The sequence below is a fragment of the Molossus molossus genome, unplaced genomic scaffold, assembly GCF_014108415.1.
Source record: "Molossus molossus isolate mMolMol1 unplaced genomic scaffold, mMolMol1.p scaffold_m16_p_10, whole genome shotgun sequence".
Lineage (NCBI taxonomy): Eukaryota > Metazoa > Chordata > Mammalia > Chiroptera > Molossidae > Molossus > Molossus molossus.
In genome coordinates this window covers 6,922,649-7,466,214 of record NW_023425345.1, presented here as the reverse complement: position 1 = coordinate 7,466,214, position 543,566 = coordinate 6,922,649, and the positions used below count along the sequence as shown (strand labels likewise).

Sequence of the window (543,566 nt, the reverse complement as noted above, 5' to 3'; positions counted from 1 at the left end):
AATGCAGACCAGTGTTCTAGATGTCAGCTCCTGAGAGGACATCGGCGTGGGTCTGGGCGCTGCACACGGTTTTTCACAGAGGTATTCAACACGAAGAGGCCCGTTTCGTGTTTGACAATCAGTGACATAATGGAAGCTGCAAGTCTAGACAATCCTTTGCTTTAAAACATGGTCTGGCTAAAGAGGACTTTACAGTGACGTCTGACACAACTTTTGGTAACATATAGGTAAAAAATAAGCATTTTTCACTGAAAGTAGGAGGCAGTAAAGCCTAATGGTTAGGAGCATGGACCGAGAGCTAGAAGGCCTGGGCTCAGATTCCAGCTTTGCCACTTTCTAGTTGTGACCTTGGGCCCTTACTGCACCCACCTGAGCCTCGATGTCCCCATCTGTACAGCGGGGGTTGTTCCATGTCGGCAGTGAGGGTGACACGGTTTGTGTTTCTAAGGCGCACAGCGCTGCCTGGCACAACAGTAATTGTGCCAAGTGTGTGCTAATAAAGTTATCAGAAACATTTCAAAATGGGCTCAAAATTCAGGGCACGTGTTACTGTGTATGAATCAAAGAGCTGGGCCAGTGGGCGCTTTCCATGCGCGTCGTCACGGTAACCGCAACTCCCAGGTGAGTTTCCACTCCGCTGTTCTCACGTGCCCAACTCCTGCTTCACCTGGGCTTGAGGGTCCTGGATGCAGGTTTCTAACACCAGCATTGCAGAAGCCCTCCCGGTGGTACCGACGGGGAAGGGCTCAGAGAGGACCGTGTCAGCTCGTAAGCGTGGAGGTGGTCTGACTGGAAGGAGGGGGCCCGCACTCAGTGGAAAATACAGCTGCTGATCTGCAGCGAGAGGGGCGGTCAGATGGCTGAATCCTGATGCCACCGCTTTGGCTGTGCCCTGAGTTGTTTTTTTAACCCCCTGGGCCTCCATGTCCCCAGACTTTAAGAGGATGAAGATAATGCAGCCGGGCGAGGTTAGTGAGGATGAAGTGTAGCGCAGGTAGAGTGTGGGCACTGGGCACCCACTCAGCACTTGGTGCCTGTGGTTAATAAGGCGTGAAGAACTGCTGACATTAAATTCTATATATTGGGGGCCCCAAACACCAGTTGGCCTCTTACCTTGTCCGGAGCCATGGGCCTTTTTTTCCTAACCCCAAACAATCAGAACTTTTGTTAATCCTCATCCAAGGATATTTTTTCATTGATTTTTAGAGCAAGTGGAATGGATGGGGTGGGGGGCGGGAAACATCGATGTAAAAGAGACATTAATCGGTCACTTCTTGCATGTGTCCCAGGTGCCGGGGATCGAAACTGCAACCCAGGTACGTGCCTTTGACCTGGAATTGAATCCAAGACCCTCCGGCATGCTGGCCTATGCTCTAACCAATGAGCCACAGCAGCCAGGGCAGCAATCAGATTTTTTATAAAAGTGGGCCCTCCTGTTCTCCCAGGGGTGTGAGGAGGACAGTGTCCATGAGGGGGCGCCAGAGCACCAGGCCCGGCAGCAACCATCCTCTGGTCCCGCAGGCCCTGCCTGGCCATTCTCAGGCTCTCAGCGGCTTCCCAGGGACCCCCTGGCCCTCACCCTGGGAACCGAGAGACTCCTTGGCTCAGACCCAGCAGCCCAGACTCGGCCCAAAGAACCTCCAGGCTCTGGGCATTCACCACTGACTTGGTTTAGACAAAAGCTTTGCCAGGTACCAGACCCTGGGGGGACACCTGACATACTTCATCCCGTTTACTCCTGTAACGTTGCAGGGGAAGCGGGCACCCTCATTTCTGACTACAGATGAGACGGAGGCATCTTGAGGTTAAGCCACACGGCAGCAGCTGAAGCTGAGACCCAAACCCAGGGCTGCCTAACCCCAAACCTTGTCAATGGCCTCTTAGAATCACAAAAAATTTTAATTTAAAATTTTTTTTCTTTATTAATTTTAGAGAGAGGGGAAGGGAGAGAGAGGGAGAGACAGAAACATCGATGAGAGAGACTGGCCGCCTCCTGCACGCCCCCCACTGGGGATCGGGCCCACAACCTGAGCACGTGACCGACTGGGAATTGAACCAGCGACCTCTTGGTGCATGGGTCGGCGCTCAACCACTGAGCCACACTCGCCAGGCAAGAGAGTCACAAAACCTTAGTCTTAGAAGGATCTTACAATTTTAGAGACTTACAAGGATAGACTCACAGAAATTTTTATTCAAGTCAAATATATGTTTAATTTTTTTAAATTTTTGCTTCGGCTGAAAAAGCAAAAGTAAGAATCAGTCCCCCTTGCCCACAGCTGTCCCCCACACACCCACTTTCCCTCCTTGGGGGTGATCACGGTTACAGCTGCTCAGGTCTCTTCCTGATGTAGCCCCATCAGACACTAGCGCTGGGGTTTCTGGGGGACCTGGCCTCCCGGGACAGGCTGCTTCTCGCCCCACCCTCGGTCTCCTGCTGCCATCTCTTAGCTCTCAGCACGGGGCTGGGCCCGTGTTCCCTCTGCCCCCCTATCCAGGGGTCCTTGCCCCAGAAAGGCCGACCTGCTTCTGGTGGAGCCCACATTCAGCCCCCCTGGAGGGAAGAGCAGAAGCACCCAGGGCCCCGGGGCAGGCGGGGGCTAGACTCTCCTCCCCTGGGGTTGCCTTGCCAGATGGGGCTCGGGCGGTGGGTCCCCCAACAGAACACTGCCTGCCTCCCCTCTCTCACCTGGGAGGGCGGAGCCCCGGCACCCAGCGTCACTCAGCGTGGACATCATTTTCTAAAGCCTCCCCTGCGCTCGGGGGCAAGGTCAGGGACCCTCCGAGCGCCCCGTCCTCTGCCAGATTCTGGTCTCACTGGGTGGTTTTGTTTCTCTGTTTCCCATCAGAGGGTGCACTGGGGAGGGCAGGACTCTGCTGGATTTTGTATTTCTTCCCAGTGCTCAGCACAGAACAGACACTCCCTGAGTGAATCAGTGAACTCAGTACTTTTCACCAAAACCCACACTCCCCTTCTCCTGGGCCCCTGGAGAGTGTACGTCCCTGCCCCTGTTGGGCACTTTCCAGGCTGTGGCCAATAAAGGAGCCCAAGGGACACGCCGTTCTCGCGGAACCTTTCGGGACTGGCCATGGTTCTCCCAGCTCCCTTCCTCCTGAGCAGGGACTGGGGGCGTCCAGGGGGTCCTCGGTGAGGACAACAGGGAGCACAGTCCTGTCCCCACCTTCCAATGGGGGCGTTGCAGCAGAGAGGACTGAGCCTTTGTTTTCAGCCACTGAGCCTGGGGGCTTGTTTTACACAGTTTGAGGTGACCTATCCTGGCTGGTACACATCAGGAAAATGGGGGATTGCACCAGTATTCCTGCCCTTAATGCCCCCTGAGGAGTTGCAATCGTAGACGTCTGTAACGGGGGATGGGTCATTACCCTCCCATGCTTCGTGCCTGGTGATCTGTCTCATTTCTCTTGGGCCAGAGCCTCCCCACTGAGAGAAGAGGGCATTCACTCGTTCACCCACTCAGCCACGGAGACACCGATATACCCGCACTGTAGGGTGTAGCGGAGACTAAATGCACTGAGGTGCGGAGCGTTCTTGGAAGAGCTTGGCACAGGGCACGTGCTCGCTAAGTGTTCCTGTTTTTATTACGGACTCTGGTGTATTCAACTACACTTGCTGAGCATCCGCGGTGTTCCCCAGACCGCGGAATACTCGTCCCGCTCCAAGGAGGAGGCCCGGGAAGGACCGTCAGGACCCGCACCCAGGCCTCGGAGAACAGTGCTATGGGATCTGGACAGAGGCAGGGCCTCCGTGCCAGCCCGGTGCGTGGGTACCGGGGTGGCCTTGTGCTTTGAGATGGCGCCAGGGGCTGGGATGGGGGTGGCAGGCGTTAAGTACAGAAGCCCCCCGCCTGGGAGCCAGAACGCTGCTTTGACAGTTCTGCTCACAGCGCCCACATGGAGCTCGCTGCTCAGCAGTGGAACGAGGCGGGGGTGTCAGAGAGCAGCCGCCTCCAGTGTGGAAGCACCTTCCTCCTCCTTCCTGGGGAAGAAGACGAAGCCAGCCTCCAGCGCCACCCAGCCTCAGGTGAACAGCCCAGCCACTGTCCAGTGCCTGGCCCACACCATCTGCTCAGCCCTGTCAAGCCCAGTCTCGCCTCAGCCGGGCTGGGGAGGACTGCAGGAGAGTGGAGGGGTGTGGGGGCTCCGACAGGCTGGGCTGTGGGAGGGAGGACAGAGGTGGCTGGTCAGGAAGGGAGACCAGGGAATCAGGCACAAGGAGAGAGGCAGAGAGAGAGGATGGAGGGACGTGGGGCTGGGGGCAGGCGCCTTGGGGGCCAGAGGTGGAGACCCAGGCCAAGCCCCGAGTTGCCTCCATCGGATCACGATCTGCTTTGCATGGAGGAGAACTTTGATCACTGGAGCCCAAGAAGACCTGGGCAGTATCAGATCACCAGCACTGTTACAGCTGGAGAAACTGAGGCCCAGAGAGGGCATGCGACTCTCACAGACACACAGCCAGTACGGGGCTTCCCAGGGCCAGAAACCAGACGTCTTGGGGCCTTCTGTTTTATGGGAAAAGCCTGCTCTAAGGGGTGGCCACGCTGTCTTTGCTGGCGTGTGCAACCCTGCACCCGGTCCTTGTCTCCCACCTCCATCCTCCTCCCCTTCCATGGGGCTGACCCTGCAGGGGAAGGGACGGGACACAGTGATGACAGTGAGGGTCAGCCTTTGCCTGTGGCACGTGCCCAGCAGGCCACACCCTCCACATGCCATGGCTCCTGTGCTGTAGAAGCAGGGAAACCCCACACCTCCATTTCCCAGACCCTTGCAGGGAGCCAGCCAGCCAGTGGTGACATGAACACTGGTGTGGACTGGGAGCTGGGACAGAGTCTCGTGGGGAGAGACACAGCACAGAGCACCAGGTTCTCTGAGTGGATCAAGGCAGAGTGGGAGCTGCACCCAAAAGGGACTCTGGGTCTCAGGTTCTGATGGAGAGGAGCCCGGGGGCCCGGTCCTGTGGTGTGTTTTGGGCAGTTCCTGGAGGCTCCGCCATTTAATGTGTTTTTTGTTTTCTTTTCAATCCAATTAGCCAATGCAGCTTATATTTTTTATTTTATTGATATTTTTAAGGAGAAAGAAAGGGAGGGAGAGAGAGATTGAGAGAGAAACATCAATTGGCCGCCTCCTGCGCGCCCCCTACTGGGGATCCAGCCCACAACCTGGGCACGTTCCCTGACTGGGAATGGAACCGGGACCTCTCAGCCCATGGGCCGACGCTCAATCTGCTGAGCCACACCGGCCGGGCTTGATATGGTTTTTTAAAAATCTCTTTTTGCTTAGATTAGCTAGAATAGATTTTGTTGTCTGTCACTGAAGTCTGACCGATATGCACACCTTCTCCCAAATACACGGGGCAAAGTCCCTGCTCAGCAACCTTCCCACCTCCAGGCGGAAGCACCAGCTTCTAATAGCAGCCGGCTAGCATTCCAGGGGTGCTTTCTGATTGGCTGTGCTGGGTCAGTTCTTCTGCCCTGGGCCAATTGCAGTTGCCAGAGAGATGGGGGACAGTGATTGATTGGTCAGACCTGGGTCATTTCCTCTCATCGTCCGGGCAGGGCCTGCTGCTGGAAGAGGGGATGAGAAAGCTTGGGGCAGACATAAAGCATGAGCCCGGCCTGTCTGGTCCTCCCTGCCCAGGCGGCATTATTAACCTGTCCCACAGGGGACAATTAGGCCCGAGGGCGGAGGATTGTTACAGAGGTCCCAGAGTCCCTGCTCATGGCTGAGCATGCCTGTTCCCCACCCCTACCGCCATGGGGGGTGCAGAACCATCCCCATATGGACTCCTAGGGAGGGAGAAACTGAGGCTCAGAAGGAGTGAGCTGCCTGGGGGGCTGGATCAGCAGGGAGATGGGGGTGTGGGCCCAGGCCTCCCATTCCCACCCATTGCTGTACCCTGAGCCAAGCGTACCAGGCTGTGTGTGACGCTGGCCAGGGTCTCCATCTCGGCCCCAGGGCCCTCCTCTGCGGAGGAAGGCAGACAGGGTTGACTTTAGGGGAGACCGTGAACGTGCCTGTCCCGGTTCCTGGGGTCCTGGAGACCGTGCTGGTGGCAGTAACAGCTGTCCTGGCGCAAAGCAACTTCCGCGTCGCCCTGGTGCTTAGACTCGCCATGACTTGGGCTTATTTTATTTTTTACTTTTTATCCTCACCCGAGGGCATTTTTGACTTTATCTTGAGATAGAGCAGGAGAGAAAGAGGGAGGAAGAGAGAGAAACATTGATGTGAGAGAGACACATCGACTGGTTGCCACCCACACAATCCCAACCGGGGCTGGGGACAAACGGCAACCAAGCGGGAACTGAACCCGGGCCTCGCTGGTCTGCAAGCCGACGCTCTACCCTCTGAGCAAAACCAGCCAGGGCGAGTTGGGCTTATTTTAGAACTTGGCCCACATAGCAGCAGCCTTGTCCCCAGACCCACCTGGGTCCCCTGATGTGCAGACCAAGAGGGGCAGGCAGAAGGATACAGGGGGGCTCCACTGGGCCTCACCTCAGCCTGCCCGCCCACCTGCCCTCGAGATCTGGCAGACGGGAGGCAGAGGCCTGGGTTCTAATCCTGCCCCCACCACAGGCCTGCCACAACCTCTCAAGTCTGTCTCCTGTACGGTGAAAAGGGGATGATGCTTTTGTTGGGTTTCCCATAATGGAAGGAAACTGTCTAGCCCCTCTGGTCCTAAGTCACACGAGCAAGTCATTTTTATGCCTTTGTGATCATATTGTAGATGCAGTCTGAGGTCCTAGCCCTTCCCCTAACGTCATTTCACAATATTTAGCTATTCAAGTCCCTAATGAGGCTCTGTGATAAAGGCCGTCAGTGAAAAACCATGAGAAACGTGACTTGGCTTGGAGGCAGAGCCTGAGCAAGAGACGCAGGCCCTCGGGGGCCGGAGAAGCATGCAGAGGGCCCCCAGGGGCCTCACGCTGGAGACCGCGTGACCCAGCCGTGGGACACTCGACCTCAGCTCCCCATCTCTGAAATGGGAACATTGGGCCAGCTGATCTTTGATGCCCCTCAAGGCTCTGAGGTTCTGGGGGTCTGTGACCCATGCGCTGACCACTATATTCTTGGCAGGCCAGGTGCTATGGGGGATAAGATGGGAGGAGGGGTGGACCTTCCCTCGGTGACCCACAAAGCCAGGGCACAAAACCCAACTCGAGAACTAAAGTTCGAGGATCGTGAGGAGGAAGAATGCAGCATTCCGGTTACGGCAATGCAAGCAGGGCGCTGGGACCTCGCCTGCCCCAGGCTGCTGGAGCAGGGCCCTGCTTCCAGAGGCCCCGGGATGCTTCTCTGCAGGTGGGCGTGGACCTCCTTTGTCTCCGCGTCCCCAGGGCCCTGCAGGACGTGGTCACTGCCTTCAGAAGGTCCACCCCTCCTCCCATCTTATCCCCCATAGCACCTGGCCTGCCGAGAATACAGTGGTCAGTTCATGGGCACCATGTGGATGATGGATTAGATGTGCGCTGTGGCCACAGGGCAGGGCTGGGCTGGGGGGAGCAGTGAGCCACAGCTGAGCCCAGCTTGGGAGGATGGTCCCCCACTCCCGAGCTCTCAGTTTGGGGTATGACAGCTGATGCCCACACTTGCTGGCTGCTTGCCACCCACCCACAGGCCCCTGTGCCGGGGGATCTCTGTGGGTCGGTGTCTGCTTATTTAGCAGCCTTACCGTTAGATGCTGCCATTGTTCCATTTTATACATGAGGAAATCAAGGCACACAGAAGGTAGGTCACACACAGGAAGTATGGGGGTGGGGTTTGAACCCAGGCAGTGGGCATTCTGGCAGTGGGTCTATGTGAAGAGAGGGGAAGAGGGATGGAAGAGAGCAGGGGAGGGGTGGGGTGGGATGGCTTCTGAGGCCCCTGTGGCTTTAGAGACTCATCAGGGAGGGCTTCCTGGAAGAGGTATCCTCGAGCTGAACCTGGAAGCCTGGGAAAGATGGATGGAGTGGAGCAGCAGGGTGTCCCAGGCCTGGGAAGTAGGAGGTGCCAAGGCCTGGAGTGGGACAGGCGCATGGGTGTGAAGGCGGGCGTAGACCACTGTGCATGAACTGCCTGAAGGAGACCCAGAGCCACAGGCCAGACCCCTGCTTGTGTTCAGAGGCCCTTCCCGTTGGCCAGCCAGCCTATCGCAGCAGCATCTTGACTGGCTTCCTCCCTCTGTCCTTCCACCTCCCCACTCCTGCTCAGCCCCCACCAACCTGATCTGATCCAAATCCGATCAAGCTGCTCCCTGCTCAGGAACCCTCCATGGCTCCCCATCGCCCGAGCATAAAGTCCAAGCTTCTCCATTTGGTGGTTTCAAGGCCTCCAGCCCCACCCGCCACCACACAGCACTCGTGTGCCTTATGCTCGGGTCCCCTCCATGGCTCCCCACCAGCAGGTCTGGTGCTTCTGTCTCCCGCTGTGCCTTTGCCTGTGTGCCGCCTGTCTCTGCCTCCCTGCCCGGAGCTGCCCTTCCCCTTCTCTCCCTGCTCCCTGTCCTGGAGGCTGGCCTGCGTGGGCGGTGTGATGGTTTCCTGTTGCTGCTGTAGCAAATGACCAGAGACTTGGTGGCTTGAAACAGCACAGACTTATTCTGGCACAGTTCTGGAGGTCCGAAGTCCAAAGGCAGTCCCCCTGGGCGAAAGCCATGGTGTCCGAGGGCTGCTTCCCCCTGGGGCTCCAGGGAGGCTCCAGCTCCTGGAGGCCGCCTGCGCTCCTTGGCTCGTGGCCCCTTCCTCCGTCCTCCCAGCCAGCGCGGGGCACCTGCCAGCCTCCCTCTGTCTCGGCCCTCTGGTTCCGCCCCGGTATCTTCTCGGCCTCAGACCCTCCTGCCTCCTCCTTGAGGACCCCACCCGGGATAATCTCCCATCTCAGGGTCCTTTCTCTGATCATACCTGCAAAGTCACTTGCCACGCCCAGGATGAGCAGGTGGACACCTTGGGGAGCATATTCCACTCACCACAGACGCATCAGCAGGTTTCTCGCCCTTCGTTTTCCTGTGGGGTTTGGCCAGCGTGCGGCCAGCTCACGGGGGTGGGTGCCATCATCCGTCCCTCTGGCGGTCCCTCTGGCGGGGCTGCCACGGGTGGCTGTGTGCCCGCGGAGGCCACTGCGTGCTCTGGCCCGGCGGAGCTGCGCCCTCTTCTGGCCAGCCGAGGAACAGGTTTTGCTCTCTGGGTGCTGGTCCTTGCTCCTCAGTTGGTGGGATTGAATAGGACCAGGAGGTAGGAGAGATGGGGAGGGGTTTATGGGTGAGGGAGCAGAGAGGGGGCTTGAGGCTGGGGCGTGAAGGCTTCCAGGTTGTGTGAGGTCGAGGCAGAAAGAGCAGAGGGCGCCAGCCAGGGCCTGCTTGGTTTGAGGAGAACTCTGTCATGAGATGTCGCCTGCCAGTCAGCTGCTCTCAAAATAGCTGTCCCGGTTGGGGCTGCGGCTAGTGGAGGGGCAGTGCTGGGAAACCCATCTGGACACATTCTGGGGCCTGGGCTCCTGTGGTTCTGAGCCTGGCAAGGAGCCCTGTGACCTGTGCCTTGAGTGGCTGTGTGGGGGCTCTGGGAGCCCTTCCTGGGGTGCGTGTGTGTGGTGGACTGGGGTAGGGGAGAGTCTTCTTGGCATGAGGCTAAGGGTATCCTGGGGATAGGCAGGAAATGGCCACAGTGATTATGACAATAATGACAGTGGTCATCATCTTCTTCATCATCGAAGCTGCCACCACGTCCATCCTCCCTCTCCTTCCCCAAACAGCCAAGCATGTTAGATGCAGCCTAGTGAGCACCTCCCAGACTCCTGTGCAGCTAGGGTGATCACAGGACCCACTTCTGGCCAATGAGATGTACGTGGAAGTCAGCTGGGAGGCCCTGAGAAAGCTGTTGTTTTTCTGTTTGGTCCCGGCTCTTGGCTGTGTGTCTGTGCTTACTCCTTCCTTCCAAGCTGCTGAGGAAGACAAGGCAGGAGAGGCCCCAGTGCTTGGAAGGCGGACTGGCTGCCATGGGAAGAAGGCCGGGGCGCCTGGTTCACCTCCATACCCGCTCGTGCCTGGCACACAGTAGGCACAGACCTAGATATTTCCTGAACGAATGAATGTCTGTATCCGTTCAGCAAACGCCTGCAGTGGCTTCTTTGCGCTGGGCTCTGCCCTGGGCACTGGAATGAAACCAACGGCCCGGTAGGCGTCTGTCTGATGGATAAGGTCAGTGTGTCCTTCGTGGGCGGACCTGAGCGTAACAGGGAGCAAAAGGAGCAAGGCCCTGCTGGGGGCATGGCAGGTGGAGGTAAACACTCTGAAGGAAGACGGACCAGGGACCTGGGGCAGAACCGGTGGACGGAGTGTCGGTTTCTACCATTTATTATTTGAAAAACTTTGATGATGGAAACTCTCTAACACAGGGAGAGGGGGAGAGAATGGGGCACAGACCCCCTCGGCACCCACTCCCAGCATGGCCACCTTGTCTCATGTATCTGGCTCCCACCCCGGCCCCTAAAACTGGCTACTTTAGGCCAGGGGGATGCCTGTTTCAGACAGATGGTTGAGGAAGCCTCTCGGGGAGAGGACGGTTACGCCAAGTCCTGGGTGGAGTGTGAGCAGCGTCTGGGGAAGACTATTCTGGATGGGAGGGAGAGCAGAGGCCGAGTTCCTGGGGGGGATGCTCCCGACAGGTCCGAGAAAGGGGAGGAGCAGGCTGGGGACAGGTGCACAGCTGAGGCCTGAGCCAGGGGCGGACAGGACAGGGCCCCGCGCCACAGGAGCCTGGATGCAGACCGGCAGGCCTGGTCTGTCTCAGACCCCATGTTCCCTGGTCAGTGTGAGCCTTGGATGTGTCGCTTAATGTTCCTGAATTGTGGTTTCTCAGGAAGGAGGGACACAGCTGCCCACCCCCCAGGGTCACCTTTGTCCTTCTCCTCCGCCACCTCCCACCCGCCCAGTTTTGCGGGGCTTCTGGTCGGGGCTGGGCTGCCGGATGCAGGGTTGACAATTCCAGCGAAGGAGCAGGAAACTGCCATCCTGTCCCATCTGCCTGCCTGGCCTCCCAGCCTGGTGTCCCCCCTCCGTGTGGCCACGGGAGCTTGGAGGCCCCTGCCCCAGCCTCTCACCCCATCCTGCTCCTGACCAGTGACCAGGACCAGGTTTCCAGGAAGCCAGGCTGTGGGAGGTGGAGGGCAGAGCAGAAATGACAGGATGAGCGGTTCCCCTCCTGTCCGTGTCCCCATGGTGGCTTCTGGACAGGAGAGGGCGGGCTCTGGTGCTGAGTCCGGGTGTTGGGGCTGAGCGGGTGGGAAGGAGCAGGGGCTCTTCACCGTGTGATCGGGGAGCTGCCAAACGGTGCCCAGCTTCGGTTTCCACATCAGCGGAATGGGGATAATGGAATACGCCTCCTGGGACTATTGTGAGAATTAACTGAGGGATCTGGAAGGGAACACAGCCCACGGCTGAATTCTGGATCAACCTGCTTACTTTCTGTGTGACCTGATTCCACCTCTCTGAGCCTCAGTTTCCAAATATGCAAAATGGGGAAAGAAAATGATCTCCTGGCTGGTCAGGATGAAATGAGACTGTGCCTAGAAAGCGTGGCAGGGAGCCCCCGGGAATGTCACGTGCCTCTGCTCCCCCACCCGCACTTCCTCAGGGACCTCAGGGGAGGAAGGGCTCTGTCTCTCTCTCCAAGTGGGTGAGGACTTGCCCCGCCTTGCCCTCCGGCTTGGCCTGGTCCGGTTCTGCAGTGTCTCCCTGGGGCAGCCCCTTCCCAGCCACAGGGGAACCGCAGGAGCTGGAGCTCCCTCAGCCTTCTGTTCTCACGGGGAAGACCTGCATCAGTGGTTGTTATGGGGACTCTTCGCTGTTCCCAGAATTCCAGAGCGGGTTCTAGCCTGTGTCCCATTTAGAAGTGAGGGGAGAGTCAGGAGTCTACGTGAAAACCAGGTCTGTCTGCCTCCAGCGCCCTTCCTGTTCCCGCTTTTCCGGGTGGGCTGCCTGCCCGTGGAGGGCTCTGCTCACCGGCCACGCGCACGAGACAGCAGAGCCAGAAGGCAGAACAGCTGCTCGGGCGGCTAGGAGCGCAGGAACGAATGAATGAAGGACTTGCGAGCCAGAGAGGAGGGGATGCAGAGGGAATTTCTAGAGGCCCTTCATCCTCCAACCCCCACGTTCTACCCCAAACGCCTGCCCCTCCCCCACCATTGCCATGGACCCCTCTTCTGCCACAATAGACAGATCCCCACCCTCACCTGCAGCCCACCTGCGTCCTCAGGGTGCTGAAAGAGGGTTGCCTTGGCAACCATAAGTTTCCAATTGAAGCAAAAAGTTCCGATTGCGGCTTACAGTGGAGAATGACGGGTGGCAGCCGGAGAAGGTTGCCACAGCAACCGGAATATTTAAGTCAAACTTGTGGTCTCGGTGTGGGGTGTGGGGAGATTAGCCTTCGCAAGTCAAACAGACTGGGCCCCCTTGCCAGGCGGCGCCAACTGCGTGCTACGGGAGGCAGTGCCGGCCTGGCCCTGGCTCACCGTTTCAGAAAGCGGTCCATCTGGACGGGCCACTGGGGGATGGCTTTTGTGTCCTCATTCACCTCCATGTTGGGGAGCACTTTTTGTTACCCCCCTTTGTTAACTAGTCTGTCCTCGTCCCCTGCAGAAGCAGGCTTTTCAGCGCTCATGGAGTGAGTGCTCCCTGGGCCGGCTTGGTCTGCAGCGGCCGCTGAGGGGGTATCAAAACGAGCTCCTCTCTCTAGAGAGGAGAGAGAATCTGAGGCCAGCAGGTGTGAGGACAGAGGTGTGAATGAGGCATGACAAGACCACTTAGATCGACGAAGGCCCTTTGGCTCCTGGGGGCTGTCTGAGCACCTACGGGACCCCCTTCAGCACCTGGTCGTGCAGGGCAAGTAGAGGGCACTGGCTTCTGCTCTCTGTCCTCCACCTGCTCCAATCCTGTCCCCTAACCCTTGTGTAAAAACTGCTTAGCCCAGCCGGTGGGCTCTGTGGCTGAGCGTCGACCCATGCTCCAAAAGGTTGCCAGTTCGGTTCCCAGTCAGGGCACATGCCCAGGTCGTGGGTCCAATTCCCAGTGCGGGGCATGCAAGAGGCAGCCAATCGATGTTCTCTCTCATCGATGTTTCTATCTCTCCCTCTCCCTTCCTCTCTCTCTAAAATCAATAAAGAAAAAAAAAACTGCTTAGACTCAGGTCATGGCTGAACCGGGTCCTGCCCTACTCATGGGGTGGGCTGCAAATTCCACCCTGCCCCTGTCCTCCAGGGTCCCCTGAACGATAGAGGTTCGGCACCTCTGCCCTTCTCCCCGGTCCCCTACCTCCCTCAGCTCGGTCCTCCAAGCCTTTGCACCTGCCGAGGCCCTGCCTGGATTGTGCTCCCTGGAAACCACCCCTCCCCTGCACCGCACGCACTGGGTCATCCCCCCTTCTCCGCTTCCTTGGTTGACGGTGTCACACTCTGAATTACTGGCCATCTCCATTTGGCGGAGCTGTGCCCAGAGCCTGTGGCCGTGCCTGGCCCAGAGGCGCCCAGTGAATGTGTGGGAGGAATGGGTGGGTGGCTGCCGCAGGTGCCTCAGTGGTGAAGGAAGACTAAGAATCACCCATGCCCGGGCCAGGTGAAATGCCACTCGGAAATGCTCAGCACCGGGCAGGACGGCAGTACCCACAATCCTTTGCTCTTAACTCTCAGGACTGTAAGAAGTGAATGGACTTCTCAGTGTGAGGTTAGCCCTGCGTATGTTCGGTTGGAGACTGACCGTCACCCATGCTCCGGGGCTGTGGTGCCAGCCTGGCCAGCTCTCGTGCAGATAGGACGCTTTCAACGTGCTCGGCCACTTGTGGAATTCCTTCCCGTTCAGACAATATTCATGTGCCTGCTGAGTCTGGCCCTGAGAAGAGGGAACAGAACCAGGCGTGTCCTCACTGTGTGGCCTGTGAGGTCCTGCCGGTGGCTTCCTCTGTGTCATCTCCCTGAGCACTTGCACCGCCCTGAGGGCGCGGACCAGGCAGCCAAGGCTGGGAGCAGAGGCTGGGGGCTGAGGCTGGGGGCTGAGGCTGGGAGCAGAGGCTAGGAGCTGAGGCTGGGGGCTGAGGCTGGGAGCAGAGGCTGGGAGCTGAGGCTGGGAGCAGAGGCTGGGAGCAGAGGCTGGGGGCTGAGGCTGGGGGCTGAGGCTGGGAGCAGAGGCTGGGGGCTGAGGCTGGGGGCTGAGGCTGGGAGCAGAGGCTGGGAGCAGAGGCTGGGAGCTGAGGCTGGGAGCAGAGGCTGGGAGCTGAGGCTGGGGGCTGAGGCTGGGAGCTGAGGCTGGAAGCAGAGGCTGGGAGCTGAGGCTGGGAGCAGAGGCTGGGAGCTGAGGCTGGGAGCAGAGGCTGGGAGCTGAGGCTGGAAGCAGAGGCTGGGAGCAGAGGCTGGGAGCTGAGGCTGGGAGCAGAGGCTGGGGGCTGAGGCTGGGAGCAGAGGCTAGGAGCTGAGGCTGGGAGCAGAGGCTGGGGGCTGAGGCTGGGGGCTGAGGCTGGGAGCAGAGGCTGGGAGCTGAGGCTGGGAGCAGAGGCTGGGAGCTGAGGCTGGGGGCTGAGGCTGGGAGCTGAGGCTGGAAGCAGAGGCTGGGAGCTGAGGCTGGGAGCAGAGGCTGGGAGCTGAGGCTGGGAGCAGAGGCTGGGAGCTGAGGCTGGAAGCAGAGGCTGGGAGCAGAGGCTGGGAGCTGAGGCTGGGAGCAGAGGCTGGGGGCTGAGGCTGGGAGCAGAGGCTAGGAGCTGAGGCTGGGAGCAGAGGCTGGGGGCTGAGGCTGGGGGCTGAGGCTGGGAGCAGAGGCTGGGAGCTGAGGCTGGGAGCTGAGGCTGGGAGCTGAGGCTGGGGGCTGAGGCTGGGAGCTGAGGCTGGAAGCAGAGGCTGGGAGCTGAGGCTGGGAGCAGAGGCTGGGAGCTGAGGCTGGGAGCAGAGGCTGGGAGCTGAGGCTGGGAGCAGAGGCTGGGAGCTGAGGCTGGGAGCAGAGGCTGGGAGCAGAGGCTGGGAGCAGAGGCTAGGAGCTGAGGCTGGGGGCTGAGGCTGGGAGCAGAGGCTGGGAGCTGAGGCTGGGGGCTGAGGCTGGGAGCAGAGGCTGGGAGCTGAGGCTGGGGGCTGAGGCTGGGAACTGAGGCTGGGAACTGAGGCTGGGAGCAGAGGCTGGGAGCTGAGGCTGGGGGCTGAGGCTGGGGGCTGAGGCTGGGAGCAGAGGCTGGGAGCTGAGGCTGGGGGCTGAGGCTGGGAGCAGAGGCTGGGAACTGAGGCTGGGGGCTGAGGCTGGGAGCTGAGGCTGGGAACTGAGGCTGGGAGCTGAGGCTGGGGGCTGAGGCTGGGAACTGAGGCTGGGAGCTGAGGCTGGGGGCTGAGGCTGGGAGCAGAAGCTGGGAACTGAGGCTGGGAGCTGAGGCTGGGAGCAGAGGCTGGGAGCTGAGGCTGGGGGCTGAGGCTGGGGGCCTGCGCAGGGTGAATCGGGGCTCAGATGTGAGCAGGGTTCTGCTGCCCTGGATCAGAGGCAGAAACGAGGGTGGCGGGGACGGCTGCTTTCTCTCCGGGGAAGGGGCTCTCACTGGCCCCGGGTCCTTCCCGGCCTCCTGCTCCTTCGTTCCCTAAAGATCTCTGCCTGCCTGTCTAGTGGTCCCCAGACACGGTGTGGGGCCCGGGCCCAGCCCAGCTTTCCTGCAGACAGGCCCCAGGTTCTAGCTGCAGTGCCAGCACCTGAGCTCTGTCCCTTGGGCTTAGTGCTGGCCCGTGAGGCAGGAGAGGGAGGGACAGAGATGGAGACAGTGACAGAGAAAGAAGCAGACAGACGGAGAGAAGGAGGGAGAGGCAGGGTCCTTGGGAGCCAGGCAGAGCCACCGTGGGTCCAGAGAGACAGAGACATTCAGGATGGGGTGTCTGGGGGGGCTTGGGGGAACAAAGGCTGGGACAGCCCTCACCCCACTGCTGGCTCCCCCACCCCCTCTGCTGCCTCAGCCCTGCCTCCCAGAGGAAACACCTTTCCTGCCTGCCCTGGCAGCCAGGCTGCAGGAAGGGTGGGAGGTCAGGGACCCCGAGATCGGTCTGGCCTGGGCTCCCAGCTGTGGGATGTCCCCTCTCTGGGCCTCACTTTCCTCTTCGTCTTATGGGAGTAGTACCCCCTCCCCAGGGCTCTGTGATGCACGCGGTCCCGGTCCGCAGAGTGGTGCTCAGAGAGCGATTTCTCCTCTGTTCACCCCCCCCCCACCTCCTTCTGCGCCACCCTGCGAGCCAGGGACATTCTCCAGGACCTCACCTCACACCACCCCGGGGCCGGGGTCCTCCCAGAGCTCCAAATGAGTAAATATTTACACCTCGAGGCTGTCCTGGGGAATGTCACGGCCCTCTATTAAACAAACAGATGTCACTGAAGAAAAATGGGTCCCCTGAGCATCTCCCCTCCACCCTGCCTTGGCCTCGAGTGGGGCTGGACAGCAGGAGCCGAGCGGGCCGTTCCCATCCCTGCCCTCTCAGGACCGAAAGGCTTTCGTGGCGTCACGGCTCTCCTTGAGCCCAGAGCAGCTGAGCAGCCTGGCCAGAGCGGCAGCTACAGGGGTAGAGACATGAACTCAGGTCTGCTGATCGTATCTGGACTTGAATCTTCTTTCTCTGAAACCAGGCTGTGCGTGCGGCACAGGGGGCTGGGCCAGAGCAGCTGCTGCAGGCCAGGAGCCGAGGCAGGGGCACAGTTCATGAGCGGGCGCTGGGTGCGCGAGGGGACCCCTCCAGTGGCTCTGGGAGTCTGCCTACCCTCTCATATTCCGGGGGTGGGGGTGGTCACCTTCTCCTGATGGCAGCTCATGCCAGGGGTTCGGATGGGGAAGGGAGAGGACTGTGCCAGGGCAAAGCTAGCAGATCTGGGGAGCAGGGGCTTGGGGGCACCCCTTGACCCAAGATTCTGGTTTATCAGGAAAGTTATCCAGGGGCCACCCAGGCGCTCTGCTGAGGTGGCAGGGGGCCAGGAAAGGCCCCAGGGGCTCCTGCTCACCCCTGCTCTTCCTTTGGGGGCTCCTGCTCACCCCTGCTCTTCCTTTGGGGGCTCCTGCTCACCCCTGCTCTTCCTTTGGGGGCTCCTGCTCACCCCTGCTCTTCCTTTGGGGTCCAAATCTACTCTGGAAACGGACTCTTGGACCAACACTGACAAGAACGGCAGATTCAGACGCTCCTCGGGAGTGTGGCAGTTGGAGTCAGGCGGCCAAGGGTTGAGCTCCTGTTCTGTGACCTGGGGGCAGGCAAGCTCGTCCCTTCTGAAGCCTCGGCTTCCTCATCGGAAATGGGCTGATGACACCGCAACCCAAGGGTGCTGTTCCGCGGGGTCCAGTCCCCGTGACACGAACAAAGAATCAGCCTAACAACCAGAAGCAACGAAAGGGGCTTCCACTCTTTATTTTCTAGGAAACCCCAGTGGGCAGGAGGGTTGGGGTCAGGGAGACATTTATTCCCAGTTCAGGGCGAAATGTAGAAGTTCTCTCTCGCAACACTTTTCTCAGTACTGAGTAAACTTCGGCTGCTTCTGTCCCCTTTCCGCACCTTTTCCTCGTCCACACCCCCAGACCCGAGCCCAGACTGCCTGTCAGCGTCTCCCCACGTTCCCCAGTCCCTCTCCTTGGACTTAACACGGTGGTCCAAACATGGCTCTTCTTTAGGGTTCTTTCCCTTTGCCAGTACCATGGTTCTATGCACTGGGAGGGTGAGGGAACTTCATACTGGCTTGTCCCTGTTACGCATGAACAGGTCACAACGCTGAGCGCTAAGAGGTATGGACTGCGCGCCAGGCTCCGTGCCAATCTAACTCACACGACCCTGTGAGGACGGGCCTGGGATGGTCCCCACTGTACAGCTTGGGGGTCCGGGCCCCGGGGGTTTACCTGCCCGAGGCCTTACAGCTGGTAGGTTAGTAGGACTAAGTTCAAGTTTAGGCTGGTCTGATTCCAGAGCCCACATTCTGCTGTCACACTGGTCACCACCACTTCCTTAGGGACGGCCACAGAATCCACAGGCCCGTGAAAGCATCTCAGAGGCTTGCGTGGGGCTTGGCCCTTGGTGCTAATAAAACCAGTCAATTAACGGAATGAAGTACTTTGTGAACGTGAAGTGTGTGTGTGATATCTTTGAAAGGCCAGATTTTCTTATGCAACGTGAGGCCAACCATAGCAGAGGTGTGGGCCCTGCTCTGATGGGACGAACCTGGGTACCTCGGTCTTCATCGGGGTTCTCGTCGATGCTGAGCCCAGCTGCAACCCCCCCCCCCCAATCTGCAGGAGCGGGGCACAATCAGGAGGGCCCTCCCTGGCTTTGAGAGCAGCCGGTGGAGTCTTGTGATGAGTCTGGGCGGGGCTTCTTTCCCGCGAGGTGATTTTAGACAAGCTCTCCGACCTTTCTGAGCACGAATGTTGTCTTTTGGATGTTAATGCTACCTTGTAACGTTGTTGCAAGCCTGAGGGCTCGTGACTGGAAAGGTCTGAAACTGGCTCGCTCACGGCCAGCCTGGGCGCCCGCCGACTCCGCCTTGCGCTGCTGGCACCAGGCTGCACGGTTCTGTCGTGGGGCCGTCCTGTGCACTGCAGGGTGTTCAGCTGCACCCGCGAGACACCAGTTGTGACAACCAAAAATGTCTTCAGATATTGACAGATGTCCCTTGGGGACAGAATCAACCCTGGTTGAGAGCCATGGGAATAATCGTCGCTCTCGTTAATATCAACACAAAGAATGATTCTAAATGAAGGCCACACGCAAAGCAGTCCCGGGCCTGGTGCTGACAACCCTGCCAACATCCAGATGGGCAGCTCTGCCAGCCCCTCCCCTGAAGCTTGCCAACCTCTGCTTATAAAACAATTAGAAATACAGGGAGTGTCGCTGGATGGGAGTGGGGATAATTAATCTGGAGAAGAGAAGACCTGGAAAGACACCAATATCTGTCTTTGAACAAAGACTCGTGTCCCTGGCAGGCAACGAGAGCCGCGGCTGTCTACTGCACTCGGCCCTCCTCAGCCTCCTGAGCCGGGAGCTGGATTCCACTCCTCTGGGGGGGGGGGGGGGGGTGCGTATTAAGGGTTTGGTGCCCCCCGGGGTTTCCAGGACCAGGTTATTTAGGCCTCTGGTGTGGTTTTCTCCGTGTGGGTGTATCAGTTCTCTGTTGCTGCTGTAACAAATGACTAAGCAATATGGATTTCTCTTACACGTCGGCAGATCAGAAGTCCCACGTGGCTATGCTTGGGCTAGAACTGAGGTGTTGGCAGGGCTGTGTCCCCTCTGGGGGATCTGTTTCCTCTCCTTTTCCAGCTGCCTGCATTCCTAGACCCTGGCCCCTTCCACCTTCCACACCCTGGATGGTGGTGGGGTCCACCTCGCTCTGCACCACTGTGACCTCCTCCCCCACACCCCCTCCCACTTTTTAAATTTTTTTATCCTCACCTGAGGACATTTCTTGAGAGAGAGACCCTCCCTCCCACTTTTAAGAGCCCTTATGATGATACCGGGTCTACCCGAATAGCCCAGGACATTCTCTATAGTTCAAGGTCAATCGTTGAGCAACTGTAATTCCCATGGAACATATACATTGATAGGGATGGGGATGGGACTTCTTTGGGACCCATTACTTCGCCTGTTCCCATGAGGTCCAGAAGCAGAGCTCCAGGGGTCTTTCCTCTTTAGTCTATGTTTATTTCTTTGTTTACATTTCTATATGTGACGTTCGGTTGGTTTCCCTGGGTGTGACGCCGTTCTGGCTGTGTGGTCACCATGGTGAAGACCGGGAGCAACGGCTCCATCACACCCCACATTCTAATCTCGGCCTCAGGTCTCCGGATGCCGAACTCGGGGAGTGGGCCCCACCCTTGGCAGAGGGAGGGTGCGGGCGGTCTGCGTGTCTCTGAGCTGTGGGCCCGGCCCGGCTGTGCCATCTGCCCCTCTGGCTGACAGCACCGCATGAGGAGGAACTTGCAGGCTGAGGACAGGCTGTGCTGAGAGCAGGAAGAATAGTCCAGGCCTGTGGAGTAGCATGAGGCTGGCTCCACCCTCCACAGCTGATTTCTGTGATGCTGGGGCTTGGGAGGGCACTCCCATGGGGACCAGAGCTGGGCTCGAATCCTTGCGTTCCTGGCCCTGGTCTTGCTGCATTTGAGCACCGAGGGACACCCTGCAGGGCCCTGGATGCTGGGGTGCTAGGCAACTGTGCCAGCTCATGAACCCAGTGTTCTGCCCTTCACAGGGGCCCCAGGAGGTGCCCAGTGAATGCCTATTTGCTTATGAAGGAGGCAGGAGGGGAGGAGGCAGCTCACCTCACTTTGTGCTTTGAAGAGCCCTACCAGGCCGGCCTGACCCTGCCACGGGGCCTGCGCCCTGCCCCGGAGTTGTGTCTTTGCACCAGGTTGTCCGGGTAAACGCATTCAGTGACCTTGACCTGCCTCCTTCAATCTCAGCCACACTCTGGCCTCCCTGGTCCCGTGGCCCCATGACTCTTCTTGGTGAGGGAACAGTGTTTGTTGTCCCTGCTGAGTGCAGGGTCGGAGCCCGGGTGTGTGTGGAGGGCCTAGGACCTTGAGGGAGGGGACAGAGGGAGAGGAGAGGAGAGAGAGGGGAACAGGAACAGTGCTGGGGGCTGGGGGACGTTTTTCTTTTAACTTCATGGAAAAATGTATCTGATACAAATTACTTTTTTTTCCCCTTTCAAAAATAAAAAGTTACTAATTATGTGGACATGCTTAATTGAACACAAAGAAACAGAAATGAATTCAGATGCATCCATTGGTGCAGAGCAGCTGCGTCCGCATGGTGTGGACCGACTTACCCCCGAACGTGTCCGAGGGACTGGACAAAGGAGCGTGGTTTTGTGAGCAAGACGGCAGATTGGCACCTAAGCCCCTGTAAACCTCCGTGAAACTCAGGGCGCACGCTCTCAAGCCCATAGATTTCAGACTCGCCAATAGGTATCATACTGTTTTGTTCTTTGAGCAAGAATTGTTTCTTTGACTACCTACTGTGAATTCCATAGGTATCTGGGAATTATGCATTTTTAACTTTTGTTACTAATGTTTTATTATGGAAATTACCAAGCATACTCAAAGGTGGAGAGAACAGTAGAAAATGATCCCATCACCCAGCTCTCCAGGTCGGGTTTCATCTCTTCCCTCCATTTCCCCCCAAGTATTATGAAGTTCCTCCCCTACACAGGGAGGGATCTGAGCATGGAGATGCCTATCATTCCATTTGCGTCTTTCTGGAAACTTCTGTGGGTGCGTGGGCAGGCCTGGAGGAAGCCTCTGACGTTCAGCTGTAGGTTGATGCTGGGAGTGGGTGGGGAGCAGGTCAAGCCTCTTGGATGCAGATGGCATTTAGCTGGTGACCTCTGAATCCCAAACTCCTGGACTATCAGAGTCGAAGGCCCTTTAGCCACCCCCAGTGTGCCCCTTGCTGGACAGAGGACGGAACCAAGGCTCAGGAGGGGAATGCTGTTGCTCAAGGCCGAGCATTGAATTAGTCGGGGCGGGGGTGCGGGTGGGGGCAGGGACCTGGCTGTTTCCTGGTGTCCGCAGCGTTTATGGAGCCCCTGCTGCATACACAGAGCTGCCGGTGGGTGCCCTGTGTCTCCCGGGGCTTTGCTGGGGACACTGCACCCTGAGGAGGGTGGGAGGTTCCTGGGTGCCTGGTGACCCCGAGGCCTGCTCCCAACCCCAGGCGTCCCCGGGAGCAGCCGCATCCAGCGGAGGGACCGCGGAGGGATCCCCCTGGACCAGCAGAGCCTGGTCAGACCGGCCGGGAGACGCACGTTCTGCCTGCTCTTCCCTTCGGTTCGCTTTCCCCTTCTCCCTCCTGGCTCTTTCTAACAAGCCGCACTCATCTCCCCCTTTTCTCCCCACCCCCGCCCCCGTAATGCCCTGTCCCAGGGGCCCTTCACCAAGGGGTTGAATAAACAGGAAGGGGAGCGGGGATAAATCACAGCCCAGCGAGGCTCTGGGAAGGTTTCTGACTCGGCCCGGCGCTGCAGAGGGGAGCCGGCAGCGTCTGGGGGCCTGAAGACCGCGGAAGAGGCCTGAGCAGCCGCGGGGGCCAGTCTGCCGGGTCGGCACCAGGCTGGCGAGGGGCCCCACGACCCTCAGAGTGAGCGAGAAGAGCGCCGGGGCTGGGAGTCTGGCCCTGCTGTGTGACCCTGGATGAACCCCGCGCCCGCTCTGGTCCCCGAGAGCGGATTCACCCCGAGGATCTTGGAGCCACCGGGCACGCTGTCCTCCGGCGGCCGAACCGGGACACGGCTCTGGTCGGTGGGGGCGTCTCCCCAGAGCTCGAGGGCTGTGAGACGGGGTGTCAGCCCGTTTTCCGAGCCGGGAACATGTCCTCTTCCCGGCTTCTCTGTCCCCCGCCAGCCTGACTCGGCCCAAGGAGGGGCCGGGGGAGGAGTCGGGGCAGCGGGTCGGGCAGGAGCAGTCCGGCTGGACACAGCAGCCGGGAGATGCAGCATCTGGCTTTTCCATTTCTGGACGCAGGCACGGTCATAAAACTGAGCAAACCAGACCTCGTGCCGGCCCTTGTGTCCCCCCCCGCCCCCCCCCCAGCGCTGCATGAGGGAGGGGTGGGCCGCTCGCAGGCTGCTGGCCCCTGTGGCCCCTGGTGGCCCTTGGTGGCCAGCACTGCACCTACAAAGGTCTGCTTGGTGCTGTCGGGCCTGGAGAAGGGGGCTGTTGGCCACTGTGCTGGGTGCCGAGGGAGAGGAGGCAGGCACAGTCCTGGCCCAGGAGGACACTGTGGTCCGGAGGCAGTGACAGCAAATTGGCAGAGGATTGAAACAGAGGAGCCAGGGCAGAGGTGACCCGGGGATTCCCAGCCCAGGAGAGGCTGCAGGGGGATTTGAGAAGCCCGTTCCCCATAGGGCAGCTGGAGGGAAGGAGCTTCTTCTTCTTCTTCTTCTTTTTTTTTAATATGTTGTTACTGATTTTTAGAGAGAGAAGAAGGGAGAGGGAGAGAGATAGAAACATCAATGAGAGAAACATCGACTGACTGCCTCCTGCATGCCCCCTTGAGCCTGAAACCTGGGCATGTGCCCTGACCGGGAATCGAACGGGCGACCTCTTGGTTCATGAGTCAACGCTCAACCACTGAGCCACACGGGCTGGGCAGGAAGGAGCTTCTTAAAGCAGAAATCAGACTGTGTCACATCCTGGCTTAAACTTTTTCAGTGGCACCCCTTAAAACAGAACCCAAACTCCTTACAGGCCCTACAACCTGGCTCTATCCTCTCTCCACCTCCTCAAGCCTGCGAACTATTTCCTACCCGGGAGGCTTGCTCAGGTCATTCCACCGCCCAGGGTCTCCTCCCTGCACCGTGCACTCCCTCGGGGCTCTGCTTCAGTGTCACTGGGGTTCGGACACAGGCACGCAAGCACCCCAGGCCCTCCCCTGAGCACTGCGCCCGCTTCCTCTCCCTGAGCCCAGGGAGCTAGGAGTTGGACGCTACATGTAAGGGTGCATCTACGATTGGGTAAGGGTGCATCCGCTAAGATTCTGCAACTCGGAGTGACGCTGGGATTCCCAGGTGCTCCGACTGCCTGTGATTCCAAGGGCCTAGGATGCTGTCTGTGTGGTGAAGAGCTGGTGGCACCCCTTAAAATGGAACCCAAACTAAGTCCTCAGGATCTATCTTTAAACTTGGCTTAATTAAAAATCGTTGGCTGGCCCTGGCCAGTTTGGCTCAGCGGTTAGAGCGTCGGCCCGCAGGCCAAAGAGTCACGGGTTCAGTTCCGGTCAGGGGCATGCACCTTGGTTGCAGTTGGGTCCCAGGCCCTGGTCGTGTGGGAGACAGCCAATCGATGTGTCTCTCTGTCTTTGTCGCTCCCTCCCTCCCCCCACTTCATCTGAAGATAAATGGAAAAAATATCCTTGGGTGAGGATTAAAAAAAATCGTTGGCTTGTTTTGATTCCTTTGTTACTTTGTAGGGGGCGGAAACCCCAAACCCTGGTGTCATCTGGCCCTGTTCCCCAGCCTGCGGGCCTCGCCATCCCTCCTGGAGCCGGCTGCCAGCTATCTGCCCAGTTTCGCAACAGTGACGCAGAGAGGCAGACGCCAGCATGGTGAAGGATCCAACCAGACTGCAGCCGGCGCTGCCCCAGGTGGGGTCAGGGGGCCTCCTCACAGCTGCCGGCCAGGCAGTGACTGATGTGGGTGCTGCTCTGTGGGAGGTGGGGTTGGGAGGAGGAAGGCCCGGATAAGCAGGGAGGGATGGGACACGGTGGGAGGCAGGCACACAGCAGCGGTCTTATCCCGGTGTCCAGCCCCACGGCCGCACAGAGGCCCCAAGAAATGAACCAGCTGCAGGTCCCTGGTGGGCAGCCTCCCGCCTGTCTGCCCAGCGGCAGAGGGAGGGTGACAGACTGATCAGGGACCTTCAGGTGCCAGCGCGGGGAGAGGTCCTTCACATTTATTGATTGTGTCAATCAATCCTGTTTCCTGGGCGGCAGCGTTCTGACCCCCCCCACCATGACACCAGCCCCTGCCCATGGCTCGCCTTCTGAGGGCATCACCCTCCAGCTCCCGCATCGTGTGTCTCCCCTTCTCTATGGTGGTTCCCATGAGCACTCAGGGGAGCGAATCACCCCCAGTGAGAAAGACAGAGAGACCTCTTGCCCTCCTGCTCCCTCCAAAGATAGTCCAGATTCTCCTCCGGCTTCTTAGCAAAACTGCTCAGCCGCTCAGCAACCACCTCCTGGCCCCCTTCTCTCTGTCCAGCCTGTGCCAGTCTGGCTAGGGATTTGTGGTCATCAGTGATCTGCTGCTGAATGACGGTGGTGCCCGATGAGACAGCACCGAACCCATGGGGATCCCTCCTACGTGCTCACACGCTTCCTTCGTTTGGCACAGGTGGTGCCCGCTGTTCTGGTTCCCTCCTTCCGCTCCTTCTCCTCTCTCCCCTCTCCCAGGGCCCCACTGGGGTCTGACCCCAGGGTTCTGAAAGCAAGTCCCGACTTCTCATCCGTGCCCTGGGCAAAGGCAGACACCACGGGAGGGCGTGAAGCCTTTGTCAGGTGCTACTTCAAAGACCAGCTTCTCCATCAAAACATGAGCCTCCGCTCTGCCCAGACACCCTGCCGGGTCCGGTGGCTCCAGGGACCCCCTGTCTAACGGGGAGACAGCCAAGTGAATGACCCTGTGCACTGGGACCTGAGCTGTGACCCAGGGGAGGCTAAACCCAGTGGTGTTTCCAGACTGGGAGTGATATGCCCCTGGTAGAAACAGAGGGTCACGGAGGCTTCCATGGAGGTGGTCTTGGAATGGAAGCCCAGGCTCACTGGTGAAGGGGAGGGCATTCCAGGTAGAAGGCACAGCACGGGGAGGAAAGGGCGCTTGGGCTGTGGAGAGGGAGAGCAGGAGGGCAGGGACATTCGGAATTCCTCTGGGGTCTGGGGGGTGGACTTCTGCATCTCGGAGAGGACCAGGATCCTCATCCTCATTTAACCGAGGGGAAACTGAGCCTCCTTTTCCCAAGGGTGCTCTGAGTGGCATAGCTCAGTTCAGACTCCCTGACTCCAGAGGCAGAACTCAGACCTCTGAGCTACTTTGCCCCCACATTACTGCAAATACCCGTGAGGAGCTGCACAGGTGTTGACAGGGCAGTGGGAGAGCATCAGATTGGGAATCAGAAGGTCCCCTCTCGAAGCCTCATGCCCCTCATCTGCAACCTTCCCCACCACCCTTTCCCCCGCCCTGTCCCCACCCCTGGTGGCAGTGAGGGGCCAAGGAGATGACAGAGGCAGTGTGCCTGGGCAGAGAACCCTCGCAGCACCTGGGAGGACTGGCCGCTGTACAGGAGGCGGGAGATGCCGGAGACGGTGGGCTGAAGGAGCCCGGGAGCAGGGCTCTGAGATGGATGGGTGGCTGCTGCTCACTCCCCTCTGTCCTCCCTCCTGCCAGGCCCGTGTCATCAGGGCTATCCATCACCCTCCCTGCGGTGGTGGCAGCTTCTCCGCGGTGACACCACTGCCAGCTCCTCCATATTTCGTCAGCCCGGAGAGAGAGGAGCGGGGGAGTGAGGGAGGGGGTGATGGAGTCAGCCAGCTCCCCAACATAGGTTCAGTCACCTGGCTCAGGCCATAGGCCAGGGCTCTGTGGAGTGGGTTGGGCAGATGAGGCACAGTAGAAATAATGACTGTGATGATGGTGGTGATGGGGATGACGATGATGATGGTGATGATGATCATGGTGGTGACAGAGATGGTGATGATGGTGATGGTGATGGTGATGATAGTGGTAGTGATGATGATGGTGATGGTGACAATGATGGTGATGATGGTGATGGTGGTGATGATGATGATGATGGTGATGGTGGTGGTGATGATGGTGGTGACGATGTTGGTGATGGTGATGATAATGGTGATGATGGCGGTGGTGATGGTGATGGTGGTGATGATGATGATGATGGTGAAGGTGATGGTGGTGGTGATGGTGATGGTGATGATGGTGATGATGGTGATGGTGATGATGGTGATGGTGGTGATGATGATGGTGATGATGGTGATGGTGAAGGTGATGGTGGTGGTGATGATGATGGTGATGGTGATGATGATGGTGGTGATGATGGTGGTGATGATGTTGGTGATGGTGATGATGGTGATGATAATGGTGATGATGATGATGACAATGGCGATGATGGTGGTGATGATGATGGTGATGATGGTGAGGGTGATGATGGTGATGGTGACGATGATGGTGGTGGTGGTGGTGGTGATGGTATGATGACTTGTTATCACTTTGGAACCCTTGCCTGTGCCAGGCACTCTGTGCACTGCATCATCCAATCCTCTCAATTTCCCCTTGAACAGGGCTCTGTCATGCCCCTCAGTTTATGGATGAGGAACCTGAGGCCCAGAGTGGTAAGTAGCCTGCCTTAGGGTCAGCTAAGACATGGTCAAGCTGAAGTTTGACTCTCAGTCACCCAGGCTTCAGCATCCTTGCTCTAACCCTAACCATTCTGTTCCCTGTGTGGGTTCAGAATCAGCATCTTGGGTTTGAATCCTCGTCCACCACTTACGAGCTGAGCAATTTTGGGCTATGCCTCACTCTCTGAGTCTGTTTTCTCATCTGTAAAATAGCTGCCTGTGGGGCTACTGTGCCTCAGAGCCAGCCCCCCCCAAGCCTCCGAGTCTTGGCTCAAATGTCACATTCTCGGCCTGGCCTAGCCTGACCGCCCTATTTAAAATGGCAGCTGCCCCATTCCCCTCGCCCTGCTCTGCTTTGTCCTGTCTCCCATAACACATATCCGTTTCTCTTCGATTCCACTGTCTGCCTCGTGGCTTGCGTGCCAGCACCGGGAGGCAGGCCCCCTGCTCGTCTCTGTTCCAGGTGCCTGGACTGGTACCAGGGTGCGCGGTTAGCATCATTCCTGAGGGGGTGCGTACTGGATGGGCATGCTCTTCCCCTTCCCTGGTGGATCAGGGAGGCAGGAGGACCCAGGGGATGAGGACTAGCTGGCAGGGCTGGGGTGGGTTGAAGAGGCTGGGAGGAGGTCTCTACAGAAGCGGAGAAAGCACACTGGACTCTGGGTCAGGAGGACTGTAGGAAGTGAAGCGAGGCACAGGAAGGGGTGGCCTCTCCACAGTGGTCACCTCCCCTTCCCTCCCCTCAGCTGCAGGTGGTCCATCAGCCTGGACAGGCCGTTCTAGAACTTGCCCCTTCCCCTCCTGTGCACTCATTCCTCTCCCAGGGGTCTGAGGCCACCCAGAGAGGGCCCTCGCTGTCCCCTACTCCACCCCCACCCGCTGGGCTTCCTCTGGGCTCAGGTCAGCCATCTACATGCTCCTCAGTAACGGTGTTGATTTAGGGACGGTGTGAGTCAGAACTTCACGGACTCTTAGAGATTCCAGTCCTCTGAGGAGGGGACGAGCTCAGAAAGGAAAAGTGACCACTCCAGTCAAACAGCAAGGTCAGCCAATCGCCTGTGCCAGACTCCGTAAGAAGTCCAAGTGTACCACCCACAGTGCTCCCCAGTATCACCCCAGCTGCGGTCCTCTGTAAACGCAGCCTGGCTTTTAACAGAGACAACCAGGCACCCGCCCCCATCCCCAGCTGCTCACTCTTCCCTGCCCAGGTGTACTCATCCCCAGGTGTACTCTCATCCCCAGGTGTACTCTCATCCCCAGGTGTACTCATCCCCAGGTGTACTCTCATCCCCAGGTGTACTCATCCCCAGGTGTACTCTCATCCCCAGGTGTACTCATCCCCAGGTGTACTCTCATCCCCAGGTGTACTCTCATCCCTGAGAGTACAGAGAGATCTGTGTTTTTTTTTTAATGTATTGATTTTAGAGAGAGGGAGAGGGGGAGAGAGAGAGAGAGAGAGAGAGAGAGAGATCACTTTGTTGTTCCACTTATTTATGCGATCACTGGTTAATTCCTGTATGTGTCCTGACCAGGGATTGAACCTGCAACCTTGGCGTATCAGGATGATGCTCTAACCAACTGAGCTACCCGGCCAGGGCAGAGATCTGGTTTGGGATCCAGTTCTTCAGCTTCTAACAGTGGGGCCTTGGGCAAGTCATTTGTCTCTCTGAGCCTCAGTTTCTCACCTGTAAATGGGGCTAATAAGGAGAGTTGTCAGGGGGATGAAGTGCGATTGCGTCTATGAGTGTATGTACCTCGCGTGGGTTAGGTCTCCAGTAACGGCGGGTTCTCTTCTCTTGCCCACAGTCCTCTGCGTCAGTGGCAGATCTGGATCGGGCAGGTTGAGGGGGTGGGGAATCAGGGCACCCATTGCCCCTTGGCTTACTTTCCACCTGCTTTGATGAGGAGAGCTGCCCGGTGTGCCCCTCAGCTGGCCCAGCCCAGCCAGCCAATACCTGATTCCATCCCGGCACCTTATCTGTGGAGAGGAGCTACTGGATCTCCCCAGGAGGTTCTCATCAATGCAGCTGCGGGCATTTCCTGCCAAGGTCTAGATCCGGTTTCCACACCTTCTCCATTACCCTGGCACCAGTACCACCTCTCAAGTGGCCACCAGCTCAGAAACTGCTCATTGAAGATCAGGTCACCTACCTCCCAGTCCCCAGATAAGTGGGTCTCTTCCTCCTTTCTTCCCAGAGAGGCCTCCCCTCCCCACTCCAGGCATCCTTGGGAGAAGGAAGGGACACAGCTGGACCAGGCGGTCCTGGATGACAGTACCCCCAGCAAGATGAGCTCTGGGCCAACAACAAGGAGAGAAGGGGAGGGAGTTGAGGCATGCTCAGGACGCAACTGGATAGACTCAAGTGTGTGGGGGCAGGGATGTCACCTCTCTAGAGATGATGCTCATCTCTGCTGGAGCTGCCCCAGGGGTCACCTTTTTGCTATTATGTCCCCAGACTTGTGCATAGGCTACTTGTCATGCCTGGAAGGTCCCTGCTTTAAAGGGCATGTGAAAAGGTGTAGCTTAGCCAGCAGCCAACCAGGAGCCTCCGGCAGCGTACAAGGGGAGGGTGGAGGTCATGTGGGGGTGTTAGAAACACTCTGACCCCAGGGAAGGCTCACTGGTGGGGATGGTCAGGGTTGCGTGGGGGTGGAGGATGTATGACCAGGGGTGTTAGATCTCAACAGAGCCAGCCCTTTTTCAGAACATCATTCCCTGACCCCACCCACCCCCAAATAAGCCAGGTCTCTCTCTTACAGCCAATCCCCCTCTGGACTTTCCCATGCTTTGCAGTTTCATATTTACATGATTATTTGATTTGTGTATATGCCTCACTCTAAACTGTACACGCCATGAATACAGGGATATTATTTCTCAGCATCTAGCCCAGTCCTTAGCACACACTAGGTGCTCAGTGAATGTTGAGCAATGGAGATGATGCATGGTCCTGGCTGGGGTTCGGGCAGCATGTTGGGCTGCTGGAGATAAGGTTAACAGGGAGCAGCGGCCAGTTTGCAGAGCTTGGAGGCCGGGTGGAGCAGTTCGGATCCCAGCCCGACTTCCAACGCAGACTTTGAGGAACATCCACAGAAAAGATTTTTGAGGAATTCTAAAATACTAAATGGGCTGGAAAAGGTCTCCAGGCACCCCAGAAGGAAGCTGGCAGTGCTCAGGGGCTGCCCATTTTTCTAAATTACTCATCCGGCATGGGCGCTCCCTTGGCACGGGGACCAGCGCCGCAGCCCCGGCTGTTCTGTGTACAGGGCCTGGATCTGAACCATGTACTAAATAAAGCCTGGAACAAAATGTACCACATTTTCCAACCCTGAACTTATCTCTGAGTTGATGATAATATATATGTTTTTTATTTTTACTCCACTACAAAGTGAACGAGATTTCCTCTTGAACACCCGGTGAACCCGCTGAAGCTAGAATCCTGATGTTGTGGGGGGAGCCGGACCCACAACCGTCTGGACTCTGCATGTAGCTGCCCCACGGGCCGGATCTGTGACCGCAAGTCCCTCTGCTCTGTGAACCTGTTTCTCATCAGGAAAAGGAGGTGACTGTCCTCGTTCCCTTCAACTCACAGGCGTGGTGGGGACGTTGGATGGGAAAAGGCATTGACAATGGAATGGTACTGGAGAAACAGGAGGTGGGGCCAGGAGATTGGAGCTTCCGGTAGCTGTCCTGAGAACACGAGACTGCATTACTGCTCTTGATCTGCGGGGGCTTCCCGGTCTGCACTCCCAATGCACAGGGAGGATCCCATGGGCTCAGCTCATTTTCTGGTCATAGGTGGTATCACAAGCCTCTGGCCAATGGGCTGGCTGCTTATGTGTGGACACCCACTCCTCCTCCAATCAGCTGTGGCCAAGAACTCAGGTGACACACAGGCAGCTATGCTTTCTTAATAGTCCTGGGGAGGTGCTGATATGTTCATTTTATGGATGAGGAAGGGTCTGAGGCAGAGAGAGGCCACTTGACCAGTGACATCAAGCTACACTCAAACCCTGGGCTTCAAATCGTTTAGTTTTCTCTTCTGGTATCTGCATCTCCCGGGCATAGCAGACGGCCTGGCCCACAAATAAGCATTCAGTATGTGTTTGCCAAGGGAGACTGTAGGAATAATAACACTTATTTTATAAGCTCGTTATAAAAATTGAGTAAGTTAGTATTAGTGACAGCATCTGGCACAGACCCTGGGATTGAGTGGTAGTGAATAAATATTGGTTTAGTTCATTGGGGTGGATTCGTTCATTCATCCTCCCTCATGGGGCGGGGCCATCGCTCCTAGCAAATATGGGAAGTCCGATCCTGTCTTCCTGTCGTCCCTCCTTTGGCCACGGTCTGCAGACTGCCCCGGCTTTAGAGACCCGGGTCTTTCTTTCCCTCCTTTCCCTCTGCTCATCCCATTTTAGGAAAGATGGAAGGCTGGCGCCCCTCTAGAGTACAGCAACTGACCAGGTCCTTCTGTAAGATAGAGGTGGAACTGGGAGGGCAGCAGTGCCTGCCTGGGGGCTGAGCTGGATTCTTCCCGCTGCCCCACCCAGCCTCCCGACCCTGGGGCTCTGGCTCAGCCTGCTCAACCCAGACCTCACTGCCTGCTGCCTCCTCCCTCGCCTCCTCCCTCGTGTGGCTCTCCTCACCCTCTCCCTAGAGGTTTCCAAAGCTTGCCCCCAGGTGCCTCCTCCCAGAAAACCAGCAGGCAACTCCTAACTCCCTGGTCTCTCCAGGCTCTGACACCCTGGAGCAGCAGCCCAGGAACCAGCCACCCCTCCATTCTTCCCGCTTTTTCAGTTCTTCACATCACTCCTGCCCTCTCTTCGACACCCAGGCCTCTGCATGATCCTGGGAGCCCCTCCTTGGATGTATCCTACCCAAGGAGCTTGGTCTGTGGTAAGTGCAGATGTCTCCTAGCAACATCTCGCAGCTCATCTCTTCTTAGAAGGTGGTTCTCTAATGATCAAAGGTCTATTTTTATAGATTTCTCCCTTCTCAGGATCACAAGACTTCTATTCCTGCCTCATACTGGCACAGGCTGTTTCTGCTCGATAATCCTCACTATAACATATGTGGTGGGAATAAATAATCCCCATTTTACCCATGAGGCACTGCAAAGAGAACCCTGGCTGGTGGCAATCCTGATTGGTCAAAACTTAGAATGAGGCTCTCATTCTCCATGGTCAGTGATTGGTGTAGGAGCCAGCATGTGACCTTGGTTCTGGCCAATGAGATGTAAGGAGAGTTTTTTTCTTACTAAAACTCTGGGTAGAGAGGGCTTCCCAGGAAGAAGGCAGCCTTTCTCTTTTTTCCCTTTTTCTTTCTTTCTCTCTCTCTTTTTTTTGATAGCTCCTTCTAGCTTTGGATACTGTTTATAAGGACTTGATACCCAGAGCTGTGTCAACCGTTTTGTGACATGAGGCAATAAGCTTGAGAATAAAAAGTCAAACTGCACAGAAAGGCAGAGCGGAGAGAGCCTGGCTCATTCTTGACAGAGCTGAGCCAGCAGCCCTCCCTGGGCCTGCCTCCCTCCAGGCTCGTCAGGTAAACACTGGCCCTTACAGCTGAGTGGCTGTTGGTCTGGTTTTCTGTAACGTGAAGCTGGAAGCATTCTTTACTGATAACAGTGAGGACTGACCCTCAGGACGCCTGTGCCTCCTGAGGAAGTGCAGACACAGGTACAGGGGCAAAGGTTGGACCTGCACGTAAGCCAACCATGGGCCCAGAGCAGTCACTTTCTGTCACCAGGCTTCGGTTTTCTCCTTAGTAAAACGAGGGGTTGCATGACGTCAGGGGCATCTCCTAATGATGACTCACAAGCCCCTAAGCCACACAGGGCCCCCGAACCTTACTGGGTGACAGCGGTGAGCGGGAGGGGTCCGCGTTCAGCTCGAGGTGAATGTTTGGAGGTGACTCAGGGAGAAATCAGACGGCCTCAGAATCCTTATTTGTTTCTCTTCCCCATTTGTCAGTAATCCTTCATCATGCCCCAGTTTCAGGGTGTATTTTTAGTGGAAATGCACTTGAACAGCTCAGGATGACACAATTCTTTCAGGGGCCACGCGGGTGAACCGAGCAGGGGGGTAGTGAGGCCCACTGACCCGGCAGTTCGGACAGATGGGCTAACGGGGAAGTCGTTGAACTTTGCCATAGAAACAAAAAGCCTCCAGTGGCTGCTCTGGCCTGGGGTCTGGACCCCACGTGTTCAGACCGTCACCCCCTAGCTGGGAAACGGCGCTGGAGAGGACCACAGCCTGCTCGCGTCATGCGTGGGGGTCCCGGCTGCACGAACCCCCTCCTCCACCATGAAGGTGCAACTTACTCAGGAATCAACTCAGCGCAAGGCCAGACGTGGGGACTGTCCGATGACCCTTGACATTTCCTAGGCATCATCACATGGCAGTCCCTAGACTGTCTCTGATTGGAGCCACACAGAGGGCTTTTCCTACAGTGTTGGCTCTGATACCCGTCTCCTCACCTCTGGCCAGATGTTAGGGTCCAGGTAGAATGAAACACTGCATTCCAGCCACAGGAGGGACGTGCAGGAACGGAGGTAGACGGAGAGAAGGGCCGGGAGGTGCACCCACTCCAGAGGAGGGGTGCTCAGGTGGGGGAGGGGCTGCGGCCTGGTGAGTGGGCAGCTCTTTGCTGTGTGGATCTGTCCTGCGGTCGCAGGACTTTTAGTTAAGGTGTTCCCTCCCGCTAAGTGCCGTGGCACCGCCATCATGGTACAGCAGAAATGTCCTCACACATTTCTGAATGTGCCCTGCGGGCGGGCGGTGCGGAGGAGCAGGACCCTGAACTTGCGCGTTGAGTGACACAGAGTGGAACTGCCATCAGTCTCTCCCCGGAGGGTTAAGTGTGTAACTCCATTCAACTCAGGGACGCCTGCTGTCACCCACACAAGTACTGAAAAGGAACGTTTATTTCATTTTCCCCAGGGCAATGTTGTTTGCACCGTTTTTATAATATTTGGATTTAAAAAATTCTTCTTCCATCAGAACAACCGTCCAGAAGGTAGAAGAAGACGCTAGCTTTGCACAACCCCACACACTGTTTCAGTCGGTTCGTGCGTTGTTCACTACGCTGATAGTGATTTCTGCACCACCGTTTGGGGTTGGGTATCAGTGTCCCGAGCAAATAAGTCCAGCGGCCAACTCAGAGGAAGTGACCTGGAAGGTGGTGTGAATGGGTAGTTGGTGCAGGGGGGTCCTGGGCAGAGCAGTTCTCAAACCTGAGCAGGAATCAGATTCTCCCGAGGGCTAGTTGACATGCAGAGGGCTCGGCCACCTGCACCTTCTGACTTGGTGGTCTCGGGTGGGGTCATGAATCTGCATGTAACGAACTTCTAAGCAATGCTGATGCTGCTGGTTCTAATTGTAGAATCGCTTTCCTGCCAATAATTAAAAAAACAGGTACTTAATACATGTATTCATTTCAACACATGGCTCATTCATTTGGAAAGTAGTTACAGAACGGCTACGGCGAGCCGCGGTCTAGGCCCCGTGGACTCGGAGCGCAGGAAACAAAGCCCTTGGCGTCAGCTGAGAAGCTAACGGCCTCGTCATGCAAGAGAAGGGCCATGACAGATAACCGATGAAAAGTCAGCGAAAGTGAGCAGCGGTGGTAAATGCTACCAAGAAAAATGAAACAGGGTAAGGGAGTGAGGGAGATGCTGTTTTAGGGAGCACGGTCAGTGAAGGGCTTCTTAAAGAGATGACATTTGCAAACACTCTAATAAAAAGACTGAGCAGGGCAGACATCCAGGGGAAACAGTCCAGGTAGAGGGAGCAGCAGATTGTGCAGGCTTGGGGGAGGGACACGTTTGGTGTGTGCAGGGACCAGCAAGGACATCTGCAGGGCTGGAAGGGAGGGAGCTGAGGGGGGAGAGGAAGGAAAAGAGGGTGAACGGTGGGCAGGGCCTGGCCCAGCGCATGGAGGGCTCCGAGGGACAGTGAGGACTTGGGGTGTTAGTTGAAGGAGAGGGGGGCCGTGCAGCACGATCTGGTTTGTTTGAACAGGAGGGCTCTGCGGCCGCGTGGACAAGGGACTGCAGAGAGCCAGGGAAGGAGGCAGGGAGACCAGCTAGGGGCTGCTCCTGTCACCCAGGCAAAGCATAATGGTAGCTGGGCTAGGACAGGAGTGGCAAGGCAGTGGAGGTGGTGACACATGGACAGATTAGGTCGGATTTAGGTTGACAGAGCCAGCAGGGCTTGCTGACAACCCGGCGTGTGGACTGAGTAAGAGCCAGGTTGGAGCCAAGCACCACTCGTCGGCCGTGAGCTTGGGTAGTCGGGGACCTGGTGGCTATTCAGCCGTTTTTAGGTGCTGGGTCTGGTTCCTGGAAGGGCCACCAGGGAAAGAAATAGTGAAGACCTGATGCCCACCCTCAGTATCTCAGATCTGGCGAAGTCCCCAGTAAGCCTTCAGCAAGGCACGACGGGGGAAGGGGATTCTGCGGAGCAGGGAAGGCCCACTTGGGCCAGTTCTTGTCAATTATCTGATGAGAGATCCCTTTCTGGGAGCCGCCGGTCTAACAGGTGTCATGGAAGAACCCGCTTCTAGAACGAGGCTGGCCGGACACCAGTAGGTGAGGGATGTCTGGTGTACACAGGTCGGGGGTTGGAAAGGACCAAAGAAGTTAGTTGAACTTGTATAGACTTCCTAAAACAGCTCAGCATCTATAGAACTCTGCAGCGTCTCCATTGCAGGCAGGCGACGCTCTTTCATATGAAACTCTTCTGGCCGTCAGAAGCCTCCGTGGTGTGTTGGCCTTGATTATCCCCCAATGGCTAGCTGGCAGGAGAGAGGATGGGGAGCTCAGGCTTTCTTGGCATTTGTTCTAGTAGTCAGTGATTGCTATGTCATTCTGATGTCAGACGGAGCCTTCCTACCCCTTGAGAGCTTAAAAAATATTAGTATAAACTCTCCAGTTCCATGCCCTGTGGAAGCCTAAATAAAAAGGCCTGGGACTTGGGGGGGGGGATTCCTGTTGTTAAGGTCACCTCCACCTCCAGGCGATTGCTTCCTCTCATAGTGTCTTCCAGTCACGCCAAACTGACCAGATGTGAAGCTCATGTCCCTCCTCCTTTTCTACTCTAACCTGATTGCAAACACGTGGCCCCGTTTTTGGAGGGAGTTGTACTTAGGGTGCACAGTCCAGCAAACCAAGGTAATTAAGTAATTCCAATCTCTATTTTCATCTTTCAAATCAAACTGAAGAGGATCTCAACCACATTTCACAGTTTCTTAAGCTCTCCTTGGCCTTGCCCGTCCCATCCCCGTCCCCGTATTCTCCTGTGCTTTTCACTTTCCTTCCCAGCTTTCTTCCCAGTCCCCTTCCCCTTCGCCCCTGTAGTCGCTGCTTCTTTATTTCTGACCATTCTGCAATTATCACGAAAGGGCTGTGAAGTAGAATGCAAAAGACCAAAGCTGTGTAAAGGGTGTGCATGCATGTGTGTGTGTGTGTGCATGTGCGTGTGTGTGCATGTGTGTGTGCACGTGTGTGCACGTGCGTGTGTGTGCATGTGCATGTGTGTGTGCACGTGTGTGTGGTAGAGGCGCGTTTTATTGACGAGTACTATAACCATCCCCTTGCCCCAATTCTATTTACTAAAGCAATGAAGATAATTTTCTTTGTCTACTTAAGTTCTCGTCTTCACACACAGCAGTGATCCACGTAGAACACCTCACTGAAGACTTGGTGGAGAAGGGAGCAGGAGAAAGCCAGGGTTTCTGTAATAAAAATGCAAAGTATTTAAAATGCTCGTCAGACATCTATGCTCTTTTTTTTTACCCTCACCCGAGGACATTTTTTTTCTTTTTTCTTTTTTGCATTTATCTTCAGATAGAGCAGGAGGGAGAGAGGGAGGAAGAAAGAGAGAGAAATATCGATGTGAGAGAGACACATCAACTGGTAGCCACCCACATGACCCCAATCAGGCTGGGGACAAACTGCAACGGAGGCATGTGCCCTTAGCAGGAACTGAAGCGGGACTCTCTGGTCTGCGGGTCAGTGTTCTAACCGCTGAGCCAAACCAGCCAGGGCCATCTCAAGCCATTTTGCTGGCCTCTTTCTGTTACCTGTTCACACTGCTCTCCAGTGTCTCTCCTCTGCTCCTCCCAGGAGCAAACCACACAGACAAGTTCTAGTCCACCTCTTATGCAAACTGCGCCTGCCTGTTAGCAAAGGACTGGAGCGCATGGGCACTGGAGCCAGAGTGTCTGGGTTTGAGCCTTGCCTCTTATTAGCTCTGTGACCGTGGAAGAGCTTATAACTTCTTGCCCCTTAGTGTCTTCATCTGCACAATGGAAGCGTCTCACACCTTCCTCAGCGTCGTTGGGAGCCCTGGGGAGGCGCCTGGTGCATAGCAGGTGCTCGCAGAGTGGACTGCACTTTGGGGCCCGGCTCCCCCTGATTCAGTTAAATTCACAGTCCGGGAGCCGAGCAGTTGGCCTGGCGGGGCACGAGGATGGGCTTATGGGTGGGTGAGTGCTTCCTGCCAGGCGAGGTGTTTGGATTTCAATGTTATTATTAATAATAACAAAGCAACCAGAATGAGCATCATTGCCCAGCCGGTGTGGCTCAGTGGTTGAGCATCAACCCATGTACCAAAAGGTCACCGGTTCGATTCCCAGTCAGGGCACATGCTCAGGTTGTGGGCCCGATCCCCAGTGGGGGGCCTGCAGGAGGCGGCCCATCGATGTTCTCTCTCATTGATGTTTCTATCTCTCTCTTTCTCCTTCTCCTTTCCTCGCTCAAAGATCAATACAGAAAAAAAGAATGAACGTCGTATTGTGCCCTCTGACATACCAAGCACAGCATCGCGGGTGCTGGATTCTCTCATTTCTCCCATTTTACAGGTGGATAAGCTGAGGCTCAGAGAGAGGGGCCGCGCATCAAGTCAGCGCCAGAGCCCAGCTGGTACTCAGGTCCCCGGCCCTGCGGCAATGAGAGGGGCGTGGTCCGCATACCTGGCAGCGTCTGCATCACCGCCGCTCATCTGGACAGCCCTCTCCCAGGGCGGGGTGTGTAGCAGCCTTACCCTCTCTCCCTTCCCTTTCTCTCCCCGGGAGGTTGCACACTGGCTGAGGACTCCCTCAGGACACGCAGCCCCTGCTGGGCCGTCATCTGTGGAGTTGGGTTTAATGGCTTTGTGGGTCCAAGAGCCCCAGACCCGTCCCCACTTTTCTTATCTGGTAGGGGTGGAAGAAGGAGGAGGGAGTCTCCTCCAATTAGAGAGAGGACTGCACCTCCTCAACCCTGGTTTGGCATTTTATGTGCTGGGAATGAGAAACTCAGCGTTGCTATGGAAACTGCCATCCCTGCTCCCTCTGCCATTCTCTGTGGGAAGCTCCTGTGTCAGGGTGGGGGGTGGGTGTGTAGGGGCACTCCCCCCGAACAGGGCGTGGGAATGCGGGGGACTCGCTCTGGGGGTGCCGGGAGGCTGGGAGCTGGGACAGGGGCTCAGGGCTCAGAGAGGAGGGCAGGGTGAAGGGCAGCCATGGAGCTCAGCTGCTTCTCGGATGATCCCAGCAATGGTCAGTCATGCTCGGAAGGCAAAGAATGGTTTGCAAAACACAGTCAGATGGGCTGTTTGGAGAGAGCTTGGGCCCTACAGTGACCAAGACGCAGGCTCGATACCAGCCTGCTGGCTTCCCCAAGCCTCCGTTTCTCCAGGTCTAGGAGATGTGCTGAGTGACAGCAATCTCAGAGTGGTTACATAGGCTGTGACTCTATGCCTCTGTCCCCTGCCTGGTGTCTCTATAGGAGGTGGCATCCAATTAAGGAGGGTCCCTACTCCCTCACCCACTTCGCCTGACCCCACTCAGGTAGACAGTATGAGCCCACTTTACAGGTGAGGAGACTGAGTCCCAGGAAGGGGAAGGAAGGGGTCAGAGTCTACTGGGAGTCCAGGCAGGGCCGGGGACTGAACCAGGAGCCTTGGCTCTTCCCCCTTCCCTCCTGCCCCTCTGGCTCTGGGCTGCTGCCTGGAGCTGGCCTTAGCTGCCAGGTCTGTGACCTGCAAGACCCCCTCGCCCTCAGCCACATGCTAAGCCCAGGGTGACCAGGGCTTAACAACTCTCCTTTGCCTTTTAATATTAAAATAGAATATGGTTCTGCACTTTCTACGTGGGAAAAAGGTGGGGTGGGGAGGAGATCAAGCCCTGACACCGCCGCCCCTACCAGCACCCCCTCACCCCCCAGAAAGGAGAGAGTTCCTTCCAGGTGACGTGTGAGCTCTTTCTGGGGCAGAAGGTGGGAAACTAATTTTAACTCTCAGGGTTTTTTGTTTTTTTAAGCTTTCATGTTTATCAGACCAGGGGTGGGACATCAGGAGCTCCCGAGGTTGGGCGAGAGAGTTGAAGCAGGGGGTAATGTTGCCCTCACCAGCCAGGTCCTGCAAATCCCAGTGGGGAGGGTGCCAAGAAAGTCAAGGTCGGCGGTGCTCACTGCCTCCCCTCTCCGGAAAAGCCCCTGTCCTGCCTCCCCCAGAGCCAAGTAAAGTGTCACCCTGAGAGTTAGGGAGCTGAAGCCAGATGCACGAGTCTGTAAAACCTGGATTTGCTGTGCAGCCTCCAGCAAGTCACTTCCCCTCTCTGGGCCTCAGTTGTCCCATCTGTCGCAGGGGGATGGTCATTGCTGTCTTGCCCACTTCCCAGGGTCGCTGTGGAGGCTCAAAACATTGCTGGGCTGAGTTTTTGGCCCCAGCATTAAGAGGGACCTAGAAGAACTGGAGACGATCCCCCAAGGGGTGATCAGAGTGGGACAGGGACCCCTAGTCTGTCAGATGGATGGGAGGACCAGGAAATCAGGCTTCATTTTGTGTCCAGCCCAGTGCCTGGCACATGGAGGGTCATTCATACACATTTATGAACGATAGATCTGTGAGGCTTCCCACTGGGAACAGAGACAGAGGTTGGTCTGGAGAAGAGGCTCATGGGAAACCAGCCATTGATCTCCATGCAACAGAACGGCTGTGACGAGACACGGGTTAGGGATGGCTGGAGACAGGTCCTGGGGACAAGTGAGCAGTCGCTGTAAGAGGACAGATCTCACTCTACACGAGGCCATCGGGTAGGAGGGGGGAAATGAACTTGCGTTAAGCCCTGGTGATGTGTCTGGACACTGAAGACAAACAGCTACATTTCATTAGGCCCTTGTGGAGAGGCTGTGAAGGTTAGGGTGAGGACCCAGCGTCTGGAACCAAACTGCCTGGGTTCAAATCTTGGCTCTGCCACTGGCCTGCTGTTGGGCCCTGGGAGAATTACTTCCCATCGCAGAGTCTCAGTTTCCCCATCAGTAAACTGGGGATCTTTATTTTTTCCATCCTCACCCAAGGACATTCTTGCATCTGTCTTCAGATAGAGTGGGAGGGAGAGAAGGAGGAAGAGAGAGAGAGAAACATTGATGTGAGAGAGACACATTGACTGGCTGCCACCCACACAACCCCAACTGGGGCCAGGGACAAACTGCAACTGAGGTACGTGCCCTTAGGGGGAACCGAACCCAGGTCTCTCTGGTCCACCGACCGATGCTCCAACCACTGAGCCAAACCAGCCAGAGCTAAACTGGGGATATTAATGCTACTCACTCAGGGGTAGCTATAAGGGCTACGGCACGTGTACATATCTACGAACATCCATCTATCCCAGAGCAGAACCTGGCGAGTAGTACGCGTTCAGTAAGTGCCGTGTGCGTGTTGGCCATTACTTTCTGTAGGTCCCGAGCTACTTGGTTTCATTCCACCTTCGCCATGATCCTATGGGAGGTGCTGTTGTTATCCCCATTATCCAGAAGGGGAAACTGAGGCTCGTGCAGATTCAGTGATGGGCCCAAGGTTAACCTATCTTGAAAGAGGCAGCACCAGAACTTGAGCCCTGCTCCGCCCACTCGGAGCCTGCACCCCTCATCACTGTGTTGTTCCCCATCCCTCTAAGGGAGACCATGGCCCCATTTCCCAGGCCAGGAGGCGGAGGCCCAGAGAGCAAGGACAGACTCAAAGTCACAGAGCTGTCTACAGGAAGAACGTGGGTTTGGCTCCTGGGCCCACAGGCTTGCTTTCCAAAGCACCACACCTCCCACCCGTGGGTGCCACCCGAGTCCTGCAGGCTGCCTCGGGCGGGACGAGAAGTGTTGCCGGCCACGGGCCAGCACAGGTGCGATGGGCCCTTCAAGATGGCACAAGGTGACCTTTCCACTGCCTCGTAGCCTGAGGTTGGATGATCAGACAAGATGATGAACGTGGAAGCTCACGAGAAGTGAAAATGTGTCCTGGCCGGTTTGGCTCAGCGGTTGGAGCGTCGGCCTGCGGTCCAGACACCCAGGTTGGTTCCCGCTAAGGGCATGTGCCTCGGTTGCAGTTTGTCCCCGGCCCTGGTTGGTCGTGCGGGTGGCAGCCACTCGATGTGTCCCTTTCACGTCAATGTTTCTCTCTCTCTCTCCCTCCCACTCTATCTGAACAAAAAATGGAAAAATGTCCTCGGGTGAGGATAACAAAAAAAGAAAATGTGATTGTGAGACAGGAGAGCGAGCCCGGATTCTCGCTGGGGCAGCAGGAAGTCCTGTTCCTTGCCTGGATCCTCCCCTCCCTCCCCTGACCCCGCCCCCATCCCTCCTTGTCTCCCTCTGTCTCTCTTTGTCTGTGTTACTGTCCTTCTCTCTGTCCCTCTGCCTCCCATCCTCCTTCCCTCCCTTTCGAGAAAACAAATTGCACCCCACCCACAGCCCTCAACCAGGACTAGTTAATCCCTCTTCTTTCTTATCTGGCCCTTTCGATTTTGTTACTTTTGATTGAAGAATATTCAAAGGCGTGACATCCAGAGCACGTTGCAGACTTTCACCGAGTTTCTCTGCAGAATGTGTAGTATTCAAAGGTCATTTGATGAAAGGCATGGCTGGACCCGTGCGACGCCACACCACGTCAGCTCCGTTGCCGTCAACGTAAGGAACCAGGGCAAAAATAGATGATCTGAGAGTTGTTTACACGTCCCTGTCAGGTACAAGCTATTTATCTTTCTCTAGGATTGAAACCGCTCCCCAGACGTTTTAGCCAAGGACCCTGATACAAAGGGAGGAATAAGAAAGGAAGAAACAACAATAGGCCTTGGTTTCTTACAGAGTCGATGAACTGAAGGCGTTTGAAGCTCTCATCCAGACTAACAGACACCTTTTCTCTCTTTCTTCCACTCGGGCCCCGGGGTTTATTCTGCTCTAAGCCGCGGGAATACAAAGGGGGTGGAGATGGACACCGACAGGCAACAGGGACCTGTCCCTGTCCTGCGGGAACTTTGGGCCCAGGGCATAACAGCAGGGGAACAGGCAGTGCAGGCAGAGTGTGTGATGTCGTTTGATGGGGTGGCAGAGGCCACGGGCCGGCGGAGGGCCGCGTGCTGGCGCGGGGTGAAGCGATGGGGCCACGGGCACCGCCCTCATCAGCTGAGAGTCAAAGTGACCCACATCTCATGGGATTCAGCTAACAAAACCCAGTCTGTGGGTGCTGCCCGCAGCGTGGCCCGGAACCAGGGTGGGCTTTGGAGATGGGAGTGGATGGCAGAAGCTGAGCCCCGGAGGTGGGCACGGGCAGAGTGTGTGGAGGGGCTATGAGAATGTTGGGTGACTGGCAGGGGTTCGTCCAGGGAGTCAGGAGAAGGGGCTGGTGATGTGCGAGGCCACCGTCCGTGTGCGGGGAACCTGGGGGTCTGCGCAGGGGCAGCCGGGCGAGCAGCAGGTGGCGGGCTCCACGTGGACTGACGCGGTGGCGGGCCCAGCTCGGGAAACATAAGTCTGACCAGGTGGAAGCCTTGGCCCTGCTCGCCATCTGTTGAAGGAGGGTCACATAAGTGCCACCTGGCTCCCTGGGGGGAGATAGCATCTGGGTGGCAGAGAGCACTCCTCTGGGGGAGATGCTTGATGGGGCCTGACCATGATTTATTCAGCAGCATCAGACACCTGCAGTCTGGGCCAGCGCTCGCCTTGGCTGTTCTCCAGGACTCGGTCTGTGTCTTTGGATGACCAGGGCCTGGGGGAAGGGAGATGGCAGCCAGCCAGAGGAACAGCCTTCGCTGGGGGGTGGGGGGGCTGGAGAGGTGCACAGCTCCCCTGGTGGCCAGCACTGCCCGCTGCAAGGGTCCCAGGGCCCTGCTGTTGCCCAGAAGCCCCGCTTCTAGGCTCACCATTGCACGGCGCTGTCACGACGCTGTCCCCTAGTAACCCTGACAGAACTCACCGTCCCTGCACCCTGCAGGCCCCGGGCACGTCCTTGGTGTGAGCTCATGCCCACGTGTGTGCGTCCGTGTGCACGCTGTATGCTTGCGACTCAGACGTGTGCAGTGTTTTCATACATCCAAACCAGGTTTTGTTAGCAGAGGCGAAGTAACAGTCCAGCATCGCTGTGAAGGACCAGCCGGCATCTGCATGCCACGCTGCGCCCCGCCAGAGCCTGGTCACATCCTTGTCTCCACGCCGGTCTCACCGTGGTCCTGAGCGGGAGACGGCAGGGAGCAGGTGGCCCGAGAAAGGTCACCAGCTAGTGGATGACTGGGTAAGAAGCCGAATCTCCTTGACCCCGGTCACGGTACTGCTTGAAGAGACGTCATCGTCTGCCCTTAGAGCAATGACCCGTACGTCTCCCGATCGTCCTGGCAGCTTTGAAAACTGCTAACTTGATCATTTTATTTCAAAAAATTGTTTTTATTTAGCTAATGGTTTAATAGCAATCTGGGCACAGTAGCTGGTCAGTTAAGATTAGCTGCCTCAAGTTGATATTAGGTGATGTTTGAGTTTTCACTGTATAATAAAACCAGTGCTGTGGCCCCGTGACACCCCACCCCTTGCATGTACAGCCATGAAGGCTAAGTCTGGCCACAGCCGGCCCCTCCCTAGCCCAGGTGGGCCACTGTTTCCTACTAACAATAACCTTTCGTTTTTTAAAGCAGCCCCTAAGCTAAGCACTGCGCTGGCATGATCTCAACGAATCGTGACGACAAACCTATAAAGTGGGTGTCAGTATTATTCCCATTTTGCAGATGAGGAAACTGAGGTTCAGAGGGGCTCAGAGACGTACTTACAGTTGCACAGGCAGGAGGTGGCAGTGCTGAGGTCCACATCCAGGCTGTCTGTCCCCAGCACCTGCTCTACTGTCACCATTAAGATTTACTGCCTCCCTCTGCTCCAGCCTCTCCTGCCACTGCCTGGAACCCACGGGGGACCACAGACTTGGGCAGTGGACGGGGAGGGAGGCAGAGCCCTGACTTGCAGCAGCGACCACCCAAGGCCAGGGCAACGGAGCGTTTCACTGCATCAGACGCCCCGTCCCGGCTGCTCTCTGCAGCTCCTCATTGTAACCCTTAGTTATGAACCAACAGCGGTTCCCAAGTGGGGACCAGCGGGAGCGTGGGCCATGCGAGCGTCCAGATGGCCCTGCTGGCGAGCGTGGGCTTCCTCTGGTCTTTATGTAAGAATTGCGCCGCTTCCCGGATTGCCTTCCACGCAGCCTTTTAAACACTTGTTTTGTGTTTATGGTACAGAGGAAGAAATTAAAAGGCCCCTAGGGGAAAAACAGGGCGGGGGGGGGAGCAGGAGCGATTCTAGGGGCTTGTCAGGCAAGATGGAGAGAGAAACCAGGTCTGGGACTGGCTTCAGGATGACGGTGAGCAGGTGGCTTCCCTGCCTTGGGCGGTGAGCCCCAGGATTCCACGAGCTGAGCAGGGTGGGTGCCTTCTGGTGACAACGCGAGGCAAAGCGGAGGATGGGGGCTGCTGTGTGCTAGGCTTTATGTATTCTCTCCAATTCTCTCAACATCCCTGGTTTACAGCCTGGGAAACTGAAGCTCAGTGACTTGGCCAACGTCAGATTGTTGGAAGTTTTTCCTGCAGGAATCGCTAGGACACACACCTTCCAGTTTGCAGCCCAGAGTTGCTTCTAGCATGACATACTTCATTCTGCATTCAATCATTCCTTCCTTCCTTCACATTTTTCATTCACTCCTTTATGGGCTCATGAGTTTTCTTGCTCTTCCTTGAACACAACAAGCCCATGCCTGCCTCAGAGCATCTGCGCTCGCTGTTCCCTCTGCCTGGAGTGCCTTTCCCGCAGGTGTGCACCTGGCTCGCCCCCTGGCTTCAGTCTGCGGAAGGACACCTCCCTGACTGCCTGCAACAGCTCCCCGTGGCCCCCTCTTCCACCTGGCCCGTGCCATTCTCCTTCACAGCACTAATCACTACTTGACTTTTTACTGTATTATTGATTTGCTATATTACAGTTATTGTATTATATCCTAGTCAATAACAGTTGAATGTCTCCCTCTCTCCTCTACCATATTAGCTCCTAGAGAGCAGGAGTTCTACCCCCAGCAGCTAGACCGGTGCCACACAGAAAAGGTGCTTAAATTGATTTCTATTTACTGAATGGATGAGTGCCTAGTGTGTGCCAGACCCTACTCTGGATGTGGAGGACACACGCAGGGTTAAGACTGTCGCCTGCTCTTAGGGAACTCACAACAGAGAAGCAACGTGAGTAACCACAAGGGAATGGTGGGCCCAGGTGGGTTTCCCAAGTAAGCTGTTTCTCTTAGCCCTGTGGCAGAGCCACCCGGATGACCCTTCAGTATCAGTTCTCCTCTTTTTTCTTAAAAGCAGAACCCCCAATTTAGCTGGACATGAGGTCACTCATTCAGAATAAAGGCCACCTTTCCCAGCCTCCCTTGCAGCCCGGGGCAGCTATCTGATTCAGTCGTGGCTAATTCCCAGGAAGTATCCTTAGAGAAAGAAGTGTGTCCTTCTTCACCCCTTCCTCTGTTTATTAGACTGTGATGTGCTGGCTAGCTTTGAGCAGCCCTTCTGAACTGTGAGGATGAGGCCATTCCCTAGGAATGGCGGAGCAGACAGCTGGAAGAAGCCTGGATGTCTGACCCTTAACCCCAGAATTAATTTAGCTGAGCAAAAAACAAACTCTTTTTGTTTAATCCACTTTTATTTTGGGTTTTCTGTGGTTTACAGTTGAATAATCCTAATCCTAGCAGATACAGCCTTGCATGGAATGAGGAGAAAATGCCCAGGGGACTTGCTTCTCCACAGAGTGAGATGGCCCATCACCCACCCGAGGGGCAGAAGTTGTGGCTGTAATGTGTCTGGATCTAGGCTGTGGAATGGGACAGGACCTGTTAGCCTTGTGGGTGAATTAGCTCTGGTAGCATTCATCTGATCTCCGCTCATCCATTCACCTTTTCATTCATGAATTCAGCCATCCCACCATTTGCTCGTGACATTCATTCACTCATCTGTGCCTCCATTAAAACATGCCACGAAGCAGCTACCCACAGGGCTGGGACTTGAGTTCGAGCCGGGCTGGGGAATGGTTTGCAACTGAAGCTCCTCTGGACAAGGGGAGCAGGCTGGCTCATCCTCCAGGCCTGGCCCTGCCCGAGGCACCTCTAGAAGCGGTCACATGCTGGGGTGCAGGAGCATGCGGTTCCTGGGGGAGGGACACAGGGCCCTCCAGGCTCCCGGGTTGTCCCCTCACTCCTGTGGCAGGCAGGGGCCTCTCCCATCCCCACCCCCGCCAGAGCAGGAAGGAGGACTTCGGAAGCACACTGCACATTGGCCTTGCATGACAAGGCGGCTGGCTAGCAAGAGAACAGCTCATGTGTCCTGTAGCTCTGAAAAATCCGTAAGGTGTAAAAGCCTCTGTTTAGGACACAATGTTAAGAATATTCTAGAATTGAGTCAGAAACACACAGGCCTGTCCACTGAGCCCGGATGCCAGGGGGGGTGGGGTTAAACAGATCACAGAGACAGGACACCAGGCGCTCTTCTGAGGCATCTCTGATTTGAAACAAAAAGAGGCTCAGTGAGAAAAAGGACTCACTGGATGTCCGTAGCTGGCTCAGAATAAGTCAGTGTTCTTTCTGGTGTGTGTCGGGCTCGTGCGTCCTTGCAGACACCTGGTTAAAACTGATGGTTACAAGACAGAAACGAAGCAAAAGGATCTATTTCTGCTGTCTTTTGTTATATAAACCATCTCAAAACTCAGTGGCTTAAAATAACAGTGGTTCTAACGATTTCCCGTGCTTCCACGGCAGGTCGGCCAGGGCTCCGATGTCACCGGTCACGGCCGAGCACACCTGCAGCTCCGTTCGGCGGTGGCTGCAGGCTCCCAAGGGCAGACCGGCTCCCTTCCACGTGGCCCTCCTCACGCTTCGTCTCTTCTCCTGCAGCCCCTGGATCTGAGACAGTGACGGCGGGAGTTTCCCCCTCTCGAGGCCCAGCTTTGGAACCGGCTCAGCGTTACTTCTGCCACGTTCTGTCGGTCAAAGCCAGTCACAGAGCATCCCAGACTCCAGTGGGGAACAAATAAACGCCACCTCTTGATGGGAGGAGTCGTGGGCGCCATGTCGGCAGACAAACTTCCACAGGAAGTGGACAGGGATCGTGGAACCCAGAAGGGAGATACAATGTGATTTGCACAAATCTGACTTCTGCGCAGTGTTCCGGGAACACGTGTGTTGCGTGAAGCGGGCTCACCGCTCACTGCACAGGGCGGGAGCTGGCGGCGTGCGGGCTGGCGCCGCCTGTCCTCCACTTCCCTGTCCTCCTCTTCTTCAAACATCCCCATCGGCAGGAGGCCACTAAAAGGAAAGAGAAATACACCAAGGCCACAGTCATTAGCATCTGGAACATTGGACTCTATTTCTGGCAGACCCAAGGTAGTTGGCAAACCTCTGCCCCCCGCCTTCCCGGCTCAGCACTTTGCGGTAATGAGCCCACTGTATTATGTGGCGTTGGCAGGAGTGCCAGGTGCCGACCGAGAGTGGAAATGGACTCCCCGCATTCAGCGAGGACCAGCCTGCACCTGGGGCTCGGGGTTCGGCTCCGGCTTGGGGGAGGGCAGCTCCCATGGAGTGCCTACTGTGTGCCAAGTGCTGCTGGGCCTGTCCGGCCCCTGTTTTCCTTGAGCCTCATCCTGCACTGTTTTCCCTCCCCCTGCTCTCCAGGCAATAGGGCGCATTTCAACATCAGGCTTCTCTTTCTCATCCAGGGCTTGGCATGTCCTGTTCCCTCTGCTTGAAACGCTGTCTCTGGCTAACTCCGATGCCGCCCCCCAGTCTCGGGCTCTCTGCCTTCTCTCCTAGCATGTTCTCATGTTTGTTGAACGACCGAGTGATGGAATGAATGAATCATCACAACAGCCCATTTGACAGATGAGGCAACTGAGGCTCAGAGAGAACTAGCTTGTCCAAGGCCAAGATAAGGTTAGGGGCAGGGCCGGGATTTAAATCCAAGATTGTTTGGTGGCTAAACTTGTGCCCTTCCTGCCACACCTGGCTCATGAGGATAAACAGTGGTGGACAGTGGTGATGGGGAGTGGGCACAGGGTGCTGGAGGCCTGAGTGAGAGTCATGGCACCTCCTTGCCCATTGCTCACAGGGAGTAATGCCAGAGTCTGAGGTGGAGCCTGGGCCACAGGGGCACACGGGGTTGGGCTGTGCCTGTGGGTCTGGCCTCCCTCGGTCTCTCCTGAACTGAGGATTCACAGGGACTTCTCTGTAAAAGGAGGTGCCCAGCCAGTGGCTCAGCTGGCTGCAGAATCCAGAGGGTTGGGCAAATTCCCAGGGTCTTTGGCAGCCTCTGGTTAAACCAGGGCAGATTCCAGGTCAGAATCAGAAGGTGTTAACCCCAAAGGGGCAGACAGAATGTTGCATCGTGGCCGAATCCCTCCCAGCCTCAGTTTTCTCATTTATAAATGAGGCTGATAGTGTTATGGCCTGGCGAAAACGGGATCTTGAAGTCACAGGGCCCAATCCAGGGTCTGCAAAGGGTGGGGGCCGCATGAAGAGTCCTCATTATGATTAAATGCCTCTGGTCCACTCTGGTTGCTTCTTTTCTGGCCACACCCTCAGCTTGGCCCAACCTGACATGATGATCACACCTTCCTGGTCATCACCACGCTTTGCAAAACTGTATGTGGTGCCTTCTTCAAGGGCTCGACGAAGTCCCAAAGGGCTGCCCGGTGCGGCTGTGCGGGTTGCTTACTGCTCCAGGGCTCTCCGCTGAGGGGGTTCAGCGAGTGCTTTCGCCCCTCCCCAAAGCTGTGAGCCTCGAGAGGAGCTCCTCTGCCTGGACCAGGCACCTGTTCCTCATTTGCATAAGGACTACATCTGGGCCAGAAGGCACCAGAGTCTCCTGGAGTGGGGTTCAGCCAGCTTAGAAATGTGGGATCAGGTGGGGCCTCAGAGAGGATCTGACCCAACATTCTTGTTGCAAAGAAGAGGAAACTGACCACTATTCATTCATTGAATTTTTACTGAACATCTACTGTGTGATAAGTACCATCTCTATGCTCAGCAGGAGGCAGATGGGGTCAGATGAAGGGGAGGGCACAGGTTGTGGCTGGTTCAACTGTGTCCCTGCTGACCTTTGGCCTGAGGGCGCCCCTCTGTCTTTACTACTCTACCTCCAGGGATGTTGTCCTTATTACTCTGGCTTCAGGGATGTTTGGCAAGGTTCTGTAATAGAGGGCATGGTGCCAGGCTGTTCTCTGCACTGGCTGGCACCTGACTCTGTGCCCTTGATCCAGCTGGGCCTGTGCAGCTGGTGACACATTGACTTCTGCCATAGGCTCGAAGTGGATTTGTTGTGGGGAGAGGTGTGCACATCATGCTTGGAAGCACGGCCTGCCGAGGCCAGAAACCCAGTTAGAGACTGTGCAACCCTGGATGGTGCATTCAGCAAGAAAGAACACTGTGCTCGGAGCTGGAACCTGGTTCTGGGTCTAGCCTGCCATTGACATGTGTTGAACTTGGTCAAGCCACAAACCATCTCGTTGTCTACAAGATGGGAAGGTCGGGCCATATGACCTCTAAGATTTTGCCCACTCTCATCTTCTGGTCAGTGGTTCTCAAACTTTGGCATATGTTGGAATTGCTGGGAGGGCTGTTAAAACCCAGAAGACTGGGCTCCATCCCAGAGCTTCCAATTCAGTGGTCTGGGGTGAGACCTGTATTTCCACCAAGTCGTAGGTGATGCTGACGCTGCTGGTTCAGGAACCACACTTTGGGAACCACTGTTCTAGCAACTCTGGCTGCACTTTAGAATTACTTGGGGAGCTTTAAACAGTGTGGATATCAGGCAGATTAAATCCCCGAGCAATGAAATCAGCATCTCTGAGCGGGAGCCTGGGCTTTATTATTGCTTAGCATCTCCCCCAGGTGATTCTTACGTTCCCCCTGGAATAGAAACCACTGTTCTAGAAAAGTAGCTGGGAATGTGACAGGACACTGATTGGGCAAACACCTTCTATCCCTTTGGAGAAATGTCTCTCGGATCTCAGCTCAGCCTCTCATTAGCTGCCAGGCTTGGAACAGCCTCCTCGAGCCTCAGTTTCCCCTGCTATACATGGGGTTAGGACTCAATGAAATTCTGCCTCGCTGTGTCTGCCCGGCCCTTCCTTCCTCTTGTCTCCAAGGAGAACGCATGCATTTCTTCTGCTCTGAGGCTGTTCAGCTGACCAGAATTCAATAAGCATTTATTAAAAACTCACAACGTGCAAGAAGCGGCCCTCGGTGATGTGGGAATACAGAGCTGAATCAGGCTCATCCCCACTCCAAGGAGCTCACACGCTGATGAGGGTAACGGGCATGAGTCCGAAACGTGAGGCTGGAGGTAACACAGACCACCAGGAAGTAATCATGATGAAGGCCACTGTGTACAAAGCCCCCAACTGCAGGTACTTTACAGGATATTTTAATCCTTCCAACCCAACCTCCCAGTAGTTATTATAGCTACTATTATAACACTCATTTGACAGGTGAAGCTTAAAGGGATGGTTAGTTACCCAGGTTTTGTTGCCAAGGGAGCCCAGAGGAGGATGAGACTCACACTGTTGTGGGTAGAGTTGTGGACATTATTCTTTGAAGGATGTGTAGAAGTTCAATGATAAAGACAGAGAAAAAGGCATCCTAGATAGAGGGATCCGCATACACAAAGGCCCGGAGGAAGGAAATCCCAGCTTCTTTAATGACCCAGAAGAGGTTTGAATTGGCTGAAATGCAGGCTGATGGTAGGACATGATGAGAATCAGATCCTGGTTGGAGGCCTTCTATACTGAGCTAAGGAGTTTTGATTTTATATATTAAGCAATGGGGAGCCACTGAAAATTATTGAGCAGGAGGTGGTGTTTTTAGAAAATGATTAAAGTGGTCATGGGTTATGAGAGAGGGGTTGACAAGGGGCCCAGTAAGGAAGGAGGTGACTATGACAAATGGTCCATGTGAGATGGTGAGGCAAATTGGGGGAGGACAGGAAAGTGGGCACACATGGGAGGTGCACTGTTGCCACGTGAAGCTTCTTTGGGCATTGATCCCTTATGTGCACCTGCTTATTGACTGAGCGCTCTGTGCTGGGGGAGGGCAGGGGTATGGACAGGAACAGGTGGGTCTCCCGGGACCCCACAGCTCCACATGCAGCAACCCTCAATATGGGGATGTGGTCAGTGGAGCACGACCCACTCAGGGTGAAGAATTCGGCTGAAGCAGTAGGTAATGGGTTCCTGGACAGGCTCAGATCTGGCTCGAGTCCTCCTGACCCCAGGTGAAGTGTGCCGCCCTGCCTGCCTCCCACTGCCAAGTTCATGGCCCGCTCAAGGTTCATAACCTCTTTGCGTCAAGCTGAGCACAAACCCTCCTGGGCTGAAGCCAGTTCCAAGAAGCAAACTGGATGTGGAAAGAGCATGGGGCTGGGATCCTGCCGCTTGCCGGCTGAGTGACCTTGGGCATTTACATCCCTTTGCCCCTCTGAGCCCTAGAGTTCACTTCCCCCAGTTAGGGGATTAAACACAAGAAGGGCAAGTGCTGTGCCCTCTGACCAGCCCTTCCCCCTCCACCTGCCGCATCTTCTCTAGTTAACTTCCCTGGAGAATCTCAAGGCTGCACAGGGACAAGAGGAGCAAGCCACTTTCTATGATCCAAGTCCAAGACCATGTTAGTATTTTTGTCACTCTGTGCATATCATACCCATTTTGTAGGTGGCACAACCAAGGCCCAGAGAATTTCCATGACTGGCCCAGGGCCGAATATTTGAGAGGTTCCTGAAGTAGGGCTTGAATGCCAAACTCTCATTTAACAGAGCTGGTCCTTCAGTCTGGTGCCCCCAGATCCCCACCGTTTATCAAGAGGTGGGAGGATAAGTCTGTCCATGGGGGGAGGATTGGCAGACATCCTCCAATTCCAGGGTTCTGGAAGTGTGGGGAAGTTCCCTGGTTGACACAAAATGTGGTCTGACAGGCCCCGTATTACGTCACTTCACTGCATCACAGAGGGAACGTTCTCTTTTTGGCCTCTGGATAGCATGCTGGAGAAAGTCTCTGTTGGATGCTAATGGGCCTTTAACACCTCTGCAACCCGTGCCAATCTCCTGTTCACAGAGGGCACATCTCAGGCCTTGGCAGACCAGTTTCCAACTAGAATTAATAACCTTAGTTTGTTTTCATTGTGCTTATTTTTACTCTTACCTTCTATTTATGGCAATTGATACTGGTTTCCCATTTAAGGCAGTGACGATTCTCAAAGGAAAACCTGGGTCTCGGATTTAAAGAAAATACTAATAAATGGTGTCTAGATTTGGCACAATGAGAATGACTGACGCCTGCCCTCGTGCACGGTGGGGAGGACGGAGGTGGGAGAGGCTCTGCCCAGGAGCCCCCGTAGGTCCCCGCAGGTCCCTCTCTAGCGCTCCCCCAGACTACACGTCCCGCAGACCTCCATTCAGGCGCGTTCGGCCAAGGTGAGTCCGAGGCCCCTTCTGGCGGCACGTGCGCCGCCCATGTGCCATCTCGGGCGGTCCCGCGGGCCGAGACCTCGGCAGGCTGCGCTCAGGGCGTGTAGCTGCGCACCTGGGGGCTTCTGCGATGGAGCAGGGCGCGGGAGCCAGCAGCTGGGGCCCTCGGCCGACTGGCAGAGGGACCCTCGCAAGTCACCTGAGGCCGCGGCGGTGTGCGTGTGAGTGCGAGCGCAGACGTCAGCCTCCCGGGCCCGTGCCGCCTTCCGGTCACAGCGCGCGTCCCCGGCCACCCCCCGCAGCGGCCCCGGCCCCACGCGCCCGGGCACGCGGAGCGCCAGACTGCGGCGCCCGGGCGGTCGGGGGCAGGACGGGCGGGGCGGGGCCAGGCAGCGGGACCCGCCGCCCATTGGTCGAGCGCAGAGCCGGGGGCGGGGCTCCGGGCGAAGGCGGGTGAGCGGGCCCGGGGAGGGGAGGCCCGCGCGGAGCTGTGGGACTGGCGGCTCGGAGCAGCAGAGTGGGTGGGTGGGCGCCGCGCGACGGGTCGGCGGAGGGACTGTCACAGGGACTGTCACAGGGACGCGGAGGGCGCCCAGACCAGTGCAGGGCACCTGCCGCCGCGACCGCCATCAGGAGCCTGGGCTCCGGCCACTCCTCCGAGGGACACTGACCTCGCTCCTGGGGCGCTCGCCGTCGGAAGAGAAGGAAGGAGTAGCGGGGCGCCTCCGACGAAAGTTCGCCGCCCGGGGGGACCCGGAGTCGCTTCAGACGCGCTCGGAGCTGCGAGCCCTGGCGGCGGCGTTCAAGGCCCCCTCCCACACGCGCGGAGCTCGGCGCCTGCTCCTTCCAGCCGCTGGCATCGCCGGGCAGGGCCTCGGAGGAGCCTTCCCCCCGCGCGGGAGCCGCAGGGCTGCGGGCAGAGGAGGACGCCGCGCCGGCCGAGCAGCTCCCCGCCCGAGCGGCCCCCTCGGGGTGGTTGGTCGGTAGCGCAGGTCGCCAGGACGGGTGCGCCCGTCCACGCACGCACCCACAGCCACCTCCGAAGGGCCCTCCAGAGTCTCTAACGACTCTCTTTAAGCCCCAGAGTCTCCCCTACTGCTCTCCCTCCAGCCCGGAGCCCCAGGCGGGGACCCCGGGATCCGACGTCTCCGCGCCTCCGGGCACCTGGCTCAGCAGGAGTCTCCCGGGTCGGGGCAGGGCAGGGCCGGCGTCAGCGAGCCGGAGCCCGCCCAGTGCCCAGGCCCCACTGAGCCTTCGGAGCCCACCGATGGGGCACCGGCTCCCCGTGCCCCCTCGCCCGGTTGCGCCCAGCCCGGCGCCCCAAGCGGCGCAGAGGAGCCCGGCGCAGTGACCCGGGAGCCGAAGATCCTGGAAGGCTCGGCGGCCGGAGAGGCAGGCTGTTCCCCGCATCTCCAGGCGCTTCCAGGCAGCCCTCTGAGCCGAACCAGAGACCCGGCCCGCCATTCCCAGGTAGGAGAGAGACAACCGACAGAACTGGGGCGCTGGGTGACGTGGGGAAGCCAGGAGAAAAGGTCGAAGGCTTGTTGGAGGAAAGCGAAGTGAAGCTTTCATGACGAGCACAGTAAAACTGACTGAGCTCCTACTGCCTGTTAGGTCCGGATGGCAACTTTGCATATCTAGAGAAAATTACATTAGTTGAACACCTACTATGCGTTAGGCTGGGTGCTGGGCCCTTCCCTTAGTTAGGCCTGATAGGAAAAACTTATTGAACTTGTACTCTTATTGATTGGTGCTAGGAGCTTCCAATGAAGAAAAATGAGAACACTGATTTTCAGGGAAGAAGAGGCACTTACCTCCCCCAAACACTCCCACCACCCCCTTCCCTTCCTGAGCCAGCTGCTGCCTGCATACCTGGAAGGGGGGTGAGGCTGGGGTGCAGCCACTTGGTGCCCACCCACCTGGATGAGGACCTCCTCTGAGCAGGGAGGACTAAAGAGCACCTTCCGTGTCCTTTAGCTTTTTCTGGGTTGATGCAAGGAGTGAGTTTCCTGAGTGATGCCCTTCACAGGATGGGGGTCCTGTACTCAGCTGGCCAGAGGGCCCCTAAGCACCTCTGAGGGGCTCCCTCTGACCTCTCCTCCCTTTGCCCTGGGAGGAGGATGAAGGATATTATCCAGGACCTCGTGGGAGGTGGGAGGTGGGAGGTAGGAGGCTGGGCTGGGAAGGGCAGCCAGGTCAGGAGTTCGTGGTTCAGGCTTCCTGGCATCAGAGAGACAAGATGGGGTCCCCCAACACCTCTGCCTGCACTCTAGTCCCACCCTACTTGGCTGCTTCAGGAAGCCCCTTGACTGCTACGAAGTGCCACGGAGCAAGGGACCCACTTGCTGTGTGCCAGGAGCTGTATCGGCCTCTTGGCTTCTCACTGGCCTCTCAGGGCCACACTGGGTTTGTTTCTACCATATCCCTTTGAGAGATGACCAGCCCCACCAGGCCAGGCCATTTGCCCAAGGTTGCTGAGCTGGTGAAAGGCCGAGCTGGTTTGCTGACCATTGATGCCTGCCTGCTTTCTTCCATCCTGAGCCACCAAGGGTGGTGAGGTGGGCTCTGCAGAGACCCCAGGACCCATCCCAGTGTGGGCATGGAAGCCAGTGAATCCGTGTGTGCTGAGAGGCTGGGATGTGCCCTAGCGGAGGAGACTTTCTGTGTGTGGGAGGGAGGAGAGGGCAGTGCAGTGACAGGAGCTCTGGGTGCTCACAGGGAGGAGGACACGTCCAGACTCATCCCGCTGTCCTTGCTCACCTGACTCCTCCATCGTCCAGGCAGGCCCTGGGGGAGGGGCTCAAGGAGGAAGGGGCGAATCCACAGATGCGTTTGCTGGGAGCTGCTGAGCAGGGTTTGGAGGAGAGTCCTGGGCAGGGTGCCTGCACCCGGCTGCCTGTAGGGAGAGAGGGAATGAGAATATAATAGGCCTCGGGGGTCACTTCCCCTGCCTGACTCCAGCTGAGGCTTCACTGAGTCAGACAGGCTTGAAAGGCTCCGGCTTTGGTCTGGGAGTGAGTCTCCACAGACGTAAGAGCCCAGGCTTTGGAGCCCACGGCCTGATTTTAATCCCGGCCTGGCCGGTCATCTGTGTGCACCGGACTCCTCCGCGTGGGGCTGTTGTGGAGCCACTGGAATGAGGTGCCCCGAGTACCGAGCGTGATGGAAGCCTGCCTGGCTGTGGCGACTGTTCCCCCAGGATGGCCCCACCCCTTCTCTGCTTCAGGCCCTTCTGCCTCCTGGGTGCCCTTGGAATCACTCGGGGGTGGGGGTCTGCCAAGGCACAGAACCTGCATTCGGGTAGCCATGCTGCTATCGGTCCCCATTAACCACCAGGTGGGACTCTGAACTCTAAAAGGGCCTTGGAACTCTGGCCCCTGTCTCCTCACTGTGGAGCTGTCAGCCTGGCTGAAGGTAGAGAGGAGCAGGCAGCGGAGGAGAGAGGCTGTGCCCACAGCACCTCCCCTGGGGGAGAAGGGAAGAGAGACGGGGGCGGGGTGGAGCCCACAGAGGTGCTATCACCTGGTGTCTAGGTGCCTGGGTACCTCACATAGCCCCACGTGGTTGAGGCCACGTGAAGACTCACATTCTTCTCTCAAAGAAGAAAGCCGCAGATCTCTCACCTCCTCGTTTGCCTCTCTGACCCCCGTCTCTTCTTTCTGACTCCCTGTCTCCTCTCTGAGCCCCTGTCTCCTCTCTCGGACTCCCTGTCTCCTCTCTGACCCCCTGTCTCCTCTCTCTGACTCCCTGCCTCCTCTCTCAGATTCCCTGTCTCCTCTCTGAGCCTCTGTCTCCTCTCTGAGCCCCTGTCTCCTCTCTCAGACTCCCTGTCTCCTCTCTGAGCCTCTGTCTCCTCTCTGAGCCCCTGTCTCTTCTTTCTGACTCCCTGTCTCCTCTCTCTGACTCCCTGCCTCCTCTCTCTGACTCCCTGTCTCCTCTCTGACTCCCTGTCTCCTCTCTCGGACTCCCTGTCTCCTCTCTCTGAGCCTCTGCCTCCTCTCTCTGACCCCCGTCTCCTCTCTGAGCCCCTGTCTCCTCTCTCGGACTCCCTGTCTCCTCTCTGAGCCCCTGTCTCTTCTTTCTGACTCCCTGTCTCCTCTCTCTGACTCCCTGCCTCCTCTCTCTGACTCCCTGCCTCCTCTCTCTGACCCCCGTCTCCTCTCTGAGCCCCTGTCTCCTCTCTCGGACTCCCTGTCTCCTCTCTGAGCCCCTGTCTCTTCTTTCTGACTCCCTGCCTCCTCTCTTTGACTCCCTGTCTCCTCTCGGACTCCCTGTCTCCTCTCTCTGACTCCCTGCCTCCTCTCTCTGACTCCCTGTCTCCTCTCTCTGACTCCCTGCCTCCTCTCTCTGCACCTTAGCCCCTTTGGTCACTGACATTAGCACGTCTGTAGAAGGAGTAGAAGCTGGGGCAGGCAGTGATGGAGACAAACACTGTCCCTGGGGGCTCTGGCTTTCTTCCCTCTCAGTCTAGACAGAGGTGACCACCAGCAGAGTCAAGCTCCCTGCAGAGGGACTTGGGGAGGGGGACGTCTGATGTGGGGCCTCTTTCCCCCATCTCTGCTGAAGGCCCAGGCTGGCTCACCCAACCCCCAAGGAAACTGAGAAGGGTCCACTGCTATTGATCTTGTAGGCCCTGCTCCCCACTGCCCACCTATGAGGGTGCCCAGGGCACCAAGACCCTTCTCATCACAGCCCCTGGGCCAGCCAGGCAGGATGGGGGTGGAGGGAGAAGGTCCTAGAGGGGCTCCCGAGGCAGAGCTGTTTGCTTCATTCATTCATGGATCACGCACTGACACCTGCTGTGTACACAGCACTGAAATCCTGTGGGGTAAACTGAAAGATGGCTTCAGACATGAACTGGGCAGCTGATGATGGGGTCTTAGGCTGGAGTCACTGTCCTGGCTCCCTCATTAACTCATGGGCCAGCCACGTAGCTTTTAAGCACCTGGGCCCTTATTTATGAAATGGGGAAGATAATATGTACCTCACAGGGAAGTGGCGAGGAGGCACCATAGCACCGGGCAGCCTGCCTGCCGTCCAGTCTCTCTTTGGCTGGTTATAGGCCGTGTAACCATGAGCAAGTTACCGAACTTCTCTGTACTTCCATCTCCTCTGTGAACTGGGATAACTTCACCAGCTTTCTAGGATTACTGAGGATGAAGCGGGTTGTTACATGTTCATCACTTAGAATATGCTGGTGTACGTTAACTGCAAACTCAACGTCAGCTATCATTATTCTGTACTTAGCCCAGCGCTTGGCACGCGGTGGGGGCTGGGTTAATGGTGACTGTTACCCTGGCTCCAGGCCTGGGGTCTGCGGTGTGCCGAGCAGGCTCACTGTGTGCATCTCTTTGCGATTCGTTCATTGACATCATCTTGTAGCTTCGAATCAGCCACAGTGGCAGTATGTGCGTCCTCGTGGGAATCGACAAACGCTACCCATTAGAGCTTTTTCAAAGGTATTTTTGAGAGCCCGTTTACCGCCCAGCAGCCCTCAGCTGGATAGTGGGCAGATTCGGACGCCCAAGTGCCCTGAACAGGACGTGTGCTAGGAGACTGGCACGCAGAAGCCGCCCCCACCCCGGTCTCCTGGCATCATGGCGAACAGAACAGTGTGATGCTGGAGATAGCCTTCGGGTAGCCGAGCGAGGCGCTCCAGGCTCCCAGCCGGGGGCACCCGGGGCTGGGGGCCAGGCGGAGCGCCACCTGCAGCCCTTTGTGACTCTGAGCTCCACAAAAGCAGCCCCGGTTTCCCCCGAGCCTGCCCCGCCGCCGTGTGCGGCAGCCTGGGGACCCATAATTCAGCCTGAATCATTTGAGGTTCCTCTTCTCCAGAGAGGGGAGGGATTCCTGCTGGGGTGGGTGTGGGGGTCAGAGAAGCCTTCAGACAGGAGGGGCATTTGAGCCAGACCCTGTAAGGGAAGGGGCGTTCCAGGGAGGGACGCGCCTGAGCTAAGGAGGGGAGGCAGATCTGAGCAGAGCTCCAACCGTTCGGCATGCCTGGGACCCCGGGGCCTGGGGGGTTCTGATGGGTACTGAGATGGGAAAGGAGGGTGTCTGGGGTAGCCTGATGGAGCCCCTGGAGGTTCGGAGCGTGGATTCATTTCAGCCTCTTCCATAGGCCAGGAGGCTCCCATAGAAAGTTCTGGGTCTATCCAGAACCATAAACCCTTGGAGTTGTAAGGGAGTTGAGTTGTCCGTGGGTCATTTCTCTGACTCACACCCCCTAGTGCGGGTCTCGGGTCCCTGAGATAGGCCAGCTCCCAGGGCCCAGGGGCGAAGCTTGCCGGGCAGCCCGTGCTCTGGCAGGAAGGATGTGGTCTGAACTGCTGCTCTGTTCCCCGGGGAGGGCTGCAAGGCGCGGCGCCCCCGCTCGATGCTCACGGTGCCTCCCCCACGTCGGGCCCTGGGACCCAGGCTTCTTCTGGGAAGCTGAGAGGGAGAGGACGGTGGGTCCGAGAGAGAACGGATTCTAACGAGAGTTAACGTCTCTGAGCTCTGAACACTCACTGGCCCTTGACCACAACCCTGGGACTTAAGCCCATTTTATAGATGAGAAAAGTGACTCTTGGGGAAGTTAGACTGCTTGCCCGGGAGCAAAAGTGAGTTGGTGATGAAATGAGGATTCAAGCCCTAGCAGTGTGTTGCTGGGGTAAGTTAGGGCATCCGTGAATGAGCGAGTGAGTGGATGAATGAAGGAGGAAAGAAACGAGGGTGTGAATGAGTGAGCCGGCAGGACCCCAAAACCCCTTCGAGAGACCCTGGTCCACCGTCCCCACTTTACAGACAGAGAACAGACCTAGTCAGGAGCCGCGCAGGGGAGGCCGAGGCTTTCCTCAAGGGGCCTCCTGACACCTGCTCCCCGCTCTCTGTCGCAGCCCCGAGCCATGATGAAGACCTTGTCCAGCGGGAACTGCACGTTCAGCGTGCCCGCCAAGAACTCGTACCGCATGGTGGTGCTGGGCGCCTCGCGGGTGGGCAAGAGCTCCATCGTCTCCCGCTTCCTCAACGGGCGCTTCGAGGACCAGTACACACCCACCATCGAGGACTTCCATCGCAAGGTCTACAACATCCGAGGGGACATGTACCAGCTGGACATCCTGGACACGTCCGGCAACCACCCCTTCCCCGCCATGCGCCGGCTCTCCATCCTCACAGGTGGGTGCCGCGCACGTGCGTGTGCTCGGTACTTCAGTTTGCAAAGCACTTGCATATCCAATGTCTAAGCTGAAGGTCAGCACCAGCGCCTGTGCCCGGTCGGTGCAGGTCAGGGAGGTGTTACTACTTGCCCGAGCGAATGTGGAGCCGGGGCCCAGATTCTGTTCTGTCTGACTCTGGATCAGTCAGTCACGACTCCCGGTCTGCCTTCCGGATGAGGAGCTGATGCAAATGGGCCCTGGGGATGTTTCTCTCCAGGGAACAGAGGGGCAGCTGCATGCCTCCTGGGGGCGGTGACTCCGCAGAGCTCCGGAGCCCGTGGTCAGTGTGCTGGGCTCAGGTCTTTTGACACCCCATGTCCTTTGCCACCTCTCAGAGTGGTAGCAACAGGACCTGGGTTGTGGTCAGCCAGAGGGCAGGCGGGAGCCCTGCCCATGCTGGGGCTCCGTAATGACAGTAATGGCGATGTGATAGACGTACCAAGAGCTATGTGCCTGGGCCCAGTCTTAGAACTTGGCATGTATTTATTTAATCCTCACAATGGACCTAGGAAATGGGTATTCGCCTCCATGTTACAGGTGGGGAGACTGAGGCCTAGAGAGAGTAAGTTGCTCCAGGTGGTAACACAGCTGGTAAGTGGAAGCCTCCTCGTGCTTCACCAGTAAGCCCTGCCAGAGAGGTGGAGGGAGGGGAGAGCTGAGGCCTGAGGGGCAGGCGGAGGTGTGGGGCTGGGCCATCCTTTACATGACTGAGCAGTGTCACGTGGTCACTAAGAGGGCAGGCCTAGAAACCAGCCTGCCCGTGTTCGAATCCTGGTTCCCCGCTTCCTGGTTTGGTGCTGGGAATAGACGCACCTCCTTGTGCCGCAGTTTTCTCGTCTGTGTGTTGGCATTCCGTGAGCGTCCATCCCAAAGGTCATCGTGAGAATAAATGAGTTCCTGTGTGGAAAGTGCCAGGTGAGCGGGTTGCAGGTGCTCCATAGATAGTGGCCTTATCCGAGCAGCGTGGTGGTGTGCCTGCTACAGGAGCATGCCCTCCCCTGGAGCATGCTAGGTGCCAGGTGAGCGGGTTGCAAGTGCTCAGTACATAGTGGCCTTATCCGAGCAGCGTGGTGGTGTGCCTGCTACAGGAGCATGCCCTCCCCTGGAGCATGCTAGGTGCCAGGTGAGCGGGTTGCAGGTGCTCCGTAGATAGCTGCCTTATCCGAGCAGCGTGGTGGTGTGCCTGCTACAGGAACATGCCCCTCCCTGGCTGCGCAGTGATGAAGGGAGGGATGAGCAAGTAACCCCCCCTCCAGTCATTGCTAGAGTAACCCCCCAACCAGACACTTCTGCACCAAGAAACCCATGCCATGCCCACCCCTCCCCCCATAGCCTGGTCCAGCTCCTCTCGGGGTGCCCTGGGCAAACAGCTTTCTCTTCCAAACTGTCCCTACAGACCACCTGACACAGATCACACTCACCCCATATTTTGGAGAGGCAGTGTGTGGATAGACAGAGCCCTGGCTCCACCACTGAGGTGGCTTAGATATGTGACCGGAGGGCTGAATCTTAGTCTTGCCAGCTGCACGGTGGGCACGACCTTGCTTCCTCCGGGTGTGGCTAAGAAGAAGGCACGTGGGGGCAGTTTCATTACAGGTGAATATCGCAGGAATGTCAGCTCCTGGGGCGGGGCCTGGGTGCCCACCCATGTCAATGGCTAATGTCAGAGGGAGGGAGAGGGGGAGATGCAGAGAGGGACCATGTGCATGTTTTCAAAATTAGTTTTTAATTACACAATATACAAACACACCCTCTTTTAAACATACAGACAAGGGAAGAAAGCCCCCTTGACTCATGTCCCTACCCCCAGTCCCCTGTCCCCTCCCCAAGTCCCCATCGATCTGGTGTGGACTCCCGGCCCCATGACCACACTAACATTCATATTTGAATCCCCATAATAGAGAGTATTCTTATCTGTCTCTTTTACGTGCATATACCATTCCAAGCACATCTGTCTGCTGCTTGCTTTTCCACTCACCAATCCATGCCTCGTTTTCCAACCTGGTGCTGGTGCGCAGGACACTCTGAGAACCCCTCCTTCCAGCTGCAGCCCAGCCGCTGACTCTGAAGCTCGGCATCCACGCAGTCTTGCATTTGAATATGTCAAAGCCCGAAACCTCAGGGGCCCTGATGCGCCTGACGGGAGGGGTTTGGCAGCCCAAGTGGAATCGGTTGCCAGGCTGGTGCTGCCTGGCAAGTGCTTTCTAAACAGCCCCCACCGTTACTCAGGCCCCCCCCCCCGCCACTGTGCGCTGGGCACGGGGAGGCGAGGAAAGGGTGATGGAGCCCCCCTGCTCCACAGCGCACCGTTGGCTGGGACACAGTTCTGAACATGGCGTGTGCTGTTATGAGGACAGATGGTGTGCTCTGGGGTCCAGAGGAACGGGCAGCAGCTGCCAGGGCCAGAACTGCTTGGTCCTCCTTTCAAGAACTTGGGCCCGTTGCCGATGCCTCTGAGCCTCAGTTTCCTCATCTGTAAAACAGGCATCTTGACATCTCCCGAAAGTGAGGACCGTTCTTTGAGTGTGAGACTGTGGTCACTGTAGAAAGATCTAGAAATGGGGATGGAGGCACCAGCCCTGTCTGCCACCCCTGCCACCTCCACATCACCCCTCTTTCAGGGTCACAGGTCCTGAGTGATGCAGTGAGCTAAGCTAGGGATTGCGTGGGCCTGGGAGGCCAGCACTCGCTTGTTCTTTCAAGATTTATTCACGAAGCAGAGAGCACCTGCCGTGTGCCGGGCACTGTCTAGGGGAGGACAGACTTGGGCCCAAATCTCGGCCTGGCCCGTTGGAGCTGTGTGATCTGGGCAGGTTGCTCACCCTCTCTGAGCTGCAGCTTGCTCACCTATGCCACGAAGGTAGCATATCTCACAGAGGTTTTGTAAAGACTCAGGGAACAATGGGCATGAAGTGTGTGACCATGCCGGCTCTCGAAGGTGCCAGTTCTCGTTATCATTGTTGAAACCTAAGACCACTGACCAGCGTCACTCTGCGGTCATTATCTGCTGTGACCCTCGCGATCATCCCACAAGGCAGTGTCATCCACAGGGGCCAGATGGGGAGGCGAGATGTGCAGAGGTTGTAGGGCCCCCTGAAGGCCGCATGGCTAGTAAGTGGAGGAAGCAGGGTGTGCACCCAGGCCCCTGATGCCAGCACTCAGTTCCTGCTGTGCGTGCGGTGCAAGGCCCGGGCTGTGTACTGAGCAAGGCAGGCAGGGCCCCTCCTCTCATGGAAATCGTATTTATTATTATTCTGACACGTCCCCACCAGCTCTTAAGTCACTCACCCCGTCTCCAGCCCTGCAGGGGAATGTGGGGTGAAGTGACTGTCCGAATCCGGGGGTGCCCAGATGAGCCGCGCGGCCTCGTGGGGGGCACTGTCAGGAGCCGCCTGCACACTCACCGCCTGGCGTTTCTCTGCCCACAGGGGACGTCTTCATCCTGGTGTTCAGCCTGGACAGCAGGGAGTCCTTCGACGAGGTCAAGCGTCTCCAGAAGCAGATCCTGGAGGTCAAGTCCTGCCTGAAGAACAAGACCAAGGAGGCGGCGGACCTGCCCATGGTCATCTGCGGCAACAAGAACGACCACGGCGAGCTCTGCCGCCAGGTGCCCGCCACCGAGGCCGAGCTGCTGGTGTCGGGCGACGAGAACTGCGCCTACTTCGAGGTGTCGGCCAAGAAGAACACCAACGTGGACGAGATGTTCTACGTGCTCTTCAGCATGGCCAAGCTGCCCCACGAGATGAGCCCTGCCCTGCACCGGAAGATCTCCGTGCAGTACGGCGACAGCTTCCACCCCAGGCCCTTCTGCATGCGCCGCGTCAAGGAGACGGATGCCTACGGCATGGTCTCGCCCTTCGCCCGCCGCCCCAGCGTCAACAGTGACCTCAAGTACATCAAGGCCAAGGTCCTTCGGGAGGGCCAGGCCCGAGAGCGGGACAAATGCTCCATCCAGTGAGCCGGAGGGACGCTGGGGTGGGCTTGGGCAGTGCCTTACGGGAGGTGGCCCCACATGCCCGCACCCCCCATGAGACCCCAACGGCCGTCGTATTGGAAGACCTTTGGCGCCAGACTGGGGGACCCCAGCTTGAACCTCTGTCCCTTCTTTTGCCTTCTTGCCATTTCCCTCTGATCCCTGGGTTCCCCTGTGGTCCCAGCTCCTCCGTGTGGGGATGGATCTCCACGGAGCAGCAGACAAGGTTGGGAGACATCTGGACGTATGCAGGGACCCGCGTCGGAGCCTTCCTGTCCTTGGGTTCTCAGAAACACGGATGCCGGAGGGGCCAGGACCCCAGCACTTGACGGAGCCTCCCGGAATGGTGACAGAATGAGAACGGCACCCAGAGCCCGATGGGAGAGAGCTCTGCCCCCTGGTGCGAGCCCAGCTTGCTGAGGTGGCAGCAGGGGACCCCCCCATCCTGAAACTCTTGCCTCTGGCTCAACTGTTCCTACCCCTGCCCCCACGCCGGCCCTGGCTGTCCCTGACATCCAGCGGGGCCGTTTGTGTGAAGGGTGCAGCCACGCCTCCGGGTCCACGTCCACGTCCTGGACCCTTCCCTCCTCGGCCTCATCTCCCCGCTCCCTCCCGTCTGCCGGCTGCACTGTTGTTACAGCTGTTCTCCTGTGGGCAGTTCGGAATAGAAGCCCTTGTACTGTGAAAGCCTAGTGACCCCTTGTTGGCCAGGCCTCCACCCAGTCACACCCACGGCCTCCCCGCTCCCAGATGGGGTTCCCGTGGCCTGTCTGCAGCTGGACACTGCCCTCCACCCTGAGCTCCACCATTTACACGCACACAGGCAGGGCAGGCTGCCGCACCTCTGCCCCCGCCCGCCCCCACCCCCCGCTAGTTCAGGAAAGAACCCCCCCGGAACCAGGGTGTCCTTGACCGTGCTTATTCCTGACATTGATCGAGCGCCTGCTGGGCGCTGGGTCCACTGTGCGCTGGAGGCGGAGGGTGAGGGATGCACTTTGACCCCAAGGCCAGGGCGCCCCCGGTCCTGGCCTCTTTCCCGCCCCCCGCCCAGCCTCCGCCCCCCCTGCTGTCCCCCTGCCTTCCGCACGCAGCTCGGGGAGGCGTGGAGAGCAGCCTGGAAGCAGAGCGGCCGGAGGAGAGGTGGAGAGGCTCCCTTCCTGTGCCTGGGGCTGGCCTGTGGGGTACCAGGCCTAGTGGGATTGAACCTCTAGACCAAAGGCTCTTGTCATCCGCTCTTAAACACATTTTTCATTTCAATCTCCTGAAAATATTAATGTTCAGGGTCACAAGGAACCTTAGTGATCATCTAGTGACTCCTTCCAAGGCGCAGAGGGCTAAGTAGCTTGCCCCATGTCACACAGCAAGTCTGAGTGGCAGACACAGGGCTAGGCCTGGGCATTCACGGTGTGCGTCCTCTCCTGCTGCCCTGAGGGCTCCTGTAGATTCTGTGTCCACTGTGCCCACGTATGTTCTGTACACACATGTGAACAGACGTACATCCAAGCCCTGGCCTCAGCTCTGCACCCCACAACCCCCCACATCCCCGCCCTGGCCCCCGCTGCTCACTGCAGCAGCCCTGACCCTGCTGTGCCCCCCCCCCCCCCCCGACTCTTCCAACAGACTAGGTACCTTGGCCAGGACCATGTGTGGCCTGGTCTCACCCAGATCTCTGTGTACACTCTCAATTAAAGTGGGTTTGTTTCTACGCCGCGCCCTTGACCATACGTATTTTCTGTGTTTCCAAGGGGAAGTGCGCCTCTTCCCCACCAAAGCTGGCCTTTCCCGCCCCAGGCGACACCTGCTGGGACCCTGGCCTGCAAGTCCGTCTGCAAGCCTGTCTTAAGTGTGGGGGGAGGGGGAATAAAACCCCAGCCTCTCCTGGCCTCCGGGTGTGCGTGCTGAGCCTCTGTGTCCCTCCAGAGGGTGACCAGGTGAGACAGCCGCTGGAGTCACCGAATGTTCAAGTTCTGTGTGGCTCCTACAGAGTATCGATTTTGCCCCCAGGCGACATTTGGCAATGTCTAGAAACTTTCTTGATTGTCAAAACTGAATGGGGGTTTGTGCTTTCGGTGGGAGGAGGTTACAGATGCTGCTGAACACCCTCCCGTGGCCAGGACAGCTCCACAGGGGTCACCCCACTCTGACTGTTGGCAGTGGGTGGCCTCGAGGGCAGGGCACTGCCCAGGTCTGTGCAGGGTTGATAAACATACAACCTTCTAGACGGCCCTTCATAGACACCGGAAAGCAGAGGTCCCCTCCCGGGCAATGAGACGGGACATGCGAGGGGCGGCAGGTAGAGGTAGGAGAGGTCTTGTCCCCGCACAGCCCCAAAAGGCCACCTTGGACCGAGGTCCTCCCGAGTCGGGGAGAAGGGAGTCGGCCAGGCACCGGCTGCTTCCCGCACTGTGTTTCGTGCCGTCCCCAGACCTCCAGCTCCAGGAGAAACTCGCTCCTCATGTTGATTTGTTTTCAACATCATGTCCAAGACGGCACAGCTGATGAAGTGGCAGATGGGGGTGGGGTGGGGGTTCCAAACCAGAGGCCACGAGCTCCAGGTGGGTGAGGAAAGGGTTTACACCTGGGAGACAGACAAATCCGTGCTCTCGGTCAGTCAGCCAAGGCCACTGAGCACGTAGGGGCACGGCCTGGAGACGGAGGTCAGGCCCGGCCCCTACGTCTCGGGGAGAAGCCGCACAGGCCCAGCCCCTACGTCTCGGGGAGAAGCCGCACAGGCCCCTGCGTGCCAGGAGCTCACACCACAGTCGAGGAGCCCCTGCTGCCACGTTCACACAGCAAGGTGAGCCGGCTTCGCTGGAGGCAAAACCAGGTGAACCTGAGATGTGGGGGAGCAGGGGAGAGCTCCCAACCTCTGCCCACCGGGAGAGAGCCTAGCTCCTTCCTCTGCCCACCTAAGAGCCCAGCCCCCTCCCGCCCTTTGCCCACACCAGCCAGAGGAGGTCAATGTGGGAGGCCCATGGCTCTGTTGCTTTCCTCGACCTGCTCTCTGGAAACGTGGAACGTGGCGGTGAGCACCCTGCACTGCTGGTCTCTGCACCAAGTCAGGCTGCACCGAGCGGGCTGAAGGGCTGAAGGGCTGAAGGGCTGAACGGGGCGCTGGGCGTGCCAGAGCGAGCTCCTGCCACACGGGCCCAGCCAGCCCACCTCCACCTGCTGCCGCATGTACATCACGTCCTCTCCCAGGGCTCAGCGGCTTCGGCTCCACACGCACGGTGGGGAGGAGGCCAGCGGACCAGACAAGGCACGAGCAGCCCCCAGCAGCCCTGCGCTGTCTACGAGAGAATTAATATTCCTATTACATAACCCACAACATTCCGATCGTTGCTCAACAGGACACGCTTGCTCCAGCCCCACTCCCTGCATCCCACGGACGGGCCCCGGAGGGGGGTTAGCCGGCAAAGGGCTTTGGCAGAGGAGGGAGATGTCCCCGACAAATCTCCTTAGCCCTGGGACGGAGGGCGGACCAGACTGTGGAAAATTCCCCTCATGGGAGACCCTTCAGAGACGAGCCCAGGACAGCCAGCTTAATGCCTGGCCCTAGGACGAGAATGTTGGGAATCTGACTTCAGAGAATGGTGCACTGTGAATTCTAAGTACTCGATCTGTTCCGCCTCCCTGAACCTGTCACTTACTCGAAAGAAAGAAAACTTCAGTCTGCGTCACAGTGGGGCGGGGGCTGACAGGAGGCCAGCAGCGCTCAGCAGCAAAGGCTGCTGGGAGCAGCGGAAGGGAGAGGGAGCTGACTGTGTTGAAGACCTACTGCGCACCAAGCACTGTGCTGGGCTGTTACCTGTGCCCTGTCATTGGATGCTCGCGGCAAAGGTGTGTAGAAGGATTATGAATCCCATTTGACACAGGAGAGAACGGAGGCTCAGGGGGGCAAAGCTACTTGCCCAGGGTTGCACAGCTGAGTAGCAGGTCTGGGTTTGATGGCAAAGCTTTTCTCCCCAGAGCTTCTGTACCAGGCCAGTGAGGGGCTGCTCTCTGCAGGGAGGCCAGTGGGTTGGACGTGGTCCAGAAAACCGGGGCAGATGTAGCTCTCAGGGTGTGAGATGCCCTACCACTCACAGCAAAAGGAGAACTTGACTTCATTTTCATGGGACAGTCTGAGATAAGTGTGCTAGGCTTGAGGGGGCTCTGCTCCACCTGGTCACTCAGGGTCCTCCGTCTCTAGGGCCCCATCCCGGCTCCCCGGGGGGTAAGGGAAAAGCGAACAGAGGATGCATATCCGCTGTTTTCGGGGCCCTGGACACATCCCTTCCACTCACTTTCTCCTGGCATGACTCAGTCACATGTCCCCCCCCCCCCCCATGAGAAGGGCTGGGAGGTACAGCTCCTTGCTAGGTGGCCGCATGCCCTAAGGTGACTCATGACTGCAGAAAAAGGGGAGGAGCAAGCTGGCTGGCCAACCGACAGCCCCCACCCGGTCGCCTCAAGCAGTGGGGTCAGGCCGCAGGACCCCACGTGCAACCTGTCTTCAAACAAGCTCCGTGCAGGAGGCCGTGCTCCCGAGAGCAGCCCTGACCTCCCGCTGCTCCTTTAAACTGTCACTGGCTTTATGTCCCCCTGTCCCTTGATGAAAACAGACTGTCTCGTGATTTTTCTCACCTATACCCAAGGCACTTTCGGGGTCAAATACAGCCTCAATTAAAAGTCCTTGGCCCATGTGATGATGGACATTCTAGCCTTCATTCGGAGAAAAGACATTCTCTTCTGCCCCCAGTGAATCTGGGGGAGAGAAGGGTGGGCAGGCTCTCTTTCCCCTCTCTGTCTGCACTTTAGCTCATTTCATTCCCCCCCACCCCCCGTTTTTGGGAGGTGGGTCTGGTGGGGAAGGCAGAAAAGCTCAGGGGGACTGGGCATCGTGAGAGATGGCGCAATGCTCAGAGAAGGGCAGATGTTTAGCAATGGCCCTAAAATCTCAGGGATAATTTTGTAGATTTTTCAGACCATCTTGCCATCATCAAGACATCCTCACCTGTGACGGGGTCCTGTGCATCTCTGTCTGGGTTGCTTGCTGAGTCCTTCCGCAGTCCCTAGGTTTATTCTGGTGCCTGCAGATCCTCTGTGCTGAGGCCCCCTACCCCTCCAGCCCACTTTCCTGGACAGGGCCTGAGGCGTCGGCGTGCCAGCTTTCTCCTGTGGCTACCCCACGTCTGGTCCATAGGAAACTCATCCTTGACCTTAGTCAACTCTAAGAGCGTAAGTGGACTGAGCTCAGTAAGGATCTTTAGCATCTAACTCTACAGTCTATCACGTATTAGCTTTATCAGGCAGAGGACAAACACAGCCCAGCTACAGGGACACACATCTCTAGGCTTGAGATGAGGGGCACGCTCTCATAACACACCGTAGCACTCTCCAGAAATTCTCTTTCCCAAGAAATCCTCTTACTGCTAACTCTTTTATATCTCTGACACAGGTGAGAAGTCTGTGGCAAGTAGCTGGTTCTTGGCCGTCTATGTTGAAAATTTTGCCTTTGCTTCCAAAACGTTGCTTTGGAATCGGAGACCGATCTTAAGGTCTCAGCCGAAATGAAAGGGAGATGGCTGGGGTCATCTGCCGGGTAGAAGTGGGCTAAGGAACGGCACTCAGGGAGGGACCCTAGCCTCCTCTAGGACACGGAACACCGAACAGGAAAGTGAATCGAAGCCCAGGGGAAGGACTGAACCAACCCAGGTGTCCTGAACACGTGCCTTAACAGGCATCTCTACAAGAGAGACAGAGCATTCTAATTGTTAACAACATAGACTCTGGTCTGAGACTGCCGGGGTCTAAATCTCATCTCTGCTTTCTGCAAGCTGAGTGTCCTTAGGCAAATTACTTTATGTATCCGTCAACTATCCCTGCAATAACACTGTGTAACAAACCACCCCAAATCCAGAGGCTGGCAGCAAGCATTTCTCCTGTGTACTGGTACCCAGTCAGCTGCAGTTTGAATGGCCTAGGCTGGACATTGCTGGCTTCACTTCACTACTGATCCTGTCTTTATTTAAAGTTTCCACTTTCATTGTGGAAGTCTTGTGCCACGTAGTTGCTGTATGTAATAAGAACGCCGCAGACGGGGTACTAACAGCATATCCACGTCACGGCATGAACTGAATGATAAACAACTTACATATTAACAACATGAACTGGCTTACACACCACAAGCAGTTATTAGTCACAGTTCTGGACATCGGGAAGTCCAAGATCAAGGTGCTGGCAGATTTGGTTTCTGGTGGGAACCTGCTTCTTGGTCCATAGATGGTTGACTTCTCGCTGCGTCCTCACAAGGTGGAAAGGGGGAGGGAGCTATCTGGGCTCCCATTTATAAGGGCACTAATCCCATTCACAAGGGCTCCACCCTCATGACCTATTCACCTCCCAAAGGCCCCACCTCCTAACACCATCACACTGGAGGTTAGGTTTCAACTATGAATTTTGGAGAAACACAAACATTTAGGCTATAGCAATGGATTTTTTTTTTTGCATCCCTTTTTATTTTTAAAAGATTATATGAAGCATTATTTAGCTCAATCCCTGTTTTTTGTTGGTTTTTTTTTTGGCATCTTCTTAAATTTTCACCTGAGACAATTGCCACACTCGCCTCCCCCTGGTCTCGTCCCTGGCTCCAGGCCACGGGCTGGGTTCTGGTCAACTCCACATGTCTGTCCTCAGACCCCCAGACTGCAGCTGCCCTGCGTATGCCCTTCTCATGATGCATCATCAGAACACGGAAGAGAGGGTGGCACATGGGTGCCTTCTGAGACCTCGACTACGAACTGACATTGTCACTTCTGCCATGTTTTATCGGCCAAAGTAAGTGACGTGTGGACACATCACTTCTCTCCACCTCCGTTTCTTCACCCCCAAATCTCAGCCCACAATCCATGGGGCAGGGAAAGAGCCTCTGCCCACTCCAGGGGGTCACATGGCACAGAGCTGGCGGGCATGTTCTAACACAGGGGTGGCGTGAGGGATTGTGAACATGACAATCTATTACACCTAGCTTCTCTGTGACTCGGTTTCCTCTTTTGTAAGATAGAGATAATAACACTGCCATCTGATAGGGTTGCAATGAAGATGGAATGAATTAATACTTGTAAAATACTTAGACCCGTGCCCGGCACGTAAGAAGTGCCAGGCATAATTATTTCTGTACCTGGGAGGGTCCCCGTGGGCCCACCTGGGGTGGGCGCACACCTGACCCCGCCCGCCCTGCAGCATCAGCTCTGGTTGCGTGCCTCTTGTGAGCTAACAGTGGACACATTACGTCTCCACGTCTTCGTTTCTTCATCCCCGAATCTCAGGACCACATGAGAAAGTGTACATGAAAGCACCTGGCAATGTGCAATCGGGGTGCACACATCGACCATTCGACACGGGTTCACTAAGGGCTTTAAGGCATGGTCTCCACTTCTTTGTCTCACTTCCCTCCAAGAGGTGGGGTCTGTGTCCCCTCCCCTCCATCCGGATGAGCGTCTGACAGCTGGGACCAGTAGAGTGTACCCCCGTGAGGCTCGGCGGGTTCTAAGGCGCTCAGGAAAGGTGCACAGCTCCGCCTGGTTTTCCTGGGCTGGTCTCCCCTCGGGATGCTCTCTCAGAACCCAGCTGCTGAGCTGTGAGAAGCCCATCTCTGTGGAGAGGCCATGTAGTGCTCCGGGCACAGCTGTAGCTGAGCCCAGCCCAAATGCCAGACTTATGCCGGCAGGAGCCTCCAGGTGGCTTCCGCTCCAGTCACCCCGATCCTCTGGATGCAATGGAGCAGAGATAAGCCATTCCCGCTGTGCTCTGTCCACACTCCTGACCACAGGACCTGACGGCAGAATAAAGTGGTTGCTGTTTTATCCCACCAAAGTTGGAGGCAGAAACACATATTTGAAACAGCCCCAGCCCGCCGTCACTGCCCAGGTCTTGGGGCACAGGGATGAATCAGAGGCAGTCCCTGCTCCACAAGGCACCAACGAGCACCCCACACGCAGGTCATTGCAGCGTAGTCTGTCACATGCTGTGACGGGCTGTGGCAGTTCAAAGGAGGGGTCCCTTGCCCAGACTGGGTGAGGTTCTGGACTGACCTCTTTCTGGGGGAGATGAGGTTGGAGTGAATCTAATGGCCAGTGAAAGCTAACCAGGAGAATGAGGGAGCAGGTTTCTGAATGGAATGAGCAAGGGACTAGAGCTCAGTGTAGCCGGAGCACAGGGGACAAAAGCCGACTTTTCCTCGAAACACCCTTGGTACCCGCTGCCACAGGGCCTTTGCACTTGCAGTTATCTCTGCCTGGAATGTGCTTCCTGTAGAGACCCCGCTGGCTCACTTGCTCACTTCATTCCTATCTCTGCTCAAATGTCCTCTACTCAGAGAAGCTTCTCCTGACCCCTGTCCCTAAGCCCTCCAGATCCATCGCTCCATCCTCTTTCCCGGTGTTATCTTTCCTGACTGGGCTCTTGGTAATGCTTTTGATGATGGCATGTCTCTTCCACCAGAATGTGAACTGCATGGGTCCTGCCAGCCTGGCAGAGAGCCTGGCACACAGCAGGTCTTTGTTAATGTATCCGAAGTGGTTGGATAAATGCAGAGAGAGGCATGATCAGCTATACATTCTGGACGCCCATTCTGGCTGCAGGAAATGGGATGGAGGGGTGTGAAAGGGGGCGAGGCGAGCAGGTGAGGGGATTCCCTGTCCAGGTGGGAGCTGATGGCAGGAAAGAGCCTCTCCTGCGGTACGGTGTGGGGACGGTGAAGAGGCCGATTCCAGGGCACAGACTGAAGACCTGGGGTCACAGCCCAGGTAAGGGGTGCCGCACTGGGTAGAGAGTCCAAGATGGGGCTCAGGATTGGCGTTTGGGCAGCTGGGTGGTTGGTGGTGTCAGTCACCAAAATGAGGGCTCCAGGAGGAGAGGGTGCGGGGCGGAAGGCCACGTGTGTGGGGGGAACAGGCAGGGAAGACGAGTTGAGGTGCCCTTGAGACCTTCCAGGGCAATCAGCTAGCAGGAGGCTGGATGGGAGGGTCTGAAGCTCAGGACAGTCCGGCCTTGAGTGGCAGGTCTGAGGGTCAGGTCAGCCACAGGAGAATGCCAGTTAGACAGACCAGACGGGAAGAAGGGGACCTGGAGGAAACCCCTGGTTTAGGGAAAGACAGCAGGGGACGAAGAAGGAAGAGAGGAGAAGTGGGTGGGAACCGGGTGTGGGGCCCTGGAAACTGGGGAGCAGGACAGTGGGGGAATAAAGAGATGGGCTCCAGTGTTGAACACTGCCGAGAAGGGGCTGAAGAGCGTGGGTAGTGGCTGGAGGAGGCCCAACTCAGGGTCAGGCGGTGGCGAGGGGAGGGCGTGGCGAGGGCGTGGCGAGGGCGTGGCGCGCAATCAGCAAGGGCACCTTTTTCTCTTTTAAATTTTTAAATAGGCATGGCTGTCATATGAAAGAGAATCGCGGTGCAAAACTAGAGGGGGTGGCCCTGGCCGGTTTGGCTCAGCAGTTAGAGCGTCAGCCCACGGACCAATGAGCTGCGGGTTTGATTCTGGTCAAGGGCACGGACCTCGGTTGCGGTTCATCCCCAGCCCTGGTCTGGTTGTGCGGGAGGCAGCCAGTCCTGTCTCTCTCACGTCGATGTTTCTCTTTCTTTCCCTTTCTCTTCTTCTCTCTCCCTCCCTCTCTCTCTATCTGAAGATAGAGAACATCTTCGGGTGAGGATTAAAAAAAAAAAAACACGCGAGAGGGTGAGGGAGCTGGGGAGGATTGTGTTAGTATCATTTTCACTTTTTAAGATGGAGAGGTTTGATCTCTCAGCAATGCTGTTGAGAAAGATCTAGAAAAGAGAGATGGCGCAGGAGAAAGGAAGGGACGATCCCTGAAGACGGGGCAGGGCTGGGCTCCAGGGCATAGGGGAGGCTTGGCTTCAGTGGAGAGGAGGCTGACCTGGGGGGGGGGCACTTGCGTCGTCCTCCGGGTCCTGGTGTGCTGCCTGCTGGGGACGGAGGCCGGTCCCCAAGAGAGCATGTGCTCGGCTCCCTAATGTTTTTACAAGAAATTAAACCCGAAGTGAAGGCCCAAATCCATTTTGTAAAATATATTTATTTGTGTCTGGCTTTTTATTTATTTATTTTTAATTAAAAAAATTTTTTTTTTCAATTATTTTTTTTTATGGTTCAAATCAATTTTATCCAAAATGAGACCGCAGATGCTGGCTGCCGCCCAGGAGGGTGGGGACTGGACTTGCCGGAGACAACGCAAAGGAAGACGCCGTAGTGACATTTAACACCCCACAACCCCTGCAGCTGGGAACCGGGAACCGATGAATGAGGTTCTCAGGGAGTCTGGGTCGGAGGGCTGGCAGGTGCCTTAGTTCAGGGAAAGGGTGAGAAAGGTTTCTCCGAGGAGGCAGCCATCTTCGCTGCCTCTGAAGGATCTGTAGAATTTGACGGGGAAGAACTTTCTGGAGGGGGAGTCACATGATTCTACTTGGTATAAGTGTAATTACACTTCACATAGAAGCTCTTAGCGCAGCGCCTGCCACATCACGAGCTCACGGCAGAGCTGGGCCGTGCAAACATTATTGCTAACACTTTTCACGCGTGTACACGTTTTACTTCCCCCCACTCCCTCCCATTCCTTTTCGAGGCTTTTACGTACCGCGGACCCTTGACATGCCTGGGAAATCAGACACAGCTCTGGAAGAACGCCACCCTGGGAAGCACTGGCTCCGGCGCGAACACAAAGGAGCGACTGTTATTCACTGTGTTCGCCCCCAGACCCGGGCTCTGCTGGAGCTGCTCTGTGCCGGCTCAGGGGCTCCGTGGAGCTGCAGGCGGAGAATCCCTTTTCCTGGTTCCCCCGCCCGCAGCATATGGAGCTCAGGTCTAAGCCGGGGCTGAATTAGACTCTGCTCTTTCATCCACTTCCTGCTTCTGCTCTTCAGACTGAACGCCAAGGATGTCTCAGATGTCTCGTCTTTCTTGCCGTGATTAGCACTAGCAATCGGAATGTTTCTGAGGCCATTTTCCTAAAGGAAACCATGCTTATCACTGAGGGGTCAGCTCACTCACTAGCTTAGTTCCATGCTGACATTTTCGCCTCATCAAAAATATAAACTATCACAAGCCCTCAGCCTTTGGGTCACTTGCAGTGAGCCCAAACTGCATGCTAAACCCTTGAAGGTCAAGGAGGTTTTGGGCTTTCCCACCTTCCCCACCCTGAATGTAGCCTGTAGGCCACTGAATGTTCCACACTACGGAACACACATGTACACGCACAGGTACAGGTGCACACATGCATACACAAGCACACAGATGCACACATAATGCACATAGGCACATGTGTGCATGCACACACAAGTGTATGTCTTTGCTCATGTACACATGAACCCACAATGCACATAGGCATACCACATAGCACACGAGCACATGCTTGCACACACATGTTCACATGTGTGCTTACACAGAGAAACACTTGTAGTCCCGCATAAACACACATTCGTGCGTGTGGAACACAGGCATGCACACATCTAACACCACACATCCATGCATGCATGCACACAAATTTATACCACCATACACACACAGGAACACATGCAATTGCAGCCATGCATGCACACACAGAGACATGCACATGCTTGCACACATAGTGTGTGCACGCAGATACACCCTTACACACATGCACATACAACACACATGCATGCAAGACACACCTTGTCTGCTCATGCACACACACAGCACATGCACATCGACAGGTATATTCTCATACACAAAGTGCACACACACTCACACATGCACAGGTGAGGCAGGTGCAGGCATGTACCACGCTCTGCCAAGAACAAGTGAGGAGGAGGAAGGTAGACACATTATTCTTTTCCCTCTAGTTCAAATGACTTTCTTCCTTGGCACCAACTTTTGTTTTCATATATTCGTCATTTTTTTGGATCATGAAGACATGGGATTGGAACCAAATCCCCAGTTTTGCAGATGGGAGATGCGATTTCTAGCAATGAGTCTGCTTGAACAAAATGACATAACAACAAAAGAACTCAGAGGCCCTTTGGACTGTTTGTTATATCTGCAGCACCCCAGGCCCCGGCCCTGCACACAGGCAGCCCAGCAGAGGGAAACACTGGACCAGAAGCCTTGCTCTTGTTTCCAGCGGCTCTGCCACTCTTTTGCTGTGGACATTGGTCAGTTCACTCCCTCCCCATCTCTGGTCCTTCCAGCTTTGACATCTGAAGGTTCGGGTCTCCCCTTACAACAGATGGAGACTCTGCAGAACTTCCTAGGGCCCCGTAGCTAGAACTCGCGTTGCAGTTCCCATCCGGGGTCTGTCGCTACAGGGCTTCCCACATTGAAGCATGCACACGGATCCCTGGGATCTCGCTACAATGCAGAGTCTCAGTCAGTCGGCCTGGACCGGCCCTGAGATTCTCCTAACAGGCTCCCAGGTGATGCTGCTGCTGCTGGCGGGCGACCACACCTCCACTACAAAGGCCTTGCACTCTTCCACACTTTTTAAAAAGGTAGAGTGAGGCTGAGGTTTGCCACCCCCTCCCCACTGCACCCCAAGCCTCTGGCTGAGACAGAGATGACGTCATCTTCTCTCAGAGCCGCTCCTTTCGTCTTGGACTCCAGTCTCCCCAGGGCCACCCACCTTTCTTTTCCCGGGCAGCTCCTCCCACCCCACCTTTGCAGCTGTGGGTGTCAGAAGATCCAGGCTTCATTTCGCTGTCCTCTGAGCTCCTTGCCCCTGGGAGGCCTGGGGCAAGTCCCTCCTCGTGTTGGAGCCTCAGTTTCCCCCTGTGCATGAAGAGGTGGCTGGGCTTGTTCTCAGCCCTGGCTGCACGCCGGCAGAGCCTTTACCAAGTACCCAGGCCTGGGTGCCATGCTCAAAAGTTTTATTTAATTGGACGGGTGAGGCCCATACACGGGTGTGTTTGAACAGCAGCCGGGAGATGCTGACGGAGGCCAGGGTTGAGAACTACAGGTCTGATGCTTGCTGAGAGTCAGCTGAGCCCTGTTAGTGTCTGCACGCTGACCTCCTGCTCTCAGACGCAGGGCTCAGGAGCAGACGGTGACGGGTCCGAAGGCTTTCGGCTCAGCTGCTAGACAAGGTCACTCAGCCCCCTGGGAGAGATCGCTTGCAGTGATGCTCAGGATAACGACCCTGGCTTTGAGTTGAACTTTCTTTTCTGACTGGCACATGATGTATATTTTAATTAAAGACTCAACCCCACACGTCAATCACCCACAGACCTCTCCCACCAACGCACCTTCCCACGGGGGCTGGCAAGGCTCCTGTGCGTGGGGGGTAGGGGGGCTGGCACAGGTGGCTGCCGTGTGCCGGGAGTTAGCCTGACTTCCAGGCCAAATGGGGCCCAATTATCCAGAGCCCTCTTGGCTGCCGCCCAGCAGAGCCCGGACAGGGTTCCCTGAAGTCAGTGGTGGCACAGCTGTGGAGTCCCGTGGTTTCCATAGCAACCTGTTTCTTCCCAAGGCTGACAATGGGCTCTGTCACTGGGGGAGGCTTTCAGGGTCTGAGAGGCCAACCCAGAAGGGGTCACCAGACCCATCTGATCTCTGCTCGGTGGTGCCTGCTGGTGGCTCAGGGTACCTCCTGGGACAAGGGGCGGAGACCCCAGATGGGCAGCAGCCCTGCCCCGCCGTCCCCCTAGAAGATGGGAAAGCGCTCATCAGTATGAGACAGTGGTCAGTGGCAGTACAGCGAGGTGGCCCAGCACTGGGCGCTAGAGCCAGAGCACCTGCGGCTATAATCCTGGCTCTGCCACCCAGTGCTTGGGAACCGTGAGCCCGCGGTAGCTCAGTCTCCCCGTCTGTGGGCGGGGGTAGTAATAACACCATCCTCCTGGACAACTCTTCTGAGGATTGTGTGAGTTAATTAAGGGAAGTCCTTACACAGTGTCTGGCACAGCAGGGCCTCTGGGTTTTGTCTCGTTGCGTACACCCCACAGTCCTAGACCGTGAGACAATCTCCAGTGTCCAGGTTAGGAAGGGCCTTGCCAGGGCCCCAGGCTCCCACCGGCCAGGGCACTGGTTCCAGGCTTTCCCCGGGGGCGTCTGATTATGCTGATGTCCGAGCACACTACAGCCTCTGAGGGGGGAACTCAGACATGAGGTAGAAAACTCCGCAGGTAGCGCCAACGGTCAGCCAGAGTTAGGAAGCCACGGACCTCTGCTAGAACCCGCCGGTCAGCTTTACTCAGCCTGAGTCCCAGGGAGCTCCTGCCGTCCCAGCGGACTTTGGGGTGCAGCATGCGTGGAAACTACTGTGTGCACGGCCCTGGCACCGCTGCACACGCCTTGCTTCCTCACAAGCACCCCAGCTCCTGCCACGAGCCCGGCCGAGCGTGCTGACCTGCTGCTTCCCGACGTGCGGGGCGGGGGGGCAGACCGTGTCCGGTTATCTCACACACCCCTGTAATTACAAGGGACTGTTATGGCCATGAGGGGTGGCCTCAGGGGTCAGGGAAGGCTTCCCATTCGAGTTGAAGTCCGAAGGCTATGGAGAAGTTAGCAGGTGGAAAGAGGGCATATTCCAGGTGAAAAACCCCCACGGGCAACGGGAGCCATGGCCGGATCGAACATGGCACCTTCCAGAAACCGAAGAACGCGCCGTGGTTACGTCCGGGAGAGGGGAAGGCGGCCAGTGAGCTGGGCCAGCCCGGGCCGCGCAGCGGTGGTGCGGGCCAGCAGGTCTGTGCCCTTACCCAGCAATGCGAGGCGGCTGCTGATAGGTGTTAAGCACCAGATGACACCGGCTTTGCAGTTTAAAAGATCCTTCGAGCTGCTGTGGGGAACAGACTGTCGACCTCATACGGGTGCCATCAGCTGAGTCTATTAGACACAGGGGACCTGAGGCCAGGGAGGCTGAGTCACGTGTCAGGGCCACGTGGCAGCAGGCAGCAGAGGCCGGGCTTAGCCCAGGCCTTCACACTCAAGCCCGGGTCCTCTCATGTCCCTCCGTTCTCATGTGCCCGTGTCCTACACAGCCTTCCAGCCCCGCTACGTCACCGTACACTCCAGACTCCCCACAAGACCTGCCCGGTTGTCCGCACTGGACGGCACCCTCCCCAAAAGCCACTGTGAGGGCGAAGCTTCGTTCTTTGAAGATCGATCTGACTTTGAGAAGCAGCCAAGAGCCCGTGGCAGCCGGACTTGGCAGGGTAAGGTGGCGCTTGTCAGTCATCATCACCGTGTAACAAGTCACCTCCGAACTGAGTGGCTCACGACCACAACAGCATCTTCTAGGGCATCTTCTAGGGCACGCGGGTTCGGCCGGCGGGGGCCCCAGGCGCAGCTGAGCTGGGTGTTCTGGCTCAGGGTCGCGCGCGAGGTCGAGGTCAGGATGTCAGCCAGGGCTGCGATCACCGGCGGCTGGCCTGGGGCTGGACAGTGCACTGTCCAGGCGGCCCCTGGCCTTTGCTGGAGACCCAGGCCTCGCCGTGGGAGCCCATCACGCTGCCTGTGTGCCCACACCGCACGGCAGCTGGCAGAGCCTCTCGGCGGAGTATTATTCAGTCTTGAAAAGGAAGGCCGTCCGGACACAGGCTGCAATGTGGATGGATCTTGAGGACTGTGCTCATTGAAATAAGCCGTCACAAAGGGACCAAGCTGTACGCTTCCACCCAGATAAGTCACTGGGGTAGTCAAGCTCACAGACAGAAAGCAGAATGGGGGGCCCGGGGGCTGGTGGGGAGGGGGTGGGGAGTCAGTGGATGGGGGGTATGAGGTCCAGTTTGGGAAAATGAAGAGTTCTGGAGACGGATGGTGGTGGTTACACAACTGCATGAATGTACTCATACCACTGAAGTGTGTGCCTGACAGTGATTAAAATGATACATTGTATGGCATATGTATTTTGCCACAATTTAAAAAATTGAAAAAAATCTCCCCAGGACCCCAATTCCAAGATAGCTCCTGGCCATCAGACCCTAATGCTTGGGAGAGACAGGACCTGCCACCTCCACGACGGGAAACTCGCGTGTCCTGAGCTACCACGTATCTGGGCGTCTCTGCAGTGGGGCCGACGGGGGTGAGCCGGGCCCTGACAGAATGAAAGGGGCCCTGACAGAGCTCACAGCGCGTGGGACGAGGGAAAGGGAACATCGCGACCTGGGAAAGGCTGCCAGGGTGCAATGGGGGAGCGCAGAGTGGGGGTACTGGGGAAGGTTTCCCGGGAGGGGGCTGTTCAACTGAGGTTAGAAAAAGATAAACAGGTAAAAATAAGCCGAGGAGAAGGAAAGCTGCCGCTCCTGGGCCCGCAGTGACTTTTCCAAGGGAGGCGCAGACGGCAGCGGCTGGGCCCCGCGCGTGCTGGCTCGCGGAGACGGCCCTTGGGAGGCTTGCCCGGCCCAGCTGGCAGCCCAGGGCAGCACTGCAGCCAATGGGGCGCGCAGGGCCTCGGCAGCAGGCAGGGGCAGTGAGCTGTTCTGTCACCAGTCACTCCGGACGCTGGTGCTGCCTGCTCCCTGGGCCCAGCCCCTCCACTGCAAGCGCACCGCCTGCTGCCCGGGGGGCAGATGTCCCTTGTCCTGGCTCTCTCCCAGGGCCATGCCTTCCGAGAAGTGGGGTCAAGGCTGGGACTATCTGGGCTGCACACTGAAACCACGCCCCAGCCCTTCCGAGCCACCAGCAGCCCCGAAGACAATGGCCCCCTTCTTAGGCTCCCTCCCTCTTCACACGGTCTGTGATGACAGAGATCAGGCCTCTCCCTGATGGAGGCCATCAAAGGCTCCCCCCCCCCCACCGGGAGGACACCAGATCCTTCCCCGGGACTCTGAGGTCCATGCCATTTCCCCGCCTCCGCCCCTCCACGCTCCCACGCGGGCCTCCGCTGTGCTTCCCACCCGCCCTGGCCACGCACAAACCTCAGGGCCTTTGCCCCGCTGTGCCCACGGCCTCTGTTTGCAGACACAGGCGGCTCCATTTCTCACTTCGCCCAGCTCTCTGCTGAAACCTCAGCTCTTCAAAGAGGCCTTCCCTGGCGGCTCCGTCCGAAAGGACCACCCCTCCGCACTCCGCCCCCTTCTCCGCTTCTCCACGGCGCTCCCCACGCCGGGGGTGTGTAGTTTGTCAGTTATTACCCACGTCTCCCTGGAACGCACATCTCGCGGGTCAGACACTTGGCTCTGCCCGGTGCTCCGTCCCATGCCGGCAGCGAAGCGTCGCGTACAGCAGGCCCTCGGAAGACGGGCGTTGAATGAATGATGGATTAGGACAACGCAGGCTGTCAAACACGCAGTGAATGAAGAAGGATGCCAGGATGGCCAGGCTGGCCCAGGGCTTTGGGGCGGCGAGTGTTTGTTGAGTGAACATATGAACACATGTTGACCTGGGTACCGCGTGAAGAGTTCTCTTGCCCGGGATGTGCCTTGGCTCGGCCCCTCCCTGGTCAGCTTCCTCCATGTCTCCTTGGAAGGTCTCAGTCTCCCTCTCTGTTATATGGGAGACTTGTATTCGACCAGTAATTTTTTTTTTTTAAAGTCTCTCCTATTTTTAAAGCGGCTTTCAAATAAAAATGTATGTGGCAACCTGACAGATTGGTGGAGGTGCTGTGTCTTCAGGTGGAGGTCCTGAGCCCTGTTCGCTTGTACCCCAAGGGGCATGGGGAGTGCTTCAGAGAACCGTTTAACACCCACTGGACCCAAGGTTCCCTGAATCCCAGTCATGAACTATACTGATTTTTAGCAAACTTGTATCACTAGCCCTGCCCACTAGTGCTGAGCTTGGCCACATGACTTGTCTTGTTCCCCAAAATGTGGGCCTAGGGACAGTGTGACAGTTTCCAGTGGAGGCCTTACAAGACATTGCAAGGCTCCCTCCTGCCCCCTGCCCCTGCCCCTGCCCCTGCCCCTGCCCCTGCCCTGAGAACATAACATGCCAGATAACAGCTGCCTGTTCGTCCCGGTCATGACCACAGCTGGCCCAGAACCACAGCAGCTGGGCCCTGCCACAGACAGGCAACACGAGCGAGAAATACAGGGGTGGGAAAAAGTTGGTTTAGAGTTGTAACACAAATAAATACAACAATTAGTAAGTACTAATACAAGGATACATGGTGTTTTGCGTACTCACAACTGTGAGTTGTTGCCGTAAGAAACTGAGGTTTGGGGTTGCTTGTTACGCAGCATAACCTGCTGAAAACTGACTAATACAGGTCCCTTCTAGCGTTATGTGACTGGCTCTTTGCTCCGAAGGGAGGAGCCCAGGTTTGGAATTTCTTTTATCAACCTTCTGGCTGTTTCCTCCCCTGAAGATTCTCCTCCTCCTTACCCACTCGAGTGGTGTCAAACTGGTAGGTCCTGGCCACACAGGACATGCCTTTTCTGACCCAGAGTCATTCATTCATTTGTTCTGTTGTTCATTAGTTTGTCCTTGTATTCCTTTAACAAATGTGCGATGTGCCCATGCACCTACGTGTGAGTATAACCGCACAGCTGGGCGTCTCCCAGCCCACTCAGGAACAACGTCCTTGCAGCAATGTCAGGCTGTGCTCACTCTGCCGGGGCCGCAGCGGCCGGAGAGGAACAGTCCCTGCCTCCCCGGAATTCAGGATCTCACACTCAGGGTGGGAAAACAGTCTGAAGTGAGTAAACCACCATCGACAACACACACACGCATAAAAACCCCTCTTCATCTCAAATTCAAAAAGCAGCCGTCATTTAGTGAGTGAGTCTGGGTAATTTCTGAAATTGATGGATGCACAGCGCATACACAAGAAGAGCATTTTTGCAGCAGCAAGACCTTTTATCTGGCTTACAGGCAGCAAAAAACCTCCCCAAACCATGCTCTTTAGCTGTCTTGACTGAGACTAATTTTCACAAACATCATTTTGAAAGTGGGCCGTCGTTTGCACACTGGGAAGAGCGGGCCTCGGGATTCGGGGACACACGTGGCCGGGTGTCCCGCAGGAAGTCATCTCTCCTCTTGGAGCCTCAGTTTCTTTACCTGCAGTGTGGGCTCACGGGAACAAACAGGGCGGGACCAGGCGACCTTTGCTGCTTTAAGGCTCTTGGGTTGAACCAGAATGTCAAGAGCTTGTTCTTGTCCATCTGCCAAGTCCAAGTGGCTTGCTGCCCATGGGGGCAGAGGTCTCGGAGGAGTGATCCCAAAGAACGTTCCCTCTTCCCAGCCCAGCTCCCCAAGCCCGGGATCCCTAGCCAGCTTCCAGATCACCTCCCGCCTTTCCTTCTCTGACCCCCTTCGCTTCCCTCTCATCCCCCCACCAAGACCTTCTCTGTCCTCTGGTCCCAGGGCCTTCTTGCTGGCTTCTCAGCGAATTGCCGTGATGCTTCTCGTTTGCCCTGCCCTCTGCCCAGAATGCACTTGCCCAGATGTCCACATGGCCCCCACCTGCCTTCTTTCAAGCTCCTGCTCAAATGCCGTAGCCCCTCTCCCCCTAAGACGCCCTCTCTGACCTCTACCTAACGAGCAGTGGTCACTCCACACCTCTTCCCGGTAGACCCCTGGCCCTGTAGGCCTGGAGGGACCAACCCAGCTCACAGGAGGGTAAAGTGAGTTCTCGGAGACCCAGTGGCACAAAGGGGAGACCGAGGACTGAGGGGAGGAAGCACCTGTACTGAGCTCCCCAAGGTCACAAAGCAAGTTGTCCCGAGCCATTTTCCTGATGTCAAACCTACGGCTTCTTCACCCACACGGGTGCCCCAGCCCAGGCCGGGCCTCCAGCCATTGCCTCCGCCAAACTCCTCTCCCTGTGGCGAGATGCCAAAGGATGCCACCTCTGACCAGACAGAAGTCCCTCTCTGCCTCCAAAGGGAGTGGGTGGGAAGGGTGTGACCATGTGGAGAGTCTCCCTGGGGCTGGGCGTTTTACACACATGCTCCTTCTCCTGCCCCTTACCACGACCCAGCGGACTGGGGGCAATTGTCCCATTTTACGGACGGGCAGAGTCAGGCCCAGAGAAGAGCAGAAGCTCGCGCAGGCCGCACTAAGCCAGGGAACGGCCCGGCAAAGCGCAGCCTCATTGTCTAGTCTGTGGAGTCACTTGGGGCTAGGACTGCAGCCCGGGAGCTCTGGGCCCCAGAGGGGAAGCTGCCAGTCAGCAGGAGCTCCCCTCCTCCTCCCTCCCACGACACCTGCTGCCTGCCACCTGGCAGTGCCTCGCAGCACCCAGCGAAGCTGCGGGGGCGCCCCCGGGCTGTGCCGGGAGCCCTGGGAGCTGCGCCTGGGGGGAGGCACCGAGGAGGCTCGTGCTCAGGTGCCCACACGTGCTCCCGTTCTCTCTCCCTCGTTCTCTCTCCTTCTCTCTGCCGCATTCTCCCCCCACCTCCATGGCTCCTCCAGAGGCCAGTCGGCCCACTGGGCCAATAGCCCCCAGACTGGGGGATCACACAGAGAAACCTCCACTGTCAGAAAGGGCAGGAAACCTTGGAGCCCAGCCAGGCCAGCCCCCCGCCCTCGTCATTAGAGACCGGTGTGTCGGAATTAGAATAGGCTTGGGATGAGGTCATGGTCCTTTCAAGAACAAACACTGAGCATATCTGTTAAATGTAAGGGCTCCAATGTCAGACCACCTCAGTTATAATCTGGGCTGTCTCCCAGTTGGTTGACCTCGGGCAACTTCCTTGACATTTCTGAGCCTCCACATCCTCGTCTACTTTAAGATAACATTTACTAAGCCCTTGCTCAGTGACAGGCATGTTTCCATGCTCTGTGCCCATATTTACTCCTCCAAGCAACCTCATGAAGCAAATCTTTTTGTCATCTGATTTAGATCTGAGGGAACCGAGGCACAGAGTGGTTAGGTAACTTGCCCAAGGTCACACAGCTGGGAAGCAATGGAGCCAGGGTTTGATCCCAGACAATGAGACTCAAGTCCCTGAGCTACACCAATGAGATATGGTATATTAAACACCTACCCTGGCTCCATTGCTTCCCAGCTGTGTGACCTTGGGCAAGTTACCTAGCCACTCTGTGCCTCGGTTCAGAGTTAGCACTCACTAAATAATTATGATCAATGGCAACAACTCCATGGACCCGATGAGAGATACAGATCCTGCTGGTAGGAGACGGTACATCCACACACCCACAAGCCCATCGTGGGAAGGCCTGCTCAAGCCCAGCCCTGGCACTTATACTCTAGGAAGGGAGAGGAGAGGGCTTGTTGAGTGTGTTCATACCCTGTTACCTCATTTGGTTGTCCAAGGTGGGTAGCACTAGCCCACTGGGCAGATGGGAAAACTGAGGGAAATGTCAAGGTCCCATAACAAGCTGGCGGCAGACAGGGCTCCCTCTTCCCAGGAGTGGCTGTCCTGGCTGTGTGCCGACTGGCCCTGGGGCCACGGCAAGAAATGAAGTTCCCAGGACCATGACTCAGTGGTGCATACTCAGCAAGGATGTGTGGAGAGCGAGCGAGTGGAGTGGAGTCATGAGGGGGTCCACACTGGACCCAGCCATGTCCAAGGCCAGGGGCTCAGAGCTGCCCTGGCCCAGCTCCTCTCCTGGGCCTTCACGAGGAGAAGGGGACAGGGGGACAAGGGAGGAAGATCGGGAGGAGTCCTGCCTGGCGGAAGCCACTCCCAAGCCCCCAGGTTCACAGGCAAAAACCCCTCAGGCCCCACCTGATCTGACAGACACGGTCACACGCTGGGAGGGCGGGCGGCCAGGACTGGTCACTGGCTCTCTTGATGCCCAGGCCAGAGCTCAGGCGGCGGTGGCCAGAAGGAAAGAGCTGTCACTCACTAGTGCTGGGACTTTGCGAAAAGCACGTGGCCCCAGTGTTCACGTTGCAAAGCGGTGCTAGCGTCTGCCTTGGGAAGCTGCTGTTAGAATTACGCAACCTGACAGTTTTCTGGTTGAGGCCGTCCAGCATGTTCCTGTCGTTTGTCAAAGGAGGCAGAGTGCCTGGCATAAAACAAGTGTTCGGTAAGTGGTAGCTATTACTCTAAATGTTACTGTTACAGCGCTGAGCGCACAGGTTATACCTCCGTGAATGGCACATGAACAGGTACATGGACCTATAGATAGGCTGATAAGTTGGTTGGCAGAGCAGTGGGAAGTGGGGTGGGGAGATGGATGGATGGGAGGAAGGTGACAAGTAGATGGATGGGTGGGGAAATTGGTAAGAGGATAGCTTTGGGGGAAACAATAGGTGGGTGAGAGAGTGTAATGGATGGATGGATGGATGGGTGGGTGGATGGATGAGTGGGTGGGTGGATGGATGAATGGGTGGATGGATGGGGGTGGATGGATGGATGAGTGGGTGGGTGGGTGGATGGATGGATGGGTGGGTGGATGGGTGGGTGGATGGGTGAGTAGGTGGGTGGATGGATGGATGGATGGGTGGGTGGATGGGGGGTGGATGGATGGATGGATGAGTGAGTGGGTGGTTGGATGGATGGATGGATGGATGGATGGGTGGATGGATGGATGGGTGGGTGGATGGATGGGTGGGTGGATGGGTGAGTAGGTGGGTGGGTGGATGGATGGGTGGGTGGATGGGGGTGGATGGATGGATGGATGAGTGGGTGGGTGGTTGGATGGATGGATGGATGGATGGGTAGATGGATGGATGGGTGGGTGGATGGGTGGGTGGATGGGTGAGTAGGTGGGTGGGTGGATGGATGGATGGATGGGTGGATGGGTGGGTGGGTGGATGGGTGGATGGGTGGGTGGGTGGGTGGATGGATGGATGGGTGGGTGGATGGGTGAGTAGGTGGGTGGATGGATGGATGGGTGGGTGGATGGGGGGTGGATGGATGGATGGATGAGTGGGTGGGTGGGTGGATGGATGGATGGATGGGTGGATGGGTGGGTGGATGGGTGAGTAGGTGGGTGGATGGATGGATGGGTGGGTGGATGGGGGTGGATGGATGAATGGATGAGTGGGTGGGTGGGTGGATGGATGGATGGATGGATGGGTGGACGGGTGGACGGATGGACAGGTGGACGGATGGACGGGTGGATGGATGGGTGGGTGGATGGATGGATGGATGGATGGGTGGGTGGATGGGTGGGTGGATGGACCAGTAGTAATAAGACAGAGCCTGGTGGCTGCTCAGACCGGTGGATGCATGATGAACGGATGAATGGGGTAATTGGGTAGATGAGTCAAACTATGAATAAATGAACCAGGGGGCAGGAAGACAGAGAGGTGGGTGAATGGGAGACCAGAGAGTGGATGGATGGCGGTTGTTCCTTCCCTTGAACTGAGGCTGGGGAGCTGGTGGTGGCAGCTGCAGAACTGACGTGATAGCCACAGGAGGGGAAGATAGAGAGGTCGGGGCTCTTGCTTCAACAGGCAGCCCGGGAAGTGGGGCAGTGAGTGGTTGCTTATTGTGTCCCAGTGTCTGTGTTTGGGTGGAAGCCCCGTGGAGCAAGCTGACGGGGAGGGGCAAGCACAGGGGCCTGACCCGCGGGTGCACATGCTGCTCAATGTCAAGTGCTGCGGGAGGGCTGCCTTAGCAGGGCACAGCTCCTACCAGACATGGCAGAAGCTCCACGGCCTGGAAGGGACCCTCGGCTGGAGAGGCCTTGGCAAAGGCAAAGCAGAATGTGCCCCTGGGGACGCCTGGGATCTAGCTGGAAGGACAACATGTCCCGTTCACCGAGAGCTCTGCAGCAGGATGGACCTGCTCTGGCAGGAGGAGCCTGGGCTTTATAGCGGACAGCCTCTGATGCGCTGAGCGACCTTGTACAGGCCCTTTCCCCTCCCCAGCCTCCTTTCCTCACCTGTAATTGAAGCCAAATCACCTCCAAGGTCACTTTTAGTGCTGATACTTTATGGCGGTCACAGATTTCCAGGAACATAGCATGGAGAGGCAGGGCCACAGAGGGGCTGCGCGTCAGGAGTTTAGTTGACAAGGAGGACACATTGGGATGGCTCCATACCTCACTCAAGTGAAAGCCGAAGTCTGCTCAGTAGCCACCATGGTCCTTGGTTCTGCTTAGCCTCACCATCTCTCTGGTGTCTCCTGCCACTGCCCCATCGCTGGCCCCACGGTGGCCACGCTGACCTCTCAGTGTTGCTTGAACATGCCAGGCAGCCCCCATCTTGCTCAGCCTGGCACAACCCCCTCCCCCCCCAGAGAACCACGTGGTCACTCAGGTCCCGCACAGCCTGCTTAAATCACACCCCACCCCAGCATGCCCGATCACCCCGGCACTGAACTACTTTCTCACACACTCTTTGATGTACTTATTCTGTTTATTGGTTGTCTTCCCCAGGACCAGAATACCATTTCCAAGGGCAGGGACTTTCGTTTTGGGTCTGTGGAAACGAGTAAGGAAATCTCCACTGAAACTGGCGACGGGACAGCCTGTAGAGAAAGCTCCCAGGCCCTACCACTCATCATCAATGACCCCAAACAGGAAGAGACATACCCTGCATTCCACGAGGAGTTGTGTCTGCTTACTACCCCTGCAGGAGGAAGGAAGGTTTTCTTCTTGCCCAGCAACAAGCCCAGCCAATAAAAAACACAGCAGCTCAGCCAATGAGAAGCCATTGTCATGCTGAACTCTTACTTTCCTCCAATGAATTTTCTTCTTTTCTTTCTTTGTTTTTTTTTTGCTAATGACCACCTTGTCCAACCCCCTTTTCTATAAAAACTATCCACTTTATATAACTCCTTAGAGCGTTTCTCTGCCTGGTCGGTGAGATGCTGCCTGACTCATAAGTCATTTAATAAAGCCAATTAGATCTTCAAATTTTCCAAGTTGAAGTTTGTTTTTTAATAGTTCCTGGCACACAGTGCCATGCAGTATCATCTGCAGCTGTTCAATCGCTGTAGTGCGGTCAGGACGAGGGTAAGCAATCACGGAGTGTTTGCTGTGTGCCAGGCACAGGGCTGGCCCACTTGTTCCTCAGGCACCCCCATGAGGTAGACACAGCTCTCCCTCCTAGCGTACAGAGAAGAGAGCAGAAGCTCAGAGAGGGAGTTTGCTCCGCACCACAGGGATCAGAACGTGCCAGAGTCAGGCCCAGGGTCATCCCAGGAGAGCTCATGGACTTAGCAGAGTCCCAGTGCTGCCACCATGAGACCTTGACTTTGGGCAAGTTCCCTCCCCTCTCTGAACCTTGGTTTCTTCATCTGTAAAATGGGACAGTAGCCACCTCGCCTTTGCAAAGCTGTTGTAAGGATTGAGGGGGCCAGCGGGTGTGAGTGCTTCATGCGACGATTGTGCTTGTGTTATAGTGCCACCCGTGCCCCACGTGCCCGCAGAGGGAGAGACTGTGGCCCCCAGACAAGCCCAGGGCCCCAGGCTTGGTTTAGGTAATCCAGGGCAATGCCACCCGCTAGCTGCCAGCAAAGATCAAGTCCTTCCTTTCTAGGAGGTTCTTTCCTCCCTGCTCCCCTACGGCTGCCTCCAGGGGACTTCTCACAGCTGTGGGGACAGGGCCACTGGCAGGAGCAAGGGGGCGGGGACAGGAAGGCCTTAGTGCTTTCCCAGGCTGAAGGCCACCAAGGAGCTGCTCTTTAATTCCTCCACCACAGCCGGCTGCTCCCAAAGTGGCTTTCCCAGACCCCGCTGGCCCGCCTGCTGGAGATAAATATGGAGGAGCCGACTCCCGAGGGGCAGGGGGGCTTGCGGAGAGGAGGACTCTGGGGTTCTGGGCAAGCACACATCCTGCGAGCTTGGGGCTGGGGTTGCAGTTCTCTTGGAAACTCCAAGTCTCAGTTTCCTCACCTAGGAAACGGGCTTGGACTGGACGATCTCACTGGAGCACCCCATGCTGGGGTCCAGAAGGGCCGGGCAAGCAGCCCCAGGACCTGCCCAGGAAACAGCTCCCCTCCCCGACTCACCTCTGCGGGTGGGGCAAAGTGGTCCCCAAATCCGGCCTCAGGCTCCACGCGTGTGCATTGGCTGGGCTGAGCTGGAGGCTCCTAGAAATCCTGTCGTCCTCTGTGTCTGACAGAGGACCAGGGCTGGGAAGGCAAGAGCACTTGGTGAGCTCCAGCTGGATGCCAGCTGCTCTTTGGACATTGTCTCACTTGCCTGTGCGTCAGTTTCCTGTGGTAGCACCGCCCATCACCACCAACTCGGTGGCTCGAAACAGCACTGGTTTGTCACCTTGCAGTCCTGGAGGTCCGAAGTCCAAAGTCAGGCTCCCTGGGTGGAAGGTGTCAGCAGGCCCGGTGCCTTCTGGGGGCTCTAGGGGAGAAGCCTTTTCGTTGCCTTTTCTAGAATGGATGCTGTCTTCATCCTCGCGACACAGACTTTTCTGCTTCCTCTGTCCCATCTGCTTCTTCCCACTCCGATCCTCCTGCCTCCCGCTTAGAAGGGTCCTTGTAATTACAGCAGGCTCATCGGATAATCCAGGATAATGTTCCTATCTCAAGATCCTTAACTGAATCACACCTGCAAAGTTCCCTTTGCCAAGCAAGTGTTTTGGGGATTAGTATGTGGATAGCTTTGGAGGGTCATTATTCCACTGACTACATGTGTCAACACAAATCTGGTTAGGAGCTGAGTTTCAAATCCCAGCAACTGACACTTTGTAGCTGTGTGATCCTGGGCAAGGACCTAACCTCTCCGGCCTGTTTCCTCATCTAGAGACGATGACTAAGGATTATTAGAGATAATGCAGGAAAAGCTGTGAACACAGGGCTCACTACCATTGTTGAGCAAATGCATAGAGTAACTGCAATGATAATAATAGAAACACCTCTTGTTAATTGAGGACTTAGTACGTGCCTGACTGAACTGAGGATCGAGTTTACGTAGGTGAGCTACAGAGACATAATCCAGGCGCTCAGAGAAATTACAACAGAGCCAAGAAGACAGACTTAGAACAAATAATCACAAATAATTAGTTAATTGCCATAGAGGCCCAGAGAGACCCAAGATCACAGCTGGGAGGAGGAGAAGAGGGAGGAATTCACACCCAAATCCATCTGATTCCCAAGCCCTTATTTTTCCGTCACAATCCCAGTCTCTCAAGGCTGTTTGGGGCCAACAGAGGACTGGAGGCAGGAAGGGACTTGCCAAATGCAGACCCAGATCTCTGGGCATCCTGCCCGAGGTTCTTCCTCAGGAGACTTGGAGACACTAAGTGTGGTGACTCCTGACAGACAGTGCTCGTGGAGTCTTGCTCTGGGCCAGGAGGCAGGAGGCAGGAGGGACATTTTACATGCCCGGTGTCACTGGGTCTCCATGACGCCCAGGAGAAGAGACCTTTTATCCTCTTCCACAAAGAACCTGAAGTCTTAAGTCAAATGATATGCGCAGGGTCACCCAAGAGTTAATTGCCAGAGACCTAGGACATGCACTAAGAGGAGGGAGGGCCTTGCATGAAACCCCCAAGTTCAAGTTTGCCTGACCCTAAAACCTAACCCTGGCACATGCCTCTGCCGGCTGGCCTGTCGTAGTGGGGGACTGTTGTCTTGAAGGTTTAATCCCAGAGTGGAATTCTTCCTGAGACTAGCCTTCAGGGCCACAGGTGGCCTGCTGCCGCCACCTAGTGGCCTTTAAGAGACATGCACTTACCCCTGGGAGCCTCAAGGACCCAGAGAGGCCCTGGGAGAGAGATTAACAGAACTTCCTCATTCTCCTCCTCGCTGGATCCTCACAGCAAACTGATGAGGCTGAGCTAGAAATGATCAACATGACCAGCTCACTTTTCTGTCGAGGAAACAGGCCCAGGCAGAGAATGACATACCCAGCTGGTCATGGGCAGGCCCAGGTAGCTGGAGGGACAGCCAGGGAGGGAAGGCTGGCCCGAAACCCGTCCCGCCTCTGGGGCCTTCGTGGGGGTGCAAACAATGAGGCCCCGAGGGGAGCGGGCTGCTCAGGTGCCGCCGGCGCCAGAGGCCAGGCCAGGACTGCAGGCGGTCTTCCCCTGCCCAGTTCCACGCAAGCTCAGGAACTCCGGGGCCACGTGTGGGTAGCCACGGAAGACCAGAGTGAGAGGACGTGGCCCAGGAGGGCCCATAACCCAGGGCCTACAGGAGGGCGTGGCTGGTAGGAGCCGATTCTGGTGGGCTTGCTGGGGACAGGAGGAGGCAGGCTGGGAAGAGAGATGGACTCGCGGCTGCAGTGATAACCAGGCTCCTCCTGTAGAGATACCTCATGATTCTTAGGGACGAATGTGGCTGGAGAAGTCCCATGATTCTGAAATACAAACATTGTACTTGCCCTCAAGGAGCTTGATAATACCGCCTTCCTTCACTCAGTGAGCAATCACTGGCCACCTCCTCTGTGCCTGCCCTGTGAGGGGTGCTCAGGACGCACAGCCAGTCCTGGTTCCCGCTCTGCAGAATCCCACGTCCCAGGCCGTGAGAACTGGGCAAGAGGAATCAGGGAGGCCCCCGGGGGAACGTGGGCTCTGCAGCCAGACAGATCTAGCTGATGATACTAAAAAGAGCCACTAGCATTTACTGAGTGCCTACTGTGTGCCAGGCACTGGTGCACTTCGCATATATTAGCTGTTTTGGTGAAATCCTGACTCTCTTACTGTGTGACTTTGAGCAAACTAATTAACCTCTCTGATGGTCGAGATTCTCATCTGCAGAATGAGAGCCATGACATCTACCTTTCGTGGTTATTGTGGGGTTTCAGTGAGATGCCGCGCGTGTGTGTGTGTGTGTGTGTGTGTGTGGTGCCGGGAATACAGTAGGGACTCCATTAATGGTAGCCACTATCAAAATAATAAGTGCTATCAAGGAGGGATGCTGAAAGGCCCCAAACTTCATGTTTATAGGAAGCGTTATCTTAGGGTTGGGGCAGTTGTGTCTGAGGTCGGGAAAGGATCGGAGGGAACAAATCAGGGCAGACCCCTGGAAGGAGGAAGACTTAGCAGGGCCGGGAAAAGGATGGGGCGTTGTTTTCTCTTCCTGCTCCTCCCACTGTTCTTCCTTGGCACCCCCAGAGCGAGGGACCCAAGAGAGCGATGTGGACGCTGCTCCTTTGTGACATAGCCTTGGAAGTCACACGCTGGTCACTTACACGGAACCTTATTGGTGACACGCTGCTCAGAGTGGGAAGGGGTGACTCCAGGGTGTGAATACTGGGAGGCCAGGAACTCTGGAGAACCACCTCGGAGGCTGGCTAGACTGTGCGATCCCAGTTCTTGCTCTCACACTCGAGCGCGACTCTGTGTATATGTGTGTGTGTCACTGCAAACTCAAAGAAACACCACGAGACCCACTCTAGGAAGCACACAAACAAGGCAGCCCATGGCAGGGTGTCAGAGGGAAGGCCTCTTGAGGACGAGGCTTTGGCACTGAGCCAGAGGGTGAGACCAGCTGCCGCAGGAAGGGCAGAGGGAACGGTGCCCGCAGCAGGAGAGGGGCGGCGGGGAGGCCCACGTGGTAAGGAACCGAGGCCCCCTGGCAGCTGGCATGCACTTGCCCTCCGTGCGAGGGAGCCCCCGGAGGTGGATGCTCCAGCCCCAGTCCAGCCTTCAGATGACTGTGGCCCAACCGACATCCTGACCATGGCCTCAGGACAGCCCTGAGCCAGACACAGCAACGCCGCTGCCGAATTCCTGACCCACCGACCTGTGTGAGATGACATTGGTTGCTCTAGGCTTTGGGGTACTTTGTTATGGACCCCTAGATAAACGGCTCAGCGCTAACTAAATGTGTGTGTAAAGAGGCGGACAGACAGACGGTGCGTGATGGTTACGGCTCCCGCGCACCAAGCCCAGTCTCTGTGCCGGACACTGTGACAAGCGCTTACACGAGTTGCTTCATGGTCAACGGTCACAGCAACTTTATGAGATGGCTCCTACCTCGTGCCCATTTTACGGATGAAGAAGTAGATACAGCGAGGCTAAGTAACTCGTCCACGTCACGCCGGCAGAGCCTGGGCCTCGGTTCGGCGGTTTGGGGCCGCAGGTTTCGCTGCTAGGCCACAACGCGTGCGTGGTTCTGGTCCCAGCCCCGCGCCCCTCGCCAGCTCACTGGGCACCAGGAAGGGGTCCCCTGAAGGCCATGCGGTTCTGCAAGGCTGACCCTGGAGCGGAGGGACGTGAGCGGCAGAGCTGGGAACGCAGGAGCTCACGGCCCGTAGCCAGCTCCTCCGGTCCAGCTGCTGGGGACTGCCTTGTCCCCTGCCTGCGGTGCCAGCTGGGAGGGACAGGAGAGAGGGCAGCTTCTGCCGAGTCACTCCCAGTGGAACCGAGTTCTCAGGGGTGGGGTGCGGCCAGAGGGCTCAGATTCTGCTCAGCTTGTCATCACCCCGCTCCCTGGCCAAACTGCTAAGGTTGCAGAGCCCAGGGTGCCGGCTGGCCGGCCAAGGGCCCCAGAAGCTCTGTTCTCTGGACCCGGAACAATGTGGTGGGGGCAGAGCTAAAAATAGCATTGGAAACCCGCCAGTCCCCCTCACCTCTCAGGAAAGGGGCCTGAAAGGGTCTGTGGGCTCCTTGGGGGCAGGGAGCACTCTGCCCGCACTGTCGCAGGAAGGGAGCTGGGGTGCAGACCCAGGCCTCTTGGGAGAGGTGGGGGGACCCAGGGGCCTGAGTTCAAGTCAGGCTCCACCTGTCACCCTCACTGTGTGGCCTCAAGCAAGCTCCTCAACCTCCCTGCGCTTCTGAAACCTTCATCTGAAAAAACTGGGGTGACACCAGCACCCGGGGAACGAACGAGCCTGGTACAAGAATGCCCACCTGCACCGGGGTCTTCAGTTTACCGGCAGTCTTTCCAAGGACCTTACAGGGTGGGGGTTGTGGTGGCCATTTACAGACGGAGGGGCTGAGGTTCAGGGTCTCTCAGGGGCCACACCGAGCTAACAAGAGGTGGCCACTGTCGGGGTCCAAAGCCAAACTGCTTGCCTGTGCCACCTTGCATTATGCATCGCTGAAACTTCGGGGCCCGCCACTTTGCGTGACACCTGTTAAAGGCTGTCATTGTTGTCTGGCAAACAGAATGGGTTGTGGGGGTGGAGAGTGAGCTCCCCGTCATTCCAGAGGTGTGCAAGCAGAGCCTAGGCATGGCAGAAGTCTTCAGGTGTTGGATCTGGGGTTGAATTCATTTAAGCTTTCTCCCTGCCTTCGTGTTAATGTCCATCACTGTCCCCTCCTAGAGACAGAGGTCCCAGGAAGACTAGACTTGTTTTATAGTGGCGGAAACTGCGCCCCAGAGCCAGGATGTTCCCAGGGTCAGGCATCCAGCTCCAGGTGAATCCGGGCTGGGACCTGTCAGCGCAGATGCTCCGTGAGCCACCCCACACTCCCGGGCCTCAGGGGAGCCGCAGCAGGAAGGTGGCTCCTGCCCCTGCATTCGGGCAGGCGGAGGTGGGGTGACCTGGGACAAGGTGTGGGGAATGCTCCTGCAGCGCCAGGGAGCAGGGGAAGGCCATCAAAAAGGTGGACCTTAGACGTCTCTGGTCCAGCCCCCTCATCAGACAATGAACAACGGAGGACCCAGAGAGGAGAGTTTGGGTCTGGGATCTGCAGCGTCATCAGGGCACAGGAGTGCTGAGCCGGTAGGAGGAGGGAGCAGTGTGCCCGGCTGGGCCATGCCTGGGGCTCCAGCAAAGGGGGTCATTCACGTGGGATGGCAGGACTGGATTCGGGTCTCCTGGCTTCGCTCAGCTCCCCCCACTTCTCCACCAGACACTAGAAGGAGCCATTATTTCCCAGGCGGCCAAGACACACGCTCAGCCCTGTTCCCACCTTCTGCACAGATGGCCTCATTTATCCTAACAAAGCCCTGTGAAGTAAGGGCTGGGGAATCATCCCCTCCTCTTCAGAAGAGGACGCTTGGGCCAGAGGGGTGAAGTACCTTCCCTGAGGCCACAGAGCCAGAGAGCGGCAGAGCTGGGAGTTACATCCCGCCAGTGGTGGCTGAGTCCGGGCCTTTGTCCCCTGTACACTGGCTCTGGTGGCCTCCTTCTGAGGGCAGAGGATGGACCCTTCTCCTTCCCTCCAAATTCATCTCATCTGACCTTCAGGGTGAGACTCTCACGACCTCAGCTCCGCCCACTGTAAAACGACTCCTGTGCTGGCCGGGAAAGTGCAGCCTGTGCCCAGGGCACAGCCCGCGGCCAAGCAGCAGGCAGGGTCCGCGCTGTGAGCCCTGAGTGCCGCCCACCGCCCACTGGGCTCCTCCTCATCAGCACCGGCTCTTTGGAGCTACAACTCACATCCTGTACCCATCATCCATTTAGAGTGCGCAGTTTAGTGGTTTTTCTTATATTCAGAGTTGAGCAACCATTACCCCATTTTAGAACCATCGCCCCAAAGAAAGCCTGTACCTCTTAGCAGTCCCGGCCCCTCCCCGCTCCCTGCGGCCCTAGGCGGCCACTAATCTTTCTGTCTCTGTGGATTTGCCTCTTCTGGGCCTTTCTATAAATGGAATCACCCGCCGTGTGGCACCTCCTTTGAAGTTAGAATCCCCTTTTGCAGTGAGATGGTGTTTTTTCAATTTTATAGGTAAGGGACTTGCACTCAGAATATCTTGCTCAGAGTCACCCAGCTTAGATACAGGGGACAGGTTTAAATTATGTTTGTCTTCCTCCAAATACCCCAGGTCACCCTCTCAGGCCGGAACCCAGAGGTGCCTGACAGCTCCAGGGGCCCGGGCAGGGGGCATGGAAGGGCTGGGAGGAAGGCCGAGAGGGCAGGAGAAGGGGCGGGCGGGAAGAGCTTTGGGGGGCACTGTGGGAAAGGAAGCGGGCAGGGCAGGTGGGGGCAGGTGGTGAGGACAGGCAGCTGGGGGAGGGGTGGCTGCATATGCCCTCAGGGTGGCAGTCCTGGGCTCCCTGCCCTTCGGCTGATTGCTCCACTCACATCTCCTGACTGCGCCCTGCCTCTTCCCCTGGAAAGAGCCCTGCCCTCCTGTGCCAAGACCCTGGCCTAGTAGATGACTCAGCCCGCTGTCCCTCTGCCACCTCCTCCTCCCTACACCTGTTCCTGTCTGGCAGAAGCTCCCAGGACATAATTATCACCAGCAACCAGGGTGGCCAGTATCCAAGGGTGGGCAGCTGTGCCCCTGCGGCCGCGGGGCCTCTCCCTGCCCGAGGATGCTAGGGTTCGTCCTTTCGCCTGGGCGCTGCTCACCCCTTCCCGGCAAGCTCCCTTTGGGTGAACAGAAGAACCACAGGTCTTCTCATATGCTGTTTGTATTTTTAAAAAATGATTTCCTTATCTTGATCAAAAGGAATCAAATTTTACAATATGCTCTTTTAGGCTGTTCTCAGCTCTGGACCCCAATCCAATCCATCCCACCAGCCCCTGAGGAACCATTGACTAAAGGAACCCCTGACACATGGGAATGTGTTCCTTTTGGTGGATGAGGAAACTGAGGCTCAGGGAGGGAAAGAGACTTCCCCAAGGTCACGCTGCGGCAAAATGTGTCTGTTTCTGGGCTCCCGGCACCATGGTCCCACGAAAATGGAATTCTGAAGGAGCAGTTGTGGGCTCAGGCTGCCAGTGTGGGGAGGGGGGACTCGGTGACCCTTGGTGGCCCAACTCAAATGATAGCAGCAGCTGCCCACACACCAAAACTTGATTCACTGCCTCATCCGCTAATTCACCTAGAGCCCGGCGGGCGGGGCTGCACCAGCTCCACCAAGCGTAGTGCTCTGGGACTTGGGGCAAGTCGGCTGATCTCTTTGAGCCTCAGTCTCCTCATCCATATGATGGGCATGAAAACAAGGGCCCACGCCTCACAGAGCTGTGGTGAGGGTTCAATGAGTTAATACCGTCTGGTGCCGGCACATGCTGAGCGCCTGGCTGTTATTATTATGCCTGGTGAGCGCTTATGTGGAGACGGATCCCTCCCTTCCCCCGGCCTCAGGGAGTTCACAGGGAGTGCAGGGGACAGTGGAGAAAATAGGATCCCGAGAGGTGAGGCCTGGGGCGAAGTTTCCCTATAACTGGGACCGGGTCCAGCCTGGGGCCCCTCAGGAGGTCCAGGGTGTTGTGGAGGGTGCTACGGGCGGCAGAGGCCAGGGTTCTGGCTCCAGTTCTGCTGCTCACCTGCTCTTGACCTTGGCCGGGTCACTTGCCCACTCTGGGCTGCAAGTTCTTGCTGGGCACGGTGGAAGTGCTGGGCCGTCGCTCCAGAGGCCTGGGCAGCCAGACATCCGGGGGGCCGGCCACGACTCCCGGGCTATTTTTACCAGGACTGTGGGCAGTCACACCGCTGGTCTTGGAATCAGACCTCCGCAGGTGCAAGGAGCCCGAAGGTCACGCAGCCTGACCCTTGCTGTGGAGGCCTGCTGGCTCCCTCACCGGCCGCCGTGGGCCTGTGAAATCTGAGGTGGGGGCACAGCGGGACTCCACTCTCAGCTCCTGGCCTCACTGCACCCCGTGATCACCACCCATCCGCATCCCCACTCCCTGCTTGTAAACATTTTTATTTTAAGCTGCTTGCAAAGTCACGGAAGAGTTCTGGGACTGGAGACGGGGAGAGAAGGAGGGATCGACGCGCTCCTAGGGCCAGAGATCAAGATGGAGACGGGGTGAGAGCGAACAGACAGGCAGAGATAGAAACAGAGAGAGAGAGAGAAGAGAGCAATGCAAAGAGAGAGATCGTCAATACAGGAGACAGAGAGAGAAATAGAAAAGGATATGAAGGGGGAGAGAAAAGACACAGAGAAGGAAATAGTGAGAAGAGAGGACAGGAGATGGAGGAGACAGAACGTCAGAGGGCAGAGTCCCAGGGCAGACCCAGGGGCAAGAGGGGCCGGGCCTGGGGTCCCGGCCAAGGCTCACCTCTGAGCCTCAGGTTTTCTCATCTGAAAACCAGCTCTGAGCTAAGACACTGCTGCTCAGACGCTGTGCGGGGAGGCGCTGGGAGGAGGCACGGACAGAGGCGCCCAGGCTGCTGAGTGCCGGCAGGTCTCTCTACGGCTGCCTCTGTGTCTGCGGACCCAGATCCAAGTCTCCCCAGTCCAAGTCCCCCGTGGCTGTCCCATTGCCTCCTCTGCTTCACCCCCTTCTGGCCATCAGTGCTCTGTGGACAAGGTCAGAGGTGACCCAGCCCCACACAGGCTCTTCCCACAGGGTCTGGGGAGCCTGTCTCAGCAAAGGGCAGGGCTCCCTTCGGCCCCTTGCTCATGAAAAACTGCAGCCCGGGGCCTTCTCACTGGGCACAGACACTCAGGGAGAAGGTGCTCCTCCAGCACCCGGCGAGGCTGCTCCCCCACAGTGTGTGGCTGATGGTGAGAACCAGCAGAAATGCCAGGCGCTGGCCCAGGAGCATGACCTATGCTGTTTGTTCAGTCCTCAGGAAGGCCTTTCGGAGTAACTAGAAGAAGTTATTATTTGTATTCCACAGATGAAGAAACTGAGGCACAGAGAGGTGGAATAATTTGCCCCAAGTCACACCCTGGGAAGAGGCAAGGCTGGCTCGAGAGCCCGAGCTGATGATGGTGAAGGGCTAGCGTTACACTCACACACCACTCAGTCTAGGCACGACAGCCCCCACCGAGAGTCCCCATGTGGCAGCTCTGAGCTGAGAGCCTAGTGGGCATCACCTTGTTTCATCCTCACGGTCAACACGTCTGGTTCCCTGCCCAGCAGCCCTCCCCCACTCCACCCCATCTTCCTTGCCTGGAGAGTCCATATTGGTTGGGGGGTTCACCCCCGATGGTGCTGAGGGAAGGTAACTAGTTCTAGCCCCAGAGGTGGATTACAGTTGCTCTCAGCCCATCGCGGTGGTCTTGCCTGTGATTGGTATAGACGTGAACATGTGATCAAGTCCTGGAAAATGGGGGCTGAGAGGGAATCTGTCAGAGTGGAGGGAGCAGGGCTTCTAGGAAGTTCTTCCTTGCTTTCAAAAGAGGACATGAAGCAGAGACTTGCCTTTTCCTATTTTTGGATGTTGGGTGAAGATGTGATGCTGGGAGCTGGGGCAGCCATCTTGTGATCTTGAGGGGAAGGTGAATTGTAAATAAGCAGACCTACAGCCATGTGAGTGGCCCTGGGCCAGGGCCCCTTCACTAAGCACTGTCGACCTCAAGAACTATGAAAGGCAATAATAAAATATTGAACTGTTATGTTTTAAACCATTACATTTGGAGTAATTTATTAATGCAGCAATAGAAATCAGAACAGTAAGTGTGCTTAGATGCTTAGATATTTGGTGAATTAAATGTACTAGGTACATGATCAGGTCATTCTTTTTAGAAAAGCAGCCATGTGCCTGGCCAGTGTGGCTCAGTGGATGGAGCATCGTCCCATGGACTGAGAGGTCCTGGTTCAATTCCTGGTCAGGGCACATGCCCGGGTTACAGGCTCAATCCCCAGTGAGGGGCGTGCAGGACGCAGTAGATCAATGTTTCTCTCTCACATAGATGTTTCTATCTCTCTCTTTCTTCCTCTTTCTAAAAATAATCAATAAAAACATATTTTAGAAAAGAAAAGAAAAGTAGTCATGTAAAAGAATCCAAGAGTTTTCATTAAGTGGCAGTGACCTCAAGTCCCCTGGAGTGGTTCACCTCTCCTCCAGTGACACTCCCATGTAAGGTGAGAGGTGAGATATGAGTGACCCGGATCTGGCCAACCCAGTAGCCTTTGGAACATCACCCACAGCTTAGGATCCTCGCCAGCCCAGCCTGTAGACACTCAGCGGGGGATTTGATCACTTGTCTTCAACTGGCAGATTAGCGGGTCCTGCCTGGAGAATGTCATCGAATGAATGTCATCGGCGCTGCCTCAGGGTGCCCACAGAATGGAGGTCAGGACTGACTCCAGGATGGAGGTCGCTGGACTAGGAACGGGTATCGAGATGACAACCTGCCCAGCCTGCAAGACCCAGCGTTCCCTGATGCCCTCTGCCCATCTCTGCGCCCTGCAGTGTAGACGACCCTCTCCCTCTCCCTCTGGATCGCAAATTGCCTACAGCCGGAGGTTTTGTCTCATCCATCTTTTTGTTTCTCCTTGTCAGCTGTGCCTGCCACAGAGGTATTTAATAAATGTGCTGAATAAGTTAAATGGTCCCAGCCAGCAGTCATGTGGTCCATTCTTGGTTGTGTCTGGTGATGGGGAGCTCACTTCTGCCGGGGCACCCAGTTCCACTTTTAGAACGCTACCCCGCTGTGATGGTGCAGAATGTATGAATGCGGGACAGCTGCAGGCTGCTCCTCTCCCGGACCTGACAGAACAAGCCAGCTTTGGATCAGTTGTCTTATTTTTGCCTTTCTTCTCATCTTCCTAAAAAGGAAGGCAATTAAAAATTTTAAATTACAGTTGACATTCAATATGACATTAGTTTCAGGTGTGCAGCATAGTGGTTAAAAACATATATAATTTATGAAGTGATCCCCTCGATAAGTCTAGTTGTACCCACCTGGCACCATACATAGTTATTACAACATTAGTGACTATGTTCCCTATGCTGTACTTTACATCCCTGTGAGTGTTCTGTAACTGCCAATTTGTACTTCTTTTTTTTTTTTATCCTCACCCGAGGACATTTTTCCATTTTTTGTTCAGATAGAGTGGGAGGGAGAGAGAGAAACATCGATGTGAAAGGGATACATAGAGTGGCTGCCACCCACATGACCTGACCAGGGCCGGGGACAAACTGCAACCGAGGTACATGCCCTTAGCGGGAACTGAACCCGGGTCTCTCCAGACCACAGGCCGACGCTCTAACCGCTGAGCCAAACCTGCCAGGGCCAATTTGTACTTCTTAATCCTTCATCCTTTCACTCAGCCCCCCAAACCTCCTCCCATAGGGCAAATACCAGTCTGTTCCCTGTATCTATGCGTTTGTTTGTTTTGTTTAATTTGTTCATTAGATTCCACATGTAAGTGAAATCAGATCGTTTTTGTCTTTCTCTGTTGAACTTATTTCACTCAGCATAATACCCTCTAGGTCCACCCATGTTGTTGCAAATGGTAAGATTTAATTCTCTTTTGTGGCTGAGTAATATTCCATTGTATATATGTACCACATCTTTTTTTAAGTATATATATTTTTTTTTAATTAATTTTTTTAGATAGAGAGGAAAGGAGAGGGGGAGAGAGATAGAAACATTGATGAGAGAGAAACATGGATTGGCTGCCTCCTGCACGCCCCATACTGGGGGTCAAGCCCGCAACCTAGGTATGTGCCCTGACCAGGAATCGAACTAGCAACCTCTTGGTGCATGAGATGATGCTCAATCCACTGAGCCACACCGGCCAGGCGGTACCACATCTTTATTCATTCATCCTTTTATGGGCATTGGGGTTGAAAAAGGCCATTTTTCATTGGTGGGAGAGAAGCTAATTTGCCGTATGTAATAAAGCCCTGGGCGATGGAGAGAAAGAGGAGGTCTAAGAAGACCTCGAGGCCTGAGGTAAGCAGATGAGAAAGGAAAGACAAGCTAATAAGTAGTGATGTGGCCCATGTACTGGGGGCTCTTTTAAAGTCTTTCCAGAAACTCGAGAATGGCATTTGCCCTCAATTGCTTCGGTTGTCGAGCTGTCCTGTTGAAGCGGGACATTGCTGTGACACAGAGCCACCAGCCTCCAGGTCTGTGGAGTCAGGCATCGTGTGTCCCGGTTTAACTAGCGGGGATTAGTCTGTGCTTGGACACAGGTTTCTCTTTGACGTTGTGACCTTCCCTGGTGCGGCTGCAGAATCTCGTTGATAACATCTAGCCTAGAACCAGCCGTGCACTTTCTGAAGTTTAATTATTATCTATCATAACGAATGTTCTTCCCTACACCTCCCACCCCAGCCCCTGATCCTGTCTGAACTCCGGAACAGGAGCCGGCACCACAGCGGAAGACCCTACATCGGTGATTATCCACATCAGCGCCCCTTCTTTTTAACAAACATTTGGTAACACCCCTTCACTCTCCTGAAATGAAGCTCATTGATACTGTAACCTACCCACCTCCACAATATTACAAATTCAATATCATATCCTAACTATAATAGGTATAAAGATAAACAAAGTTATTTGATAATAAAATAAAATGTTTCTTAATATTTAAATGCTCGGGCATGATGGTACTAGAGGAGATAGGAAGCAGTTAGAGGCTTGCACCTGTTCACAGAATTGCCACGTATGCAATGCTTACCTGTGCACATGCGTTGGGTCGGTGACTACATAGTCAAGGCAAGTTGGATTTTGCTGCAATAACAAATACCTAAGCACCTCACTACTCCACAGTGTATTTTTCACCCATGTTCTATGTTGAGTGTGGTGGGCAGGGGCTCTGCTCTTCCTAAAGAGACCCAGCCAGATCATGCACAGTCACAATTGCTGTGACAAGAGGTGTGTGGAGAGTGTTCACTGGCTTTTAAGACTTCAGCTGGAAGGGACACACAGCCACTCACATCTCACTGGCCTGAATAAGCCATACGGCTGTGCCTGACTTCAAAGGGTCAGAAGTGCAGGAAGATGAAGACCTCCACAGTGACTGGCTCAGCCACTGAAGTCCCACGGTGGCACTGCCTCGGGGGACAGGGAGTGTTCTAGAATGGTGAACAAGTCTGGTAAATTTCCCAATGAATTCCTTTCCCCCCATAATTCAATGTATTTTAAATAGTTCAGAGAGAAAGTATGCATAAATAAAATGTGTATCTTCCAGGTTAGGGTCTAGAACACGGGGTGACTCTTCATTGTGTGTTTTTCTGCACACGTTAGAACACCCAGCATCCCTTCCTCGCCCCTCCCCTCACTGTCCTGGCCGGTTTGGCTCAGCAGTTGGAGTGTTGGCCTATGGACCAGAGAGTTCCAGGTTCGGTTCCTGCTAAGGGCATGTACCTCAGTTGCAGTTTGTCCCTGGCCCTGGTTGCGGTTATACGGGTGGCAACCACTCAATGTGTCTCTCTCACATTGATGTTTCTCTCTCTCTCTCTCTTCCTCTGTCTCTCCCTCCCACTCTATCTGGAGATAAATGCAAAAATGTCCTCGGGTGAGGATAAAAAAAAAAAATTTAATGTCAGTATCTCCCTGCAACAACACAAAATATCCCAAGTGCCCCCATAGGGGACAACATGAGCCCCACCGAGAGCTGCCAATCTAGGCTGGCGGTTGTAACAAACCTGTCCCAGCAGCATAGCCCTATTTGGCTTATTTCTAACAAAATATCATGCAGAACCCCAACATACACACTAGCTAAATGCACCTTCACTCTGGGTGAAGCTGGGGCTCCCATTCTGCCTAATCCCTGCTTCCCTGCATCCTGCACCCCCCACATTTGTCTAAAGACCCTGGAGTCCCCACTGCTCAAAATTGAGGTGCCAAAGAATCCAGCTTCATAATTACACAGCTCACAAATCACCCCGCTCTCTAAAGCATGTGGGGGAGGGTGCCTCCGAGTGTTTGAATCTGGTAAATGGTGTGGAAAGTTTTGATGAAGTGTTTGAAAGCCACACTCAGCACCGTGGGGAAGGCCACGGTGCCGCAGTCACGATGTTCCTTTTCTGTAAGGAAACAGTATCCTTTGATGAGTAGAAACAATGTCAGGGAAGACCCTGCTTTTCTAAATGCATCAACATGGGTTCAGTATTTTGTTTCTATTTCTGTGCAAAATGGCAGCACAGAAAGATATTTTATATTCATGGTTAACCTGTGGAAGGACAAAGGCCTCAGAATTAATGTGAGTCAATAAGGGAAGGATTTGTGGCTACTTTTTAAGAAGATACAACTTTCAGACCTGGCCGGTTTGGCTCAGCGGTTAGAGCATCGGCCTGTGGTCTGGAGAGACCCGGGTTCAGTTCCCTTTCACATCGATGTTTCCCTCTCTCTCTCTTCTCTCTCCCTCCGACTCTGTCTGTACAAAAAATGAGAAAATGTCCTCGGGTGAGGATAAAAAAAAAAAAGAAGATACAACTTTCGGATTCCAAAATGGCAGCAGAGTGAATGAAAGCTACACAGACCATCTCCCAGGCCCGAACTGGAAATAGCACTAAAATAAGGACAAATCATTGGGGAAAAAATAACAGAAAAGCAGCTGGAGAGGACCCACATTACCACAAGCCTGGTAGGAACTGTGGAAGCAGGAGAGGGTGGGCCGGGAGCCCACAGACAGCAGCTGTTTTAGCTGTGAGCAGCTCCCTTGGGGTTAAAACCCCAAGCCATCTCTGCAGTGCAGAGGGCCGGGACAGAGCACTAAATTAGCTACAGCCACTCACCTTGGGCTCCAGCAGAGGGAGGGCAGACTGGACTGGAACTGTGAGGAGAGACTCGGGATTTGGAAGGCTGGGAGGGCACTGGGAGTTTTGTGATGAGTCACTCCCTCCTAGGACAGTAGTCATATTACTCTAAGAGCCCTTTCCAAGAGCCCCAGACAGAAGCAACAGCCCCTCCCTCAGGAATTTAACACCACCCAGCCAGGCCAGGGAAATACAAATCGAGGCTCATTAACAGCCAGCAAGCATCTGGCCAACCCACTGAAAATCCTCTTACTCTGAATACCTGAGGGATTTTTTCACTCAACTGAGGGCTACAACCCATGGCTCATCAAGTAACTGAGACTTATAGCCTCCAGGAAAAAAGCTAGAGGATAACTGAACCTTTCCTGGGCTTGCAAATCTACCCAGGAAAGTAAGACTTGACAGTGGCATTTAATGAGGGTCCTCTCACACTCACTCAAACCCAGTAGAGGGAGGAACAACCAGCAGAACACCAACACCCACAGGAAAAATTTGGCAGGCTCCAAAACCCACTGAGATAGCCAAAATGGTGAAACAAAGAAACAAATCCCAAATGAAAGAACAAAATAATTCAACAGAAGATGAAATAAATGAAAGAAAATTGAGCAAGATATCAGAGGGAGCATTCAGAATAATAATCATCATGAGGAAGTTCAACAGCATGAGTAAAGATAAAGAAACATTAAAAACCAATGAAGAATGACAGCAGAAATAAAGAACACACTGGAAGGAATAACCAGCAGAGTAGAGGAGGCCAAGGATCAGATCAGTGAATTAGAAGACAGTGTAGAAAAAAATTGCCCAGTCAGAGAACCAAAAAGAAAAAACAATTAAAAAACAGAAAGACAGCCTAAGAGAACTGTGAACAATATAAAAAGTAACAACATCTGCATCATAGGAGTTCCAGAAGAAGAAGAAAATGAGCAAGGGTTAGAGAATATATTCGAAGAAATAGTGATAAAAACTTGATGAAGGAAATACGCATACAAGTTCAAGAAGCACAGAGAGCCCCAAGTAAGAAGAACCCAAACAGGCACACACCAAGAAACATAATAATTAAAATGCCAAAAATGAAAGGCAAAGAGAGAATCCTAAAGGCAGCAAGAGATAAACAACAGGTTACCTACAAAGGAACCCCCATAAGGCTCTCAGCTGACTTCTCAACAGAAACACTACTGGCCAGAAGGGAGTGGCATGAAGTAATCAAGGTAATGAAAAACAAGGATCTGAATCCAAGACTACTCTATCCAGCAAAGCTATCATTCAAAATAGAAGATGAAATAAAGAGCTTCCCAGACCAAAAAAAAAAGGGTAAGGGAATATATTAGTACAAAACCAGCACTGCAAGCAATGTTAAAAGGACTGCTGTAATTAGTAGAAGATATAGAAATAAAATATAACCACAATAAGCAAAAATGGCAAAAAATAAGTACAAATCAATAATCACCTTAAATTTAAATGGATTAAACACTCTGATATAAAGACAGAGGAGCTGATTGAATAAGACTCATATATATGTTGTTTAGAAGAGATCCACCTCACAGCAAAAACTCACATAGGTTGAAAGTGAAGGGATGAAAAAAAAATCTTCCAAGCAAATGGAAAGGAAAAAAAGTTGGGGTAGCAATACTCATATGTGATAAAAATAGATTTCAAAATGAAGGCCATAACTAGAGACAAAGAATGCCACTACATAATATTGAAAAGATCTATCCAACAGGAAGATATAACCTTGGTAAACATATATGCATCCAACACAGGAGCACCAAAATATATTTAAAACCTTCTGGAGAACTTCAAAGGAGAAAAAAACAGCAATAAAATTATAGCAGGGGACTTCAACACCCCACTGACATCACTGGATGATCCTCCAGACAAAATATTAACAAGGAAACAGAGACTCTAAATGATGCAGTAGATCAAATGTATTTAATAGCTTTCTACAGAGAATTACACCCCAAACTGCAGAATTCACATTCTTCTCAAGTGCACATGGGACATTCTCAAAGATAGACCACATGTTAGGACACAAACTAAGTCTGTACAAGTTCAAGAAGATTGAAATCATAGCAAGCATCTTCTCAGATCACAATGGCATGAAACTAAAAATCAATTAAAACAAAATCATTTGGACACATGGAGGCTAAATAGCATGTTATTAAACAACAAATGATTACAAAGGAGATCAAGGAAGTAATTAAAAACTTCCCAGAAACCAATGAAAATAAACACACAACATCACACAATCTATGAGATGCAGCAAAAGCAGTCTTGGGAGGGAAGTTTATAGCACTACAGGCCTACCTCAAAAAACAAGAAAATTTTCTAATTGACTATCTAACCTCACAACTTAAAGAACAAGAAAGCAATTAATAATAATAATAATAATAATAATAATAATACCCAGAGTAAGTAGAAGGAAAGAAATAGTAAAGATCAGAACAGAAATAAATGACACAGAGACTAAAAAAACAATTCAAAAGATCAATGAAACAAAGAGCTGGTTCTTTGAAAAGGTAAACAAGATTGATGGACCCTTAGCTAGACTCACCAAGAAACAAAGAGAGCCAGTTTGGCTCAGCGGTTGGAGCGTCGGCCTGTGTACCAGAGAGTCCTGGATTCAGTTCCCACTAGGGGCATGTACCAAAAAAAGAAAGAAAGAAAAGAAACAAAGAGAGAGGACCCAAATAAACAAAATCAACAATGAAAAAGGAGAAATAAAAACTGACACCACAGAAATACAAAGGATAGTTAACAAATACTATGAACAATTATACCCAAACAAATTGGACAATCTAGGCAAACTGGACAAATTTTTAGAAACACGTAGCCTCCCAAAACTGAACTGGGAAGAGATAGAAAACTTGAACAGACCAATAACAACTAAGGAAATTGAAGATGTAATCAAGACTCTCTCAGCAAACAAAAGCCCGGTCCCTGAGAGCTTCATAGGGGAGTTTGCCAAACATTCAAAGAAGAACTAACACCCATTCTCCTCAAACTATTCCAAAAATTTCAAGAAGAAGGAAGACTTCCAAACTCATCTTATGAGGCCAGCAATTCTAATTCCAAAACCAGATAAAGAGACTACAAAGAAAGAAAAGTATAGGCCAATATCCCTGATGAACATAGATGCTAAAATCTTAAACAAAATATTAGAAAATCAGATCCAGCAAGACATTAAAAAAATTATTCACCATGACCAAATGGGATTTATTCTAAGGATGCAAGGCTGGTACAATATTCACAACTCAATAAACGTGATACACCACATAAACAAAATGAAAGATAAAAACCATATGATCACATTAATAGACACTGAAACCACAGTAGACAAATCCAGCACCCATTTCTGATAAAAACGCTCAGCAATGTGGGAATAGAGGGATCATATCTCAACATAATAAAGGCCATGTATAAAAAACCTACAGCCAACATCATACTCAATGGGAAAAAACTAAAAGCATTCCCCTTAAGAACAGGAACAAGACAGGGATGCCCACTTTCACCACTCTTATTTAACATAGTACTGGAAATCTTAGCTACAATTAGACATGAAGAAAAAATAAAAGGGACCTAAATTGGAAAGGAGGAGGTGAAACTGTCATTATTCGCAGATTACATGCTATTGTACGTAGAAAACCCTGAAGACTCCATTAAAAGTCTACTAGGCTTAATAAACAAATTTGGCACGGTAGCAGGATACAAAATTAACATCAAGAAATCAACAGCCTTCTTATACACCAATAATGAATTCACAGAAAGAGAAACTAAAATAACAGTCCCATTTACCATCGTGGCAAAAAAATTAAGATACCTAGGAATAAACTTAACCAAAGAAGTAAAGCAACTATTTGCAGAAAACTACAAGACATTGAAAAAAGAAATAGAGGAAGATACAAAAAAGTGGAAGTATATACCTTGTTCATGGATTAGAGGAATTAACATAATCAAAATGTCCATACTACCCAAATCAATCTATAGATTCAATGCAATCCCCATTAAAATACCAACAACATATTTCACAGAACTAAAACACATTCTTCAAAAGTATTTGAATACTACCAAAAAGACCCCACAGCAATCTTGAAAAAGAAAAACAAAGTAGGAGGAATCACAAAATCAGATATCAGGTTATACTACAAAGCCACTGTAATCAAAACAACCTGGTACTGGCACAAGAACAGGCATATAGATCAATGGAACAGAACTGATAACCCGGAAATTGACCCAAGATATTATGCTCAATTAATATTTAACAGAGGTGGCAAGACCATACAATGGACTAAAGACAACCTCTTTAATAAATGGTGTTGGGAAAATTGGACAGCTACATGCAAAAAAATGAAACTAGACCACTAACCTACATCATACACAAGAATAAACTCAAAATGGATAAAAGTAACTTGTGAATCCATAAAAATCCTAGAAGAAAATGTAGTCAACAAAATTTCAGCCATCACACACAGCAGAATTTTCACTCATACAACGCCTAAGGCAAAAGAAACAAAGAAAAAAGTCAATACATGGGACTACATCAAACTAAAAAGCTTCTGCACAGCTAAAGAGACAAGCATCAAAATGGAAAGGGAACCCACTATATGGGAGAGCATAATTGCCAAGGACACATCAGATAAGGGGTTAATGTCCAAAATATATAGAATACTCATACAATTTGCTCTGGATAGTTTGGCTCAGCAGTTAGAGTGTCGGCCTGTGGACTGGAGAGGCCCTGGTTCGGTTCCTACTAAGGGCACATACCTTGGTTGCAGTTTGTCCCTGGCCCTGGTTGGGGTTGTGTGGGTGGGAACCACTCGATGTGTCTCTCTCACATCGATGTTTCTCTCTCTTCCTCCCTCTCTCCCTCCCACTCTATCTGAAGATAAATGCAAAAATGTCCTCAGGTGAGGATAAAAAAAGAAAAGAATACTCATACAACTCAACAAAAGGAAGACAAAGAACCCAATTAAAAAATGGGCAGAGGAACTAAATAGACACCTCTCCAAACAGGACATACAAATGGCCAAGAAACATATGAAAAAATGCTCAACGCCACTAATCATCAGAGAGATGCAAATTAAAACGACTATGAAGTATCACCTCACACCTGCCAGAATGGCCGCCATCAACAAATCATCAAACAACAAGTGCTGGCCAGGGTGTGGAGAAAAGGGGACTCTAGTACACTGCTGGTGGGAATGCAGACTGGTGCAGTCACTATGGAAATCAGTATGGTGTTTCCTCAAAAAATTAAGAATTGAACTGCCATTTGACCCAGTAATCCCACTTCTAGGAATATACCCTAAGAAGCCTGAAACACCAATCAGAAAGAATATATGTACCCCTATGTTCATAGAAGCACTATTACCAATTCCTAAGATCTGGAAACAGCCCAAGTGTCCAACAATAGATAAGTGGATAAAAAAAAGCAGCTGTGGTACATGTACACAATGGAACACTATGCAACTGTAAGAAAGAAAGATCTCTTATTCTTTGAGATGACATGGAGGGACCAGTAGAGTATTATGCTAAGTGAAACAAACCAATCAGAGAAAGACAAATATCACATGATTTCACTTATTTGTGGAATATAATGAACAAAAGACTGATGAACAAAATAGACCCAGTAACATAGAAAGGAGTAGGGTTCAGACTGATAAACTTCAGAGAAGGAAGAGAGGTGGGGGGATGAGATGAACCCAAGAACTTATATGTATGTATACGCAACCAATGGACAGAGACAACAATGCTTGCGGGGTCAGGGTGGGGGTTGGGATAGGGTGGAGGGTGTCTGAGAGGGAAAGGAGAAACATCTGTAACAAAAATTAATTAATTAACCAAAATAAATAAATCAAAAAGAAGATTCACCTTTCACTTGTTTGGGAACACTCAATGAATGGGGATAGAGCAGAGGGAGCACTCAGTGAGATACACAATGTGGTATCATTTAAATTAGCAGTAAAATGACAAGCACGCCTGTGTCTTCGTGGTATACTTCACGAAGCCTGTGCCAGCATTTTTTTTTTTGGTCACCTGATACCTCCAGCCCCGCCTGGCGGAAGGCCTGCCCAGTCAGGAGCTCCAGTGCCCTCACACACTCTCAGGGTGCCGCTGCCTGTGCACGCCCAGGCCTTTCGTGCCCCCAGCTTCTCAGCCTGGCTTCACCTGGAAAGCCAGAGTCTGGGCATAGTCATAGAGCTGGGGTTTGCAGTCCGGGAGAGGTCACGTCGGCTGTCCTGCGGGTGCGACCCCTGTGGATTTCAGAGCAACAGGTAAATGGACTCAAAGCCAAGATCAGACCTAGCAGTGGAGTTCGACATTCACACACTCAGTCTCACACTGAGGTGCACACACACCCAGCATCTTCGTGGAGACACCTCCACATGGTGACACACACACACACACACACACAGCTCAAGTTCAGGAACCAGATATTCAGATCCAGGCTCCCATGGTGCCAACACTGAGCACCGGGCCAGGGGCTCATCATCTGCAGTGATGCTCTCTCTGTCCAACAGGGGAAACCGATAAACCCAAGCAGGTAGCAAAAAAGACCCAAAATCATAATGATAAATTATGGTAAAGATTTCCATTTTTGAAACTACGACACACAAGATGTAGTGAAATATGTTCCACTCTTAATACCATAATAATTCTGGATAAAAAATTCTTACAAACTTTAAAAAATGGATAACCAAGCAATGAAGAAAAAAAGGGATATATTTACTCAGAACACAAAATAGCAAAGAGGTGGAAAATAGGAGAGAGTCGTGGAGGACAACGTGAGTCAGACCAAAACACGTCTTACAGGAAATCCAGGAGATAGCAGTGATGTAGGAAAGGTGACCATTGAAGAGATATTATATATATATTTCTTGTTATATATTTTATGTATCTATATAAACTATATATTATATATTCCTGTAAATTTTATATATTAATTATATATGATATATTCTTATATATACCTTTTCAAATGTAATATTTCATCTATATTTATAAAATATATAATAGATAGACAGACAGACAGAAATAAACCCTGTAGGTCCTGTTTCTCAGGAGAACCCTGGGCAATGCACCCCGTCCGTGTGACTTCAGTCCTGTGTGGCTTCAGTCCTCAGTGACCGGCCTGTCTCCTCTGACTCTGCAGGACTCCGCCCCACCCACCCCCTTACTCCCAGAGCCCTCTGCCTGGTGAGCTCCGGAAGGCACAGCCAGGCCTGTCTGTGTCACCGTCACCGTGGGGCCCAGAGCTGAGCCCAGTGCCCGGCACACTTCAGGCCTCCGTAAATGTTTATCTGACACGTGCACTCACACCATTGGTGAGTTTACTCTGAGAGCCTCTCCTAGTGCAGTTTGGCACTTGACACACTTCTCTCTGCTTATCAAAATCCCTGCTGTTCTCGGTCTCGGCCTGCACAGACTCCTCCCCCTTCCCGCCCAGACTCCTCCCCTTCCCGCCCAGACTCCTCCCCATGTCCACACCTCAGAAGCTGCATGAGGCCTGGGACCCTGATCCCAATCTAGGGCCTGGCACATAGCATTTGCTCAATAAATATTTGGTAAATCAATGCAGAATCAAAGCTGTGGCAGGATCATATTTTGAACATATCAGCCTGTCTTCCCCGTGGGATGTCCTTTCCTCCTCGGCTCTTTGCTTTTCAGACAGCAAGCATTTCTGGGCCCAAGCCCCAGCACAGGATGTGACCACTGAAAGCAAGAAAAATGGGTCTCTTGCCTGGATTTGCAGATTCAAAAGCTCAGGCCCTGAGAAGAACCGAAAGAAACACATAGGACGAAAGATTTGGAGGACCCGCAGGCGTTCCTGCTTGCCCGGCTGGAAAATGATTTTCTGAGCGGTCAGAAGGAAGAGAGCTGAAAAGGAAACACTGTGGTTGTAGTCAGTGGTGGTTCCCAGAAAGTGGTTTTTTCCCTGCTCGATGCCAGCTCAGAGAGCACCATTTGTGAGCCAGGAAAAGGCTCCCCTTCTGGACGGGCGGCTTGGCCGCTGGAGCCCAGACCGGAGCCAGCTCGTACTAGCTCCCTCGGCCAGGCCCCCGCATGGGGCAGCCGTCCAGGCAGCCCTGCCAAGCCCTGGAGGGCACCGTGAAAGCTCAGACAGGCCCCTGGGCCCTGAACACAGGCCGCCTGTGCCCCGCGTCCCCACAGGGCAGGGGAGTCCCTAAGGAAGTGACCTCAGGCAGAGGGAGCCTTGGGCAGCCCCGGAATTTCTCAGATGCTTGAAGGGGACAATAAGTAACTGAAGACCAGGTGGGGGACAGCAGTCCTGAGAACACCACCGGGGAAAGATGACAGCAACAGCCAGGAGGCCACTGGACCGTCCACACTCACCCCAACTTGGCACACAGAACCCCTTGGAATGAGCAAAACCCCAAGGAAATGTATTTGGAACTAGGGAGACACCTCAAGGAGACTGAGATTAAGTATCTGTCACCCGGCCACAATGAGGATTTCCAACAAAAATTCAGTTGACTTATAAAAAAAAAAAAAGTGGCATTTTGTGCATATTGAAGGTATAAACTGAGTTTGTTTTTGTTTGTTTGTTGTTTTATTTTACTTGCTGTGATCTACAAATATCTGTTGAATGAGTGCACCCCTGATTGTACTCTGCCCGGATTCAGTTATCAATTCACACGGTGTCCCCGACTATGTCCGTGGTTTGAGAGAAGGGACAAGCCTCCTCCACTTTAAATCCTGCACACATACTCTGTGCCCAAGTTCCCAGTGCCCGGGCCTTCAACCGAATTACTATAAATACGTGGAGCTTTTTTCCAGGCTTCAAGATCCAAAAGCACCCCTTTCCCGCCTCCCCCCGCCCTTCCCTCCCACCTTCTCAGAGCTCATCCAGTTCCCAAAGTCTGGTGCACACGCAGACGGAAGGAGGTGGGCCTGCTCGTGTCGTCTGCTGCGTCAACACAGCCTGGAAAGTGAGCCTGTTCGGATTTGAGACATGTCCACCTTCGGCAGATGACCTCTGCCCTGTCCAGCAGCCGTGAGCCTTGGTGTGGTCTGAGGTTTGGGGCCGTGAGGTCAGGCTCATTCCAGTGGGCTGAGCCCCTGCACTGGGTTGCTTGTCCTGGGAGCCCCTGAAAATGTATGAGGCCAAGGACTTGGGGCTTCCCGGAGTTGGCGCCTTGAGTCTTGGGCGCCCAGACGACCCGGACTACCAGACCCTTTTCCATGGCCCCTGCCCACGGCCTCCTCTCCAGCCGGGTCACATGCAGTGTTTTATCCTGGGTGCTCAAAGTGATGCCCACACAGTCTGCCCGAGCACTTGGCCTTCGTAGATACGCAGTTTGTCTCTTGGCTCGTGTTTGTAAGTTGTTCCCTCGTGTCTGTCCTTTCTCTGTGACCACAAGGTCAGCAGTTGTCACGGGCTGGCCGCCTAGCTGTCTCCCTAGCTGGAGTCCTCCCTGCCTTCCTGGACACCGCCTGAACCCAGCTCTGCCACTTACTAGCTAGTGTCCTTGGCATGTTGCTCAGGTTGTTGTGACCACCTGACCACCTCCCCCTGGCTCTGTGCTCCTGCTCCTGGCACTGATCGCTCCGTGTGACAAAGGTCTGTTGACCTGCCCACCGTCCCCACCAGATGAGGCTCTCCGTGCCCCGTGCTCAGCGTTGCCCCGCCACAGAGCAGCGGCCGAAGGAGACGGTTCCCAGTCTCTCTCCCTTCCTGCTCTCCCGCCAGCTCCCTGCTTCCTCCTCTCCCCGCCCTCCTCCTTCTCCCACAAGGCTCTTCCACGGCCAGTTCCCATCTCCCCACCATTTCTCCCCAGAAGCCCCTTCACTTGCTCTAGGGGGTGAAAAACTCCGGGGTAGAGACTGTGATTTGGCAGAGTCTTTTATTAAAACCAGGTGAGTCACTCCATTAGCTGAGAAGGACACTTGTGTTCCAGACGTGCCACGCCTCCCGTGGGCGGGGCGTGACTGCCCCGCCCTGCCCAGACCCTCATTGCACAGGGACATTCTCCTGTCTTCAGCGGTGGGGGGATGGGTCAGAGAATTACTGGGGCTGGGGCTCAGTTTCCAGCTTGGATTGGGGGTTCAAGGTGAGGGAGCAGGTGTGGGTCAGTTTGGAGGTTGGAAGGAATTGGGTTGGAGTTGAGGTGAGAGGAGAATTAAGTTTGACCCACACTCAGCAGTCCACGGTGAGCTAAGGGCCGCGGCTCCCTGTTCCCACAGTGATGACCCTCCGCAGGGAGCCCCGCCCCTGCCCGGCCCACGCCCCAGCACCCCCTCTCCCGCCCACCTCTCGTACACCAAGCAGACACTCAGAAGCAAACTCTAGGACTACGTGAGATTCAGTCCCCACCTCCCCTGCGCCAGGCCCAGGTGGGTGGGGGCGGGTGGGGCTCCGGGGCTTAGCCCTGGAAGCCCAGCTCCTTGTACTTGGCCGCGATGTCGTTCCGGAACAGCTCCAGGGCCTTCTTCATGGCCCCCTGGGCGTCGGCGCCGAAGTCCCCGGAGTGCTTGCTCTGCAGAACCTGGATGATGGCGTCTGAGATGAACTGCAGGGAGGGGACAAGGGTGCAGGTCACTGGACCGGACAGCCAGAAGCCAGGTGGGAATCGCATGGAGCCCCATCTCTCCCTTCCAGGGCCATTTATCCAGCACTTACCATACACGAGGCTCTTCGGAGTGGTCTCCACAGATTAACTCCTCTAATCCCCACGACCCAGAAGACAGGGTCATATGGGGAAAGTGAGGCCCGTCTTGGTACAGATGAGGAAAGGTTAAGCCATGTGCCCAAGGTCCTGCAGCCAGGGGTCCAGCTCATCCCCTACCCTCCTCAGCTCGTGCTCAGGACCAGAACCCAACCACAGCCAGGCAAGAGGTCGGTCCGCCACCACAGGGGTGGAGAACAGGAGGGAGGGAAATGCTCACACTCTGTGATTTTATCCAGCATTTTGCAGTCAGAAAATCTTGAAAGAAACCATTTCCATCCGCATGTTTTGATTTTTGCATTAATCAAAATGCAAAATGGCATTAATGGCTGAGTGTGGTCACTGCTGTAATAGCCTGGGGGAGGGGCAGGGGCAGAGCATGGAGTTCCCTGTGCCCAGAGCAGCCCTGGAGTTCACAGTGTTGGTGGGAGGAAGGAGAGGAGGCGGACAGGCCCAGGCCTGCGGCTCACCCCCAGGACAGTGCTGGCTCACCCCCAGGACAGTGACGGCTCACCCCCAGGACAGTGACCCCTTGCATTGGCCTCGCCATCACTGGCTGTTTGCACATCCACACTGTCATTACCAGGAACACGGAGGTGGGAAAACCTATAGCACGAGGCTGCTTTAGGACGGGAAGGTCTCACGGATGTAAAATGCTCCTGCGCTTTTTTAACGATTTGCTGCCAGCCACAACGCTGGCCAGTGGACCAGGCAGGGTGCTTACAGAGGCCCAGATGGGGCCCTGGCTGGTGTGGCTCAGCAGTTAGAACATTAGCCCACGGACCAAAGGGTCTCGGGTTCAATTCCCAGTCAAGGGGCATTTATCTGTGTTGCAGGTTTGATCCCCAGCTCTGGTCAGGGTCGTGCTGGGGGCAACCAATTGATGTGTCTCTCTCACATCGATGTTTCTCTCCCTCTCACTCTCCCTTCCTCTCTTCCACTTTGTCTTAAAAAACCAATGGAAGAATATCATGGGGTGAGGATTAACAACATCAAAAACAAACAGAGGTCCAGACAGAGGTCACAGAGCACAAGGACGGGCTAGCTGGAGCTTGCTCGGGAGACTGTGGACGACTGCCTGCCGGACAGAGCCAGGGACAGAGCCCGGGACTGCACCAGGTTGGGTTGTCCCATTTTCTCGGGGCGCCCAGGGGTACAAGTGACTGGAAGCAGGGGCGGGAGTCAGCGTGCTGAGGGAGGCCTCAAGAAGCACAAGTCCACCCAGCAAACACCATTTGGCTGGAGAACAACAAGCACCTACCTTTGGGCCTTGATTTGGGGACATATGTCAAGTTCACCTTCAATGTTATAAATGCAGCAAAATAAAGTGGGGCTGCAAGGGTGGTGCAGCGAGCCCTGCCCTCGAGGGACTTGGGAGACCCAAGTCCCAGGCTCAGCTCTGCTCTGACCCACCATGTGTGACTTCACCTGGAAAGGGACCCCCCGCAGGCCCCCCCAGTCAGCCTTTCCTGAGTCTCTGGCAAAGCGACTGATTTCTAGAAAATTGTGGGATGGGCCACTGGACAAATGAGAAAAGACAGTGGCCCTTAGCACCCAGCACCCTCTGCGGCCCCTCATTCCCAGGCGGAAGGAGCCGTTTCTCATGAAGTTCGTGGAAGGAGGTCCCTCGGTGAGGGGAAGAACGTTCGTGGGCTCTGTCTTAATCGTTTGCAGCACATTACACTTGTCTGCACAGACCTGGGTTCTAGTCCGCTAGCTGGTGGGGCAACCTGGCTACCAGGTTTTCTCTCTCAGCCTCAGTTTCCTCCTCCTTAGAGAGGGTGTCGGTCATTCCAGTTGTACCGTGAGCCCACCACTGGGGCTCGGCCATGGGGGAGAGCCCGGCTCTGCCCTTGGGGAGCGTGGTCCCAGCCAGAAGACAGCGGGGAAAGCAGATCACAACACAGCCGGGCAGGGGAGGACCAGGCGCCTTGGCTCGGGGGAGGGCTGGCGGGGGAGCAGCTGACTACCTCGTGCAGGGGCGACAGCTTCTGAGCCGAGCCGTGGACGATGCACAGGGATTTGCCAAGAGAAGATGGGGTGGGGGGCTCAGCACGCGCAGCCTCAAAGGCAGGGCTGTCTCCTCACGTGATGCTCGGGGCTGGGCGGGCAGGATTGCTTGTGTGTGATTGTATGTGGGGGCCCCTAGGGGTTCAGAGAGGTGAGGCTGATGCGGGTGCTGGTTGTTGATGGGGGCACGTTGTGTCACAGGGATTAAGCACTTGGGTTCCAGGGTACCACAGGTCAAACTACCTCCTGGCTTATTAGCTGTTCGACCTTGGGCAAGCTGCTTAACCTCTCTGAGCCCAGACATGTAAAATGGGGGTAAAAAAGGTACCTGCCTGGGGCAGAGACTGCTGATTGCCTGCCCCATGTCCATTTTCTTCTCCTTTCCTGGTAACAGAATGTTAATTGTATTTGGAGTGTCCATAAACTACATTCGCCAGCTTCCTGTGCTTCCTTAGGTGTGGTCTTACAACCAACTTCTGGCCAATGGGGCGTATACAAAATTGTTGAATGAGATTTCCGAGACTCCTTATTCCAAACAGGAAGCCTTCCTTTCTGCTGCTTCCTGTTTGGAATATGGACTAGATGGCTGGAGCTCCAGCAGCCATCTTGGACTATGAGTCAACTTTGGATGGCAGAACAGAAAGAGCCTATGTCCCTAGGGCTTCCATACCAGTTCTGGACTCCCTACTTCTGACCTCCTTTTTTGTGAGCGGAAAAGAAACCACTGAATGCAATTCCTAACCTTTTGGTGTAATTGTGAGAATTCCATAGAGTGACCCAGGCAACTCCTACCACCATTCTCCTTATCCTCGTGGGATGCCAGCCCGTCTGCTGCTCTCACTCCTGAGCACGCACCTATGCACATGACCCTTTGTCCCCAAGCTCCCTAGTGCTCCCTGTCACACAGCCCCTCCCCCCTAGGACACCCGAGGCTCTGTAGCTTCACCTGTAAATATGCCAGAACCAGTAAAGCCAGCCTGCCGGCCGCCCCCACACCAGACAGAGCCCCAGCCACTGAGCGGCCGCCTCGAGTCCTGCGTGTCTCAGATGCCCAGTGGCACAGGGTTGAGCTGGCATTCTGCAGGAATGCAGGCCTCACTCGAAGCCTGGCTCTGCCATCTGCTACCTGTGGCCCTGCACAAGCTACTTGTCCTCTCTGTGCCTCCGTTTCCTCATCTGTCAAGTGGCCATGATAACAGGACCTACCTGTGGAGACAACGCAAGCTGGCCCCTCTCCCCTTCTTCCTTGGTAACGACATACAGCTTTGGCAGAGAAATATCATCTCAGTCACCCCAGGAGGAAGGCAAAGTAGGTGACCGCCCACTTTACAGATGAGGAGACCGGAGCAGTGACATAGGTCACCCAGCAAGATAGTGGCTGAGCTGAGACTTGAACCCAAATCTCATCACTTTGAGGCCTCTCCTTCCATCCCCCCGCCAGCCCCTGGCCCTGCTCCCCACCTCCAGGTACTTGACGGGGATCTTGTGCTTGGTGGCATGTGACTGGGCCAGGGGCTTCAGCTCCGCCTCATGCTGCCCCTTCTTCTTGAGGATGCCCCCCAGGGCGGTGAGCACGGTGGTGCCGTGTTTCTTCAGGTCCTCAGAGGCTTTCATCTCGTCCTCTGTCTTCAGGTTCTTGAACTTTTCAAACTTCTCTAAGGTCTCAGGGTGGCCCTTAAAGAGACTGTGGGCACAAGAAGGTCTGGAGTCAGGTGCGGGAGCACGCGGTGGGAGCTGGAGGTGGCCAGACTCGAGTTCAAGGCTGGACTCCCTCACGCCCCCCAGCTGTGTGACCTTGGGCAATTCACTTCACCTCTCTGTGCCTCCGCTTGCTCCTCAGAGAAATGGGGACGAGTCCCTGCCCTTAGAACTGCTGTAGGAATTAAATGAGGTCGTATCTGCTGTGTGCCAAATAATACGGGCAGTAGACATGCTTGCCATTATTACGTTTTATCATTTCTCTCTTCTCCGTTGTTATTGTGAGAGGCGGGAAGGGCAGACATCGCTGCAATGCACCCCGGCTCTCTCTGAGGAGGGCGGACGGCAGAGTGGCATCCAGGGTGGAACGGAGACGGGGGCCCAAGGACACTGGGTTTGTTGGGCACCTGCCGTGTGCCAGGCCTTGTGCCAGGCTCTGCCCCTGCACTTCCTTGAGAGTCATATTATCCCCACTTCACAGATGAGGGGACGGGGGCTCGGAGGGGTGAAGTCCTAGTGCAGTATTACAGAGCTGGTGTGAGCAAGAGCCAGACTGAAACCAGGTCTGAGTGACAAAATGGAGTTCGTGCCGGGGACCATCTCTGCAGCTTCGGCCTAGGGACCCTCCTTGGGCTGCTTGCCCACCTCCAGCCGCAGGTGCTCACTGCTGCCTGTGGGAGGCGCTCCGCTCGGGGCAGCTCTCCTGCTGGTTCCGAGCCTGCGCCCTGGCTCCCTGCACCCCTGGGCCCCTTGCACTGCAGCCGCGGAGGCCTGGTGGGAGCTGCCTGCCAAAGACCAGGCCCTCGCTCCTGCCAGGGCCCGTGAGCTGGCACAGAGGGGCGCCCCCGTGACCCCGAGCAGGCACCTGCAGCCTTGGACCTCAGTCTTTCCTGCCTGGAAAGGCTGGCGTTGGTTAAAGGGAGTCATACCTGGCCCTGCGTGGGGTGATTTTCCCATCTCACTCCTGGGCCAACAGAGGACCACCGCAGTAGGTGACAAGCCCAGGGTCACGGGGCCAGTTGGTGGCAGAGCCCAGAACCAAGCGCAATATTAGACGGCTCCATAACTCACCCTGTCCATTGGGTTGCACCCTGAAATGTGTGTGGGAGTAACCCTGCCTGCCCAGGCTCTCTCCTCCTGTCTAATGGCCCAGGTCCTTCAAAGATTCCTCCTGTGTAGCTTCCTGGCTCCGGGACCCCTTAAACCGGCTGCGGACACACTCCAGTTTGCATGCGTTCCAGCACACACCCGTGCTCACATCCACGCACACGCACACACACACACGCATGCACCGCACAGCACAGCTGGGAGCACTCCCTGCCCCAGGGGTGTACCCCCCAGCTCTCCCAGAAAGCCCAGGGCTGTCCACGGCCATGTCTAATGTCACCACCTCACCCCGGGCCCGGGCCAAGCCTGTGTGTCACTGACAGCTCATGTCTGGCACCTTCCGCCCCAGGGTCCAAAGCTCCTGGCTATTAGTATCTGGTGACAATGAGCCTGGAACTCCGGCCTGACATAAGCGAGACCTAGCACCCCAGGCCGAGGCCTGGCGTCGGGACACCGGAAGGGGACTGAGGCCAACACCTGGGACCCAAAGGGGCCAGGGATCTCAGACATCTTGGGAGTCCTCCAGATATCTGGGAGAAAACCTGGGACTGAGAATTTCGGAAGCTGAGTTCTGGCCCCAGCTCTGTCTCCGATGTGCTGTGTGACATGAAAGAGGCCACTCACCCTCTCTGGGTCTTGTTTCACCCAGCTGTAAACCTAGCTCATTTCTCAGCCTCCAAATTCAAGGGCTTGGCCCTGGCCTCATCCCCTACTCTGAGCACCAGGCACCACAGGGGAAGCTCAGATCCCTTTCAAACAGTACAGAGTGTGTCTAAGGAGTGCCCCCCGAAACGTCCGCCCCCACACAGCCTGCAGCTGAGGGTCCCCAGGGCAGCCACAGAAGGCCACACCCAGACTTGCGTGACAGCAACAACCCCATAATAAGTCGCAGAAGGCCCTCGCCCTGCAGAAACGCCCCTTGCCTAGTGCATTCATCCCCAATTCCATCATCGGCCCGCCTGGTTCATCACAGGTCTGCAGGCAGCTCAGAGAGAGGGGGCCCCGCGGGAGACGGAGGGCTGTCGGACCTGCACAGTTCTCTGCTCCAGAACCAAAGGACCAGAGGGGGGATGCGCCAGCCTCCGGGCAAGAGCACAGCCGTGGGAGCAGACACGCTGGACCGAGCTGCCTGGATCTGAATTCCAGCCGTGGGACTTTGGGCGAGTGACTTAACCTCTCTGTTAAATGTGGAGATAAGAACAATACACACCTTGCCGTGTGAACTGCTCAAACGTCCGCTGCCCTCCTCCTCCTCATTTCTACGCCCACCCCCACCTCCCGCATCCTCGGCACCACCTCCGTGGCGCAGGATCGCGGTGAGCATCGGGGACTGTGGGTTCTGCCTGCAGCTGCCATCGGCTGCCTGAGACTCTCGGGCCGTTTCCTCTCTGTACTACGAGCATCACTGGCCACCAGCAGTGATTTTCACATTTTTCATGACCTCGAAATCCTTTGTTCAAATGTAAAAGTTAATAAAGCAGGAACGTTTGGGCAAGCGCAGGAAAGGCAGGGGCCCGGGGCCCACGCAGCAGCCCCCTCGCTGCTGGGTCCGCTCCTGGAACCAGGTTCTCCGGCTGCCCCCCAGCTCTCACGTTCTAGAACTTTGCGGTCATGGTTCGCCGCGAAGCCCTCGGCATTTCAGTAACAGGCTCCACTGAACTGAATTGCCCTCTCTTGTCATCCGAGGCATGGGAGAAATGACCTTCCAGGTTCATTATCTGAGGCACAACCAAGAGGCCGGGTCACCCAGGGGCATTGGCAGGCCTGGGAGTGAGCACCCTTCCCCTCCCCCTCTCCCCCCAGCACCAAGAAGGCAGAACCAGTTGTCATGGTCTCTGCCTGTCCCACAGCCTAAGATGTGATAGGGCATCGGGCTCTCTGGAGTCTTAAGGAGCCACGAGCCTTAAGCATCACGTCTTGTCCCTGGCACCTGGCCCGTGGCAGGACTCTCTGACCCCCACCCCCCCGGGAAGAAAGAAATGTTTCCCCTGATGACACAATACCCCGAGTCTCCTTCAACATATCCAGGCACTACCTTGGGGTTGGCAGACCTCGAGTCACCTTGGAAAGTCACCTGCTCTGCACACTGGCCGCCCACTCGCTGCCTCCTCTCCGGCAGCAGGGGATCGTGGGCTTGGAGAACCCCAGGAAGTGAGGGCGGGCAGGAGCTCAGAGAACCCTTCACTCAGTCAATAGAGAAACAAGACCCAGAGAGGAGTCGTGGCTTGTTCAAGGTCACACAGCAAATTGGTAGCTGAGGAGTTGCTATCAGCTTGGGGCTGAGTCTTTGATCCAATCAGACAGGATCTACTGCAGCCCTGGCGGCCGGATGACAGAGACGGGAGGAGAAAGACGTAAGAAAACACCCTGAGACACCAGTCAGAGTTCACAGAGAGCTTCCTCGGCTGTCCTCCCTCAAGTGTCTCCATCATGAACCAGCCAGGGCACAGACCCCGGAGAACAGCCCCAGACACGGGAGCTGGAGGTGAAGCCCAGGGGAGACCGGAAGGACATCCGAGTGCAGAGAAAAATCTGCCCCAGCTCAGAACGAAGGAGACATTCATCTGTCAATTCAAGGGCGAAGGGCAATCCATTCACTCACGGCAACCCCGCAGCAGGCGTTCGAGGTGCCCCACGCAGGTGTTGGGTCTGGGCTGCCCCAGAGCAGGGGAGAAGAGGCGAGGGGAGGGGGTCGCTCGCCGTGTGGGGTGGAGGGCCATGGGAAAACGAGGTTCTATCTACAAGCCACAAGCCGCCCCCTATGTACAAAACTTGGCATTCTTTTTTCTTTGGTTTACTCGGGAACCCCTCGCTCTAGGAGGCAAGATGTATTTTGAGGCCACGCCGCTCTGAGCTCTCAGATTCAAGACATTCCCAAAGTCAAAAGAAGTCACTATTGGGCCTCTGTCGTCTGTTTTCGAATGATAATACTCGAAGGGTCCCAAGCCGGGCTCCATCTAGAACAGCTGTTAACACCTAGGGCTCACTACCTGCGGGCACCGGTGCCGGGCCCGTCCCTGCCTCATCTTACTTGATCCCCTCTTCTCCTCTGCAGTGTAGATACTGGGGTCCCCCATGGTGGAGGAGGAGGCACCGAGGCTCAGAGAGGTTGTGTACCTCCCACAGGTCACAGAGCTGCTCAGTGGCAAAGTCAGGGTTAGAGCGACATGTCTCATCTTGAGGGCCAGGTCTTAGCCTGGATACTTCACAGACCTGTGACTCTGGGGGACGTCTGTGCCCTCATGGGTCCTTTCTGTCCTCATCCAGTGAGTGAGGCAACTGGGTAGGGTCTCTCGGGGCCCTGGTTAACTCTGTCTATGATTCCTCTTGGTGAGCTCTAGGCAGTCCGGGTTTCATCACCACACTTCTCTCAACTGCTCGCAGAGGTGTGTGGGGGGGTCCCCTTTCCTTTTCCACCCCAAACCCTAACACTTAGAAACAAAGAGGGACCACATAGCAAGTCAGTTAACAAACTCAACTAACGCAGCCAACTGGTCAACCCCGGGGCTGTCGGACACCCTTGACCTCTGGAAGCAGTGGTAGGACCATGGAATCTCTTCCTTTTACCTGATGAGGACCTCTTGCCCATGGCCCGGGAGGTCAGCCTCCACCTTCCCCCAGATATTCAGCACCAACTGCCATTCCCCGTCGCTGAGCCCCATCGCGTAGCCTGAAGAAGACAGAAAGAGCAGGCGCAGGTGACTGGGTGTCCTGGCCCTGGCAGCTGGGGAGTGAGGCTGCCTGGCCCCACAGGGTTTTATACCTTCCCGATGCTTGACACAGATCACTTGACAGCTTGCCCCACCCCCACCCCCACCTCCATGCAGGGTCTAATCTTTGCCTTTCACTAGCCCTTACATGGAAGCTATTTTAGGGCAGGCTCCATTGTGGGGAGGTAGGACAACTCAGGCCACATGGAGATGGGGGTGGTTGTGTGTGTGGAAAGAGAGGGGAGGAGGTTGGGCCACTGTCTGGACTCAAAGGCCAACAGAAAGGGCATCACCAAGGCCGACGCCAGCAACCTGAAACCCAACTCTCCCTGCCGGCAGTGGAGAGGACCTGGCATGCTTCCAAGCTTGGGCAGCGGGGGCCCGGGCTGGCCCTGGGGCAATCCTGGCCCTTATCCATCTCCTTCTTCCCACTTTTCCAGAAGGACCCTCACCCAGCCAGAGTGCTGGGAGGACCCGGGTGCGTTCGTGCTTACAGCTGGCGAAACCAGGCACATCCACAACCTCTTAGAGTCTGAAGTTTCCTTCCCGCCCAGAAAACTGGCGTGGTGGGCCTGCTCAGACCTTTCCCTCTGAAGAGTTTTGCTTGATGCGCCCCTCCAGGCACGATCGATTCCTTCCTCCTTCCATTATCTGTCTGTGGCGCTACCGTATTGCTCTGTGCGCTGCGTAATGTGACTTTGTCTCCCTTCAGGCTCCCCCTTAGTGCTCAGGGGCTCTGCTGCACGCCAGACCCTCTTCCAAGTCCTTCGCTTCTGGTAACTCCCCATGGTCGAGACTGGCATCACCCCCCCTTAGTGGAGAGGAAGTTAGGTTAGCTTGCCGCCGCCACGCAGCTGGTCCATAGAAGAACTGGGGCTTGAACCCGGAGAGTGGGACCCGTGCATTCCTTTCTTTGATGTTCAAGGGGACAGGGACTCTGTTGTGTTCATCTGTGTAGCTCTTGGACCTCACACGGTGCCTTGTACCAGGTATGAATTGAATACATGTTCATGGGATGAGAGATAGATGACTTTGCAAGGAAGGCGAGTGAAGAGGATTGGCCTTCTTTAAATCCGTCATCATCCATTTATCCATGATCCGTCTATCCATCCTTCCACCCACTCACCCACCCATTCATCCGTCCATCCACCCACCCACCCATCATCCATCACCTATGCACTGACCCATCCATTCATTTAACCATCCTTCATCTGTCCTTCCATCCCAGAGTGCTTACTGTGTGTCAGAAGCTGGGCTACATGCAGAGGACACCACCACCAAATAAAGCACATGTCTGTGCTCAAGAAACCCCCCGTGTCCTTGAAGAGATAGGAGGAGTAAAGTCACGGTGTAGTCCTTTCTTGCGTGTACATAGGATTTTACGGTCTACAGAGTGCCTCCCCGGGCAGGGTTACATCTGATCGTTACCATGGTCCTGTGAGGTAATGGGCATCACCTCATTTTACAGCTGTGGGCAGTGAGGCTGAGAAGGACTAAGCAAGCATGCCGGCTGCCCTGGGTCTGCATCCGACGTGTCAGTTATGACTGCCCTCCACATCTAGCTCTTTCTAAAAGTAGCTGCCCTGCCCCAGCCGCTCCTGCAGGGCAGGCATCACTGTCATGTTCTCCCTGCAACTTGCCTGGCTCCGCTGAGTGGACCAGGCCTGGCACCTGGCCCGAGGCAGCCAAGGCAGGGCTCTGTCCCCCAGCCAATGTCTATTAGCTGTGTCAATCAGATCTCCTCTTCAAAATGTGAACAAGGACACTGGTAGGAGGAAATGCAGAGTCAGAGTCGGTTTCATGACCAACCCTGAGTAAGAACCCCAACCTCGAGCCTCTCCCTGCAAACTTGGGTGCAGAACGCCCTCCATGCTGACCTGTGTAAGGCCTGATCACCATTTGAGGATGACCATGAGCTTGCTATATGGCCCCCTGTGCATCCTTTCAATGAGCCCTCTTGATTGACTGAGTCCGCTCGTTCCTAATGACCAAAAGGGTCAGGTGCCCGTCCCTGACGATGCGCTCAGAAGGCACCCACAAGTCTTAGCGCAGGGTGCTGAACCAGGCGACCCCCAGGAGCTCATCCAGATTTAACAGTGGAAGATGCAGTAGCAAAGTGAGCAGCTAAAAATGCCATAGGGGTTTCCCAGGGGGCTACCATTCATTCATTTGTTTGTTCATTCCTTCCTTCCTTCATTCATTCCACAGCCTGGAACTGAGGGCTCACTTTGCACCAGGCCCAGCTTCAAACGGAATGGTCACTCGGAGACAGCAGCTTCAGCCCTACTTGTCACCTGCTGGACAGCGAGCCCCACCGCGGGGCAGCGCTGACCAGTAACCCACCCGGCCTGGAAGAAACAAAGATTTGGAGGCTGGTGAGCGGCAGAGCTGAGAACGGAACTCGAATCTACAGCTTTTCTCTCATCTCCACCTCTTGAGTTGTCTGGGGACAGCCCAAGTATTTAAAGACTCATCAACTCATTACCGATGCTCAAGTGTTTAATATGAAGCTGTCACCCCTTGGCAGGCGCCCGCATTAACTGGCACACTCATGGAAACCTGTGGCTTTGAAGTTGCTAAACCTTTTAAGTTTTACCATTTAAGCTAATAGGAAGGAACTGACATCTGTTTGTACTTACACATCTCTACAACAGAACCGGCGCTACCTAACGGTTGCTATGGTTACCTGGAGTCCCCGGCTCTGTTTGGGACTATAATTATCCCTCTGACAGCCTTCAGATGGCCAGAGCAGGGAAACTGGAGGCACATCCAATAGGAAAGCCACACTCCCTTTGCACGCACAACTTTCTGCAGCCTTGCACGCCCATGTCGCACACTCATACGCGCGCGAACACAGAGATGGGTCAGTTTGATGCCCAATGGGGCAAAATTAGATCCCACCAACTCAGACCTGCCCCCTTCTCTTTTTCTGTTTTATATCATAGACTCCTTTGAATGTGAAAATCTGAGATTCGTAGATGCATCCTCAAGTCTGCAAATTCTGGAGTCTTGAAGACCCCAGATTTATAATTCTAAGGCCAAGTCTTCAACCTTCAGCACTCTGGAAACGGGTTCTGGGTTCCAGGACCATGCGAAGGTGGAGATAGAGACGTCTAGAACTATAGAGCCATGGTATCCTGAAGTTAGCAGAGGTCTTCGATGGTATCTTGTCCAAGTTCCCACTAAACTCAGCAATTTTTCTTCAAGATCATCATCGAGCATATGCTTGAATACTCCCAGGAGCAGTGAGCTCACTACCTAAAACTTTAAAGGGGCTTCTTTCTACTGAACCGAAATACGCCTTTCCATCACACTTACTCCCTTGTCCTGGTCCTGCTGGCTCCTTGGGGATGTAGAGGACCAGCTTCTCAGCAGGAAGGCTGCAGGTTCACCTAAGACTCTCCTTGTCCAGACCAAACCCCCCAGGGCTTTCACTGGGCGCCCTCTCCTGGCAAAGTCAGGCAGGAGCCTGTCTGTTGGGAAGAGCCACAACGGTTTCTGAGGACTCACCTCTCGTCACAAACATACACGGAGAGGACTCCCGAGCAAGGGGCTTCCAGCATCCACCACACAGGTCTGAGTCCCCAGGTGGCTATGCACCAGGCCCCTCTCTTTCAAGGGACACACATCCAGCCCGGGGGGCCTGGGAATTGCTAGCCCTTGGGCCTCCAGTGACTCCCCACAGTGAGTCGGGGGTTACGCTTTAAGATACCACCAAGGGGGACCAATGATGGAAAGAATGAGAACACTTTGGCTCTTCAAAGCCAGGGGTCCCCTCAACCTTGACCGCTTCCCTTCCTCCTCCTCCCAGGAGCCGCCCCGTTGGAGGCCAGCCTGGACACGCCTCCCTCCCGGGCTCAGCTCGCTCCTTCCTGGAAGGGTCTGCCCTCCTGGACCAGCGCCAGGCCAGGCTCAGAGCAGGGCTGCGGCCTGGAGCCAGCAGAACCAGCCCGAGGCCCTCAGCGGTGCGAGGCCCCCCAGCTTGCCCCCGAGCCCACTCAGGCCCCCTACCCACTCCTCTCGGCCTCTGGCGGCAGCCACCATACTGACCAGTCCCCCTTCTCCCCAGCTGTCCTCCTGGAGCCTCCAGCCAGCAAGCAGCTGGGGGCGGGGAGAGGTGTCTTATAGCAGCTGGGGAGAGGCACAGGGAACTAAAAATACAGTCCACCACGAGGCTCCTCCTCTCCCCGGAGGCCCAGAGGGGCTTACCGGAGGGGGGCTGGCGGGGACACAGGATCCCAGTATTCCAGCCAACAGGTGTAGCCTGGGGACACTGCCTTCCTTCCCCGCCCCCTTCCTCCCAGCCTTGGAAAGGCTCTCCCAGCCCCACCTTGCACCTGTCACCTGGACGGCGCCCAGCCCACCTCCGCAGCACCCCCATGCCCTCGCTCCCTCCCTTCCTGGCCCATCTCACAGAAACAGCTCCCCTTCCTGGAACCCTCCCCTGCTCCATCCCCTTCTCAGCAGGCGTGCCCTCCCCCCTCTGGGCTCCAACACAGGCGCAGCCTTCTCACCTCTCTGCGTGGGGTGCAGCTTCCCACTCCTACCCCGGGAGCCTCCTCAGAGGCCGAGACATTCACTTCACTTTCTGCACTTCAAGGGCACTGCCCCTCAAACAGCCCTTTTCTATAGACATGTTTTAAGCCCCAATGAACACATGAGGAGACAGAGGCACAGAGAGGTTAAGTAACTTGCCCAAAGTCACACAGCTACAAAGTGCCAAGCATGAAATTCAAACCCAGGCAGAGTTTATGATTCATAGCTAGGAACTCGTCTAACTTTTGGATTCTTCCTCCCGCCCCCCTCTCACTTTTATGATAGCACCTAGCAAAGGGCCAGGTTAGTAAGCTCTCTGAATGTTTTATTTTACTGAACAGAGTGGTCCAGGTTCTTGGCTTCCTGGGGGTCAAGGCAGACAGTGGGAAGGCTGACCATTGGAAGGCCCTGCTGCCCTCTAGTGGCAGCAATGAGAAAAGCCTGTACCTCTGGCTGGGCAGTTTCACATTCCTTTGCTCACTGCTCCACCCTCCCAGCCAACCAGGACAGGTCGTTTGCCATCTGTATATTCAGGGCACCAATCAGGGACGGCTAACATTATTAGAAGATGAATACGCCATGGCCCTTGCTCTCAAGGGGCTCAAAGCTGAGTGGAGGAAATACGCCAAAGGGATGGGAACGCAGCAGAGTTGAGCAAAGGGCTGCGGAGGGTGAGAAGGGAGCCGAGGTCTGTATGGAGAAGACCTGACGGCAGAGGTGACAGTCGGCTGGATCTAGAAGTACAGGGGAGCCTTCTGCAGGGTCTCCTAGGCAGAGGTAACAAACTGGGTGTGCAGAAGCCCAACAGGTGCAGGGGACACATGGGGACAGGGTGCTATGGGAGGTGAGACCTGCTGAGAAGGTGCCCTGTGCCAGAACCAGGATGAGGGACTTAGAATGGACAGTTCAGTTCCACAAACACTCTTGCTCACCTGCTGCCGACTCTGTACTGGGCCCTGGGGAGACCACGGTGGGTACCAGCAAATCCCTGAGCTGTGGGGGCGACGAGGGAGGCGTGTACACACAGGTGCCGACAGCACTTAGAGAGGAAGACAGTGACAGGTAGTTAAGTAGAGGTTAAAGGCTTTGGAACCAGTTGCTTGGATGAGGTGCTTGGCTCACCACATGTTATTTTTATGATCCAGGGAAAGTATCATAACTTTCCAGGGTTTTTGTCTTCTCATCTGTAAAGTGACAGCTTTGAAAATAACTACCCATCTATCCCAAATGTCGTCATGCGGGTTGAAAGAGGGCGTGTCTGTACAGGACTCGGCGTGGTGCCTCGTACACAGTAAGTGCTCAGTAATCCTCACTGTGATAGGAAGGTACAAAGGAACCCTAAGGAAGGAATGATTGATTCCACCAAGGAACATGTAACAAAGAAGGTGATGCCTGAGTAGGAATTTGAAGGATCAATAAGGACTTATTAGGAGTAAAGTGAGGAAAGGATATTCCAAGCACAAGGATCAAAACACTTAAGGATGTGGAAGTCGGTGTATTAGGACTACGTTTGTTTGTGGGTGATGAAAAATCTAAAATAACATGGCTTCACCAAGAGAGGTAGTGGTCCAGGGCTGGTAGGGTACACAACAGTGCCAGGGGCCCAGCCTCACTCTGCTTCAGTGCTCTGCCATATTACACACCCGGCCTTCACCTCTCGATCCACAATGGCTGCTTGAGCTCCAGCCATCGTGTCATCATTCCAACCACCAGCAAGGCAAAAAGACGGAAGAAGGTGTGCCCATCTTCATTGATTCATTTTTTAAATCCTTACCCGATGACATTTTTGCATTTATCTTTAGATAGAGCAGGAGGGAGAGAGGAGGGAAGAGAGAGAGAGAAACATCGATGTGAGAAAGACACATCGACTGGTTGCACCCAACTGACCCCAACGGGGGCTGGGGTCAAACTGCAACCGAGGTATGTGCCCTTAGCAGGAACCGAATCCGGGTCTCTCTAGTCTGTGGGCCGACGCTCTCACCGCTGAGCCAGACTGGCCAGGGCTGTGCTCCATCTTTAGAGTCACTTTCCAGAAGTTTTCATCAATACTTCCTCTCCCGGCACATCACATGGCCACACCTCTCTCCAAGGGAGGCTGGGAAATGTAGTGTTTGTTATCACATGACCATATCCCCAGAGAAAATGTGGGAGTTTTAAACAAAACAGCAAAACCAAAACAAATGCATAAATACAAACAGCAGATTGGCGGTTATCAGCAGGGAAGAGGGTGAGGGGAGGGGAAATGGGTAAAAGGAGTCGCATATATGGTGATGGATGGAAACCAGACTTCTGGTGTTGAGTACACTACAGTGTATACGGATACCAAATTATAATGTTGTACACCTGAAACTTATAGAATGTTATTGACCAATGTTACCTCGATAAAAAAAAGACATTAAAACCAAGAAAGAAATGGAGTTCTATAAATGAGGAAGAAGGGGAGAAGGCAAATTGCGTGTAAACTAGAAATTTCTGCCCCAGAAGTTGTGAAAAGCATGCTCTCTGCAGGGAAGTACAAATATTTTGGTGTTTCTGTGATGGAAAAAGTGAGGGATGGAGGGATGGAGAAGATGCGGCCAGAGGAACAAGCCACAAGGGACAGATGACAGCGGCAGCCGGGAGCGCCAGAGGCCACTGAGGGGTCTCATGCAGGGCAGGGCCGGTCCGATTTGCTGTCCCAGAACCACCACACCAGTTGCAGATGGGAATAAATAAGGGGGGACAAGTCTGGAGGCAGGAGGCCTTCCTCCCCAACGTTTTGTTATACAAATTTTCATACTTGCAGCCAAGTTGAAAGAGATTGAGTGTGAACACCATATACCCACCACCTAAACTCTACCACGGATGTTTTACTCATTTTATCGCATATCGACATCCCTCCACGCAGCCATCCATCTGTCTTGTTTTTGTGGCATTTCTAAGTAAGTTGCAGATGTCTGTCTGACCACTCCCCCTAAACACCTCAGCATGCCTGTCCTTATTTGCATTATTTTTCTTCTGATGTCAAACTTCCATCCACTGCAGTGCACAGGTCTGAAGCGTACATGTGCTACATTCTGACAAATTCATACCCCTGTGTAATTCAGACCCCTGTCTGGATACAGACATTATCATCACCCCGGAAGTTCCCATGTGCCCCTTCCAGGTCAATCCCCGCCCCACCACCTCTCAGGGGCAACCTCTGGCCTGATGTTTGGTTTGGTTTGGAGGAGGGAGACCTTTAAGAGCCTGCTGTGGCACCCACATCTGGGGGGGGCAGAGGGACAGAAAGGAGTGGGGGACTGGACAGATGGTGGCGCCATTTCCTAAGGCGGGAGGAGGCCAGTGTCCCTGGGGACAACAACGTTGGGAGTGTCTACAGGATATCTGTCCAGCAGGTGTAGGGTACACATGTGTCTCTGAGATTACCTCTGGCGAGATGGCATCAGGGAAGTGGATGTGTTTCCTCAGCCCTCGTGTTCCCAGGGCTCCTGCCACAAGCAGAGGCCCCTCCTCCCCTGTCCTGAAGAAGGCCACACCCCTGCTTTCTCCAAGGCAGCAGTGTGGGCACGGACATGGCACTGGGGTGTGGATACCTCTGGTAGGCAGGGCACAGAGTGGAGCCCTCACTCCCAGGGGGAGCAGGGAGGGCAGCGCCCCCCTAGTGGTCCCCCTTCCCTCCTCCTGGCATCCTCTCTCCCAACATGGACAGCTGTGTACCCTTCCCTCTCCCTACACCACCGCTCCTTCCCTCAGACTCGCCCCCCTCCCGGCTGCAGAACCCTCCAGGGAGCAGGAGGGCAGCTCTGCCCTGGGAGGGAGCAGTGGGGGCGGGGGGGTTTCTCTCACCTGTCTGAAACCACCCCGGCACGCAGTGATTTCTTTCTCCAAACCATTTGTCCACAGGAGATAGCCCCAGTCTTCCGTTAGTCTACTCCTCGGGAATGAATGTGCTGACTCCTGCTGGGAGGGGACTGGCCCACACCGAGTCTGGCTCAGAACACCCTGGATTTACCTCGCAATCAGGAGAAGCCTCAGTTACCCCATCTGCACAGGCCCGAGACTGAGTTAGTTAGAGGAAGTGACAGAGGTCACCTAGGAGAGGATGGCCAGAAGAAGAGGAGGACTCTGCAGAGCACCCTGACACTGAGAACTGGGAAGGAAACCTCCAAGGTGGGTGGGGAGCCCTGAGAAACTGTCAGGAGGACTCGACAGGTCAGATCCGCATTTGGAGGGTGGAGGAGAGGGAAGCGGGGTGGGAAGTGAGGGTCAATATGGAAGACTCCTATGTCCTAGGCATGGGTGAGGGCCGAAGTGCAAACAGATACATTAGTGTATGAGGTAGAGCACTAGCTGCTGTGACAAACAACCCCCAAAGCTTGGAGGGTTATTTGTTCTTAACAGTGGCTTCAAAGGTTTGATTCTCATTTACCTCATAATCCAGTGCAAGCTGGGGACCAGACTCTGCTCCACACAGTGATTCAGGGACCTAGTCCCATCCCTAAGGACTTCGAAGACCTTGGATCCCTCTACACCAGTGGGCAAACAAGAGAGAAATGAATGTGAATAAAATGTTTGTCAATCTCATGGACAGATGAGAAAGAGGAGCTGGGAATAAAACATTGATATAAACAATGTCTTACTATCCCACAGAGCACAGTGTGGACACTCAATATTTGCTAAAGCTCTTCAGTTGGTCATTCTCCAGATGAGTTTATCACCACTGATACATTACTGGGCAGGTAGGGAGAGGGACAGGAGAAAACAGCCTGGGAGGGGGTTGGTCCAGGTATGTGATGATTTGAAAGGCATTCTCAACCAGTGGGTATTGGAACAGGGACTTGAAAGATGGTCAGAGTTAGGGAAACAAGAATGGATATGGAATATTCAGGAAAACCCAAGATCAGTTTGGTCAGATCAGATGTTTTGTGAAGCAGATTGGTCGTGGATGAGGTTGGAAAGCAGACAAGGAATGACTTTGAACTTAAGAATTTTGGCGGCACTTCAGCTGGCCCTGAGGAGTGGCTGTGGTTGTGGCTTGAGGTGGAGGTGGGGAGAGGGTTCCCGGCCACCTGGGATGGGTCAGCAGCATCGGTTAAAATCAACCACAGTGGCCCAGCATGGAGAAGCCAAAGGCAGACAGTGGCATCAGTTCAGCTGGTGAGCAGTGTGTTTCTTGGGGGATTTCTGACCTTCCTCTTTTGCGCTGCGGGGATTCAGAGTCGGAGCCCATGCTCTGGGCTTTCCCAGGACCTTTGTTTTGGGCTGTGGGAGCAGCACCCCCAGGTTTCTGACCTTGGCCGAAGGAGGAGGGGTGAAAACAGTGTGGCCCAAATCCCCAGACAGCCTCCCTCAAACCACCTTGACCTGGAGTGGTCTCTCCACCTTGCCAGCCCTCCAGGGAAGCCTTCTTCACCACTAAGACCAGGTCACAGACTCTCCTAGTTTGCCTAGAAGGCAATATTCACAACTGTCATTGGAAAATGAATAATGGTTGTAAATTTTTAAATTATGTATTATTCAGCAGGCTCAATCCAAGGCCCTATCCCCCATCTCCCCTCTCCTCCCAGGCACCTTCTAGGGGAGGAGAAAGTATGGTGGTTGGGGGAGGGGGGTAGAAGGGGTGGGACTGAGATCCTGAGCACTCACCAGGAAAGGTTGAGGTCTTGCAGACTGGCTCATCTAAGCCCCCCACCCACCTGCACACACAGCAGTGAGGGTGCTTATCTGCAAGAGTCAATGTAGTCTAGTAGATTCTGGAGCCAGACTACTGAGTTTGAGCTCTGGCTTCACTGTTTGCCAGCTGTGTGACTTCAGGCAAGTTACTTAACCTCTCCATGCCTCAGTCTTTTCATCTGTCAAATGGCAATCATAATAGTACCTGCCTCATAGGGTGTTGTGAAATTTAATCTAGGCAAAATACTTAAAACTCTGCCTGGCAGAGGATTCCAAAATGGCAGAGGAGTGAATGGAAGCTACACAGACCATCTCCCAGGACCAAACTGAAATTATAGGTAAAATAAAGACAAATCATTGAAAAAAAGCAACAGAAAAGCATCTGCAGAGGACCCATATAACCAGGGACAGGAAAAAAGGACACTGAATTGTACCTGGCAGGATCTGTGGAGGTGTGAGAGGGTAGGATGGGAGCCCACAAACAGCAGCTGTTTTAGCTGTGAGCAGCTCCCTCAGAGTTAAAATCCCAAGCTGGCTTCATAGCACAGAGGGCCAGGACAGAGCACTAAATTAGCTACAGCAACTCACCTTAGGCTCTGGCAGATGGAGAGTGGACTGGTCTGGAACTGTGTGGAGACACTCAGGATTTGGAGGGCACTGAGAGTTTTTTGTTGAATCACTCTCTCACAGGGGAGTAGCCATGTTACTCAAAGAGCCCCTTCCTAGAGCCCTGAGGAGAAGCAACAACGCCTCCCTCAGAAATTTAACACCACCCAGCTGGACCAGAGAAATGCAAATTGAGGCTCATTAACAGCCAGCATCTGCCCCACCCTCTGGAAATCCTCTTACCCTGAACACTTGAGGGAGTTTTTCGTTCAGTTAAGTACTACAACCCAAGGCTCATCAAGTAACTGAGACTAATAGCCTCCAGGCAAAAAGCTAGAGAATAATTGAACCTTTCCTGGGCTTGCAAATCTACCCAGGAAAGTAAGACTTGACATTGGTGTTTAATGTGGGTCCTCCCACACCCATCCAAATCCAGTAGAGGAAACCACAACCAACGGAACACCAACACCCACAGGGAAAGTTTGGGTGAAACTGAGATAGCCAAAATGGTGAAACAAAGAAACAAATCCCAAATGAAATAACAAGAGAACTCTACTGAAGATGAGATAAATGAAATACAGTTAAGCAAGTTCTCAGAGATAGAGTTCAGAGCGATGATAATGAGGAAGCTCAACAGCATGAGTAAAGAGCTCAGCACCATGAGTAAAGATATAGAAATATTGAAAATCAACTAACTGGAAATGAAGAATGACATAGCAGAAATAAAGAACATACTGGAGCCCTGGCCGTTTTGGCTGAGCGGTTAGAGAGTTGGCCTGCGGTCCAGAGAGACCCGAGTTTGGTTCCCGCTAAGGGCACATACCTCGGTTGCAGTTTGTCCCTGGCCCTGGTCAGTCATGCGGGTGGCAGCCACTCGATGTGTTCCTTTCACATCGATGTTTCTCTCTCTCTCTGTTCCTCTCTCTCCCTCCCACTCTACCTGAACAAAAAATGGAAAAATATCCTCAGGTGAGGATAAAAAATAAAAAAAAAGAACATATTGGAAGGAATAACCAGCAGAGTAGAGGAAGCTGAGAACCAGATCAGTGAATTAGAAGACAGAGTAGAAAAAAAAAGCCCAATCAGAGAGAAAAAAAATATATATATATGAAATGTAACAACATTTGCATCATAGAAGTTCCAGAAGAAGAAGAAAATGAGCAGGGGTTACAGAATATATTCGAAGAAATAGTGACAAAAAACTTCCCTAACTTGATGAAGGAAAAAGGCATACAAGTTCAAGAAGCACAGAGAGCCCCAAGTAAGAAGAACCCAAACAGGCACACACCAAGACACATAATAATTAAAATGCCAAAAATTAAAGACAGAGAATCCTAAAGGCAGCAAGAGATAAGCAACAGGTTACCTACAAAGGAACCCCCATAAGGCTTTCAGCTGACTTCTCAACAGAAACACTACAGGCCAGAAGGGAATGTCATGAAGTAATCAAGGAAATGAAAAACAAGGATCTGAATTCAAGAATACTCTACCCAGCAAGGCTATCATTCAAAATAGGAGATGAAATAAAGAACTTCCCAGATAACAAAAGCCTAAGGGGATATATTAGCACCAAACCAGCACTGCAAGAAATATTAAAAGGACTGCTGTAATTAGTAGAAGAAACAGGAAGAAAAATGTAACCACACTAAACAAAAGTGGCAATAAATAAGTACATATCAACAATAACCTTAAATGTAAATGGATTGAATGCTCCGATCTAAAGACACAGAGTAGCTGATTGGATAAGAAAACATGACTCATATATATGTTGTTTACAAGAGACCCATCTCACAACAAAAGATTCACATAGGTTGAAAGTGAAGGGATGGAAAAAAATCTTCCAAGCAAATGGAAAGGAAAAAAAAAAAAAGCTGGGGTAGCAATACTCATATCTGATCAAATAGATTTCAAAATGAAGGCCATAGCTAGAGACAAAGAAGGCCACTACATAATATTGAAAAGATCTATCCAACAGCATAACATATATGGTAAACATATATGCACCCACCACAGGAGCACCAAAATATATTAAAAATCTTCTGGAGGACTTCAAAGGAGAAATCAACAGCAATACAATTATAGCAGGGGACTTCAACACCCCACTGACATCACTGGATAGATCCTCTAGACAAAATATTAACAAGGAAACAGAGACTCTAAATGATGCAGTAGATCAAATGGGTTTAATAGATATCTAGAGAGAAATACACCCCAAAACTGCAGAATTCTCACTGGATAGATCCTCTAGACAAAATATTAACAAGGAAACAGAGACTCTAAATGGTGCAGTAGATCAAATGGGTTTAATAGATATCTAGAGAGAAATACACCCCAAAACTGCAGAATTCACATTCTTCTCAAGTGCATATGGGACATTTCAAAGATAGACCACATGTTAGGACACAAAATAAGTCTCTACAAGTTCAAGAAGATTGATATCATATCAAGTATCTTCTCAGATCACAATGGCATGAAACTAGAAATCAATTACAACAAAAACATGCAAAGACATTTGAACATATGGATGCTAACTTGTGTGTTATTAAACAATGAATGAGTTACCAAGATCAAGGAAGAAATTAAAAACTTCCCGGAAGCCAATGAAAATGAACACACAACAACACAAAATCTATGGGACACAGCGAAAGCAGTCCTGAGAGGGAAGTTCATAGTACTACAGGCCTACCTGAAGAAACAAGAAAAATTTCTAATTGACTCTCTAACCTCACAACTTAAAGAACTAGAAAGCAAACAAAAAGAAAACGCCAGAGCAAATAGAAGGAAAGAAATAGTAAAGATCAGAGCAGATGTGAACGACATGGAGACCAAAAAAACAATTCAAAGGATCAATGAAACAAAGAGCTGGTTCTTTGAAAAGATAAACAAGATTGATGGACTCTTAGCTAGATTCATGAAGAAACAAAGAGGAGAGGACTCAAATAAACAAAATCAGGAACAAAAGAGGAGAAGTAACAACTGACACCACAGAAATACAAAGGATCATTAACAAATACTACGAACAAATTGGACAATCTAAATGAAATGGACAAATTTCTAGAAACACATAGCCTCCCAAAACTGAACCCAGAAGAGATAGAAAATTTGAAAAGACCAATAACAACTAAGGAAATTGAAGAGGTAATCAAGACTCTCCTAGCAAACAAAAGACCAGGCCCAGATGGCTTCACGGAGGAGTTTTGCTGAACATTCAAAGAACTAACACCCATTCTTCTCAAACTATTCCAAAAAAATTCAAGAAGGAAGGCTTTCAAACTTGTCTTATGAGGCCAGCATAATTCTAATTCAAAAACCAGATAAAGACACTACAAAGAAAGAAAGCTACAGGCCAATAACCCTAATGAACATAGATGCCAAAATCCTGAACAAATTATTAGCAAATTGGATCCAGCAATACATTAAAAAAAATTCTTCACCATGACCAAGTGGGATTCATCCCAGAGATGTAAGACTGATACAATATTCGCAAATCAATAAATGTGATACACCACATAAACTAAATGAAAGATAAAAACCATACAATTACATTAATAGACACTGAAAATGCATTAGACAAATTCAGCACCCATTTCTGATTAAAAACGCTCAGCAATGTGGGAACAGAGGGATCATATCTCAACATAATAAAGAAGAAGGAAGGCTTTCAAACTTGTCTTATGAGGCCATGTATAAAAAACCTACAGCCAACATCTACTCAATGGGCAAAAACTAAAAGCATTCCCCTTAAGAACAGGAACAAGACAGGGATGCCCACTTTCACCACTCTTATTTAACATAGTACTGGAAATCTTAGCCACAGCAATTAGACATGAAGAAAAAATAAAAGGGACCCAAATTGGAAAGGAGAAGGTGAAACTGTCATTATTCGCAGATGACATGCTATTGTACATAGAAAACCCTAAAGACTCCATCAAAAATCTACTGGATTTGCCCTGGCCTGTTTTGCTCAGTGATTAGAGTGTCGACCCACAGACCGGAAAGTCCCAAGTTTGGTTCCTGCTAAGGGCATGTACCTTGGTTGCAGTTTGTACCCGGCCCCTGTGGGGTTGTGTGAGTGGCAACCACTCGATATGTCTCTCTCACATCAATGTTTCTCTCTCTCTTCCTCCCTCTCTCCTTCCTGCTCTATCTGAAGATAAATGCAAAAAAAATGTCCTCTGATGAAGATAAAAAAAAAAACCTACTAGATTTAATTTAAAAATTTAGCAAGGGGGTAGGATACAAAATTAACATCAAGAAATTGACAACATTCTTATATACCAGTAATGAACTCACAGAAAGAGAAACTAAAACAGTAATCCTATTTATCATTGTGGCAAAAAACTGAAGATACCTAGGAATAGACTTAACCAAAAAAGTAAAGGACCTATTTGCAGAAAACTACAGAATATTGAGAAGAAAAAAAAAAAATAGAGGAAGATATAAAAAAGTGGAAGCATATACCTTGTTCATGGATTGGAAGAATTAACATCATTAAAATGCCCATACTACCCAAAGCAATCTATAGATTCAATGCAATTCCCATTAAAATACCAACAACATATTTCACAGAACTAGAACAAATACTTCAAAAGTTCATATGGAACCAAAAAGGACTCTGAATAGCCACAGCCATTTTGAAAAAGAAGGTCAAAGTAGTAGGGATCTCAAAACCAGATGTCAGGTTATACTACAAAGCCACTGTAATCAAAACAGCCTGGTACTGGCACAATAGGCATACAGATCAATGAAACAGAACAGAGAACCCGGAAATTGACCCAAGACATTATGCTCAATTAATATTTGACAAAGGTGGCAAGACCATACTGTTATAACCCAATAATTCTCCATCTGCTTGAAGAAGGAACCTCTCTTGGGTTCCTTGAGCCCGAGTTGTTTTTGCAAAAATTCTTGAAGAGGAAGGTATGCATCAGCCATGACCACAAGGGTATTGACCATGAGCTTAACTAGTCAGGAGATGCCAGATGGGGCAATGAGACATTCAAGGCTAGGGTCTAGTAAATGTTAAGAAATATAAAATAAACAACTTGTACAGCTACTAACTGCTGATATCTGCTTCTGTACACATAGCTTGCTTGCTCTGCTAAACTCTTGAGTAACCCCTGTCCTATATAAGCAACCCTCCCCCTGAGCTCGGGGCTGCAGTTCTCTTCTGTGTAGGTTGGCTGCAGTCCCTACGCAGGTAATAAAGCTCCTAATATTCAAAATTACTTGGTGTCCGAGTGAGGTTGACTCTCCTGGGTTACAACACATACAATGGACTAAAGACAGCCTCTTTAATAAATGGTGTTGGGAAAATTGGACAGCTACATGCAAAAAATGAAGCTAGACCACTCACACCATACACAAGAATAAACTCAAAATGGATAACAGACTTAAATGTGACTCGTGAATCCATAAAAATCCTAGAAGAAAATGTAGGCAACAAAATTTCAGACATCACACTCAGCAGAATTTTTATTGATACATTACCTAAGGCAAGAGAAACAAAGGAAAAAATGAACACATGGGACTACATCAAACTAAAAAGCTTCTGCACAGCAAAAGAAACAAGCATCAAAATGGAAAGGAAATCCACTGTATGAGAGAACATAATTGCCAATGATACATCAGATAAGGAGTTAATTTCCAAAATATATAGAGCACTCATACAATTCAACAAAAGGAAGACAAAGAACCCAACTTGAAAATGGGCAGAGAAACTAAATAGACACCTCTCCAAAAAGGACATACAAATGGCCAAGAGACATAGAAAAAATGCTCAACATCACTAATCATTAGAGAAATGCAAATTAAAACATCTATTATCACCCTGACTGGTTTGGCTCGGCAGTAAAGCGTTGGCCTACGAACCAATGAGTCCTAGGTTTGATTCCAGCCAAGGCCACATACCTAGGTTGTGGTTCATCCCCAGCTCTGGTCGGGGTCACATGGGAGGCAACCAGTCGATGTGTCCCTCTCATGTCAATGTTTCTCTCTCTCTCCCTTTCTCTCTACCTGAAGATAAAAAGAAAAATATCCTCGGATGAGGATTAAATAAATAATAAAACATCTATGAGGTATCACCTCACACCTGTCAGAATGGTCGCCATCAATAAATCATAAACAAGTGCTGGCGAGGGTGTGGAGAAAAGGGGACTCTAATACACTGCTGGAGGGAATGCAGATTGGTGCAGTCACTATGGAAATCAATATGGTGTTTCCTCAAAAAAGTAAGAATTGAACTACCATATGACCCAGTGATCTCACTTCTAGGAATATATCCTAAGAAGCCTGAAGCACCAATCAGAAAAATATATGTACCTCTATGTTCATAGCAGCACTATTCATAATTGCTAAGATCTAGTAACAGCCCAAGTGTTCATCAGTAGACGAATGTATAAAAAAGCTGTGGTACATATACACAGTGGAGTACTATGCAGCTGTAAGAAAGAAAGATCTCTTATCCTTTGAGACAACATGGAGGGACCTGGAGAGCATTATGCTAAGCGAAATAAGCCAATCAGAGAAAGACAAATACCACATGATCCCACTTATTTGTGGAATATAATGAACAAAATAAGCTGATGAACAAAACAGACCCAGAAACATAGAAATGAGTACGGTTCAGACTGACAGACCTCAGAGGAGGAGCGGAGGGATGGATGAGATGAACCAAAGAGCTTATATGCACAGATGCGTAACCAATGGACATAGACAACAATGCCGGGGAGGGGGTGGGGGGATGGGGAGAAGAGTGTCTAGGGGGGGGAAGAGGAGAAACATCTGTAACAAAAATAAATTAATAAAAATCAAAAATAAAATAAAATAAAACTCTGCCTGGCACAGTCAGCACTCAGTACGTGGGTTGGCCTGTTATACTAGTGAAGAAACCACATTTAAAAAGGAACCACGTTTGTTTAAACATCCGAGTTGAACTTATTAGACTTTGACTCTGTTATACGGTTAGTGGGTAAGGTCCCTCTCCCTGATGGACTGCGAGCCCATGAGAGCAGTCCCTATCCATCTTGTATTTCCACTGCCTGCTACAGGGCCAAGTGCATGCGGATGATAACGGTCGTGACACCCTCTCAGCACCGCCCCGCAAGCTGCGGCTCCGGTCCTCCCAACCACCTTGGCAGGAGGTGCTTGATAAATATTTGTTGAATAAGGAAATGCCTACCTCCCTGGACCAGGTCGATAATGATGGAGAAGTGCTTTGTAAACTGTGAAGTGCCCAACTTAGAGGATGTAAGACACTTAGCACCTCTTTCCCGAGAGTCTAGGGTCCCCTTCTATTGTTGGCTTAGCAGCAATGCCTTGGGGGGACATACCCTCAGTTTGTGGCCGCACCCCTCCAGTCTCTACCTCTGCCTCCCCTTCCCTCTCCTTTCAGGGCGCTGCCCTTGGATTTAAGGCCCACCCTAAATCCAGGATGATCTCATCTCAAGATCCTTCATGACATCAGCAAAGATCCTATTTCCAAATAAGGTCATTCACAGGTGCCAGGGGTGAGGCCGTGGGTGCAGCATTTTGGGGTCACCAGTCAACCCACTACAAATAGAGAAACGCAGGCCCAGAGGAGAAGGGGTTTGCTCAGGACCCCCACGGGACAGCCAAGGGACAGCCTGCTCTCCGACGCTGGACAGGAGCTCCGTCCCAGCCCAGGCTGCCCTGGGTCTCCGAGATTCTCTGGGAAAGTCTTCAATGGAAAACCATCTGGAGACCTTCTGGGCTTGGGGGAGTCTGCCCCGTCCTGAGCAGAACTGCCTAGAAAGTGGTCTTGGGAGGGGTACCCTTCCCGGCTGGCCGCGTGCTTGGGGCCTCGGCTGGCGTGTGGCCGGCTCTGGGGAAGGGCCCGCGGCCTCGGCCGGCGTGTGGCCGGCTCTGGGGAAGAGTCCAGGTCGCCCTTGCTCTCGAGTCCACACTCCCATCTCCTTCTCTGCAGAGGCCAGAGGTCGCCCTGGACACAATGGAGACCACAGACGAGCACGGTTCCCCCTGACCATGGGGTGGCTCTCTGTCAAGGAGATGACTCCTGTCCTCTTCGGAGAGAGCCAGAGAACCCCACGCAGGATCTAACTGATAATCTGACTGTGAATCCTCAGGTCTCCGAGGCCGCGGAGCACAGGGATTCGGATGCTGGCCTCGGACCCTGGAACCCCGCGCCGGCTCGGGCCTAGCTCTGCCAGTGGCTGGGCTGTGGCCGTGTTATTTACCTGTCCGAGTCCGCGCCCTCACGGGTAATCAGGGACCACAGCGCACGGGCCTCACGGAGCACATAGAGCCCTTATGGCAGAGCTCAGAGTAAGATCAGCAGCAATGGCTGTTGTCACTGTGCATGATCTGTGGGGGCCACTGACCAACAACTCAGGCTGCAATGAAGCCAAGGCCTGGGATCAGATCTATAGAACGTCCAGTCCTTGCCAGATGCTCTCTTCTTACTGGTACTGTTTAGCTGCAGGGCTTTGCTTTTCTGTGCCAATCACAACCCGAGCAAGAACAGGTGGGCTTTTTGGACCCCTTTGACAACCCAACATGGAGTCCCCATCAGCCATGACAGTTATGTCAAGTGCTTCGTCGGGCTGAGGGCACCGGGTGTGATGAGAACACCCTGGGAAGGGGCCTGAAACTCCCAACTCCACAAGTCTGGACACCGAAATAAGGACTCCATCTGGACACCGATGTGAGTGGGACCTCAGCCCACTGGGGTTCGACCACCCAACGCTTGATCTTGGCTGTACCATGGGTCATGCTCGGACCCCTGCCAGACTCCTGTACCACTGACTTAATAATATAACCAAGACCAGGCCCCAATACCTGTTCAAGACAAGCTCCTGTTGTTTGACCGCTTCTTCTGATGCGTGGCCGCCTCCCTTTGCCACGTGAAGGTTACTCAGTCTGCCCTTCGAGAACCTGGAAGTGGGTGGAATGGTGCTGGAGGCTTATTAGGACAAAGAGCAAGAGTCTGGAACCCAGGGGTCAAGGGGCCAAGTTCAGTGCCCCTGTCGGGCTCCACTGGACTGCAGAATGCCAGATTCCTGTCCGGGGCTGCTTCCAGGCAGCGCGGCGGGGGCGGGGGTGGGGACAGGACTTTTGTCCCGTTTGGGCAACCCACGCTCTCTGGGCAGCTCTGCTCTACCCCTGACCGAGATTCTGGGAATCCAGGACTACCGGGGCAGAGTGTTCCTCCGGGCTCCTCCTCCACCCCCGTGACGACACTGCCTGAGCGGTGTCTGCCGGAGCTGCCAGTCCCGGGGCCCTGCGGGTTGGTTCAGCCTCAGGGCCCTGCTCCCAGGGGTGCACTGGCCTGGCTGAGCTGCCTTCCTGCTGCCAGCCGCCCCCAGGGGTCAGAGAAGCCAGTCCGCAGCTTGGGGGGCTCCCAGGTGAGATCCCAGCCTCCCCGCAGCTCTGAGAGGGGTGGGGGCGCCTGGGTGCAGCTCGGCCCTCCCCTAACAAGGGACCTCAGAGAGCAACGAGCAGCATGGTCTATGGGAGATGTACAGAAAACGTACCATCTCGACCCTTTCTACGAGTATGTTTCCGTGGCGTTAAGCACATCCACACTGTTGTGCAAACATCACCACCATCCATCCACGAAACTTCTTCACCCTGCAAGACGGAAACTGTCCCCATTCAACATGAGCTCCCGTCCTCCCTCCCACAGCCCCGGGCACACACCGTGCTGCTGTCTGTCTCCGTGACTCCGACCACGCCAGCGGCCGCAGGTGAGTGGAATCGGTCAGCATTCGTCCTGCGGTGTCCGGCTGCTTCCACTTGGCGCGATGTTCCCAAGGTTCATCCACGCGACGGCCTCGTCAGAATTCCCTTCTCTTACACGTGGCTTCTCCACGGCACGTGGGGGCTTCCACCTCTCCGCTGTTGTGAACAATCTGTGGACACGGGGTGCACATCTCTCTGAGACCCTGCTCTCAGTTCTTTGGGGTGTATACTCAGAGGTGCAACTGCTGGGTCAGACGGTAGCTTGGTTGTAATGTTTTGAGGGTCTCCATACACAGCAGCCGCACCAGCTTCGTCCCCACCAACAGTGCCCCGGTTCCCACTTTCTCCACATCCTCGCCAGCACGTGGTACTGTCTGTATTTAAGAAATAATAACAGCCATCCTTCTGGGTGTGAGGTGTCATAAGGTGACAGCTCTCTGCCTGCTCATCCAGGGGACCTTCGACCCTGGTGACCCCAGCAGAAGTGGGCAAGATGCTTCCAATAACCAGAATCCATGAGCCCAGAAACCGACGGGCGGGTGGGAGAACTGTCTCTTACAATTATACCACCCAAATTTTACCTCCCATTCCGTGACTTGGGGCTCTAGTCATCTAGAAGATTAAGCTGAGCACCTAAAGGAGGAATATGCCCACCGGTAGTTGTCAAATTGGAAACTGAAAGTGTGAGCTAGCCCTTTAAAAACAACACAGCCTTAGCGAGATAGAATTCAACACCGTACAAGTCTCCCACCAATGTGCAAGGCAGTGGTTTTCAGTATGTTCACAGAATTGTGCAGCCATCTACTTAATTCCAGATCATTTAATCCACCTCAAAGAAACCCATACCCTTCGGCAGTCACTCCCCACTCCTCCTTCTCCACCCCCAGCCCCCTGGTAAACGCCAGTCCACTTTCCGTGACTATACATTTGCCTGTTCTAGACACTTCATATAAATGGGCTCATACAGTACGTGACCCTTTAGCAACTGGCTCCTTTCACTCAGCATAATGTTCTCAAGGTTCATCCATGTACCAAGTACCAGTGCTTTATTCTTTTTTATTGCAAAATAATTGTATTGCAAAATGTTTTATTGCAAAATAATATTCCATTTTTAAAAAGTTATCCATTCGCCAGTCGATGGACATTTAGGTTGTTTCTAGTTTGGTGCTATTACAAATAATGCTACCGTGAACATCCCCGTACCAGTTTTTGTGTGGACATATGTTTTCATTTCTCTTGGGTAGATCCCAGGAGTGGAATGGCTGGGTTATATAGTAACTAACTCTATGTTTAACCTTCTTTTTGACACAGCAAAAAAGATGCATTTATTTAATAAATTCCTAACCGTGTTGGACCCAAATCAATTTTTCTGACTTTTTAAATCTAAAGTGAGATAGTCGTAGCATAAAATGAACCACGTAGTATGTTACTAACGTTGTGTAGTCACCACCTCTATCTAGTTCTGATACTGTTGTAATGAACCTGGTTATTAGTAACAGGAAAGGAGCAAAGAGAAGGCCAGACATTGTAGGCATGTCCCCTGCAAAACAGGGGGGAAAGGGACTGGACAAAGGGAGGGCGGATGCATGCCCCGTAAAGTTGCAGTGACACAGGAAAGTTGCTTGCCTGTCAGTCACACCTGGGAACAGAGGTCATTGGCCAGGGTGGGTGTGGCCACTGCAAGCACTTATAGATTTGGGATATTTAACCCCCTGAGCAAAGGAATCCACCCTTTTGGCTTTCAGGACCCTTAGGACTCTTGACGCTTGGGGCGCCCTCTCCTGCATTCTCCCTCAGGCCCATGGCCATGTGCACCCCACACACAATGGACTAATGGGCTGTAACTAGCCTGATACTGGTCTGGCCCCAGCTCCAACATGGGAAAAAACTCCGGACTCTGCTCCTAGCTTTACTGAAACCCCAGCTCCACTTCTATGACTGGACACAGGGAAATGGGACCTTAGAAACGCAGGGATGTAATTCCTCGCACATAAAAATCACTCATTCTCCCGTGTGAGTCTCAGAAAATTCTTTTTTTTCTTGGATATCAAAAGAACTCCTCCCGCAGCAGCACCAGTGGAGAAGAGGACCCCCCATTTTCTTCGGTAACAGCTCCAAATATTTTCATCACTCCGAAAAGAAACACCAGGCCCATTAAAGAGTCGCTTCCCACCCCTCCCCCGCCCCCCTCAGTCCCTGGTAACCACTGATTTGCTTTCTGTCTCTATGAATCTGCCTATTCTAGACATTTCATATAAATGAGATCATACACTCTGGGGCCTTTCCTGTCTGGTTTCTTTCACTGAGCACCAAATCTTGAGGTCCATCCACATGTGGCAGGTACTGGCCCAATAAAATTCCATTGTATATATATATATATATGCCATGATTTATTTATCCATTCATCCATTGATGGTCTAGGTAACTTTTTGAGGAATTGCTAGACTGTTTCCCAGAGTGGCTGCACCATTTTACTTTGAGCTGCCGCCTCCTTTTTTTACATCGTGGTAAGACACATATAACATAAAATTTACCGTCTTAGCTTAGTGTGAGCTGCCCTTCCTTCTTGAGCTCCTGAGCCAGGTGAATAGGTGGAAAGAGGACCACGTTTTCGGCAAAGTGGTGGCCCTATGCACTAAAAGGAAGTAGCTTTGCCCTTATGCCCTGGGCTTGGGAAGGGGACGGTGCCTGCCAGCCCACCACGGCGGGGGAGGGGCTGCTGGAAGGTTATCACCACCGACGCAGGAAGACGGGAACTGGCAATCGAGGAGGAAGTCATGAATACCCACCACGACCTTCAAGTAACGTTTTTTTAAAATTTTTTTCTTTATTGACTTTTAGAGAGAGAGTGGGAGAGAGAGAGATAGAAACATCGATGAGTGAGAACATCGATCAGCCGCCTCCTGCATGTCCCCCACTGGGGACTTGGCCCACAACCTGGGCCAAATATAAGAAAACTCTTGAGCGGTGGGTAGGGGTCAATTTTCTTTTATTGTCTTGAAATACTCTTTCTATCTGGGGAGGAGGCACAGGGTATAAGGTGCCTCCATTAGTTCTACCTGCCGCAATTCATCCATGAATTGTTTATTAGGGACTTTCAGGGGAAATTTTTACCTAATTGAATTAGTAAATTATTAACACAGTCTGGACATGCAGTGTTGACTGCTTCAGGGGAAGCTGGAGTTTCTTCAGAATTTAATTGAAGAGGCATGATTTCAGATACCTTGTTTGTTATTCCCAGGTTAGTCATATAGTAGAATAATAATTATTATAATTCCCATAATACCGATTAACCCTACCCCCTTGCCACGTCCTCTTTCTAGAAGATGCGTCCCTGAAGCTTTCTTCTCCACGTCCGGACCTTGCCAGGCAGTATGGTTGGAAGAGGCCCCGGCAAATGGGCTCATAGAGTACGTGGCCCTTTAGCAACTGGCTCCTTTCACTCAGCATAATGTTCTCAAGGTTCATCCATGAAGCATGTACCAGTGCTTTATTCTTTTTATTGCAAAATAACTTTATTGCAAAATAACATTCCATTTTTAAAAAGTTATCCATCTACCAGGACCCGGGAATCAAACCGGCGACCTCTTGGTGCATGGGTCGACGCTCAACCACTGAGCCACACTGGCCGGGCTCAGCAAATTCTTGTAAAGCCCTTGGGACAGTCCCCAGCATGTGACAAGCACTCAGTAAATTATAGCTGCAGTGATGGCCACTACTATCATTACTAATATTGTTTTTTGAAACTGGTACTGATTTTAATACCAACTTTAGAAAAAGATTGTAACTTTGCTTGCTGTATCATGGAATAATTTTTCAGAATGTTCCTTCCCTTACCTCTTCACTCCCTTTTCTGTCCACTAGTGAGTTAGACTCACGACTTCGGCCACAAATGGGAATGTCAGTGAGGGTGGTGATAGGACTGGTGGGAGAGGCAGAGATCCTGGACTCACAGCCCGGCGGCTGCATTGGGTAGTTCCACTGCCAGTCACCAGGCGAGACTTCAGGACCCGCCTCTTGGAAAAGAGTAAGTATTTTCAGTGTTTTATCTCGGTTGTCACATCGTATAAGGTTTTTTAAAATTCAATATCTGAAAGAAGAGTGTGTGAGTGAGTGAGTGTGTGAGTGTGAGTGTGTGTGTGAGTGAGTGAGTGTGTGTGTGTGTGTGTGTGTGTGTGTTGGACAAGGGATAGAGTGCAGTGAACACCTTTGTTTTTGCCTCCTAACTTCCTCTCTTGGCCTTTTCTGGGAACAGTGCCTCCTTCCTTTGGGTAAGGGCCTCTCCTCTACCCCATGTGGTCCTGGCGGGTAGACTCACCAAAACAAACCTCACCTTCATGCCCACCACCCTGCTGCAATCTAAGTGTTTGTGTCCCCAAATGCACATGCTGGATCCTGCAGCCAGTGTGATGGCATTAGGAGATGGGGGCATTGGGAGGTGACGAGGTCCTGAGGGTGGAGCCTTATCAATGGAATTAGTGCTTTCATGAGAGAGACCCCAGAGAACAACCTGGCCCCTCCTACCACATGAGGACACAGCAAGAAGTCTGTAAGGAGAGAGTCCTCACAGAGCCAGACGATGCTGACACCTGATGTTGGACTTCCAGCCTCCAGAACCGTGAAAATAAGTGCCTGTTATCTACAAGCCCCGCTATCGGTGGTACTTTGTTATAGCAGCCGAATGGACTAAGACACACTCCAAACGACAGGGCTGGGCATGGTTAGGCCAATCAGATTCTTTCCCAGGCCTGATTGGTCAGCTATACCTCTGAGACTGAAGCTGACTGAAAGCCTCAAAAATTCTTAAATTTAACTTAGCCCAACTTTATCCCTACCGTTTGTGTTCAAAGGACTGAACATTACAATGCCAGGTAGCTGAGGGGTCTGATTGTAACTGGAACCCAAGTTTGGCTGCCTGCAGCCATGAAAGCCAAACTCACAAGACAGATGCTGGTAAGAAGTGTTGTGGCACGACAGTCAAAGAAAGACCACTGGAGAATTGAGGGCCAAATAAGAGCCGTTTTATAGCCGGCCGACGTCTGATTTCGAACACCCCTGTGACAGAGTCTTCAGAAATCAGCCCCAACCTCCTTACACACACACCTTTTAAAGCTTAAAGCCACATTCCGGTATGCACTGGGGCAGAGCAAGTAGGCACATGCAGAAGCGAAAATATGCAGTTAGGCAGTTGGCTAATCTGGCTAATCTGGGAATCTGATCTTTCTTGGACATATCTTAGACATTTCCTGACCTTTCTTGGTCATATCTTAGACATTTATTGGTCCAGGGAGTATTCCAATTTACTGAGGTTATTTTGATCTCTATTCTGTTGATTACATTCTTTACAAAACAGGTTCAGCTAGAGGACACACAGTGACTTTCCCAATCACCAATTATGGAGCTATAAACAAGTTAGCACAACCATTTTCCAATCATCAATTATGGGGTTATAAACATGTCAGCACAAAAGGAAAGAGGTTTGTTCAAGTGCCAGTAACCTGAAGAGATGGGGGACTCGTCACAAAGCCCATCTCCACATCTCAGTGCAGGCAGAGGTTTTTATAAGGAGGGAGCAGGAAAGCAGAACAAAGAAATCAAGGGGAGGGGGCTGAAAGTTCTCTACATGCAGACCAGCACAGTCCATTCTGATAAGGATCTTGAAACTGGGCAAGTGGTGGTCTGGTGTGCATCACCCTGGTCTTCATCATCCTGGTTCTATGTCATCCTGGTTCTATGTCATCCTGGTTCTGTGGTTGAAGGTCAGCAAATCTCCTAGAACTGGGATAACTGAAAGTCGGAGTCTGTATTTTCTGAGTTAGTTCCTAATTCTTACACAAACATGCTGTTTATCTACAAGCTACATATTAGTCAGAGACAGCATTTACAGAAACAATGTCAAAAGAATTATGGGGGGTTACAATCCCCCACTGTTCCATGATGATCAGCCAGTAGATTTTCTGACCGTCAGAGTGGTTAACCAGACTGGTGTTCCTACCACACTCACTTAGGTTATGAAAGTGAAAATGTTGCTTGTTTATGACTAGTAGAAATTCTCTAAACCTCTGACAAGTGGAACAGGGATATTTTTTAATATCCCAATGTACAGTTTCCTTTATTTATAAATTGCACCCTCCCCACAACACATCCCTTTCACCTTTGGCTGAACCAAGGGCCTTAATCTCCCAAGGAAGAAGAACAAAGGAAAAGTCATTAGGTGAGGGAGGGGCAGAGATGACCCATGATCTCCGCCCCTCCCTCACCTAATGACTTTGGGAGGGAAACAAGCCGACAGAGAAACAAAGTTTGAAGAGTCAAATTTGGACATTCCAGTCACAGCTCCGCCCCATCGTGGCCCATCGAGGTGGTGTGAAAACTCCCCGTGGGTGGGTGAGGAAGCAGCAAGGAGCAGCGAGGATGTGGGCAGTTGAGTTGGAGAGATGGGCAGAAACACCACCTCCCCCTCTGCCTGTCCAGGCCCTCCACCCACCGCAGCTCCTCAGGGCCTGGGCCAGGCACGGGGCGAAGGGCTGAGGGCTCAGGACCTTAGAGAGGTGGGTGCAGGTGTGGCTGAACCCCAGTGGGGGGGTGGGACAAAGGAACCCTCCATGTCTGCCAGTGAGACCCCAGAGGCACAGCACAGGCACTCATGCCCAGTTGCCATCTGGGGGCACAGCAAGTTCTAAGGAAAGAGACGAGCTGAAAGAAGATTGGAACCTGAGTTTGCCTAAGCATTCACCCCCAAATGACTGACTTCACCTGACAGAGTGGATTTTAAATCCACAAGGCTGAAGTACCTAAAGGCAAGCCTGTTTCTGTCCAGCAGGCCAGGGGCCCTGAGGAAGGTGGGGGCCCTGGGGAAGCTCAGGGGGCCCTGGGGAAGGTCAAGGGGCCCTGGGGAAGGTCAGGGGACCCAGGGGAAGGTCAGGACCCTGAGGAAGGTGGGGGCCCTAGGGAAGGTGATGGCCCTGGGGAAGGTGGGGGCCCTGGGGAAGGTCGAGGGTCCTGGGGAAGGTGGGGGCCCTGGGGAAGGTGATGGCCCTGGGGAAGGTCGGGGCCCTGGGGAAGGTGGGGGCCCTGGGGAAGGTGGGGGGCCCTGGGGAAGGTGGGGGGTCCTGGGGAAGGTGGGGGCCCTGGGGAAGGTGGGGGGTCCTGGGGAAGGTGGGGGGTCCTGGGGAAGGTCAGGGGGCCCTGGGGAAGGTGCGGGCCCTGGGGAAGGTGGGGGGCCCTGGGGAAGGTGGGGGGCCCTGGGGAAGGTGGGGGGCCCTGGGGAAGGTGATGGCCCTGGGGAAGGTGGGGGCCCTGGGGAAGGTGGGGCCCCTGGGGAAGGTCGGGGCCCCTGGGGAAGGTGGGGGCCCTGGGGAAGGTGGGGGCCCTGGGGAAGGTCGGGGCCCCTGGGGAAGGTGGGGGCCCTGGGGAAGGTCGGGGCCCCTGGGGAAGATGGGGGCCCTGGGGACGGTGGGGGCCCTGGGGAAGGTGGGGGCCCTGGGGAAGGTGATGGCCCTGGGGAAGGTGGGGGCCCTGGGGAAGGTCGGGGCCCCTGGGGAAGGTGGGGGCCCTGGGGAAGGTCGGGGGCCCTGGGGGAAGGTCGGGGCCCGGGGGAAGGTGGGGGCCCTGGGGAAGGTGGGGGGCCCTGGGGAAGGTCGGGGCCCCTGGGGAAGGTCGGGGCCCTGGGGAAGGTGGGGGCCCTGGGGAAGGTCGGGGCCCTGGGGAAGGTGGGGGGCCCTGGGGAAGGTGGGGGGGCCCTGGGGAAGGTGGGGGGCCCTGGGGAAGGGGGGGCCCCTGGGGAAGGTGGGGGCCCTGGCGAAGGTGGGGGGCCCTGGCGAAGGTGGGGGCCCTGGGGAAGGTGGGGGCCCTGGGGAAGGTCGGGGCCCCTGGGGAAGGTCGGGGCCCCTGGGGAAGGTGGGGGCCCTGGGGAAGGTCGGGGCCTGGGGAAGGTGGGGGCCCCTGGGGAAGGTGGGGGGCCCTGGCGAAGGTGGGGGCCCTGGGGAAGGTGGGGGCCCCTGGGGAAGGTGGGGGGCCCTGGCGAAGGTGGGGGGCCCTGGGGAAGGTGATGGCCCTAGGGAAGGTCGGGGCCCCTGGGGAAGATGGGGGCCCTGAGGAAGGTCGGGGCCCTGAAGCAGTGAAGCAGCCCGTCCTCGCTCCTGCCTGGGTTACAGGGCGCTCTCACTCCTGTTCTGCTGCACCCCACACCATGTAGCCCGCGTGCGGTAGATCATGTTGCTCACCCGGCCTCTCTTGGGGCTTTTGTTTTACAAGCGCTGCTGTGGTAAACACCACCCCTAGCCCAGTGGCCAGCCTGGTCCCCGAGGCCCCCAGGACTGAGGAAGACAGCAGGGAGGCCTGGCTGGCCAACTCCACCTGGAGGACAGCCTCTGTTCAGACGTCCCCAAGTTCGGGAGGCCGGACTCCAGGGCCGGAAGGGCCCCCGGGGGGTCCCAGCTCAGTGAACCGACCAGCCGCTCATTCCTGCTCAAAGCACCCAGGGGACACCCATCGGCCCCCACCCCTGCAGAGCCAAGACTGGCTGAGCAGGCTGCCCCTTCTGCAAAGCAACAGCCCCTGCGCGGCCTCAGGCAGGGCTGGGAGAAACTGTGGGGACCGGCAGGCATACAAACCCGAGCTAACCACACGGCCCCAGTCCCCTCGGCCCCAGACTGCACCGGCTCATTCCCACAGGCCGCTGCTCAGCTGTGTGACACGGGCGAGCCAACAGCCCTCTCGAAGTCTCAGTCTCCTCGTCTGCAAAATGGGAGAGTCGGGACCACAGTCCTCTATCCCAGGTCATGGGGGCCAGGTGTTTCGGAGTTCCCATTCTGGGGAATGTGGGGACAGGTGCAGATATTGTACATCCTGTAACATCTCAGCCGTCCTCCTTAGTCAAACACAGTTCAGATTTCTACCGTGAAACAAAAAATATTCAAATTAAGTGGGATACATCAAAACTAGAAACTTGCACCAAGTCAGGTCAGGTTTCACCACCCAGCGAGTTAGGAAGAAGTTTCAATGTTCAGAGCATTTTGCACTTCACACTTCGGATGAGGTGTTAGAGCTGCGACGTTGTCCCCAGCCTGAGGACGACGGTCACTGCAGCTGCTCGGCTTGCTCAGGCTCCTCACCATAGCTCTGTGCTCCGGGACTGTCTTCATACCCATTTCACAGGCCGGACGGGAACCCAGGCGGAGGCAGCTGGGGAGGCGCTCGCTCGCGGTGACCCGGCTCTGCGGGGGTGGTCCGCTCCGCTTCAGAGCCTTGCGTGACGGCCCACCCTCCCACAGGGCTACCCCCCAGACCCCCCCCCCCCCATGAGAAAGAAGCAAGAAGGAAAGTGAAAGCAAAAGCCAAAGCCAGTTCTCGGAAAGCCCTGGTTTCCCAGAGGGAAGAGGAGGCGTGGACAGGCTTTTCTGAGGAGCAAGGAGCAACCGGTGCTCAGAATAGAAGCACCTTTGCCCCAGTCCATAAAACCCGCTGGACACCCAGCACTTTCGTCTTTGTCCCCGGCAGCCCGGCAGCCCGGCAGCCCCGACGGGCCGACGCTCACAGGGCCCTGCTGGACCTGGAGGCCCCGAGCAGTGAGGACAGACGGCAAGGATGTGAGTCCGGCTCCACTCGGGACCTGAGGCCACAGTGAGAGCGGTGGGGTGGGGGGCGCAGGCAGAGGGGGGAGGGCTGCACCAGGGCCTGAGGGACAGGGTGCGGAGGGGTCGGTACAGACAGGACCGGAGAGAGGAGGGTGGGGGAGAGCGAGAGGAACATCGATGCGTTGTTCCACTTCTTAATCCACTTATTATTATTTTTAATTTTTAAGTTAATTTATTTTTGTTACAGATGTTTCTCCTTTTCCCCCCATTGACGCCCTCCTCCCGACCACCACCCTGCCCCCGCACCTGTCCTCCATATCGTTGTCTGTGTCCATGGATACACATACATGCATATAAGTTCTGTGGTTTATCTCTTCCCTCCCCCTCACCCCCCTCCTGAGGTTTGTCAGTCTGTACCCTCATTCTATTTCTTTGAGTCTAAACTCATTGATTCTTGTATGTGCCCTGACTGGGGATCATACCTGCAAACTTGGCATATTGGGACCGTGCTCTAACCAACGGAGCTACCTGGCCATTGGGACCGTGCTCTAACCAACTGAGCTACCTGGCCACTGGGACTGTGCTCTAACCAACTGAGCTACCTGGCCATTGGGACCGTGCTCTAACCAACGGAGCTACCTGGCCAGGACTGAAGTTCAAATTCTTTACTGATAAATCAGGGCAGGAATGTCTCCCTCACGGGCCATTTGAAGTTTAAATGAAAACCTGATTAAGAGTGTGATTTGACTAACCAAGTCCCATCTTTCCCTCGGTGGGCCGGGGACCCCAGAATGTGGGAGACTGCTAGGCGCAGGTGTTTCCCGGGGAGTTCTCTACTGGAGAAGCTTAGGGGTGTCGTCTTTGTGGAAGGGAAGAGGCTGGGTGCGTTGCCTGGGGAGTGCAAAGCCAGCCCATGTCTCCTGGGCTGCAGGTTTGTTGGGGTAGTTGCAGGAAGGAGGGGGAGCTGGTGATAAAGATCAAGGACTGTCCCCAAGCTGTGTTTGCAGGGTAAGCTGTATTTTTCCTTTTCTTTTCTTTTATTTTCTTTTCTTTTCTTTTCTTTTCTTTTCTTTTCTTTTCTTTTCTTTTCTTTAATCCTCATCTGAGGATATATTTTTCCATTTTTTTATCTTCAAACAGAGTGGAAGGGAGAATACAGATGAATTTTATTCTTTGTTTTTAAATTTTCTTTTTAAAAATATGTTTTTATTGATTTTTTAGAGAGACAGGGAGAGAGAAATAGAAACATCAATGTGAGAGAGCAACATCGATCGGCCCCCTCCTGCAAGCCCTCTGCTGGGGATGGAGCCACAACCCCGGGCATGTGCCCTGACCGGGAATTGAACCCAGGACCCTTTGGTCTGTGGGCCGACGCTTGAACTGCTGAGCCACACCAACCAGGGTCCAAATGATCATTTAAACAATCAAGTTAAATCAGGGCTCCTGCTATCCCATATGGTGCCTTAGGGTTTGTTAGAAAAAGCCCACAGTGGGTGCAGCTCTGTGAATACCAACTCCACAAATGGATGATGACTGTGTGCAATCAATCAATCAATCAATCAATCACAGTGCCCCTCTCTCCAGACAGACACAGCACCTCCCCCCACTCCTGGCCCCCAGGTCTCACCACTTGGCAATAGATTCTGAAATGGATTTCAGACCCCACCTGTATGCTCAGACATGACCTTTTGCAGTTCTTATAATATTATTATGTCCTTGGGAATATAATCTGTTCAATGGGGTCATATAAATTATTGTCTTGTTTTGTGAAGATGATCTTTTAATTATTACAATCAATTTGTTCATTATAGTCAATGGCTGGAAACAACTCAAACATATCAACTGATAGAAGAAGAGATAAGCATTTTGCAGTGTATTTATATAATGAAATTCTACATAGCAATCTTTTTTTAAAAACTACTGATTCACTTTTTTTTTTACAGATAATTCTTTTTTTATATATATTATTTTTGTTACAGATGTTTCTCCTTTTTTACCCCATTGACACCCTCCTCCCCATCCCCCCCCTTCCCCAGCTTTGTTGTCCATGTCCATTGGTTATGTGTACATGCATATAAGTTCTGTGGTTTATCTCTTCCCTCCCCCCACCACCACCTCTTCTGAGGGTTGAAGGTTGTCAGTCTGTACCCCACTTCCATGTCTCTGGGTTTACCCTATTCCTCAGACTATTATGTTCATTATATTCCACAAATAAGTGAGATGTGGTATTTGTCTTTTTCTGCTTGGCCTGTCTCACTTAGGATAATAATTTCCAGGTCCTTCCATGTTGTCTCAAAGGATAAGAGATCTTTCTTTCTTACCGCTGCATAGTACTCCATTGTGTATACGTACCACAGTGTTTTTATCCATTCGTCTACTGATGGACATTTGGGCTGTTTCCAGATCTTAGCAATTATAAATAGTGCTGCTATGAACATGGGGGTACATATATTCTTTCTGATTGGTGTTTCAGGCTTCTGAGGGTATATTCCTAGAAGCGGGATCACTGGGTCAAATGGAAGTTCAATTTTTAATTTTTTGAGGTAACACCATATTGTTTTCCATAGTGGCTGCACCAGTCTGCATTCCCACCAGCAGTGCACTAGAGTCCCCTTTGCTCCACACCCTCGCCAACACTTGTTTGATGATTTGTTGATGGCAGCCATTCTGACATAAAAACTCCTTCTGCTCTACATCGTGGTCTGGGTGGGGATTATATCTCAACATTTATTGAGCTGAGAACTTCGATTTGTGTACACGCCTCAGTATAAAGTGGAAGAACTGGTTCGCAAACAGCCCACGGCGAGTGTTTCACCACTGGTTTGATTCCACACAGCAGAGGTCCCTGCGTGCGTGGATTTCATAAGCGTCCGTAGCACCTGCGGTCACCTTGTTTTCCATGTTTCCAACAGAAAGTCCTTTGACTCCTGGGGGCGACACCTTTAATTCTCCCGTGGACAAAATGAGCATGGATTTGGAGGTACTCAAGCTGCTGGCTGCCCAGTCAGGGTAAGAAAATGAGGCTGGCGTTGGTTTGCAGAGGTAACGCAGCGAGCTCTGTCCCTGGGGCAGGGCGACATCTTCCCCAGCTGCAGGCATGCTCATGACAGGTGATGTGCGCCGAAGGGCTCGTCACACCGTGGGCCCTGTCTTCCCACTCAGGAAGGTATATTCTCCCAGAGAAAAAAATATTCCACCGGGTAAGCTGAATATTTTGGAGAGCAAGTCAAGATCTAATTAGGTACATGACATTGAGCAATGGGACCCCAAGGGTATAAATGTCCCACTGGGGGGCCCACCTTTGTGAGACCCGTGAAGCAGGAAATCAGCCCCTTAGGCTCACAGGCGCCACGAGAGCCCTGGCGTGTTGCTGCACCTGAACTTGAGCAGGTCACCTGCTTGTCGGCAGAGGCGGCAGCAGCGCCTCAGCGCACGGTGGCCGATCGGCGCATGTTCGCTGGGTGACTTCCCTGAACCGTGTGTTGTACCTCGAAGAACCAGGTTGCAATTTGACACAATGTCAGTGGACGCCGGTGCCTAATACAGGATGTACTGTGGCCACAATGTCCATATTTGAGGCATTTGGTTGAATTAAAAAACACAAGAAGTCAAGCTTGCCTTAGCTGTCAAAGTTAAAGACGCGTTAGAGACAAGACTTTAAATTAATGCAAAGTGGTGTTGTCAATAGTTGCAACAACACATCAATTTGTTGTTTCTCTTTGTCTCCACAAACCTGGGAAAGCTGAGGATCGAGGTGGGCTGGACGGTGGCACGTGTAAAGTTTGGGGTTCCTCCTCACCTTCATCCCCCCTTCCCCACTGTAGCCCCTGGCAACCTTCTGCTCTGTAAACTGATACACAGCTGCTGCTGAACTGATCATTGCGCTTAATTCATTAATTCATAACACTAAAGGGTTTCCTTGGCAGCGTATTTGGTTTTGAGCCGTTTCCATTAAGGAATGTGCGTGCGCGCGTGCTCGTGCGTGTGTGAGAGACTGAAGGGTATATTTGCATATACCTCAGTGAGGACTCCCCGACATTCAGACGGATGAGAGGCAGCTGGAACACTGCTGGCCCTGGGCTCCTGCCCCATTCACATGTGGCTTTGGACAGTCCCCTTTCCTCCCTGGACTTCCCTTTGCTCCCCCCAAAAGTAAACACGGCAGCTCTGATCCTCTCCAGGTTCCTTCCAGCCCTCCTCCTCCTCCTCCTCCCCCTCCCCCTCCTCCCTCTCCCCCTCCTCCTCCTCCCCCTTTCCCTTCCTTCCTCTCCTCCCCCTCCCCATCCTCCTTCCCCTCCCCCTTCTCCTTCCTTTCCCTCCTCCCCTTCCCCCTCCCCCTGGCCCACCCTCCTCCCCCTCCCCTTCTTCCTCCTCCCCCTCCCCTGTCCTCCTTCCCCTCCCCCTTCTCCTTCCTTTCCCTCCTCCCCTTCCCCCTCCCCCTGGCCCACCCTCCTCCCCCTCCCCTTCTTCCTCCTCCTCCTCCCCCTCCTCCCCTGCCCCCTTCTCCTTCCTTCCCCTCCTCCCCTTCCCCCTCCTCCTGGCCCACCCTCCTCCCCCTCCCCTTCTTCCTCCTCCCCCTCCTCCCCCTTCTCCCTCCTCCCCCTCCTCCCCCTGCCCCTTCTCCTTCCTTCCCCTCCTCTCCCCCTCTCCTGTCCTCTTCTCCCTCCTCTCCCCCTTCCCCCTCCTCTCCCCTTTCTTCCCCTCCTCTCCCCCTCTCCTGTCCTCTTCTCCCTCCTCTCCCCCTTCCCCCTCCTCTCCCCTTTCTTCCCCTCCTCTCCCCCTCCCCTGTCCTTCTCCCCCTCCTTCTTCCCCTTTCCCCCCCTCCTCCCCCTTCCCCATTTCCCCTCCCTCCTCCCCCTCCTCCTCCTCTTCTTCTTCTCTTCTCCCCCATCACTTCCATCTGTCTGAGATATCATGTTCATTCTTCCATGTATCAAAAGGCACACTGAGCGATGGATGTCTGGTTGGCCGAAGACATCTGTTCCCACACCTGTGTGCTCTTTGCCTCTGACGCTCCTCCTGAGGCCGGGAATCTGTGGTGCCAGACCTCCTAACCTCGCCCGAAGGACAGGCCAACGGCCTTGGCACGAGGAAAGTGCCCAAAGGATGGGCTCCCCTCACCCCTGTCCTGCTCTCCCAGGGAGGACGCACGCAGCTGGGCTGGCGAAGGTCCCCTAATACTTCACACTGAGATATGAGGGGAGCAGGACCTGGGCCCCCTCATTCCTGACTGCTTTCATGAAGGACCAATCTCACCTGCTTGAGGGGTCAAGTAAAGCTGGCCAAGTGCCAAGGAGAATGTTCAGAACACTGCTGGTCACTTGTCTTGGTCCCGTTGGTAGGCTCCTCCTGACAGAAGCGGACACACCGTAGTCGCGAAGGTCATCAAAGTGGAGGGTGCCTCATACAATGTGGCGCCTCATCCTCCGGCTCACCTCTACCTGTGCAGAACTTCCAACCTCCTGCCCAACACCTGGGCGCCTCTTTCTCCGACTTTCCCGGACCTCCCTCCGTTAGTCCTGACCTTGACTCGGGTCTGTCCCCTCTGCCTCCTGTTGGTGGCAGTGTCATAGTCTCTCTGAACAAGCCGCAGGTACAGTCAGGGTTAAGCTCCTTTCTCCATTTCTTTGGCCAAGCCTGCGTTTCTCCCATGTGTCCCTCCACGTGCCCCCCGTGCGTGTTTCTTCTCGTCATGGAGCCAGCAGCTCCCCACACCACTCGGGGACTTCTCACGGTCAGGCTGGAGATAACAGACATGTTCGGGAGGTGCGGGGGGTTCCTAGTTGGGAGGGGCACGAACGCCCAGAAACCATCTGGGCCTAAGAATTCGGCTTCCCCTCTGGGAGACTGAAGCCAAACCTTCATTCTGTTCATCCACAGAGATGACGATGACATTCTTCTGGGTGAAGATGTGGAGCAACAAGATATAGATCTGTCCATTGACAAAGAAATATTTTTGAAAGAGTTTCCTAGCTATAAACGGGAACTAGAAGTGGCCATCAAAAAGCATCGTGACCTTGCAGATGACCTCGACAAAACCAAAAAAAATTTCACCAAGGCCAGCCTGGTGACCAGCTCCATTGCCGTCACCTCCGGAGCAATGACCATCCTGGGTTTAGCCCTCGCTCCAGCAACAGCAGGAGGAAGCCTGATACTTTCTGCTGCTGGTAAAGGTTTGGGGACACTAGCTGGGGCCAGCGTCATCCTGAGCAACATTTTGGAATGCGCTCACAATAAAAAAGCCCAAGCTAAGGTCGGCAGCCAAGGGCCTACCCTTGACCAAAAGGTCAAGGACAACGTAGAAAAGGCATCCTGTGTCCTGACCACCGCCGGGAAGACGGCCCTTGCTTGTACAAGAGCCGTGAAAGACATCAAGAATGACATCCGCGCCTTTAAGATAGCCAGAGCCCACCCGCGCCTGGCCGCTGCCGCCACGCGCCTCCTGACCACTGGCCCAGTCTCCGCCCGCAGGAGCAGGCAGGTGCAAAAGGTGTTTGGCGGTACAAGCCTAGCGATGCGGAGCAGTACTCGCTTGGTAAGCGGTGTGATGTCTGGCTTGTTCCTCGGCCTGGACTTGAAGAGCCTCCAGAATGACTATAAGCAACTGAAGGAGGGCGTCAGGTCGGAGTATGCAGAGGAGCTGAGGGCCAAGGCTGACGAGCTGGAGAGAATCCTGACGGAACTCACCCAGCTCTACGAGAGGCTGCAGCAGGTGAGGCTGTGCCCCCCTCGGGTGGGGCCGAGTGAGGGGGGGCGGGACTGGGGCTCATGGGCACCACGGTTTACGGGAAGGGTGCTAAGGAGGCCAGTGGGTGTGGAGTTGGCATGGATGTTCCTGAGGCCGTGGGGCTCCGGAGAGAACGGTGCTTGTCCTGAACAGACCGGGCCATGCTTTCTGTTTCTCCCTCGATGTCCCCTGAGGTCCCTGGACTGGACAGAAGAGGACACTGAGTCACAGGGAGTGTTAGGGACTGGAATGTGTCCCCCTAATACTCATATGTTAAAGCTCCAGTGTGACTATTAGGAGATGACGCTTTGGGGAGGTAACTGGGGTTGAATGAGGTCGTAGGATGGGGCCATAATCCTACAGGACTGGTGTCCTTATGAGAGGAGGAGGACACACAAGAGGCATATCCCCCTGCCTGCACGCGCAGCGGAAAGACCAGGGGAGGGTATGGTGAGAAGGTGGCATCTGCAAGCAGAAGAGAGCCCTCACCAGGAACCTCACGGCCGGCGCCTTGCTGTGGGCTTGCAGCCTCGGACCATGAGAAGACGCGAGCCTGGTGTTTAAGCCCACAGCCTGTGCTACTGTGCTGTGGGGGCCCGAGTCCGACAGGCAGCTGGTGTGACCGGCCGAGCTCTCCCAGCTGGGTGGAGGTGGAGTCGGGGGGACAGAGCTGGGAGCCCCACAGCTCTCCTGTGACTGGTCTTTCTGTTTCTTTACTGACATTCTTGCAGGAAAAATGATCCTTGGATACTCTGCCTCAGCCAGGCATGGGGAAGCAGGACCCCAGGCGACAGGTGAGGACGAAGGCAGGCTAAGCCCCGCGGCCTCGGAGTGGAATAAAAGGGGACAGGGTGGGGCAGGCAAGGTTGGCAGAGAAAATGCCTGGAAACTTACTAGCTGGGAGGGCACAGCCAGCCGGTGACTGCTGTGAAGGTTGGCCTGTCCCCCTCCTTCATTGCCACGCCCCTCTTCCTTCATGGGGGTGGGAGGCACTAATGCAGTCACTCTGCTTCCTTGGTCCCCATTCACTCTCCCACAGTCCGCCCGCATGGTTGTCTCACGCTAGGCTCTGCGTGAAGTGCTGATGATGAGACAGTAGGGTCCCTGATGTGAGGGTGTCAACTGGACAGGAAAGAGGCCTTTCAAAGCGACAGGGAAGCAGTTGTTTGTTTCAGTTCACTAAGAATCGCTGTCCAGGAATCATTAATCCAGGTAGAAACCCAAATAATATTCTGATTCGGAGACAAAGGCACAGGGTATTGATGAGACCGGAAGGGGAACAACCCGATCAGTAGAAGGCAGGCATTTCTATTGGTGCAGATAACATAACATAGCGATGTTCATTCTAAACACTGTTCTTAATTTTTCGTCCGGTAGTCATCAGTCCAGTAGTCACAATAACTGCTTTCTTGTTACCTTTGCAAACAGTTTTTTGGGGTACAAGACTGCTTAGGCCCGGTCCGAAGTTCATTCCAACAGTCCCAAGATTTGGGGCGTTTTGAGCACGAGGCCGCTCCCGCTCCACCTTAAAGTGGCTCTGTTCCCACTACGTTAACAAGGGTAGGCTGTGTGCTCCTGCTTCTGCTTCAACTCACCGTGTTTTCTCTGCTCTCTTCCTCCCTCCCCTGGGCAGCAGCCGCTGGGCAAGATCCTCCTTTGTTTGCCCACAAAAGGATGTCACTGGAACCTGCTGGACCAGATTCCATTAGGAAAGAGAGGGGCCCTGTTGTCCCCAAGACCCAAAGCTCCTCAGGAATTTCCTGGCTTCTCAATTCACCTGCCTTCAACGTGTGTTTGGCTTTTCTGGTTTTAGCTGCTCTCTTGAAAGTGATGAATTGGTATTAAATACAGTTTGTTTGTTTTTTAATTCCGGAAACTAAAATCTAGGGGGAAGAAATAATGTACCAATCAAGGGTGTCGACGGTTGGTAGTTTAGTGTAGAATTTTCGGGGACTGGGTGCTAAGGACTTGGACTGCCTGCGGGGGGCGCCCTCGCGGCTGTGATACAACGTGCTTCTGCAGCCCGTGTTTCCTCTCCTGAATGCCCTCACATGTCCGCAGATCTACTACCTTTCCTTCCTGTTTTCACTTAGCAGGATTTCCTCCTATTCGGCGTTCCACTTTGTTCTTGTGAACATTGTTTTTTAGGTTGTGAAATATTCTCTTGACTGTACATACAATCTTTTAATTAGACATATATGAGCCATCACTTCATTAAAACCTACTCACATTGGTCTGTGCAGAAAATGGATTTATTGTCTAATGCACTCAAAAAGCTTAGGGGTGTAAGTGCGCTTCTGGTGTGCGGTGAGCCAGAGGATAAAAATGATATTCTCAGGCCTCCATCTTCATTTCTCAGACGGTCGTCCTCCACCTGCAGGCCAGATGGCCCCAACACCTCCAAGTGTGTCCCCTCCCACCTGGAAAGGGGCGGGGCAAAAGCCCAGAGACCCGTTCTGATTGGTCCTTGACTGGGTGCGTGCCTTGGCCTGTACTGGCTACTGGGAACTACCTGGTCTGGGAACAGCAAGAAGCTAGCAGATGAAAAGCAACAAAGATACACTAGCTGTCCCTCCCGTTTAGCAGCTCAGATCATTTCAGATTGCTGATTATACCTGGTGGTAAAATGAGTCATCTGTATGCCTAAGCTTGGTGCATTATTATCAGAATTCTTGTCTTAAAATAGAGTCCCTGAATGGGGACACCCAAAATAAAAAAGTGATCATACCAAGGAAAAGGAGGAGTCTTTCAGTAGAGCAATTATAGGACATTTGGGAAGATTTGCCAAGTGGAGGGGACAGAGTGCCACCACCCACATTTTGGACCACACCTGACAGACTGAGGTCTCGGGGTTCAACAGCTGAACCCCAGGCCTAGGCCATCGTGTTTTCTGCTTTTGTTGCTCTCAATTCTTTTAAAAATTTTTTCCATGAGCATAACTGTCAGTAAAAAGATTTCTCCACATTATATATCGTTCTATTAGTGTATGAGCATCCTTAAAGTTCAGAATAAACATTATTCACAATAATACATGGCCTAGCCTGGCCTATTTGGCTCAGCCGTTAGGGCCTTAGCCCCCGAACAGTCACAGGTTTGACTCCCCATCAAGGCCATGGACCCTGGTTGCAGGTTCCATCACTGGCCCTGGTTAGGGTTATGGGGAAGTAGCCCATTGATGTGTCTCTCTCACACCCATATTTCTCTATTTCTCTATTTCTCTCTCTCTCTCTCTCTCTCTCTCTCCCTCCCTCCCTCACACTCTAAAAAATAAATCAATGGAAAAATATCCTCAGGTGAATCATTCTGGATCTGCTGTGGGGCAGAGTAAAATTTGCCACCAAGAGGTTTTGAAATGGGTCAGAGCAGAACATTAATTAACTCCAAGGTCGGTCTTCTTCCAGTCCCCTCCCAAATGCTATCAAGCCACACCTACGTCCCATATAGTTCATCAGAGACTTTGCAACGAGATCAAGATTTAGCATAAAGCCCTGGCGGGTTTTGCTCAGCGGTTAGAGCATCGGCCTGCGGTCCAGAGAGACCCGGGTTCGGTTCCCGCTAAGGGCATGTACCTCAGTTGCAGTTTGTCCCCAGCCCTGGTTGGGTCGTGCGGGTGGCAGCCACTCGATGTGTCCCTTTCACATTGATGTTTCTCTCTCTCTCTCTCCCCTCTCTCCCTCCCACTCTATCTGAACAAAAAATGGGGGAAAAATGTCCTCGGATGAGGATAAAAAAAAAAAAGATTTAGCATAAAGATACTCCGATAGTCCAAGGCCAACAGAAAGAAACTGTATTGCATATAAACTCCCTTCCATTGCAAACTTCCCAAGGACAAATATTACAATTGATTTTCTTGCAAAATAAAGTTTAAAGGAATTAGTCTGAAATCAAATTGTGCTGCCCTCGTGAGTTAAAAGTTCAGAAAAATCAAACTCTTTTCAAGTCCAAAAGCAGCAAAGTCCAAAATCAAATTCTGTTTTAGAGTCCAGTGCAATTTTTAAAGTCAAAACTAAAGTCTTATTTCGTCCAGTTTCAGTTATGTTTTTAAACTTAGGAGTAATTTCAAACATAGAGAAGAGTTCAAGAATAGTACAAAGAACTCCCAGCTTCACAGCATTGAGCGCTGTCCCCGGGCCAGTTATCCAATCCCTGCGGCTCCGCTTCAAATCCACACACGAGTGCTGGCGTCGAGTGTGCAGCGCGGTGATCTCGGGGCTGGACCCTCTCAACCTTTCTGCTTTGCCCCTGCTCCGTGTTAAGCTTTGACAGTAGAGGGCGCACTGCAGGAGGAGGAAGCTCTGCTATGAACTCCTCTCGGTGTTCCTACCGGTGCGCAGCAGCCATCAGGTGGCATTCCAGTGGGCACCACCCCCAGTGAGTTCAGCATCACCCCCAGAGGCAATTTCCTGGTGAGTGCCATGGGAACTCCATGCGAACCGTCTGGCCCAGGCTTTCTGAAGGTGGCTTCTGCCCGCTGGACTCCCAGGGAGGCCGACAGTAGCCCCTCCACCCTGTGAGTTTTGCTGGTCCCCTAGGAGGCAGGCTCCTGCTACAGCCTCGGCCTGTAGCACCTCAGCAAACCTCTCTGCCTCCATTCCGTTCTAAAAAGTATTATTTACAAAAGCTACCACCCTTATCTGGGCAAAGCCACAGTTTGGGTATCTGAATTCTCAGACCACGGGAGAATGTAAGTGACGAACAGCCGGTGCAGTGAGGCATGCCCAGTGAGGCCTTGGAGCCCACGGACAAGTCTGAGGATTCAGAGTTGCACCCTCTCTTAGTCCAGAAGGTAGATCAAAATGATATTTAAAAAGAAGAGGAACAGAATTTGGGGCAAATAAATGAACACATACAAGGCACAATTTTTTAGAAACTGGGTAAATGCAATTCTCCTTCTCTTAGTATTATTTTTTAATCCTTGCCCGAGGATATTTTTCCATTTATCTTCAGGTAGAGTGGGAGGGAGGAGAGAGAGAGAGATTGATTGGCTGCCTCCCACACGACCCTGACAAGGGCTGGGGACCAAACTGCAACTGAGGTCCGTTCCCTTGACCAGTATCGAACCCAAGACTCTTTGGTTCGCGGGCCAACGCTCTAACGGCTGAGCCAAACCGGCCAGGGCCTCTTTTTCTTTTTAAAACATGTGGTGAAATGTACACAACATAAACTGTCCCGTTTGACCCATGTCTAAGTGTACAGTTCAGGACGCAAGTCCTCACACCGCTGTGCAGCCGTCGCCACCACCCATCGCCAGAACTTTTTCATTTTGCCAAACTGCGACTGTGCCCACTAAACATGACGTGGCAGCACTTAGCTGTTTGTGGATCAGGGGTCATCCAGGAATGAAAACAGAGGCCCCGGCTGGAAACAGTCAGGGGTCAAGTCGAGCGGCCACGAAGCCACAGTGCAAAGCTTTGCCTGGAGCTTGAGAGCCGCAGGGGCCCGGAGAAGGGTTTCTGGCCAGCGAGCTGCTCCGGCGGCACGTGGGACTGGCGGGCGGCATCCTGGGAGCGGGGTTAGACACGCAGGAGATCAGGCCTTTTCCAAGACCTCCCGAAACCAAAGCAGCAATCTGCCAAGGTCCCGGGACTTGCGGACACATTAAGTCTGAGAAGTGCTGGTGTGTGAGGGCCTTAGGGTCTCGGTCGTGGTTTATAAATGTCACCACGATGGAAAAAACGGAGGGTGTGGGGCTTCTCCTGGCCAAGGTTCTGTCCAGAGTAAATACACTCCTTCCTCTGAGCTGTTTACCATAATAGGTTTCATTGTGATGAGAAAGTCAAAATATGCCTGTGCCTCCCCCTACCTGGCGACAAGCGGTTACTTACTTATCAAGCTCTTCGTCCTCTGTCCACACGGCACAGCAGGCAGTGGTCAGCTGTGGCCGGGACCCTTGGCAACCCAGCTCAAAGCTGCCTCATCTCATTCACCTGAAATTCGAAAGGTAGAGAGATGCACCCTTACCTTGTAGGAGCAAAAAGCAGGCCAGCTAAGGAGAGGGTCACCTGCATCCACATGCCGTGCACACGGGAGACCCGAGTAGCTATTCCCCTGGCCGAACTGTGCTTTCTGTGACTGTGAAAGGCAAGAGACATCTATGCACTCACCTTACGTGGTTGTTCGGAGCAAATGGGAGGAAATGGATGTGAAGCCCTTTATTAAATAATATGCCAATCAGGATATTAGTTGTATGGCGATTCACGGGTGGTGGGATCAAAGGATTTGTGTCTGCTTCCTCTTGTTTATCCGAAATGTCTGCAAAATGAAATATGTCAGTTTTGAATAAAAAGCCAAAAAGATGGAAGCGTCATCTAGATAAATTCTGAAAGGTAAGTCTAAGATATCATGCATCAGAATCTGTCTTCTGTGCGCCTAGAACTAGCAGCACGCCATGGAAATATTCTGGGACGGGGAGGAAGCCGATGGCTGAGGCCCAAGGAACTTTCCTCCACTTGCTCCAAGCACAGGACCGGCCTTGAGGCTAAACTGCAGAGTTTTTGACTTGGAAAAGCACATGGGAACAGCTGATTGGACATCGGTGGAGCGGGAGCGCGGGAGGGAACGGGGCGGCGCCGGGAAGACGGAGGGAAGGGGCGGCGCAGCTCTGCCCCGGGAGCGGGCCCTCAGCCCCACACAGATCCCCAGCTGAGAGCAACAGGGAAGGGGAGGGGTGCCCTCGTGGCACCGGACAGTGGGGGCCAGAGGTGGCTCGGCCCACCGGGGCACTCAGCACTGTCCCAGGCTAAAGGCCAGTGTAGGGTCCCAACACCAGCTGGGAAGCTCGCCCTGACTGTGGGCGCCAGGGGGACACAGAGCAGGACGGCAGACCTGAGCGGGGATCTGAGGGTCACCGGCCATGACTCTGAGGGGCCGAGTTTTTGCTGAAAGAACTTTAGCGGGGGCTGAGCAGAGTGCAGGGAAAGAGGCGTGACCCCCCACCTCCCTTCCCCCACCTGTGGTACAGCTCTGGGCTGGAAGTCGGCCCGGGCGGCAGGGCCTGGCGGCGCTGGGGATCCAGCCTTCAGGCCAGGTGGGGGCTGGGCAGAGTGCAGGGAAAGAGGCGTGACCCCCTACCTCCCTTCCCGCACCTGTGGTACGGCTCTGGGCTGGAAGTCGGCCCGGGCGGCAGGGCCTGGCGGCGCTGGGGATCCAGCCTTCAGGCCAGGTGGGGGCTGGGCAGAAGCCCCGCCCAGCGAGAGCCAGCCGCGCTGAAAGAGGAAAGATCCAAGTGAGGCCTCTCTCTCTCTCTCTCTCTCTCTCTCTCCCCCCTCCCCTGCCCGGGGTGGCGACCAGGGGGTGCCCAAGCAGAGCGGAGGCATTGGAAGGAGAGAAAGAGGCCGCCTGCCCCTCCTGTAAGCTGCAGGCACCACCCCCAATGCAAATGTTTGAACCATCCCGACTGGACCCGACGTTCCACGGAGCCCAGAGCCCTGGGGAAAGGGAACGCAGCCAGAACAAGCACATTCTAGTGGCGAGTGGGAAGCAGAACCAGCCTCTGGGCTGGAGAAGCCCTGCCCACAGAACCGCCCACAGAACCGCCGGGATCCCACCCTTCAGGGCCTCAGCCAGGAGGCCCAGGGCCAGGCAGAGAGAGGTTCACATTGGCCTGCTCCAGAGACCTGCCCAAGAGGACAGGGACCCACACACCGAGGGGCCAGATCCAACATTGGAGGAAAATCCAGTGAGCTCCATAAGTAGCAGATCCAAGATATTTTCTTCGTTGTGCTGGTTGTTTGGGTGTGTGTGGTTTTTTAATTTTTATTTTTTTATTCAATTTTTTTCCTTCTTTTCTTTTCCTATTTTTTTACTTTCCTATCCTATATTTTATTCAACTTAGCATTATTACTTTCTAAAATTATTATTATTTCAGTCATTATTTTCTACCTTTTATTTTTTATACTTACCCTAATTTCTGGTCTCTGCCGTCTTTGCTTTCATTTTTTTTTTTTTCTCTTCCTCTCCTAACTCTTTCCGTCTCATGCCTTCTAGTATTCTTCGTGTGTGTGTGTGTGTGTGTGTGTGTGTGTGTGTTCTGTTTGCTTGTCTTTTAATCTTTATATTGAGGCTGGTGCTTTTATCGTTGCTGATGTAGATTTTTTTTAGGTTCTTTTTGATTTGGTCTGGTCTTGCCTTCCTTACTGTCATATTACAAAGAATTTTTAATATATTTTTATTGATTTTCAGAGCAAGAGGAAAGGAGAGAGAGAGAGAAGCATCGATGATAGAGAAACATTGATCAGCTGCCTCCTGTATACTCCCCACCAGGGACGGAGTCCACAGCCTGGGCATGTGCCCTGACCAGGAATCAAACCGGTGACCTCTTGGTGCATGGGTCGATGCTCAACCACCAAGCCACACTGGCCGGGCTAAAAAAAATTTTTTTTTTCTCCCTCTTCTAATTCTTTTGGTCTCGTGCCTCCTAATATTCTTTGTGTGTGTGAGTGAGTATGTGTGTTGTTTGTTTATCTATAATTTTTTTTTTTTTTTTTTTGGTGGTACGTGCCCCTAGCAGGAACTGAACCCGGGACTCTCTGGTCCGCAGGTCAATGCTCAACCGCTGAGCCAAACTGGCCAGGGCTATCTATAATCTTTTTGTTGAGGCAGTTGCTTTTATTATTGTTGATGCTGGTATTCTTGGGGGGTTCTTTATGGTTTGGTCTGGTTTTGCTTTGTTTTCTTCTGTCAACATTTGTATAACAGTTGGCACAACAGGGTCAGGATTGAAACTAACAGTCAACAACCCTGAGGGCTGAGCCCACCCACAAACGGAAAACAGCAGTCAAGACCCAAATTCAACAGGAGAGCCCACATAACCCACACAGGGTCATTCCTAGTGCACCCAGCTCAGAAGATCAAGGGGACTGCCCCACTGGTCCCACGAGAAGAACCCCACACCAAGACTGGACGGCATAGCAGTCTTATCTGATACACACTGACCTGCCTTCACATCCCAGTGCACCTCACCTGACCCCAAACTACCTACCTGGCTGCTAAGATGGCGAGACAAAGAAACAACCCTCAAATAAAAGATAAGGAGAAATCACCAGAAAAGGAACTAGACGAAATGGAGGAAAGCAGTTTGTCATATAAAGAATTCAAAGCAATGGTTTTAAGGGTGCTCAAACAACTTAGTGAGGATTACAAGCAACTTAATGAGAATTATGAAGAGCTCAGTGGAAACTATACCAGCATAAAGAAAGAGGTAGAAGCTATGAATAAAAATCAAGTGGAAATGAAGAATGACATAGCTGATGTAAACAATACCCTGAAAAAATTTAATATTGAATTAGAAGAACCTGAAGATCGAGTCAGTAAGTTAGAAGACAAGGTAGGGTGGAAAAAAACAACAACAACCCATCCAGTTAGAGTAGCAGATGGAAAAAAAAAATTAAAAAGCAGGAGGAGGATTTAAGGGAGCTTTGGGACAAAATGAAAAAAAGTAACAACATTCACATCATAGGGGTACAAGAAGGAGAATAATCAGAGAAGGGAATCAAGAAACTGTTTGAAAAAATAATGACAGAAAACTTCCCTAACCTGGTGAAGGAAAAAGTCACACAAGTCAAGGAAACACAGAGAGTCCCAATCAAGATGAACTTAAAAAAGACCCACACCACCCTGGCCGGGTTGGCTCAGCAGTTAGAGCATCGGCCTGCAGTCCACAGAGACCCAGGTTCGGTTCCCATTAAGGACATGTTTTGTACTTTGGCCGCAGTTTGTCCCTAGCCCTGGTTGGGTCGTGAGGGTGGCAGCCACTCGATGTGTCCCTTTCATGTTGATGTTTCTCTCTCTCTCTTCCCCTCTCTCCCTCCTGCTCTATCTGAAAAAAAAAAAAAAAAGACCCACACCAAGACACATCATAATTAAAATGGCAAACATTAAAGATAAACATTTGCATCTTAAAGGCAGAAAAGAGAGACAGAAAGTTACCTGCAAGGGAGCTCCCATTAGACTGTCAGCTGATTTCTCAATAGAAACACTGCAGGCCAGAAGGGAGTGGCAGGAAGTATACAAAGTAATAAAAAGCAAGGCTCTGAATCCAAGACTACTCTATCCAATAAGGCTATCATTCAAAATTGAAGGTGAAATAGAGAGCTTCGCAGGCAAAACAAAAAACAAAAACAAAGAACAGCTAAAGGAATGTACTACCACCAAGCCAGCACTGCAAGAAATGCTGGAAGAAGAAGAAATAGAGAGAGAAACACATGCATAAAGAATTAAAATGGTGCCCTGGCCGGTTTGGCTCAGCGGTTAGAGCATCAGCCTGCGGTCCGGAGAGACCCGGGTTCGGTTCCCGCTAAGGGCACGTACTTCAGTTGCAGTTTGTCCCCGGCCCTGGTTGGTCATGCGGGTGGCAGCCACTCGATGTGTCCCTTTCACATCGATGTTTCTCTCTCTCTCTCTCTTCCTCTCTCTCCCTCCCACTCAATCTGTACAAAAAATGGAAAAATGTCCTCGGGTGAGGATTAAAAAAAAAAAAAAAAGAATTAAAATGGCAGCAAATAAGTACCTATCAATAATCGCCTTAAATGTAAATGGCTTAAGTGCTCCAATCAAAACACATAGGGTAACTGAATGGATAAGAAAACATGACCTACCCTGGCCAGTTTGGCTCAATGGTTAGAGCACTGGCCCCCAGACCAAAGCACTGCGGGTTTGATTCCGGTCAAGGGCACATACCTCTGTTGCAGTTCAGACCCTGGCCCTGATTGGGGGTATGGGGGAGGCAACCAATTGATGTGTCTCTCTCACACTGATGTTTCTCTCTCTCTCTCCCCCCTCCCTCCCACTCTATCTGAAGATAAAAACTGGTGTAGCAATACTCATATCTGATAAAATAGACTTCAAAATGAAGGCCATAATAAAAGACAAAGAAGGTCACTACATAATATTTTTAATATGTTTTTGTTGATTTTTTAAGAGAGAGAGGAAGGGACGGAGGGAGAGAAACATCGATGTGAGAGAGAAACATCAGTCAGCTGCCTCCTGCAGCCCCCTACTGGGATCAAGCCTGGAACTGGGAATTATCATTTGTCTTAGTTCACTCAGTTATGTTGAAATAACTTTCTAGGACCAAGATGGCAGGGCTCTTGCCTGGGGTGCTGCATCAGCAAAACTCAGGTAACTTCCATGTGCCTTTAAGGCAGGGCTCTGCTCGACGGGAAACGCAGTGTGTCCAGTCAGGCGAGCCCCAACATCAAGCCAGCGCTAGGCCTTCTCACCCCAAACAAAGTAAAATGTGTGGCCCCAGCCAATAAGATCTTTTCTGTTTGTCTTTTCCTTGTTCCTTATTTATTTTACCCTATAAAAGCCGCCTGGCTTCCACCTCATTTTGCATTTCTCCAAATGGAGACTGTCTGTTTCATGAAGTGCTATGAAGTTTGTTTTTGTCACACCTAAATCGTATTCTTTCATCTTTCTTTTCTTTACTGATGTTAGAGAGAGAGAGGACGGGAAGGGGGAGAGAGATAGAAACATCGATGAGAGAGAACATCGATTGGCTGCCTCCTACATGCCCCCCCCCCCCCCCCCCCCGGGGATCAGGCTCACAACCTGGGCATGTGCCCTGATCGAGAATGGAACCAGCGACCTCTTGGTGCATGGGTTGACGCTCAACCACTGAGCCACACCGGCCGGGCTAATCTTTTTTTTTAAACAGCATAGTTAGCATAATGTCTGCAAGGTTTACTCATGTTGTAGCATTATCAGAATTTCATTCCTTCTCAAGGCTGAGTAATATTCCACTGCATGTCTATTCCATGTTTTATTTGGCCATCCTTCCATTAGTGGACATTTGGGTTATTTCTACCTTTTAGCTACTGTGAAAAATGCTGCTATGAACATGGATGTGCACATGCCTGTTATAGACCCCACTTTCAATTATTTGGGGTGTGCACCCAGAAGGGATATTGCTGGATCATATGGTAAAGCTATCTTTACTATTTCTAGTAACTGCCATAGTGTTGGCAGTGACTGCACCATTTTATACCCAACAAGCAATGCACAAGGGTTTCAATTTCTTTACAATCTCACCAACACTTGTTACTTCCTGTGTTTTGTGTTTTTTGATAATAGTCATCCTCATGGGTATGAGGTGGTATCTCGTGGTGGTTTTGACTTGTATTGCCCTAAATGATTAGTGATGTTGACCATTTTTTCATGCGCTTACCGGCCATTTGTATATCTTCTTTGGAGAATTGTCTGTTCAAGTCCTTCGCCCATTTTTTTTCAATTAGGTAGGTTGTTTTTTGTTGTTAATATTTTTTTTGTGTAGACCTGGTGCTGGATGCTTATTTTGCATGGACCAGCTATTTGTGGGATTCAAATAAGGATGAAGCCAGGGCTGTGTTGTAGGCTAGCAGAACTGTTCTTTCTGACCTAGGGGCTTCTACTTGAGTTTTCTGTCTTTACTTCTCCAAGGAAAGAAACTGGTCAGCTTTCAAACTGTGCACAATGCAGGCTGATTTCTCTTCTCTGTCTCAGGGACAAACTGCACCCTACAAATATGACTGTTCTCACTATGTTCATCCTTTAGTCCTGTCTTCACTGCTTCTTGCAACCAACCCAGATTAGTGCCAACCCACACACCTTATTCTTACTGTCTGGAGAAGGGATTTCAGTTTTGCACTTTGCGAATACCCCTCCCCTTGAAGAGGGGCTTTCCCCCTGAAATCGGTAGCCATTGCCTACTTTTCCTGAAATCTTCAGTTATCATCTTCCTTTCCCCTTCTCCTCCCAAAGCCTCGCTCATTCCCAGTGCTTTTGGCATCATTTTAACCTACTTTTTCTAGCTTCTAATAGATGGTACTTGTATCATTTTTTTGTTGCTATTGGATAGTTGCCAAGAGAAGAGAAACTGATCATTTGATCCATTCACCTTCACCCCAAGAGTTCACACAAAAAGTTCTGAGCATCATCATATTATAATGCAGACGGGAACCAGACGTGACATCAGAAGAAACAGACTTTAGTTTCCTCCCTCTACCTCTCCTACCTCCTGGACAACTTCCTCTGACAGTCTTTAAAGGATTCCCCTTGTTCCTCATTCCCTCCACAATCCTGGCACCTCCCAGGGTTCCAGCCTCATCCCTTTCCCACCAAGTTCATGGTCTTCATGGGTTTTACATGTTTATGAATTCCCAGGTCTGAGTCACTAGGTCTCAGCCACTGCCGCTCTGAGTGACAGCGGGTCTGTTTTCCTCTTTAGAGGTGAAGCTGCCTCCCTTCCGGCCCAGACCCATCATCACCGCAGAAAGAGAGGCACCAAGGTGACCCGAGAGGCACCAGGCCCACGGCACCAACTGGGATCCTCTCAGGTAACCTCCTCTTCCCTTGGCCAATTCTTTTGACTACAGTTCACAATCTCAACCTGCAACAGGTGACCCTACAGACTGGGAAGTGACTCGGGGCCCTGAATGTGGGTGATCCCAGTTCCTGAAGTGAAGGTGAGGGTCTAAGGTTCCCATGAGACCTGTTCATACTCCTCCTACGATTATAGGCATCTCATCCTGGGTCTCTTAGTTACAGAGACCGTAATTGATGCGCTCCAAATCAGAATACATATTCGGATGACCCCCTCTGGCCCCTGGGACTGTCAGCTGGCAGGCTCGGAGGTCAGGCTGGAGGTTATCATCTGCTTGTGCCATCAGGACCCCTGGAAGTCCCTGAACTTGGCCTTGGTCCAGCCGCACCCCTCACTCCGTGTCCTTGGCAGAGAACACAGCCTCGGAAAAGCAGGACAGCACCTCTCACCTCCGGGGCGGTCCTGGGTCTCTGCAGCACAGTCCTTCGGCAAAATGGATTTAATTATGTGACTTAATCCAAGAGAGTCTCTTCCTCCCGCTAAACCCGAACCCAGACCCCAGAAGATGGGCCTCCAGCTGATGAGCTGGGGGGGCCCAAGGGAGAGATGTGGGAGCAAGATGGACCAGCTGGGGCGGTTCGCCCCTCCCCCGGGGAGGAGAGGACAGAGAAGAGGGGGCCGCCTGCGTTGCTGTGCGGTCCTTGGACACAAGGGGACCAGCCTGTACCAGGCGTGCCCCTCGGCGTCAGGGCACCTGCACCGAGCAGAGGACGATGCCCCTCGGGAGGAGGAGGCCGGGCAGGCCAGAGGAGGGTGACGCCTTTCCAGGTCGCGTGATATTCTGAGCTTTCCCAGGAGAAGATTCACAACTGACTTCAGAAAGGTGATGGGATATGAAACGTGCTGATCCGTGAGAGCAGCTGTGAAAGTGATGGAACACAAGGCAGGGTTCTATCTGCCTCCAATCCCAGGTCCAAATCGCCAAGGCTGGACAGTCGCCTAAAATTGGAAGGAGAGCCAGCACGACTGCGCATGCGCTGGGCCTGCCCCGCCCCCCCGCCCCCCCCCGCCCCCCCGCCCCCCCCCCGCCCCCCCCCGCCCCCCCCCCCCCGTCCCCCCCCTTCCCTCTGCTTTGCGGAGCCTAGTCTAGTCCACGCCCCCGTACCCCTCTCCCAAATAAAGTGGAGTCATCCCCCCAGGATCTATCCTAGGCCAGGACAGGGGGGACAGCCAGGCATGATTTTAAACATATAAACTTAGTATCTAATGTGGAGCCTTATCTGATGTGGCCTCCGTATGACCACCAGCTACCCTGGGGACAAGGCCGCAGACATTGCCACCTGCAAAGGCAGCGCGTGCGCGGCCCCTGGTCACGGAGCCTGTCTGCGTGGAGTATGAAAACAGGGCCAAGAAGTAAAAATTCCTGACCTAACGTGACGCGAATAAAAGTGGAACAGTGACAATAAATAATAATAATTGGCATTAATAGCATTAATAAGTAAAGAGTATCAAATTGAGTAAAAATCAGATTTGAATAATTCTCTGCTAACAAGGGGTATCCTGAAATAAAGATTATGCAAAGGGCCCAAATAAGCTTAGAAAAACGTGCCCCATGTAAATTTTTTAAAAGATGACAGTATTAATATTTAACATGACTTCTGCTTGTCTGCGTGCCCAGCAGCATCCCCCACTACGCTTTCCTGCACAAGTTGGCGATTTGATGAAAAAAGAATGAGTACTGAAGATCTCATTAATTCTTTGGTTTTTATTATGAAAGTAACATGTTTGGTGTATCTCCTTCCAGAATGTTTCCCTAGTCCTCTACCACATATATAATACTTATGAAAAATGAAGATCATCTCACCCCCCCTTTTAAAATATTTTTCTTTAGTGGTTTTAGAGAGAGAGGAAGGGGGAGAGAGAGATAGAAACATCGATGAGAGAGAACATCGATTGGCCGCCTCCTGCGTGCCCCCCACTGGGGATTTGGCCCACAACCTGGGCATGTGCCCTGACAGGGAATCAAACCATCGACCTCTTGGTGCGTGGTCAACGCTCAACCACTGAGCCACACTGGCCGGGCACCCCCCCCCCCTTGTAACTTTTTTGCCTCCTAGGTCTCGTTCCCAGCCATTTTGCATAGATTTGCCTCATTCTTTCTCACATCTGTAAGACTATTTTGTATTGGTGAACTTTAATGCAAATGGTCCCCCTACGTGGATATTTTCAGATTGTGTCCACCTGTTTTCACCACTTCAGGGAACTGACAGACAGCCTTACACGTTTCTCTGTGTACACGCGACTGTATTTGCGTAGGATGGACGTCTGGGGGGTGATGCTGAGTTCCAGGCATGTGTACATTGATGTCCCATGATTCTCTAAATCGTCCTTCCAAAAGTGTTATATGCTGTGCTCCAGCCAAATGTCTGAGAATATACACACCCCTCTCAGCAGCCCAGGGCAGTTCTTTCATCCTCTTCCTTTTGCCAAAGCGATCACTGAAGTGGTATCTCCTTGTGGTCTACGTTTGCATTTATTTGGCTACTCATGATGTTAAACCTCTTTTCATGTTTTGTTTTGTTTTTTAATTTTGTTTTTCTTTATTGATTTGAGAGAGAGAGAGAGGAAGGGAGAGGGAGAGAGAGATAGAAGCATTGATGAGAGAACATCGATTGGCCGCCTCCTGACGCCCCGCACTGGGGATCAGGCCCACCACCCAGGCATGTGCCCTGACCGGGAACTCAACCAGCGACCTTCTGGTGCATGGGTCGATGCTCAGCCACTGAGCCACACTGGTCGGGCCTCTTTTCATGTATTTATTGGCCATTGTATTTCTTCTTCTGTGAAACATCTTCTCAGAGAACATAAATTCTTGTTTACAGAAAAGGAGAGCCACGTGCAGTTTGAAAGAGCAGGGATTTTGTCATTGCTTCTTTAAAAAAAAAAGTTATGTATGTATGTATTTATTTATTTTTTAAATTCTCACCCGAGGACATTTTTGCATTTGTCTTCAGATAGAGCGAGAGGGAGAGGGGGAGGAAGAGAGAGAGAGAGAAACATCAATGTAGTTGCCACCCACACGACCCCAAGAGGGGTTGGGGACAACTGCAACCGAGGTACGTGCCCTTAGCGGGAACCGAACCCGGGACTCTCCGGTCCATGGGCCGACGCTCTACCCACTGAGCCAAACCAGCCAGGGCTGTTATTGCTTCTTAAGTCTTCAAAGAAGAAAAGATGTGGGGGAGGGTAGGAGAGACAGGCTTCGGGCTCCAGGATGAGAAATGGAGTCATGTTTATTACCCACATTAAAATTTTTATTTTTTAAATATGTTTTTATTGATTTTTAAGAGAGAGAGGAAGGGAGAGAGAAACATCAGTCAGCTGCCTCCTGCATGCTCCCTACTGGGGATTGAGTCTGCAACCTGGGCATGTGCCTTGACTGGGAATCAAACTGGGACCTCTCAGTTCATGGGACAATGCTCAACCCACTGAGCCACACCCACTGGGCCACATGAAAAACTTAAAAAAATTAAAGGCATCCCAGGAAGACATAGCAAACCTAAAGAAATCTGCAAATTCTTTTAAACTTTCAGAAAACAAGCAATTTTCATGTCATATCAATTGTTCCAGAAACAGAAATATGTTATTGTGCATATTCTATGATAGTAAATCACTAATAGTAAATCTTGATTATCAAGAAAGCAAACTGTAGCTCAATATCATTTATGACTCTAAGATGAACACTGATTACAATAGTAGAAAATATAAATCTGTAACATACTGATACAAAAATCTGCAATGATCAAGTGTGGTTTCCACAGAATATAAGAATAATTCAATATATGGGAATTTATGCACATAATACACTATACTTGCGGGATAAATAAAAAAGGAAAATGATGATAATCTCATTAGAGTCTGAGAATTCAGTACCTAATCCTAATAAAAATACATTAATATAGAAATAAAACATACTGCCTTATGAGAAAGAGTGCTTTTTGTAAACCAACTGCCAGCAGTAAAATGCTGGAGTCAATTCCATAAAATTAAATAATTTAAGAATTCAAGCTAGTAAGGCATGGAACCAAAGTAAGAAAACTAAGAATTGAAAGAAAACAGGACAGAAAAACCAACATTACATATTCATGAGTTATTCATTCAATCACTATTGCAATTAGTAAGAATTCAGTGAAGCACAGAGGAATATTAAAAATGAAAACGATTTCTGTCGAGTAACCAAACAAGCTAGAAAACACAATAGTAAAAGATAGTAGGAAATAATGTCAGCAGGAAATGTGAAGAAGTGACAAATCATACTTGAAAAGAAAAGATGGAGTCCCTGAGCAGCTGTATCGCATCGCTGGGTAGGAAGGAAGGCAGCAGACCTTGGATTTAATGAGGATCTCTCCTGAGACCTTCTCAAAGGCACATATTTGTCAACAGTGTAACAGCAAATAACTTCTTCAAGTTTAGCTAGAAATGCTAGCAGCTCCCCAGAAGCCAGAAAGCAGAGGCTGAGGTGAGAGCCAGTCCCTCGCCCGGTCGCTGGCCAGAGTGGAGACAGCGACCGGGACAGGGTCAGTGCCATTATATGAAGGACTCACACGGTGACAAAACCATGAAGACCCCAGTGTGTCACAGCAAGGGAGTGTTTCAATCAACATGAAGGCAGGTTCCGTCTTGATGAAAGAGCAGAGTCATCAAAAATAATCGTATGAGAACGTGGACAATATGGACAATACTTGTCTTATACTATTACATTTTAAAGCAACAGACGGTGATAGCACGTGATAAAAGCCATGTGAACAAGAACATGCATTTGAAAAATAACTCGAGGTAAATGAATAAAATCAACAGTACTGAGGGTAATTTTTGTCAAATCAGACTGAAAACATATTTAAAGTGACTTTCGAGCAACAAAAACAGCTGCAGCATAAGAGTCTCTAAAAGAGGGTAACTATGCATCTGCGGAGAGGAGGGGAAATAATTTTCCCCCTACCCTTTTGAGTTCTTATCTGAGACCCCTGAATAAAGGACAGAATAACCAGAGACAAAGAAAAGTTCATTAACACATACTTCTCATGTACAAATAAGGTGGCTTAGAATCCAGTCTTACATACCATTGTAATGGACAAAGAGGAGGGGATGCCGGCCTCTTAGGGGAGTAAATAATTGCTTTAGGAAAGATGAATGGACCCTGAAAGAGCAGAGGGGCGGTAGGATCATTTCTGACAAAGTGTGTTTGGGTGTGGTGTCGACTTCTGGTCTCCTCCCCTGTGACAAGCGTAGACCTTCCCTGGTTGACGAAACTCTGGGAAGAGGACCTATCAGCTGAGCCCCTTTTGCAGGCCCTGTTTTTAGGCAGACGAGGGGAATTCAGAGAAAGCCTCCCTGCATTGCTGTTTTTCAGATGCTCAAAATAATCAATACAGCAAAGTGGCGTCTTTGGGGTGGCATATTCCACTACCTGGTTAAACAAATAACTAAGCAGCCAATGAACTCCTCGTCTGCAGGGAGGCTTGAGCAGAGATGGGACAATCCCGCCGGGACTGTGGACTATAGCGGCTGGACAGACTGAGCGCCCAGTGCTGGTGGAGTTCTTAAATGAGCATCTGCACGAGTCATGCGACCTGGAGTTTCCTGCCCTTTCAGGACAGACATAAGCCATTCTCCCTAGCCACATCCCTGGCCCAACTCCCTCCACTGTTCCCCATCCCTCCCCCACAATTTAGATTCCTCCCCACAGCTCCCGTTAACCCCGAGATAACTCAAAACATCATCCTTCCTGTTGGCTGCTGACCTTGTCTAAGTCAGGTCGCTTCCAGTGTGCCTGCCCACGTGTTTATCTGCCCTCCTCTGGTGAAGGCACAGAGATGGTGTTTCCTTTCTCGGTGGTGAGGTACAACAGAGGCTCTGGGAAGCTGGAGTCCTAGGTTCTGTCAATCGATGGCTGTCAGCACCAATTCAGCACCAACAGGAACCCTCAATCTTGGGGTGCAGTGTAGAAGGACACTTCATTCTGTGCAAAACCGCTCAATTGCACAGCTGTGAGGCAGCCCTGGCTGGGGCCAGGCTCCTCTCGGGCTAGACATCTTTCCCCGCTCTGTGTCAGGCTGCCCGTGCTGTGCTGGTCTGCTCTGTGCTCACGGTCTGCTCAGTTCTGTGCCAGTCCGCTCTGGCCCGCACTGGGCAACGGCAGTGTCTCAGCTCAGCTGGGAAATCGGTGGAGAGGGACAATACACTCCCGGAGTTGGGGGAGGTATCTGGCTTATATAAACAGAAGTCCCGCCTCTGGTCCCTGATTGGTCTGTTCCCATGCAAATAAGGACTCCAAATCCTTGCAGTTTGATTGGTCCAAAAGCACCAATTGACTGTTCTGATTGGTCAAAATAGAGCTGCTGTCATTGGTCAGAGCTGCACAGCGCCCATTGGATGGGGAAAGCCTCAGTCCTGGTGGAAATAGGATTCCAGGAACTCCTCTGAGAGGGCGGCTCAGGCCCAGAGATGGGGGGGGGGGGGGGGCTCCAGCAGGCCCTCAGGCAGGCTTCTCCCTGACTGCAGTTTGAGCTAGAGGCCCCCGTGTAGGAATGGCTGTTAAACTGTTTTGTTTTTGTTTTTAATTTGGACCCACTTACTCACCAGGGGCCTGTCTTAGTAGGTGTCTTCTCTTTCAGAGTCCACAGTTCTGTCCCTAATTCCATCTCTAGCCGGCTTGTAATCCAGGTTGTAAATCCCCCCGCCCTTGGGGCCAGCTTTCTCCTGAGAGAGGGGTTGGACTCAGCGATGGTGAAAATGTGGCCAGTTGCCATTACCTTCTGTGCGAGAAGCATCCCGGGCTGGCTGTAGTCTTCCTTCCCAAAGGGCCAGGTGCAGCCTCCAGCTCTCCTCCCAATGGCCTGGACGCTGTTTCCCCTCCAATGGCAGGGGACCGGGCCCCTCTCGGCATCTATGTACCAGGCCATCTTGAGGAGCCCTCCAGGTCTAACATCCCACAGCTCTGACTTAGGTGAGAAGGGGCTGAACTCCTAGGTGTGCCACGACGTCCTTGTTTGAAGGGTGACTTGATGGGGAAGGATGTCAAAGGGCCCTCCTGCTTCCCTGGGGAGGGGTCAGTTGGCTGGGCTACCTGAGGCTGCCGATGGCCTTGCCCGGGGAGCAGAGGGCTCTAAAGCCACTGTCAACAGTTCCTTTGGGGCCTTGGGACTGCTGGGTCTCAGCAGAGGGTTCCCGGGAGCCCTTCCCCACAGACACTCTCCGTATCCCTAACCCATGCCGCGTCCGCGGAGAAGAGGGACAGGAATGAACCTGGGGGCCATGCAAGTCGGATCCTTACGTGTCCCGGGACGTTGCCCACGGCACCCTGCTCAGGCCAGTGGTGTCCACTCTGGAAACCCCACCCCCCTTAGACAGTTCCCTTACCACAGTGACCCTCAAACAGAGCCTGCCGAGCTGGTGCTCCGGGAGCTGGACCAAACTGGTTCCAGGGGGAAATTAAACAGTGGAGGTCTTCTTTCCCCAAATAAGGAAACGTTTGAGTTGAATGGAGAGAATTTTCTCAGTTGTGCACTGTTTCTTCTTCGTCAATTTTTTTTCAGACCAGACACTTCTCCCCTGGCCTGTTAACGCGCGAACCGAGTAGAACCCGCTGTTTCTGCGCACGACCGCCTTCGCCTAGAATCTGCTTCCAGTCCCCAAAACACAGGGGCAGAGCGAGTGACACACAGGAGCCCTCTCCCGTGGGAGGGATATTTGTGTCTCACGGGAAGCCCCCCGATCTTTGCCTTTAGAAATGTAGGTTATTTTACCATTTTTTGAATAAATCTAATACGTACACATGATACAAAACTTAAAAAGAAAAGGGAAACAGTGACAAGTGTCCCTCGAAGCTTTGCCCCCAGCCCCCTGGCTCCTCTCCCCAGAAGCAACCACGGTTTCCAGGCTGATCCCCTTTAAACGGAAAGAGAGGAACCCAGGACCCGCCCTCCACGGGCTCTGCTCCCCTTCCCAGGACAGAGCCCTGCCCTGGCTATGGGGCCCCCACTCCACACGCATGCGCACAGATGTGTTTACTAAGATGAGCTTTGGTGACAAAAGTCAGTTATGCTTTAAGTTGTGTTCGGTTCATCCCATCGGTGTCCACAGCGTCTGGACGCGCAGAGGGGTTGAATCAACTGTGCTCCTGCCAAAAATGCTCGGTCCCGGGGGGCCAGACCCAGGGCGACTCTGATTCCCAGGGCCTCGCTCCCTGAATGTGTTCGGGAACCTAGTCTTCAGCCTCCCCGTGAGCTGCTCCAAAGCTGGAAAAGTGCTCTGGTGCTGCGGCGTCCCCAGGGTGCGGACGGTGAGCTGCCCCACCTCTTGGCAGGAGAACCGAGGCAGCTTGGGGGGTCCAGGCCCTGGGAATCTGCCACGGGAGGAAGGACTTTCTCTTAGACTTCCCGTTGTGGACACACAAGCTGGAAAGACCATCAAAGAACTTAACACCGTCGCAGGCCAAGTGGACACAACCCACGAGACGTTCACCGAGGCCAGCCTGGTAGCCAAGTCCTCAGGTGCTGTGTCCTCCGTCCTGCAGCTCCCGGGTGTGGCCCTGGTACCTGTGACAGCAGGAGGGAGTCTGATGCTCTCAGCAGCTGGCAGGGCCTGGGGGTAGCAGCTGCGGCCACAACCTTCTGACAAATGTCTTAGAAAACAGGAGAATTTGGCCCTGGCTGGTTTGGCTCAGCTGTTAGAGTGTCGACCTGCGGTACAGAGAGACCCGGGTTCGGTTCCCGCTAAGGGCATGTACCTCGGTCGTGCGGGTGGCAGCCACTCGATGTGTCCCTTTCACATCGATGTTTCTCTCTCTCTCTCTTCCTCTCTCTCCCTCCTGCTCTATCTGAACAAAAAATGGAAAAATGGCCCTGGCCGGTTTGGCTCAGCGGCCCGGAGAGACCCGGGTTCGGTTCCCGCTAAGGGCACGTACCTTGGTTGCAATTTGTCCCCAGCCCTGGTTGGGTTGTGTGGGTGGCAACCACTCGATGTGTCGCTTTCACGTCGATGTTTCTCTCTCTCTCTCTCCCTCTCACTCTATCAGAACAAAATATCGAAAAATGTCCTCGGGTGAGGATTAAAAAAAACAAAAACAGGAGAATTCGGCAGCAGGAGACAGAGCCAGAAGACGGGGGGGTGGGGGGGGGCTCTTCCTACATGCTGGGGGCTGAAGGGGGGGAGGGAACCCATCTTTCTGACGCTGGAACTGCAGCGTGTTGTGTTACAAACCGGCTGAAACCCTGAGGAGCCCCAGGAAACGCTGTGCCCCCCAGATGGCCCAGGCCCACCCCAGCTTCCCTGCGAGGCTCAGGAACGTCGTGGCCACAAGCCGGGTGCTCTTCTTGAAGGCCACAGGGGTGCAGAGCCAGGGAGAGCCCCGTTCCGGCCATGACCCGGGGTGCCCGGAGGATGAGTGCAGCTGGGGCTGGCTTCTTACTCGCGCAAGACACGAAAAGCACCCTGCAGACCTGGAGGCTCCGGGAAGAGGGGGCGAGGACGGGATGGCCGAGGGACTGAGGACACTCGCCAAGGAGCTGGGGCAGAGCTGAACCAGCTGTCCCGGCGCTATAGGCTGACCCTCAGAGGCAGGAGGAGCTCACCACTGAACCAGAAGGTAGGAGGAAGGGCAAGGCCGCTGGCCCGGTCTTCAGAATGCTCCCCCAAGGACAAGGCGGGTGCTAGAGGTAGGCGCGTCAAGACGTACACGGTCACAACCGTCTTTTCCAGAGAGGACTTTCCCATTCTCCTCACTGAAACTGGGTCCCTCCCATTATTCCCAGCATCCTGTGCTTTTCTCCCAAAGCTCTGGCCACGTGTTTCTCAATCACACGTTTGTGAGGTGCTGGCCGCGTCTCCCCGCGAGCGCGCCGTCCGGGCCGGCGGGACATGTCCCCAGCATCGCTCAGTGCTGGGCACGCAGCAGGTGCGTCACAAATGTGTGTTGAATGACATGAGCCTGGCATTTCGTGATAAAGGTGACATTTCAAATGAGTTAGGAAAGGATTTTTATTTGAAAATTAGTTTGTCTTCCTAGGCTTTCTTATTCAGAGACATAAACTCTCTATCTGTAAAAAATGACATGAAATGAATACCAGGAAAATGAAGCAAAATTCCAAAATTCATTCTTAACTCTACAGAGGGGGTGGGATGGGACTGGGTGGCAAAGCCACTGCCCGAGACCCCGGAAGGAACACAGAAGACTGAGAGGCTCATTCATTCATTCGTTCATTTGTTCGACAGATTTTAATGATGTGAGGCCTGTGACGGGGCCAGGGGTTGGAGTGTTCCCAACCTTGTTTGCATGCTGAAATCACCTAGGACGCCTCAAACACACAGATGAGTGGGCAGGTCCTACCCCAGGGACTGGGGTCTGCTGGGCGGGGTAGGACCAGACTTTGGAAATGTTCAGAGACCTCCTGGTGACTGTCTGGGACCCACCGCCTTAAGGCAGGGGTGCGTTTTTCCTGTTGCACTGCACCAGTATGCGCTCACCCCTGGGCCGTTTCTAGTCCGTCATAACCAGGGCAGACCGGGGTTAACGATGCGGCGACAGGGTCATGTTCTCAAGGGCCTTGCCCCCGCCTCCCCTGCTGACTTGGAGCACAAGCTTAGGCCAGGTGCCTGCAGGGCCTGGAGGACTTTGTGCGAAAAAGCAGTCTCCACCCTAATGGTACTTGGGGACAAACCCCTGTGGGACAGACCCCAGATAAGCCATTAAGGAGGAGGAGAGGTAAGTGGTATGATGCAAGGAGGACAGGGCCTGTGGGAGCCCTGGACAGGTGCACTCACTCCCAGGGTGGCAGGGGCTGTGCGGGAGGGGAGGGCGCCCGCGGCGAGAGAGCGGTGTCTTCCTTTCTGCTGGGGCACATGCATTCTGGGCTCTGCCCTGCCGGTCTCCCCACTGGTACCGCTGCACACGGCCCGTGTGCATTTCCAGCCGGAGGGCCCATTCGTTAAGTTCTTCAAAGCACAAGTACTATTGAGCACCTCTGTGAACCGGACCCGCGGGGCAGCCGTGCGTCAGAATGACCTCGCTCAGCTCAGCCCGGTCAGTTTCGCCAGGAAGTGACTGACTACTTCCTTTCCCTTCGCCCTCCTCGGGCAGGCCGTCGCCATGAACCTTGGTTTAGCAGAGGCAAATGCAAGTCTTCCGCTACAAAAACCTGGGCTCAGAACACTTCTGCTTGCAAAGGGGCATCCAGAAACGGTGCCAGGGGACCTGCAGCGGATTTGTCATAAGCTCCCGGGACCCCAGAATGCCTGGCCCCAGACCAGATTTACAAGAGATCAGGTTTTCTGTGTGGACATACAGGATTAGATTCCAAGAAGATCCAAATATTCATGTCAGTTTCAACTGAGGCTGAGACACATTTAGAACACATGTATTTTCCCAAATGTATATACTTACATAGCGCAATTATAACTACATGGGAAATCCCTTTGCTTTACAATAAAATATGCTCTGCTCCCCGCCTCCCCCCCTCACCTGGTCCCCAGCCATCTGTCATGCCAGTCACACCACGCACGCGGCCTGTGGTGCTCACGCTTAGATCCGATCACCATCCCTAGTGCCCAGTGCAAGGATAAGGCAGCAGTTTGAGAGGAGCCATTACTGGGAGGAAGTTGTCCCTTTATAGCAGTAGAATTTATCATTGAAAAATGGGACACCATTAAAATGTTCCAACACAGGAGACTGGTTAAATGCAAACTATTCATCCACTTAAGAGGCTATTATGTAGCCATCAAAATGATGTTCACGGGTCAGTAGTTGGATTAACATGAAAAATGTTGTCATATCAAGTTAGGTGAGAAAAGCAGAATGAAAATGATATATACACTTTCTCACCTTTTACCTAACCAGAGGAAACACACCTCTCAACACTGTGTACACACACACACACAGACACAAACATGCATACACACATATACATATACATGCACACACACACAAACACACAGAGACACAAACATGCATACACACAAACACACACATATACACACAAACACACACTTACACACATACACATAAACACATACGTACACACACATGCACAAACACAGGAAATTCAGTGAGGTCACACTGTAGCTATATTTAGAGGGAATTTGGGTTACTTTTCCCTTCTTTCTGCCTTTCTGTACTTTTTCAAGTTTTCTATTATGTGAATTACTGTCTTATAAAATAGAAAAATACATAATACATATTTACATCAAAATTAAATATATATTTTTAAAGATCAATTCACAGTCTGCTGGTCTTAATTAGCCTCTTAAATCACTGGAAGGATTAGAGTCTCCCATCACCGCTGAACGAGCCGCCGTGGAGAAGGTGTTTTCAGGGAAGACCCTGCCCAGGGTGCTAGCAAAGGCTGCCGACCAAGGGAGCTCAGTCTCTTGGGTTCCTTGACTTAATTCCAGTATGTGTGCGTGTGTGCGTGTGTGTTTGTATGTTTGTGTGTATGTGTGTTGGTGTGTTTGTATGTTTGTGTGTTGGTGTGTGTGTTTGTATATCTCTGTGTGTTTGTATGTGCGTGTGTAGGATTCCCCATACCAACAAGCAATTCTGTGACACCAACAAGATGTCTGAGAATTCAGTTAAACTCAGATATTATTCACTCCATGATCCCACAAGTTAAGGGCTCCATCCCATAAGACCACCCCCACTTCAGACACCAATCACAAGTCAGGCTGCCATCTGTGCTTCTGACAGACTGCAAATCAGAGATTTTCACAGCCCCTTCTTGAATGTGATTAATTTGCTAGAAAGGCTCACAGTTCTCAGGAAAACCATTACTCACTAGATGACTGCTTTCTTACAAAGGATATTGAAGGATACGAATCAATAGCCAGATGAAGAGATGCACAGGGTGAGGGGGTTCTGTCCTTGGAGAGCTGGGGCCTGGCACAGCGGCACATGCCAGTGTTCTGGTTCCCCAACGTGGAAGCCCTCTGAACCCTGTCCTTGTTTTATGGAGGCTTCATTATCCAGGCATGACTGACTAAATCAATGACCATTGGTAACTGATTCAACCTATGGCCCCTCTCCCCTCCCTGGAGGTAAGGGGGTGGGATTGACCGTTCCAACCCCAATCACATGGTCAGTCCTCCTGGGGAGCAGCCCCCATCCTTGGTGCTTTGCAAAAGTCACCTCATTGACATGAACCATCCATCCATCCACTCATCCATCCACTCATCCACCCATCCATCCATCCATCCATCCATCCACTCATCCATCCATCCACCCATCCATCCATCCACCCACCCACCCACCCACCCACCTACCCACTCATCCATCCATCCATCCATTCATCCACCCATCCACCCATCCACCCATCCATCCATCCATCTTTCCTTCTATCCATCCATCCATCCATCCATCCATCCATCCATCCATCCATCCACTCACCCATCCATCCATCCATTCATCCACCCATCCACCCATCCACCCATCCACCCATCCATCCATCCATCTTTCCTTCCATCCATCCATCCATCCATCCATCCATCCATCCATCCATCCATCCAGATACTTCAGCACCTACCATGTGAAAGGCACAGTTCTAGGCATTGGGGGTACAGCAGTAGATAAATTCCTGCCTGCACAGGGTTTATATTCTCATGGTGACAGTGAGAGAGACCGACAAGAAACGTAATAAATAAGTACATTATACAGCATCATATACACTAATGGACGTTGGAGAAAAACAAATCTGGGTAGGTAGGCAAGAATGCGATTTAAAGCCGGATCCTCAGGGGAAAAACCCTCTGAGAGGCGCGCATCTGAGCGAAGACACACCGGCAGCAGGGATCCGGCCCGGGCATCTGAAGAGCAGCAGCCAGCGTGGCACAGGTGACAGGCTTGCACCCTCGGGCTGCAGGGAGGCCGCTGTGCCAGGAGCAGGGCAGTGGCCCCGGGAGCACGGAGGGAGGGCAGGAGATGCGCCGAGAGGCAGCAGGAAGCTGGCGGTGCAGGGTCCCACAGGCTACGGGGGGATGTTGGCTTTCACCCTGAGTGAGACGGGAGAATGGGAAGGTTTCGAACAGAGGACTGACATAATCTAGCGTCGGTTTGAACAGCATCACTCTGGCTACTGTGTTGAGAAGAGACTACCAGGGCACAGCTATCACAGGAATACCAGTTCGCAAGTTACTGAAATAATCTTTGGCGGCCCGGATGGTGGCTTGAACCAGCGGTAACAGCAGAGGTGTGAGACGTGGTCCCACCCTGGATGTGTGGAGGTCGAGCCAAGGGGTTTGCTTGTGGGCTGCCCGTGTGGTGGGAGAGAAAAAGAAGAGTCCATTCCAAGCTTCCCAAGCTGGGGAATCCTTGCATACACTCAGATACTCCTTGACCTGTTCCCACCCTTCCAAAAAGGGAGAGTAGTCATTGGTGGTCACTACGCACCAGGAACTCCGCTAACTGCATGACCAACTGTCTCGAGCAACAATGCACGGAGTTATTAGCTGCCCAGCTCTTTGCAGACACGGTGTAAAGTGCTCTACACAGTGTCCATTTCATCCTCCCAGTCCGCTGCTGCTCCACGCTACAGGTGGGAATCGAAGGCCAGAGACGCTCACAGCTCAAGCAACGCCACCAAGGAGCGTAGAGCTGGAATCTGCACGTGTCTGTTTGTAGGCCCGAGGCAGACGCTCTATGTTTGCATAAGTGAGCTGATTCTGGCCTCGCTTACTTTGAAACTTACTTGGAGATTTAACATTTAAAACAATTTTTTTTTCTTTATTGATTTTAGAGAGAGAGAAACATCGAGACAACATCGATTGGCCACCTCCTGCATGCCCCGCACTGGGGATTCAGCCCATAACCTGGGCATGTGCCCTGACTGGGCATCAAACCGGCAATCTCTTGGTGGGTCATCACTCAACCACTGAGCCACACCAGCCAGGTGAGGAGAGTTACTGTTTTTACACGTGAACATGCACACCAAAACTAATAGTCACATTCAGTCTGTACCTGATGGCAGATTTTTTTTCACAAGTACTGATCTAAACTCTTTCAGAGATTTCTGGAGCCTTGTGATGTGTCTACAGCAAGAATCAGCCAATCACAGCCCACGGTCAAATCTGGTCCACCACCTGCTTTTGTAAATAAAGTTTTATTGCAACACAGCCACACCCATTCGTTTATGCATCCTCTCTGATTGTTTTCCTGCTCTAATGGCAGAGAAATTGTGACAGAAAACCCCGAAATATTTACTGTCTGGCACTTCACAGAAAGTTCGCTGAGTCCTGGTTTAAATGTAAGAGAAGCAACATCTGAGCATCTAGAATTCTGGCTTTCGAAATGAGACGCTGGCTGCCATCTGTGAACCAGGAAGTCAATTTCAGAATCCAGGAGGGACCAAGGGGCGACAGTGATGCTGAGAACACTTCACACTGCTCCCTTCTGGTTGCAGGCCAGAGAGCGGCTTCCTGTTGGCCTCAAGAGGCCAGTGTGCAGCTGGGCCTGGAGCTGGGCACCTTTCCCCACCCTCCCCCTCCAGGTCACCCCCCATGTCGACCTGGCTGCTCCTCCTGCAGACCAGCCCTCTCTGCAGCTCTCCCGGGTCCCCCTGGCCCCCTGGGTGAGCAGGACCTCTGCAGCTCCCACCTGTGTGCAGAGGCGAGGCTGGCTTTATTCATCGGTCCCCGTCTCCTCTGTGAAAGGGAGATTGAGAGCTCAAGATGGAGGGAGTGAAGTGAGGTCTATGCGAATACTCTGGACACCATCCCTGGTGTGGGACATACACTCAGCGATGCTCTGCTTGGGGAAGACACAACAGCACACTCAGGATGCACTTTTCCAGGGTCCCCAGTGACGAGTGTGCCCTGGAGTAGGACCCGAAAGCCGGCACCAAAGACAAAGAATCCCAAGCCCCCGGCTCTGGAGAACTTACCCTTCCTCTGGAAAGACCATTCTACGCTCTGGCTTCTCCATCTAGCAGGACATTCAAACACCAACAAGGCAGCCTGTGGACAGGAGAGACTCCTCGGGTCCGTAACTGCCTGCATCTGGCCGCCGGTCCTGTCCTTCCCCTCTGGGCCCGTTGTTCCTACTGGTCACACGGAAGGCTGGACTACTTGACCTTCAAGGCCTGCATCCAACTCCACATCCACACTCTGGTGTAAGGACAGTAGAGGACCTGGGGCCAGGAATGAAGTGCCCTCCCTCCGGTGCACGGCTGATGGCACCCCCCGGCCACCGTGTGCCAGGCTCTGTGCCAGGCCAGGGGCACGGCATGAGCAGATCTGCTTGCTCTTGCCCGGGGTCGACCCAGGCTCCGTTACTTCCCCACACATGACCGAGCCCCATGACCTCTCTGTGCCTCCGTTTCCAGAGGAAATGGGTAGCATAGGGAAGAAGCGGTCAATTTCTATTGGGTGGTTACGGGCATGTTAAGGACGTAAGGCTCCTAACCCAGGTCACTGTCCTGTCACGGGAGCCTGGCATGGTTGCTGGAGTTCCGGGCTCTTCCCCGGGGATTACAATGTTAATAACAATAGTGATACTAATGATGATAAAACATTAACTGAGCAAATACTATATGTCATATACTTCTAAGCATTTGACATATATTAACTTTTAAAATCCTTATCTCAACCCTACGAAGGAGGGGCTGTTAATATCCCCATTTTACAGATGAACATACTGAGGCACGCTAAGCAACTTGCCCAAGGAAGTGGTGGGCCGGATTTCAAATCCAGATAGGTTGGCTCTAGAGCCAGGCTCTTAAACACGTGGAAGACTACTGCCCCCCGGGGGAGGGGCGGGCCATCAGGAAGGGGTGGACTTTGTCAGCACATCCCTCTCCTGTTCTGGGCTCAGGAGCGCCATCTTCGGGGGAGCAGTGGCGCGAGAGCCTCCCCACTCAAGTCAGTGTCTGGCGAGTACATAGGGCTCTGCTGGCAGCAGCGCTGGCCCAGGAGGCCCCCGGTGGCTTCAGGTCTGCGTCTGGCCTGGAGAAAGAGCCGCACAAAGCACGGTCCCGGCCTCCAGGGATTCAAAGGGACGCAGCACAGAGCTGAGAACGGGGGATACAGTCCCCACCAGAGAGCTCGGAGGTGAAGACGTCCTGAGAAGTGGCCCGGGGAAAGCAGGGAGGGGAGGGCGTGGTCCCCCAGGTGTTAGTGTGAGAAGCAAGGGGAAGAGATGGGGGATCGTGTGTACCTACCTTGAGTCTGACCCCATTCTAGGTCCCTGATCTTGGGGATCTCAGTCATCTTCCAGGTCCTGGTGTGAACAAGACGAAAACCTTGCCCTCATGAGCTTGCAGTCCAGTGGGGGTGGCCTGGTTGCGCTCCTCGCTGCTGGTTCTAAGCCTGGAAAGACGGTCTGAGGCCAGCACTGTAAGGCGCCTTCAACGCCCGGCTGCTCACCAACAGCAGCAGGCTTCCCAGAGATGGAGCAGGAGATACTCAGAGAGCTGTGCTCAGGGAGGCGGCCTGCTGTGCTGCACAGATGAACTGGTCACTGACGCTGCGATCCCTGGGCGGGCCCGTTCCCTGCATTTCCTTTTTGGGTCTTTATTTTTTGGAGCAGTTTTAGAGCAAAAGTGAGTGGGAAGTAGAGTTCCCATGTGTCCCCTCCTCCAACCTGCACTAGTGAACCAACACTGAGACATCAAAGTCTGCCTCTTTTTTTTTTCTTTATTAATTTTTAGAGAGAGAGGAAGGGAGAGGGAGAGAGAGAGAAACATCGATGAGAGAGAACATGGACTGGCTGCCTCCTGCATGCCCCGCACTGGGGATTGGCCTACACCCTGGGCAGGTGTCCTGACTGGGAATCACACCGACAACCTCCTGGTGCATGGGTCAACACTCAACCAGAGCCACACCGGCTGGGCCAATGTCTGCTTCTTAAAATGAGCTTTTCCGTTCTCCCTTGGCAGACCTTTGGAAGCCTACAGCCCTTGAGACAACGGCAGGACCCAAAGCTGTTCCGTGTGGCCGTTTCCAGCCGGAGCACGTTAGTACCAGCTCCGGCTTCTCTACACAACGCAGACGCCGGGCGCTCACCAGGTCGCTGAGGCAGACCTCCGGGCATGCAGCCTGGGTTTGTAAATGGTGGCTCTTTGGTTGCGAAATTCCAACGTCTGGCCTAGAACTAGCTCAGAGAGTTTCCAAATTGATGCTTCATTTTCTAACGAGCTTCTGGATGGTGTGTTTCTAATACCGCTTGGCCACATGCTGGCATACTGCCCCCCGAGGCTTCTGCCAGGGCCCATAGTTGCACAGGAGCTCTGCTTCGCGGGGACGACACACACTGGGGTGGGCATGCGTGACCAGACTGTCCCCATTCCTGGGGCCTAGCATTTATCCAGGCCGGACTGTCACCTGGAGAGAGTTCCATTATCAATAACATGGAGTTGACACTTCTGCGTTGGGAGGGACCCCACGGAATGTCTGATCCATCTGAACATCCTACAGATGGGAAGCTGTGGGGCAGAGACTTGACCAAGAGCACACGGTTTGCCACGGCTCAGAAACAGAAGCCTGTGCGGTTCCTTACCATCCAGTCCTGTCTTCAAACCAAAAAGCGCGGCGCTGGTTGCCAGTGCAACAGCCTGGGAGCATGGGGTGAGGGTGCGGTCCAGGGCCCCCACGGAGCTGCCTTTCCGACTATGTTGTGCATAGTCTCGGGGGCTGAGTGTGGGCTCTTCTCAGCATAGCCCAGGCTCTGGCTGCATGTCCCGGGCTCTTTCTGTGGCATTTTCAGTACGGATTACGTGATGGGACCTCCAGCAGGTGCCCCAGCGAGGTGTCCCATGCCAGGCGTGACTCATCCGGTCCTTGGACCCGTGGAAGCTCAGGCCGGTGGGGAAAAGACAGGCACACATTCCCTAACAGTAGGCCAGCTGCTCCGGTCTTGTTTCCCAGTGGTGCCAATAGAGGGCTGCTTGCCACCCACCGACGTTCGTGTGATGAATGGGTGCTGCAGGCCTGGGCTGAGCTTGGGTCAAAGAAAAGCCTCAGCTAGAGTCAGTCAAACAGGAACAATTTTGTGTGGTGGGGATTCAAGTCAACAAAATGAAATGTATACAGAGTACTGTGTGCTGAAGGTGATGCTTTCCAGCTAGGCCGGAGGCCGGGCCCGACAGCCCGAGGCCGAGGTCAGCACGCAGGTGCTACGGTGACATGGGTGCTGGGCACAGGCAGGGGTGCTGGACGCGGGTGCTGAGCAGCGGAGGGCAGGAGGTGGAGGTGACGCCTGAGCCGAGCCCTGAAGACAGGAAGACTCGCTGTGCGTGTGGGGGCTGCAGAGGAGCGGAGGCCAGGGGCTGCGCGCCCGGGAGGAGTCTCCGCCCAGGGCAGAGCACAGAAGCCAGGTGGGGGAGGTGGCCTGAGACCCAGTGTGGCCTCAGTGCTGTCTTAAGGAATTGGGGTTTTAGACGCAGGAAGAGGGAATTTCTCAGGGATTTTGAGGACAGGGCTGATAGGTGGGAGTGTCGAGGTGGATGGACCAGAGGAAGACATGAGCCGAAGGCAGGCTGTTCTTTGTCAGCGACTTGGAGGCTTCCAGCACATCAGGGCCCCTGTTAGTTCCTGTGTCATGGATTCTGGGAGAAGTCATGAGACTGGGGCACCGCACAGCGGGCAGTCCCCCTCAGGGGAGGGTGCGGGATGGATGCCCTACCGCAGCGTCTATGGTGCGTCTATGGTGCGGTGGAGGAACACAGGCTCCACCTTCTCAGCAGGGAGTGAGAAGCTGTTCTTTGTCCTCAAGCTTCCTCGCTGCAGACGCAGCCCCTGAAAAGGCCTGGGGAAGAGCAGTCAGGACCTCCATGGAGGCGTACCCTGCAGATGTGCACCCCAGCACCCCCTTGGGCCCGCCGGCAAGACCGACCGACGTACAGGAAGGAACCCCAACAGGGCTCGGGAGTGTCCGCTGTGATGACCAGGGGTGGATGTGGAAGCAGGCAGGGTGGAAATGGTGTCACTTAAACAACTGAAGTAATTCAACGAGTATTCACTGAACGCTTCCGCGTGCCAGGCACCTGAGAGGCAGCAGCAGACAGGACCAAGCTCGGCCGGCAGGCGCTCAGGCTGTGCAGACAGTGGACCAGCGGGGAGCTCCTCACCCAGGGCCCAGGACCCGCCCGGAGCCCACACAGAAGCACATCACGATGTGACAGTGCTGTTCAGAGACCAGACAGGGCTGGGGTGCGGCTGGGGGACGGCGGGGCAGAGACCTGTGACGGGGACGAGGCTGGACTGCCGGCTGTCCCGGTGCCAGCAGTGGAGGAACGCACTCCCCAACGCGCCGGTGGAAGGTCTCGGAGCCTGGGGCCACTAAGTACACCCCAAAGAAGCCACTTGCTGTCATCACAAGGGGCTGCTTTGGGGTCTAGGAGGGAGAAGCGAGACGGCAGCAGGGGGAACAGGAAGTGGACACAGCAGCAGCAATTTATTCCATAAGTTTGCCGTGGAGGAGGACTTGGGACCTTGAAAAGTTATTTGTTTTAATGTGTTTAACGGGCGCAGGGACTAGGAGAAAAAGGCGAGCCACGCAGGAGGGGTGACAGAGCGAGGTCCCTCGGAAGGAAGACCGCGAGCCTTCCTCAGAAGGTGGGGGGGAGGGGGCTCCAGGAGGCGTGCAGACAGCAGCTCATGGCAGGAGCTCCACGGAACAGGAAGCAGGGCGCCCTGAGCAGTCAGGAGCGGGATGTTTACAGAGAAGGCCAGAGACTTGGGAACTGGGGCAGCAGGGATGGTGGAGAAAGCACAGGTAAGGAAGAAAAGGGCCAGGCAGGGCCCTCGAGGAGCATTTCCCGCAGGCGGCGACCGCAGCCAGGGGAAGGCAGTGACAGAGGTGGGAGGCAGGAGCCCAAGGCTTCAGGAAGGTCGAGCTGGGGGCCTGAGCCCCGGGAGGTCATGGGGGCAGCAGCCAGGAGCCGGCGGGTGAGGCGGCGAAGCGGAGGCTGCAGAAGCAGAAGCACAAGGCAGCTGCTGCAGAGACCGGAGCTCGCGAGCGGAGGCGCCCTGGAGCGAAGTTCCTGCAGCCGGCTGGGGCCTCGCCGACCCCGGCTCCCCGGTTAGCGGGCTGGCACATCCAGGAGGCCCTGCCCTTCGCCGCCTTCTCCATCTTAAGAAGTCAGACCCGAGTTGTCTCTGTGAGCCTCCAGGAGGCAGCAGGGTGACGGATGCACACACACAGGCCAGAGGATGGTGTTTCTCTCTTTTATTTAAAAACAGTGCTTCATTACCATAGGCAAAGGCAGAGGCGGTGCTCCTCCTTCGCGTAGTTTATAAAAGCCAGCAACATGATCAATAATTTATACACATGGATAGTAATACAAAAAAATAAGGAATAAAAGCTAAAGATCTAACTACTCCGACCTTCACAATTCCAGCTACTTGATAATAATAGGAGTAACCCAATGAATACTGTATGGTCTGAAAGCTACTATACAATATGATTCTTAACGAGAAGGGGAGGGAATCAGAGACTGTCACAAGCCCTGGGGTGCTTCTCTGGAGTTCGCAGGGAAACAGGACCCTGGGCAAGCAGCTCGGGTGTCCTGGGAAGTGACTCTGGGAAGGGGAAAGGGAGGGAGAGAAGGCGAGGTGGTCAATTATACAAGCATCCCATGTGATGCCCCCGTGCCCCGAAGGTACCTGTTTTGCCATGGCAAGGGGAGGGGCCGGAGAAACGCATGTTGCGTGGAGGGATGGTTCAGTCCCTGCCACGGGGTGGGAGAGGAGAGGTTCTGTGGCATTTTCAGCCTTGCAAAGATTCGGACCGGAGAGTTCCGAGGCTCGGGCAGGCCAGCCTGGTGGGACAGTGACCCTGGTCTCGGCCCTCCGCAGCCCTAGCTTACGTGTCAGCCCCAGGTTTGCTCCAGCTTTACACAAGCAGAATTATAACACAAGAAAAACAATTCATATCCCTTAGGGAAGAAAGAAGATCAGTTCATCACTCGATATATAATACAGCCAAAATGAGCTGCCAAACAAGCACACACACACACACAAATACTGTGAACAGAAAAATAGAGGAAAATGACTAAGCTCGGAGTCTTGGTGGGGTACAGACACTGCTTAAAGCACTTAGTCCCCAGAAAAACCAAACCAAAAAACATTTTTTAAAAATTCAAAAACTCGTGGACCCCCGGGAATCTGGCGTTGGTGACAGGGACGGGGCGGGGAGAGGAGAAACACGCCCCTTTCTGCTGCCAGTGCGAACTGAGCCCCCCACCCCGGCGGCGTGGCCGGGGCCAGAGGCGGGCCCCTGCCTGGCAGTCTCCTTAAAGGCAAGGTTTCAGTGTTGGCTGATGAGCAGTTCTCTCAGTTACCAATCCCTGCCAACCAGCACCACCATGGCTGAAGTGATCGACCGTTTTCCTGAGTGAACTGTGACTGGCTACAGTGCTGGCAACGTGGACGAGAACTCGGCTACCACAGCCAACGCGGTACTCCAGCCTCCTCCACCCTCCGCCCTGCATGGGGTCCAGGAATCTGAGAGCCTGCTGTCGTCTGGTCTGCAGTCTTATTTTAAAGGCAGGTGCCAGGGACTCCGCCACATTCACTGAGCCAGAGGGCACGCGCTGGCGTAGGACACCCAGAGCCGCCTGGGGAAGGGCCCTGCTCCGTGCCCCCGTCTTGGATGGCTATGGCCTGCTCGATCAGTACAGCAAGCATGAAGGAAGTACACAGGAAAGAGGAAGGGAGGGAAGAGGCTTTTGGACAGTAACATTTCTTTTAAAAAAAAAAGTGTTTTATGCAACAGAGAATCAAGTTTCACTGGCGTACACGGCACATGGTCAAACGTTTTCAAGAGCATGACAAAATAAAAACACAAATTTACGTCTGATGCTCACCTTGCCACTATTATTTTCCTATCTTAAAACAGTGCAAACAGGTAACTTATGCTTTTAAAACACCACTACCCCTTCCCCACCCCCTAAAATCCCTTTCCTCCTGTTGCCTGGGGGAAATCTGCAATGTTACTGTGCTAGAGGGTTGCGGCAGCAGAGGTGGCTGGTCTGGGCAGAAGGGAGGGTCCAAACAGTGCCCCTTTCCCTCCTTACATGTCGAGGGCCTTCCAGACTGTCCCTCACTTGGCCTTGTTCTCCTGCTGGAGGGAAGGGGGCTATCAAGCCCTTCTCGAAGATCCTTGGAGTTGTTTCCATCCCAAGGTTCTGCCTCCTTCCTACCCAGAAGCCACGTGACTAGTCGCAGGGTGATGGCGACTCACCGACCTCTGCTGCATCTCTAGGAAAAGTAAGACCTAGACTAGGAGCAAGCAGTTCAGCCCCTGAGGAGTCGCATTTTGGAGGAAAAGCTGCTGTCATTTATTTATGTCTATGAACAGATCTCCACTAGCTCCCCTTAAACGAAGATTTGAGCCCCAGTCCCTTTCTTTTTCAAGGAAAAATAAAAGTGGCTCAATTCTGACTGTGGCTATTAGAGGAGGATGGTGATGGTAGGTTTTGTAAAACCTGAGTCTTAAAAATGATGAATCACCATGGCTGATCCGGGTCGATGGGAGCTGAACTATGTAATACAAGGGATTCCGGAAAAGACCTAAGGACAGCTCTCTGGGCTGAAAGAGGCATATTCAGGTAAAGATGTCCACTAGAGGTCTCCTTAAAGGAGCCCAGCTTCTAAGAGTAAGATGCGTAGTATAGAAAGTCCACGTCATGAGCTACAGTGAAGCTGATGCAATCATTCCTGTACTGTGACTCAGCACCAGGAAGTTATTTTGGAATTATCAACCAGCACCCTCTAACGAACTCACAAGATGCAAACTCTTCTGACTGTTGCTGAGTCCGGTACTTTGAGAAGCCTGCCTCTGCCGTCAGGGAGGTCAAAGATGGCAGGGAGGTCAGTGCCATCAAACCCAGGTGTTTCCGAGCCCTGCTTCTCAGTGCTGACGTGGGAGCCCAAGGCCCTTTAGTGAAAAGCAGAACTCTCGCCCTCTCAGGAGAGGGGGCTGGAGGAAGCAGTATGGACAGACCCCTGGAGGTATAGCAGAAGCCCACCGGGAAGCACGGAGCTTGCCCTTGGATTCCTCAGCCAGAACCAGCTGAGCTGAATGCACGAAAGGTACCTCACTCTCAAGCTTCTGCCTCTTTCAAAGGGGCTGTGGAAGCTGCCTTCTCTCCCTCCCATCACCTGCTGTCCTGGAGAAAAGGGAAGGCTCTCAAACGCGCTGCCCTACTCTGCTCCCTGCCGCGGACAGAACCGTGGAGAGTGATCTGTCCCCACCGAGCGCTGTCTTGCCATTTTGTGCGAATGGCCCCTCTTAGAACATGACACAAAATTTCTGTTTCTTTAGTCAGTAAAAGCTCTCCCTCAAAACAAAAGCAAAAGCAAAAAAATCCTCCCTGCCCCCATTCCCCACTCCCATCCCCCCACCTCTAACTAAAATATTTATATACATACAACAAAAATTGTCTTAACAGCAACAAACCAAACTTTGGCTTGGGGAGGGGAATCCTAACAAGTGGCCAGTGGATGGCAGTCTGGTGTCCCGTTCTACACCCTGCTCCCCAGAGTCAACAACTGCGTCGAGGCTCTAGCCTCCTGGACCTCAGCCTCTGCCAGGTGCCCGGAGAGGGATCCGAGGAGGAGATGCGCCACACCCGGCAGGCCGGGCTCTCCCAGATATGTTCCTCTGCTTACAAAGAACGCTTGATGCTGTCGTATGTCAGTCATTTTAATTCAGGGACATGAATCGGTTATCAGTCAAGAACATGCGTGGAGGCAGGAATAAAAAAAAAAACAAACCAAACTCATAACAAACCAGAAGTTCCATGTCTCTGAATTACTCCCTTTGTCAGCTACCCCGTGGGTGAAAGGTCACCCAGAACCACTGTGAAGAGCCCAGGCAGCCAAGCAGACCATGCTTCTCTATGTCCTAATGCCTTCATTTTGGAACTGCTGCAGGACCCTTGCTGGTACGATTAACAGCTAGCAGCCAGAAGAGAAACACCGTCTTCCCTACCTTGACAATCTAGAGAAAGCTGGAGCCAGGCAGCAGCAGCGCCTCACTGCTGGGCCGGCACAGACCCCGGCCACCGCAGCCCCTCCTTCCAGCACGGAGCAGAGCAGCCTCAGGGCTTCGCACTCTGGGTCCGTAGTGTTTGTGCATACCAAGTGGTCCAGGTGCTCAGCTGGGTGTCTTTGGAGGGTAATGAGAAGCTGGGTGGAGGGGCCACGGGGGCTCAAGACTGGAAGGAGACGCCCTCACAAGGGCTCGGGACGATGAACATTCCTATGGCTTTGGAGCTAGTGCAAAGTGCCTCTGCTGCCCTGGCACGCCCTCATCGCCGCCCTTCCAGGGACGGGAGGCCCAGGGCTCCGCGCCGTCTCTTTTGCAAAGAGTCTTCACTCTTTCTTATACCTTGCACGGACTTTCTGATGGAGAGGAGGATCGGGAGGGTCGGAGAGCTTTGCCAGACACTGATGTCCTCTCCCTTCTCTGTACCGGCTCTTGACAATTTGTACTTCATCCTCAAGCCATGCCCAGGAGGAAGTCTGGCCACTGGCTATTTATTTATTCTTCTGTCCCTGGGTCCTAAATTCCTGAATCTTGAGGACATGGGGCAGGGTGTTAATAAAAGGACAGATGAGCTAAGCTGTGGTTCAATGAAAAGGGAAGCCCAGCAGGAATGCTAGGATGGCAAGAAAGAAAAGAACCTTTTTCATACTCTAGATTTCATTCTGAGACTGGTTTCCTAATGAGGTGTTTATTATCCACAGGCTGAGAGCATATTTGGAAATATTAATACTATAATTCCAAAAACTGCCAACTGTCTCAGGCTGTGCATGTAAGATGATTGTAAAAAGAATGGAGAAGACAAGAGGGAAGAGGAGAGGAAAGTGTCTTTTTAATTTTCCTGCTTTGCAAACACAAATTCCTATCATCTATCAGCATGTGGATTCCAGCCACAGCCAATCAGAATTGCCTGCCAAAGACCAGAAACTCAGAAGACTAGAAAGATATCCTGCTGCAGAAAGATCTCTTCCACCTCTGCTCAGCCGAGCCGGTCAGCACCAGACACACTTTGGTAATTCTGTCTGATTTCTGATCAGATGCACTTCTCAGCTCCTCATGTCTCTCCTCCCTCGTTAACTGCCTCTCCGTGACTGACAGAATAAGCTAAGCATGGACATACAGACATGGAAATGCATTTTTTTTTTTTACCACAGTTAAAAAAAAAGAGAAAAAAAAAAAAAAAGAAAGAAAAAAAATGCACAATCTTTGGAACAAAAGAATTAAAGGCAGAAATTTAAAGGAAAAATACATATTCAAAGAACATAGTGAGGTATAAAAAAGTATTCTCTCTTTTTTTGTGTATTTTTTTTGTTTTGTTTTGTTTTGTTTGTTTTTCCTCTTCATCTTGCTATAGAGTTCCTCTACTAGTAAATATTGCAATAGCCAGGCCTCATGAACTGGGGGGCTGTCCCATTTGCAGGGGTCTCACGTCACTTCAGTAGGGGGCAAATCGGCTGTAGCCACCTCGGTATAAACTCGCCTGTAGTAATTAAAGACATAAAAATAATTAAAAGGTTAATGGGAGAAGCATTAAAAATGAAAAATATTCTGAGAAGGGATTTGGGAAAACAGCTTCCTTAGAAGCTTCAGAGCAGCTCCTTAGGTGCTGCCCGGGCCGTGGGGTCAGGAAGCCCACCTCTGCCCCCAGGATGCTCTGACCAGAGCCAGGAGGCTCACTGCTGACCTGACCCCAGAAACAGGGCGTGCTAGTGGCTCCTTTTGTTATTTATACGAGCTAGCACAGAAGGGAAAGTCAATATAGTTCAAAACCAGGCCTGTATACAGTCTGATTTTAAAAGCATGGGTCTTTGTTTACCTTGATTACATCATTACAATCATGAGCTTCTTACACATTACCTGACAGTGGAGAACATACCACTTTGGATACTATCTCTGTCATAGTCCACCTTTAAATAGTGTTGGATTCAAACCTGAGTCAACCTTTCAACTAATACAGCCTAGTTCCCCCATAATCTATAAAATACACCAGCAGTAAGTTATTTCTTGACTTATCTGAATTTACATGTATATACAACTGGGGTTTTAACTGGGCTTTAGTCCTTTGTTTTTGGTTTATCTAATGGCTTCTCTTTTTCAAATAAAATATCTCTAGGAACACAGTTCTCTTTGGGTTATTGTTTTAGTATAGGACTTTTATCATGTTGGCACTAGATAAAACCTTAGGAACTTCATCACTTTCTTTATATTGTATGTCTCTACCTCAATTCTAAACATACATTTCCCCACCCCTGCCCAGGACCCTGATACTCCCTCCCACAAATCTTCATCAGTAGAAAGTCAGTGTGCCAATGACAGGCTCGCTCGTTTTCCTTGTCTTAACCCTGACCCATCGTTCCGCCTCCGCCGCAGCCTGGACCGCAGAGGATTGTTGGCACCAGAAGGCGTGCTGGCGCGAGTGAGGCCCAATCACTGGACCCGGAGGTGTCCAGGCCGACACAAAAACACTGTGGTGAGGACTACAGTTTGGTTCGGGGGGCTCTTCTAGAAGAGCCCATACTTCTATGAAAACACCATATTTTGTAACAGATGTTACTAACAGAATATCTCCGTAAGGTGTTCGCCTGGTAATTTCTAGTACTACCCACCAGAAGCTTAAGAATAGCAGGAACAGCCTTTGGCATCTGCATTTGAGACTCACAAAATTAAGGGGTTTTTTTTGGAAAAGCTTACTGTGAAAATTGGAGTCTTATGCCCTGAAGTCTTTGCTAACACCCATCAATAAGACTATGCCACAGGTGTGGATCCAACATTCGAGCCAAATAAAAGATCAACCTATTCCCTTCCTTCACTCGCAAACAATGCCATTCCTCAGGACAGACCGTCATTCGTCCCTGTCCTGCTGTCCTTAACCAAGCCGTGTGGCTCGCACCAGAACACCGGGAAAGAAGGTAATAGGAAATGTCCAGCTAGTCCTATGTGGTTTAATACTCTGGCGATGGAAGAAGGGCTACATTTACTACCTCCCTAGATCTTCTTTTTTTTCTGTGGGTAAAAGCTAGAAGGAGTAAAATGTTTTTTAAAAATTGCACATATACTTACCACAGCGCCAACTCCATAGCTAGCGGCAGGGGCAAGGGCATGGTAGGGGTCAGCGGTGTACACCCTGCCATAACTGGAAAGAAGAAATACAATCAGGGAGAGAAAGGAAAGACAGTGATCCCCCAAACGTAAGGGTTTACTGTGTGAAGGACTTGTGAGTGACTTGGTCTTAGAACATGATTAGGAAACTGGCAGATTGGGAAAAAAAATCACGTTTTGATTTCCACTCCTAAAAGCAGTGCTCCAAAAATTCTGAAGTCTTCTCTACAATGGAAAAGAAGGGAGTTGGAGATGACAAAGAGGAACACTGGGCTCCAGGAAGTCGTGACAGAGGCCATGAGAAGGCCAGGTCTGCGGGCAGCCCCAGGCACAGGTGCCGTGTGGAAGCGGGGCGGGCAGAGGCGGCGACACGCGGACGGTACGTACCCGTCGCTGTAAGCGGCGGCAGCGGCGGCAGCAGCCGTGGCTGCGGTTGCAGTAGCAGGCTGTGCATATCTGTAGGCTGCATATCCACCCTACAGGAGACAAGAGAACTGACTTTACAGCTACCTCTCCCCCCAGAAAACACAGATGAACACACACACACCCACACACAGACAGACAGACACAGGGAGACACAAACACAGACACACACATGGGAAGAGGATGTTTCAAACTGCATCAGTCTACATGTTACTCCTCCGGAGCAAGAGGAAGCTCATCCAGTGCAGGGACTTGCTTTCCAATTTAAGAAATGAAGATATATGAGTTTTGATCGGTCTTACTCCAGTCTCTGCTGGAACTTTCAACAGGGGAAATTTGGGAGAACTGTGACTGACAGGAAGTATGAATTATAGAATGCAAACATAAAATTTATATGTGTTAACGTCAGCTTCCCTGGTGTGTACTCACATTGATTTGTTGCTAAGAGACTACAGTGTATAACAAAGACCCATACAGAGCTATGCTCAATCGACCGAGTATGTTTGTTAAAAGGCTAAGATAGGCACTGTTTAGAAGGAAAAACCAGGGTAGATCAGAGGTCGGCAACCTTCAGCCTGTGAGCCACTGTTAACTTGCTACCTGTTTCTGAAAGCAATTGTGACAGAGACCATATGGCCTACAAAATCAAAAATATTTACCACTTGGCCCTTTACAGAAAAAGCCTGCTAACTCCAATCTGTACTTCAGACTCAGGCAAGTCAGGCTACCAATGGCTGACACCCATCTGGCTGGATTGAAACAGATGAAGAATCCCCCACCCCAAGCATTTAACTGCATTTATTGTCCTTCCCTAAGATTCTGGATTCACACCTCGTGGTCGCACAGCAGGCTGGGGAGCTTTGTTTCCAGTGGCTCAGATGTCCGCTCAGTCCCAAGGAGTTTCAAATGCTCACATCCTATTATTCCGCCTCAGTTTAGTGCTGGGAAGGTTTTCAGTGTCGGGGTGAAGCACGTGCACTCCAGAAAGTAGTTCCAAAGGAACCACACAAATGCCACGCGAGGCAGGCTATTTCCAAGTGGCAAGCCCTACCTTTTGTTTCTTCTTTACCCTTCTAGAATGCACCTGTTTTGTCTAAATGTAATTCAGGTGTGAGTTTTTATTATTGCCTTTCCCTATCAAATATAACTATGCTCACCTGGCCCATGTTGACACTATTCGGGAGTGAAAGGCAGCACATTCTGTTTCTGCAGGTCAGTGTGTCCATTTCTCACGGACATCTGAGACTTTCTGCCCGGTGCTTTCTACTTTCCATTCCCTCAAATGCCCAAGTTTTGCTAAATCTACGTAAGAAATTTCACAGTTCCTTCTGTATCACTTCTTAGGATCAATAACAAGTCTTTTCCAATGGGACTCTTGCTCTTCTTAGCCATCCGATGTGGCAGCTTCCAGCTTGCTGTTTTTATTTCTGTTCAAATCTTATTTTAAAAATATGTGTAATTTCTTACAGGATGCTTCCTTCTTAGCTAACGCGTGCTTTCTCTACTGAAGAAACTGCACTGTGGAAGAAAACTTACTCTTGCTCTTTATCTTCAAATGTGAGTTCCGTAAACCCTTGATTGGCTTTCAGTGGTTACATGTTATTCCTTCTTTGTTCTTCAAGGGAATGACTGAGAAAACCAAACATTTCTTTCTCAATAACAAATTCTTCTACAGATATTCATATAAATAAGAAAATCCTTATTAGTATTAGCAAACACTGGCATTGAGCTGGCAACGACGGGGCAGCATCCACAGGGGCAGTTTTCGATCAACAGGTTTCCTTCATTCTAGTCAGTTCTGTGGCAGTGGGCAGGCCGGACCAGTGTGGGCAAAGCTGTACACTCCGGCTGCTACCTATACATGTACAAGTTACGTAACTTATAAACTAACGGCAGTTTCTCTTTATTTCTTTTGTAAACTTCTAAAGAGGAAATAAAGCAGTAAAAGCACTTGTTAAACAAAGCTACAAACTAATAAACATTGTTGGAATGTTAGGCTTTAAATGAACCTTAAAGGCTCAGTGTTTCATTACAACAGGAGATGGATCCATCCATTCAGAATTAACGTTTGCTACCGTGAAGTCTGTAGCAGGGTCACCTTTGGTTAACACTCGCTCGTAAACCAGGACAATGTAAACAAGCGTGACGTGGTGTGTCTCTAGGATGCCCTCAAACACCAAAATAATCTTTAAAAAATGTAAAAGTCAAGGTAATAAAAACAGTTAAAGCCCAATATTTGTTTACTTGAGTAGAATCTTTAAAAACGGAAGTTCTGCCCTGGCCAGTTTGGCTCAGCGGTTAGAACGTCAGCCAACGGTCCCGAGAGACCCGGGTTCAGTTCCTGCTAAGGGCACGTACCTCGGTTGCAGTTTGTCCCCGGCCCTGGTTAGTCGAGTGGGTGGCAGCCACTCGATGTGTCCCTTTCACGTCGATGTTTCTCTCTCTCTCTTCCTCCCACTCTATCTGAACGAAACATGGAAAAATGTCCTCAGGTGAGGATAAAAACCAAAACGGAAGTTCTATGCCACAGGGCTCACAAGTACTGTAAGGAAATCTCACTAAGATGGGGATACTGGAGAGTATATCATATCATACAGCTCTGAGCTGTACTGCACTATTTCTGGAAAAAAACCCTCTGAATGAGGTTCCCGATAGAACCATTTCTTCTGCTCCCTTTCCTCAGCCGCTGGACACCATCAGAACCTCAATGTTTTGGGGTAATGTTACTGTTAATCAAAAGACATCAGACTGTGGGAAAGAAGCTTCCTTCTAAGCCAGAAGGAAGCAGACAGAATCGATCTGCAGTAGTTTCCTTCTATGATAAGTGACTTTAGAGTTTGAATTTGATGCTCTATGCTATTCAATTTCAGGAAAACAGGGCAGGGGTGTAAATATTTTATTGACAAGAAAAGGCTCAAGAAGAGTATTAACATTAAGAAAAACTACATTAATGTTTTCTTTTAAAACATAACATTTCAACATCACTACTCTCCTAATTACTTTATGATAATGGTGTTACTGAGAGGTCTTTTAAAGGGGTCTATGTGTAGGATGGGCAGGTAATATCCTAATAAACAAATTTGGTAATTCATTGATTCCTACCCCCACATTAGAAAAATTAAATTGTATATCATGGATTTACTATTCTTAGAGGTAGTCTTACTTTAAAGTTTTTCTGCTCCTGCTTTAAATTGGTTATTGAACAAAATACATCATATAAAACAGGACAAGGAAAATTCAGATATATTTATTTTTATTCCAAATTAGGAATGCATCCAGATTCCAGGCTGAGAAACTTTTCTCAATTTCACTTCTATTAGCAAATCTGAAGTCTTTTATAGAACATGAGAACAAAGTGCAGTTTGAAACACCAAGGTTTTCATTACTGTCTCTTAAGTTTTTCAAAAAGAACAAGGGTGGGGAAGTGGGTAGAAGAGACAGGGTTCAGGCGTGGGGAGGGGATATGGCGCCACATTTATTAATCACATTAAAAACTAAGCATGCCAACATCTGGAGCTAAAACAACCAGCAAAATCACCACGTTCAGACTCAGATTGGCTAACTCTATCTATCCCAGCATTCTCTTGGGACAGCGGTTTGCCCTAGGCTCTACCACAAGCTCGGTGAAGTACACAGCCTCAATTACTAGAGCGTGCAGCCACAACGACCTGGTATTACGGAAACAGTCAGTCACCACTTGAGTTAACATTCCATACCCTAACGACTGGCCCCTCCCCAGCCCAAAGAAAAAGGAAATCTTGCCCACCCTAGCCCTGGCCCACACCACAATGTTAATAATTATAACAAGCAGTAACCCATCTGTTATATCAGAGAAGGGAACAGAGACTCCACTGAGAGATTTAGAGTGAGATGTTAACATTTCTTCAGCTGACTGCACAAACAAACAAACAAAAAAAAGAGGAGAAATAATTCATTTGGAGATATGAAGTCATGAAATAGCTGATGTGTATTGCTTTTAACCATGCACTGATGCAAAACTGAAGCAACCATTAATAATAAAAATTAAAAAGGACATATGTATTTACACACAATCAGACCTGTTTGATCTGAAGCAGTTTGCAGATTCTATCTGTGTGTGATTTGAAATAAAACAAAAAATGGGGATTAGCATGGCCACAGCACACCCTAATGTAGGAGGGCACACACGGACAGCTTTTGGAACCCTGATTGCTGGATAAATTTGGCATGGCTAAGCCTGATCCAAATATACACATGCCCCCTTAAAAATAATTATTTTCTCATTCCTCTGCAATTCATTCTGAATGACTCCTAGTGTTCCCAGTGAGGGCAGCCCCATGCTACACACTGCCCTGTCCAGCCTTCCTGGCCCTGACAACATGCCTCAGTCCAGAGCTGCGGCACAGCCCTCACGTGTATGCTTGCCCTCTGTCAACACCCAGACATTCTGATCCAGTGTTCTCCTAAAATATTTCCTGTTTAAGCACTGTATCATTACACATAGCCATAATGTATCTTTGCCTTCAAATTCCAGCTTTTTCAAAGGAAAATGCTGTTACCTTTAAGATCCTTTTGTTGTTGTTAAAAATCTCAGTTTTCCATGGCTCAAAGTCACCTGGTAGGGATTTTCTACTGTACTCAATCTAATTTATCATCTAATTAACTTGATAGCATTGCCACAATGACCACATGATTTTCTGTACAGTTCTGCAGCTGTGTTTTAAACTAGACAAAATGGAGGAATTCTACGTATCGTCCCTCCTGTATCTGACCTTTATCTGCCACTCTATTCGTTTAATCTCACACTGGCAGATTTCCCCTTGTTTTGATTTTCACCTAGCCTTTAATTTTATTATATTTTGTTTTGGGTTTACATTAAAACAGGACTTTGGTGAGCATGTGATGTCAAGACACCTTCGTTCTACCTGGAAGACAATGACATTATGTGACAGTGAGGAGAAGAGTGTGTATTTCAAGACCAGCAGACAAATGAGAGCTTGTTCCCTCTATGTGGTGCACAGATTCAGAAAGCAGGAGGGGCGGGCAGGTGTGTGGGGGGACGGCAGGTGCAGTGCTGAAGATCACTGCAGCTGGGAGAGCGCTGTTCCAACTGGCCTGGGTCGAATGCTGTGCCTCTGTGCCTCACGCTGTTTGTCCCTACTCGATTCTAACCCCTTCTTTACCTCCTCCCCACTTCAGCTGAGAACTGCTGCTCTATGCTGCTCTCATGTGAGGGGCTCTTGAGGAGACAGTTCTTAATATGGCACCTTTGATAAAAGTAACACAGATGTGAATACAAAAATTTATACTGGTTACAATCAACTTGATATCTCTCACTTATTACTTCTGAGATAATCTGTAATGAATTAAAACTTTCAGACACTCTACTATTCCACATCTCCCCAAAATCACATTCATTTCCAAATTCTTGCTGGATAGCTACATAAACAAACAACTGAATTGTGAAAAGCTATCCTCGCATCCAGCTACCTAACAGTGCACTAGTATCCAAGTGAACTCACTGATCTTGCTTTAAGGTGAAAGGAAAAGCAGAAGGGAAATAACATGTTTCAATTTTAGATTCCCAATGTATCTAGATTTTTAAGGCAACTTCAACCTCATGTGGAAACACAGTCCAACTACTACTATGATTCCACTACAGGGCCCAACCTGGGATTCAAGAGTCCTCTTTGGACAGATTCTACTTCCTCCCTTTCCTCATTTCTTTCACAGTAAGAAAATGTCCCCACCTGCTAAGATCTCCAAATATAAAAGCCAGTTTAAGCACCACTGTTCGATGTGACTGGCAGATACAGAGGTAGCAGGGATGGGACAGTGCATTAACATGCCCGGTGCGGGTATGCGGCAATGGACAGGAGCACTTAATTTTGGAGGTAGTGCCATCATGTATGAACTTGACTGTGTGCACTGCTGAGGTAGCAGGGCTTAGATCACACGCTCACAAGTCTTGATTGTCCAAAAAAGCCTCTGTTCCCATCTCTAACGTGGAGCTGGAATGGTTAGTATAATTCAATTTTTTTCACTGCAATCCACAATCTGATTGATTGGCAGGTCACACTGGCACTCCTACCTGAGGTATTTTAGCGCTAATGATTGGTTCCTGTAAGACTATTCTATAACAGAACACAGGAAGAGCAGTTCAAAACACAGCTGTGGAAGGAAAACAATCATACAAAAGCCCACGAAGGGGCCCACCAGCCTTTTCTTTCCTTTGGATGCAAGCATGCTTTTCACAGGATGATAATTAGGAGCAGTTTGTTACCCATTTAAAAAGTGAATAAGGTGAACCATGCCTTTTCTACTGGTCAAAAACAAACAAACAGGGAGCAGATGGACAAATAATCTATCTGCTACACTCCCAAGTCTTACCTGGGGGTGGGAGGGTGGGGGGAGGTAGGGTCACTTTACAAATTACAGGCACGATCAATAGATCAGTTCTCCAGAGAAGAACGTGCCATAAAAGAAACAGAAAGGAAGAAAATGGCTAGTAGGGATCAGAACAGGCAGAAGACATTTTAAAAACCTCCATAATTAATAGCTTAAATTAATAAAACAAAAGTAGCATCTTAAACTCTTTTCCCTTGTGCCATCTCTCAAGTTCAGTGCCCGTTCTATACTAGACAAACCCTCCACTCTTTCTCTTTCTAACCTGCCTTCTGAGGAACATGAGCCAAGCACCTCGGTGGACTTCCACAGAGGGAAACGGACGGAGAGAAGCAGGACGCATCGAGGTGAGACAACAGGACTTCTCAGTGTGCGTGTTCTTAAGACTCATCCTGTGCCCCCTCACTTATGAAATAGGGAATATAGTTTTAAAAGCTACAATTATATTAGGGCTCACTCAACAGTTAGCTCATAATGTATTCTTATTTTTTATTAGTGGATTTAGATATTATTTCAGCCCTAGTGACCAACTTTTTCCTTCTTAATGTAACTGCTTTAAGATAGGAACTAAAAAAATGATAATAACATTACTATTAATTCTTTTCATCAACAAGGGGCCATGGTTAAAAAAACATTTTGGTAAGATCACTGAATTACTTCTATTTAGCTTGATATGGTAATCCAAAAAGTAGATAAAAATAATTCAAAGGTATTTCGTCAAAAAGTATAGAAATATCCCTCTCCTAATGAAATTATATATTGTGAACTAAGGAAATGAGAGAACTGTCAACAAATATTTCTGGTTGGTTGACTTAACAAGGTGGAAGTAGGCCATACTTCTAAAATCCCCAAATATGGAACACATTAGAAAGAAAAAAAACACCTTGATTTAAGAAATAATTCGTATGGAAAAGTATGCTCTAATAGAACAGATTCCAAAAAAACAACTTTAATAACATAAAGATGAGTTTCATGAGAATATGGATACTAATGTATATGGGAGAATGTACATGCTAAGATCATACGTAAATGTGTACATTTAGAAAAGTGTAATTTGGTGTCAAACTAGGATATAGTTCCCTAATTCTCAACTTTCACTGTGTGATCACAGGAAAGACCATACCTTTCCATACCTCTTGAAAATCATCTGAGGAAAGATGTGAATTTTTATTAAATACTAAGAGAGGTAATAAAATATGGATTAGTTCGGTTTTATGCTTGATTACACAAATAACTTATATAATCCATCCAGGGTGAGTCACAGTCTCTCTGAGAAACATATCTATGAAATGAGAGGATTGAGATCAAAAGGCTAAGATTCCGTGAAGCAGTTGTCAAATTAAAGGACACTTTAAAGGTCTACTCTACAAAGGACAGGTGTGTACGGTCACATACAGTACCTCGTAGGATCAGTTTACCCTATCTCTACTTCCTGCTACACAGAGCCTCTAAGTGCATTCTGGAAGTGCACAAACCGTTTTCAATTGCCAGAGAATCTTTGGCAGATTGTGAAAATGAGTTCACTAAAAAGGTACCCTTATTTATTTTGGGAGGTAAGGGTGGAGAAAGAGCATTTCCAGAGAGTTATAACCTAGGCTCAAGAAAAAATTTCATCATGACAAGTTTATCTTACAAAATTGTTTCTTAAGGATTTGGTGGTTAAACCAAGCTTGCATTCAGAAAAAGATCATTGGGAGAGGTCCCAATAAAAGTCTTCAAAACTCATAAACTTTGACTCTTAGTCAGTTACATGATTTCGTCCAAATTTTAAATAATATGCAACAAACCAATCACAGAACTTTAGCTACAGCTCGACAGTCTAAGTGACGGATTACATGTTAACATGGCTGGCAGTCGACAAATCACGCGTGACAGGCCAGGGTTTGCAAGCAAAGTCTAGGCTGCTGACTCTGCCACTCATTTCCCTCTAGATGGCTCTGAGGAAAGAGACCCACTGGCTGTGAAGCTCTGGATAAAGAAAGGCCTGAGGCAACTGAATATTTTGTTTCCTCTCATTCCTACCCGTTCTTCACTGGCATCCGTTCCTCCTTTCCCTCTCATAGGGTAGTGCTCTCTCAAAGGATGTAAAACAGGAAAACACCAATTCAGAAAGCTTACTGCCATCTACATAAATCAAAGCTCTAATGATCTAGAGAGGGTGTGAAATGAGAAGAAAGGGGACAGAGTTGGTTTAAGACTAAGCTATCTCGTCATTCATGTATGTACATGACACGACAGTAATAAAGGACTTTAAACCTGCTGATCATCTCACAAATAGAGTAGTGATCCATAGACCATCTGTGGGTATAGGGAAGGGAAAAGAATATGTCCAGTAGACTGACTCTAGCAATGATCAGGAACCCAAAGGCTTAGTTTTGGCACCCAGGGGCAAGCGCAGTGGCAGAGAAGCATGCTTGCATTCTTAAATATATAAATATATATATATATATATCCACAAGGAAAAAGAAAATAAAAATTAAATAAATTATATTTAAAAAAACCAAACCAAACCAAAGAAACAGAAAAAAAAAGGCTGGCTTGTCAGGGGGTGGGGTCGAGAAGGCCCCAGTGTGTGTACTTACATAGAGGTCAGCACCGTAAAATCCGTCCTGGTAAACCACACTGCAGAAAATCCACACAAAAACAAAAACAAAAAAACAAAAGAACAGAAACACATTCCGGTTATTGAGGACGGCAGCATGCACATGCGCTCTACACGGCAGGTGATGTATGAATACACGCCCTGGGCTCGGCCATTGAGGGAGGAAAGTGGACTGTGCACCCACGTTACTCAGCTCCAGGACATGTGCGGAGGGAAAGGAAAGCAAACCTGCAATGAACCACTTGAATGTCTGGTAATTAAAGTAAGATGAGAACAATAAAGAGTATTCCCAGAGGGCCTAATACAGCTATGGGAAATCTGCTGGATTGGAAACATCAACTTTTCATACCTGGAGTATTTTTTAAATTAAGAGGAAGTTTTTCTTTAAGGAGTGTCAAAAGATGTGTGTGTATCTGTGGGTGGGTGTGTAGGGGCTGGCATAAAGAGAGGGGTTTAGCATAAAAAAAAAAAATGAACCCACAGAATTCCATTAAGGCGAGACCTAGGCAAAAGTATATTTCAAAATTATGTTTAGTATTTTATTTTATTTTTGTAGTAATATGTAAAATTTTTCTGATATCCATACATCACCTGCTTTTTACCCTGCACATTAGACATGCGATAAGATTTGGCTGATCACACAAGCATGCAAAGTATTATTATTCAGCATTTTAAGAACCAATGCAACACCTCAGAAAACAAGTCAATCAATTCTGACCAAAGTAAACAGAGAAATGTAATTAAAAAAAAAAACAACAACAAAAAAAAACACAACCAAAAATACCCACAATGCATTGCTTTCACAAGCAGAGATAATGAGCTAATAAAGGTTAAGGTGATTGGTCCAAGGTCCAAGAATTGAAAGGTGCAGTGGGGATCCCAGATAGTAACAATATAATCCAGAGTGGGAAGGAGTAACTGGAAGATTTTAAGGGTTCTTTTTTGACCATAAGAGTATTTATGGAATTCTTAAAAATACAATTATTAACTGAAGTTCTGGGCATGACCTGTTTTATTTAAAAGAATAAAACTGAAAAGGTAGTTGATTAGGAGTTGAAGGGTTTATTTTCCTGCTTAGAAAATTAACTTGTATCAAACCAAGTAGCTGATTCTTTTTGTTTTAATCCTAAGCGACACTAAACTATTAAAATTAAAATACAGATTTCAAACTTTTTGAGATATTTTGTGCATTTCTGCATATAATTTCCCCAAAACATTACTTTGGGACCAAGAGACATGGAACAGTAGTAGAGCTAAAAGATAAGACTTCTTCATATTTGTTAAATCAAGATTTGTCTATTTTAAATTAGAAGATCTGTTTATTGTTTATTCAACTTAACAAACTGGAAAATTTCATCACTACCTTTTCTGTTACAATAAACAAGTTAGCAAGTAAAATCATCACATCACTTTTTTAACTTAAATATGAAGTCACTTATTTCTTACAGGTAGTGGGAAAGTTTCTGAATTCTACTTCCAGCGACATGTTGTGTTTACAGGATAGGAGGGTCACACTTGGCAAAGCCCCCAATATGCTGTGCCTTTGTCTTACACGACAGGCAAATTAAACTCATCCGTGATTGTTCATTTAGCTAACGTCTATCCATTTTTCACAGTCTCCAATTGCAATTAAAGAATGGTATTAGAAAGTAATCTGCTTTTCTACTGCATTTTGTAAAAAAATAGACTTGTTCATAATGAGAAGTCTAATAAAATGCAAAGTGTTGATGCCAAGTTAACCTTCAAGATTAGTTAAACTTCAAGTATTTCAGTATGGGGATACAGGCAAAGACTGAAAAACATTTCTTCTATAGAGGAGAGTGGTGGCATTAAAAACATGAATAACTTTTATACTAAGTTACATCACTTACTGGGAATATTCACCTAAATTCTAGAAGAATTCTAATATTCCCCATATCAAATGCCACAAGGAGACTAGAACACAATGATTAATGATGAAATTAGTTTACTAAGCTGAGAAGCAATTTTAGCCATTCCCCATAAAATACTGGACTTATTCCTTGCCATCTTCCATGTAAATAGGTGGTTCAGTTAATAAAAAAGAAAACATGGGAAATTAGTGTTCAATGTAATGCATAGAAATTGATGTGACTAGACATAAAAATAAAAATATCTTTGAGCAAATATATACCTGACACAGACTTGGTAGAGAATGGGTTCTCAAGTTTGGCCAATAGACTGAAATGACCTACATTGAACAAGAATGAATTGAACCACTTTGTAAAGCAACTCAGGAATATTACAAAATCAAGTCCCATGTTTCTGGTGAGCAGTATCTCTTTGCAACCATGACAGTAAACTCTCTTGGACTGAAATGGAAGATGCTTCATGAACAACTGTCCTAGTGTGTAGAATTTCCAAAAGGTTTGTTTTTATGTTTTACTGAAATATTTCTTGATGAAACAATACTACGTCTTTATTTACTTCTTTAAAAAGAGATGTGAGAGGCTGAAGGTCAAAGGTCAAGTTGAGAGAAAAAAGGATAAAACTAAAAGCAAGTAATGGCAGAAGATGGAGATGATGGAATGCATGGGAGTTAAACATCTATACACTGCAAACAAAAGTTTATTTCTAAAGCAGTTCCCTTCCAGTGGCTTCTGGAGCCTGCCCACTTCAACATGCATACTTGTCTCATCTACTAAAAATGCTTCCATTCTGTGAAATAGGGGACTCCTAATGGCATGTCCATCTGGTCTAGGAATGAATGCTAAATTAGCACACCTGAAAGCCAATTTTTCTGTCAGAAAAGGTCCTACAAAGCAGGTTCTTTCCCTTAAATTTTAACTAAGTAGCAATGAATAGACTCCTCCACCACTATGTTTATTCCTCCACAAGAATATGGAAAAAAAAAACCTGTTACAGGTAGAGAAAAGGTGAAGAATACAAATGTCACATCTTTGAGGAAGGAAAGTCCTTGATACAACTAACTTATAAAAAGTCCACTATAAAAATATACATTCAGGCTGACACTGAGAAACAACTAAAAACAAGGCCTGCCATCTTCACTCCTTCTCCCTACTCAGGACAAAGGATTTATTTGTTGCTATGGAATCATTCCACTGCATGAGACACCCTCCACACAAAAATCAAAGGGTGAAGGATGCTCAGCTACATTAGTTGTTTTACCATCATTCAGAAGCCAACTGTAGTTTAATTCTTCCTACTTCTCCCTTTCTCCCTTGATTCAATTGGACTTGGTTCGTCTTTGAATTAACCTCTTTTAATCCGTTTCCTACAAAGAAAGCAAATCCATTGTGGGTAACTAGCTCTGCTGTTCGCCACCCAGGCAGTGAAACCACAAGGGAGGGCACATGTGACAGCCTCAGCCCCAGCCCAGGGTGGTGACGGGTGAACACAGCAGATGCAGTCTTGTACTACAATCTTGAGCTCCTATTTTGGTTCTCTGCAGTAGTGTTAATTCATATTCGTGCGATGCTGAGTGAACTCCATGCCAACACATTGCTAGTAAACACAAGGCAGTTCTGGCTACTGTCTTAAGCCGCTACCTTGAGGGCTTAAGGTGGCCAAAATGAAGATTTATATAATGAATTGATATTTGTTATATTCTGATGATGGTATATTTTGGTTCTTGCCATCTAATCCGTTAATTTGCAAATATTCACAGAATCTCTACTATGTGGCACGGCAACATCCCAGGATTTATAAGAAGGCCATAGTATTTTCTTGTCCAATTGCTTACTTTAGAATCTAATACTTACCCTGGATAGGCGGGAATGGCTGTTGGAGGTACTGCTCGGACTGCACCATAAACCGTCCGTCCCCTGCCCCTCAGATGGGCTCCTCTGAAAGCGGCCGCCGTGGTGGCTGCAGTTGGGTAAGGGAATCCAGGAACTAAAGGGAGACCCAAAATATGACAGAAATGTCAACTTGCATTCAACAAGTAGGTGTACAATCACAACTTGCTTTGCACCAACCACAGGAAAGGTTAAAAAGTATGTACAACATGTTTTCTGAAAAAAGAAATGGAAAGAGACCCAATATGCAAAAGCTCATGATAGCAAGCCTCGTTCATCAAAAATCTTGAGGTTTCTCTGCTCCTTCCCAATTCTAGCGTTACAATGCAAGCTGGCGAGCAGATCAAGAAGCTCTAAGAACTACTGCCACACTTTTAATTTCTGTGGACAGTTTAAACGAACTGCTATAAACCCCTAACTGGCCAATTATTAATCTTGTTTCCAACATTATTATGTGCAAATCAAATTATCCTAAGAATATTCTTTTGTGTTTTTACATGGTGTGAAACTCCAAGGCACACAATAGTTTTCAGGCATTTCATCTCATTAAACAACTTTACTTCTTTATCTAAAATGTTTTAATCCAGAAATGTAAGGAGAGAGGAAACTATGTCTCCCTTAAGTCCTTACATCCTGTAGAGGCAGCCACTGTCAAAGGGTCTGTGTTACGTGTGCTATCCTCTGGAAGGCATGCAGAGACACTGATTCCATGTCCACTGAACTGTCTATAACTCTTGCTAGAGCAAAATGGCTCAGGTCAAAGTAACTCTGAGATATCAACAGAGCTGAGAATAATCAATATTCCTGGAGGTGCTTTTGAGTGATACTCTACCAGAGGGCCCAAAGCTGACTCGTAGAGAACATATATAATATATTCCACAAATACTTACTTCTTTTGTTTTCTTTATTATCAAGTACAGACTAAAATGTTCTTTACATGCTCTCATCCCCCTCTGCTTTTTCCAACTATTTATGCTTTGGTCAGACAGATCTAGCACAGGCTAAGCAGAACAAGGCATTGTGACAGTATTCTCTCTCCTGGGAAGGCTTCCTTTTCAGTTATGTATTCTACTTGGGGGTAAAAAGACTTCTAGTGTATATCACTGCTTACTCACAACAGTCAAAATCTATGCCAGGCCAATATAGGCTACTTACTGATTAAAGGAATGTAAGTGTTAATGCCCCCTCTTCCTGATAGGGGAACTGCCGCTTCATTGCCCAGGGACACATCTGCTTGGAAGCTGGATGCTGATTGTATTAAAAAAAATTAAAAATGCAAAAAGATTACAAAGGAATAGAGAATTGCAAAACAACTGATGTTGTTACGGTTAAATAGCACACATGGAAAAATCAACTTAAATACTACCTGCATATAACTCGGGGCCATATACAGCTCCAACTACTGGGCTTAATTTCCAACCTGAAATGGAAGAGGAGACGATCAGTTAAAATGGCATGAGGAATACAGGGAAACAGAGTGATGTGCAGTTGGCTTCAGACACCTCAGGGTTTATTTTGGTCTACTCTTAACTTTTATTTAGAACGCTAGTTGGGGTTTGTATGAGAAAGTAATGTCTTTTCCAGACCCGATTATCTTTTTTTAAAAATAAATGTTTAAAAATATATATGTTTTTATTGATTTCAGAGAGAGAGAGAGAGAGAGAGAAACAAGAGAAAGAGAAATATCAATTTGATACCTCCTACAGGCCCCCTACTGGAGATCAAACCCACAACCCAGACATGTGCTCTGAGTGGGACTCAAATGGTGACCTTCCAGTGCATGGGACAATGCTCAACCAACTGAGCCACACTTGCCTGGGCAGACCTGATTATCTTTAAGCAAGACTAGCACAGTGAAGGGATAATGAGGGCCGGGGAAGGGGGGGGGGGGGGAGAGGAGTAAAGGGAAAGAGAGAAAAACATTGGGAGGGAGGGAGGAAAATAAAAAAAGGACTGACAGAAGGAAAAATCAAACAAACAAATCTTAGGGTTTGGTACAGTGTCTCTCATTGAACTGCCTAATGACTCCTTCTTTGTTTAGAAAAAAGAAACAAGGCAGAATACTGTCTACGTCATTCTATACCACACTGTGATACACTTTCTTATATATCATCTTAACACTATTTACTATTCTAATTGTTTTATAAAGGTATTCTTTGACTGAATTCAAATTTGATCTGGATCTTTGAACTTCATGTTTGATTATACAATGCTGATGGGATTCTGGGTAAACTGAAATCGCCTTTCATCGGGATTTCACTGGGGTTAACCAAGTCAACAAGGAGAAACAGGCAATAATAACATTCAAGCTACATTCCCAACTTCAGTGCATCTATTCTGAGATTTTAATTTATAAAGAATACATTTAAGTTAATCACACTTTTAAAGGATACTAGACTGCTATTGAATATTAGCATAAATATTTATAAATTTTAAGTATTTATAAACATTAGGTTTGGTGTCAATTATATTTCTCCATTCCCTTCTTATATTTATAGGAATATGACAAGTGTTAAGTAAAATGTATACTGCCCATGGTTAAAGATTAGAATTACATATAAAAACTTTAGTTAATAAATATTTATTGCATTTTACACACAAATAAGCAAATATGCCCTATTATGTTTCTGAAAGACTAGTTCTTTGGTTTACTTCTTTGATATTAGCTTAAGGGCCTAACACGTTGTGCCACTGCTATTCCATAAAATTATAAATAGAAAGAAGAAGAAAATGTCAATTATCAGATTTAAATGGCTACATTATTCAAGAGAAAACCTATTCATTTTGAATCAATCTAATTCCCATTCATTATTTTATGTGCTCACAGACATGCCCTTTCATTATTCTACATAAATATTGGGCCAAATCTGGGTTCAAATCCTACTGGAGTTGTAAGAGCACAAATGTCCTGTAATATCAAGACAAATCAAGTGATTCCAACCACCATAATCTAAAATGCTGAGAATTCACCAGAAGGGTACCCAGTACACTTCTACCACAACCTTTAACGCTCCAGACAGATTTCTAAAATGTGGCTCCATTAGACTTGAATATCGATTTATAATATTCAAAAAGGACCTTCTTCTTTCCTACCAATGGCACTAATATTACTTAAGCACTTCCTTTAAATGCATATAATGGATTCACATTATAATAATGGTATACAATGATATGCTGTCAATATGTTGAATATATTTAGTTTTGTACAATTTAGAATACATTTTCACAGATGTTTATGCCATTTTGACCTTCACAAACCCAAGATAGGTACTACCTATGACAATAAGTAAGTAGTATATTTCTCTGGATTGCATTTCCTAAATAATAAGCTAAGAGGAAGAGGGTTGGATGTTGATGACTTCTAAAGGCTTCCTGATGCTAAAATTCTGATTGCAAATTTATAGAGATGGAAACAGAATCAGATAGGTTAGAAAACTGTCTTACTGTCAACAGAGTAAAATGAAGAGTCAAATCTAGAAGTAGAATTTCTGTCTTCTGAATTCCAATGGCTCTTTCTGCCCCAACATTCTTCCTGGATCTAAAGGAAATCTGACATACTTTGTCTCTCCTTATTTCAGTCTACATTGGGTTTATATAAAAATTGCAGACACTTCCACTTTTGTGATAGCGGTGAAAAGAAGAGAACAAGAGGCATGGGAGGTGGTGGTATCACGATACACCACTGATAAAATAAGTAGGGACAATGCAAATTATGCTGATCTGTATCATCTATTTGAAAGCTGGGTTAAATATATTTCTTCCAGACTTCGTGGGATACACTCAATACTAATATACTTCCATTTGATTTAAGACATTACCAGCACATACTGTCACTTTAGCAGTTAGGTTCAAACTTTCACAAAGCACTAAAAAGGGAGAAATTCTTTTTTTATTCTAGATAAATCCTGCAGAACTAACTCTAAAATATACAACAGAGAATGAGTTGCTCAGACCAAAGCAGAGCTGGAGACCTCAGGACCCAATGCATTCAGTTTCCCTTTTTCCCAAGATGGTCCTATAGAATACAATTTGCAAACCACTGCTGCATAGGCTAATCTCATTTAGAGAACATGAGTCTAGATTAAATTTGACAACTGATGTAAATGTTTTGTTTCTGTGAGACAAGAGTCACAGAATATTTTCTTCTCAATGAAAAATATTTATAAACTCAGTATATGACATGTAATCATGGAATAGAAAATAGCATGCATGTGCACGCGCGCACGCGCACACAGACACACCCACACCCACACACACACACACACAAACACCCACACAACCCATGGCTGTTAGCTCTAGAAAAAAGGAGGGCAACGGGGGTCAAGAATTATTTTACTCATGTTCAGATAAATAACAATTAGCAGTAAAAGTGAGAGTTGGTGAGCATCCAGGGGTATTATGGACAAGTCTAATAGTGTATCACAAAGAACTATGGCAGATAAAAAAGAGAATGCTCTAGTTGGACCTAACTTGAGTTAACAGGTAACCTCAAATGACATATTCACACTGTGTATCAGATGAACTTTACTAAGAACATAACACCTTAACAAGTAAAAAAATTAGCTTATTTCTAAGAGAAAAGTTAACCTCTAAAAAATACCCTTCTAAAGACAACATTTCCATGTGAATGAAACAAATTGTCTTAAGACTAAAATCAAGAGAGATTCTTTGATATGTATGAAAAGCTCACATATTTACACATGAATAAATGACATCACTGTGAAGATGACTATGATCTCTTACCATTTGCATATGGTGTGACCATCTTCTTATTGGTCATCACACGTGCTGTAGCATTATTCACCTGAAAATAGAAAGAAGGGGTGGGGGTGGGGGTAAGCAGACCACATTAAGGAACATGATGTTACTCATCCAAACACATAGTACTTAGTTTAAAATGTAAATTTCAGAGAGCATTGATTTAAATAATATGGCAATATAAAATATTAATATATAGTATTTTAATTAAAGTGTTTATTAAATGAGGCTAACAAGAGTAAAATGCAGTTTCTTAGACTCCCAATGGAAAACTAGGGCCACTTTAAAGTACTCCAAAGAAAAAATACATTTGTAAGTTCTTTGGAGACCTCTTAAACAGAGAAGTTTCTGCATTAAGAAAAATACAGGAAAAGAGTAAATTAGAAACAACTCTGTTTTCACATGAACTCTGAAGTTCATTAATAAAACAGAGGAAATAGATTTACAAAAAGATAAAATAAATCTGTGGATTTCACCTATTCTAATGTTCACCATTTTTGGTATGTTTCTATAGTTTGAAGTTAGTCAACAAATATAGGAACTTAGATTTCCGTGTTGACAGTCTTCAGAACCATTGTGAATTTCCTAGACTATCTGTTCTATCCATTAATAAATACAGTTTTCAGAAGGCCTTTAAATCAGGTACATAAAAGAACTGAAAAAAAAATAAAGCATACGTTTCTTTTGTTTTATGGTACTCTCCACCCTCATTACAGATTGGCATAATCTAAAGCATTCTCAGTGAGAGGGTATGAAAGTATTTCTGATGAAGAAAAGAAGCTTAAAAGCCAGGGTACTGCAACCCATCTCTGACAGGAGGTGAAGTCTCACCAAAGAACTTGATTATATACTGTGTTGTCAGGTTATAAAACAAACCAGTTTTGAAAAAAATAATCAAATATATAAAATATAAATAAGTCTTATTTTGCTTCTGGGGATTTACATAAGGCTTAATTTGTATAGTGATAAATTTGTGTTACGAAAAGTCCAATTTTAGGTAGAATTGGAACTAAAAAAATGTTTTCATGTGTCTTTTAGGATTTGTATAGTGGTAATATTCCTATGTCAGGAAAAGAGCTTGAAACTCCATTTACTCTAGTTTGACCCACCAAATAATACAAACATTTCACATTTAAAAAGAATGGGATACAACAATGATGAGACTGAGAGCATGCTGTTAAAAAACACACACACACAAATAAAAGAAAGGAGTAAACAACCACTTGGGGGAAGAAGGGAGAAAGTGAAGAGCAAGGTGCTCACGGACAGGAATCAGAATGAGGCAAGAGCTTACACTAGCTGCTAGAGCAGAATGCACCCAAGCACTTAAAAGAAAATTGGCCAGAACCAATCGGAGGCCACCAGTCAGCAAAAGAGATCAATAGCTGCATATAACAGAGAAAAGGGTAGGAAAGGAATAGGGGAAAGGACAGGAACAGCACTTGGGCAGAGAATGAAAAGGCAGGGAAAAGTAAAAGTCAGGGAGGGCATCACGGGCAGGAAGGGGAGCCATCAAGGGCAAAGAAAGAACAGTCACAGCTCTAAACACAGGTTTGGGAAAGAGGAAAAGTAGGAAAGGAAGTCAGGGCAGGAAGTGCATTAATAAAACCAGCCAAACTGGAGTTCAGTAACTCTGAGTAAGATGTGCAAAGGGAAAAATCATCATGACGCCAGTATCAAACAGCTCAGACTGCTACAAAACAATGTACATCCAAAGTCCAGGCGGCATTACTCAACAGCATTGAAAATAAAAGGGGGAAGGGAAAGGAAGAGGAGCAACAAGTCAAATCACATTTGTCGTGTTAATGTGAGATGGCAGATGGACTTTTTCTTTCTTACTTAATTGTTTTGTAATTACATTTTATAAAGCTTCTTCTCTAGTGCTTTGGTTTCACTTACCGCCAATGGGCACCATCGCCAGCATTGTGTATAGTTACCATGGAAAGAGGGAGTCAAGTGAAGGGCCCTAAATGCTAAACCATTGGAAAGGGAGGGGAAAAAAAAAAGCAAAATATGCAGACATCTTACTCAAAATGGTGGCTTTTATATTTCATACTTTTCAAAACTGGGAAAGGGGAAAGGAGCCAGGTAACCTTCACTGCCTCATTAAGTAAGAAGGGCTGGCGAACACCAGGTGCTGACTCAATCACAATGACAGCACATTCACCAGGCAACCGCCAAACCCTCTGCTTGAGGATTGTATCCATTAACTTGAAATTCTTGACATTAAATATATTTGATGAGTTTTGGATTCTTTCCTCCCTCCCACATCCTCTATGATCTTCTATTCCTTGCTTATTACACACATGTGGAGGTGAACTGGCCTCCAGACAGAGAGAGAGAGAGAGAGAGAGCGAGAGAGAGAGAGAGAGAGAGAGAGAGAGAGAGAGAGGGCATTGACTGGCTTCTTGATTTATTATAGGACACAATGTTATAAATTGGATAGAGACAGACATTTTTAAAGTTAGTTTTACTTTGGCCTGATCACAAGAATTTGGAGTCTCGCATACTGAAGCAAAGGAAAAAAATCAAGAGAGCAGAAGGATGAACACTTTGGAGGAAAAAAGTAAATGAAAAATACACATACACACACACACAAGTAAAACAAAATTAAGATCCCCAAACAACCAAAATAGGAAGGGAGAAGGGTAGAAGTGTTACTTTTATACATTTTAGTGCAAGATGAAGGACACAGAGACACAAACACACATACATGTATGCACACACACTAACAAGACAGGGCTTCAAATGTGAAATAAGTAAGGCAAAACACAAAAAGAGAAACAAAAATATAAACCAGAAGTTGAATTATTGAAGACATGCACCTCGATTTTACGGCCCTCTACCACGGTGCCGTGTAATTTCTCCCTGGCCCTGTCTGCATCAGCACTATTCTCGAAAGTTACGAACCCGAATCCCTGCATGCAGCGGGAGAAGGGGGAAAACATGCACATCGTTATATTGAAATACTGATCTCTTGGTAAATAGAGAAAAATATATCACAGTATGAAACTGACATCAGCAACAACTCAGCAATATGTTCCCGAAGTCACATTTTTTGGACCATGCATATTTTGTAAAGGGAAATTAAATCCAATAAGAGAATAAAGAACTGTAGTGGTAGTAATAATAATAATATAATTAACAATAATAACAATAATAAAACATAAAGCACGTGAGGCCAGACCAAAATTAAGGTACAGAGTTACTCGGGTCAAATTAGTAAATCAAAAATCTCAGTATTTTTTTAAAATGTCCTACTGTTCTCTCTGAATTCCTGCTGTTAATATATATATATATATCCCTTTATGTAATACTACAAAATACTTAATTAAATCGATTATTCCCTAGTAACTTCTACATGAAACTTGATATTTAAGTACAATCATTATATAATGAGATTTTTAGGAAGTCTAATCATTTGAGCTCCCACTTTTGCCTCTTGCTTATACCAGCATTAATTCCTATGGAAACAGGATAATTAAAGACATAATCTTGATGTACAGCTCTGTAGGTACTGGGTGTGGTAAAGAAAAGCACTTATGTTCATCTAAGCAAATGAAACTATCACTAAGCAGTGGTCAGCCACTTATGACATTTCTTCAGTGACAATTTTAAATGACCAGCCTGGCACACAGAGTAAATAGACAGGTCTGAGCAAAAGTAGGTTTACAGTTGTATGCACGAGAAAGTTTATTCTTGTATTATTTTCCATATGAACAGCTATAAGCCTACTTGTGCCCACCCCTGTATGTTCAGCTGAAAATTGCTTTTCTAAATTTGTCTGAGTTGACATCTACATCTACTACTAAATGTATTATAGCAATTTTCCACATATAAAGAAAAAAGGAACAGTCAAAAAGGCAATGAAAATGAGATCTACGTTAGTGACATCAATTGCATACTATTCAACAAGTAAAGAATATCATAAAACAGCAATATAGTTGCTACCTTGAGTTAGGATTAATTTATTTGTGTTGGAGATACTGAGAACAAAAAGAAAACGTGGAGCTTTACTTCACTAAGTGGACAAAGCAGGAGACCAAGGAGGGAACCATCTTTATTGTTCACATTACATTTGAAAAGGCCGTATGGGTTATGACAGTACTGGTAACTTCAACATCAGCAGGATTTACTGCACGCAGCTAGTTCATAGAGCATTTTATCCATTCCACCGCACCTCATTTAGGTGCAACTATACAATTTTTCTCAAGCTGTTTACATCTGTGAAGTGGTAATTCTTAGAATTTTTTGGAAAGGGTCTCATTTCTTAATAGTGTCACTGTTCCTCTAGAATTCTTTGACTGTTCCATTATTTATGTTACTCAAGTTCTGCTTTACAGCTTAATACCATGAGTTCTCCTATATACACAAAACATGGTCTTAACTGAGATGGTAAACACTGTGCATTGCTCAATAAAATTTTATAAAAGCAACTCCATCATTTTGAAGGATCTCATTACTCAGCACATTCTAAATGATTATATGGTTGGGATCACCATAAATTCCCTAGAACATGCAATGCTACACTGATAGAAAATTTTAAACCTATGTTGCTTAGGATAGAATATTATGGGTAAGTTTGGTTAATACTTCACTTTAAAATGTAAATGTGTTGAAAATATCAATGGGAACACATTTTGAAAATCAAATTTTCATGTCAGCTTCTATTGGTATTCAAGGGCAAGTTACTAATTAATTACACCATTTGTTGTCTCCACTAGATCTGCTTTAGACAGGAAACTAGTTCTTCAGTTCTGGAGAATCCTCCAAAAAGGTCTATCTTTTCAGAGACATCACAGATAGGGATGGGTTTCTTTTGTTTTTGTTTTTTATCCTCACCCAAGGACATTTTTGCATTTATTTTCAGATAGAGCGGGAGAGAAGGGGGAAGAGAAAGAGAAACATTGATGTGAGAGAGATGCATCAAATGGTTGCCAAACCAGCCAGGGCAGGGATGAGTTTTTATATCACATTTTATAAGTATTATTAGCTGTAATCCAATTGACTGTCATAGCCTTATACATTTTATGCCTTGGGTTAAATTAATAAATTAGTACTTAGAAAACAGATTATGTGCAGACTAAAGCTGGGTTTATTTTTTTGTTTTGTTTTTTTATCCTCATCCAAGGACATTTTTCCATTTTTGTTCAGATAGAGTAGGAAGGAGAGAGAGAGGAAGAGAGGGAGAGAAAGAAACATCGACATGAAAGGGACACATTGAGTGGCTGCCTCCCGCACAACCCCAACTGGGGCCAGGGACAAACTGCAACCGAGGCACACACCCTTAGCAGGAACCAAACCCGGGTCTCTCTGGACCGCGGGTCGACGCTCTAACCGCTGAACCAAACTGGCCAGGGCTAAAGCTGGGTTTTTAATTTGAGCATTATGACTATATCGACACACATACATACATACATATATACATGTTTGTCCTTTATATACAACTATGGGGTAGAAAGGCTAAATCTGTTGGTTTCATCTAGAAGGTAAAGAAACTGAGACGAACTGAGGTCAAGTACTCAATCATCAACAAGGCTCAAAGCATCAACAAGGGCTTCTTCCTTCCCTGTAGCTTCTTCCTACAGCTAACGGTAAGGACATTAAAAATTCAGCTTTAAAATCTAAGTTCAGTATTCTACTTACTAAAATACATTAGTCCTAAAGTCCTTTTAATTTCCTTTCTCAAATCTAATTGTTAAACGTGTGCTATGGCCCTCCTTTCTGGAACGTGTGGGTAGGACACCTGTGACACCGTAACTGTACATCCAACGGAACACAGGGTGTCCCAAGCACTGACTGTACGATCAGCAATGACCAAGTTAACAAGGAAGCCCGCTTGTAAGATTTCTGTCCATACTAACTTTAATGTTCTGGATCAAAATTTCACTCTGAAACGCTTTAAAATTGTTTGTTTGTTTTTTTAAAGTGCTTATACATCAAAGGAAATGCTAATCAAGATATTAGAGACATGAAAATAAAGCCATCATTAGAGGCATCTTCACCTAGGGTAACAGGAGGAAGGCCCTGTTGATACTTTGGGAGCCCTGATATGAAACAGAGGTAAGAGGATTTCTTTCTTTCCTTTGAAGATAAACAGACACTGTGGCAGGCAGAAAAAGGCCCCCAACCCACCCCGGTCCTAATCCCCGAAACCTGTGAATATGCTACCTTACATGGCAAAAGGGATTTTGCAGATGTGATTAAATTAATGATCTGGAGATAGGGAGATTATCCTGGATTATCCAGGTGAGCCCAGTGTAATCACAATGGTGCCTATATGTGAAAGAAGGAGACGGGGGGTCAGGATCGGAGTGGAGCGCCCTGAGAAAGGCCGGACTGGCTGCTGTTGGCTCAGTGCATCTGGAAAGGGCTGCAGGCCAAGGAGCATGGGCAGCTTCCAGACGCTGAAAGGGGCCGGGAAGTGCATTATCCCTAAAATTACTGGAAGGTGCAGCCCTCCAACACTGATTTTAACCTGGTAGAACCATTCTGGACTTTTGTCCTAGAGAACTATAAGATAATAAATTTGTGTGGCATTACACGACCAAATTTGTGGTAAGTTGTTCAGAAGCAATAGGAAATGAATATACCTCACAGAATTAAAGTCTGATTAGGATGGTGAGAAGCATAATCAGTGTTTTGTTTTGTTTTGTATCCTCACTCAAGGACATTTTTTCATTTATCTTCAGATAGAGCAAGAAGGGGAGAGAGAGGAAGAGAGAGAGACACATCAAGTGGTTGCCACCCACACGACCCCAACCTGGGCCGGGGACAAACTGCAACTGAGGTACGTGTCCTTAGCGGGAACCAAACCCGGGACTCTCTGGTCTGCGGGCTCACACTCTAACTGCTGAACCCAACTGGCCAGGGCATAACCAGTGTTTTTAAAGTATTGGTCTTAAAATACTTTTCTTTTGTGTTGACATTTCAAACAGGTAATTTTCCATCAACTCAACTTAATGCTTGCTTATCTATCACATTTACAATTTGGTTTCAAGAATATTAATTCAATAAAGCCTGAAAATTTGTTTTAATGTACAATGTTCTTCAATGAAATGTAACATTTTTGAAAATGTGCCAGGAATTGAGCTAAGGATATTCACAGGTTATCCAGGCTTTACTAATAGGAAACCATGCTTACATGATATTATGTTTTAAAGTGCCTTCATTCTTAGAAATCTAATTCATATTAAGTTTGGCCACTCAGATCTCTTGCTTTGAAAGAAACGAATAATATTATTTCTAATCCTACCACATTTTCCTTAGAAGAGCTTCAAAATGAGCATTCAGTGTATCAAACAGGAAACATAATAACCAGTCTGAATAGCTTTAAAGTCAAACTAAGATTTAATCTCAAACTCTTAAAAAGAGTAAATATGTCAGCTATGTAAGATAAAAAACAAATAAAATATAAAATTTTAATTTAAAAAATGATGTTGTTATGTTTGTCAACACCAGCACAATAAGACAGAAATATAATTTTAACATTTCCACATATATAATTGAAAATATTTTACTAGCCACATTAAAAAAAGTAAACCTAAGTGAAATTAATTTCAATAATGTATTTTACTTAACCTAATATATACAACACATTATCATTTCAAACTGGCATAGATATAAACACGTTATTAGTGAGCTGTTTAACATTCTTCTTGTGTTAAGCCTTTGAAAATCGGTGTGTTTTTCACTCAAAGCACATCTCAATTTAGACTCATTTCAAGGGCCCAACACAGCCACTGTACAGGACAATGCAGGTCTACATGCTTCATACTCTTTTTTTTAATCCTCACCTGAGGATATTTTTCTATTTATCATCAGAGAGAGTGGGAGGGAGAAAGGTAGAGAGGGGTAGATGAAGAGAGGGGGAGACAGACAGAGACAAACATTGATGTGAGAGGGATACATCGACTGGTTGTCTCCCACACGACCCGACCAGGCTGGGAACAAACTGCAACCAAGGTATGTCTCTTGACTGGACTCGAACACGAGATTCACTGGTCCACAGGCCGATGCTTTAACCCTGAGCCAAACCAGCCAGGGCGACATGCTTCACACTCTTACCTAAGGTTCTCAGTTCCCAAAGTCCTTCTGTGTGAACAATTTAAACACACGAGTGTTACATTAGTGATTACCAGCTATCTTTTGGAAACTGAGGAATAATGTGGTTATTAGTTGTGGTTAAAGCTTCTTCCAAGTGTGACAAAATTTTTATCACCTGCCTTGATATCATCAAGGGCATAAAGGAGCCGAATAACTGTCACCTTTTTAGTCTGGCCTCAGACTGCAATAAATAACAAGCAATAGGATGAGCAATGTAAAAGTATTTTTTAATTTGTATAATCTTTGAATTTTTCCATCTCAGAAAAATGAGAAAGAAAATTTACCATGTAACTTTTTAGGGAGAAATCAAAAGCAGACGGTTCTCCTGGGTATGGCCAGAACACAGAAATTAAAAAATAAAGAAAAGAAAAATAAAACTAAAACCCATAAAATGGTAACAAAAGAAAATAAACTAATCCCTTTGGAAACACATGCACTGTTAATTCAGTTTTAAATACAATGAAAAACATTTCACCTCAGCATTATCTGTCAGATTTTACTGAAAATCTTAAGAACTGACAGTGCAATTTCAAAGTCTTTTGATCATAATTTATAAGAAATAAATAATTCCCCTTTTCATGAATTTCAAAGCCAGGGAAATAGGTGAGAAATTAGAGCATATTACTTGTGTCTGAGGAATGGAAATAGAGGTTTTATCTTCCCTAACTACAGCCTAAACGTAAGCCCAACCCAGGCCCAGATCTCCATCACTCCAGAAATCCACCCAAGAAGTAATAACACATCTACTAACAATTTCCTAGAAACCTCAATAATTGTTGTTGTGCTCTATTTTGTCATCCACTTAATAATTCATCAACTTAATAACTGGCATTATCTGAAGAAGTAAAGAGATTCTACACATTCAGCATTTATAATACAAATATGTCCCTTCTAGTGACAACTATACTAAAAGTTATGTTGAAACTTTATGGAAAATAGAAATGTTAGAATATGTGCATTTCTTTACTTAACAAGCTTAATAATTACCACATATTGCTATGGGGCTGGGTGATAATAAACAGGATGGTAGAAAATCTGAATTTCAACAGATGGAATAAACTTTGAAAAGCAACAAGTCCGCAAGCTCTAGAAGTGTCTAGCAGAGAATATGCGGTCTAGAGTACTGGGTGTTGAACTAGGTGACCCTTATCCCTTATGTAGAGTTCTGTTAAAAATTCTATTTGAGAAAAAAAGACTGGAAAGAAATATATGAGAATATTAGTGCATATTCTCTTTAACGAGCTATATGTATGCTTTTTTCTAATTCTCGTTCAACATCATGTTTTCTCTTCATAATCACTTTTAAAAGGGTGCTCTTTAAAAGCTGTTACTCAAAGGATCTATAAGAGTGATGATATAATTTACTGTTCAAACTGGTACTTTAAGGGGAAAAAGGGACATTATTAATAATTATGCTAAGACAACAGGTATAAACTGGGACTATCCTAGATTAACCAGGACACGGCCACTCTATCTATATCTTCTTGTTTATTTTAATAATTTGGCATGACTGGTGAAATCTGGAGAATCAATAAAGCTACACATGTCCACATAATCCTTTTCCAGACTCTGTTTGAGTACATTAGTTCATTTTTTGGCAAGAATACATTTTTCATCATATATCCTAATGAACATTTTCAAAAGGATAGTCTGTCTATATTTGTTTCAGTGAATCACAGAAAATTAAATACAGCTGACTTTATATTCATACAAAGGAGTAGGGAACAAAAAGATTTTTTAAAGTGATATGAAATAATTTAAATATATAGTGTGCATGTTATGCATGTAAGTGATTCATATTCATTCCATAATCTAGGTAAACCAAATCCAGAATATGAAGGTCAAAGAAGAAAAAAGGAAAACAGCACCAAAGGAACAGTTACTTCCTGGAGCTGGGCAATTCCCCTCCGAGGCGGCGCCCCAGGGAGAGTGCTGGCGGCGGGCAGGGGTGGCCATGGCAGCACAGCAGTGCTCACTTACGATTTTAAGTGGGTACATTCTAAACCCGTGGGCTGAAAGTCTCATTATAAAAACTAAGACATGGTAAAGAGTGTTTTGTTTTGGAGCCATTTGATTAAATAATGCTTTACATGTAAATATTACTTATCTCTGAAATAATTTGTGACTAGTTTTTCCATTACTCCTTGAAAAAAATTCAATAAAGCTAATTTCTATATAGAAAACCCTATTAAAGACTGAACAACTCTTAACTAAACAACAGGACCACATAAGTTTCCTTTTCTCAAGTTACTTTCAAGATACGCTGTAATTTAATAATCAACTCCAAACATATCAGAAACGAGAAACTGAACTTAATTTACAAAAAGAAAAGTACTGGTTAATGTATCTTAGGTGGATTCCAGAAGCGGTGTCTAGGTTTGACTCCAAAATAAATCTCTATTAATGAGCCTCAAAACAGTTCCAGGGGAACCCATCCCAGCAAACAGCTTCAGGTAACAGCAGTTAAGAAGGACAAAGATGAGGACAGTTTTTGTACTAGTCCTCGAAGGCAAATTCAAGACAATTCTGAATTCTGGGCTTGCTTTAAAACATGCACCAAATCAGTAAGAGTCTGCCTACCTACCCTTCAGCAGCCCAAAGAAAAAGGGGCAATGAGGACACAGCATGAAGCTGGGAGAAGTAGCAAATGTGTTTAGATTCCCCAAAGAGAAAAGGAAGGCTTGCGTCATTTAAAAATGAAAATTACAGGGGAGAAGCAATTGAATCGGGTAAATTTAAAAATCCTTGAAGTCAATGAAAGAAGCCCTAAGAAAGATCAATTTCCTTTGCTTCAAAGAATTCAATCAAATTATTTTCTTGGTAAGGAACAAGTCCTCAGTGCCTGATGAAATTATATTGGGCTTTTTGGCTGTTAGAGTTTCGTTAAGAATATTTTAAGTGCATACACTTAAAAACCGAAAACATTTAAACTGCTACTTTAGATAAACAGTGTAGTCAATAATCTTCATACATTTATTTTACATTCATGTGCTTCTCATCATTAAACCATTGTTATTTTTTCACCTTGTATCTTAAAAGGTCACAAAAAATAGCAAACTGTGCGACAAATAGAAACCCACTGTGAGGAAATTACAAGCATAAATAGTTTTACTGGTTACAGTTTGAATTGATTTCTCTTTAAAAATACTTACCAAGTAAGTGCTGGAGAAAGTTCTGTATAGGCATAGTAATCTTTTTTGTTTTAACTGAAAACTGGAAGCTTAGAGTATAATTACCTCTTTAACATTAAAAAGCAATTATTATGGTCAGAATTAGACACTTTTAGTGTTGATGCAGTCTATAAAGGAAGGGAATAATGATCAGGAGCATCAGAACATACATACATTTGTATTAGTACAGATGGGGCAGCAGGTGTATGTAACTCTGTAGATATGTGGTAATTCCCAAAGTATGGTGAATTGGGAATAAGAAATTGAAGATGGATAAATACTAAGTTAAATAAAGCAAATAAATACATTTTTCTCGAATTACTCTCTTAGAGATTTAATCATAGCCAAGGGCTAGTTTCAAAGTTCAATAGAGCTGACCAAATGAAAATTAATGAAAAAACTGGTCTTACCTAAAAATACAAGTAGAAGTGCACAGCAAGGTAAATATTTGCAAGCTTGGCCACAGATGACTATGTTTGTGGGGTGTATTAAATTGTCGAGGAGGAAGAACACTTTTAAGTAAAACTTTCCGAAATTCAGTTAATCAAATCTTTTCTCATAATGCCATTGTAATACTTGACCATTCACTCATTCCTAAAATATTGCTGCTTATTTTAGTGTATAAAAATTCTAAATCATACATACTGGGAATCTGATAGTAAATTACTAAGGGAAAATAAGTTTTTTTGTTTTTTGTTTTTTTTTTTAATCCTCACCCGAGGACATTTTTCCATTTTTTTTACAGATAGAGTGGGAGGGAGAGAGAGGAAGAGAGAGAGAGAGAGAGAAACATCGACGTGAAAGGGACACATCGAGTGGCTGCCACCCGCACGACCAACCAGGGCCGGGGACAAACTGCAACCGAGGTACATGCCCTTAGCGGGAACCGAACCCGGGCCTCTCCGGACCGCAGGCGGACGCTCTAACCGCTGAGCCAAACCGGCCAGGGCTGGGAAAATAAGTTTTAATTAAAAATGTCAGGTCTTATATAGAACACATTTAGAAAAGAATACATGTATCAATTTGCACATTGTTCCTTCTTTCATTTTTATTAGAAAAAAATCTCTCATTGTATCTGTGATTAAATTGACTACATTCTGCATCTTGCCTATGTGGGTTTAACTTATTTATTTATTTATTTATTTTATCCTCACCCGAGGACATTTTTCCATTTTTTTTTTTTTTTACAGATAGAGTGGGAGGGAGAGAGAGGAAGAGAGAGAGAGAGAGAGAAACATCGACATGAAAGGGACACATCGAGTGGCTGCCACCCGCACGACCAACCAGGGCCGGGGACAAACTGCAACCGAAGTACGCGCCCTTAGCGGGAACCGTACCCGGGTCTCTCCCGACTGCAGGCCGACGCTCTAACCGCTGAGCCAAACTGGCCAGGGCTATGTGGGTTTAACTTAAAGGAGGAAATCGGTTCATAGTGAAGTCCTGAGTCACTATACTCCCTGTATTTAAGCCTTGTCAAAATTCAATCAAAAGAGAGAGCAAGAGAGCAAGTCAACTGAATAACTGAAATATGAAATTTGTTCTAAGTATGTCATTTCAAAGTTTGATTTTTAAAAGCGGAATTGTTCTGACATTCAGAACAGAATTCTCATAGAGTTTCACTGTCTTCATTCTTCTCTCCTTTCCTGCAATATAAGAAGCTGAGGGCAAACTGAAGTCCGCTGAAGGACTGGTGTCTCCTACACCCTATTTTCCTGACTGCCACACTCTCCCCTCCAACTTCTGCTTCTACCCCATCACTCTCCTGATTTAAGCATCAAGATAAAGTGATAATCTAATCCAAGCTAGATAGCTAGGGATACTTTTTGCAAGCTTGAGAAACAGCTTCAGTTTTCTGATTACTAACTGTTTAAAATAAAACAAAACTAAAAAGAAACCAAGCTGACTTAATGCTGAAATGGAGCTTACCTTAGAGCCACGTTCATTAAAGATTATTTCTACATCTAGGATTTTGCCAAACTGCTGCAGAGACAAAAATAAAAACATTTGTTTATGGTCAGCTTTTCATCCACATACATTACTTATTTCTAAAAAAGAAACAGCTCCCCCTCAACTACCATATTTAACGTCCATGTTTCTATTTGTTGGTAGGTCCCAATACCAGTTACTGAACTGATAGTTTCTCCTTTTCCACTCCTTTTTCAACTCACTCACTCGTGCATTACCCACCTCTGTATGGTGAAAGCTGTCTTCAGAACGTATTCAGAGCTTCCCTATTACATGCCTCTTCACAAGGCAAGAACTAGAGATTTTCCCCACTACATCTCTAATATTTTAAATGTCTGTGTTTTAAGAGGTAAATCCTCTGTAGAAAGATTTGAAGGCTGTTTTGCTTCCTCTTTTTCTTTTCTTTAATTTATGAAAGTAAATCATGTTCTATATTAGAAAATATAGACAATGAAAAGGTAAAGGGGAAGCAGAAAATGAGTATCACCTGCAATCCTGCTCCCTTAGTTCTGGTACCCAGCCTACCAGCTTTTCCTTAAGCGTGTATTGTTAAGGAACTATTTCCACATATTACTTTTATTCTATTTTTTAAAATTTAATATACTATGAAACTCTTTTCAAGTATATATATCTGTGTCATTTCTGTAAGGTTACATGCTATTTTCCAATATACTTAAATATTGATGGACATTATGTATGATCCCATTTGTTTGCCACTTTAATTTTTCTACAGTGAACATCATCATAAATATTTTAAATAGTAGCTTTGTTTTATAATTAGTTAAATATTTTAATATTTGGAAAATTAAAGCTAAAGCCACAAAGCCTAAATAACTCTATTGTTAGGTAGCTAATAACTGACTACAGGGGCATACAGAGCACAGTAAATATCTGAAGATGTGTCTACAGTGACAAAACTACCTGTCTTAATTAATCCTTGGATCAACTGCATTGAGGGGATGTGCAGTAACTCTCCAGGGATCTTTTTAGCTCACACTTCTCTCTCAGAACTAAACTCTTAGAGCTAATTATCTATTTCACTTGGATTTCAAACCAGACTTTGAAAAATGTGCAAAAAATAAAAAGAGCGAAACAGAAATCATGCTTTCTCAGTGGGCTAAAACATTACTTTTTAAAATAAAAGATATGTATTAAGAACCCAAGTTTTTTAGAATAAGACTTCTGGCTTTGCTTCCTATTTCATCATTTAACAGAAAATTAGAAAAGTCACGGAAAGGGGAAAGTGTCTTATTTTAGAAAGGGCATTTTATTTTCTTTCTATACCAAACCTACAAAAATAAGATTTGTATGGTGTTTCAGAGTTTGTTTTATGTCTTCTAATGCACCCTTATAGCATTCATAAGGACTGCTTTCCTTTTCTGGTTAAAAAGACGAGGCTGAAAGATGCTATTTGTTCAGTTTACAGAGCTAATATAATGGAGATGGATCCCTGCTCTTCTCCAATGCAACTACCCTTCTAAGTAATAGGTAGTAACCATGTGGAGGAAGACAGAGCAACTAGGTACCCCTTGCAAGGAAATTTAATTTTTGTGCACTTGGTGCCTTATGGAAAGGGTATAATACATTTCAAGAAATCACTGCTAAGTGGCCTAGGCAGATCTTCAATGAACAACACACTTCTGACAAGAAAATGTACACCATTTTCCAGAGCTCCAGAGATTACAGTTCCATATTATCTCTGATAATTCAGTAGAGAACCTAATAACTCAGACTCCCGGGAAGTTTCTTCTTAAATGTAACCTAAATTCTTTACACTGCCCTGTATATCTTCTGCTGTGCTCTGCTGCAGGGATGGAGACTAGCTGGCACCATTTTCTGTGGATAAGCTCTCTTCAGGTTCTTCGACAATGTAATCAAATCTCAACCCTGGCCTTGCCTTCAGCGTGCAGCACACATCCGGTCATCAGCTATGAGTGACAGAACTTTACTACAGGGTCTTGTCACCATCAAGTGGCCAACCAAGAATTCAGGAAGAGGATTTGCTTTTCTGACAAAGCACCGGCTGTGATACTAATAAAAAAATTTAAAAACCCAATTATCTTTTAGTCCTAAATCAAGTTAAGAGTTTGTTCAAATTAAAACAGGCAAGAACACAATAAGCCCAGAAAAAAATTAAGATGCTCAGCAGTCATTCACTTCCTAGCAACTCAGATCTCTGCTATTACACTTTGTTTTCAAGACTAACTTCAGGAAGAACTAAATAGCTGGAAGAACTTATCAGAGGTAGCAAACTAACCCCCCTACCTGATTTTAGATATTGGTCTTGACACTGTTGAGTTATAAGCAAGGAAATAAAAACAAAGTGCAGGTACTACCTGCTTTCACAATATACTTTTCTTTAATTTGTAACACTTTGAAAAGTAGGAATTGCTACCTTGTCCTGATTTTAGAATTGGAAGTCTCATGTTTAGTAAACAGGTTATAGGAAAAGTTTCTGATGAAATATTGATTTACCCTAGGATCTTTCTCAATCTATTTGTAGTTTTATCCTAAAGTACTAATGACTAATAATACACCTGGTGGTTATATTTTAATTGTAAACCCAAAAAAGGACTTCAGAGACTTACCCCAAACATCTGACGGAGGTCGGGGTCCCGGAAGCGGAAAGGAATATTAGAGACATGCAGCCGTTTAGGGGTAGATTTACTCTCTGAATTTTCACTACTTTGTGTCTGTGACTGCTGGCCGTCTGTTTGTGCTCCCCCTTCTGTCTGCTAAGCAAAGAAATAAACAATGAACAAAAATAAATAAATACAATTACTTTACAAGAATTATATAAAATAAAGTCCTCCCCCCCCAATCATTCTCAAACAGTATGTCTTTAAGCAAAAATTACAATTGTCCTTCTATGAGAAAAAATAAAGATGCTATCTGTGTACAAAATGCCATAGTTTGTAAACAAAATTTCTGTCTTTTGAATATCTATAGTAAATTAGTAAAATGGGAGAAAGAGAAACACGAAGTGACTTGCCCAAGATCACAGGGAGATACATTAGGATAACTGAAGATACAAAAATAGTACCATTACTCTTAGATTCTTAGTAGAGCTTTCTGTTTTTGAGATCTTTCTGTTTTGAAGATGAAGTTAATTGTGATGATCAATGCATTTTTGGTCTATCATTTCAGGAAATAAGGAAATATTTTTATATTTTATTCTATTAGTTCCAGATATGACTACTCGATTACCTAAGTATTACTTATACAGAGGAGACACTTGGTGACAATGGCCACTTTACTTAAAAACTGAAGCTTCTTACTCTGAAAGCAATCTGTAGTCTCTTCCCTAATTCACAAGATCCCAGCTAACTTTAGCACAGACATCAACCTTTTGTAGCCCAGAGCAAAGTTGCGTTGAGAAAATCTATTTGAAAAGGCTTTAAAGGAGCCTGACTAATCCACTACACACATATAAATGATAGATTTGTGTATATCTATAGTGAAAGTGTGTAAGTGAGTGTGAGGGGGCATTTTAACTCATGAACCTCTTTTGCAGCAACCCAGGCCTGCGTTCATCTAATCCCCACCCCCACCCCCCATAAATCCTCAAAAAAGTTGCTATGTTGAGAAACACTTTTGCCAAATATCTAATAGGCGTGATATATTCTAAGCATTCACAAAACTTTTATTTTGAAGTATTCATCTGGCAATTTCAGAACCTTATGTTTTACTGTTCATTATGATGTACATGCCAAACCAGATGTCTTGCTGAGCTAATTAAAACCAACATACTTTTAAAACAGGAGTGGAACCCCCTGTTCTCATCTCAGTAGGATTGAAACTGGGTCCCTAACTGGTTCTTCTGGGTGACACAAAACAACTCCCTTCCCTTTGGCCCAATGTTCAACTAAAGGAAACTATGAATCAGAGATATTTTTCTTACAGATGTTAGTGACTATCATGAAATGAAGTTTGAGACTTTAAAATATAAAGGACAATCAGGAATAAACTCCAAGTGAATACCAGCTTTTCAAGTGTCAATCTGAGTGATGGCAGCTGTTATCTCATTCCATTCAGGCCTTGCAGATGGCTTAAATGTGCAATGATTCATGTGATATAAAAAGAGCAGAAAAGGGAAGAGACATGAAGCAATGTTCTTCGAAAGTATAAGGTTTTCAATTTTCAATCTGGGCACAATGCAGACTAAACAAAACACATTGCATCCAAAGAAGAAACTCACTGAAGTTACTAAAACAGCATCATGAACACCAAAGCAATAAGCATGAGCATTAATTACAACGAATGCTTATCAAGAACCTTCATCTTATCAAGAATCTTACATCTTTCACAGCTGGATCACATAAAAGTTTCTTCAATTAAACTTTAGAAGCACCAGCTCAGGTCTGCAGGATGTCAGTGTATTACTCTAGAAAAGTTAGAAAGATTGATTCCAGCTCCAAACCAGTTTTATATATAATTTATATAGTGGTGGTAAAAGTAGGTTTACAGTTGTTCATATGGAAAACACCACAATAATTAATAAATAATAATACAAGAATAATCTCTGTTCCATGAACACACAACTGTAAACCTACTTTGCCCACCCCATCCGTAGTCCCTGTAATCTGTAATACTGCATGTGAGATAACAGGATCAATGAAAACTAATGACTGCTTCAAAGTACAGTATGTTGCCCAGGCTACTCATTTGTTGATCCTGAGAGTTTTTTATAGCCCTGAAGACACAATTTAAGAAAAGGTTAGAAGCCAAATTGGTTTATTTTCCAGCACTGTAGTGAACATCTACATTTTTTTTTATTCCCCCTTTCAATCTTGGCTGCCATAATCAGACAGACAGAAAGCACGACCCATTTTTTTCTTGCGTCTGCACTGGAACCTAACACATTTTTTAAAAGGTATGACATCATTTCTTTCTTTCTTTTTTTTTTTAAATCCTCACCCAAGGATATTTTTCCATTTATCTTCAGATAGAGTGGGAAGGAGGGAGGGAGAAAGGGGAGAGGGGGAGAGAGAGAGAGAGAGAGAGAGGGAGAGAGGGAAACATTGATGTGAGAGAGACACACTAATTGACTGCCTCTCGCATGACCCTGACCAGGGCTGGGGATCAAACTGCCACCAAGGTACATGCCCTTCACTGGAAATGAACCTGCCATTCTTTGGTCCTCAGGCTGACACTCTAACCGCTGAGCCAAACTGGCCAGGACTCATTTCTTTCTTTTCTTTTTTTTTTTAGAGAGACGAAGTGGGGAGAGAGAAAGAAACATCAATGTAAGAGACAATCATCAAACTACTGCCTTACTTTATGTGCCCTGACCAGGAATTGAACCCGCAACCCTTTAGGTACACAGGATGACACTCCAACAACTGAGCCACCTGGCATGGGCAAAAGCATGAAATCTTTAATTTTAGAAAGATTGGCAAGTGAGAAAAGTAAACTATCGTTTCCAAAATTCTCAACTTTCTGATTTAATATAAATTTTCAGTTGAAGTTTAACATACATAATAGATACAAATGCACAAATCTTAAGCATAATAAGCTGAATGAATATTCACAAAGAAAATACACCCATATAACCATCAAATTAGATCAAGCTGCAGAACTCCAGAAGTACCCTTGGGCTCCACTACAGTCATCAATCCCCTGGCCAAAGGGTCACCACTATCCTGGACTTCTAACTCCATAAATCAGTTTTGCCATTTTTTAACTTGAAAAGGGGGGTAGGGGATCATACTGTATGTACTTTCTGTCTGTCTTCTTTTACACATTATATTTGTATAATACACACATGTATTAATTCATCCATTCTTTTTCCATTTTATGAACATAGAATTTATATGAGCTACTTTCCGTTTTTGGCTAGTAAGTTCTTTGTTACATGAATATTCTTATTACATGTCTTTGTTACCTGAGCAAGTATTTCTGTCGGGTGTACATCTAGGAGTGGATTAAGGGTATGTGTCTAGGAGTACTGGGTTAAGGATATGTGTAAGTTCAGATTTAATAGATACTGTCAGTTTTCCAAAGCAGCTGTACTAACTTCGACTCAATGGTGTAAGAGAGCTGTAGCTGCTCTTAGTATTGCCATTTTCATTTTAATTATTCTGGTGGGAGGTAGTGACATCATATTGTGGCTTTAATATGCTCTTTAAAACTATGATCCTTTTTTTCTTTCCACTTACAGAATGTTGAGAAATGGGAATTTCCTGTGAAATAGCAACTATTTCTTGAGTGCATACTATACAACAGACCCTCATCTAAGCCTTTTAATAACACAGGGCCTCGTTTATCGTGGTTCATCAGTCCCAGACTCTGCCGCGGTCGATGCATTTCCGTGAAGTAGAGTCTTTCTTTATGCAGTTGGCCCTGGCCACCTTGCGCTTCTCAGGGCTTCACTCTGTTGTGGAGTGGCGAGAGGTGACTATAAGTAATATTTAAGTAGTGTTTACTATTTGACAACACTGGCCTACATATTTTAATTTATGTAATTCTTTCAACAACTGTAACAGTTAGGTAGGTACATTTAAAAAACAAAACAAAACTTGAGAACATAGCAGGTACTATTTTTACCCAACTTTTCAGCTGAGGAGTCTGAGGAATAGCAAATTGCCTAAGTAATGGAGCAGGCATTCAGACACAGGCAGTCTGGCTCCAGAGTACATGTACTTAACCAGTATATTATATTGTACTTTATTTTTGTTAATCCTTACCCGAGAATATTTTTCCATTGATCTTTAGATAGAGTGAAAGGAAAGAAAAAAGGGAGGGAGAGAGTGTGAGGGGGTAGTGAGAGAGAGAGAGAGAGACACATACATTGGTTGCCTCCCCCAGGACCCTGAACAGGGCTGGGAATTGAACCTGCAACCCCTTGACGAGGAATTGAACCTGTGACCCTTTGGTCCGTGGGCCGATGCTCTAAACGCTGAGCCAAACTAGCCAGGGCTATAGTACTTTAAATGTATTATTGTTTTTTAAAATTTCTCACAATAATCTAAAAGGAAGGTATTGTTATGATCCCCAACTGACAGAGGCTGAAACTAGTGCACAGAGAGGTTGAGTTACTTGCCCAAGGTCACATATTAAGCGGCAGAGCAGGAATTCAAAACTAGGTAGCCCAGTTTCATGTGCTAACCCACCTCTTTTCTCGCACTGTACCATGCTCTCTTCTCCTGAGAAGGGTGAGCACGTGTGGATCCCACACCCTCACTTCCTCAGGACACTCACCTGAAGTAACGAGACGTCTCCTGGGTGGAGACAGGCATGGGGGCGAGGGACGAGAAGAGCTCTACAGGAGGTGACATGTATCCTGCACCTTGAGGGAAGAGGAGCAGGCTGAGCCACAAAGGGGAGGAAAAGCTAGAGCAAAGAAAACCAGCCAGGCCTGGTGACATTCACAGAGGAAAATGTCAGAGAACTGATCCCCAAAGCAGCTGCAAAGCAGACTTCCATTCTGAGTGGTCACAGGAATAGGAAATACACATTCAATGTAATTACATGACATCATATTTCCCATTTGACATTACTAAATTTAACATTTAACAGGCTAATTATTGAAATAGACAAATTACAGTGAAAAGGAAAAAGTTTTTAGGCTATATATTTGTGTAAAGTGGACAGTTGAACTGTTCTGAGAAAAATCTCAGTCAGTACAGCATTGGTTTCTTTATTTTCTATTGTTAGCTGCTGAGCAGCTTCACTGACTTTATAAACAGCCTCCGAAGGTTCTGGTTTTCCCTTCCGTGGTCCTTTTCTGACCTAATTGAGCCACCGGGCAGGGGATGAAACAGAAGAGGCTGGAGTCTGTGGACTGAGTTCACAGTGAGGCCTGGTGGCGGCAGTGCTGGATGCTATCGGATGACGCACGCCTGCACATCACTCTTCAAACAGTGCGGCCGCCCGCCCCAGAGAGGGCCAGCTATCTGTCACCCTGCAGAGGAGCCCGGGGCTTTTCCCACTGAGCGCACAGCAGATTTTTAAGTTTCAGAACTTCATTCTAGAAATGAGGACTAAAAATACTGTTTGATAAACTCAAACTTTCAAAAATCCTTATAACTGGAAAATGGATGAATTTTTCTGACTCCTCTATGAAACAAAAATATTTTACTATTAATATATATTGTGAATCAATGTTCTGTTATGGACTGAAAGAGAACTCTGGGCAATACAAGGTAAAGTATCACTTTCCAAGTCTCTATCCTAAAACTTCATACATAATCTGAGATACAAAGGAATCTCTCTCTTTTTTTTTTTTTTTTATCCTCACCGGAGGATATTTTTCCATTTTTTGTACAGATAGAGAGGGAGGGAGAGAAAGGAAGGGAGAGAGAGAGAGAAACATCGAAGTGAAGGGACACATCGAGTGGCTGCCACCCGCACGACCAACCAGGGCCGGGGACAAACTGCAACCGAGGTACGTGCCCTTAGCGGGAACCGAACCCGGGTCTCTCCAGACCGCAGGCCGACGCTCTAACCGCTGAGCCAAACCGACCAGGGCCAAAGGAATCTCTTAATTCAGGAATAATATTTTTATTTACAAAGTATCCATTTTCTTCAATATTTAAGTTTCCTCTGTTTTCTGGGATGTTGTTATTTCTTATTTTCACCTCTGTAAGGCTAAAGGGAAGAGGAAATTCAATTTAGCACAGTAAATTTCTTGAAAGTCTGATTCATGTCTGAAACATCTATTAAAATAACCCATTTTAATGAGAGTTTGACGGGGTATAGAAATCTAAGATAAAAAAATTCCTTTAGAACTTTGAAGGCAACTTTCACCTGTTGTCCAGCTCCCAGTGTTGCTGTTGAGAAATCCAAAAGCATCATGATTCCTGTCTTCTTGTATGTGACTTCCCCCCATTCTCTCTGGTGTACAGACTACCTAAATATATGCAGTGTTCTAAAATCCCACACTAACTGATGTGCCTTAATGAGGGTTTATTTCATTTTGATCTATTTTGCTGGGAATTCTGTGGTCTCCTAAGTTGGAAATTAATGTCCTTCAGTCCAGGGAAGTATTCTTGCATTATGTCGCTGATGATTCCCACCCTACATGTTTGTCTTTCTGGAAACTATATTATTAGACATTGGATATTCTGGACTGGTCCTCTAATTTCCTTACCTCTTTCTTGTATTTTTCCATCTCTGTGCCTTTCGACTCTATTTTCTGGGATATCTCTACCTAAAAACTTTAGGGCCAAACGTGTATCAGAATTCAGAATATTTAGGATTTTGGAAGGTAATAATAGTATATAATCTATAATGTAAAACCATAAATAAGACGTGGGGCAGTGATAGCTCTTTAGCAAAATGTACGCTATGCAGGTTGTGAGTTTTGTAGCAGAATGTACGATTATATATGGGTTGTGAGTTTTGTAAACTTACTGAAATCATTTAATTTTCAGAACTTTTGCCTTTTAGAATTGTAGATAAGCGACTGTAGACCACTAGTTGGATTCCATTTCTTTTGGATGGTGGTTGGTTTTTAGTCAAGGTTTAAGTGAATCCTCCTCATAGGATGAATTAGAAATTTTCACAGTGTTACATAGTTAGTCACATACAGTAGAAGGGACATGATTCTGAAAACAGCAAAATTCAAGACTAAATTTACCAAAGGATAGAAGATATTTCTGTTACCTGCTAAGAGTAGAGCTGACATGTGAATTGCCATACGATTCATATAGCTTTGAAATAAGGCAATTATTAACAAAGTTTTCATTGAGGAAGATTCATATTGGTTCTGTTAAATGGAACCAGACTGGGCCCAAAATGGAGTCACTCATGCTTAGCTCCATGTCAACAAACCTAACTGAATTTCTATGCTTGGCTCTCTCAGAAAAGGAAGGCCTACATCAACCAACTAGCACTTGCTGGCGTAGCACAAGGTACCTGACCCAGCTCCAAGATTTCCCTTTGCTCCATATAAGGGAAGTAACCCTGCTTTAACCAATCAGCAAATGCCCGCTATAACTCCCTTGTACCTGCTCCTTGATGCCTAGAAAATCTCTTGCTTTGTACAGCTCTTCAGAGCTCCTTTCTATCTGCTAGATTGGATGCTACCCAATTCATGAATCACTGAATAAAGTCAGTAAGATCTGTATAATTTTCTTAGTCAACTTCCATTTTTTAACAGTTTAAAATTTGCACAAAAATGAAATTTCATTAATTTTTCTGTATCACAACATTTCAGTTCTGAACAATTCAGATTTATGTAAAATAAGATTGTGATGTATTGTATACTCAACAAAAGCTGAAATAGCTTTAAGCACATCTAAAGGATGTGCGTGTGCATGTGTGCGCTTCAAAAATCACAGAGCAGTATTTCCTACAGGGTAGAGTAGCAGTTCTTCGGATGTTAACTGGCATTTTATAGAAAATGAGTTTCATGGTCAAGTAAATTTGGGAAATACTAGACGAAACAAAATTAATAGGTATGTTGTGAATTTTGAAGAGGGAAAACTTACCTTTCTCACCAAACATGCATTACATCATAGTTCGTTCATTCATTCATTCATTCATTTTTATAGAGCAGGGTATAAAATCCACTTTGAAAAATATTGCTGTTATCAGAATGGCTCTTAGGGCACTAACTCTCAAAGGTGTGAAGAAAGAAAATGGTAAAAGAGAAAATTAATATAATTGGATGGCCTGTTAATTTGTATCATTTTATACAGCAAGAGCTGCCTATAATATTTTCTTTGAAATAAAATAACTATATACTAATAGTGTCATAGCTAATATTTACTGAATATCTACTATATGCCAGGCATTACATACTACGTATTTACTATTTATTTTCTCATTTAATCTTAAAAACAACCTTATGAAGTAGAAACTATTATCACCATTTTTACAGATGAGAAAAATGAGCCTTGGAGTTATAATTCTCACATCTGGCAAATGGAAGAAGCTGGGGGGCTAAACCCAACACAATCTGATTTCCAACATTCAGGCTCTCTGAGCACACATTATATAATAATTATTAAAGCAGCTCCCCCAACCCCCAATTCAGTTTTTCCTGATAATATTTTAGAAAGTGGTTTAGGGTACTTTTCCTTGTCATTTTACAGTGCTTGAAAAATAAAAGAAACTACAATCCATGTTGATTCACCAATTTTTTAGCATTTAAAGCAGTTTTAGGAATATTTATAATAGAGTATCTGATAGTTAAAACCTGGTGGAATTAGACCATATCAGCTCCTTCTTAAAAAGTAAAAATGCCCTAACATAATAAAATATTTTTTAAAGTAAAATTTTGCCCCATATGCTTATTTACTGAAAATAAGGGTATTTCACAGTACAAAATTAACAAACTAATAAAAACACCTGTGATATATTGAATATAAAATTATTTTATCTAGTGCTACCATCAAATCATTTTGGGGACATAGAAAGTTGAATTTAAATCTATACAGAGCAATTCCCTATTGAGGAAAATTACTCTTAGATACAGTTATTCTAAAGAGAAATTCCTAAGCATTTCTTCTGTGTATGTGAATATTGCTATGACAGTCAAGTTCTGAGAATCGAGTCCTGTTTGGGCATTTAAATGTCAGCTGTTTTTGTTTTTGTTTTTTTTCCAATAAACTAGTAACTAAATTTTCTTCAGAAAACGTCTAGTTCCAGCCTTTTAGTGGGTCAAAGTGCTATGAAAAAGAGTGACAAAAGGCATCATTTGTATACGTAATATCATATACTGATTATTACTATCCTATTGTGAAATAAAAACCAATATTACACTGTTAAACAAAAATCGCAGCAAGCCACTTACTTTTCTTAATCAAGAGTACGAATTATATAAAAACTATGAAACATACAGAGAAGATCACCTCAAATTTTAACAAATTTATACTTAATGGAATTATTCTTTAATATTTTAATGTACCTTTTAATTTTCCAATGAAGGCAATCGGTATGTTCTAGCTGGAGTTCTTAGGTTTCAAGTTGAAGAGTAAATGAAAGCTAAGGAGTTAAGACCTACAGATGCCTTTTACTTTTTATTATTTGCATGGGGGAGCTGGAAAAAACCTGATTCCCAGCTCTGTTATGAGCTGACCTCTGCTCAGGAGAAGGAATGTGTAAGATGATTTCTAAAGTCCATTTTAATTTTAAAATTCAGTGATTCTAACCAGAGTTTACTGACTTCAAAAGATGGTACAAAATACTCGTGGAAAATGTACATCGTGATAGACAGGACAAGGAAAACCATGCCCTCACATCAACCATCAGTGCTGCTTCATCCTCACCCCAATACAAAGAGCAGTAAGGGTCAGTGGAGCCTAGTACTGCTATCCCTAGCACTTTTCAGTCCTAGTTTCTTTTGGTGCGGGTAAGTAACTGAACACAAGCAAAGAAGCAGCAGCTATAATCATGACATTAACACTGTTCTGAAAGGGTGCCCTGAATTTCACATGAACCAAAGGGCAAGCTTCTTTATTCAGAAATATCCATGCCTGGCTCTGAGTGTGATTTTCTGTAGCAACTCTTGTGTGTTCAGATCAGGCTACAGTTTCCTCACAGATCCAGCTTTGAAACTACCAACCTGCTTATAGGCATCAAAACTCCAGAGCTGGAGGATACAAGTGATTATTTTTAAGGGTAAGTTGATAACAAGTGTAGACAGTTTGTGTAGGCTCAACATCCTCTACCTTTCATTACTTTGGGGGAAAATGAGGGCCTCCCTTGGAAAAGCAGATGGTGGGTGAATGAATTTCCTTGTCACTCCAGGCCTCTAACTCTAGCCTGAAGGAGAACATGCTGATGATAATCCCTAGGTTGCAGGCTGAAGGTAATATGGCCCAATGATAATAACATGATAGAAAGATTTGGGCTCCATTTTTTCCCATTATATTCCAGAAGTCCTCATCTGGACAAACGGACAGTAATAAGACGAGGAAAACGGCTCATGCCTTCAAGACATGTATAACCTAATAAGTAGGCAGAATAAGTGCAGTACAAATATAAACCTCACAGCTAAAGATTATTCACCAAAGCTTGTTTACTTCAAATACTTTGGTTATTCATACCTGCTGGCATTTGGCAACACATCTAAACATATAGAAACTGATGTCCTTTCTTCTCCGCAGGCAGGCTCAGGGATAATCAAGCCTCTGCAGACGCAGATGGGAGACCCCGGTGGGAGACCCCTAACTGCTCTCCTTTGCTAATACACAGGATGAGACCAACTGACTGTCAAAACAAGCTCTCATCTTAAAAGCACAATATTAAAATCAATTTCTAAAATACATTTTAGAGATGAAATTCCAGATTTCATTGCTTATTTCTCATTTTGTATAAGAAGTCCTTTCTTTTGTTCTCCCCATTAATAAGATGGGACTACCCAACATAAACAAGATCAGTATATTAAAATACAGCAGTAGCTCACAATTAATAAAAAGCACACATCAGCCCTGGCCGGTTTGGCTCAGCGGTTGGAGCGTCGGCCTGCCGTCCTGAGAGACCCGGGTTCGGTGTCCGCTAAGGGCGTGTACCTCAGTTGCAGTTTGTCCCCGGCCCTGGTCGGTTGTGCGGGTGGCAGCCACTCGATGTGTTCCTTTCGCATCAATGTTTCTCTCTCTCTCTGTTCCTCTCTCTCCCTCCCACTCTACCTGAACAAAAAATGGAAAAATGTCCTCGGGTGAGAATAAAAAAAAAAAAAAAGCACACATCAGTGACATCAGGACAACTGATTTAAAAACATGGTTAAAGGCAATTATCTTAAAAAACTATTTAAACACGTAATTTCCAAAGCATTTATAATTTATTCTCACTACAATCCTGTAAGTTAAGCATTATTAATTTCATTTGACAGATGAGGAAACTGAAACTTGGGAGGTAAAATGATTTATTCAAGACACAGTTATTGCATAAGGATCACACAATCTTTGACTTTGATCTTATTTTATTCATCCAATCAGCTGTCGAATCCTGTCTATTCTACCTTCATAATTTCTCTTTAATTCATTTCTTTTCTGCATAATCACCGCAACCCACTAGTTCAGAACCTCATTATCAACCCCAAATCTAAGACTCTTTCCTAACCACTCTCCTGGCTTCTGTACTCATCTTGTATATGCAACAGTTTAATCTTCTGAAAGTAAAATTCTGCTCACTTCTCCTTCCTTGCTCAAAACATTTAATAAAGTCATTTCTCAGTCAGGTATTCAAATACTCTTCCCCATTTGTACTCCAGCGACCCTCCTCCCAGCTTATTTCACATTCGTATGCACCAACATCCAAAGCTTTAGCCAAATGGAAACCTACTTATTCATTCAAATTTTGCTTTGAGAAATGACCTTCCCTTCTTCCCACCACCATCTATGCACGTTCAAATTCTAAACACTGTCAATACAAGGCCCAGATCAATGCCATCTCCACCAAGAAGCCCCTACTTCTCTCTTCTCAGACCTCCCCGGCACAGCTGCATCTTCTTCCATTTTCCCCAAGAAATATTTACTGAGTTAACTATTAAGGGCCAGGCACCGTGAAAAATCAGAGAATGAGGAGATGAACATAAAGAACTTTTTCTTTAAAAGCTTACAGTTTATTTAAGGAGACAAAAGTACAAAATAATCACACCTTACAAATACCACAAAAAGCGGTCAGCCTAGGACTCCACTTGCGCCTCAGGGAAGGGAGCACAGATGCTCAGCAGCGCTGGCCCTCGGGCTGCAGGGAAAAGAGGCCCAGCGCCCCAGAGCCGGCCAGAGGACTGGTGCAGAGCTGCACTGCCGTCCGCTGGGGCTGGCGTGGGCGCGGGGGCTGGAGAGGAAGGCATGGGCTTAGAATTCCCAGCTGGGAACACCCTAACGTACCACAAAGGGCTATTTTATGAACCACAACAAATTACTGTTTGTGGAGGCAATTTTTAAACTAAAAAGTATTACACAAATTTAAGGTATCATTTATTTATAAATAACAATGCCTCCTATCTACCTTTTGAATCTAATTGGCCATAGGAATCACCAGACCCATTTTAAGAAACATATAATTAGACAGTAAAAGTTTAACGGCAAATCTACAATGTTGTCAAATATGGATTTTATGACACACCACTCTACTGCTCAGTCTCTCCCCTATACACACATATCCCCCAAGAACACACACATACACAACTTCCAAATGCAAATGGCTTAAGAGCAGCGAACTGACACCCACATTTAAAATGAACACTTAAACATATAAGAAGTATCTTCAACAGAGTTCCCTAATAATTTACCATTTCATTGTTAGCAACTTTCCAAATTATAAAACCTGAACTATCTGTTTGCAGACACAACTCGAAGGGGACTTTCCATTTTCTCCTCAGCACCAATAAATTCACAATCTAAACATTAGAGTGTCACATGGATTCCTAACATTTTAATATTTCTTCAGGAACTCAAATTGGTCAATGTAATGCCAGACTGTATAGCAAATAGTTGTCTTCACTGTGCAGATTTATATTAAGGAACAGAGCTCGCCCTTAACACTGTCATTTAGAAACATACAACCTAGGAGCCTGAAACGATGGCAAATGGTGGCCACTGGGAAAAAGAGAAGTGGGCAGTGGCAAGGAGGTACGTGAATAATTGTAAACTACCATGAAATGGTTCAGGGAAGGGGCTTCTGGCTATGATGGCACGAACAGGTCAGTGAAGCTCTCCTCAAAATAGCACAACAGTAAGAAAGCGGGACAACAGTCATTTCAGGGTTCTGGAAGCAATCAAAGGCAAATAATGACCTGAGAAATTCCTTGAAAAATTGCTAGAGCTTAGAGTAAGACCAGCAGGAGTCTATAAACTTACTGCCTGGGCTATTCTAACCCACTTAAACTCCAACTCCAATCCCTCAGCAATGATGGGGAGAATTTGGTTTTATTCGCATAGGGTTGGGGCCATGAAACCAGTAGACTCAACCTGGAGCATCTAGAGGAGGGAGACAGTGGAAAACCCACAGCTCTGTCAGCTACAAGGAGCAAACTTAGTAGAAACCTAACGGGAAATACAGTTTGTCCTAGCTTGAGTTTGTGGTCTAACTGAGATGAGTGAGTGGTGGACCAGACAGAAATCTAAAGGGGAAACCATAGAAATGAGACAATCACAGAAGAGCTAGGTACTCGCTTCTCACTTTCCTCACTGACCATGAATCTACATGGATGAAGGGGAGAGTCAAAAGGGCTCAAGAGAAAGAAAAAATCTAAGGCCAACTTGAGAACTGGCTGAATCCCGAACGTGCTCCCCAACCCACAAACACGGTGAAAGCTTTACAAGCGCGAGATGCTCACACACAGCCTCTACTCAGATGACTGCTGGACCACTGAGCTATGGAGACACAGGGGTGACTTCTAGCCAAGCTTAAAAGTAAAAATGAGAACGAAAATCACTAAGCAGAAACATTAGTGGCTGCATACCAAAGAGTAACTTAAGTCCAGACAAATTACTTAAGTCCATTCCACAGTTTAAGTCCAGGCAAATTACTTAAAACACATACATACAAATCTTATATGGCTTAATGGCTGAATAAAGCTTTTCTGATAATCTGATAGAGGAAAGGCAAAAGACTCTAAAACCTACAGAGAGATCTTTCTATATAGAGTATAAAACGTTTTACCTTTGGATATATACTACATAATCCCACAAACAATATGATTTCCTGTAGGATAATATATATGTGATACATACCTACTGTTAATTTAAGACATTTCTTTTCCTTTAGCAAGTTAGTAGTAAGAAGTGAAGTCAGAGATTGGGGCCAGGGATTAGTAAACAGTTTGAATTTTATTCTGAATATCTTGGGGAACCATTAGAGTTACGTAGAAAAATACCATTATTTGCATTAAAAAAAAGACTCATCTTGGCTGCTATGTGAATGGCAGCAGCAATACAGGAAACAAGTGATGAGGTCTGAAATACAGTAGTGATGATGATGATAAATACCTTGCATGAATTAAACGCTTCCAAATCTCCTAACAGCCACTTGTAGGTACTACTGTCTTCATTTTACAGATGAGCAAGCCAAGGTAGAAAGAGATCAAATAATTGCCCCAAGGTCATACTGCTAAGTCAGGGTCATATTAGGACCCAAACCCAAGAAATCTGGCAGAAGAGCTGAGCTCTTAGTCATGTACACTATGCAGATGTTTTCTTAAGATAAAGAGAAGAAGCTGAAGTAAGAAAATATTTTAATGTTGTGGTTGCCAAGACATGCTAATGGATAAGATGCAGAGATGAAGGAAATAAAGAAATAAAAAATGACTTCCCGGGTTTTGCATGAGCAACCAGAAAAATTTAGTAGTACAATTATATATAGAGAGGATGTAAAATTAGAGGAAAGGGGATCCTAGGATCCAGGCCTAAAATACTGCAACACTTAAAAGTTGAACAGAGAAAGAGGAACCAGCAAAAGAGACTGAGAAAGAACTCCCAATGCTTAGGAGGAAAACAGGGGGTGTCACAAAAGCCAATAGATGGAGTATTTCAAGGAGGAGAGGGAAAGCAGTGTGTAGAATGCAGCTGAATGACTGTGCACGAGAACAGAGAAGGAATAGTGAGATTTTGCAGAATGAAAGTTACTGGTGAAGTCGAAAAAAGCAGCATCCCCCTAAGTCTAACTCACCAGCGCACTTACCTTGTTAAACTGTCTGTTCCACCTCCAGACTGGAAGCTCCTGGGCAGGGCTGTGAGTCTGAGTGCTAAATCCTTAACCATGCTTGGAGTACAATTGAAAGGACATAAATGCTATGTAGTGTAATGTAAATGCTACATTAATTCAAAGGGTTTCTGGTATGAGGATTAAGGTGAGGATTTCAAAGACAACATGCACCCTTGCATTTTCCACCTCATAATTCACATACCGTAAGAGATCCATTTTGTGTGCTGGGTGAGTTGCTACTCTGCTCTCCGTGGGCTTGCGTGCTTCCATAGAGTGTCAGGTTGTGTTCACTTGTCTGGCCGGCATAGTCCTGAGTGTGTGGCACTCCATATTCTGTGGGAATTCCGTTCTGTGGAGGAGGTGGAAACGGGATGGTAGTAAAAGGCTGAACCATTGCGTCAGGAGTTGTTGTTGGCTCCTGGTTACCCTATAAGAAATAGAGAGAAAATAAGGAAAGAAGTGACTTTAACTTCTCATTACATAATTATTATTATTTTTGTTAATCCTCACCTGAGGAGATATATATATATCTTCAGACAGAGTAGGAGGGAGAAACATCGACTGGTTGCCTCCCGCACGCACGACCCCAATGGGGCCCAGGGACAAACTGCAACCAAGGTACGTGCCCTTAGCGGGAACCGAACCCGGGTCTCTCTGGACCGCTGGCCGATGCTCTAAGCGCTGAGCCAAACCGGCCAGGGTACCTGAGGATATTTTTCCATTGATTTTTAGACAGAGTTGGGGGGGGGGGGGGAGAGCGAGACATCTATGTGAAAGAAACACATCGACTGGTTGCCTCCAGCACCTGGGATCAAACCTGCAACCCAGGTACATGCCCTCGACTGGGAATCAAACCCAAGCCCCTTCAGTCCTCGGGCTGACTCTCTAACTGCTGATCCAAACCAGCCAGGGCCATTACATAATTGTTTTTAAGGTTAGTATACAAATTTCTCCGAAGACTCCCTCACTGCTCAGGTAAAATAAAACACTGTTTAGGATTGGGGAAAATATTCACACACACGTATGCAGACACACAAACATATACCCAACTTGGGTCAATTTGTGGTTATTAAACAGGTCCATCTCCATATTCAAGTTGACTAGCTACCAAAGGGTCAAAAATTTTCCTTCAAGTTTTAAAAAATGCCAGGAAATCCCTCACACAAAGTAAGGTGCAGCCGGCCCGCGTTTCCCGCGGGGAAGCAGTGCAGGCTCGGCCGCGCGAGTGAATTTCCGGAGTGGGGTTGTTGATTTCAGAGTCGTCCCTGCCCTGTGGCTTCGCCTGCCTTCACAGCCTCACTCTGCCGCAGGTTGTCCAACACTGTGCTTGAATACTGTATTTCGGGTTTCCCCATACTGTGCTTGAATACTGTATTTTGAAAAACCGCCATAGAGTGAAGCCGCAGAAGTCGACAAGCGAAATGGCGAGGGACGACTGTGTAAGAGTTGAAATTAGCCCTGGCTGGTGTGGCTCAGTTGCTTGCGTGTTGTCCCATAACAGCAACTGAAAGGTCGCTGGTTTGATTCCTGGTCAGGGCACGAGCCCGGGTTGCGGCTCGATCCCTGGTGGGGTGTGCGGGAGGCAGCAGGCTGATGTTGCACTCTCACGTCCACAGTTCTCTCCTTCTCCCTTCCTCTCTCTCAAAATCAATAAATCATTCTTTAAAAAAAAGTTGAAATTAGTTTGGGCCATTAGTATTTTCTTTAGGGCATTCTATTGCTTTAGTGATTCTTAGGGGAAAACAAAAATTATTAAATTACAATTCATAGCAATAGGTAGAATGACATAAATTAAATTCTCAAAACCAGATAACAGAGACCTCTCGATTTTAAGAGCATAGAAGAGAAAGTATATTATTAAAAAAATTAATCTTTGGATTTCAAGATACAGATTTATTTATGTCTTGGTTACTAAGTTAACATAATAATAATAATAATAACTTTCCATAAATTAGAATACACAAAAATTCCCCAGACAGAAAAAAACTTTAGTTTTCTATAATTACCGCCAGCACTATCAAGTTAACAATATAGTAAGACTCCTCTCCACATGCTATCTATTCCCACACGTTTGCTTGGGATTCAGTGTGATATTTGAAATAACAATAAAGAATATGCAGTAACTATAGGAAATTATTAGAAGCCATTTTGGTTCCACAGTCGTTCTCTTACTTCTGTTTTTTTAAGTTAACATACAAAAGATGAGTTTACATCTTGTGTAATAGATTTGGCAAAGCCCTCCCTTCTAAACAATTCACCCCTTGACCTCCCATTTTATTCCACAAAAAGTAAAGCCATTATTTTACCAAAGATACACAAGTCTGCAGTCTTGAGACATTGTCCTTCTGGAAGTTGTTGGCAGAGATGGCTTCAAAATGTTATTTAGCACTTTGATAAATGTCCTCCCAACCCCATATTTTAGACATCAAATCATTAGGAATTAAAGAAAATCTGGGTTTATGTCACTTGGCTTCCTCCTAGTCATGAGCATCACTTCCTTCAAACAAGGAAGTAATGCTTTCTTTCTCTCTTAGCCCCAATTATCCTTCTCCCCACTCAATTCAAGAAGGGATTCTCTACCCACTGAGAGCTGCAGGAAACTGAACTTTCAGCAGCATTTTCTAAACCTCATGCCAGGCTTTCAACATTAATTAGATGACCATTAAAACTTATACTATCTCAAACAAAATGCATCCAAAGCTACATAAAGATCTCACACTAATTTTAAAGAGTCAACCACCATTACTAAAATCAGTTATTCTGCAAAAAATAAAACAGAAAAATCTACAAAGGCTACTATAAATGGAGAAATATGTGATCATGGATTGGAAAGATTGATAATTCTTAAGATGATCATTTACCTAAAACTCCACAGACCCAAACAAAAACTCAGCATGTATTTTTGCAGAAATTGACAAGCTATTATTAAAATTTATATGGAAATACAAAGGACCTAGAATAGCCAAAACAGTTTTGAAAAAAATAACAAAAATTGGAGGACTTACACTACCTGTTTTTAGAATTATTATAAAGCTACAGTAATCAAAACTGTGGTATTGGCTTAAAGATAGACAAATAGATGAATGAGATAGAAAGAAACCAGAGATAGACACATGCATATAATTCAATATTAAAGCATCAAATCGAATCAATGGGGGAAAGTTGTTTCAAAAATAAAAAAATGGCCCTGGCCGGTTTGGCTCAGCGGTTAGAGCGTCGGCCTGCAGTCCAGAGAGACCCGGGTTCGGTTCCCACTTAAGGGCATGTCCCTCGGTTGCAGTTTGTCCCCGGCCCTGGTTGGTTGTGCGGGTGGCAGCCACTTGATGTGTCCCTTTCACATCGATGTTTCTCTCTCTCTCTCTCTCTCTTCCTCTCTCTCCCTCCCACTCTATCTGTACAAAAAATGGAAAAATGTCATCGGGTGAGGATAAAAAAATTAAAAAATTAAAAAAATGAATACCCAATGGAAATAAAATAAACCTCAACTCTTATTCCATATGCAAAAGTTAACAGACCTAAATGTTAACAGAGCTAAAACTTTTAGAAAAAACAAAAAACAGGAAAATCTTCACAACTTCATAATAAACTAAGAATTCTTGAGACACAAACAGTAAAAACTATTAAAGAAAAAGTTGATAAACTAGACTTCAGAACAATTAAAAAGCTGCTTTCTGAAGGACTTCATTAAGCTAAAAAGATAAGACAGAGACTGGGAGACAGTATTCATAACACATACATCTGACAAAGGACATATATCCAGAATCTATAAAAGAACTAATACAAATTATAATGAAGGCAAAGTATTTCTTTAGAAATGGGCTAACGAGTTTGACAGACAACCTCCCAGAAAAAGATATATAAATGGGCAGAAAAGACATGAATGGGAAGCTCAAAGATGTGTTACCAGGGACACGAAATTAAAACCAAATGAGACACCATTTTACTCTAGAATGGCTAAAACACTGAAACACCAAACACTGACAAGGATGTGTAACAACAAGAACTTTCTTACATTGCTTATCAAAGTGTACCATGGTACATGTACTTTATAGGACTGTTTTTCAGTTCTCCTTTTTTTATGAAGTTAAAACACTACCTATATATATCCAAAAGAAAAGCGTACGTGTATAAAAACACTTGTGCAAGACTGTTCACGGAAGCCTTATTCAGAATTGCTCCAATCTCAGATTGTACTGAAATCAACAGGAAAAAATATAAACTGTGGTCTATTCATAAAATGGAATGCTACACAGCAAAAAAAAAAAAAAAAGAATGAATTAACTTATAACATGGATGAATCTTTTTTTTTTTTTTTTATCCTCACCCGAGGATATTTTTCCATTTTTGTACAGATAGAGTGGGAGGGAGAGAGAGGAAGGGAGAGAGAGAGAGAAACATCGACATGAAGGGACACATCGAGTGGCTGCCACCCACACGACCAACCAGGGCCGGGGACAAACTGCAACCGAAGTACGTGCCCTTAGCGGGAACCGAACCCAGGTCTCTCCGGACCACAGGCCGACGCTCTAACCGCTGAGCCAAACTGGCCAGGGCTAACATGGATGAATCTTAACAATGCATTTAATGAAAGAAAACAGACACAAAACACCATTCATATGAAGTGTAGTAGCAAGAATAGAAAAAACTAATTTGTGGTAAAAGAAATGAAAAAGTCGTGTTTTTGGGTGGGGATCTTGATGGAAATTTGGTGGGGAACATTCTAGGATGATGGAAATGTTAAATATTTTGTTATGGGTGGTGGTATCAAACTGTTACAATTCGTTACAATGAATACTTGGTCAACATGTTGCTATGTTAATTATAACAACAACAACAACAAAAAGACAATAAAAGCCATCAGCAACCATCTGTTAAACTGTGAAATACTTCACATTATTCTTTAAAAATCAGAAGATAATTACACCCATCATTATTGATACTAATACATATAATAAGACAATAAAAATAAGAGATAAGCTATCCTTAACAAATATGGCTATATACTGTGAAAAGCCAAAAGAATTAACTACAGACTGTAGTAGACCTAATATGAAAAATGTCAGATTTCTAGCAGTAACCAGTTACTCAAAAGAGTAACAACATTTTATTATAATATAAAACATAGAATATATAAAACAAGACCCAAATAAATAGAAAAATGTATTTTCTGGAGGAATACTTGATATAATAATGTGAATCCTTCCCAAAATAAAATGTATACCTAATGTCATTTCTAATCAGAAGCAAATGTGTCTGGGGGGAAGGCAAGAGGACTAAATGTATTTCCAATTTGTATACGAAAAACCACTAGGAAAGTTTGGGAAAGGACAAACTATGAAGTGGGGCATGTTCTATCATGTATTAAAACTTGCCATAAGCCCTGGCTGGTTTGGCTTAGCGGTTAGAGCGTCGGCCCGCAGACCAGAGAGTCTTGGGTTTGATTCTAGTCAAGGGCACATACCTTGGTTGTGGTTCGGTCCCCAGCCCTGGTCGGAGTTGTGCAGGAGGCAGCCAGTTGATGTGTCTCTCTCACATCAGTGTTTCTCTTTCTTTCTCCCTCCCTCCTCTATATGAAAATTAATGGAAAAAAATATATATCCTTGGGTGAGGATTTAAAAAAAAAACAAACTTGCCATGAAACTCCTGTGATTAAACGGTAAGAATATACAAAGGGATTAATGGAACAATGATAATCCTAAGAGTCAAGTTTATAAGGAAACTTAATAGAAGATAAAGGTAGCATTTCAATTTAGTGGTGGGAGTGGGTATTTATCATACAATATTTGTAAAAGTTGGGAACCTACCAGAAAGAAAATAAAATGAGAGCCCCTCTGCTTGTCCATACCAAAAAAATCCAAAAGGAATGAAGTCTAATAAAACAACTACAACTATAAAAATACAAAACACTTGGGAGTGTAACTGGAGTCTGGAGACAGGAAACCTAAATACCAGTGGGGGGGGGGGGGGGAAGACGCAGATTTGGCTAAGAGTTAGGAAGGAAAGAAGAAAGGAAAAGGGTTATAGGGAGGGAAAAAGAAAGGGGGAAGAAATGGATCTCAAAGTCAAGAGTGAAGCCAACAGGGGGAAATATTTTCAACAGGTAAGAAAGCCACAATAGGTTTTATCATCACTAACGCAAGAGTAAGTTACACAAATTGATAAGAAACACAACAGAAAAACAGGCAAACTGAATTGTTCACAGAAGATGAAATACAAATGGCTGATATGATAAAATGCTCAACCTCACTAACAAATGGAAATACATATTAAGAGCAAAGTAAGTCCAAATTTTTGTCATTAAATCGAAAAATTAAAAAGTTTTATCAGGGTGTAATTGGCATACAATAAACTGCATCTATTTATTGCGTACAATTTGGTCAGTTTGACATATATGTACAGTACACATTTCAAATGTACACACATGAAGTCATCACCACATTCAAAATAGTAAACATATCTATCCAAAATTCCCAAGTTCCCTTGTACTCCTAATAATCAGCATGTTACTTTTGCAATAAAGCCTACAAAGTATTTTTGATATAAAAGAGAATGAAAGAAAAATGTAATCAATAAGAGGAAACCAGTATGCTGAAGCACTGAATTATTGTGCTATCTGTAAGAAAATAACAGTGACATTCCCTAGAGAAAAAGATTCACAACAGTCTGTTAAAGTTATACAGCATCAAAATTCAGCAGTCTCCAGTGCTCAAGAATCATTTCTGCTTGGTACTAAGGTTTGCTTTACTTAAAAATCTTCCCTTTGTTCAGTTCTTAAGACATTATGCTATAAAAACCTTACATTTTTACCCATAATTTTTCAGGGAAAAGTCTATCTTTGTCACTCATCCCTGTATAAGTTCTCTTCATTATCTTAAGATTGGGGTACTGTGGATGATTTCTCTGTAGCTGTTCTGGGCATCCTAAGAGGAAAATAAAATAATCTCCCTCTCCTTCGAATTATTCCATGCTTCATCTCTCCATCTACCCGCCCAGCCACCCGCTCACCTATCTACCTATATGAAGCAGGATGGTTCAGAAGCCCTCACAGGATCTACTGGCCTGACGACAGATATGAAAGAAAACATTCAAATTCAGGTGGATTGGTGAATGAAAGAGAGTAAGAGCACCAAAGGTCTCCATGGATCTACACTACAACTTCAGGCATAAATATAATCTTAGAGGACACGGAGGGGCCACTAAATAATTGGTAAAGGCTAAAAGACACTCCTGCCCAGTTATGAATACCATGGCGAAGGGGACTGCGCAAGCTCAGCCTGGGCTCCTCTCTGCCTCTGGCCTCCCTGCACCCCCACCCCAGCCCTGCTGGGAATGACACTGGCACGCTAGTACACAGGATCCCAGTATCCGTGCTCCCACAGGGGTAGACTTGACAAAGCTGCTCAGCCGACTGAATAAACACATCAATTAGCAGTGGGAGATGAGGGAAGAAAGGTAAAAACATTCTGCAGGATTCACTTTTAGCCTCAGCACTATGTGTTTCAAAGATGCAAGACAGAAAAGGGAGGTCAACAAGCAGTTCTTGGTAGATTACTTTGTTACTTATAGGAATGCATTTTTATTTTTGTTAAACAAAAAACAACCCTTATACTTACATACTGAGGGCATGAAATTGGGATAGGAGTAATTTCATATTTTACCTCATATACTCTGTCTGCAATGTCTGAAATTTGTCCCAAGTATTTTTATTTTTATTATTTAAAATGTTAAATGGTTGCTGATTTCTATTAAATTTCCAGGTCATATTCCAGAGTTAAAAATTCAGAAAAGTACTACAGCCCCCAGCAAACTATGAGATAACAGTTCACATGATTCTGTCTAGGCAAGAATTTACCTCTGTATTTGTATGAAAATGTTTTGTTTTTAATACCACAGGCTAAAGCAGCAGCTTAAGTGTCTCTCATCTGAGAAAATAAGTTTTTTTAATGTAATCTCTAAACCAACCACAATTGATACTTTTTATTTATTTTTTTATCCTCACCCGAGGACATTTTTCCATTTTTTATTCAGATAGAGTGGGAGGGAGGGAGGGAAGAGGGAAAAAGAGAGAGAGAGAGAGAAAATCATTGACATGAAAGGGACACACTTGGTTGCCACCTGCAGGACCCAACCAGGGCTGGGGACAAACTGCAACCGAGGTACGTGCCCTTAGCAGGAACCGAACCTGGATCTCTCTGGACCGCAGGCCGACACTCTAACCGCTGAGCCAAAGCGGCAAAGGCGAAAATGAATTTTTTTAAAAAGTATGTTTTTATTCATTTTTTAGAGAGGAAGGAAGAGACACAGAAACGTTGACGTGAGATACATCGATCGGCTAACTCCTGCACACCTGCTACTGGAGATTAAGCCTGAAACTCGGGCATGTGCCTTAACCGGAAATGGAACTGGGACTTCTCAGTCCACGGGAGGACGTTCAATCCACTGAGCCACACCAGCAGGACACAGAAATGAATTATTAATGAAATACCTACTATGGGTCTACAACTGTGGTAGGCGCTGAAGACATCATAACAAAAGTTAGAAATATGCCTCTCAGGAGTGAATGGTCACATTAGGGAGGTCACTGCAAACATGCAAAACTTCAGTACAATTCAGAGCAGCAGGTATGAGTGCTGAATTGGTGACACAAAGGTTCACTATTCCCTACTAAATACATTCTGAACTCTGGACCCTCCCTCACCTGGGTTAGCAGCTTACATGGAATGAACGCTTATTATGTACCTAGAAATACACTAAGCACTTTACATATACATTAATTCATTCAATTCTCAACCCCTATAAAGTAGGTATTCCCACTGTTCTCCTTTTACAGATAAAGAAACTGGCATTTAAAAGATCAAGTATCTCATTGAAACCACTCAGCTAGTAAGTGGCATGAGCAAACTCAAACCCAAATCCAAGCCAAGTCTAAAGCCACCGCTCCACGTGGCATCCCCAATAGGGTCTTCAACCAGTTTTCCCCCAGTCATATTATACACAGCCCCTAACTGTAATTCTGTGTTGCAATAAATCGAGACTATTCAATATTCCCCACATAGGGTGCTTTCCTAAACACAGCCCGACTGCTATAGCAGGGATCAGTGTCCTTCCCCAAGCTGCATCCTCTATCAAGAATAATCTTGTATGCCCTGGCCAGTTTGGCTCAGCGGTTAGAGCGTCGGCCTGCGGTCCGGAGAGACCTGGGTTCGGTTCCCGCTAAGGGCACGTACTTCGGTTGCAGTTTGTCCCCGGCCCTGGTTGGTCGTGCGGGTGGCAGCCACTCAATGTGTCCCTTCACGTCGATGTTTCTGTCTCTCTCTCTCCCTCCCACTCTATCTGTACAAAAAATGGAAAAATATCCTCGGGTGAGGAAAAAAAAAAAAAAAAAGAATAATCTTGTATAACGAAAAACGTTGCTGGCCATAAAGGATCAACTCGACCCTTCTCCGTGAAGCCAGTCCTAGGAAGGACGTGCGGTGGGAAGCAGGGCTCAGCACTTGTTCTGTGAGGGGCCAGACAGCGATACCTTAGGCCTCGCAGGTCTCTGGTGCAACCCCTCGCTCTGCTGCTGTTGACACAGAGGCAGCCACAAATGTCTTTTTCCTTTAAATCACACGTGGTAACTAACAGAGGGGATACATTATCATATATGGTTTTTTGGTGTACAATGTGAACTATGCTAAACGTTTTAAATCTAAATTCAAATATACTATTGCAGTACATTAGTTAGCATCTGACAGAAAATATGTATAATCCAAGAACCAAATCTAAGCCCGTTTATCAGTCCATTCCCTCACCTACAGCAATCTCAGAATTTCAACCACTGTGAGTGGCTTCCAAGTAGTTTTTAGGTCTAACTATGTACTTTCTCCCAAATTTTTATGGGAGATTAAGTGAAAAGAAGAAAGAGCATGACCTGAAAGACAGTACAGAGTTTAAATCTTAACTATACCTCTTACCAGCAAGTATGGATAAATGACTTACTTGACCCTTTCCAGCCTGTTTCTTCATCTGCAAAATGGATCGTTTACTTCAGAGGGTTGTTGTGAGGGTTAAATCAAACAAGCGACACTCACTGACAGCTGTCCTAATTAGTTAGGTTTCTTTCCTTGCTTCCAGTTCTTCCAGGTGCACATTTCCAATTCAGACGAGACCCTTCCACCCTCAGTGTCCCCCTAACATTACAAACTCTGTGTGTCTACAAAGTCAATCTATTACCTTCTTATTTCTGTTAATTGAGTTAACCATTTTTTTCCAGTCAACTACACTTACTTGAAACCTCTCCCTATCCTGTAGGATCTTTTGCTCTATATACCGCTTGGGGTAAATGAATCTGCTTTGTAACTGTTTCTTAAGCATAGCCTCTGTTCCTACTTAATTATTCTGAGTATTACTTAAATCAGTTATTTATCGACATTTAAGCATCTACAACATCATAGTTGTAGGAGGGGAGGGAAGACACAAAAGCAAAAATAAGGCTTTGCTTTTGGAGGGTCAAGTTTAAAAGGTGAGAAAGGCACATAAACTAATAATTACATCAATGTTATTTATGAAACAAAGCTAAGCATAAAGTGCTATAGAACATAGAAAGAATGGCCACTGTCTTCATTTTTCAATAACAATTAAAATCTATGTAATCTTGGAGAGAGAAGGGTATTTTTGTTTGTTTATACCTTCCCATTTATTTTTCAACTTAGTTTTAGTTTGGTAATCCTGCATCCCACTGATATATCTAGTCAGCTCTTGTGTAGATTCCAATGAACAGGCTGCAAATTCTAAGAGGAAATTTTCCCAATTCCCATATTACATCTATGACCAGAATGGATCACCAACAGAAACAGATCAGTCTTCATTTTATTTGCACTAGCACAAAAAGAATCACTTTGTTATTTAAGTACAGCACCTTCTCATCAGTTCACCACCACTGCCAATGTCACTAATCATTTTCCTAATGCTGTAGAAAAAAGTAAATTAATTCTCTAGATTTCTAATAGAAAGGAAATGTTTTGCCTTTAAGCATTTCATAAATGATATCATTTTTTGGCCCTGGTTGGTGTTGCTTAGTAGTTAGAACATCGGCCCTTGCACTGAAAAGTCACAGGTTTGATCCCTAGCCCCTGTCAAGGCACATGCAGGAGGCAACCAATCGACTAGTCTCACACTGATCTCTCTCTCTCTCTCTCCCCTCCTCCTCCTTCCCTCCCCTTGCACTCTCTCTAAAAATCAAAGGAAAAAATATCCTCCAGGATTAACCAAAAAACAAAACAAAACAAACATTATCTTTATCCCCAGGGTTTTGCTTAGATAGGCTCAAAATTTCAAACTCTACCTGTCTTTGTATAAAAGTTTACAAAATGCATTAGGTTGACAGTGCCCAAGGAAAAGCCTGTCATTCTTCTCAGCTCTTGTATTAAAAGCAGTGATTTCTGCCCAGATATATGTAATCAAAGGGAAAAAAGAACTATATAACTGTTATCATAGAAAGTTAAGAACAAAACTGGATTTAAAATACTCTAGAATTAAAATAATTTTAAAAAACTGTGTAGAAGAAAGAAAACCCAGAGAAATAAAAATGGATAAATAAACATGTATAAAAACAAAGCAATGCCTATTTGCTAGACATAAAGTAAATTCATTCTAGAGTCTCAATTTACCTACATATTTAAATTTAATAGTAGCAAAAGTTAGATAAATATATATATTTTCTCTCACAGTGAATATAAATTATACCCAGAACCATAAGGTGTTACGGACTGTCTGTAGGTAAATTAGAAATTGGGAGGAAAAACCTCTACATGCAGTTTCCTGTCTGTATTCTCCAATCTTTATGTTCAGATTGAATTCCAATAGTTCAGTTTTCAGTTGGTTGTCTGTGACTTAGTTGATGGCTGGGATCTCAAGTAAGTTCACAAAATAGATTGAATGATTATATGATTATAATTATAGTAATAAAAATCCAACCACCAACTGAAACATTAACTCGAAGTGATTACAAGAAAGGAGCCCAGGGACACATCTATTCCTGCTGCAGTCTGCACACTCAGATCACCAACCCCATGCAGATGGACCCACTTCCATTTACTCAGCTCCCACACCCACAAACCCATCGTTCACCCGGTTCCCTGAGTGCAGAGATTTCCAGATTATCTTATGCATAACAACCACTCTGGGGAAAACACACACACACACACACACACACACACACACACACACACACACATTTTAAATCAAGATCCTTTCCCCCACAAGTTATTGCTCAGTCAGCTGGAGTAGGGTCCTGGTACTCCAGGTATAGGTGGTTTGGGCACCACCCTGAGAAAGACTGCTTTAACGCTTTCGGCTGGGCAGAATGGGTGAGAATTATGGTGGTGGCAGCTGCCTCTAGAAAATGCCCTGAGGCATCTACACTTCTAGAAGGGCAGGATTAGGGAAGGAATAGGTTATGAGAGGAAGGTAATGGTGCAGATAAATGTAAATTACCTGAAAGTAGAGGACTGCCTTCTTATATGGAACCCACAGAGGACATGCAAGCCTAACAGTGGGTCCTTTCAGTGTGGGGAGAACCGAAAAACTAGGACCCAAAGTAGGAGTGTGCTGCAGCCACACGAAGGGGAGGGAGATGGAGGGCAGGAGGGGAACTAAGTGCAATCTTGAGCTCTTTCAAACAGACAATAAATAAAAATAAGTCAGGAAACACAATATACGTAGAATAAACATAATTACAGGATCTGGTACATGCAAGTCTAAGGACAGGTCTAGACTTAGCCAACAATACTACAAACTTGCCAGCAAATCATTTGTCACACACATACACACACACACACACACACCCCTACCTCTTTCAAATTACCCAGAGAAAAGCCAGCAAGACCTCTCCCCTGAGGCTGAGTTTTGCCATCTCAAAGCAATGAATATTTAAACAGATAAATAAATATTTCAGAACAAAGTCATTCAAACCAATAGTCTATTAGGTTAAAAATGACGAACCCTGCAATAGTTTTAATGTCACCAACCTCTTAAAAGCTCTTTCTTCCATATCTCCAGAAAGCATATTTAGAACCTTAAACATCCATGAATCATGTCTTCCATTGGCAATAAGTGACAAGAAATCTCTGGGTCAGCGACCTGCTCCCTTGGAAACGAAAGGCCCTACATGCAATTAATGATTGGTTGTCTATTCTGTTCAAAGTATTTGTTGATTTATACAACGCACAAAGGATTATTCTTTTTCTCAACCAAACTTTCACTACAATTTATTCTTTATTTTGTCTTCATAAACAATTTGCATTTTCTACATGTTAAATGTTAAACTGGAATATCCTTGAACATAGCCATAACTCAATTTCAGTGTCTCCTGAATCATAAAATATTTAATTATTCTTCATAGATTTTGCATTGAATGTTCTATTATAGTCCACTTCTCTAAAATGAATGATTCAGATGATATACACATAGTAACAGACAAAACTTTCCCCTATACCCATTCCAGAACATAACTGCATTTTGTCTGAAGCACAGTTACATGATGGTTGATTTCACAAGTAAAGCCCCTAAGTGGATCAGGGTCTGAATCATATACTTCCTCACCAAATGATACAAACATAACTTATCTCTAGAAAATGCTTGCTAAAGTGAATTAACCAGGTAGTTGAATATCTGCTCCTAAAGTAGAAAGTCTGTGAAAAAGACAGAAAGCTTACCACAATATAATCATTCATAAATATTCACCACAGAAAATAGTTATTATAGTTCTATTAAATAAAAATATTAATTGAAAGGCTACATGTGAAAGTTCACATTATGTAGTCAAAAGTGAAAAAAATTAATATGTGAGTTTCTTATTAACTCTCATCCAAAATATTTAGTTCTCCTTTCTTCTAACTTAACCTCAATGTAATCAATTTTCCAAGCAGCTAGTAGAATGCTGTTTCTAAAATAAAATTTAAATCAGATATTGTTAATGAATTCTCTTCTTAAAATCCTACGCTCCTCAATGCCTAGTCTCAACCTCTGCCTGTTTCTACATGTTAAATGTTAAACTGGAATATCCTTGAACATAGCCATAACTCAGTTTCAGTGTCTCCTGAATCATAAAATATTTATGAAGTCATGCCCCTTGCTTACTTCATCTATTCAGTTTTAAATTCTTGCCATCAAATATTTACTGAATATCTATCATGTGTTAAATACTTTGTTCTAGGTGCTGCAGAAACAACGGTGATGAAAAAGAAAGTTTCTGTCCTGGAGTTTGCATTCTAGTAGGGAGAGACAAATAATAAACAGGCATGTAAAACAAGAAACAGATGGTATGCTGTGGAGGAAAATAAAACAGGTAACAGGACACATGAGTACAGGGGTTGGAGGCATGGAGGACCACTATTTGATTCAGGGTGGACAGGCCAGGTAACATCTGAGCAGACGCCTAAAGAAATTCAGGGCATAAGCCAGGTGTCTGCCTGGGGGAAGAGCACTCTGGACAAAGCGAACACAAATAGGAAGGCTCAGAGGTGAAAACATTCTCGGCTTATTCTAGGAACTAGAAAGAAGGAGGCCCATGTGACTGGATTGGAATACGCAAGGAACAGAGTAGCAGGGGATGGAGAAAGGTGGCCATGGGGAAAGAGCCATGTTGTGTACAAATCTTGCAAAGCTTAAGCCACTGCAGGGATTTGAGCTGTTACTCTCCAATGAGCGTTTTGAACAGAGAAGAGCAGTGGTCAGATTTAGGTGTTAATGGATACTCAACAAAGGCAGGTAGATCATTTAGGAGGCTATCATAATAACCCAACTGAGAGGGGACAGTGGCTCAGCCCAGGTGGTACTCTTATGTGTATCAAATCCTGGAAGACACCTTGTGTGGTTTCACCTTCCAGTTTCTTTGCACCTGCTATTCTTTCTGCTTAGAAATCCTTTCTCCTTTCTACCCATCTGGCTGACTTATACATATTCTTTAATATTTGGTCTGATCATCTACTGTTCTCTGAGGTTTCTCTGATTCACCCAAATAGGAATAAATCATTCCCCCCTCTTACCCACCCTTGAACCTAATACCTAACTTTATAATAGCACTTCTACTCTATCACAATTATTTGTTTACACATCTGTTGCCTTTATAGAACATGGACTCTTTGAGGAATGGCAATTATCCAGGTCTAATTCATCTCTCCATCCCCAGGGATTGCCTTAAAAGCACTCAATAAGTATTTGTTAAAGGGGAAAAAGAGAAATACATACAACCCAGTAAAGTATATAAATAACTACAGACTTATTGTTGTTTTTTAAACATTATAACCAAAATTAGTACAAAAAGAGACCAAAACTCAGCACAGGGAAACAAAAGTGACATGAGGAAGGGAAGACAAAGAGACCTGTTAGAAGGATACTGCAAACTCCAAAGCAGCAGTTCTCAACCTGTGGGTCACAACCCCTTTGGGGGCGAATGACCCTTTCACAGGGGTCACCTAAGACATAACAGTAGCAAAATTATAGTTATGACATAGCAACAAAAATAATTTTATGGTGTGGGGTCACCACAACATGAGGAACTGTATTAAAGGATTGCGGCATTAGAAAGCTTGAGACCACTGCCTAAAGGGACTTATATAAGTCTATGGACTATAGCAGAGGCAGGGGAAACTAGATTAGGGGATGAGTACGAGGGACAATCCAAAGGTAGAATCAGCAGAGCCTGGCAATGGGCATGGAGAAGGAGTAGACTACTCCTAGATTTCAGCCCTCGGGGGGACTGTATAATGGGGAGTAAGGCAAGAAATGGGTGGGAAAGGAGAAAGGATCATCTAGATGTCCCATTTCCCATTTTCTTACAAAAGATTATCCTGCTATAAACTACTGATTAGATTTTATCTTTCAATACATGAAGTTCATTGTTTTTGGGTTTTTTTTTATCCTCACTCGAGGACATTTTTTTGTCCTATTCAGATAGAGTGGGAGGGAGGGAGAGAGAGAGAGAGACATCAACGTGAAAGGGACACATCGAGTGGCTGCCACCCGCACGACCCAACCAGGGCCAGGGACAAACTGCAACCAAGGTACATGCCCTTAGCGGGAACCAAACCCGGGTCTCTCTGGACCGCAGGCCGACGCTCTAACCGCTGAGCCAAACTGGCCAGGGCAGTTCATTGTTTTTCAAATGCATTCTATAAGTACTTTGATATTTATTTCTAGGGTATTTTTGGCAACTAGTTTTCCCTTTATTTTTATCAAATTTAATACATGTAAATGATAGCAAATCAAATGGGTAAAGAAGAACTTATGATAAAAAAGCAGAGGTCTCCTACCTTCCTATAAGTCAGCCCTCTTGAGAGTGACACTCTTTTAAAAATAGTTTCTTAAAAGGCAGAGGTTCTAAGGCCAGAGGCTTCCATTAAGAGTTACAGATTCTTCTCACGTTTCCAGGCTTTGATGGCATGTCACTCTGCAAAAGCTGTGTATATAGAGGGTAGGACCTGGCCTTCCCCTAAGGGAGGCCACTGAAGGGGTCAAAAGTGGTAACTGATTGAATGAGAAACTTGGGAGGAGCAGAAGATGAGAGGAAACCAGTAGATAAAATCCCTCCCCCATACTCCCTTTTGGATGGACTGGGCAGAGGAGTAATCATTCTATACAATCTCTCTGAAGGTTTGTGTCTACAGAAACCACACATCAGCGGTGCCTGTGACAAAGCTTTGGCCAGCCTTTCTTCCTTCTCTTCACTCCCTTTCCTCACCTCTGCTTGTCTGAGACTGTACTCCCCTTAAAGTATCAGCAGATTTTGTCTCAGGCTCTTGTTTTCTAGGGAATATGGGTTAAAGAAATCATCTGTGTCTTAACTCTTATATTTTCATTATGTCTTAAAGTTCTACATTTTGGGAGATACCTTCAACTTGATTTCCTACCCTTCTACGGTGTATTTTCTTCACACAATCACATTCTTAATCTCTAACCTTCTCATTTACACTCTCAAATTGTTCCCTTTTCATTACACCCAGTACTGGTTTTATGAATGTATTATCTTCTTGAATCTGACGATATTAGTTGGAATGCTTTACATTCTCCTCTGTGCCCGGGACTATCTGTTCTCCTAGGATCAGGTTTTCTTTTTGTTTCTTCTGGTTTCTTTCCTGCTGACTGAAAGATCCTCTCTTACGACTAATGATCCTCACGCACTGGTGATCCAGGTATAAGCTTGGTTAGCTGGTGTGGGTTCCTCTACTATTATAGAAGTAAATGTTTTCTGATTAGGTCTCTCCCAGGAATTCAAGTTTCAACTGGGAACTCAGTATGAGATAAGGAAAAAACATGGCAACTGGCAAGTTTTATTTTAATGTGAGCTGCTAGGGAAGTGTGGAATGACTTCCTCCCACATCCCCTAAATATCAGACTAAAGGGAGGGGTGCCAATATCTAATACACAAAGAATTAAGTTTCCCCAAACACTTTGATCAGCGTCTTACAAGTCAAACAATCCAGGGTTTTTTTTCTTCCTTTTTTAATGCTGGAGAAAGGGGGCAGCAAATCCTGGCTAATTCCATCGGGAAGGGGCAGGAAAAGCTGCAGGAATACCTAGTAGTTGAGTTATCCCCGACATAATGCACACAGAATCCCTGTTTTCTATCCCTTCTTCATTCCTGCTCTGAACCCAGAACCTCTTTGGGGTTCTTGCTTGGCAGACTGGTTTCCACACCACTAGCAGCCTCCTAGCACCTTCCTTGACTGACAGGCTTTAGCTTTTTTCTTTCATTTCATCCATCAATTGGTTCCCACTTGCTTTAACTTTTCCAAAAATTTATTTAACTCTCCTGTTTATTAATAATATTGACCGCCCTGGCTAGTGTGGCTCAGCGGTTAGAGCGTCGGCCTCTGATCCGTAGAGACCTGGGTTCGGTTCCCGCTAAGGGCACGTACCTCAGTTGCAGTTTGTCCCTGACACTGGTTGGGTTGTGTGGGTGGCAGCCACTTGATGTGTCCCTTTCACGTCAATGTTTCTCTCTCTCTTTCTCTCCCTCCAGCTCTATTTGAATAAAAAATGGAAAAATGTCCTCGAGTGAGGATAAAAAAAAAATAATAATAATAATAATAATAATAATAATAATAATAATAATATTGCCCTTCGTCCTTTTCTATTTGGAGTTACAGGTTTATTTCCTTTTTACTTCTACACTGTTATTTCAATGGGTCTCTCTCACAAGAGACAAGCAAAAGTATCTATTGTCTTGACCCAGAAGTCATGATTTTCTGCAAAACATTTTAACCTTACTTAGGTAAGCTCCAGAATTCCAGGTTCCTTTTATTTCGAGAAAAGATGTAAGTTAACAAAATTCTATGTTTCTTTTAAATAACTCTTTAACAACACTAAGATTTATTACATGAAATTGGAGAAACTTAAAGGAAAATGAAGTGTTTTACTACAATTCTCAAGACAGCCCTTGTGCTTAACACTTTAATAAATTAGATACATTTGATTACAGGAAGCAAAGCTAACCAGGTACATATCAGAACTAAATGTGTACTGTAAATCATAGTTCAAGTGCCATGTATAAGTACATCTCCCACTATGTGTTAAACATTATTCTAAGTCCTGACAAATAACAAAAGATTTTCAGGGTTCTAATCATTCTCAGACACTAAAACAAAAAAATCCAGTATTTACCAATCAGAATGCCTAACTCTTCAAACATCCCTCCTTCTTCATGAATGCAACGGTGTCAAGATCAGAACGCAGTCTCAAGGGAGGAAAACATTTCCCGTTACCCCATTGATCTCTAACACATGGATCAATAAGGCTTGCCATGGACTCCGACCCTTCAGTCAGGAAAGGCAATGAGATATAAACTAGTGACTATAGTAAGTAATCCTTTATCACAATGAGACAAATAAACCTAGAAAAGAAATCATAGTCCTACACTGAGAGAAGTCATCAAGAAGTTATCATAAAGAAGCTGTAATTGTGGAACAGGAAAACCTGTCTCAGAGTAAGGGAGGACATTCAACTTGAGAAAGCTGGCATGCAGAAATAAGACTGGAGATCTAGCCCTGGCCAGTTTGGCTCAGCGGTTAGAGCGTCCGCCTGCGGTCCGGAGAGACCCGAGTTCGGTTCCCGCTAAGGGCATGTACCTCGGTTGCAGTTTGTCCCCGGCCCTGGTTGGTTGTGCGGGTGGCAGCCACTCGATGTGTCCCTTTCACATCGATGTTTCCCTCTCTCTCTTCCTCTCTCTCCCTCCCACTCTGTCTGTACAAAAAATGGAAAAATGTCCTCGGATGAGGATTAAAAAAAAAAAGACTGGAGATCTAAAATCAGCTCCTAAAGCACCAACAGAAGCTGTCTATGCTTTAATAGTTGCTTAGTAACGAAGCATTCCCAGATTTCACTCCACATTTCCTATCTTTCCATGCCAAATTCAATTCTCAAAAACAAACAAATCTTCAAGCATACTTAAAAAAAAAAAAAAAAAATCAAAAGGCGTATCTATTTCTTCTCACTTGAAATCTTTCACACCTAGAACTTCATTATTATCATTATCATTATCACATCAACTAGACTAACTTCATTCAAGAATATTTTTCCAACAAAGAATGCCCAAGATACATGATTTTTACTCATTTGAAGATTTCCCCTTTCAGGAATAAGTAGCATATGGACTTGATATTTTAGCCTCTCTAAATTAAGCATCTTTTGCTAAAAGCCTGAACTTCCTAGGAGAATGTTCCTAAGGTAGAAATAATACCAGAGAGAGATTATGAAAAAATGAGTTCTAGCTCCATTCTGCCATTACTTTGCCATGTGATCTTGGGCAACTTCACAGTTCTCTCCGGATCTGTATCCTGATTTGTAAAATAAAGACCACCCTAGCTCTAAGAATCTATGATCCCGTGATAAAGAGGCCTTACCAAAGTAGCAGAATACAGTAAAAAAGAAGAAACATTAGGTATACTCCCCTGTGAAACTGAGTATTTTCTTCTGTAACAGAAAGAGTCAATCAACAAAGTGCCATTAAGTTGTTTATGTTCCCCTGCCAAAAGTGGCTAAGAGCTACTCTAAACAGCCAATACTTGGATTTCTCTCTTGCCCTGAACAAATGTTCCCATATGAAATACTAAACCATCAAACTGTAAAACCTCTGTGCTGAGATAAAATTTCATGAAACTAAAGTTGTGTATAGAATGCTCAAATTGATCAATTCTACTGTTATCCCAAAGGAACCAGAGGCTCCAAGAAAACTGGTAGACATTTCTTAAGTTTCTGGCCACAGATGAGTTACAGAAATTTTTCTTATATTAAAAAAAAAGTTAAATAAATATTATGGCCTGTAATCTTCATATTATACTTAATGTAATGCTTATCACCCCCTACCTCCAAAAAGAGAGGTTAATAGCATAAATTTGGAAATAAGATAAACAAGGGTTCAAACCCAGGCTTTGCCATGTACAGCTGTGCAACTCTGGACAAGTCACCTAAACTCTCAATGCCTTTTTTTTTTTTTTTTCCACTGTAAAATGAGAAGGATAGCTACCTAATGGGTTATCTATAAGAACTAATTGCAACCCTATACACAAAATCCTTTGCTTCTGGCTTTTAAAAAAGTGATAGAGATAATAATCATCATGACTGTGAAGAAAAAAGAGCAAGAGTATATAGTTAGTCCACAATATAAGACCTAACAGCTGAGTTATAACCTTAAAGTTCTTCATGTTCTTTTTCATAAAAACAGTCATATGAATACAAACAAGGGGGAGGGGGGGATCACATTCTTCTTACTAAAGACTCTATATAAAACATAGACTAAGTGAAATTAAACCAAACAAAAGATACACATTTCATAGCTTCTCAAATATGTCTCCTGGGTCCTCAAGAGAGAAAAGTTTAATGTGTACACTTGAACTTTTGGTCACAGTTGCTATGCGAGAAAATGATTGGCAACCATCTTAACTGAAGTTAAGAAAGCTCTAAAGAGTGCCATCCACATTCTTCAATATTTTTGAATGATCATCATCTTCACAGTCCAAAGTGCCCCTATCTTCCACACTGTTTCAGTGAACAAATAGTACTTTGGTTTTTCTCCTTCCTTATCTGTTAGAATTGCAATGATACGTAATTCACAGGAGAAAGAATCTTTCTCCTTTTCTACAACAGACCACAAATCATGCTTAACTACAAAAACATGAAAACTCTATTTTCCCTGTGACCTTGTGCACGTATTTTTAATTACTTTTACCTTCCATTTGATCAGTCCAAGGCAATGTCTGAAACTAGTCTACCACTGAACTGCATTCAATACTCAAGAACTTAGTTCTGGATTCAGATGTCTTGCATAACTCACTCACACAATACATGCCATAGCCTTTCCTCTCGCCCTTTCTACCTCAGCCAAACTTCCCAAACTCATTCTTTCCTCATCTGAATTTCTAATGGTACTTTACTGACATCATATTGATGTAACTTATCATATTCCACCTTGTGTTTCAATTATTTATGCATGGTTTTCATTCTACTCCTCGAAATAACTATTCAACTGATTTTTTCTTAAGTTAGGAATATATTAAATGAGATACCACTTAATTTTCATTTAAAAATAAGTGGTCTCACTTCTGCTTCCAATCAAGATGGAGTAACAAAGACCATCTCAAACAACAGAAACAACAGCTCTCAAGGCACTGTACAGTACACAAAGAACAACAGTGATCCCTGCTATAGGAAACAACCAAGGAGAGCTTTATAACTGCCCCAGCTGACTGCCTGGAGGAAGTTTCCAGGCTGTGACACAGAGAGGAAGCCAGGCAGAGCCTGGTGGTCTCCTAAGTTGAGGAGATCAAGCTAGGAGTCTAGAAAAGCCACGACAGCTAGAATTCACAGAAAGAGTATTGCCGAAGAGAAAGGTGCACAGAGAGAAACTCTGAAGATCTACAGAGGGTCCCCCTCCCTCAAGTGCTTAACTAAGTAATGATCATCATGTGTACATAAGGAACTACCTAAGGCTGGAGAAAGAACCACCTGACAGAGTTGGAGAGAATAGTGCTAGGATCTCACCCAGTGTTAGGAATAGAGCCTGTTCTCAACGAGAGTGAAAAATTTAAGAAAAATCAGGGTGCTAAGAAGAGTCTTGTCTCAATAACGGGGAAAAATTAACGAGAGATCAAACAGAGCTCTGGTCATATTTAACAAACCTAAAAATGAGAACTGAAAGGATCAAACTATTTTTATGAAAATCAGCACAAAAATATTTATAAAAATTAAAAAATACCTAGTATCCTACAAGGTAATACTCACAATGTTTGGGCATCCAATCAAAAATTACCAAGCATACAAAGCAGCAGAAAAATTCAATCCATAATGGTAGGAGAAAAAAAAAAAAGAAATCAAACAATTGCAACTGATCCAGAACTAATATAGATGATAGAATTAGCAGACAGGACATTAAAATATCTGTATTCCATATGTACAAGAAAAATCGTATGTAAGAGAGAAAACTGAGGCCTGAGAAACAGAAAAGACCCATATCAAGAATCTAGAGATAACAACTATAATGTCTAAGTTTTTTTTTTTTAAATCCCACACTGGATTGGATTAATGGCAAATGAGACACTGCAGAAAAAAGATGAGTACACTTGATAGCACAAGAGAAACTATCCACAGGAAAAAAGACTTAAAACACAACGAACACGGAGCCTTGAAAATGACATGGAATGATTACAGTCTAATATATATGTGTGCTGACAGCTTCTCAAAGGTAGTATGCAAAGGATCTAACTCTTGATTATCTTGAGTGGAAGGAAAAGGAGTCTGGACGATAGCTGTATTTGAAATACCATATTTGATAAACTACTTACTATGGTTTACCAAACCCTAAAATTTCATTGTCACCTTTCTACTTCTCTTTGCCCTGCACAAACTTAGTGGGGTCATACTATTTTCCCCTCTTTCCTGATTTCCCAGGAGGCTAGAACTCCTATGCCACTTACATGCTATCTTCTGGATATACACAGCCTTCCACAGGAACATCTGCAAGAGATTTGTGTGTTCCTCCAAATAGCTGTTTACTCCAAAATCCTCCTTCTTCCAAATAAAGCGTCCATTTCCAAAACAACATTGTATTTTAAGTATTAACTGATTTAAGTAATAAGCACTTAGAATGTGTGATTACTCAATTTAACTCTCCTATTTTGCATTTCAAAAGAGGACCCAGTAACATGCATTTAAGCTGAACCTTTAAGACAAGAAATTAATTATGTGGGGGAAAGAGGTAGCCTGGCCCAAAGTAATATTAGATGAAAAAAGAGCACAAAAATATATGAAAAGCAGGAAGGTACAAAATATGGCATATTTGGGGAATTGCAAATGGTTCAGATTTAAGGATGGGTGGAGGGAGAAAATGAAGAAAAGGGAAGAAAATTCCCCTATTTTCTGGGGAAAAAATGAAAGAGCAGGTCAGGGTTTCACATTGATCCAAGGTTCCACAGGGATCCAAGATAAACTTTCAAAACTGTGTTCCTATTATCAAGCTATGCAGGAAAACTTTCCCTATATTAAAAAAAGTAGGGAGGACCTGCATCCCTCTAAGTGAGAGTTTGCAAACTATGGCTTTGGTTCAAAGCTGGTCCACCATCTATTTTTGTACAACCTGAAAGCTAAGCATGGTTTTACTTTTTTTTTTTTATCCTCACCCAAGGACATTTTTCCTTTTTTTGTACAGATAGAGTGGGAGGGACACATCGAGTGGCTGCCACCCGCACAACCAACCAGAGCCGGGAACAAACTGCAACCGAGGTACATGCCCTTAGTGGGAACCGAACCCGGGTCTCTCCCAACCGCAGGCCGACGCTCTAACCGCTGAGCCAAACCGGCCAGGGCTGGTTTTACATTTTTAAATAGCTGAAGAATATTTGGAAAATATATGAAATTCAAATTTCAGTGCCCCTAAATAAAGTTGTACTGAAACACAGCCACCCCCATTCATTTATGCATCATCCGACGTCTTTCATGCCAACATAAGAGTTGAACAGTTGTGACCAAGACAGCAATGGCCCGCAAAGCAAAAAATATTTACTAGCTAGACATTAACAGAAAACATTCGTGAATATCCTTTCTAAGTTAAGTCTTTCAAAATCTCATCCTCTTTACTTGTCGGTTCGCCTCTTCCAAATTTCTTATAAGAGATCTCATAATCAATATTATTTCATATATAGCTATATAATTTGTGGATACAAAAGTACTCTTTATAATTTCATAAAATAATTATTGATTTACATTACATTTCTGCTTAAATATTCCTTTATAGATGAAATATTAAATTTTGGTTGTAGAATTTTATCCTGTAATTCTGAATGATAAATATCTCGTTACATGATTCCAAGTTAAAATTTTAAAAACTTTTTGTTAATACAGTCTAGCTATACCTACATCCTGAGCCATTAATCACATAAGAAATGTTATTCTAATATTCTGAAACTGACAGCTCTTTGAAAAATCCAAGAGGCATGATGAAAAAAATAAATATGCCAAAGAAAGCTAATCGAACAATATTTCTACGGAATTTGAGTTGTAACTAAGAATTATTAAATAAGTACCTTTCTTTTTCTTTTTGCCCTTACCCGAGGACATTTTTCCATTTTTTGTTCAGACAGAGTGGGAGGGAGAAAGAGAGAGAAACATTGACGTGAAAGGGACACATCGAGTGGCTGCCTCCCACACGACCCAACCAGGGCGGGGGACAAACGGCAACCAAGGTAGGTGCCCTTTGTGGGAACCAAACCTGGGTGTCTCTGGACCGCAGGCCGACGCTCTAACAGCTGAGCCAAACCGGCCAGGACCAGAGTACTTTTGAAGGGTTTAATTATTTTGTTGTTGTATTTTACTTCTATCGTCAATGATCATGTTTTACTGTTGCTACTGATTTAAAAGACTGATAATTCCCAATTTTGGTTTTTCAACACTCTTTTTTGATACAATTTCAAGATCTCAAGGGAAGTGATCAAATTTACTTTTGCTGATTTTCAATCCAATTAGCATCTTCAAAACAGTATTTCTACAAAATAAGTTTTAAAATAAAAATTTCAATGTTAGTAACCTTTGAAGGATCTGAGTAAGACCTAAAAGTTAAGACAGGTAGACTTATGACAATCAGCCAACAACAGCATGCTTTATAACGAAGTAGAAAAAAAATATCCTAGTTAAGAGTTGAGGGTAGCCCTGGCCAGTTTGGCTCAGCGGTTAGAGCATCGGCCTGCGGTCCAGAGAGACCCGGGTTCGGTTTCCGCTAAGGGCACGTACAACGGTTGCAGTTTGTCCCCGGCCCTGGTCGGTCGTGTGGGTAGCAGCCACTTGATATGTCCTTTTCACATCGATGTCTCTCTCTCTCTCTCTCTCTCTCTCTCTGTTCCTCTCTCTCCCTCCCACTCTACCTAAACAAAAAATGGAAAAATGTCCTCGGGTGAGGATTAAAAAAAAAGGGTTGAGGGTAATATCCCTTATTTTTGAAGTTATAAATTATTGATAACATTACATGATCAATAAGCTTTGAGAACTGAGTAAAGTCAAACATGTTGTCCACAAAAAACTTAGATACAATACTTAATACTCTTAATTGATATTTTACTTAGTAATTAGATGTAAATAAGTCAATATAAATTGACGCAATTAATCCAGGACAATAAAGAATCTGGAAACCATATGTTTTCCTATCTCAGAGGAATAATTCAAGGAAGCAGATAAGAGGAGCCAAGAGAACAAAAGATTAAAGGGAACCCTTCCTTAGCCATTAACTTCAAATACTTGGTTTTTATGAAGATAAATTAAACTACTCTATGTGACTCTGGATGATAGAAGTAGGAAGAGTAAGAAGACAATAATGAAAACAGATTTTAGCTTAGCATATTGAAAACTTTCCTACCTTTTTATTGGTCAACAACAGAACTATTTATCTTATGAGACTGGTAGTATAATGAAAGTACAGTGATACCTCGGTTCTCGAACATAATTCGTTCCAGGAGGACGGTCGAGAACCAAATTGTTCGAGAACCGAAGCAATGAAACCCAATAGGAAATAATGGAAACTGGATTAATTCGTTCCAAGCCCCAGAAAATGCCTATTTACTGGCCTAATTTGTATATAATATGTAGAAAAACATAAGTCTCAACAAGAAATAAAAGTGTACAGTGTGTGTAAGGGTTAAATTCAGTGTAAAGCGTGACTCTCTCCACACAGCGTGACTCTCTCTCTGCACTCACACTGACGACGCGAGCAAGGCGCGCTGGGCCGAATGAACGCCATTCGGCTCAACTCGGCTCATCTTGGAAGTTCGAGTTCCAAATATTTGTTCGGATTCCAAGACAAAAGTTTCTCGAATCTCCTGGTCGAATACCAATTTGGTCGAAATCCGAGGCGTTCGAGAACCGAGGTATCACTGTATGTGTAAATTTAGAATTAAATAGATCTCAAGTCTGAAATCTATCTCTGCCCATAACCAGAGTAGTCTGGTTGTTTTCAAGACCTCTTGAATCTCAAAGTCTAATAAACGAGAAAAAATAGGAAAAATACCACTAACCACAAAAGGTGACTGAAAGGTGACATATGATACAAACATAATAATTGTTATGTATATAAATGTTATCTCTATGTAAAATAGGTACAAAGTAGATATGCAAAAGTCAAGTTATTTCAATAATAGTCATTATTCCTGGTGGTTAAGAACAGGAAAGCTGGATCTAAACTCCTTGGGTTTAAATCTTGGCATTGCCACCTTTGGCAAGCTATTTAACCTCTCTGTACTCCTGTTTACTAATTTCTACAATATGGACATTAATACCTGTAAGACTGCTGAGAGGAATAAATGACGTAATATATAAGGCACTGACAAGAATGCCTGATACATACATATGTACTCTAATGTTTCCTATTATGTAATATTAAATAATGAACTCATTTTATTCAATAGTGAATTCCCTGTTATTACAAGTATTCCATCAAAGCCTTGAATAAGTTAGAGATGGAAATCCCAGAAGTAATCAGTCTCAACTAAATTAATTCATTTACATATTCAACAAATATTTACTGAATATGTAATACCTACAAGAGGAATTAGAGTACAAGGGTTAAGAGTATGGATTCCCTAAGGGAAACTAAAAAAAAAAAAAAAATTCCATTTACCATTGCAACAAAAATAAATAAAATGCCTAGGATTAAACTTAACCAAAGAGGTAAAAGACCTGTTCTCACAAAACTACAGGACATTGAAAAAAGAAACAGAGGAAGATATTAAAAAGTGGAAACATATACCATGTTCATGGATTGGAAAAATCAACATCATTAAAATGTCCAAACTACCCAAAGCAATCTATAGATTCAATGCAATCCCTATTAAAGTACCAATGGCATATTTCACAGATCTAGAAAAAATACTCCAAAAGTTTATATGGAACCATAAAAGACCCAGAATAGCCACAACAATATTGAAAAAGAAGAAGAAAGTGGGAGGAATCACAATACCAGATATATACTACAAAGCCATCGTAATCAAAACAGCCTGGTACTGGCACAAGAACAGGTATATAGATCAATGGAACAGAACAGAGAACCCAGATATTGACCCAAGACAGTATGCACAATTAACATCTGACAAAGAAGGCAAGAGCATACAATGGAGAAAAGACAGTCTCTTCAATAAATGGTGTTGGGCCCTGGCCACTTTGGCTCAGCAGTAGAGCATTGGCCTGTGGACCAATGAGTTGCAGGTCCGATTCTGGTCAAGGGCACATACCCTGGTTGCAGTTCAGTCCCCAGCCCGTGTCGGGGCCATGCGGGAGGCAACCAGTCGATGTGTCCCTCCCATATCGATGTTTCTCTCTCTCTCTCTCTTTCTCTTCCTCTCTCTGCCTCCCACTCTATCTGAAGATAAATAGAAAAAACAAACATACACACACACACACACACAAATAAATGGTGTTGGGAAAACTGGACAGTTACATGCAAAAAAATGAAACTAGACCACCAACTTACACCATATACAAAAATAAACTAAACTGGCTAAAAGACTTAAATGTAACTCATGAAACCATAAAAATCCTAGAAGAAAATGTAGGCAGAAAAATCTCAGACATCATAAGTAGCAGAATTTTCACTGACACATTGCCTAGGGCAAGAGAAACAAAGGAAAAAAATTAATAAACGGGACTACATCAAACTAAAAAGCTTCTGCACAACAAAAGAAACCAGCATCAAAATGAAAAGGGAACGCACTCTCTGGGAGAATATACTTGCCAAAGATATATCGAATAAGGGGTTAATATCCAAAATATATAGAGTACTCATACAACTCAACAAAAGGAAGACAAGCAATCCAATTAAAAAATGGGCAGAGGACCTGAATAGACACTTCTCCCAACAGGACATACAAATGACCAGGAGACATATGAAAAAATGCTCAACATCTCTAATCATCAGAGATGCAAATTAAAACGACTATGAGATATCACCTCCAACCTGCCAGAATAGCGGCCATCAACAAATCCTTAAACAAGTGCTGTGGAGGATGTGGAGAAAAGGGTACCCTAGCACACTGCTGGTGGAAATGCAGACTGGTGCAGCCACTGTGGAAAACAATATGGTGTTTCCTCAAAAAATTAAAAATGGAACTGCCATTTGACCCAGTGATCACACTTCTTGGAATTTATTCTAAAAAGCCTGAAACACCAATCAGGCAGACTATAGGCACCCCTATGTTCATAGCAGCGCTATTCACAATGGCTAACATCTGGAAACAGCTCAAGTGCCCATCAATAGATGAGTGGATAAAAAAGCTGTGGTACATTTACACAATGGAATATGATGCAGCTGTAAGAAAGATCTCCTCCCTTTGAGACAACATGGAGGGACCTGGAGAGTATTATGCTGAGAGAAATAAGCCTGCCAGAGAAAGAAAAGTACCACATGATCTCATTTATGGAACATAATGAACAAAACAAGCTGTTGACCAAAAGAGACCCAGAGTCACGGAAGTAGGGAACAGACTAACAAACCTGAGAGGGATGGGGGTGGGAGGGTGGGAAGAGATAAACCAAAGAACGTATATGCATATATGCACAACCAATCGACATAGACATTAGGTTAGGGAAAGCAGGAGGGGGGTGAGTGTGGGAAGGAGGGAGGGGGTCAATGGGGAAAAAAGGGGGATATCTGTAATACTCAACAATACAAAAAAAGAGTATAGATTCCCTAACCCTAATCCTAACAGCCCCCCACCCCCCACACACACAAACAAAAGAGTATGGACTCCCAAACCAGTCTGTGGATACAATTCCCCATAACATCTCTTAGTAGCTATATAAACCTGGACAAGTTACCTAATCATTACATGCCTCAGATTCTTCTTTTGTACTATGGGGATAACTGCAGAGGTGTTGGAGGGTTCAATGAGCTAATGTAGGTAAAGTGCTTAGAACAGTACCTGGTAACTATATATAAGGGGTAACTAGTTAGCTATTACTATTATTTTTTTATCCTCACCCGAGGACATTTTTTTTTTTTTTTTTGCATTTACCTTCAGATAGAGTGGGAGGGAGAGAGGGGGAAAGAGAGAGAGAGAAACATCAATGTGAGAGAGATACATTGACTGGTTGCCACCCACACAACCCCAACCAGGGCCGGGGACAAACTGCAACCAAGGTACATGCCCTTAGCAGGAACCAAACTCGGGACTCTCTGGTCCGCAGGCTGACGCTCTAACCACTGACCCAAACTGGCCAGGCACTAGTTAGCTATTATTATGACCACATTCCAGGTACAGTTCTAGACACCAGAAATTTTAACAGACTGCTGGCAAGGTCCCTGACCCTTTTGGTGGGGAAGAGGCACAGATAACAAACAAACAAACATAAAAAGTAATGATAAGCACTAAAATCATTAATCAGTGATAAGACAAAGCAGGGGAAGGGGCTAGGGAATGACTGGAGAGTTCAAGTTGAGAAAGGAGTCAATAAAGAGCTCTCCGGTGAGAAGCCATGTGGGGATCTGTGGGGATCTGTAAAACAGAAGGAAAGGCCCTGAGGAGGATGCTAAGGGAACAGGAAAACAGGCCAGTGTCACAGGTACAAAATATGGGAAGGGAAGGGCAGTAGGAGATGAGGTTGTAGAGACAGCCAGGTTCCTGATCAATCAGGGCCTTAGAGACTGGAGTAGAAACACAAGATTTTATTCTGAGCCAGAAGGGAAACAACTGGAAGGTTTTAAGCACAGGAGTGACCAAAACAGACCTGCATGTTCACTCTGGCAATGACCTTCAATAAATTATCTGACGTCAAGGTGTCCTGAATTTAGTCATTCTAACAGCACGAGAGGGACCTTCGAGCACCTGGAAATGGAAACAATACAGCATGACAGCAGACTGCAGCATTTCAGGCTGCTTAGAAGAGTGAGCCTGGAGCCCAATAACAGAGTTGCTACATTCAAAACACCAAACCATGTACTGCAGGGGAGCATTCCATTTGTGTTTGTTGCATTTAATATGTGAAGCCTTGTGAAGAAATGTTTAAGAAAGATTTGACAGTGGTTCAGGAATGTTGGGGGGAAAAAAAGAGCAAAGAATTTTGACTCCACAAGGGAATGCTGGGGACACCAATACCATCAGATTTCAGAGAAATAGTCCATCAAAAGGACACTGATGGGCACAGGGGGCTCTATCATCACTGTGACTGGTTCCTAGCGAAGATCTGTCTGAATGTCACAGACAGATGTCTAAGAAACACTGAAAAGGCATGAAGAGTGTCATTTACCGTTGAACCTGGAGATGTTCTCTGTAGCAGTACAAACTTGAACAGCAAATGAACAAACCCTAAGCTCACCTAGTCTCAACTGCAAAACTAAGGAGAAAGATAAAGGAAAAAAATAAAGGGAAGGGGCAAAAAGGATGTGTGCTTGGGGTGGGGACAGGTGAATGGGAAAAAAAGCCATTTAATGGGTCAAATTTAATCATATTTATGGAATTCTGGGTGTTTTTTCAGGAAAGCTAAGTAATTTTTAGAATAGCAGTATTTTTCAAAAGCCAGTCTTGGTCTTGGCAAGGAAATGGTTATAACTGAAGATATGGAGTAGTGTAGAAGAATTCAGAAAGAAACCAAATCTCTGGAAAAAGTGAGGCTTTTTTTGATTCATTGTAAAGGAACATAAATTAGTCTCCAACTCACAATCTCCGCTTACCCCCCAACTTCCCAGAGTCCTGCGCAGCCCATAGAAAGTGGAAAGTGTGCCAAAACAAACAGTGTGGGCTGAAGCTCTGTGGATGAAGGGTGGGATGAGGTTCGGGTGGAACTGGCAGGCAACCGAATGGAATCACTTTAAAGCAATGCCACAAAATGGAGACTAAATAATCACTGAGGACTTACAAAATTCACACAAAAAATGGGATGTGTTTAGCAAAACCATGGAACAAATTCCTTACTCCAACTCATTAAAAAAAAAAAGATAGGAAAAACTGAAACAAAGCAAAACATACCTGCTCTCTTATCTGTCTTTAATTAAACCATAAAATACCCTCCCTCCCTCTTCTCCCTAGCCACCCTGGAAGAGGAGAGCTAACTGGCAGCCGCTCAGGTGAAAGACTTCAGCCTTCCAGCTACAAAGGGGAGATAGCAGACAATGGAACTGGTGATTCATTACAAAAGAATACACTCAAGAGCGGCCTGCTGCCACATGGGCTCACTGCACTATTTAAAGGAACAGTCACCCCCTTTCCAACCTCCCTTTTCTTAACACCTTCCCTCCTCTTGGTCCTGATGGAAAACAGATTTTGAAGAAAATGCCAGCAAAGCACCGAGCTGTCCAAGAAAGGGAAGCTTTGTGTTCCACAGAAACAGGCAGCCCCACACTATGGCGGAGCGCACACATTTTCTTTCACATCCATACTGTAAATCTTTTCCTCTCTGCCTAGTATACTTTCCCTTTCAACAACAAATAGTATAACTGAGTCTGAGTCTGGCTAAACATTTTTTAAATTAATTGGAGTTGGAATAATTTGCAATTGTGTTTTTCAGTTTTCACGCATCCTTCCTTTAATTCCACATTGTCATTTTCATAAATGTGAGAAGATACAATAATTTGGTTCACATGTTCAGAAATAAGAGTTATCTCAGTGAACTACTCCTACAACATATACATGAACAAAAGAAAAACCTAAAATGAAAAAAAAAAGTAAGAGCGCACAAGCATGTCTGCCATACTAGAATTTTATGATTACATTTCTAAATGCTTTTTTTAAATCTTCACCCGAGGATATGTTTTTATTGATTTTGGGGAGGGGGGGGGGGAGGAGGATAAAGAGAGAGAAACATCGATCACTTGCCTCTTGTATGTGCCCTGACCAGGAATGGAACCCACACCCCTTTTGGTGGTCAGGACTATGCGCCAACCAACCGAGCCACCCAGCCAGGGCCCTATTCGCTTTTTTAAGGCAAAGCACTGATCACTTATTGTAAATCACAGAGCAGTTTGCTAATTAAACCAAAAAAGAGGCCTTATAAAACTAGAGCATAGATATAATAAAGTACACACACTGTGCAACTACTGACACTGATCTGCTACTGTGGGACGAACACCATGTCATCCACTGAGAGCCCCTTTCATTCTTCCATGAAGTGAGTGGCGGAAACTAAGGAATATAGAAATGTTAAGATCCGACAGGCAAGAACTTAGGTGACAAATGGTGAAACCCCAGCTAAATACCTTTCTTAATATTATTAATAAGACACTAAATATTGAAAACGAAACCCTAAACAGTGTAGACATTTTTATTTAGATTAAATGTCTGGCTGGACAAACAAAAACAAAAAAATCCCCTAAAAAAAAAGAAAAACATTGCCCCCACCCCCCATAAAAACACATAGGACAGGTAAACATTTGGCCCATCTGGTTATTTCCTTTGACATTTTTTTTCTAGATTACTAACAACTATTATGTCACATTAACACAGAAAGTGTACACCAAAACAAAAATGCTGGAATAGTGAAAATTGACAAATCTGATATTCTGTACTTTCCCACTGCATAAATTCAGGATGGGCAAAAGCAAGTTGTTTCCTCCAGCATTCAGCACATCCTGAGAAAAATCATGATTTTTAATTTACCTCTTAGACTTCAACATCCCTCTTTCCCATTTCTGTTTATCTCTTCGGCTTCATCCTGAAATTATCGTTTCCTTAAATACCAATTAGTAAGACCACAACATTAAATGTGCATTCTAACTTGTGCTTACACATGCTTACCGAGCTTCTCTAGTAACTAAGGGATGTGCTCCAAGAGGTATAAAAAATCCTAGTTTAAATAACTCTTTCATTGATTTAAAAATATATATATTAAAAGTCAAGTGGTTGAAAAGCCTTCAGTAAAACAGCTGAGAAAGAACAGAGCTGATATCCTCTAACATTGCAAGTTAATGAAAACTGAATGAGGGCTCCAAGGTTAAGAAGTATCATCTACCAAGCAACAAAGAGAATACAGAAATAGAACTTGACATATTGTGGTGACCATTTCGCAATATATACATATATGGAATCATTATGCTGTACACCTGAAACTAATAGAATGTCAATCTCGATTTTTTAAAAAGAGGCTCAAAGTGGGTATCAATTAAAGTCTTGCAAGATGTATAAGAAATACATCCATAGAGAAGAATAAAAAAGTAAATAGTAAATTATTTTTAAAAAATAGGTTTTCTCTCTCTTATGGAAATTTTTTAAAAGTAAAGCAATATTTCAAAAGAGTTCATTAGACTGATGATGAAGGGATAAGAAGTGAAAGAAAAAATATTTTAAGGATCTCTCCACTTTCCAAAAGAGGGAGGGGTTTCGTGATAATCTCCAAACTCCGATTTAGTGAAGAATTACTTTGGAAAGAGATATTCTTTCAAGTTCCTTTTCTCTAGGTCACGCTGGGAAAATCTGCCTAATGCTTTCCCTCCTTCCAAACAGCACTGCGGGGCATTATATAACATTTAGCAGAACAGGGTTCCAGCTCCTAAAACCGATGCCTCTGTCCTGATGGCTAGCCGACTCTCTCGCCCTCCGGTGGTGACTTGGGAGAGGCAGAGAAGAGAGAATACAAAAAAAAAAGGGGGGGGGGCAACCTCCTTAAAAGGAAAGCACCATCCAATGATGAAATTTCCCTACAGAGCATAAAAGCCTGGAGTGAAAATGACCCTAAGTCTAAGATTAAAGCACATGAATGTTCTACAGGGAAAATGATTCCTCACTGGTAAATCACAGCCTCATCATTCCTTCTTACCCTGTACATAAAGGAAAAGGGGTAAAGGAACACACAGAAGGGTGCCAACAAGAAAAGAGCACTGCCAGGGAAAACCACGGAAGGGTATTACCTTTCTATTTGTCAGGAATGACTTGCTAAAATGCAGATTAGATACTGCCTGGCATAACCAAAGACAGAGAGAAAGAGAGAGAGGGAGGGAGAGAGACCTCCCATTTCCCACTCTCTCTCCTTCAAATGCCTTTTAATGCCCCCGTGATTGTCATTATACATTCAGATCTGTTCTCCTGTCAGGGAGGGCGCTACCTGCCTCTGCTGCACCTGCGTGTTCCTATGGTTCCTACTGAGAACATTCTTCGCCAGTAACAAAGCCAGAAAAATGAAACATTTTCCTAGTCTTCGTTTTTAATAAGCCATTTAGAACGAAGGTAGGAAAACTGTAATTCTATAGCCAATTCTGAGAAACGGAAGTGAACTGGGAATCAGATTCCCCTGTAACACAAATTCTTCTGCAATTCTTAAAAGGAAGTCAATCCCTCTCCCCTCTTTTTGGCAGTCTATGAGAATCTCTTCCTACCTCTGCAGTCTCTCTCCCTCCCTCTTCTCAGAACCAAGACAAAGAGGTAGACAAATCCCCACAGGGTTTTTCCTGAGCTACAGCTGCACAGAACAGGAAACAGGAATCTGGGGGGGGGGGGGGTATACGGATACATCCCTCTCTCTTACGAACTCACAACACACACAGACTTTTCAGCTGATAACAATAAATCTGGTCTTTTCTAAGAAGACAATAATAATTAAAACTCTGATGGCTATAGCCCACCCCCATATCTTTATTTAGGTCCCAGAAACGGGAAAAGAAACACACCGAGGAAACACAAATCTTACCTGAGTTACCATTTTCTTTTTCTCCATAAACCAAACGGAATAATAGCTAATGAATACTTCAAAGCAGTCGTGCTGGGGCACACCTTCCACAGCTTTCTTGTCCCCCCCCCTCCCCCCCCAATCAGGCTATTTAAGGGTAGGTGATTGATCTCCCTTTATCCCCTCTTCCTTTTTCTTTCTAGTGTTTCTTCCTTTCTTTTCTCTTCCTCTCTGGCAGTCTCTCCCCCTCCTTCTTTCTCCAGCTCCCTCCCATATCTCAGGCAGATGGCTGAAGGAAGCCCCACCCCTGAATGCCTAAGGCAATTAATCAGAGTAGAGCCCCACCTCTTCCTCCTCCTCCCACCCCCTCCCAGCAGGCTGACATCTCCCAACTCCAGAAACAGGCCTGCTGGAGAATGGCAGTTTGAAGTGTGCTTTGCGCACGCGTGTGTGTGCGTGCATGAGTGTGTGTGAGTGTGTGTGTGGTATGTGGAGGGGTGTGTGTGAGAGGAGGAGGGAAGGAGGGGGAGAGAGAGGGAGGGGCAGGCGCCATGTGCAGGCATATTTTAAGGAGTGAATATCTGCGATGGTGCATTAACTATATAGCACTGGAAGCATCTGTAATGTAGCTTACAATAGTTCATACAGATTTAAAATATTACACCCATGAATAGATAAATAAATGAAACAAAAATTATTTTTAAAAATACATTTCCACTGATGCACAGTTTATAGATGTAGTAGATTTAATAAAATATGTGAAAAGCTGTTGAATGACCATCAACTGGAAAGGTTTTCAAGAAATGGGATATGCAAGAACCTGCTTGAACCAACCAACCCACTCCAATGACTACTTCCAGCACAGTGCCTGGTAGGTACTCAATATAATATTTGTTAAATAAAAGGACTAAAAGAGAGGAGGAAGGTTATTAAAGTGCTTATTTTTTTCTACTGTAAAAAACCTGGAGATTCTGAAAAAGCTGTCTACAAACATGACTGCTTAAGGCTTCCAGCTTCATGAAAAATTCTGGTTAACTGAGAATTCACCCATTGTGTTCTCCAGGCTTCTGTATTTCAGCCTCTACTGAAAAACATAAACCTTTTCTTATATATACACCGGACATCTGTGTCATTATTGCAAACAGTAATTGTTACTATCGAGTGCTATAGATAATACAAGGCTTGGGAAAATGTTTACTGAATGTCAGAGTGTCTTCAAAGTTCTCTTATTAAAGGAAATAATGGAAAAAATCATCAAAGATGGGATTCAGTCTAGAAGTCCTGGTCTAAGTCCTAATTGGGCCCCTTACAAGTAAATGATCCTGAGAATGTTTTAACCTCTGAATATAAATTTTATAATCTCCCTACTTTATATTATTAAATATTCAAATAAAACAATCTATGTGAATATTTGATGATATGATGTTTGTCATTTGTCTTATAGATTTTCTAATCCTTTGAGTATTCTAATAAGATCCTAAAAGATTTTATTATATATTTTAGTTATGCTATATTTATTATGTTATCTCTAACAGATTATCCGAAGGGCAAGGAGAATAATTCCAAAATTAAGCTTCTTGTTTTAAAATAAACAGGTAAAGAAATCAAAATTAAAAATCAAAAATCACATTGAGAATACACAGTTTTTGGGTTTTTTGTTTTTTGTTTTTTTCTGTTTCTATAGGAATTGTTTGGTGCCCTAGCCGGTTTGCTCAATGGTTAGAGCATTGGCCTGTGGACCAGAGAGACCTGGGTTTGGTTGCCACTAAGGGAACATACCTCGGTTGCAGTTTGTCCCCGGCCCTTGTTGGGATCGTGCGGGTGGCAACCAGTCGATGTATCTCTCTCACATCAATATTTCTCTCTCTTCTTCCCTCTCTCCCTTCCCCTCTGTCTGAAGATAAATGCAAAAAGGTCCTTGGGTAAGTATAAAAAAAAGAATTGTTTGGCAAAATGTATAACCACACTTTTAAAAAATTTACTGTATAATAATGTTGATCGGTATATTACAAATATAGTATCATCATGCTCCACTCAAATTAATAGTCATTTAAAGAATTCTGAAAAGAACACAGCAACTACTAAACAATCTGTAGAACGTGGAGAAACTAGCATAATCACAGCTATTTACTGAGTACCTACGATATGTCAGGTACTATTCCGGGCATTTTACAGACATCTATATACTTTTGCTATAATCTATAGTATGTAAAGAAATATATACCAAAGAATGGGATCTTTAAACATTAGGAAAGAACATGATGAGAAAAGGAATAGATCAGTACTAGGCTGGTTCTTATTTAACATTTTTAGAAATGATCTGGAAGACAGACATATTGTATGCTCTAAATTTGCAACTGAAAAGCCATTAGAAGATAAAATGCAGTCAAATTTTTAGTTTATTTATTTTATTTTATTTTGTTAATCTTCACCAGAGGATATTTTTTCCATTGATTTTTAGAGAGAGAGGGAGGGAGGGAGGGAGGGAGGGAGGGAGGGAGGGAGGGAAACAGTGATGACAGAGAGAGAGACATCAATTGGTCTACTGGGGCAAAGATTGAACCAGCAACCCAGGTATGTACCCTTGACCAGAAATCAAACCCAAGACCCTTTGGTGTTCAGGCCAATACTCTAACCACTGAGCCACACTGGCCAGGGCTGCATTCAAATTTTTTAAAAGCAAAGACAGGTAGGTGAGTTTCACTGGAAGCAGGGGCAACCCAGTGTACTTTTGGAAACATCTAAATCATATGTATAGGATAATTTTTTACATTTTCAGCTCTAATGTAAGAAATAGACTTGAGAATCGCTGTATACCATTCTCTAAATCCACTGGTCCATTATAGTGCAAGGGGCAAAAGACTTGCGCACCAAGAACAGATACTCCCAGACTCCCCGCCACACACGCATTACCCTTATGAAAGCCACAGCTATCTTGAAACAGCCTCCACACATAAAAATATAACAAGGCCCCAAGAAGAGAATTTCTTTTTTTTAATACAAAGGCAAATGAGAGATCCCCACATACAAAATGTCTAGGATTAGGACTAGGATAAAGGTTTCTTAGGCCTGGTATTCATGCCTCTTTTCTACATTTAGGACCAACATTTAATACCACAAATAATAGGCTTACACAAGTCATTAGCACAAGAGTTAGTATGAGCTAAAGTAAAAATAAATATTAAATCGATTTTTATAAACTCACTGAATAGCAGGATCATTGTGAACACTGGAAAAACTCAAGGATATTTTGAACTGTGTCCCTAACTTTGAAGGCTGACATTAGAGAGGACAATTTGCTCCCCCGTGCCTGAGAGAGAGAGAACAGTTGAACAGCCTGGCTCTGATCCAACAGAACAACCCAAGTCCCCTGGTAGCTTAACGTGCCCAGTGCTGCACCAAGGAGAAATGCATTTCAGGGCATTTTCTGGATGGGAGTATGGGGTTGGAGAGGTGGACAGGCAAATATACATAAGAATGTCAGCTAAGGCCCCAAGAAGAGAATTACCTTCCGGGTTCAATCCCTAGCTTCTCGCACAGTGCCTGGTACGTAGTCACTAAGTATTTGTTAAATAAAAGAATTTCTCCTAGTTGTTTCAATTTCCTCATTGCCTCCTCAAAATGTTGCATGCAATCCCCAGAACTCCAGCTTTCTTTCCCCCATACCATTCAATGAAAATCTATCTTACCGAAGTCACCAAAGACCTCTGATGGTCCAATTCAATGGACATTTTATATCTTCTTTGACTTATCTGTGGTATTTGACACTCTCAACTTTAGATTCTCATTCTCAGGTTAAATGATACCAGTCTTTCCTGATTTTCCTTTCCGTGTTCACTTGCTTCTCCTTCTTACTTTTCTTCCTGTCTACCCTCTAAATGTTGCTATTGCTTGAAGTGCCCTCAGACCTCTATGTAACTGCACGTCACAGACTTAACCTCAGTGTAGAACTCCTCACACAGGCACCCGCATGAAAACTTGTTTTCTTATGTACATTTCTGTGCAGAGAAGATCCATAGGACTCACCATTGTCTCCAAAGGGTACAAAACCTCAAAAAAGTTCAACACTGCTGAACACGTTCGCTCTAGGTGATGCAACTCATTCCATCACTTCAATTACCACCCATTTACCCTGATGACCCCTACATGTCTATGTTCAGTCCAGGTATCTCTCCTGAACTCCACATCAAAAATTCCAACTGCCAAATAATGGTCAACTCCATTTAGATAGCATACTAATTTCTCTAATTTAAAAGTACAAAACTAGCCCTGGATGGTTTAGCTCAGTAGCTGGAGCACTGGCCCTCAGACTGAAGAATCGTGGGTTCGATTCCAGTCAAGGGCACATACCTTGGTTGCGGTTTGTCCCTGGCCCTGGTCGGGGTTGTGTGGGAGGCAACCAGTTGATGTGTCTCTCTCACATCGATGTTTCTCTCTCTCTCTCTTCCTGCTTCCCTCCCTCCCACTCTATCTGAAGATAAATGGAAAAATATCCTCAGGTGAGCATTTTTTAAAAAATATTTTTTCTTTTTTGACTTTAGAGAGAGAAGAAGGGAAAGGGAGAGAGAGATAGAAACACTGACGAGAGAGAACATGGACTGGCCACCTCCTGCATGCCCCACACTGGAGATTGGGTCCACAACCTGGGCATGTGCCCAGACCAGGAATCGAACTGGCGACCTCTCAGTGCATGGGTCAATGCTTAACCAGTGAGCCACACTGGCCAGGTTCAGGTGAGGATTAAAAATTAATTAATTAAAAGTCCAAAACTAAATTATCAAAGTTGAATCATTAATTCACTTAACAAATGGTTGAGTACCTACCATGTGCTGTGTACTATTCTAGGCACAGGGGAAATCAGTAATGGACAAAGGAGATAAAAATCCCTCTCTGTATGAAGCTTGGATTCTAGTACCCATTGTACCATGTTTGTTTCCTTGATGACTGGTTACATTTCATGACTCGTAAAATAGCAACCATTTCTGTGGTGGATAAATTTTGAAATTTATGTATACTATTAGCTCATTTCATCCTCACAGTGAGACACTTTAATCCCCTTCTTAGAGATGAAGGAACTGTGTCCCTCCAATGTACCACTTTTCCCACTGAGCTTCTCGCTACTGCCGGAGCAAGCTTTCTAAATGCAGACCTCAACCTGCCACTTCCCTGCCTAAAATCCTCAACTATTCCCACAGCCTGAAAGGGTGGAGGGGGGATCCTAATTTAAAAAAAAATTTTTTTTATCCTCATCTAAGGACATTTTTGCATTTATCTTCAGATAGAGCGGAAGGGAGAGAGGGAGGAAGAGAGAGAGAAACATCGATGTGAGGTGGCTGCCACCCACACGACCCCAACTGGGGCCGGGGACAAACTGTAACCGAGGTACATGCCCTAAGCGGGAATTGAACCCGGGACTCTCTGGTCTGTGGGCCGACACTCTAACCGCTGAGCCATACTGGCCTACGCTCCTAATTCTTAAGTAGGCACCTAACATATAATCTGGCTTCTGCATTCTTGCATTCTTGTCAGTTACTTCCCACCCCTCACTCTTCTCTGCTCCAACCCCACACTGAACAATGTGCAGCTAGTTCCTCAATGACACCATATTTGTTCTCTGTTTTATGTTCTGACTCCTCTGAATATGGCATTCTTTCTGGCCAGTTCATCCTTAAAGGCTCACTTCAGGGACTCCTGGTTCAGAAAACCTTTCCTGATCTTACCTGCTCCCATACCTGGGTTAGCTACCCCTAATTCCTGTGCCTCAGCACCTAACCCATGGTTCATAACTGAGGGGGCTAGTGTTTCTGTGAAACCAGGACTGGACTGTGAGCAATCTGAGGAGAGGAACTGTGTGCTTCATACCCCCAGTTCTTAACCCAATGTCTGAATTCATACTAGATGAATAAATGTTTGTTGAAATCAAACAATAACGCCTTGATTCCTATCACTAGCCACTATTTATCTATATATGGATACCTAGGAATAAAGAGTACCTATGAGATTATCAAAATATTATAAAAGCATTCTTTTCTTCCAAAAGAGTATTTGGAAATAGTTTCGACTTTATAAATTTACTTCAGTATCTTATGAAGCTTAGAGGAAGATGTACAAAAAGAAAGTGGGAGAAAGGTCTATTTTCAACTTTATTATAATAGTTCAGATTCTAGACAAAAGAACTGTTTTTTTTTTTTAATCCTCACCTGAGGAATATTTTTCTATTTATCTTCAGATAGAGTGAGAGGGAGGGGGAAATGAGGACAGGGAGGGAGGGAGGGAGAGAGAGGGGAAGAGAGAGAGAGAAACATCAACATGAGAGAGACACAGGGCGGGAGACAAACTGCAACCCAGGTACGTGCCCTTGACCAGAATTGAACCCAAGATTCTTTGGTCCTTGGGCCGAGGCTCTAACCACTGAACACAACCGGCCAGGTCTAACTTACTGTTTTAAAATCTCACAACTTCAGGTGCTCTTGCTCTTTACAATTTCCCACAGATTTGACTTAACTTCCCTGCTTCCACCCAGGTACCAGCAATGCCATGAAAGCCGACCCAGGAGTCCCTGACTAGAAGGCAGGTTTTGCTCATCCTTTTCCAGGCTGCCTCTGACACCCGAGTGAAAGGCAACATTAAAGGGCCGGTATTTCCTGCAATAATAAAAACTTGTTAGTATAAAAGCTCTTCACAGCACGCCCCACATAATGACCCTAACTAAGTGTGAATAGCAACGGACAGCTATCAAATACCTTCTCAGAAGCATCTCTAACACAATAGCACTTTAATATCCTTTCCCCAAAATTCCCTTTACTATAAATGTAGTCAAATTATAGCTAAATCTATTATTTCCTAGCTTCTTTTCTCTAGGTTAGGCTGGGTTAACTTATATTGAACCCATTCTAGAAAATAAGGTGAGAACAGAATTTTAAATCAGCTGCTTTAGACTTTATATGCTTATAAAACAAGCTAGCCCTCATATTTATTTCTTGTCCCCCAAAATCAAACCTTTAGAACAAGGCCACAAATAACACACACTAAAACATAGGTGAGGCCAGAGAAATTAAAAAATATCATTTCATAAATTATTATCTAGATTTGGGTAACATACTCTTGTATCTTTAAAATATCCCAAACTCTGCCCTGGCCAGTTTGGCTCAGCAGTTAGAGCATCAGCCTGCAGACCAGAGAGTCCCTGGTTCGGTTCCCGCTAAGGACACATACCTCGGTTGCAGTTTGTCCCTGGCCCTGGTTGGGGTTGTGTGGGTAGCAACCAGTTGATGCGTCTCTCTCACATCGATGTTTCTCTCTCTTCCTCCCTCTCTCCCTCTCGCTCTATCTAAAGATAAATGCAAAAATGTCCTTGGGTGAGGATAAAAAAATTTTTTTTTAATATCCCAAACTCTAGACAACTAGAGTCATATATAAAATTATGTATACCGTTTCTGTATTCTATGAGAGATTAAGGAAAAGTTTCTTAGGCAAATATTAAACAGGAATGGGATGTGAACAAATTCATCAATAATCAGATTATCAAAAATAAGGCTCTAGCCCAGTAGCCAGGTACCTCAGTTGGTTAGGGTGCCATCACGATACGCCAAGGCTGTGGGTTCGATCCTTGATATGGGCACATACAAGGAGCAACTAATGAGCCCTGGCCAGTTTGACTCAGTTGTTGGAGTGTCAGCCTGCGGACCAGAGAGTCCTGGATTCGGTTCCCGCTAGGGGCATGTACCAAAAAAAAAAAGAAGCAACCAATGAAGATATAAATAATTGAAACAACAAATCAATGTTTCTCTCCCCCCCTTCCCACTCTCTAAAATCAATCAATCAAAAATATAACAATACCCGACTAACCTGTGAAAATTGATGTGTGCTGTTTCTCCAATATTAAAATATGCTATGTCTCTTACTAAATTACTGGAGATACTGCTCTCTTCTTCACCACTAAATCCTTTGCCTGGCACATAGTAAGTATTCGAAAAACATTCTCCAAATGAGAAATTAAAGAATGCATATGTCCCTTGACATCAAGGTCATCTTCCCACAAAGTAGAGAGCCTCCGGGCTAAATCCCTCGAGGGCATTCTGCAGACCAGAGCACAGGCTAGGTAAATGTACCTTTTAGAGAGGTGACTTTCTGTCTCCCAGTCTTCCAGGTGCCTAGTACTATCTTAAGTTGTACTTGGCTGTCCTCAACCCTCAAATCAGGACACTTAGCTACACTCCCAATAATGTAAGACTCTGCTTCTTCCTCTTCCAACTGCCCCATTTACTTCGAGATGATAACCAGTGCTAACATGTTCAACGGGTGACAGGTTAAGTAAAACTGCCTCAGAAAAACTGTGATAATAGGTGAATCCCCTAACTGGCAATAATAGTTAATCCCCACCCCCACCCCCCGAATATATATATATTTTTTATCCTTATCCGAGGACATTTTTGCATTTTTTGTTCAGATAGAGTGGGAGGGAGAGAGAGAGAGAAACATCGACGTGAAAGGGACACACTGAGTGGCTGCCACCCACACAACCCAACCAGGGCCGGGGACAAACGGCAACCGAGGTACATGCCCTTAGCGGAAACCGAACCCAGGACACTCTGGACCGCAGGCCGACGCTCTAACTGCTAAGCCAAACCGAGCAGCCCCCCGCCCCCCATTTTTTTATTGTGGTAAAATACACATACCATAAAATTTACCATCTTAGCCATTTTCAAGTATACAGTTCAGTGGTCAGTATATATATTCATAATGTGCTACCATTACCACTATCCATCTCCATAACTCTCCATTTTTAAAAAACTCTATACCTATTAAACAATAATTTTCCATTCTCACTGTCCCCAGAGTCCTTGGAAACCACCATTCTATTTTCTGTCTCTATGATTTTGACTATTCTAGGTACCTAATCTAAGTAGAATCACACTGTACTTGTCTTTTTGTGGCTTGCTTATGTCACTTAGCATAATGTCCTCAAGGTTCTTCCATGCTGCAGCTTATTTCAGAATGTCCTTCCTTTTTAAGGCTGAGTAATATTCCGTTGTATATATGTACCATATGTTGGTTATCCATTCACCCACTGATGGCCACTTGGGTTGCTGCATCTGCCTTTTGGCTATTGTGAATAATGCTGATATGAACATGGATGTGCAAATATCTCTTCAAGACCCCGCTTTAAATTCTGAAGTAGAATTGCTGGGTCATATAGTAATTCTACTTTTAATTTTCTGAGGAACCACCATACTGTTTCCACAGCAGCTGTACCATTTTACATTCCCATCAACAGTGCACAAGGGTCCAATTTATCTACATCCTTGCCAACACTTTGTTTTCTGTTTGACAGTAGCCATCCTAACAAGTTATATTTTAACCATCCAGTCAGAGGCAGTAAATGTTTAACATAAAAGAATAATTTCAGGAACAGTTTCTCAAATAGATTATTTTTCTGGGCAGGGATACTATACTCACTGTCCTTTAAATCATATCTAGCAAGCCCCTTTCTACTTACTCTGCCTTCATTTTAAACTGATTTGGCCCAGGTTTGGTTCTGCAAAAATTCTAACTAATAAAATAACCAATTCCAATTGCACATTCTTAAAACCGGCATGATTCTATTAACTAATAAGAGCAATGAAAGGTCAAGTACCTACAATATTTTATTGCTTTATGTTGAGGAGACTCACTTTGTTTCATTATCTCAACACTTGCAATTTTAGAAATAGAGTTGACCCTTGAACAGCATGGGGATTAGGGGCATGGACCAACACACCCAATCCAAATCTCAGTGTAACTCTGACTCTATGGTGGGCCCTTCGCATCCAAGGACCCAACCAACCACAGAGAAAAAACAGTATTTTCTATCTGCAGTGGGACTCTACAATTTGGATGCAAAAAACTGAATCCTTAGATAAGACACCCACAGATATAAAAGGGCTGACTGTATTTATTGAAAAAAAAAAACAAAACAAAACATGTATCTATCTGCAGATAAGTAGACAAGCAAAGTTCAAACCCACGTTGTTCATGGGTCAACAGTTCTTAACTTTAAAAATAGGTGCAGAAAAAAAAAAAAGTAGGTGCAAAACCTTTCATTGAAAAAATATTTTTCTGATAATATTGTAATAAGTAGGTCTACAGGGGGGTACTTGAAATATTGGAGGGACCACTATGTAAAGTACATGATTGTCTAACCACTGTGCTGCTTACCTGAAACTAATACAAAACAAAATAAAATAAAATTTAATAAATGCTTTTTAAGTCTTAAAAAAACACTATTTAATCATGTCATCAATGATTTCCAATTGTATAATACACTAGTACAGAATCACAACTATTACACAATGATGAGCTTTGACTTAATAGAAGAATATAGCAAACGCTAAAAAGAAAATTTTATAACCATAGTTAAGAGTTTGTGTAGCAAATAGCCATCCATCACCCATTTATAAAGGTACCAGAATAAAACTGTTACTTTAACAGAATTAACAAACACAATTGTAAAAAAGTTTTGGATGCTTCAACTTAAAATTATTTTTTCAATTCCATTAATTTCCCTGATGTGGTGGAATTGAGGGTATACTCTTAAATTTTAACACCCCATTACCTGCCTTTCTAAACTACCTTAATGTCAGATAGAATAACCCTAATAAAGGAGCAAAGCCAGGAAGGGTGTGGTTTGAATACTGAACACTACATTTACCAGCACTAAATCGTAATGACCAAAAAGATTTCGGGTGGAAAATTCACTTTATCATATATGAATACAATTGTAATTCAAAAGACTTTATCAAATATGTCATAATTTATAAACAGGAACTCCTTTTTTAAAAGAAACAAGAACTATCTTTAATCCACCCTACAACTTTTACTGGGGGGGGCAGACAATTTTCTACCTCAAAAACATTCATTTACATATAAAAATTATTTTAAAATATATTTCCAATTACTTCCATCTTCTTTGGAAACACTTTTATGTTTTCAGTTCCTTTCCTCGGGCAATTTTGCATATATTTACAGTCATTACAAGTCTCTTACTTTGCTAGATGGGTCTCAGAAATTTACTGTTCACAGATGTTTCTCTTCAAAAACACATCAATATTTACTCATAAGAAGCTGTGCTTCTAATCTAGTCTCATGACATTTTCAGCCTTAAGCTGTCACATAGACCAAATCTATTACTTTATGCCAGGATAGAAACAGTTCGTAGATAAATGAGACCCACAAACATATCAAAACCTCATTATGGTAAATATAACATACTCTTAATTCAAGTAACTCAAACAAAAGGGAAACCGTATGTAGTTAATATAAAACATATAGTATAGACCAATAGGTTAGAATCTAGTTAAAGAGACATAACCACATCCCCTCCCGTGTGACTTCAATACTGGTAGCTTGGCTTGAATGAGAGCTGTAAGTTCACTCTGGAGAGCTTCACCAACAGATCCAATTAAAAATAGCTTGGTTTAAAAAAAAAAAAAAAACTTGGTTTAGCCTTTTGGCTAAATACGTAATAAAATGTACTAGTTAGTCACTATTTTTAATCCATATTTCTGTCCAACCTAAAACTTAAAAGCTAATTATTAGAGAAATGGCCAAAGAAAAAAATAACTAACTGCCATGAAAACACAAACTAAAACAAATGGAGAAACCAAGTAGTACCTACAATTCAGAATTAATTGTATTAAAACATTTTCATTTCCCTATTCTAGGTTTTCAGCACAATTAATTGATATTTCAAAGACTCAACCAACCACAGAGAGAAAACAGTATTTTCTATCTGCAGTGGGACTCTACAAAGGAAAGATTATCTGGTCCAAACCCTTCATTTTATATACAAGGAAAGTGAGGTCAAGGAAAACGAAGCTATTTGAGCATGAACACAGAGGTGAATCACATTATAGCCTGACTCAGAATCTAGTATACCCAGGAGTATGCTTGATAATGGCCTAAAATGTTCTGATCCTAGACTTCAACAAGTTAATAACTAAGATGCCACTAATCTCATCACAAAATAGTCTAAAATGTTAAATGTGGAGTGTGTCTTCTACCTTTCTAAAAAATATAGTAACAACGACAAAAATAAAGCAACATTTGGAAACTGCCGTCTATGCTTCTCATCTACTCGAAACAAAGCCTAAAATTTACTATAACATGGTGGCTTTATGTTGTTTATAATGCCAAGCCCATTCTGTTTAAAATACACACATGTGTGCACAAGCCCATGGACATATACACACAAATAGCTCTCTGAAGCTTCAGAACTTCTGTCTGGAGTTGAAAGCAACCGCCCCTGCCCAGCCTTCAATACTATGTAAAACTCAAGCTTCCTGTTACAGCAAATTAGAAAAAATTTTGGCAAATCTACACCCTGAATAGTATACCAGGTCAAAGACAGAAAGCTTATAAGCATTTCATTCCACCATAAAACCTTCACATTAATCAAATAGTATCTAGAAAACAAGTTAGAACCCTTAGCTTACCTGGACAACAGGATATTGATAATCCATACAATATACACCATACATAGCAATGGGGGAGGGGAGAATCTTCAGATAAAGAGTACAAAAAAGTGCCTAAGCTTTTGTCTTGTTGGAACTGGCTCTCCTGTCCAAAGGAACTAGGTAGCACCAAAAAATCCTTGGCTGACTTCCAGTCTACGCAGATGGGTATGCTGGCTCAGATGATGAAGCCGGAGCTTCCACCCCAGTAAGATTCAACACTATACAGAAGAAATGTTCAGGAAAAAGCAAAAAGCTCCAACTGCGTTACTAGTTATAGACTAAAAACTACACTAGAGATTTGCTGTTACTGTTGGTGTTACTGACAACTCCACCAGAAACTCAAGAGGCAGAGAATGACAGCCAAGGAAGGGAACACGGGCTCCTTAAAGTGGCACGCAAAAAACGGTAGGAAGCACAAGATTTCCAGGATCCAAAATGATATATATGTTCCAGACTTTAAGTGCGTCAGAGGGATCACTCCCAATCCAGGACACAGAAAAGCGATGGGACTGGTATTATTTCTCTATTCCTTCTTGGGCAGGACTGCGCGCATGCGCAGATGCGAGCGCGTACACACACACACACACACACACACACACACACACACTCCACACCACACCACACCACACCACACAACCCTCCCTTCTCAATGTCTCCGGCAGGGACAGGTGTTAGGATTAACAGTATAAAACCCTTGTGTCGTGAAAAGGAATGGAAGAAAAAAGAAGTCACACTGCTACATGCAGTAAAGGGATCCCTTTCATGACACTGTGTTTGTGTATCATTTAACACCTCCTTCACTCTGCTTCAACAGAGGCTAAGACAGCTGGCAGGATCAGCACTAGAAAAGAGGAAGGTGGCCCCAACTCTTAGGCAACATGAGTCCACTGGAGACCTTCAGATATGCAAGATACCCTCTCAGCTGTTCCAATCAAACATGTAAGGATTAACTGTGGCTGCCTGCAAAAAGGTGGGGGTGGAAAGGTCTTTTCAGAAAAGCCAGTTGCTTTTCCCGTTTTAGGAAGCTGCTATACCCACCCTACCATTATATACAAACACACATGTGAGTACATATCTCTATAACAGATATTAAAAGCACTAACAAACATGGACAGGTGTTAAGTCAGTCTGACAAAGCCTGGCAGGTTAAAGAGTTGGCTTTCAGAGCCTAAATGGCCCATCCCAAAAACCAGAGAGAACTGTTAAGAAAAATTTTTAGGAGACAGGACACAGAATGAGCAGAAAATGAAATAAATGCTTTGAATGAGACACACCATTTACAACTACTGCTCCTAAGAAATCCCCTACTTGGGGCAATCATTCAAAGTTCAAAATAATAAATAATTGTAAATTAGTTTCAGAGGTTACAATCTCCCTAATCTTGGAAAACAAGTAATACTGTAACATGTTTTGGTAAGATTAAACCATGAGGATTAAATACAATTGTGAGGCATTTGTGAGAGTTTATGTATTACCGTGTCCCCTCCCACCAGTGTAATTTTTCTCCTTTTATAATCACTGCAATTTATTTTAAGATTGTTCAGAAATTTGTTTTTTAAGAGTCAATATGCCTTAGTACACCTAAGATAGTTCTCTTGGTTAAATATTTACCTTAAATCGGTTCTAAGAGGTTAGAAGGACCAACTCAACTCACTAGATTATCTTCAGATTGCTGGGACTGAGTGTATGTGCATTACACATGAGGGACAACAATACATCGATGCAGTATAACTTTAAAAAAACATTTACTGGCCCTGGCCGGTTTGGCTCAGCGGTTAGAGCGTCGACCTGCGGTCCTGAGAGACCCGGGTTCGGTTCCCGCTAAGGGCGCGTACCTCGGTTGCAGTTTGTCCCCGGCCCTGGTCGGTCGTGCGGGTGGCAGCCACTCGATGTGTTCCTTTCGCATCGATGTTTCTCTCTCTCTCTCTGTTCCTCTCTCTCCCTCCCACTCTACCTGAACAAAAAATGGGAAAATGTCCTCGAGTGAGGATAAAAAAAATAAAAAAAATTTACTGAACATCTATTACACACAAGGTATTGTGCTAAGCACTAGAGAAAATAGATGCAGTCCTGTTATCAAGGACTTTACAGTTTATGGGAGAAATAGACAACACAGGTAAAACCAAAGGCAAAACAATGCTACCTATAGCACAAAATTAAACATTATAAGCAACTCCCCATACAGGGAGTAACATTTTTAAAAAGCTGCTCTTAATGAACACTTCCATGGCATCACTTTCTCACCTCTAAAACCATGAAACTCTGCCTTGTCAATTCCTAAGAGATTATCTGACCCTCATAACATTTTTTATCTGATTCACCATATCTTAAGGGTCTGTAGTATACACATTCTGTCAGAAGAAAAAATTTTCAGATCATATTTTTATTGTATTTAAAATGAAAGACTGTAATTCAAATTCTAGAATAACTGATATAATTTAATCCCAAAAGTAGTCCCCAAATAAGTTATTGAGGGCCTAGTCAATTTCTGGAGCTTTAAATTCTTCATGAGGATAGATCTAAATATACAAGGTAAGATGTGACTGATACATTATTAAGTAAAAAAAAATTATATTGTAGAGTGTCATTCCATATTTATAAATGCAATATGTATCTGTATGTCAATCAATAAATTATGTCATTTATAAGCTTTATATCTTTTGTTATTTATGTATACACACATAACTTATTAGTTCACATACATACCAATATTTGCTGTATATAGTATATAATAATTATAATGTATTATAATTATACACACATACACATATATTATAGGCATAAGACAAAACCAATATCTCTAGGGGATGAAATGGTAGGGAGGTAGTTGATTTTCATTTATTACTTTAGAGATAAACTTTTCATTTATTCTAAAATATTTACATAAGCATTATTGCTCCTATAATTTATCTTTTTATAAGTTTAAGAGAACCAAAACAAATTTTACTTTGAGTACAATCATAAATATTAGTAATACTCTCTCAGTCTCTAATTTATATTATCACTTTTGCCTTCCTTAACCTGATGGCATAACTACAAACTCTCATTTAAATAAGACTGGAGGATACAGACAATAAACAATCTTTAAAAAATTTTTTTTTCCAATATTGGTTTTAGGGAGAGAGGAAAAGAGAGGGAGAGAGAGAGAGAAACATCGATGAGAGAGAACATCAACTGGCCGCCTCCTGCATGACCCCCCTGGGGATTGGGCCCACAACCTGGGCATGTGCCCTGACCAGGAATCAAACCGGTGACCTCCTGGTACATGGGTTGCTGCTCCACCACTGAGCCACACCAGCCAGGTGACAATAAACAATCATGATCACACCTTATCTAGATTCAGCCCAAACTGTGCCCAGATCTAGTTCGAACAATTAGCCCTTTAGAAAAATGGCGAAATAATCCAATATTTGAATTATAACTTCCTGCACTTCTTGTCTTTCCACCCACCTCTTTCTGTAACATTTTCAACTCGGAAATTAATACAGATTCCCTCCCTCAGAACAGACTATTTCCTTTAAAGTTTAAAAACTATCATATTCAATCGAAAATTCCAGAAATAAAAAGACATTCTCTACAATAAGCTCAGTTATTTGGTGACAATGCCAATTTACACCATTTGAAAAGGTACACAGCCCTGGCCGGTTTGGCTCAGCGGTTAGAGCGTCAGCCTGCGGTACAGAGAGACCTGGGTTCAGTTCCTGCTAAGGGCATGTACCTCAGTTGTCGTTTGTCCCCGGCCCTGGTTGAGTCGTGCAGGTGGCAGCCACTCGATGTGTCCCTTCACATTGATGTTTCTCTCTCTCTCTCTCTTCCTCTCTCTCCCTCCTGCTCTATCTGAACAAAACATGGAGAAATGTCCTCGGGTGAGGATTGAAAAAAAAAAAGAAAAGGTACACAATCTGCAATAATTCAAATGCTTTTATAGTATCAAAGTTTTGTGTACTGATCAACTAGAAACATGAATAAAGAAAATGGCCTTCCATCTATATTGCTGTGTATCTTATTAGCAGAGACATGCAGACCATAAGTTTCAACACTGGGCACCCCTACAACATGTCTGTTCAATAGAATATAATGATATTGAAGAGAAACAGACCTAGTGATGCTTAAGAGTGAGATATGTAGAAATGATCTTGAATTTATGAAATGTACGTGTTGCTAAGGATAAAGTAGACAATTTAATGCCATCAGTCCTGTGCCAGAGGACAATGCAGTGAAATCTGCACCAACCACAACCCTAGGGACCTCAAGATGTACCAAGTACTGGATAACCAAGAGAATATGTAAGATTCTTCTCTTTTCTACTCTCTCATTCTTGTTTTCTTCTCTCCCTTTCCTTCCTTTCTGCCTACGCCACAATAGCATTCAATTAGGACTGAGGGTAGAATGTTTTAGCTAAGACTGCTTAGCCTAAGGTATAAAATTGGCTTTAGTTGAAATAATCTTAGAAAGTTCCAAAGACTGCTATGTACTGGGATAATATAAATGTTAGACGGATAAGGATGGAGGGGATGGGGGAAATAAAGATACATATGTGTGTATATGTACACACACACACACACACACACACACACACGCAAAATATGTGGTCAGAAATATGCAAGACTTACTTAGGGATCAGTTTGACCCGTCTACTTACTTGACTGTGGGTGAACAGCAGCAAAGGCAAGAAAAGTAGGTTAGAGTCGCGATGGCAGGCCTAGGTCATTGAGCTATGTATCTCAGACCTCATCTTTAAAGACTGCTGGGGAGGGAGAGAGTGCTACAAAAATAACAATTTGTGAAAATGGTTCTGGTGGCTGCAGGAGGAATGGAAAGGGGAACAACCAGAAGGACACCCCAGTAGGAAATGTGTAACAAGTACTCAGAGATGTAGGCAGCCCCCGAAGAGAGAGGCCAGGGTTAGAAATGAAGGTGGAACAGGAGCCAGGCCAGTGTGGCTCAGTGGACTGAGCATTGTCCTATGGACTGAGAGGTCCTGGTTCAATTCCCAGTCAGGGCACATGCCCAGGTTGCGGGCTTGATTCCCAGTGGGGACAGCCAATTGATGTTTCTCTCTCACATCACCGTTTCTCTCTCTCTCTCTCTCTCTCTCTCTCTTTCCTTTCCTCTCTAAAAAAAATTTAAAAAGCATATTAAAAAAATAATAAGAGGAATATGAGAAGAACAGCCAAGGCAATAATGTGGTTGAGATTTTCTCCCACACTTATCACATTTATTGGACATCAACCATGTACTTCAAAAAAGAAAAGATGGAGAAGAAAGCATAAGAAGAGAAAACAAAAGAAAAGAAAAAAAGAGAACTATAGATACCAGACAAAGAGCTAAAAATATAACCTTAAGGAATACTCACTTCTAGAAGGCAGAAATAGCAACAGAAGATAAAAAGATTAAGCAGGATCGCATACTATTCACAAAAGCCAGGACACAGAGGACATCTGCTACTTTTCTTCAATCTTTACTCTATGGAAAGTATTTCATAAATTGATATCAGAGATGAATATATAACAATGTCAAGTAGAAATACAGAAAGATTGAAGGGCATAAGAATTTAGAAAAGATGACTGAATTTAGCAAACAGGAGATCTAGATAAGTTCTGAGAGATAGCTGTTAGTAATATCAGTAAAAGGATGGCAGCAAAATTGATGAATTCATGATCAGAATGAAAACAGACATGATACCTGTATATAAATGTTAATAAAACTCTCTATCTTGGGATACTTCTTTGTCTTCCAAGTGGCAATAAAGTATAAAAGTAATTTTAAATACCCTACTGTTGCCCCTATTAAGGTGGATTTTTATCTTGTTTTGTTTTTGCCCCTGTGCTTTTCTTTGATAATATTGTTTTCTTATCCATGTGAAAATGCCCAAATCTGAAAATGAACTCCTTTGAAGCCTACCTTAAATGCTAATATACTCCACAAAGCTCTTCTTGATTGCTTCAGAAATACTAATGAGAGTCTTACTGGTTTCAAGGTATTTTCTACACCAATGGAAATGCTTTAAATTATACCTACCAGAGAACAGCAAATCAGTTAACTACATAAACACTGCTTGGTATGACACATGGTACAAAGGGAAGTATGGGTAAGCCATGCTCTGGCTGAAATGCATTATTCTAATTAAAGTGAGAGACACAACATGCAAACTGTGAGGTCAAAAATTAGCACTTTTGTTACTAACAAAGTGTCTCTCATTGCTCTTTCATTCTAAAGTAAGTATTACTAAGAAGTAAAATGTATCCATAAATAATAGGACAGTAGACATTTACTTTAAATCCAGAAGGACAGCACATAAAGGGTAAGGGTAAAGATGTAACTTTAAAAGCAGAAAATAAATGTAAACATTCTAGTACTGTTAGGAACATACATCTACAATTGATTCCATTTATATTATCTTATATAACAGAACACTTTACCCTCCACAGAAACTTTGATCTCAACTCATTCAAAATATCTGAGGTAGATTACCAAAGGGGTCACAATATTTCACACCCTCCAACAAGAGTGGAATTTTCCCTCTACCTCATTAATGTGGTTTTGGCCTTGTGAGTTACATTGATTGGCCTTTGACACATTAGCAAACATGATGCAAGCAGAGGCTTGACAGGTACTTGTTCACTGAGGTTTGCCCTCCCTTGCTACTCTCTGGACCCCTGAGACCACTGTGTGAAGAACCATGAAGGACAGATGAGAAACCAAATGGAATGGAGATAAACTATTTCAGTTGAGCTCCCCAGACCAATCAGTTTGCCAACTGACGTACATGACGTACAATCCTATACCACCCAGGCCCAGCCTACTCAGACTAAAAGAACCTCCCAAATTCCTGACCCAAAGAATTGTGGGCAGATAAGTGATTAACACTGTTTTAAGCCATTATGGCTTTTTTTTTTTTTTTTTTTGAGGGGGGTGGTGTTAACACATCAAAACCTAACTAACACAAACTCATTGCCTAACATTGAGAGGTATACCTCACTTCGACACCAATACCATACTGTCTTAATTACTGTAGCTTGAAATCAGACTGTGTTAGGTCTCCAATTTTGTTTTTCTTTTTCAAAGTTGTTTGGGCTAATCTAGGTCCTTAGCATTTCCATATGAATTTTAGAATCAGCTTGTTAATTTCTATAAAAATCTTGCCTGTATTTTGATTACATTGAATCTAAAGTTCAGTTTGGAAAGAATTAACATCCTAAGAAATACCTAGTCTTTCAGTCCATGAGCACAGAACATTTCTCCACTTTGTTCCACTATTCAAAAATAGTTTTTCAAAGATTATAACTACCTTTTCTCAAGGCATGTACTGAAATTAAACAGTGTACCTGAGGTTGGAGACATCTATCACTTTTCTGAAGTCCACTAGACCCTATAATCCTATAAGACAGTATGGTACTGGTGTCAAGAGAGAAAAATAGATCAGTAAAACAGAATAAAAAGTGCACAAATAGAGCCACAGGTGCAAAGGCAATTCAGTGGAAAAAGAATAATCTTTTCAACAAATGGTGTAAGAACAACTGGATTATCCATATGCAATAAAAATAAACCTATATCTATATCTTATACATATACAACATTTAATGCAACACAGACAAGAGACCAAAAAATGTAAAAATATGAAACTACAAAACTTCCAGGAGTAAACCTTTATGACCTTGGATTAGGCAAAAATTTCTAAGATACGTCACCAACAGCACAATAGTAAAAGAACAAATTAGTAAAATGGACTTCATTAAAAACTACTGCTCTACAAAGGACACTATGAGGAGAATAAAAAGACAAACCACAACTGAGCGAAAATATTTGCAAAGCATATGCCTGATAAAGAACTTATACCCAGAATATACAGAAACATTCCAAAATCAACAAAAGAACAAGTAATCTGCCCAGGCGGTATGGCTCAGTGGTTGAGCATCGACCCATGGACCAAGAGGTCACTGGTAGGATTCCTGGTCAGGGCACATGCCTAGGTTGTGGGCTTGAGCCCCAGTGGCAGGGGGAAGGGGAGACGTGCAGGAGGTGGCTGATCAATATGTTTCTCTCATTGATGTTTCTCTCTCTCTCCCCTCTCCCTTCCTCTCTCTCTGAAAATCAATAAAAACATATTTTTTAAAAAACAACAACAAAAAAACAAGTAACCCAATTTTTTTTTTTTTTTTTAATGGGCAAAAGATTTAGACACTTGATCAAAGAATTTATAGGGCTGGTAAATGAGCACTTCAAAAGATGCTCAATGTCATTATTCATTTAGCCATTAAAACCCAATGTCATTATTCATTTAGCCATTAAAACCACAATAATATCATTACCTACCTACTAGAATGATGAAGATTAAAAAGGCTGATAATACCAAGTGTTGGCAAGGTTATGGAGAAATGCAAAGTCTCAGAAATGTTGGTGGGAATGTACAATGGTACAATTAATGTGGAAAAAATTTAGCAATTTCTTGAAAAGTTAAATATACACCTACCATATGATCCATCCATTCCACTTCTAAGTCTTTATGCAAGAGAATGAAAACATATATCCATATAAAGACTTGTATATAAATACTCATATCAGCTTTGTCATAGCCTAAACTGAAAACAACCCAAAATGTCAATCAACAGATAAATGATTAATAAATTATGATGTACTCACAATTGAGTATTAGTTAGCAAGAAAAATGAACAAACCATCGGTATATGCAATAACATTGATGGATCTAAAATAATTATGCTCAGTGAAAGAAGCCAGGCAAAAACGAGTATTTACTGTATGATTCCATGTTTCATAAAATACTAGAAAATGCAAACTAATCTATAGTGATAGAAAGCAGATGGAGATGTGAGGAATAAGGGGAGAGTGGGAAAGATTACAAAGGAACAAAGGAAAACTTTTGGAGATGATTACTATATTCATTATCTTGGTTATGGTGATGATTTTGTGGATGTATACATATGTCAAAACTTAATCAAATTCTAAACTTTACATATGTGCAATTTATTGTCTATCAACTATACTTCAATAGAGCTATTAAAAAAGTAAAATAAATGAATTCCAGCCCCACTCACTACAATGAGTTTGTGGAGGGCTAGTTATCTTCTTTGGGGAGGGGAGCAGACTGGTAAAAGAAGATATGAGAAGTCACCAGCATGCCCTAAAACATTGCGGAGAAAATCTTATAAAAAGGAGGATTATGGGTATGGTGACAAATTGGGTAGAAGATTTGAGCAGACGTAAAAAGGTAGGTTTTCTGAAAACTACTCTGGTTAGTCTAGGCTGGAGCTCTGCTATATACCTCCTCAGCACTTGCAATAGCCTTTTCAACTTGTCATGCAGTCCTCTCCACCTCTCCCGCTCCAGGAGAACAGGTACTACACGGCCTCTCTTATTCCTCCACGTATCTATAACACCTAGCAGAATGCCTAATTGGTACACATAAGCAATACTGCATGTAGCTAAGAGTTCAGGGTTCTAAAGCCAGACCATTTGGATTCAAATCATAGGTCCTAGCTATGTAGCTTTGGAAAAGTTATTTCATATATCTCTGCCTCAGCTCCAGCTGAAAAAGAGAAGATATTAATACCGACCTCATAGGGTTGATGTGATGACTGAATCAGTCAAAATATGAACAGGCCTGCCATATAATGAATATTAAATGATAGCTGATGTCATCAATGCATCGTCGTCATCATCATCATCTCCAATAATTTAAGGGCATTTAAAGGAAATACAAGATTATCTGATTTATGAAGTTAGCTCTATATCTGAGGGATAAGTGGACTCAACAGAAAGCAGATAGTATATAAAGAGCTCTATAATTATGTTAGAAGAAGCAAAGGCAGTAGTAGAGGGGAGAAAGAAGAGGTAACTTTTACACTTAACCCAGTGTTAGAGCAATACATCTTGTTGAATAAATAACTAAATCAAGCGAGACGACCACGCATGACCAAGAAGGGACTATTAATATGTAAAGGAGCAGAAAAAGTACAAGTGATTTTTATCCCAAAGCAAATCTCCACAAGTACAAAGCAGGTAACATGTACAAAAAGAAACCATTCCCTTGTGTTCCGAATAAAAAGCTAACCGAATAAAAGGCAAGGCCAAGGGGTCCTGAGCATGTAATTGCCTCTCTTCGTGGATTGTGTTCACCATGCTGTGTCTTACAGATGAACTGTCAGGCACCACCTGACTCTCACCCCTACTGGGGATAGGTACACGGCTCTCTGATAGCAGCAATGCAGCAGTGTGGGAATCCTTGGGTTGGCACTAGCCCCTTGCTCAATACAGACCTGTAATCTCTTCTGACTTTGATTTAATGCAGCAATTACTGGTAATGTGGTTTGAAGGAGATAAATGCCCAGTGTAGCTGACTGTCGCTTACTCTGCTCACGATGCAAGAACATTTTTTAATTAAAATTCTCTTTATGATAAAGGAGCTGCTTCTCTGAATGTTTCTGTGCAGCCCTGATACGGAGCTTCCCCCAAAGAGGATTAGGAATCAAAATTGCCTCTCCTCACTTCTGGCAAAGCATGTACAGGCACAATCACTCCATCACCTACAGTGAGTTCCTTAACCCTAAATGTTTCCCATTTATCTAATTAGATTCTGGTAACAACTTCTTCCCAGTTCTCACAATCACAATGTCAGCATTACAGTACTGACAATAATGAAGACATCTCTCTTTTTTTTGCTTTTTTTTTTTAAGTTTCCTTAATTTGCTTTTAAATAAATATGCAAAGTAAACTTTCATCAACATTCACGCATAAAGACTGTATCCATTTCATTTGGAAAAAATAAAGGATAGCTGAATATAAAATATCAATAGTTATAAAACCAGTTTTATTTTAATTCATAATACAACGGTTTACTATACCTTTTATATTTAGAAAGCCTTGAGTAATTGTCATAAGTGAAATAATGATAGAAAAATCAATATAGAAGTCTACCAGGGATTTTTCCCCATGACATAAAACCATCATGTTCTAGCAGTTTAAGGAATCTACATTAGCATTCCAATTATTAGTTAATAAATTACAAAAGCAACAACCACCCAACAACAACTAGCAAGAAAACAGTAATTACATAGGTCCCCAAGACAGATCATTTGGTATAATTTTACTGGTTCCTGAACCAATCAGCAAAACTTTTGATCCAATTACATAACTTCACACACCTAAAGTAGAAATAAGGGGGATATACATACATACATACATACATACATACATACATGCGCACACACACACGCAAAATTTGGGGCCTTGGGAAATTGGTCTGCCATAATTAACAAGATTAAGAATGGATTTAGGATAAATGAGATGAAAGTTAGTCTGACCCTTAAAGGATTAAACTCAAAATCCTAACAGGAATCCAACGACTTTTAAAATCAACCCCATATAACAGGATTAAACCAATAGCGGCTTTTGTTTTCATCCTGGAAACAAGCAGAGCTGGCAAATCCAGAACTAAAGTACCACCTCAGTAGTTAAACAGTGGTAGGGAGGTGGGAAGGAGGTTCAGGGCTAATGATAAGGGGCCCTTACTCCAACTCGGCTTGCTGACTACCTATTTCCACAGGTCCAAAATTCCTCATGTGTAATTCCAAAATCCACAAAAGCTTGGAAATCTTTCTTTCTTCGTCCTCCCCAAACCCAACTTTGTGTGTATGGTGGCCGTGGTGGTGGTGGAAGAGGAACTCATTTGGTGATAAAATGTGACCTAAACACCAAAATTGGTGTGAATATTCAAAAATTCCTTATAGCTGCAAATGTATGGAAGAGTGTGACTACAAGGTGTTAACACAGAGTACATGTACTTCATTTCCTCTCTAAAATCCAAAAGATTCCACATTACAATAGATATCTGGCCTCAAGGGTTTCAGATAAAGAACTGTGGAATTTTATTAACTTTCCCAATGTGTAATTCTTCAGCTTAAAAAAGGTAACCATGACATGAATTATGGCAAATCATGGAAACATTAAAATTGCTGACATAATAGGCAACAACATGCCAAATACTGGCTATCGAATGGCCGCCAGCGTGGCCAAGACAGACACTCACAGGCATAATTACAAGAGACAGAGACCCAGCTAGAACCATATAGGCTGCAGATTGATAGTTACATTTTAATAATGGCCAGAAAAGCAGTATATTTTGAGGAAAATTCCTCAAAAATCTGTTTTAGGGGTTTTTAAAACTTGCCATCAAAGGCAAACAAAAAAAACTTTTGCAGTGTATGATAAAAAGGATACCATAATGGTCCTATTTAAATGGCATAATTAGATAAATATCTATTTCCTGAAAATCTTTAGAGACCTATGATTCTTAGAATTCTAATTCCTAAAAAAAATTTAACATAAAGGCAATTTGGAAGATAGCACACATACCATTTATTTCTCTTGGAACATTTGGATTAACAAATTAACTTTCAAACTCACATTTATATATAAATTAATTTTAAACACCATATATTTCTCTTGAAACATTTATATTTATTCATTAATTTAACCACGTTTCTCTTTGCCAGAAATACTGTCAATTAACAAAAAAAAAACTAGCGACTTCTGTTTCCAGGAAGGAGTACATATACTTATCCTAGTCCTCCCACAATCTAAAACCCTAGACATTTTGTAAATTAAGCAAATGTGAGAAAACTCTTAAAGGTGGGGAGAAGAAAGCAAACTGTTTGGGGACCTCAGGTCCCTGGATTTTCTTTTTGCCTCAAAAATCCTAGGCTTGGAGATACAGAACCTGGAAATGCCAACGGTCGCAGACAATAAAGGTCCTAACAAAAGCCTGCCCTATGCCATCAAAGGACAAGGAAAGTGGCAGTCTGCCAAGACAGACATTTTAGGCTAGGCTTACGCACCTCACTCCCACCCTGTCAGCAAGGGCCAAGTGGGAACCCTAAACGTCTACCCGCACCAGACTATAACCAGGCACCTCAATACCACTGCCCAAGTACTATTAGAAAGGAAGTAGGGAGCGAATAAATTCATCCCAACAAAACTGTAAAACTTTTAGATAAAACAAAGAAGAAATCTTCAGGACCTAAAACTACACAAAGAGCTCTTAGACTTGACACAAAAACACGATTCATAAAAGAACTGATAAACTGGACTTCATCAAAATTAAAAACTTTTACTCTGTAAAAGATCCTGACAAGAAAAGGAAAAGAGACAAGCTACAGAATGAGAGAAAATATTTGCAGACCATATGTCTAACAAAGGACTGGTATCTACAGTACAAAAAGAACTCTAAAACATCGACAATAAAGACACAAATAATTTGATTAGAACATGGACAAAAGACAGTGACACTACCAAAGAGGACTGTAGGCAAATAAGCACACAGATGTTCACCAACATCAGCCACTAGGGAACGCTATGCAAATTAAAGCTATGAGATACCACTACATACCAGAATGGCTTGCATAAACAAACAAACAAACAAATAAAATCAAATGCTGGTGAGGAGGCAGATAAACTGAGTAACTCATACATTGCTGGTAGGCTTGTAAAATGGTACAGCCAATTCTGAAAACGTTTATCAGTTTCGAAGAAAAGTAAACATGCAATTACTATAGGATCTAACAAATGAAGTCCTGGGCTTTTGTCCCAGAGAAATGTTCACACAAAAATCCATACACAAATGATTATAGCAGCTTTACACATAATGGGCAAAAACTGAAAACAATCCAAATGTCTTTCAATATGTGAATGTTTAAACAAACTATGGTACATCCAAACCATAGAATACTACTAAGCAATAAAAAGATACATGCAACAATCCAGGAGGAATCTCCAGAGAATTATGCCATGTTTAAAAATACAATCCCAAAAGGTTATATGCTGTATGATTCCATTTATATAACATTCTTGAAATGACAAAATTACAGACATGGAGAACAGATTAGTGGTTGCCATGAGTTAGAGAAGTAGGGGCAGGTGAGAAGTGCCTGTGGCTATAAGAGGGAAGCATAGGAATCCCTGAGGTGATAAACATATTCTGTATGTTAACACCATCACTGTCAATTTCCTGGTTGTGATATTGTACTAGTTTTGCAAGATATTACTACTGGGGGAAAATTTTTAAAGGAGGTACATGAGATCTCTCTGCACTATTTCTTTCTCTCTCTCTTTTTTTCTTTATTGGAGTTAAAGAGAGAGGAAGGGAGAGGGAGACAGAGACAGAAACATCGATGAAAGAGAACACTGAATGGCTACCTCCTGCATGCCCCCCACTGGGGATCAGGCCCACAACCTGGGCCTGTGCCCTGACCAGGAATCGCACTGGTGATCTCTTGGTGCATGGGTCAATACTCAACTGTTGAGCCACACCAACCGGGCCTATTTCTTACAACTGTATACAAATCTCAATTATCTGAAAAGAAAACGTTTTGTGAAAAGGAAAGTCAATCTGCTGCCATAAAGAACATTACTGGAACAAATGGCAAACTGGAATGTGGGTAGCAAATGAGATAATGGTATCTGTATTATATGCCCTGGGTTTTTTTGTTGTTTTTTTATCCTCACCCGAGGACATTTTTGCATTTACCTTCAGATAGAGCAGGAGGGAGAGAGGGATAAGAGAGAGAGAAACATCAATGTGAGAGAGACACATCAAGTGATCACCTACAAGACTCCAACCAGGCCGAGGACAAACCACAACCAAGGAACGTATCCTTAGCAGGAACGTATCCAAACCCAGGACTCTCTGGTCTGCGGGCTGATGCTCTAACCGCTGAGCCAAACTAGCCAGAATGCCCTGTTTTTTGTAACAGTACTGTTGTTATGTAAGAGACTGCCCTTGTTTTTAGAAAATAAATATGGAAGTACTATATCTTGAACTAAAGGGACACTTATACATACATACATATTTTTTCCCACATTCACTGTATCTTTTTTTTTTTTTTTAATTTTTTTTTATCCTCACCCGAGGATATTTTTCCATTTTTTGTACAGATAGAGTGGGAGAGGGAGAGAGAGAGAGAAACATCGATGTGAAGGGACGCATCGAGTGGCTGCCACCCGCACGACCAACCAGGGCCGGGGACAAACTGCAACCGAAGTACGTGCCCTTAGCGGGAACCGAACCTGGGTCTCTCCGGACCGCAGGCCGACGCTCTAACCGCTGAGCCAAACTGGCCAGGGCTGTATCTTTTTTTTTTTTATCCTCATCCGAGGACCTGTTTGCATTTATTTTCAAATAGAGAGAGAGGAAGAGAGGAAAGAAGAGAGAAAGAAACATCAATGTGAGAGAGACACATCGATTGGTTGCCACCCACACGACCCCAACCAGGGCCAGGGACAAACTGCATCCGAGGTACGTGCCCTTAGTGGGAACCGAACCCGGGACTCTCTGAGCCGCGGGCTGACACTATAACCGCTGAGCCAAACCGGCCAAGGCTCGCTGTATCTTTACTGCACTTTTACTATTCTACATATTTTTAATTTACTCTCAAAAGGTTCAGGAAAATTAGAGAAAGAAAGAGAAAATAGCTCTAGCCAATTTGGCTCAGTGATTAGAGCACCGGCCTGCGAATTTAGTTCCCAGTCAAGGATACATACCTGGGTTGCAGGTTCGATCCCCGGCCCTGGTTGGGGTCCTACAGAAGGCAACCAATCAATGTGTTTCTCTCACATCAATGTTTCTCTCTTTCTCTCCCCTCCCCACCCTTCCACTCTATCTAAAAATTAATGGAAAAGTATTCTCAGGTGAGGATTAACAAAAAAGAGAGAGAGAGCAAGAGAGAAAGAGAAAAAATAGTAAAGCAAATGTGGCAAGATAATAAAAGGAAAACTTGGGAATGATGGATATATTCATTATCTTGATTGTGTCACAGGTATTTATTTACCTACGTCAATACCCCATCAAATACCACATTAAATATGTGCAGTGTATCTACAATTATCTCAAAATAAAATTTAATTTAAAAAAACTACCTAGCGCTGAAATCCAAAATAATCTGAATACATCTGCCAACAACTTTATATTTTGATTTCACCCAGAACACCACAAAATTATTATGCCTAATGGTTATAATTATCATATATGTTTCTTCTTATAAAATTACCAAAACATTTTATGGACTTTACAATGTATTCCTTTTTTTTTTTTTCAATACTCACCGGAGGACATTTTTCCATTTTTTGTTCAGATAGAGTGGGAGGGAAAGAGAGGAAGAGAGAGAGAGAGAGAAACATCGATGTGAAAGGGACACATTGAGTGGCTGCCACCCGCACGACCCAATCAGGGCCGGGGACAAACTGCAACCAAGGTACATGCCCTTAGGAGGAACCAAACCCAGGTCTCTCTAGACTGCAGGACGATGCTCTAACAGCTGAGCAAAACCGGCCAGGGCTACAATGTATTCTTTGTGTTCACAAGACACATAGTTGCCCACATCATAAGACAAAATCAGTATGCAGACAACCCCTTATAACAGCCTTTTATTTATTACTCATGTTTCTTAAATACACTAACTAAAGGTTGTTGCTTTGGTAGGGGCTATTAGAACTTATTAGATGTTTCCTCTATTAATATCTTTGATTAGCTTTTTTAAAAATTAGCATTCTTTGAAAATTATTTTATGAAAGAATTGATTCACACCTTCCATTGGATCATCAGTTTCAGAGTTAAAATTTATTTTTTATTACTCCAGAGTTAAGTTTCCTTCAATGACATTGGCCAAAAACAAAACGTAAATATCAAGCAAAAGACACAAACACTTCTAGATAATTATTTTACCAATGGAATATTCAACATTGCATATCACACCACTTTTTTGAAACTAGTTTTTATATCACCTATATAAATTATTAAAACTAAATGGAAGGAAGAAAGAAGGAAGGAAGGGAGGGAGGGAAGACTAAGAACTTATGATTCAAATCAATTAAGGACCAATACATACTAATATGTATAGACTCTAGAAACTCTAAGTTAATACTACAGTATTTGTTACTTCCCACTGAAAACAACAACAACAACAATAGGAAAGGATCTGTAACAGATATTTTGGATCATCATTTAAACTAAGATAACGCATAAAATTCCGGAAAAAGTGATCATCAAAATCATGTTTCTTATGAAACTATATAAAAAACAATATTATTCACCCCCAAAATCAAAAGAATCTAGAAAAATCAATCCCTACATTCTAAAATATGTGTGAAGGCAGGAAGGAATAACTTTTATTTGCTATCTCCTTCCTTTCATTCTAGCCAGGTTATCTCACACTCTGCCAAGCTTCAGGCTAACAATTTTAGGAACCCATTCCTACCTTCACCAAAAACAGACAGAAGTAGTCTGTGATGACGCAATGGACTGATTCAGAATCCAAATCAAGCCTGCTATATATTCCCAGCACTTACAACAGTTCTTGGCCCACAATAGGTTTGCACAGTGTATTTACTGAATAAAAGACAGACAGACAGACAGACAGACAGAAAGAAAGAAAGAAAGAAAGAAAGAAAGAAAGAAAGAAAGAAAGAAAGAAAGAAAGAGAGAGAGAGAAAGTAAGTCCAAAATCTATTTACTAGGGGGTTTTGAATCCCTAGTGCTCAGGCACCTTACCCAAGAATCTTATCCCTAAAATACTTCCTGGGCTACCTGCCTCAGCATCACAATTTACGTGCTAGACTAGTATCCTTCGATTCCAGACTCAGACCCATGGATCTTCACTATCTCCTAACCTTTTGGTATTTACTCAGCCCCAGAGAGTAAGCCCATTCTGCTCTAGTTTTTTCCCTATGCTATACAGGCCCTCACTCCAAACATACCACGTGCATCCAGCCTGCTATTTTCCACCTAACTACAAGCTGCTGTATACAGAAACACCCAACTCTACATTTGCCTCTATGACCCTGATTCCCCATCTTGTATTTCTACACTCCCTGTGGTTTTAGTGTGGAAGTTATGTGACTTAGAGCATAACTGTGTGTGCTGCTTTTTAGTATCCTACAATTTTAGTTTGCTAACAGTACCTTTTTATGATGTACCCTTTCTATAACAGAATGAATGACTTGTTCAGAGTCACAGTGAATGACAGCACCTGGATTGCAGCCAGTTTTCCAGGACCTTCTGTCCAGCCCATTAAATAGCTTACCTTCTATCTTGGTTGTATCAATTATGTTCAACTTTTTAACAAAATAATCTGTTGTTAATTCTAATCCGAAAAAAAACTCATTTGATCCATATTGTAAGGACATTTGAAATACATTTACTAATAAAGACAACCAGCCCTGGCCGGTTTGGCTCAGCGGTTAGAGCGTCGGCCTGCGGTCCGGAGAGACCCGGGTTCGGTTCCCGCTAAGGGCATGTACCTCGGTTGCAGTTTGTCCCCGGCCCTGGTTGGTCGTGCGGGTGGCAGCCACTCGATGTGTCCCTTTCACATCGATGTTTCCCTCTCTCTCTCTTCCTCTCTCTCCCTCCCACTCTGTCTGTACAAAAAATGGAAAAATGTCCTCGGATGAGGATTAAAAAAAAAAAAAAAAAAAAAAAAAAGACAACCAATATTCTGCTTTTACTTTTTTTTTTTTTTTTTTTTAAGAGAGAGAGGAGGGAAGAAGGAGAGAGAGAAACATTGATGTGAGAGAGATACATTGATTGGCTAGCTCTTGCTCACCCATTACTGGGGATAAAGTCCACAACCCAGTTATGTGCCCTGACTGGGAATCAAACCAGGACTTCTCAGTCCATGGGACAACACTCAATCCATTGAGCCACATTGGTCGGGCTACTTTTACTTTTTTTTTTTTAATCCTCACCCGAGGACATTTTTGCATTTATCTTCAGATAGAGCAGGAGAGAGAGAGAGAGGGGAACATCTACATGAAAGAGACACATCGACTGGATGCCACCCACAACCCCAACCAGGGCCGGGGACACACCACAACCAAGGTACGTGTCCTTAGCAGGAACTGAACCTGGGACACTCTGGTCCACGGGCCGACGCTCTAACAGCTGAGCAAAACCAGTCAGGGCACTGCTGCTTTTACTTTTATTAGCATTTATTTGATGCTGAATTTACTCCCAGGCCGTAAGTTTCTGTTTCTTCAGGGATATCTTTTTCTTCTGTGCAATCTCTTCTGGTTTAGGAACAATCTGCTCTTTTTCAGTAGGATCCTCTCCATATGGCAGGGAGAGCTCACATATAGGTTAATCCACCCATGAGCTCTGCAAATTCTGCACTGCACCTTGGGAGCTTTGTTCACTTAGATGTGCTCAATGAGCAGAGAATCTACATCTAAACCCTTAAGTCTGGCATTACTCTCTGCATTTTTAAGCATATGCAGCAAAAATTCAGCATTCTTTCTGGGCCACTGACCAGGCATCAGCCCCACCTTTTGGCCTGGGCACATCTACTAACTGCATCACTGTAACCACAGAATGGCACACATTGCTTCTATAAAGTGACATCCTTCAGACATTTGGTGGCTTTTTGAATATGTATACCCTTGATGGCCTGGGCAGTTTCATGAGTGTTCTTAAAGTCAATACAAAAATTTGAACCTCTTGATTTCCATGACTTTGTGGGGTTTTCTGGGTCAAGTGAACAGAGAACCATTTTCAGAGGTCACTTCTGACCACTTACAGGAGGAGGAAGCATGTTTAATATTTTTTAAAACGTACTAAGTAGCCCTGGCTGGTTTGGCTCAGCGGTTAGAGCATCGGCCTGTGGTCCAAAGAGACCCGGGTTCAGTTCCCGCTAGGGGCACGTACCTCGGTTGCAGTTTGTCCCCGGCCCCTGTTGGGGTCGTGTGGGTGGCAGCCAATCGATGTGTCTCTCTCACACCAATGTTTCTCTCTCTCTCTCTCTCCCCGTCCCACTCTATCTGAACAAAAGACGGGAAAATATCCTTGGGTGAGGATAAAAAAAAAGTACTAAGTAAAGAAACAAAAGAAATTTAAGTTCTTTAAAATCCAGATACTATTACTGCCTGGCACAAGAATACATATCTAATGTACACATACAGTTTTACCTCGAATGTAATCCATTCTTTTTCCACATGCCAAACCAACTTAATCATCTTATAGCATCCAAATATTTCCTGTGGCATCCAGATCACTACATTTTGGCTAAGTCTGGGCAGTAGCAGATGACAGAAGAGTTAAAGCAATCTTAATATCGTCGGGCTTCACAGAGCCCATGATCCTCTCAAAACTGTGTGCAAAATGTTGTAAATATGCACATTTTTCTGGGGACCTGGTCCAGAGCTTTCATTAGATGCTCAATGAGGTTCAAGATCTAAAATAAAGATTAAGAACCAACAGGTCAGAAAATTAACAAAGTTATGAAATAATTCCTTCTTGCTCTGGTCAGTCTTGCTCAGTGGTTAGAGCAGAGGCCCTTGGGCCAGAGTCTTGGGTTCAATTCTCAGTCAAGGGCATGTACCTCGGTTGTGGGTTTGATCCTCAGCCCCAGTTGGGGTCGTGCGGGAGGCAACCAACCGATGTCTCTCTCACACATGGATGTTTTCTTTTTCTCTCTCTCTCTCCCCCTCTCACTCTATCTTAAAAAAAAAAAAAAAAAAAAAAAGATCAATGGAAAAATATCCTCGGGGGAGGATTAAAAAAGAAATAATTCCTTCTTTAAGTAGCTATTCCATTCAAACACCCCTATTTTTCCTTGGTGAACAACTTTTTCTAATTTAGGTATTTCCCCCAAGCTCACATTCTAATCCTACCTCTTTTGACTGTTTCCCTTTGATTAAGGGCCTTTATTTTAATTTCTAACTGCCATCTTCTTTCACAAAACCCTCAGTCCCCTTTTCTTCCAAGGGCTAGGTCAGAGACCCAAATCCTAGCCTCACTGTAATTCTTTCAAGTCAGGAAACAACTGACAAGAAAACACTCCAACTCCAACATTCCAACTGTCTTACTAAGGGGATGGTCTAAAGAAAGGTCTTTGTTTAGTGTGTGTGTGTGTGTGTGTGTGTGTGTGTGTGTGTGTGTGTTTGGTTTTTTGTTAAACAGTTGTTTAAGCCAACCTGGCTTTAAATCTTCAAGGGAAAATCTGGGGTCAAGAATCTATTGCCCCTTTTTGGTCACGTCTGAATTTTCCTCAAGTCAACCCACATCTTTTTGCCTGAACAAGCTCTAACGACATATTTTTACTGCAGACTTACCAAAGTGGAAATTCTTTCAGTCATTCAGAAAATTAGAGACTCTAAGCCGGTGTTTCTTAACCATTTAAAAATCCCCTTGTTTAGCCTGGCTGGTGTGGCTCAGTGGATTGGGCGTTGCCCCATGGACTGAGAGGTCCTGGTTCAATTCCCGGTGAGGGCACATGTCCAGGTTACAGGCTCAGTTCCCTGTAGAGGGTGTGCAGGAGGCAGCCAATATATGTAACTCATATCGATGTCTTTATCTCTCTGCCTTCCTTTCTAAAAAATCAATAAAAACATTTTAAAAATAAATAAAAATCTCCTTGTTCTATAATATTTACTCACTTTTATCTTCTTATATTTTATCTTCTATATTCTGCATTATAGTTGATGTTCACAAAGTGACCCAGGTATTTCCAGTATAGTTCTGTATTATTTTATTGATTCTCACATATGACAGTTCTCAGTTTACCAGAATCTTCCATCAGCTCGGAATACCACAGTCTTATTTTCTTAAATGTTTATTATGACTTAGGGGTTTAATATTCTTTTCTAAACTGCACAGTCTTTCTCACCCCAACCCTGAGATTCTGATTTATACCTCCTTCTCATTCCTGATTGAGATCATGGGTCTAAAGATACAGAATGTAAATATTTTGTGGCAAGGTCCATTCAAAAGGTTCAAAATAGTAATCTATACACAAAATCATAAGGATAACAGAAAAGGGCTTTTCAACAACTTCTGTGTAAGAAATACAATAAAATGAAATGAAAAACAACAGGAGTTTCTGGGTAACTGAGAACTGTCATGTGAGAATCAATAAAATAATACAGAACTCTACTGGAAATATCTGGGTCACATTATGAACATCACCTATAATGCAGAATATTGGCACACCATGTGGGAGACTTGGCTGGATTTATACAGAACATATGCTTTCCTGGATAAATGGCTGATATAAGCAGGTCTCAATTTCCTCTGAAAATAGTAGGATATGTTTTAGGCATTCACTTCCAGTTATCTGAACTTTTAGGATTTGTTTGGAGGCAATAAGGAGTTTAATGAGCTATACTCTTTTGACTTTTTATTCAGAGATGTATTTTAAAAACACGATTTAGTCTACTTACCAATGCAATGAGACATGGCTACAAAAAATATGAAATTTAAAAAAACAAAACAAAAACTAAGTGGGCTTTTGATGTATTCTGGATTGCCTCTATTATTATCATTATTATTATCATTATTATTATTAATCTTTTCCACAGCAGAGCCAGCGCCACTTCCCCCTCCCTTTGCTCTTCTTGCTTCCATTTAGTTCCCTAGTTCTGAAACTGTTCATCTTACAGGCTTCCTCTTCTTGCTTACTTCTTCATGCCAGTTGGCTTCCAAACTCAACAGCATCCTGGGGGAGTTGGTATGTTGCTACTTCCCTTGCAAGCTATTCTACAAGGTCACTATTTTCATTTGTGTTAATTACCTGGGGAGAGAGATGAAGGCAAACTGAATTGGACAGTGCATAAACATGTTTCCAAGACCCAGGCTCTGAAGTATAACTAGGTTTCCCTCAATAATGTGTGTTGTATGGCTCAAGGAGAAGGAAATGAAAGAAATGAGAAGGGAAATTTTTTTTTAAGTAGGAGGCTGTGAAGACCCAGTGTAGAAGAAACGGTGTTCTAAACAATAGTTAAGAGGAGTTTCAGATGGAGTGTAACATTAGTATGCAACAACGGAAATATAGGAAAATGGTGAAGTCTAGAAAGCAAGGAATTATTACATTGAAAAAAAAAAGACTTGTGAGCCTAATCTGAGCTGTTCCTGTTCAAGGGGTTCAGTGTGAGAAGACAAGCAAGGTCTCACTTTTCCTAGTCACACAGGAAGGAAAACTATCAAACTCAAAGCAAGAAAAAAGGAATCCGGATCCAATAAATTTTAAAAAGGCACTAGCAAGACATGGTTGAGAAAATCCTTTGTTAACTGAACTAGGGATCAGTGTTGGGCTCAAGTCCCAAGAAAAACTAGACTGCCACCATGCACCAGAACAAAAGACCAGGCGAAGAGACTAGCCTTCTAATGAGGGTAATGTTTAACCCCTGGCACATGGGTAATGAGGCATCAAATTATTTAAAGACCATGCTGACTAGTGGAAAAGTAGCTGCTTCACATAAGGGAAGACTAAACTCTCTAATTTAGAGAACTGAACTTGCTAGCCTTCTGTATCCATAGCTGGGCAGGGCAAGGGCAGGCAAAGACTGACGACTATAAACAAGACAGTATGCTAGAGTTCAAATCAGTTCAACATCTACTACCTGGGACGTGGTCAGCTCTACACTAAGTGCCGCAACACAGAGAATTCATCCCTGACTTTAAAGAGTTTATAGGAGACATGAGAGTGGAATCCACAACCATTTACCATAGGGTTGCTCTTGAAATTTGATGTGTCAATGACCTTAAAATTAGTATAAAGCCTGGCAAATGGTAGCATTCAAAAATCAGTAGCTGCTAATCAGTATTCTTATAATTATTACCATCATCACTACCCTACCTATTATCATATGGTAGGAATAACAGACTTTACATTCTAGAAGGAACAGCTTTAAATTGTGCAGATTTGTTCCTTAATACTGTGCCCATCCAACAAAGGATTCCTGTTAAAACCAGAGCAAGACCTCTCCCCACTCATGATCTAGTTCCTACAACAGTCTTAGTGACACTGTTTCTGGCAGACTTTCTCAATCCCTTATGGAAATATTAACACCAACACAGTCTCGCACCCATGTTACCCACTTTTTTTTAACATCCTGTGAAGCTGACGTCATAGTTTGTTGCTGATATTCACAAAAAGAGAAAAGCCATAGATTTCAGAACAACTACTTTCAAAAGGGAGAAATTAGAAGGGAAAGCACAAGGTCTTCCCTCCTTTAAAAGTAAAAAACACATCATTGTCATCATTGTCAATTCATACTTACTGATCTCCCATAATGGATCAGAGGCCTTAGTAAAAGTATATTAAAAAACCAATATCCCTAGCCGCCTTTGGATAAATTCTAAGAGATATTCTTGCTATGAGGAAACTTCCCTAGCAAAGGGCAGTAGACTATAGGAATAAAATCCAAATATGTTCTAAAGTGACAAAAAAGCAATTTAATTTACAGCAAATTTAGTTTAAAGGTTTGCAGGCTATCTAACAGAAATAAATATAAAATATTCTATCTACTAGCTAAACTTTTAAAGAATACATACAGTAAATTTATAAGTTCTGAGAAAATATGTCCAATTTAGGAAAGGGGTAGATGGAGAGGGCAGAACTTGAGACATAAAAAATACGAAGACACAAAAGGAGAGAAAAAGAAGGGTAAAAACTGAGGGGAAACCTGACACAAACAACCCTAAATATATCAGGGAAGGAGGAAAATGAAAATGGAACTACTACTGATTGAATTAGAATGAATCACAGCTACTGACTGGTTTGACATGTCTGTTTCACTGATAAAGAAATTGTAGCCTACTGAGGTTGAGTAATTTCTTTGAGTTTATACAGCTAGATAGTGGCAGGTCTATAAAGGTGGTTAGTGCAGAGTTAAAGACTCAAATTTTTGAGGTGTTAAAAAGACAAGTACCGTGGCCTGAATGTTTGTCTCCCTCCCTCCCGCCCCCAAATTCATACGGGAAAGCCCAACCCCAGTGTGGCAGCGTTAGGCAACAGGGCCTCTAAAGAAGTGCTTGAGGTTAAATGAGGTTACAAGGAAGTCCCTGAGCTGATAGGGTTCGTGTCCCTATAAGAAGAGACATGAGCCCAGCTGCTGTGTCTCAGTGGATAGAGCATCTTCCCACTGAGAGATCCCGGTTCGATTCCCAGTCACGGCACATGCCCAGGTTGCAGGCTCAATCCCCAGTAGGGGGCATGTAGGAGGCAGCCAATCAATGTTTCCCACAGCGATATTTCTATCTCTCCCTCCCTTCCTCTCTCTCTAAAAAAAAAAAAAAAAAATCAATATATAGTTATTTATATTGATATAAATTTAAAAAAGAGAAACATCAGAGAGCTTGCCTGCACATGCACATGCACCAGTGCATTCTTGCTCTCACTCTCCCCTCAGCGCATGCACAAAGAGGACACGTGAGCACACAGGCAGATGGTGGCAGCCTAAACGCCAAGAGGAGAGGCCTCAAATGAAAGCTACCTTGCAGGCACCTTGATCTTGGACTTCTCAGCCTCCAGACCATGAGAGAGAAATGTCTGTTGTTTAAACCATCTGGTAGACATGTGGTCATTTGTTACAGCAGTTCAGCAGACTAAGACAACGAGCACTGGAGTCCTTTGGCAAAGTACTCAAAAGAAAAGGTTTTCACTTATTTATTAAACCTAAAATATAAACACACTTTACCCCCTTTTCTGTTCTTTTCTTTCTGTTAGAGAATGAAAATGGGGCCACTGGCTAGGTTTAGTTTAAGCAAAAATCCAGGTAACATTTCTGAAGGCAAAATTTTCCTACAAGATATCTATAAATAGTAGAGACCTCAAAAAACTTTCAATCAAATAATGAGTGGTCAAAATTTAATTCTGCATGGCCCTGGCTGGTATAGCTCAGTTGGTCAGAGCATCATCCCAATACACCAAAGTTTTGGCTTCGATCCCCAATTAGAACACATACAAGAAGCAATCAATGAATGCATGAAGACACGAAACAACGAATCAATCGATGTTTTATTTTGTAAAGGAATAAAAAGATAGAGCAGCGATTTTCCAACAGTGTGCCACAGCCACAAGAATTTTTATTTTATTTATTTATTTTCCACAAGCATTTTTAAAACATGCAGTACCTGAGGTAAATGCGGTATCGCCTCCTCCCACAACCACGTCAAAGTTACAACTAAACTACAGAACAAACATCCTTCAGAACCACCTGAAATCGAGCTGAATGAAGTCCTACAACTACGGAATTAAAGAAGCAGCCACATGGAGACTGGTAGGAGGGACGGAGGCGGACGGGCTGGTCCTACACCCACATGTGGCGGATAGAAATCAGGAGGACACCTCGGCTGTGAAGGTCCTCCCTGAGGAGTGAGGGGTCCATGTCCCACACAGGAGCCCAACTCAGGGTTCCAGTGCCAGGAAGAGAATCCCCATAACTTCTGGCTATAAAACAGTGGGAACTGCCCTAGCCAGTTTGGCTCAGCGATCCACGGGTTTGATTCCGGCCAACAGCACGTACCTTGGTTGTGGTTCATCCCTGGCCTAGTTGGGGTCGTGCGGGTGGCAACCAGTTGATGTGTCTCTCTCACATCAATGTTTCTCTCTCTCTTGCTTCTCCCCCTCTATCTGGAGATAAATGTAAAAAATATCCTCAGGTGAGGATGAAAAAAATAACAATAATAAAAAAAAGAATTAATTTACAGGGAATCAATAGTAGAGTAGGTGAAGCCAAAAAGCAAACCATCGATCTGGAATATAAGGAAGCAAAAAAACACCCAATCAAAACAGCAAAAAGAAAAAAGAATCCAAAAAAAAGAGGATAGTATAAGGAGCCTGTGGAACAATTTCTAGCCTACCAACATTCGCATCATGGGGGTGCCAGAAGAAGGAGAAAGAGAGCAAGAAATTGAAAACCTATTTGAAACAATAATGACAGACAACTTCCCTAACTTGGTGAAGGAAACAGACATACAAGTCCAGGAAGTACAGAGAGTCCCAAACAAGATGAACCCAAAGAGGTCCACCCCAAGACACATCATCATCAAAATGCAAAAGGTTAAAGACAAACAGACAATCTTAAAAGCAGCAAGAGAAAAGCAGTTAGTTACCTACAATGGAGCTCCCATAAGACTGCCAGCTGATTTCTCAAAAGAAACTTTGCAAGCCAGAAGGGAGTAGCAAGAAATATTTAAAATGAAGAAAAGCAAGGACCTACAACCAAGATTACTCTATCCTACAAAGCTATCATTTAGAATCGATGGACATATATAGAATTTCCCAGACAAGAAAAAGCTAAAGGAGTTCATCACCACCAAACCAGTATTATATGAAATGTTGACGGGTCTTCTTGAAGAAGAAGATAAAAAAAATATGAACAATGAAATAGCAATAAATACCTATCTAGTGACAATTGAATCTAAAAACAAAATGAGCAAGCAGAACAGAAACAGACATAGATACAGAGAACTTTTTGTTGGCTGCCAGTTGGAAGAGGGGTTGGGGAAATGGATGAAAAAGAAGTACAAATTAGTTGTTAGACTGACAAATCTCAAAGGGAAGGTGGGAGGTAGGGCAGGAAGAGAGAAACCAAAGAACTTATATGCATATATGCATAACTAGTAGACACAGACAATAGTGTGTGGAAGGCAGGAGGAGAGCAGGAATGGGGAGCAGGGGGTTAAGGGGGAAAAAAGGAGGGACATCTGTAATACATTCAACAATAAAGATACATTTGAAAAGAAAAAAAAAAAAGCAGTACCTGACTATTTAGTCAGGGGCAATGGCCTCTTTTCCCTTAGACTGTCAAATTAAAAAAATGACAGCAGCCCTGGCCAGTTTGGCTCAGCAGTTAGAGTGTCGGTCTGCAGTCCAGAGAGACTCGGGTTTGGTTCCTGCTAAGGGCATGTACCTGGGTTGCAGTTTTTCCCCGGCCCTGGTTGGCTTGTGTGGGTGGCAGCCACTCGATGTGTCCCTTCACATCGATGTTTCTCTCTCTCTCTCTTCCTCTCTTTCCCTCCCACTCTATCTGAACAAAAAATGGAAAAATGTCCTCGGGCGAGGATAAAAAAAAAAAATGACAGCAGCCAACACCACAGCCATCTAGTGTGAATGAATCAAAATTATACTTTTTTTTTTTTTTTTGTCTGATCAGCATAAAAAATGTTTTGGTGTGCTGCAGAATTTCAGTAATTAGTTTATATGTGCCATGAGATGAAAAAGGCAGAAAATCACTGCAACAGAAAAGGAAAAGGAAACAGCAGATTTAGAACAGAATGGAGAGGGAAACGTAAGTGCTTAATAAATACCTGAAAGGAGAGGAGGGAGAAAGGAAAGGAGAGAAAAGGGAAGAATGTGACCATCTTAAAGAGCGCTACAAAAGGAAATGACTGAAGTTAAACAGTAAAAGAGAAAGGTGGAGGTCAAAGGTAGAAAGAAGGACCTAACATAACCATAACATTTTTAAATGGGAAGAAAATAGGTGGTAAGAAGAAGACCCTGAATCCAATAGTTCTCAGTCCGGCCCCTCAGGAATATAGCTGACTCCTGACTCAGAACAACTAGGATGGGCCTAGAAAGGTTAACAATCGTAATACCTAACATATATTGAACATTTACTATGTACCAGGAACTGTTCTGAGAGCTTTACATGACTCAAAACAACCCTCCAAGATACTATTTTTGTTCTAATTTATAGATGAGAAAGCACAGTAATATGCCTTATGTCATCAAGACAGAATGCAGCAGAGCCAGATTGGAAGCCTAGGCGATTTGGCTCTAAAGCCTGCACCATGCAGCATTACTGCCCCTACAGTGCAAACATCACACACATGGGGACAAGTGGTTCCTGGTAAATGAGAGAGAATGACTGGTGACAAATACAAAGAGCTCCACACACTAAATTCCTATAGTTAGTAAGTATTCCCTTGTTAAAGAAAAAGTAACAAGTAGAAAAACCTCTGGAATGTAGCACGCATTTGACAAATACTTGCTGAACATCATTTACTATTCCAGACACTGGGCATACAGCAATAAACAAAACCAGACAAAATTTCTATAGGAGAGACAAGTAGTAAAAAACAGAATGACTAAAAAAGACCTAACTTAAAGATAACATTTGAACAAAAATGTGGGTGAGATGAAGAAAACAGAACTGAGGATATCTGGAGAAGAGCATTTCAAATGGAGGAAACCAGTCCGCAGTACCGGGCAAGTCTGAGGAACCCCAGGGAGGCCTTGTGAGCGTGAGAACAGGGAAGGACAGGAGATGGAAGTCAAAGAGGTGCCTGGGAGCCAGTGTGACCACAGCCTTGGACAGACTCCAGCTTTTCCTGAGTGAAACATATTAGTGGGTTTCTGAGCATGATCAGATTTATATTTTTAAGGGATCATGTATAATGCTGTGTTCAGAATAAGTTATCTGGAACCGATGGTGAAAGGAGACCAAGTAGGAGACTGTTACCATGATCCAGGCAAGAGAGGATGGTGTACTGACCCAGACGAAAATAGTAGAGCTAGTGAAAAAGGGTCAGCTTTATGTTATTTTTCAAAGGCAGAGCCTAAAGGACTAATGAGAAAAGAGAGAGGAAGAAAGATGAATCCATGATAACACCAAGTATTTTTCTGGTCCTAGCAACAGAAAGATGTCATTATCTGAGAAGGAGAAAGCTGCAGGTTTTCCCACAGGCTTTAGAGTGAAGGCAAGGAGTTCAGCTTGGACAAGTCTAAAGTACCTTACATGTGGAAATGTCAATTAGGCATTTGGATATAAACTTCCAGAGAGAGTTCTGGCCTGTAGTTACACATCTGAGAGTCATCAGCATACAGGTAGTATTTAATCCTTGGTATAGCATCAGAGTCCACTGGGCTGACTTTTCTTTGTTGATCATTTCCATAAGTAAGGATTTATATTTTATGGCTTATTCTTTCTTAGGGGTATTTTTTTAAAAGCTACTTTAAAAAACTAATAAACTCATTCCCTCTTGCAATTAATATATGGTTCCTTGGAACCTTTTATAATAACTCTAAGATGCATTATAAGATTTTAGGGATCTTATTTTCCTATAACTTGAAACATTCTGATTTTTCACTAACCTTTGCTCATTAATTATTCCTAACCATGTTGTTTTTAAAATGACTAAAATAAAATAAATGACGTACTCAGAAGAATGAAGCTAAAGTGAAGTAAATCGTTACTAACATATCCTCCTTCAGTTTTCTTACTACATTGTACAGAGTATGTCATCACCTTTCAGGAAGGCATTACAGAAGACTGGAGACACCGTCTTTATAGTTTGTTTGGTTTTCATTGAATATAGTTAAGAATTTAGTTTTTCACTTCCCACCCATAATGACAAAGAAAAGAAAAACTAACAGAAAAATGTTTCACAACTATAAGATGAATCAAAAGCTAAATACAAACATGGACAGCAGCACTCTAAACTCTAATGATGATGGTGAATTTTTTTTTATTGTTGGATAATTTTATTTATTATCTTTTTTAAATTTATTTTTCCCTTTTTATCAAATTTCTTGGGGTCATGCTGGTTAACAAAATTATACAGGTTTCAGGTGCATAATTCTACAACATATCATCTGTACACTGTATTGTGTGTTCACCACCCCAAGTCAAGTCTCCATCATCACTGATGATGGTGAAATTTGATATGTAAGTGAAACTTTGAGAGTTCTTTAGATTATTATATCCTAACCTAGGATATAATCTTGACCAAAGTTAAGAATCAATACTGAACAATAAATTTCTAAGAACAAAAAAGAACTATGGCAGTTTCATTCAGTTCAACAGAAAGAATTTCTTCAGGCAGTATTTTGTTGTTGTTGCTGACATTATTATTTTTTTTTTTCTTATCCTCACCCGAGGACATTTTTCCATTTTTTGTTCAGATATAGCGGGAGGGAAAGAGAGGAAGAGAGAGAGAGAGAAACATCGATGTGAAGGGACACATCGAGTGGCTGCCACCCGCACGACCAACCAGGGCCGGGGACAAACTGCAACCGAGGTACGCGCCCTTAGCGGGAACCGAACCCGGGTCTCTCTGCACCGCAGGCCGACGCTCCAACCGCTGAGCCAAACCGGCCAGGGCTGTTGTTGACATTATTACAGATGTCCTCCATCCCCGCACACCTCCCTTTTTGCCCATCTCCACCTAGTCTTCATGCAGTATTTTGCAACAAGGACTGGGATCATCCAGTTTCACTAAAAGGATAAGTGACGGTATTCTTTCATCTCTTAGAATGTGACAAAATTTACAGTTCGTAAGTGGCCAAGTGCTAAAGGTAGGTATGCGTATAAAAGTAATGGAAGGACACAAATGATTTAGAAATGAAAAAAAAAATTTCTTTGAATTGGTCATTCCAAAACATTTATAAATCTAAAAAATAAAAATGTTTTGTAATTATGGAGCAAAAGACACATCCATCCTCTCTTCAACAAAATTAAGTAATTAAAAAATACTTTAATTACTGCATTTAGACTACTTAAGTGCAAGGAGGAGTTTCAGAAGTGTAAGAAGCTGGAATCTATTATAGATATATTTGGAATCTGAAATCAGAATTTATAAAATGTATATGTACAGGCTGATTTATGACAGCTCATAAGCAATTAAATTACAGTCAAAGAAAGTTGCCTTTCAGGTGTATGTGCTTTCAAAACCAAGAAAATAGGGAATAAAGATGTGGCCAGATGTGTCAGGGAAACATCACTTATTTGGAAGGCTCAGGTCTACACGGGAGAGCGCTACAACAGAGCAGAGCCGAGGGTCAGCGCAGCGCAAGCGCTGCCACAGAACCGGGACCTCTGCGGAAATGTAACTGACAGCTACAGTAAGTTTGGGACTGGCTTTCAGCACTACTCAGCAAAAAGCGTGGCTTCGTTTGCACCATGAGGAGAAATAGGGTTGAATTTCAATGTGTTTTCACAGATGGAAAGGGAAGAGAAATCAAGAGCACATTATTTGGATTTCAAAGAGATTCGATGATTCTCTGTCCTAAGAAAAACTTAACGTGCTTTTCTTAGTTCAGTGTTTCCTCAACTATTAACAGATTCAAAAAATTCTGTTTTAAAAAAAACAACCTGATGTGATCCTGTGCTATTAAAAAACATAAAGGAGGGGCAGACACACTGATAGAATCTAGACTTGGAGAAGAATGACTAGAGATAGTTTATTTTCTTCAATACAGTTGATATAGTACAGTGAATGCCTTCATTTTTCAGGAAAAGCTTCAATTATAAGATTGTAAGTTAATAAGATAACTCCTCACACAGGTAGGAAATGAACTTGCAGGAATAAATACAGAACTAGAAAGACAATGTCTACCCTCTCGACCATAAGTATGGACTCATATGACAGAAAGAAAGAGGATATAAAAAGGACAGAAAAACATGGAGTACTGCCCTTCTCTACCTTATGCTCCTGCTAAAATGGCTAGAAACCCTAGTGTTTGAGAGGCCTTTGGCGTGACTCCTAAGGTACCTTTGATTTTTCTCAGTATTAACAAAAGGTTTTACAGCCACACCCTTAGACTCATCTTTAGACTGCCATTCTCCTGGCACTGATCTTTGCTAAGAACCCACATCCTAATTTAACCATGATTTGCCATGCAGAAAGGCTGAGATTTTTCAAAATGAAGTCATGGCTGGTTTTTGTTTAACAGTCCTTTCCTCAATTTATTTTGCTCCTCCTCTCACACTTTACTATAAGCAGCAAGAAGAAACCAGGGGGCACTTCAATGTTTTGCTTGGAAATTTTCATAGCTAGATCTCCCGCTTCATTCGGCACATTTTCTGCTTTCCATAACTACAAACAATAGTGTTGAAACTTTCTGCCCTTTCTTCCAATCTCCTCAAAGTGCCAAATTTTACAAACAACATATTCAAGGTACTCTTTCACTAACACTCTCCTCAAAGTCCATTGCCCAGACACAAAGTCATGCCCACATTTTATTTTTGCTATAGAAGCACCCCACTTCTGGTAAAGAGAGAGAAACCCAAGATGAAAGCCATTGCCTCTTTGTAACCAAATCTTGGAAGTGACATCCCATCACTTTTTCCATTTTTCTATTACTTCACAGTGAGTCACTAGGTCCAGCCTATACTCAAAGGCAACACTCAAAGGTAAGAGATTGAACGAGAGCATGCACACCAGAATGGGGATTACTGGGGCCGTTGCAGAGGCTGTCTATCACAGACTAGTTGAAAGCATTATAGCATATTGGTTAGGAGTACTGGCTGAAGCAAGTCTACTGGGTTTGACTCTTGTTTCCACATCGTAAAAGTATTTCATAATGACGTAATAAAATAACAGTTGTGAAAGGACCTGACCCGGTGCCTCATACATAGGAGGCCCTTGGGAATCCCAATTGCTTTCTTGACAATCTTGAAATTTTTCTCTGGTATTGGATGACATCTACAAACATCTAGTACTAGAGCAACATGCAAAAATATGATTTTCACTTTCAATAAGTACAGGAAACTTATTTTTGATAAATTTAACAAAATTAAACAAGAAAACAAAAGGATAAAAATAATCATCCAGAATTAATGAATATAGCACAGGGGAACATACACACAATAGCAACTGTTATTCCTAAACACGTGTCCTGCCCACACTGCCATCTGCTTTTAAATTGTAATGTTTTGTGAGACTTTCAAACTAATCTTGGCAAAAAATATTACACTGCTTTTTATCTAACTGGCAACTATAGGTACAATAAACAGAATAAACAAATCACTGAGAATGTTTTTACTTAGATGTCAGTTTATTTGAGGAATAACATTCAACAATGTAACTGTGAAGTAACATCATGCCCATCTTACAGACGAGAAACAGAGCTTAAAGATCTTGTGACTTGTTATGCTCACAGAGCAGGTTAATGACTGAGCCATGAACAGAACTATAACCAGCATATGATGTAATGCACAATGAAGCTGTAATTGGTTATTTCTGATTTTCATAGATGTGGCAATCTGGCCAGTGATTAAAGGGTTCATCTCACACTCAGGAAAAATAACTTGACAGTTATTTTAAAGAATAAAAAAGTAGGCTTTGATTTATTTTACCTCTGATTCAATGGTCTAGATTTGAATAAGCAAGTAAAATACCATATGAGTTACTACACAAATAAGATAGTACAAAACGTACAGATTTAAGTGGAAGCAAAACTCAATATTTTAGTTGGATACTTTGCTACATAGACAGTTCATTATACTACGAATATTTCATTAACCTTTCAAACAATATTTGTGGAGTGCCCATTTGTGCTGGTCTTTTATTAAAAGTACTGTATGTTGCCTGGACTGGTTTTACTCAGTAGTTAGAGCGTCGGCCCATGGACCAAAGAGTCACGGGTTCAATTCCTGTCAAGGGCATGAACCTTGGTTACAGTTTGGTCCTTGGCCCTGGTTGGGGTCTTGTGGGAGGCAACCAATCGGTGTCTCTCTCTCACATCAATGTCTCTCTCTCTCTCACTCTCTTTCTCCCCCGTCCTTCCCTCCCTCCCACTCTGTCTGAAAATAAATGGAAAAATATCCTCAGGTGAGGATTAAAAAAAAAAAAAAGTACTATATGTTATCTGATTTCATAATAGTGAAGGATGCCAAAAAAAGAATTTGTGCCCTGGCCGGTTTGGCTTAGTGGTTGGAGCATCAGCTGTGGACCAGAGAGTCCCGGGTTCGGTTTCCACTAGGGGAACATGACAAAAATAATAATAATAATAATTTGTGAGGAGAAACAGCAAGCTCACATTCAGAAAAGAAGGCTAACTGCAAACAAGAAGACAATACTCAAAACCAGATCACAAGTTTTATTTTATTTTTATTTTATTTTATTTTTTTTCTTTTTTCTTTTTTTTTTATCCTCACCCGAGGACATTTTTCCATTTTTTGTTCAGGTAGAGTGGGAGGGAGAGAGAGGAACAGAGAGAGAGAGAAACATCGATGTGAAAGGGACACATCAAGTGGCTGCCACCCGCACAACCGACCAGGGCCGGGGACAAACTGCAACCGAGGTACATGCCCTTAGCGGAACCGAACCCGAGTCTCTCAGGACCGCAGGCCGACGCTCTAACCGCTGAGCCAAACCGGCCAGGGCCAGATCACAAGTTTTAAAAGCAGAACATATTTCCAGAACAAAGGAGAAAAGGTAGCTAGCTAGTGAAGGAAGACTATAACTCCTAATATCTACTTTATTCATTGCAAAAAGAAACTAAAGCCCTGGTTGGTTTTCTCAGTGGTTAGAGCGTCAGCCCATGGTCCAGAGAGACCAGGGTTCAGTTCCCGCTAAGGGCACGTACCATGGTTGCAGTTTGTCCCCGGCCCTGGTTGGGGTTGTGCAGGTGGCAGCCACTCGATGCGTCCCTTTCACGTCGATGTTTCTCTCTCTGTCTCACTCTTCCTCTCTTTCCCTCCCACTCTGAGAAAAAATGGAAAAATGTCCTCGGGTGAGGATAAAAAAAAAAAAAGAAAAGAAGCTAAAGGACCAGAGGTTTCCTCGAGACAGCTGTGTCAGGCGCCTCTGACCTGAGCACTTAAGGAGGAAGTGAGCATACGATCGTTTCTTTCGAGAGATAGCAATTTCGTTTGATTATCAGCAGACATTCATCAAATATTTGTTTTGTGTAGCACATGAAGGTACCAAGTGTGTTGGGAGACGTAGCCCCTGTGTCCCCTCCCTTCGCCAACATGTGTGCTTTGATCATACTGATTTTCTAGCCCTCCCAAATGTACAATTTAAGAGCTACAAAAATGAATACTTGCTTAATTGGTTACAAATTTATTCCCAATATCATAAATTTTAAAACAACAAAATTCCATATTCTGGTTTGAAACATGACAAATTATACTTGTATAAGGTTAAATACCATATTAAAACAAACAGTATTTAAACATACATATCAAAACAACGCAGTTTTATACAACTGGAAGGTTATCATCTTTTAGCATTCATACATATGAATGCTAAAACTCTTCTTAAAAATTTTATTCACTTCTAAACCCTGATCCCAAGGCCTTTTATGTCATACCTGAACAACTACAATAATAATTGCTATTGCTGCTTCTAGTCCCTCCCCAAATCATCCTATCCACAGAATCTAATTATTAAAGCACTATTTCAAGAAAGTTAAATATTGGTTTACTGAATATTTTTAAATAATTCCTATTTTCTACAAAAATAACGATCTAGCATTCAACTTCTCTAGTTTATCCATTAAACCACTATTTCCATTCCTGTCTCTCCCAAAAAGATTGGCCTCTTAGCTATGCCCCAAAGTTTCCTTCCTCCTTTTTTTAACCTCACAAATATCCAATTTGTGCCCACTATTTGTCAAGCACCTTTCTAGGCACAGAGAATGCACCAGTGCCTTCATGGAGCTAGCATTCTAGTTGGAGGAGAAAGACATTAAACAAATACAGAGCAAGGCAGATGGTAGTGGGTGCTATGGAAAAAAATAAAGATGCTAAATTGGGATGGGGAATATTGCACTAAGAAGTAGGGAACTGCCATTTACATAGGGTGCTCATGACATATGAGTAGAGATGTCATGTAAACAAGGGAGTCTATGCTATCTGGAGGAAGAACAGGAGGGTAGGCAAGTGCAAAGGCCCTGGGCAAGGGGGGGGCATGTTTCATATGTTCAAAGAATGGCCAGGAGTGTAGAAGAACATAAGTTCAAGAACTTAGCCAGGGAAGCAAGTCATACAGGGCCTTAAAGGCTAGGCAGGGCATTTGATTTTTACTGTGACTAAGATAAGAAGCCCCTGGAAAGTTTTGGATAGAGGAGCAATATAATGTGACACTTAAAAGGAGCACTCTGGCCCTGGCCAGCGGTTAGAGCGTTGGCCTGCGGTCCAGAGATCCGGGTTTGGTTCCCGCTAAGGGCGCGTACCTCGGCTGCAGTATGTCCCTGGCCCTGGTTGGGGTCGTGTGGGTGGCAACCACTCAATGTGTCTCTCTCGCGTGGATGTTTCTCTCTCTCTCTCCCACTCTATCTGAAGATAAATGCAAAAACGTCCTCAGGTGAGGATGAAAAAAAAAAAAAAGCACTCTGGCTGCTATGTTGAGGACAGACTTAGGGAGGGGGTTGCAGAAGAAGAACAGAAGCAGAGAGGCTAGTTAGAAAATTATTATAATAATATAGGCAAGAGATAATGGTGGCTTGGGCCAGGATGAAAGCAATGGGATTCTTGAGTAGTCAAGTTTCATGTTCATTCTTGACACCATACCTTTGCTTATGCCAGTTCTCCATCTGGCTTGTCTCTGTTTAGTCCTGCCAGAATCTAGCTTAAATTACACCTCCTTCAAGAAACTTTCCCCAATCAATCCCATCTCTAGTGATTGCCCATTTTTGTGAACTCCTGTTGACAGCTGCCCATTACTACTTACTGACTGGCATGCAGACTTTGCTACAATGTATTGTTGATCATCTATTTAACTTCTGTGTCCTTTTACCCCATTATTTTTGAAGAAAAAGAAAAAAAAATCTTTACAATTCTTGGTATCCTCATTGTGCTGCATAAAATAAATATTGAATAGATGTTTGATGATAATCAAACTGAGCCAGCCAGTTAGAAATTGCTCTCTCACAAAAGAAATGATCATATACTCACTTCCTCCTTAAACTGTTAAAGACAGAGCAATGCCTGACTGTCCTGACGAAACTCTGCCCATCACAATCACTGCTTACCTAGCCATAACTAGTTTCTCTGGAACAATGTTTTGAAGTGTGGTCTCTGGACCAGGAACATCAGCATCACCTGGGCATTTATGAGAAATATAAATACCCAGGTCCACCCAGAACTAATGAATCTAAAACTGGAGAGGGGTTTGGCATTCTGTGCATTCTGAGACGCTATGAAGTTTAAGAACTATTGCTCTGGCTTAAAGGTTTAACTAATTACCCAGTTTTCCCAAGGGATTTCCAAACAATTCCATCCTTGCTTATAGGCTCACTCACCTCAATCATTATCAGAAGCCCACCCCTTCTGGATGGCTCACCCCATACAGCTCTGTACATTCACTCGTCTGATCCCATCTCCTGTTCTTCCTTGTCTTCCCGAGCCCTAGAAGCCATGAGCTATCCTCAGCAAACTCTTCCGTACACTATCTTTTCTGTGATTTCCCTTCACCCTTTTGCTCTAAAGCAGCGGTTCTCAACCTTCCTAATGCCGTGACCCTTTAATACAGTTCCTCATGTTGTGGTGACCCCCAACCATAAAATTATTTTCGTTGCTACTTCATAACTGTAATTTTGCTACTGTTGTGTGTTAGGCGACCCCTGTGAAAGGGGTCGCGACCCCCAGGTTGAGAACCGCTGGTCTAAAGGAAACCTGGCTGGCCCTGAGAATACTGCTTCTTCCACAGACAGGTTCACTCCTACCCATCACATACCTTAGCAGGGGCGAGCATCCTCCTTGCTTCCCAGTAGCATTTAGTGTTGGACCTCACAAGGTCCCTGCTTTCCAATATTACTTCCAAACCACTTCTCTTCCTCTCCCATCCAAAATGCAGATCCTTTGAAACAGGTATCACCTTCCAACTTGCTCAAGTCTCAGGACAGGGCTCCCTGTCTTTATCCCTTTGTTAGTCTTGCCATTCTTGATTACTTCAACACCCACATTAGGTGATTCTTCTAATACTTTGGTCTCCTAGTTGTTGTCATTTAAATATCTTTAGAACCAACTTCTTTTTTTTTTTTACCACTTCACCTACACTTCATATCCCAGCACTGTCATCACCAATAACCACACCATCTCCAAAAATCTTAAGCATTTTAAGCATTCTACTCTCACACCATCAAGCTGGCTTGCTCCAGTAGCTTTCCCACGCCAACATTTCTCCAACCCCTTGATCCTCTAATCTATAAGTTGATCCTACCACTTTTTCACTCCTCCTCCTCATGTTCTTACTTCCCTCCTAAGCCATCTTAGATTCAAGGATCCAATAATAAACACAGTCCTTTTTGAAACTCTTATTTCCTGTCCCTTTTCACTTAGTCTAACTTACTTGGTAAAATCTCAACTCCTGGTTAAATCCAACTAACTACTTATTCCTATCTTGCATCTAAGCAGAAGATTGCTGAATAAAAATCACGCAACTGCCCTGGCCTGTTTGGCTCAGTGGTTAAAGTGCTGGCCCTCGGACCAAAGAGTCCTGGGTTCAATTCCAGTCAGTGGCACATCCCTCAGTTTCGGTTCAATCCCCGGCCCTGGTCAGGATCGTGCAGAGGCAACCAATCGATGTGTCTCTCTCACATCAATGTTTCTCTCTCTATCTCTCCCTCTCACTCTGTCTCAAAATAAATGGAAAAATACCCTCGGGTGAGGATTAAAAAAAAAAAATCATGCAACACTGACTTGCCACCACTCTCATAAAGTTATGACCACAGATCTTTTAAGCCTACTACATCTCTCTAGTAAGTTCACTCCCAGTTTTTGAGATGACTACTATTTCACACTTTATCCTCTCGCCTCAAATCTGCAATACTTCTTCTCTACTCCCTACACCTCAAGTTTCAGCTATTTCATCTTTTTTTCCTTTATTGATTTGAGAGAGAGAGGAAGGGAGAGGGAGAGAGAAACGGAAATATTGATGAGAGAGAACATCAACTGGCTACCTCCTGCATGCCTCCCACTGGAGATCAGGCCCACCACCTGGGCATGTGCCCTGAACAGGAATCAAACCGGTGACCTCTTGATGCATGGGTCAACACTCAACCACTGGGCCACACCGGCGGGGCTCAGCTATGTTCATCATATATGTTATAACGAAAGCAGAGGACTTACTCTTCTGCCTGAAACCAATGACACCAGTCTACCCAGATCTAATGCCACGGTGCCCTCCTTCCTATTAAAAAGAAAAAGGTGCTTCTAGCCCTATCTAAGGTCAATTCCTCTTCTGTGTGCTGGATATAACATACCTAGCTCCTCCAATTAGTCTCCTTCTCTCCAGCATCCTCAATTTCTTCCCCTCTACTGGATCTTTCCTATTAATGTAAAACATGCCTTAATACCATCTATGTGTGGGTTTGTTGTTGTTGTTGTTTTTTGTGCCTCACCTGAGGATATTTTCCTATGTATCATTAGATAGAGTGGGAGGGAGGCAGAGACAGAGAGAAACATCGACATGATAGAGCCACGATGACTGACTGCCCCCCGCACAACCAACCAGGGCCAGGGACGAACCGCAACCGAGTTATGTGCCCTTGACCGGAATCGAACCCGCCACTCATTGGTCTGCAGGCCGACACTCTAACTGCTGAGCCAAACCGGCCATGGCAATATCACCTATGTTTTAAAAATCCTCCCTTGAGCCCTGGCCGGTTTGGTTCAGCGGTTAGAGCGTCGGCCTGTGGTCCTGAGAGACCCGGGTTCGGTTCCCGCTAAGGGCACGTACCTCGGTTGCAGTTTGTCCCCAGCCCTGGTCGGTTGTGCGGGTGGCAGCCACTCGATGTGTCCCTTTCACATCGATGTTTCTCTCTCTCTCTCTGTTCCTCTCTCACCCTTCCACTCTACCTGAACAAAAAATGGAAAAATGTCCTCGGGTGAGGATAAAAAAAAAAAAAAAAAAAAAAAAATCCTCCCTTGAACCCACATACTACCCCAATTCATTGCTCTACTCCACAACTAACCAATATTCACTGTCTCATCCTCATCTACCAATGAACAACTCAAGCCATTCCAACTGGCTATTATCCCCATCATTCCTAGTGAAATAGCTTTTATCAATTTCACCAATGACCAACATCCTATCAAGGCCAATGGTCCATTACTTGGTCTTCAGTTATGCAAACCCAGCACATTCTTCTCCAGAGTCTGTGATATCAAATACTTGCCTTGTTTCCCACCTATCCTACCAAATTCTAAGTATCCATCAGACCTCTACTGAAATGGTTCAACCCTATTCTCTAGTCACATTTTCTCCCCATGGTTTTAAATACGTACTGATGAATCTCAACCTTACACCCCCAGCTCACATCTCTCCACTGAACTCAACTCATATCAAACTGCCACTGAACTTCTCCACCTGGATGTCTGAAAAACATTTCCAACTTTAACAAGCCCAAACCATAAACACTGCTTTTGTGCACTCACTGTTCCGTTGTAAGGAAATGGCCCCTCCACCCTAATTCCTCAAGCCAAAGGCTGAATAACCCAGATCCCTCTTTCATCTCACCACACATGCAAGCCCTCTTCAGTCCTATCAAACTGCCCTCCCCCCGCCAATGTCTAAGCCATCACCTCTTGCTTAAATACAGCAACAGCTTCCTGACCTCCCTTATCACTTTTCCTAAAGAAAATCACTCTCCTGCTTACATCTCCCAATACCTTACCATTTTAACCAGAACAAAACTCAAATGGCTCCCATGGGAAATGACCTGGCCCTCAGCACATCTCCAGTCTTATTTCCCTATGCTCTTTTTGTTCTCTGCACTCCAACTACACCACCCCTCTTTTTGAACACCCCAAACACATTCCCATCTGAAAACTGTATTTGTTAGTACTACCTGTAGTACTTTCCTTCTCTATTCGACAAGACGGTGTTTCTTATCAGTCAGGCCTTTTTCGGCCTGTCCAAAGCACTCAGGTTCACACGACCTTGTCTTTTCTGTAGCACTTACTACTAGTAGTTTCTGAAATTACCTTGTTTGCTTAAATGTTTACAGTTTTCTTTTCTTCGTTAAAAAATACAAACTATGGGAAAGAATTTTGTCTTATTCATGCTTTTTCCCAACCCCTTAGGAAGTGATTGGCATGCAGTAATCAACAATAAATGTGTTAACTGTTTTAGTCTCATATTATTAATATAATGATTTGTTTAGTCCCTTACAGTTTTTTGAGCTTTTAAAATATGCATCAAACCAATTTCACCCAAAGTATAAATATAAATTCTGCAATAATAACAGAAGCCTCCTGTTATCTTTCTAGTATATAAATCTGATCATACCTGATCCTGCTTAAAATCTATTAATGGCTCTTTATTGGAATAAACAAACAAAAAAACAAACACCTTAAACTGTTCAAATAATCAGGCCTCCGAATTTTAAATTTTTATCCACCACTATTCTACTCAAGCCACATGGACCCTTTTCTCTGCTTGTCTACCTCCTTTCTATAAAGACTTTCTGAACTCTTTTTTTTTTTAATCCTCACCCGAGGACATTTTTCCATTTTTTGTTCAGATAGAGTGGGAGGGAGAGAGAGGAAAAGAGAGAGAGAGAGAGAGAAACATCGACATGAAAGGGACACATCGAGTGGCTGCCACCCACACGACCGACCAGGGCCGGGGACAAACCGCAACCAAGGTACATGCCCTTAGCGGGAACCGAACCCGGGTCTCTCTAGACCACAGGCCGACACTCTAACCGCTGAGCCAAACCGGCCAGGGTGGCTTTCTGAACTCTTAAATGCTGTTAGCTCGTCTGTCCTCTATCTGCTTTGCCTCCTGTTAAATGGGAGAGTTCTCCCTACTCCTAGAGCCAGTCCCATTTCACAAAGTATAAGAGCAATTATTCCTTCTCTTATACAGTCCACTTCTCCTTCTCAAATGAATTTATTCAATTAGCTTTTAAACATGATCAAGTTTCTTTCATTTAAAATACAACAAATAAACCTTTTTTACTCCTCATACTCTTCTAGCTACCCTCTACACTCCTTCAGAGTCACTTTTCCAACAACTGTCTATACCCATTAATTCAATCTCCATGCTCTTGCCTCCCCATGAACTCCTTTCAACTGACCCCACTCTCAGGCTTTTGCCCTCAACAGTCCACAGAAACAGCCCTTACAAAGGTCATCAACGACCTCTATGTTGCTAATCCCATATTTCAGTTCTCTCTTCCTGCCACTCTTTTATCTTAATTTCCTAGTGTCCTGCTTTTCCTCCTGAAGAACAAGCTCTCTGGACTTGTTCCCTGCCTTCTTTGAGGGTTCAGCTCCTCTATCAGGCATTAACTTCTCTTTTTACTCTTCATTTCCTCCCTATAGGCCATTCTCCTCTTAAACCATGATCATACATGCCTATGGCTTCAATTACTATTGTCTGCATATTTCTCACAAATTTACATCTTAAAACTCTATCTTTCCTTGTATTTCCAGACCAAGGTAGCCAACTATCTAAGCAGTATTCCCCCTTGAACATCTCAAAGTTACCCCACAATAACTAAATCTCAAATCAAACTCATGATTCCCTTCATCTTTACTCTTACAAAAACAAACAAACAAAAGAAATCCCACAACCGTGGTCCTCCTTCAAATTATGGCAATACCTTGTCAATTTTACCTTCTGAATATCTCCTCCTCTTCCAAATCATGACAATATCATGTCGTTTTCACCTTATGAATATCTGTCACCCAGTTCTAGTTCTCTCTAGCACATGGTGTCATTATCATTCTCTGTCACTAGACTGTTACACAACCACCTAACTTCTCTCCACATGCTTACTCCCCTCTAATCTGTACAGATAACTTTTAAAAAACAAATCTAATTATAAACTCCACTTCAGCCTACTCCAATCTTACTTAAAATCTTTTAATGGCTTTTCACTGCCAAGTATCAGTCACAGTATCTGGGTCCAATGTTATCAGAACTAAACTGTCTTTACATTTTGTGATAACTCAATTTACTACTAAGTCTAGCTCATTGACTATGTAGAACAATTAGAATGGCTAAACAGTGATACACAGTGAGCATTAAAAGATCAGCCTGACTGTAACCTGAATAATAATTGTTGCTATTACCATTACTTTATATTTTGCTTAGTACAAAATGTTTCAAAAAAAACTCTGACATCAATTATCCACCAAGACTAAAACTATGTCTTTTGACTCACAGTGCATAATTTCCATGTTTTATGATAAAGCCATTGGTTACTACTTTATGTCTAAAATGGCTGATATACATTTTTCTTTTCTTTTTTCTTTTAATATTTTCTTTATTGATTTGAGAGAGAGAGAGAGATAGAACACTAATGAGAGAGAACATCTATTGGCCGCCTCCTGCATGGCCCCCACTGGGAACTGGGCCCACAACCTGGGCACGTGCCCTGACCGGGAATCGAACCAGTGACCTCTTGGTGCATGGGTCGACGCTCAACCACTGAGCCACACTGGCTGGGCTGATACACATTATTCTACTATCACTCTATTAATGTTCACCCAAGAACTATCATATCCTTCTACAACCTGGGAAATCAAGTTATACAGTTTAGTAACTCGTCTCAAGTGCTTAATGGATATGGAAACAGAATTCAGGTTACCTTATTTTCATTTCTCTGCTCTGGCTGCATCATGCTGAATGGTAGCTATGATAAACCCAACACTACTGAACAAAGACAGTGTGGTGCAATGAGCTCTGAGGCCAGACAGATCGGGGCTCAAATCCTACCTTGGCCAATTCTAGATTGTGTGACTGAACAAGTTATTGAAGTTTCTGCTTTCTCATCTGTAAAAGGGAGATAATAGCTAACCCCCAGCTGTGTTGAGGACTAAGTAAGATATAGTCCTAACATAAACATAATCACTCAATGAATTGTTTAAAGTAAACAAACCAAAACATAAGCTTCTCCCCAAAGAGGACAGTGTGGAAAAAAAATAAGAGCCACAGAGTTTTTAAAAATAGATGATTCTGAGTTTCCAGCTCTGCCATCTACTAACTGTCATGCACACGATCTCCTCATTTGTACAACACAGATAATGCTACTTAGCCCTTAGCACCGCTATGAGGATGAAACAGGGTAACATATAAAAAGCACTTTCTAAATTGAGCGGCATCATACAAAAATCATTTTTATCTGTGTACACACACTATCACTGCACTATAAATTCTTTGAGGCCATGAGATATCTTAAATCATCTTTGTATATGTAACAGCTGGTAGGAGTCTTCTAGCCTTTATAGGTATTCATCAAATGTTGACTGAACTGATTTATTAAGAAGACAGGATTAAGCTATGATAAAACAACAACTCAAAATGAAACCCAGAAGTTCATCCATATAGAATATAAGTAAAGAGAGCCTGGTACCAGTCTTGCTAAGATCAACTCAGACAGGAAGAACACATTGTGCCTTCTGGGAATTTAAATAAGTGGTCTATAATGTTGTTTACTGAGTATAAATTATATAATCATCAAAAAATAAGTTCCCTCAGTACAGGAGTCATGTGTGTCTCCCTTCCTCCTCTCCACCCTTTCTCTGTTTTGGTCAATGAAGAGGAGAGAATAAATGACATCATAAATGCTTCATAGTTTAGGAAAAACAACAGCGATATTCTCGATTAGGAGTCAACTTTAATGAGGGTTATCTAGTTGCAGGTACTTAAAATACTGATTAAAGGGAGACATATTCCACATAAAACCATTTTGTGTTTATCAAACTCCTCCTTACAGGAATTCAAAGACATCCTTACACTAGATAAAATGCTCTGGGACAGTGAGTAGTCTGTCTGTGCAAATGTTCAAAGCAAAATGTTGGCCTGCACTAGTTACATACTGAGAATCTATATGCCATCCATTCTGTTAAGTGTGTTTCACAGACTGTCCCATAGCCTCACAATAATCCTATGTGATGGGCATCATTTTCTCTGTGTGATAAATGAAGAAACAGAGGTTCAGAGGGGTAAATTTGTTCACAAATTAATGACAGAGGAGGGGTTTACATCTAGTAAAGTGTCTAAAAGCCATATTCTTTCCACCATACCATGTTGATGCTGCCAAATTCACTGAAAGGAGGTGACCCCACAGGCGAGTAGGGAGGAGACCTGGCAGGGACATATGCAGAGCACTCTACCTCAGAGCTCTAGGCACACAAGGGACTAATTAATGAGCCGCACCTGACTGCACAAACTAAAATGCTTGGATGACCTATAACTTCTACTCTTCAACTCTACAGTTTCTAAAAAAACGTCCACACCGCTCATAGGTACTGACAACTGCATAATTCAGTAATTTTTCTAGAATACTCAGAAACTACCTGTAACTCACTGCTGGTACCAAAACAAGCAGGCAATGGAGGTGCTCTTTGTTCCACAGCTGGCTCTAGTTTCCCAGGACCCAAACATTCTTGCACAACTGAGTGTTTTTCTGGCATTCGTACTGCTTCACAAAATTCACTTCACAGAATTTTAAAGGAGAAAATTTCTATTAGGTTATGGATGTAGAAACTGAGGCTCAGAACAGTTAAATGAGTGTCCAGTGTCACATGTCTGGGCACTGGCCTAGACAAAATCATCTCCTCTTCCTAGTCTAGTAAGTTTCTCCATGGCACCTCCCCAATCCTGCCACTTAATGTTTGACCACCTAGATTTCCTTTCTGTTTCTGGGTGTTATGCAGCTATGAATCCTCCTGGACATTTTCACTAAATTCAACAAATGTGTGGGGCACTGGGCTAGATGATGCAGAGAATAAAGAGAGAGAGCTAACACACTTTTTACCCTCTAGACAGTGCTACACAAACATTCCGTTGTCTTGGATATAATATTTGTATGGCACAAAGTGGCAAACAAACTAGAACACACATGGTCCAAGTGACCAGGGAAATCCTAGGCTGCTCCAAGGGTTGAGAGGAATAGTTATCTTGACATGCATGTTTCTCAATACAACATGTGGTACTGTGGCTGGGAAGCTCTGTGTTAGGGCAAGTAAGTGAAGGGGATTGAAGCAAATTTACAAGTAACTGTAATATAAGCACAAAGGAAATAGCTAAGGAGACTGTCACTGTCTGCTTTCATCAAACATAAATGACTGGAAATGAAATTAATTCAACTTGCTTCCTTTCATAACTCCTCTTCCAAACAAATCCAAAGATAGAATACCCCATCCTCTGGTCAATGGAGAGCTGACCAGTCCCACTGAAAGGCTGTAAAGACCCTAGACACAGATGTCTAGTTCACAGGGAAATGAAAAGTACTTAAAGCACATAAGTATGCCAGAAGAGTTCTTTGACTTCTTACAAATACTACAAAAATAGTCAATAGAGGGGAGGAAATTACATTTCAAGGTCATATTCAAATATGAAGGGAGAAGCTGGAAAAGCCCCTCCCAACATACACACACACCCACACACCCTCTGTGACCAAGCACCATCTCCATAAACCTACTTAAAATTCTGCCTTCTGATATTTATAAATTTAGCCTGCCTGAGCCAAGTAGGTTTCTGCAATTCCAGACATCTAGGCTGAAGGGCAAAGGGCAAAGTGAAACTTTCAAAACCTGGCTAGTAGCCAAGGGCATCACATCTAGGAGGCTCCCTTAGCAACATACAACAGCTGTCTGCTCAAGAGAGGATATCATCTTTGCAAGAATCCATAGATGTTCTTGTTTTCACAACTAAAAGCAGGGTTTATTTTTTTCCATATATTATTCTCCCTGTCATTCTCTCCTAAAAGTTATCACATTTCATAATTGAAAAACCTCTCCAATCCCAATGTTTCCCTCAATCCCAATTACAATGCCAAAGTTAACAATAAATTAAAATAACGTAAGGTGTTAAGTTCTTGGCAAATATTAAATGTTTTAAAATGTCCGGTTATTAATTACTATTCTAGCTGGTATAGGCTTGGTTTCTAACTATGAGCAAGTCACTCTTTGTGACTTAATTACTTCCCTCATAAAAACTTAATAACAACAGTGACCTACTTCACAAGACTGTTGTGAAGGACAATAAAAATGATTAGATAAAAACTTATAAGAGTTTATTCCTTATTAAGAATCATGCCACCTATTGGCTTTCAATATCTAAAAAGATGGTTTGATTATCAAAGTTAGTGCCCCGCAAAAAAACACAGGTGGATCTGACCAAGCAGGAAGACTGCAGCTGCTCAAGGGACCATCTCGTTTCACCTGCCCAACCCGCATGCTCTGAACCTACCAGCAAGCCCAGAGGATGGCACTGCACCAGAGCTCACCCTTGCGCCTAACAAGATAAACAATATTTTAAAAACACAAAACCAACCAATGCCACAATCTCTGCTGGGCTTTAAAAGCCTAGCACCTGTGAGTAGAAGGGGACATGGCAGTCTGTGCTCTGTGGGAAGGCCATTTGTGCAAGAGCAGAATCCCGCAGCTTTCCACTCCTTATATGAGCAAGTGCAAACCCTACCACAGCACTCAGTACTCACCCAGAGGTACATCATGTCAGACCCGGCTGCTCAAACTCAGCGGTCAGTTGATCCTGGTCTGCAAAAAGGCCCTTTCAGTAGGAAAGGAGGTGCCAGAATGGGGGACTAGGGGTCAGGGTAGGGAGGAACACCCCCCAAAATCACTTAAGTTTAAAAAACGACCAGTCTCCTCCTCCCCCCTCCTCCCTCCTCTCCAGCTGACTGTTCTGTTGTTCTCTCTCCTCCCTCCCTCCCTCCCTCCCTCTCTCTCTCTCTCTCTCTCTCTCTCTCTCTCTCTCTCCCTCCCTCCCTCCCTCCCTCCCTCCCTGGGAGTTCCCAGCCCCGTGTGTCTGAACTGGAGTGTACAGCACACGCGCTCTGTATTTGCCTCCAGGGAATCTCTCTGTGTCATTCTACTTCTAGAAACACAATCACCACTCACAGAGATTATTGCAAAAGGCAGGGACGGGTGGGGTTGGTAATAAACCACCAGCACCAGTTTCTAGTGCTAGAGATAAACCTATTTAAGATGGGTTCTTTAAACATAAATGAAGCAATCAAAAAACTCTGACCTCCAGATCAAGGGGAGTAAACCAAGCTTCCTCTCTGCCCCACTTCTTCTGGAGTTCCTTGCAGAAGCCAAGCATGAACACAGAACCTGCTCAGGGCCTGCATCCCCCTCCCTAAAACGTCGGCCTTGCACCTCTGTTTTTTATAAAGTCTCACCATGAATAATTGTGAATCTTAGAAAATTTTAAAACATAGAAAAATTATATATAAACTGGAGTAAGTTTTCATCTTTATTACTACTGTCCTAGTTCAGATGAGGAATCTCTCTCCTGAAAGGAGAAAGGATAAGGGTTTCAGAGTCAAGTAGACTTTGAGCCCCTACCATGTTGCAGATTCTTTACTAGGAATGGCAACAGAGTAAGATACAAAGCCTGGGTTTGCAATCGGGTCTCCAATTACTATCATCATGGCCTAAGGAAAGTTATTTAACCTGCCTAAGCTTCTGTTTCCTCAACAAAAAACTGGGTACAATGCTTCTATTTAAAAAAACATATGTTTTTATTGATTTTTTGAGAGAGAGAGAAACATGGATTGGCTGCCTCCACTGGGGATTAAGCCCGCAAGCCGGGCATATGCCCTGAGTGAGAATCAAACCAGGACCTCTCAGTCCATGGGCCAATGCTCAATCCACTGAGCCACAGTGGCTGACATACAATAGTCCTTTTGAAGTTGTAATTAGATTGAAGGATATAAGTATGTAAACCATCTGCCATGTTTCTGGTTACCACATTTTCTAATTCAGTTCAGTTCAAACATTTATTAAATGCCTCCTATATGCCAGACATATATTTATCCATTATGTTCAACGCTGAACATCAGATAGTCTGTTCTAATTGTTTTTATTCAGAAAATAGGTGACTTCTCCATCTGGCAATGCCCATGTTCGTTCCTTACTTACCTACCCATTTCTCCATGGTCAAATCCAAAACCCCAGCCCAGCTATAACTGATCTCTCCCTCTTCTGAGAGCCTGGTGTCTGAAACAAGACAGGCACCACCTCTGCCAGATTCTATGACAGGTACTCCTGTGCCTGCCAATCTTGTCTCCTTCGTCCACATCTGTCAGGGTAGTGCTCACTGATTTTTGGCCACGGAGTCTTTAGCATAGTGCCAAGCACACAGTAGGTGCAAAATATGTTCTCAAAGAGTTCTGTGTTTTGAGGAGTATTTCATTCCTTTATTTCATTAAACTAAAACAAAAACAAGAGCCCTAGCACCTTCCAGTTGCCTCAGGGTTCTGCTTCCCTCAGACATGTTGAAACAGCTTTCTCTTGCTTATAAAACCTCCACGGTCTGCGAGTCTCACATTCAAGGTAGGCCCTATGCTGGTGATATGTTCACTCTCCAATCTCAGTTACCTGCTGAGTGAAGTTTCTTTTTCTCTTAGGGTAAAAGTAAAGTCACTTTTCCTTTTCTTCTGCACTAAGATGTGCTTTTTCTCTCCTTCCACCTTCAACTCCCAGCTCATTTAAACTTGGAGAGGTGGGGCAAGTATTCTCAGCCTCACCCAATCCTTTTCTTTTTCTTTACGCAGAACCTCTCTGCTTCCTCAGAAGGCAAGATTACCTCATTTCCAGCACAAAAGAACTTATGAGACAGCCTTTTTTTAATGGAATAACAAACCTTGACTTTCTATAAGAGTGTTTTATATGTCCATAATCAATTTTTATATGCAACTTTCCTCTCTAGACTCCTAGTCCATCCCTACATCTTATGTTACCAAACCTCTCTATACTACATCCTAAATAACTGTATTAAAATCACACTAAGAGATTATAGTCCTTTCAAGCTCTTTGGAGACACAAAATTGTTAATATTAATTCTTAAGCACGTATCAAAAACCAAATACAATAAAATGTCACACATTCTCAGTTTATGGTCTGATCTTTTTTGTTGTTGTTGTTGTTGATCCTCACCCAAGAATATCTTCCCACTGATTCTTAGAGAGACTGGAAAGGAGAGGTGGGAAGAGAGAGAGAGCGAAACATAGATTCGAGATAGACACATGGATTGGTTGCCTCCCTCACGACCCCAACAGGGGCCAGGGATCAAACCAGCAATCCAGGTACATGCCCTTGACCAGGAATCGAGTCCAAAACCCTTCGGTCTGTGGGCTGATGCTCTCTAAACACTGAGCCAAATCTGTCAGGGCATATGGTCTGATCTATTCATCAAGTTTAGGGTAAGATAAAGATATCCCTGCTTTTCTTCTCCAAAGTAAGAGAAAATACATAGAGAAAAGGGAGCCTCAAAATGAAGTAAGTAAAACTAAAGTATGTCCCAAAAACTCTGACAACTACCTCTAAAACTCCCACGAGTACAGCCATCTTAAACTTCTTTGGAAGCACAGGAAGAGTTCATAAATTCCTACTCTAAATGCATCTCTTCCTTTTCTGGTCATAATTTTAAGAACTGGGTGAATAGTCTGGTCAAAAATCAAATGCTTCTGTATGTTTTCTTCATGCACACACAAAAAACTCCAGAAACCCACAAGCAAACTAAATTAATCCTTTTATTCATGCTCCTGCATGTCCACATTTCCCTACGTTAAAAAAAAGGAAGAATGAAAACCAAGAGAAAAAAATTGTCTCAAATCATCAAAGTCAAATAAGGAAACTATGCTCTATAGCTATGCAGGAGTCAGATTAAGACACAAAGGGGCCTAATAATTCCACAGTAGGAAGACACTCTGAGAAGGAGTTTTATGCAAATGATTAAGATGCACACACACTTAATTCAATCAGAACATTTTATCAGACTGTGTGACTGTACTGGGAAGCTTACCAGTCTTTACATTAGTTCGGGGGGGGGGGGGGGATGTGAATTGGAGCCTCAGAAAAGGAACTCTTCTACAGCGGCCCACAGAGGAAGTCCGGCATACTTACTTCTGAGAAAGAAAAATCAGATTATCTGGGACAGCAATAAGGGTGCTGCCAGTAAATCTAACCCTAGAATGTATCCTAAATTTTTGCTGCTGAAAATGCTGGATTTTGTAATGTGAAGTGTGTGATAGGCAGAAAGGGTTTGGGGCCACATTTTAAAGATTTTTCCCCCTACACTCTCTAACATTCCCACCTCCACAATCACCACACTGTTGTCCATATCAAGAAGTTCTCTTTTTTTCTTTTTTTGCTCAATCTCTTCACCTCTCTAGCCTACCCCCTAGCTGTCATGAGTCTGTCCCTATTGCGCTTGTTAGTTCAGGTTGTTCATTAGAGTCCACACATGAGCCCAGCTGGTGTGGCTCAGTGGTTGAGAGTCAACCCATGCCCCAAAAGGTCACCAGTTCGATTTCCAGTCAAGGCACATGCCCCGGTTGTGGGCCAAATCACCAGTGGGGGCCATGCAGGAGGCAGCCAATCAATGTTCTCTCTCATCGATGTTTCTATCTCTCTCTCCCTCTCCCTTCCTCTTTCTCTAAAGTCAATAAAGAAAAGATAGATAGATAGATAGATAGATAGATAGATAGATAGACAGATAGATAGATAGACAGACAGATAGATAGATAATAGACAGACAGACAGACAGGTAGATTCCACACATGAGTAAAATCATATGGTACTTGTCTTTTTCTGGTTTCACTTATCATAATGTTCTCTAGGTCCATCCAATCTGTCGCAAAGGGTAAAATTCCCTTCTTTTTTATGGCTGAGTAGTATTCCATTGTATAAATGTACAACAGCTTTTTATCCACTCATCTACTGATGGACAATGGAGCTGCTTCCAAATCTTTGGAGCCACATTTTAGACTCTCTGTCTCAAAGTCTAATTATTCAAGACTGTTGTGTTTTATGCAAGTTTCTCTGTGGGTGTAAAAGGCTGGTGGGGGAAGTATGAACATCTGGAGAGCCAACACAATTTCTCAAAAATATTCCTGGGAAGTCAGGAACTGAATATTTTTCAAAAGAAATCTGAGGCAACTCTCTGTACATAATTCCTACTCCTTTCACTTTCAGGACTGGTAGAGACAATATAGACTTACCACAAATACCAAGCTACAGAAATGGGCCATCTAAGGTCCAACTGAATTTGACTTTTTAAAAAAAGTTGCAAGAATGGGGCTCTTTTAACCTTGTTTCCTCTCAGCTTAAAATAGCAAGATTCCCAAAGGGCAGTTCTCTCTTAGAATCTTGCTACTGAAAATGTGACCCATGGAGCAGCATCAGCAGAGGACTGGGGGCTTCTCAGATATGAAGACTCTCAGGCCACATCTTAAAATTACAGAATCAAAATCAACCCAGTAACAAAAGCCCCGGGTGATTCAGGTACACATTCAAGCCTGAGAAGCTGGTGAAGGTGGAGCTCTGTCCTCAGCAGCAGCAGAAGCTCAGGGAAGACAGCGGTGGATGGGATGCCATTCCCAGTTAGGGAATCGGAAGCACTCTGGAAGTTAGCTAAGCTCCCTGCTTGCTGATTTCAATACAGCTACTATTTACTCAGACCTTATGTGCTGGCACTCTGCTTGAGTTATCACATTGCATCTCCACAATATCTCTGTAGGGTAAGTTCTATTTTATCTTTTCACATATAAAAGGAAACTGAGGCTTAAAATGGTCAAATAATTTGCCCATGGTCTCACAGCAAATGAGTAGAGGAGCCAAAGGTTGAACACAGGTTTGTAAGACTCCAAGGTCACTTCAATTACAACACACTTATTCACTGATAAAAATCAAATCAAGACTGCCAAAATCTTTGGAAATTTTACCCTGGACAGAACCCTGCAGTGTGCCTCTGCCCATTACCAAAACTGCAATCAGTGATGGAGAAGAGGTTTGGGACTCCATGTACACACACTGTACGTGAGTTTCCAAAGGCTGGGGCTCTGGTCAAGTACTGCTGCTGTGATTGATGTCATCAAGAGAATGATTCCAGAAACTCTTGTGGTTACCCCTCCATGATGTCTAAAGTGAGCTCGAGAGGAGAATGGGGTACATCTCAAAGCTCACCTCTCAGAAAAGGTACAGGCAAAAAGATGCTTTGTTGGAGGTCTTACCCCCATTTTTACAGAACCCAGAGTGACCATCCTTAAAAGAGGAAAATGCATTATCTTAAGTGCTCAGTTTTTCTTTACTATGTTTCAAATAATCTCCCATATCTCTAACTAACTTGCTCTCTGGCACCCCTTCCACTACAGTTTTTACTTCATGAAGTCCCCTATCCCAATCACATTTTCATTTACCTATCCACTCCAGTCCTATCTTCCACTCGCTCCATGGTCTATTAATTATAATCTTTCCCTTGGGAATACCACAGTCATTTGTCCTCTCCATCACTACCACCTGTCAAAACTCCCATCCTGGTTAAATACAATTATATATTCTCTGTGCCTGGGCACATTCAGCTAAATGTTGCCAGAAATAAATCACACATAGCCAAAAGTTGACCGACTTCATTAAATATATCCATGACACAAACCTCAATCCTATCAAAGCTGCCTTGGGGCTTGCCACAATTAGTATTTCTCACCTTATCCTCAAACCTACTTCATTCTCAGAGTCATGCAGGAGTAACCAATCAACATGTCTCTGTCACATCGATGTTTCTCTCTCACCATTTCTGCCTCTCTAAAAAAAAAAAATCAATGGAAAAAAATTCTTCGGGTGAGGATTAAGAAAAAAAGAGAAGCATTCAGACAGTCTCTTCTGTCCACCAAATCTACAACCCCACCTAGAAATGGATGCATCTCCTCCTCCTCACATTGTAAGAATGAAGGGCATATTCCTGCGTCAAAGGCCCATTCACTACTGTGCTCACATCCCATCCCACAGAACATTGTAGGATTGGGCTGCTGCTAATCATCCACTGTCTCCCTCTCATCCCTGCTGTCCTGCCAGTAAATAAACACATGTGCACCTTCAGAAAACCTCCCCTCTGCTCTCATCTACGGATGGGGTAAGTAGACACTGGCATCTACTCTGGGAGTCACACTGGCAACATCTAGCTGGTTTTGAAATGCGCATGGCCAACTGCCCAGCAATTCCACCTTCAAGGACCCCACTGCAGAAAATCCCCACTGGAGTAGAAAAAAGTACACTGTAGCAATCTGTAAAAGAAAAAAAAACTTCAAAAATACAAATGTCCAATAATATAGGTAAGTGACTAAATGAACCATGGTTTTTAAAAAATTCTCCTTCAACCTCTCTCCTCCCCTCCAGCTATCTACCATTTCTCTGCTCACCACTTCACAATAAAACTTCTTTAAAAAGTTGTCTTCTATTTCTTCACCTTTCATTTATTCCTCAATCTATTCAAAATAAAGTTTCCAAGCTCTCCACTCTATTGAACTAACTTAACTGATCAATGTCAACCACTTCCACATTACTTAATCCAATGCACATTTTGCTGTCCTCAGCTTATCTGACCTCACAGTAAGATTCAATAAAGTTGGCAATCTTCTCAAAACATTCTCTTCTTCTAGTGTCTGAAATACTACAATCCTGTTTGTTTTTTGTTTTTCCTGTATCACTGATGACTACTCAGTATCTTTTATAGGCTTCTCCCTCAAGAGACCTCTAAAAAGGAAGTGTTCCTGGGGGGCTCATCCTGGGTCATCTTTGTCTCTTTCAGTTGTCTCATCCATTCCCACTGCTTCATATTCCACCAACAGGCTCATTATTACCACTTATATCCCTAGCCTAGACTTCTTGTCATGCTCCAATATGACTACACAGCTGTCTCACAGGCAAGTCAAACACACATGCACAGAACTGGCTCTTAAATCTCCGCCACCATCACCCTTGAAATCTGATTTACCCCTGGTGTTCCCTGCTTTAGCAAGTGCTACTACCTTGCAATTATAAAAGCCAGAAACCTTTCTCCTTTCCCTCACCCCTCATATCAAACCCATTAAGAAGTCCTGTGTGGCCCTGGCTAATTTGGCTCAGTGGTTTGGCTCAGCCCGTGGACAGGAGAGTCCTGGGTTTGGTTCCTGCGAAGGGCACATACCCTGGTTGCAGTTTGTCTCCGGCCCGGGTTGGGGTCGTGTGGGTGGCGGCCACTCAACGTCTCTAACATCAATGTGTGTGTGTGTGTCTCTCTCTCTCTCTCTCTCCCTCCCTCCCTCCCTCCCTCCTTCCCACTCTATCTGAAGATAAATGCAAAAATGTCTTCGGGTGAGGATAAAAAAAAAGTCCTGTGTGTCTAACTTCTCTTGATCTGCACTGCCACCATCTTAACCAAAGCTACCATTACTCTTTCCTGGACATCACAATAGTTGCTCCAATTCCACTGTTGCTTGCCTTCAAAATATTCATGGCAGCAGCCAGAGGGACTTCTTAAAATGAAAATCCAATCCTATCACTTCTCTGATTCTATAGCTTCACATTGCATTTTATTTTTCTTCTATCCAAAGTCCTTACAAAGGCTTGTAAAGGTCCTTTACGACCTGCTAAGTGCCTGCCTCTCTAGCCTCATTTCATATATCTCCCTCCCCCCTACCTCTTTATTATTTTAGAGAGAGTGAGAGGGAGATCACATCGATGAGAGAGAACATCGACTGGCCGCCTCCTGCACGACCCCCACTGGGGATCGGGCCCACAACCTGGCCGGGAATTTGATTGCCCTGACCAGGAATCCAATAGGCAACCTCTTGGTACATGGGTTGACACTCAACCACGGAGCCACGCCAGCCAGGCCATTATCTCCCTTTTAATCACTATGCTCTAAATACACTGATCTTACAAAAGATCAGTATCAGTTCCTGATTTGACCAAGTCCATCCCTCTCCCTGGCACGCCTGTAACCTTTTTCCCTCTTCTTGAAATCCCTCCTCATCCTGCCTTCATTTTTTGCAAGGCTGGCTCCTGCTTATCTTTCAGACCTCAGCTTAAATAACACCTCCTCAAACAAAACTCTCCAGACCACTCTATCTAGTTGGAGATCCTTCCCCACAAGTCCATACCCTCTATCACTATGCCCAGTTTATTTTCTTCCCAGCAGTTATAAAAATCTATAATTCATTCATTCATTTGTTTTATTTGTTACAGATTTCTCCGTTAGAAAGTAATAATCCTATATATATCACTCACAACTAAGGAACATTTTATCCCTTGACTTTTGTTAGGGAAGGTCAAAGTTATTTGTAGGAGTTTCTGGCACTCAGGCAACGGTCTAACCAAGTCCTATAAATAAAGTTAGAGTGCTACTAATTTTCCCTAGTTACCAAAAGAAAAAAAGTTGTACCCTAGCTACAAACCATAAATACATGCTGGCATCAATGGCTTTAGAATGGTAGTTTGAAATAATTGTAATATTAATATAAAAAAGCAGTTTCAACCCAATCATTTGCTTAAGCTCATCTGAACATAAACATTCCAAATTGTCTCCCTCCCAATACGATAAATTTGCTCAGCACAATAAACTAATAGCATCCAATCCAAGCTCCATTATAACCAAGATTGCTGTTTAGAAATTATCTAGAGTCTAGAACCATGCATCCAACACAGTTGCCTCTAGTTATATGTGGCTATTAGAATTTCACTTCACTTAAAATAAAATAAATATTAGCCCTGGTCGGTTTGGCTCAGCGGTTAGAGCATTGGCCTGCGGACCGGAGAGTCCCAGGTTTGGTTCCCGCTAAGGGCACGTACCTCGGTTGCAATTTGTCCCCGGCCCTGGATGGGGTCGTGTGGATGGCAGCCAGTCAATGTGTCTCTCTCACATCGATGTTTCTCTCTCTCTCTCTCTCTCTCTCTCTCTCTCCCCCCACCCCTCTCCTTCCCATTCTATCTGAAGATAAATGCAAAAATGTCCTCGGTGAGGATAAAATAATAATAATAATAATAAAATGAGTATTAAATTTTCAGTTCCTCAAGTCACATTAGCCACATTTCAGGGGCTCAAGTACCACATGAGGCTTGTGGCTATAATGGACAGGGCAGATGTAACACATTTCCACTGACACAACAATCTCTATTGGACAGAGCTGGTCTAGAACACAGTAATAACGAGGAAGCAAAAGGCCCTCTAAGTACCCAGAATATCAAACATTCATGTACTTTCATTAGCATAAAAGCTCCACCAGGCTGTCTCTCTAAATCTATTTATTTTTGTTTTAGGAATATTTCTGTCCTGGTCATCTGGCTGCTTGCCCACAAATATTAAAGCAAATTAGGAAAGGGAGCTAGGAAGCAGTAGGGAGTAAGTACTAGAGGAAAGAGGAATATTATATTAGAGGTAGCCACATCAGAAACAAGAGACCAAGAGAAAAAAATCTAAAAAAGCAGATATCAAAAAGTAGATATATGTCAAAATGAGGCCATATAGTAAAGCAAAACCAACAAAGGCTCCTGAAATACCAGTCTTTTACATTCCTAAACAATAACTGATGTTGAACATGGTGTTAAACCAGTAAGAAAAGTGTCTACTATTACACTATTAAGAACACATAAACTGCCCAGCCAGTGTGGCTCGGTGGATTGAGCATTGTCCCATGGACTGAGAGGTCCTAGTTTGATTCCCAGTCAGGACACATGCCAGGGTTGTGGGCTCAATCCCCAGTAGGGAGCAAACCCCTTGCCTCTAAGGCAGCGGTTCTCAACATGTGGGTTTGGGGGTCAAACAACCCTTTCACAGAGGTTGCCTAAGACCATTAGAAAACACATATTTCCGATGGTCTTAGAAACTGAGACACCGCTCCTCTATCCATCTCCAGGCGGGTCCACCCCCATGCAGATACGCCCACATACAACATGAGAAGCCACTAGGAAGGTTGAGAACCACTGCCTAAGAGAAAGACACTAAGGAACTCAAGACAGGAATGAGGGAGCGACTTTTCACTATGAGACCATTTTGTATCTTTTAAATATTGAGTCACATAAATGTATTTCTATTAAAAAATAGCAATAACTTTAAATTTGAGAGGGGGGAAAAAGCAAGTTCTCTGTCCCCAAGAAACAATCTAATGGCTTATCCAGGCTTCAAAAAAACTAAAGAAAAAAATTACTTTTCCTTTACCAATGACCAGTCACCTAAATATTTAACACATGTTTTATTCTTTATTTATATTTATTTATTTGTTAATCCTCATCCAAGGATATTTTTCCAGTGATTTTTAGAGAGGGTGGAAGGGAGAGAGTGAGGAGGGAGAAAGAGAGAGAGAGAGAGACATCAATTGGTTGCCTCCCACACGACCCCAACTGGTCCTCGAGCCGATGCTCTAACTGCTGAGCCAAACCAGCCAGAGCACCACATATTATATTCTTAATAAAAAGCCAACTAGCCCTGGCTGGTTTTGCTCAGTGGTTAGAGCGTCAGCCTACGGACCAGAGAATCCTGGGTTCGGTTCCCGCTAAGGGCACGTACCTTGGTTGCAGTTTGTCCCTGGTCCGGTTGGGGTCGTGTGGGTGGCAGCCAGTCGATGTCTCTCTTACATCAATGTTTCTCTCTCTCTCTCTCTCTTCCCCCATCTCTCCCTCCAGCTCTATCTGAAGATAAATGCAAAAAATGTCGAGTGAGGATTAGAAAAAAAAAAAAATGCTAATTATATATACTATTTGAAGTCCCAATAAACTAATTGATTTTGAAAAATACAAAGATGAACATAAAGGATGGCCATTAGACTAAGTTCTGGCCAGTGAAACATTAGTAGATATTTTCTATGGGACTTCTTAGAAGTCTTGTTAAGTAGAAAGCGCTTTGCAGGAATGATGGGTGTAGCAACCACCTGGGCCACATCCTACAGATAAAGAAGAAAAGAGCACTAACGACCCTGGATCCTTGATATCCATGTAACACATATCAGCCCTGGACTCCCTACTTTCAGATTTCTTTTTCATGAAAGACAGAAACAAAACAAAAATAAAAGTTCTTTCCTGCTTAAGCTACTTTGGGGGTTTTTCTGGTTTATGCAGTTGAACTTAATCCTAAGTGATGCTTTCAACAATAAAGTATTTTCTGTAACTTACAAATTAAAATTCAATTTCATCTGAAACAACAGAAAGCTCTGTATACATTAATAATGTACAAAAAGGAGAAACAGCCCTGGCCAGTTTGGCTCAGCGGTTAGAGCGTCGGCCTGCGGTCCGGAGAGACCCGGGTTCGGTTCCCGCTACGGGCATGTAATTCGGTTGCAGTTTGTCCCCGGCCCTGGTTGGTCGTGTGGGTCGCAGCCACTCGATGTGTTCCTTTCATGTCGATGTTTCTCTCTCTCTCTCCCTTCCTCTCTCTCCCTCCCACTCTATCTGTACAAAAAATGGAAAAATATCCTCTGGTGAGGATAAAAAAACAAAAAACAAAAAGGAGAAACATCTGTAACAAAAATAAAATAAAATAAATTTAAAAATAAATAAATAAATAATTTACAGACCTGATGACTGGGCTGAAAAGTCAACTAAGTCTATCCCCCTAATCTACTGTCCTTAACCTTCCACACATAAATGACAGAAATAAAATTTTAACTTAACAATTCCTGATTTCTAGTAATAAAAAAAAGTCAAACACGCAAATGTGCGCACGTGCGTGCACACACACACACACACACTCTGTCATTTTTGTCCTTTGTAAATGGGATAACAATGCCTACCTATATCACAGGGATGCTGTCAGACCCAAATAAAGTCAAATATGTTAACTATTCAGTAAACAGAATATTATGTATTATCATTGCCATTATAATCATCACTATAACAGTGTGTGAGTCACAAAACAAAAATTAGATGAAAATAATTAAATAAACAGAAACTTGGGCTTGGGGCCCAAAGAATGCTGTGAACTTGTCAAACCTCTTGCACCAACTTTGTTATCTCTTTATCTTACAGAAAACACCACACTAGGAACTTCAGTTTCCTCCTTTAAAGCAATGAAGAAATGATGGGAGTTAAGTGGTTGTAAAAACAACAGTAGTAAAAGATTTAAAGTAATTAATGAGTATGATGTATCTGAAATATATAACCTGTCAGAGCATTTTACAATATGTAGTCCAATAAATTTTAAACTGATGCTAGCAATTCAGTATTACTCTTCTATTATTTATTCATTCAAAATAAAAATACTAAACACATGTATATAATTTCTACTGATTATACAACAATCTATCATTTAAAAGAGGGATGTCATTTTGAGAAATAAAGGTAACGTGAGGTCCTGTAATGCAGCAAGATCATTTTGAACCAACACACTAAGGCACAGGCAGTATATTTAAAACTAAATGGCTTAATCTCTTTCATTTTTGCACTTAAAAATGATTAACTGCTCCAAAACATGCTTTGAAGTCTGAAGCAAATGAATTCACTTCTTGAAGCCATTACTGGTCCCTGAAACCATTTCTGGTGACTACTTTAATCCATACCCACATTTGTGCATGAGTCATACTGCACTGTGTTGTTTGATGCATTATATTTTGAAAAACATTCCATGGTCAAATAACCTTAAAAACATGCATTAAGCAATTTTACTATTTGTCAAATTTCAGCTTTTTGTAATCTACCAACATCCTAAAATTAAGAGATGCTTTTTACTAATTTCAAATATACTTGTAGGAAGAAAATAAGTTATCCAGGAGTGTCAACGATTAGCTCACAGGCAGATAGATGTCAAAAAATTTTTGCACAATTTAAAGGGCTACAATCGGGATAATGGGAGTGTGAGAAACAGGCAGCTTGAAGGTTTTTGTTCCCCAGAAGGGATAACCAAAGGTACTGCTGATTTTTATACCCCTCTGCTCTGCCATACTCAAGCAGCTTTAAGTAAGTAGTAAGATTTCTGAAAAATTAGAACTCTGCCTTTCCTAGATAATGCACTTATAATGCCTATTTATGAATCGAAATGTATGACTGGGGTTGAGGGTCTTCTGAACTCACAGGAAAAAAACTGAAATAACATTATCTTCTGAGAAGGTAATCTATGCTAGACTGGACCATTCTTCCCAGATCTAACCAATGATTTCAGTAACAAAGTTCTCCCAAAAGTTAGCACATAACAAACTCTAGACACTTATTTTCAGGCTATGACTATTCTTTTAATAACATATATAAGATCTGTGGGACTTACTTTAATCATTTCATAGTTTATTTTTAGTAAATATAATAGTCACCCACAAGGGAAGCTACAACCATGCCAAAAATGTTCTATGAGGAGATAAAACCCTATTTATAGACCTATCAGTTGCTCCTTGCTTAGGTTGTAACATAGTTTCCACTTTAATCCTTATATGACCTTCCCTGACTTCTCAGGTCTCTAATGTTCATCTTAAAGTTGCTCACTTTTCTCTTTATCTCCACAGGGTACTTAAGTTAAGCTACTATGGAATGGGGGGAAGGGAGAAGGACAGAATCTCCTTTTCCTAAGCCTGCTTCCACTGGAGACTTTTGGGTAAGTTTCAGGGAAAGGAAAAAGAAAGGAGTTCATTTGGTGAGCTTTGGGGAGGGAATGTCATAAACATTTAGCAATCATCAAGAATACTTGCTATACCGGTGAGCCATGCAAATGGCAAATGGGGCTATTAATGTCTTTATCTGTGTATGACTCAGCTTCAAGTTTTCCATCTTTTAAAAATCCAACAAGAATAAATGTCAAGGAATTTCTAATGTAGAGAACACTGTACTCAAAAGCTAACCAGGGAAGCCCTGGCCATCTGGCTCAGGGTTAGAGTGTCGGCCTGCGGACCAGAGAGTCCTGGGTTCGATTTCCACTAAGGGCACGTACCTCAGTTGTGGTTTGTCCCCGACCCTGGTTGGGGTTGTGCGGGTGGCAACCAGTCAATGTATCTCTCTCACATTGATGTTTCTCTCTCTCTCTCTTCCTCCCTCTCTCCCTCCCACTGTATCTGAAGATAAATGCAAAACTGTCCTCGGGTAAGGATTTTTTAAAAAAAGCTAGCCCCGGCCGGTTTGGCTCAGCAGTTAGAGCATCGGCCTGCAGTCCAGAGAGACCCGGGTTCGGTTCCCACTAAGGGCACGTATCTCGGTTGCAGTTTGTCCCCAGCCCTGGTTGGGTCATGCAGGTGGCAGCCACTCGATGTGTACCTTTCACGCCGATGTTTCTCTCTCTCTCTCTTCCTCTCTCTCCCTCCCACTCTATCTAAAAAATGAAAAAATGTCCTCAGGTGAGGATAAAAAAAAAAGCTAACCAGGGAACCAAAAGATAAATATAAGATTTATTACAATTTTCTTTAAAATTGTCATCTCCTCAGAAATAGTATTATTGTTTAACATTAGCTGCTGGCATCTTTGTGTGTCCACTTAAAATGCTAATAAATGGAACCTATCTCCCCCAGTTCACCCTGGGTTCTGGATATGGCTCCTTCAACAATTCTATAAGGGCATCTAATTTGGTGAACCATTTTCATTTTTCCTTTCACTATACCCCATCTCACTCCAGCTCTGCCCCACTCCATAGTCTAGATGAAATTGTAAATAAACCCTGTCTTTATAGCTCTGGCAAGCTCTAAACCCTGTTTATCTCCGAACCCCAGTAGTTTGCTGTTTCTGGTTGGCTCACTTATATTTTTTTCATATTATGTATATACTGCCTTTTGTTATTAACTGCATGTTTGTAGGCCCTATATCCTGAATGAGACTGCAAAATCCACTCAATTATGAGCTCCTAAATGGCAATGACCATGTCTTATTCATCTCAGTATCATCAGTGTCATGCCAATATACACAGGAAACACTGCTGAAATATGTGTTCAGCTGATCTGGATGGCGAAGACAGTGTAGTAAGTAGGCTTCTCTCATTGCACACAACCGGGAAAGCCCAATAGAACTGTAGTAGAACTGAATCACAAGCAATTCCTGAAAGGAGGGAGAAGCACAGGGCTATTAAGTAATATCAACCCACCTTTCATTCGATACCCATCATCTTTCTCAGGTGATCTAAGAGAGGATGGTCACAGAATATACCAAATGAGGGGCAAATGATAACATTTCCTTACCACAAGAAAACTCTACCTGCTTTTCTCCCTATAAATTACTTCCTCATCCTCTAAGGCAGATCTCTTCCTGCCCACCCTAATCCCCAGTGAGATCCCTAATCCTCCAGTACCTGAGGATGAGTAGTACTTACTTAGCATTTTCACTTGTAACAAGAAGGGATGAATGGCTTTAATTTCAGTGAAAATAAATCAAACTAAACACTGGTACAATCACCTAACTATAAAAGTTAGCAATCATCTTGACTTGGGGTAGTAAACACACAATACAATGAACAGATGATGTATTGTAAAATTACATACCTGAAACCTGTTAATTTTATTAACCAATGTCACCCCAATAAATTCCATTAAAAATAAATAAGTGAATAAAAGTTAGCAATCACCAGAAAACACTTCTTTAAAATATTTTTTTCAACTGTGAGGTTTACCATATAAAACGGTATTTCCCTTTTTATTTTTATATTTATTTTAGAGAGAGGAAAGAAGAGAGGGAGAAAAACAGAGAGAGAAAGAGAGAGAAACATCAACTGGTTGCCTCCCATATGTGTCCAAACCGGAGACCGAACCCACAACCAAGGTATGTGCCCTGACTGGGAATCGAACCTGCCACCTTTTGGTGTATGGGATGACGCTCCCTTTTTAAAAAAGGCATGGCTTTTCTGGAGGGATCAGAATTGAGGCATGGGCATGGATGATGAAAGGAACTCTCAAGCTCATTCGCCAGAGGCAGCATGGGAAGTACTGAAGAAAGAACTTAGGTTTGGAAGTGAAATAGACCAGGAATCAAATAGCCAAATCACCACTCACTAGCTGTGACATTGATCAAGTACTTTAACTTCTCTTAACCCGTTTTCACCTAAGTCTGTTCTTCATCTAAAAATGCAGGATTATTATGAAAATTAGAAATAATGTACTTAAAACACCTAGGTCAGTGCCTGGCTTAATAAATTACAACTGTTAATAGATAATGCTTATTATCGCTTTTCTTATCCCACAACAAATGGCTGAAAATGACTCCTTGGAAACTCTGATATTTTAGGGCTACTGGTATAATTTATTTTAAATTGGCATAAAGAGAATGTCAATAAGACTCACCTAAAGAATGCGATTTTCTCTGTGAATGTAAAAGTAAAATCTGCAGGCCCTGGCTGGTGTGGTTCAGTTGGTTGGGCATCATCCTATGCACCAAATAGGTCACCGGTTCAATTCCCAATCAGGGTACATGCCTGGGTTTTGGGCCTGATCCCCAGTGGGGGGCATGCAGGATTGATGCTGCACTCTCACATTGATGTTTCTTTCTCTCTCTCTCTCTCTCTCTCTCTCTTCTCCTTCTTCCTTCCTCTCTCTCTGAAAGTCAATAAAAATATTTTTTAAAAGTAAAATCTGCAGGAAAAGAAGCACAAAGTGTTCCACTGGGCAAGCTGTTCCTATTAAAACAGATGGTAGGATAATTTATAAGGACCGTAGTGAAAACAAAGCTCTTAGAAGGGGGGGGGGGGGGGCATCTAATGGGAGATAGCTACCATAGAGATTCGGGTTAGGGCAAACCCAATATTGGAGTACTGTATCTCTGTTACTGAAAAACTCTAAGTAAAGGAGATTTTTTAAATCTCCTCAAAATGCTCCCTTAAACCAGAGATGCTTACCTGACGATCATAAACACAAGGCAAAGAGGGAAGGAAGTCCCTGCAGCTGTGTGAGAAAGGGGCTGATGAGGAAGTGGGAGATGCTGGTAGCCCGGATGAGAACATGGCTGTGGAGGAAAAAGAACACTGGCGGCTGCACCATCTTCTTCCACTGCTTTCAGGAGATGGCAGGAATGTTTACGTCCCTCACCTGCTCCAGTAACAGGGCTGTGTTTGGTCTTTCTATTGGGCAGGATCGAAAAACTATGAAAGAGTTAAAGCTTTCAGTGTTAGAATGAAAATGCTGGAAGGACTTCAGGGCTCTTCTGGCCAGCCCAGTGGAATGGAAGAAAGTCTTGGCATTAGAGCCAGATGGGCCTTCCTAGGTATTTGACCTTGGGCAAGTTGGACAGGCTCTCTGGCCTTCCCTCTTCTCATCTACAAAATTGGCGGAACAGCATTTGCCCTACAAAGGACAAACTGTAAAAAGCAAACTGTTTCAGAATAAGCACTCAGTACAGATTAAATGCTTTTCCCCAAAACCTCACGCTAGCCATACACCAAATGCTGGTGGCTGGTATATGTAGCAATATCATAAACATTCATTCTCTCCTTTTCCTTTCTTGCTAACTTAGCAGAAAGGGAATCAAATCTAGTTCAAGTAGGGAAAGTGACTTTCCCAAGGTTATACTGCTGGCTGTTGGCAGAATTAGGGCTTAAAATCAGTTTCTTCAAACTTAATGCATTGCACCTTGACTCATTTGTAACACTCCCTTGGGGACACAGCAAGTTTAGCTTAGTATTATATGGGCTCAGAGTGTCAATGTGAACAAGAGAACAATCTAACTATAATGTCAGCAGCTCCCTGTGATTCAGACACCCAAGAGTTAATACTCAACCTCAGCAAAGACTCCAGAGAGCTGCGGTTGGGCAGACTCCTAATGGGAGGAGGCCAGGAAGGCACAGAAATCCATTCCTTAGTGTGATTGGTTGGTTCCCAAAATGGGGTGGGGGGGAGCGGAGGAACAGGGAGAAGAATGTCACCCGATCCCCACGGGTAAACAACAGCAGGAGCATCTGCTCAGGTTGTGAACTAAATCTGTAAAATATTTCTGAACACTTGACCACCAAACTTATTAATACTGTAACCTCTGACCTTCATGAACAAGAGAGCCCTTGTTCTGAAATGACCAGATCCTTAGTAATACAATCTGGATGAACAAATGCAAAAGGACAGTTTAATATTTCTGTGGCACAAAATTAGTACCCAACGCTCACGCTCTGGGCGCTTGAACTCAACATAGCCATCATCCCTCCTAACCCCCCTGCCGCTACAGAGGAACCAGCCTGCTCAATTCATGTTTCTCAAACCCTGCCATTTCAAAAATATGACGAGAATGCACAATCACATCCCCTCCTCTGAACGTTTCTCCATCCTTAAGAGGAGCCCCCTCCTTTTTAAAAAGAGTATCTTATTGCAAGATGCAACCTCTCTGTAATTATGTTAGCACACATGTGCAAAGCAGAGAGAAGGGAGGGTTTGAGGAGAGAGAAACCCAATACCTTGCCAAATCCATTGGGAAGTCTGCCCAAGTTATTAATCCAGGCCGGGCCACTTAACTGAATTGGTTGAGGCAATGCCCTTCAATCCTGGCTACATTCTTTCCCCCAGGGGAGAATGCAGGAAGGGCCTGTCTCAAAATCTTATTATCCCCCAAAACACTCCTTTTCCTCAGAAGTTTTTCTCTCCCACTTCAAGGGTATACACGAAATATTTCAGTTTTGAGCAGAGAATGGGAGAGGCAGCCCCTTATCCCCAATGCACTTCAGGGACTCCACAGACTGATCACTGAGGAGCCCCCCCAAAATGGCATTCCCTTTGTCCTTACATACAATAATTGAAACCCAGGGTCGAGAGGAGAACTCAAATCAAACTGAAGAGAAAGCCTCCTACTGAATGACTAAACCGGGAGGACCTTTAAGAAACCAAGCCAGTCCAGGGACCAACCTGAGTCCACCTTAGTGTGGCTCCAGGGACCAAACTGTCTGAAACTGCTGGGCAGACCCATCTCTCAGGATTGTGTAGACCAAGAATGACCTGAAACCTGGTGGACTCCAAGAGCAAAGACTCCTCAACACTGGGCCAAACAAAGCAAACCAGCTTCAGAAAGTGGCAGAGGCTCCTTATGTCTCCCCTTTGTTTCTACACGATAATCCCAATGCCAGGTTTCATCTAAACTATGCTACTGATGCCCTTTGCTAACACAGATGTCTCACTTATACATCTCAGGGAACATAAGTGACTCAGCTCTCTTTCACAGGAATGTTCAGCAAATTAACTATTCAAAGAGGTTCCACATGGTCATTAAACACACAGGCTTTAGTGTCAGACAGGCTAGGTTTAAATACCTGTTCTACCACTTTCTAGCTCCGACCTAAACCTCTCCAAAGCTCAGTTCTTTCATATGTCAAATATGGCTTCTACTGTGTACCTTTTACGGAGAGTTGTTAAGAATAATGAGGAATTGCCCTGGCCAGTTTGGCTCAGTGGTTAGCACATCGATCCTCAGACCAAAGGGTCTCAGGTTCGATTCCAGTCAAGGGCACAATCCCAGGTTGCAGGTTCACTGGATCCCTGATCCTGGTCAGGATCATGCGGGAAACAACCGATCGATATGTCTCTCTAACATCAATGTTTCTCGTGCTCGCTCGCTCCCCCCCCCCTCGTGTCTTCCCCACCTTCCCCTTTCCAATCTCTCTTTAAAAAAAAAAAAAAAATCGCCCTGGCCGGTTTGGCTCAGCGGTTGGAGCGTCGGCCTGCGGTCCTGAGAGACCCGGGTTCGGTTCCCGCTAAGGGCGCGTACCTCGGTTGCGGTTTGTCCCCGGCCCTGGTCGGTCGTGCGGGTGGCAGCCACTCAATGTGTCCCTTTCACATCGATGTTTCTCTCTCTCTCTCTCTTCCTCGCTCTCTCTCCCACTCTACCTGAACAAAAAATGTCCTCGGGTGAGGATAAAAAAAAAAAAAAATCAATGGAAAATATCCTTGGGTGAGGATTAGCCAAAAAAAAAAAGAGGAATTAAAGGTAGGGGTGTGTTTGTGTGTGTGTACACTTAACACAGTACTTGGTGCATACTAAGCATTCAGTAAATAGTAGCTGTCACTATAAATTATTCCTGAGGAGTATAAAACAACTCCTATAAAGAAATAACACTGCCAACCAACAAATGTATTAGCATTCTTGCACCTTAGCCATCCCATCAGAGTGGTAAACAGCAGAAGAATGCCAAAGATTAATGATTCTCTATTGAGCAATATGCTAGGTGCTGGGGAAGAGAGTGAAGGGCACAACCTCTCCCTGCAGAGGTGCTCACATTGAGGGGGACACACAAAAAGGAAGTCACAAGGAGGAAGTCATATACTGAGGGGACAGCAGTCTCGGGAGGGAACCACTACAATGTATGTGTTCTACTGTGGAAGTGTTGCTTCTAAGTCTAGTCCTGCGGTTAGGCAATGTTGAACAGATCTACCAAGGCCATGGGGCCGGGGAGTGCTAGAAAGCAACACCCATTCTGGAGCTCTAAACACTAAGTATGAGAGGAGGGGAGAGTGGGAATACGTACAGTAGGAGGATTTGGGTCTTTTCTCTTCACGTTACACCAGGCAAAAATGATACCAAGCATGGAGCTGGCAACCATGACCAAACATTTTCAGAAGGCACCACATGATCGCTGCTTGTTGGCTTAGTGTAGCAGCACATACATTTTTTTAGCAGACATGGAGCTCTCAAGGAATTACAATCGTGTAATCAAAAACACACATACTCACTGGAAAACATGTACTGGGGAAGACTAGAAGGGCTGGGCTCTATTAGTCAGTGGCACCCCAACTCTCGTCAGTGCTCTTGCTCCCTTTCCCTCTCAGAACTGTCATCATCATAATCCCAACCTGGCGAACTCTGTCCCACACTAAGGCTGCACTGTTGACGGAGTGGGGTAAGACTGGGCCACTCCTTGGTCACGAGAGCACACGTCCGTCGGGTAACAGCAGAACACTGGGGGAAAGCCCTGAGCTGGGAATGAAAGCTCTATATCACAGACCCAGCTCTGCCACTAGCAAGTGCTCTAAGAATATAAGACAACAGCCTTGAGGAAGTCACCTAACCCCACTGGGACTCAGTTCCCCACCTGCAGAACAAGGGCGATGTAAGGAAATCCAGCTCTGACATTCAGTGAGTTAGGATCTGAGGGCCAAGTTGATGTTTCCTACTCTGTTGTTGTTTCAATGTTAGGGCAGACATGCCACAGAAGAACCAGGGTATTAAAACAAGTAATTATAATTCACTTTCCAAACTAGATGTAAGTTCAAGAACAGTAGAAAGCCGGCTACAATACTTCTGGAATACAAACTGAAAGGTTTTGGGACCTACAGTCCGAGCCTAGACCATTCATTTTATGTTCTGGCCAATCCGTGGACAGTAAACCAGGAAAGCAAGCATCAGAAAGCAATGGGACAACAGTAAAGGGCCTAGCACCTGGAAGGACACATCATTTGCTTGCTAAAGGAGCCCTCCTAACACTACACTGAGAAGGACATATTCATTCCAAAAATATGGGAATGACAGTTGCTATTTCTGGCCAATGAGTCAGGACCTGAAAGGTGGGTGTAATCTCCACTGAACAAATCGTATAGTCAGAAATAATCTTGCAACTGCCAGCACTCAACAAACTGGCAGCTCTTTAGAGAGAACTCTCTAGGGACCGAGAGCTGCAGTAACCAAGGGAAATGTACCCAGATTAGATCAGCAAAGGCCTCTCTGATTCCACATGAGGTATTATGGGGGCAATGGCACTGGCCAACACACAAGATTAACACAATGAGTTCCCTGAATGCTGCACGTGTTCAGGTCAGAAGAGCTGCCGATTTGCTACAAACACCTCATAAGCATCAGATGCCAACTGTCCTACTTACCTATCTATGCCTTTAGTTACAGTTCCTCTGGAGTCTGATAGGTTTGCTTTTCACAATAGTTGCCCATTTCGTCCATTTTACGTTAGGAAGAAGAATTCTTATTTATTGTCCCATTCATTCCCTATACTTTTGTCTAACTAAAATAGAAACCTAAATAAGATGTGATATGTCCATATGGTGGAATATTATTTGTCAATAATGAAAAATGAAGTACCAATACATGCTACAACATGGAGGAATCTTGAGAACATTACACTCAATGAAAGAAGTCAGATATAAAGAAACACATTATACTGAGTCCATTTATATGAAATATCTAGAAATCTATAGAGACAAAAAGTAGATTAATGGTTGCCTAGGGCCGGGGGGGGGGGGGGGCGAGGAGGATAGAAGGATTGGAAAATGATGCCTAAGGGGCACATGGTTTCTTTTTGGAGTGATCGATCAAAATGTTCTAAACTTGGTTGTGGTGATGGCTGAACAACTGTGAAGATACCAAAAGACAATGATCTATATACTTTAAATGGATAAATTGTATAGTATCAACTTATATCTCAATAAAGTTGTTAAAAAATGCCTCAAAGGAAGGACAATCTCCTCTAGAAAGTGAAATTTAATGAGAGAGAGTTGACTCTTCTGGCCTCGTTCCTTCTTAGCAACTACTCATTTTGCTATTTCCATCCCCTGCTCTGCTACAGTCTCCAATTCAGGCTTACACTTATCCCAAGATAACTGGCCTGGATGGTAGCCTTGCTTGGGTCTTAAAGTCTACCCTTGCTCTATCTTGACTTTAGTGTCCTTCCTTTTACATACAGTTTTCGCTGTCCCTAAAGAGGAAAAAATCTCCCCCCACCACTGAGCAGTAGCTAATAACCTGCCGCACGATAAAAAAAAGAAATGAAGGTAAATGATACTATAAAAACACAGGTTTTGGCCCTGGCCAGTTTAGCTCAGCGGTTAGAGCATCGGCCCGCAGACCAATGAGTCTTGGGTTCAGTTCGGGTCAAGGGTACGGGACTAGGTTGCGGTTTGTCCCCGGCCCTGGTTGGGGGGCAACCAGTCGATGTGGCTCTATCACATCGATGTTTCTCTCTGTCTCTCTCCCTCCCACTCTGTCTGATAATAAGCAGAAAAATATCCTCAGGTGAGGAATAAAAAAAGAAAAATAAAAAAGCACAGGTTTTGGAGTTTCAACAAATCTGGGCTCCAATCAAACCACTTGAACGAGTTAAGTCTCACTCTCAGTTTCCACTTCCGTAAGATGGGGAAACACTACCTAATGCATCTAATGTTTGTGGTTAGCATAAAAATTAAATGGGAAATCTACGTAAATGATTACTGTGATGCCTGGCACACAGAAGGTACTCAGTAAATAATAATTATTATTTATAGAAGCCTTATGCCCACTCTTTTCATACTTTCATCCAGCAGATCAGCCTCTCTGTCAATAAAAGCAGGCCATTGGCACCATCAAATTGTTTATAATCATTCTTCTATTTGTTTTAACCCATCCCACTCACACATCCCTAGTCCATTTCTAATACTTTTGGAGTTTTTACTTTAATTATTTTTGTTTCTAGACTCACTTTAACTTCAAACATCAGGCTTAGAATTGTCTCTCCAGCTCCATGTTCCCTCCTCAACCATAATCTGTATGTATCACCTTACTTATAATACTTAAAGCCACTGTGAGTAAACTGTTTACCCAGAGTAGCACAGCACTCAGTACCCTATTCCTCCTAAAAGTCTATCCTGGAATCAAAACAACTAAAGATGGACTTCGGAAAAAATTATTACAGAATCTTACAATGGAACACTAGGAAGCTATAAAATGATTCTATAGAAATAGTTAATGACATGAAAAGATGTTCATAATGGAATAGGTAAGAGCCAGAAGCACATTACAAAAGTTTACACAATGTGAGGACATTTTGTAAGAAATTTTAAAATGTGTGCATACGCAAATACAGCTGCATAGAAACAAGATTAAACCAACAAACAATAAAAAGATAAAGTTAAATATGTTAAAGAACTATTTTATTCTTTTGGTCTGCTGTGTTTTCTCAATTTTCTTTTATGAATGTATATTGCTTTTAAGAAAAAGAGTTTAAGAATGTTTAAAAGATGAGCCCTGGACGGTTTTGCTCAGCAGTGAGAGCACTGGCCTGCAGTCCAGAGGGACCCGGGTTCGGTTCCCACTAAGGGCACGTACCTTGGTTGCAGTTTGTCCCCAGCCCTGGTTGGTCGTGCAGGTGGCAGCCACTTGATGTGTCCCTTTCACGTTGATGTTTCTCTCTCTTCCTCTCTCTCCCTCCCACTCTATCTGAACAAAAAATGTCCTTGGGTGAGGATAAAGAAAAAGAATGTTTAAAAGATGAATTTAATTTCTTAGCAGACACTATAGCATGGCTCTGGAGTCAAAGACACAAGGATTCAAATCTCTACCACTTATTATATGTATGACTTTAGCAGTCACTAAAACCTTTCAGGCTTGGTGTTCTCATGTGGAAATGCAGATGAAGATGAAAATCCTAGTGGAATGCGTGGGACATGGTCTACAGTAAGTCTGCGTCCACTCTCCAGCAGTGGTTTTCAACTGGATCATGCATCAGAATCACCGGGAGAGTCTGCTGAAACCCATGGCTGCTCTCTCTCCACAGCGTTTCTGATTCAGTAGGTCTGTGGGGAGGAAGACACCATGAATTTGCATAAGTTCCAAGGTGATGCTGATGCTGTTGGTCTGGAAACCACACTTTGAGGATCACTGCTCTAGGTAATAAGAGCAAAGTCTTCTTACAATATGCTGCAGATTATTAAGTGTTCTTTCAGAACAGTAATATTTCAGAAATATTTGCTCAGTGGATACTGAATTAAATTAGAGCCTAATACTGTTCACCGAAAATCCCAGACTTTACAATATGGAATAATTCACTCCAAGACATTGAGGGAATTGGTTTTCCACTTACGTTAGAAGCAAATAATTATTAGGACTGCATTTAGCATAATCTGACTTCAGTATGGGACAAAATGTCTGAGAATGTGAACACACATAAAACAAAATACAAGACACAGACACAGTGAATGCGCTGCACAAAACCCTGCCTTAGGAGAAGAGCTAGTCTCCAGTGTCAGAGCATTTGCTTTGCTCTGGGTGCCCCCTGTTGACAAAAACAGACATAGCCACTGGCTCCACTGCTCCCTCCATTTCTCCTCCCCTCCCAGGAGAGCCGTGAGTCCTTCACGTGTGACTCAGACTTGAAAGGTCTCCAGTTATGAAATTTTCCTAAGCCCATACACAGTCGGAACAGACCTTTTCTTCTGCCAGTTTTCCCATTCCCCTTCTCTTTGCACCTGCAGCTTATCTCCAAACAGTTTAATTGCATCAGGATGGCAGAACACAAAGTGAACAGCATTTATGATAAAGGTATGTGGAATTTAAATTGCAACTGCATTTCACTTCAGAAATGGCTAGCATTAGCACGGTGGGAAGAATTCCTTCTGTAAACAATCTCCAATACAATGTGAAACCCTGTTGGCATAAAAAAAAAAATACTAACTGGTAAAGTTTTTATAGTTCTATAAATAAAAATGATTTACTAGCTGCTCCATTCTAGACAACTGAAAGTAGATTGACAAAATTTTAGAGCTGGCAAAGACCTCTATACTATCATCTCCAACTTCCTCACTGATATGAGGAAACTGAAGAATCCGAAGAGGTAAAGTGACATATACAAAGTCACAGACTCTGTGACAAAGCCAAGTTTCCTGACTTCTACATGACTCATGTTCTTTCCACTATATTATACAGTCTTTATTTAGAAACAGTTTTCATTTAGTCATTACCAAGACAAGAATAAATGCATTTAGCCACTTCATAGAGGGTAAAGAAACTAATGAACATGTAACTATTCCTGAGGGGGGGAGGAGGGACCTACCTTTTTCTATTGTAAAAATTAAGCCTTTCCTACTAGAAATCATTTTAAAATTAAGTCAATCTTCACAGGGTCAACAACTGCACTGATTATCAACAAGCAATGTCTAAATCAGGAGTCAGCAAACTATGGTCCATGGGCCAAATCTAGTTTGTGGCTTCTTTTTGTACAACCCATGTACAGACCATAAGCTAAGGTAGTTTTACATTTTTTTAATGGTAGAGATGGGGAAATCAAAAGAAGCATAATATTTCATAAAGTGACATTCTTATGAAATTCACATTTCAGTGCCTACAAATAAAGTTTTTTTAGAACACAGCCATCTCACTCCTTTACATATTATCTATTATCTATGGCTATGTACTTGCTGCTACAGCAGAGCTGAGTAGCTGCACCAGAGACTGTATGGCCCAAAAAGCCTAAAATATTTTCTGTCTGATCCATTACAGAAAATGTTTGCCATCCCCTTTCTAAACTATTGATAAATGTGATGAGTGAACCTTTGGTCAGGTCAAAGTACTAGGCTCTAAGTTCTACAGAGGCCCAGTGTCAGTAGTGAGCTCTCCACAACAGTGGGCAGGGGTCCTGCACAAGGCGAGTGGACAACCTATACTTCCTGACTCCCTGATCTCTCCTCCAGAAGAGCAGAGGGCACTGTGCTAGGCTTTAACATGATTTTTACTTGCTATTTATCAGCAATCCTATTAAGCACTCCCATTTTATAAACAAGGAACCAAGCCTAAGAAATAAGAAAGGTTAAATATCAGGCCCAGACTACAATTTGAATCCAGACCTGTCTGATACCAAAGTTCTCTGATCATTCCCCAGTGGGTTGTTGTTGTTTTTTTTATCCTCACCCAAGGACATTTTTGCATTTATCTTCAGATAGCGCGGGAGGAAGAGAGAGGGAGAAACATCGATGTGAGAGAGACACATCATCTGGCTGCCACCCACACGGCCCCAAACGGGGCCGGGGACAAACTGAAACCAAGGTACATGCCCTTAGCGGGAACCAAACCTGGGTCTCTCAGGTCTGCAGGCCAACGCTCTAACCACTGAGCCAAACTGGCCAGGGCTCCCCAGTGGTTTTTAAACTGTGTTCCAGTCAGGTGAAAAGCCTCATGGGCAAAAGGAAGTTCAGAAGCTGGGGCTCCAGGCCCTCCATCTTTTCTACTCGGACCACCCCACTTACATTTTTATATATTTTGTCAATATAATTTGTTTGAAAAAGAGAATTTACTACATATAAAAATATGTAGTTTGATGGTCAGTGTACCTCCTCAAAACAAAAGCTAAGTTCTATGCCTCTTATTACCACCTTTAGCAGATCTCCCACAAAACTAAAAAGCTAAATTTCCTCATCTACCAATGGACATTAAAACTCTGACCCCCTGTATACAGACCATACTGGGGCCTCACCAAGATCAAATAAGAGTGAACATGAAACCATTATATAAACTACACAGGGTTACAGAAATATAATATAGAATTACCATCTCAGTAAAATACCGGGGAGGGAACAAATAAGAAAATAATATTTGCTATTGACCAAAGAATAATCAAACATCCAAGTGAAATGTAAAAAAAAATAAACATTAAAGTAAAATTAAAAGTAAAAGATGTGCATAGTAGAAATATCATAAAGTTTGAAATTTTTTTAAATGTGTTTTGATTGATTTTTTTTAAAGAGAGAGACAAAGGAAGAGGGAGAGAGAGAGAAAAACATCGACTGGCTGCCTCCTGCATGCCCCCACTGAGGATCGAGCCCGAAACCTTGGCATGTGCCTTGACCAGGCATTCCTTTGGTGGACTGATGCTCAACCAACTGAGCTATACCAGTCAGTGCTCAACGTTGAAATCTTGATGGTTGCCAGGTAGGAGGGGAGTTGGGGGGATGGGTAAAAAATGGGAAGAGAGTAAGATGTAAAAATTGCCAATTACAGAAACAGTCACAGGAATGTACAGTACAGCATAGGAATTATAGTGAATAATATTATAATATGTATGGTGTCACATGGGTACTACACATCATCAGGGTGATGACTTCATAAGTTATATAAATGTCTAATCACTACATTGTACATCTGAAACTAATATATTATATCAACTATAATTGAAAAACTTAAAAATTATTTTATAAAATAGCAAACTTTGATATCTAACACATTTAGATTGAAAACCCAGCTTCCCCAATTAATAGCTACATAGCCTTGGGCAAGGGCTTAAATCTCCCTGAGCTTGGTTTCCTCACCTGCAAATGAGATGCAATGAAATAATATTAGCTAAATGCTTTATACAGGGCTTGGCACATAATCAGTGTTCAATTCATGTTAGCTCTCTTTTCATGGGGACCCCCCCCAAAACACTTACTACTCTAAAATTACGACACACCTGCTAGAATTGATGTGAGTTCCCTGTACCAATAATGAAATAACAGAATTAGGAAGCTAGAAGCATCTTAAGCTGAGATGACTCTGTGATCCACATGACACCACAAACCTTGTGACAGCACAGGCTAACAACGCTCTAAAGCAGCGGTTCTCAACCTTCCTAACGCCGCGGCCCTTTAATACAGTTCCTCATGTTGTGGTGACCCCCAACCATAGAATTATTTTCGTTGCTATTTCATAACTGTAATTTTGCTACTGTTAAGTCTTAGGCAACCCCTGTGAAAGGGTCGTTTGACCCCCAAAGGGGTCGCGACCCACAGGTTGCGAACCGCTGCTCTAAAGGAACAGGAAAGATCCTAATAGTAGGAGATACACAGGCAGTCCCCTGTTGAAAAATTCTACTAATTCAATAAGGATATTTACTGAGTGTTTTAAGAGCCTTCTATGGCTCCATAAAATGACAGATTTACATTTAATATCCATTTGACCAAACCCAGTAAACTTGTAAGAGGTCCTCTCTTACTTAAAATCAGATATTTAGCTTCTTAGTATTAATTTTTCATACTGCTCAGGAAAAGGAAAGGCAATAAAAACCTAGCAAAAGTCTGAACAAAGTTTTTTTCTTTGTCCACATGGAAATAATCCCAACAGAGTAGTCTCTTTAGTTCAAGAAGGCTGAAGATAAGTTTACTTTTTAATTTATCCCTTTACCCAGTTCTTACTAGGCCTTTACTTTGTACACAGTATAAAAGCATATGAAGAAGGCTGACAGGGTCCTTGTTCTCAGAGAACTGCACAGGTCATCAAACCCATTCACCATAAACTAACAGGCAGTGATCAGGTGTCATTACAGAGAAGAAAGAATGTGCTTGGGAGTTCAGTGGACATTAAGAGTTTATTCCCAAATAAGTGCATCAGGAAAGGCTTCATGGAGAAAGTGGTATTTAATGTAGGATTCAAAGGATAGCCCTGGCCGGTTTGACTCAGTAGTTAGAGCATTGGACTGCAGACCAAAGAGTCGGGGGTTCAATCCTGGTCAAGGGCACTTACCTCAGTTGCGGTTTGGTCCCCAGTCCTGGTCAGGGACGTGCAGGAGGCGACCAATAGATGTGTCTCTCTCACATCAATATTTCTCTCCCCCTCAAACACACACCCTTTGTCTGAAAATAAATGGAAAAATATCCTCAGGTGAGAATTTAAAAATAAATAAATAAATTTTTAAAATAAAATAAAGTGGGATTCAAAGGATAGACTGTATTTAAATGTGGAAAATACCATTAAGTAAAGAAATTAGACATGTTTCTCTCTCTCCCATTTTTTTCGTGTGGGAGGCAACCAAAAATTTTTGGTGGCCTTGCTTCGGCGAGGCAAAAAAAAAAAAAAAGAAATTAGAATTAAAACCATAAAGTCATACTGTCCTGCCCCATAGTGTGTCTAGAACACAGAATACCTTATACGACACAGAAGGAAAAGGACTGGGGCCAGATCGTGGAAGGCCTAGAATATCCATTAAAGAGTTTTCAGCAAATAAAAACTAAGGAGAGTGATAAGACCACAGTGAGATCAGAGCCGTGCCTTTGTTTACATGCATGATTACATAGAACTTGCTGAAATTATTTTCTGGTGGCAGCATATTCTAAAAATGAATTTAAGTCATCTGTTGTACAATCCTGCTTCTCTAACTCAATCCTAAATCCGTTCAGTATAATGGTATATAGCTAATGCTACTAATAAAAATATTTAATCTATACCTGAAACACATAACTATATTTTCTACCAAGTATAAGACCTTTTGCCTTATCTTCTACTTACCTAGTTAGTTTCATTCTAAATCATCTGTTGAATGACTTAGATTAATGTTGAATGATTTAGATGGTTGTCTGTTAAGAACAAAGGGTTAAGGGGACATATCAAGCTTCTTAAAAGCAGCTCACAAAATCGTAGTCAGGGTTGGTTGTGAGAAGACCACCTGCCGTTTGCTGGTACTAACCACTACATAAAAAATATAGCCTACTAACCACTTGTTGCCCTAAGCAATGCCAGACAAATAAACTTGCTGATTTTGAAAATTTCTAGTAAAGTCTGTAGTTTTCCTTTCTAAATAGTCCCAGTGATAACAAACTGTAGTCAGATAATTCTTTTTGATGGCCACGGTAAAACCTCTCATTATAATATAAATCAATTGTCTATATACAAAGTATTGGGTCAATCTACTAGAAAGCCAAGCAGTGAAGTTATGATCCATCCATTTACAAAATACTTAAGCAACTTGATCAAGAGTTAAATACAAACTGTTCCGACAGCCTAAAATCACAGCAACCCTAGAGTGAAGAAAAAGAGGCAAAGCTGGAGGAAGAAGTCAAACTGTGGCATAAGAGACAGGGTGTGACAAAGAAACCAGGTACAGAAGAGAGAGAAGAAAAGCCCAACATACTTCTATGCTTCTGGCTCAAGTCACTCATCTATTCACAAAACCACAGTAGTCCTGCTAGATTCAGAGGTAAAAATCCCTTCCACAACAAAGCGTGACACTCCCAAGACCCAAAAAATCAAACTCATTAGAGCCAAAGAGACCTTCAAGGAAAAAGAAGAAACTTGGGCCCAGAGATGAGAAGGGACTTTCTAGATTACATAGAGAGCTAAAGGCGGAGGTGAGTGCAATATCACAGTATCAACCAGTAAGTCACTCTTAATCTAGAAAATTTAAAAATGTAATCCTTATAACCACCTTACAAAAGTAAGAACTACTATTATCCCCATTTTCACAGATAAGAAAATTGAGTCTTAGACAAAATTAAATAATTTGCTCATGGTCTTAACAATATTTCCCAAACTCACTTGCCCTGAACCTAATGGAAATGCTCATGCAATAAACATGTTAAATGAGTTCAAATGATTAGAGACAATTAGGAAGCATTTCACAAAAGGAGGCTAAGTTGTGGCCAGGGATGCTTAGAATTCTGCTGGGAGCCCTGGCCGGTTTGGCTCAGCAGTAGAGCATTGGCCTGAGGTCCAGAGAGACCAGGGTTTGGTTCCTGCTAAGGGCGCATACCTTGGTTGCAGTTTGTCCCCAGCCCTGGTTGGGTTGTGCAGGTGGCAGCCACTCGATGTGTCCCTTTCATGTCAATGTTTCTCTCTCTCTCTCTCTCTCTCCCTCCCTCTCTATCTGAACAAAAAATGGAAAAATGTCCTCAGGTGAGGATAAAAAAAAAAAAAGAATTCTACTGGGAAATGGAGAAATATTTCAAGCAAAAGGCACTAGAAAGAAAGAAATATCCAAGACAGACATCTGAAGGACTGTGAGGAGACACACAGAGCAGAAGAAATATGTGAATAGGGTAAGAATGAGCCAGATAAGTTTGGAGAGACTTGAATGTCTGGCTCCGTTTGGACCTCATTCTGTTCAAGTCATAAAAACCTCAAAAATGACTCTCTTTTTCTATTGATACTGCCAAGACCTGTAATGAGTTAGGTAAATAAACTTACACATATTTCATTTCCCTCACACAGACATATTTTTCTTGAAAATATGGCAGAGCTATGTTCCTGAGCTAGAAATTTCAAATCTATAGATAAAACTCATTTCACCTGTTGAATAAACTAAAATAAAAAAGACAATGATAAAATAGACAGAGACTGTGAGAACTCATTATTTCTTTATTAAGCTTCTCAAAGGCCTCTTTTCTACAAAATAAATTAGAAAAATGATTTATTTGACCCCATTACATGCCTGAAAATTTATATATATAATCTCTAATCCTACAACAACCTTTCAGAGTGGATACAATTCCTAATTTATAGATGAAAAGACTAAAGCTTAGAGAAGAAAAAAACTTGCCCAAAGTCACATAGCCTGCAATGGCAGAGCTGATATTTATTTATTTATTTATTTATTTTCAGATAGAATGGGAGTGAGAGAGGGAGAGAGAGAGAGAAACATCGACATGAAAGGGACACATCGAGTGGTTGCCACCCGCACGACCCAACCAGGGCCGGGGACAAACTGCAACCGAGATACATGCCCTTAGCGGGAACCGAACCCGGGTCTCTCTGAACGCAGGCTGACGCTCTAACCGCTGAGCCAAACCGGCCAGGGCCAGAGCTGATATTTAAACTCAAAGCCAGGGGTGGATGTATGTGGGTGTGTCTACAGAGAAATTTTAATGAAAGGGTCTTACATAAAAGCTACAGTGTCTTAAAGGGGAAAAATAAGCCAATGAACCTGGCTGATCCTCTATCAGACTACATCCCTTAGGAAATGCAGAAAGCAGCATAATTTGTCTTGACTAGATGAAGAGCTTTCTTGCCCAAACATGCCTGTCACTAACTATCCGGAGAAGGCTGTGTCTGCCCAAGACAAAGCCACTATAAACCTGCCAATCTTCCTTGGAGCAATCACTAGGCCTGAACACAGATAGTCAATGTCTGTTTTCACAGTCTCTTTCATATGCTAGTTATGCAGGATATATCCAAACTTAGCAAATTGTTTTGTTTTGTTTTATTGGGGCAAGGAGGTAAGATTTGTATTGCAAAATCTGATAACAGAGAAAAATATTTACAAAGTGTAATCTGACAAAGAACCTGTATCTAAAAAACTCTTACAACTAAATAATAAGAGGATAAACCAATTAAAAATTGGGCAAAAGACTTCAACAGATGTCTCAACAAATATAATATATAAATGGCTAATATTATAATATGAAAGAGTACTCCAAATTGTTAAATATTAGGAAAATTAAAAATTAAAACCACAGTGAGCCCTGGCCGGATGTCTCAGTTGGTTGCAGGTTCGATCCCAGTCAAGGCATGTATGGGGGGCAACCAAACAATGTTTCTTTCTCATTCTCTCTCCATTCCTCTCTCTCTAAAATCTAAAAAAACATATCCTCGAGTGAGGATTAAAAAAAAAAATTAAAACCACAATGAGACACCACTACACACTCACTACAATGAGAAAGGTCAACAAAACAAAACCACTTTGGAAAATAATTTGGCAGTTTCTTTAAAAATTCAGCATGAACTTACCATAAATCCTAGCAACTCCACTCCTAGAAATCTATCCAAGAGAAATTAAAACATATGTCCACACAAGACTGTGTGCAAATGTTCATAACAGCATTCATTATTCATAATAGCCAAACTGGAAATAGTCCAAATATTTATCAGCTAGTACATGGATTAATAAAATGTGATACATCCGTATAATGGAATACTATTGAGCAATAAAAAGTAATGATATAGTGATACTTACTACAACATGAACAAACCTCAAAAACATTATGCTAAATGAAAGAAGTCACACGTAAGACTATATACATATGATTCCATTTATATGAAATGTCCAGAAAATTTTACAGAGTCAGAAAGCAAATCAGTGGTTGCCTAGGGCTGGAGTGAGAGTGGCAACTGACCACAAAAGAGTTCAAAAGAATGGGGGGGGGGGGGGGGGTGATGGAAATGTTCTAAAACTGGACTATAGTGACAGTGGCACAACTCTATAAATTTAATAAAAATCACTGAATAAATAGACTTACAATGAGTGAACTTTATGGTATGGAATTCATATAGTGCCATTTTAAAAAGTAATTATTTGCCTGGTCAGTGTGGCTCAGTGGACTGAGTGTCATCTCGTGGACTGAGAGGTCCCAGTTCAATTCCCAGTGAGGGCATATATTGTAGGCTCATGCAGGAGGGGGCGTGCAGGAGGCAGCAGCTGATCGATGTTTCTCTCTCTCCCTAAAAAATCATTAAAAACATATTTTAAAAGTCATTATTAAATATATATTTATTCTTATATATTTATGTATATATTTAATAACTCCAGGAGAAACAAAAAAGTATGTAAGAAAGGGAATGTAATCATAGTATTTTTATGGTTCAACTATAAAAAAATGTTTATAGTTATAATTATTATGCAATCATAAATCAATAATGAACCCTAATTTAACAAAAAATGGCTTTACTTGAGAGAGTGTCTATAAAACTTAATTTCTCATCTTCAACAGCGGGAAGCCAAAGGATAGTGTCTAAAATGGATAAATCAAGAAATTGCGGAATAAGCATGTTATTTAAATCCACAGCAGTAAGCAGCAGAAGAAATAAAATGGCCTTTCCAAGGAGGGAAGCTTATAAACTATCTGCACCATACAATCATAAGCCTGAACTATTTATTACATGGTGTGAGAAAAGTACATTTACCAGCCCTTCATCCACTAGAGGGCATAAGTCAATACCATTGAAGGACCTTAAACACTGATGTCAGATACTGGAGAGAAGCAACCATTTGAATAAAACTTGCATGAAGACTAAAAATCGGGTTCTAGACAACCTAGTAGAAAGAAAAGAAAGTGGTTTCATACTTTCTATAATTGAAAAGCAAAGCAGAAGTACTTTTAGTTAAACAGGAGACCAATAAGAAAATTATTACAGATTGTGAGATACAAAAGGGGTTTTTTATGAAAAATTTTGCTTCTGAACCAGTCATTTTAATCCAGTCTCCACCTGGGAAAGGGAAGGTGAGATAAAACTTCTCACTCAACAAATAAGTTCTAGCTGGAATCAATATTAAACATAGCAAATGATAAATTTATTGCCTAGACAGTCTAAGGTAGTATTTTTGGGAGGTCCTCCTAAAATTCATTCTTCACAGCAACCAGAATGTTGTTTTAAAAAACAAAAAAGAGCTGGGCCGGTGTGGCTCAGTGGTTGAGCATTGACCCATTCACCAAGAGATCGCTGGTTTGATTCCAGTCAGGGCACATGCCCAGGTTGTGGGCCAATCCCCAGTGGGGGGCGTGCAGCAGGCAGCCAATCAATGTGCTCTCTCATTGATGTTTCTATCTCTCTTTCCCGTTCCCTTCTTCTTTCTCTAAAATCAATAAAGAAAAAATAAAATAAAAAACTTAAAATAAATCATGGCACTTCCCTACTTAAAACTTTTAAAGGCCTAGCATTAAATTGAGAACAATATTCATTTATTCATTCAACAAATATTTATTGATCTTCTCCTACACGTCACTCTGTTCTAAGAAAAGTCACGGCTCACGTAGAACTTCTATTTTAGAGGGAGAGACAGACAATAAAGTACCCACACTAGATAATTTCAGATAATGACTAAAATTTGAAGAAGAAAAAACTGAAGTCAGTTTATGTATGTGAACAGCTTTAGATTGGTGCAGTCAGGGAAGGCTTCTCTGAGGAGTAAAGTTTGTACCTGTGACCCTGATACGAAGGAAGTAAGAATCTGGGTGAAGATCACTGCAGATTTGAAGGTAGAGGAGACAAGTGATTCCACAGGCTTGAAGCTGGGATCAAGCATGATAAGTTCAAGAATGAAAAGAATGGCCAATGAGGCTCAAGCCAATTGTAAAAGCTACAGTAGTCAGAATTACAGAGGTAGGCAGCAGACTACCCTAAGAATGCTCCTATACCAACCCATGTGATAATAATTCAAGAAAAAAAGTGAATGAAGTAGTGACTCACGCTACTGCATAATGAACCTTGAAAATACTATGCCAAGTGAAAGAAGCCAGTCATAAAAGACCAGATATTGTATGATTCCATTTATATGAAATATCCAGAACAGGCAAATCCAGAAAGAGAGAAAGATTAGTAGTGGTTGCTTAGGGCTAGGGTGAAGGGATTGGGAATATGGAAAGGGTAGGAGCTTCTTTATGGCTATAATTTTAAAGACAACAATTGTTAGAATTTTGTTTGCAAAACTACACATTGCAATTTATTAGTGGGTCCAGGAAGGAAATCCATTTTGGTCAATCAATTGTTGGTCACATCAACAATTTTTTAAATAGAATGAAAAGTATCACAGTGCTTAGAATATAGTAAGAATAAGTATTACTTGGTAAGACTAATTCTAAGTTAGACTCACACAGATGCGTGTGGGCCCAATGTATCACAATGTAAAAGGTATTACTTCCAAGTGGTTGCGATCTTCTTTTAGGTTGGGGGGGAAAAAAACAAAAAACATGAACACCCTCAAGTCTTCCATTCTAACTCTCCCCAAGGGAAGAAAAGTAGCCATCATTTCTTTGCCACCAAACCAAATGAGTATGAAAGAAAAAAAGCATTTGCCATTGTCTATGGCTCCCAATCATAATAACTAAAATCTCTTTAAGTTCATTTAAGAAATTGGACTAAAATAAAGTCCATTCCAGGGATAAAGTGGAGAACTGGTTATAAAAAGAGAAATTTCTAAAAATTTTTGAGAAGAAAATACTTTGGAAAAAAATATATCCCTTGTCATTTTAAATGTATCCTTTATAATAAAAGACTGCCACTCTGAATTTAAATCTGTTAATTGTCATATATGTCAACTTAAACATCTCCTTTGATATTCTCACTTTGTTTCTATGAATCATTTGAACATGTCCATACTGTGGCTTTTTTACAGAATTTTAGAAAATTGAAGGGAAAATTTTTTAAGGAGCCACTGACAGCATTTTAAAAATTAGATAAACGGCTTGACACTATGACATTAATTTCTTTCTTTATATTTAAAATACAAAAAGATAAATTGTGGACTATAAGCTATTCTACCATAAGAAAGAAAACTTGACAGAAATAAGTTATTCAAGGAAACTCCAAGTCATACAAAGACTTTTCAGACTGCCATATCCTCCAAAGAGTCCATAGTATCTTGACACATTAGCAAGAGGACATCCCCATTCAAAGAGAGAGCACTGACAGAACACAAGAGGAAAATATAAGACATGGAGGCTGAAAATCTGAGACCCAACTCCAATTCTGCCACTTACTATCTATGTGACACTGGGAAATTCATTTTAAAATCTCTGCTTTGGTTTTCTAATCTATAAAGTCCAGGTAAAAAAAGCCCAACCTACCTGGCAGAGCTATTGTGAAGATCAAAACATACATGGAAGCACACATTACAAATTGTAAATTACTTTACATACATTAGTTTTTATAATTTACTAATATTCCCATTTCCATAGCTAACTCAACACCTGAACTCAACCAAGAGTTTGTGCTATCACATCTTACTCAAATGTGAATGTTTATGCTGCATTTCCACACAGTGTAGGCACTGTGCCATAATCCCAAATCCTGATCACTTTACTTAAGAGTTCACTATATTTATTTATTTATAGCTAGAGTGATCATACATCCCACTCATCCAGGTTTGCCTAGGACTATTTCAACATTAGCATCCCTTTTCACTCTTAAAAGTGGCCCAACTTGAATGGTAAATTATAAAATCACCGTAATTATATGAGACATAAAGTTGTAGCACTACGAGGTGGCAAGGGGTTGGCCTTAGGATTCCCACTGTATGTTCCAGGAACCCCCTAAAAACCATCACAAATAAACAATGTTAACAAAAACAGTACGCTTGGTATGGAGAACTAAACCTAATTAGATTGCTGGTCCTAAACCCCTCCTATATAAAAACTCAGGCATTTAATGCACACAAACATTCTCTTATTTAAAACATATTACAACCAACAAAATATCCCAGCCTTAGTCAACACTTGAGAACTCACATAAGCACATGCACATACACATAAATCACAAAGAAACAGTCAGCTAGGAATCTAAACCACTACGTCGTATCATCAACCTAAAATCCTGCAGAGCCTCAGATAAAACCTTCAGCCTTTCTGAGCTGATTTTCAACTATTATAAATCTGGAATAAAGTCTGTCTCCTCCACTTCCATAAAGAGACCACATTAGCAAGTACACAGTAAAGTGCTTGGAGTGCTTTATAAAAGCAGTAGATTGCCATCCATAAAGCTTGTTAACTGATTGGGAAAGAAGACTAAGGTGACCTTGCATAAAAAAGCAAAACCTCTATAGTAGAAGGTGGTGAGTATTTATTTAGTTTCCTTCCTTTCCTTCACAGGTTTTTAATTCAAGTGTGTTGCCAGGGACTTCATAACAGGATGAAAAGGGTCATTAAAAGAGTGAAATGTTAGTCCACTTCGTGCTAAGGAACTTGGTTGTAATAATCTTTAACCAAGGGTCATAGACTCCTAGATCTATGGTTCAGCTTCAAAGGGTCTATGAAGCCTCCAGACAGTAAAGAAAGGAATACTGAGTGAGCAGGCACACATGCACATAACCGTATTTTTCCTTGGTGAATCAATAATTCCCAGTATAGAGGAGGGGCTCTCAACAAATAGGAGACACATTTTAGTTGTTATTCAGCTACTAACTTGCATTGTTATCCTGGATAAGTCACTTTAATCTCTGTGTGTCTCAGTTTCCTTATCTTTCCAAAGGGAATTTGTGTTTTATCTACTTCAAAAGGTGGTTGTGAGGATGAGATGAGAAAATACTGATGAAAGTGCTCTGTACTAATCAAAAAACTATAATTTTTATCTCCTTGAAAATCACCAGTAGATCCTGATAAAAATCCTGCCTAGGAATGGCTCCTACCTATTTAGAAAGGAACAGTAAAATAATTTAAACATGCAAATAATGAGACACAATTAAAATTCACCTTCACCCCACTCCCCAGCTCCTGGATTTGCTGAGCCAAACCACTCTGGGGAGAGGTAAAGATCACAAGTTCAGTTTCTGCCCAGCCCAGGCTGCTCAGTGACCAGTGTTGCACACTGATAAATGCCTCCCAAATCTCAGAGCACAAAGTGACAGTTCAAAAGGTTAGGAGCAGCATTAATTAGTAATACTCATTTGGATTCTCTATCCATCAAATAAAACAAGCAGCTATTCAATATTTGCCTATTCACACTACTCTAAGATCTCGAATTCAAAGATTCAGCCAGAGAACAAAATAAAGCCCAGGAAAATAAACTAAAATAAACCTGTCACCATCAGAATGCACCTCAAAGTAAATGAGTAGCTTTAAACCATGGCAAAGGGTCTGCATAGGACTACAGTAGAAATATTATGAGAGGTGGGTCCCTGCTGCAAAAGAAAGGAAAAATAAGTAGTTCCAACCAAAGACTCTACTTTTTGTGCTATAGCAAATTCCTCTTAATTCATTTTGCTTGGCTCTTTATTGATCAGTAATGCCCACAGGAAGAACACAGCATTATACAGTATCTTTTCAGATTCTTTGAAACTCAGTAAGTCTATTCCCATACTTCACACTTCAGTTAGTTTTAACTTTCTATATTTAAAATCAGCCTATATGAGTTCAGCCGGTGTGGCTCAGTGGCTGAGCATCGACCCATGCACCAAGAGGTCGCTGGTTCGATTTCTAGTCAGGAGACATGCGCAGGTTGTGGGCCTGATCCCAGTGGGGAGCATGCAGGAGGCAGCCAGTCAATGTTCTCTCTCACTGATGTTTCTATCTCTCTCAACCTCTTACTTACTCTCTCTAAAATCAATAAAGGGGAAAAAATTTTTTAAATAAAATAAAATCAGCCTATATGCAAAATAAGCAACAATTTATAAATAATTTAATATTTACAACAGTATGCAAGAAAGATTAGAATAAAAGAGTTACCATGATCCCTTATACTTTAAGAGTCACAGGTAAAAAGTACAGAAACAGAAAATATTACTCCTTTAGAGCAGGAGTTGAGCCCCACGGGGCAGCAGCACTCTCCAGCCACCAGCAGCAGGACCTGGGGCTCCACAGAGGCCTGTGCAGACCAGCAGCTCACAAGAACAATGGAAAGCCGGAGCCCGAGAGAGACTACTGTGATCCAGCTGCCCACCAGTGGGACCGGCAGGGTGCGGGGGCACCAGAGAGGCCTGTGCGACCCAGCAGGGACTGTGCAATCCAGTTACCCAAGGGACCTGTGGGGTGCTGAAGCACCAGAGAGGCCTGTGCGACCCAGCAGAGACTATGCCATCCAGTTACCCAAGGGACCTGTGGGGTGCTGAAGTACCAAAGAGGCCTGTGCGACCCAGCAGAGACTGTGCCATCCAGTTACCCAAGGGACCTGTGGGGTGCTGAAGCACCAAAGAGGCCTGTGCGACCCAGCAGAGACTATGCCATCCAGTTACCCAAGGGACCTGTGGGGTGCTGAAGCACCAGAGAGGCTTGTGCGACCCAGCAGAGACTATGCCATCCAGTTACCCAAGGGACCTGTGGGGTGCTGAAGCACCAAAGAGGCCTGTGCGACCCAGCAGAGACTGTGCCATCCAGTTACCTGCAGGACCTGCGGGGTGCTGAAGCACCAGAGAGGCTTGTGCGACCCAGCAGCCCATAACATAGGCATAGAGCCGGGTCCCCAAAGGGACTGTGCGATCCAGTTACTTGCAGGACCTGCAGGGTGCGAGGACACCAGAGAGGCCTGTGTAACAAAGCTGCACACAAGATAGGCGTAGAGGATGTGAAAATGGAGGCGGAGTGAATAGAAGCTATGCAGACGATCTCCCAGGACCAAATGGGAATTACTACTAAAATAAAGACAAATCCTCAGAAAAAAGCAACAGAAAAGCAGCAGGACAAAACCATATAACCAGGGACACTGGTAGAATCTGTGGAGGCATGAGAGGGTGGCGAGCTGGGAGCCCAGGGACAGCAGCAGTCTTAGCTGTGATCAGCGCCCTTGGGGAATAAAGACCAAGCCCGCTCCACAGTGCAGAGAGCCAGGACACAGCACTAGAACAGCCACAGCCACTCTCACCTGGGGGCTACGGCAGAGGGAGGGCAGACTGGGCTGGAAATCTGTGGGGACACCCGGGATTTGGAGGGCACTCAGAGTTTTTGCTGAATTGCAGCCACAAAGGATGGTGGCCAGTGTGCTCCTTCCCAGAGCAGTGGGGAAAAGAAGCAAAGCCCCCACTTGGAGATTCAGCCTTTCTCAGGTGAGGCAAAGAAATGCAGATTGAGGCTCATTAATAACCAGCATCTATCCCACCCTCTGGAAATCCTCTTATGCAGAACACCAGGGCTACATTCCAAGGCCCTGAGTAACTGAGACTACTAGCCTCCAGAAAAAAGCTAGAGGATAACTGAACCTTTCCTGGACTTGCAAATCTACCCAGGAAAGTAAGCCTTGACAGTAGTGTTTAACGTGGGCCCGCCCAGGCCCATCCAAACCCAGTAGAGGGAGCCACAAACAACAGAACACCAACACCCACAGGGAATATTTGGCAGGCTCCAAAACCCACTGAGATAGCCAAAATGGTGAAACAAAGAAACAAATCCCAAATGAAAGAACAAGAGAACTCTATTGAAGATGAGATATATGAAATGCAGTTAAGCAAATTATCAGAGGTAGAGTTCAGAGCCATGATCTTGAGGAAGCTCAACAGCATGAGTAAAGACATCAGCACCATGAGTAAAGATATAGAAACATTGAAAACCAACCAAGTGGAAATGAAGAATGACATAGCAGAAATAAAGAACACATTGGAAGGACTAACCAGCAAACTAGAGGAAGCTGAGGACCGAATCAGTGAATTAGAAGACAGGGTAGAAAAAAAAATCAACCAATCAGAAAACCAAAAGGAAAAAACAATTAAAAAACAGGAAGACAGCTTAAGAGAACTGTGGGACAACTGGGGAATATAATAACATTCGCTTAATAGGAGTCCCCAAAAAGGAAGAAAATGGGCAAGGGTTAGAGAATATATTTGAAGAAATAGTGACAGAAAACTTTCCCAACTTGGTGAAGGAAAAAGGCATTCAAGTTCAAGAAGCCCCAAGTAAGAAGAACCCAAACAGGCCCACACCAAGACACATAGTAATCAAAATGCCAAAAATTAAAGACAAAGAGAGAATCCTAAAGGCAGCAAGAGATAAGCAACAGGTTACCTACAAAGGAAACCCCATAAGGTTCTCAGCTGACTTCTCAACAGAAACACTATAGGCCAGAAGGGAGTGGCATGAAGTAATCAAGGTCATGAAAAACAAGGATCTGAATCCAAGACTACTCTATCTGGCAAGGCTATCATTCAAAATAGAAGGTCAAATAAAGAGCTTCCCAGACAAAAAAAAAAAAAAAGGCTAAGGAAATATATTAACACCAAACCAGTACTGCAAGATATGCTAAAAGGACTGCTGTAATTAGTAGAAGAAATAGGAAGAAAAATATAACCACACTAAACAAAAATGGCAATAAATATGTACATATCAAATATCACCTTAAATGTGAATGGTTTGAATGCTCTGATAAAAAGACACAAAGTAGCTGACTAGATAAGAAAGCATGACTCATCCATATGTTGTTTACAAGAGACCCATCTCACAACACATAGGTTGAAAGTGGAGGGATGGAAAAAAATCTTTCAAGCAAACAGAAATGAAAAAAAGCTGGGGTAGCAATACTCATATCTGATAAAGTAGATTTCAAAATGAAGACCATAACTAGAAACAAAGAAGGCCACTACATAATATTGAAAGGATCTATCCAACAGGAAGATATAACCTTAGTAAACATACATGCACCCAATATAGGAGCACCAACATATATTAAAAATCTTCTGGAGGACTTCAAAGGAGAAATCAACAACAATACAATCATAGCAGGGGACTTCAACACCCCGCTGACATCACTGGATAGATCATCTAGACAAAAAATTAATAAGGAAACAGAGACTCTAAATGAAGCACTAGATCAAATGGATTTAATAGATATCTACAGAGAATTATACCCCAAAACTGCAGAATTCACATTCTTCTCAAATGCACATGGAACATTCTCAAAGATAGACCACATGTTAGGGCACAAACTAAGTTTCTACAAGTTCAAGAAGATTGAAATCAGCCCTGGCCAATTTGGCTCAGCAGTTAGAGAGTCAGCCAGGTGGTCCAGAGAGACCCAGGTTCAGTTTTTGCTAAGGGTGTGTATCTCAGTTGCAGTTTGTCCCCAGCCCTGGTTGGTCGTGCGGGTGGTAGCCACTCGATGTGTCCCTTTCACATTGATGTTTCTCTCGCTCTCTTCCTCTCTCTCTCTCCCACTCTATCTGAACAAAAAATGGAAAAAAAAAATGTCCTTGGGTGAGGATTAAAAAAAAATGAATAAATAAAAAATAAAAGAGAACCAATTCTTTATTTTAAAAAAAGAAGAAGAAGAAGATTGAAATCATATCAAGCATCTTTTTAGATCACAATGGCATGAAACTAGAAATCAATTACAACAAAAACATGCAAAGACATTTGAACACATGGAGGCTAGATAGCATGTTATTGAACAATGAATGGGTTGCCATGGAGATCAAGGAAGAAATTAAAAACTTCCTGGAAACCAATGAAAATGAACACACAACAACACAAAATCTATGGGATGCAGCAAAAGCAGTTCTGAGAGCGAAGTTCATAGTACTACAGGCCTACCTCAAAAAACAAGAAAAATCTCTAATAGACTATCTAACCTCACAACGTAAAGAACTAGAAAGCAAACAAAAAGGAAACCCCAGAGCAAGTAGAAGGAAGGAAATAGTAAAGATCGGAGCAGAAATAAATGACATGGAGACCAAAAAAAAACAATTCAAAGGATCAATGAAAGAAAGAGCTGGTTCTTTGAGAAGATAAACAAGATTGATGGACCCTTAGCTAGACTCACCAAGAAACAAAGAGAGAGAACCCAAATACACAAAATCAGAAATAAAAGAGGAGAAATAATAACTGACACCATAGAAATATAAAGGATCGTTAACAAATATTATGAACAATTATACGGCAACAAATTCGACAATCTAAGCAAAATGGACAAATTTCTAGAAACACATAGTCTCCCAAAACTGAACTGGGAAAAGATAGAAAACGTGAACAGACCAACAACAACAAAAGAAATTGAAGATGTAATTAAGACTCTCCCAGCAAACAGAAGCCCAGGCCCAGACGGCTTCACAGGGGAATTTTACCGAACATTCAAAGAAGAACAAATACCCATTCTCCTCAAACTCTTTCAAAAAAATTCATGAAGGAGGAAGACTTCCAAACTCGTTTTATGAGGCCAGCATAATTCTAATTCCAAAACCAGAAAAAGACACTACAAAGAAAGAAAACTACAGGCCAATATCCTGATGAACATAGATGCCAAAATCCTGAACAAAATACTAGCGAATCGAATCCAGCAATACATCAATAAAATTATTCACCATGACCAAGTGGGATTCATCCCAGGGATGCAAGGCTGGTACAATATTCGCAAATCAATAAATGTGATACGCCACATACACAAAATAAAAATAAAAGTCATATGATCATATCAATAGACACTGAAAAAGCATTCAACAAAATCCAACACCCATATCTGATATAAACGCTCAGCAATCTGGGAATAGAGGGATCATATCTCGACATAATAAAGGCCATATATGAAAGACCTACAGCCAACATCATACTCAATGGGAAAAACCTAAAAGCATTTCCCTTAAGAACAGGAACAAGACAAGGATGCCCACTTTCGCCACTCTTATTTAACATAGTACTGGAAGTCTTAGCCACAGCAATCAGACAGGAAGAAAAAATAAAAAGGATCCAAATTGGAAAGGAGGAAGTGAAACTGTCCTCATTCGCAGATGACATGATACTACACGTAGAAAACCCCAAAGACTCCATCAAAAATTTACTAGACTTAATAAATGAATTTGGGAAAGTAGCAGGATACAAAATTAACATCAAGAAATTGACGGCATTCTTATACACCAATGATGAACTCACAGAAAGAGAAACTAAAAAAATAATCCCTTTTACCATCGCAGCAAAAAAATTAAGATACCTAAGGAATAAACTTAACCAAAGAGATAAACGACCTATTCACAGAAAACTACTGGTCATTGAAAAAGGAAATAGAGGAAGATATAAAAAAGTGGAAGCACATACTTTGTTCATGGATTGGAAGAATTAACATCATTAAAATGTTCATACTACCCAAAGCAATCTATAGATTCAATGCAATCGCCATCAAAATACCAACGACATACTTCACAGAACTAGAACAAATACTTCAAAAGTTCATATGGAACCAAAAAAGACCCGAATAGCAACAGCAATCTTGAAAAAAAAAAAAAAAACAACGTTGGAGAGATCACATTACCAGATTTCAGGTTATACTACAAAGCCACTGTAATCACAACAGCCTGGTACTGGCGCAAGAACAGGCAGATAGATCAATGGAACAGAATAGAAAACCCAGAAATGGACCCAAGACAATATGCTCAATTAATATTTGACAAAGGTGGCAAGAGCATACAATGGAGTAAAGACAGCCTCTTTAATAAATGGTGTTGGGAAAATTGGAATGAAACTAGACCATCAAGTTACACCCTACACAAGAATAAACTCAAAATGGATAAAAGACTTAAATGTGACTCATGAATCCATAAAAATCCTAGAAGAAAATGTAGGCATCAAAATTTCAGACATCATACACAGCAGAATTTTCACTGATATATCACCTAAGGCAACAGAAACAAAGGAGAAAATGAACACATGGGACTACATCAAACACAAAAGCTTCTACACAACAAAAGAAACAACTACCAAAATGGAAAGGCTACCCACTCTATGGGAGAGCATAACTGCCAATGATACATCAGATAAGGGGTTAATTTCCAATATATATAGAATGCTCATGCAGCTCAACAAAAGGAAGACAAAGAAGCCAATTTAAAAATGGGCAGAGGAACTAAATAGACACCTCTCCAAACAGGACATACAAATGGCTAAGAGACATATGAAGAAATGTTCAACATCACTAATCATCAGAGAGATGCAAATTAAAACAACAATGAGGTATCACCTCACACCTGTCAGAATGGCCGCCATCAACAAATCATCAAACAACAAGTGTTGGCGAGGGTGCGGAGAAAAGGGGACTCTAGTACACTGCTGGTGGGAATGCAGACTGGTGCAGCCACTATGGAAAACAATATGGTGTTACTTCAAAAAATTAAAAATTGAACTGCCAGCTGACCCAGTGATCCCACTTCTAGAAATATACCCTAAGAAGCCTGAAACACTAATCAGAAAGAATATATGTACCCTCATGTTCATAGCAGCACTATTTACAATCACTAAGATCAGGAAACAGCCTAAATGTTCATCAGTAGACAAATGGATAAAAAAGCTGTGGTACATATACACAATGGAGTACTATGCAGCTGTAAGAAAGAAAGATTTCTTATCCTTTGAGACGACATGGAGGGACCTGGAGAGTATTATCCTAAGCGAAACAAGCCAAGCAGAGAAAGACAAATATTACATGATCTCACTTATTTGTGGAATATAATGAACATAACAGTCTGAGGAACGGGGTAGTCCCAGAGACGTGGAAGTGGGGTACAAACTGACAATCCCCATAAGAGCGGGTGGGGGAAGAGATAAACCACAGAACTTATATGCATGTATGCATGAACAATGGACATGGACAAAAAAGCTGGGGATAGGGTGGGGAGGGTGGAGGAGGGGATTATCAGTGGGGGAAAAAGGAGAAACATCTGTAATAAAAATAAATTAATTAATTAAATAAAAAAAATATTACTCCTTTAAAGCAGCCCATAGACCTTGACTGCACAACAAAATCACCTATAGGAATTGCTAAATATTTGAAGGACAAAGCCCAATCATAGGCCTAATCAATCAGAATCTGGAGGGTTAGATTTCCAGGCAACAATATTTATCTGATATATAGACATGATATAGAACTACTTCAAAAGGCATAAATTTTACAGTTTATAGAGGTCTAGGACAAACTCAAACCAAAAAGAAAGAAAGAAAAAAAAAACCTCTATATTCTCTTTAGATTTGGAGTAAAGGACTGTATCTTTCACCAAAAACTTCCACTGAGACCATCTTAAATCCCAACAGTAATGATCCCACAGGGAGACAAACAAAGAAATGAACATTTTTTTCTCTCTCTTTTTTCCTATCCTACCTAGGGCCATTCTGATGCCAATCCACCACCAAAAGTGTAAGAATTGGGCAAATAAACTCAAATCTGGAAGGCCCCCCCAAAGAAGTGACTACTGATTATGGAACCATTCTAGTTTTTAAAAATCAGCTTCAGGGGTTTTGATGAGATTCATAGTTCTGGAAAGGGGAACTACGTCAACTTTATTTCCACACTCTGATGAAACATACCCCTTGGACAAGCCTAATAATGGTGGCACTTTGTTTTGTTTTGTTTTTTGACAACTCTATAAGGAATGGTATACAAGCATTAAAGATATTTCTAGGAGCTGCCCTTTCCAATCTCCTGAAGAATGTCAATATCCTGCCCTGGGCAGGCAGCTCAGTTGGTTAGAGCATCATTCCAATACACTAAGGCTGTGAGTTGATTCCCGGTCAGGGCACATACAAGAAGCACCCAATGAATACATAAATAAGTAGAACAACAAATCGATGTCTCTCCCTCCGCCCTTCCTCTCACTCAAAAATCAATCAATAAATAAGATTTAAAAAGAAAAAGAGTGTCAATATCCCCAAACAGCAAGGAGGTCAATTTCAGAGGCTCCATGTCTTAAGCCACACCATCTCTCTAAAGCAGCTTTACCTGTTCTTCTACCCTAACTCTGCTCTGGCCTCATCTGCTCAAAGTTTCAAATAGCAAAGGACAGGGAAGGCATTTCATACACTCACCTAAACCACACAGAGGATGTCTGGTAGGATGCAGTTCTGCTCTAACCCACAACAGGGCCTGGGCCTTTTCCAGTCACCCTCCCTATCTAACAAAGACAGACCGCAGAAACTTCCCTCTCTCAAGCAAGCCTTCCCTGATTAACACTATAAGGCTGAATTCCCCCAGGGAGGAGAATGGAATTTTCTTGTTGCAGATTATTGCAGGACTTAAAAACTCTGTGCCAGTAGGGGCTAAGTGACAGTGAATAAAGAGACAAGTCCAGCATTTAGAATTATGAAGCATCAAGAAAACCTGGTTTACAATTATTACATAGCCTGAAGAAGAAAAATAAAAGCAATTATGATTGCACTTGAGTAAATTCCCCCCTATAAATACCCACAACTTCAATAAGGTGATTACAATACTTTCAGGATTAAAAAATACAGTGTGGGGCAAAAGTAGGTTTACAGTTGTTCATACAGAAAATAATACATTAATAAATAATACAATAAACTATTTCATGTGCTCACAACTATAAACCTACTTTTGCCCCACCCTGTATATTTTATTTATATGCTGAAATTAACCATATCACTTTCCAAAATAAATAATTTTAGGACATGCTCTCATAACATCCATAGATAAAACATACACACACACACACACACACACACACACCATCTGAGTTATAAATAACAGATACCAACCTGGCTGTCCCGTGCTGGGAATCCATGATAACCTGGGGTCAAAGGCTCGTTCTAAAAGAAAGAAAGAATAAGAAAATTTTAAGAATAATCAAAATCATCCAAACTGATCAAATATAAATTCCTGCACCAGATCCTAAGGCGTTCTGTTGCTACAGTCCCTTCTTCCTAACTACATATATTTCCCAGTTCAGCCTCTACAATGGCAAAAAATAAAAAACAAACAAGAAAAGCAGTATTTGCTTACAAACACTACTCATAAACACTGTTTTCCTCCTTGTACACCTAAATCTATTTCCTTCCCAGTATATATCAACCAGGGTACTACCAGGCAGAACCATTCCTAACCGCACACTGTGCTCGAGCAACCCCAGCCCCTAACTACTGAAAGCCAGTAAGCAGTCCTGAATACCAGGACAACCCAAAATGTCCACACATTTCCAAAAGTCCCCTGGTTAGAAAGGGGACAGTACAACCCCTATGAGAACTACCTCTTGACCTGGAAAAGTTTTAGCTCCTCTCCTCTCCCAATCTGCTTTCTTCAGTTCTTTTAAACCTAGATGAAATGCTACCTCTGTTCCAGACCTCCTCTACTACCCTGTATCATCTTATGGACTCAAATAACTCCTAACATGTATATATGTTAAAATGTGTTTAGGTTACTTGTACAATTTACTTTTCATATTACTTATGACTCAATAGATCTTATTTTTGTTAAGGTGTATCATACTGAATCTCTCATATTCATATTAATTATCAGATCTACATCTTTGAGGACAAGAATGATAGCTAATAAAAGCTATACACACCCTAATTTAGTATAAGGTCATACAATATGAGCTCTCATTTATGGCTTACTTGACCCATTCAACCATTCAGTCAATATATATTGAATACCTAAATATTTTCAAAATACTGTTAGATGACTGAGAGTAAGAAAAATAGAAAAAACAAGTCCCTTGACTTCAAGGGAACTTTTAAATGGGAGGAGATAAGATATATGTGTACATAAAGGTGTAAATAAGAACACATGATGCTTTTGTAATTGTTTCTTCAAAGTGCTTAACACAGCTACCTGAAGATCCTCATCTTCTTCCATCCATTTGTACTTTCATTCCTACTAGTACAAGTTAAGAAGACTTTTCATTGATAGGGCTTTCATATATGACAAGAGTGTAAACTTTTTACCTAATCGTACATCATACTTTGAGTATATCCATAGCTTTTATAATCAAAAGTCTATACTCTTTTCAAAAGCATGAAAGCCAGGATTCAGCTTGAGCTCACATACAGAGATCCTATGTCATGTTCGTCATGGTTTCCCTGTGACCTAGCAGTGTCTAATACAGGGTGAACACCCAAAAGAATGAGTAAATAAGTAAATAAAGTTCAACAACCAGAAATTATTTAGGCATCCAGTCACTGATTCAATCCTAGACAATCTGGTTCTTCTATTTTTATTCCTAAGTCTTTATTTGGACATTTATAAATTAAGTCTCTCCAAAGAAAACACACCAAAGATAACTGCCTTTAAAAAGCATAGGTGCCAAAACAATCTTGAGAGAGAAGAGCAAAGTTGGAAGGACTCACACTTCCTGATTTCAAAGTTTACTATAAAATTCAGTAATCAAGGTAGTGTAATATTAGCATAAGGACAGACATACAGACAAATGCAACACTACTAAAAGTCCCAAAATAAACCTTTACAATTCTGATAAATTGATTTTTGAAAGGGTGCCAACAACAACAAAAAAAATCAGTGGAGGAAAAAGTCTTTTCAACAAATGCTGCTGGGACAACTAGATATCCACATGTAAAAGAATAAAGTCGGAGCTCTATCTCACACCATATACAAAATTAATTCAAAATACATCACAGAATTAAAACCACAGAACTCTTAGAAGAAACACAGGAGTAAATCTTCATGACCTTTGATCAGGTAATAATTTCTTCAATATGACACCAAAAGCAGAAGTAACATAGGATAAAATAAATAAATTGGACTTCATCAAAATTAAAAAACTTTTGTTCTACAAAGAACACCACCAGTTCTGAGGATCTAATGCACAGCATAGTGGTTATAATTAATAATACTATATTACATACTTGAAAGTTGCTGTCCTGGCCGGTTTGGCTCAGCAGTTAGAGAGTCGGCCTGTGGTCCGGAGAGACCCGGGTTCGGTTCCCGCTAGGGGCATGTACCTTGGTTGCAGTTTGTCCCCGGCCCTGGTTGGGTCGTGTGGGTGGCAGCCGCTCGATGTGTCCCTTTCACATCGATGTTTCTCTCTCTGTCTCTTCCTCCCACTCTATCTCAACAAAATACTGAAAAATGTCCTCGGGTTAGGATTAAAAAAAAGTTGCTAATGATATAACATGATGCAGGTTAGCTAAGGCTAATGGTGGTAATCACTTTGCAATATATAAGTGTATTAAATCAACACATGGTACACCTTAATCCTACACAATGTTATACAATTATAACTCGATAAATCTGAGGGGAACACACCACCAAGTAAAAAGAAAACCCACAGATAAGGGACTTGTATTCAGAATATAGTATGAAGAACTCTTACAACTCAACAAGAAAAAGACAACCCAAATTTTTTTTTCTTTATTGATTTTTAGAAAGAGGAAGGGAGCGGGAGAAATAGAAACGTTGATGAGAGTGAACACTAACTGGCCACCTCCTGCATGCCCCGCACTGGGAATTAGGCCCACAACCTAGGCATGTGCCCTGACTGGGAATTGAATCGGCGACCTCTAGTGCCATGGGTCGACGCTCAACCACTGAGCGGCTGGGCAACAACCCAAATTTTAAAATGAGCAAAGGGTCTGAATAGGAAGTTCTCAAAAGAAGATATACAAATGGTGAATAAGCACATGAAAAGATCCTCAATAGCATTAGTCATTAAGGAAATGCAAATCAAAACCAATGTGAGATAACATTTCATACCCACGAGGATAACTATAACAAAAAAGTTGTCCAATAACAAGTATTAGAAAGGATATAAAGAAATTGGAATCTCATACATTGACAGTGGGAATGTAAAATGGTACAGCCACTTTGGAAACAATTTGGTAGACCCTCAAAATGTTAAGATAGAATTATACCATATGACCTAGCAATTCCACACCTAAGCATAATGAAGAAAATGAAAATATACATCACCCAAAACCTTGTACACAAATGTTCATAGTAGCATTATTTTATAATAGCCAAAAAGTAGAAACAATCCAAATGTCCATCAATTGGTAAATGGACAATGTGGTTTATCCATAATTGAATAATATGCAGGAATAAAAAGAAATGGCCCTGGCCAGTTTGGCTCAGCGGTTAGAGCGTCGGCCTGCAGTACAGAGAGACCCGGGTTCGGTTCCCGCTAAGGGCATGTACCTTGGTAGCGGTTTGTCCCCGGCCCTGGTTGGTCGTGCGGGTGGCAGCCACTCGATGTGTCCCTTCACGTCGATGTTTCTCTCTCTCTCTCTCTCTTCCTCTCTCTCCCTCCCGCTCTATCTGAACAAAAAATGGAAAAATGTCCTCGAGTGAGGATAAAAAAATAAAAAAATGAAAAAGAAAAAGAAATGAAGTACTGATAAAGCATGAGTGAATCTTGAAAACATAAATGCTAAGTGAAAAAAGCCAGGAAAAAAGGCTACAAACTGTGTGATTCCATTTACATAAAATATCTAGAATAGGCAAATCTATGGAGAAAGAAAGTAAATTAGTCGTTCTAGAAGCAAAAGGGGAGGAATGGGGAGTGATTACTAATGGGTACTAGGTTTATTTTTGGTAACGAGAATATTCTGGAATTAGGTTATGGACACACAATGTTATGATTATATACTAAAACCCACCAAAACACTAAAAATATTTTAAAAGAGTGAGATTTATGGTCTGTGAATTATATGTCAATAAACCTATTATTTAAAAATAACAACTGCAAGCAATGTTGGCTATTTTCACACAAATTTTTACAAGGGAGACATGTATAGCTTAGACTGTTAACCGAAGAACAGGGCTTCTTCTGAAATCCACAAGTGCCTTGTTTGTTCTGAATTCTATTTCAGCACCATTCCCTAAAGATTTTAACAGTGATGATGACAAAGATGGTAACACTAGATACTGAGCAACTGATCAGGTATAGTTTCAGGATGGAGAGGAGGAAGAGAAAGCTGCAAAGAGGAAATGATAAAGTATAGCTATTAAATGGTAAAGTCAAACTTTCAACTTGGGTCTGTTGGACTCCAAAGCCCCTGCTCTCTCCATTTTATCAAGTTCTCTTCTCTAAAACCATTCCACATTATTCCTTTACAGTGACTATTTCAAGACTGAGAACGGAATTTTATGATTAAGAAAGTAAGTAATCAAAAATATCCAAAAGCATAATTAACAGAGATTTGTCACACCCAGAGAACATCCACGTTTAAACCATATTCTTTTTTTTTTTAATCCTCACCCGAGGACATTTTTCCATTTTTTGTTCAGATAGAGTGGGAGAGAGAGGAAGAAAGAGAGAGAGAGAAACATCGACGTGAAAGGGACACATCGAGTGGCTGCCGTCCACACAACCAACTAGGGCCAGGGACAAACTGCAACCGAGGTACGTGCCCTTAGCGGAAACTGAACCCAGGTGTCTCTGGACTGCAGGCTGATGCTCTAACCGCTGAGCAAACCGGCCAGGGCTAAACCGTATTCTTACATTCAACAATGCAGAAAACTTTTTATAAGAAAATCACATTCCTACAAGCCAATACTGTCAAAAACTTTAACAGCAAAGACAAATAAATAATAGCACAGAGATGCACCGAGAAATAGATTTATTCCTCCACTTGCCTTGGCAAAGCAGTATTCGTCTTATGTCTCCATCTTTCGAATAGGCTATTTGGAACTCTCCAGCCCTCAGAAATTCCAGCTCTCTGAAAGTGACCTATACTTAATGGCAAAAGCTTGTTTTCCTTTTTAACTGTACCATGCACATATCTCTCCCTTCAAAATATATTAACTTGGCATGTTTTTGAAGTTTATAAAAATGGATCCTATTGTATGTATTATTTAGCAATTTCCTTTAATCAATACTATAAGATTAATTTCACTAAATTTTTTTATCCTCACCTGAGGACATTTTTCCATTTTTTGTTCAGATACAGTGGGAGGGAGAGAGAGGAAGAGAGAGAGAGAGAAACATCGACGTGAAAGGGACACATCGAGTGGTTGCCACCCGCACGACCCAACTAGGGCCGGGGACAAACTGCAACCAAAGTATGTGCCCTTAGTGGGAACCGAACCCAGGTCTCTCTGAACCGCAGGCCAACGCTCTAACCACTGAGAAAACTGGACAGGGCTTCTTAATTTCACTAATTTTGACTACTGTTTAGTATTCTAGTTTATGAACATGTCACTATTTACCTGTCTTATTTTCCTGTTAATATATTTAAATTATTTCCAGTTCTTGTTTGCACTCACAAACAATGCTGCCCAGAAACATTCTTTTAGATTTGAGCTTTTTTTACTCATGAGATTGGTGAATATCACAAATTGACAAGAAGAGGAAATAGATATCTTCACATCTAATAGTAGAAACTTAAGTATTGTTGGAAACACTGTTTTGGAAAGCAATTTGACAATAGTTATTAAATAATTAAATGCACATATCTTCTTGTAATTTCAGTCTTTGATCTCTATTTTTACACATGTGCTCAAAGAACCATGTACAAAAATCTTCATAGGTTGTAATAATAAACTAGAAAGAATAAGTCTCCATTAATAATAGGAAAATAGTATCATCAACTATTGTATTATTTCAACATCCTCTGTATATGTTTTTAAAAAGGTAAAATCTTGCCTGGCTAGTGTTGCTCAGTGGTTGAGCGTCGACCCATGCACCAAGAGGTCACCAGTTTGATTCCTGGTCAGGGCACGTGCCCAGGTTGTGGGCCCAATCCCCAGTGGGGGGCATGCAGGAGGCGGTCAATCAATATTCTCTCTCATTGATGTTTCTCTCTCTCTCTCCCTCTCCCTTTCTCTCTAAAAAAAAAAATAATGAAAAAATTTTAAATAAATAAATAGGTAAAATCTCTGAATTGTCTAAGTCATATTAAATGATAGCAAAGCTGTTATTTTTTTTTTTTACTATAATACAAAAAGAGGCATTTCTACATGCATACAAGAAAGTAAATAAATTCACAAAAACATAGAAGGATATACAATAAACTTGTAACTTCTAACAGTGGTTACCTCTAGGAAGAAGAACAAGATCTGTGGAAAGTTGAGAGGGCACATACTTTATCTGAATTATTTTAATTTTACAAAATGTAAACTTCATATATTACTAAGTGTACTAAAAAGAACCAAAAAAAGTCACTACCACCAGTGTTTCTTGTTTTAAAAGTTACAAAAACACCTTTACATCATCATATTTAATCACCACAGTGCAGAAAATGGGTTTTATAACTCTCATTTTACAGATGACAAAAGTAAATTTCAGGAAGATTAAGTGGTCTGCTCAAGGACAAATAGTCAATGATAGTGCCTTCAAACTTAGGCACTATACCCATTACTTCTATGCCCATTACTTACTACTTCATGACAACAAGTAAAAAAAAAAAAAAAAATTCCCCTGGTCCAGGTAGAGATGATCATGATTGTCTAAAGGCATGCAGATCTGAATTTTTAATCAGAGTAAAAATAATAACCGACATATACAGCAGAAATGAAATCACAAGACAAGCTAATGAAACAGACGGGATAGAAACGAGATGTACTGAGCTCTAAAGAGGAAAGAAAGCCTTTAGCAGCTGTTTGCCTATAAGTAAGAGCTACTGGCCTAATAAGACTGAGAGTTAGAAACTGATTCTGTCTAGGCACAGAGACTGCTCAAAAATGAAAATGGCCCTGACTGCGTGGCTCAAGTGGTTGAGTATTGTCCCATACACAAGAAGGCTACAGGTTCGATTCCCAGTCAGGGCATACACCTAGGTTGTAGGTTCGATCCCCAGTTGAGGCACATATAAGGAGGTATGTTTCTCTTTCACATCTCTCTCTCTCCCCCTTTTTCTCTAAAATCAATAAAAACATGCCCTTGGGTGAGGATTTTTTAAAATAATAATAAGTAAATAAAATGAGTACATAAGAAATAAAAATACCAACCACAAGAACCTTGCTGACTACAGAGGTCAGCAATTAAACCAGTTTAGAAACTTCCAGTTAGTGAACATGTGGAAGAGTAACAGAAGAATCCTTAAATAACCGTCCAATGTGGCAACTGTGATTGGTTGTGCACGTACAGTGGACATACAGAAGTGAAAGAAAATATCACCTGACTTTTGTATTCTTTACTGGCTGCTTAGAAGCTCCCCTATGCACCTGTGTTTCAAATATCTACTTAAGCAGAAGAATGCCTCATTGAACAATTGCTTTATTACAAGCACTGGGCTGGTATACTTGCCCTTGAAGAGCCTGGAGTCATAATAATTACAAGATAATGTGACTGATGCCATAATTAAAGTCTATAAAAAGAACTACAGAACTCCAGAAAACACCAGATCTTTTTAAAAATGGGGAGGGAGGAGATAAAAACTAACCTCTCTTTGGAGGACAAGATTTCTAATACTGTGATAGATTGATGCATGCTGAAACAATCATTTCTAAAGCCACTTTCCTAAATGCATTCTGAAAATCATCAATTTCATTTCTAAACAATTAGCCAATATATTTGCCTATTCCAAATTAAAATTTCCCAGAATACTGAACCTGACAGGAAAACAAAAGTACTGTTTTCTTAAACATTTTTAAAAAACAGTTAAAAGAAAGGTGCTAAGAGGACTTAACACTGAAGATCAAAAAAGCCCTGCTTCTGTTACAAGAGTATTTCTTACTGGCTTCTATCAATCACTAGGAGTAAGGTGCAGAAAACTGAACATGCACAATGAAGTTACACCAAGCAATTAAAAACAATTTTTTAAACCCACCCTATTGTCTTTTGTGTCTAACAAAATCAAACCCATTTCACAAAATGGAAGGGGAAGAAAAATACTAAGAAATGAAACAATTCCTGCTACCATGCACTTTAGGGAGAGGAAAGTAAAAGGATGCAAAGGAAAGTAAGAAATGAAGCTGTCCTTGATAAACATTTGGCCAGTGGTATAAGCCCAGATTTTTCACTCCTGGTTCAAAGTGAATTACACATTTAACAATGGAAGGAAAGACTGATTTAGAACACACTGGCTGGAAAAAAAGCAAATCAAAATTTCCAGGATATTTAACTACCTTGTTTTGAAGTCAAAGTTACTGGTTTTCAAGTAGTAACCCTATTTTTGAATTGGGACATGAAAGGGAACACCAAAGGAACTGAATATGTACCTAAATTCCATATGCTATTACATGCAAAAACCAATCCCAGCAACAAGTACCTTTGGTTCATTAAGACAGATTGCTAAAAGACCAGAACATCACTCTGCTTCCAAACCATATAAGGTTCGAGGGACCAACAGATAAGAGGCTTATAAGGGACATGAATCTGGTAGTATCTAACAACATAGTGCCAATATAAGGTCTACTTGGTAACTGGTAAACTGAGCCTTATGCTCCAATAAAATAAAACCATTCTACTTCCCCATCAAGACAACTGATGATAGTTCTTTGTGACACTCACCACTCCATCCGAAACACGCTGTCTCTTTTTTTTCCTTAGGTTAAAAATGCCCTAGTATAAATATTTTTCACATCTGACACAGGACTTATTAGATCTTCAAAGCCCACCTTTGGAATACACTAAAATTCTCCTTTTCAGTAAGTCACAGATTTCTAAGAGGTAACCAATCAAACCCCTTATCTTTCTAGGTGAGGAAACTGTGACTTAAGAGAAGTGCCCTGTCCATAGTCAGTCAACTAAGCAGACATAAAAAAAGGACCTAGAAATTAGAACTCTCGAATCATCTAAGCTATTCATGCCTCAGGCTCTGCTAACTGCAGATATAGCCAGCTCCTTTCATGATGCAATAGAGAAAGCATGGACTTTGGGAGCCAGAGATGTGGATTCAAATACTGGCTGTGCCACTTTCTAACTATGTGACTCCGGTCAAATTACTTACTCTCTGACCTTCAATTTTCTCAACTGTGTAATAGATAATCTCCACCTCATGAAGTTGTAAGTATTAAATGAGAATTCAGGTGAAGTTTATCTGGCACAGTACTTAACATACAGGAGAAGCTCCATAAGAATTCCTTCCCCACCCCTATTTCCATCAGTTGCAAATTACTTGAGAGAGAAATTGAATCAATCTACAGGACTCATTCCAAAAAAAATCATTTCCTAATAACTGAACTTCAATTTTTTTTAGTTCTTTCTAAAGTCAGTTCTTTAGGAATATGTGCCAAATGGGCATCCTGCCTCACAGAAGGTGTTCAAAACTAGATAAAATTTAGTGATGTTGGCCCTGGCCCGTTTGGCTCAGTAGTTAGAGTGTCAGCCAGTGTGGACCAAAGAGTCACAGGTTCAATTCTGGTCACAGGCACGTACCTCGGTTGCAGTTCAGTCCCCAGCCTTGGTCAGGTTGTACAGGAGGCAACCTCGATGTGTCTCTCTCACATCAATGTTTCTCTCTCTCTCTCTCTCTCTCTCCCTCCCTCCCTCTCTTTTTCTCCCTCTCCCTCTCCCTTTCTCCCTCCCTCCCTCCCACTCTATCTGAAGATAAATGGAAAAATATCCTGAGATAAGGATTAAAAAAAAAAAAAAATTAGTGATGTTGAAAATCAATCCCAGCATTCAATGAGAGAATGAAGTGAGTACCTCTAAGGTGACACCGAACCAACTTTGTCTTTGTGATATATAATATATATGTTTTCAACAGCTAAGCAGTCCACCCTGCTGGATCAATTCCTAAGAGCTAACACTCTCAGTTCTTTACATTTCCTTTACAAATTCTTTCTGTTCTTATTCTTTTAATTCAAGTTCAATCATAACAAAATTATATTTTGAAGTATATAAATAATAAATGAAACTCTCCTTTCACCTCCTAACAAGGTTTGAGATCATTCTATAAATATTCTTAAGCAGTTTCTTTTTAAAAATTGTGATTACATATAAATAAGATAAATTTTACCACATCAAACACTATTAAGTGTGCAATTCTGTAGCATTAAGTACATTCACATTATTATGCAACTATCACCACCATCCATCTCTAGAACTTTTTCCAACTGGAATTCCACACCCATTCAACTCCCCAATATACCTTCCCCCAGCCCCTGGCAATCACCATTCTACTTTCTTTCTTTTTCTTTTTCTTTTTCTTTTTGGTACGTGCCCCTAGGGGGAACTGAACTCGAGACTCTCTGGTCCACAGGCCGATGCTCCAAACGCTGAGCCAAACCGGCCAGGGCACCATTCTACTTTCTATCTCTATGAATCTGACTACTCTAGGAACCTCATATAAGTGGAATCATACAAGTAATTTTGTTACTGGCTTATTTCACTTACCATGTCTTCATGGTTCATCCACATTTAGCATGAGTCAGATTTCCTTCTTTTTAAAGCTGAATATTAATATTCTATTGTCTGTATGCACCACATTTTTTTATCCATTCATCTATTCATGGACATTTGAGTTGCTTCCTTCCACCTTCTGGTTACTGTGAATAATACTGCTATGAACATGGGTGCAGAAATATCTGTTGGAATCCGTTTTCAGTTCTTTTGGGTATATACCCACAAGCAGATTACTAGATTACTGGTAACCTAGGTTTAATACTTTGAGGAATCACCACACCCTTTTCTTTTCTTTTATCTTTATTGTTGGATGTATTACAGATGTTCCTCATTTTTCCCCCATTAACTCCCTCCTCCCCACTCCCACCCCCCTCCCGCCTTTTCCCACACTGTTGTCTGTGTCAATTGGTTATGCATATAAATTCTTTGGTTTATTTCTTCCCACCCCCCAACCCCCTTCCCTTTGAGGTTTGTCAGTCTAGCAACCAATTTGTACTTCTTAATCCCTTCACCTTTTCCACCCATTCCCTCAACCACCCTCCCATCTGGCAACCAACAAAAAGTTCTCTGTATCTATGAGAATGTTTCTGTTCTGCGTGCGCAGGCCCTTTAAGAGAAGCTGCCTGGGGCTCCAGCTGCCTCAGCCTCCCTGAGCCTCAGTTCCCACTGGTTTTTCCACCAGAAGTTATGGGGATTCTCTTCCTGGCACTGGAACCCTGAGCTGGGCTCCTGGTGTGGGACGGGGACCCCTCAGTCCTCAGGAAGGACCTTCCCAGCCGAGGTGTCCTCCTGATTTTTATCCGCCACACGTGGGTATGGGACCAGCCCCTCCCCTCCGCCCCTCCTACCAGTCTCGATGTGGCTGCTGCTTTAATTCCGTAGTTGTAGGACTTCCGTTCAGCTTGATGTCAGGAGGTTTTGAATGATGGTTGTTCTGTACTTTAGTTGTAACTTTGATGTGGTTGTGGGAGGACGTGATACCGCATTTACCTACCCACCATCTTGACCAAAAGTCTCACCACATCCTTTTCTATAGCAGTTGTACCATTTTATATTCCCACCAGCAAAGCATAAGAGTTCCAATATCTCCACATCCTTGACAAAACAGGTTATTTTGTTTTTTGTTTTGGGTTTGTTTTTTGTTACCATAGCCATTCTTCTAATTGATGTGAAGTGTTTTCTCATTGTGGTCTTAATATGCATTTCCCATATGACTATTGATGTTGAGCATCATTTCATGTGTTTATTGGTTATCTGTTTATCTTCTTTAGAGAAATGTCTATTCAAGTCTACACCCATTTTTCAAATGGACCTTTTTCTGTTGTTGAGTTGTAGGAGTCCTTTTTATATTTTGAATATTAATCCCTTATCAGATATATAATTTGTAATGATTTGTAAATATGTTCTCCCATACGTGGGTTACCTTTTCACTCTGTTGGTAATGTCCTTTAGTGGACAAAAGCCTTTAATTTTCATGAAGTTCAATTTATCTATATTTTTCTTTTGTTATGTGTGATTTTGGTATCATATCCAAGGATCTATTTCCAAATTGAAATCTATGTTTTACCCCTATGTTTTCCTCTAAGAGTCTTATAGTTTTTGCTTTTATGTTTAGGCCTTTGATCTAGTCTGAGTCAATTTGGTATATGGTATAAGGATTCAACTTCATTTTTTTTTTTTTCACTTGTCTTACTTATATTTGAAGTTTCTTAGATCTCTATTTACCATCTTCTTCCTGGTTTCCGAGCATCTAGAATTAAATATCCATTTGCTGGTTATCAATTAATTGACTCAGCTCCAAATTCACACTTTTTGCCTGCCTGTTCTGTGAAAATGAATCTGGGCCCTTTAAATATGTTTCCTTTGACAGCAGCCATGATGTCAAGCTTTGTCAGTAGAGAGCACAGGAAAAACCTTTGAGGAGAAGGGGTTTTGCTTCCTGGTCCCAGTGAACTTTCTCAGCAGTCTCCTCCTTCCCAGCTCCAGCAGGACACAGCAGCCCGTCTCCCCCACTAACCCTGTTTGGGCTATTCCCCAGTACCCTAGAGGGTAGATTTCTGGAAACTCTGAAAAGGCAGAGTTCCTACAAGTTCTTCAGGTCTGGTACCACAGGGACTCACTTCTCTGCTACTCAGAGAGTCACAGCCAGCACCCTCTCCAACAAAGTCTAGATTTGAGTCCCTAGTGCAGAGGATGGGAAACAGGAGATGCTTCTCTTTTGGGTGCTTTATCTCAGCCCTGGGGTAATGAATAATTATATACTAATTATATTATTGGTATTTTATCACATATCAATCACATTCTATTACATTGTATCTTCTATTCATTTGCTATTCTTTAGAGTTCTCTTTACTCCCCGTTACAAGCCAATCCCTTATTACTGTACTTCAATCATCTATTGTAGTAAATAATTATATTATATTCTGGGTCCCGATTACTAGTAGTCTCTCTCTCCTGACTGAACCCAGACTGATACAGGTGAGCTGAAATAAAATATTAACAGCCACTTACTATATATAGGACAGATAGGCTTAGTGTTCTCTACGCATTATCACTCTACATTCTCACTAAAGCTCTGTGACATATCGCTGTATGGTAAGAAAACTGCGGCTCAGAAAACTATGCAATTTGCCTACAATAATATAAATCTAGGTCTGTCTGACACTGAAGTCCCTGCTGGTTCTCTGCTATGGCATTTATTTTTCTTCACAGAACCAAGCATACTTTTTAAGGAATTAAACATCTATGTACAGGGAAAGAATGAACACAGCAGGCCTAACTGCTGTCCTTAGAAAGGGCAGCTTGCAAGGCTGGCCTTGGCAGATAGATGTCTGGAAATTTAGATTTCGGGATGGTTCTATTCCCAGAACTGGTAAGAGTGGCTTAATGTGTCTAAATTGTGCAAACAGGGTTTATGCTGAACACCTGCTTTCCTTCTGGGAGTCAGGAATTTTGGTGTGTGACACCCACCCCCAACAAAGAAAAATCTCAGCACTAAGTCTCTAATGACTTCCCTAGAAGACAACTCTCACAACTCGCCGCTGAAGGAAGTAAGCACATTCTACGTGACTCCACTAGGAGAGAACTCTTAGGAAAGCTTGGCCTGATTTCTTCTGGACTTCACCCCACACACATTTTCTCCTTCTGATTTTGCTTTATATCTGTTCACTACTATAAATCATAGCGATGAGTATGACTATATGCTGAATTCTATAAATCCTACTGAATCACTGGATGTAGGGGAGTCTTGGGGATCCCCAACACAACCTCTGACATGCCAAGCATTTTATTAAATGCGGAGGACAGAAAGACTATGCATAGGGCCTTTGCCCTCAAGGAATTTGATAGTCTATTTAAATTTCCCTTCTTTCATTTCTCTGATGTTCACTTCTTAGTCTGTTCACCACTTAAAATAGATTAGATACATTTCCTGAGCTAAATTTCATTCTTAGTGCTGAAGTGATGCTAAATATTTAATAAGTCCATCAGGCAAAAGCTGAGCTACAAAGCTCTAATAAACTCAAAGGCCACACATTATTTTCTCTTTACTTTCCCCATCTTATTGTGTTCCTCATTAAAAATAAATTTATATGCCCTTGTACATTGCTGGTGGGAATATAAAAAATGCAGCTACTACAGAAAATAGTTCAGCAGCTCCTCACAGTTAAACATAAAGCTTCCATGTGGCCCAGTAATTCTACTCCTAGATATATTCCCAAAAGAATTAAAAACAGGTATTCAAACAAATACTTGTACACACATGTTCATAGCAGCACTATGCACAACAGCTAAAATATGGAAACAAGAAATGTCTATCAACAAATAAACCGATTAACAAATTATAGTATATACAAAGGAATATTATTCAGCTATAAAAAAGTACAACGTACTAGTATATGCTACAACAGATAAACCTTGAAACATTATGCTGAGTGAAAGAAGCCAGATACAAAAGGTCACATATTGTATGATTCCCTTTATGTGATATAGTCCGAACAGGTAAAGTCACAGGGACAGAAAGCAAATTGGTGGTTGCCAGTGGCTAGAGGAAAAAGGAAATGGAGGTGACTGTGTAATGGGTATGGGTGGTTCTTTTGAAGGTGATGAAATATTTGGAACTAGATAGGGGTGGTGACTGCAAAACACTGTAAATATAATAAATACCACCAAACTGTTCACTTTTAAAAGGTTAATTTTATATTAGGTTAATTTCACCTCAATAAACATATTTAAAAACCAATGCAGTATACCCTTTGATGTAAATGAAGAAACCTAAAACTTCTTGATGCTATCAAAATGATACTTGTAACTCGAAATAAAATCATCAGTGACTGCAACAGATATATATTCAAAAAGAGTGCTGTATCTCAGTATAAACCCTGGAAAACTGAAGACTGAAAGTGGTTCTAAACGCTACAGATGCGATGCAGTAGGGGATGTATATATGTTCTTCCAAACTCAGAGAAGAAAACATGATTCTAAATTACTATATAATTTTGAATGTGGCTTTGAATATGCATGCATAAATAAATAGAGTCAATATTTTAAAGACATTTGCCTATTTCATAAACATCCCTAAAAGTTTATAGATTTGGGATGGCACATCCTTTCAATGGAAAACCAGCATAAAGCCTTACATTCAGGGTTTCCTCATATTCAGGCACATACAGAGCACATATATACCCTTTTGCTTTTAAGACTAGAAAAATGTATCCCAAAATGTTTAGTGATACATCCTGGTGTTGAGTTTGAGTATATGAGTGCTATACATTCTTTTTATTTTCCCTATCTGTATTCTATAATTTTTCAACAATGGATAGGTATTATTTAATTTAACCATCAAAAACATGGAGACAATAATAATACTTCCTCAAGAATGCTGTGAAGAGTAATGAAATAATACACATAAAGCTCTTAACACAGTATTCAGGATATTGTATGTACACAATAAATGTTAGGTAGTATGGGTATTATTATGTTTAAGTTTTGTAAATGATCCTCAAGATACATATCTTTCATTATCTATGTCAAAAGCATTCACGCTAATCCAGACCTATGTTACCCGAGTAAGCCTAAATTAATGTAAGAATAGTTTCTTAGCTGGTCCAGCAGCATCCATCCACCTCTTTACAATTTTCTTACCAGGGCCAGGGTTAATTTCATAAAACACCACCCATATCACTCCCATCCTAATGGCTCTCCACTGCTCATATGACCAAGTTGCAGACATTCTAAATCAGGCCTCACCTGGGCATTCTCTTTTACCCCATTTATTTATGCCTTCAACAAACATTTACTGAGGGACTTTCATGTGCCTGGTAATACAGTAGAAACAGGCAAATAAATTATTAGTACTTCTCTTAAGAAATTCAGTCTATAAGAGAGACTAAAGCTCAGTATATTTTTCAATATGTGGGTCAAGACCCATCCATAACTTATTTAAGAAGTCTCAAATGTTATTAAAAAAAAAATTAGAGCAGTCCCTGGCCAGTCTGCTCAGTGGTTAGAGCATTGGCCGTTGCACTGAGAGGTCGAGGGTTCAATTCCCAGTCAAGGGTACATACCTGGGTTGCAGGTTCAATCTTGGCCCAGGCCCAGGTGTGTGCAGGATGCAACTGATCTATGTGTCTCTCTCACATTGATGTTTCTTTCTTTCTCTTTCCCTCCTTCTCTTTTCCCTCCCCCCACCCCCCACCTCCCTTCCACTCTCTCCAAAATAAAAAAAAGGGAAAAAATTTCCTTGGGTGAAACAACAACAACAAAAATTAGAGCGGTTCTCAAACTCTGGTTTTAGAGTCTCTTTACACCTTAAAAATTATTAAAGATCCCAAAAAACTTTTGCTTATGTCGGTTTTAAGTATTGATATTTGTCTATTGGAAACTAAAACTGAGTAATTTCTTTTTTAATCCTCACCCGAGGATATTTTCTATTTACCATCAGATAGAATAGGAGGGAGGAAGAGAGAGAGAGAGAGAGAGAGTGAACTACATCGACTGGTCGCCTCCTGCACAACCCCAACCAGGGCCGGGAGGAACCGCAACCGAGGCTCGTGCCCTTGACTGGAATCGAACCCACGAGTCATTGATCCAAGGGCCCACACTCTAACCTCTGAGCCAAACCGGCCACGGCAAAACTGACTAATTTTTTTAAATTTGTTAATTCATTTTAACATATCAATAATAAACCATTTACTAACATAAAAAATATTTTATGAAAATTAACTATATTTCATGAAGTAAAAACAAAATTTAGTAAAAATAGCTTTACTATATTTTTACAAATATCTTTCATATCCAACTTAATAAAAGATGGCTATATTCTCCTATCAGCTTCTGCATTCAATCTGTTGTGATATGTTATTTTGGTTGAAATAAATTTTAAAAATTTAGCCTTTCACAGACGTGTATTTAGAAAAGGAAACAGTATTTTAATAGTCTTTTCAAGTATCTGTGGATAATATTCCTTACTACTGTACCAAAACTTGAAAAGTGACAGTTTCTTAAAAGTGAGTTGCAATATGGCATCTGAAACGATATCAATGAATTTTCCACACACCCTGTTATGTTAAATCCATGGTCTGCCTTGCATTTTGAAGGAATTTTTACCTATCATGATTATGTTACCTTACACATGGTTCATTTATAAAATAGTGGCTCACTAAGTTATTAAGATCTCTAAATTTTGACACATTTCATTCTGTTAAAGAAAAAAAAAAATCACATAAATCACCATCAATCTCATCAGAAAAGTCTTTTCATATTGGAGCTGTTAAGTCCACTGTCCAAAACACAAATTTTCCTAAATTCTAATTTTGCTTGAAAGCTCAAATTTTATCATTGGGAACAAATATTGTCATTGTTTTCCTTGATGTGACAGGCTCGCTTCATTGATTTTTAATAAAATATCTGCCAAATGCCCAAGTCTGAATAACCATAGTGTAAGAGTTTGCTTTTCAAGTAAAAATAGTGTTCTCTGAGAAGAATGGCTACCTCAACTGTGTTCTTCCTTAAGATAACCATCACATTCAGTATGCAGAAATGCCTAATGTGCATTACCCATTTTGTCACACAATATTAAAAAGGTAAGTAGTAAGAGTAAATATTTTAAAATACTAATTATTTTTACTGCTTCATCAACAACATTCTTTTTTTATATATGTTTTTATTGATTTTTTTTTTGAGAGAGAAACATTGATCGGCTTTCTCCTGTACGCCCCCTACCGGGGATCAAGCCTGCAACCTGGGCATGTGTCCTGTGAATCGAACTGGTAATCTCTTGGTGCATGGGATGACACTTAATCCACTAAGCCACACTGGCCGGGCTCAACAACATTCTTTTTATATTTTTAAGTTTTTTTCTTTATTGATTTTAAAGAGAGAGGGAGTAGGAGAGAGAGATAAAAACATCAATGAGAGAGAACATCAACTGGCCACCTCCTGCATGTCCTCCAATAGAGACTAGGCCCACAACCTGGGCATGTGCCCTGACTGCGAATTGAACCAGCGACCTCTTGGTGCAGGGGTCAAGGCTCAACCAATGAGCCAACACCGGCTGGGCTCAACAACATTCTTAAATGAAACTGGCTCTTATTTCTTTTTTTACTGCAAGTGTGTGGTGGTGAACAACATAATGACTACTAGTACAATTTGGTGCCACTGTTTTGATTCATGCTAGGGTGTCAGCAGTTTTACCCATCACTGCTTATGCAACATCGGTACAAATATGAACATAGTGGGAAAGGCAAATAACATCTTACTGTTATTATAAAAATAGGTTTGACCTTGTAAACCCCTAAAAGGATCTTGAGAGGTCCACTTTAAGAATCACTGTACTAGACTACAACAGAATTTTTTCCAAAAGTAATAATCAAGTACCCCACATTTAGTATGAGTATTATTTCATAAAACTTGTTTCAGCCCTGGCTGGTTGGCTCAGCGATTGGAGCCTCAGCCTGCGGTCCAGAGAGATCCGGGTTCGGTTTCCGCTAAGGGCATGTACCTCAGTTGCAGTTTGTCCCCGGCCCTGGTTGGGTCATGCGGGTGGCAGCCACTCAATGTGTACCTTTCACGTCGATGTTTCTCTCTCTCTCTCTCTTCCTTCCGCTCTGTCTGAACAAAAAATGGGAAAATGTCCTCGGGTGAGGATAAAAACAAAAAAACTTGTTTCAGTCACATATATACAGATAAATATTTAACTATATAGTAGAATGTCACATGAAGTGGATCTCTTATCATGGGTCAAAAAGCTTGTAAAACATTCCTCTAGCCCATAGTAATTAATCCCTTCTTAAAACTACTAGAGCATTTACAGAGTATTTGCATTTATTCCACTACAGACTAATTTCTATATTATGTATATGCCTATGTCTCCTATTTCCAAAGAGATCATAAGTTCCCAAACTACATCTTATACATCTTTGTATATTGCCCCAATGATACTAGATATATCACAGGTTCTCAAAGAATAAAAACTTGTATTGCATTTCCTCATTAGTATATAATAAGCCTGAGAAGCAATTTGACATACTAAGCCCGCAAAAACTTCCTAGTTCTGACATGTCACAAATAATTCCATGCATAGTGAGGTACGAGGGGAAAGTATAATTGTTGGTATCACATTGACCTAAGATATGTCCTTGACACTTAACTAGCTCCATGATCATGGAATGCTATTTCATCTCTGAACTTCAAATTCTCCACCTTCCAAATGAGTACTACCTCCTTGGGTTGTTACAAGGATTAAGTGATATAATATAGGCAAAGTGACTTGTACAGTACCTGTTCCTTAACGGGATAGCACTACTGAAGAACAATAATGGTAAGACACAATGCCTTATGTGTACAAAATACTTCATATATAAAACATAGGCAGGTCCAACAATTATAGGATCACAGATTTTTGAGGGGACCACATAGGCCATCTAATTCTAATCCAGCTCCTCTACCTGCAATCTCCTCACCTTGCCCCACGCTCATACACACAGACAGACCTTACAGATAAGAAAACCAAAGTAGCACAAGGTTTTAAACATCTTTCTCATAGTTACAAAGCCAGTGAGAAGCAGAACTGGTTGTCAAACAGATTCTCTTATTCATAACAATCCTGCAAAATGGATAACATTATTCCTTTTAGATTGATAAGGGAAACTTACTGTCAGACTTACTGAAGTTAAGTGACATGTCCAAGGTCTTATAGGCAGCAAATAACAAAAAGGGGCATGGAACCCAAGTCTAAATGCAAGTGTGTGGTTCTTCCAACTATAACTTAGAAAGTTTCCACAGAATATAAAATTAACTGTGTAATCATTGATAAGTATCTGCACTTAGATCTGAATAAAATAAATGACATGATTATGTGAATACTAATTATGACTAAATATGCCAATTAATAAGCACCAAGTTAGTTTCATGTTGTGATATTCAATTCGAACTGGTGTTTCACTGAATTTCACAAGCTTTGGCATTTAAAAAGAAATACCTCTTTGCCCAGCCAATGTGGCTCAGTGGATTGAGCGTCATCCCATGGACTGAGAGGTCCAGGTTTGATTCCCGGTCAGGGCACATGCCTGGGTTGCAGGCTCGGTCCCTAGTAAGGGGCGTGCAGGAGGCAGCTAATAGATGTTTCTCTCTTACATAGATGTTTCTACCTCTCTCTCTCAAAAAACAAAAACAAAAAAAAAACATATTAAATAAATAAATAGAAACATTAAAAAAAAATACCTCTTCACTAGAGTATAAAGGAAATAGATATCCCAAAAAGATCATTCAGCAATATTAAAAAAAAATCACTCTGAGATAAGCTAACATGTTGATTATCAGTTTTACTTTAACACATTCGCCAAAAAGGTCAGTATAGACAAAATAAATTTTATTTTAACTAGCATATATTAACTGTTTCAATTTAAAGAGTCTCATCACTCACACTGCTATTCAATATGACATGAAACCAGCTCTGTTGCTTATTAACAGAGTGACTTAGGGCAAGTTACTCAGCCTTTGTGATCTGTAAAACATGTATGACTGCACCTTGCAGGTTAAGTAAGATTAGGCATAGTGTATACAAAGCACCTGAGTGTATACCCACCCTAAAAAAAAAGCTATTATAACAATTATCATTATATGCATTGAGTTCACAATCCTCTCCAATCCCTCAGTCCCCTAAAATTTGTATGACTGAATGAAAACGGACCTTTGTATTTCCTCCTCCTACTGTTACTTCAGTGCCCTACTGGCTACAACTGGCAATCCTCTAATCTAAACTCTCTGCCATCTACTACTTTTTTTTTTATCCTCACCCGAGGATATTTTTCCATTTTTTGTTCAGACAGAGTGGGAGGGAGAGAGAGAACATTGATGTGAAAGGGACACATCAAGTGGTTGCCACCCTCACGACCCAACCAGGGCCAGGGAAAAACTGCAACCGAGCTACGTGCCCTTAGCGGGAACCGAACCCGGGTCTCTCGGGACCGTGGGCTGACGCTCTAACCGCTAAGCCAAACTGGCCAGGGCTCTGCCATCTACTTCTGATGTCTCCACAGCAAGTCCCTGAACTTGTTTTTATTGTATTAATTCCCTAATCAGAAAAAAATAATGCTAATTACATAACAATTCAATGATTTTCTGATAACGCTATGCTAATTCTTGTTTGAGACTAGTCTAAAAGACTTCAAATAAAACCATCTGAATTTATGGGTGTGTTTTTTCTAATACCAGTTTTTTAAAAACATAAACTTAATGGTCTTAAGCATATGGTCAACTATTACAAATTCTTAACACAGCTGCCTCTATTAGATCTCATCATACCTTGATTCCTGTACCAGTTCAACTACTCACCTCCTATATTCTTCTTTTTCCAGCCTTTTTACTTAATAGTCTCCATTAAGTAAAAGGCACTTTGTAGGAAAAGATGTCAAAGAAAACTATACATACAGTTCTCTGTAGTACAATTAGATGCTCAAATAGCTGGGAGAAAGGCAAGAGGCAAGGAACCTACACAGGCAGGATGGTACCGGGTCTCCACTGGCAGCCCTTTCTGAGGGGAGAGAACTTCTACACAGATTATCAGTGAAAGGTTGAAGGCATAGGAAAGGGAAAGGCACTAACTTATGCAGGGACTGCAATGCGCTAGATACTTTATAGACCTTAGTTCATGGTCTAAGTATTACTTCCATTGTCAGGCGAGGAGACTGAAGACTCAGAGAGATGAAATGACTGAACTAAGGCCTAAAAGCTAGTATGTGGTGAAGCCAGAGCCACAATGTTAACTGTTCTTTCCATTCCAGAGCACACAGTGACTTAGTCCAGAGAAGCATTTAGCCCTAGGCCAGGCAACACGGAAGGCAAGTACATGCTCATCTATACACTGGCTTAGCCAGGCTGTTTCTATTCACCAGGGGAACAACTGAGATAATTCATCTTTAACCTTTAGTCATTGCCCAGTAATTCCACTGCTAGAAGAATAGCAGTGTTTCTTACATTTAACATGCACACAGGTCACTAGGGTATCTTATTAAAAATGCAGATTCTGATTCAGGGCGGGGGGTGGAGGGGGCACCTAAGATTCTGTATCTCTAACAAGCTCCTGGTACTTGGACCACACTCAAAATAGATTACACTCAGTGGTTCCCAAACCTGGCTGATCATTCAAATCATCTAGGAATCATTTTAAAACTCTGAATTCCGCCCTGGCAGGTTTGGCTCAGCGGTTAGAGCGTCAGCCTGCGGTCCAGAGAGACCCGGGTTCGGTTCCCGCTAAGGGCATGTACCTCGGTTGCAGTTTGTCCCCGGCCCTGGTCGGTCGTGCGGGTGGCAGCCACTCGATGTGTTCCTTTCACATTGATGTCTCTCTCTCTCTCTCTCTCTCTCTCTCTCTCTCTCTCTCTCCCTCTCTCTCTCTCCCTCTCTCTCTGTTCCTCTCTCTCCCTCTCACTCTACCTGAACAAAAAATGGAAAAATGTCCTCTGGTGAGTATAAAAAAAATAATAATAAAAATAAAACTCTGAATTCCTGAGCCCCTCCTTCCAGGACATTCAGTGGTGTCTGGGACCTTCTACCTCATAATTCTGTAATTCAAAGAAATGTATAATTATTAATGACAATAACCAAAGCAAGCACTGACTGAGAACATACCAATATCTAAGTGCTTCCCACATTAGCTTGTGTACCTCTCACAACCACACTATACAGCTGGCACTTACAGCACTATCATTCCTATTTCACACATGAGAAAACCAATGTACCAAAGGACAGCTACTTGTCCAAGGTCAGTCAGGGAGTAGCAGAACAGGGGTTGACTTGAGTCAATCTGATTCCCAGGGGTCTGTACTCCCAGACACACCACATAATACTGCTTCCCACATTATCCAACGGTAATGCCACTGATTTTAACAGACACAGTTGACCAAACACATCCAAATAGGTCACCTCAAAAGATGTCGCCCTGGGAAGGCTATGTTTTTATTATTCCTCAGATGCTGCCATCACTCAAAATGCTGCCGTTGCTAAACTAATAATCTAAGAGCTCTTGACAAAGAAAATACCTTCTGAACCTAAACCTATGACTTTAAATATCTTTAACTGGGATAAAATCTCATCATTTGAGCATAGATCTGATTTCCCAAAATCAGGAAAAGCCAATTCAAAGAAACCTAGTGTCGGACCAAGCTAGGTATTTTTAAATAAAAAACTCAGTGTCGGGCATTGAAAATGTTTTCCTCATCACTCATCTCTGAAGCTAATTCCAATGAAAAGTCTGTATGTTTTGCACAATGGCTGCATCACCAGAGCCGAAGTGACTATTTTGAAGGGCAGTACTCATTTTGGTGGACAGAACTGTTATTTTTGTTTAAAAAAAAATTTAGCCTCAGCCATTCCAAAAGAACTATATCTGCCCTTCACGATCAGTACAAACACACACGCATCTGTTCAAAACGACTGCCCTGAAGCACACAGCTTTCCTTTCTGCCGCGAAAGCAAATGCTTTTTCTTTCAGATTTTTCTAATAAAAAGTGTATTTCATTTATATACATCCATCCATAGAAAAATAAATACAATAATCAGGCATTAATGAAGCATTTCACTGCATGCAGCACCATATACAGGCATCACACAAAGGCAACTATATATCTAAAATGTGTGCATAAATCCCCTCACAGGCTCACATAAATACTACAGGGAGAATAACTATAAAAATATATTATATTCTACATCTAGATTAGCTCCTTTGTAAAATGAATATGTCCTTTTTCAACAAAGAAAGCATTCTGCACATTCAGAATGATTTACAGATTTTTAAAAAGCAGGCATTAATGCAGATCAGCACAATTCCACACAACCAACCTCTCTGCTTGAACTGGACTCTCCACACCTTACTGAAGCCACAAATTCCCCTGCACAAACTCCCACTCCACCACCCCCCACGCACACCCAACTCCCCACCAACCTCACAGGGGTTCCTGGGCTGGTCCATGGAATCTGATGACATCACTCTCTCTTCCTTCCTGGAATTCTAAACCCTGCTGCTCTCCCTTGCACACAGCTACCATCTCCATGGCAACCTCATCTCCTCCTGCTTCCCTATTGGCTTCATAGAGCAGGATACACAAAAAGGTTTTCCGTTTCCCCACCACCACCCGCCCCCCAAAAATGATACTTTCAACAGGAACCTGAGCTATATTTAGCTACCTGAGATTCAGAGTCCTATGACTAAGAAAACAGGGAAATGTCCTCCCTCCTTCTTACGTTCCATCCTCCCCTTAACCCCACCTCTAAGTGGCTGCTTCACCTCCTCCTCTCTGGCCCCCAACCCTAAAGCAAGTGGCGATATCTGCTGAGTGTTAAAACAGTTGGACTGAACCCCACTGAGGGATGGCCCACAAGAAATTCTCACCGACCCCTCCTCCCAACAAGAGAGAAAAAAAGAAGACAAAAATAAAAGTATGCACCAATCTAAAACATTTCATGTGCTGAGCATCAGTCTGCTGCTGCTGCTTTCTTCCATTCCAAGCCAAGGATTGGCAAACTCCATGCCTAAAGGCACAGCAGTCTCTAACCTCTTGAAGACTAGATTCTCTTGCTATTTGCTTGATATTATTTCTCCTACCAGAGGGGAAAAGAGGAGGAGGAAAAAGGGGAAGAAAGTGAGGTAGAAAGACAACATACTTCAGTGACCAAACACATTAAGCCTAGAACTACAAATCCTGGGTCCAATTTCCCATCCCAGGGACTGACCTGCTATGTAATTGGAGCAATTTCTCACATCCCTCATCTAAAAAGCAGCTCCCACAAAGAGGCGGTACAAATTAATGTAAAGTAGTTTAAGTCCCTGGGCCAAAGGGACTGAATAAATAGAGTAAGCTGACATCATTAGTAGTGAAATTCTCACGTATATTAGCAGAAATTAATAATCCTCAAAGGAAGAACATGAACTTCTAAAAAATTATCCTTTCATAAGCATAGATATACCATAAAATATGCATAATTTCTTGAACCATAGACACTTCCTTTAAAGGTATCTCCTTCTAGTAAATCCAGCTATATTCACCTCATATACCAGGCAATTTCTGACTAGTACTCAATTTTGGAACTTGCCCTATTTTCTCTTTGCTTAGTCCTAACTCTAATTTGAAATTGCTGCTCACTTTCCCTAAATGATAACTGAATATGAACCAGGGCTTCGTTTTCCAGCTCTGCTGCACGCTTGCCATTCTAGGGAAGGAATTTCTTCTCAGAACCACATATGATAGCTGAACACTGAACCAACCCAGTAGCTATGGCCTATATGACTCTAAAAGACAAAGTATCAATTGTAACCAAGTAGGAAAGGCTCCAAGGAGGTCAGAGCCTTGTAGTATGAAAAGAGTGGATTAAACTAAGACACACCCAAGAAAACAGTATTTTTGGTTTTCAGGGCAAAGACTCAACTCCAGGGCACCAACTCCCCAGTGAAAAATATAGACAGGAAAGGAAAATGACTTAGTATAATAAAAAATAGTAATTTACCCCAAAAAGAATCTAAACAATTTGAAACATTCAGTAAAGTCAAAAAGTCCCACTAGTTAATATACAGGCGTCCAGAATTAGTTTCACAGCTACTATGGAAAACAGCAAAGGATGCAGCATTTACTAATAAATGGATGAACATTCTACCAGGAAGGAGGGGAGAACGGTACTCAGTCTGATCAGCCCATCTCTGAGATATGTTCTTTCTTATCTCACCCCTGTGGACTCATAACAAGCCATTTCTTGTGTGAAACCTTTCCTGTGTGCATCACTGGTTAGATAGCTCCATAGGTTAACCATGATGAGTTCTTCTAAAAGACCTTCCTAACACTTAAAAATGAACAGGAGAGCCCTGGCCGGTTTGGCTCAGTGGTTGGCGTGTCGGCTGGCGGTCCAGAGAGACCCGGGTTCGGTTCCCGCTAAGGACACGTACCTCGGTTGCAGTTTGTCCCCGGCCCTGGTTGGTCGTGCAGGTGGCAGCCACTCGATGTGTCCCTTTCACGTAGATGTTTCTCTCTCTCTCTCTGTTCCTCTCTCTCCCTCCCACTCTATCTGAACAAAAAAGTGGAAAAATGTCCTCGGGTGAAGACAAAAAAAAATGAACAGGAGACCAGTCACCTTTTCTACAATGGGAAGGCTGAAGCACAGTTTCCAAGACTGCCCATCAAATCAATTACTTGACTTCTGTTAGTTGTCATTTTGAAATCTATCAACAATGGCCTGGACTAAGTGAACTATTGCAAATAAAGTTCTTTTATTCTATTCCTTCATTTAAATGTGCATCAGGTGCACTTATCACGTGCCAGAGGTTTTATATGGGTTGTCGTTACTTCTCAAAAATAAAAGCAAAAACTGCAAGTTATGTGTAGTCTTACCTCACTTAACAAATGAAGAAACAAGCATTCCAAAGATGTCAATGTGACCAAGATTATATAACTCATTTAATATTTTAAAAGCCAGATCTTTTTGGACTCCAACTTTTGTGCTTTTTCTACTTGGCCTCACATTTATAGACTGTTGGGGTTGGAAAGAATTATTTAGAAGTCATTTTGTATCTGTGTTTTCTGTCATCAATAAAATATAGGTTGCTTGACATCAAGGTCAAAGTCATACTTTTTATGTATTACTAACAGTATTAAACCCTAAGCAGGCACTCAATACTTTTAATTATTCTAATCCTAGTCTAAACTTCTGAACAAATGGCAATGATTCTACTCAGATCTTTCGAGATTAAAACTGGCTTGAGAAATTACAAGCTGAAGTGAAATTAAAAAATTCCAGATAACATATTCTGAAATTAAATTTTATAATGTTTGAGATGAACAAAATTATCACTGTCATACCTACACTGGCCCAGTCAGTGTAGGCATTATGCCTGAACAGTCTCATCTGCTGGTTTTAATCCATAAACCCTAATGCAGTCAGGATCTATATATTAGATTTATGATTTCTAAATTCTGCATATAGAACCAGAGCGTTTCAAAGTACTTCTCCAGGGATTCCACTAAAATTAAATCAGCTGATTAGAGGACAATGCTAAAGAGGCCAAGGTCATGTGTCTGATACCCAGATGAACCAGTTAGCATCACTCTCTCCTACTGCCACAATACGTATATATATATATATACCCTGCTGTAAAATTACACCCCGGTTTCACTGAAAAACTAATGCAAAGTATCACTTTTTTCCAAAAAAAATTTTAATACATATTTATCTACTGATGTCAAATACTATAACTGGCTTGTATTCTTTAAAAAATAACTATTGTTGCCCTGGCCAGTTTGGCTCTAACCCCACAGATCAAGGAGCCACAGGATCAATTCCCGGTCAAGGACATGTACCTGGGTTACGGGTTTGATTCCCCAGCCCCGGTCAGGGTCGCATGGGAGGCAACCAATGGACCAATGAATGCATCTCTCACACATCAATGTTTGTTTCTTTCTTTCTTTCTTTCTTTCTCTCTCTCTCTCTCTCTCTCTCTCCCTCCCTCCCTCCCTCCCTCCCTCCCTCCCTCCCTCCCTGCCATTCTATCTAGAAATCAATGGGGACATATCCTCAGGTGAGACTAACAAAAAAATTAAAAATTAAAAATAACTATTGTCATTCAGAAAATATGCCCATCATTCATCCTTTCTTTCCATACTGACTGAAAACCTAGTCTCAAAAGGCTAGCACTGGAAGACAAACACATTAATATGTGATGTATGATACAGCAGAGGTGTGTATAGGTCCAGTGAAAGTACACAAAAGGGAATGGCTAACACTAGAAGGTATCATGGAGAATAAGCTCCAGGAAGTCACGAAGGGAAATGAGGCAGGTAAGGGTCTTCCAGAGAGAGAGAACAAAAATTTACAAAGGTATGCTCATCAAACAACATGGCAAACTTAAGAGAACTTTCTAGTATTTTACTAAGGCAAGGTTGAGAATTGAGAGATATGACCAGTTGAGAGAAAGCAAAAACAGTATCTTCAAGATTTTTCTACCTCATCTAGGTTAAGTTTTCCTAAAATGCCTTACTGTGAGTTAGATTTCCAGAGTAAGGGGAAAAAATATTAATACCATGTGGAGAGTTCTCTTTATAGTTTCCATGATACGAATAAATGTCAATAAAAAGCTCTGCACAGCAAATGAAACCATCAACAATATGAAAAGACAACCTATGGAATGGAAGAAAATATTTGCAAATCATAGGGATTAATATCTAAAATATACAACTCAATAGCAAAACAACAAATAGCCTGCCTAAAAAATGGGCAGAGGAACTGAATAGACATTTTTCCAAAGAGGATATACAGATGGTCAACAGGTACATGAAAAGGTGCTCAAACATCACCAATCATTAAGAAAATGCAAATCAAATTCACAATGAGATATCACTTCACACCTGTTAGAATGGCTACTATCAAAAAGATAAGAAAAAACAAGTGTTAGCCAGGATATAGAGTAAAAGGAACCCTAGTGCACTATTGGTGAGAATGTAAATTGGTACAGCCACCATGGAAAACAGTATGGAGGTTCCTTGAAAAACTAAAAATAGAACTACCACATGATCCAGCAATTATTCCTGTTATTTATCCAAAGGACACAAAAACCACTAATTCAAAAAGGTATATGCACCCCCACATTCAAAATGGCACCTGCACCCCCATGTTCATTGCAGCATTTTTACAATAGTCAAGATGTGGAAACAACCTAAGTGTCCATTAATAGATGAATGGATAAAGAAAATATGGTGTATCTATACATAACAAAATACTATTCTGCCATAAAAAAAAATGGAAACCCTGCTATATGGGAAAATATGGATGGACCTTGAGGGCATTATGCTAAATCGGTCAGACAGAGAATGACAAATACCGTTAACATCTCACTTATATGTAGAATCTAAAAATAAATAAATAACAAACTTATAGATACAGAAAAAAGATTGGTGGTTGCCAGAGGTAGGGGGTGGAAGAAATGGGTAAAAAGAGTCAAAAGGGACAAACTTCCAGTTATAAAACAAGTTAAGAGATGGAGATGTAATACACAGTATGGTGACTATAGTTAATACTACTACATTGTAAACTTGAAAGCTGCTAAGAAAGTAGATCTTAGAAGTTCTCATCACAAGAAAAAATCGGTAACTATGTGAGGTGATGGATGTTAACCAGACATATTATGGTGATCACTTCACTATATATATATATCGAGTCATTACCCCAGAAAATGTTATATATCAATTATATCTCAATTTTTTAAAAAGAATAAAGGACAAAATGAATTGCATTCTTCTGAAAATGAAGCCTTTAGTGGCTGAGAATCCTTAATTAGAGCAAAATCCAAGTTTGCTGCCCTGTGAGACAGAATGAAAGTTTACTTATTCTATTCAGAGAATTGGTTTAAAAAGTGATCAGTGGAGTTTATTCATCAATTATCCTTTCCTATAGCTGTTTTAAACTCTTACTGTGTTGAGTATTTGAAAAGCAAATTTATATTAATAAAAGAATCATCTTCATGCCCGCACAACCCTAACATATAAACACAAAGTATGTGCATACCCACATCCTACCAGCTTTGACAGGCAAAGGGTTCGCTCATGTATGAGCTATAGCAATCACAGGACAAAAGTAGAATCAAATTTTTAAGTGAACTTTTTTTTCTTTTATTTTTTAATCCTCGCTTGAGGATTTTTTTCCCCATTTATTTTCAAATAGAATGGGAGGGAGGGAGAGGGAGTAGGGAGAGAGAGAGAGAGAAATATCAATGAGAGAGACACACATCAACTGGTCACCTCCTGCATGACCCAACCAGGGCCAGGGACCGAACCGCAACCAAAGTAAGTGCCCTTGACCAGAATCGAACCCACGACTCTTTGGTCCGTGGGCCGATGTTCTACCACTGAGCCAAACTGGCCAGGGCTAAGTAAACTTCTTAATGAAGTAACTATATATTCAGAATTGGGCAAAATCATAGGTGTACAACTCAATAAATTTCCACAAAGTGACCCACCCATGTAACCAGCATCCAGGTAAAAAAAAAATAGAACACTAAACCAGCATTTCATAAGCCCATCTCATGACTCTGCAAAGTCACTCCTACCAGGTCACAACAATTACTTTCACATCATAGATCCATTCTGCCTATTTTGAACTGATAAAAGGAATGACACATTATGTACTCTTTTGTACTGGCTTTATTCAATCCAGATTGTATTTGTGAAACTGAACCATTTGTTGAGTATAGCAATAGTTCATTCACTGTCATTACTGTAAAATATTCTATCTTATAAATATATCAGTTTATTTAAAAACATTTCAGTAATGCTGAAAGGCATTTTGTGTTATTTCCTGCTTGGGGCAATTGCTAAAAGAGCTGCTACATACATTCTTGTACTTGTCTTTTGGTGCACATATGTGCACATTTCTGTAGGGTATACCCAGGAGTGGAATTGCTGGTTATAGTACCTTGATATTCAGCTTTGAAAGTTACTATCAACTGCCAGTTTTCTAAAAGTTGCAACAATTTACATTCCAAAGCTGTACCAATTTACCTTCCCACTAGCAATGCATGAGGGTTTCAGACGCTGAACAATCTCGCTAACACTTGCTAATGTCTGCCTTTTTCATTTTAGTTATTCTGGAGTTAGTGTAGCAGTATCTCACTGTAGCTATTTGCTGATGATTAATAATGTTGATAGCTCTGTGGGCATTTGGATATCATCTTTTGAGAAGTACCTATTAAATCTTTTGCCTCTTTTTTATACTTGGTTGTTCAAAGTTTGACTTATAGGACTTCATTTATATATTGTTTTATAGGAGTTATCTATATATTCTAGATATCAGCCAAATATCTATATTGCCAATATCTTCTCCCACTCTGTGGCCTGCCTTTTTACTTTCTTAGTGGTATCTTTTAATGAACAGATATTCCTAATTTTAATGTAGTTAATCTATCTTTTTTGTTTCTTCACAGTATTTATGTCCTAGTTCAAGTAAAGGCTTATCATGAAGATACTCTCATATGTTTTCTTCTGGAAACTTTAATAAAATATCACTCAAAATGCACTATTTTTATAATTACCAGGCACATCATGTATACATATACAAAATGTACAGATGAAGTTTCCTTCCACCAAACAGATCAACCAACTCAAATAATCTGTGAGTTGGGCAAGATCACACTAAATTAAATTCAAGTGCTTCTTATGTACCCAGGATTGTGTTAGGTGCTACAAGAGCTACAGGGGATATGTAAGAGGTAGTCCCTGACCTAAGTAAGTATTAACCTTACCTGATAGTATGACACAAATATTAATTGTGTCTAGTGTTTAAGTAAAACTCACTGAGAATTTTGATAGCAGAGCTCAAAAATCAAAAATAATTCTCCACCATCCTCAGCTTCCAAGCAAATTTCTACTTCAACAAGGAAGTAGGACAAAGGCTTTACTTCATTACTGCTACTGCTTCTTCAATACATACCTAAAAACCATTCACCAGTTTTCATAGGAGTACATCAAAGATTTATAAGATAACAACTACAAATTCAGTGTTATAGCCCAACAACCTAAAAGAAATAGGAATCTGGAAATTATGCAATTTTACCAGAAAAGAAAAAAATATTTATTAACACACACACATTCTCTCATATACACATACAATCCTACATTTTTTCCCATGTTTTCCAATGTTCTTGCCCATAATTACTAATCCTATTCTTCCTGATCTTGGGGAAAAAGGTTATCTAAGAAAAAGAAACGCTTGCCCTGGCCAGTTTGGCTCAGCAGTTGGAGCGTCGGCCTGCGGACCAGAAAGTCCAGGGTTCGGTTGCCGCTGGGGGAGGGGAGGGGTGGGGGAGGGGAGGGGAGGGGAGGGGAGGGGAGGGGAGGGGAGGGGAGGACACTGGAGAAGGTCTCTGTGAGTTAGGGATCAAATATATACATGACCCCTTCATAAAAGATAAATTTAGGGAACGTCAATTCTAGGATGAGAAGTTGAAAGGGGTTAAATGAAAGAATACTCATTAAACCAACTGAGACAGCAGAGAGTTTTTAAACCATTCACTGAGTTTTCTTTATTCGCCTATTTTGTAACAAGCCTCAAAATAGAATTGTGCTACTCTTCCAAACATTTAGAACAGGAGGGAAAAGAACAAGTCTGCTATTTTTAGAGGTCAAGGTGGACCAGATGCTTCATAGCCTGGGCTTCTAGGCCTTAAGCACGTTTTCTGAAATAAAGCAAGAATGCGTTAACAGAGCTTAAGGGATGACCTCAAACTAGGGTAGTTTATTACTACCTTGTTACAAGGGGGGGGAAAAGTATATGAAATTAAAACTCTTTAATCAGAAAAATTTTTAAAGTCAGTACTCTGACCCAAAATAATAGGCAAAGGCATGACCAGTTAAGAATTAAACTATTCAGCTCTGGCCAGTTTGGCTCAGCGGTTAGAGCATCGGCCTGCAGTCCGGAGAGACCCAGGTTCGGTTCCCCCTAAGGGCGCGTACTTCGGTTGCAGTTTGTCCCCGGCCCTGGTTGGTTGTGCAGGTGGCAGCCACTCGATGTGTCCCTTTCACGTCGATGTTTCTCTCTCTCTCTCTCTCTTCCTCTCTCTCCCTCCCACTCTATCTGTACAAAAAATGGAAGAATATCCTCGGATGAGGATAAAAAAAAAAAAAAAGAATTAAACTATTCAACAGGAACCATAATTTCCTATGGTATTCCTTCAGTCAACAAACTTTTATGATCATGTATACCTACTATGGTCCCTAAGGTCTAGGCACCATGTACACAGTGTGAAGAAAAAAAAAATACACAGTATCTGCCCTAATGAAGTTCAGTCAAACTGGGGACAAGACATTACTCCAAGTAATAAGCAAATATTTAGTTAAAAATCGCAATAAACAAAAAAAGTGAAGGTAACTGTACTTTAGGTTGAAAAATAAGACTCCTTGGTAGGATGACATCTAAACTAATGGAAAAACAATGAAAAGAATCTTCAGTGATCACAGTCAAACATGTTTGGTTGATTTCACCCCCACCAATTCCAACTCATTTATTCCAAGGTCTGCTTCTGTCTCTACTCCCAAACTAACCCTACATTCTGAGTACTGTCTCTGCTCAATCAAATCAAGATGCCATGGTAGGGCCTGCTTGAACTAGGAATCACAACTGGGTGCCTCTCATGGTATGGACTTAACAGTATTTGACAAGTGCGCATCCCAAAGACAGTACAAAACTGCTAAGGTCTCAAGAGCCCCCACATACAAACTCCTTCCACAGTGCCTTAGAAGATGAGCAACGGTGCCTCTCTGCTTCTAAATCAGTACCTCTGCCTTCCTGCCATATCAAAAGTAGGTTTTGTATAACTGCATGTGAATCTACAATTACCCTAATAAAAATTTCAATTAAAAAAAGCAGCTTTCATCCCAGCCAGTGTGGCTCAGTGGATGAGCATCATCCCATGGACTGAGAGGTCCAGGTATGATTCCCGGTCAGGGCACATGCCTGGGTTGCGGGCTCAGTCCCCAGTAGGGGGCATGCAGGAGGCAGCCGACAGATGTTTCTCTCTCACACAGATGTTTCTATCTCTCTCTCTCAATAAAAATAAATCAATAAATACTTATTAAATAAATAAATAAAATTTTAAAAGCAGCTTTTGCCCTGGCCAGTTTGGCTCAGGGGTTAGAGCATCAGCTCATGGACAGAAAAGTCACAGAACTGATTCCTGGTCAAGGACTTGTACCTCGGTTGCACGTTTGATCCCCAGCCCTGGTTGGGGTTGTGTGGAAGGCAACCAATCAATGAGACATCGATGTTTCTTTCTCTCTTTCTTTCTTTTCACCCCCCACCCTATTAGGAGGAGGAATTAAAAATATCCTTCGCCCTGGCCAGTTTGGCTCAGCGGTGAGAGCGTCGGCCTGCGGTCCAGAGAGACCCGGGTTCGGTTCCCGCTAAGGGCACGTACTTCGGTTGCAGTTTGTCCCCGGCCCTGGTTGGTCGTGCGGGTGGCAGCCACTCGATGTGTCCCTTCACGTCGATGTTTCTCTCTCTCTCTCTCCCTTCCTCTCTCTCCCTCCCACTCTATCTGTACAAAAAATGGAAAAATATCCTCGGGTGAGGATAAAAAAAAATATATATCCTTCGATGAGGATTTTAAAAAACGGCTTTTGCAGCTCTGGCCAGGTGGCACAGTTGGTTGAAGTGTCATCCTACACACTAAAAGGTTGCAGGTTCCATTCCCAGTTAAGGTGCATACCTAGGCTGCGGATTTGGTCCCAGGCAGAGGCACATACAGGAGGCTACCAATCAATGTTTCTCTTTCACACTGATGTTTCTCCCTCTCTCTCACCCCCCCCCAAAAAAAAAAAAAAATCAGTAAAGAGATATCCTCAAGTGAGGATTAACAACAACAACAAAAAAAGATTTAAAAAAATAAGCAGCTTTTGCAGCCTCAAATCCTCCCTATAAACAATAACTAAATGGTTCACCTGCTTCCTCTCTCTAGTATCAGCTTTTTATATATCAGAGGCACAGTGTTTTAGCACACCTAAAATGAGAAGAGGATGACAATAAAAATAAGTCTAGGCCCTGGCCAGTTAGCTCAACTGATTAGAGAATCACTCCAATACACCAAGGTTATGGGTTTGATCCCCAGTCAGGGCACATATAAGAAGCAACCAATGAATGCATCAATAAAGTGGAACAAATCGATGTTTCCCTCTTTCTCTTTCTCTTTCTCTGTCTCTCTCCCCTCCAAATCAACAAATAAAATAATAAGTTTAAAATGATCTTTAAATAAACATTTAATCACTACATTCCCTTTAGAAAAGAGTTTCTCCTAAGAAGAATTTAAGACTTATAACTTGGTATGGAAGAACATATATTACCTTTGGATACAGAACGTAATGGGCTGAACCTGTGTCTTTGATACTTACCAGCTGTGTGACACTGGGCAAGTAGTTTCCTCATCTCCAAATGGAAGTAAGGTCACCTCATATAAAGTGAAATAATACGAGTCTAAAACTTGGCAAATAATAGCCACTCAAAAAAACAAATAAGCAAGCAAGCAAACACACACACACACACACACACACACACACCCCTTAGCTGCCTTCTCTTCTTCACAACTAAAGTGGGATCTTAAAAAATAAAGGTGGGGCTCTTTCCCTGCCCCAGTGGAGTTGCACGGAGGCGGAGGCTTGGGTGCATTCAAGATTTGGCTCTACCCATAACCCACCGCCATGGCCGAGGAAGGCATTGCTGCTGGAGGTGTAATGGACGTTAACACAGCTTTACAAGAGGTGCTGAAGACCGCCCTCATCCACGATGGCCTAGCGCGCGGAATTCACGAAGCTGCCAAAGCCTTAGACAAGCGCCAAGCCCACCTTTGTGTGCTCGCATCCAACTGTGATGAGCCTATATATGTCAAGTTGTTGGAGGCCCTTTGTGCGGAACACCAAATCAACCTTATCAAGGTTGACGACAACAAGAAACTAGGAGAGTGGGTAGGCCTCTGCAAAATCGACAGAGAGGGAAAACCCCGTAAAGTGGTTGGTTGCAGTTGTGTGGTGGTTAAGGACTATGGCAAAGAATCTCAGGCAAAGGATGTCATCAAAGAGTACTTCAAATGCAAGAAATGAACAAATAAACTTGGTTTTAAAATAAAATAAATAATAAATAAAGGTGGGGGGAGATGGTGAAGGAAGCCTAAATGGTGATGGAAGGAAACATGACTTGGAGTGGTGAACATACAATACAGTACACAGATGATGTATTACAGAATTGTACCCCTGAAACCCATATAATTTTATTAACCAATGTCACCCCAATAAATTCAATAGTTAATTAATTAATGTAAAAAAGAAGATCCTACTGGTAAATTGAGAACATTATCAGAAGCAGCTGATGGTTAAAAATATCAAGTAATTCTGCATTAGCTTCAATGCTACAATGCTATGATCACTCATAAGAAGGGTGCCCATGTGGCCTGTCTTAAGAAATCCCAATTTCAAATACTCTAACCCATCATTCCCACTAACATCAAAATATCCCAGAAATTCAAATATTTCCATTTCTAAATTATATCTCCCAGACAACCTGGTTACCTAGAAACAACCTCATTACCTAGAAAAGTTTTTCATCAAACAACATATTCCACATTTGACTTGAGAAATATGTGACCATCAGAATAAAAAGAACACCAAAAGTAGATAGGTCAGGAAAACAAACTAATGTTGCTGAGAACTTTATGATTATATACTATACTTTTACAAAGTCTATCCTAATAAATTCACACATGAATACCCAAATGGATCAGAATGAAATTGCAAAAACCCAGATGAACCTGGGACTGCAGAGTTTCTGCGATCATCAACTAGCACATTCTCAGTTTAACAGGCATCTGAACCAAATAGAAAATCAAGTTTACACATGAAATATATCCCTTGTAGAGTCTGGAAGGCTCATAAGAACGACTCATAGTACCTGCTATGAGCCTCACCACAAAATCCTCTTGTAACCTTAGCGGAGCACCTAGTATATCGTGCAGTAGTTGAGAAGTGGGCCAAGTTCAAACCTACATCAGAGCACATAAGGTATACTCCTTTGGCAACAGTGCTACATGGAATGTGATTGCAAAACACCCTTCTACCTCTACTGAGTTTTAAGTCACTGTCAAACTTGCCTTTGACACAAAGCCAGAAAGGGCCAGTGAGACTCAGTTTATAATATAAACAAACCATCCTCATGCAATATTCTGAACCCTTTGGAAAGGGTGCGAGGATTGAAAAATAAAAAATGGCTCAGTTTTCCAAGTTGGCTTCACATTCTCATGTTCCCAATACCGACTTCCAGCAAACATCTGCCAGGTTCAGAAAAAAAAAGCCTTTCAGCATCTGCCTTTAATTTGGCCTTTCCTCCTCCCTCCTCTCTCTCCTCCTCCTCCTCCTCTCTCCTCCTCCTCCTCAGGCTCCTGCCCCCACAAGGAATACTGGGGCGGGGGAAGATATATATATATATATATAACATTATATTATATTATATTATATTATATTATATTATATTATATTATATTATATTATATATATATATATAATGTTCCCTGAAAACAAATGGAGACAAGATTAGAGAGGAAAGGAGACTAAAATAGGGAGGAGTAAACTGGGCAGTCAGAGAATGAGGCCCAAAGAGAAGAACCCGAAATGGCTGCTCTTGAGCTGCAGCAGTGAGGGCTGTTTCTGATTAGGTGAGCACAATTGCAGGGCTGTGCAGGAAGTGCTCAGGGGGCCCTTGGTCAGCCCCATCCCAAGCACACTGGAAACCTTTGTACTGCAGCAGACCCATCTGGAATCAGTTAGGACCAGGCTCCTAGCAGGCCTTTCCTTTAAGGCGGGAAATAAAAAAATCTCTCTAACAGAACTAGACTGAGCTTTCTAGCTTGCAACCTTCTTATCCCCTCCCCCTAAGTCACCCTTCAGAGCACATTTCTCCATCTTCTGTTCTTGGGTCACAATAAAAAACAGTCACATTAAGAACATGAAGCGTTCAGAAAGCTAGCATCCAGGCCCAGAAACCCCTAGAAAATTACAGCACTCATGCAACTAAGATCCCCTTTACTCAATTTTGGGGTGTTTTAAATGTTATTTTTAGAAATTTGAAGTGGCCTACTTTGTTCTTTAAAGCATTTAAATGAAGCATATTCTTCATGAAACTTTTTCACTTTGTTCTGCTTCTACATCATGCAAAACAGTAGAAAGAGACACTTTGGAATAGTTTTCCTAACATTCAAAAAAAATTTTTTTTCCACTCACATTCCTCAGTTAAATTGCCAAATCAGCCCTGGCCGGTTTGGCTCAGCGGTTAGAGCGTCGGCCTGCGGTCCGGAGAGACCTGGGTTCGGTTCCCGCTAAGGGCACGTACTTCGGTTGCAGTTTGTCCCCGGCCCTGGTTGGTCGTGCGGGTGGCAGCCACTCGATGTGTCCCTTCACGTCAATGTTTCTCTCTCTCTCTCCCTTCCTCTCTCTCCCTCCCACTCTATCTGTACAAAATATGGAAAAATATCCTCAGGTGAGGATAAAAAAAAAAAAAAAATTGCCAAATATTTCTGCAGAAAATAAATTTTTAGTGATGCTTTCTGAAAAAAAAAAAAAAAAGAACTTCTCTGGTAGCATGGTAAATGCCTAGAACTATGACACCAGAAACCTAAAGAACAGTCTTTTTTTATCCTCACCTAAGGACATTTTTTCATTTTTTGTTCAGATAGAGCAGGAGGGAGAGATTGGAAGAGAGAGAGAGAAACATCAACATGAAAGGGACACATCGAGTGGCTGCCACCTGCACGACCCAACCAGGGCCGGGGACAAACTACAACCGAGATAAGTGCCCTTAGCGGGAACCGAACCCGGGTCTCTCTGGACCGCAGGCCGACGCTCTAACCGCTGAGCCAAAACGGCCAGGGCTAGAGAACAGTCTTGATGGTCATTAATTAGCCACGTGGCTAGAAATAAACTACTTTATCTTTCTGAGTCTGTTTTTTTATGCACAGAATGTGGGGGTGAAACATTCTCTAAGATTATTTCCAGCACCACTTCCACACACCTAACAAAGCAAGAGTACGTATACAACTAGTCTCCAGCTTCACTTAGGAATTAGTACCATTTTAAAGCAATTTTCTTATTGTCCCCAAAAACCATACGGAAAGGAGTTAGGTATATGGTAGGGAAGAACAGGCAGAGCCTGGCAGCTGGTATGACTCTTCCATACATCACATTCCGTCTTCGTAATAATGCTTAGGAATATCATAATCATGGCAGGGGGTACAGTGTTTAAGGGCAAGTACCAGGCCAGTCTTCTGGGCCCAGCCACGTGATCAGAGAAGCACAACACTAAGACCTAGAGAATTAAATTCACAAATAAAACTACTAAAATACAACTTTGTCCTTTGTGCTCAGTTTAGAAACTTCTAATTTATTTCATTAATCTCAACAAATTCTGATTGAATCTACTAAGAAGGCCAGATTCTCTGGAGAACACACACACACAAAAAAAGAAACCGCCCTATCCTCAGGGAGTTTATAATCTTCAGGAGAGATACAGACATGTTCAAATGCAATTTTAGTTCAAGACTTGATAACAGCGAGGTAATTATAAACTATTGTGAAAGTCCCAATTGCTGCTTCCTCCAAAGCCTTCCTTGAGGGCCTGTACGTTTTTAGAGCTCTTTCTCTTATCTTTTTTTCCTTCTATTAAACTGTTAGGGTTCTGCCCTGGTCGGTTTGGCTCAGCAGTTAGTGTTGGCTTGAGGTCCAAAGAGTCAAGGGTTCGATTCTGGTCAAGGGCACTTACCTTGGTTGTAATTCAATCCCCGGCCCTGGGGTCTTGCGGGAGGCAAACAATCGATGTGTCTCTCTCACACTGATGTTTCTCTCTCTCTCTCTCTCTCTCTCTCTCTCTCTCTCTCACTCACTCACTCACTCTCGCTTTCTCTCTCCCCCTCTCCGTCCCTTCTCCCTCTTTCCCTTCCTCCTACTTTATCTGAAAATAGAAAAATATCCTCGGGTGAGGATAAAAAAAAAAAACTGTTAGGGTTCTATTAAGTCTGAAAATTATGTTCCACCATAATATTTAAAGGCTGGCATTATAAATTCTCAAAATAAATCATATGGGTTCAATAAATGTTAAATAAGCAGTTCATATCTGAGAGGCTCAGACTACATAAACCATCTCCCAACCCCAGTTGTCCTCAGTGCAAGAGCACTTGAAAACTTGCCCTGGCCGGTTTGGCTCAGCAGTTAGAGCATCGGCCTGTGGTCCAGAGAGAACCTGGTTCAGTTCCCGCTAAGGGCACATACCTTGGTTGCAGTTTGTCCCCGGCCCTGGTTGGGTCATTCAGGAGGCAGCCACTCGATGTGTCCCTTTCACATCGATGTTTCTCTCTCTCTCTCTCTGCCCCTCCCATTCTATCTGAACAAAATATGAAAAAATGTCCTCAGTTGAGGATAAAAAAAAAAAAAAGAAATCTGTAGCAACAGTTACACCTAAGGCAAGTGAGAACCAATTCTTGACCCTAGGATGGGTTCCCACAATTAAGAAATGGTTGAGACCTGGGAAGCTCAGCTGGTTAAAGCATCATCCCAATTTGCCAAGGTTACTAATTCAATCCTTAGTCAGGGCACATACAAGAACCAACCAATGGATGCATACATAAGTGGAACAACAGAAGTCTATGTTTCTCTCTCTCTCTCTCTGTCTCTCTAAAAATCAATAAATAAACTTTTTTTAAAAGTATTTTAAAAAAAGAAAAAAACCAGTTGAGTAAGTAAAAGATCTGCTGATTGGAACTGGATTAGAACTGCTGTTAGTATACAGCCTTGCCCTCAGTCACAACCAGAATGGGCAAGAATGACTGCAGACCACTACTGGGTTTGACGCTCAAGGTACATACCACAAAACCCCTGCCTTTACTGCCAGGCTGTGATCAATGTCTCCCTCATAAGTAAAATAGTTAAACAAGGGTCTAGCCCTGGCCAGTTTGACTCAGCGGTTAGAGCGTCAGCCTGCGGTCCAGAGAGACCTGGGTTTGGTCCCTGCTAAGGGCATGTACCTCAGTTACAGTTTGTCCCCGGCCCTGGTTGGGTCGTGAGGGAGGCAGCCACTCGATGTGTCCCTTTCATGTCGATGTTTCTCTCTGTCTCTTCCTCTCTCTCCCTCCCACTCTATCTGAACAAAAAACAGAAAAATGTCCTCGGGTGAGGATAAAAAAAAAACAAGGGTCTAGTTCTTAAAGGGCCTGTTTTGCCATTTCATATCTAGAGGTAGAGAAAAAAATAATCCTATAAAACTGACACCTCTTTCCTCAATCTCCAACCCTATGTAACCTGAAGGCTGCATGGATCCCTTTCCCTGGGCCACTGCACAGGGTATCAGACTCTGGATAAAACATCTTCCCTTCAGTGAGTTAACCCCTCCCTAAACTGGCAAAATTTCAAACAGTGAAAAAGAAGTAAGAATCTATAACATGGGGTTCCAGAAACAGCAGAAACTTCCTGCTGGAACGTGGAAAGCTGAACTGTAGGAGGCGCGCCGAGGGATCTGGCCCACTCCCTAAACATTTCAGATTAGGTAAGTTGAACTTGGCAGCTCCACTGACTCCCAAACCAGCTCTGAACAAAACTGGACTGGTCAGGAGTCATCGTGGCAAACAACAGCACAGGGGCCAATCAAAACTTTTGGCCCTGCCAAAGAACTGCAGCCTTTCCTTAAAGGGAAAACACTTCAAGGTGAATGTTCCTATGTGTAGCTGTGAGGAGAGGAATTTTCAGACTTTCTGAATTCCAGCCTTCAGGTAACTTTGCTTCCATGAATTCCTTTTCTCGTATTCGTCCTCCTCTGTAACACCAGCCTTTCCGCAGAGTGTAATAAAAGCAGATTAGGAATCTACAGAAAGGCCACCACAATCCGAACACTACATTTGACCAAGAAGGCAGGGTGTCCCTGCTTGCCTTAGGAGAGAACTGGTACTCACCCTTACTGTTACTACTTGAGGGCATCTCCAAAAGAGTTTTCCCTTAGATCCTCACCTCTCCTGACCACCTCTCTGGCTTTCTCTGACTCTGTCTCTCCTGCCATTCAGAACTCAGAGCAAATCAGCTGGAGGGCTGGAGTCAAGTCATACTGCTGCAAGTAGTTCCACAGCTGAGAGGTTCATGGTCCAGCACAAGGCATGTCTCACACTAACTAGAGCAACCTTTCCTTTTTAAATTGCCAATCCAGCATAGAGTGACACTTACAAAATGAAGTAAAATAGCCCTGGCCAGTTTGGCTCAGCGGTTAGAGCGTCGGCCTGCGGTCCGCAGAGACCCGGGTTCGGTTCCCGCTAAGGGCACGTACTTCGGTTGCAGTTTGTCCCCGGCCCTGGTTGGTCGTGCGGGTGGCAGCCACTCGATGTGTCCCTTCACATCGATGTTTCTCTCTCTCTCTCCCTTCCTCTCTCTCCTTCCCACTCTATCTGTACAAAAAATGGAAAAATGTCCTCGGGTGAGGATAAAAAAAAAAAAAAAAAAAAAAATGAAGTAAAATAAATTTCTAGAAAAAATTAATGACATACATAACATAAATGATTCAACACTCATAAAATTACTCTATCATATTGTTGTTATAAAAGTCTCTAAGTAGTCATAATCAATTTCTGTACTTATCTTATAGTGAACAGTTAGTGAACCAATACCAGCCTACTAATGACAGACACTGTAATTATCACCAGTATAGTGAAAGAGAATAAGCTCTGACACTACACAGTCCTAGGGATGATTCCCAGCTTAATCACTTACTAGTTTTATGACTTTGGCCATATAATTTTCTTCTCTTTTATTGAATTTATTGGGTGGCCATATCATTTAACTTGTCTGAATCTCAATGTTTGCATTTATAAAATAGAGATATACTATCACCAAATACTTTGCGGGGTTATGGAAGGATTAGGAAAACAATGGCAAGGGGCCTAGCACAGGTATACATAAAATAATAACCATTACTATCAAGTTTTTCTAGATAGTTCCTTTCATCATTCTCTTTAATCAAAGGCAATTCCAATTCGAGTAAATCCTAACCTTAGGAGTTAGAATTTTCATAGCTAATGAAAATTAACAAAAGCCAGATCTATGATCTATTACTCCTTTGCCTTTTTTAATCAGGAAAAAACAAACATTCTTCTTGTGCCAAAATGCATTTTCTTTCATTTCTAGTGTTTTCTGTTTAACCCAAAATATATTCCAATTTGTTTTATAGTCACTCACCAATTCTGCTCTCATTCCAGCTTTGTTGTTTTGTTTTACTAAATATTAAATAGATACAAGAATATTTATAAATTATGTAAAAGATATAAATAATAATAAAAACATGTATAACCCCAGCTTAGAATTGTCCTTTTCCCTCTCCCTGCTCCCTCCCTCTCTCGTCCACTAAGGTCCTTCTTCACAACTGTTCTGAAAGATCTTAATTTAAGCCCCAGCTCTACCCCTTCATGACTCATATAATCTTACACACCAAATGAAGCTCCCTGTTTGATTTCATCTAGCTTCAACACTTTCAACACACTCCATGCTAAACCCCTCCCAAGCTCGTTTCACGTTCCTTACCATTCCAATTTAGACAGTTCTCGATGCCATTCTCCCACCCCAGAACTGACTGTACTGGATTCTCCCACCAAAGACTGACTACCACCATCACTCCTTATTTTTCCCTCAGTCCTTCCTTCCTTCCTTTTCTCAACAAGTATCCTTCAGTCACAGGCAAGAGGCAATTCTACCTGATCCTCCAAGATCATCACCTCCCCTCAAGCCTAGATCCATCCTCTGACAAATATTTCTCTTGGGTATTCACAGTATAAAGACTATATGGAAAGCCCCGAAGAATCCAATCCAACATTTTTATATAGTAAAAAAGCTGTTTATAATTTAAAATAACAGAATGGGAGAAAATATCTGTAAATACATATCTGATAGTGGACTGGTAACAAGAATATATATAGAACTCCCAAACCTCATTAAGAAAACAACCTAATTTTTAAAAAGAGAAAAAAATTTAACAGACCCACCATAGAAGAGAAATTAATAGCAAATATGCAAATATAAAGATGCTCAACATCATTAGAATTTAGGAAAATGCCAATTAAAACTACAAAGAGCCCTGGCCAGTTTGGCTCAGCGGTTAGAGCGTCGGCTTGCAGTCCAGAGAGACCCGGGTTCGGTTCCCGCTAAGGGCACGTACCTCGGTTGCAGTCTGTCCCCGGCCCTGGTTGGGTCATGCGGGTGGCAGCCACTCAATGTGTCCCTTTCACGTCGATGTTTCTCTCTCTCTCTCTCTCTTCCTCTCTCCCTCCCACTCTATCTGAACAAAAAAAAGGAAAAAAAAATGTCCTCAGGTGAGGATAAAAAAAAAAACTACAAAGAGATACCACCACATACCTATAGGAATGACTCAATTTAAAGGAGAGGAAAACACCAACAATACCAGATAGTGGAAGGATATGAACTGTAACTCTCATACATCCATTGCTGATGGGAATGCAAAAATGATAAGCCACTCTGGAAGACAGCTTGGCACTTTCTTACACGTAAAGTTAAATATATGCTTAAGCTATGACCCAGCAGTTCCACCCCCAGGTATTTACCCAGGAGAGATGAAGACATATGACCACACAAAACCCATAGACAAATATTTACTGCAGTCTTATTTGCAACTGTCAAAAGCTGGAAACAACCCAAGTGTCTATCAACTGGTGAATGGAAAATTAAACTGAGGTACAGACATAACTAAATAACTACACAACAATAAAAAGGAACCAATTACTAATACATTAAATAGCATGGATGAGTCTCAAAAGAACACAAAGTGAACGAAGCCAGATTCAAAAAGCTACAGAGTATATGATTCTATTTATATGGCATTTTAGAAAAGGCAAAACCATAGAAACAGAAATCAGATCAGTGATAGCCAGCAGGTAGGGATTGGCAGAAGGACAAACTAGGAAATAAAGTTCCCAAGAGAACTTTCTGTGGTAATAAAAGTATTCTATACCTTCACAGTGGTAGTGGTTTCATGACTGTTACATTTGTCAAAATTAATAGAAATGTAAACCTTTAAAAGGCTGAATTTTACTGCATATAAAAGAGACCTCAATAAACAAACAAAAATATAAACCTCAATAAACAAACAAAAATATATATAACCTCCCTCAAAAATTATAATAGCCTCCTTCCCCTCCCATCACAGAGGTCAGCACAACAGCTAAGAACACAAGGTTGGGATTTGAGGGACTATAATGAGGCACAGGTGGGCAGGCTCAGAGACCAAGCACACAGAGTGGCTGGGGGAATTGGGGACTATGAGGAAGATTGAGGAACTGTGGGGAGGTTGGAAGGCCCTATGAAGAATGGGCAAGAGGGCCCATTGGCTAATTCCAGGCCATGAGGAATGGGATACAGAAATAGAGGAGAGAAATACTGTGGTTGGGAAAATGGTTACATTAAGCAAATATGTAAAAGAAATAAGTAAATATACTAAGGATAAGAGGAGCCAAGTTTCACCCTACTTGAGAATATATTTACAAAAATGGGAAGAGATTGGCTGGATTTAAGACGGAGTAATTAGCATGAACTCAAGTTTTATAAAATAAAACTCAATGTTCCTATTTTCTAATATAAAATATATAACCTACACACACATACGTATACACACATGTACACATCATGCATATATTTCTACATACTTATATACATACATCTACACACATACAGAAATAAAGTTACAGATGTACTTTATAGTATGTATATGTACATATATACTTACATATATTTTCTAGCTGTCTACTGACACAGCCTAGAGGCAATGACACCCCAAAAGCAATATGCATACCTAGCACCCAGATTTTAGTTTCTAATTACTTCCCCCATTTAAAAAAACAAGGGCTCCTTGGAAATGGCTGATTCCAGGGCTACAGCAGAAAAAGAACAAGATAATCTTAAAAAATCTGTGCCAGAAAGTCAAGAAATGTCCCATGAATGATAGCAATAAGTCAACAGTACGAAGAAGCCAGCATAAAGCAGGTCTCACTGGCCAAATTGGGGACAGCTTGAGGATCAGAATAATTATAGAAATGAATTACAAACCACTGAATAAAACAAGAATTCATGAGTCCCTACTGACAGAAATAAACAAACAAATGAGGAGGGAAACTGTTCCTTACAGTAGAATGGCAACTAACACATAAAGATAGACTGAAGAAATGGAGAATCACCATGCGACAACTATCACAGAAGTGGCTGGTTGGAAGAAGCTGTCAGTGGATGTCAGGGAGAACTCTAGTGAGGAATAGGCTAGTGGTATCATCTCAGAATACCTTTCCACAAGATAATGATAATTATAAAAGGGAAGTAGTGGATTTAATGTGGAGAAACCTGGCAAACACCAAATCAAGCAGGTGATAAAGGTTAATATCACTGATAATGGGGCAGACAAACATCACTTGCCTTCATGTTTCATACATATTGAGAAGAGAACAGCAACATCTCAGTGAGACTCCTGTCAAGACTGATATGGCTGTTGTCATGAAGAATTAGACAGACACAGACCTCAGTACTTCAAAAATGTCAATGACACGAAAGGCAAAGACTGAGGAAGTATTCCAGACTGAAGGAGTCTGAGAAGACATGCAACTAAATGTTAATACATATTCCTAGAAAGAATCCTGAACCGAAAAATGGAAAAGAAGACATTACAGGGACAACTAGCAAAATGAAAAGAAGACATTACAGGGATGAATGGTAATGTCGTACCAATAGTGATTTCCTGACTTGAAGAGTTGTATACTGGTTACAGGGGAAAGCCCTATTTGGGGGAATACATATTGGAGTGTTTGCTCTCAAAAAGTTCAGGAAAGAAATAATCATAAAGGGTACACACACACACACACAAAGTGGGCATAGAGGAAATGCAATAAAATATTAACAACTGGGGAATTTGAGTGAAGAGAAAATAGGATTTTTAAGGGGTTTCTGGTTTGTTTTTAGTTGTTCTGCCAATTGTGAAATTTACTCTAATTGTGAAATTATTTCAAAATAAATATTGGAGAGAAAATAATAGCCATCTGCTGCCAGAAACTATGCAGGACATATCTTTTATCCTCACAACAAACACTCATCTTAAAGCTGAGAAGGTTAACACCCTGACCAAGAAAGGTCCTCCAAGTGCAGACCCCATCCAAACTGAAGTCTGTCAAACTCTAAAACTTTCAGTCCTCTACCATACCTTGCTGCCTCACTCAATAAACAGATAATCATTTATTGAAGGACATGCCAACATCTGTACTGATCACTGAGGATATAAAATGAATCAGAACATCCCTGCCCTCGAGAAATTCAGTCTAACAGAGATAAAGAGACTTGCAAAGTAGTAAAAAGTTATAGGTGCTATGGTTTGCCTTTACTTCACAGGGAATGTTGGCCCTCACTCTACAACAAAGTCAGTACAAGCCATTAGAATGTGGAAGGTCACGTTCTGAGATGTCTAGGACTAAGAAAGCAATGGCTACAATGGAACGTGCTGAGGTCATGTGAGTGAGAGGCCCCCATCTCTCTCACACACACACACATAGCCTCCAAGTAGACCAAAAGAAAACAAGAGGAGGGAGGAATATGCAAGAATATTTGAGGAGTCTCAAACTACTCTCCTCCTGAGGTTTTATCCCACCCAGAAGTATTCTGTGTTTTGTTTAAAAGGGGTCTTTTCTAAAATGTAGTGGATATAGTGGGATTAGAACTGTTTGGCCCAGTTACTAAACTAGACTACTGCCAGAAGTCATACCCTTGGTGTTTTCTACTCCAAGCAAAAAAGCAACTCTTGTGTATAAAAGAAAGCAAAAGTCTGAATCTCTACCAAAGCACCAAGAATCAGATTTACTAGGCTCCCTGCTTCAATGACTCTGAAAGCCAAATTTATCCCCAGAGGAAGTGGGTTTTACCATCAATTATGTGCAAATTCAGTGGTTTTCTTCTGGTTATACGTCAACTAGGGATTGTGCAGAGTTTTGCAACTAGGATGGTTCAAACCATAGATCATTCATCATTTAAGTGAAGGAGGAAAACCCACACTACTCACTGGCAATACAATAGTATTAGCCACCAAAAACTTACAGTTTAGCAGGGGAGACAGATAAATAAAAAGGGGGCTATGGAACATCTAGTAAAGACACCTTCTAGACTGAGGTGGAACCAGGGTCAGGAATGGCTTCCTTGAAAAGAGATCACCATTTAGTGGAGAGCTAAACAAGAGTACCAAGTTTGTGCGTTTTATTTGGTGGAGAATTTTCTGAGAGGGCAGGTAAAAAATAATACAAAAAATATATATGCACAAAAAGCAAAGAGGGGGAGAAAGAGCAAGTGAATCCATCTGCTGAGACACACATAGTTAAGAAAGAAGCCTAGCAATGGCTTTTAGTAGTGGAAAAATAAATGTTTGATCATTACAATAATTTTATGGTAGTTATTATCTACTTCGATTTACTAATGAGAAAACTGAGGCTTAAGAAAAGTTAGGCAATTGGACCAAGTCACAACAAATAAATGGCAGGCTGGCTGAAAAGCCCATCCTTTTTCTGTTCCAACCACCTTCGAGTTTTACCCAGAATACAAAAAAATCCCTTGGATTCCCAAACAAATCACCTGTTTCCTGGATATCCAATTCTTGATGCTTAACATTTTCAAAATTCAAGCAGTCACCAAAGCTAATTTTGCTCCATTTAGGGGTATATCCCTCAATAAAATCTAATATACTCATTTTTATGTTTTCACAAATGTGAATTTCAACACAAACACACACATACACACACACACATACACATTTTCCCTTATGTTATAGAGTCCCCAAAAGCTTAAGCCAGCAGTAAGAAGACAGCCCACACAGAACTCAGTATCCTCGGTAATGCACAACACATCAGCATTTATTTTATCTGGCAGCAGGAAGAGTAGTTAGGACCCCACAATTATCCCTGTAGAGAGGGACACCAAAGGGAATGCAGGCATAACAGCTGCAATAATGGTAACGCAAATAGCCCTCTGTACTTATAGCCAGTCATGCCAAGAGCTTTTAAACACCCACATCCCTAATGCCTCCCTCTCCCCCATGCAGGTGGGCCAATTCCTTTCCATTCTTTTCCTACCCACATAATTCCAGAGGAATAGAAAATCTGCTGCTGGGAGTGGGAAGCAAAGAAAGCTGCTGTACTTTCAACACAAAAGACCCAAAAGGAAAGGTCCTAATTCCCCACCCTTTGTTCTATCCATTAAACCAGTGTTTCCCTATTCTACTATCTAAAACACAGAGAAGTGTGGCTCCTGTTACCTCCCCCAGCTCCCATTCCCGGACATCCACCCTGGCCCAGCTAAATCTGGTACCCCCGCCCCAATCTCCACATTTACTCACCTCTCTCATGGCACCTAGCACATTATCTATCTGCTTGATATCAATCCTTCTCCCCACTATTCTGAGAGCTCCTGGGGACAGGGGCTGCTCTCACAATCTACCTCCCTCCACATCCTTAAACAGCCAGCACAGCGTTAGGCACACAGGTGCCGAATTAAGGTTCACTGGGTGAATATGAAAATTGCCGGGTGAAAGAGACGTGAGCAGTAGAAAAGGAAATGGATGGACGCTAATTTGAGGTCTGATGGTCCAGGTTATCTGACAGAAATCAAAGTATAGTCTCTACGCTAGAAAAATATGTTGAATGCAACACTTACATAAGAATATCCTTTAATAGTCACTAATAAATTTGAACAAAAGGTGAAGCTAAGAGTATCATTAAAAAATATAACAAACCATAATTATTAGTGTTATGTCCCCAAAAGCAAACAGCAACAAAAGAATAGTCTACAAAAACTACTACAGCCTTACCACCTATCTCCAGGTCCCGAGACAAAGAGTTTTTCAGGGCTCCTTTTTTGGGGTGGGAAGCTCTTTTGCCCACCACTTCCCCTTACCCTACCCTCCCCCTACAACCTGCCAAAGAAAATAATTAATGTTTTGCAATATCCAAGAATTCTGAAAAGGACACATCTCCCCAGTTCTCCCCAGTTTATTCTGAGAGCTGCTGGCAAGATAAGCAATTTGTTCCCAGTTATAGTAGACTTCATCTGGGTGATGAATGAAATCAACAGCTCCTAACATGGTGTGGGAAGAATGCAGTATCTCAAAAACAAGCTTTGGTAGTAGTACCATTTCCAAATCTGCCTCCAACTCTTTGACTATGAGGCTTTTCCCAGGCTCTTCCTTTGCTCTAATCCATCAGCTACTTCCTCCCCCAGGGAGAACTGCTCTCAAATCTTCTTTACCAAATCTCCATGTCAAAATCTCTACGTGTCAAAATCAAACAGAACCTGATAGAAAGGTAAGATGGGAATCGGTCTGATAAGGTCCTGGGATTGTTTCAATTTAAACTCCTTTGGCCATACTTTTTCTTGGATTTTTTTTCTGCTGAAGAAAACTACAATAATTACTTTGGAGAGGTGCTGATTTTTACTAGGTTTTACTTGGAATCACTGTAATAAGAATGTCAGAGCTGAAAACAACCTCAAATAATCTCATCATATCCCCACATTTATTTCACAGATGGAGAAAGGCCCAAAGTTAAGAACTGCCTAACTACGGTTACAGAAAAGGAATTCCTTAGAATGTCAGATCCTAAATGGCAAGACTCGTATTTAATTCATCCTCAGGGTCCAGTACCATGTTCAGCCCTTGGTAAATGATTGGTGAACTGAACTAAATGAACACTGCTAATTGGAGGGAAATCTAGGAATATGATCCCTGATGTTTCACTTCAGGTAGTGTTTCTTCATCACATGTGACCAGAAAACTGGGGTCTTGGAAAGTAACTGATGGTAAAGCAGATGGCATGAAATTCGGGCTCTCTCCCTCATCAACTAGGTGCACTCCCTTTATCTCTGACACCGTCTGTAAGATCTCCAATCTCTATGTTACAGCTGCTCTAAAACTCATACAGCACTTCTAGCCTGATTTCCTAAAATACCCCTCTTCCACCCAGATACTATTTTAATAATTCTCTTCAGTGTCTTCTTAATCTTCCAAATGTCTTGGGATCCCTCCTTACACCTCACCTTAACAACAAGCTGCCTCCCTTCCCTTTGTGCTGCTCTAAGCCAACGGTTCACAACAATCGCTGCATACTGGAATCACCTAGGCACATTTTTTAAAAATACTGATTCCTGGATCCTACCCCCAGAGTTCATGATTTAATTATGGTCTGGGTGGGGTACAGCCAAGTACTGAAATGTTTTAAAAACTCCCTGGTGAGCCCTGGCCGGTTTGGCTCAGCAGTTGGAACATCAACTTGAGGACCAAAGAGTTGAGAGTTCAATTCTGGCCAAGGGCACATACCTCAGTTGCAGTTGGTTTGGTCCTGGTCTCAGCCCTGGTCAGGTCGTGCAGGAGGCGACCAATCAATGTGTCTCTCTCACATCAATGTTTCTCTTTCTCTCCTCCCCTCCTTCACTCTATTTGAAGATAAATGAAAAAGTATCAACCAGTGAGGATTTAAAAAAAAAAACAACTCCCTGGTGATGCTTATTCACAGCTAGCTAACATTGAGAACCTTTGCCCTACACCATCAGGAATTCAGGGCTCAGTCCATTATATACTCTAAAAATAACTACTGCCATTTGTTCTGGACTTGCAAAATATTAGGCTGCTCTGCAGCAAGGCACATGTGTTGCTAGACTAAAGGCACACATTATAACCATACCCTTGCTTCACATCTGCCATTTAATAACACTTTGGTAAATATGTCGGTAAGCTGTATAAAAAATTAATAATATGGCCCTGGCCAGTTTGGCTCAACAATCAGAGTGTTGGCCCAGTGACCAAAGGGTTGTGGGTTCAATTCTGATCAAAGGCATGTACCTGGGTTGCAGATTCATTCCCCAGCCTTGGCTGGGGTCATACAGGAAGCAACCAATGTATGTGTCTCTCTCACACTAATGTTTCTTTCTCTCTCTCTCTCTCTCTCTCTCTCTCTCTCTCTCTCTCCATCCCCCCTCCCTCCCCCCCCCCTTACTCTAAACATGAATGGAAAAATATCCTCAGGCCCTGGCCAGTTTGTTCAGTGGTTAGAGCTTCGGCCTGCATACTGAAGGGACTCAGGTTCGATTCCCGGTCAGGGGCACGTACCTGGGTTGCAGGTTCAATCCCCAGCTCCAGTCGGGATCGTACAGGAGGCAATCAGTCGATGTGTCTCTCTCACATTGATGTTTCTCTCTCTCTCTCTCTCTCTCTCTCTCTCTCTATATCTATATATATATATATATATATATATATCCCTCTCTTCCACTCTCTCTAAAAATCAATGAAAAAATATCCTCAGGTGAGTATTAACAACAACAACAAAAAAAAGAGAAAAAATATCTTCAGGTGAAGGTTAACAACAACTAAAATTAGTGATAATGAATGGCAGCAGCCTTCTAAAAGACTGCAGGGGGAAAGCTATACTGAAGTTTTCTGACTCAGAAACATATTCAGTTTCTGAATTTTTTTTAAGTCAAGGATCCAGAGGCCTTCAAATCCAGACAGTCTTTCTGTATAAAAAATAGCTCTTTGTGACCAACCCAAATATGCACAAGAACATGCCATGTATTTTCAAGCCTCCATGCCCCTGCTCCTATAATATCTTGTCCAAGTGGAAATCTCCTATTTGTCCCTCAAAACCCAGTTCAAATGCGTCCTTTAGTCATTCATTCAACAAATACTGAGAATCTACTAAAGTGACAGGCACTGTTCTAGGCACTGGAGATAAAACACTGAAAAAGACCTAGTCAATGGTCTCATAATGCTTACATTCTACTTGGGAAGCCAGATAGTAAACCAGGAGACAAATTAAAATAATTCCAGATGGTGGTTAAGTGATATGAAGAAAATGATAAAGCCCAGCTAGTGTGGCTCAGTGGATTGAGCATCGTCCCATGGACTGAGAGGTCTGGGTTTGATCCCCAGTCAGGGTACATGCCCAGGTTGCAGGCTCAATCCCCAATATAGGGCACGCAGGAGGCAGCCAATAGATATTTCTCTCTCACATTTATGTTTCTCTCTCTCTCAAGAGTCAATAAAAACATATTTTTAAAAAAGAAAATAAAACAGCCCTGGCCAGTTTGGCTCAGCGGTTAGAGCGTTGGCCTGCGGTCCGGAGAGACCCGGGTTCGGTTCCCGCTAAGGGCACGTACTTCGGTTGCAGTTTGTCCCCGGCCCTGGTCGGTCGTGCGGGTGGCAGCCACTCGATGTGTCCCTTCACGTCGATGTTTCTCTCTCTCTCTCCCTCTCCCTTCCTCTCTCTCCCTCCCACTCTATCTGTACAAAAGATGGAAAAATGTCCTCGGGTGAGGATAAAAAAAAAAACACACAAAAAAAAAAAAAAAAAAAGAAAATAAAACAACATAACATGACAGTAACAGTAGATGGTTAACTATCCCCAAAGGCAGGCTCATTCAGCCCCTCAAAACCAAATCAAGAATGGGAGGCTTTACCATATTTCTTCCAATACTCCCAGTATTTACTCTTAGTACACAAAATAAATACTTTGAATGGATTAAAAAACAAGGGTAAAAAAAAAGGTAGAAGTAAAAACCAAAAACAATCATAATTAACCAAGAGTCAAGAGACATGAATCCTCACCTAAGGTTGTCCCACTACCTACAAGATTTTGGTCAACTCCCTTCCTCTCTTCTGTAAAATAAATAAACTATATTCGAATGGGATTGCAAATGTCACCAGAGATAACATCAAAAATGAAGTGCACAGGTCGAGACTGCGTAGTACTGGAGCACACAGGCCACTCCTGAAAGGAACAGCCACTATTCAGCCCCTGCAGAGTGCACCATGCAGGAATGCAAGCCCAGTATTGCTGAGAGAAGCCAGAAAGCTGGATTCCATGAGAGTTTTCCCAGTATTAAAATGTTAATTCCAAATGTCTTTAAAATAGTATGTTAACAGAACAACCCCCACGCCCACCCACCCCACCCCCGTGCAAGGGCCAGACCATAGGCCTACAGTTTACAACCTCTGGACTGGATCATCTCTAAGTCCTCCCAAGTTCTAATAGTCCAGGGCTCTAAAGTGAAATTTTCTTAAAGAAAACAATGAAAAAGACACAACAGGATTAGAGAACAAAAAGACAAAAGAACAGTCTCCTTCCCCAGCATTCCAATCAGACCACAGAAGTGTCTTCTTCATAACTCATCAGGTGGTAAATTCTTGTTACCTGGAAAGAAAATAATGTATCCTGGACAATAAAAAGACCAATCCAACCTCTCCTTTAGATTATAAAACAGCAAGTCCACTGAATTTTCAGTGGTTTGAAGCTAAACTATTGTGCTTTGGCCAACATGTGCTTAACAAATATTCTCATCCTAGGCAATGAGGAATGCTTTTAAAAAGGGGCACAACTCAGTGGGCACACAAACACACACTCACACACAGACATACACATGTACCCCACTAAGCAAGGAAATCAATTATGCTGAAGACTGGCAAGATGCCCCAAAGACACAGCAGAAATCTGATATGAACAGCAGGATGAGGAAGAAGAATGAATAATTCAGACTCCCTGATTCACTTAACAAAGTTCTGTCAAGCACAAGCTGAGACCCATGGTTTGTGGACTGAGCTCCCTCAGCTGAAAGGCAACACCAGCTCACTGTTGAATGGAAAACCAACTGTGCCTCCTCTAAAGGTGGGAGATAGAATAAATGACAAACCTGAACCTAGAATAAGTCTGAGCGACAATTCATAAGAGACCAAACTTCAAAGCAGACAATGTTTTCATAGTGTCATTAGCAAAGGAAAAAGAACATGCATATTTTATTTATGCCCACCCTCTTTAAGAAGGCCTGCATTAGACTTTAAAGCCAAAGCAAACAAGATTATGGGAAAGGTGCACGCACGCGCACACTGCGCACACACACACACACACGCACGCACACACAATCGGCCAGAACTGCTAAAAGTGTACAGACATCTTCCCAACCCCTAGTGTCCTACTGCCAAAGCTGAAGAAAGTTACCAACATTAATTATCTTTTAAAAAGCAATGATGACCAATTTATGAACTGTTCACCAATTGCTTAACCGAAGTTCCACGTGATTCTTAGACACAGGCAATTCTGAAACCAGATCCACATCTATCCTGAACATTAATCAGTCATCATAAACTCTTAGTTGGAAACCTGGGTTTCTTATAAAGATGTTTTTTAAAATCTGCTACATAAATGACCTAGGAAGAAAAAAGGGGTAAACAGCCCAACCTGTTTTCCTGTGTGTCTATGCTAGGTCTGGTGTTTTAACTGCCATTTCTATTTCTTTTTAATGACAAGAGTAAAATATTTGTAATCAGTCAGCATTTAAATCTCTCAAATCTATGAAACTGCTGCGAGTGGTTCTTTCAGTTTTGTGTTTGTGAAATATAACTGTAAACAAAACACCAAGAATGAATTTTAACTTCTGAACACCACAGTACTATACTCTAATTATGTCGGCAGGACAATCAAGGGAAGAGAACAAATTTAAGGTGCCCCTGAAATCCTCCTAAGACTATAAAGAGACGGTCTCTATGCAATGAACAGATCCTAAATATTATACTAGTTGAATAGCATGAAACAGATTGCACCAAGCAATTACTACCACAAATAAGTGCACTCAAGAATGAGCTCATACTTTTAAAAACCATTTAAAAAATTAACCTGATTCCTCAAAGTTATCAAAAGCAACAAATAACTTCCCCAAAATTCAAATGGCTAAACAGGGGATGTTTCAGCCCTAAAAGCAAAGAAGAAATAGAATTTTTAAAAAAGTAATTAAATAACCTGCTCCATCTGGTGAAAATAACCACATATTTTATTTACATAAAGTTGGCCCACAGGAAATTAATCTGTCCACCCGCTATGAAGAGACTTGTGATACAACAGCAGTGACTCAAACCAGAGACATTATTACAGGAGACAGCAGTTACACCAGATGGAAACTTTTTGCTCACATTCTCTATCACAGATCATGATCTAAGGGATCATAAGGCACGTTCCCAAGGGTCAGACAGAAAAGGGGGCCTAATTTCCAAATTCTTAATGACTGATGCATCTAGAAATTAGATAACATACACGCTTACCTGCAATTTCTTTTGTCAGAGAGCAGTAAGACTACTGCTGATCAATTTTAACAAACTAGAAATGAATGACTTCCCAGAATGAGAATAAAAGTTTATTCTCTCATTTGGTGAGATTGGGCAATGGAATATTTCTTAAGCTTCCCAGATGATACTAACAGGCAGCCAGAAACACTGGTCTAAATCTTGAAACAGACTAGCTAGGGTTACTTAACTAGTGAAATCAAGGGTAACAGATTAAAAGGATTTTTTGGCCTTTGAATACAACCTCGTTTAAAATGATTATCCCTGCCCTGGCTGGTTTGGCTCAGCGGTTAGAGTGTCGGCCTGTGGTCTAGAGAGACCTGGGTTTGGTTCCCGCTAAGGGCACGTACCTCGGTTGCAGTTTGTCCCCGGCCCTGGTTGGTCGTGTGGGTGGTAGCCACTCGATGTGTCCCTTTCACGTCGATGTTTTTCTCTCTCTCTCTCTCTTCCTCTCTCTCCCTCCCACTCTATCTGTACAAAAAATGGAAAAAAATGTCCTCGGGTGAGGATAAAAAAAAAAGATTATCCCTAACAAGAGAACCAAATGCCACTTAGTAATCATTCACCAGGAAAATGTGGATCTCTAGTCTATACAAATAAGGTTCTTTTAATCCTAAAATCCTATAATCTGTCAAACCATTACACACCCAATAAATACTGGCCTACTACACATCAGGCACTATGCTAGATAATGGGAATTTTAAAAGAAAAAGATCAAAGCATAGTCCCTTCCCTCTAGGAACTTACAGTTTTGAAGATCAAAGTAAATAGGCATTTATACTTCAGTGCTGGAAAGGGATAAATACAACCTGTATGACAGCAGTTAGGAGGATTCCTAACCCCATCTTAGATGTTCTGCAAAGGTTCCCAAAGAAAACTGACATCTAACCCAAAATCTAAAAGATGAGGGTTAGAGCAGTGAAAGATGGGAGGAGAAATATTCTAGAGGTAAATTCAGGCAGAGCTATGTGGTCTGTGTAGGAGAGGGTCCAGGGTTTGGGAGAGGAGGTAGGAGCCAGATCACCAATGTGTTTTAGTGGGACTAAAGGGCAATGATATGATGACAGCTATTTCAGAAGGATCACTCTAAGATCACTGCAATGCAGCGATGTGGAATGGGAGTGACAAAACCAAAGGCGGGTGCACACTGAGCAGCTGGACACAGACATCTGAAATGCACGAAAGATATCTAGGCTAGAGACAGTAATGTGGAAGTTGTCAGCATACAGATGATAAATACAGACTTAGCTATGGAAGAGCTTGCCCAAAAAGAGCATGTATAATAAAGAGAGAAAAGAGCCTAGAGCAGAATCCTGAATAACATTAACTTTTAGGTGGTGGACTGAGGAAGGGACTAAGAAAGGGTGCTGGCAGAGAGAGGGAAAATTTTTTAAAGAATGGTGCCAGAGAAGCCAGAGGAAGAAAGGTTGTTTAAAGGTTACAGAAGACAGAAAAGGATATTCATTGAATTTAGCCACAAGTGGGTGGTAACATTAGGAGAAAGAGTTTCAATGTTATAGTTCAGGAAGAAACCAGACTGTAGCCCAGCCAGTGTGGATCAGTGGATTGAGCGTCATCCCATGGACTGAGAGGTCCCAGTTCGATTCCCAGCCAGGGCACAAGCTGGGCTGCGAATTTGATCCCCAGTAGGGGGTGTGCAGGAGGCAGCCAACAGCTGTATCTCTCGCACATTGATGTTTTTTTCTCTCTCTCTCTCCCCCTGCCTCTCCCTAAAAAAAAATCAATAAAAACATATATTTAGAAAGGAAACCAGACTGCCATGGGTTCAAGAAGTACAGACAATTATTTCAAAATGTTGGTTTGTAGAACAAAGACAAGTAGAAAAGGAGCTGGAGGGTAAAGGACAATAAAGGACTAAATGTGCTAGAACACTTATTTACTTTTATTTTTTAATATGTTTTTATTGATTTTTTTAAAGGGAGAGAGAGAAACATCGATGTGAGAGAGAAACATGGATCGGATGCCTCCTACACCCCCCCTAGGATTGAGCCTGAAACCTGAGCATATGCCCTGACCGGGAATTGAACCAGGACCTCCCAGTCCCTCGGATGATGCTCAATCCACTGAAGCACATTGGCTGGGCATAGAATTTATTTATTTATATTTTTATTTATATTATTTATATTATTTATTTATTTATATTTTTAAAAACATTTTTTCTTTATTGATTTTAGAGGGGGGGGTGAGAGAGATAGAAACACTGATGAGCAAGAACGTCGATTGGCCGCTTCCTACATGCCCCCTACTGGGGATTTAGCCTACAACCTGGGCATGTGCCCTGACTGGGAATTGAACTGGCAACCTCTTGGTGTGTGGGTTGACGCTCAACCACTGAACCACAACAGCAGGGCAGAATTTATTTATTATTTTTTTAATCCTCACCCAAGGACACTTTTGTACTTTATCTTGAGATATAGAGTGGGAGGGAGAGAAGGAGGAAGAGAGAGAGAGAAACATCAATATGAGAGAGACATATCAAGTGGTCACCACCCACACGACCCCAACTGGGGCCAGGGACAAACTGCAACCAAGGTACGTGCCCTTAGTGGGAAATGAACCCGGGCCTCTCTGCTCCACGGACCGACGCTCTAACCGCTGAGCCAAACCAGCCAGGGCAGAATTTATTTATTTTTAATGATAAAAGCATGAATAGAGTTGATAAGAAATAATATTGAGGGGCAGATTTAAAAATCTAGTAAAGACTGCCCTGGCCAGTTTGGCTCAGTGGTTAGAGCATTGGCCTGCGGTCCAGAGAGACCCGGGTTCGGTTCCCGCTAAGGGCACGTACCTCAGTTGCAGTTTGCCCCCAGTCTTCGTTGGGTCGTGCGGGTGGCGACCACTCAATGTGTCCCTTTCACATCGATGTTTCTCTTTCTCTCTCTCTTCCTGTCTCTCCCTCCAACTCTATCTGAATGAAAAGTGGAAAAATGTCCTCGGGTGAGGATAAAAAAATAAAAATAAAAATCTAGTAAAGAGACACTATAGAAAGAAACTGAAAAAGATACAAAAAAGTAGAGGCATATATGCTATTCATGGGTAGGAAGAATTAACACTGTTAAAATGTCCATACTACCCAAACAATCAACAGATTTGATATAATTCCTATCAAGATACCAATGGTGTATTTCACAGAACTAGAACAAATATTCCAAAAAATGTATATGGAACCACAGAAGACCCCAAATAGTCACAGCGATCTTGAGAAAGAATAACAAAGTTGGAGGAATCATGCTACCTGATATTAAACTATATTACAAGGCCATAGTAATAAAAACAGACATATAGATCAATAGAAAAGAATAGAGAGCCCAGAAATAAACCTACACCTTTGTGGTCAATTAATATTTGACAAAGGAGGTAAGAACATACAATGGGGTAAAGACAGCCTATTCAATAAATGGTGTTGGGAAAATTGGACAGATATGTGCAAAAAAATGAAACTAGACAACCTTCTTGCACTATACACAAGAATAAACTCAAAATAGATTAAAGACTTAAATGTTAGACTCAAAACCATAATAAAATCCTAGAAGAAAAAATATAGGCAGCAAAATCTCGGACATTTCCTGTAGCAATATTTTTTCTGCTATATCTCCTCAGGCAAGGGAACACAAGGAAAAAATAAACAAATGGAACTACATCAAACTAAAAAGTTTTTGAATAGCAAAGGAAAGCATCAATAAAAGGAAAAGACAACCCACTGAATGCAAGAACATATTCACCAATGATATATCTGATAAGGGGTTAATATCCAAAATGTACAAAGTATTTTCAAAAACTCAACACCAAAAAAAAAAAAATCCAATTAAAAAATGGGCAAAGGACCTGAATAGTCACTTCTCCAAAGAGGACATACAGATGGCCAACAGGCATATGAAAAAATACTCAACATCACTAATCATCATAGATAGAGAACAGACTAACTCCTGTCAGAGGGGAGGGGCGATTGTGGGGCTGGGTGAAAAAGGTGAAGGGATTAGACAACAACAACAACAACAAAACCTCACAGACAACAGCATGGTGATTACCAGAAGGGTAGGGGGAGTGGGAGAAGTAGAAGAGGGTATAGAGAGAAAAATGGTGATGAAAAGAAACTTGACTTGGGGTGGTGAACAGTATATAGATGATGTATCATAGAATTGTACACCTGAAACCTATATAATTAGTAAAAATGAAGAAAAATAAAAATCTAGGAAAGAGATACAGTAGGATTCACCACAGAAAAGAAGAAAGATACATCTTTCACTATAACAGATAAACTTTTTAGTTTTGGTGGCAGGAAGTTAAGAGTTCCAATCTGATGGCTTCTATTCCATCATAAATTAAGAGGCAAGATTTCTTGCTGTAAGCGAAGGGAAAGTGAATGCAGGACAATGAGGAATGTTTGATCAGCCATTGTGGCAGCTCCCCAAGGCAGTCAAGAGTACAGGTAAGATTGAAAACCATGAAGGCAGACAGTTGTATTGATCTAGGACTAGGTAGGTGAAACAAAATACAAAGAAAGAGAGGATATTGACCCAAGAGCTGTTTAAGCAAAGGACCATGAAGTCTAAACAAGATATGGAAGAAAGCAGACAGAGAAGCCAATAAAAAGGGAGAGTATAGCCCTGGCCCGTCTGGATCAGCAGTTAGAGCGTCGGTCTGTGGACCAGAGAGTCCCAAGTTCAGTTCCCGCACGTATCTTGGTTACGGTTCGTCCCCAGCCCTGGTTGGGATTGTGTGGGTGGCAACCAGTCGATGTGTCTCTCTCACATTGATGTTTCTCTCTCTCTCTCTCTCTTCCTCCTTCTCTCCTTCCCATTCTATCTGAGGATAAATGCAAAAAGTGTCCTCGGGTGAAGATGGAAAAAAGGGAGAGAGCATAGAGAGAGCCACTGCAGTAGGTTTCTCGATGACACTGGAGAAAAGATGTAGTCGGAGAAAATTAGAGACCTTGAGGGGTCCTAATGAGAAAATAAGAATCTAGCCTTTAAATTTTCAGAAACGAAGCAGTTTCAGACTCTCAAGACACAGGGTGTGTCCTCAGATAAAAGGTGAAAGTGTGACTGGAGTCAGGGCAGCAGATGAATTAAAGAACTGAGAGGTGGGAGCAGCTAAGGTGCTGAATCAGTCATCCACACAGACACTGAAACCTCCTACAATAACAATACTTAAGGTAGGAAGACAACATACAATCTAAGTGCCAACGTTTGTTATTGTTGCTAATGAGGAAGAGAGGCAAGGCAATAAATAAATGACAGCACTGAGTGAGGGAAGAGGGTAGATTAGCCAGATCACAGGAGCTTTAAAAGAGCAGGGAACTAGCCCTAGCCGGGTAGCTCTGTTGGTTGGAGTGTCATCCCAGTGTGCCAAGGTTGCGGGTTTGATCTCCAGTTGGGGCACATACAGGAGGAGTCAACCACTGAATGCATGGATAGGTGGAACAACAAATCGATGTTTATCTCTCTCCCTTTCTCTCTCTAAAAATCAATAAATTAAAAAATATAAATAAAAGAGCAGGGAATTTCATCCAAGGGTATAAGACTGGATAGGAGTATTGGAAAAGGGAGAAAGGTCAGGATACTGTCCTCCCTAATGTAGATGAACAAATAACACCCATTAGGATGTCCTCAGAAACCCAATTTAGTTAAGAGAAAGGGGTAGAAATAACGTACAGTTAAAAGGCTGAGGATAGCCCTGGACGGTTTGGCTCAGCAGTTAGAGCACAGCCTGCGGTCCGGAGAGACCGGGGTTCGGTTCCCGCTAAGGGCACGTACCTCAGTTGCAGTTTGTCCCCGGCCCTGGTTGGTCGTGCGGGTGGCAGCCACTCGATGTGTCCCTTCACATCGATGTTTCTCTCTCTCTCTTCCTCTCTCTCCCTCCCACTCTATCTGAACAAAAAATGGAAAAATGTCCTCAGGTGAGGATTTAAAAAAAAAGGCTGAGGATGAAGAAGTTTGTTTACTATGCAACAAGGAAAGGGGGATAGTCTAAGAGGGAAAGAGCCACTGGAAGATCAAGTCAGGAGAGAAAAAGCATCAAGTTAGGCCTCAGATCACAGGAATACACAGATGGCCATAGCTGCTTACATTCTGGATGCTGACCAAGGAGTACAGAGTTGAACTGAATGATGTATTTGGCTGCTGCTACATTTCTTTCAAAAGAAAAAGAAAAAAGAGTTCCCACAATTCCTTAATAGAAAACTGGAGGAATGGATGCAGAAGGATCTGGGCCTTTTGATAAGAGAGTGCTAGCCAGGTTTAATTGAGCTGGAGGAGTCAAAGTCTATGCTGAAGACCAAAAAAGGGTAATTTAAATCCCATGTGACCTACCAAGTATTAAAAACAATGGTGGCCTCTATCACTGGAGACAGAGGGTGCCCTCAGGCTCTGCAAGTAAGAAACCATGGCCTAGAATATCTATTTTGTCACAGTATACAAGAAAACTCTGGGTAAACTAAGTTTTAATCCAGACCCATTTGGGCTGACAAGATCAGACACCAGATTCAAGGTTCCAATAACAATAATTGATCAATTATACAATAAAGTCAAATAAACAATGAGAGGTTCAAGATTCAAGAATTCTGATGCCTCTAATAAAAAGCTAAACAATTTTTTACAAATCTAACATGTAACTGTCCCTGTGCAAAGTGCTTTACTTGCAACATCTCATTAGTTTTTACAACTCTATAAGATAAAAACTATTATTAATATTTTACAGATGAAGGAACTGAGCCTCAGAGAAATTAAGAAATTTGCCCAAGGTTATAAAAAAAATGTATTAAGCAGCAGAGCCAATAGGGCTCTAAACCCCAAACTCTTAACCACTGAGCTCTAGACCTGACTCACCATACCAGCAGATATTGCCAAAATATCTAAGTACAAATCCTCTTGAATATACAACTCAAAATATAGTCATTATTAGGAAGAACACAAAGAAATAAAAGGCATGGTCCTTAAAAAAATTAAGTCTGGCTAGAGAGACAAGCGATAACCATACACACAAAAAGCAACAATTCGAAACTATACACAAATGCAGCAGGTCCTAAAATAATGTTGTCTCGTTCATCGTCATTTCCTTACAACACTGATGACATACAGAAGGAACTTTTTTTTTTTGGTACGTGTCCCTAGCGGGAACCAAACCCAGGACTCTGGTCCACAGGCCGACGCTCCAACAGCTGAGCCAAACCCGCCAGGGCTACAGTAGGCTCAGCTGTTGTTTATACCAATTAGCCTATGGTAAAATTGGTTTCATTATATATCATTTCCCTTAAAGTCACAGAACCTATTGACAACATTAAGTGAGGACACACTGTATCAAGGTTATGATAAGGATTTGAAAGATAGATTCAATTGCTTTTTAATTCTCTGTCCAAGGCAACCAACTTTCTAACAACCCATTCAGCTAAGTTTTCAGACTTCTCAAATGGAAGAGATAACATAATTCCTCATGAATCCTGAATAAATCAAACCAAAACACCAGGGGAAAAAAAAAAAAAACAAGTCAGCTCAGCCCGAGTGGCTCACTTGGCTGATCGCTGTCTCGGGCACCTGGAGGATGCCAGCTCCATGATTCTCAGCCAGGGCACATAACTGGGTGGCAGGTTTGAACCCCGGTCAGGAAGCATATGGAAGGCAACAGATCGATGTTTCTCTCTCACATTCACATTTCTCTCTCTCTCTCTCTGAAATCAATTTTTTAAAAGTCTAAATAAAAGGAAAACAAAATGATACCTTGCTTTACTTTCAAACCTGTCAAAGGTATGATAAGATATAGAATGGTTCTTAAATGCTCTGGATCTCGATTAAGAAAATTTGGTATACAAATACATAATAACACATTTATAATGTAATGTCCAAACAGCTTTATTCCACTACTAAAAATCAACTAAGGCACAGACACAACACACATAAACATACCAGTGTTGAAAGCTCAAACAAAGCTAAACTCATCTTTTTATATATATATATATATATATATTTTTTTTTTTCTTTTTTTCTCTATTGATTTTAGAAAGAGAGGAAGGGAGAGGGAGAGACAGAAATGTCAATGAGAGAGAACATCCACTGGCCGCCTCCTGCATGCCCCTCACTGGGGATCGGACCCACAACCCGAGCATGTGCCCTGACCAGGAATCGAACCGACCACCTCTTTGTGCATGGGTCAACGCTCAACCACTGAGCCACACCGGTCAGGCCTAAACTCATCTTTACCGCCCTGACACCAAAGGACCATTTTATTACAGTATTACCCCTTATCAGCAGTTTCACTTTCTGCTGTTTCAGTTATCCCCAGTCAACCATGGTCTAAAAATATATATTAAATGAAAAATTCCAGAAATAAACAATTCAGAAGTTTTTTAAATTGCATGCCATTCTGAACAGCAAGATGAAATCTCATGCCATCCCACTCTGTACCACCTGGGACGTGAATCATCCCTTTGTCCAGTGTATCCACACTGTATACACTACCTGCTCATTAGTCACTTAGCAGCTTCTTGGTCATCAGATCTACTGTTGCAGTATCATCACAGTGCTTGTGTTCAAGTAACCCTAATTTTACCTATTAATGTCCCCTTCACTTCACTTCATCTCATCACATAGGCATTATATCATCTCACATCATCACAAGAAGGGTGACTGGTGCAATCAGATATTGAGAGAGAGAAACCACATGGACATAACTTTTATTACAGTACATTATTATAATCGTTCTATTATTATTATTATTATTAATCTCTTACAGTGCCTAATTTATAAATTAAACTTTATCAAAGGTTTGTATGTATAGGAAGAAAACGTGGTGTATATAGAGGTCAGTACTATCCATGGTTTCAGACATCCACTGGGGGGTCTTGTAATGCACTCCCCACGGATAAAGGGAACTACAAAGGTCAGCATTTGTACCCTCAAAATGAATAACTGCTCCAAGTAACAATGCTGACATGGCAGCTGAGGGTAAAATAAACTTCAGCCATCAGACTGTGACCATCGTCAGTGGCAGGCAGTCGGTGAAATGCAGATATGCAAACGGGAAAACAGCAAAAAAATAAGTAGGTGTAGGGATTTAGAAATATGTCCACAAATTCTTTGTTACTACTCCCTTCAACAGGTAGAGGCCAGCCCTGGCCGAGTGGCTCTGTTGGTTGAAGCGTCGCCCCTATACCAAAAAGATTGTGGGTTCGATTCCCAGTTAGGGCACAGACCTAAGTTGCGGATTCTATCTCTGGTCGGGGCACGTATGGGTGGCAACCAATTAACCTTTCTCTCTCACATCTGTTTCGTTCTCTCTCCCCACCCCTTCCTCCCGCTCTAAAAAATTAATAAACATATCCTCAGATGAGGATTTAAAAAAAGAAGTAAAGCCTAATTCTCCTCCCCTCGATAGGAACTAGATTTAGACACTTAGTTCTAACCGATATAATACAGTAGAAATGACTGTACACTTCAGGGACTAGATCGAAAAAGGCACTACAACTTCCAGTTCACTTTTTCTCTATCATTAAGGAAGACATTCACGGAGTCTAAGGAGAGGTTCACGTGGGAAGGAACTAAGGCCTCCTGCCAACAGCCAGTGAGCACTGACAACATGCCAACAGCCATGAAATGAGCCATCTTGCAAAGTGAATGCTCCAGCCCCAGTAGAGCCATAGCCAAGAGCTTGACTGGAACCTTAGGAGATCTTGAGCCAGAACCACACTGCTAAGGTGCTCCCAAATTTCAGCCCCACAGAAAGTGTGAGGTGATAAATGTTTGTTGTTTTAGGTCAGTAAGTAGAGGGGTAATTTGTTACACAGCAATAGATATTCAGGGCATGTTGCAGTACATTGGGGTGTGAATTCCAAACTATCAAAAGGTCCCTCAAGGTTCTGGAAACAGAAAGGAACACACAGGTACTTCAGTAACTTCCTCTTTTGCTTAGAGCAGCAATATCTAACAGAACTATAATGAAAGTCAGGAATATGAGCCATTTATGTAATTTAAAATTTTCTAGTAGCCAAATAAAGGGTAAAAAGAAACAGGTGAGATTAATTTTAATAATATACTTCATTGAATCTAACCCATCCAAAATATTAGCATTTCAACATGACAATATAAAAACACAGAATTTTGTGAAATTTGTTTTTGTCCTAAGTCTTTAAAGTTTAGTGTGCATTTTACACTTCAGGGCATCTCATTCAGATGAACCATATTTCGGGCCCTCAAGAACACATGTGGCTAATGGCTACCGTATTAGAGCAGGTCTAGAGGGCTTCTTCTGCAGTCTGTTACCCTTTTAGAAAACTGGGTGTAGTGCCCAAGAGGTCAAAGTAAAGAATTTTTTTTTTTTTTTTTTTTTTTTTATCCTCACTCGAGGATATTTTTCCATTTTTTGTTCAGATAGAGTAGGAGGGAGAGAGAGGAAGGGAGAGAGAGACAGAAACATCGATGTGAAGGGACACATCGAGTGGCTGCCACCCGCACGACCAACCAGGGCCGGGGACAAACTGCAACCGAAGTACGTGCCCTTAGCGGGAACCGAACCCGGGTCTCTCCGGACCGCAGACCGACGCTCTAACCGCTGAGCCAAACCGGCCAGGGCCAAAGTAAAGAATTTTTTAATACCTAAAAGATCCTTTAGATTTGATTTACTGAGTTATCTCATTTGTATAGGTTTCCAAGCTGGGAAGAAGTGGCCCTTACGGAAGGAAAGAGGGAGTGCTTTAGTGTTAAGAAGAGGGACCACTTTGAAAAACTGGAAAACAACAACAAATTCTACCTACAAAACATCAACACCAATGAGAATGAGTACAAAGACCATCATTCCCATTTTGTTTTCTTTGTACGTGCCCCTAGCGGGAACTGAACCCAGGACTCTCTGGTCCGCAGGCCAATGCTCCAACCGCTGAGCCAAACTGGCCAGGGCCATCATCCCCATTTTGAACTGCTGTTCCCCTCAACATTCAATTATCTACCCATTTCACACACAATTCTATTTTGAAAAGAAAAGAGGCAGTTTGTTCTGAAATGGAAGGTCTGGAAGGAAATGAAGAGGGGGGGAAAAGCAAAAGAACATTTACTTTCTCCAAAAACACTTCCAACTAACACATTTGCCTCCCCTCCCCCAGAAATGTTATCTTCTAGGATCGCTGCTTTAAAGGAGGACAAATCAAACCCAGAGCCCTCAGCAGACAGGGATCTCAACCAGAAAACCCACTCCAGCACCACCAGTCACTCTCTTCCTCCTCATGCTCCTACTTCTTGAGAAGCTAGACTCAGACCAACATGGAGAAAAGCCCAGCTGTGTAAGTCACCACAGCCATCCCAAGGGGCCTGGGCGAAGTCCAGAGGACAGCTGGACACAGCTGCTGTGAGATCAACGGCAACAGGGAGGGAAGGAGGAAAAGAGGGTGAATTCATCATTTATTACACATGGTCCCATTCTGGACTCAAAAAAGCTGGTTTTGAGTTTCTCTCCCAAACAGAAAACGTCTTCTCCCTTCTTAAGATTTTTCTCCTAATGCAGGTCAAAACAACTGATTCACCACAAAAGCCCCTCTGAGACCACTATCCCACAGGGATACCACTCCCACCATGTCTCTCACAGTACAGGCAAACAAGAATCCATCAGGGAAGGAAAAGAACTCTTTAAAAGTAGTTATGAAGGCAAGACATCTTTGACTTGAATAAAACTCTTTTTAAAAAACTCAGCAGGAAATATGAGACTGCTGAAATCCAGCAGAAAAACAGCCACAGGGCAAGAGGGGTTCCACTCTCATTCCTCGAGTGATGATGTGTCCAACACTGCTGAGGCAGGACAAGGGAAGTGCCAGGAAGTGTTTCTCTGCGTAACTAGGAGGCCACCAGCCTGAGACTTCTGAAGCACTCTCCCACCAGCCAAAAGGATCCTCACACATCAATCTTCGAGGTCCTAAAGAAAAGGTGGCTGACCCCTGGTTCAGAGAGCATACTAAAATGAGCAGTGTGACAACAGGTACCTGTCCTAAACAAGAACTCAGATAGGTAAGGGAAGAAAGGGACTTATGGGCATCTGGCACAAACTAGTATCGATGGGTTCCAGTAATCTGAGACATAGAGAACTAACAAGCACTCTCTTCTGCCTGTCTCAGTCCACCCAGACAGCCATCCTCCAAAACCCCTGTGCCTACAGCACAAATGGCTTTGAGTAACACACACTCCTAGGTGGTCAGCCTTGGATTCTTCTGTCATTGTATTTATTTTTATTTTTATTTAATTTTATTTTTTTATCCTCACCCGAGGATATTTTTTTGCATTTATCTTCAGATAGAGTGGGAGGGAGAGAGGGAGGAAAAAAGAAAGAGACATCAACGTGAGAGAGATATACCGACTGGTTACCACCTGCACAACCCCAACCGGGGCCCGGGGATGAACTGCAACCGAGGTACGTGCCCCTAGCAGGAACCGAACCCAGGACTCTCCGGTCTGCGGGCCGACACTCTAACCACTGAGCCAAACCAGCCAGGTCTCTTCTGTCATTTTAGACACTTGCACAGTAGTAGTCCATAGCCTTCAAATTCATAAGCCAAACCATCCTCGAGTACAGAAGAATTGCTGCCTTCAGAGGAAGGAGGTCTAGCAAGATTTTTTTAAGACAACGAAAAGCCCCTTCAACTCTCCCAGGTACCCACCTGATAGGAGTATCACTGTTCCTATACATGCCCTTCTCTTTCACTACAGAACTTTAGTTATTTCTTCCACACAAAAAATTTAATTATTTACTCTATTACATCATGTATCAGACCTCTTGCAACTAATTTCCAAAGGCAGCTTGTTGGAGATCTTGAAGAAACTGAGGTGGAGAGGGAGTATAGAGGAAAGTCTGAGTCAGCTTCCAGAGCCTGAGGAAAGTTTCCCTCGGCCCCAAGGTTTAAGACTAAAATAATGTCAACTTCGCTAAAAAAAAAATGTAAAGTCATAAAACTTTTTCAGTTGCTGTAGCCCACATTCTGGCCCTCCCTCTCTCTCCACTCGTTCGGCCTTCCCAAGCACACAGCGAATCTAGACAACAACTGCGGTAAAGCTGTGTGCTCAGTATAGTCTTTCTCACCGACACATCAACAGGGTATATGATCCTTCACCATATTTTATTTTATTTTATTTATTTATTTTTTTTTATCCTCACCCGAGGATATTTTTCCATTTTTTGTACAGATAGAGTGGGAGGGAGAGAGAGGAAGGGAGAGAGAGAGAGAAACATCGATGTGAAGGGACACATCGAGTGGCTGCCACCCGCACGACCAACCAGGGCTGGGGACAAACTGCAACCGAAGTACGTGCCCTTAGCGGGAACCGAACCCGGGTCTCTCCGGACCGCAGGCCGACGCTCTAACCGCTGAGCCAAACCGGCCAGGGCCCTTCACCATATTTTACACCACCAACTTAAATTGTTATTTAATTTTGACTGAGGTTATACATCATCACCCAACTAAATCAAAAACTTTTATAGACCATCCCCTGGCTCATACCCTCCCTGCCCACTCCCTCAAATAAAGCAGAACCTCAAACAACATCTCTCGATGTTTTATACAAATGAGTGCAGGGTTGAGATGGAGAGACTAGATCTAAAATGCACAAAATGAGGGCGCAACAAAGGTGATGCTTTCCAGAAGGAGGCCATGCCCCAGAACTGGAGAAGAAAGATTCTGATCAAATCTTAAGAGATGATACCATCTGAGGCCTCTGCCATCTCCCCACAACAGATAGTGAGCACAGCAAAGCAACCACAGCCACTTAAACTTGTCTCCTTGTCCTTCAGTAAGTGTTTCTGATAACCACAACAACTTCCTTTCCAATTAGCCCACAGTGACAGCCAGAAATGATTTTAATAGTTGTAATCTGTTTTCAAGGGCAACCTGAGGAAACCAAGAGACAATGTCCCAGGCCAGCTATGAGGGTCTGTGAGGCTGAAAAGGTAAAAAGGGGTTTGTGAGAGGAAATTATAATCAGCTAAAAGGTCACAGTGTATTTAACTCAAATATGTGCATGATAAAAACCACAGGATTTTTAAGTTTTTTTTTAAAACTTGGTTGCCAACCAAGGCAACAAGAAAAAAGAATCACAATTAGGGTCTAGGGGCAAAGTACACATTGATTTTTTTTTAAATAATTGAACATTATACTTTAGCAGGATTTACCATATAAATGTTTTGGTTAACCATACATTGTCAGACAGGTACTATTATCCATGCCTAGCAGACAAAGGAACAACAGGGAAGAAATTCAACATCTCAGCACAGGGTTTCACAGAAGATGGGTATCCAAAGACACAAACTGGATTTCTAAACCTAATTTATGGGGAGAACTTCTGTCTTAGACATGAAATAAAAACATATAGGATTGCATTATTAATTTTACATGCTTAGTATTAAAAACAGGAAATGTAAAAAAGTTATAGTTCTTATAACAATGCTAAAATATATACTTAAGCAGAATTTTAGAGCTAGAAGGGATGGCTAGACAATAAATCAATATAATTACAATTCCAACCACACTTATATCCAAAGAGTTCAAAGCACTTGGCCTTAAAACCTATATATATGCAGCATGAGTAAGACTTTAAAGCTTTAACTTTTACACTTTATGATTTATGCTAATTCACAATATGTTACACTTAACCTTATTATTTAAAAAAAAAAAAAAGGAAGAATGGAAAGCAGGGAGGGATGGAAGGAAGACAGGGAAAAAAAGAGGGAGAGTAAAAAAACAAAGGTACCCAAAATGTTTCTTACCTCCTGTGATATGAAAAAATACATCCCACTCAGGTTATCTACCTTCCTTGTGTCTGCTTTCCTTGGTTTTCCTCTATGTCTCTGCATTCTGGGGTTTTTTGTTTGTTTGTTTTTGCTTTTTGTTCACAGTCCTGGTTTCTCTCTCCATCATCCCTTTGCCCATCTTCCTTCCACGTCCGCCTTCCTACCTCTTTACATCTTTCCCTTTACCTGCCTCCAAGACCACATCTCCACACAACATAAAAGTAAATCCCACTCAAAAGCAAACATGAAAACGTTATAACTGCAAGTTGTTTATAATGTTAAATCTATTCTAACCCTTCCAGTTTAGGAAACTGAGGCTCTGAGAGATTACATAATTTGCCCAATGTCACAAAACAAGTAAACGATGAAACCGAAACTGAAATCAAGGTTTTCCCATTAAAGCACTAAAAGAAAGTTAAGTCTAAGTTGAGAAGGTCTTTCTCAGAAAGAAACAAGTTTAAAAATAAAAACCTTTAATATTTGATTACAGTAAAATGTTTTTGACTAGTCCCAAAACACACATAAACACATGCATATACTTACTATAAACAAATTCAAAAGACAAATGACAAACTGAATGGGAAATTTTGCAACATAAATGACAAAAGCTAATTTCCTTAACTTATAAACGTTCTTACTAATCAGCAAAAAAAAAAACAATTCTTTCAAACCTGAGTTCATGACAAAGAAATAAAATTACCTGAACACATTTTTTTAAAAGACCTCCTTATATTACAGAAATACAAATGATCAAGATACCATTTTTCACTTCTCAGACTGCTGAAAATCAAAGTACGGTAACACAGTGTGCCAAGATGACAGGAAAAAGTCACACCACTTCACTGTTCACAGGAGTACACAATTTTGGAGGCTGCTTAGCAATACCTATCAAAAGTTTAAACGTACATACCCTTAGAAGCCCAGCAATTCCACTTCTCAGAACCTGTCCTCGTGTACTTACCTATGTGCACAAGAGTATACAAGCAGAAAGCTTATAGTACCAAAAGACTGGAAACAACCAAAATGTCTAGCAATAGGAAAGGTGTAAACAAATAATAATTTTTTAAAAAACTTACTATGGACTACTATGTGGTCATGTGAAAAGAATGAGGTTGCTCTGCACAGACTGAAACAAAATGTTCCCCAAGATGGTCTGTTCAGTGGAAAACAATAAAGAGCCTTTGGGAACATAAAGGGGTATGCATCTACATATACATGCACGAACAGAATTTCTCCATGACGAAACAGAAACTAAGGTTTCTATGACACTAACACTCCAAAAGGATCTTCAGGCTCTTCCAGTTCTTAAACACTGCTAAATTAGTAAGTTCTTCCCCACTGCTAACCTGCAATAACCTTCTTCAAGACTCATCCCCTACTAGCTCTCCTTGAACTCTTGAACCCTGTACAATGAAGATCTCTGTTCCTTCTCAGTCCCTTCTTTGCCTGTCTACCAGATCATCAACTGAACCCCTTGGTCCTCACTCTTTCAATACTTCTACATCCTAACATTAACTCATTTTTCCATAAACATATCTCACAGCCTTACAAAGCCTGAAGTCCATCTCTAAGAGTTTGTATTCTTTTGTTCCCATTGCTGCTTTCTTTCATTTCATTTCATTCATTATTCAGCAAACGTTTATTGGGTGACAACTATATAACACATATTATAATAGTAAGTTAAAAAGAGAAGCCAAACCTGGTCCCTGTTGTAATAAACTAACACCTTATGACAAATTTTCAAAATTAAACCTCTTAGCATAGCATACGAGAAAAGGAAAGAAACTAGATGTAGGGGCAGCACCTTTCTACTGTTCAGCTACACATGCCAAACTGATGGCCCTGGGGACCTAGGGAAGGAACAGAAATTGATGGTGGCAGTCAAAGAGGCCACTGGCTTTCTGTGTTTGAGGTTTTGTTTGTATTTATAAGAATATATTTGCATATAATTTACTATTAACATAATTTAAACATAAACATCAAGAAGATAATGGCTAACTAATCTTTATATTCCTAATGCTTATTTGCGTGGTGCCTGGCACATAAATGGAGCTCCATAATGATCATTAAATGAAGAATAAATGGATGGGCAGAGTTCTAGAGAGCAGAGTGGAAGGAGAAACAATCATTCTGCTGCCTTTACTTGACAACTGTTTTTTTTTTTAATTAATGCAGGGGGAAAAAGAAAATTAATGCAGGGTTTCTGATCCTCAGCACTATTGACATTTTGGGCCACATAACTCTTCATTGTAGGGAGCTGCCCTATGCATGTTAGGGTGTTAGAGCAGCATTCCTGGCCTATCCCCACTAGGTGCCAGCAGCACTTCTACAGTTTTTCAGAATCAAAAATGTCTCCAAACACTGCTAAATGTCCCTCAGTGGACAAAACCTTCCCCAATTGAGAAAGCATTGGGTTAACGCTCATACATCATCCTCTCCACTTCTTCAACTACTATGACTTTCTGTCAACTTGCCCAATGGTTTCAATACTTAGTCCTCAATTATTTCAACACCCCAGTTGACGACCCTTCCAAAGACTCCAAGTTTTTCAACTCACAATTTCCAGGGGGCTTTACCTCCACCACAACCATCCACTAAATAGCTATTCCTCAGGAATCACCACTACCCAAACTCTCCTAAACGTCAAAATCTCCAACTCATATCGTAAGAGCCTGTCCTCTGGCTTCTTCTGCCTCCTTACTGCACCTGAACCTGACTGTCCCAGTTTACCCATGAGCAGTCCAGGGTACTGTGCACTTGGCCACATTCGTGGACTTCTGAGTACCATTTGATAAAGTCAGAAAACCACCTGGTCTACCTCAATCCAAGCTGCCATTTAACAAGACTTAGCAATCCTTTGATTAGACTTTTTTTTTTTTTTTTTTTTTTTTTTACAGATAGAGTGGGAGGGAGAGAGAGGAAGGGAGAGAGAGAGAGAAACATCGACGTTAAGGGACACATCGAGTGGCTGCCACCCGCACGACCAACCAGGGCCGGGGACAAACTGCAACCGAAGTACGTGCCCTTAGCGGGAACCGAACCCGGGCCTCTCCGGACCGCAGGCCGACGCTCTAACCGCTGAGCCAAACTGGCCAGGGCCTTTCATTCTACTTTTTGATGAATCTTTATTACACTGGAATAGCCCCTACTTCTGAACTTCTCTACTCTCCTCGAATTGTCAACTCCAGCCCTGCCTACAGGCTATATTATTCCCCTTCTCTAACAGGGGAAACCAGAGGTCCTCTGACATGGGCTTCACCAACTTCCCTTCTCATTACCTTCTCATACACATTAGGTGCTCAATAAATATGTCTTGTATTTATGAAGGAAAAACATCATGACCTTATATTAGCTGTATTTTAAAGAGTGGTTTTTAGGAGAGGAAAAAAGCTCTAAATTTTATTCTAATTCAAAATGTTGTTCTACAACACTAAGCAATCGTAAGGAAATCCACACGCCCCTGCAGTTTCTCAAGGCCCCCACCAAACAACAGCACATACTGCCACTACAAAAGGACCCTCTGGCTAATCATAAAGCATAGGGTGGTTTCAGATGATACAAAATATAAACTCCAATCATCACTGACCACACTGCAAATCAAAGTGCTTCCCCTAACTGTTGAGTGATTCTTAAATCCACAATTCAATAAAAGGCAGAGAGTTGCCTTAACAGGATGACAAGAGAATCGATGGCAATTCCACATGCTGAAGACTGGTCACTTGGCTTTCTGTGGCGACTGACCAATATTCCATGAGAGTTAAAACTGCTCTGGAAAAGGAAATAAGGGCTTTAATTAGCATAGGCACTTGTACAATAACTTAAAATTAAATGTCACATTTTCACCTAACCCTAAGACCTTCCACAGACACAAGTTTTCTGTCAGAGAAACAGGCAGCATCTATGTATGTTCTACTTAAAGACTCTAGGTCCCTGCTGAATCTAAGGCATAACACTCCCACCAGCTTTTGTCTCGTGGGTCATCACGGAATGAGAAGCTTGGCAAAAGCTTTGGCAAAATAGAGCCAAGTGTTTCTCAAAAAGTGTTCTAAACTTTTTTTTCTTGACCTTCAGCTTATGGTAGTTCAGACAAGTATTTTAAAAGCATTTGTAGTCAGCCATTTTTGGTAACTTGTGAGCAAAATTATTTTTAGCTGAAAAAATTTATTTCAGTCCCTCTCTCATAACTCAGAAGCATCTGACCAGGTTTGGTTCAAGTTTGAGTGAGTTCAAAGTGTAGAACGTTTCAGCTTCCAAGGAGAAACTCTGTCCATAAGAGGCATGAACCACCGCCATGTGCTAACATACAAGACAGTGAATAAGTGGCACTTGCCTACATGCCACCTCCTCTGGTATATTGTGGGGATTGAGCACTTCAACATTCGTAAACTTTGTGAAAGCTTCTGATGGACAAAACGTTGTTACACCATTCCTGCTATGAAAAGCAAAATGTGCGCCTGCATGGTAGAAAGAGCTTCACATAAATTTAAATATAATGAAATGGAACATAAGGTTCCAGTTATTTCCATGCAGCACTCAAACTGTGATTCCAAATAGGGCGGGAAGACAGCTAAAAAAAAAGGAGTTCTGCTAGAAGGCTGCACAAGCACACATATACCATATTATCAAATACAGGTTTTCTTTGTTCTTTCTCTTTTTTGTTTTTGGGATTTTGTTTGTTTGTTTTGGATGAACAAAGAATGTTACTACCCCACCTACCACAATGAGGCCATGCTCCTTCAGTGGCCGGATAATCCAATCACTGTCATCCAATCAGTTGTAGGAGAATGGTACATGGCTACAAGGGGATGGCAGTCACTGAATGAACTACCTACCAAAAATACTGAAAAAAAAACCCTGCCCTCACGGCCCCATTCCAAGCCTACTGACCCACCTGAAATTCTTCTCTTCCTCCTGGAATGGCCTGCCCCTCACTCTACTTTGCCTGCCTTACCCCTACTCACTCACTCAATACTCATTAACTGTTCCTGCATAACGTTTTCCCTGTGCCCATCCCACCCCAGCTGGATAAGAACCCTTCTATTGCTATGCTCCCATAGAAACACTGTCCTCACTCCTCCCAGGGTATAGAAGCTCTTCTATTTACCATCAGCTCCTAAGTCTATTAATTCACAAAATTCCAATGCGAAAAAATCCAAGTAACCCATGGGTACACATCTAGTGAGGGAACATTTTTTTTTTTAATCCTCACCCGAGGACATTTTTCCATTTTTTGTTCCAATAGAGTGAGAGGGAGAGGGAGAGAGAAACATCAACGTGGAAGGGACCCATCGAGTGGTTGCCACCCCGCACGACCAGGGCCGGAGACAATCTGCAACCGAGGTATGTGCCCTTAGCAGGAACCGAACCCGGGTCTCCCTGGACCGCAGGCCGATGCTCTTACCGCTGAGCCAAACTGGCCAGGGCAAGGGAACATTTCTTTAGGAAACTGCAGAGGCTTATGGTAGTGGTTCTGACTTGTTTTGTTTCTTCTCAATTCACTTTATTATTTGCACTTGACTCCTTATAGAAGGTGGTCCTCTACCTTCCTAATGCTGCGACCCTTTAATACAGTTCCTTGTGTTGTGGTGACCCCCAACCATAAAATTTTTGTTGCTCCTTAATAACTGTAATTTTGCTACTGTTATGGCTTAGGCGACCCCTGTGAAAGGGTCATTCGAACCCCAAAGGGGTCGTGACCCTCAGGTTGAGAACCGCTGTGCTTATAATTATCTGTGCTGCTCAGTCATTCATCCCATACACATATTCAACACTGCTTCCATTTATAATCACTACATTTATCCACCCTTCACATCAACATTTTCATTATAATCAGAGGGTTTTTCCTTACTGAATAAGACAGTTAATAATAAATATGAATAGTTAATAAATATAAGCACTAAAAAACACCTTATATACCAATAAACAATGTGATAGACAAAATTAACAAACTATACCACCATTAGCACCATTTTTTCTTTGTGGTATACAGAATCAGCACACTTTTGCTCAAGCACATAACTTTATTCATGATTCTAAGAAAATTAGCAAATTCAAAGATCGTAAGTACAACAGCTCCTGTATTTATTCCTATGTAATTTTAATAAATTATTTTTAAACAATACATGCATGTAATACAAAACTCAAAGGCACAAAAAGGTATACCACGAAAATTAAGTCCTCCCCTACACCCCATTCTATGTGCATATCAATATATACTTTTTTCATTACACAAACAGTAGCAAACTATTATACACTATTCTGCATCTTGACTTTTTCCACTTGATGTATTTTAGAATATTTTATGTCCATTCATATAGACCTAATTCTTTTTTAACGGCTGCATGGTATTCCATTGTATGAATGTAACATTTTAGTTCATAGATTTCCTGTCAAAGAACATTTGCGTTTTTCAATGTCTTGCTACTTCAAATAAGGCTGTAATAATGTATATCACATTATACACAATGCAAGAGTATCTGTAGGATAAATTCCTAGAAATGGTACAAAGAATACATGCATATTACATTTTGTTGTTGTTGTTGTTGTTGTTAATCCTCACCCAAGGATATTTTTCCATTGATTTTTAGATAGAATGAAAGGAAGGGAGGGAGGGAGGGAGAGAAACATCAATGTGAGAGACATATCTACTGTTTGCCTCCCACACGACCCCGACCAGGGCTGGGGATCGAACCTGCAACCCAGGTACCGGGAACTGAAGCTGCGACCCTTCAGTTCAAGGGCCGTAACTCCAACTGCTGAGCCAAACCAGCCAGGTCAAATACATGCACATTACATTTTAAGAGATATTGCTAAGTACCTCTCTCTTCATGGAAGTTTCGGGGCTTTCTACCCCGCCAGCAATATGAATACCTACTTCTCTACCTACACCCTTAACAATACATTGTGTGATCAAAATTTTATTCTAATGTACAGATATTCCACAAACCAGCTCATAAACCTCACAGGTTCCATAAAAACACTCCTTTAAAACTCTGTAACTCTGGGGTCTAAAATGTCCTAAGCATTCAAATATTATTGAAAGAATGAATGACGAAGCAAAAGGGTAAGGGCTTTTGTGCAATAAAAGGTTTACTTTTAATATAAACACCAATGAAACTGATTTAAATATTAGCATTTGTTCCCTTTTAGAGAGGGAGAAACAGAAGAAAGAAAGGGTGGATGGATGAACTGATTCTCATCTGAAGTGGTTTCTCCTAAAGGTTTTAAAAAATCAGAAGAGCCCTGGCCGGTTTGGCTCAGCGGTTAGAGTGTTGGCCTGCGGTCCGGAGAGACCCGGGTTCGGTTCCCGCTAAGGGCATGTACTTCGGTTGCAGTTTGTCCCCGGCCCTGGTTGGTCGTGCGGGTGGCAGCCACTCGATGTGTCCCTTCACATCGATGTTTCTGTCTCTCTCTCCCTTCCTCTCCCTCCCTCCCACTCTATCTGTACAAAAAAAAAAATAAAATAAAATAAAAAATCAGAAGATTTATACCCATCTGAAATAGGTAAATATTGTCTTACCTTACATAGCATTTCCTCAAAATGTCAAGAAAACACAAGGGCCTCCAATGCAACTCTCAAAGGGGGAACAAGATTCCTTCTCTGAAAATGCCATGGGATACCAAAATTTCTCACATCAATATTCTTTTTACACGACTTTCCAAAAAACTGATACTTATCGTGTATTGTACACAGGTGCATAGTTGGTTAACATTTCATTGATTTGCTTCTGTATAATGCCTGACATAATTAATACTAAAAGTCTCTCTGTGAATACAATACACTGAACTCTTCACGGCCCTTGGTCAGCATGTGTTTGCCATGGTCTCTGGTGCTCCTCCTTGGTGCTGTAACAAACATCACAGTCACAGCTAGCACTTACATAGTATTATCATGGACCAGGTACATTATATTTATTATATTAAAGCATTTAATACCCACAACAGGAATGGTGGTATGGGTCTCAGTAGTGTTTCAGGACTCCAAGAATGTACCAAGGCAGTTTGAGAGGTCTGGCCAGCAGCATCACTAGGGAAACAGTACAATTTGAGGTAGAAACTATTATTATCCCCATCTTACAGATTAAAAAGTGAAGCACAGAGGAGGTAACTTGCCCAAAGACAGAGTTACATAGGTGTAGAGACAGAATTTGAATCTAGGCATCTCATACCAGAATGGGTCCTCTTAACCCAACATTTTAGTACAGTGTGGTAACTACTCTAAAAGAGTTGTTACCAAAACACTAGGCTTTGACATATGCTCTGTGTACAACTCTATTAGAGCAACTACCATACTGTATTAAAAATTATCTGTGCCCTGGCCGGTTTGGCTCAGTGGTTCAAGTGTCGGTCCGCAGACCAATGAGTCTCCGGTTCTACTCCAGTCAAAGGCACGTACCTCGGTTGTGATTCATCCCCAGTTCTGGTCGGGGTCGTGCGGAAGGCAACCAGTCGATGTATCTCTCTCACATCAATGTTTCTTTCTCTCTCCCCCTCTCTCCCCCTCTCCCTCCCACTCTATCTGAACAAAACTGGAGGAATATCCTCCGGCGAGGATTTTTTAAAAAGTTTTCTGTGTACACATCCACTTCCCATTGCAAGTTCAAGTCTTAGTCATCACTGTGTCTAGCACTATCTGACTCATAAATTCTTCAATTAGGTTTTAGGTGAAGAGAATACCATTTCTATTTCTTGGATTTGCACTTCATGTTTTCAATGTTCGTGCTTCTTCTGTTCCTGTGTGCTACCATTTCCTAAGACCCATCTCCTGCAAGATAAGATCTGCTTCTCAAATTGTGCTGCTTCCCTAGCGATGCTGGCCAGACCTCTCAAACTGCCTTGGGTACATTCTTGGAGTCCTGAAACACTACAGAGACCCATACCACCATTCCTGCTGGACAGGGTGCTGGCAGCCACAGCTCCCACCCCCAGCAGCCAGCAGCCTGGATCAGTGGCACTTATCAGGAAGATGGAGTTATTTGAGCCACCCGCCAACCCATCTCTCGACTGCTAAGACAGACGCTTTCTGCTATCAGGTTGCACAAATGCCTGGAAACCTTATACCGGGTGTGAAGGAAGAAGCAATAGGGGAAACAACACAGCATCTGGTGCCCTGCCTGCTTCCATTCACTGTTTGGGGCCATAGAGATCAAGTAGACCTAATTCACTCCAGTGAGGCCTTGGGACCATGAAGATAGTATGGTGGGTGAGATTAACATTACCATATAATAGAGGTCAGCAAGACACATCCCACTGGTGTCATTCCCTGTGAACAGTTGGAATACTACCTCCTCTATAATATTCTTGTGGAGACAAAAATCCATTGCAGAAGCCATCTCTGAAAAGCACAATTTCACTTCGTATCTTTAATTGCAGAAGTCTGTAAAGGATAACAACGTTAGATACAAGCCTAAGCTTCAAATACTTAATTCTATGTCTAAATCAGAATCCACTCTTCAGTAAGCAAAAGAAAAATACTCTGTTTGTTGCACCATATCCATTAACTTCCCATCAAGTCTCAGTGGTAGAGAAGGCATATCCCAGGGAAGAAAAGCATTCACTCAATCCTGGCACTTTCCACAAACACAGGGCTAAGTGAAACTAACAGCAATTACGGCTGCCAAGATGTAAACACCTATTAGGAACTAAACCTTCCTTTCTCACAATTCAACACAAAACCTGGTTCACTGAACAGCCTCCTGACAGCACTGACATTCAATCAGGATAAACCTGGGCATTTTGGATATGCCTGGTACAAAAGATGTCATACTTAACAAAATCACACTGCAGTTAGATTTCATGTGCAATGACTCAAGGCAGATCCTGATCATCATTACTAACTCAATGAGAAATAAGGTATCTGACCCAAAATTGGTCCCACTAGGGCAAAATGAACCAGGAGCAGCTGACTGGAGCAGGTGGAGAGCTGAGGAAGCCTCTATTTTACTCAAACATCTTTAAAAGGTATCACCAGTCAGGGATTTGTAAGGTATTCAAGTGAAAGAATGAAGATGCAAATTAGGTCTGCTATGCTGTGATTCCATAATTCTAAAAAAAAATTTTTAAAACCACCATGGCAACTCAAACTTTGTGAGATCCTGTATTAAACATAGTCATCCTTACCAGAGACATTTAGATCTAGTTATTTCAGTAGACCAAAACAGAATAATCCCAATTTCAGAAACCTAACAGAGAAAAAAATATGACATACAAACTGATACAATAGTGATCTCCAAATACATAGAAAAGCAAAGCAAAGAATAGTATGCACATTAATACTACCATTTGAGTTTTTAAAGAGGGGGTGGAGAAAAGGTGGTACAGGTACCATCTCTGGAAGGATACCCAAATAATCAACCATACTGATCACCTGCAAGGAGAGACACTAGGTAGTGGGCAGAAAGAAGGTAGAAACTTTTTACTCTTTAATCTTTTGCATACTATGAATAATAACCATGTGAATATATTATATGCTTTAAAAATAAATGTAAAAATAAAGGGAAAAAAAGCTCCATACTTGAAAATCTCAGAGAAATCTCACCAGAATAGTTTTTAAAAAACAAAACCACCACCTAAGAAATGAAAGATTCTATTTAGCCCTAAAACCAAACGATTGAGCAGTGTTTGCTCTCACATACTCATTCTGAGCCTGAGATAATCAGTCCATTAAAATGGGTACATCATCGCCCAGCCAGTGCCCAGCCAGTATGGCTCAGTGGATTGATTGAGCGTCATCCCAGGGACTGAAAACTTTCAGCTCTTATGATTTCATACTACCCACCATTATCAACCATTGATTTATCTACTATTGATCTATAATTTGCTCAAATCAGAGATGAATTAACTTTGAGGCAAAAAACACACAATAACAAACCACCATACATACAATTGCCCCATTTAAATTCCCCTGAATGTATGGCCTGGCCAGTTTGGCACTGCGGTTGAACGTCAACCCATGCACCAACAGGTCACTGATTCAATTCCCAGTGAGGGAACATGCCCAGGTTGTAAGTCCGATCTGTAGTAGAGGGCATATAGGAGGCGGCCAATTGATGTTCTTTCTCATAGATGTTTCTATCTCTCTCTCCCTCTCCTTTCCTCTCTCTCTAGTATCAATAAAGGAAAAGAAAATATTTAGCCCTGACCGGTTTCTTAGTGGTTAGAGCATCAGCCCATGGACCAATGAGTCACGGGTTTGATTCTGGTCAAGGGCACGTACCTCGTTTTCAGTTCGTCCCCGGCCCTGATTAGGGTCGTGAGGGAGGGAACCAGTTGATGTGTCTCTCTCACATCGATGTTTCTCCCCCGCCCCTTCCTTCCTCCCACTCTATCTGAAGATAAATAGAAAAATATCCTCAGGTGAGGATTTAAATATAATATATACTTAAATCATATTTAAATTCCCCGGAATATAAGCTACAGAAAAGTGAGATAAACACATAAAGTCCCTAATACAATGCTTGGCACATGCAAATACACAATAAATTTTGGCAACTTTCCAATTCAAAATACTGGCTAGATTCAAATTATTGAAGAAACTGGGGTTCAATGTTGACTTCAAGCTCTACATAAATCAGCTTTCAGGTAATGGGCAAAATGTTTTCAATATTTTTTTTCTTTATTGATTTTAGAAAGAGAAAGGGAGAGGGAGAGAGACAGAAACATCGATGAGAAAGAACATCGATGGGCCGCCTCCTGCGTGCCCCACACTGGGGGATTCCGCCCACAACCTAGGCACGTGTCCTGACCGGGAATTGAAGCAGTGACTTCTTGGTGTATGGGGTCAACCACTGAGCCACACCAGCTGGGCAAAATGTTCCCAATATTAAATATATAGCATGCAAAGACAAGAAAGTACATAATCACTCCATTCCTCAGCAATCATACTCTTCAGTCAGAGGGCCCTGAGGCCCAAAGGAAAAGACATTGGATAAAGACTCCCAAGGTCTGAGTAGAGGCATCAGCTTTGCCACTTCCTAGTCATGAGGCTTAGAAAGGTCTATTTTCACTATCTGAAGAATAGTTGTAGGGAATAAAGGCCTGTGTCAAAGCATTTTATAAACTGTAAAATATAAATTTAATAATTGAGTAGTATGTGCAATTTTAGACACCATGCTTCAAATCCAGAGATGGTGATTACAAAAGCAGCAACAAAAATTACTGAGATTTGAAAAAATAGATTATATAAGCGTTGATTATTTTTTTCAACATTTACTCAGTTCCTATTATCAGATATCCCTGGCACTGAAGGCGAAGCTAAAGATACAAAGATTAAGAGATTGTTCTTGCCTTTAAGGAATTCAAAAAGCACTCGGGTACAAAAAATATAGGACTGGGTAATAATAAAAGGGCTATTATTCAGAGTGGGACAAAAGCAGGTTTATAGTTGTGAGTACATGAAAGAGTTTAATCTTGCATTATTATTGTATTATTTTCCATATGAACCTCGGTAAACCTACGTTTGCCCCACCCTGTATATTGAACAGCTACTATGTGTCAGGCTCTGAACTAAGCACATTACATACCTTATCTCTTCATTCTTACACTAGTCCTATAACATGTTTTACAAGGTTAGAACCTGAGACTTAGTCACTTAACCAAGTAACTTAACCAAGATTACACAGCTATGAAGTGTAACTCAAGTCTGACTGTCTGCAAACCTATTCTATTTTTTTATAATCTTGGAGTAGGAAAAGCTTTTCTAAGCATGATACAAACAGAAATAATTAATGTAAACAATAACAGACCCAGTTACATTAAAAAGAAAAAGTATCCTCTGATATAGTAAATGAAAAAAAAACAAAAAAAACAAAGAGCAAGAGAATGTGGTGAACCTGGCTGGTGTGGCTCAGTGGTTGAGCATCGACCCATGCACCAAGAGGTCGCCAGTTCAATTCCCAGTCAGGACACATGCCCAGGTTGTGGGCCCAATCCCCAGTGGGGGGCACGCAGGAGGCAGCCAATCCATGTTCTCTCTCATCAATATGTCTATCTCTCCTCCTCTTTTCCTCTCTCTAAAATCAATAAAGAAAACACAATTTTAAATTGTTTGCTACTGTTTGTGCAAAAAGAAAGGAGGAGAAGTAACCTAACAACAACAGTGGCACTCATTCTGTGAACAGGGTACAGGGCAGATAAGGAACAGGGATGATAGGGAGATCCTTTGCTAAATACCTTTTTAGGAATTTAGAGTCACAACATCTGGTTATGGAAAGTAAAATGCAATAGTTAAGACAATTTCGAAACAGGCTTCCCAGAATTAAAAAGCTAAATCTACAGGGTAACACTCCAAATTACTCAGAAATGCAAAGAAAACATAAAGGAAAACTGCACATACACACAGACACATGAGTATCTGTTAATCATAGCATTTTTATACAGCTGACAAAAATCACTAACAGTCCCTAATAAGCACTTTTTTGAAAGGCTTTGAAATATGCCAACAATAACCAATTGATCTCCAACACTGTAAAACACAGCCAGTTCAAAGCCAAAATGTTGTTGCAAAAAGATCTATATAGTATGACAACAAGCAGCTTAAGACCTAGAACAGAAAGTAGGGGGACAAAGGATGTGTCTATAATGCATAATGAGCAGCAGCTGGGCATGGAGAGAAGGTAGCCAACAGAAATATTAACCTCTAAGTTCAATACAGACCTTTTAAATATGACCAGCATCGCTTCAAAGTCTAAGATGATATCGAAATTAGCCAAATCAGCTTATTAAAAGTCATGAGTCATACTATTATTACAACATACAAACCATGCAATAAAATTTGTACATGAGGAGAGGACACAGACATTTAAGCAATGGACCACATAAGTGACAGCTGTACAGCACTATTCTCCATCCTTTAAAAAGTCTGCCTCTGCCTCTCTCACAGAGATGTCCAGCATAAGACCGCAGTCATACTTTCAAAACAAGTACTACCACCTCCCTGTAAGCTTTGCCAAAGCTCCCACTGTGAGAGGCAGCCATTGTGTAGACTTCCTGAAGTTCAAACAAAGTCCTCAAACCCACTGTGCCAGCCACTGACAGTGACAGTGTTCCTGGAAGCTTGTATGAGGTGCAAACCAATGAGTTACGCTTTGTGGGTGCTGGGAGCCAGAACAAAACATCTTCCAATTTTGCCAGTTCTTGCTTTGAAATCACAGTCCTACTACCTCATCCCCTAGAAACCAAGAAATAGCAGGTGAATGCTGTTCAAAACCACATACATATTCAGACTGATTAGGGGACAAGCCAGTCTGATGAGAGGATAAGCAACCTCATTTGCAGATTCTTTTTGCAAAGGATTGGGAAGTGGAGAGGTGGAGGAGCTGCATAAGAAAGTGGGGGAAGGAGCCAAACAATTCCTGCTTTCTACCCGAAATTATTACCTACTCTCCTCAGAATTTTTGTAGAGCAAAAATTCTGAACTGCAGAGGGAAAAAAATAAAAAGAAAACTAAGGCTGTAACTGTGACTGCATAAAAATCCCCAAGACAGATGACCTATGAAAGTAAGCTCCATGCAACAAGGGCTAACTATGCAGCTGCTTTTCTACTTGCCTAACAGTCCAAGATAAATAAAATAGAGCAGGCTCATAGAAGCCCACCAACTTCCAGGAAAATGGAACCAAAGTCCTCTTGACTCAAGACAAGCCACACACTCCTGAAATAGATCCCTAAATGAAATCCATATAGGTCTGCTTTGGAAATCATCTGGCTGACAGCAATTAACACCCCCTCCTCCAAACAGCTCCAATTTGCAAAGGAAAAAGCTGCTCAAATAAAGCATTTGGAAGAATTCCCCATGAGCCTCTGTTCCAAAAGTGTTCCAACTCAAGCAGTAGCTGGAGCTCACATTCAACCCCACAGCACCTCCAGACAATGTCTGCAGTTACTCTAGTTTTGTTGTGTAGCTTCTGCCCCCACCCCAAACCCCGGAGCTGAGAGAGTCCCACAGCTACCCCCACCCATCCCTCCAGATAAATCATGCTTTGCTTGTGATATGCCCAAATAGGATCCGACAAAATCGATGCAGCCAAAAAAGAAAAATAAACAGTATGCCTCCTTGAAAACCACGTCTGGATAAAATATCCAATACTCAGTGCAAAATCTCTTTTCCTCAGCAAAGGAGAAAACAAGAAACCAGCTTCTATATGGAAAAAATCCCACATACCAGGGTATTATCTGGGGACTCAGGTCCCTAAAAAACCCAAGTATTATGGTTGAACACACCCACATGGAAATCTAAACTTCAAAGGCTCCATTCCCCTCCTTGGGAGAAGAGGTTCCTAAGCAGTCACTCAATCATTATCCTCTGGCAATTCAAAATTGTCATCTACTTCATAAGTGGTATTTATCACATGCCCTACACCTTGAATCCTCAGCTGAATTTTCTAGCTGCCACGTATGTGCAGAACACGTCAGAAGGAAGTAATATTACAAGTCTCTCTCTCTCTCTCTAATTCTCATTTCCTTCTCAGAACCTGCTTTATTCATTCAGAATCTAAAAAGCCAGAGCACTACAAAGCACACCCATTTGCCTTTAAAGAGGCCCCAACTAAACTAGCAAGGGAAGTCTTGAGGCTGGAGAACAGGTGAGAATTATACAGGAGCACAAATCAGAAGCTGAAAGGGAAGGGGGCAGAGAGAATAGGGGCCAGTGAGAGCTGATTCTTGTAAAGTTCTCTTATGAATCTATCCCCAAAGGTGAGATTTAAAAGAACTATATCGCCCAGCCAGTACTGCTCAGTGGTTGAGCATCGACCCATGCACCAAGAGGTCGCCGGTTCGATTCCCGATCAGGGCACATGCCCAGGTTGTGGGCTCAATCCCCAATGGGGGACATGCAGGAGGCGGCCAATCGACATTCTCTCTCATTGATGTTTCTTTCTCTCTCCCCCTTCCTCTCTCTCTCTCTCTCTCTAATATCAATAAAGAAAAAAAAAAAAAGAACTGTATCAAGCCTCCTCATTTTCAGGCATATCCAATGAGTAATCTGGAAAATAGCTTGTATTTTTATGAGGTGTCTCAGTTTAGTATTTTTCCTGCATCCATAAAAACAAGCTACAATAGCTTATGAAATTCATTGATTGAGAAAGGTTAAGGTCCACAGCTGATCACACGGGCTTAGTCCCAAATGGTGGTAAGATAACCAACTGCAACACTCCAGAGTCTCTCAGCAGCACTGCAGAAGGCAGCTCAACAGACTGCTCCAGTGAGCTGGAACAGTTTAGCTCTAATTGCCCCTTACTTGTGTGGGTTCTCTATTTTCCTTAACCACACCATCACAAAGGCACTTTTTAGACATACACACGTGCACGCAATTAATATCTGAGCACAGGAAACTAAACATCAGGTTGCCATGCCCACCCAGCTCATTCAGCAGTTAAATTCCACCCCAACTTCTGTTTTCAAAGACCCCCTCTCTCACCTTTAACCTGAAATCAATGAAAAGATCAGATACCATTCACAAATCCTACAACACCCAGTCTTCACTTGAGCTGGAAAGCAGACCAAGGGCCAGCCTCTCCCCCACCTCCCGTGCCCCCCAGGCCCCCAGGAAAATCTGGAGAGACAAGTAAAGCCATCTGCTGGCCCCAACTAAGGAGCAGAAAGACAAAGTTCAAGTCAACATGCACCACAGCCCCAGGCACAGTGCTAAATCCTATGAACCCCAAAGGATCCCTTGACCTCACAGTCTGGGTAGGGGAGGAAGGGCAGACATTTAAACTAATGTTAATCTAAAAAAATCCTAAAACAGAGCTATGGACATTACTATCTTTTGGAAAACAGCAGGAATGTGGGAGGGATGGGGACCGATACAAAAGGCATCCTGGAGGAATCAATATCCCAACTGATTCTTGAAGGTTGAGCCTTACAAATGAGAGATGTGAGGCAGGAATTGCAGGTTGAAGTAACAGAAAGAAACAAGAGGTATGAATTAACCAGGGTAGCAGTGTGGTCAGGAAACTACAAGCCTTTGAACATGGACTTGGAGATGAGTGTAGAAAGAAATGAAGTTAGAAAGTCAGGACAGAAGGATCTGGTAGGCCAAACAAGAGAATGGACTTTATCCTGAAATCAAAGACAAACTATCAAATGATGTTAAGCTCTTTTAGATGAATGACTCTGTTAAAAGTCTGGAGGGTGGGTTTTTTAAAAGACTAGAAAGAGACCATAAGAGACAAAGGCATCTCAGCTCAATTTCCACAAATCAAAATGAGAACAAAACGTACCATCTATTTGATGTAGCATATTTAACCAACAAACCTTATAAATAAAGTCTGAAACACAAACATGTACCACCAAAACAGCCGGTGTACATCTGTTACCCACACTCCCAGCAGAGACCCCACAGGTTCCATGAAATGCCCACATGCCATTCAGGCCTTAGCTAATGTCTCCTCTTCCTCTAACTAGAGAGACCACATGACCAGATCCATTTTCCTCCTCCACCCTTATGACCAGCAAATTAGGTTCCTCAGTCATCTCTAGTAGCTCCCAACTCTGGCACTTGATCGAAAGTGTGTTAACCGCTCCATGCGGATCTAGCAGTAAGCAGGAACTCAGATTCTGTACAGCAGGTTATAGGGAGGCAAGAAATAAACATTTACTGCTGGGTTCCATGACAGGCACTTTAAATAATCTCAGTTTCTCATTACAGCAGCTCATTAGAGTATGTATTAGTTCTCCCAGTTCACAGATGTGTAAACAGGAGTGCAGATGTTAAGTATCTTGCCAAAGATCATTCCATTGGTAAGTGGAAGAGTCAGAATTCAAACCCAAATATGAGAAATTCGAAATAATGTTTCTTTCACTACACCAAACTTCAAGTACATATGGATAACTAATGTAATTATATGTTAAGATTGGTAACAGTAATAATAATCTCTCCCCTTTAAAAACTGAGAGGGAACCCATATCCTGTCATCTTGGATTAAGGGATCACTCTGAGAAGTCACAACTAAGTGATACAACTGGAATCTCCAAATGCTACTAAAAAAGGTCATTCCTGAGCATTAGTAACCAAAAAATGTTCAGACTCAATCAGAGCAACTTGGCTCTACTCCAAAGAAATATATCAAATCTTCCATGCACTTTCCTCCCCAAGTCCCTAAGACAACGTTTGGAAAAAAAAATACACAGCTGATAGCTCGCTTGTATGTTGCTTGCTTGCTTTTCTCTCCCTCTCCCTCCCCCTCCCTCCCTTTCCCTCTCTCCCTCCCCCCCGCCCCCTCTCTCTCACACACACACACACACAATTTCCTTAACTACTTTCCCCACCCAAATTACAAAAATATGTCCAGGATTCACTTGGCAGTCCTGATCCGATTTGCCCCAATCCTGGCTCAAGCAGCTTTGCATTACCCTCCTAACTAGATCAGCGCCAGCCAATGGGTTTATTCAAGCTGATCTGTGATGGATTAGATAATGAAACCTTAGCCATGTAAGCTGCCTGCTTGTATTGGGCTGTAGGGGAGAAGAATAAGAAACCCAATACTCCTAGGGGCCACCTAAAACACCAAATGCAGCCTCCATCCCTCACTCCATCTGTTTGCTCATGCTCCAATTACTGCCATTTCCTTTCCATCATCTCTGATGCTCTTCCCTCTTGTCTTTGAAGGAAGTACACATCTGCCCCAGAATAAAGACGTTTACTATGCTTTACAAATGCATATCAACAAAAATTAAAACAAATACTCTCCCTAAAATGACCGTCTTTATTGTTTCTACAATTAAAGCCTAACATCAAACTGACAGCCTGAAAGATGTCAAACTAAGTAATTCACTAGAGCAACATTCTTATTTACACTAAGTAGTATTGTGAATTTCTTTTTCCACAGTCCTATAGTCTTGAGGCCTGTTTGCACCAGTCTGCTTTATATCAAAATGAAAGTTAAATCTCTAGTTAGCTTCTGTTGTGTTCATATGTCATATGTCAGTGTGATAAGAGAAAAAAATGACAAGGTGGCCAGAAAATGGGAGAGAGTTGGGAAACAAATTCAACTCAGGCTAATGTCTTGAGTTACCCCAAAGAATAATTCTACTTTTAATTTTTTAATCCTCACCCAAGGATATTTTTACATTTATCATCAGATAGAGTGGAGGGAGGGAAGGAGGGAGGAAGAAACATAAACGTGAGAGAGACACATCTACTGGTTGCCTCCTGCACAACCTGACCAGGGCCAGGGACGAATTGCAACAGAGGTACGTGCCCTTGACCGGAATCAAACCCACGACTCATTGGTCCACAGGCCAATGCTCTAACCACTGAGCAAAACGGCCAGAACAAATAATGCTACTTTGAATTCCAACCTGAATTTCTCCTTCTCAAAGACATTCCCAGTTTTACATTAACAGTCTTCCTTGTGAGACTTTTAAAAAATGAGTAATTTTTATGTAACTATGCCTCAGTTTCTGCATCTGCAATACTATTTACCACTCCAGTATTGTTAAAGGCTGAATGTCTGTGTTCCCCCAAAATTAATATAATGAAGCCCTAGCCCACAATGTGATGGTATTTAGAGGTAGGCCCTTTGGGAAGTAACTAGGTTTAGATTAGATTATAAGGATAGAACCCTCGTGATGCCCTTATAAGAAGAGAAAGAGATGTAACTTCTCTCTCCAGGAGCTCACACGGTGGAAAGGCCATGTGAGCACACAGTGAGAAGACAGCTGTCGACAAGCCAGGAAGATAACCCTCACTAGACAATGAGTCTGCCACCACTGTGATCTTGGATTTCCAGCCTCCAGAACCGTGAGAAATAAATTTCTGCTGTTTAAGCCAGCCGATCTATGGTATTATGTTAGGCAGCCTGAGCAGACTAAAACAGGTAGAGATGAAAAATTCAACAATTTTAGTGATACTGTTCATGATTATTACTTGGAAGGAAGGTGTAATACTTTTTTTTTTTTTAATCCTCACCTGAAGATATGTTTTTTACTGATTTTAGAGAGAAAGGAAAGGAGAGGGAGAGAAACATCAATGTGAGAAACACTGATCGGTTTCAACTGAACGAACCCAAAACCTGGATATGTGGACTGATGGGGACTCAAACCCTCAACCTTTCGGTGTACAGAACAATGTTCCAAACAACTGAGCCATACCAGGCAGGGCAGGAAAGCACATTACTTTTATACTCTATTCAAATGGTAGCACTACGTTTCGTTTCAGCATCAAATACCCAAATGAGAATCCTAAGAGATATCCACCTAAGAGGAAAGAAAACCAGAAACAATCAAATGGGATGATAAACTATTTCAAGAAATACAGCACCTACACAGCAATTACAGGCTACCTGGAGCCCTTTCCCTGAGATCAGGTCAAAAGTCTTCCTATTACTAGAATCAACAACTAATAGGAACTACTGAACCTACTTAGCTAAACTGGATTTATGAGTCTATGGTCAGAAGCAGTTATTCAGCCATAGAGTAACCATATACCAACATTTCACTGCTATAAAGAATTTTGCTGAAAGCTCTAAGTGATAATTAAGGTATACCTTGCCTTATACAGTAGCTAAATTTGTGGAAAGTTGCACAAAATTTGAATTTTTGTTAAGTTTTGTTTTTAAATGTTTTTATTGATTTTTTTTTTAAAGAGAGAGAAGAAGGGAGAGAGAGAGAGAAATATCAGTTAGAGAGAGAAACATGGATGTGAGAAAGAAACATGGATCAGGGGCCTCCTGCACGCCCCCTACTGGGGACTGAGCCTGCAACCTGGGAACTGACTGGGGATCTCAGTCCACGGGACTACACTCACGCCACGAGCCACACCAGCTGGGCGAATTGTTGTTAAGTTGCTTTTATTCACTGGAACAAATAACCAGAAGGATTCATTCACCAGTATGTTTTAAACAGCCCAATTTTTATACATATCAGACTTGCATAAAGTGAAATGAACCTGTGAAATCTATACAATTAACCTTGCCAAGTACCCTCTTTAACAATTCATTTCTCTCAAACCATATTCCACTTTTCAAGTTGAATTTGTCTCTTCCCTCCTGCTCCATGGTTCAGGGTTCTCTGTTTCTATACTTTTTCCAGGGTTGTGCTAACTCCTAGCCACATAAAGCTTCTGGCTACTGCCCTTGAAAGGACCAACCCTTCCCCTCTCCCTTGTGAGACTAAGGATTACAACGCAAGTACCACAGACTCTCTCGTGTTTTCTATGGTCCACTTTGGGAAGAAATGATTTACTCCAAAAGCTTAGTGGCTGTAACTCAACAAGGGTCAGCTTTGAAATCTGCAGCTTAGAGGTACAGCTCCATTCCATAAGCAGCCTTGGGAAATTAATCCCAGTAAATAACTTTCTTCTGTAAAAAAAAAAAAAAAAAAAGTTAATCTTTTGACACCCAAAGGATTAGAGAATTTCATGAAGGTACTCTCACCCCTGAATTTCATTTTTTTCTATCCCTTAATTATTTGGAAAAAAGGTGAATTTCAACTTCAAATTAACAGGCATTGAGCACTTGCTTTGTACCCAAAAGCATTAGGTATTAAGAATAAATACAAAGAGCCCTGGCCGGTTTGGCTCAGCGGTTAGAGCATCGGCCTGCGGTACAGAGAGACCCGGGTTCGGTTCCCCCTAAGGGCACATACCTCGGTTGCAGTTTGTCCCCAGCCCTGGTTGGTCGTGCGGGTGGCAGCCACTCGATGTGTCCCTTCGCATCGATGTTTCCCTCTCTCTCTCTTCCTCTCTCTCCCTCCCGCTCTCTCTGAACAACAACAAAAAAAATGCAAAAATGTCCTCGGGTGAGGATAAAAAAAAAAAAAAAAAAAAGAATAAATACAAAGAAAATATAGTTCCCATCAATCTAACAGCTTACGGTTTCACTAGGGTAATAAGAATAATAACACAGTTAAGGGACACTCTATATGATGCATAATTAAACAACAATATAAAAGAGATAAGAGGGTGCCCTGGCCGGTGTTTCCTCTCTCTAAAATCAATAAAAACATACTTAAAAAATAAACAAATATAGGAGACAAGAGGGGGCTCTGGCTGTTGTGAACTAAACTGTCAGGAGGCTTCCTGGAAGGAGCTATGACCTCAGAAAACTTTGTGTTAAGTTTCAAGAAAAAACCACATGCTTTAAGACAAACTCAGATATAAAGAGAAGGCCATATAATGATGGAAGCAGAGACTGGAGTGATATAGCCACCAGCAATGAGCCAAGGGATGGGGCAGACTCTAGAAGCTGGAAGAGGCAAAGAATGAGTTCACCCCTGAATCCCCAAGGAGCAACCAGCCCTGCTGACATCTTAACTTTAGATCAGTGAGACTGATTTTGGACTTCTGATATCTAGCATTGTAAGATAATAAATTTGCATTTTCCTAAATAAATAATAAATCCATACACCAAAAAGGTGGGCTAAGATTTTTAAGGTGTTCCTTACATATGGCCTATAGTCATTTCTACACTGTTGATATCCTCTCCTAAGGCTGCCAAATCCCAGCTCTTTCTACTCCAGCTACACCAATCTCTACCCCAGGACATTAAAGAGGCAGTAGAGCCCTGGCCGGTTTGGCTCAGCGGTTAGAGCGTCAGCCTGTGGACCAGAGAGTCCTGGGTTCAGTTCCCGCTAAGGGCACGTACCTCGGTTGCGGTTTGTCCCCAGCCCCAGTTGGGGTCGTGTGGGTGGCCACCACTCGATGTGCCTCTCATGCGTCGATGTTTCTCTCTCTCTCTTCACCCCTCTCTCCCTCCCGCTCTATATAAAGATAAATGCAAAAATGTCCTCGAGTGAGGATAAAAGAAAAGAGGCAGTCGATGCCCTAGCTTTAGAAGATGCAACTGTCTTGATACCCACAATCCTTCTACCTGAGCCCTCTTCCCTCAAGTATCTAAATGGCCCATTCCCTCACTCCATTCAAAGGTCACCTATCAGAGAGGCCTTCCTCGACAATCTTCATCACTCTATATCCCTTTACCCTGCTTTCTTCTTAGCACTTACCACCACCTAACAGTTGTTGATTTCTTTATTGTCTGTCTCTCTCCATTAGAATATGTGTTCCATGAGGGTAGGATCTTTAGTTTAGTTCACTACCGTATCTCCTAGGCTCTGAAACAGAGCCTGGCACATAGCAGTTGCTCAATAAACATTAGTTAAATGAATATTGAATATTCTGTAATTATTCTCAAAATGATACAAGAACGTCCAAGAAGTATAGGTCATCTAGGCTTAAATTTTATCTTTTCATGAACATTGTTTCTCCTTTACTCCCGATTATACCTCAAATTTCAACGTCCCATAAAAAGCCTTCCTTTATCATTTCAGCAGGAATGACCATCTCCATCTTCTCGACCCAGTGGCACAAATCCTGTGCATATTTTGGCTCTAACTTAAGCAATGGCTTTTGAATTGCATCTACCGTGGTATCTCTACTCCTGGTTCCATTGAACTTACAAAAAAAATCATCTGTGTACAATTCTTAAAACTTTTCACCCATGTTGTCTCCCCACCTAAACTGTAAGTACCAAGCATCTTAAGATCAGGGAACTTGACATATTTTTAGAAGGTAACTTAGAAATCATCCTCTATAAACACTATTTTACAACTAAGGAAACAGAGGCCCCAAAAGAAGGTATTTTCCCAGAAGCATACAGCTAGTTGAAGGCAGGGGACTATATCAATGATGATATGAATAGCTGTGTAACATGGTGTGTTGGAACTACAACAATGAAAATGCATAAAGTGAAAAATAAACATCTACAAATACACAGAATGAACAAAAGATTCTCTGTGGGATAGTTCTAAATTGCCCATTTGTACCCAAAGGACCTAATCCACTCCTTCCTCTGTATACCCTGAAGTCCCTATATACTGCTTCACTTCCAAATACTACTGTCCTTAGCCAATTTGAAGGCAACCAGCAAATAATGGACCCCAGGAGGAAAGGGAGGAGTCTCACTGTTAACTATGATTGACAGAAACAATAAATGAATACAGACATACACAGATAAATGCACAGACCAAGCAGAACATGCTCACCAACACCAACCTCCAGTCTTCCCTCCTTACCATCCAATATTAACCCTCCTCACCTAAACTCTCCCCATATTCTTCTATACTCTTTCCATGGCCCCAAGCTTTTACTTTTCACAATCCCCCTGCCTAACAGAGCACTAATGAAGAACAAAAGCAGGTAAACAAAACAAAATAATTTAAAAATAAAAACCAAGAGGATCACTTTACCCAAATCAACAGAAGTAACAGAGTAGCCTCTGCAAAGGAGACCCAGAAGCACACAGCAAACATGTCAGGGTTAAACACAGCTCCATCTCTAACACAGGAAGTCAGGCAGAGCCTTGAAAAGCAGGAGCGGAGCACAGGAAGTCTTTTAGCACTGCAGAGATTTCCAAGAGTGGTGTAATGGAGAGAGCACAGGAATAGGAATTAGAAGACTAGGCTTTTAGTTCTAGTTTTACTACCAGCTAACTGGGTGGCCTTAGGCAAGTCACCAATCTTCTCTGGACTTTTGCTTCCCCATCTATAATATGAGGTGGTTAAAACATTTGGGGTCTTGAATCCACTCTAAAAAAAATAATAGTAATAACTACTGACTCTCTCCCACCAAAAAGTGCATGTAAACTATTCTGCCTAAGAATCTTCCAAGCTGCCCTGGCCTGTGTGGCTCAATGTGGTTACAGAGTCAGCCAGTGCACAGAAGGGTTGTGGGTTCGATGATTCCTGGTCAAGGACACGTACCTGGGTTGCAGGTTTGATCCCCAGCCTCGGTAGAGGTTATGCAGAAAGCAACCAATCAATGTGTCTCTTTCATGACAATGTTTTTCTCTCTCTCCCCCTCCCTTCCACTCTCTCTCAAAAAAAAAAAAAATCAATGGAAAAAATATCCTCAGGTGAGGATTAAAAAAAGAATCTTCCAAGTCTATCCAGGTTAAGAACCCCTGAAATAGATGTCTCTGGTCCCTTCTAACATTCCATGATTCTAAGAATTAGACAGATGTCTAAACAATTGCTGCTATGTGTGCCCCCCACCATTTCATAGCAAGTTTTTTCTGAACAGAGACCAAATCCTAAAACCTATGAAGGTTTCACATTCTTCCTCAAATTACAAAGTCAACTGACATCATCATTACATTTCCCATTCCCTACCCAATTCAACCAGCGTATCCCCTGAGTCGACAGCTCAGAATCCAGTCTTCTAACAGCCCTATAAATGTTCTCTTCTATCCCAGAACAGTGAAGAGCTAGTTGATATCCTAGCTATATAAGATGCAATTGGCAAAGTACAGGAGGGACATGCCCTGGTCTCTCTACAGACCCATCAGCACACTCCCCAAAGTTAATGTGACTGAGCACCACGCTGTTCCCACAACACTGCCCAACTTCTACTCCTCACACTCCTTGTGATTTAACCCACAATCGAAGCCACATCCCCTTTGGGCTCTCTCGAGGAGTTTTCTCGCTTTTCGTTCCACTCCTCGATATGCCACTCCCCTTCCCCATCCCAGTGTGTGCCGAGGACTGCCAAAAAGGGACTCCTTCGGGGAGGGTTCCCACCAGGGTCCCCGCGTCCTCGACTGTCCAGCGGCTCTCCGGGCGGCAGACCCAGGATCTCCGGCTTCCACTCCACCCCAGGGAACTCAGGAAGGGTTTGAAGAAATGGAATCCAGCTCATCCATGTTCGATTTCCCCCCCGAAACCTGCCCACGCGCCGTGTCCCCTCGGGAATCAGGACCCTCGTGGGCACACCAGGCTCCTCCTGCACCCTTCACCTCCAAGCCGGAGCTCACCCTACCTTTCAACCAGGCCCCGACCGGCCCCCTCCCACTTCCAAGCCTGGATCCCTGGAGTCCTCCCCGCTCCGAGCCCCGGGAGCCCCGGGAGCCCCGGGAGCCCCGGAGCCCCGGAGCCCCGGCCGCCCTCCGGCCCGCGCCGCACCCCCGCCGTAACGGGGCGCCCGTCCCGCGCGGTCACCTGCATCCCGCCGCCGTCGTCGTCGGCCGCCGCCTCCTCGGTGCGCGGCCGCTTGCTCAGGCCGGGCTCGGCTCCGTCTCCTCCCCCTCCGGGCACCGGCAGCTCCAGCTCCGACTCCCGCTTCATCCCCCGGGCAGCGGCGCCGGGCCCGAGCTGAAGCGGCTGCTGCGGCTGGGCGCCTTCCGCCATCCGCCCGCGCCCCCCTCGCCTCCGGGAGCCGGGCGACCCGCGACAGGCCACCTCCCCCTGGGCCTCGGCCCCCGACAGTCGCGACAGGCGGGCGCGCGCCTGCCCCCGCCCCCGCGTGCGTGCGTGCGTGCGCGCGCGCGCGGGCCCGGCGCCCCTCGGCGACTGGCGCTCGGCGCTCGGCGCTCGCGGGGTCCGCGGCTCCGGGCAGCTGGCGGGTCGCGACGGGCACCCGCTCGCGCCCCCACGCGCACACGCAGCCCGCGGCCCGGCCCGCCGCGCGCCCCGCCTCTCGCCCTCACGGAGCTCGCCCACCGGCCCGCGCCCGCTCCCTCACACCGTCCCTCACAACACGCCGGGCCGAGGGAGGAAGGGGGCGGTCCGGGCTCCCGAGGTGTGGGGAGGGGTGTTTATTTGGGGGAGGAGTGGCTCGGAGCAGGGACGAGCTGACTGGCCGGGATCCTCCGGCCCGCCACTGTGGCAGCACCGGGAAGGCGGGGAGAGGAGGAGGAGGGAGGGCCCGGGATCTGGGACTCCAGCCCGCGCGGGAGGCCGGGGGGTGGGGCGGAGGGGCGGGGCGGCCGCGGCGGCCGAGCCTGCGAAGGGGCGAGGCCAACACCCCTCGGCAGTCTCCGCCTCCTCCTCTCCGGGCGACCGAGGGAGGCCGGGAAGTGGTCGGGAAAGTTCGGGAATCTCCGGCACCAGCGAGGGCTTGTCCTCGGAACTGCGCGGCTGGAAGTGCGGCGGGAGCGGCGGGAGCGAGTCGGATCCCTTCCAGGGCGGGGTCGCCCCCGGGGTGGGCGGGGCTTGCGCGGCCCGAGGGACGGGTTCGTTCCAGGCGAGAGGAGGGCACTCTGGGAGGGAGGACTTTGCCTGCTCCCTCTCCAGCAGAAGAATGGAGATCGATCTATAGCTGAAAAGGTCCAGGAATGAAGTCATCACTTCACGGCTCTCCTCGGTGCTAAAAACTTTTAGTCTAATCATCATCATCATCATCATCATCATCACATTCCTGATCATCTTGCTAGTACCTGATGTGTGTAAGGGCCTTACAGTTCGCACAGTGCGTTCACAGACCCGTGTTGAAGCTGATGGTACAGGCAGAGCTCATACCAGGAACTATACTTTACATTGATGATGAACGTGGAGCTGCTTCAGTCCAGCAAATCCAAAACTCAGGACACCAGATCATCTCTTTCTCTACGCCTTGCTGCCTGTGCAACACTTCATTTCTTATCAAGTTGGAGCAATTAGAGACATTTGTGCAGTACCTTCTTTCTCCTAAGAGACTGGAGGGACCAAGAGGCATTTATTTTCTCTGGGTTCCATATTGTGGCCTGTACGTTATAGGGATACAATGATGTTGTATGGACGACCTGGATTCTACTTAAACAAGTTACTCCATCTCTTTGAGCCCTTGTTCCATCATCTGTAAAATGAGGAGATGGTTTAAATTAGTGGTTTGCAACCAGGGGTGATGTTGTCCCTTGCCCTCTCCCCCAGGACATTTGTCAACATCCAGAGACATTTGTTACAACAGAGGGGTGCTGCTGGCATCTGATGGGTAGAGGTCAAGAATGTTTACTATCCTGTGATGAACAGGACAGTCTTCACAACAGTTGTTCAGCCAAAAATATCAATAGTGCTGAAGTTAAGAAACCCTGAGTTAGATGATTTATAAAATTATTTTCAGATGGGTCTATGATTTGTCCTTTAAACTTGGATGTAACCTGGCTAGGGCTGGAACAGTACAATGCTGCAGATCCTTGCTCTGGAGACAGACCAACCCAGGTTTGAATCCCAGGCTTTGGCACCTATTACCCATTAATGTTGGACCACTGATCACTTAAGAATGTCTAAATAGCCCTGGCCAGTTTTGCTCAGTGGTTAGAGCATCGGTCTGCAGTCTGGAGAGACCCGGGTTCGGTTCCTGCTCAGGGCATGTACCTCGGTTGCAGTTTGTCCCCGGCCCTGGTTGGGTCGTGAGGGTGGTAGCCACTCAATGTGTCCCTTTCACATCAATGTTTCTCTCTCGCTCTCTCCCCCTCTCTCTCCCTCCCACTCTATCTGAACAAAAAATGGAAAAATGTCCTCAGGTGAGGCTAAAAATAATAATAAAGAAAAGAATGTCTAAATAGAAGGAGTTCAGAGCCTGCAGACTGATTGGAAGGGAGGACTGAAGAACTTGTCTTGAAGCCTAGTTTTCATAGCAAGCACATATGTTTTACCTGGGCTGTGTCATAGATCAATAAAAATAGCCAAGTTTTAGCTCTGCCACTGACAGATCATGATGCCTTGTGAAAGCTTCTTAGCCTCTCTGAGCATTACTTTCTTCATCTGAAAATTAGGATAAAAATAGTACCCTCCTAAAAGGATGTTGTGAGGACTCAATGAGTTATCACACATCAAGAACTTCAAACAGATTGGTAAGCACTCAATAAATGTTAGCTATGCCCTGGCCGTGTCGGCCTGCGGTCCAGAGAGACCCGGGTTCGGTTCCCGCTAAGGGCACGTACTTCGGTTGCAGTTTGTCCCCAGCCCTGGTTGGTCGTGTGGGTGGCAGCCCACATTGATGTTTCTCTCTCTCTCTCTTTCTCTCTTTCTCTCTCCCTCTCTCTCTTTCTCTCCCTCCCTCCCACTATGTCTGAACAAAAAATGGAAAAATGTCCTCGGATGAGGATTAAAAAAAATAAAATAAAATAAAAAATAAATGTTAGCTATTATTATTATTACCATTATCATTTTATTCACATTTTAAATAAGATGAGAAAAATGCTCATTGTCAAGATCAAAGAATAACATTATCACTACTATTGGAATTTTTTAAATTACAGAAGGTAGCTTGGGTGGAGATTAAGATGGGCAGAGTTCCCCAAGTCACCCTTTGGTGCAACCACTATTTGGGGTAAGTCCTTTATTTTCACTAAATTTTACATTCCTTGCTTATGAGATAACAATGGTCACAGTGTTGTTCTAGAAATTAAATGAAACAAAATAAAGTACTGAACACAGTGTGTAACATGTAGTAACTGCTTAATAAATAAGTAAATATTTATCGTCTAATACTGCTATTTGGGCCATCAAGTTGGAAGTTCAAGTGCCTACGAGCTTGTTCTTGAGCTGAATTAATCTCAACATAAGTCAGGGTCTCCAGTTGGCAGTACCCCATAGCAGATGGGGCTTAATCCTGTGCAACCAAGCATAAACATTATGGCTTTGAAGAAAAATTAGAATAATTCCTAGTGGCCTATGGAACAACAATGGCTTTTTTTTTTTTTTAAACCTAGGGTCATCAGAGGTTGATTTTCTGAAAATTTTACTTACTAAACTGGTATCTGAAGAATTCTCCCCTCCCTACCTGCCCTGCCAAAATACTAAAATCTAAATGATGCTAGGTCCTTCTAGGCTGCTCCATGACCCAGCAAGAAATGAGATTTGGGATCAGGTCTGCTTGTGACTGAAATTATTGTTATTCAAGTATTTCCCTAAGAAATAGAGCAATGGGGTATAGGAATGTTTGCATGACCAGGCAGAACAAAGAGAAATTGGACCCTGCCCTGTAAACAAACATTAAGCATTTAGGGAGAGGGGGAAGGGAGAGGAAGGGGGGGTAGAGCGAGAGCTCTGCCGCACACTTATAAATAGTTGAAGAGGCCTGACTGTGCCCACGGCAGCACAAAGACCAGGACCATTTTCTTTCATGTATATCTGCAGCTACTTCTGTGGGAAGAGGTGGTTATAAAACATTACAGAGGAAGAAGACAATTAAAGGATATTTTCCTAGAAAGAATTTTAGCTGCAGAAACTACTGAAGTCCTAATATTTATTCATTTACCATTTGACAAACTATGAGCAAGAGTCTGGAATGCCAAGAAGAATAAAATTAATTCCTGGTACCAACGAGTTCTCAGTCTAGAGGAAAAAAGACAGACAAATAAAAAGGTCATCTCTCATAGTGGTCAAGAGCATGGACTCCAGTGTCAAGCACACATGGGTTTGAGTCTGACTTGGCCATATATTTTACCTTGGACAAGATCCTTAGCATCTCTAAGACCCACTTTCTTCATTTGTGTGACAAGCACTGGTAGTTCTTAACCCAATATCCATTCTTCCCTTATTCCTTACTAGCAGAACCCTAATTTTGTTCAGGGCAGAAATCTTCCTAGCTTTAAAAAGAGGAAAAAAGGCCCAGCTGGTGTGGCTCAGTGGATTGAGCATCATCCCATGGACTGAAAGGTCCCATTTCAATTCCCAGGCAGGGCACATGCCCGGTTTCAGGCTCAGTCCCCAGTGGGGTCGTTCAGGTGGTAGCCAATCGATGTTTCTATCTCTCTCTCTCTCTCTCTTGCTCTCTCTCTCTCTCTTTCTCTCTCTATAAAATTCAATAAAATATATAAAAATAAATGAAAAATAAAAAGAGGGAAAAAGAATTCTCAGGCTCCCTGACATCTAAGGGTGGCCACATAACACACTTCTGGCCAGCAAGATGTAGGTAGGGCATAGCATCACTTCCCAATAAGACAAAACCATGAAAAGAAAGGCTCTTGGCTCTTCACCCTTTGCCCTTTGCCCTTTGCCCTTTACCCTTCCTCCTACCTGGAACACAGATCGGAAAAGCAGCAGACATCTTGTCTCCACAGTAACAAAAGCTACATGCTCAGAATGGTGTTGTGGAGCCACCATACCAGCCCTAGCCCCTCTACCTCAAATTTATTGTTATTTGAGCAAAATAACTTCCATTCAGTTAAGCCACCATGGACAGGTTTCTATGTGCAGCCAAACTCAGCTCTTAACTGATACAATCTGTAAACCGAGGACAATAAGAGTATCTCCCCCTGGGGTTCTTTCGAGCATTAAATAATGCATGTAAAGCACTTATCGTGACACCTGGTTCACAGACATACTCACCAATGGTAACTTAGACCTTTTTGCTACTATTATTATTCCTGTTATCCTTAATATGATTATTATATGTGCCAAAAGCAATAGGAGCACATAGGAAGATGTCACTCCCCCTGCCTGGGGGAGACAGGACAAGCTTCACTGAGAATGTTACGTTTGATCTGGGTCTTTAAAAATGAGGAGTGCTTGGCTGGTGTGGCTCAGTGGTTGAGCCTTGACCTATGCACCAAGAGGTCACTGGTTCAATTCCTAGTCTGGGCACATGCCTGGGTTTTGGGCTCAATCCACAGTAGGATTGTGCAGGAGGCAGCCTATCAGTGTCAATGCTTCTCTCTCATCGATGTTTACCTCTCCCTCTCCCTTTCTCTCTCTCTAAAAAATTAAAACATTTTTTTAAAATGAGGAAGAGTTTCCCAGGATATGGTTTTTACTAAAAAGTGAGCAAATTCTTTTTTTTTAAAAATATGTTTCTATTGATTTTTTGAGAGAGAGAGGAAGGGAGAGAAAAATAGAAACATCAATGTGAGAGAAAAACATGCATCCTGCACACCCCATACTGGGGATCGAGCCTGCAACCCAGGCATATGCCCTGACCAGGAATCAAACCGGGACCTCTCAGTTCATGGGAAGATGCTCAGTCCACTGAGCCACACCGGCTGGGCAAAAGTGAGCAAATTCTTGTGTGCCTGCAAGGGCTTAGGAGGAGTTCAGTATTGCTCACCAGGAGAAAATGCTGATCTGATACAACACTGGCCTTGGGGTCAGAGGACCGGAAATGGAGTCAGGACAAGATGTGGTCCTCAAACCAAGACTGAGAGAGGTAATTGGGTGTCCGAGCACCAAGCAATAGACTATTGTGGGCCCAGAGGAAATAATAGATCTTATGAAAGATCTAGTCAAACACCATTTATTGTTAACCCAGTGCTCTGGTTACCCAACAACCATCAGGCAACCTGGTGGTATAAATCTTTGTATTTAATAAACTCTTTCTGAATGAACATGAACACTTTCTTAATGCCTTACTTGATTTTTGTGTCCCTAGCACCAAGTACAGAACTTGACGCAAAATATGTGGCTTTTCCAACAATCCTAAAAATATTAAAAAACACAGCCTGAGACCTCATACTCCCCCTGGAAGAACAGATAAAGACCCAGAGCAGAGCCCCGGCCAGTTTTGCTCAGCGGTTAGAGCATCGGCCTGTGGTCCAGAGAGACTGGGGTTCGGTTCCCGCTAAGGGCATGTACCTCGGTTGCAGTTTGTCCCCGGGCCTGGTTGGGTCATGCGGGTGGCAGCCACTCGTCGATGTGTCCCTTTTACGTTGATGTTTCTCTCTCTCTCCCTCTCTCTCCTTCCCACTCTATCTGAACAAAAAATGGAAAAATGTCCTCAGGTGAGGATAAAAATAATAATAATAATGAATATAAAAAAAGACCCAGAGCAGAGCAGATGAGCTTAGCATGCTGTCTTTTTTAAAAAAAATTTCTTTATTGATTTTAGAGAGAGGGAGAGAGAGATAGAAACATCAATGAGAGAGAACATCGATTGGCCACCTCCTGCATGCCCCCCACTGGGGATTGGGCCACAACCTGGGCCTGCACCCTGACCAGGAATCGAACTGGCGACCTCTTGGTGCGTGGATCAACGCTCAACCACTGAGTGCCACCAGCTGGGCTTAGCATGCTGTCTTAACCATGCACTCCTCTAAATAAAGACAGAGTGCTCAAAGCCAAGGTCCTTCCCCCCAAATTTATCATCTCTCTAATGAGAGAGAGAAGAGTAAATATAAATAAAAGACAGCATTTTCTACTCCAAAGCTTTCTTTTCCCAAAAAAGAAAGGCAGAATACCCTTGATAATTGATGGGCCAGAGGAAGTGGAAGCGATTCCTGCCATGTGGCTAGCTGACCCAGGAGCCAATGCGAAGCCTAATGAGAAACTGAGTTTAGCAGAAGAGGAACGTATGATGTTTAAGCCTCATTAATACTATAAATAAAACCGGCCTTTCGGCACCAACCCTGCTATTGACTTTGACCTCACTTTCCTACCTCCCTCTGCTCATGGCATTATTGAACCTGGGTTTTTCCTATGGGCCAGAACCTTGCCAACCCTTTTGCCCTTCACATAATGTGTTTGTCTGGTTTCTATTTCTGTAGTTTGATGGAGGATGATAGCAGGGTATTGAGTTGTTGTTTTTCATTTAGTGCAGTCGCCGCCCTCACCCTGTCCCCTACCCCACCCTGCTCTCAAGTCAAGTTTTCATTGTCTGTTTTGTGCCTCCTCCTAGGTTTTTATTGCTTCCTTACAGAGTGAGGGGAGGCACTTTATTTTATTTTATATTTTCCAGGCCCTGGCATGCATAAGCTCATGTATCCATCTTTCCTGCAAAGAATTACGTTGTTTTGAAATTGGAAGTGACCTCAGAGGGAAAGGCTAGGCAGGTTCAGATGCTCACCGAGCTCCTAATATGAACCAGGCCCTGAACCGGGTGCTTGTTTTTTACATTTATTCCCCACACCACATCCGCGAGGTAGGCAGTATTACATCTCATTTTACAGATGAGAAAACTGAGCTCCAGAGAGGCGAAACAACAGGCTCAAGGTCACACAGAATGGTTACCGACAAACGAATGCTGGTCCCCCACTCCAAGTCCACTGCCCCTTCCATGCCTCATTATGCTTTGTGGACTTTTTAGGATGCTTTAGTTTGGGAGGTAACAAATCAAAGAAAGAGGGAACAAAAATCGTTTAACTTTTTGTCCTCTGAAATAATTTAACTACCATGATCCTGTATTCCATCTGGGGCATAAGTTCCTGGACCTTTGTTGTATCAAGGCATTGGCCTTTATTATCCCTGCCAGCACCTGCTCAGGTGTCTTCCTCTGGGTCCCGGTCTGGCTGTCATATCCATCCCAAATGGCCTCCACTAAGCTGTCCTGTCTGCTCCTAAGTCATTGATTCACCCAGAGTACAGCTTGCTCAGGGCCACTCCAGGAAAGGCTGTCTTATGGGTTTCACAACTCTGTCAAGGGTGTGGGGAAACCCTGGTTGCTCCCACAATGCTCCAGGGCCTTGGGAATCTCTCAGAGGCTGTCTCTGGCCCTACTGTGCAGGTGCACTAAGGAGGCATGCCTACTCCGCAAACCCTTGCTGGAGGGAAACCCTGCAAATGTGTCCCCCTCCCCAGACCTCCGATGGGAGGGGAGCACAGATCTCTTCTCCTTCCGGATGCCATACCCTCCTCAGCTCTGTTTCTCCCTGTCTCCCCCTCAGGCTTCATCTAGAACAGTGGTTCTCAACCTTCCTAATGCCGCGGCCCTTTAATACAGTTCCCCAACCATAAAATTATTTTTGTTGCTACTTCATAACAGTAATTTTGTTACTGTTATGAATCACCATCGGAAATACCTGTTTTCCGATGGTCTTAGGCAACCCCTGTGAAAGGGTCGTTCGACCCCCAAAGGGGTCGCGACCCACAGATTGAGAACGGCTGATTCTAGAATGAAGCAGGAGGCAGGGATCCTCCAACCCTCATGGATGACTTTGCGGGCTTCGAGACTTTCACTGAGGAAGTAACTACAGATGTGGTGGAAATAGTAAAGAACTAGAATTACAAGTGGAGCCAGAAGATGTGGCTCCAATCTCAAGATAAAACTTTAATGGGTAAGGAGCTGCTTCTTATGGATGAGCAAATAAAGTGGTTTCTCGAGATGAAATCTACTCCTGGTAAAGATGCTATGAAGATCACTGAAATGACAACAAAGGATTTAGAATATTATATAATCTTATTTGATAAAGCAGGGTTTGAGAGGATTGACTCCAATTTCATTTTTAATCCTCACCATTGATTTTTAGATAGAATGGAAGGAAGGGAGGGAGAGAAAGAGAGAGAAACATTGATGGAAGAGAGACACATCAATTGGTCACCTCCCAAAAGAACCTTGACCCGGACTAGGGATCAAACCTACAACCAAGGCACACGCCCTTGACCAAGAATCAAACCCACAATTCTTCAGTCCATGAGCCAACACCAGCTGCTGAGCCAAACTGGCCAGGGATTGACTCCAATTTTGAAAGAAAAAAGTTCTACTGTGGGTAAAATGCCATCAAATTGCATTGCATGCTACAGAGAAATTGTTCAAGAAAGGAAGAGCCCATCAATGCAGCAAACTTCATGGTCGTCTTACTGTAAGAAATGGCCACAGCCACCCAGCCTTCAGCGACCACCACCCTGATCAGTCAGCAGCCATCAGCATGGAGGCAACACCCCACCAGAAAACATTATGACTCGCTGAAGGCTCAGATGATGGTTAGAATTTTTTCAGCCAAAAAAGAAATTTTTTAAATTAAGATATGTAAATTTTTTAGACATAATGCTTTTGCACACTTCATAGACTTCAGAATAGTGTAAACATAGCTTTTATATGCACTGGGAAACCAAAAAAATGCGTTTGACTCACTCTATTTTGACATTCACTTTATTGCAGTGGTCTACAACGAACCTGCGTTATCTCCGAGGTACGTCTGTGCTGGTCGGTGGCAGAGGGAAAAGAGGAAGGGTGGTGGACCACGTGATGGAAGGGACACACCTGTATTCTCCTCTCGTTCCATGTCCAGTCTTGCGCCTCTTCCCAACCCCCACCCAGATGGGGCTGGGCTGAAGAGAGAAAGACAGAGACAGAGAACAAGAACTGGAGCCTTGTGGGCTTTCTTTGGCTGCAGGAGCATGCTTGGCCATGGGGCCAAGGGTTCCAGGAACACCCCCAGGGGCACCCCTTGACCAGGGAAGGACAGAAGTTGACGTATAAATTCCCCACCTTCCTCACCTCTCAGTAGAACAGCTTTGAGGTATTTCTACACAGTCTCTCAGAGGACCCAAAATGGGAGTGAGCCCCAGTTGCCCACAATGGTTAACTGGCTCATAAATGTTTTTCCTCTTGTTTCTCCTTCCCCACTATGTATGCCTCCTAGGATCACAACCCGAATAAAACACTGCACTCACATCCCCGGGCCAGGGTCTGTTTGGAAGAAACCCAACTACAACAGGGATGGAAGCTGCTCCTATCGAAGACCTGAATCCTAGTCTCGTGTCATTCCCCAACAATCCTACTTCTGCTTACTCAGACCCACGGCACAGAACAGTGTGGGTGCAAAATTCATCTTAAGCAATAACTCACACCTTCCTCTTGGCCAGAACTGGCACCTTTCGGTAATTCACCAAAATGACCACCGCAGATGGAAGCAGCAGAGGCCCTGCTCTCCTGGGCCTTTTAGAGAACATGGAGTTGCTCCTTCGGCCACAGGCACTCACACCTCCAAGCCAGGTGATGTGGTCAACATCAAGGGAACGGGCCCATTCAAAAGTAACATCCCTCAAATATCCCCATGGCAAACTGGGAAGAGTCCCCAAGGTTGCCCAGCACGCTGTTGGCCTTGTAGTGAACAAACAATTTGAGGGCAAGATTCTTGCCAAGAGAACTGACGTGTGCATGGGGCATATTTACCCACACTAAGAGCCGAAGTAATTCCCTGAAATGTATGGAGGACAAGGGTCAGCAAAAGAAAAAAGACAAAGAGAAAGGCACCCGGGTTCAACTGAAGTGGCAACCGGCTTGACCCAGAGAAGCACACCTTGTGAGAACAAATGGAAAGGACCCGGAGCCGCTGGGGCCCGTTCCCTGTTAAGTCATGGCATCATAAATAAACAAATAAATAGCCCCTGGCTTTTTTAAAAAACCTTTTAAAAAAATATGTTTTTATTGATTTTTTTTAGAGAGAGAGGAAGGAATAAATAGAAACATCGATGTGAGAGAGAGAAAAATTGATAGGCTACCTCCTGCACACCCTCTACTTGGGATCGAGCCCACAACCCGGGCATGTGTCCCAACCAGGAATCAAACTGGGACCTCTCAGTCCATGGACAACTCTCAATCCACTGAGCTACACTGGCTGGGATCGGACTTTAAAAAAGAAAAGGAAATAAAATAAAATAGCTAACATTGCCTTGGCCACTGTGGCTAAGTGGTTAGAGCATCACCCCTTGCACGGAAGGATTGAGGGTTTGATTCCCAGTCAAGGGCATGTATCTGGGTTGCAGGTTCAATCCCTAGGCCCAGTCAGGGAGTGTGTGGAACGCAACCAATCAATGTGTCTCTTTCACATTGATGTTTCTCTCTCTCTCTCTCTCTCTCTCTCTCTCTCTCTCTCTCTCTCCCCCTTTCCCTCCCTCCTTTCCACTCTCTAAAAATCAATGGAAAAAATACCCTCAGGTGAGGATTAACAAGAAAATAATAAAAAATAAAATAAAATAGCTAACATTTATATACTAAGCATCTTCATATACTGAACGTCACTATTTAATTCTCCAAATAACCATGTGAGTTATCATTATCATCCCCATTTTATGGATGAGCAAACTGAGGCTCAGAGAGGAGTCTCCTCCAGGCACTGACCCTGGCCATCCAGTGCCAGCTCCCCTAGCACTCGTGGGAAGGCTTCTGGCTTCTTGTCAAACCACCTTGACTTTGTGGCCATCTCAAGCTGCTGTTAGCGGGTCTCTGCCTTAGACATCTTGGTGCCTCTTTCTTTCCAGCCTGTAATTTAGGATTTTTAAACTGTCCCTTTGTATGTATTGTCATGCCTCAGACACAGCTCATTCACATTCAACAAATGTAGGGCGATTCCTAAGTAGCAGGATTGTTGTAGGGGTTGGAACAGGACAGCGAAGAAGACAGACCAGGTGCCTGCTCTCACAGAGCTTATTTTCTGGTGAGGAGAGAGGGGAAATGAGCATTTGATAGTGGTGAGTGCCATCAGAGCTTCAGAAGACGATAATGGGATTAAGGAGTGGGCGGCTAATTTTCTTTTATATATATATTTGTTTTTCTTTTTTTGTTTTGTTGTTTGTTTTGGAGGGAGGTGCTATTTTTCTTTTTTTTATCCTCACCCGAGGACACTTCTCCATTTTTTTGTTCAGGTAGAGTGGGAGGGAGAGAGAGGAACAGAGAGAGAGAGAAACATCGATGTGAAAGGGACACATTGAGTGGCTGCCACCCGCACAACCGACCAGGGCCGGGGACAAACTGCAACCGAGGTACGCGCCCTTAGCGGGAACCGAACCCAGGTCTCTCAGGACCGCAGGCCGACGCTCTAACCGCTGAGCCAAACCGGCCAGGGCGGGAGGTGCTATTTTTCATTGGGAGCCTAGGGAAGGCTTCTTTTCTGAGAGGGGTCACTTTTATTTATTTTTTTAATCCTCACCTGAGGACATGGGGGGGGTGGAGAGAGAGAGAGAGAGAGACAGACAGACAGACACAGAGAGAGAGAGACACAGAGAGAGAGAGAGACATCGATGTGAAAGGGACACATCGAGTGGCTGCTTCCTGTACGACCAACCAGGGCCGGGGACAAACTGCAACCGAGGTACGTGCCCTTAGTGGGAACCGAACCCGGGTCTCTCGGGACCGCAGGCTGACGCTCTAACCACTGAGCAAAACTGGCCAGGGCGAGGTCACTTTTAAGCTAGGAGCTGAGTAACAAGAAGATGTGAGCCATGGAAAGATAGAGGGGAAGAACATTTCCCCAGGGTGAGCAGCATATGGGAAGGTCTTCAGGGAGTATTGGCTTGAGGAGATGAAATGAGGGTGTTAAAAACAACGCTGCCTGCCCTGGCCGGGGGGCTCAGTTGGTTGGAGTGTCATCCCATGCACCAAAGGGCTATGGCTTGATTCCCTGTCAGAGCACATACCCAGGTTGTGGGTTCAATCCCTGGTAGGGGCACATACAGGAGACAACGAATCCATGTTTCTCTCTCACATCAATGTTTCTCTCTCTGTCTCTCTCTCACCACCCTCTCCCTTCCTCTTCTCTAAAATCAATAAAAACATATCCTCTGGTGAGAATTTAAAAAAATAATAATGCCCTGCCTGGTTCGGTTCAATGGTTGGAATGTCACCCCCATGGTCTGAAAGGTCATGGGTTCAGTTCCGATCAAGGGCATGTACCTGATTTGAGAGGGTTAGATCCCCGGCTCCAGTCAGGGTGATGCAGGGGGCAACCAATCAATGTGTCTCTCTCACATCAGTGTTTCTCTTTCTCTCTCTCTGTCCCTCCCTCCCTTCCACTCTCTCTAAAGAAAATAAAAATAAAAATAAAATAAAATACATTTGTTTAAAATAATAACAACAACAACAACGCTGGCCTTCAGGCAGTGTCCATTTATTAGAGGCAGACCACACTTGAGTCGTGTGCTTTGAAGAGTCTACACACGGAGGGTGGACTTCCAGCTTGGTCTCCATCACAGCCTCTCTTCGCTCCCTCACCCATTTTAGTTTATTCTCTCTCAACAGTGCTTGGAATCTGGAATCTTCCCCCACTCCCACCTTCAGTGAAATGAACTGCTTCTTCAAGACCTCCGGAGCACATTCCACCAGCATGGCCTGGAATTCTACCCCAGTTCCTTGCCTCCCCTCAGACTAGGAGCTCCTTGGGGGCTGGAATATCTATCTATCTACCTATCTATCATCTATCTATCTATCTATCTATCTATCTATCTATCTATCTATCTATCTATCTATCTATCTATCTATCTTTATGTCTTTCTATGTCTCTACCCCTACTTCTCCCCTCTCCCTCCAGGTGCAGGACAGAGTAGGTATGTCAAGAAACGCTAAGTGAAGAGCTCCTTCAAGGCCCATTTGATACATTAGCCTTGCTCTTTGAAAGCTTTCCTGCTGCCTACTTCTTCGCACTCTCCTCATGCTCCCTTAGCACTCTGCAACAGTTTCGGTTCTGTATCTCACAATTTAGCACACTGTTTGTTACTTATTAACATGTCTGTCTTCCCCTCCATCTGTACATCAAGAGCGGCAAACCCAAATGCCCACGGGTCTAGGCAGGGATGGTACTTGACCATGACAAGTGAAGGCAACAGGACGCCCATGGCAAACTGGTTTTCATGTAATGTAAGAAATTGGGATTTTTATGTGAAATCTTCAGATTTTTAAATGTTAGCAATGAATTATTTGGAAAAGTTAAATCAGCCCTCAAGGGTAGGGAATCTCATTTTGTTCGTAATGGTATTCTCAGTATCTCACACAAGAAATGACAAATAACGCTTGCTCGATCGTACTTGTTGAATGAATGAAACACACTTTATGGAATTAATTAGATCATCTCTTCTCTTTGCAGTCCTCCTAGGACTTACACTGTCATCAGGTGGCTTAGCCAGAACTGGTTCCCCGGTGAAACTGCAGGGTGGACTTGTGTCCTCTGTTACATCATGCAGTGGCATTCCAGTTTGTTTTATTCTCTTTTTTTGCATTTATCTTCAGATAGAATGGAAGGGAGAAAGGGAGGGAGAGAGAGAGAGAAACATCGATGTGAGAGAGACACATCGACTGGCTGCCACCCACACGACCCCAACCAGGGCCGGGGACAAACTGCAACCAAGGTATGTGCCCTCGGCGGGAACCGAACCTGGGTCTCTCTGGACCATAGGCCGACGCTCTAACCACTGAGCCAAACCGGCCAGGCCCAGTTTCTTTTCTTTATTGCTCCACTATCCCAAATGACTTCAGTGGCCTGGGGTTTTCTGGGCGGAAGATCAAATGTCTCCCGAGCAGGCCAGTTTCCACAGGTGGCTCAGCGGAGTCCACACGCTATTCAGACAGACCCCTACGAGCAACTGCTGAGAACCAGAAACGTTGCACTCACACTAGCAGAACTGTGGCCTAACGCTGGACTCAGCCTCTGGTCACACAGCCCAGCTAGCAGAGGAAGAAAGTGATTTGGAAAGTGACCCACCCAGGGACACGTGACTCTTGGTCCCAAGCCCTCTCCCTGCTTGCTTTGACTGCTCAGAAGGGGGCCACACGACCTCATCTCTCACCACTGCCCAGGCAGTGGCCAGTCTTCATGATAAACACCCAAATGTGTCATAAAGCCCTCGAGACCGGTTCACAGTGTGAGTTGGCCGTAGACTTCTCGGGCCAAGGCTGGGACCGCTGCCATGAAAGGGTTTCTTGAGAAACATGGAATGAGGCTGAGCACATTCTACCAGAAGGGCATCTGGGAGATGTGAGTCAAGGGGAGGGATTGGGTTTTTTGTTTTGTTTTGTTTTTTTCCTGCTTTTGTATCACCAATAGCAGCTAGCACAGGGTTTTCTAGCAAAGTCCTTATTTGTTGAGTGGTGCCCACTGTGTGCTGGGCTTTGTTCTAAACAGCAGATCTCAGAGTAGAATCCTGGTACTCCTGGGGGCCTTTCATGGGGTCAAAGACATGTTCACAACAACACTAAAAGTTATTTACCTTTGTCACTATCATTCTCTCATGAGTATAGAGCCGAATTTTCCAGAGGCTGCATGATGTCTGGTAGCTTACAGAACGTATGTCTGTGCTTCTTGTGCTTTGAAAACGTCTCAGTTTTAACTTCAAATATGGTAAATGTCAACAGATACAACCCATGTAACAAGAGTAATTTATTTATTTATTTATTTATTTATTTATTTATTTATTTATTTATTTTTATCCTCACCGGAGGACATTTTTTTGTTTTTTTGTTTTGTTTTGATGTGAAAGGGACACATCGACTGGCTGCCTCCCGCACAACCCCGACCAGGGCCGGGGACGAACCACAACCGAGGTATGTGCCCTTGTCCAGACTTTTCAGATAGAGTGGGAGGGAGAGAGAAAGAGAGAAACATTGACGTGAAAGGGACACATCAAGTGGTCACCACCCACATGACTCAACCAGGGCCAGAGACAAACTGCAACCGAGGTACGTGTTCCCAGCGGGAACCGAACCCAGTCTCTCTGGACCTCAGGCCGACGCTCTAACCAAACCAGCCAGGGCAAGAGTATTTTTTTTTTAATCCTCACCCAAGGATATTTTTCTATTTATCTGCAGATAGAGTGTGGGAGGGGGAGAGAGGGAGAGGGAGAGAGAGAGAAACATTGATGTGAAAGGGACACATCGACTGGCTGCCTCCCGCACAACCCCGACCAGGGCCGGGGACGAACCACAACCAAGGTATGTGCCCTTGTCCAGACTTGAACCCGCAGCTCATTGGTTCGTGGGCCAACACTCTACTGCTGAGCCAAACCGGCCAGGGCAACAAGAGTATTTTTGAAGTCTTCAGTAATACTGAAAAGCATGAAAGGGGTTTTGAGATAAAAAATGCTGAGATCACCCTGGCCGGTTTGGCTCAGCGGTTAGAGCGTCAGCCTGCAGCCCTGAGAGACCCGGGTTCGGTTCCTGCTAAGGGCGCGTACCTCGGTTTCAGTTTGTCCCCGGTCCTGGTCGATCGTGCGGGTGGCAGCCACTTGATGTGTTCCTTTCACATCGCTGTTTCTCTCTCTCTCTCTCTCTCCCCCTCTTTCCCTCTCTCCCTCTCTCCCTCCCACTCTACCTGAACAAAAAATGGAAAAATGTCCTCGGGTGAGGATAAAAAAAGAAAAAAAAAAGCTGAGATTCACTATTCTGGAGGATGTAGGAAGCTAATAAATACTATACTATGAAAGAAGAAAAGGTAGAGCAGGTGAGGGGAATGGAAAGCTCTGAGGATGAGAGGCAGGCGACGGAGGCCAGGGAAGGTGGCCGGCAGGGGGACGGCAGCTTGTCTATTAAACAGGGTGGTACAAGTTGGCCTAATTGAGAAATAAACCTACAAATCAGATATATCTCTGAGTTGCCATTTAACATGCCCTCATTTATCCTAAATTTAAACTTTTATTGTGAATTGAATCCTAAACATATAAGAATCTATAATTATGTTACCATTTTTTTAAATTGGTTAAGGAAAAGGAATATTTCTGTGAGCCCCTCCAAGATAGTATCACTCTCCTCACAAAGATAAGCCATATTCTGATTTCTTTTTTTAAATCCTCACCCGATGCTGGCCAGTGTGGTTCAGTGGACTGAGTGTCATCCCATGGACTGAGAGGTCCCGGTTCGATTCCCAGTCAGGGCACAGGTTGTGGCTCGATCCCCAGTAGGGGGTTTGCAGGAGGTAACCAATCAATGTATCTCTCTCACATCAATATTTCTCTCTCTCCCTTCCTCTCTCTCTAAAAAATCAATAAAAAACATATTTTAAAAAAATCCTCACCTGAGGATATGTTGATTTTTAGAGGGGGGGGGGGGAGAGAGAGAGAGAGAGAGAAACATTGATGTGAGAGAGAAACATTGATCGGTTGCCTCCCACACGTGCCCTGACAGGGACCAGGGATCAAACCTGCAACCCAGGTATGTGTCCTGACTGGGAATTAAACCCACGACCTTTCTGTGGATGGGCTGAGCCAACATGCCAGGGCCCTATTCTGATTTTTGAGTGAAGTATTCCTTTGCATCTCTTTGCAGTTTACCATCTGCGTATAGATATGGGCGTATTCATTCATGATACATTGTTAATTTTGAGTAACCAAGAAGCAAGTTCAAACCATTGTCAGAAATAGGCAATATTGTTATTAATAGATTTTCTGTCGCAGGAGAAAACAAACTGGACAGATGAGAGGATCACAGTGTGGCCGGCTCAGCTGCTCACGAGAGCTGCATCCCTGGGGGCCAGCGGTACTGCCAGCGCACTGGAAAGGGCTGGAGGCCTGGGAGTGGGTCAAGCTGAGCAGATTTAGAGCTGAAACAACTGCAGGGCACCCCTGTAGGAGCCGGAACTCCATGAGCCCCAGCCAGCAAGTCAGACCTGGGAAGAGTCAGAGCCCCACCAAGCGAGGCATCCTCCTCCTCGCGCTAGGATCCTGGTGATAGTACCAAAACCACGTCTGTCTGTCTGCATGCGAGTCCCACGACGCCCTCTGAATCGGTGAAGCTGGTTATGCTGAGTCTGGGGCATGACTGTCATTCTCTCCCGTTTAGTGACTCACACTCTTTCTTTAGGTAGAATTTGTCCCCCAGGAGCTGGCTGAGAAAGCCTACACAGGAAAGTATTTTTGGATTGTGAATGTTTAAAAATGTTTTTGTTGTGTCCTGGCTGGTTTGGCTCGGTGGTTAGAGCGTTGGCCCACGGACCAATGAGTCGCGGGTTTGATTCCGGTCAAGGGCATGTACCTTGGGTGCGGTTTGTCCCCGGCCTGGTCAGGGGCGTGCGGGAGGCAGTCAGTCGATGATGTTTCTCTCTCCCTCTCCTTCTCACTCTGTCTGAAGACAAATGGAAAGATATCCTCGGGTGAAGATTAAACAAACAAAAAAGATTAATAAATAAAAATGTTTTGGTCAAACCTTCCTAGCCATTCGATACCTTCACTGAGAGGAGAATTCTAGGTTAGAGATGATTTTCATTGGCTGTGAACGCACTGGGTCATCTTCTAGCCCTTGGCGTCGGGGCGAGAAGTCTGAAGCCGATCTGATGGTCCTCTCTCTGGACCACCACAGCATCTCCCTTCTTTTCCTCCGTGCTCTAGAGTCTCAGCAGGCAGCCTTGATCTGGGTCTACATTTGCCATCATGCTGGGCACTGGGCGCTTTCTGCGTGGAAGCTGGCATTCTGCAGAACTGTTTGGGATGCTCACGAGTGACTCCCCCCCCCCACTTTCTCTGTTCTCTTCTTCTGGAACCCCTGTTACTCTGATGTTGGATCTCCTGGTTGGGATGTCCGTTTGTTCTTATTTTTTTCTGTTTTCAATTTATTTATCTTTTTGTGGTTTTTAAGATGTTTCCTCAACCGGATCTTCCAACTTTCTGACTTTTGGGGTTTTTTTTTTTTAATCCTCACCCTAGGATACTTTTTGCATTCATCTTCAGATAGAGCGAGAGGGAGAGAGGGAGGAAGAGAGAGAGAAACATCGATGTGAGAGAGACACATAGACTGGCCGCCACCCACACAACCCCAACCGTGGCCGGGGAAAAACTGCAACCGAGGTACGTGCCCTTAGCGGGAACCAAACCCGGGACTCTCTGGTCCGAGGGCCGACGCTCTAACTGCTAAGCCAAACCAGCCAGGGCTGATTATTTTTATTTCAACGATCAGTTCTTTCATTTTTATATCTCTGAATACTTTCTCTTGGTATTCTGTTTTTGTTTCAGTTTAGATATGCAATACTCTTTTCTTACCTCTCTGAAGACAATGCCTTTTAAAAAAAAAACTCCTCCTGCGCAGTACCTGTGTCCTCCAGGGTGTTTTCATCCTGTTTGTTTTGGTTTCTCTCTTCCATGGGCAAGGTTTTCCTGAGACAGGAGGTATTCCTTAGCTCTGTAGTCAGTGAAAAACTAAAAAGCAATTGGAAGCTCTTAGTGCCCAGAGGACTGTCCACTTGGAGTTTCCAAGTAGGGCTGCCTGGGGGCCTATTTGTTGGGAAATACAGGATGTCAGTGCTTTAAAATCTTTCCTTTAAGCTAGACATCTTCCAACCCCCGCCCTGGAAGGCAGGGTTTGGTTGCCAGAGTTCCAAGAGCCGACCTGAGGGGGGAGGGTTGGAGGAGTGGAGGTGTGGCGTTTCCACATTCAGCATTAAAACACATAGGGTTCCTTGACCGCCGTTTTCTGGGCAATACCCACGTCTCTGTGCTTGGCATCCCCAACCCAGAGAAGCTCTGCTTCACTCTCTCCCGAGAAGAATCTTCCAGACGTCTCCCTGCACGGGGGAGGCTCAGCTGCAAGGGAGAGTGGGGAGTGTGGAGTGGGAGAGGGGACCTCGGGTCTGTTTGCTTCCTAAGCTCACCCAGTTGTTCTTATTTTACCACCGCAGGCCCCCTTCACTCCCAGAGGCCCCGGGCTGCCAGGTTCGTTGTCTTTGGCCGAGCCTGCTGTGTAAATGGGTTTGTGCTCAGCCCTTCCCATGGCGGCTCTGGACTCGGCTTTCCCAGGCCTGCCAAATGGGCTACCCTGTCATTCTCCTCCTGTGGCTGCGGCTTCCCGTCCTGTTTTCTCAACGTTGTGGCTTTATTATGTTCTTCAAAAACCCCTCTTCCAGAAGTTCCAGTGGTTTCAGGAAGGAGCAAAATTAGATGCATATATTTAATCTGTCACTGTACACTATTTAATCTGAACACTAGCCTAAAATTCTGAGATCCAATCTGCTCCTTCAAGTCCAGTTGCTCTGCTGGAATCTGGGAATGCAGATGTGCCTAGAAACGGTACCCACCTTCACCGGTGTCAGTTAAGCAGAAGAGATGGGCATACTCAAGGGCATGGAGTACAAGTCCACAGTCCTTCAGGGTCATGCGGGTCTTGGATTTCAGAGCTGATCAGACTGTAGGAAGATGTATGGGGCACACCCAGTCTCCTCACAGCACAGCAGGGGCCTCCAGCAGCACGTGGGACCGGAACACATTCGTACTGCTGCAGCGAGACGTATGAGTAGTCACAGTAAGTAGGCTAAAAAGTCTATAAATAGCCTCGCATCCATTCAGGGCAGATTTTAAAACCAAATGATTTAACAAACCAAGTCCAGTTTTCAGCTTGGGGATTCTGAGTTGTTGATCAGGCCCTGTGACCCTCTATAATACATTAAGTTCTATAAATTTATACAAAGTACTGTGGGTATAGACTGGAAGGCTTCACGGAGGAGGTGATATTTGAGCTAGACCTTGAAGAATGAATAGGAGCTCCCGGAAAGGAAAGGGAGTTCTAGGGAGTCCTCAAGGTAAAGAATACGTTCAGAGTGAGCAGCTTCAGCAAAGGCTCCGAGGTTTGAAGCAGGAAAAAAAGGTCTCTTTGTTTCCTGCTCCTAGAGAATATGAGTAACTAGGCAGCTTGGCTTGGGTTCTAGAGCCACATCTCGTCCCACAGGATGAGTGCACCCTCCAGGTAAAGCGTGAACTCTAGAGGGATGAAATGGTGTGACAGATGGGGCTGGGGAGCTGTCAGGGCCACACCAATGAGTTTGGGCCTTTTCTTCAAAAGTGGACAGCATTTCTTCATGTGGGGTCCCCAGACTCTTCCAAGGAGTCCAAGAGGTCAAAAGCATGGTCACAGGACGTATTTGCTGGCACGTGCCGTGATGCACACGCAGCGCTGAGCGAAGTGCCGGCAGCTCCGCGGGAATCAAACCACACAGGTAGGCAGTCATTTTATGCTTCACACTGGGCACTCGCAGATTTTTTAAAAAGCTTGCTTTACGCCTGGCCAGTGTTTCCCAGTGGTTAGAGTGTTGGCCTGGGCACTGAAGGGTCACAGGTTTGATTCTCTGTCAAGGGCATGTACCTGGGTTGCAGGTTTGATCCCTGGCCCTGGTTGGGGTTGTGCAGGAGGCAGCCAATTGATGTGTCTCTCTCACATTGATGTCTCTCCCCCGCCCCCGCCTCCCTTCCACTCTCTCTAAATATCAATAGAAAAAGATCCATGGGTGAGGAAGGAAGGAAGGAAGGAAGGAAGGAAGGAAGGAAGGAAGGAAGGAAGGAAATCCTTGATGATTCTCTCCCCAAGTTCATTAAACCATTATTTACAATAGTGAAGATATGGAAACAATCCAAGTGTCCATCAACAGATGAGTGAATAGCCCTAGCTGGTTTTGCTTAGTGGTTAGAGCATCGGTCTGTGGATCAATGAGTTGTGGGTTCGATTCCAGTCAAGGGCATGTACCTCAGTTACAATTTGTCCCTGGCCCTGGTTGGGGTCGTGAGGGAGGCAGCCACTCGATGTGTCCCTTTCATACCAATGTTTCTTTCTCTCTCTCTCTTCCTCTCTCTCCCCTCCGCTCTATCTGAACAAAAGTGGAAAAATGTCCTCGGGTGAGGATAAAAAAAAAAATAGATGAGTGAATAAAAAAGTGGTGGTACATATATACAATGGAATATTAAAAAAGAATGAAATCTTACCATTTGCAACAGCATGGATAACCTAGAGTGTATTATGCTAAGTGAAATAAATCAGACAGAGAAAGACAAATACCATATGATTTCATTTATATGTGGAATCTAAAGAATAAAATATATGAACAGAATTGAAACAGACTCTCAACAAAGAAAACAGAATGATGGTTGCCAGAAAGGAGGGTGGTTGGGAGACTGGCCGAAAAAGGTGAAGAATTAAGAAGTACAAACTGGTAGCTACAATAGTCACAGGGATGTAAAATACGGCATAGGAAATCTAGTCACTAATATCGTGATGACTATGTGTAGTGCCAGGTGGGTACTGAAAATATCAGGGGGATCTCTTTGTAAACTCTGTAAAGTATTTGATTGTCTAACCACTATGCTATACAACTGAAACTACTGTATTCAAAATAATACTGAATGTACACTGTGATTGAAAAATAAAATTTCAAAGTACTATTAATAGCCCCAGCTGGGTGGCTCAGTTGGTCAGAGCATCATCCTGTACCCCAAAAAGCTGCAGGTTCAATTCCTTGTCAGGGCACATACCTAGGTTGCAGGGTTAATCCCTGGTAGGGGCACATATGGGAGACAACCAATCGATGTTCCTCACATCAATGTTTCTCTCTCTCTCTCTCTCCCTCCCTGCCTCCCTCCTCCCTCTCTTTCTTTCTTTCTTTCTTTTTTTTTTTATTCTCACCCGAGGATATTTTTCCATTTTTTGTACAGATAGAGTGGGAGGGAGAGAGAGGAAGGGAGAGAGAGAGAGAAATATCGACGTGAAGGGACACATCGAGTGGCTGCCACCCGCACGACCAACCAGGGCCGGGGACAAACTGCAACCGAAGTACGTGCCCTTAGCGGGAACCGAACCCGGATCTCTCCGGACCGCAGGCCGACGCTCTAACCGCTGAGCCAAACTGGCCAGGGCCTCCCTCTCTTTCTTTCTCTCTAAACTCAATAAACATATCCTCAGGTGAGGATAAAAAAAAAAAGTACTGTTAAATAAATGCTATCAATGAAAAAAATCTGATGAAACAGCACAATTATTACATTTACTAACTCTTGACCGTTGAGTACGTGACTTCCTGGTGTTTTGTATGAATGAATAGGAAATATGCAGAGAGCAATTCTGCCCAGTACGGGGGGACTATGGTGATCTCCAGGAAAAGCACTTGTGCAGTTGTTTGAGTTGCAGGTGAAAGTAGCCATCTTTCATGGAACACCATATTCTCTGGAAATAACAACTGCTAAAAAATATATATGGTTATCAGATTTGGGCATTTGGCAGGCATTTTCTTGAAAATGATACAGTGAGCCTGTCACTTCAAGGAAATCAACTGACAGTTATTTGTTGCCAATAAAATTGGTGTTTGAGCAAAAGTTAAAATGTTGGGCCCTGGCCAGTTTGGCTCAGTGGTTAGAGCGTCGGCCTGCGGTACAGAGAGACCCGGGTTCGGTTCCCGCTAAGGGCGCGTGCCTCGGTTGCAGTTTGTCCCCGGCCCTGGTCGGTTGTGCGGGTGGCAGCCACTCGATGTGTTCCTTTCGCATCAATGTTTCTCTCTCTCTCTCTGTTCCTCTCTCTCCCTCCCACTCTACCTGAACAAAAAATGGAAAAATGTCCTCGGGTGAGGATTAAAAAAATAAATAAATAAATAAATAAATAAATAAATAAATAAATAAATAAATAAGTTAAAATGTTGGGAATGTCACACCATGGATTTGACAGCTTCTCAATACTGAAAGAATTTTCTGATGAGATCAAGGGTAATATCAGTGGTAATATTAACTAATGAGATTTTTTTCAATATAGTAATAAAAAGTATAAACATTTCAAAGATTTGCATAAGTCAGTGACTCAATATCTTTTAACATGTCTCATGCATGATGCTCTGAAATCATGCATGGGTAAAGATCTATTAAAATGCAAGATAGATCAATGGGAATTAAACTCGACCTTTTGGTGTATGGGATGACACTCCAACCAACTGAGCCACACAGGCCAGGGTGCGATCAATGAATTTTAATGTAACAGTAAGAAAAATTCATTGATATGGTTTCAGATTCCACATTGCAACTAACCTTTAAAAAAATTACCATTTGTTGCCCTGGCCAGTTTGGCTCAGCGGTTAGAGCGTCGGCCTGCGGTCCGGACCCGGGTTCAGTTCCCGCTAAGGGCACGTACTTCGGTTGCAGTTTGTCCCCGGCCCTGGTTGGTCGAGTGGGTGCCACTCAATGTGTCCCTTCACGTCGATGTTTCTCTCTCTCTCTCCCTTCCTCTCTCCCTCCCACTCTAGCTGTACAAAAAATGGAAAAATATCCTCGGGTGAGGATAAAAAAAAAAAAATTACCATTTGTTGAATTTTAGTATAGTATTAACAAATATTCACTGTTATCTGAAAGGGCTATTGAAAGACTTATTTTACCAAGTGTATATTTGTGTGAGGTCCAATTTTCTTCATAAACTTCCATCGAAACAATATATTGCAACCGATTGATAGTGGAATCAAAGATGAGAATCCAGTTGTTTCCCATTTAAGCCAAATAAAAAGATTTGCAAAGCTGTAAAACAGTGCTATGGTTACTGATTATTTTTGTTTTTGAAAATTTAGCTATTTTTCATAAAAATATTCACATGTAGTAGGTTTCCTATTTTTTTTTAATTTGATTGATTTTAGAGAGAGAGTGAGATAAAAACTTTAATTTTGTTGTTCCACTCATTTATGTATTCATTGGTTGTTTCTTATATGTGCCCTGACCAGAGATCAAACCTGCAACCTTGGCATATTGGGACGACGCTCTAACCAACTGAGCCACCCAGCCAGAGACTATTTTTATTTTTATTTATTTATTTTATTTTATTATTATTTTTTTTATCCTCACCCGAGGACATTCTTCGACATTTTGTTCAGATAGAGTGGGAGGCAGAGAGGAAGGGAGGGAGGGAGGGAGGGAGGGGGAGAGAGAGAGAGAGAGAGAGAGAGAGAAACATCGATGTGAAAGGGACACATCGAGTGGTCGCCACCCACACGACCCAACTAGGGCCAGGGACAAACTGCAACCAAGGTACGTGCCCTTAGCGGGAACCGAACCCTGGTCTCTCCAGACCGCAGGCCAACGCTCTAACCACTGAGCCAAACCAGCCCGGGCTATTTTTATTTTTTATATGGAAATTTATTTATGTTTTATTTATCTATTCATTCATTCATTCATTCATTCTCACCCGAAGATATTTTTCCATTGATTTTTATTTTTATTTTTTTGGTACATGCCCCTAGTGGGAACCGAACCCAGGACTCTCTGGTCCGCAGGCCAATGCTCCAACTGCTGAGCCAAACCGGCCAGGGCATTTTTCCATTGATTTTTAGATAGAGCGGAAGGAAGGGAGGGAGAGAGAGAGAGAAACATTGATTTGTTGCCTCCACTTACACCCTGACCAGGGCCAGGGATCGAACCTGCAACCCAGGTACACGCCCTTGACCAGGAATGGAATCCAAGACCCTTCAGTCTGCAGGCCAACACTCTAATTGCTGAACCAATCTGGCCAGGGCTATTTTTAATTAATAAATTAATATTTAAAATATTCTCAAAAAAAAAAAAAGCCCTGGCCAGTTTGGCTTAGCGGTTAGAGCGTCGGCCTGCGGTCCAGAGAGACCCGGGTTTGGTTCCCGCAAAGTGCATGTGCCTCTGTTGCAGTTTGTCCCCGGCCCTGGTTGGTCATGCGGGTGGCAGCCACTCCATGTGTCCCTTTCACATCGATGTTTCTCTCTTTCCCTCTCTTCCTCTCTCTCCCTCCCACTCTATCTGAACAAAAAATGGAAAAATGTCCTCAGGTGAGGATAAAAAAATAAAATAAAATAAAATATTCTCACTTTCACCTGGCCGGTGTGGCTCAGTGGTTGAGTGTTAACCCATGTACCAAGAGGTCACCAGTTCAGTTCCCGGTCAGGGCACATGCCCAGGTTGTGGGTCAAATCCCCAGAGTAGGGCATACAGGAGACCAGTTGATGTTCTCTCTCATCGATGTTTCCATCTCTTTCTCCTTCTCCCTCTCTAAAAAAATCAATAAAGAAAAAACATTTTTTAATAAAATTAAATATTTTCACTTTCAATTTGTAATATGGTCAATGTTGACAGATATAACCCACAGAAACAAAACCTCTTTGGAGTTCCCAATAAGTTTTAAGACTGCAAAGAAGTCCTGAGACCAAAAAGTTTCAAAATCGTTGCCGCAATCAAAAAGTCAGTGGCAGATTTGAACAAGAAGACAGATTTTGTTCTAGAAAGATCCTTTGAAAAGCAGTGTGGAAGCCAGACTCAGAACGGAACCAGGTGGTAGGCAGGTGCTCGTCAGGGAGTGAGAAGTGATGAGAAGAGAATGGAAGTGGCAAAGGGAGAGGATAGGTCTTTTGCAAGGAACATTCTAGAAGTAGAATAGTCATGCCTTGGCTGAACAGTGGTTAGAGTGTTGGCCTGTGCACCAAAGGGTCTTGGGTTCAATTTCTGGTCAAGGGCATGTACCTAGGTTGCAGGTTTGACCCCTGGCCTGGTCAGGATGCACGTGGAAGGCAACCAATGGATGTGTTTCTCTCATATTGATGTCTCTCTCTCTCTCTCTGTCTCTCTCCTCTTCCCTTCCACTCTCTCTAAAAATCAATGGGAAATATATCCTCTGGTGAGGAGTAACAAAAAAAAAGAAGTAAAAAAGTGAAGCATTTCATCTACATTCCTCTTAATCTTGGCTGGCCTGTCTCATGCACATCAAGCTTAATGTGTCCCAAAACAGACCCTGATTTCCCCAACCAAAACCTGCTCCTTCAGTCTTCCCCATCTTAATAAACAACAACTCCATTCCTCCAGTTGCATAGCCAAACACCTTGGAACCTTGAAATCCAGCAGCAAATTCTCTTAGCAACACATTAAAAATATTTCCATAATCCAACCACCTCTCACCATCCTCGGCTACGTCTCTGACCTCATTTTCCACTACCCTCTCCCTTGCTCGTTCTCCTCCCGTCCGGCTGGCCTCCCAGCTGACCACTGACCATGCTAAGCACACTCCTCCCTCAGGGCCACCACACTGGCTATTCCCTTTGCCTGGATAGCTCCTCCCCAAGGGGCTCTCATGGCTCACTCCTACTTGCTTCAGATCCTCTTTTCCAGTATCTCCTTATCAGAGAGGCCTCCCCATAGACCAATTCCCTCCCCACATCTCTCTGTAACTGCCGTATCCAGCTTACTCTTCTCTTTAGCATTTATCCTCACCTGTGTTATGAATTCATTTTTAAAAATATTTTATGATTCCTTCAGTAGCATGTATGTTCTTTGATGGCAGAGATGCTTGAGTTCTGAATCCCCAACACCTAGATGAGGCCTGACCTGGAGTGGACACCCAGTATTCATTTGCTGAACAAATGAATGAATGCCTGATTTGGCATCTACCTAAATTTTTGTTTGAAAAACAAAAACAACTTTGGAAACCACTAATCTCTGGATGAGATCATCTGTTTCTGACACAATACTGACGCTACTTGAGCAAACATTTGCTGAGCCCTTTCTATAAATTTCCCTAAATGTTTTTCAGGTATTCTTTTAAAAATATATGTTTTTCTTCTTTATTGATTTTAGAGCAAGAGGAAGGGAAAGGGAGAGAGAGATAGAAACATTGATGAGAGAGAGCATCAATTGGTTACCTCCTGCATGCCCCCCACTGGGGATCTGGCCCACAACCTGGGCATGTGCCCTGACTAGGGATCCAACTGGCAACCACTTGGTGCATGGGTGGACACTCAACCACTGAGCCACACCAGCCAGGCAAGGTGTTCTTTCATTAATCTTTTCAGCAACTGGCGAAGTAGACACCATTATGCCTATTTTATACATGACGAAACTGAGGCAAAGAGAGGTTAAGTAACTTGCCCAAGAGCGCATATCTAGTTAATGTCTCAGCAGGAGTTTGAACCAAGTGACTTGGCACTATAGTCCACATCTTAACTGCTCTGCCATGATAATTGGATCTGGGGAGACCCTAAATATCTAGTATGAGGGGTTGGGCCATGATTTCTGAGGTGCTTCCAATTCTTTGGGTCTATGATGTTGAGATTCTACTTAGCTACAATATTATTTGGTTACTTGATTTATATATAAATAAATACATATTCTAAATTAAATATATAAGTTAAATACATATTTACACTATACAAATAAACCAGTTATGCAAAAATATTTATTGGCTCTGGGCTACATGTCAGGTTCTGTACTAGGCATTTCACATACATCTTCTTTAATCCTAAGAGGTAGGTATTATGATGCCTATCTTACAGATGAGAAAAATGAGGCTCATAGAACTTAAGAACTAACCAGGGTCATGGAGTTATTGCCCTGGTCTCAGGTCTGCTTGTTTCAAAACTCAAGCTCCTTCCCTGACCCCAACCTGCCTCTCTTCAAGCATGGAGGGGGCCTGTGGGGTCTGATGTGCATGAGGTCCTGATGAACTCATGGAGTAGCCTGGAGGGTCAGGGACAGGAACTGCCTCCTGACCTTGCACGCAGGGCTAGAATCAGAGGGCCCAGCTTGGTCCAGAAACCCTGGCTGGAGAGTTAGTGAAGGGTGGGGGAGGGGAGCATTTTAACAAAGCCCCACGAGGTGTCACGTTGTATCCTAATACTCCCCTTTTCCTCCAGCCTGCTCTGGCCAGTGTCAGTCACCTGGACATAAATTAAGCCTCATTCGCAGAGAGTCCAAGCCGTTGATCCCCAGGTAATTTAGCAGCAGGTCCTTTAACCATGGGACCCTGCATACTCACGAGGGCTGTCTTCCAGGCAGGCATCTGAGTAGTCTGCAGAGGCTAATTAAAGCTTCCTCAGCGCCATCAGGGAAAAGCCAGACGGGTCCAATCAAAACTAAAGCGGTGTTTATTCAGGGACTAAAGAGAGGGGGCAGAAGTACCACAAGCCTGACTCCAAGGGACTCACGGCCCTCCTGGGTCACACCACTGCTGTCCCCCCGGCTGTTCGGGCACACGAGGTCTCAGCCATAGTAATGCGCTGAATCACAAACTCTCGAGATCCCCACCTCTTGCACCACAGGAAGTGCCATGTTTTCCTCGGGTTTTCCAAGAACGCGCAGGGTGCAGACACGTGCCGGAGCCCCGGGCCGCACCGCGCGCGAGCGCCGCAGCCGCAGCTCAGCCGCGCCCCCTAGAGGCAGGCCGGCTCGTGGCGCCTTCCCGCTGCGGAAAGACCCGCTGGGTCTCCACCAAGACCTGCTGGGTCTCCACCTCTGCTTAGACCGAGCCTGTGCTGGCCCAGGAAGTACCTTCTAGGGAATCTTTGGAAGTGGGAAGGAGAAGAAAACGTCTTCCCTTTGCGCTGTCCTCTGTCGCACAGCTACGCTGCCAGGGTCCTAACCGACTATTCCTCCCATTTCCTGCTGCTTCCTCTGGGGGCGCGCGCGCACTGACAGGGCGGTTTGGGGCGGGCTGCCCACGTGGGCGCCTGTCTGCTCCCTGCCACGCGGCTTGCCCTGTGATGCGCCCCTCGGAAGGGCGGGGAGCGACGCCGACCCCCGCGTTCCTGCACCCAGCGCGGGCCGGGGCAGGAGGAGAGGGTATTTCTGTGTCAGCCACTGTGCTTAGCACTTTTTACATGTTCTTGCCCATTTGATCCTCCCGACAACCGTAGGAGGTAGATACTATTATTATCCCCATTTCTTAGTCTGGCTTAGGGAGGTTAAGTAATTTGTCTAATGTCCTGCGGCTACTGGGTGGAGCAGGATTCAAACCCAGGCTACCTGGCCCCACAGGCCACGCTCCTTCCCACCACAGCCCAGGAAGCTGGCTGGAGAGGACAGCAGAGACTGGGGCAGTGACTGTGGTGGTCAGTTTTATGTGTCATTCGGGAGGCTAGAGTCCCCAGTTATTCATGTGCTGCTGTGAAGGCATCTTGTAGCTGTGATTAGTCTACAGAATCAGGTGCAGTAAGAGAGATGACCCTAGATCACGCGGTGCATCTGATTCAATCAGTGGACCGGCTTTAGGAGCAGAACTGAAGCCCCCGAGAAGAAATTCCACCTGTCTCAGACTTCCTGATGACCTGCCCTACAGACTGCAAACCTGTCGAGCCAGCTCCCACAACTGCATAAACCAATCCCTTGTCATCTCTTAATAGATCCTACTGGTTCTGTTTCTCCAGCTGAACCTTGACTGATACAATGACCAAAGACGAGACAGATGCCTGTGAAGGGGGGTGATGACACCCCTCCCCAGGACTTGGTTCAATGTGAGTCCCCTCCGATGGCAGCTGCCACCCTGGGGAGAGTTGGAAAATCCCAAATAGACGGATACATTTCCATCATTGAAGGGAATGGAGAATCAATAAGGAAATCTAGTGCAGAGAGCAAAAAATGAAGAAAGACATTTTTGCATTCCCAAGTTTATGGGCCAAGTAGAGTCACAACGACTGCACCATGTTAACACTTTATACCTACTTCAGGGTGCAACAGAAAACAGAGATACAATAACACTAATCAAACCATAATAATACGAGTAATACTATCTTATTGTAAGAGATTTTTCAGGTGTCCGCTATTGCACTTTACTTACAGTATCTGACAGCAACCTTGGGCTGGATGGATGGCAATAGCCCCTTTACAAATGAGGAACCGAGACCTGTGAAGATAAAAATAATTGCCCCGGTGTTCCAGGGCTGGTGAGTGAGTCAGGATTCAAGGCCTGCCCTGCTTGCCTCCAAAGCTGCACTTGAATGATTATGCTATACTGATCCCTGGCAAAACGACTCAAATTCCCCCTCAAAACAACTCAAACAACCCACCATTTCTCCTTCAAAGTGCCCAGAGAATCTCACATGTGTTCTTCATCTACCGCAAGAGACCCTTTCATCTTCCTCCTGGCATTTGTCACATGTCCTTTGGTCAGCCCAGGACTCGCTAAGATGATCCCAGATTCTGTCAGTGTCTCTGCTCCAGGCTGAAGATGTTGCTTGTGTCATTGCCTCAGGGCCGGGCCACCGATACTGCCCACTAGACTCCTGCAGTCCTACCCTAATTTTCTTGGCTAGCAGCACTCTTCACAATAGCCAAAAAGGTGAAGACAATTCGAATGTCCTTCCACTGATGAATGGGTGAACAAAAATGTGGTACATCCATAACAATGAAATATTATTCAACCATAAAAAAGAAGTACAGCCCTGGCTGGTTTGGCTCAGCAGTTAGAGTGTCAGCCTGCGGTCCAGAGAGACCCAGGTTCGGTTCCCGCTAAGGGCACGTACCTTGGTTGCAGTTTGTCCCTGGCCCTGGTTGGTGGTGCGGGTGGCAGCCACTCGATGTGTCCCTTTCATGTTGATGTTTCTCTCTCTCTTTTCCTCTCTCTCCCTCCCACTCTGTCTGAACAAAAAATGAAAAAATGTCCTCGGGTGCGGATAAAATTTTTAAAAAAGGAAAATTCACTAAAATTTAATAAATAATTTTTTTTAAAAAAGAAGTACATACTGATACATGCTACAATATGGATGAACCTAAAAACATTATGCTAAGTGATAAAAGCCAAATGAAAAATGTCATATGTGATTTCATTAAATGTGTATGAAATAAACAGGATTGCCCGGCCGGTATGGCTCAGTGGTTGAGTGTCAACCCATGCACCAAGAGGTCGCCTGTTCAATTCCCGGTCCGGGCACATGCCCAGGTTGTGGGCCAAATCCCCAGTGGGTGGCATGCAGGAGGCAGCCATTCGATGTTCTCTCTTATCAATGTTTCTATCTCTCCCTCTCCCTCTCCCTTCCTCTCTGTCTAAAATCGATGAAGAAAAATAAAGAATAAAACAGAGAGAGAGAGAAAGAAAGAAAGAAAGAAAGAAAGAAAGAAAGAAAGACCTAAGATAGGCAATGTAAAGAGAAAGAAAGTATAGGAATGGTTGCTAGGGATTAGGGGAGAGGGAAATGGGGAGTGACTGCTTAATAGGCGAGAGGTCTCCTTTGAGGGTGGAGGAATGTTTTGGAACTAGATAGAGATGATGGTTGCACAACATTGTGAATGTACTAAATGTCGCTGAATTGTGCATTTTAAAATGATGTCCTGGCCAGTTTGGCTCAGCGGTTAGAGCTCGGCCCGCGGACCAGAAAGTCCCGGGTTTGGTTCCCGCTAAGGGCACGTACCTCGGTTGCAGTTTGTCCCCGGCCCCAGTTGGGGTCGTGTGGGTAGCAACCACTCGATGTGTCTCTCTCTCATCGATGTTTCTCTCTCTCTTTTCCTCCCTCTCTCCCTCCCACTCTACCTGAACAAAAAATGGAAAAATGTCCTTGGGTGAGGATTAAAAAAAAACAAAAAAAACCGGCTAATTTATGTTATGTGAATTTGCCTCAATAAGAATAAATACATAAATAAAAATGCCAGGTCATCCATGTACATCCGCTCATACTGCTTTTCCGTCTGACTTAGTTTTGTCTTCATGCTGGCCACCCTCCCTCTCCCTAGGAACTTGGTACAGGATTCCGGGGCTGGCGCCAGGCTAGGAGGTGATTTGACAGATTTGTTCTGCCTTGAGTTCCCCTGCCTTTCCTGTCCCCACTGGGTCTTCCCAGGCAGGTGGGGAACCATGCCCCTCCAGGGGACCTCTCCCATCGGTTACCTGCCCGGGAGGATTAGAATGTCTGCTAATCAGGGCTTTTCACTGCAAGTGATAGAAACACACTCTGACTGATTAAAGCAGAAAAGGAGCTTATCAAAAGGATATGAACTCACGGAATTGGTTGAGTGACTGGCGGGCTTGGCTCAAGGCTAAGCTTCCAGAATCAATGCCCCGGAGTGGCCACAGGAACAGCTGGATGAGCAAAGGCCACCGCTACTGCTGCTCTGCTAGAACATTTCTGCACCAAGAATTTCACCCTAAACGGAGAGCCCACAGCCACCCTCAGGACAGATCCTCCTTCCTCAAGTTCCTTCTCCAGGCCTCCCCTGGGCGAGTCTGATTGGTGATCGAGGTCACCTGCCGGTGTCTTAGCTGCAAGGAAGGCTGGGAAGCCAATGTTCACTGTGGGGAGCGTGGGCTCGTGAGGATGGCAGTTTCTCAACACTCGCAAGGTGTTGGAAATGCGGTGGGCATTTGGAACACATGATGCTGCAGAGGCAGCGTTGTATTTCTCGACTGTGTGAAGGACCATATGGCAGCCCGAGCTCATTAGACATTGTCTCTCTAATGAGGCAACTGGGGCCTTCAGCAAACAGAGGCCCAGCCTGGCCAGCTCTGGTTTTTGACTATCCAGAACTTTTACTCCTGCTCTGCCCCTCCCCCAGACAGGTAGGTCACCTGGGGGTGTCACTCATAAAGTCCATCCATCTTACCCATGCCTAGTTAGGAGGTAGGTAAGTAACTCAGACTGGATCCTGACAACAGTGATCAGTCCATGGGGGACCCATGATCATTTAGAATTTAGAATTTTTCTGGGGATTGATGTGATCATGTATGGGGTGGGATGGGGGGCTCTCTTTTGTGCTGGAGTTGTTAAGCTAGGAGGAAATTTATTTATTGCAGTTGGTGGCCATCTTCCCTGGCCACATGGAAGAAACCAAAGGTAGTAAGAGAAAATTAGGTCAGCCTAGAGTGAAGCAGAGATGAGACATGGTGAGACAGCCAGAAAAATATGGTTTCATCTCCTGGATCCAGCTAAGCCTGAAGCCACCTCATCTCTGGTTTTGTTTGTTTGTTTTAAGTATGTTTTTATGTTTTTTTTTTAAAGCGAGAGGGAGGGAGAGAGAGAGAGAAAAACATCGATGTGAGAGAGATACATCAATTGGCTGCCTCCTGCACACCCCCCACTGGGGATCAAGCCTGCAACCCGGGCTTGTGCCCTTACTGGGACCTCTCAGTCCGTGAGACATTGCTCAATCCACTGAGCCACACTGGCTGGGCCATCTCTGTTTTTTAATTACATGAGCCAATAAGTTCCTTTATATAGCTTCAGCTTGTTAGAATTGTATTTCTCTCATAACTCACCAGTGGGAAATTTATTTGGAAGCGCTTTTCTGTCGATTATCTCATTTATAGTGGATTTTAAAGGAAGGAGGGAGTCTTAATAATAAAAAATAATGAGTATTAGCATCTCAATTTTCATAGAAGAAAATTTGCGCTCAAAGTTAAGGGACTTGGCCAAGGTCACACAGCTAATTTTGATCTGGCTTGAATTTTAACTCAGTTCTGCCTACCTTCAAGTTCAGCACTGTTCTAAAATTCTAGTCCAATTTTATTTTCCGATCTAATCCCATTCCTCATAGTTTTCCCCAGTCCTTGGTATACTCAGGACTTTCAAAGCAACCTCTTGGTTCCAGACAATATAATAAATAATTGAAATAGCTAATGGAACTCCTCTTCCTGGTGTGTTTTCACTTTCAAAATGTGTAAAGGCCAGGGCATGAAGCTTTGAAGAAGAAATTTCAACTGCTGACTTGGGATGTGAGAGACTCCGAGCTCCTGGAACCTCAGTCCCCACACCTCCACTTATGGGAAACCCCGACCTCTGGGGGCCTCTCTCTAACCGGAATGCTTTTTCTGGGAAACCCAAGACTTTCTAGCTGGTCGGGGACACGCTATCAGCATGTCTCTGGAGCCCTATATAATTCATGGGACCCTGCAATTTGAGCACAGCCTCTTCCGAGTTGAAGCACTCACCGAAGCCGGTCAGCACCTGGAGGTTAGTTATTCGGGAAGGAAAGGTGATAGAAAAGGGTCATGGGAATTCACGTTCACTGAGTGCAGACCAAGGATGCAAAATAGAATTCATCTGCACCCTCCGCTTCACTGGCGCATGGGCAAGAACGCTGAGGCAGCACCCCAGCCCAGTGGCCACGTCTGCCCAGGGCGTCTGGGCCCAGCCAGGCAATTCATCGTCAGTCCCGAACTTCCACAACGACCTTTGAAGTGGGAGTTACTCATCTTATTTTCCGAAGAAGGAAACTGAGGTGCAGAGGGGATATTACTTGCCTCTTGTGAACGCTGCTAAGTGGCTGAGTCTTTAAGAATTAATAAATACAGCCCTGCCAGTGTGGCTCAGTGGTTGAGCGTCGACTCATGCACCAGGAGGTCGCCAGTTTGATTCCCGGTCAGGGCACATGCCCAGGTTGTGGGCCTGATCCCCAGTGGGAGGCATGCAGGAGGCGGCCAATTGATGTCCTCTCTCATCGATGTTTCTATATATCTCTCCCTTCCTCTCTCTCTAAAATCAATAAAGAAAGTAAATTTTTTAAAAAGAATTAATAAATACAATAACACACACACACAACAGAAAGGGCAACGTTATGTACCATTCACTGTGTGTTTCCGCATGTAAGACAGTTAAGGATATTATCTTAGTTCATTTTCCAGATGCCTGCTGAGGTAACTCACCATTTCACGGGTGAGGAGACTGTGGGGCTGGGAACCCGAGCGCGGGCTCCGAGGTCTGCAGCTTCTAGGAAGCAGAGCCGAGGTGGAGGCCGGGGGCCCGCGATCAGGGCTGGGGCTCCGGGGCTCCCGGGCTCCGGGGCTCTGTTACTTGACACTGGTTCGTTTTCAACACCAGGGGCCGCTTGGTGGGGGAGGGGTATTCTGAGACCGGGATGGGTTGTAATACGACACTTTGACAAAAACTGACCTTCAGCACTTCTGGAGAGGCTTCCTAATAAATAGTTCTGCAAGGGACACGTGACAGGGTTTGCCACGCATCGGCCTCTTCAGAGCCCCAGGCCCGGCCCTTGTGGCCGGCCGCCCCTCTCAGGCTGTGTGAGCCCCCCTCCTCCCGTGGGGGCCGGCCGCCCCTCTCAGGCTGTGTGAGCCCCCGTCCTCCCGTGGGGGCCGGGCGCCCCTCTCAGGCTGTGTGAGCCCCCCTCCTCCCGTGGGGGGCCGGGCGCCCCTCTCAGGCTGTGTGAGCGCCCCTCCTCCCGTGGGGGCCAGGCGCCCCTCTCAGGCTGAGGGAGCCCCCCTCCTCCTGTGGGGGCCAGGCGCCCCTCTCAGGCTGTGTGAGCCCCCCTCCTCCCGTGGGGGGCCGGGCGCCCCTCTCAGGCTGAGGGAGCCCCCCTCCTCCTGTGGGGGCCAGGCGCCCCTCTCAGGCTGTGTGAGCCCCCCTCCTCCCTTGGGGGCCAGGGGGCCAGGCGCCCCTCTCAGGCTGTGTGAGCCCCCCTCCTCCCGTGGGGGGCCGGGCGCCCCTCTCAGGCTGTGTGAGCCCCCCTCCTCCCGTGGGGGCCAGGCGCCCCTCTCAGGCTGAGGGAGCCCCCCTCCTCCCGTGGGGGTGTGCCCACAGCTCCCTCAGCCCTGCCAGCCTTGGCCTTTGCCCATCTGGCTGAGTCAGACACAGAACTTTGCGCCAGGATGACGCCTTGGGAAAAGCCTTTGATTGTTTTGTATCCAAAACACGAAGCAGCTCTGTGCTGTGACAGGAGGGCCACCACGCCTCTGGGCTGGGTGACCGTGAGCCAACCGAGGTTTCTCATCTGGAAAGCAAGAAGGATGGCCTGTGTGACTTACTTGCTCTGAATTGGGTGACATTCCTGAGTCCATGGACGGTCTCTGGAATCTCTCTTAGTCTCTGTTCACTCTCGTTTCATCTCCCTCCCACTTTCTCTCTCATTCTTGGTCCATCCTGCTTTTATTCTCATTCTAGCTCCCCCTAGCTAATAATTTTCCAACATCTTATTATGAAAATTTTCAAACAAGCAGCAAAATTGACTCAATTTTATAGTGAGCAGCTATGTACCCACCTGCTAGACTGCACCTGGTTCTCTTCCGCCCATGCCCTTGGTAGCCACTGAGGCAGAAAGCCCCCAAGCACCAGGGTGGGATTCAGTCAGTAGTCCCTTCTTGCCCGGCCAGTGTGGCTCAGTGGACTGAGTGTTGCCCATGGACTGAGAGGTCCCAGTTCCATTCCTGGTCAGGGCAAGCGCCTGGGTTGCAGGCTTGATCCCCAGTAGGGGGCGTGCAGGAGGCAGCCGTGTGTTCCTCCCTGACATCAATGTTTCTCTCTCTCCCTTCCTCTCTCTCTAAAAAAATCAATAAAAACATAATTAAAAAAAAAAAGTCCCTTCTCTCCCTACAGTTCACATCCTCGTGCAACCTCCTGGTCTCCAACCCCTTTCTCCCTGTCAGTAGCCATCTCTCGGCCACTCCATGTCCATGTCCTGCTGTGGTGACCCGATCAGACCCTGATGCCTTCTCACAGGACCCCAGAGAGGGAAGGAGCTTGCCAGAAAGCACCTGGGCCACGCCCCCTGGACTTAGCTGTTAAGATTGCCCCTGGGCTCTTCTGTTGCTGTGTTTCGGACACTGAGTAAGAGGTGGGAAAGAGGTCAAGGTCACTGGGATGCTCACCAGAGTTGATATTTAATCTCTTCTCGGAAACGTGATCCTCTAAGAAAGGCACTTATATTCTCCACTTCATAGAGGAACCTGAAGCACAGAGAGAGAAAGCAACTTGCCCAAAGTCACACAGCTAGGAAGTGGCAGAGCCCGGAAACAAGCCCAGGCAGCTGGCTTCGACGTCTGGGCTCTAAATCACGAGAAGAGACTGCCTCTTCTTACGTCGTTCTGTGTCTCTGTCATGCCCAGCATTTCCGTGCCCCTTCAACGAGGTCTGTGAGGAAAACATGCCAAGGCCAGTGCGTTAGTTCTCTCTCACTGCCTAACAAATTACTCCAAAACAGTAAACATCGCAGTTCCTGCGGGTCAGGAACCTGGGTGCAGCTTAGCTGAGTCCTCTAGCTCAGGGTCTCAGTCAAGGTGACCACAGTCACCCCCAAATTCAACTGGGGCAGGGTCCACTTTCAAGCTCATTCAGTGGTAGGATTCGGTTAGATTGAGGGCCTTGGTTCCTTGCCATGTGGACTTCCCCACGGGGCAGCTTATAATGTGGCCGCTGCTCCATCATCGAGTGAGTGGGAGAAAGAGAAGCCTACATAAATCTTATTGTTATCCTGTTCGTATATGTTAGTATATAGTTGTATCACTTTAAGTGCAAAGCAGCATATTAATGGATTTGGTGCCATTGTGTGGTTGGCAAAGGTATGAGCTTTGTGGCCAGAAAGACCTGGGTTCACATTTTGGGTCCTTGTCTTCCCAGCTGTGTGACCTTGAGCACGTTACTTCACTTCTCTTTGGCTTGGCTTTTTCATCTGTTAAATGGGAGCAAAAGTATCTCCCTTAAAAGATTATTGCAAGAGTTAAATGAAATTATGTGTGTAATGTATCCTACATGTTGTAGGAGCTCAGTAAATGATAGCTAGTCATCATCACCATGGTAGGAACAGGTGATGAAGGTAGGCCTGGGTGGTTTTCCTTGAGGGTGTCTTTATAAACATCACCACAAGGTGGCAGCTGCCTTCACTCTGGGTATTTACCTCTGGTACAAGATAAGGATGTGTGTATTGTCATCTCTAAGGGTTATTTTGGGAACAGGGAGCATAGGAAGAAATAATCTCATATCCCCTATATTGAGATTAAGCTATTACTTCATCCTCCTCTGCTCCAACTTCCATGAGCCTATGCTTCTGTCCCCCGCTGCTCCCGCCTCCTGCAGGGACGGCCCTGGCCACATTTCCCCGCCTGCAGCCAGCCCCACTTCATGCAATTCACAAGCGTTCTCAGGCCTCCTTGCCATTGCTTAAGGGAACCTCTGCCTCCATTCCACTCTGTCAGGCCTCATCTCGTTCTGGAAGCCTTTCCTGGCCCCTCCACCCAGACTCCAGGTGGCCTGGGCTCCCGCATCCATGCTCTCCCCGTCACAGCCCTTGACTCCACCCCCAGTAGACTCGAATCTCCTGTGGGCACAGGGTCTGGCCCCCAGCAGGACGTGCCTCTGGGCTGATAGTCATTCTGTCAATATTTACCGTTTCCTTCCCTGGGCCACATATTAGGTGCTAGGGACCTACCCGCGGCCTTTCTTTGAACAAACAAACCAGAATCCTGAAAAAGAGCCTCTACCAAGGATAGCACCAGCCCTTGAGCAGTCAGAACAACCTCGTGCCTCTCACTTCTGGACAGGGTTGCCAGACAGAACACAGGATGCCCAGTTAGCTTTGAGTTTCAGGTAAACAACAAAGAAATTTTTAGTATTAATACGCCCAGTTAAATTCAAATTTCAGGAAAACAACAAATAATTTTAGTATTACTATATCCAATGGAATATTTAAGACATATTAAATAGTTAAGTGAATAATAAATTATATGTCTTAAATATTGCATCAGACATATTTAAAAAAAATTTTTTTTTTCTTTATTGATTTTAGAGGAAGGGGAGGGAGAGGGAGAGAAGACAGAAACATCGATGAGAGAGAACATCAATTGGCCACCTCCTGCATGCCCCCACTGGGAATCAGACCCACAACCTGGGCATGTGCCCTGACCGGGAATCGAACTGGTGACCTCTTAGTGCATGGGTCGACGCTCAACCACTGAGCCACACTGGCCAGGCTGCATCAGAATATTAATACTGAAAAGTTATGTGTTGTTTATTGGAAATTAAAATTATCTGGGCATCATGGGTTTTTGTTGTTTCCTTTTGGTTTAGTTTAGTTTTTGAAAAATCTGGCAAAGGCCTTGTTTACGTAGAGGACATTTAACACGGCCGTGTGACTGCGTCTCCATGAAGGAACAGTATGGCGCAAGCCGGCTCCTATTGAGAACCAAAGGTATTTTGATGTTTAACAGGCTATGCTTTTTCAGCCAGAAATATCTCTTTCCAGCTGATTCTGGTTTTTGACCTTCTTGGTCAAAATTTAGAATTTAGATCTCCACCTCCTTAGAATTTAGATCTCTACCCCAGAAACATCTGGTGTAATTTATGGAAAGAGCTTTGTTCTTAAATCAGAGTTGGGGGCTGGGAGTGAGGGCAGGGTGGAGGTGGGGAGAGTGGGGAGTGAGGGCAGGGCGGAGGTGTGGAGAGTGGGGAGTGAGGGCAGGGCGGAAGTGGGGGGAGTGGGGAGTGAGGGCAGGGTGGAGGTGGGGGGAGTGGGGAGTGAGGGCAGGGTGGAGGTGGGGGGAGTGGGGAGTGAGGGCAGGGCGGAAGTGGGGGGAGTGGGGAGTGAGGGCAGGGTGGAGGTGGGGGGAGTGGGGAGTGAGGGCAGGGCGGAAGTGGGGGGAGTGGGGAGTGAGGGCAGGGTGGAGGTGGGGGGAGTGGGGAGTGAGGGCAGGGTGGAGGTGGGGGGAGTGGGGAGTGAGGGCAGGGTGGAGGTGTGGAGAGTGGGGAGTGAGGGCAGGGTGGAGGTGGGGGGAGTGGGGAGTGAGGGCAGGGTGGAGGTGGGGGGAGCGGGGCGTGAGGGCAGGGCGGAGGTGGGGAGTGTGGCCTTTCTTTAGTTACCTTTAGACAAGTTTAAATTCCAGTGGATCTTGATGGCCTTCAGTGGCGGAGGCTGGTCCCTGATGCCCCTCTCTGGCCTTGCCAGCCACATCCCTGGGGGCCGCCCACTGCTCTGATTTGATGGGTGAATTGAGCCAATCAGAGGTGGCGCACACACCCTCCCAGCCAGGTGAGCTGTCAGGGGATTCTGGACACTCCTGGGGCACAGCGGTAGAGAGAGCTCTGGATGTAGGGTCCCAGACACGGATCTGAGTTCTGGCTCTGCCACCTGCCAGCCAAGGGAAACTCATTCTGAAGTCACTTACTAATCTATTAATCAGCTATTAGAACGTCAAAAACATTATGCTAAGTGAAAGAAGCCCGTCACAAAAGATCACATCTTGTATAATTCTGTGTATATGAAACAGCCCGCATCAGAAAACAGATTAGGGGTTACGGACTAGGGGAGAGGAAAATGGGGGTGACTGCTGTTGGGTACAGGGTTTCTTTGGGGCGATGACATGTTCTAGAGTCTGGTAGTCGTGATGGTTGCACAGCTGTGACTGTACTGACACCCACTGGACTGTACACTTTAAAAGGACACATTTTATGGTAGGTGACATATATCTCGATAAACTGTTAAAAATGTTACAGCCTACCTTGACTTGGTTCACATCACTTATAACCAAAGAGACCCATTTAAAGGAAGTCAGGAAGATCAGTAATGACAGGATTAGTAGAAGCCAAAAAAGACATCCTCAGTCCAATGCCTTTTTAAAAAAATTTCTTTATTGTAGATTTTTTTCTCTCCCCCAATGCCTTACTAAATTATAAAAGTAGAATATGTTAATAAAAATTATAAATGACATAGAGATATAACTTATAAGTCTCGTAACTCTCACTGCCCCAGAGGTTACCACTGTTGGAACCTCCGTGAACACAGCAGGGGCCTCTGTGTTTACTGGGCGTTCTGGCTTCGAGCAAGGACCAGCCCCGGGCAACGGGAGCACAATGGGACTCATGGAAGGGTGTGAGTTTGCTCAGCTCTGATGTCCCAGAAGTCCATCAGAAGCTGATCTGCAGCCTTGCCGGGCACTGCTGGTGGAAGAGGCAGTGCTAATCACTTCTTTTTTTCCTTCTTCTTTTTCTTTTTTAAAAAATTGATTTTAGAGAGAGAGGAAGGGAGAGGTAGAAACATCAATTGGCCGCCTCCTGCATGCCCCCCACTAGGGGTTGGGCCCACAACATGAGCATGTGGCCTGACTGGGATTCAAACCAGCAACCACTGAGCCACGCGGGCGGGCAGTGCCAATCATCTCTCCTCAGTCACTGAAGCACTGCACAGAGAGCCAGAGCTCCCCCAGGCAGAGGAATCTTCTTGGTAATGCCCACTCGAGGCCTGACTTGTGATTGGACAAGCTTGGTTGCCCAGAACCAATCACTGTGGCTGAGAAAAGTTGGTGCTCTGAGTGGCCAGACCTGAGCCCCATGCTCCAGCCCTGGGGGTAGTGGGAAGAATAGAATCTTACCAAACCACAAGGACAGATGTGGGAAGAAATAGTTTCCCAAAGGAGGTGTGGGTACTATTTCCAGGAGAAGACAGAATGAATGTCACTGGACAAGCAGAAGCAACCAACGTCCACTATAGTATCCTTCCAGATACATAAACAGATGATAGATAACTGATAGATAGATAGATTGATAGATAACTGATAGATAGATTGATAGATAACAGATAGATAGATAGATAGATAGATAGATAGATAGATAGATAGATAGATAGATAGAAGATAGAGCTAAAACGGGAGCTGGAATCAGATATAACTATATAGAAATAAAACACATATATTTGTCTATATACACAGAAACATTTTTATTTTATAATAATATGCTATTCTGCAACCTACTCTGTTTTCCTCAACATATTGAGGACATAGTAACATATGTCTGCTGATTCTGCTGGTCCTTATCAGTACACATGGTCTCCTCGCTCTTCTTAAATACCTCCATACTGTTCCACTGTTTAGATACACCTGAATTTATTTACTCCTTCCTCTGTTGATGGGTATTTGGGTGCTCTGATGGTTTACAACCACAAACACCACTGCAGTGAGCACTCCCAGGTACTTCTGATGCCAAAGCTAGATTTCCACCTCTATTTCCACTGTTACCATGTTACCTCTCTCTGAGAACTAGAAAGATGGTCAGCAGGGTCCACTGGAGGATTAGATCCCTGTGGGCTGGACTTGTCAAGGAAGACTTTCAGAGATGGAGCTTGAGTTCATTTTTTTTTTATCCTCACTCGAGGACATTTTTGCATTTATCTTCAGATAGAGCAGGAGGGAGAGGGAGGAAGAGAGAGAGAGAGAGAAACATGGATGTGAGAGAGACACATTGACTGGCTGCCACCCACATGACCCCAACCGGGACCAGGGACAAACTGCAACCAAGGTACATGCCCTTAGTGGGAACCGAACCCTGGACTTTCTGATCCGTGGGCTGATGCTCTAATTGCTGAGCCAAACCAGTCAGGACTTGAGCTCATTTTTGAAGAATGAGGAAGAACTATCCAGGTAAACAAGATAATAAGGGGCATTCCAGGGAGGAAGGGACAACATGATAATGGTCGTCATGAAGATGAACCCTTTGTAGCTCGAGTTCCAGTTACGACTGTAGTTTGTTTTATCTTAGAATTAAGTGTGAAACAACCATTGTGTCTATGGATTCAGTGGGTCAGGAATTTGGTCAGGGCACAGCAGGGACAGCTTGTCTCTGTCCCACAGTGCTTGGGGCCTCAGCTGGAAAGACTCAAAGCCTGGGGTTGACATGGCGGCTGAGGTCTGCAATCGTTTGGGTCTGACTCCCCCACGTGGATGTCAGCTGGGCTGCACTCGGCTGTCCATGCATCTCTTCCTAGGGCTAATTGGGCTTCCTCATAGCATGGTGGCTGGGTTTCATTGAGCGTCTCAAGAGAGCAAGGTGTCAGAAAATGGCATTTTAACAATCCGGCCTCAGAAGTTACATAGTGAATTCTGCTATGAGGTAGTCACAGGGGTCTGCCCCACATCTAGGGGAGAAGACATGGATCCACTCAATGGGAGGATTTCTAGGTTGCATAAGGGGTGCAGATGGCAGAGCCATTGTTGGAGGAAAAACCAGCCTCAACATAGCTCATCAACAGGTCACATTAAAAGGAAACACAGGTCACCCTGGCCAGTTTGGCTCAGCGGTTAGAGCATCAGCCCGCGGACCAGAGAGTCCTGGGTTCGGTTCCTGCTAAGGGCACGTACCTCAGTTGCAGTTTGCCCCCGGCCCCAGTTGGGGTCATGTGGTGGCAACCACTTAATGTATCTCTCTCATATTGATGTTTCTCTCTCTCTCTTCCTCCCTCTCTCCCTCTTGCTCTATCTAAAGATGAATGCAAGAGTGTCCTTGGGTGAGGATAAAAAAAAATTTTTTTTAAAGGAAACACAGGTCTGATATCTAAATCCTTGATAAAATGTAAAGGGTGGACAGTGGTGGGGGGGGCAGTTAATTTTATAATACTCAGCAACACTTTTTTTTTTTTTTTTATCCTCACCCGAGGACATTTTTCCATTTCAGATGGAAAAATGTTCAGATAGAGTGGGAGGGAGAGAGAGAAACAGAGAGAGAGAGAGAAACATCGATGTGCACCACCGACCAGGGCCGGGGACAAACTGCAACCGAGGTACATGCCCTTAGCGGGAACTGAACCCGGGTCTCTCAGGACCGCAGGCCGACGCTCTAACCGCTGAGCCAAACCGGCCAGGGCCTCAGCAACACTTTTAAAATTGATCTTTCTTGGGGGCTGAATCAAGATGCTAGACTGAGCACATGCTTTTACTACTGCTTTCATCCTCAATCTCTAGCCGTGACAGGAAAGGAATATTTAAAACAAGAGCTGGAAAACAGTGGCATTGGCGGACCAGTGATGCTGAGGCACCTCAGGACGGAAGGCGTAGAGAATCGATCTGTTGGAGGAACCACAGCCCAAACCACGTGCGGATGGGAAGGCTGGGAATAGTGGACGTTTTTCTGGGAGTTTTGCAAATCAGAGGCAATGGACCTGAAGGCCGTAGGGTCACGTGAGGGTGGTAGGCTGACTGGCATCGGGAACAACCAGCGGCTTGTCCCTTTCCTTTGCCCACTTTGCCAAGCAGCCGGCAGCAGAGGCCCTGGGCCCCAGACCAGAGCAGTGTGTGCCCAGGACTTGGGTGGGAAACACAAGAGACAGCACTGTACCCCTGGCAGCCGGCAGAACCCAGGGAGAATCTGAGGCCCTCTACTTGCAGAAGACAACTTCTAGAACATACTCCCACACTTTTGCCCTTCTCTATCATTGACCCCAGTCATGAGACAAATTTTCCTCAAATTAAAAAAATCGAAACCATTTAAGGTAAGTACCAAGCTCTGCAGAAGATGGATCAGCATCCAAGGAAATAGAAGGAAGTTTCATAAAAGTTGTTCAGTGTCCTCGGGGGAATAAGAGAGGAATGAGCCCTGGCCGGTTTTGCTCAGCGGTTAGAGCGTCCGCCTGCGGTCAGGAGAGGCCCGGGTTCGGTTCCTGCTAAGGGCATGTACCTCGGCTGCAGTTTGTCCCCAGCCCTGGTTGGGTCGTGTGGGTGGCGACCACTCGATGTGTCCCTTTCACGTCGATGTTTCTCTCTCTCTCTCTCTCTCTCTCTCTCTTCCACTCTCTCTCCCTCCCCAACTCTATCTGAACAAAATATCGAAAAATGTCCTCAGGTGAGGATAAAAAAATAAATAAATAAATAAATAAACAGTTACCTACACACCTGTATGAATGTCTTCCTGCTGTGCTGTACACCTGAAACTAATACAAAATAGTGTTGAATGAAAACTGTCATTGAAAAATAAAATAATAAATTTAAAAAGCAGGATGCCTACAAAGAAGCGAGTTTTGATAGGGCCAGAAATCGCACCAGTGACGTGGAAGACTAAGAGTCCTGTGGGAAGGTCAGTGGGACTAGGAGCCTATGCCTGGGCAAAAGTCATCTATAAGAGAGGGGGAAATAAACACATTTCTACACATGCCAGGGCCTAGATCCACAGTCACTTCCAACAAGATGGAAATGAACCCACGAGCAAAACTTTGGCGGAAAGACGCTCTTTGTGTGGATCCGCAGTCCCCTCCTGAGGCTCTGCTATGGGGTAGGAACCGTTACCGTCCATTTCTCAGGTGGGGAGACCAAGGCCCGGAACGGGGAGGGAACCTGCCTGAGGACTCAGAGCGGCTGATGGTAGAGCTGGGATTCTAGCTTCTGACACATCGCTACGTCCCGCCCTTGTCCACCAGTCAAGGCCCAGGGCTTGAAAATTGAATAGAATATATCTGCGAGGAGAACAACAGAGCAGAGCTGGAGAATTGGGATTGGAGCTAATAGGAGACAAGTGAAAATTAGTTTGGCCGGCTGGTGTGGCTCAGTGGATTGAGCATCATCCCATGGACTGAGAGGTCCCAGTTCCATTCCCGGTCCGGGCACATGCCCGGGTTGTGGGCTCCATCCCCAGTAGGGGGCGTGCAGGAGGCAGCCTATCGATGTTTCTCTCTCATATCAATGTTTCTATCTCTCTCTAAAAAGAAAAAATCAATAAAAACATATTAAAAAAGGAAATTAGTTTGGAAGGCGGACGACACACCAGAGCGGTAATATGTGACATGTACACAGTTGTAGGGTTACAAGGCATATCGTGTGCTCTTTTCGTATTTCACTTGATCCTGATGGCGATACTTAGAAGACTAGAAGGAATCGCTGCTCCTGACATTTTAGAGGAGGAGTCCGATGCTCAGAGAGGTTAAGTGACTTGCTCAAGGTCACACAGCCGGGAAGCGGCAGAGCCGTCCCCTGAGCTAGAGCTACGGGGCTCCAGGCACGGATAACAGGAGCACAGGCGCGCAGTGGCGTCCAAAGTGCCCGGCGTGCTCAAGCACGATTTCTTCACGGGCTCCGAGTTACCCAACGTGACGTTTCCGTTAGTACCCCTATTCCGCTTCTGGAAACAGACCAGTTGTATTTTTGCTCAGGGTTCCGAGGGGAAGAATTTCCTCCTCCACCCATTTCCGTCGAATCCCTTCTGCCCACGCAGCTGCCCGCCTCCCTGCCTACGATCCAAACCAGGCACCGAGACCGGGCAGCAGGGGCGGGGACGGAGCAGGGAGGCAGGACTCGGTCCTTGGAGAATTTGTATTTTCCGTGACGCAGGAGTGCTTCCACTCCACTTCATCAGATTTTTTTAAGCTGCTCCACATCTTTTTCTAATTACCTGGCGGTCAGGGCAGGCTGGAGGGGCGGAGGGAGCAGTGCGGGGGACGAAGGCAGGGGCCCACCTTGCCATCTGTAAACACACCGCGGCAGCCTTGTGTGTTCCAGAGATTTTGCTGGAAAAACAGCGACCAGCAAGCAGCCCAGCCTGCTGGAGCCAGAAAGCCAGCCCCAGAAGGCACTCTCCTTTCATTTCCCCTGTGCACTGCGGGACAGGGACCGTGTACAGGACAGCTGCCCACAGGGTGGACCTGGGCCCCAGGGCCTCCTGAGCCAGTCCCCGGGGTGCCAAGCAGTTTCCCTGTCCCTTCTGACCGTGCCAGAGGTCCCTTCGGGTGGCATTTTCTGAGTGTCCATGCTTGGCCCCGGGGAGAAGATGAGTAATGCCTGGTCCTCATTCTCCAGGACTTTGCCACTGACAAGGGAGCTACACGTGTGTCTCATGCCTCTAATCCGGCCACATGCATGAAGCAGGGGTTCCTGGGGCCCGTGGGGCTCAGGGAGCTAGGGCCCTGCTTCAGGACAAAGCCTTCTGCTGTTGGCCGGGGTTGGACTCATGTCTGGACAGCTTCCTAGCCCTGTGACCCCAGACAAGTGATTGACTTCTTTAGGTCTCGGTTCCCCCAGCTGTGAAATGGGAAATGGAGTAGCACACCTTGCAGGGCTGTTGAGAGGAAAAGCTGTTTACGGACCAGTCAGGACCATTGGTACCCCTACTCGGAGCAGAGAGCTGGAGCGGGGCAGGAGAGGGCGGGCTGGGAGCCCAGGAGGGGGCGTGCAGAGGAGGGCTGAGACCCGGGAAGCTTTGGAAGGGAGGGCGGGAGGACTGGTCCAGAGGGTGGGGGCAGAGGTCAGGGCCCCAATGTGTTGGAGAGACTGTGGGCCTATCCCTGGGCCCAAACTGTCCACCTCTGCCCAGGAGGCAGCTTCCTGCCAGGTTGGCAAATCGCTTTGACCTGGACTTTTCCGTTTGGGGGTGTTTTTGGAGCCAGGTTCAACGTTAAGAATTTCCAGTTACCAACATACGAAACAGGTGTGAGGAGGCAGACACGGGCTGCACAGTCTCCAGTGGGAGTGGGAGCAGGCCCTGGTGAGGGCACAGCTGACCAGGGTCTCACTGGAGGGAGTGAGGGGGTCACTGCAGCTAGAAGTGTCCCCTCCATGATCCTGAGTCCTGCAGAGTGTGTGTGTGGGGGGGATTCTCTTCACAGAAACATGGAGATGAACTGTCCCCTTCTAATAAGGCTTATAGACATGGGCTTTCTTTTCAAAGCACATTTTAGAGCCTGGCTGGTGTGGCTCAGTGGACTGAGTGTCCTCCCAAGGACTGAGAGGTCCCAGTTCCATCCCCAGTCAGGGCACATGCCCAGGTTGTGGGCTCGATGCCCAGTAGGGGGCGTGCAGGAGGCAGCCTATCGATGTTTCTCTCACATCGATGTTTCTATCTCTCTTTCCCTTTCTCTCTCTAAAAATATCAATAAAAACATATTTAAGCCTGGTCGGTGTGGTTCCATGGTTGAGCGTCGACCCGTGCACCAAGAGGTCACTGGTTCGATTCCCGGTCAGGGCACCTGCCCAGGTTGTGGGCCAAATCCCCAGTGGGGGTCATGAAGGAGGCGGCCAATCGATGTTGTCTCTCATTGATCTTTCTCTCCCTCTCCCTTCCTTTCTCTGAAATCAATAAAGAAAAAAATTTTTTTAAAAGACACACAGCAAGTAAGCAGTAGAGCTGGGATTTGAACCCAGGCAGTGGAGTTCCATAGTCCCAACTTTTACCCAACAAGTGACACAGTCTCTTAACGTACTGTTTTTTTTTTATCTATTTAAAAAATTCACGGCAGTTTTCTGTTTCAGGTCATTTTTTACTTCTTTGTATGCTTTTTATAAACAAGAAAAACAAATGGCATACAATGAATTGTTCCATTCCCTGTCATTCTTACTGTCCGTCGGTTGCTTCCATCCCCCCTGAACACAGCTTGATGGGAGGCACCGGGGAGGGAAGAACATGACTTGGGGAGTCAAGTGGCCCCATTCTTTTTTTTTTTTTTAATCCTTACCTGAGGATATTTTTCCATTTATCTTCCAATAGAGTGGGAGAGAGAGAAAGGGAGAGAGAGAACACATCAACTGGTTGCCTCCCGCACAACCACCACCAGGGCCAGGGAAGACCCGCAACCGAGGTACGTGCCCTTGGCTGGAATCAAACCTGCGACTCATTGGTCCAGGGGCCGACTCTCTAACTGCTGAGCCAAACCAGCCAGGGTGCAAGTGGCCCCAAAGTGGCCCCATTCTTATGTCAGCTCTGCACAAAGTGCAGCATGACCTTGGGCGGGCCCCTTCCCCGCCCTGGCTGCAGCCTCCATCTGTACAGTTAGAACAACCCTGCAGCCAATGACCTCCACGGCCCTCTTGCTCAAGGAGTCTTTGGCTCTTTCTGGTCTATTTTTGCCTGATACCTCTCCCAGGGGCCTGTGGGCCTGAGCTAATTTCCCTGGCTGGCCCCAATCCAGGCAGCTCAGGTGGAGAGTACCAAGCTAACGAGGCCAAGGTCATGGGCCAGTTAGCGGCTTTGGGAAGAGACAGGGCCTGCAGCCGGACTTCGGCTCTTGCGCCAGCCGCAGGGCTCAGGCAGGCGGCCCCGGGAGGATGAAGAGAGCAAAGCTGACTCCTGCAAGTCATCACTTCCGTAGGAGCCACTCGGAGCCCAGGTCCCAGTAACCCTTTGTGGCTGCAGTGTGTCCCCGAGTCCTGGGGGACTTGTGGGGTAAGGGGGTGGGGGCAGGGAGAGGACCAGCTGGTTGGCCAGGTGCATCCCTGTGCCTGCAAGCAGACCGGCACCTGCTCACGCTGGGGAGACAGGAACCAATTCTATTTCTGTAAAGCTGAAGTAGAGGGTACGTCCACTTTCTCCCGGGGTGCCCACAGCATGGCTCCCCTCCCTCTTTCTGTGTTCATACCCCCCACTCGGGTGACGGAGGGAAGGGCTCCCTCTTTTACTGCATCATCCGCCATGAGGACGGGGTGTCTGTTTTGTTCACTGCTGTGTCCCGGCCCCTGGATTAGTGCCTGGCATGCATGCAGCAGGGGCTCAATAAATACTGTTCGAGTGGATCGATTCACCTTTGTCAGAGGCTGTGGACGGCCTTAGAAAGGACACAGCATCACCCATGGGTTCCACTTGGTTATTTTCAAACAGCCCTATTTCAAAGGGGCGGGGAAGCTTGAGACTGTGACGCCCTGGGAAGAAAGAATAATCCTTTCACAGTGTGCCACCACACCCTAGTTCAACAGCTTGCGAATTCGAATCTTCTCTTTTCGAGTCTTTAAGAATTTATTTGCACTAAACTGATGACATGATGAGAAGCAAGCTCGCAAATGCTTTTGACCACAGATTTGAATTTGCTTAGTTTAGTCAATGTTCATTATTAATTACTATATAGTTAATATGTAATTGACTTCTTACCGTCATCCAGGCTTTGAGCTAAGCAAGGAACAAGTATTGATTCGTTGAGTTTTCAGAACAACCATATAAGATGGGCACTACCATTATCCCCATTTTACAGGTGAGAAAACTGAGGCAGACAGAGGTCAAGCAGTTGGCTCAAACTCACATGGACAGGAAGCTCCGGAGCTAGAAGTCAATCTCCAGAGCCCATACTCCTCATTGCAACTCATGCTGGTCTTCAGGGCTTTCGTGGCGTGCAGGGGTCTGCCTGGCGCTGGTGCTTACCACATGAGCAAGGCTGCCCACGGGTGCACAGCTAAACACACTGTGCCATCCGCACCCTGGGCCACCGCTCAGCAATGAAAAGGCATAGAACTGTGCCGAGTGTAAAAAGACAATCCCAAAAGTTTCATGCTGTCTGATTCCATTCATATCACACTCTTGAAAGGACAAGGTTATAGAAACGAAGACTAGATTAGTAATGCCATGGGCTAAGGAGGGGAGAGAGAAGGCCTGGCTACGGAAGGGCCACACGAGGGGTCCTTGTGGTGACGGAAGTGTTGTGTCTTGATGTATCAATGTCCTGGTTGTATATTGAAGAGGGGCAAAGGAAGCTGTGTTTGGTACAATAAATAGCATCAGTGCCCTGGCCGGGTGGCTCGGTTGAAGCATTGTCCTGTACACCGAGAGGCAGTGAGTTCGATCCCTAGTTGGGGCATGTACTGGAGGCAACCAATCGATGTTTCTCTCTCACATCAATGTTTCTCTGTCTCTCCTTTCCTCTCCCTCTCAAATCGATAAACATATCCTTGGGTGAGGATTTTTAAAAGTACAATTAGCGCCCTGGCCAGTTTGGCTCAGCGGTTGAGCGTCGACCTGTGGACCAGAGAGTCCTGGGTTCGGTGTCCGCTAGGGGCACGTACCACAAAAAAACCACAAAAATACAATTAGCAACCTACAACCTTAAAGAAGAAAACTGGCTGGTTGTGTGCTAAATCTGTGTGTGTGTTTTCACAAAAATAGCATTTAAATGTTTATCTTCCCACGTTTAAAGTTTTTGCAAAATGTTACCATTGAGGGATACTGGGTAAAGGATACATGGGATCTCTCTGCATTATTTTGTACAGCTGCAAAATAAAAAGATTGATTTTTTTTAAAAGAAGGAAGCATGATCCCGTCCTCAAAGAGTTCACCTTTAGGGAGTGAGACCCCACCACACATCACGGTGGGGGGACAGAGGACAGCCCAGCCTGGTGGGACAGGGAGGGCTTCCAAGGCAGAGACATTGGAGCTGAATCCTTGCAGGTCAGCAGGTCAGCAGGTCAGCAGGTCAGCAGGTCAGCAGCTCGAGTGAGGCGGGCAGGACGGCATGAGCGAGGGCAGGCCCGCAGGTTCTCAGCCATCCAAGGCAAAGGCTCGCGACCCTGGCTACTGCCCAGCGTGCACATAAAATTGTTTTAACGGTGGACAGAATTCCCCTCTTCCAGTTGTTTCGTCCTTTGGTACCTGCTGCTGCGTGTCTGCAGAGATCCCAACGGGGGTAAAGCAGGAGGTTCCACCGCGCAACACCACGCCAGCGAGCGGGCGCCTGCGCCCAGCCCGTCGCCGTCATCTTCCGCCTTCAACTTAGTAAAAAGGCAGATGGTAGTGTTTTCCTGTTAAGAGATCATTTCTTTTTAAAATGCATGGGTTTTTTCTTCCTCGGCCTAGTCCTGCTTTATCTATACCAGCAGCTTAGTGGTGGAAAGGTCAGGATTGGGGGCTCAAAGGACCCGGCATTTGAATCTCAGTTCTACCGCTTACTCACTATGTGTCGACCTTCAGGCTCCCTTAGCCTCAGTCCCTTCATCTCTATTGATGAGACTAGTTATGCTGCGCAGGTCTGTAACACCAAACACACAGGGCTGTGGTGGGGATTCGTGGGAAACATTTGCCAGAGAAACTAGTATAATGCCTGGCACGTAGTAGGCACTCAATGAGGGATATTCATTATTGTTAGTAGTAAGCCTAGCTTATACGAGGAAGGGAAGATATGCACCTTCCACAGTGGTCTACAAACAGTGCCATAATTTCCAGGGGTTTTGCTTGTATCAGCCAGGATAGTCTAGGTTTGGCTGCGGTAGCAAATACTTCCCAAATTCCAGCGGTTTACATCAACAAGGGTTA

The 543,566-nt window shown here is 45.6% G+C and overlaps 6 protein-coding genes across 18 annotated transcripts; 4 read left to right on the top strand and 2 right to left on the bottom strand.

Moving 5' to 3' along the window:
- The first annotated feature begins 54,010 nt into the window (after positions 1 to 54,010).
- RASD2 (RASD family member 2) lies at positions 54,011 to 63,911 on the top strand. The gene is made up of 3 exons (XM_036252925.1): positions 54,011 to 54,106; positions 59,515 to 59,794; positions 63,264 to 63,911. The coding sequence occupies exons 2-3, from the start codon at positions 59,524 to 59,526 to the stop codon at positions 63,791 to 63,793; spliced, it is 801 nt and encodes a 266-aa protein (XP_036108818.1). The 5' UTR covers positions 54,011 to 54,106; positions 59,515 to 59,523; the 3' UTR covers positions 63,794 to 63,911.
- A 50,747-nt stretch (positions 63,912 to 114,658) lies between these two features.
- MB (myoglobin) lies at positions 114,659 to 124,043 on the bottom strand. The gene is made up of 3 exons (XM_036251889.1): positions 123,882 to 124,043; positions 118,971 to 119,193; positions 114,659 to 115,343 (listed from the first exon to the last, which is right to left on the bottom strand). Exons 1-3 carry the CDS (start codon positions 123,974 to 123,976, stop codon positions 115,197 to 115,199), a joined length of 465 nt encoding a protein of 154 aa, XP_036107782.1. The 5' UTR covers positions 123,977 to 124,043; the 3' UTR covers positions 114,659 to 115,196.
- A 30,000-nt stretch (positions 124,044 to 154,043) lies between these two features.
- APOL6 (apolipoprotein L6) lies at positions 154,044 to 163,071 on the top strand. Of its 3 annotated transcripts, none has more exons than XM_036252244.1 (5): positions 154,044 to 154,131; positions 157,032 to 157,128; positions 160,000 to 160,831; positions 161,578 to 161,640; positions 162,483 to 163,071. In XM_036252244.1, the coding sequence occupies exons 2-4, from the start codon at positions 157,082 to 157,084 to the stop codon at positions 161,584 to 161,586; spliced, it is 888 nt and encodes a 295-aa protein (XP_036108137.1). In that variant the 5' UTR covers positions 154,044 to 154,131; positions 157,032 to 157,081; the 3' UTR covers positions 161,587 to 161,640; positions 162,483 to 163,071. The 3 variants fall into 3 exon arrangements, with proteins under 3 accessions (XP_036108137.1, XP_036108136.1, XP_036108138.1); XM_036252243.1 differs by having other exon boundaries at positions 162,480 to 163,071; XM_036252245.1 differs by having other exon boundaries at positions 154,050 to 154,165; positions 162,480 to 163,071.
- Positions 163,072 to 170,075: 7,004 nt separating this feature from the next.
- On the top strand, positions 170,076 to 192,199 carry APOL5 (apolipoprotein L5). The gene is given in 8 exon segments (XM_036250793.1): positions 170,076 to 170,154; positions 182,414 to 182,795; positions 182,797 to 182,860; positions 183,452 to 183,537; positions 183,539 to 183,675; positions 183,678 to 183,713; positions 183,716 to 183,792; positions 192,062 to 192,199. Coding segments are annotated over 8 exon segments (999 nt in total).
- Positions 192,200 to 199,600: 7,401 nt separating this feature from the next.
- Positions 199,601 to 491,673, bottom strand: RBFOX2 (RNA binding fox-1 homolog 2). 11 transcript variants are annotated; one of them, XM_036252101.1, is made up of 15 exons: positions 491,485 to 491,673; positions 395,080 to 395,130; positions 251,260 to 251,484; positions 236,045 to 236,188; positions 233,418 to 233,471; positions 223,041 to 223,133; positions 220,201 to 220,261; positions 216,824 to 216,877; positions 216,613 to 216,705; positions 215,422 to 215,554; positions 211,662 to 211,701; positions 206,754 to 206,785; positions 202,660 to 202,748; positions 202,234 to 202,306; positions 200,366 to 200,653 (listed from the first exon to the last, which is right to left on the bottom strand). In XM_036252101.1, exons 1-15 carry the CDS (start codon positions 491,671 to 491,673, stop codon positions 200,599 to 200,601), a joined length of 1,386 nt encoding a protein of 461 aa, XP_036107994.1. In that variant the 3' UTR covers positions 200,366 to 200,598. The 11 variants fall into 11 exon arrangements, with proteins under 11 accessions (XP_036107989.1, XP_036107994.1, XP_036107986.1 ...); XM_036252093.1 differs by lacking the exon at positions 206,754 to 206,785 and having other exon boundaries at positions 236,045 to 236,191; XM_036252092.1 differs by lacking the exons at positions 206,754 to 206,785; positions 211,662 to 211,701 and adding an exon at positions 208,766 to 208,808 and having other exon boundaries at positions 236,045 to 236,191.
- LOC118624109 (40S ribosomal protein S12-like) lies at positions 430,207 to 430,688 on the top strand. The gene has a single exon (XM_036252103.1). It carries the CDS (start codon positions 430,283 to 430,285, stop codon positions 430,679 to 430,681), a length of 399 nt encoding a protein of 132 aa, XP_036107996.1. The 5' UTR covers positions 430,207 to 430,282; the 3' UTR covers positions 430,682 to 430,688.
- Positions 491,674 to 543,566: the final 51,893 nt, after the last annotated feature.

Bases quoted from the DNA above. Each gene is read 5' to 3' on its own strand.
- LOC118624109 (XM_036252103.1), top strand. From the start codon at position 430,283: ATGGCCGAGGAAGGCATTGCTGCTGGAGGTGTAATGGACGTTAACACA.
- MB (XM_036251889.1), bottom strand. From the start codon at position 123,976: ATGGGGCTCAGCGACGGGGAATGGCAGTTGGTGCTGAATATCTGGGGG. The intron at 119,194-123,881 runs GTAAAAGGAAGA...TTGTGCCCACAG, and splicing joins GGGCAAGAGGTCCTCATCAG to TCTCTTTAAGGGCCACCCTG. The intron at 115,344-118,970 runs GTGGGGAGCAGG...CCCTCCCTGCAG, and splicing joins TCCCCGTCAAGTACCTGGAG to TTCATCTCAGACGCCATCAT.
- RASD2 (XM_036252925.1), top strand. From the start codon at position 59,524: ATGATGAAGACCTTGTCCAGCGGGAACTGCACGTTCAGCGTGCCCGCC. The intron at 59,795-63,263 runs GTGGGTGCCGCG...CTCTGCCCACAG, and splicing joins CCGGCTCTCCATCCTCACAG to GGGACGTCTTCATCCTGGTG.
- RBFOX2 (XM_036252101.1), bottom strand. From the start codon at position 491,673: ATGGCGGAAGGCGCCCAGCCGCAGCAGCCGCTTCAGCTCGGGCCCGGC. The intron at 223,134-233,417 runs GTAAGCTCCATT...CGCTGCATGCAG, and splicing joins TTAATGAACGTGGCTCTAAG to GGATTCGGGTTCGTAACTTT. The intron at 216,878-220,200 runs GTAAGAGATCAT...CTTCCATTTCAG, and splicing joins GGTCACACCATATGCAAATG to GTTGGAAATTAAGCCCAGTA.
- APOL6 (XM_036252244.1), top strand. From the start codon at position 157,082: ATGAGCATGGATTTGGAGGTACTCAAGCTGCTGGCTGCCCAGTCAGG. The intron at 157,129-159,999 runs GTAAGAAAATGA...GTTCATCCACAG, and splicing joins CTGCTGGCTGCCCAGTCAGG to AGATGACGATGACATTCTTC.